The 576,716-nt window shown below is 41.5% G+C and overlaps 2 protein-coding genes, 5 long non-coding RNA genes and 4 pseudogenes across 46 annotated transcripts, besides 16 other annotated features; 5 read left to right on the top strand and 6 right to left on the bottom strand.

The window, feature by feature from the left end:
• Window positions 1-32,397: 32,397 nt before the first annotated feature.
• LOC107987111 (uncharacterized) lies at window positions 32,398-52,140 on the bottom strand. 3 transcript variants are annotated; one of them, XR_001746876.1, is made up of 4 exons: window positions 52,045-52,140; window positions 43,431-43,534; window positions 35,110-35,194; window positions 32,398-32,855 (listed from the first exon to the last, which is right to left on the bottom strand). It is a non-coding gene; the product is annotated as an uncharacterized LOC107987111 (long non-coding RNA). The 3 variants fall into 3 exon arrangements; XR_001746874.1 differs by lacking the exon at window positions 35,110-35,194; XR_001746875.2 differs by lacking the exons at window positions 35,110-35,194; window positions 52,045-52,140 and adding an exon at window positions 46,626-48,312.
• Window positions 52,141-72,629: 20,489 nt separating this feature from the next.
• LOC124902241 (uncharacterized) lies at window positions 72,630-75,648 on the bottom strand. The gene is made up of 2 exons (XR_007061717.1): window positions 74,805-75,648; window positions 72,630-72,972 (listed from the first exon to the last, which is right to left on the bottom strand). It is a non-coding gene; the product is annotated as an uncharacterized LOC124902241 (long non-coding RNA).
• Window positions 74,433-74,727: an enhancer, noted in NCBI's record as "tiled region #15312; HepG2 Activating non-DNase unmatched - State 8:EnhW". NCBI's record gives its function as "activates a minimal TATA promoter and a strong SV40 promoter by Sharpr-MPRA in HepG2 cells {active_cell/tissue: HepG2}" and the evidence as "EXISTENCE:reporter gene assay evidence [ECO:0000049][PMID:27701403]".
• Window positions 75,649-83,660: 8,012 nt separating the features above from the next.
• Window positions 83,661-132,576, bottom strand: RAD23B (RAD23 nucleotide excision repair protein B). Of its 3 annotated transcripts, none has more exons than NM_001244713.1 (10): window positions 130,942-131,086; window positions 115,633-115,714; window positions 113,741-113,820; window positions 109,208-109,476; window positions 104,118-104,173; window positions 96,976-97,103; window positions 93,737-93,872; window positions 91,838-91,965; window positions 90,851-91,021; window positions 83,661-86,312 (listed from the first exon to the last, which is right to left on the bottom strand). In NM_001244713.1, exons 1-10 carry the CDS (start codon window positions 130,942-130,944, stop codon window positions 86,199-86,201), a joined length of 1,167 nt encoding a protein of 388 aa, NP_001231642.1. In that variant the 5' UTR covers window positions 130,945-131,086; the 3' UTR covers window positions 83,661-86,198. The 3 variants fall into 3 exon arrangements, with proteins under 3 accessions (NP_001231642.1, NP_002865.1, NP_001231653.1); NM_002874.5 differs by lacking the exon at window positions 130,942-131,086 and adding an exon at window positions 132,160-132,576 and having other exon boundaries at window positions 83,666-86,312; NM_001244724.2 differs by lacking the exon at window positions 130,942-131,086 and adding an exon at window positions 131,668-131,747 and having other exon boundaries at window positions 83,666-86,312.
• Window positions 132,038-132,597: a silencer, noted in NCBI's record as "silent region_20156". NCBI's record gives its function as "represses an Ori minimal core promoter by ATAC-STARR-seq in GM12878 lymphoblastoid cells {active_cell/tissue: GM12878}" and the evidence as "EXISTENCE:reporter gene assay evidence [ECO:0000049][PMID:35858748]".
• Window positions 133,088-133,247: an enhancer, noted in NCBI's record as "active region_28750". NCBI's record gives its function as "activates an Ori minimal core promoter by ATAC-STARR-seq in GM12878 lymphoblastoid cells {active_cell/tissue: GM12878}" and the evidence as "EXISTENCE:reporter gene assay evidence [ECO:0000049][PMID:35858748]".
• Window positions 156,908-157,447: an enhancer, noted in NCBI's record as "H3K27ac-H3K4me1 hESC enhancer chr9:110020689-110021228 (GRCh37/hg19 assembly coordinates)". NCBI's record gives its function as "activates a minimal SCP1, AML or CMV promoter by ChIP-STARR-seq in naive H9 embryonic stem cells {active_cell/tissue: H9 hESC(naive)}" and the evidence as "EXISTENCE:reporter gene assay evidence [ECO:0000049][PMID:30033119]".
• Window positions 166,089-167,055: an enhancer, noted in NCBI's record as "NANOG-H3K27ac hESC enhancer chr9:110011081-110012047 (GRCh37/hg19 assembly coordinates)". NCBI's record gives its function as "activates a minimal SCP1, AML or CMV promoter by ChIP-STARR-seq in primed H9 embryonic stem cells {active_cell/tissue: H9 hESC(primed)}" and the evidence as "EXISTENCE:reporter gene assay evidence [ECO:0000049][PMID:30033119]".
• Window positions 171,132-172,331: an enhancer, noted in NCBI's record as "P300/CBP strongly-dependent group 1 enhancer chr9:110005805-110007004 (GRCh37/hg19 assembly coordinates)". NCBI's record gives its function as "activates an origin of replication core promoter dependent on BRD2, BRD4, P300/CBP, MED14 and CDK7 cofactors, with strong dependence on P300/CBP, by STARR-seq in HCT116 cells {active_cell/tissue: HCT116}" and the evidence as "EXISTENCE:reporter gene assay evidence [ECO:0000049][PMID:35650434]".
• On the bottom strand, window positions 183,716-193,618 carry LOC107987110 (uncharacterized). The gene is made up of 3 exons (XR_001746873.2): window positions 193,121-193,618; window positions 186,726-186,856; window positions 183,716-184,220 (listed from the first exon to the last, which is right to left on the bottom strand). It is a non-coding gene; the product is annotated as an uncharacterized LOC107987110 (long non-coding RNA).
• Window positions 196,639-196,698: an enhancer, noted in NCBI's record as "active region_28749". NCBI's record gives its function as "activates an Ori minimal core promoter by ATAC-STARR-seq in GM12878 lymphoblastoid cells {active_cell/tissue: GM12878}" and the evidence as "EXISTENCE:reporter gene assay evidence [ECO:0000049][PMID:35858748]".
• On the top strand, window positions 244,713-246,730 carry LOC644661 (importin subunit alpha-1-like; annotated as a pseudogene).
• Window positions 283,845-284,657: an enhancer, noted in NCBI's record as "NANOG-H3K27ac-H3K4me1 hESC enhancer chr9:109893479-109894291 (GRCh37/hg19 assembly coordinates)". NCBI's record gives its function as "activates a minimal SCP1, AML or CMV promoter by ChIP-STARR-seq in naive and primed H9 embryonic stem cells {active_cell/tissue: H9 hESC(naive and primed)}" and the evidence as "EXISTENCE:reporter gene assay evidence [ECO:0000049][PMID:30033119]".
• Window positions 284,658-285,472: an enhancer, noted in NCBI's record as "NANOG-H3K27ac-H3K4me1 hESC enhancer chr9:109892664-109893478 (GRCh37/hg19 assembly coordinates)". NCBI's record gives its function as "activates a minimal SCP1, AML or CMV promoter by ChIP-STARR-seq in naive and primed H9 embryonic stem cells {active_cell/tissue: H9 hESC(naive and primed)}" and the evidence as "EXISTENCE:reporter gene assay evidence [ECO:0000049][PMID:30033119]".
• On the bottom strand, window positions 297,948-299,103 carry ACBD7P1 (APIP pseudogene 1; annotated as a pseudogene).
• Window positions 302,687-302,826: a silencer, noted in NCBI's record as "silent region_20155". NCBI's record gives its function as "represses an Ori minimal core promoter by ATAC-STARR-seq in GM12878 lymphoblastoid cells {active_cell/tissue: GM12878}" and the evidence as "EXISTENCE:reporter gene assay evidence [ECO:0000049][PMID:35858748]".
• LOC340512 (uncharacterized) lies at window positions 312,867-441,022 on the top strand. Its single transcript, NR_126029.1, has 5 exons — window positions 312,867-313,081; window positions 313,407-313,486; window positions 318,596-318,680; window positions 354,631-354,705; window positions 439,201-441,022. It is a non-coding gene; the product is annotated as an uncharacterized LOC340512 (long non-coding RNA).
• Window positions 365,565-366,083: an enhancer, noted in NCBI's record as "OCT4-NANOG hESC enhancer chr9:109812053-109812571 (GRCh37/hg19 assembly coordinates)". NCBI's record gives its function as "activates a minimal SCP1, AML or CMV promoter by ChIP-STARR-seq in naive and primed H9 embryonic stem cells {active_cell/tissue: H9 hESC(naive and primed)}" and the evidence as "EXISTENCE:reporter gene assay evidence [ECO:0000049][PMID:30033119]".
• Window positions 402,221-555,697, bottom strand: ZNF462 (zinc finger protein 462). 36 transcript variants are annotated; one of them, XM_047423664.1, is made up of 14 exons: window positions 551,824-552,230; window positions 549,664-549,873; window positions 492,252-492,501; window positions 486,096-491,722; window positions 485,166-485,330; window positions 483,306-483,592; window positions 480,234-480,352; window positions 476,748-476,939; window positions 443,583-443,850; window positions 441,582-441,718; window positions 431,446-431,669; window positions 412,429-412,561; window positions 406,187-406,310; window positions 402,221-405,032 (listed from the first exon to the last, which is right to left on the bottom strand). In XM_047423664.1, exons 3-14 carry the CDS (start codon window positions 492,469-492,471, stop codon window positions 404,825-404,827), a joined length of 7,704 nt encoding a protein of 2,567 aa, XP_047279620.1. In that variant the 5' UTR covers window positions 492,472-492,501; window positions 549,664-549,873; window positions 551,824-552,230; the 3' UTR covers window positions 402,221-404,824. The 36 variants fall into 36 exon arrangements, with proteins under 36 accessions (XP_047279620.1, XP_047279633.1, XP_016870487.1 ...); XM_047423677.1 differs by having other exon boundaries at window positions 483,306-483,409; XM_017014998.3 differs by having other exon boundaries at window positions 483,306-483,409; window positions 488,691-491,722.
• Window positions 408,024-408,525: an enhancer, noted in NCBI's record as "NANOG hESC enhancer chr9:109769611-109770112 (GRCh37/hg19 assembly coordinates)". NCBI's record gives its function as "activates a minimal SCP1, AML or CMV promoter by ChIP-STARR-seq in primed H9 embryonic stem cells {active_cell/tissue: H9 hESC(primed)}" and the evidence as "EXISTENCE:reporter gene assay evidence [ECO:0000049][PMID:30033119]".
• On the top strand, window positions 436,279-437,130 carry RPL7AP44 (ribosomal protein L7a pseudogene 44; annotated as a pseudogene).
• Window positions 498,545-499,744: an enhancer, noted in NCBI's record as "BRD4-independent group 4 enhancer chr9:109678392-109679591 (GRCh37/hg19 assembly coordinates)". NCBI's record gives its function as "activates an origin of replication core promoter dependent on BRD2, P300/CBP, MED14 and CDK7 cofactors, and independent of BRD4, by STARR-seq in HCT116 cells {active_cell/tissue: HCT116}" and the evidence as "EXISTENCE:reporter gene assay evidence [ECO:0000049][PMID:35650434]".
• Window positions 522,830-523,329: an enhancer, noted in NCBI's record as "NANOG-H3K27ac hESC enhancer chr9:109654807-109655306 (GRCh37/hg19 assembly coordinates)". NCBI's record gives its function as "activates a minimal SCP1, AML or CMV promoter by ChIP-STARR-seq in naive H9 embryonic stem cells {active_cell/tissue: H9 hESC(naive)}" and the evidence as "EXISTENCE:reporter gene assay evidence [ECO:0000049][PMID:30033119]".
• Window positions 536,680-537,427: an enhancer, noted in NCBI's record as "OCT4-NANOG-H3K27ac-H3K4me1 hESC enhancer chr9:109640709-109641456 (GRCh37/hg19 assembly coordinates)". NCBI's record gives its function as "activates a minimal SCP1, AML or CMV promoter by ChIP-STARR-seq in naive H9 embryonic stem cells {active_cell/tissue: H9 hESC(naive)}" and the evidence as "EXISTENCE:reporter gene assay evidence [ECO:0000049][PMID:30033119]".
• Window positions 543,455-544,654: an enhancer, noted in NCBI's record as "BRD4-independent group 4 enhancer chr9:109633482-109634681 (GRCh37/hg19 assembly coordinates)". NCBI's record gives its function as "activates an origin of replication core promoter dependent on BRD2, P300/CBP, MED14 and CDK7 cofactors, and independent of BRD4, by STARR-seq in HCT116 cells {active_cell/tissue: HCT116}" and the evidence as "EXISTENCE:reporter gene assay evidence [ECO:0000049][PMID:35650434]".
• LOC105376204 (uncharacterized) lies at window positions 555,335-562,894 on the top strand. Its single transcript, XR_005646978.2, has one exon. It is a non-coding gene; the product is annotated as an uncharacterized LOC105376204 (long non-coding RNA).
• Window positions 571,989-572,106, top strand: RNA5SP292 (RNA, 5S ribosomal pseudogene 292; annotated as a pseudogene).

The raw sequence follows: 576,716 nt of genomic DNA, 5'->3' as shown, positions 1-576,716 counted from the left end.
AGTCCATTGAAAGAGGTAACAGTAACCATAGCTGGAACAATGTGAGCAACAAAATGCATAGCATTTTATTATAACCCAAAGTGTAAAATAAATGTCTCTGAGTCCATACTGATATAAATAAATTATTGAATAAATAAATGAATGGGGGAGAAGAGATAAATATCCTATGCTAAAGAATTCTGGCCAGGCGTAGTGGCTCATGCCTGTAATCCCAGCACTTTGGGAGGCCAAGGCAGGTGGATCACCTGAGGTCGGGAGTTCGAGACCAGCCTGACCAACATGGAGAAATCCCATCTCTACTAAAAATACAAAATTAGCTGGGCATGGTGACACATAACTGTAATCCCAGCTACTCGGGAGGCTGAGGCAGGAGAATCACTTGAACCCAGGAGGCGGAGGTTGCGGTGAGCCAAGATCACGCCATTGCACACTAGCCTGGCAAAGAACGAGACTCTGTCTCAAAAAAAAAAAAAAAAAAAAAAAAGAGAGAGAGAATTCCAAATAAATTATGCGGATATTCCACCCTAAAAAACAGAGCGCATAATTACCCCACTCCTTAAGCATGGGTTATGCATAGTAACTTCCTTTTAAGGAATACAATACTGAAAGAAAGGAAAATACATGTGTATACACACATTTACAAAACAATTTTAATGTCAGAGCAGGGAATTCAAATTAAATCTTTTTATAGTGCCAAAAATATAGACTTTGGAAGCTAGATAGATCAGGGCTCTAATTTTCACTCTTTGTTAACCAGAATTCTAGGCAGATTATTTAATATCTACATACATCATTTAATGCCCACTGTAAGCTCTCCTGTACTATAAGCTCCTTTTGTGTGTTTGTTTCACTGATGCATCATCAGTACCTAGAACAGTGTCTGAGAGAAAGTGCCTTATGAATATGTGTTAAAAGAACCATTCTCCAAACCTGAGTCTGAGTTTCCTCATCTGTCAAGTGGGTATAAAAATAATACCTTCCTTGCATGGTTGTTAGCAAGACTCAATGAAATCCTATGTGCCAAAGCACCTCCTGAACTCCACAGTTTTATGTATCTTTAAACTTTAAGAGGAGCTGAAGAGGATAAGGATTCAGCTAGGTAGGTGCTTTTTTTTTTTTTTTTTTTTTTGACAGAGTCTCCCTGTTGTCACCCAGGCTGGAGTACAATGGTGCGATCCCGGCTCACTGCAATCTCCACCTCCCAGGTTCCAGCAATTCTCCTGCCTCAGCCTCCTGATTAGCTGGGATTATAGGCGCCCACCACCACGCCCGGCTAATTTTTGTATTTTTAGTAGAGACAGGGTTTCACCATGTTGGCCAGGCTGGTCTCAAACTCCTGACCTCAGGTGATTCACCTGCCTCGGCCTCCCAAAGTGCTGGGATTACAGGCATAAGCCACCGCGCCCGGCCTCTAAGCCTCACTTTCTTACCCAATCTATAGAGATAGTCCATAGTCATGCCTGCCTCCCAGAGTTGGGATAAGAATCTCTTAATGAGAGCTTTTGTAAATATACACCACCCCCCTCCAGTGCTTCAATACTCACACCCTACCCTCTTGGCCATGCAGCAATCTCATGCAGTGATCCACCTGCCTCGACTTCCCAAAGTGTTGGGATTACAGGCGTGAGCCACCATGCCTGGCTGGTAGGTGGATTCTTATACCTTCTGAAGTTACGTTCATTTGGCAACCCCTTAGGATATGGTTTTTCTCTCTAAATATTTTTGGACAGAACCAATTTACTTACCTATTATATTGGTTTTCCATTGCAGCATAACAAATTACCACAAATGAAGCAGCTTAAAACAACGTCCTTACTATTTTCTGCATTGGAAGTCCAAGATCAGGAATCCAGGTGTGATTTAACTGAGTTCCCTTCTCAGGATCCCAGAGGGCTAAAATCAAGGTGCTGTCTGAGTTGCATTATTTTCAGGCTAGACTAGGGGAGGAACTGCTTCTAAATTTCCTCAGGTTTTTGAAAGAATTCACTTCTTTGTAGCTGTAGAATTTATGGCAGCTTGCTTCTTTAAAGTCAGCAGCAGAGGAAAGGGGGTGTGTGGAGAGAGACAGAGAGAGAGAGAGAGAGAGAAAGGACCCTTACTGTCTGCTGCTTGGAATCTCTGACTTTCGGGAATGCCTGAGCCCTTTATAAAGGACTCCTCTGATTGGGTCAGGCCCACCCAGGATAATCTGCCTTTTGATTAATTCAAAGTCAACTGATTAGGGCCTTAATAACATCTGCAAACTCCTGTCGCTTTTGCTATACAATATAATGTAATTACAGTAGTGATATCCCATAACCTCTGCCATATTCTATGTTGGAAGTAGGTCACAGGTCACACCCATACCCAAGGGCATGAAACCAGAGGGAAGAGATCATGGGGGCCATTTTTGAATTGTAGCCACACCTATTGTATCAATAATTATTCTAGCTTCAGTCTGAATTGCTATACTTGCTAATTTACCATGTAATGTGTCAGTGAGAGCCAATAATGTGCTTGAGACCCTCAATTTTTAGATTCCGTAGGACAAGTACTAAATGCCTTGGACCTGGGTACAGGAAATATAGTTCTGGTTCCGGCGGCACTGCTAATTCATTGCAGCAATTTAGATACATTCCTTCTTCTCTCTAAGCCTCACTTTCTTTTTTTTTTTTTTAGATGGGGTCTCACTCTGTTGCCCAGGCTAGAGTGCAGTGGCGTGATCTCGGCTCACTGCAAACTTCGCCTCCTGGGTTCAAGTGATTCTTCTGCCTCAGCCTCCTGAGTCCCTAGTAGCTGGGACTACAGGCACGCACCACCATGCCGGGCTAATTTTTGTAATTTTTTAGTAGAGATGGGGTTTCATCATGGTGACCGGGTTGGTCTTGAACTCCTGACCTCAGGTGATCCACCTGCCTTGGCCTCCCAAAGTGCTGGGATTACAGGCGTGAGCCACCGCTCCCGGTCTCTAAGCCTCACTTTCTTATCCAATCTATAGAGATAGTCCATAGTCATGCCTGCCTCCCGGAGTTGGGATAAGAATCTCTTAATGAGAGCTTTTGTAAACATACACCACACCCCTCCAGTGCTTCAATACTCACACCCTACCCTCTTGGCCATGCAGCAATCTTATCTCACATTCCCCATCTTCCGCAGACATACGACAGGGTTCTACAATAATACCCCGTCCCTCAAAGCCCTCCAGGACCTCAGCTTTCTCATCCTTTCCACCCAACTGGCCTTCCATCCCTGTGCAGTGAGCATGCCAGCCATAGGAAATTCCACCTTTGCATTAACACAGGCACATGGATTTCATATGTGGCTGCCTCCTAAGGAAGGCACACCCATTAGGATGGCTGTTATTAAAAACAACAACAGCACAAAAACAACAAAATAACACAAGTTGGCAAGGATGTGGTGAAATTTGAACTCTAGTGCATTGCTGGTAGAAATGTGAAAGGGTGAGTCTGCTGGGAAAAATAGTCTGGCAGTTCCTTGAAAAATTTTTCCCTCCTAAGGAAGGGAAAAAAGTAAAGAAGAAAAGCATAACCTTCTAAGGGAAGCTGAGCACAACACACACTGTGTGGCGTTGAAGATAAATTTCTACCCTCCTGACGACCACCAAAGCAAGAATAAAGAGCCAAGCTCAACCCATCGGAAGGTGTCATTAGTTTTGACTCCCTCTGGATTACGATGGCCTTTCCTGTGGAATGGCATATAACCAGCTCTAATACCTTATCTAAGGCTTCGTTCCCACAATCCCGTCCATTCACAGTAGGCTGACGCCTGAGCAGCAGCAGAGACCTTTGAGGTGACTCTGGCTTTCTGAGTTTCATCCTTTTATAAAAAACTGTGGTTCCATATAGATAACATCAAATTTACCATTTTAACCATTTTAAGTGTACAATTCAGTGGCATGAAGTACATTCACACTGTTCTGCAACCATCACCATTATCCATTTCCAGAACTTTTCCATCTTCCCCAACTGATACTCTGTACCCATTAAGCAGTAACTCTGAATAATTCCCCACTCCTCCACCTGGCCTGGAGACCCCATTCTAATTGCTGTCTTCCTGAATTTGGCTATTGTTGGTACCTCATGTAAGTGGAATCACACACAGTATTTGCCCTTTTGTGACTGGCTTATTTCACTTAGCAAAATGTCTTCAAGGTTCATTCCTGTCGTAGCATGAATAAAAATTGTCTTCCTCTTAAGGCTGAGTAATATTCTATTATATGTACATACCACATTTTCTTGATCTGTTCACCAGTCGAGGTACATTTGTGTTGCTTCCACCTTTCAGCCCTTGTTTGGAATATTGGTGTACAAATATCTGTTTGAGTCTCTGCTTTCAAATCTTCTGGCCAGGTACAGTGGTTCACACTTGTAAACCCAGCATTTCAGGAGGCTGAGGCAGATGGATCACTTGAGGTCAGTTTGAGACCAGCCTGGCCAACATAGCGAAACTCTGTCTCTACTAAAAATACAAAAATTAGCCAGTTGTGGTGGCATATGCCTGTAATCCCAGCTACTACTCGGGAAGCTGAGGAAGGAGAATTGCTTGAACCCAGGAGACAGAAGCTGCAGTGAGCTCGCACCACTGCACTCCAGCCTAGGCAACAGAGTGAGACTTCGTATCAAAAACAAAACAAAACAAAACAAAACAAAAACAAAATCTTTTGGAGATATACCTGGAAGTAGAATTACTGGATCATAGGGTAATTCTGAAGTTAATTTTTCTTTTTTTTTCTTTTTTTGAGATGGAGTCTGGCTCTGTCGCCCAGGCTGGAGTGCAGTGGCACAATCTCAGCTTATTGCAACCTCCGCCTCCCGGGTTCAAGTGATTCTCCTGCCTCAGCCTCCCGAGTAGCTGGGACTACAGACACGCACCACAATGCCCAGCTAATTTTTGTATTTTTAGTAAAGACGGGGTTTCACCATGTTGGCCAGAATGGTCTCGACCTCTTGACCTCATGATCTGCCAGCCTCGGACTCCCAAAGTGCTGGGATTACAGGCGTGAGCCACCGTGTCCGGCCTGAAGTTAATTTTTCAAGGAACTGCCAGACTATTTTTCCCAGCAGACTCACCCTTTCACATTTCTACCAGTAATGCACTAGAGTTCAAATTTCACCACATCCTTGCCAACATGTGTTATTTTTTGTTTTTGTGCTGTTGTTGTTTTTAATAACAGCCATACTAATGGGTGTGAAGAGGAATCTCACTGTGGTTTTCTTTACATTTGTATCACTCCTCTTGGCCCAATCAAAATTCAGGGCCAGGTACGTGGTTCACACTTGTAACCCCAGCACTTCCGGAGGCCAAGGTGGGATAATCGCTTGAGTCCAGGAATTTGAAACCAGCCTGGGCAACATAGCAAGATCCTATCTCTAAAAAAAAAAAAAGAAGAAGAAGAAGAAAAAAAATGAAATTAAAAAACTTCAGATCCTTCTGCTGTGGCTGAGTTCCTTCTCTGGGGGAAGCTTACCTCCTGGGCTTGTCCGGTCCTGTTAGTACCTTTACACATCAGGTTATGTCTCATCAGAAGGTCTGTGATTTTGTGAGTAGTCCTCTCCTCCTCTGCTCCGAGACCAAATCCCAGTCTTGTCTCAGATGTCTTAGATAGGAGGCTCCTGTGAGACGTGGAAATACCCCAGCCAGCCTCTCCCTGGACTGCCTCACACAGAGCCAGGCGTCTGTCTGGAGGTGAGGGGGTGCTGGTAGACGCCAGTTTCAGCGCTCAGCCTCTGAAGGAATGCGAGGGCCTGCAGGCATCACGACCCCACAGCACAATGCCCTCTGCGTGCTATTTTCAACTGGGCTGTCATTATGTCATTTGGAGCCGAGGTGGAACACTTGGATGAATTTCCCTCATCCTCTGAGCCCACAAGAATTTATATTGGTCAGAAGTGATGCATTATGGAACCCTGTTTGGGGACACAAAGGCTTCCAGGGTATATTTTTGGTAAATTTGATATATCCTTGATACATAGTTGCTTAGAAACAGCAATTTGTATAAGGTATACAGTGACTGTATTTTCCATACCTAAAGTCAGAAGCCTACGTCTGGCAAGAATGAGTGTAGTTATGAGGACACAGAATATTTGAAATTGGAACTATCCCCAAAAAAGCCTGGAGTTACAGACTCTGTAGAAATGCATGACATGTTAACTAAGCTCACAAACAGAATGTGATTCTGGGTGATTTATTTCTTCACATTCCGTCTTGGTGTTAGAAATGAGCTTCTGCGCACAGCAGGAATTGTCTTTTTAATTTGATTTCTACAACCCAAACAAGACATAAATACATTCTCACTAAAAAAATCAAAACAATACTAATACAGCCAAAGTCTTTCTTGACTATTATCCCTAATTCCAGTCCCATTTTATTTTATTTATTTTTCTGAGACAGAGTTTCGCTCTTGTTGCCCATGCTGGAGTGCAATAGCACGATCTCGGCTCACTGCAACCTCTGCCTTCCAGGCTGAAGCGATTCTTGTGCCTCAGCCTCCCAAGTAGCTGGGACTACAGGTGTGTGCCATCACATCGGGCTAAGGTTTTGTATTTTTGGTAGGGACGGGGTTTCACCGTGTTGGCCAGGCTGGTCTTGAACTCCTGACCTCAGGTGATTGCCCACCTCTGCCTCCCAAAGTGCTGGGATTACAGGCATGAGCCACTGCACCCAACCTCCAGTCCCATTTTAAAAGTAACTACTGCTATAAATTTAGTGTGTTGTCTTCTCAGGCTTTTTCTACCTATTTACATACATGTACCTATATGTAAATACGTTATTTGTTTTTTACATATAAATTATATATTTTATATTATATTGCAACTTACTATTTTTACTTAATATAGAGATTTTTTAAAGTCTGAACATATAGCCTATTACTATTATTACTATCTTATTACTATAGTATATTAATTATTAATATACTACTTTAATATACTATATGATTTTATGTCTATATTATTTTATTATTTTATAGTATTCCATGACATGGAGATACTTCAATTGACTTAGTCACTTGCCAGTAGATAGGTATTTAAATTATTCTCAGCTAATCTTTATTATTAGCAATAGTGTGATAAAATATTTACTCATGTTACTTAAGAACACATGGAAGTGTTTCTTTAGGATGAATATTCAAAGGTGGCATCCAAAAAGGATTTTGCAGAAAGTCAAGTTACTTTTGAGGATGTGCATTACGGTGGTCCTGACTAAAAGTGAACTGTTTACCTACAAGGAGGACCCCGTTGAATGGAGTTCAGGTTGCAAACTCTAATGCCTATAGGAAACAAGTATTAAACATAAATGGTGGGCCAGTGGGCATAAGACAGCTAGGTGAATGGCCGACCCCTGTGCCCCTGTGTCTGGAGTAGCTTCTACTCAGCTCCAGCCAAATCCTAGCATATGGGAAAGAAGACTTGGTAATGGTATTGACAAATTTTCTATAATTACCTGGATTTATTTTTATTTTTTTTGAGACAGAGTTTTGCTCTTGTTGCCCAGGCTGGGGTGCAATGGCGCAATCTCAGCTCACTGTAACCTCCGCCTCCAAGCAATTCTCCTGCCTCAGTCTCCCGAGTAGCTGAGATTACAGGCGCCCGCCACCAAGCCCGGCTAATTTTTGTATTTTTAGTAGGGACGGGGTTTCACCATGTTGGTCAGGCTGGTCTCAAATTCCTGACCTCAGGTGATCCACCCACCTCGGCCTCCCAAAGTGCTGGGATGACAGGCGTGGGCCACCACACCCGGCCTACCTGGATTTTTTAAAATGTGAAAGCTTCTGGTTAATTCCATTTTTTAAAAAACACTGTGAGGTCAAAAAACACATCCACAATCCAGATTTGGTCTGTGGCTTGATGGCCAGCATCTGACCTGTAGGGAGTGGGTGCTGTGGGAAATGGCTACTCCACATGTAATTCTGACCAATGCAGACCAACCACCCGGTGCAATGGAAGAGGCAGTAACCTTGGCAGAGAGTGACTGTGTCATCCAGAGAACCAGGGAGGGGCTGCACATGGCTCAAATTCAAGGAGTCAGTGCTCAAGCAGTCAGAAAAGGGCTATAGTCTGGTTCCTGGGAGGAAGACCTGGAAGACAGATTTCAACTCAGTCCAGAAAATAACCTGGTAATAGGCAGAGCTGCCCAGAGCTTGAAGGGGCTGCCTTAAGCCGAGTGAGTATCCTTTCCTGAGAGTGTGCAGAGGCTGGCTTTCCATCTGGAAGAGATATTGAAGCCGAGTTACTGGCCTCAGAAGGGGGCTGGACCAGAGAATAATTAAGTTCTGTTTAGTCTTGAGATCACAGTTTAGATTTAACTTGAACTGTTAGTTAATGAGAACTTACTGGGTGCAAGAGAAAAGGGACAAAGGGCTTACATTTGTAGAGCACATGCTGAGAGTCACACAGGCTGCGGTGGGCACCTTCACCCACATCATCAGATCCAGCCCTCCCTACGATCTCACAAGGCAGGCACATCACACGTTTAGCTGGTGCAGAAAATGAGGCTTAGAGAAGCAAAATGACTGAACTTGCCTGAGGTTTCACAGCCAACAAGTGACGAGTCTTGAACATTGATCCCTCTGGCCCAAAATCCAGTGCTCTTCCCACTATGGTTCTTCATATTTTGGAAGTCTCTATTTTACTTTTACCATGTATAAAAGAGTTTAAAATGAACATAAGCACCCCATCTAGGTGCATGGTGTCCTATTGCTTATTAAGCTCTTCTATGTTCACGTTCTCATTAGTTTCCTGGGAACTCTGTTGGAAGTCTCAGAATCACCTATCGTCCACTCTGTTATCCAGAATAATTTTTTTTTTTTTAGACGGAGTCTTTTTTTTTTTTTTTGAGACGGAGTCTTGCTCTTTCGCCCAGGCTGGAGTGCAGTGGCGTGATCTCAGCTCACTGCAAGCTCCGCTTCCTGGGTTCACGCCATTCTCCTGCCTCAGCCTCCCGAGTAGCTGGGACTACAGGTGCCCGCCACCGCGCCCAGCTAATTTTTTTGTATTTTTAGTAGAGACGGGGTTTCACTGTGTTAGCCAGGATGGTCTCGATCTCCTGACCTCGTGATCCGCCCGCCTCAGCCTCCCAAAGTGCTGGGATTACAGGCGTGAGCCACCACGCCCGGCTTAGACGGACTCTTATTCTGTCACCCAGGCTGGAGTGCGGTGGCACAATTGCAGCTCACTGCAACTTCTGCCTTCCAGATTCAAGCGATTCTCCTGCCTCAGCCTTCCAAGTAGCTGGGATTACAGGTGTGCACCACCACGCCCAGCTAATTTTTGTATTTTTAGTAGAGACGGCATTTCATCGTGTTGGTCAGGCTAGTCTCAAACTCCTGACCTCAAGTGATCTGCCCACCTCAGCCTCCCAAAGTGCTGGGATTACAGGTGTGAGCCAGCACACCCAGCCTATCTGAAAACATTTACTCCTCACTGTCAGTCAGCAAAACCAAGGGAACTTCTATATTGGTGCCATTTCTACATCTGGGCAAGAGCAAAGGTCTTCTCACATCGCCTCTTAGATACCCTGGCCGTATAAGTGTGACTATTACAATGTTAGTTTCTCGTTTTCAGGTAAATCCCTGCAGATGGAGGAATTCAATCTTTTAGAGAGTTATTTGGTTGCAGTTAACAGAAACCCAATCACAAGGGTTTAACAACCAAGAGGTTTCATTTCATTACATGTCAGAAGTCTGGAAGCAGCAACCAGGGATTGGGCAGTGACTCTGTGAAACCAATAAGAACTCAAGCTTAGCCAGGCACAGTGGCTCACGCCTATACTTCCAACATTTTGGGAGGCCAAGGTGGGCAGATTGCTTGAGCCCAGGAGTACAAGACTAGCCTGGGCAATATGGTGAGACCTCATCTCTACAAAAAATAAAAAAATTAGCCAGGCTTGGTGGCATGCGCCTGTGGTCCCAGCCCCTTGGGAGGCTGAGGTGGGAGGACTGCTAGAGCGTGGGAGGCGGAGGTGGCAGTGAGCCGAGATTGTGCCACTGCACTCCAGCCTGGGCGACATAGTGAGACCCTGTCTCAAAACAAAAACAAAAATCCCTCAAGCTTCTGCCATCTTCCTTCTCTGCCATACTTAGCATGTGATCCTCTTTCTCAGGCTCAATGGACAGCTGTGGTGCCTCCAGGCATTCATCCTCATTCCAGGCGTGAAGCCGAGGAAGGACAAAAGGTAAAAATCATAAGCCAGTTGAGCCTGTTACTTTTATCGGAAAAACAAACAATAGATTTCCTGGAAGCCCCACCTACTGTCCTCACAGGCCACCCCTGGCATATGGGTACCTGGGAAACCCACTTTCTTTTAGCTGGGCAAATTGCTGCCCTCAATACTTAGGGTTCTGTTAGTAAGGAAACAAGATTGCAGGCTACATGGATATTGGGCAAGCTCCTAATGTCCGTCGTATTGAACATGTCCTTTTTCTAGATGACAGTTTCTTTTTTAGAAAATACTTTTTGAACTTTAGTAATAGCCCAGGGTCATATCAACTTGAAAACTGAGGCAGGCTGGGTGCAGTGGCTCATGCCTGTAATCCCAGCACTTTAGGAGGCCAAGATGGAACCATTGCTTGAGGCCAGGAGCTCAAGACCAACCTGGGCAACATAATAAGACCCCATCTCTATAAAAGATAGAAAACTAGCCAGGCACGGTGATGCACACCTCTAGTCCTAGCACTTTGGGAGGCTGAGGCAGAAGGATTGCTTCAGGCCAGGCAATGGAGGCTGCAATGAGCCACAGTCGTGCTTTTGCAGTCCAGCCTGGGCAACAGAGCAAGACCTTGTCAAGACCCTGTCTGTAAAAAATGAAAAAAAAGAAAAAAGAAAAGTGAGGCAATCCATGACCTCATCTTGCCAAAACTTCTGACCGTAGAGTCCTTGGAATACGGGTGATTGGAGCTTTCAGAGTTGGCCACACTGGTCCATTGCCACATAAGTAAGGAGCTGAGGCTCCAAGAAGCTGCAGGGCTTTCCAGAGACAGTGACGGTTGGTACTCCAACCCAGGACTCCTCATCAGGTCCAGTGACCTTTCACCCGGAGCCGTTCTCCTCTCTGAAACAAATCACCTCTGTTTTCTTACTTCTTTATTTTCCAAAAATAATCGTTATCGTAAATAAGACACAGATACTGGAAGCCACAGAACTCAAATGGTGGCTTAATGAATTATAATGAGGTGAACTCCACCTAGAGACAAGAAAAGGACTTTGTCAAAATCCCCTTCCACTCCCCATTAAAAAAAATTCCTGAGCATTGTTTATGTCACTTCCACATATTTTTTTGGAGTGTTATCATCCATGTATACATTCCAAGATTTGGTTTAGTCTAGCCCATTTAAAGAAGGTGGTGTGTCTTCTAAATGTTTTTTAATCTATGCAAACCTCCTCCATCTCCTTCATTTTGTGACAGCTCACCAGTTGACGGACCCAGGCTGTTTGACTTGTGGAGGGTCCACAGCCTGGATTTTGCTGATTGTGTACTTTCGGTGTAGTTCTTCATGTTCCTCTGTCCTTTGTATTTCCTGGCAATTGACAGCTGGATCTAGACACAGGCTCAGCTTTAATCCCTCTGGCAGGACTATAGGTGGTATTTGCCAAGACTATAAGAGGCACATCACATCTGGTGTTTCTGTTTTTGTGACCTTAGCAGCCATTGATATCTAAGTTTCCTTATAAGGGGAATGCAGAATCTGTAGAGATTAAAAGTGCTTGCTACTTATGTCTCCTGTCTCTCCTTCCTCAAGGAGTATTGGGCCCCTAACCTTCAAAGTTTGGGGACGTGTCTGTGGAAAAGGGTGGGCAGCTGTTTCTCCCCTGGAGATTTCTGAGGGCCCTGCGCTCATGAAGTGGGCTTAGGAGGGATGCCCATCTCTTGGTCCTACTCACTTCTTAGAGGGGTGAAGGAGGGTTCCGCTGGCTCCAGTCATTACTCAGGCAGGAGCACTGCTTACCTGAGGGTCAGGGGTCATGCAAGCTAGACTATGGGACACACACTAGAAATAGGACAGGCTGTAAACTGTGGGTGGGATCAAAGATAGTTGCAGCTGTTCAGTGGGAGTGCCCTGGTATATGTGAGTCTTCTGACACAAAGCATTGATTGAAAAAAACCATGCCCACTAACTATACCAAAACAATTCCATCAGCAAAGTCCTCTGATAATGGGTTAAATCAGATGAAGACCAAAGGCTTACAGCTCCCCTTGTCCTGACAGCACCCAGTCATGACTGAGCCCTGCAACCTGGGTCAGGATATAATAGTGACAATGGCAATGGGAGCCAGAAAAGAAAGAGAGAGAGAGAGAGAGAGAGAGAAAATACAGCTTCCAGGGCACAGAACCAGATGGGAGAGCAGGGAAATCATTCGGAGAGACAGAACATGCAAAGAGTGAGCCACATTTAAGCTGTGAACGGTGCTTGAGTTGGTGTTCTTGAATTTGATAGTTTTTTTTTATCCACCTTCCCGGCTATGGCAGAGGTAGCAGCTTCCCTGGAAGCCCACTTCTGTGTGTTGTTCTAGGAACCATTTCCGGAGACTCAGCCCAGAGCTGCCTTTCAACCCTAACAATTATTTTTTAAGCATGTAATTCTCCATATCATATTGCCTTTTTACTTAAAATAGCTAGGGTGTTTCTTTCTACAACTGAACTTTATGGATACAACTGCATTAGACAAAAACTGATGGACAGGACTAGTTTATAAACTAGGATGACATACTAAGAGCTTAGAAGGGCCCCTCTTCGCCTCCCCTTCTCTTCCCACAAAGGCTGAGATTAAAACTTCTTTGGAGAGCTCATGGCTGCCACAGGATCATGCAGCCTACTGGTGGCAAATAAACTTGCCACAGGGTTCAGGCCAAAGCTGGTGCAAAGGAATAGGCTTCCAGGTGGCAGAGAAAGGTACCAGAAGGTACAGGCAGGCTGGAGTCAGTTAATAAGAGCAGCCTCTGGGGGAAAGTAAGACTACCTGTAATCTTCCCACTACTTATTAGGAGTGTAAGTTTGTCAAAGAATTTGTAGAAGAATCCAGGCTAGAATGTAGTGGCGTGATCATAGCTCCCTTGAACTCCTGGGCTCAGGTGATCTTCCTGCCTCAGCCTCCCAAGTAGCTGGGACTACAGGTGCATGCCATCACGCCTGGCTAATGTTTTATAGAGATGAGGTCTCACCATGTTGCCTAGGCTGATCTTGAACTCCTGGCCTCAAGTGATCCTCCTGCCTCAGTATCCCAAAGTGCTGTGATTACAAGTGTGAGCCACCATGCCTGGCCCCAACATTCCACTTTGAATTGAGCATATATGCTGAATCGTAATCTGTTCGTCCAAGCACCTGGAACAGAAATGTCAAATCTGTTTTGTGCTTGTTATTATTTCCATCCTGTACTAATGATAAGACATTACTAATTAATCATGCACTCTTTTCCCCTGAGGCTGGATGTGGCTTTATCTATCTCTACACAGCACTTCAAGCAGCCACTTCTAATAGACTACATTGGGAGACAAGGCAGAAACTGCTCAGCCATGTGTGCCTGATATGCATTGGATCTGTGTCCCCGTCAAATTTCATGTCAAATTGTAATCACCAGTGTTAGAGGTGGGGCCTGGTGGGAGGTGATTGGGTCATGGGGGCGGAGTTCTCAGGAATGGGTTAGCACCGTCCCCTGCGTGCTGTTCTCCTGATAGTGAGTGAGTGAGTTATTCTCAGATCTGGTTGGTTGTTTTTTTGTTTTTGTTTTTGTTTTTTGTTTTTTTTTTGAGATGGAATCTCATTCTGGGTAGAGTGTGATGGCGCAATCTTGGCTCACTGCAACCTCCGCCTCCCAGGTTCAAGCAATTCTCCTGCCTCAGCCTCCCAAGTAGCTGTGATTACAGGCACCTGCCATCGTGCCCTGCTAATTTTTGTATTTTTGCAGAGATGGGGTTTCACTATCTTGGCCAGGCTGGTCTCAAACTCCTGACCTCAGGTAATCTGCACACTTCGGCCTCCCAAAGTGCTGGGATTAAGGCGTGAGCCACCTCGCCCAGTCCAGTGTTTGTTTAAAAGTGTGTAGCATCTACCCTTTTCCTCTCTTCCTTCTGCTCCCGCCATGTTAAGATATGCCTGCTCCTGCTTTGCCTTCCACGTGATTGTAAGTTTCCTGAGGCCTCCCAAGAAGCCGAGCAGATGCCAGCATCGTGCTTCCTGTACTGCCTACAGAACTGTGAGCCAATTATCCCTCTTTTCATTATAAATTACCCAGTCTCAGGTATTTCTTTACAGCAGTGCGAGAAAAAACTAATACAGTGCTCTAGAACAAATACGAATTAGAAAGTGTCATAAACTTTTTAAAAGTCTATTTTTTTTCAACTTTTTTTTTAATGGAATGCCTGTTATGTGCAAGTCTGTATGCTATACACTCTAACGGAATACAAAGATTATTTCAGTATGGATTTAGTCTCAGAAATCCTCTAGGGAAGTAGAATCACGTACGTGATTGTATTACAAGATTTGAAGGGATAACACAGAGAGATGCACCTAACATGTCACGAGGGATGAATGTTTCTTGCTGGGAGCTGGTAGGGCAGGGCCTTGCAGAATAGTTGAGCTTTAAACATGTGACAACCTGAGGATGGAGGAGTAGTAGAAGGAATTCTAATGGGGAGGAATGGCCTGAGCAAATGCAGAAGTCAAAACAAAGGTCAGGGTACGCAGAGAGGAGAGAAGGTGGTATACTCTAGCTGGATGGACAAGAGAATGTGATGGGGAGTAGTAGGAGCCGAGGTGTGGAAGGCAAGATGACATTAGACTGTCAAGGTCCCTGAATGCCTGGCTTTGGGGTTAGAGCCTTACTCACTCAGCAGAGAAAAGCCAAGGAGGGGATTTGGAGTGGGAGAATCATAGGTCAGAGGTGCACTCAGGAACATGGATTTTGTTGTTGGGTGAAAGATGCATTATAGGCTGGGTGCGGTGGCTCACGCCTGTAATTCCAGCACTTTGGGAGCTCGAGGTGGGTGGGAGCCTGTGGTCGGGAGTTTTGAGACCAGTCTGACCAACGTGGAGAAACCCTGTCTCTACTAAAAATACAAAATTAGCCAGGCGTGGTGGCACATGCCTGTAATCCCAGCTACTTGGGAGGCTGAGGCAGGAGAATCACTTGAACTGGGAGGTGGAGGTTGTGGTGAGCTGAGATCGCGCCACTGCACTCCAGCCTGGGCAACAAGATCAAAGCTCCATCTCAAAAAAAAAAAAAAAGGAAAGAAAGAAAGATGCATTATAGAGAGAGGCCAGAAGGAGAGGAGGCGAGGCCATTGAGGAGGCTGCTGCAATGGCCTGGTGTGTCAGCCAAGGCCCAGACAGGAGACAGAAAGCATATATGTGATTTGAAATTTTAATTTAAAGATCTTTTTAAAAATTATGATAAATTATACATAACATGAAAACAATGATTTTAACCATTTCTTAAAACTTTTTTTTCTTAATAGACAGGGTCTCATTTTATTGCCAGGCTGGTCTTGAACTCGGGCTTCAAGCAATTCCCTCTCCTAACCCTCCCAAAGATTTGAGATTATACGTATGAGCCATCACACCGGCTCCATCTTAACCATTTTTAAGTGTACAGTTTAGTGGCATTAAGTACATTCACATTCTTATGCAACCATCACCACTATCCAGCTCTAGAACTTTTTTATCTCTAGAACTGAAACTCTGTTCCCGTTAAACACAAAGCTGCCCACTGCCATCCTTTCCCAGATCCTGGTAATCACTATTCTACTTTCTTTCTTTCCTTCTTTCTTTCTTTTTTATTCTTTTTTTGTTAATGTCTCTTTCTGTTTGTTTTATTTAATTATACTTTAAGTTCTGGGATTTTTTTTTTTTTTAAGACAGAGTCTTGCTCCATCACCCAGGCTGTAGTGCAGCGGCACGATCTTGGCTCACTGCAACCTCCACCTCCCAGGCTCAAGCACTCCTCCTGCCTCAGCATGCCAAGTAGCTGAGACTACAGGCATGCAATGCCATGCCTGGCTATTTTTTTTGTATTTTTTGTAGAGATGGGTTTTGCCAGGTTGCCCAGGCTGGTCAAACTCCTGGGCTCAGGTGATGTGCCCGCCTCAGCCTCCCAAAGTGCTGGGATTACAGGTGTAAGCCACCGTGCCTAGCCACTATTCTACTTTCTATCTCTATAAGGTTGATTATTCCAGGCAACTCCTATAATGATAAAGGACTTTTAACTAGTAAAATGTGGTTAATTATTCAAAAGTATAAAAGAGAACTCTAAAGGATATAGAGTAGCAAGTACAGAGAGTAGCAACTCCCTCTAAAGCTGAAAGAGAGTGAACAAGGAAAGAATCAAAAACTTAGAAGGTTCCCTATTCGCCTGCCATCCCTCTCCTTCCAAGGCTGAGATTCAAATCTCTTTAGGCCAGGCACAGTGGCTCGTGCCTGTAATCCTAGCACTTTGGGAGGCTGGGGCAGGCAGATCACTTGAGGTCAGGAGTTTGAGACCAGCCTGGCCAACATGGTGAAACCCCATCTCTAGCAAAAATACAAAAATTAGCTGAGCGTGGTGGCACATGATTGTAATCCCAGCTACTCGGGAGGCTGAGGCAAGAAAATCACTTGAACCCGGGAGGCGGAGGTTGCAGTGAGCTGGGATTGCGAACACTACACTTCAGTCTGGGCAACCGTGCAAGACTCCATCTCAAAAAAAAAAAAATCTCTTTAGAGAGCAACTGGCTGCCACAGCATTATGCAAACTGCAGGTGGCAAAGAAACTTGCCACAGGGTACAGGCCAAAGCTAATGCAGAGGAATAGCCTTCCAAGTGGCAGAAGAAGGCACCAGAAGGTACAGGCCGGCTGGATTCAGTTAATAGGAGCAGCCTCTGGGGAAAGAGAAATTGTTGAAGGTCACATGTTAGAGCCAGCTCAAGAGAGCTGTAGGTGCTATTGGGCTGCATGGTGATGGACTGTATGGCTCCCTTGCCAAAAAGCATCACTCCAGAGGCAGGAAGGGAATTCCTACCCTCTTACTCTGGCCTGGCAGTGTCCCCCCATGCTCTCTATTGACAAAGCCTAATGCCGAACCCATTGGCAAAGGAGAAATACCTATACGGTCTAGTCCTAGTATCAGAAAGGAGGGCAAAGAAGGGTGGATTTGGCACTGAGAGACATACATTGGTAACCGGTACAGTAGGTAACTGGTAACTGGGGCTGAGCTGCATGGGTGACGCTGGAGATATACAGGAAGAACTAATCCCAGAGACATAGGGAGGGGGACTGGACAGCATTTCTGATGCTACCCTGTTTTTGTTCTGTTTGTTTATTCTTTGAGACAGGAGTACAGTGGTGTGATCTTGGCTCACTGCAACCTCCGCCTCCCGGGTTCAAGTGGTTCTCCTGCCTCAGCCTCCCGAGCAGCTGGGACCACAGACACACACCACCATGCCGGGCTAATTTTTTTACATTTTTAATGGAGATGGGGTTTTGCCATGTTGGCCAGGCTGGTCTCGAACTCCTGACCTCAGGTGATCTCCCCACCTCGACCTCCCAAAGTGCTGGGATTACAGGCGTGGGCCACCATGCCCAGCTGCCATCCTGTTTTTGTATAGTCAATATGACACTTTTCCAGCCCCTAAATCATAAATGCTCCATAGAAGCACCCCTCTAGAGGCTCCCTATAAGCAGGTGCCATGGCGATATCTAGGTAAAGGAAATGCCCACACAGAGAGAGCAAAGCAAACAAAGTGCAGAATACCTGCTATGAGCCAAGAAGACCAAACACATTCAGAAACACTCCCACCTCGAATCCAATCAGATCAAGAGGTAGGAGCTATGATGCCCATGTTACAGAAGGAGAAAGTGAGGCTTAATTAGATGAAGCAACTTGCCCAGGAGTCACAGAGTCATATGGCTAGCCAGATAAAGGGCAAAGCAGGGATATAGAGAGGCCAGCCTCTGGCTAACCAGCTAGAGCAGGAGTTGGCAGAGTTTTCTGCAGTGGCGAAACAGTCAATATTTTAGGTTTGGTGATTCATGTGATCTCTTTGTCAACTACTTAACTTTGCCATTGTAGCACAAAAGCGGCCACAAACAACATGTAAATGAATAGGCATGGCTGCGTTCCAGTAAAACTTCATTTATGGATAGCTATATTTAAATTTCATCTAATTTTCATGAGTCACGAAATGTTCTTCTGTTGATTTTTTTTTCCAACCATTTAAAAATGCAGAAATCATTTTTAGCTTCCAGACCACACAAAAACAGGCCGGAATTGGTCCATGGAACTGTGGTTTGCCAACTGCTAATCTACACTCATGCTACTCAGAGTGTGGTCTTTGCACTGAAAGTGCAAGAGTGGTAGCTCTGAGGAAATGCAGAATTTCAGGTCCCGCCTCCAGCATGCTGAGTCTTCATTTTAATAAGATGCACCTTACAGCTTGAGGCACAGGACCTGATCTGTGATTCTTTGTTAAAACACATATTCCTAGCCTATCCATAGAGATCCTAACAAACACCCAGGAGGAGCTGACGCTGCCAGTCTGAGGCCTAGATTTGAGGTAGAAAGGCTCTAAAAAACTGCTCTCAAACTTGGCTGAATACTGGCATCGCCTCATCAGCTCTGATGTACACAAACGCCTGAGTCACACCCACAGATATTCTGATATCATTGGTCTGGGGTAAAGCCTGAGCACTGGCATTTCTAAAACCTCCCCAAGCCCAGGCACAGTGGCTCATGCCTGTATTCTCAACGTTTTGGGAGGCCAAGGTGGGAGGATCGCTTGAGGCCAGGAGTCGAGACCAGCCTGGGCAACATAGTGAGACACTGACTCTATGAAAAATTAAAAAAAAAAAAAATTAGCCAGATGTGGTGGTGTATTCCTGTAGTCCTAGCTACTGAGGACACCAAGTGGGGAGGATTGCTTGAGCCCAGGAGTTCGAGGTTACAGTGAGGTATGATAATGCCACTGCACTCCAGCCTGGGAGATAGAGCTAGACCCTGTGAAAAACAAACAAACGAACAATCTAAGGTAACTAAAACCTCCTCAGGTAGTTCTAATGCACAGATAGGTAGTAGAGAGCAGAAGGTGACCTGAGAGCTTATAGGAAGGTGACCTGAGAGCTGAACACAATCAGCACAGCTATTTAGGTTGGCCCATCAGGTGTTTTAAATGTCTTCAACTGACAACTTTTTTTTTTTTTTTTTGAGATGGAGTCTCGCTCTGTCACCCAGGCTGGAGTGCAGTGGTGCCATCTTGGCTCACTGCAACCTCTGCCTCCCGGGTTCAAGCGATTCTCCTGCCTTAGCCTCCTGAGTAGCTGGGATTACAGGCATGTGCCACCACGGGTGGCTAATTTTTGTATTTTTTTAGTAGAGATGGGGGTTTCACCATGTTGGTCAGGCTGGTCTCGAACTCCTGACCTCAGGTGATCCACCTGCCTCGGCCTCCCAAAGTGCTGGGATTACAGGCATGAGCTGCCACGCCCAGCTGACAACATTTAAAAAATGGAAATTTCAAGCCAGGTGCAGTGGCTCAAGCCTGTAATCCCAGCACTTCGGGAGGCCAAGGCAGGCGGATCACCTGAGGCCAGGAGTTCGAGTCCAGCATGACCAACGTGGTGAAACCCTGTCTCTGCTAAAAATACAAAAATTTGCTGTGTGTGGTGGTGTGTGCCTGTAATGCCAGCTACTCAGGAGGCTTAAGCATGAGAATTGCTTGAACCCGGGAGGCGGAGGTTGCAGTGAGCCAAGATCATGCCATTGCACTCCAGCATGGGTGACAAGAGCAAAACTGTCAAAAAAAAAAAAAAAAGAAAAAGAAATTTCATAGACATGTAAATACAAAATCCTAGATTTCCAGCTTCTCCTGAAAAATCAGAAAATCTGGCACACTCAGCCCTGATTCCTTCATGGCCACAACAGACTGGCGTCCGGTAGCTGCTGCCTTCAGAAGCCCAGCACACCTCACTCCCCACTGGCGTGTCACCTTTACTGTCTCATATCTGTGGACACACAGGCTTGCCAACCTGGATTGGACTCTAGAAGCACCCACTGGATCTTTTCCCTTAGATTTTGTTTTTCTTTTCTTTCTTTCTTTCTTTTTTGAGACAGAGTCTCGCTCTGCTGCCCAGGCTGAAGTGCGGTAGCACGATCTCGGCTCATTGCAACCTCTGCCTCCCAGGTCCAAGTGATTCTCCTGCCTCAGCATCCTGAGTAGCTGGGATTACAGGTGCCTGCCATCATGCCGGGCTAATTTTTGTATTTTTAGTAGAGATGGGGTTTCACCATGTTGGCCAGGCTGGTCTCGAACTCCTGACCTCAGGTGATCTGCCTGCCTCGGCCTCCTAAAGTGCTGGGATTACAGGCGTGAGCCACTGCATCTGGCCGGATTTTGTTTTTCTTTGGCTGTGCTGCTTGGCTGGGAGAGAAAAACATTTCTTTCCAAAATCTGGTTTTACATTTTAAAATTGCAAAACAGACAATATGTTGTAAATCTGGGTATCATGCCTATGCATCTTAGTCTAGTGAAGATTACAGCCTGCACAGTATTGTTTTACAGGGGTTTTTGGATGGCCCAAGACAAATTATGATCCCTTGTTAGCAAACCATATGAACCACTTGATGAGTCCATCGCCTGGTCAGTTTTCACATTTCAAACCAAGGCATCAATCTCACGATTCACTTCCAGGCATCCGTTGTTTGCATTTGCACACAGAATAATAATGCCACATGTATTCAGAGTTCTTCACAGTTTACAAAGCACTTTTGCAGACATTCCTTCATAAGATCTTCACAGTAAACTGAACAAAGGCATATGTATTACCTCTAGTAATTGACAAGAAAAATGAGGCTCAAAGACGGCCAGTGACTTTCTCAAGTTGACCTAGCCTGTTATTCAGAACTCTTTGCAGTTCTACTATTTTCTTTCTTTTTTCTTTCTTTCTTTCTTTTTTTTTTTTTTTTTGAGGCAGAGTTTCACTCTTGTTGCCCAGGATGGAGTGCAATGGCACAACTCGGCTCACTGCAACCTCCGCCTCCTGGGTTCAAGCAATTATCCTGCCTCAGCCTCCCAAGTGGCTGGGATTACAGGTGCCTGCCACCACACCTGGTTAATTTCTTGTATTTTTAGTAGAGACGGGGTTTCACCATATTGGCCAGGCTGGTCTCAAACTCTTGACCACAGGTGATCCACCCACCTCAGCCTCCCAAAGTGCTGGGGTTACAGGCGTAAGCCACCGTGCCTGGCCATTCTACTATTTTCTAACCCTGTGCTTTCTACTCCCCCATCCTGCCTCTAATGAATGCTCCTCGAAGAAAATGCTCCTCTGAGAAATCCCACGAGAACTGTGACCCCTCACAGCACGACGTCAACCTGGAAAACATAAGGCTTTGGAAATGCTCACCCCTGCACATCTGCTTCCTGACCTCATACTCTTCAGATTAGATAGCTCTTGGAAGAGGCTTGATGTATCAGAAAAACAAAAGTTACTAAAGGATGCTTGGTACAGTGGAGAGATCATGGACTGTGGAATCACACAGACCTGGTTTCCAAGAGTCCCCAAACCTCACCCCCACCAGCTCAGCCAAGGGGAAAATCAGATGCACCCAATTGGCTGAGCAGGAATCCCAATTGGCTGAGCATGAATCACAGCCAGGAGGAGGAGCAGAACCCATAGGGTCAGGGGGGCAGAGACATTTAAAAATCAAAAACAAAAACATGAGGATTGTGAGGTAGAAAGAAAAAGGGGCAACCGAAGAGAGGAAGACAATTTCAATGTCTAGCTTAGGTGGGCTCAGAATGAGCAGGGGGCTACTCAATGAAAAGTAAAGAACTGTTTCATACCACCGTTGAGACTTAGTGTAGATGCACAATCGTTTACTAGGGCCTCTGTAGCATCAGGCTGTCCCTTGCCACCCTCCCTTTCACTAGGAGGATAAAGTGTTATACTTGCTTAGGCAAACTCACTCCCTTGCTGGAAGGATGTACAACCAAGTGGAATTGGGAAAAGATACCTTGGAGTCTGCATCCAGGAACATATTTACTAATTATGCATCTGGCCTTGAGGGAGGTCAAAAGGGTAAGCAGAGCTCTCTCTCTCTCTCTCTTTTTTTTTTTTTTTTTTACAAGATTGAGTCTTGCTCTGTCACCCAGGCTGGAGTGCAGTGGCACGATCTCGGCTCACTGCAACCTCCACCTCCTGGGTTCAAGCGATTCTCGTGCCTCAGCCTCCCAAGTAGCTGGGATTACAGGCACCTGCCACCACACCCAGCTAATTTTTGTATTTTTAGCAGAGACGGGTTTTGCCATGTTGGTCAGGCTGGTCTCGAACTCCTGATCTCAAGTGATCCACCCACCTCGGCCTCCCAAAGTGCTGGGAGTATAGGCGTGAGCCACCGTGCCCAGCCAAGCAGAGCTCTCTTTCCCATTGATTCTGTTCTTGTTCTTGACTCTTTACTGCTCACCTGAACCACTGCATTAGCCTCCTAAAGGCCTCCTTGCCTCTAAGTCTCAATCCAACCACTTTCTCCTCCATGCTGTAGTTACGCACAGTGGCCTTGTCTTTGTGTGCACATTGGAATCACCTGGGAAGTTAAATTAATAGATGAGAAAGGCTCTGACCTGGCTGGGAACAGTTTGATAAAGCTGGTTATGAGGTTTAGACCTTATCCTGCAAGTAGTTTTAGAAAGATTATTTTAGCACAGTAGCCCTCAACCTTGACTACGTTCAAATCATCCAAGGAATATTTAATTATCATATGGGGCCACACCCTAGACCAATTATATTAGAATCTCTGGGATAGAACCCAGGCATCCACGGGCTGACACTTTCCAGGTGATTCCAATGTCCAGGATGCAGTCCACTGCTCCTAGCTCCAGCGTGGAGGATAGATTGAAAGGAGAGATTCTAAGGAAGTCTCTTTCAACAAGGTAAGAGGCTCGTGTAGGGTCCAGGTGAGAGATGCTAAGGAAGGAACTGGGGCAAAACTCGTGGAAATAGGAAGAGAGGGAGGGATATGAGCTGGTTAAGGAACGAGAACCTACAGGATTAATTAACTGATGGCTGCGGCAGGTGGGACAAGAGAGGCATCGAGGATGATTTCCAAGGTTTTGCTTATTCAACTAGTTGAGTGGTGGTGTCACTGCCAAGACGGGGAGACAGGGAGAGAATCAATAGCCTTGGGGTGGGTATGGGGAGGGGACGTTGAATGGGACAGGACTGCAAGACACTCAGGAGGAGATGTTGGGAGTATGTCTGAAGCTCAGAGGCAACATCCAAGGGAAAGAATATACGGTTTTGTTCTGGACCAGGAGAATAGGCTTGAGAATGCTCAGCATCAAGGCGGTGGTTGTTGAGATGTGGGTGTTGATGAGATGACCAGGGCAGAAGATGAGGACAAAGTCAAAAACAGCAACTAGAAGACAAAACAGTTAATACTGGAGTAACATTAAACCAAAAAAGGTGACTGAGGCCAAGACCAAGGCCAAGGATTCTTTTCCTTGACTCCTAGAGAACAAGACAGAGATGGGAGGAGTACAGTTCACAGAGATGAGAGGTAAGTGGACTTGTCACTTGGTTCCCAGCTGACACTGCTCTTCTGCTTAACATACTGCTCAAATATTTTAAAGGTCTTGAACACAATCCCTGATCCCACCCTACCATATGCCTCATAGCCTGTGTTAGGGATGACATTTGAAGTAATAAAATAAATCCGAATGCCACATCCTATCCTTGTCCAATGAGCATTGAGAATACCAGCTAATATCATAGACTTGAAACTGGGAAAGAGTTTGGCCTTATTTTACAGATTTGAAAACTGAGGTTCAGAGAATGCAAATGCCTTGTTAAGTTCTCCCAGAAAGTTGGTAGCAGGGTAAAGGAACTCGAATCCTGATTACCCAGGGACCAGTCCACAGCACCCTTCATTGCAGTTTTGGACATTGCTTCTCATTGCGGCAGAGTCCAGCACAGTGCTCAGCAGCTATTCAGGTACTCAGTGCATTCAAAGGCAATTTATAAACGTCGTATTGAAGAGATAAATGTCTCAAAAGCATCTGAGATCTGAGAAAGTGAGGATTATTATTAAAAGCAAGACAAGAGAATGCCAAGGGTCATGAATTGGAAAGTATTTATTTGGGCACAATATTTGCTGAGAGGAGAATGACACCTTCTCTAAAGAGTATTTCCTTGGCTACTTAACCTTGTCCCCACCTGTCCAATCTAGCAACCACCAACAGACTCTGGCTAAGAAATGCCATGCTGCTCTGGGGTCAGGAGACTTTGTCTATAGGAGAAAGAGCAGTGGAAAGGGAGTTGGGAGATCATGCCCAACTCTGTCATTCACCAGTTTCTTGAGCTAATCATATCTCCTTCCTGAGTTGCCAGTAAAATTATGAGGTCAGACTTGATCATCTTTGAGATCCTTCAAAACCAGTGACCTAGCTGGGTCTGGTGGCTCACGCCTGTAATCGCAGCACTTTGGGAGGCGGAGGTGGGCAGATCACTTGAGGCCAGGAGTTCGAGATCAGCCTGGCCAGCATGGTGAAACTCTGTCTCTACTAAGAATACAAAAAATCAGCCGGGCATGATGGTGCATCCCTGTAGTTCCAGCTACAGGAGGTTGAGGCAGAAGAATCGCTTGAACCCGGAAGGTGGATGTTGCAGTGAGCCAAGGTCACACCAGCCTGGGCACTCTAGCCTGGGCCACAGAGCAAAACTCCATCTCAAAAACAACAACTACAATTAAAAAATCCCAGTGACTTGGTTTATGCTTTGCCTTTCCCCAGATCCTCATGAGAGAGCTACCGTAAATTCTTTCCCAAACATGGAATAAGGACTGTTCCTTACCCAATGCCTGGCTCCCTCCTCCAGGTGGAATTAATTAGCTATCAAGGCTGGATGTAGGGAGAAAAGAATTCCATTCTCATGTTATATTTGTTAAAAACACATTTCCGTGTAAGCACATGCATCTGTCTTTGTGCTTGCTCTGAAAGATTCTCCTGCTGACAGGTTTTTGGCGAGTTCCTAGAGCAGGAGGCCTCTTTTTCCAACACTCACCTTGCTCAGCAGTGTGAGCTTTGAGGTCCAATCAGTCCAGTAAACTTCACGGTGTTAGGATGTGTGCTTCCCCCTTTTCAGCTTATAAGGTGCTTTTCCATAAATGATGTCATTGGGTCCTCACTGCAGCCATACGAGGCCGGTAGCATAGGTGTTGTCATTACCACTCTACCGGTGAGGTGTCTGAGGTCAGGAGAGGTTACGTGGCTTGGCCGAGATCACACAGTGGTCACTGGTAGACCTGGGGCACAAATCAAGGTATCTGGATCCAACAGCCAACCCTGTTTCCATTACTCATTCTTTCATTCATCGACTTGACATGCATTTACTAAGCACTTCACACAAGGTCAATCTTGTGACGGGCTCTAAAATACAAAGATGAGCAAGACATGGTTCCTCCCTTGAGTAGCTCACAGACTGATGAGTTGGGAGACGAGTCTGCAAAGCATTAATGGAAACACAAGTGCTGTGCTTTGGGAAGAGAGAGGAGAAAGCAACTAAATCGGCCTGGGAGAGTGCGGGAAATGCTCTTAGAGAAACAGATGTTGGAGTAGGGATTTTCAGAGCAATAGAAAGGGAGAGAAACCTGCCAGGAAAAAGAACAGCATGGAAAAGGCACAGAGTCACGGGCACTGGGAAGTCCAGTGGGATTGGAGACTAGGGTCATGCTGGGGAGTGGAGGGAGATGCAATGAAGGAGTTAGAGGGACGTGGTAAGGAAAGGTACAATTTCTGAGTGGAGTTGGGCTTGACCCAGCAAGTAACAGGCCACTGAGTAGTCAGTGTGTGGATGTTCTAGATTTTCCTGTTTGGTTAATGGTGTATTGGCTGCTGCTTGATACACAGCCACCTACACAGTCCAATTGTCTCCTCCTCCCTGCACAGGCCTGACTTGACCTAGTTATTCCAGAGCATTGCTCAATCACCAAATAGCTTCCATAAGAGGTGAGAGAGAGAGAGAGAGAAGAAGGAGGAGAGGGGGAGGAAGAGGAGGAATGCTTGAGCAATCCAGGAGACCGAGCCAGGATCGGGCCTCTGAGAGGCCCATGTGGGTTTCACATTCTCAGGACAATATTTGCCATCCTCACTGGCAGAGGGAGAGTGGAGACTATGCACCGAGCACAGGTCTAGGCCTGAATGGGAATGAGTCAGTGGCCAAAGGGCAGGGTTGGGAGGGAGTGGGTGGCTGATGGTGGACACAGGTGGAGGAAGAACTGGGAGTGTGCCCCTCTGCTGGGATTTCCCTGCTCCTGAGGCTCCCTTCAGCCATCCAAACTCCTTGGGTTTCCTCTTGTACCCACAATGCAAGGGTTGGAAAAGGGGGCCCAGTTAAGTATTTTGGGTGAGAAGAAAACCATTTTAACTCCTTTCTTTTCCTGACTTAGTTTACAGTTAGCAGCAATAGCTTCCACCCATAAATACAATGTACACTGCTTGGTATTCGCACAGCTCTTTAAAGTTTTTAAGTTTATACTTTATTATCCAAATTAGAGCCAAATTGCTAAACAGGACACTAGGACATCAGATATGCACTGGGACTATTCTGGTCATACCATGATATATGACCACCATAGATACTTAGAAATCCAGGGCTTCATGATACTCTTACAAGATCCTGGGAGTGGACCTCACCATCTCCATTTTACAGTTGAGGAGACACATGTGTTTCCTCTTAGCTGCCAGGGGGATGGAAGAGGAAGGTGGTCCAGCAGAGACTGGGTGAAGTCAGCTGCTCTCTTGCGCAGCTTTTCAGAAACAGCTGGGACTGTGCTGTTAGAGGCAAGGTGCACAGTGGAGCTGGGAAGGGAGCCACCATATGTGAGTGCCGGGGATAAGGCAGGCCTTGCCTTCATAAAATGTTCAGTGCTCGTACATCCATTGCCTCATTTAATTCGTTTTTTGTTTTGTTTTGTTTTTGTTTGTTTGTTTTTTGCCCAGGCTGGAGTGCAGTGCACGATCTTGGCTCACTGCAACCTCTGCCTCCCAGGTTCAAGAGATTCTCCTGTCTCAGCCTCCCTAGTAGCTGTAACTACAGGCATGTGCCACCATGCCTGGCTAGTTTTTGCATCTTTAGTAGAAACGGGGTTTTGCCATGTTGGCCAGGCTGGTCTCAAACTCCTGACCTCAAGTGATCCACCTGCCTTGGCCTTCCAAAGTGCTGGGATGACAGGAATGAGCCACTGTGCCCAACCTAATTCTGACATTTAGCTCTGCAAGGAGATAATATTTTATAGATGAGGAAAACAAAATTCAGAGAAGTTGAGTCACTTTCTTAAGGCCATAGAGGTAATAAGTAAGGAGTTGAGATTTAAATCTGGCACTGTACCTCTTCTATCACACCATCCTGCCACATTGGCACAACCCTGTATGAGGGTCCTCAAGGAGGCCCATGTCTGAGTGGTGGTAGCTCTTCTCCAACCTTCTTCTCTACCCTCTTTAATAACCAACTATAACTCTACTCCTCAGGCACTTATCTAAATATTCTTTAAGTCTAGCCAGAGTTTTACCCAAGATGAAATATGTACATGGAAAGAACCAAGAAACAAACCAATTCTAAACCAATTTCTCCTCTCTGGCAGAGAGGCTGCCCTAACTGATACGCTCTGCAGAAAACTGAGTGAGAAGGAAAATAAGAGCCAGGCATGGTGGCTCATGCCTGTAATCCCAGCACTTTGGGAGGCCGAGGTGGGTGGATCAATTGAGCCCAGGACTTTGAGAACAGCTTGGGCTGGCAAAACCCCAGGGGTTGGAAGTGTGAGGGACTGAGGAAGGAGGATCGCTTGAGCCCCGGAGGTTGAGGCTGCAGTGAGCTGTGATTATCACTGCACTCCAGCCTGGATGACAGAGTGAGACCCTGTCTCAAAAAAATAATAACAGGAAGGAAGGAAGGAAGGAAGGGAGGGAGCAAAGGAGGGAGGAAAGGAGGGAGGGAGGGAACTCAGTTACAGAGGTTGTCTCTAGTTGGTTTACTGTGGCTCCACCAATGTAAAGGGCATAGCCCCCTGGCTACCGTCCTCACCCCTAGGAGACTATGGTTTCCCCCTTATCCTGTCCTGATCCCAGTTAACTCTAAGAAGTCTTCTGCCAGCCCCCGTTCTGCCTCTTCTCCCAGGTGACTAGGCAAGCTGCCCAGCAGCCATCACCCACCCCTGCTCACGAACTGCAACTTGCACATAGGGTGATGGGAGGTCGGAGTGTGTATTCTCCTCAAGCTACTTTCATAACATGGGTCTGCCTGGAGAGTTACCTCATCCCAGATTGCTTGTCCAGGTGGCTGCAGGATCTTGCCAAGTTTTCTCTAGAACACTGTGAGCTCTATTAGGCTCTTATTTGTCTGAAAATTTCCTCTCCTCTCCAGTGAGTCTATTTCCTTGCTGCTCAAAGTGTGGACAACAGTTCAGTTGCATTGGTACCACCTAGGAGCTTGTTAGCAATACACAAACACAGGTCTCACCCCACACCTACTGAATCAGACTCTGCATTTACCCAGATCATATATGCAGAGTGAAGGTTGAAAAGAATTGCTCTAGATGCCCATGAAAGGTGAATTCCAAAACCCAATCATCTCCTAAAATAATATAATGAAGGATCAAAGATGATGGTCAAGTGCTATTTAAAACACCATGGAAGGCCCAGCGCAGTGGCTCACGCCTGTAATCCCAACACTTTGGGAGGCCAAGGTGGGCGGATCATATGAGGCCAGGAGTTTGAGACCAGCCTGGCCCACATGGTGAAACTCCGTCTCTACTAAAAATACAAAAATTAGCCGGGTGTGGTGGCACGTGCTTGTAGTTCCAGCTACTTGGGAGGCTGAGGCACGAGAATCCCTTGAACCCAGGAGGCAGAGGTTGCAGTGAGCTGAGATCGCGCCACTGCACTCCAGCCTGGGTGATAGAGCGAGACTCTGTCTTAGAAAACAAAACAAAACAAAACAAAAACACCATGGGGCATTCCTGTACTCAGGCTATAAAAAGTTAATTCGGTGCCAGTTAGAGAGATAAGTAAAATAGTCCTAAGTCAAGAATATTATACTAAGTCTGTCTTGTAAATCAAGGCCAAATTATTGAAAGTGGCTACATGGAGCTCTATGTTGGGATGTGTTCAGGTTAGAATTAGGGGTAGAGTCAGAGGTTTCAGCAGGAAGAAGTTGTGATAGATTAGCATGTCTCGCCTGGTCCCAAGAGGGTGGGGTGGCTGCCAGTGTGCCCTTATTTGCCCTCCCTGTCCTAGGTGTTCTCTGCTTTCTTGGCACTCAGTTTCATTTCTATCTCTTAGCAGTTTCCCTACTCAGCCCTTGGCATTACCTGTAACTCCTGTGACTAAGAACTGGATGACTGTGGACCTGACCATTTGGGACAAGAACTAAACCCAACACTTGCTCACTGCCCTGTAGATAATGACCCCTTGTTTCTGCCTTCTTCCATTCCATAGTCACAGCAACAAGGAGGAAGACAGCACAAATATGGCCCTGAAATGAGCTCCCCCTGCTGTATTTGATCCACTTTCCCCATGCAAGGGCTGTAGGAACCATGGTTTTCTTAGCACAGGGTCTGGGATGTCTCACAAGTCCTGGAAACTCATCCAAGTCACAGGGGCATTACTGTAAACACAAATTTTCCTCAGAACACAGTGCTCAAGGTTTTAGGCACAGAGGCAGTCACTCTTAGCCTCAATTCATCCTGCTCAGCCCAGAGCTAAACTACAGCGAGCATAGTGATTGACTAGAGGGAAACCTCATGACCTAGGGTTTCATTAGCAAGGATGCTTGAGGTCAGGCCTAAAAGCAAGAAGAGCTCAGTGTGGGACCTAAGCGTAGAAATCTGCCCTCATCTCCTTCTTGGACAGAGTCAGCTGCTCCAGCTCTCAGATCTCTGGGTCAATAACTCTTTGCTTTGCTTTGACAACACACACTACTGCAGCTTCAAAAACAGAATCCAAGCACACAAGGACCTCTTCCCTGGGGCTATCCCAAGGTCCCTGACTTTCCTACGCTGCCTAAAAAATGGAAACCAATGAGTGCCTATTAAGTGCTTGCAATTTCATAAACTTTACCTCCCTCAAACTTTACAATTCAATAATGTAAATGTCATTATCGAAAGCTATAGACAGGTTAAGTAGCACATCTAAGCTCTCACAGCTAGTAAGTGGTAGAACTAAAATTCAAACCCAGTCCCACTGGGCTTCAAATGGCAATGTCTTTAACATTCACACTGTCTGTGATAAAACCCAGTGATCCCTCTGTTGCCAGATCCAATGGCCTTTTCTTAGTTCTTTTTTTTTTTTTTTTTTTTGAGACAGAGTCTCGCTCTGTTTCCTGGGCTGGAGTGCAGTGGTGCGATCTTGGCTCACTGCAACCTCCATCTCCTGGGTTCAAGTGATTCTCCTGTCTCAGCCTCCCGAGTAGCTGGGATTACAGGCGCACGCCACCATGCCCGGCTAATTTTTGTATTTTTAGTAGAGAAGGGGTATCACTATGTTGGCCAGGCTGGTCTCGAACTCTTGACCTCATGATCCATCCACCTCAGCCTCCCAAAGTGCTGGATTACAGGCATGAGCCACCATGCCCGGCTCACCTTTTCTTAGTTCTTATCACACTCGATGTTTTAGTGACATTCCACAAAGCCTACCTGTGTGCCCCTCTTCTCGAAACATTTTCTTCTCCTGGCTTTTATGAAATCTCACTTGTTGATGTTCCTCCTGCTTCACTGGCTGTTCCTTCTCAGTCTCTTTTTTGTTATTCTTTATTTTCTACTTAACCTCTCAACTTTAGAAGACCTAGGATGCAATCCTGAGCTCTTCTCTTCTGCATCTACAATCCACCTGGGTGAGCCCACCAATCTCCTGGTTTGAATACCATCCATGTATGGAGATTTTCAAACTTGCTATTCTTGCTTTGAGCTCTCTCTGCAAATCCGGGCTCATATAATCAACTCTTTGTTTGACATTTTTACTTGTAAAAAAATTAATAAGATTATTAATCCACTCCCCTCCCCCCAAGTTTGCTTCTACTCCAATTTTCTCCACCAAAGTAAACAGCACCTGGTTACCCTCAAGCCAAAAATCTAGAATTATCCTTGATTTCTCTGTTTTACTAGGCACCATGACCAATCCTTCAGCAAGTATTGTAACTTCTGCCTCCAAAAGATATCCCGACACCCACTTATCTACTTCTTCATTGCCAACACTCTAATTGAATCCCTGGTCATCACTGCCTGGATCACTGCAGTGTTCTTATAACTGCTGTTTCTGTTTCCAATATCTCTGCAATCCATTTGCCATATGGCAGCTAGAAGGATCTTTCTAAAAACATGAATCTGATTAAATCACTTTCTTACTTAAAGTCTTCCAATGACTTTCCACTCCACTTTGAATAAAATCCTAAACTTCTTACCCTCTTCCACGAAGCCTCCCATGATCCAACCTCATCTCATTCTGCTCTCACCCTTGGCCACCACCCTCCAGCCACACTTTAGCCTTTCTTCGTGCCTTATCCCTACCAAGTGAGTTTCTGCCTGAGAGTCCTCGAGCGTGCTGTTAATGCTTTAGAATATTCTTCTCCTGGTTTTCCTAGGTCAGTCTTTCTTGTCATCAATTAAGTGCTACCTTCTCAGAGAAGCCTTCCTTGGCCACGAATCTAAAATATCCATACGCCAGCAATTATCATAGCTCATATTTTAATTCTCTGCATAGCTGTTATTACTATCTGATCATTTCTTGTTTACATTTGGGGGAGTTATTGCCTAACTTCTTCATTAGCAATCAGGATTCACTGTCCTGTTTGCCATTGTATAGCTCATGCATAGAATGGTGTCTAGCACATAAGAAGCTCTCCACATACACCTAGTAAACAAATGGATGAATGAATGAAGGAGACAAAGCCACCAGTGTGCCTTTGGAGAGAAGAAAGCATGGCCAGATAGCCCCTTTAAAGGTATGGCACTGGTCTGAAAGTGCTTGTGAACCTCCTTCACACCTTCAAGGGCAAAGTCCACAGAATTTACTTCCTTTTCTTTCTTCTCTCCCTTTCTTGTTCATTATAGAATGATATAAAAGCATTAAAAAGCTACACATGACTGGGCACAATGGCTCACGCCTATAATCCCAGCACTTTGGGAGGCTGAGGCTGGAGGATCGCTTGAGCCCAGGAGTTCAAGACCAGCATGGCAGCATAGGGAGACTCTGTCTCCACAAAAAAATTAAATATTAGCCGGGCATGGTGGCACATGCCTGTAGTCCCAGTTATTCAAGAGGCTGAGGCAGGAGGATCACTTGAGCCCAGGAGTTTCAGGGAGCTGGTGTCACACCACTGTATTGCAGCCTGGGCAACAGAGTGAGACCTGGTCTCAAATAAATAAATAAAGCTACACGTAATCCCATCACTGTAAGAAATTCTTTTCACATAAGCATATTTTCTTCAAATCTTTTTCCATAAGCAGATATAGTTTTTACAAAATTGCAATCATAAAATACACAGTATTTAGTAGACTTCTTTTGAATTTGTTATTGTATCATAAACATTTTCCAAGCTATTCCAGATCTGCATATTTTCTATAACAATAATAGCTGGCGTATGTTGAGTATCTACAATGTGCCAGCTACTACTCAAACATTATTATGGATTGTCTCCTACTATCCCCACAATAACCTTATCAGATAGCTACTATTATTGGTATTTCCATTCTGCAGATGAGGCCACTGAAGCATTAATAATTTTTGTAAGGTAACACAGCCTGGACGTGGCATTCTCATTCCAGATCCCGGACTCTCCCTGCAATGTTTTACTGTGTCAGGTTGAAGTTACTTTATCATTCTCTGGCTTTGGATCTTCAGTTCTTTATCTGTAAAAAGGAGATAATAATAGTATTTACCTCATAAGGTTGTTGTTTTAAGGATGAAGTGAAAAAACATGTAAAGTATATAACAGATAATTCATAGACTGCAAGCAGCCATTAAATGAATTGAAAGACACTCCACTTTACTTGTAATCAGCAAAGTGAATATTGAAACAGCAATGAAAGATCAGTGACAAATGTTGGCAAAGATTTGGAGAAGAAGGCGTATTCACACACTGTTGTTGGGAGAAGAAATTGGTGATTTTTTTTTTTGGAGACGGAATTTCTTTGTAGCTCAGGCTGGAGTGCAGTGGCACGATCTCAGCTTACTGCAGCCTCCGCCTGACAGGTTCAAGTGATTCTCCTGCCTCAGCCTCCCAAGTAGCTGGGATTACTGGCGTGCACCACCATGCCCGGCTAATTTTTGTATTTTTAGTAGAGACAGGGTTTCACCATGTTGGCCAGGCTGGTCTTGAACTCCTGACCTCAGGTGATCCACCAGCCTTGGCCTCCCAAAGTGCTGGGATTACAGATGTGAGCCACCGCGCCCGGCCTGGTGATGATTTTTTGACTTGGAACTTGGCAGTTGCACAAATAAGCATAACCTAGGATCTGGAAATTCTTCTTGACCTCTCTCCTGACAAAACATATGCCCAGGGGCATAATGTGTATTAACAAAGATACTCAGAATAGGACTGTTGCTAATATTTGCTGTACATCATCAAAATATCAATAATGGAATGGTTAAATAAACTCTGATATACCTGCACCATATAACCCTGTACGACTAGTAAAAAAGAATTGTGTAGACCTACATAAGCTATAATGAAAATAGAAGTCATTAAGATAAAGAGTAAGATTTGGAACCTTATGTGCATTGTGATCCCATTACATTTTTTAAGAAGTTATATGTGAGATATAAATGCATACATTTGAATTTAAATGTTAAGGAAGAGGCCTGGGAGAATGCACACAATGGTTGAGGAGAGATGAAAGAATGAAGATGTGATATAAAGGGGCAATTTGTTTTTTCTATTTTATATAATTCTAATTGTTTCATTGAGAATATATTGACATGCCCATAATCCCAATTCGGGAAGTTGAGGTGGGAGGATTGCTTGAGCTCAGGAGTTTGAGACCAGCCTGGGCAATACAGTGAGACCCCATCTTAAAAAAAAAGAAAAATCAAGAGTTGCCAGGTGCAGTGGGTCACGCCTGTAATCCCAGCACTTTGGGAGGCCAAGGCAGGCGGATCACCTGAGGTCAGGAGTTCAAGACCAGCCTGGCCAACATGGTGAAACCTCATCTCTACTAAAAATGCAAAAATTAGCCGGGCATGGTGGTGCACACCTATAATTCCAGCTATTCGGGATGCTGACTCAGGAGAATTGCTTGAACCCATGAGGCGGAGGTTGCAGTGAGCCAGGATCGCACCACTGCACTCCAGCCTGGGCAACAGAGCAAGACTCCATCTCAAAACAACAACAACAGAAAAGAAATTCAAGAGAATGTATTGGAAATGGATACTCATGTGAGGATTCCTCTGTCTTTGACTACATCAAGGGATTAGCTCAACTGCATTATCTTTGTACTTCACTTGGAGAAGATTTTGAATTTGGATTTTTCTTTTTTTCTTTTAGAGACAGGGTCTCCCTCTGTCACCCAGGCTGGAGTGAAGTGGCACAGTCACAGCTCATTGCAGCCTTGAGTTCCTGGGTTCAAGGGATCCTTCTGCCTTGGCCTCTCAAGGAGCTAGGACTACAGGCACACACCACTATGCCCAGGTCATTTTTAATGTTTCTTTTTGTGTGTGTGGAGACAAGGGTTTCGCTGTGTTGCCTAGGCTGGTCTCAAACTCCTGGCCTCGAGTGATCCTCTCACCTCGGCCTCCCAAAGTGCTGGGATTATAGGTATAAGCCATTATGCCTGGCCTGAATTTGAATTTTGAATTGAAAAGTGGGTGGGGGAAATGGAGTATGAAACTCTACAGGGCCCCCTTCCCTCCTGCTTGTTCCAGGTCTTTCTCTGTCCACTCCTTTATTTTGAAGGGTAGCAGGGCATGCTAAGATCTTGCTGGATGGATTAGAGGTGGAACACTCTGGCACCTAGTAACTAACAATAAATGGCTGTTGAGTGAATGACAGAAAGCAGTGAGAGAAATGGGAGGAATTATTTCAAAAGAACCAAGAAGTACACGGATCTCCTCTGGCCATTGCAACCACACAAGGCCATCTCATGGGAATTAACATGAAGGCATTACCTTGGTTACCAGGCTGTAGCTGGGCCATTTCATTCTATGTCATGGTGAGTTGGCCGGTGGGGGAAGAGCATTATCCCCTGTGATCCTGAGGGGAGTATCAGGAAAGTCAGGTGGAGGACCTCTCATCTTTGAAGGGATGTTGGCTGCTTTGTGGGGCTTTCCGCCTGGTGGTGCACCAGTGGGGAGGGGACAGATCATGGGTTGGTCCCCATGGGAAAGCCAAGGGTAACCCCAAGCATGATGAGACTCACAGGCTGCTAAGGGGGCTGTTTCCGACATCAGTTTTACCAATTGGCTCTCTCAATACAATTTGTTTGTTTGTTTGTTTGAGACAGAGTCTCCCTCTGTCACCTAGGCTGGAGTATAGTGGTGTGATCCTGGCTCACTGCAACCTCCACCTTCCAGTTTCAAGCAATTCTCCTTCCTCAGCCTTCTGAGTAGCTGGATTTACAGGTGTGTGCCACCATGCCTGGCTAATTTTTGTACTTTTAGGAGAAACAGGGTTTCATCATGTTGGCCAGGCTGGTCTCGAACTCCTGACCTCGAGTGATCCGCCCACCTCGGCCTCCCAAAGTGCTGGGATTACAGGTGTGAGCCACTGCACCCGGCCTACAGTTTGTTTTGTTACTAACTTTAGTAACAGAACATCAATCCAAAGCAGGAGTGGTGACTTAAGCCAACTCATTTGGATTCTTGAAAGCCTCCCACAGGATCAGCTACATCATTTGCAGGTCTCAGTGCAAAATAGAATGGTGAAGCCCCTTGTTCAAACATAATTATTGGCCAGACACAGTGGCTCACGCCCTGCGGCTCTTCCCACACTTTGGGAGGCTGAGGTGGGAGGATCCCTTGGGCCCAGGATTTGAGACCAGCCTAGGCAACAGAATAAGACCACATCTCTACGAAAAAATTTTAAAAACTTAGCTGGGTGTGGTGGGGTGGGCTTGTAGTCCCAGCTACTCTGGAGGCTAAGGTGGGAGGATTGCTTGAGCCTAGGTGGTCAAGGCTACAGTGAGCAGTGAGTGCGCCACTGCACTCCAGCCTGGTTGATAGAATGAGACCTTGTCTTCAAAAAAAAAAAAAAAAAAAGAATTATTAAACATTTTAAAGACAGCAAATTAGAGGATTAAACCAAGTGTAGGGGACTCCTAAACACAGAAAATCTTTCACTGTGCTTAGAAGGTAATTCCTTCTGAATTACCTAAGGGCAACCCCTGTCAGCACTGCAAACATTAACTTTCTGCCAAAGGTAACAGTCTAGTCTCATAGGTTGACTGCCCAGGTCTCAGGCTTGTGAAGACAGCCCTGCCATACACATTAACACACATCCATTCCCCATCTTTCTCTGACTCTTCAATCTCTCATTGTCTGATTCCTCCCACATCCTCTCTTCAAGTCACCCCTCAATCTGGTGTCCCCACCTCCCCTCTTGGGAAATCCCATGGCCCTCATGTGATGAAAGGGTCCTAACTCTCCATTCTTGCATCTTTCAAACTCTGGTACCTCAAGCTTTACCAGTTGTTAGTGGAAATGCTCTTCTGCCCGTTGTCGGAATCAGTCCTGTGAATTGGTGTGAGGAGGGGTCAGGGAGGCCTGGGGTGCTCCAACTGCAGTTTGATCTCCCCAGCAGAGAAGCTTTCACTGATTCCTTCTGAATTACCTGAGGGCAACCCCCTTCAACTCTGCAAACATGAACTATTTCCAAAGGAAATAGTGTAGTTTCGTAGGTTGGATATATATTTCTTTGATTAAGAAAATATTGGCCGGGCGTGGTGGCTCATGCCTGTAATCCTAGCACTTTGGGAGGCCGAAGCCGGCGGATCATGAAGTCAGAAGATCGAGACCATCTTGGCTAACATGGTGAAACCCTGTCTCTACTAAAATACAAAAAATTAGCTGGGCGTGGTGGCGCACGCCTGTAGTCCCATATACCTGGGAAGTTGAGGCAGGGGAATCACTGAACCTGGGAGGCGAAGGTTGCAGTGAGCTGAGATCACACCACTGCACTCCAGCCTGGTGACAGAGCAAGATTCCATCTGAAAAAAAAAAAAAAAAAGAAAGAAAAAGAAAATATTGACTCTTTTCTTTTTTGAGACAGAGTCTGTCTCTTGTCACCCAGGCTGGAGTGCAGTGGCTCCATCTCGGCTCACTGTAACCTCTACCTCCCGGGCTCAAGCTATTCTCCTGCTCAGCCTCCTGAGTAGCTGGGATTACAGCCGCCTCAGCCTCTCAAGTAGCTGTAATTAAAGGTGCGTGCCACCATGCCCGGCTAATTTTTTGTATTTTTAGTAGAGAAGGGGTTTCGCCATGTTGTCTAGGCTGGTCTCGAAATCCTGACCTCAGGTGATCCACCTGCCTTGGCCTCCCAAAGTGCTGGGACTACAGTCAGTAAGCCACTGTGCCTGGCCAAGAAAATATTGACTCTTTTCCTTGCAATACAATAGCCCTGGCATTACTGTGCTCAAAAACCCTACTTTTTGGCCTACTTATAAAGGGCCACACGTAGCTCAGTTTTTTTTTTTTTTTTTTTTTGACTCAGCCATCTGGAACTATTCTAAACAGTTCCTCTTGGATTGCCTTATTTTTTCTTTGACAGAAGGGGAAATTTGAGTTTCTGTCCCAATACATTTCAACAGGTTGAAGAGCAAAGATAGCGAAACTGCCTCTTAGGGGTTACCTCTGGGTGGTTAGAAATGGATTCATAATCCTTGACAGGTTCTTTATGATTTTTTAAAAAATTTTTATTTTTATTTTGAATTTAATTTCATTTTTATTGATGAATTATTTTTACAGATAAATTACAGAGTATAATTATAAATAATAAATTATAGATTATAGTTTGCTAGAAATATAATTTATAAACGTAAATTATATGTTAAACATAAATTTATAGACAAAATATACATTATATTTATGTGGTACAAAGTGGTGTTATGACTTTGAATATAATGGTTAAATCAAGCTAATTAACATATTTATCACCTCAAATATTTAACATTTTTTGATAAGAACATTTGAAATGTACTCTCTTAGAGAAATTTAAACATAATACACAATTATTAACCATATTCATCATGCTATGTAATTGATCTCAGCAAAAGAATAAAGAAAGAAAAGTTCAGACTTATTCCTCCTCTCTGAGGCTTTATACACTTTGACCATCATCTCCCTATTTTCTTCCCACCCTCCAGCCTCTAGTTACCACCTTTCTACTCTCTGCTTCCTTGAGTTCAATTGTTTGAGATTCCACATATAATTGAGAAGATGTGGTATTTGTCTTTCTGTGTCTGGCTTATTTCACTTAACACAATGTTCTCCAATTCCATCTGTGTTTTCACAAATGACAGAATCTCTTCCTATTTATTTATTTATTTATTTGAGACAGAGTCTTGCTCTGTCACCCAGGCTGGAAGGCAGTGGTGTGATCTCAGCTAACTGCAACCTCCTCCTCCCGGGTTCAAGCGAGTCTCCTGCCTCAGCCTCCTGAGTAGCTGGGATTACAGGTGCCCACCACCATGCCTGGCTAATTTTTGTATTTTTAGTAGAGACGGGCTTTCACTATTTTGGTCAGGCTGGTCTCAAACTCCTGACCTCGTGATCTGCCTGCCTCAGCCTCTCAAAGTGCTGGGATTACAGGCGTGAGCCACTGCACCTGGCCATCCCTTCCTTTTTAAAGGCTGAATAGTATTCCACGGTGTATATATACCACGTTTTCTTTATCCATTCATCCCTTGATGGGCTCTTAGGTTGATTCCATAACTTGGCTACTGTGAATAGTGTTGCAATGAACATGGGAATGCACATATCTCTTTGACATTACTGACTTCAAGTCTTTTGGGTAAATACCCAGAAGAGGGATTGCTGGGTCATATGGTAACTGTATTTTTAGTTTTGAGGAACCTCCGTACTGCTTCCCATAGTGATTATTTATGGTTTGATTAATCCTGATCTGGGGATCCTATGTTACCACGCTTTTCCTTCTGCCACACCCAGTTGCTCCTTTTTCAAGGAGCAGGGAGTAATATTAGCAGGCGCTAAACTCATGTTGAAGAGTCAGTGGCCCCACAATGTTGTTCCACAATCCTCTTATCCAGCTTTAGCATCTTTCCTGCACCAGTTTTTCAAAGATGCCTTGCCTCCTAAAACACCCCAAGCATTTCCCAAAGTCTTTCATCCTATCTCACCTCCTACTGCACCATGCGAATGCCCACCTTCTGTCCACCTCAAAATATCTCTGTATTTTCACTTCTTTTCTCCCTCTCTACTGGTTCTCTGAGTCTCTTCCATCCCCTTTAGAACTCTGCTCCATTGATTTTCCTTTTTCTGTCCTTTACTCCAATCCATCATCCTATTTCTCTCCTCTCTGCAGGTAAGCACTCCAAATGTCTTCCATTTTGAAATAGCTCTCCCTTCTCCATGCCTTGCCCTTAACTTGTCATTGCATCTCTTCCCCACACTTTGCAGCCAAATGAATTGAACAGATATCCCTCACGCTTTGTCTCCACTTCCTCGCCTCCTACACATCCTCAGCCCACAGCAATCTGGCTTCCTCCTGACCTTCCCACTGAAACTGCTTTGACAGAGCCTCCTTTAGCCAAACCCAGTGAGTGCTTTTCAGCCCTTATCTTACTTGACCTCTCTTTGACACCGTCATGTCAATTACCCCATTCTTCATGAAACTCACTTCCCTAGGTTTCCACACGTTTCTCTCAAGGTTCCCCTCCTACATTCTTGGCAACTTACTCTTTATTCCTTTTTCTTTTCTTTTTGGTTCACGTTCTCTCATGAAACTTACGCTTTTTTGTGGTTATACTTAGATATGAACCTTTTCCTACACTTGCATCCTCTATCCTGATGAGCGCACCAACACCAATACTTAGAGGCAGAGCACATGAGACGTGACGTCCCAGTGCGTTTGCTTACTGGAGTTATACAGAATTCCACTGTAATTGATGACCAAGAGCTTGGCAAACCCAGACAGAGGTGTCCAAGAAGCTAAAGACTGTGTGTATGAGTGCCAGGGAAAATTTTGCAGGGTCTCTCTTCAAACTATCTCCCAAAGGACCCAGAATCCATCTTTCTGGAGATGTTAATAAAATAGACACATGGCCCCAACACCAGATGCCATCTGGCTCTATAATATTAAATAAATCAAAACAATTCCAACCTTACAACTCTGAGCACCAGAGATGGGGAATGATTGATTCACGGTCTCTCCCCCCATGCTCTATGTCTCCGCCCCCTTCCCTCCAAGAACGTTGCTCTAGCAGTTCTCTCTCCCACCTACGTGATCGGTTTTTTGCTACTAGATCATTCCAATAAGCAAAGAAATAGGCTGTTATTCTTCCTATCTTTGAAAAAAAGAAAAACCCTCCTATCCCTCTTCCTCCTTGCTCCCTTTTATAGGCAAAGTTCCTTGAAAGACTTATCTATATGTGCCATCTCCAATTTCTCTCTCCACATTTTTTCTTAAACCAACTCTAATGAGACTTTCTCTCCAATTCCCCCACCAAAACCATCTTTATCACTAGCGACCTCCACATTGCAAAACTCAGTGGTCAATTCTCAGTCTTCCTGTTACTTAACTTATCAGCAGCGTCTGACATCATTATTTATTCCCTCCTCTTGATATATTTCTTTACTCGGCTTTCTGGTCATCTTACTTTCTTGTTTTCCACCTTCTCACTGATAGCTCCTTCTTAGTCTCTCTCTCTTTTTTTTCTTTTTTTTTAATTTTGAGACAGGGTCTTGCTCTGTTGCCCAGGCTGGACTGCAGTAGCATGGTCACAGCTCACTGCAGCCTCAACCTCCAAGGCTCAAGTGATCCTCCCACCTCAGCCTCCCAAGTAGCAGTGACTACAGGCATGCCGCCACGCTTGACTAATTTTTTTATTGTTTTGTAGAGATGGGGTTTTGCCATGTTGCCCAGGCTGGTCTAGAACTCCTGGGCTCAAGCCATCTGCCTGCCTCGGTGCTCATCCCAAAGTGCTAGGACTACAGAAGTGAGAAGTGAGCCACTACACCTGGCCACCTACTTAGTCTCTTTTGGCCTCTCTTTCTCTCTGTTGGAATGTTTTTAGAGGCTGGTACTTTTCTTCTCCTTTTCTCTACCTACACTTGTTCCTTGGTGATCTTACTTTCAATATCATCTCTAAGCTGATGATTCTCAGACATTTATCTTAAGCCCAGATACCCCCACCAGCCTTTTGACATCTGCCCTTGGATATTCAATAGACATCTCAAATTCAGCATCTCCAGAATGAACTGCTCTGCTCCCAATCTGCTCTAGCCACAGATTTTCCCTTTTCAGTTGATGGGGATCTTATCCTTCCATTTGCTCAAGCAAAATGCCTTAGATCAACCTTGATGTCTCTCTCCCTTCCTGTCAAACTCCATCTTCAATTCCACAGGAAGTGCTGCTGTCTCCACCTCCAGAATAAATCCAGAATCCAACCACTCCTTCCCTCTACTGCCGTTTCTGTGGTCCAGGCCTCCATCATTGCTCACTTGAATTGTTAAATTGCCTCTTACCCAGTCCCCCTGATTCTACCTTTGCCCTCCCCTGCCCAGGGTATTTTCAAAACAGACTCGGATGAATGCTTTTGAAGCATGTGTCAGAGAAGGTCACTCTTGTCCTTAGAGTGCAGAGATGGCTCCATATTTCACTCAGAGTATGACTGTGGCCTCTGTGATCTGTCCTTATCCAGATCTCCTTATCTCTCTGCCCTCATCTCCTACTGTTGCCCTCTCACTCATTCTTCTCCAGCCGCCTTGGCCTTCTTTCTATTTCTGATTCACCAGACATGCATGTGTCTTAGAGCCTTTGAATCTCACATTTATTTGCAAAGCTGGCCTCCTCACCTCCTGTCACCTTCTTAATGAGTCTCACCCTGTACACCTCATTTAAAATTACAGGCTGCCCCTCATGACTTTCTACCCTTTTGTCATGTTCAAGTTTATTATCTCACTTATTACGTTCTAACATATAATACTACTTGTTTTAAAACTGTATTTATTTATTCTTTATTGTTTATTGATATCATTGGATTTAAATCTACCATCTTGCAATTTATGTCCCATCTGTTTTTTCTTTCCTCTTTTTTTTTTCTGCTTTTCTTTTGATTAACTGTGTGTTTTGTTTTTGTTTTTGTTTTGAGACCAGGTCTCGCTCTGTCGCCCAGGCTGGAGTGCAGTGGCACAATCTCGGCTCACTGCAACCTCCACCTCCCGGGTTCAAGCGATTCTCCTGCCTCAGCCTCCTGAGTAGCTGGGACTAAAGGTGCGCCACCACTCCTGGCTAAATTTTGTTGTTGTTGTTTTGGTAGAGATGGGGTTTCACCATGTGGCCCACGCTGGTCTCGAACTCCTGACCTCAAGTGATCCACCCGCCTTGGCCTTCCAAAGTGCTGGGATTACTGACGTGAGCCACTGCGCCCAGCCAATTGCATATTTTTTTATGATTTCATGTTGTCTCTTTTGTTAGTTAATTAGCTCTTACTCTTTGTTGTCTTACTGTAATGGTTGCTTTAGAGTTTACAGTATGCATCTTTAACACATCACAGTCTACCCTCAGTAATATTATGCTACCTTACAACAGTAAAATAACCTTACACCAACATACATCTGTTTCTTTCCTCCCAGCCTTGTGTAATTGTTGTTATACGTTTTACTTCTACATATGTTATAAAACCTATAATCATTGTTAGTATTTTTGCTTTTAAAAGTCAATTATCTCTTAAAGAGACTTAAGTAATGATTTTTAAAAATCTTTTATATTTGCCCACATATATAACATTTCTAGTGTCAGTTTTTCCTTTGTGTGGATCTAAATTTCCATCTGCTATTATTTTCCTTCTCCCTGTCTAGGGAGTAATCATGGGGCTTGCCTCACTTGTGTCCCACCTTTCAGGTCCTTCATGGCCTGATGTCCAATGTCTTTAAAACAGTTGTTTTATAAAATTTATCCAAATTTTTTCATTGTTTCAAGCAAAAGAGTAAAACCAGTCTCTGTTATTTCATCTTGGTCTGGAGCAGAGGTCTGGCATATTATTGACTGTCTTTTCTCTCCAGAATGTAAGAGAGGGATTTTTGTCTATTTTGTTACCAGATATCTACCAAATGCCTGGCGTATAGTAGGCTCTCAATAAATACTTGTCGCATGTTTAGTGACTATACTAAAGCACTTTGTAAATTAAATGTACCATATGGATTACTATATCTTAGACATATATATCTTAGACATATATCCAGCTAATTAGAACATAGGAGTGTATCTTTGTCAGAGCTTCAGTTCAGGGGCAAACATGAAACACATCGCTTACCATTTCAATCTTGTATGGGGACCCCTTGTAAGGGTACATCTCTGAAAATGCTGTCCTTGTTGGGCATCAAGATTCTCTCTGTGAAGCTGATGCCTGGAGAGCCTCTGTGGGAAAACAAACAAACAAAAACAACAACAACCAGAAAAAAACAAACCTTTTGTTCCAACTCAGAGAACAGCTGCTTTTAATGTCTTTTTCTTTCTTTTTTTTTTTTTTTGAGACAGAGTCTTGCTCTGTCACCCAGATTGGAATGCGGTGGTGCTATCTCTGGTCACTGCAACCTCCATCTCCCGGGTTCAAGAGATTCTCCTGCCTTAGCCTCCCAAGTAGCTAGGATTACAGGCACATGCCAACACACCTGGCTAATGTTTGTATTTTTAGTAGGGATAGGGTTTCACCATGTTGGCCAGACTTGTCTCGAACTCCTGAACTCAGGTGATCCTCCCCGCTCAGCCTCCCAAAATGCTGGGATTACAGGCATGAGCCACCGCACCTGCCTGTCTTATTTGTTTTTAAGCAGTGAAACCCTTTCAATGAACAAAGTCTTACACAGAATCCAGTCTATCTGTAACCCCAATACCATGCGCTTAGTGAAGAGAAAGAGGAGTGGTTCAGTGCATCACCAAACCCTCAATGTTAGAAGCTACAATCACAATGCTGAATCCAGAAGACTGAATCGAACATATTTTTACTTTAGGTATGGATTCATCCTTGGTTCCAAAAGCCTCTTACGTGACCATGGCTCTCACATTTGGAACCCTCTTTTTCTTCTCTTGACATTTTTTTTTTCTTTTTTTTTTTTTGAGATGGAGTCTCGCTCTGTCGCCCAGGCTGGAGTGCAGTGGCGCGATCTCGGCTCACTGCAAGCTCCGCCTCCCGGGTTCACGCCATTCTCCTGCCTCAGCCTCCCGAGTAGCTGGGACTACAGGTGCCCGCCACCATGGCCGCCTAATTTTTGTAGTTTTACTAGAGACGGGGTTTCATTGTGTTGTCCAGGCTGGTCTCGACCTCCTGACCTCGTGATCCACCCACCTCAGTCTCCCAAAGTGCTGGGATTACAGGCGTGAGCCACTGCGCCCGGCTTCTCTTGACATTTTTAAACTTCGTCCACCTCTCTTCTTTGGTCCCACCTTTAGAATGTTCACCATTTTCTTTTCTTTTTGAGACAAAGTCTCACTCTGTCACCCAGGCTGAAGTGCAGTGGCACGATCATAGCTCACTGCAGCCTTGATCTCCTAGGCTTAAGTGACCCTCCTGCCTCAGCCTCCCAAGTAGCTGGGACTACAGCTGTGTGCCACTATGCCAGGCTAATTTTTTATTTTTTGAAGAGATAGGGTCTCACTATATTGCTCAGGCTGGTCTCAAACTCCTGGGCTCAAGCTATCCTCCCACCTTGGCCTCCCAAAGTGTTGGGATTACAGGTGTGAGCCACCATGCCCAGCCTCATCATTTTCATATTCTCTCTAATTATAAACTTGGTGACAGTGTAGGTGTGTTGAGTAGGGACCTGTACAACAATTCAAACCTTCAAATTTTTTAGATCGCTTCCTCTCAGGTGAATTGTTATTACTAAAAATAGATTTCTCCCTTCTTTTCTGATAACCAGTGCCATGTCCTGTAGAGCAGTAATGGGAGAAAAAAAATGTCATTCCGTCTCCTAAAAATTAGATAAAAGCCACAGTTCTCATCATAAGCCTTTATGTGTCTGAATGTATTGATTTTCTTATTATAATAAGAGTATAAACATACAATTGTTTGAACAAATAACAAAAAAATGGAAATTGGGAAGCCTGTGGATGCTTGCTAATGGCCTAAAATCAGTCTCTGCATCACTTTATCCTAAATTTTCATTTTTGTTTGGTTGCACAGTACTGAGGAAATCTACATTTGTTTAAAGAAGTAGTTGTAATGACTGGTTTTTACATGAGCTTGGCTTGCTGAGTTAGACACTTCTCAGTTAAGGGGAGACAACAGGAAAAGCTTTACCTTGGGCTTTCCCTGGCAGCATGAGGCCATGTTCCACTGGTCTGCAATGAGTTAAGATTTGGTAAGGAAAATACAATTTTTTTTGTTTGTTTTATTGAGATGGAGTCTTACTCTGTCACCTAGGATGAAGTGCAGTGGCGCTATCTCGGCTCACTGCAGCCTCCACCTCCTGGGTTCCAGCAATTCTGCCTCAGCCTCCCAAGTAGCTGGGATTACAGGCACGCGCCACCACACCTGGCTAATTTTGTATTTTTAGTAGAGATGGGGTTTCACCATATTGGCTAGGCTAGTCTCAAACTCCTGACCTCAGGTGATTCACCTGCCTTGGTCTCCCAAAGTGCTAGGATTACAGGCATAAGCCGCTGTGCCTGGCCACAGTTTTTTAAAGTGTTAATTTTTTAAAAAAAGCAATATTAAATGTTTAATTTTTAATCATTGAAGTCAATAATATTGAATCACTGAACTCCTTCTAGAAACTTAAGGATAGCTCAGTCCTATGCCTAACTTATCAAAGCCAGAGATGGAAGTCCAAATGAGGGTCTACATACTATATGTGTAGATGTTTTAATTATTATGAATCAAGCTAACAAACTGCTAAATAAAGTATTCCTATTCTCCTACTTTGAAGATTTGATTTTTGACAAAATCAGAAATATGTAAAAGCTATGTTTTTCATGGAAAGTCAGCAAAGTATTAAAGACAACTGCATTTAATTACTCTTACATGTCTGGCTGTTCTGTTGATGAGCCAGCAATATTTACAGGAGTCATAACATAAAAACATATACGACCCCTACATTATTCATTATTTAGTCTATAATTTGAAATCTTTATTTCAGAAAAATAACTCTGAGATATTCTATTCTGCAGGTGCTGCAGTCAAATCCCAGAGACAGTGCAGGATCCAGAAACAAAGTGCCAGAAGCCGGGATGCTGACATAGAGATGGAAGAAGAGGGAACTACTTGGCATGATCCCTGAAAGCAGAGTGGGGCCTTAGACTCATATAATCTGGTGACAGTGAGTATCAGGGGGTTTCCCCGCACCAACCAATTCCCCAACTCTCCAGACACCAACTGGGTGCCTCACAATTCATTTGCGACACTGATCACCTAATGTAAGCACAGACTCCACAGGTTAAGGGCTCAGCCCCACAAGATCACCCACGCTTCAGCCACCAACCACCAAGAGTGGATCTCCAGGTTACTCACAGTTCCATCCAACTTGGCAACAAATCTGGGGTTCTCACAACCCCCTCCTCAGGTTCAACAATATGATAGCTCACAGAACTCAGGGAAAGACTTACTCACATTTACCAGTTTATGACAAAGGACTTGATAGAATAAACACATGAACAGCCAGATGAAGATCTTGCATGTAGGGCAAGCTCCAGAGGGCGTGAGCACGGGAGCTTCTGTCCCCATGGACTTCGGTCGTGCCACCTTTCCAACACATGACACGTTCACTGACCCAGAAGTTCTCCCATTTTGCCTTTTAGGGATTTTTATGGCTGCTTCATCACGTGGGCTTGACGGATTACTAACTCAGTCTCCATCTCCTCTCGTCTCTCTGGAGCATGGGGAGTGGGGCTGAAAGACCTAAGCTTCTAATCATGGTTTGGTCTTCCTGGCAATCAGCCCCCACCCTGACATTGTTCAGGGGCTTACAGAGAGCCACCTCAGATTAGGACAAAAGACGTTCTTATCACCTAGGAAATTCCAAGGGACTTAGGAACTCTGTGTCAGGAACTGGGGTCAAAGACAAAATATTAGAACAAAAAAAATGCTCCTAGCACCGCTATCGCTCAGGAAATGAGAAGAATGTTAGAAGCTCTGTGCCAGAAACCAGGGAAAAATAAATATAAATATATCTATATATTTCTGTTGTCACAGTGGGTCAGCCTACTGTGACCTCATATGCATCCACAGACTTATGATGTCCCACCTGCAAACTTGACTCTCAGAGCATGTCAGCCTCAAGTCAGCTAGCTCAGCCTCCCTCCTCAGCCACTCTGCAGGAGTTCAGGGAGCAGGAACTCTGGTATCAGAGAGACTCAGGCCAAGACTCTGCCACTCACCCAGGCATGTCACCTCTCAGAGACTTCATTTCCTCCCTTCTAATAGGGGAAGAATGGTGCCTACTCATAGGGCTACTGTGAGGATACATCAGGCAGCGTAAGTAAAGTACTCCCTTCTCTACAATGGTAGCACAACCAGCTGACTAAAAATCAGTTCGTTCATTCATTCAACTGGAATGTGAGTAAACAACAAAGACCTTGGGAAATGTCGACTGTCACGGTCCTTGATTTTCCTCACTCTCTATGGTGCTACAGTGGCAAAACAGTGGGTACCCCCACTGCCCATCATCCTGGAGCAGAAATGAGGGGGCCCTTGGAAACGGACCACACAGAGGCTTCCTCTGGGGACCTGGCTGGTGCAGTGTGGCGAGACCAGGAGGTCAGTTCTCATGGTGGAGGTTGTCAAGCACTGATGATGAGTGGTACGGGGGGGTTTTGGCTAATCAATCACATGGTTTTGCTCCCTGAGATCTGAGCCACTTGACAAATAGACACAAGGTCAAAAAACACCAGGTTTTCAAGGTGAGCTGGACTGAAGAATGCAATGTGGACCTGCCTGTTTCCCCCCACCCAACAAAGTACACCCTAACCCTGATCATGACACTAATTGCAACCCTAACCCTAATCCTAGCCCACCCTGGCACCCCATGCAGGGGCTGGCTGGGAGCCCCAAGAAGGAGCACACAGATCCTGATGCAGTCTGGAAGAATAAAGCGAGCCCACCGGAATGAACACCTGCATTCTTGCCTGAGTGACAACCTACCATGAGGACAAGTAAAGAGGAGGAGAGAGAGGCCGGGCACAGTGGCTCACTCCTGCCATCCCAGCACCTTGGGAGGCTGAGGCAGGTGGATCACCTGAGGTCAGGAGTTCAAGACCAGCCTGGCCAACATAGTGAAACCCTGTCTCTACTAAAAATACAAAAAAAAAAAAAATTAGCCAGGTGTGGTGGCATGTGCCAATAATCCCAGCTACTGGGAGGCTGACGCAGGAGAATCACTTGAACCCGGAAGGCAGAGGTTGCAGTGAACTGAGATCATGCCACTGCACTCCAGCCTGGATGACAGAGTGAGACTCCCTCTCAAAAAAAAAAAATTAATTAAAATTTGAAAAAATAGGAGAGAGAAAGGACATTCTTTCCAGGGAGTAGAGTGGAGTCCCCTTCCCTCTGTGTCAGGAGAGAGACCACTGACATTTTCCCTGACAATGCTCCCAACCTCTTCTCCCCACATAACTGTGGCGTTGCCCCATTCAGTGGGATCACCAGCCTCTGAGGGTGTAAGCCTGAGGGTGATTAGAGGTTCGCCATTGAGCAACAAAGAGACCAGGGCTGACACTGGGCACTGAGCCTGGGTGCTCCTTCACCCAGGTGGTAGGAGTGGGCTGGCTCTAGGATCACTGTGCTCTGGACCCCAGTCCTTCTGAGACCATGGGGTTGCCTGGTGGAAAGTAGCTCTGTGTGTGTGTATGCTCGCAAGCCGAAAGAGCCCTGTCCCTAAAGCACTGTACCCTGCTGTAGGGAAACCACTAGCAGCTGGTTTCTGCAGTGGGTCCCCTTTCCCACTCCCCCAGGGTGGCACTGCTGAGAGTAGAGCATCCTGTGCCGAGGAACGACCCGGGGATGAGCATTAGTGGTGGCAATCGGCTATAGCACCGGGCTCGAGTTTTACTGAGAGCTTCAAGTTGGCCCTGGGATTAAGCAAGGGAGAGCGACGGCAGGCAGGCCGGAGATGGTGGTGGCATGGCAGCCACCACTGGCAGCCAGCCTTCCCTGGAGTCAACAACCAGCTGAGGTGGCCAAGGTGGCCCTGCTCCCCAGCAGGTGGCTGCAGAACACCCCAGGGCCACGGCTGAGGTCAAAACTGCACCTCTGGGATTATTGGATTTAGCAGAGTAAGAAGAACCAGGGAGGGGCAAACGATGTCCCCTCTTTGTCAGCAGTCTTAGAAGTATCCCATTCAAATTTTATTTTATTTTTTTTGAGACGGAGTCTTGCTCTGTTGCCCAGGCTGGAAGGAGTGCAATGGTATGATCTCTGCTCACTTCAACCTCTGCCTCTCAGATTCAAGTGATTCTCCTGCCTCAGCCTCTGGAGTAGCTGGGATTACAGGTATCCCACCACACCTGGTTAATTTTTATATTTTTAGTATAGATAGGGTTTCACCATGTTGCCCAGGCTGGTCTCAAACTCCTGACCTCAGGTGATCCACCCGCCTCGGCCTCCCAAAGTGCTAGGATTACAGGTGTGAGCCACTGCGCCCAGCCCCATTTGAATTTTAAAAGACATCCTACCTCATTTGTAACTCCAGCTGATGACTGATAGAGTGACACCTATCAGTCATTTAGTTTGTTTTAATTATCATTCACCTTAGAAGTAGATTTTTCTGATTACATAAATAATACATGTTGACTTCTCATAATCAGAACTATTTATATAAATATCTGGACCAAAAAAAAATAAGTCACCTAGAATCTCACCACCCTGAGAGAACTAACTACTATGAATATTGCCTATCAGATTTCTTTTTCTTTTTCTTTTTTTTTTTTTTTTTTTTTTTTTGACAGAGTCTTGCTCTGTCGCCAGGCTGGAGTGCAGTGGCGTGATCTTGGCTCACCACAACCTCCACCTCCTGGGTTCCAGTGATTCTCCTGCCTCAGCCTCCTGAGTAACTGGGATTACAGGTGTGCACCACCATGCCCAGCTAATTTTTGTACTTTTTTTTTTTTTTTTCTGAGATGGAGTCTTGCTCTGTGGCCCAGGCTGGAGTGCAGTGGCGCCATCTTGGCTCACTGCAAGCTCCACCTGCCGGGTTCATGCCATTCTCCTGCCTCAGCCTCCGGAGTAGCTGGGACTACAGGCACCTGCCACCGCGCCCGGCTAATTTTTTGTATTTTTAGTAGAGATGGGGTTTCACCATGTTAGCCAGGATGGTCTCGAGCTCCTGACCTCGTGATCCACCCGCCTCAGCCTCCCAAAGTGCTGTGATTACAGGCGTGAGCCATCATGCCCGGCCTAATTTTTGTATTTTTAGTAGAGAGGGAGTTGGTCAGGATGGTCTTCTATCAGATTTCTTTGCACCTCTTCATACAGCCACGCACACCCATACATAGCATATGTAAATGATCATAAGTGAGAAGGTGCCCAACTTTTTAAATCATCAACACTATCCACTGCTATCCCCCGACCCCAGCTCCCTATCTCATCTAGACCCCACAGACAATCTTTGTTCACATTCTGAACATTTCCTTCCTTTTCTCCATACACATACGAACACACAGTGTTTGTTTTCTGTAGCTGGATGCTATACTGGTCTTTGTTTTATAAAATGAGATCACCCATTTCCTTGCATCTTGCCTTTTTCCATCAGCAACAACTCCCAGATATTCCTCCGGGTCACCTGGAAGGGCTCCATCTCTTCTTAAATGACTGCTTAATATTCCATGGTAGGTTACGCTAGGTTGAAAGCTCCCCACCCCACTACCTCCAAGGCCTCTGGTCCTTGCAGAAGCGGAAGGCCACTGAATACGCACTGAATATGACAGCATGGTAGGGTGCTAGACCAGGAACTTTGGAGGCAATGACCAATTTCTTACTTACTGACTACTACTTACTTACTTACTGAGAGTAAACTGGTAAGATTATGTGGAAATAACCTTTTAAATAATGGGCCAGGCACAGCAGCTCACCCTGTAATCCCAGCACTTTGGGAGGCCAAGGCAGGCAGATCACCTGAGGTCAGGAGTTCGAGACGAGCCTGGCCAACATGTACTAAAAATACAAAAAGTTACCCTGGCGTGGTGGTGCATGCCTGTAATCCCAGCTACTCGGGAGGTTGAAAGAGGAGAATCACTTGAGCCTGGGAGGCGGAGGTTGCACTAAGCCGAGATCGCACCACTGCACTCCAGCCTGGGCAACAGAGCAAAACTCCGTCTCAAAAAAATAAATAAATAAATAAAATAATGATGACATTGGTGATTTTGACCATGATAATGATGATAATGACGATTGCTTGCATTATTAGTTCTGACCTTATTATTGCCTTTATTGATTTTTTTCTAAGTTTTTTTCAATGAATAGTTTATTCTTGTGGTTCAAAATAGCAAAACATGTAAAAAGATACACACCATAAAGTCTCCCTCCCATTCCTATCTCCCAGCCACCCCGTTCCCCTCCCTATAAAAGAATACTATTACTGGTTTCTTGTGTAGGAACTTTGTGAATTATAGGCAATTTTTGTTTTCTTTATTTCAGTGACTCTTCCTACCACAGTAAAGTAGGTAGAACATATAGCACCCCTGTATTACAAATAAGGAAGCCGAGACTCAGAAAGATGAAGAGATTAGCACAGCCTGGACTGGACCCCGCAGTCTGCCAGATCGCAGGCCTGCTCTGCCGGGCTTTCTGCTCACCGAATGAGCTCGCCGTGTGGCTCAATGAAAGGCAGCCAATCATAAATGCCTCACTAGAGCAAGCGCTCACCTCTCCCACTGATTTATTAGTTCAGCAAGCCTGGATTTTTCTCCCTAGGCTCATTTTATTTTTTAAATCTTACCGTAGAACACACCTGATTCCCTCAGCAGCAGGAAGTGACCAAGCCAAGGGCCATCCCACTTTTCAGTCCCCTCCCTGCCTGCATTCTTGCAGCATCTGGGAGCACTCCTGGAGCCTGTGCAGCTGGGCTTCTTTGTGTGGCTTCCCTCTGTCTGCCCAGTGTCTTGCCCCCAGGGCCTATAAGACAGAGGCCATCTGTTTCTGCATCTCTTTCTTTCTCTCTCTGTATTTTTTTTTTTTTTTTTTTTGAGACACTATCTCACTCTGTCACTCAGGCTGGAGAGCGGTGGTGCAATTATGGCTCACTGCAGACCTACTGGGCTCAAGCAATTCTCCCACCTCAGCCTCTCAAGTAGCTAAGGACAACGGGGGCTGCCTCCATGCCTGGCTATTTTATTTTATTTTTATTTATTTTTTTGAGACAGAGTCTCACTTCGTCACCCAGGCTGGAGTGCAGTGGCATGATCTCAGCTCACTGTAACTTTTGCCTCTTGGGTTCAAGCGATTCTCATGCCTCAGCCTCCTGCGTAGCTGGGATTACAGGCACCCACCACCATGCCTGGCTAATTTTTATATTTGTAGTAGAGACAGGGTTTTAGCATGTTGGCCAGGCTGGTCTCAAACTCCTGACCTCAAGTGATCCGCCTGCCTCAGCCTCCCAAAATGCTGGGATTACAGGTGTGAGCCACTGTGCTCGGCCTATCATTTTTATTTTGTAGAGACGGGGTCTCGCTATGTTAGCCCAGGCTGGTCTCAATCTCCTGGGGTCAAGTGATCCTTCTGCCTTGGCCTCCCAAAGTGTTGGGGTTACAGTCGTGAGCCATTGTGCTCATCCTGGCCTGCATCTCTTTTGCCACCTCTGCCAGGAAGCATTTCCTGATGTCCCTCATTAAGAATCTTCCAGTGCTCAATTGAGAAAGATCACCTGGGCTTTCATGCCTTCATCATCCGATGAAGATTATACAGAGGTTAAAGTCATGGGCTTGAAGATCAGTAGGCTGGCTTCAAGGCCTGGCTTTGGTACTTGCCAGCTTTATAATTTTGGGCATGTTCTGAATCTCTAAAGTATGGCTGGCTACAGAGTGGAGCTGATGATGAGATTTGACTCATAAAGTCCCTGTGAGATCACAACATCCAGTGAGAAAAATGAGACCATGAGCACAGCGCACTCAACAAGGGCTAGGTTGAAAGTGAGCAGTAAAAGCTACCTATTATGAATTTTTAAGGTATTTTACTGTGTACTGGCTGGGCGTGGTGGCTCACGCCTGTAATCCCAGCACTTTGGGAGGCTGAGGTGGGTGGATCATGAGTTCAGGAGTTCGAGACCAGCCTGGACAACACAATGAAACCCTGTCTCTACTAAAAATACAAAAATTAGCTGGGCGTGGTGGCGGACACCTGTATTCCAGTTACTCAGGAGACTGAGGCAGGAGAATCACTTGAACCCGGGAGGCAGAGGTTGCAGTGAGCTCAGATTGTGCCACTGCACTCCAGCCTGGGCCACAGAGCTAGACTACATGTCAAAAAAAAAAAATTATTTTACCGTGTATTTTAAAAACTTATTAGATCCAGTTCTCTTCCCTTGCCTCTGGCAGTAGGAGGCCTACAATTTCAGATCTTTGAGTTTGGGGCACTGCTTTGCACAGAATGGTTGACATATTAGCTGAGCTTGAAGGATGACAAGTGAGACAAATAAGGTGGAGGCAGCCAAGAACAGCAGGAGTAAAGAACTGCAGGTGTGAGAGTACCTGGGGTTTTCCAAAGGATGACTGGTCCCTTGTGGTTAGACCTACCAGGTGGCCTGAGGGGGCGTGGGGAGAGATAAGCCTAGAGAGGTAAAGAGGTAGGACTAGACCCTTACCGAGGGTTAAACTGATAACAAGGTTGGCTTGTGGCTTGGAGCAGGGGATGGGGAGGGAAGGAGAGGGCTCCCTGATGGAGATCAAACTAGGCCGAGGGTATTTTAGGTCGAACAGAAAGAATACAGGATCTCCTCAGTGCCACCAGCTACCTCACAACTGATTAGCAGCAAGAATAGCATTTTCGTTGTTGGATGAACTCATCTGTTTCTCTTCCCAATTGCAAGTTTTTCTTATGGTTAATTCTGGCTCCCCTAGATTGACAGTCTACCCTTCCCACTGCTGGGATAATTTTAGATAAAGATGATCTCGTATGGATTTGAAAGTAGAAATGTGTGGCCAGTCACAGGGGCTCACGCCTGCAGTCTCAGCACTTTGGGAGGCCAAGGCGGGCGGATCACTTGAGGCCAGGTATTTCAGACCAGCCTGGCCAACATGGTGAAACCCCATCTCTACTAAAAATACAAAAATTAGCCAGGCGTGGTAGTGCGTGCCTGTAGTCCCAGCTACTCGGGAGGCTGAGGCATGAGAATCACTTGAACCTGGGAGGTGGAGGTTGCAGTGAACCAAGATCTCACCACTGCACTCCAGCCTGGGTGACGAAGTGAGACTCTATCACAAAAAAAGAATAAAAGAAAGTAGAAATGCTTAGGAAGACTCAATTGTAAAACCAGAAAAGTTTTGATTATTGGGATAAAGATCGGACTAAAATAAGAAAAAAAACAAGAAAACAAACAAAAAGCTTCCTTTTAGCTTGTCTGCAGCATAGCAAAACAAATTCATAAGTTTCTTACGGACACCGTGGGGAAGAAAACATTTCTAAAGTTTACATTGAACAAGACATGGTACATAGAAAATAACATGGTACCCATAATTTCTAATTTTACATATATAACAGTCACCAGCACTTGCTTCGCTCAATATGCCATCTTTATTATCTTATTTTCATGGAAATAAAAATATTTCTAAGCACAACCTAGTTTCTCCAAGCCTTGCCAACCTGTAGTCAGTCTTGGGGTTACATTGAACAGTATTAACTCAATTTCTCAGTCTATGCCTGTGAGAGGCAGAATCATGGCCTCCCAAAGATGTTCATGTCTTAGTACCTGGAACCTGTGAATCTGTTAGAATCCATGGCAATTGGAAATTAAGGTGGCAGATGGAATTAAGGTTGCTAATCAGCGGACCTTAAAATGAGATTGTTCTGGATTATCTAGGTAGGCCCATTGTAATCCATCACAAGGGTCCTTGTAAGAGAGAGACAGGAGTGTCAGAGTTGAAGAAGGAGATGTGATGAAGGAAACAGAGACCTGAGTGCTGCAGCCACAAGCCAAGGAACATGGGTGATCTCTAGAAGCTGGAGAAGGCAAGGAAACAAATTCTCCCCTAATGTCTCCAGAAGGAAACACAGCCCTGCTGGCACCTTGATTTTAGCCCAGGGAGAACCATGTGAGACTTCTGACCTCCGGAACTGTAAGATAACATATTTGCATTGGTTTAGGTCACAGAGCTGGTGGTCATTTATTGCAGCAGAAATGAGAAAGGAATGTAATGCCTTACTTGCTGCCCTGGGAGCTGGGCCTTTTCCACCCACCTCCAAGTCTCACTGTTGATTCTGCACAGACGGCCCCGGGGCTGACTCATGAGGACTCACAGATCCCTCTCCCACGTTCTCCCACCTAAGTTCCTTAGGTGGTGTCTGATGCCCATGTGGCCATTGGCCATGCTTTGCCACTGCTGTCGGTATCCCCTGAGAGCACCCACGTCCAACCCACGGGACCATCTTGCAGGACACACAGAGCATCTGATGCTTGAGTTTCCAAAGCAGCACTCTGTCCCTGCCATCTTCATCTCTTTGAACTCACCATTGTCCATGCAGGGGTAGGGAAGGCTCCCCACTTTGTATCATTCTCAGGCATCTGGGCCTCAAAGGAGTGCTGCTGCTTGTGTTCCTGTACAGCATCTTCAGCTCCTGCCTGCGGGGTGCAGTCCCTAGGGAAGGACTGGGATCTGTGCTGTGGCCTCCACCCAAGCCAACCCTCCCCTTCCCCGCTTCTTCCAGGCTCTACCTGCAACTTGCCCTGCTCCTTCAGCCAAATACCTTGTAAATGAGGTCCACGGACACATCCACTCATTCATCAGATATGCCCAGATACATTTTTTCTCCAAGAAGTCCACAGGGACATTCTTCCATTAGCACAAAAGAGCTTCAGAGTTTTACTTTCCCACACCCTGCCTGCTTCCTAACCTGCTTCTGGAACCTTGAGTTCCCCTGAAGTAGACCCGATCACTGCAGGGGGTTTTAGGGCCTTGACTTGCCCATAGGGAAGAGCCACTAAAATGCTGTTCTCCCAGAGAAAATAAATCATCCCATCATCCCAATGTCTCTGTCCCTGAAGAGTACCAACCCTTCAGCAGCAGCGGCATAGTGATCAGAGAGAAATCATCACCATGGCCAGGTCGGTGACCTCAAAGACTTGTTTGCCAAGGCAGGCCCCTTTGGAGTGAGACGAGGATGTAGCAGGAACTGAATACCACTCCCCAAAGCTGTTCAACCTCTCATCACTGATAGAGATCAGTAGCAGGCAAGGGTGACCCCAGGGCCACCTGTGCCAGCCCTGGGGCTGACCCAGCTTCTCTGGCAGGCCCAGGTGGCTGCCTTAGGCTGACAGAGCAGTCACGGGGAAGGGGAGGGGTCTTCTGCAAGCGGGGCCAGGGCCCACCAATCAGACCGTGTCTCTGCATCTCTGCAGCTGAGTCTCTTGTTTGAGCTCATTTGCATAATTTGGTTCAATATTTACTGAGCCAACCTCATTTTCTGGGCTGTCTCCATGGCCGACAGCTGGGAAGGCTGCAATTACAGCATTATCCATGCAGGGTTGCCACTGGGAGCCCACACCGAGACGCAGCTTCCAAACAAACCCAGCCCTGGGGAGCCCCTTCCTTGGGCCGCTCCAGATCTCTGCAGCTGGAAGTCGGCCTGGGCCACAACTGCAAACCAGGCTATACCCAGACACAGCCACAACAACAACAACGGCAACAGCAGCGATCATGGTTACTTGTCATTAAGTGAATAATAGCCGCCTTTTGTTGGGCACTTGTGCGCAGGCACCGGCTACGTGGAATTTCTCACCTCATCCTCACAGCAGTCCGGGAGGAGGTGAATCAGGTACGATTGTTTAATTTAATTTAACTGTTTTAGACAAAATAGCCCAGGCGGAGCATTACCTTCAGGCACAGCTAGATTCAGGATGTGAATGACACCATTAAAACTCAGTTTTTCTGCAGCTAACTGCTGACTTCCCAAGTTCTGAGCATATACTCAAGACTGCAGCAACTCCAGCCTTATACTCAGGCTGTTCCAGAGGGCAGGAAGTCTGAGACCATTCACCGGTGTCCTGAGATTCACCCAGATTGAATGGGCTTGAGTCACGGAATCATGCCCAGGTCCACAATGGTTGGCTTAGCCGACGGTTATGTGCCTCCCTCCTATTCCTACATTAAACACCAAGAGAAGGGGAAGAGTGAGTGGATCCTCAAATACAAGTCAGGAATTGCCCTTGGATGAAATGGAAGCAAATAAATGTGCCTTACAGGTAGGGACTTTTATTAACTCCATTATTCTGATGAGGAAACAAACCTGGAGCAAGAGGCTCTGAGTTCACCCAGACACAAAGTGCTGGAGCTGATACTCAAACCCAGATCTCTGTGAATACCCATATCTATCGTCTTAGGCTTAACCCCTCCCCACAGAAAACACAGGAAGGAAGGCAATCTTGGTTCCCCCAGTTGGTGGAGCAGGGACAGTTGCACAGGGTCCTGGGCTGGATGGACTCTACTGTCGCTGTCCTGAAATTCATAATTTTGGAACAAATGGCCTTGCACTTTCATTTTGCACTGGGTCTCCCCAACTTTTTTTTTTTTTTTTTGAGACAGAATCTCACTCTGTTGCCAAGGCTGGAGTGCTGTGATGCGATCTCGGCTCACTGCAACCTCCACCTCCCGGGTTCAAGCATTCTCCTGCCTCAGCCTCTCGGGTAGCTGGGACTACAGGCTCCGCCACCACAACCAGCTAATATTTGTGTTTCTGGTAGAGATAGGGTTTCACCATGTTGGCCAGGCTGGTCTCAAACTCCTGACCTCAGGTGATCTTCCCACCTCGGCCTCCCAAAGTGCTGGGATTACAGGTGTGAGCCACTGCACCCAGCCTACTGGGTCCTTTTTAAATGTAATTTATAGCCAGGTGTAGCGGCTAATGCCTATAATCCCAGCACTTTGGGAGGCTGAGGCGAGAGGATCGCTTGAGCTCAGGAGATCAAGACCAGCCTGAACAACATAGCAAGACCTTGTCTCTACAAATTATTTCAAAAATAAATAAATAATGTAATGTATATAACTGCTCCCAATTGGGGGTTTAGACAGAATTCTGCTGCTCCTAAGTAGATCCAGTCCCTGGGGTGCTGGAATTCTAGGATTCCTTGTAGATTCTAGGTCATGGCCTTTCTTCTCCTTTCCCTGCCCTCATGTTGAGCTGGACCCATACCTTGTTTTCTCTGCTGAACTTTTCACCTCCTTAGTAGAGATCCTGGTTCTGAGCCAGGACCTTTTAATAGCCCTCCAAGGTCCAATTGCTGCCCCTTCCTCTGAGGTTGGATTCTCCTTCCAGTGACTTGAGGCTGCTTGGAATGAGCAGACCCAACCCTTAGGGCAATCTCCATCTTCCCCAGATTCCTCCTGGCTAGTGCTGCTGGCCACCATCCTATGCATTCGAAACAATGATGACTCAGAGTTCCACTGGCTACCTCTGTTTGCCATCACCTCCATCCCAAGGATTTCTGGAAGTCTCCAAAGGAGTTCCTCTCACATGCAACATACAGCCTCAGTCACAGTCACTGCGTGACACTCACCGTATACTACCTCTCCCCAGGGGTAGGGAGCCTTCCAAGGGAGCCTTTGCTCTGCTGAGGCCAATGCTCCCCTCCCAAGAATATTGATACCTTGGCCAAGAGCACTGCCTTGCACAGTTTTCCAGATGCCCTTGAGGGGCCAGGCTCTGTCCTGAAACAGAAGTAAGAGCCCCTCTCCAGTGATGGCAGGAGGTCCCCAGGCAGCCGTGCTAGGGCTGAGAATCCCAGAAAATCTTTCCCTAAACACACTTCCTTCCTCTTCCATGCTCTTCCAAGAGAAACTCTTGAACATCCATCGACATCAAGGAACATGCAGAGCACTGCCCAAAGACCTGATTTAGAAATTGATATTCCTTCTGGTTCCATTTCTTATTTATTTAACAAATACATAATGATGGTCTCTCTGTTCCAGGCACGGGCCTAGATACTAATGTGCAAAAGAACCAGTCTCAGAAAAATGTTAATAACTGTCCTAATTACCTCAGGCTGCCGTAACAAAATACCATAGACTGGAATTCTTAAACAACAGACATTTAATTCTCTAAGTTCTTCAGGCCCCAAGTTCAAGATCAAGGTGCTGGCTGATTGGGTTCCTGGTGAGGGCTCTCTCTGGCTTGCAGATGCCTGGTCACCTTCTTTCTGAGTCCTCACATGGGAGAGAGAGAGACAGAGAGAGAGAGAGAGAGAGAGAGAGAGAGAGAGAGAGAAAGCAAGAGTAAGCACTCTTCCTCTTCTTTTTTTTTTTTTTTTTTTTTTGAGATGGAGTTTCACGCTTGTTGCCCAGGCTGGAGTACAATGGCGCAATCTTGGCTCACTGCAATCTCTGCCTCCCAGGCTCAAGGGATTCTCCTGCCTCAGCCCCTTGAGTAGCTGGGATTATAGGCATGTGCCACCATGCCCGGCTAATTTTGTATTTTTAGTAGAGACAGGGTTTCACCATGTTGGTCACGCTAGTCTCGAACTCCTGAGCTCAGGTGATCCACCTGCCTCAGCCTCCAAAAGTGCTGGGATTACAGGCATGAATCACTGCACCTGGCCTCTTCCTTTTCTTACAAAGATACTAATCCCATCATGGAGGCTTCACCCTCATGACTTTATCTAAACCTAATTACCTCCCAAATGCCCACCTCCAAATACCATCACACTGGGGCTTAGGGCTTCAGCATACAAATCTGGGGAGGATGCACACACTCAGTCCATATCAATAACTTGGCCCTTAAGGAAAGATTCTGGAGTCACACCATCTGGATTCAAATGACAGTTTGATGTTCATTAGCTATTATATGAACTTGAACAACTGTGCCTCAGTTTCATCCTATGTAAAATGGAGGTGGAGGCTGGAGACCCAGGGAAGAGTTGCAGTGTGAGTCTGAAAGCTGTCTGCCACAGAATTCCTTCTTGCTCAGGGAAGGTCAATCTTTGTTCTGTTCAGGCCTTCAACTGGTTGGATGAGGCCCACCCATATTATGGACAGTCATGTGCTTTACTCAATATTTTATTTATTTTTCCTTCCTTAATTTTATTTTTTGAGCTAGAGTCTCACTTCGTTGTCTAGGCTGGAGTGCAGTGGCACGAGTACAGCTCACTGTAGTCTTGAAACTCCTGGGCTCAAGTGATCCTCCTGCCTCAGCCTCCCGAGTAGCTGGGACTACAGGCCAGCATCACCATGCCCAGCAAATTTTAAAAAAATTTTGTAGAGTCAAGGACTCACTGTACTGCCCAGGCTGGTCTTGAGGTCCTGGGCTCAAACAATCCTCCCACCTCAGCCTCTCACAAAGTGCTGTGATTGCAGGCATGAGCCACCACACTTGGCCTGCTTTACTCAAAGTACGTCTTTTAAAATGTTATTCTCATCCAAAAAGCACCTTCACAGAAACGTCCAGAATAGTGTTTGACCAAATATCTGGGCACCATGGCTCAGCCAAGTTGACACATAGGATTAACTATCATGATGGTAATGAAAATACACACCTTAAATCCTTCTCCTGGGGGTTAAATGAGTGAATATATTAATAATCCAGATTTTAGAACATTGCCTGGTAGGCTGGGTTACAGGCAGGTTCTCGTGGGCAACAAATTGAGAAGCTACAGGGAGAACGCTTGTTCTCAACAGGAAGCTGGGATAATGTTAGCTGGGGAGTTACCAGTAGCCAGGAGCTTCCTTTGGGGAGAAATCCAGGTTGAGGCATTGGAAACAACAGTGAGAAGAGGAAGGACCTCTGGAGGCACTCAGGTTCCCAGCCTGGCGGTCCTGAGTCTTCCGCTCTCCCCATTGAACACATAAGTCAATAAGCTCCTCTTTTGTCCAAGCAGTCCCCCACTGGGGAGCTTGGGTCTCTACATCCAAAAAGGCAGTCTCATCCAGCCTTTCTTCACCAACTTTGGACTCTCTTTGACTTTGACAAGTGGCTCATTCCATTGGTTTCTCTGGGAAGGAAAAGGAGCTGCTCATTCATTTAACACATTTGTTGGGTGCCTACTCCATGCATGGTTCCACTCTGACCAAAGGATCATTCACTGAATGTACTGACTCCTTGCTTGGTGTCTCAAGGATACAGCAGTCAGGAAAACACATTCCCTTTTCTTGGAGTTTGGGTGAGTTATTCACCAGTCGTGGTAGGCAGCACCTGAGTTTACCTGATACAATTATTTCAACCCAAGGGCGGCACCACTACCAACCCAAGGGTGGCAACCACCAGTGAGGTTGCATTTTCCCAATGCCATCCTAAGAGTGGAAGTCACTCTCCAGTTTGGGACCTCTGTTTCCCATTTCTGAAAGGCAAAGTTGGACTAAATGACATCTAAGGGCCTTGCAGCCCTAAGATTCTGTTTTCCAGCCTTGTTGGTGGCAAACTATCTATCTGCTGACCACAGACAGAAGTTAAGAAAATGCTTTGGAGTAGAGAAAGAAGTCTACCACCTCTCCTGGAAAACTTGGGTGGTGGGACTCCAGCATGAGGCTGAAGAATGCTTAATCTAGGATTCAGACTTGGAGGGAAAGGGAGGTTTCTCTAATTTGACCCTTCTAGGATCTATTTACCAGAGAGACTCAGGAGCTTCCTGGGAAGGTGAAAAATCTCTACAATGAGAATTACAAAATACTGCTCAAAGAAATCAGAGATGACACAAAAAAATGGAAAAACATTCCGTGCTCACAGATAGGAAGAAATCAATATCATTAAAATGGCCTTACTGCCCAAAGCTATTTACAGATTCAATGCTATTCCTGTCAGATTACCAATGATATTCTTCACATATTTTAAAATTTATATGGAACCAAAAAAGAGCCTGAATAGCCAAGGTTATACTAAACAAAAGGAACAAAGCTGGAGGCATCACATTACCTGACTTCAAACTATACTACAGGGCTACAATAACCAAAACAACATGGCACTGGCACAAACCAGACACATATAAAAATGGAACAGAATACAGAACCCAGAAATGAGACTGCACACTTACAACTATATGAACTTTGACAAATCTGAAAAAGACAAACGATGGAGAAAGGATTTCCTATTCAATCAATGGTGGTGGGATAACTGGCTAGCCATATGCAGAAAATTTAAACTGGACCCCTTCCTTACACCATATACAAAAAACAGCTCAAGATGGATGAAAGACTTAAATGCAAAACTGAAAACTGTAAAAACCCTGGAAGACAACCTAGGCAAGACCATCCTGGACATAAAAACAAGCAAAGATTTCGTAATGAAGACACCAAAGGCAATCCCAACAAAAGCAAAAATTGACAAATGGGATCTAATCAAACTTAAGAGCTTCTTCATAGCAAAAGAAACTATTAAGAGTAAACAGACCACCTACAGAATGGGAGAAAATGTTTGCAAACTATGCATCTGACAAAGGTCTAATATCCAGCATCTATAAGGAGCTTAAACAAATTTACAAAACAAACAGCCCCGTTAAAAAGTGGGCAAAGGACATGAACAGACACTTCTCAAGAGAAGACATACATGCAGTAAACAAGCATATGAAAAAAAGCTCACCATCACTGATTATTAGAGAAATGCAAATCAAAACCACAATAAGATACAATATCATACCAGTCAGAATGGCTATTATTAAAAAGTCAAAAAATAACAGATGCTGGCAAGGTTGCGGAGAAAAAGGAACACTTATACACTTTTGGTGAGAGTGTAAATTAGTTCAACCATTGTGGGAAGCAGTGTGGCAATTCCTCAAAGAACTAAAAATAGAACTACCATTTGATCTGATCCAGCAACCCCACTACGGGGCATATACCCAAAGGAATATAAATTGTTCTACCATAGAGACACATGCACATGTATGTTTATTGCAGCACTATTCACAGTAGCAAAGACATGCAATCAACCTAAATGCCCATCAATGATAGACTGGATAAAGAAAATGTGATACACATAGACCATGAAATATTATGCAGCCATAAAAAAGAAAGAGATCACATCTTTTACGGGAACATGGGTGGAGCTGGAGGCCATTATCCTAAGCAAACTAACGCAGGAACAGAAGATCAAATACTGTATGTTCTCGCTTATAAGTAGGTGAGAGCTAAATGATGAAAACTTGTGAACGCAAAGAAGGGAACAACAGACACTGGGGTCTGCTTGAGGGTGGAGGGTGGAAGGAGGGAGAGGAGCAGGAAAAATAACTACCGGGTACGAGGCTTGCTACCCGGGTGATGAAATAATCTGTACAACAAATCCTCGTGACACGATTTTACTTACATAGTAAACCTGCACATGTACCCCTGAATGTAAAACAGAAGTTTAAAAAATGCTCTATTGTTTAAGTCGCCCACTTTGTGGTCCTCTGGGAAACAAATACGTCTAGGTCCTTGGAAGAAGCACATGCAGTGAAAAAGTCCAAAACAGAAGGAGCTACTTTTCTACAACTTCTGCGGGCCCTTGGGAGCTCAAGACATCAGCTGTTCAGATGACGGCTCCAGTTATTTGAGAGTGCCCTCCATATTGATATCCCTGCCTTGACAATGGTAGTCATGTCCTGGGAAGACCCGGATGGGCACCAGCACCTCTAGCCCAGCTGCAGGTGCTCAGCTGATTTTTGTTGTGCTGTCAACAAAAGGAGACAGTATGCTGGAGAGCCAACAGTGGGTGTTTTTCTTCCTGATTAGTGAAGGGAAAAGCTGAGGCACTGTCATCAAAAGAAACTTGCCCAGTAAGTCAGGCCAGTGCTCCTGGCTCCCCTGAATCAGGAAAGACCTGCCTCTGTCCTGCTGACTCACACCTTCCCCTTCAGACAAGCCCATCCTCCCTCTGTGAGCACACATCCCACAGTCTTGCCTCCACTTCTTTGCTAACTGTGGGGCTTCTGTCTTAACTCTCATGTGCACCTATTTCACTCAAACTCTTTTTTAAGGCTTATCAGCATTTCAGGAAGTTTCCTATCTGTTCCTGCTGTGCTGGAGCCCAAGCCTCTCCCCATCACCCCTTGTTAGAAGTAACAGTCCCTCTGGCCGGGCGCGGTGTCTCACGCCTATATTTCCAGCACTTTGGGAGGCCAAGGCAGGTGAATCACTTAAGGTTCAGGAGTTCTAGACCAGCCTGGCCAACATGATAAAATGCTGTCTCTACTAAAAATACAAAAATTAACTGGGCATGGTGGCGCATTCATGCCTGTAATCCCAGCTACTTGGGAGGCTGAGGCAGGAGAATTGCTTGAGCCCAGGAGGTGGAGGTTGCAATGATCTGAGATCGTGCTGCTGCAGTCCATGCTGAGTGACAGAGGGAGACTCCATCTCAAAAAAAGAAGAAGTAGCAGCACCTCCATCTGAACTCTGGCACCTGTTCTTCCTTGGCAGCATTCCCCTGAACCTTCTATGGTGTTAGATACTCCTGCTATAGTATGAAGTCACTCTGGTATTAGAGTTACTTAGGGATAATCTCACCTCCTTTTCATTTCTGCCTCTTGAACACACCAAGTTTATCCCTAGCTCAGTGCCCCTGTGTTCACTGCTCTTCCTATTTCCAACACTCTTTCTACAGATTGTCACAGGGCTGCCACCTTCTCATCCTCCAGATTTTAACTCAAAAGTCACTTTTCAGAGAAGACCCCTCTTTCCTGGTCATCCTAACTAAAGATGCTCCCCACCCACCCCATTTTGTGATCTTCAAAGCACTTGTCATTGTCTGAGATTCTCTTATTCATTTGTGGTCTCATTCTGGGTCTAGCAGGAAAATAAAGCCCACTTCAGGTAATTCAACAGGAAGGACTTAATATAGGCAATTAGTAGCAAGGTGCTAGAAGAGCAAACTGAAAATGTGCACTCCAACTGAAGGAAAGCATCCTACCCTGAGAATTGGAGGAACAAAAGAGGAGGCAAGGAAATGACACTATCCAGGAAAGCTGGAATCACTGGGTCTGATGAAGGAAGCTGGACCATGAGGTGGAGCTGTCCAGCAGAAGCTAGAGCAAGGGAGGAGATGCAGCCCCTGCCTCAGACATCACCTAAAGCAAAGAAAGGTGGTGGGCAGATGGAGGGTGGGAGGAGGGGGGAATACTCTGACTTCTCCCTTCCTTTTACTCTTTCTAGTACATCCATTGGACAAACTTAAAGTCAGTTGGCAAGGGAGCCTAGTGTGCAAGGGAGGCCACCTCTGTGATACCAACCAGAAAAAGGGAAGGCTAGGGAAAGATCTGAGAACAGACGGGCAAATGACTGGCACACTCATTCCCATGTTCAGTGTGTCTCCCACCAGAATGCAGGTTCATTTAGGGCAGAGTCTATTGTGTTTACTCCTCAGCACCTGGAAATGTCTGCACGTGGGAGGCTTTCAAGATACATTGACTGATTGAGGCTGATTCCTGCCTCTTGAGGAATGGAATATATTAGAACCTTAGTTTAGACAGCCATTAAGTGTGGTTAAAAATAGCCACCCCACAGTTTGCTTGTGATTAGTAAATGAGAAAATACGAGTACACATGCCTAAAATGATGGGCAGCACTTAATAAAGGTTCCATAAAGGGTTGTAGACTTTATGAGCTCATCCATTTTTCAGTTGTACTTGGCCATGGTAATGAAACCTACACAGATAATAATTTTCTATGGACTACTTGTGTCTCCTAACACTATAAAGTACAGTCATGTGCCACATAATGATGTTTCGATTAATGACAGACAATGTATACAATGGTCCCATAAGATTATAACGGAGTTGAGAAATTCCTATCACCTAGTGATGTCATAGCTGTCATAATATTGTAGTGCAATGCATGATGTTTTCTTTGTTTAACTATGTTTAGATATACAAATGCCATTGTATTACAGTTACCTATAGTACAATAACATGCTGTACAGGTCTGCAGCCCAGGGACCACAGGCTATACCGTTTAGCATAGGTGTGTAGTAAGCTATACCATCTAGGTTTGTCTAAGTACCTTCTATGGTGTTCAACATTGCCTAATGATGCATTTCACAGAATGTATTCCCATTGTTAAGCCACACATGACTGTGGTTTTAAAAAAGTTTGTGCTAACATTTTTTTAGCAAGGCTTGCCATTTACAATGTACCTTTACGATAATAATCTCATTTGATTCTCTCTAAACATCCATCTGAGCTAGGTAATAATAACTATTAATTACTGAGAGCTTATCCATGCCGCGTATTGTACTGTTCTAAATGTTTTTGCACCTATTCATTACCTTCATCTTCACCAGAACTCTATAAAGTAGATGTTGCAGATGAGGCAACTGAGGCACAGAGAGCCCCAGGGGCTTAGGACCCAGAGCAGACGCAACGGGCATATTTGAGTTCTGCAAGGTAGCTCAGTGATGTGGGGGCGAGAGCAGGGATTCACTTTCTTAATTCCTCTTTGACTCAAGCCAAACCTGCTTGCCAGTGAGCACAGGTGATGGGCAGGTGAGAGAAGCTGCATGCTGGCTAGCAGCTCCTGGAGAGGAGGGTCGACCTGAAGCAGCCATAGGTACTTTCATACAGCACCTGTCTCCATGCACACAGCAGAGGCCCAGGAAATGCCTGCTGGGCCAAGTAAACACCAGCACGTTGCTGAGTTGGGCCTGGTGGGAGTTTTTCCCACATGCCAGCATAAAGGAAACATTCACAGATTAAACAGTGACCTAGTCAGCCAGCAGGGCACATTCTGGGGCTGCCCACGAACACCTGAGGCAGCGAGCAGGCACCTGAATGGTTTATGTGGGAACAGCAGGTGGTAATGAAGACAGGTCAAAAGTTTACACCTGAGAGTCCACGTCTCTGGGATACTAAATAAAAGGTAACATCTTGGGTTTGATTTTAGAACAGTAAAAGGACATGAGTGGAAACCCAAATAAAGTCTGCAGTCTAGCTAACAGTCATGTTCTAGTGTGATGAATGGACCATGGTTGTGTACTGTTAACATGAGGGGAAATTGGGTGAGAGGTACACAGGAACTCTACATTATCTTTGCAACTTTTTCTGAAAATGGAAAATTATTCCAAAAAAGTTTTATTCCAATAATTAAAAAATTCTCTGAAATGGAAATTCATCACACACTCTGTGAGTCATTTACACTCTCTTCGTGTGCATTACTTAGCTTCTTCATCTGGAGCCACAAATATGGCGGTAGTAATGGCCCCTGCCTTGGAGTTTGAACAGCATTTAGCCTTGCCCAGCACAGCAAATGCTCAATAGATGTTCGCCATTGTTACTATTCACACAGTCTTCAAACTGCTGTCAGAGGTGGTGATAGACATGGAGACCACCATTCAGGCCCCTCTTCATGGAAGGACTTGTGGCCCAGTTGCAGACAGAAGTCCTGCCTGAACTCTTGTGCTTCCTGGGGGAGCCATACCTGCTGACTGAGTGGTGGGGGCTGGCGGGTCGAGTATGAAGGCCCAGCCACTTCTGCCAGGTGTAGGACAGCTCTGCCAGGCAGAGCTTGCTCCAGGTCTCCCTATGGCCTGGTGGAGGCTTTGTCAAGTCCTCATGGCAGTTGGCTTCTTCCTCCACCCAATCCCTTCACAGGTGTTGATCCGTAATAAACATCCCATCTGAGTGTTTTCTTTCCAAGAACCTTATCCGCAGCAGTTGTTGCTGGGAATAGTCCAAGAAAGCTGGTGACTAGATGGAGCTTGGGAGCTGGGTTACTCGCCTCTCAGCTGGCAAGGAGGACCCCAGCCTCATGGCAGGTGGAATACAGGAAAGCCTGTGCACACAGTGGCTTCCCACCATGGTGAACTGGCTAGTGTACCTGTGGCTGGAGTGGGCTGGCAGTCAGTGAATGTATCAGGCACTTGAACTTGGGGGTTGGGAGTTGGGATAGTAGCTATGAAGGTAACAGCACCGGATGGCCATTGCTAAACACCACTGATGTCCCTACAGAAAGATAGTGAATAGCAAAAGCTAGTAACAAGTAATGGAAAGGCAGAAATGGAAGCTAGAGGGCTTCTTTAATTGCAGGCGAAGAAACTTTCATCTTCTACAGAAGGAAGTGGGGAAAGAGCCTAACTAGAAGCTCAAGACTTAATACAGTGGTTAACAACAAAGACAGGTGAGCAAGCTTCATATAGAGGCCCCTCTCTGCATGGCAGCCTGTGTTCCCCCAGGGCCCTCCTCCATCTCACCTCCCCACTTTGAGATTTCCTTTAAAAAATTGTTACCTACTCTGAGGTTCAATAATCTTTTTTTTTTTTTTTTTTTTTTTTTTTTTTTTTTTTTGAGACGGAGTCTTGCTCTGTCAGCCCAGGCTGGAGTGCAGTGGCATGATCTTGGCTCACTGCAAGCTCCGCCTCCCAGGTTCATGCCATTCTCCTGCCTCAGCCTCCCGAGTAGCTGGGACTACAGGCGCCCGCCACCACGCCTGGCTAATTTTTTTGTATATTTAGTAGAGACGGAGTTTCACCGTGTTTGCCAGGATGGTCTCGATCTCCTGACCTCGTGATCCGCCTGCCTTGGCCTCCCAAAGGGCTGGAATTACAGGCGTGAGCCACTGTGCCTGGCCAATAATCTTTCTTTCTTTCCTTCCTTTCTTTTCTTTTCTCTTTTCTTTTTCTTTCTCTCTTTTTTTCTTTCTTTCTCCTTCTTCTTTTCTTCTTCCTCTCTATCTCTCACTTTCTTTCCAGAGACAGGGTCTTTTCCTTCCTTCCTTCCTCCTTCCTCCCTTCCCTCCCTCCCTCCCTCCCTCCCTCCCTCCCTTCCTTGCCTGCCTGCCTGCCTGCTTGCTTGCTTGCTTGCTTGCTTGCTTGCTTGCTTGAGACAGGGTCTTATTCTATCACCCAGGCTGGAGTGCAGTAGCACGATCTCGGCTCACTGCAACCCCTCCGCCTCCCAGGTTCAAGAAATTCTCCTGCCTCAGCCTCCCTAGTAGCTGGGATTACAGGCACTCACCACTGCACCTGACTAATTTTTGCATCTTTAGTAGAGATGGGGTTTCACCATGTTGGCCAGGCTGGTCTCGAACTCCTGACCCCAGGTGATCCACTCGCCTCGGCCTCCCAAAGTGCTGGGATTACAGGCTTGAGCCACTGCACCAGCCTATAATTTTCATAGTCTATTTATGAATTTTTATAGGTTTACCTTTTACATTCAGATCTTCAGTCAACCAAAGATAACTAAACACACACATACACACACTCAGACACACAAGATTTTTTTTTCCAGATAGGAGCCAGTTTCCCAACTCCATTTATTAAACATTCCACCCTCTGCCCACTGATTCTTCTTCTTCTTCCTCTTTTTTTTTTTTTTTTTTTTTGTGTGTGTGTGTGTGTGTGTGTGTGTGACGGAGTCTCACTCTCTGGCATAGGCTGCAGTACAGTGACACGATCTTGGCTCACTGCAACCTCCACCTCCTGGGTTCAAGTGATTCTCCTGCCTCAGCCTACTGAGTAGCTGGGATTACAGGCATGTGCCACCATGCCCAGCTAATTTTTGTATTTTCAGTAGAGACGGGGTTTCATCATGTTGGCCAGGCTGGTCTCAAACCCCTGACCTCAAGTGATCCACCCGCCTCGGCCTCCCAAAGTGCTGGGATTACAGGCATGAGCCACCGTGCCCGGCTTGCCCACTGATTCTTGATAGCATGTCTATCACCTATCAAGTTCTAGGATAATCATAGATCTGTTTTAGGATTTTCTATTTTGTGCCATTTGTTTGCTTTGTCATGTGCTGCTTTTTTGGCTCTGGCTTTGTAATATGTTTTAATAACTGGTAAGAAGGTAGGTGTAAGCAATAATTATCATCACAGATGAACATACTGAGGCTGGGAAAACTTGAGGAAGTTGTCTAAGATCACATAGCTAAGTGGGCCAAAGGAGGATTTGAACTCAGATTTGAGTTATTTCAAAGATTGAGAGCTCTTTCCCCACCAAGAGGCTATCTTCAGAGCTGGCTTTCTTTCCCATGAAGGAAAAAAGAATGGGATGGTGTTTTGATTTCCCTGGCTTCATGCTCCCAGCCTCAAAGGAGGTCAAGTTCCTTCCCAGAAGAAACTGATATTTCCTTTTGGAACCCATGACGCCACATTGTTGGCTTCCCTAGGGAGCACCCAGCAGGGTAGAGAGAACCAGTCCTGAGCTCAGGACTCAGAGAAACAGCCCCCGCTTCAGTGAGCTTCCTGCTTCCTGTACTATGGTTGCAGGGGAGGGCTGGGAAGCCTCATAATTATCTTTATCCTTTGAAAATAGATCTAAACACACCTGTCCTCTGCTAAAAACAAACATATAACACTACCCCTCTCCAAGAAAAAACAAAACCTGCAATGGCTCTCCGAGGAAGCAATTGGCTGCAGACTTTTGCTTGTTTTGGTTTCTTTTTAGCTAATACACCTCTTTTTTCTAGAATAGATTCACATGCAGAAGCCCCAAATGTAAAACATTAAAATGTAGCTTTAGAGACAAGTGGCCTGGAACCCCTCGTGTTGAGCCTCCTCCTTGTGCCTGGCATGCACTGGGTGTTATGTGAAATATTTGTTGGCTTAATAAAGAAGGCTTTGGAGCCTGTCTATGGAACCCAGTTGATTATCAACTGACCCTGAGTTCAAGGCTGAGCCTCCAATATGGCATTTAAGCCCCTTGTAAATTTGGCTCTGTCCTAACTTAATCTCCTACCCTCTAGACCAGTGTCTGAGCCACACCAACAATCTCCTCATTCCCCACTTTGCTTGGTTCTTTTTTGCACCTGTGCCTTTGCGAAAGCTGTTTCCTCAGCCTGGGGTACCTTTCCTCTCACTTCTCTTGTTGTGTGAACTCAGAAAACCTTTGCAGCCCAGCTCACATATGCCCTGCTCCATGAAGCTTTCCTTGATTTCTTGTCAATTACCTTGTAGGTCCCATCTTTATGATGATCATGAATCTGCTATAGCACTTCTCATGGCATTGGAAAGCTTTATCTGTCACAGAACTCCTTGGGACAGGGTTTGGAGCTCTTAGTCCATGTTCTCAGTCTAGTACTTGGTCTGGCAGTTAGTGCTCAACGAATATTACATGAATGAATGAATAAGTGAATCAATAGCACAAATTCAACAAATGAATATGGAGACAATAGTCAACCCAATGGAGGTCTGTTATTTGAGTAGTCAGCCCAGGACAGAGCTCCTGGATGAAGCAGCAATGGCAGATACCTGGAAATGTTTGTCATGCCCAAAGAAGGTGGCTGTACCTGCACCAAAATCTGGGGGGCCAGGAATCTATGGGGCTGGGTTTCTACCATCTCCAGCTGGCTGAGAAGTAGCAGCCAAACAGGAGCTAGTTCTTGCAAAAGTGGGGGCTGTCTCAGGACTCCTCTTTTCCAACAATATCCATACCTTCCTCACTCCTCAGTCCCAGACTCAGGCCCTGGAGGTTTTGGAAGAGCCCCTCCCACATTCTAACCTCTGAATTTCCTCGGGAATCTTATAGTTGACTGTTCTGTGGGCCCCCTCCCAGATGGTGATCCTTTTGGAGGACTGGGGTCCTGCCTTATTCATTATTCTCTCTGCTGGCCCAAGGGGGTATCAAGTGTTGGTCTTTGTCTTAAGGGTTCAGTGAATATTAAGTGCTCGGAAAATCTTTGGTAAGGCAGAAAAGTCATTAAATTCCATGAACAAACTATAGCCAAGCCCAGGGTGGGAAAAGAAGCCACGAGGAGCCCCACTATAAGGGAAAACGTGGTAAATGAGCAATGACAACATGGCGGGCTAAATACATGGACATACTTGCATTAAGCAGTGACTAGTGTGCCAGATAACAGTTGCTGTCATACCTGGTAAAGTCTTGCTCATCAGATTATTGAAGGATGATTATAAACATCTCCATTTTCTAGATGAGAAAACTGGGCTTACAGACATACAACAACAATATCAGAGCCATGGCCAGAATCCATATCACTCTGCTGTAGAAATTTTGAAAACATATGACATGAATTTATTGGTTAAGGAAAAAAAAAAGCTGGGCACGGTGGCTCACACCTATAATCCCAGCACTTTGGGAGGCCGAGGTGGGAGGATCACCTGAGGTCGAGAGTTTGAGACCAGCCTGACCAACATGGAGAAACCCCATCTCTACTAAAAATACAAAATTAGCAGGGCGTGGTGGCACATGCCTGTAATCCCAGCTACTCAGGAAGGCAGAGGCAGGAGAATCACTTGAACCTGGGAGGCGGAGGCTGTGGTGAGCTGAGATCACGCCATTGCACTCCAGCCTGGGAAACAAAAGCGAAACACCCTCTCAAAAAAAAAAAAAAAGAAAGAAAGAAAGAAAAAAAGAAAAGAAAAACAAACGTTTTGAAAATAAAAGCCATTCACTTGTAATTTTTTTTTTCATTGTGGTAGGGAAGCACCAGGGAAGGCTTTATGGAGGTGATTATTAATCTGAGGCTTGAAACTCCTTGTCACTGATTCATTTATTCAACCAAAATGTATTGAGCACCTACTAGGTGCCAGGTAGTAAGGACATCCAGAAGAAAAACATACAGGCCTGCCCTCCAGGAGTTCACACTGTCATGATGGAAAAAAAAAAAGAAAAAAATCAGACAGAGGCAATGCTTTGCGTCGAGGGCAAGTATTGACAGCAGAGTCCATGGGAGACTCCTGATCCAGTGGGGGCGTGAGGGATGTCACAGGAGACCCCCGGTCCAGTGTCAGGTGGTGAAGGTGTTCATGAGAGTCCCTTGGTCCAGTGAGAGGGTCATGGGAGGCCCCTGATCCAGTGGCACCCAGTGGCAAAGCCTGGGGAAGAAGGAATATCTGGGATGAGGAATAAGGGCTGAGTCTAGAAGGCTGAATGGGAATAGAAGGGGAAGAAGTATCCAGAGAGACCCTAGAGGGATATATGGAAAGGTCTGGAGGCCAGCCATCTTTCCCTGGGCCCTGAAACAGGCTAATAGCCATTTGTATGTGTGTGAGTTCCAAGCTAACTGAGAAATCTATGAGGCCTAAGCCAGCTTTTCTGGGGTTATTGCAAATCCATCATTGCTCAAAGTTGCATTGTGTAGCTTGAGATTACGAGCTTTGTAAAGTCCCATAGAAAGGGATACAAGAGGCCGAAAGGCATTCCAGGCCACAAGAAAGAATAGCCTTTTGGAAAGATTCTTGGTTCACTTTTTCCCCAGACACCTCCCCTGCCCAGGGGCTGCAGGGACCTCTGGCTTAAGAATGGCCATTGCTCCAGCTGGAAGATAGCACCTGGACTGGCTCAGGGCTAGACAGAGGAGACGGGGAGCTTCAGGTGGTATCACAGGCCAGATAGGGGATCCTGCCATGACCTATGGATGCCTCACAGAGCACTTGTCTTTGTTTGGATGGCTTTTGAAGGTGATTATTATTTTGAAGGATTGATTATTCTAAAGGGACAGACTTCCCTATCCCTACTCCGCTGCATTTACGGCAAAATAAACTTGAAAAAGAAAAAACCCACTCATCTGACTCCAGATCCTATCAGTTTTCCCTGTGCCTCTTCCTCCAGCCATGGCTTAGAAGGGTAAAAGTTCAAGCTATCTCAGATATCTGAAGAAAAGCCCACTGTCCCCCCAACCCTAATATTTGTATAGACAAAAAAAAAAAAATTGGTCTAAATGGGCTCAGAGAAGGCCTGGAGCCAAGTGAGTCCCCAACCTCCCTGGGCTATGTTCTAGTTATGAGAATCTGGGCACATAGCTCACCCTCTCTAAACCTCAGTTTCCTCCTCTGCATGGCATTTGTGTGTGTGTGTGTGTGTGTGTGTGTGTGTGTGTGTGTGTTGCCCAGGCTGGAGTGCAATGGCGTGACCTCGGCTCACCGCAACTTCCGCCTCCAGGGTTCAAGTGATTCTCCTACCTCAGTCTCCCGAGTAGCTGGGATTACAGGCACGAGCCACCATACCCAGCTAATTTTGTATTTTTAGTAGAGACGGGTTTTCTCCATGTTGGTCAGGCTGGTCTCAAACTCCTGACCTCAGGTGATCCGCCCACCTCGGCCTCTCAAAGTGCTGGGATTACAGGCGTGAGCCACCAGGCCCGGGCCTGACACTTCTTAGAATGGCCTGAGTCAATGCAGATAGAGCTCTTGGTACCTGAAGTTATAGGGGTTTAGTTCTCTTCCTCTTTCCCCTGTAGTTTCGGCAATAGAGGCAAGTATGAGCTGGGTCTCTAGACCAGCGTCTTCCCTTCCTCCAGCGACCCGATTTCCCACAGCTTTTCAGCGACCCACGGATGCTGGGTCTTTCCCACTTTGTGCTCCTCCCCTGAAACTACACGGCTCTCCCTCACCACAAGGGGGCGTGCCGGCGCATGGCAGACAGCACTTGCCCTCCAGGTGTTCAGCCTGCTGCATGTCAGGTCCTGGCTTTTTCCATCACTCACTTGGACTTTTTGTTTTACTTCCTCCCTACAATGTGAGACAGACTCTCCCTCCTCTCCCACCCTCTATCCTTCAAAGACTTCAAGCAAACTTCCTTTTAGTTCCCTTGTCAGCTATAGGTGCTGAACTCCCACTACTGCCGACAAGGCCAGTTTTGCTTTTGGTTTTGAGACCAATGTCCATGAAACAAATGTGCAAATCAATAGCTATGGTCAGATACGCACCGTTTGTGTACCACATGTTCAGGGAGTGGAACAAGGGAACAATCCTCTGCTGACTCTGGGGCAGGAAAGCCTTCACAGAGCCTGTAACGTTGTTTGGTTTCAAGCGATTCTCCTGCCTCAGCCTCCCGAGTAGCTGGGACCACAGGCGCTGCCACCATGCCCAGCTAATAGTAGAGACGGGGGTTTCACCATGTTGGCCAGGCTGGTCTCGAACTCCTGACCTCGTGATCTGCCCGTCTCGGCCTCCCAAAGTGCTGGGATTACAGGCGTGAGCCACCGCGCCTGGCCACGTTGAAGTGGGTTTTAAACGTTGGCCTACTGAGGAGAGAGGAATAGGGGAGAGTTTCTAGGCAGAGCACACCAGAGGGCAAATGCATAGAGGGGTGGAAAAAGCCAGGGTAACGAAGCCCTGTTGAATGCGGTGGGGAGGGAGGGAGACCAGACTGAAGGTGTAAATTGGAGCAAGTACGCTGAAAGCCAAGCAGGGAGTTTAGAGTTTGTTTTCCTGAAAGCAGGAATGGAGAGCAGAATGGCGGAGAAGCATCACACAGCACCAGGTATGTAAGCTTCCAACCATGTCTCCAGCAGACAAGAGGGGACACTTCACCAGTGCCCCAGTGGCCTTCCCAGGTACTCTTTTCTGAGTCATCTAACACATCTAACAGAGAACCATCACCTAACACGGCAGTTCTCAAGTTTTTTGGTCTTATGCCCTTTTCCCTCTTAAAAATTGAGAAACCCAGAAGATTTTGTTTTTGTTTTTGTTTTTTTGAGATAGAGTCTCGCTCTGTTGCCCGGGGTGGAGTAGAGTGGCACGATCTCGGTTAACTGCAACCTCTGCCTCCCGGGTTCAAGTGATTCTCCTGCCTCAGCCTCCCGAGTAGCTGGGATTACAGGCCTGTGCCACCATGCCCGGCTAATTTTGTATTTTTAGTAGAGATGGGGTTTCTCCATGTTGGTCAGGCTGGTCTTCAACTCCTGACCTCAGGTGATCCGCCAGCCTCGGCTTCCCAAAGTGCTGGGATTACAGGCGTGAGCCACCGTGCCCGGACTAGTGTTTTTATGAAAATAATTTTGACGCTTATAATCCCAGCAGTTTTGGGAGGCCAAGGCAGGCAGATCACTTGAGGTCAGGAGTTCAAGGCCAGCCTGATCAACATGGTGGAACCCCATCTCTACTAAAAAAAAAAAAAAAAAAAATTAGCCAGATGTGGTGGCAGGCATCTGTAATTGCAGCTACTTGGGCTATTAAGGCAGGAAAATCACTTGAACCCGGGAGGCAGAGGTTGCCATGAGCCAAGATCATGTCACTGCACTCTAGCCTGGGTGACAGAGCAAGACTCTGACTCAAAAAAAAAAAAAAAAAAAAAAAAAAAGTTTTGATTTCATATAACCATCCCCTGAAAATAGTCCTCATACTGCATGTTAAGAACTGCTGGTCTAGCAATAACCAGGCAAATCACCAGAGGAACAAATAACTGTCAAAACAGCAGAGAGAGAAAGAAATCACAGGCGGGATAGAGACTGGCTCAGGGAATGTGAAGGAGCAGGGGCTATAGGGAGGCAGTGTCACTTAGGGTGACTTCGGAATCAATCAACTTAGGTTTGCCACCTGGCTGTCACTTGGTAGCTGTGTAGCTCTACCCTGACTGACCTCAGTTATCCCATTTGTAAAATTGCAAAAGTGCCTCATACGAGCACTTAGCACAGGGTGAGACACTGGACTTGTAAATGATAGCTCAATTTTCTTGGTCCAGAACATAACTTTATGAAAACAGCAGTATTTGTTTAGTAGGCTGTTTCTGCTTCTATAACATGTGTCAGACATGACCCCCAAAGGCACAGACACCTTGAAAAGTCTGGTGTATTATTAGCACAGTCACTTAGTCTAAGGGCACAGTGTGATGTGGCTGCCAAATCAGCAAGACCAAATTTAGGCTGTATTAATAGAGGTATTATGCACAGAACAAGGGAGGTGAGGGCTCCCCTGTAGTGCCTATTGCTCAGCCCCTCCTGAAGTATCGGGTTCATCTGAATGAAGGACTCAATACACTCGCCCCAACTGAGGGACTCTTTTCAGCTGAAGGCTTGGCCAGAGGGTGGGACACGGTCAGAGAAAACGCAACCACTCTTCTCAAAGACCTAAAGGATTGACACAGGAAAGAGGGGTTACATTGGCTCAGGGTGACCCCCAGAAGTGAACTAGAACCTGAGGATAGCCTGGTTAGAGAGGAAGATCAGAGATCCTAACATAGCGACCCTTCAACCACTGGAGTGTCTGAAATCCAAGAGGCCTGAGCTGGAGGGTGTGTGTGCAGTTATTGGAAGTGTGCATGTGGAGGCTGGAAGTCACGCGTGCGGGAGGCACTGCACTTGATCGTGGGGGTCACCTTCAAACCCTTCCCAATTTTGAGTTCCTGTGCCTCTGGAAGAGCAGCAAGACTGTCAGAGGAAATCAAAAGAAAACATTGAGAAGAGACAGTTCCTCGAGATGGGAAGGAGCAGCAGTGGGCATTCTGTTTGACAGGATTGCTTGGTTCTCTGCCAAATTTGACCTGGAGGTTGGATGCAGCTGCCAATCCTGTGGCCTAGAAACAGACAGGAGAAAACAAGGCATTGCTCAGAAACAGCTCATAAAAATAAAAACTTTCTGTTCCCCAAATGCCAAATGCTTGGGCGGTGCTGCCCAGCTGAGTGGGAAGCGCCCTGGCCGCTTGGGAACGCTGAGCCGATCACAGTGAGGCAGGGAAGGCAATGGCACCCTGAGATCAAAGAGGCTCACCCCACGCTCCTGGAAATAACTCAGCAACACGCTCGTCGTGGGAGAAAGGCAAAGAGAACTTCTCTTCCCAGACGGTCTTTGACTTCAGGGTAGGCAGTTGGCACCCACATCCAAAACCAAACCTGGCCTTTGTAAAGATGTTTTCAATCCACTCTCTCACTTGATCTCCACCAGCAACCTGGGGCAGGCATCCGCAGCTCTATTTTGCAGATGAGAAAACAAGAGCAGAGGTAGACTGATTTGGCTGAGGTCACCCAGCTGATGTGGCTGTGAAGATAACAATTGGGGCCCGACGGACTCCAAGTTCAAACCCAGGCCCTCAGACCTGGCCTCAGCACAGGCTTTCTGGGAGTGCAGCTGTCAGTGTGCTCTCCAACTAAGTCTCAGAATGCATGCCCATCTGGAACTGGTCAGTAGAACCCTGCAGTCTCCACCACCAGCCAGCTCACTGCATTATGTGTCAAGTCTTTCAGAACCTGGTGGAAAAGTCTTTGGAGCTGAGGAAGGAAAAACAGAGCTGCCTTTGAGGCACTGTTCATTGACCATCTTAGGCCACTTTCAGAACCGAAGGGTTCCGGAAAAGGTAAAGAGGAGCTTAGGGCCACAAGAAAGATGACAAAAGGCATCCCAACTATTGTTCATTGTCTGTTTATCCATCCAATGATGCCTCAGCATCTCCTTTGGTCTTTGGTCCAGCCCTTCACCAGGTTCTGGGGATACAGAGATGAAAGGCACAGCCCTGAATTTGAGAGAGCTCACCAGTTTTCTCTCGTTCAGTACCTTCAGTGATACACCAAATGCAGATAATCCCAGTTCAGGGTGTTCACTTTTATGGCAGATACTTAGAAGCAGCTGAGGGAACCCAGAGGAGTTCCTGGCCCAAATTAGAGGGGAAAAGGGGGTCACGGGAAGGCTTCCTGGAAGAGGGGCCATATTTTGTATATAAAAAAAATTAGCAACATAAAGGAGGTGGGAAAAATTCCAAACCACATAGCAATTGCTCCTTGTTCACGGGACGCATGAATCAGAACAGCAACATGCACCAGGACAGAGAGGAGGGCACAATGCCAGGGTGCGGGTTGCACTACCAGCCTAGCCTGTGGGGCTGCTTTTTCCCCTAACCACCAACCCTGTCTCTCACCACAAGCAGCACCTGAAACACACTGGTCCTAAACTCCAAGCAGGTGGTAACCTTCCAGTGGAACAGCAACTAGAGCAGAACAAATAAGGCCCTTCCTTTCCCATGTAGCTGAGCTTTCCTAGAAGCTCCATCATAGGAGTGCTACACTAGGAAATCTAAAGACATTTCACTTCCATTTCCAAGTCCACTTCAAATATGAATGCCTCGGCTGTGCAGGAAAGTGGCCAAGCCGAGTGGCAGCTCAGCACAAGAAAGGGAGCAGAGTGCTGCTGGGCGCTGGTTACCTTCAGGGAAGGTGAAATTATACTGAGGATAATGGGAGCCAAGTTTCTCACTGCCCTGGAAGGAGTCTGAAATATGGGAAGGGAGAAGATAGAATGAAGCTTATGGCATTTTTATTTTTTGAAACAGGGTCTCCCCGTCACCCAGGCTGGAGTGCAGTGCCGTGATCTCGGCTCACTGGAGCCTCAACCTCCTGGGCTCAAGCGATCCTCCCACCTCAGCACCCCCAAGTAGTTGGGACCACAGGCATGCACCACCATACCTGGCTAATTTTTGTATTTTTCGTAGAGACAGGGTTTCACCAAGTTGCCCAGGCTGGCCTTGAACTCCTGGACTCCAGCGATCCGCCCACCTTGGCTTCCCAAAGTGCTGGGATTACAGGCTTCAGCCACCGCGCCCAGCCTGAACCTTATGGCATTGGATCAGAATTAATGGTACCAGAGTGAACTCCCTTTTCAGTGTCTATGTATCAAATGTAAATGTAAGGATGTATTTACTGTGTGGACACACTTAGACGGCTTGGGAGCAGTGAGACTCTAATAGCAGTGAGCACGCCTAGAGCAAGGGTTTGCTTTCTAAATACAGTCTACATTAAGGGGAGCTAGAGCTCCTTGATAAATAGCCGATTCCAGGACTAGGGCACAGGAAATGCAAGAGCCTGGAATACATTACTGTGCCAGAAAGTAGGGAAGTACTCAGAGGGTAATGGCATGTCGAAACACAGAAGCCAGCTTTAAGAAAACACACAATCAGCCAGGTGCAGTGGGCTCACGCCTGTAATCCCAGCACTTTGGGAGGCCGAGGCAGGCGGATCATTTGAGCTCAGGAGTTCGGGACCAGCCTGGCCAATATGGTGAAACCCTGTCTCTACTAAAAAAAAGAAAACACACAATCACAGAACTCGGGACAATTCCAACATCAAAGTAATGATGGTAAGGGATTATGTACCATCGAATAAAATAGGAATCAAAGACCATACAGATACGACTAATAAATGGGGGGAAAAAGAGTAAGAATACAGGACAATGTTAACTAATAAAGTAGAAGGAATTTGAAAATCACCACTTGGAAACCATTACAGTAGGCAAGAAACAATAATACTAAAAAGAATGGGCCAAACTTTGATGAGAAATAGGATATTTACGAAGGCTCAAAATATCTCCCTATAAAATATTTATCCAATACAAAGGGACAAAGAGTAACTTTCCAGGGGAGACTGGCTGACACCACCTGCCTCAGGGTCCAAGTGACCACCACCAATGATGGGACAAATTGACACCCTGTGTCACCTTATGGGGTGCAGCTAGAAGGGCACAACAGCACTTCTGTTTCCTCCAAACACGCATACCAAGGGTAGTAATGAGGAAACACCAAACATACATTGAGGGACATTTTATAAGACAACTATCCTACAGTCTTCAAAAAATGTTAAGGTCATAAAGATCAAGGAGGGAGAGGGACTGAGAAAGTGAACTGGAGATTCATTAAACGCAGTTAAACACAGTGTGTTAACCTGGATCAGGCCCTTTTGCTTGGAGGACAATGTTGGTACAAGTGTAAAATTTTATAAGGTTCTCTAAGGTGGTGGTGGGGTATGTGGGAGCTCTGGTGCTGCTCCTGCAACTTTTTCTGCAAGTGTGAAATTGTGTAAGTATGAAGAAACTGCCAGTGCTCTTTGCAAAAATGCAAATATGGTATAAAAATTATAAAACCATCTTGAATTACAACACTTAAAGATATGACTGAAAATATTTTACAATTAAGTAGTAACAAACTGGTTAAAAAGCAGTTTAACTTTGCAAGTTCCTTAGAATCGAAGACAATATAAAAATTATAGTCAAAATGCTGTTAAGCAGAAGCAGACCTAATTGACAGCTCCCTATACAAAAAATAACAACAAAAAAACGCCTACAATGAACTTAAATGTTAAGCTGCAAGAATCACTCCAGGGTCCATAAAATCATTCAATAAACAAAAAACTGAACCCTCAAGCTGTTCTAAGACATAGTCCCACCACCAAATATTCTCAACAAAATTTCAATGAATTTTGAAGCAATATTATTGTGCTCAAATCTGCTATTGTGTGCAAACAAAACCCATATGGCTTGTACAATTGTGCAGCCAAACAAAAGCAGTTTTAAAACAATTTTGGACTTACAGAGGTGGAAGCTGTCAACATCCAAATCCAGTTATCCATATAAAACATCCCAAGAGCCTGAGGTGGCAACCCAATCGGCAGTTGCAGTCCTGGTCAGCACACTGAAGTGTGGAGGGCCATTTACAGCTGAGAAGCCTGTGATGGTTTTGTGTCAACCTGATTGGGTGAAGGGATACCTAGATAGCTGGTAAAATGGTATTTCTGGTGTGTAGGTGAGGGTGTTTCCAGAAGAGTTTAGCATTTCAATCAGTAGACCAGAGTACATCTACTGGATGATGCCCACCCTCACCAATGCAGGTGGGTGTCATCCATTCTGTTGAAGGCCCAAACGAAAAGGCAGAGGAAGAGTCAATTTGCTCTTGAGCTGGAACGTCCACTTTCTCCTTTTCTGGGTACCATGGGCCTTACACCAGTGCAACTGACCCCACCCTTGGCCATCTCAGGCCTCTGATCTTACTGAACTACACCAGTTCCTCTCCTGGTTCTCCAGCTTGCAGACAGCATACTGTAGAACTGCTAGGTCTCCATAATCAGATGAGTCTACTTCCATAATAAATCTCCGTTTGTTTTTTTCTGGAGAACCATGACTTACGCAAAGCTCATCTAGAAAGCTAACAGATATGTAGGAGAGAGCTTCCGGATCTTTTCAACACGATAAACACGGCACTTGTATAACACGCTGGGAAAACAGATGAGGTTGCCTGGGGCTAGAGCCCAGGTTCCCCAGCTGCCTTGAAGACGACCTCATGGGCTGAGGAAAATCACCATCTCTAAACATCTACACCTATCGCAAGCCGAGTTAGGAAGCTCTGGAATAGGAAGATGAGGAGTGCGTTAAGTCAAAGGCAACAAGAATGGAAAATTAAGTATGACTAAGACATGAAGCAGAAGTCTGGGATGACTGTTTTCTAATTTGTGCTCGTGGAAGACAATTAGGTTAGATCTGTAAAGGATCCATTACTATTAAAATGGCCACTGTCACAGTACATCAAGTTCAATGGCAGAGACCATGTTGGTATCCGAAGCACCATACCACACATGAAGCAAACTTGTCGTCCATTTCTTTGGTCCTCCCAGCCTCCTCTCCACAGTGAAAACCCTACATGAGGTACCACTGCTTTCTAAATCTAACTTCATCCCAGTGAAGGCTCTTTACAACCAACTTGTAACTGTTCTTGCAGTTCCCCAAATGTTACTGACAATGCAGTATCTTTTTCCTAGCAAGTCCAAGCCTTCACTCAGACTCATCACTCCCCTTTCCATCCTCCCATCCACAAAGTACACAGTTCTGGAAGCTACCCACCCACCCACCAAAACAGGTCCAATTGCTGCAACTTCTCCCTCTAAGGTTCCACCCACTCTCTTCTTCCAGCTGCAGTTAAGATGCTTCCTCCAGTTGCCCCAACTCCAATCCCAGGGCATAAGAATTTCCAGATGCTTTCATCGGGCTTTTGTTTTCTGGTTGACTTGTCACACTTTGCCAGGTGCTTTTGACAACGTGGTGATGGACTTCATTATCCTAATGTAAGAATAAGAAACAGTGTAGCAACATCCAAGAGTAACTTAGACACCACTAGGCCAGCACACCAGGCTCACAATGTTCCTTTTCTTTGTGAGTGGATAATAGGGGTTATATCACTCCTCTGGAAAGATCTGTGACAGTCACATGGAAGCCAGACTACAGCTAAGACCTGAAGTCAAGAGTCCAAGAATGTCAGGAGAGGAATTAAAAAGCATCATATAACTTAGGGTAGACTAGTCAGTTTTCAACAGGGGTACCAAACCTTTGCTGTAAAGGGCCAGATAGTGATTATTTAGGCTTTGCAGGCCACAGTCTGCTGCAGCTATCCAACAGCAAACTTCTGTAGCACAAAAGTAGCTATAGACAATATGTAAACAAATGAGGATGGCTGTGTTTCAATAACACTTTTAAGGACACTGAAATGTAAGTTGAAACTTTTGAGGTGATAAAAAACATATACAATTGAAACCATTTAAAAATGTAAAGATCACTCTTAGTTCATGGACCACATAACAGGTATATGCCAGATTTGGCTCATGAAGCTGTAGTTTGCCAGCCCTTGGCTTAGGGGGAAAAAATGGGGAAAATGGATGGGGGAGGCCAACTGAACTTCATGGCTGGAGAATCCACCAGAACTGACTGGGTCAGGAACACTCATTCCCTCCAATTGCTTACTTTCGGTAGAACATTTTGCAGCAGGCTTTGGCTGGCTGCTTCAGACAAGTATGGAACAATGGAAATTTTATGCATTCCCTAGAAGACCTCACTAACCTTAACATCCCAGCAAGTATCCCATCTCTGTGTTGAGAAAAGAACCAGGAGACCCAATAAAGTCAATCTAGTGCCTGGGCCTCCTATATGATACACTCACCAATTACTGAAGTAAAAAGAAGTATCAGTGACAGAAGCATTGTCAACTTTCAATTCTGATTCTACGTGACAGAATCATTTAAAAAATGAGAAGTGCAATGTTGGATGTATTGAAAATATTTTATAATCAATTCTCTAGAATCCTAGCCATCCAGTACAGGAAAAAATTATATTGGAACACTTCCGTATTTTTAAACAATGAAAAAAAATTTGACTAGAGGATGGCATAAGAAATTTACAAATACAAACTTAGGCTTCCTCACATTTCCCACAGAGCAACTAAACGAGAAAAAGATTTCAAGAAATGACAGTATACCTCGAATGCAAAATTCCAAAGTCAAATAGCTACTTACATTAAGAGATTTACCAAAACAGTTTGTAAATTAAACATTAACAGCAAAAGGCACAAAAAGCCTATTTCTTTTATGGTGTCTCGGCTGATTCTTTAAGAAGCAGATAAACAAGGTACTGTATGGAACGATCAAAACTTGGCCTGAGCTGTCTTCTGATAATTAATCCTAGTATATCCAGATTTGTTGTCCAAGGACACAAGCTCCATGCCACCTTCTGCTGTCACTTTCCAAGAAGAGGCTGTTTTTTTTTTTTGTTTCCAGTTTTCACTATGATCTGAGTAGACAGAGAATGTCATAAAATAAATGAGAGTATTCCATTATCCGATCAGAAATGCCACCTCTTTTCCCAACTCATTGCTCTGACTTGAAAGATGAACGTATATATGAATTCTCATTTTATTCTCCTGAGAAATTATGCATGATCCATTATAAAACATACAGGTAATACAAAGTCCAAAAGCCTGTCATGTTTATGGCAGTGGTGTGATCTCAGCTCACGGCAACCTTCACTTCCCGGGTTCAAGCAATTCTCATGCCTCAGCCTCCCAAGTAGCTGGGACCACAGGCGTGCGCCACCATGCCTGGCTATTTTTTGTATTTTTAGTATAGACGGGGTTTCGCCATGACGGTCAGGCTGGTCTCAATCTCCTGGCCTCAAGTGATCTGCCCACCTCGGCCTCCCAAAGTGCTGGGATTATAGGCATGAGCCACCATACCCAGCCAGTTTCATTTATTTTCATAATAGGTTATGAGTACGTGATGTAAATGCTTAAAAGTCATCATCACCATACTGTGCTAAAGATATTGAGAAATTATGCAGAGAAATCTGTGCAAATTCATCTTCTTAGTATCAGATGGTTAAAAAAAAGGAAACAAAAAACAAAAGCAATCCAAATTATTTCTTTAAATACTCTTATTTATACTCAGGAAAACAGATTTGAAAAACTGAACAAGTAGACATCTGCCCCGTTTATGATTAAATAACAATGCCAATGAAGGAGATTCCACAGAAAAAACTGAGATGAAAAAATCCAAATAAAAGCCAACACTGCTATTAAGATTTTTCTTTTAATATGCCATGAGATATCTTGATTGTATATTTTCCAAAGTACTTTCCAGCCACATCTCCCAACCCATCCAAAAGACTTTGCCAGTCTTTCCAATGCAATAAAAGATGCTGGATTATAGTTTTGTCTACCATTTCTTTTTGAAAGCAATATTATACTAATGACTTTAATGGTAATACACTCTTATCTAATAAAGAAACACATTTACAAATATCAGAAACCCAGTTTTGAAACATTTGCATTAATTTTGAACTGAATCAGCATTTTGTGGGTTTTTTAAAAGGCAGCAGTTTGACTCACGACTTGCTGATAAACACGTTTCTGCTGAGGGAAGGGGAAAAGACAGGGAGAGTGAATGCTGCATTTCTCCATTGGCCCCAAAAGTGCTAATTTCACAAAGGGATACATCAAAAGCAAACATGCAATGGTTGTTTTAAAACTTTTACTGCAATATAACAATGAAGTAAACAGTAATTAGACACCTACCAATTTTTTCCCCAAAACAAAAAAAAAATGTAAACAGGAAAATAACTCTGCCTATACTTGTACAGCTTCTCAAATCATGTTAGAAGGGTCTCACATTCAATGATCAAGAAATTTTAAAATAGCAGTAATTATTTTCATTTTAAGAAAAGGTTCCCTTTCTCCCCTCCCACCCCAAGTATTTAACATGAAAGAATGGGCTTCCTTACATATTAATTTTATACTTATTTTTGAAGCAGCAACAATTAACCATCAATTTGGCATTTCTGTTTACAGTCGCTACAAAAATTTTTTAAATTTCACAAAGCCATTATCCAGTGTTGCCATGAAACAGAGACTGTAAATTCTAGGTAGCTAAGATTCTTTCTGAAACCAATGTTAAGTCAAAGAAATATAAAGCAGGGCATTACACTAAGTTTCTGGATCTAGTACACTAAAAAGAGTGAAACCTAGGAAAAGTTACCTACTGTTTTACAGAAGAAATAAAGACCTGCAAAAGCTGATTTTTGGTTGTATATATTTTACACACTGTGTGGAGTTGCGGCATCTGCTAATTGAAGCAGACATGCACTGTATTTATCCCTGCCCTGTATCCTAGATCCCTCCCTCCCCACCCCCAACAATCTACTACCTTATACCAAGTATTGTGGATATGAGCCCAAGTCATCCCAGACAATCCAGTGAACAAGTTAGTGTAATGCACTGGTGTGAAGTGTGAGATATAAAAAAGTCCCTTTCAATCTTCATCAAAGTTCTGCTGTAGAAGAAAATTGGCAGCCAAATTCTCATTCTTCTCACAAGCAAAATACGCTTGTATCACAAGTCCTTCAGGAAATCCTAATGCCTTTAACTGGAAGAAAAAGGAAAAAAATATAAATCCAACACACCAATTATGGCACATTTAATTTTATTTACATATTATAGATTCCAGCATAGCACTAAAGATAAATCATTACTCAAAAACATACTGCAACCCAAAAAAGCTCTTGAGAATTTTACATGAATTCATCTCTATCAATATGGATTTACTGCCCAACCCAAGGGATTAGATGGAATCTAGACCCTTTCCTTTACTAATCACCTAAAAAAGTCTTTGTTTCTAGTTAAAGCTTAATAGATACTATGCAAATACTCTTTGGCCTAATTAAAAATTAGCTGCTAACTGCTATGGTTTAAAAATAAATGACTCTACAGAAATATGTAAATCAAATGGCTTTTAGTATATTAAGAGTGAAGATAAGGATGAGAGTACCTGCAGTATAGTTTAACCACCTCACCTATTTCTAAATTAAAAGCAAATTATGTTTTATTTATTAATGTCAACTCATGTCTTTCATTTGGATCAAACATCACTCTCAATCTCCTTGCTTTATTCAACACTCCATACTAGAAAAACAGGTGACCAATTATTAGTAATACATGGTACATTTTGAAGATAATGTTCTATTTTTATCTGCTTAACAGTTACAGCATTTTAAATGGTAATACCAGCTACTTAATTTCATTTTCCTAGTCTATTATATTAAAAATCACTTGTGACAATACTCACTCCTTTTAAAAGCCTTTAAAAACTCAGCCAAATGTCACCCTCCTCAATTGTCTCAATCACCTTGAGTTAGATCACAGGTCCCAAACCCCAAGACCGTGAACTGGCACCAGCCATTGGCCTGTTAGGAACTGGGCTGCCCAGGAGCAGGTGAGCAGTGGGTGAGCAAGGAACTGGGCCGCACGGGAGGAGGTGAGCAGTGGGCGAACAAGTGAAGCTTCATCTGTATTTACAGCCACTCCCCATCACTCGAATTACCACCTGAGCTCCGTCTCCTGTTGTATCAGTGGCGGCATTAGATTCTCATATGAGCATGAACCCTACTGTGAACTGTGCATGAGAGGGATCTAGGGTCTGTGCTCCGTATGATAGCCTAACAAATGCCTGATGATGTGAGATGAAACAGTTTCATCCCAAAACCACCGCCCCACCCCACTTCCTAACCTAACTAACGCCTGATGATCGGAGGTGGAACAGTTTCATCCCAAAATCACTGCGCCCACCCCACCTATGTTGGTAGAAAAAAAGGTCTTCTACGTAACTGGTCCCTGGTGCCAAAAAGGTTAAAGACTGCTGTGTCAGATTATATTTGGAAATAACCCTTAAAATTTGGGCAAAAATCCCAATTCATCACGAATAACTATTCATCTATGAAAGCAGAAGAAACTAAAAAATCAGTTTGTTATCTGGGTTTTATCCAGATTAAAGCTAGGATAGGTGAAGTAAAGGGTACAATCCAACTGCCTGCTTCTACAAAACACACAATTTAGATTCAAAGACACAAGTAGGTTGAAAGTAAAATGATAGAAAAAGGTATATACTATGCAAATGGTAACCAAAAAAGAGCTAGAATGGCTATATCAGAGGAAACAGATTTAAGATAAAAATTGTTACTATAGACAAAAGGCATTTTATGATAAAAAGGGTTCAGGAAGACACAACAATTATATATAACAGAGCCACAAAATACATAAAATAAAAACTGAGAATTAAAGGTAGAAATTGGCAATTAACAATAATAGAGACAACTACAGCTCCACCTTCAATAATAGATAAAACAGCTAAGGAAGAAGACTTGACTACAAACTAGATCTATCAGATATTTATAGACCACTTAATAAGAACTACACTATATTCTTCTTCAGTATACATAGAACATTCTTCAGAAATACCATGTTAGGCCACAAAACGAACCTCAATAAGTTGAAAAGTATTGAAAGTATATTCTCTGATTATAATGGAATGAATTTAGAAATCGAAAGGAGAAAATGTGGGAAATTCATAAACTTGTGGAAATTAACACAATCCTAAATAACGAATGAATTAAATTAGAAACCAAATGGGAAATTAAAAAACATTTTGAGATGAAAGAAAGCAAAAATACAACATACTAAAACTTATGGGATGCTACTATAGCATAAACGCAGAAGGAATATTATAGCTATAAACATCTATGCTAACAAAGATAGATAATAATTTAATCTTAAACTAAAACTAAACAAAGAACTAAACTAAACCTAACCTAAAAAAGGAAGAACAAACTAGAAGCAAGCAAGAGGGAAATAAACATTAGAGAGACTTAAAACAAAACAAAACAAAAGACTAGAAAAACAATAGGGAGAATCAACAAAACCCAAAGTTATTTTTGTCATTAACAACAACCACCACAAAATGAACAAAATTAAAACCTTTAGCTAAACTGAAGGGAAAAAACAAAAATATCTTAGGACTCAAATGACTGAAATCAGGAATAAATGCAGGAACATTATTACTTTATCAAAAGAGGAAATAAAATGATTATAAGGAAATATGTACAATTGCACGCCAACAAATTAGACAGCTTAGATAAAATAGACAAATTCCAAGTCAAAAACCACCAAAACTGACTCTAAAAGAAATAGAAAAGTTGGCCGGGTGCAGTGGCTCACGCCTGTAATCCCAGCACTTTAGGAGGCCGAGGCGGGTGGATCACGAAGTCATGAGATCGAGACCATCCCTGGCTAACATGTTGAAACCCCGTCTCTACTAAAAAAATACAAAACAAAATTAGCCGGGCATGGTGGCGGGTGCCTGTGGTCCCAGCTACTCGGGAGGCTGAGGCAGGAGAATGGTGTGAACCCAGGAGGTGGAGCTTGCAATGAGCGGAGATCACGCCACTGCAATCCAGCCTGGGCAACAGAGCGAGACTCTGTCTCAAAAAAAAAAAAAAAAAAAAAAAAGAAATACAAAAGTTGAATAGACAAGTAACAAGAGACTGAATCAATAATCACAAAACTTCCCCCCAAAAAAAGCCCAGGACCAGACTACTGGTGAATTCTATCAACTATTCAAAAAATTCACACCAATTCTTTTTTTTTTTTTTTTTTGAGACAGAGTCTCGCTCTGTGGCCCAGGCGGGAGTGCAGTGGCGCAATCTCGGCTCACTGCAAGCTCCGCCTCCCGGGTTCACGCCATTCTCCTGCCTCAGTCTCCCGAGTAGCTGGGACTACAGGCGCCCACCATCACGCCTGGCTAATTTTTTTTGTATTTTTAGTAGAGACGGGGTTTCACCGTGTTAGCCCACACCAATTCTTAATAAATACTTCCAGACAACAGGAGAGAATAATTCCCAACTCACCCTAAGAGGCCAGTATTACCCAGACACCAAATTCAGACAAAAACATCACAAAAAAACTACAGACCAATATGACTTATGAACAGATGCAAAAATCCTCAACAAAATACAAGCAGGCTAAATCCAGCAACATATAAAAAAGATCATATGCTGTAACCAGTAAAATTTATCTCAGAAATGCAAGGTTGGTTCAACATACAAAATCAATCAATGTAATAAAGCATACTAAAGGACAAAAATCACATGATCATCTTAATAAAGAAAGAAAAAAAATTTGACAAAATCCAACACCTTTTCGTGATGAACAAACTAGTAACAGAAGAGAATTTCTTCAATCTGATAAAGGGCATCCACAAAAAACCCATAGATAATATCATACTTAGTGATGAAAGACTGAATGCTTTCCCTTAAGATCAAGAACCAGACAAGGATGTTGTTGGTTCTTGCTAGTCTAATAATATACTGGAGGCTCCAGATAGGGCAGTTAAATAAGACAAAGAAATAAAAGGTATCCATATTGGAAAAGAAGTAAAACTGTCTCCATGTGCAGATGACATGACCTTGTATATGGAAAATCCTAATGAACACATGCACAAACTACTTAATGAATAAATAACAGTTCAAGAAGGTTTTATGATAAAAGATCAATATACACAATTAAATTGTATTTTTATATAGTTAGCAATGAACAGTCTGAAAATGAAATTAAGAGAAAAATCCATTTATAACAGCATCAAAAAGAATAAAAATACTTCGAAATAATTTTAACAAAAGTATTACACAACTTCTACACTGAAAACTACAGGACACTATTGAAAGAAATTATAGAAAAACCTTATTATTAATATGTGACTTCTGAGCATTTGAAATGGGGCTAGTGTGACTAAGGAATTTTTTTTTTTTTTTTTTTTTTTTTTTTGAGACAGAGTCTCACTCTGTTGCCCAGGCTGGAGTGCAGTGGCACAATCTCGGCTCACAGCAACCTCCACCTCCCAGGTCCAAGCAATTCTCCTGCCTCAGCCTCCCAAGTAGCTGAGATTACAGGTATGTGCCACCACGCCAGCTAATTTTTGTATTTTTAGTAGAGATGGGGTTTCACCACGTTGGCCAGGCTGGTCTTGAACTCCTGACCTCAGGTGATCCACCTGCCTTGGCCTCCCAAAGTGCTGGAATTACAGGCATGAGCCCAGCCAAGAACTAATTTTTTTAAAGTTTTACTTAAACTCACCCTTTCTATAGCTTCTTTTTCCTGAGGTGTTACTTGAATGTAGTTCATATGACCACTTCCAGCTTCTGCAATTCCTCCACTGCCACCTCCACCTCCTCCTCCTTGACCACCAGCTTCTTGAACTGGTTCATTTAACATCTGAATAAAATGCTCCTGGTGTTGGCTAATTTGCTGTGGTGATATGAAGGACAGAGAAAAATAATACACTGATATTAAGTATCTGCAGGAACAGAGAAATTCTAAATATTACTAAGAGAAAAGGCTACACTTTTGCAAACGTAATTTAGTGATTCTGGATTATTCAGTCTTTGGAAGGATGTGATTTCTTATACAATAGTAAAGAAATTCAGTACTTTTGGGCAAAGTAAACAGTGAAGAAATTCAAATTCTTAAGTGCTCTGAGCCTCCTGTGCTTAAAAAAACAAAACAAACAAAAAACAAACAAAAAAAACTACTGTGGGACTATAAGAATAGAACTTATTCTTAATACTTGCATGTATTTTTTACCTTCCACACTAGTGGGCATTAAAATGCTGTATAAAATTCAAATACTTGGTGATCTGATCACTAAAGAAGCCCCACAGCTATTTTTTCTAAGAGTAAGTTGTTCCTGTTGCTTAAAAGTTCCTAAGAAAAAGGAACTGAGTAATAAGCTTGTGAAAAGTGATTTAAAGTTAGGCAGTTTCTCTGTTAAACAGCTTCCCAAATTCTTTAACATATTAATGTGTAGTGGGAATCTCCAAAAAGGAAATATAAAATGTTTCCCAAACTTACTACTATTTGGTCAACTTAATTTAACCCAACCTCCATATCCCAACTGTTTTTTTAGTACACCTATCTAGATTACAATATCTAAGTGTAGCTTGGAAGAAAACATTCACATTCTCAAATACAGAGTTGTATTTGAGGAGGGGAAGGACCGTTCATGGACTTTTTCAAATTGTGACACACTCTAAATCACTTGTGAAACTGACACTGATTAGTCACCTGAAGTAATTGAGGATTCTCTCGACCTATCTGCTGTAGTAACGCTGGAAGCAAGGAAGGATTCTGCTGAATAATTTGTCTCATCTGTTGAAACTGAGGCTGATTCCGTAAAAATTCAAGGGGATGTCCTAAAATACACATAAACATTTCTAAACAAAAGCAGTAAATACATACACAAACAGTGGTTAAATAATACATTTAGACAGCAAACACTATCAAAGAAAAAATGATTTGAGTTCTCAGATGTAATAAAATGAAGTAAATAATGATGAAATCTTCCAACTGTACCAACTTGCAAGTTTTATACGGCAAAAATTACTCCTATTAGCAAAGGCAGGGAGTGCAGAACGCTGACTGTAATATGAACCAAACTTTCCTATAATTGCCCTTGGCACTCAACGTTATAAAATAATACTAGAAACTTGTCTCCTGTGTGTGTTCTATCAAAATAAAAAGTACTAAAAGTTGTTCCTGTTGCTTAAAAGTTCCTAAGAAAAATATACACCACAACAAAAACAAAAACTCACTTACTTTATAAACAATGAAAACCCCTAAAAGAACACAATCTGAGCTTGAATTCCTAGGAATTCAAGAAACCAAAGAAGAAAAAGATATTTAAAGTCTGAGGTCAGGTTTTGCAAATCAGGAGAAACTTTAATCCAAACTTACATTAAGGAAGACTTCCGGTTATTACCATTAATTTTCAAACATTTGTGAACTACAAAAACTCGGATAAATAAGCTGTATGGCAATCTAGTACTAATATATCTAAACTCTTCAGTCTAAAATCCATTCACAATAATAAATGTTAATAATGCCAAATAAAATATAAAATACAGAACTTCTGGCTTTTTCAGGGTGCTGGTACTTGTCTGGTTATGCTATAGGAAACCAAAAATCGTACATACAGGAATTGTTTTTGAGGTTACTAATGAATAAAAGAGAATTTTTAGATGTATGTTGTAATTTCCTATTCAGGAAGACAATCATTCCAATTGAAATGACCACAGCACATGGGTTTTTTGTTCTTCCATATATAATACCAGCTTTACAGGTGAAGGCAACGAGACTTAGAGACTATGTCACCTAATAAGTGCTGAAAGGAACAGGACCCCAAATCCAAAGCAGAGCTGTGGTCATCTCTTTCCACTCCCATATGCTGAATCACAACAAACAAAGGGCCTGTCCTTGGGAGACTGTACACAAAGCACTGAGTGACCTTTGTCAACCAGAGGTGACTATCATTATCAGAGCTAGGAAATGCATGGAAGAATGGCCTTTTCAAGATCAACAGTTTAAATTACTTTATTAATATACAGAAGAACGAACGAAGGAGAACACTGCGTAATTCCTAAGCTGACCGCAGGTTCCAGGCTTTGCTCTGTAGTCAGACCTATAGCAATGTGTGGGGTATGGTCAGCACCCCAGTAAAGAGACTTCAATTCAAGCTTTGCTTTCTCCTCTAGATACAAGGTTTTAAACCTCTCACGGTTTCATTTCCTTGGCTGTATAATTACTAAAATCCTGCTGGCTTTGAAATTACATACACTTTGTAACATTTATGGAGAGAGTAAGAGACAAAGTGAGCAAACCATTCTGAATGGCATCAGAAAGTAACACTAAATACAAACTGGAAAGCATCTTTTCCTTAAAACAAATAAAACAGAATATGCCCTTCGGCAAAACTGCAACACTGATGTTTAATATCAGCAAGGATACCTTTTACATCCACTTGGGAAAGTTTCTTTTGGGCCTTTCTCAAACATTAGTGAAGAGAGAACTTAACGAATTATTCGACTGCTCTGGGAATGAACGTCATTTCTGAAGTATTTCAGGTTAAATTATTTTACACTAAAAATTCAGGGCCATTCCCTCCCCATCCAGAAGATTCCGCTTTACCTCCAGAACTTGTTGTTGTAGTTGTTGCTGTCGTAGTTGCTGCAGCTGCAGCCACTGCTGAAGACTGAGGAGCCCCAGTACTAGCTGCTTGAGGGGGGTCAACCACAGCCTGACTTTCTCTATCTCCAGGGATTCCCTGTAATAGAATTTCCAAGCTTTAAGATATCCCATCATGCAAAATTAAATATTATACAGAGTAAAAGATTTATAGTCTATTTAACATCTTGTTTGATTTTCAAAAGCATCAAACAGATGTCTGCTTCAATTAAAAGTAAAGGATTATTAAGCTGCATGGATTCAAATTAGATTAGAAATGACCTGGGTGCATTATAGAAAAACCCACATTGCTATAATAATGCAAAGCAGCACTGTCCAACAGAACTTACCATGATGATGGAAATATTCTCTGTGTTGTTCAATAAGACACCTACCAGGCACACGTAATTAGCATCAAATTTGAAAAATATTGATACATGTACCTTCTTAAAACTGAACACAACCAAAGGTTTTTGTGCTACCTATTAGTTCAGTTGACTTTTTAACTTCTTAGAAATCTTTATCAGCTGTTACTCAGTGATAAAAAGGATTGAGTTTGCAACTCTAGCTTAAGATAATCCAAAAAGAGGTTTTGATGCACACTTGACAGTTCTGAAATGACTCCTGGGGGAAAAAATATCTAATGGATACAGACCAGGTACACAGTGGCCAGGCAGGAGGATCTCCCCTACTGATCCATGGTACTGAGAAAGTGTCACTCAGAAAGTATCTCATAAATTTGAGGTACTTTTCAGTGAAGTGTTTCTTAAAGTGTCAAAGTATCTCATAAATGAGATACTTAAAGTATCTCATAAATGAGATACTTAAAGTATCTCAAAAAATGAGATAAAGTATCTCAAAAAATTTAATTTTTCAAAATTCATAAAATCGATATAAAAGAAATTGAAACCATTTAGTTTTTAGGTGATGCCTTTTGTAAGTTTATAGTACTTATCTTTTAAAGTTATTAAGAGCTTAAAACTGCATGCACTAAACTCTTTTGGGACACCTATTTTGATGCACATGATTGATAGACTTGTCATTTAAAATTTTTAAAAAGTCTTTATCAAGTTCTTATAGATTTTGAAGAGAATAAAGAACCAAGTATTACAATTGAATAAGATGATAAATGCTTCCATTCCCTAATAAACCAGAAGCCAAAAGCAACAACATATAAAGGATGAAGAGTAACACAGCAGGAAAATGGCTGCATGGATTAGATGTCACTCCAGGCATTAAAACCAATGTTTTTGAATGAGTTAACCAACGCAAACCCTTAACTCAGATGGGCAGTTATTTAAGTGCTAACAAACTACATACAAATTTAGGATCCAGGGCGTCCATCAAATTCTCTTTTATTAAACTAAAAAGTTCATCTTTATTGCTATAGATCGACCTCTATTCTCACACATTACATAGCCTCTTATATAAATGCTCAACATTTCTTCTTTCCATCCGTTCACCTTAACCTATCTCTTAACTAGTAACAGTTAAAAGCAACTTTTCCCCTTCAGTCTATGAAACAAAGAGCAAATATATAAAAAACATTTTAGTTATAAATTGTTTTTGATGAACTCATGTATCATCTATTTATTTGCATTTGATGCTCTACAGCAGTTTTAGCATTTGGTAACAATGATTCTGTATTTTTATACCTCAAAACTCCACATCTATTAGATCAAAATAACTGATACTGTTGAACTTATACAGAATTCTAAATCAGGTGTAAATGAAAGCCACTCCATAAAAGCTAATACTTTTATACAATCTGTTTAGGGTACACACTCCTCACCAAACAAATTCACAACAATTATTAATTCCACAATTCCAAACAAACTGGATAAACTGCCAGCATTTAAAGACACTACTCAAGAAGATAATGAAAAAGTGAATTTAAAAAGATAAAATAATATGCTAAGAAAAAGGTTTTGTGAACTTCACATGCAAAGGCATAGGCAAATAAATGGTGGAGGCAGAGTACAGTTATGAGGCTTATAACTGACTCTTCTGAAACTAGCTAGCTACCTGAAAGGAGTTTTTAACAGAAGTACAACCTAGACACAAAGGAATGGGTTAAACTGTGGATGTAATTCCCAAAAGGGTTAGAATCAGGCAACTTTAAGATGATATTTAGGGCAATTCAGACTTTGATAATACTCCAAAACACCAGACAATTATAGAAGTCTGAGATTTTAAAAAACTTAATTCAATTACTTTAGCCTGTGTCACATCTGTAAAACTAGCAGACTTTCATCTTAATACCAAGGGTTTCAGTTGATGTCCACAACAACCTATTTCTCAAAAACTCCCATTACCAGTAAAAAAAAGAATACTTTATTCAAAAAGTCCCTCAACTCCTACTGACTATAAAAACAAATTCAAATGCCAACGGAACCAGGTAGTAACATCATTCATTAAATGCATGATGTTACGTTGGTAACAGAGTGAATCAGAGGATAATGAATTAGATTCCACGATCTAAAATATTTTCCTTAATCCCTTGCAAAAATCTGGGATCAAAGTTGTCCAGTTAAACCAGAAATCTGTACTTTTATGTGAAATTTCCCAGTTTTTAAAAAGCTGGCAACTTATTACAGAAATATACACAGTATAAGCAAAAGAATTTGGCCCGGATTCTCAAGCTTGAAATTTTGGCCAGGCACGGTGGCTCACACCTGTAATCCCAGCACTTTGGGAGGCTGAGGCGGGCGGATCACGAGGTCAGGAGATCAAGACCATCCTGGCTAACATGGTGAAATCCCATCTTACTAAAAATACAAAAAAATTAGCCGAGCATGGTGGCAGGCGCCTGTGGTCCCAGCTACTTAGGAGGCTGAGGCAGGAGAAAGGCGTGAACCTGGGAGGTGGAGCTTGTGGTGAGCAGAGATCATGCCACTGCACTCCAGTCTGGGCGACAGAGCGAGACTCCGTCTCAAAAAAAAAAAAAAAAAAAAGAAAAAAGAAATTTTTGTTCTGAATAATTCACGCATAGTGGCACCTAAAAAGCTACTACAATGTTGGACCATTAGATTAAAAAAGGTTACATTTTATTAACACAAAATACAAACATACTAGAAAAAAAAAAGCATTATGTATATCATCTAGCATATATCAGTGACAAGTGAACTGGTCCTTTAAAATCTGTTTCTTTGAGATTTTAATCTTAAACAACAGAATGGAGTAAAGTAAAACATATTTCTCACCATTAAAAGATACTCCACTGCTCTGTCAGGGTTGTTGAAACTGGCTCTCAGGGCTGCAATTACTTGCTCTCGTTCATAGCCCATTGACATGATCTCAGTTACCATATTCTCGTAAGACTGACCCGTCACTAAAAAGGGAGGGTGGAGGGGAAAAAAAGGAACATTTAATAAATAAGCATTCTCTATACATTTATTGATTCATGTATACAACATTTCAGGAACTACTATGCTGGGAATACAAAGATGAGTAACAGTATAAATTACAACATATATGTAGTAGGTAATGGTCCCCCAAAGATGCCCTCTGGTTTGATCCCTGGAACCTATAAATAGGTTACAAGGCAAAGGGAAATTGCGGTTATAGATAAAATTAAGGTTGCTAATCAGCTGACTTTAAGACAGAGACCTCATTCTGGATTATCCAGGTGGGTCCAGTGTAATGACATGAATCCTTAATAGTAGTAGGAGGAGGCAGATGAGAGGGTCAGAGAAACAGGTGTGAGGAGGAGGAGACAAAACCAGGATGAGAGATGTTATGCTGTTGCCTTTGAAGATGCAGAAAGGGGCTACCAGCCAAGGTATGGTAGGACAGGATCAGGAAAAAAATTCTTCCCCGGAGTCTCCAAAAAGGAATGCCGGCTCCCTGATTTTAGTACAGTGAGCCCTGTGTCACACTTCTAACCTACAGTACTAGAAGACAGTTAATCTGTGTTGTTCTACACCAATAAGTTTGTGGTAACTTACTACAGTAGCAACAGGAAACTCATATAATATGTTTCAGAGTACAATAGAAAAATGAGGTATGAAGGTAAGGGAGAATTAGCAGGAGGTCAGGGAAGGCAACTGGTAAGAAGAGACACCAAATTCTGAAAACATGCTGGGGAAGGGATGGTATTTCAAACCATCAACTCCGATGGAACAAGTTCACAGTTTCCCTTTGATACCTTATATAACTGAAACGGGGGAAAGAGAGGTTAGGAGCTAGAAAGTTAAAATCTTGTACACTATACAAAGTTGGTAAAATGCCCAAAGCGCTAATATTCCAAGTCACTTCTTACAGACTCCTATGCTCCCTCCTCTCAATACAGACAACACTCTGAATAAATGAAACCTATTTTCCTCATAAACTTACCTCACTTAAAACTATCCTTTCTTCTGCTTGTGTTCTGGGGACCATTACCTTTATTGTTGCCTCACACTCAAACCAAACTGGATTTGGTTATCCTCCCTCTTCTCCACCAACATCTTTACCCCTCTGTGTAATTATCCTGGGTCAGTAGTTAACTATGTCCTATATTTCACTCTAAAACAAAAACACACCTCCCACCTTTGACTTCATCCTAATTCCTCTTTGAGGAACCATCTGCTGTCTTCTCATCACAGCCATAGCTATTGAACATGTGTCCACTTTCTCACATTCCACTCATTCCTCAACTAATTGCAATTCAGATTTCCCTCTCAAATGTGTCCCACCATTGTCTGTCTGCTCTCTTTAAACAAATGGCACCTCTATTTACCTAAGCACTTGGACAAAAACCCTGGTGATTTCAGTTCCTTTTCCTCTTCCTTCCACACCTCACTTACCAGCATACCTGGTAGGTCCTATCTCTAAATTACACCCCAAACCCATCTCTTCATTCTCTACTGTCATCACTGAAGACAAGCCCACAACAGTCTCTAGATGGGATTACACCCTGTTTCCAACTCTTGTCTCCATATCTATAATCTGTTCTTCAGCCAGTTGCAAAAGTCAAGTAAACACACACACACACACACACACACACGCACGCGTGTGCGCAAAACCCCTCATTTTATTTCTGGCTCCCAGCCCTCAACAATCCTCCACCCACCACACTCATCTTCCCGGTGTTACTTCAGCAGGCCACACCTTTTCCTGCCCCAGGGCCTTTACACAACACCAGCCATCTTAGATGGCCAGTTCCTTCAACATGCTTCAGTTCCATATTTAAAAGGCATTGCCTAGTCATCCTAGGTAGCCTTCTGTTTTTTCTTTAGGGAAGCCCTTTGTGTTAATATCACTTATCTTTTTTTTTTTTTAATGTTTCATTATTTTTTTCTTGCCCCAACTGAATGCAAGTTTGACTGTGCAGGAAACCATGTCATTCTGCATGTTTCCCTGATACACAGCTGAAACCGAGTATCTGTTGAATAATTTTTTTCTGCAGAATTTTCAAAAATAAAGGTGTTTAATAGCTAAAAACCCCCAAATATCACAAACAGATTAAGCATTTGATATCTTGCTTAAAATAATGACTTTCCTTTTCCCATCCCATAAAACAATAAATTTTAATTATTTATTTTCTTATCTACTGATATAATTCGAGCACAAAGCAACTCAAGTAGCAATACATGTTCAGTAACCTAATTCCCAGATACAGAAATCAGTATCAATACAAACGAAATTACGAGCTACAAAAAATCAGAACTGCACTATTTTAACATGGTGTTTCTCATTTAGTTCTCTCTCACTACTTCATAAGAAAGGTTTAATTTCAACTCCTTTAAAAGATGAGGAGGGTACAGCTTGGAGAGATTAATAATTTGGTAAAGACTAGGTATGGTGGCTCACGCCTGTAATCCCAGCACTTGGGAGGCCGAGGCGGGCAGATCACGAGATCAGGAGATCGAGACCATCCTGGCCAACATGGTGAAACCCCGCCTCTACTAAAAATACAAAAAAAATTAGCTGGGCATGGTGGCACGTGCCTGTAGTCCCACCTACTCAGGAGGCTGAGGCAGGAGAATTGCTTGAACCCCGGAGGCGGAGATTGCAGTGAGCCAAGATCACGCCACTGCACTCCAGTCTGGCGACAGAGCAAGACTGTCTCCAAAAAAAAAAAAAATTCGTAAAAGTATTAAGTCATGGTGCAGAGATACAAACACAGGCTGACAGTCAAGAGTCTCCACACCTAATCATTACACTATGACTCCTAAAATCATGTTTCCTAGTTAAATTATACAATCTCAAAAAAATACCCATAAGCAATGTGATACTTTTTAGATCTTAAAAGTCCAAAGGCAAATGACTTGTAAAAAGAACTAGAGAGGCCAGCACAGTGGCTCGCACCTGTAATCCCAGCACTCTGGGAGGCCGAGGCAGGCGGATCACCTAAGATCAGGAGTTCGAGACCAGCCTGGCCAACATGGTGAAACCCCGTATCTACTAAAAATACAAAAATTATCTGGGCATGGTGGCAGGCGCCTGTAATCCCAGCTACTTGGAAGGCTGAGGCAGGAGAATTTCTTGAACCTAAGAGGCGGAGGTTGCAGTGAGCTGAGACTGTGCCACTGCACTCCAGCCTGGGTGACAAAGAGAGAGAGTCTCAAAAACAAAACAAAACAAAACAAAAAAAACAAAAACGAGAGAGACTGGCCAAGAAACAGAGTAATGAGGCAAAAGAGGTGGTGATGAAGAACCTTATATATGTCATTCAGAATAAGCTTTGATCAATATTGCCTGACTTCAAATAATACTACCAGGCTATTGTAACCAAAACAGCATGGTACTGGTATAAAAACAGACACATCAATCAATGGAACAGAATAGAGAACCCAGAAATAAAGCTGCATACCTACAACCAAAATGATCTTCAACAAAGTCAACAAAAACATACACCGGGGAAAGGACACCCTATTCAACAAATGGTGCTGGGAAATTGGATAGCCATATTTAGAAGAACGAAACTAGACCCAGACTTCTCATCAAACACAAAAGTCAACTCAAAACAGATTAAAGCCTAAATATTAAGACCTGAAACTACAAAAAAACCTAGAAGAAAACCTAGAAAAACTCTTCTGGACACTGGCTTAGGCAATCTAACAAAGTGCTATTATCCAGAACTTTAAAACATCAAGAAAAAAACAAATAACCCCATTAAAAAGTGGGCAAAAAACATGACTGGCAAAAAACATTCTTCAAAAGAAGACAGACAAGTGGCCAACAAACATGAAAAAATGCTCAACATCACCAATCATCAGAGAAATGCAAATTAAAACCACAATGAGATGCCCCATCTTATACCAGATGTTGGGCAAGGATGTGGAGAAAATAGAATGCTTATACACTGCTGGCGGAAATGTCCATTAGTACATCCTTTATGGAAAACAGTACGGAAATTTCTGAAAGAACTTAAAAACAGAACTATCATTTAATCCAGAAATCCCACTACTATGTATATATACCCAAAGGGAAATAAATCATTATATCAAAAAGATACCTGCACTTGTATGTTAATCACAACATTATTCACAATAGTAAAGATATGGAATCATCAATGGAGGATGAGATAAAGAAAATGTGGTGTGTGTGTGTAATAATACTCACCCATCAAAAAGAATAAAACCATGTCTTTTTTACAGCAACATGGATAGAACTACAGAGGCCACTATCCTAAATGAAATAACTCAGTAACAGTCAAATACCCCATGTCCTCACAAGTGGGAGCTGAACAATAGGCACACATCATATAGAGTGGAATAACAGACACTGGAAACTACAAAAAAGGTGGGGAGTGGAGTGTGGGTTCAAAAACTTCCTGTTTGGTACAATGTTCATTATTCAGGTGATGGCTACACTAAAAGCCCAAACTTCACCACCACATAATATATGCATGTAAGAAATCTGCACTTGTACTCCCTATATACAAATTTTAAAAATTAAAAAGAATAAGCTTTGGACTTATCTTCCAGGTCATGAGGAACTATTAAAAGAATTAACAAAGACCCCATGAGAGTTGCTTTCCACTCTGGTAAGGAAGAGGCAGACCAGGTGGATAAGGATAATGCAAGAGTACAAGTGAAATAAGGACCTGAACTAAGGCAACTAAATGACAGTGAAAACAAATATTCCAGAGACTTTAAGAAACAGAGTCATTAGTAACTGTGGAATGAGGGGAAGAAAGGGAAGGAGGAAGGAAGGAGAAAGGAAGGAAGGAGGAAGGAAGGAGAAAGGAAAGGAGAAAGGAGAGAGGACAGAGGAGAGAGGAGAAAGGAAAAGAAAAGAAACAGACTTACTGGGCCAAAAGAGGCAGAGGGTGGATGAATGAATGATGGTACAAGTAAGAAGTGAACAAGAAAAGAATCAGACTGGGGAATAAAAAATGAGTCAGTTTGAAACCTGAAGTCATGGAGGTTCTAAAGTTTTCTAGTTGACAATGTGAAGATACGAGTTTGGGAGTTCAGAGGGAGATCTGTACTGCAGCTGTAATTTGGGGAATCTATATAGTATATGGATGGTATTGGTCATTCCCATAATTTAAACTTTGAACTATGACCTAGAATGGAACCATAGAAAACTCATACATTTAATAGTCAGGTAAAATAAAACGAATTAACTGGCCGGGCACTGTGGTTCACGCCTGTAACCCCAGCACTTTGGAGGCCGAGGCGGGCAGATCACAAGGTCAGGAGATTGAGACCATCCTGGCTAGCAGGGTGAAACCCCATCTCTACTAAAAATACACAAAATTAGTCGGGCGTGGTGGCACGTGCCTGTAATCCCAGCTACTCAGGAGGCTGAGGCGGGAGAATCGCTTAAACCTGGGAGGTGGAGGTTGCAGTGAGCTGAGATCATGCCACTGCACTCCAGCCTGGGCGACAGAGTGAGACTACGAAAGGAAAAGGAAAGGAAGAAAGAAAAGAGAAAAGAAAATAAAGGAAAAAAGAAAAGAATTAACTAGAAAGCTTGAGAAGGAAGAGCCTGAGGTATGGATCAGGAAAAGAGTGGTGTCACAGCAGCCAAAGAAGGAAAGTTTAAAGAAGCAAGGTTAATTTGTACAGCAACAAGATAAATCAGAAAAATAAAATAAAATAAAAAAGCAGGGAATCAACATAGAGACTTGGGTAAATTAAAGATGAAAATGTAGAGGGATCCCGAGACCATAAAGCTGAGAATGGGAAGACATCGTCACAGAGGCTTGAGTAGCAGCAGCTACAGCATGGCCTCCCAGGCTCCCGGGAACTCAGGAGCATCAATGCATTCCAGCTGCAGCAGCAGTGACCACAGCCAGAGCCTTCAACACCATCAGGGGCAAGTGCTAGCTGGCTCCAGCTGGAGCCGAGGCCACAGACAGTTTACTGCCTCTCTGGGTAATCCTATTTTCCAGCCCTTCCAATTCCTAACAATTTCCTAAGATTAAGCCTTTCCCTCTTTGAAATAGAGTGGTTTCTGTTTTCCTGGCTAGAGACTAACTCACACTGTATTTGATAGCAGAGTGGTTTTAGGACACTGCTCCTCAAAGATGAAAATCTGGGGTTGTCACACCCAGGCGATCTTAGATAATTTAAACTGCCGTTTTGCCACTAAATGTACATGCCATTTTCCACAGCAACAAGGGCATCACGGAGTTCCAGTCCAACTAGCTCAGAGAACCAACTCAGATGCTAGGAGGTGGTACTGCTGCTGGAACCCTGCTGCTGTAGAAGCTAAGCAGGAATCCAGAAGCCTGTACTGCACCAAAGCTGCTGTTTCTACCTATTCCTCGCTTTCTCCCTCCCTGCCATTTAAAAGTAACAAACTAGGAATGGAGTTGCCAGCCAATAAACCAGTAATTAGCAGGAACTGTATCAGAGATGCTACAATGGGAGAAAAAAAATGCTGCTTCATTTTGACAGATTGGGGTGATGGGAGATGGAAAGGCATTATTCAGTAGGTAAAATTAAAAGTTGGGATAAAAAGGCATTTTTGCTGCAAGCCAATGCAAGCAACAAGATGTAGATGGGAATGTATAGTGCCATCAAGTTGAATTAAGTCTAATGGTGAATACACATGAAGTGTGAGGCAGATCTTAGAAAAATTTCATACCCATTTCAAAGACCCTTTGTAATAAATCCATACACAGATCAACCATGTTAGGATCACATTTAAAATTCACATCCGGAAAATGGAAATTTATTTGCTTTAACCAAGTAGGCTCAACTCAGAGCAAGTTTTAAAGAACTCAATACATAAACATTAAAAGTCTTTAGTAACACTATTAATTGAATAATTACCTAAATCAATCATCTTACAGCTTGATTATAAACAACCATGCAAATTATTAACACTTTTATCATGATCTAGAAAAGTGAAACCTCTTTCCTATCTCTTTATAGGTTATTTATAAGGAAAAGCAGATACTTACCAAGTGCACTCGTTGCATCTTCAAAAAGGTTTGACCGAGAAGAATCACCCGATGTACTACAAAAGGATTTTAGAAAAATCACATTTTAAAAAGTATATAAAATTTAATTTACATTAGTTTAGTAACTATCCAATTGGTAAACAGATTCTTTGATTTTAATTAAATATAAAAGTCTGACTACAGTATTTAAACTGTCTCTTCTAGATTAAATCCAAAAGCTTTATCTACAACATTTGTGGTTTGGGAAAAATTTTCAATCTTGGTACTCCTTCTATTCTGAGACTCCATCACTTTAAATATCAAAATATATAAAATAATATCCTAACAGCTATCTATTGAATACAAAAAAGATAATGCACAATTATTTACCTGAAATAATTTACATGAGAAGTTAAATAATTTATAAATCAAGTCACACCAGAAGAAATATCAAAAGCAGTATACAAAATAGCACATGGAGAAACCAAATTAGGCTATAAAGTCTTTACATAATGAAGTCTTATAGGTAAGTTCTGAATGAGGACACTGAAAGAAGATATTCAAATAAAGAAATATAGCATATGCAAAAAAGGTAGATATGGGTTAAATCCAAGTTTGAATGTAATGAAAATCAGTTTAAAGAGATTAAGTTTCTGTTGGGAAACTACAGAGAAGTCTGCAATAAAAGACAGAAAATTATGAAAGACCAAGAGCAAGCCAAAGAAATATAAACTTAAGTTTACAACAGTGGTAAAGGTAGTAGTTAGAAGTTTAAATTAAAGCAGACACACATACACACTTAGACCTGTATCTCAATTAAAAACAACACACACATTATATTTCAGTTCTGAGAAAGCCCTTGGTAGTACATAATAAGAGCAGAAAACTCAAGTTTGGATGCATAAATTACTTAACCTTTCTAAGCCTGTTTCTTCATCAGTACAATGTCAACGACCGTATCATATACTCCAAAGTGTTGTGGGTAGGGCTACACTAGTACAGTGCTTAGCAAAGTGTCTGGCATCGTAACACCCAATAAGAATACTATGATTAATATAATCCCTTGGTATAATTTAAGTTCTTCATTAAATATACTGTAAAACTAATGCAGAGAAAATAAAATTTCAAAACGCACAATACATAAAAACTAAATTTTTCCTACCCCTAACCCAGAGACAACCACTATGACACCAATTTCTATTTAAAAGAATAACAACTTGTGTCTTGCTTTGGTGTTTTTTTAACTTAACAATCATTCTATGTCGGCACAATCAAATCTACTTCAATTTCTTCCCAAATGTGCACAGTATTCCATTTAAAAGACCAAATCAAGCTCTTATTAAGCAATGTGTAGTTTGGTTTCCTGCATTTAAATTCTTTCTATAGTCAAATTCATCAATCTTTCCTGTTATAATTTTTTTTTTGGTTGTCTTGCTTAAGAATGACTTCTCACAGTGAAGACTATTCTTTTGTTTCCTTGTTCTCCATTAGCTTATGGCTTTGCTTTTACATTAAATCCGTATCCATCTATAATTTATTTTTGCAGGTGTACAGTATGAGGGGTCATTCTTTTTTCATTCTAGATGGTGAGATCTCAATAGCATTTTCCCCACATTGTTCTGAAACTGTACCTTTATATTAAGTTCCTGTATCTATCTGGGTCTATTTCAAAGCTATTGTTGATTTCGCTGACCAATCTTTCTAATATGAGCCATTCCAAACTGTTTTAATCATTACTGTATAATACATTTTAAAATCCGGTAAGACACATCTCCCTTAGAATAATTTACACTATTATCACACATTGGTTTTTTTTTTTTTTTTTTTTGAGATGGAGTCTCACTCTGTCGCCCAGGCTGGAGTGCAGCGGCGCAATCTCGGCTCACTGCAAGCTCCACCTCCCGGGTTCACGCCATTCTCCTGCCTCAGCCTCCTGAGTACCTGGGACTACAGGCGCCCGCCACCACGCCCAGCTAATTTTTTGTATTTTTAGTAGAGACGGGGTTTCACTGTGTTAGCCAGGATGGTCTCAATCTCCTGACCTTGTGATCCGCCTGCCTCTGCCTCCCAAAGTGCTGGGATTACAGGCGTGAGCCACCACGCCCGGCCCACACATTGTTTTTAAAAAGTTCTCTTTAAACACCACAGATAAGACTGGATGTACATAGACTTTAACCATTATTCTTTAATCTTGATTCTGTCTCACTACTTCTCCCCTCTCCAACCACAGAGGAAACCACTCATTAGTTATATGTCAACGCTTGCCTTCTTTTCTTCTACACATTAACATGCATACCCACAGAAAATGAACAATGTTGTTTATGGGTTTTGTCTGGTTTATGGTTATTGCCTATACTCTTCTGCAACCTGCTTTTTTCACTCAATAACAAAGCCTCAAAACCACACTCATTTAACATGCTTATACATTACATACTTTAACTGTCTTGTAGTATCAGCTATCAGGGTTTCTCAAATTTTACAAAGTCCGAGAATCCCAAGTATTCACCAGGAGGGCTTGTTGATTTCTGGGATCCACTCCCAGATAATTCTGATTTACAGGTCCAGGGTGGCCCAAGAATTCATGTCAAACACACTCCCAGTGATGCTGATGCAGCCTATTGACTACCACACTTTGAGTAGTCCTGTTCTCTACTACGAATAAACCACAGGTCAATTTAGGATTCCAATTTGTCCTTTACTACAAACAATACAGTCATGTGCACAAGTGCAGTTTCTCTCAGGTAGATATCAAGTGGAATTTGCACTGTAACAGACAATTTTTAAAAGAACAAAATTGACCTAAAGAAACAAATCCCTAATAACAAAACGTCAGGTCAGTGGTCCTAAACAGACTTCCCACAAAGTCACTCCACAAAGTCTTAACAGCTTATCTCCTGATAATTATTCACTAGGTTTTGTGCTTCACAAGACACTAGATATTTTCCAGCAAAGACAAAGGAACTAAGACACATTTAAGCAGCTTGTTTTCTGAGTTTCCCTCATTCCTCTCTTCCTGTGTTGTATTTCTGAGGTAAAATTTTGAGAAATAAGAGTAAGCAGTTGGTGTACAAAGTCCAACTAAGTAACAAACTCTAGTGTCTGCTTTCCTGGATCACTGACCATCAAGTTACTTATGCAACTTCTGTAGGTCTGAAAAGGTCTGAAAAGATAACCCTGGCTCTTTTTAGAATAGGTAAGTAAAACTGCAACTCCAGGAAGAAAATAAAACTAGAGTTAATGGGCTGGGCATGGTGGCTCATGCCTATAATCCCAGCACTTTGGGAGGCCGAGGTGGGCAGATCACCTGAGGTCAGGAGTTCGAGACCAGCCTGGCTAACATGGTGAAACCCCTTCTCTACTAAAAATACAAAAATAAGCTGGGCATGGTGCCATGCGCCTGTAATCCCAGCTACTCAGGAGGCTGAGACAGGAGAATCGCTTGAACCCGGGAGGTGGAGGTTGTAGTGAGCCGAGGTCACGCCACTGCACTCCTGCCTGGGTGGCAGAGCAAGACTCTGTCTCCAAAAAAAAAAAAAAAAATGGAGTTAATGAAGAAAGAAATTTAAATTGATGGCATTAGCACATTAAAATGTATTGATCAACTCTAAAATTCTCACACTGTAAGCTTTTTTTTTTTAAAAAGGAGCTTAAAGCAATTAAGAGAATAAGATGTATTGTGCTGACTTAAGACATATTAAGTTTGTAATATTTAAGTGCTTTAGTAAACCAATTTTTTAAATGCGTAAGTTCCCTCTCATATACAGACCTGATCAACAGCCCTTTGATGTAACAGCTTAACCTGACTCTAGGTGGTATCCACTAGGATAAGATGGTTGAATGCATTTCTAGTTGTACATGGGAAAGATGGATCAAGTTAGGCAATGGTGTCATAGAATGCTTAAAGCAGTGTTCTAGGCAAGTAACAGGGCAAATATTCTATTGCCTAAACCCATGTTGTCTTCTTAGGGAATCAATTATTTAGAAAGAGACCCCCAAGTAAGCAATGAACCAGGTGGCTCAGACTCCTCCAAACATGGTTGACTAAGTCAGACACAGAAACCACACTCAAAGGCAGAACACTAAAATGAAGGATCACAACTATATCTTTCTGATCATTGTCATATATATCTTAACCCCTTTCCATGTCTGTAAACCCTTCCAGTCACTGCATAGTTTTCCACTGTGTCTGATTCTGACTCCAAAGATCATATAACTACTGCCTCTGAGGTCCTGAGTTGCACTAAGTCACAAAATACAAACAGCTGTAGTGCCAGTGAAGGCTGGTCATAATATAACTCATGCTCTTAGATCAAGGAATTGTGCTGTATGATTTCCAACCAAGAGAACTCTGACTTAAGCATTTGCTTTGGTCATTTTACCTGATCGTCTGGGGAGAAAAACAAAAGTCTTGTCTTAAACTGCTCAATAATCCTAACTGCCTAAGCAGCCACTTAGTTGAGGTGTCTCTGCTGTCAACTTCCCACAAGAAATTATTTCTTGCTCCTCAAATATCTCAACACTCTTTTCCTTTTTTTTCCCCTAAAGATCCACACAGGCAGAAGCCTGAATTTCTCACAAGTTCACAAAGATACAGATACAACAGTGAAAAACTGAAATAGTCCATAGGTTCAGGTTACAAGAGCTAACAAATGTCAGAACCAAACACAATGCTATATAACTACGGGAAAGATTTACTAACATGGAAGGATGCTTATGATATATATGACAATGACCACAAAGAATACAGATCAAGTACAAATGATGATCAGGGTGGCAATGTCATGATGTAATCCTTATTCATTTTGGTTATTTGTATTTCCTAACGTTTCTACTCAAAAAAAAAAAAATGACTTTCACCTGCTTTCTCCTTTCCACTGCCCCCCACCCTGCCCAAATCAACAGAGTACAGAAATCTGATTATGAAAATTTGTACTTATATTCTCCTTAGTAAGCTATCAAAACAGACGCAGCATATGTTTTAGTCAAACATTTAAAAAAAGCTTAACGTAATAGATATAGTCGGTTTGATCAAAACAATAATCAAAATAAATGCATGAAGTTCCTGTTAAACACGGATTTTGAGATAGAATGTCCTAGAATCCAGTTCCTACCTGTCAGTTGCTGTTGGGCTAGTAGCCACTGGTGTCTCTGCTGGCTTTTCTGCAGGCTTCTCTTGTTTAGCTGCACTAGCAGGTGCAGGTTCAGAAGATGCTGTCGCTGATGCTGGAGTGATGGATGCAGGTGTGGAAGTGGGGGCCAAGGCAGGGACAGGGGTTGGAGCCTGAGCCACAGTTGTGGTGGTGGAGGAAGTAACTGCTGTAGTGCTGGCAGGAGCTGACTGCTGAGTTGTAGCTGGTGCTGGTGTGGACACTGCTTTGGGCTAAACACATTAAAAGACAAAATAATTACAATAAAATACTACATACTGCCTGATCTCTAATTAGACTGTACCGTTACAGGATGCCACAAACATAGCACTAATAACAACCTATAACTTGAAAATAATTTTGTAAAATGACACAATAAATGATCAATATTAACAATCTGACTCATGGTTACTCTTTCAAAGCTCATGACAGCGTATGTTAATCTTAACTATCAACCACAATTAATTTTACCCAACAATTTCCATCTTCATATCAAGTTAATATAAAATAAAAAATTTGAAATATATATAGATATATAGATATATATATATATATATATAGATATAAACCGTATCATTTTCCCAAAAAAACTTTATGTACCTAAGTTGTAACTTTAAGGTACCTAATACCACTTAAAAGCATTAATAAAATAATTTTCTTTAATTTTAAAGACAGGGTCTTGCTACCTTGCCCAGGCTGGTCTTGAACTCCGGGCCTGAAGCAATCCTCCCACCACGGGCTCCCAAAGCGCTAGGATTACAGGCATAAACTACTACATCCAGCCCAAAATAATGTTCTTGAAATGGCAGTATAAATGTTTATTTATAAACATGTCAAATATTCTGTTGTACTGTATTTTTAGAAGAGGGAGGAAAATCCCAAAATTGACTACAAATCAACAGATCCAAGTACAAAAAGGTTCACAATACTTTCAGACATATATGTAATTAAGCAGAAAAATAAAGGCCAAATTAAGTTACCTCCACACGCTCAGCACTTTCTGAACTGGAAATAGAGCCATAAAGCTTCCCACAGAGCAAAAAAACAATTAGTTGACCCTTGAACAACAAGGGTTTGAACTGCACTGGGTCCACTTACATGATAATTTTTTTCAATATAAGTTACACTGAGTGTGCCTGCCTCTCCTTCTACCTCCTCCATCTCTGCCACCTTGAGACCGCAATACCAACCCTTTCTCTTTCTCAGCCTATTCAGTGTGAAGACAAGGATGAAGACCTTTATGATGATCCACTTACACTTAATGAACACTAAAAATATTCTCTCTCGTGATTTTCTTTTGTTTCTTTTTGAGAGAGGTTCTCACTCTATCGCCCAGACTGGAGTGCAGTGGTATGATCACAGCTCACTGCAGCCTCAACCTCCCAAGGCTCCTGCCTCAGCCACTGCCCCCGCCCCCAACACCAGGTAGCTGGGACTACGGGCTCACACTACCACTCCCTGCTAAATTTTTGTATTTTTTTTTTTTGTAGAGACAAGGTTTCGCCATGTTACCCAGACAGGTCTCCAACACCTGAGCTCAAGCGATCCGCCCACCTTGGCCTCCCAAGGCGATGGGATTACAGGCATCAGCCACCACACCTGGCCATGATTTTCTTAATAGTTTCTCTAGCTTACTTTAATACAGTATATCATACATGTAACATATAAAACATGTATTAATCCACTGTTTACGTTATCAGTAAGGCTTCTGGTCAAGAGTAGGCTATTAGTAGGTAAGTTTTGGGCAAGTCAAAAGGTATATGCAGATTTCTGACTGTAGGGGAGAGGCCAGCACTCCTAAGCTCAGTGGTGTTCAAGGGTCAACTGTACATGTGTAAAAATCATACATGATTTTTAGTCTTCTCCTAAGGCCTCTCAATGCTCGCTACCTGTTTAGTTCATAACTTTCCCAAGGACAAAAGGTAGCTGTTTTAGTGGAAGACAAGGCTTAAATTCAACATAATTTGCCACAGGCATAAACAAACTCTAAAACCAATGAGCTGCCTTGTCTTTTTGATTTGAACTAATAAAGAAGACACTAGGAAAAAGGTTAGTGAAAGGTGATAGGTTTTTAAAAAATACTAGTAGCATTACTCCCTTCTTTTCCTATTTAGCTTAACTTTCTTAACAGCCAATATAATATTCTGCAGATTATTACTGTTCTAAAACTAAAATGAGCTGAAATCCTGAGATCATTCTGGATCTTCAGTTATTCTGGATAAACTGGAGCTTCACAAAGGTGAAAATTTAGAGTCTTAAGCACCAAAACTTTATAATAACCAATCTAGATAAAAATGTATTTTTAAAAGTGGTATACTCATTTAATATTTTCCTTAATTGTTATCAAAATAATATTGCAATGTAACTTCCCTTCAAGGTTCCTACTGCCAAGAACAGCTACTTATACTTTATTCTAAACAGTACCAAGCCCTTCTCTGCTTTTTAGTTTTTATTCTTGCTTTTGATCTTAATAGCTTTTTCCTTTCCCTTCTTTGTATTAATAAGGTCATTTCTCAGTGCTTCCATAATGCCTTACTGTAGCAGCATTCCCTCCCTTTTCATAGTTGTCCTCTATTAACTTCAAATAAAACAATCATAAATATCATTAGAATCCTATGTAATATTAGGAATAAAAGACTTTAAGGAAAAACAAAAGGACTGTATGCAATATAATGATAGGCTTCAAGTATCTATTCCTCAAACACACGCACCTATTGAGACTTTTTCTGCTTAATTCTTGTGTTCTAAACAGTCAGGATCACTGTAATATTAAAAGAAACTAAGACCAGTAACAAAACATATTTAAATGTGTGGCTATCACATTTCCCATTATGTACTATGTATGCTAAAACTAGATAGGAAAATAGGATAGTATTCAGTCTTAAAAGTTCAGCAAATTCTGGCACAAGCTATAACATAGACAGATGAACCTCAATGACATTATGCTAAGTGAAATAAGCCAGTCACAAAAAGACAAATACCATAGGATTCCACTTATATGATGGTGATAGCTGCAAAACAATGTAACTATAATGTTATTGAACTGTACACTTAAAATGATTAAACTGGAAGTTTGTTATATTTTACCACAGTTGAATAAAAAAACCTAGATGATACAAGGTTTCCTCACGATTCTGCTTGTTTTTAAACTTAACATATAATGACTTAAGTTCTTAAGTATAGCAAAATCAACATGGTTCTTAATGAATTAAAAAATGTTCAACACTTGTAAACTATTTAGCTGCTTGCTCCCAGTACAAAAGCATGTGGTAATTAGAATTTATTTCTTCGACTCTATTTTCTATTACTATTAACTATTTTGTGACTTTGAGAAAAAACCCACATTTAATCCACTTTTGGCCTTTGATGAAGTGGTTTCAATTAGTGATTTAAACTCATTTTCAGTGCTACAAGTAACACTGTTCTTTCTCAGATTATGACAATCCAATCCTAAAAATGAATGTCATGAGTACCACTTCTCCATTTGTCTCTTAATTCTACACTGCATTATATATCTTTAAATAAACAAGTATATAAATAGTCTCTTAAAAAAATCCATGTTCATTCTCTGCTTTAAAAAAAATTTAATTTTATAAATTGTTCCAAATACATTCCAGCCTACTAAATCACAAAAAAGTATCTGTTTAAAACTTCCAGGCTGGGCGCGGTGGCTCACGCCTGTAATCCCAGCACTTTGGGAGGCCGAGGCGGGCGGATCACGAGGTCAGGAAATCGAGACCATCCTGGCTAACACGGTGAAACCCTGTCTCTACTAAAAATACAAAAAAATTAGCCGGGCGTGGTGGCATGCGCCTGTAGTCCCAGCTACTAGGGAGGCTGAGGCAGGAGAATGGCATGAACCCGGGAGACAGAGCTTGTAGTGAGCCAAGACAGCGTCACTGCGCTCCAGCCTGGGCAACAGAGCGAGACTCCGTCTCAAAAAAAAAAAAACAAAACAAAAACAAAAAAAACTTCCTCATAAAAATCATTCCATCATTTCTTTAGTTATCTTTTCCCTTTTTTTAGTTTCTAAAAACATATTCTTTCACTAAGAACTATCACTGTAATAATAAGCTTTCATGCCTTTTCTGTCTTGAGGAATCTGTTAGGACTAGTACGTAATTTAGCAGGTCTATTTAAGGCAAGCTTACAAAAACTACAGAATAAACATTTATTCCACTTATAAAGACATTTTAAAAGAATTATATAATGATTTCACTACTGTAGCAAAAATAATTTTAACATGACATTTTATTTTTCAATTGTTTTAATTTACATAAAATTTTATTAAAACTATATTATAGTTTAATGTGTAATTAATGTAAAACATTAATAACTTTATGTTTCACTTAAGGTAAATTCTTAAAAACCTTTCATAGTAGTTAAGTGTACACCACTATGGATGTGTATAAACTGTGTCCATTGTGTGGACTTGTGATCATCATTTTTAAAAAGACCTACATGCATAAAGATATACAGAATGAGGTTGAAACTTACTTTGGTCACCATAACCACCACAAAGTTTTTCTCATCAATTTTATATTCTTTGAGAGCAGTATCATCATTGAGGATTTTGCCTAATACATTAAGAGAAAAAAAAATCATTTAAGGCATAATCTTTCTCTTACACTTCAGTTAAAACAACTTTCTACTCGAAATATGAATATTTCAGAAATATTAAAATATGAATCACCAACATAAATTCTATCAGTTAATACTTTTCCCAAAGAAAAACCAATCAATCAAGATAAAAATAAAACAACTCCTAAGTGGCAGGGCATGGTGGCTCACACCTGTAATCCCAACACTTTGGTAGGCTGAGGAGGAAATATAGCTTGAGGCCAGGAGTTTGAAACCAGCATGGCCAACATAGCAAGACCCTGTTTATGAAAAAAAAAAATTCAAAATTAGCCAGGCATTGTGGCACATGCCTATGGTCCTAGCTACTTGGGAGGCTGAGGCAGGAGGATCACCTGAGCTCAGGAGTTCAAGGATACAGCGAGTATAATCACACCACTGCACTCCAGCTTGGGTGACAGAGCAAGACCCTCTCTCAAACAAATAAAACTAAAAAGCATAAGCATTTGACTAAAAGATGTCAAACTTATATAGTGTATATAGAATGACAATCAATTTTTACAAATGTATTGATTATATAAAAGACTTACTGGGCAAGGAAATATGAAAGAGGCCCTGAAAAGGAGGAGATCATGAAGATAAAGAAAATTCAATACTCCGATTGCACAGGGGTCCTCTGGAAAATAACCTATATTCTTTTATGATATGAAGAAAGGGAGAGAAACAAATTTCCTGCTCCCCAAAATACTGATATCTGATAAATCAGAAATGTTCTAACACTATCAAAGCAAGATACTAAAAGTACTTCAGAAAACGACATGATACACAAGAAAGGGCAAGATGCTACAGAACTTAGAAATGCACGAAGTACACAAAACTGTGGTCGTGCTGAAGGTCACTATTAGGTAGCTAGGACTCTCTAGTGTTTCTTGCTACATGAATTTAGTTTTCCACCTTTAAAAAGCTATTGAATCAAAAGCTGCTAACATTAAGTCAGAAAGGAATATGGATAGGAATGAGAAAACAGGCCAAAACAAGAAACTGGAAATTTGAATTTTATGTCCGCTTCTTTAGGCTTCTGAATTCTGACCTATAAAAATAATGGGACTGAATCACCAGGTTAGCATTTCCTCCAGGCTGTCTCACTTTAGGAAACACTATTCAGAAAAAGAGAAGAATCCATGGGTGATCAAACACCCACCTTACTAACATCTACAATGAAAGCATTTTCTCTAAAAATTTGGATATCAAATGTATTTTTAATATACATTTTCCTGGTTATTAGTGAGGCTAGTCAAATGTATAATTCCTACTCTTATCCTTTGTTGCTTTATTGGTCATCCTTTCCTTACTGATTTCTAAGAATTCTTTACATAATCTGAATATTAATTTTTTTTCTTCCTGTAGGTGTCTGTGTGATGTGTTTTTTCTGTACTCTTCAGTTAGTTTTGGTTAAAATAATTTTACAGGAATGATTCCAAGCATACTAATAATAACACAATCAGTATAAATGGTTTCAATTCAATTTAAAAAAAAAAGCTCCGTTTGATTAAAAAAACAAAAGCCAGTTACACGATGCTTACAAAAGATAAAACAAAACTAATACCATTTGATGGAAAAATACACAGGGCAAATGTGAATAAAGAGAAGATTGAATATTAATATTAGATTCAAATGACTGCTCTTTCACTGCTTTTATTTGTACAATCATTTTTCTGACAATTTGAATATACTACAATATATAAGATAACATTTCTAAAACTAAAAGAATATCAAGACATGGCATGTTAATTTTAATATTTAATTCATACCTGCATAAATTAATTTTTGACCTGCTACTGGAAAGGCATCTTTCCCCTTTTCAGATTCAATCTTCTCTTTCAGTGCTTTCACCTATAGGAAAAATAAAGATTTGTTTTGGAAAAAGTCTAAATAAAAAATGACAATCCAGAATCTGAATAAATAATGGAAGACAAAAATTATATACATAATTATTAATGTTTCCAAAACCTCAAATATTATGTTTTTCCAATTTATATCAAAAAAGATTCAACATTAACTCATATTACTAGTTATGATAGCCATAAACTTTAACACCATCTGATACACACAGATTTTTAAAAATTTACTAGTTGAACTGATAATTTAAAATAAAGTTTTCAACATCAAAGTTTTGGTTTATATACTGTTCATGGGTTTATTTCCCACGGAGCAAGAAAGTAAAGCTTGATCACCTAAAAAATCTAAGAAATAAAACAGTCTCATCAACAATAAGAATACTTCAATGTTAAAGGTTAAATTGTGAATGTTAAAAGGCAAATGATTCATTTTAAGTGTTATGTTTCATTACAATCACCAGGGGGACTTTACAAACACCAATTAAAACATAATCTCTGAGAGTGGGACCTTGACATCAGTATTTTTAAAAAGTTTTACAGGTGTTTCCAAAGTTCAGCCCAGGCTGAAAACCTCCAGACAACTTCAATGCTCTTAAACAAGCAGCTTAGCTTCTCTCAGCATCAGCTTCATTCATCTGTAAGAGGAGCTGGAATCCATGACCTTTATAGTCTCTTCATTTCCTAAAATTGTGTGACAATTAGGCTCATTATACAGTATTTACAAAAATGAGTCTAATGAACTTCTTAACTTGTTAAGTAGGGAGGTACAGGAGTAAAAAAGGCAGAGATGGCTTTCCCATTTGCCTTTATAGAACTACTTTCATTACTTTAAAGGCACAAAAACCAAGGAGAAAAATTCAATACTTCTTGAAAATTATCTAAGTTGACAGTTCTCTTGAGTTTTAGACAGAAAGGGATACAAATAAAGGTTTCTTTTGTACAATTAAAAAGTGATGGTGTGTACTTCAAAGATAAAAAAAGCTTATTTAGCTTCAGATGTTAACATACAATTTCACACAATCCTCAAAACTCTGGGACAAAAGGAAATGTCACCCACTCAATTTTATAGATGAGGAGACGGAAATAAAGAGGTTACCACCCCTTATGACTCCAAGCAGAGTATTTTGCAAATACCATATAAACCTTCCTTGCTGCACTGATCTTCCTGAAATGGGTCAGTAGCATCACTGCTATTCTGATGTTCCCCAAAGTAGAAATCCATCACAAAAATCTCAATCCACTATTTTCCACTGTTCCCCATTTCAAAGGTAAAACACAAGTAAAATTTTTTTAAAGCCAAACATCAGATTTGCAAAAAAAAAAGTAAAACAGTGTCAGTCTTTTCAGTGCTTTGGTGTTACTGTTGTTTTGGCAGATAGTTATTTTTTGCAAAAAAAGTAAGTATAATATTTATTATAATAAGTTTATATTTATTTTTAAATGAACATTAATAAAGTTTGTTTTAATTTCTAATGTGGTAAACATTAATAAATGTAAGTACATTGGGTCAGGCGCAGTGGCTGATGCCTGTAATCCCAGCACTTTGGGAGGCTGCAGTGGGAGGATCACCTGAGGCCAGGAGTTCGAGGTCAGCCTGGCTAACATGGTAAAACCCTGTCTCTACTAAAAATGCAAAAAAAAAAAAAAAAAAAAAAAAAAAATTAGCCAAGCATGGCGGTAAATGCCTGTAATCCCAGCTACTTGGGAGGACGAGGTACAAGAATCATTTGAAAAGTGGAGGTTGCAGTGGGCCAAGATCATACCACTGCACTCCAGCCTGGGTGACAGAGTGAGAATCTGCCTTAAAAAATAAATAAATAAAATAAAACGTAAGCATATCGACAAAAGTTATTTTGGAGCCCTCAATAACTTATTTAAATGTAAACAAGTCTTGAAACCAAGTCATTTGAAGACTGCTATCCTACATGCTAAGAGACTTGCCAAGTCAACCAACTGATGGCAGAGCATGGGTGGAGCACTCAGTGGTGTATGGTAAATTTCTTCTCAAACTTTGTTTGTAGAGGGACAAAAGGATACAATATTTGCAAGTGTGATTATTTAGGAAAACTACAAATAAATTACAGACCAAGTGTATCTCTATGCATAAACCCAGTTCTCAGAACAATACATAGTGGCTTGGCATGGAGTGGGTGCTCCATTATCCTGTGCTGGATGAATAAATGAACAGAGCATAGACATATGTGAAGAAAAAAAGACACATATGAAGCAACAAATAAAAGAAAATAAACATGCAGGAATATCTCATTCTTGACAGGTTACAATGAAGTATAAGACAGACTTAAATATTTCATATTTCAAAACGCTTAAATAAGTAACGGGACTCTCTAGCTTTATATCAAAAATGAGGGAGGACCAAAGGAAAAAAAAGCCCCATAAATTAAGAAAAGCTGGACCAAAAAAAAAAAAAAGGCCCTTTAGTAATTTACTACTAAATAACTTTTGCTTCAAAGAAATCAAAATTGATTAAAAAATATTAAGGCTGGGCACAGTGGTTCACGCCTGTAATCCCATACTTTGGGAGGCCAAGGCAGACGGATCACCTAAGGTTGGATTCGAGACCAGCCTGGCCAACATGGTGAAACCCCATCTCTACTAAAAATACAAAAATTAGCCGGGCATGGTGGCTGGCACCTGTAATCCCAGCTACTTCGGAGGCTGAGGCAGGAGAACTGCTTGAATCCCAGGAGGCAGAGGTTGCAGTGAGCCAAGATCATACCATTGCACTCCAGCCTGGATGACAAGAGCAAGATTCTGTCTCAAAAACAAAACAAAACAAACACAGAATATTAAGAACATAACAATGGGAGCTCAACACAAGATACCTATATGATTTGGCTAAAGAAGTAATTGTAGACTAAACACTAAAAATGTTTATTCAATAAAGAAGAAAAATTAACAGGCTAAACATGCAACTCAAACAGAAAAAAAGGACAAATAAAAATTAAAAAAAAAAGAAATTAAGAGGCCAGGCGCAGTGGCTCATGCCTGTAATCCCAGCACTTTGGGAGGCCAAGGCGGGCAGATCACAAGGTTAAGAGATCACGATCATCCTGGCCAACATGGTGAAACCCCGTCTCTACTGAAATAAAAAAATTAGCCGGGCATGGTGGTGCACACTTGTAGTCCCAGCTACTCGGGAGGCTGAGGCAGGGGAACCAAATGAACCAGGGAGCTGGAGGTTGCAGTGAGCCGAAATTGTGCCACTGCACTCCAGCCTGGCGACAGAGCAATACTGCATCTCAAAAAAAAAAAAAAAAGCAATTAAAAAAAGAGAAAAGGCAGCTGGGTGCCATGGCTCACGCCTGTAATCCCAACACCCTGGAAGGCCGAAGTGGGCGGATCATTTGAGGCCAGGAGCTCAAGGCCAGCCTGGTCAACATGGCAAAACTCCATCTCTACTAAAAATACAAAAATTAACTGGGCATGGTGGTGCACGCCTGTAATCCCAGCTACTCGGGAGGCTGAGGCTGCAGTGAGTCAAGATCATGCCACTGCACTCTAGCCTGGGTGACAGAATGAGACTGTCTCAAGAAAAAGAAAAAAAAAAAGAGAGAGAGACAAGGCACAAAACTGTTTTTGCACTAATAAAAAAATTGGACAAATGATTGGGCAGGCAATTCACAATTACACAGTCACAGCACAGAAAAGCTCAACCTCATTAGTAACCAAAGACATAAATTTTGATGCCTCATGTTATTAATCCAATAGACTATCACACTGGAAAGATTGTTTTGAATAATTCTTGGCATTGAAAGTGAAGAAATACATTCTCAGAATAAGAATTAAAGTATCAAATGATCAAAATTTTTGAGGGCAACATGCCAAGATGCTTCAACATTTTTAAGGTGGTGGGGGAAGGCACGGGGATTTGACCCAACAGTATCACTTCAAAGAAAATAACTGAACCAGACTTTGGAACCAGGTGCACTGACCTGTCTAAAATTCTGGCATTGTTCCTTACCTTGAACAAAACAGTGATCTTTACTTACAATCCAATCTATACTTACAGAACCCTACAGGCTGAATTTTGTCATCTAAAAACCACTCCATGTTTAAAATTATAAGTGACCAATCTCCTGTTCCTACCAGCTCTTAGTTAACTGTTCACTATACTTGCTCTTGAATCTCCTTAAGACTTGGTCCCTAGAGTCTCTACTTTCATTTCAATCTTCACTATCATTGCTCCTATCACCTTCTTTCTAATATCAAAAACTTCCTTGTCTTTCTGCTGCTCCTAACACACAAAATTCTGTATTTGGACCAACACCATTTATTTGTCAGTACTCAACCTCTAAAATTTACTCCAACCACTCTGTGGTGTCTCATTGTCCTAACCTTGCTTAGCTAACAAATCTCAACTTTTACCTAAGAGACTGCCTATCTACATTTATACCGTTTTCTAAATGCTAGTGGAGAAAAGGATACACTAAATCTTCTGTTCCCCCTAGTTAGCCCTCTTCTCCATCCTCCAAAAGAATATCTCAAATCTGCATTCTACTCTAAATCTGATTCACAGCATCCTCTCGTACTGTCTGCAGGTGACCACTTTCTACCTTATTAAAAACAGAAGACAGAGGAACTTATTTTCATCTTTGTCTAACTTTGTTGCATCCAGACCCACCTACATCTCCTTCTCACCTATTAAATGAAAAAAGTATCCCTTTCTTTCAAACCTAATTATTTCCACCTGTCCTCTGGTTCGCCTCCAAGTATTTTTCAGTATCTTACTAAATTCATTATATTTCCTATCTCCCCCAGCTTTTTCAGCCTCTCTCTCACTCAGTTCACTTTCATTCACACTTAGACCTAATACTTCATCATTTTAAAAACAAACACTTAACAATCACGTCTCCTCCTAGACTCTCTCCCCCCACAATCTAATTCTTCAAAAACTTAAATACACACCACTGTCCTCACTTATTCATAATCCCAAACCAACTACTCAAAAGAGAGCAATACTGTGCTGATAAACAAAAACATGAAATTTATTCTCATTCTGCTGCTTATTTTCTCTGGTAGTCCCCCCCCACCCACCGCTGGCCATTCCATTAACACTGCTCTTTACCAACATCACTGAATTCTGCAACACCATAATGATACCACACTTCTTAATCCTCTCCTATCTTCCTCTTGTCACGTGTGACAGTACTGACCTGTCCCTCCTTTACATACTGCCATCTCTTGGCTTCCAGGATGCCACACTTTTGGTTTTCCTATCTCTCCATTCACTGCTTCACGAAATCCTCCTCCCTGGCCAGCCCTTTAAGTGCTACTTAGACTTCCAGGATAATCCATCGTGTCTACTCCTAGTTTCAATAACCATGCAGATGTCATCTGTATTTCTAGCCCAGCTCTCTCTCCCTGACCTTCATTTATGCACACTTAACTCTCTACTGAACACCTTCACGGGATGTCCTAGAGGTATTTAAACCATAATGTATCTGTAGAAGAACTGTGTCTAAATTACTTTGTTTAAATCATCCCTAATCCAACCTAATTGAGCATACTTCAAAACAGATTAGCAAGAAAGACTGCCTTCTTTCTGGATGCTTCAAAGGAAGAGGTATGAACTCAGCACAAGGTTTCTCTTGGAAAGGATATGGCCCACCAACAGATGCAATTATGACTCCTTTAACTGCGCTGAGCCCCACACCAATGCTCCCATTCCAGTAAGCCATCTCAACAGAGTGAATATAAACCTGAGCACCACAGTCCCAGTACATAACCAAGGCTAGAACTTTCATTGTGCTGCATTTCCCACTACATAAATAATGGTGGTTTATCATCAATTCCACTAGAGACAAAGACATGGTTAACATTCAAGAAATCAAACATTTTTTCTAGCTACTTAATTCTCTCTTAAAAAATCGTGCATTTAAAAATAAAAACGTACTCAACATAATATTAAACATGATGGGCATGGTTTTTCTTTTTTCCTCCAAAGGAAGACAATCATAAAGTGTATTTAAAAGTGCCGCCACAAAGCTAAACTTACCATCTAATTATTCCCTAATGTGAGCACTACCGTGCATCTCTGTGGCACTGGCACTATTCTAGTTCAGGCCAACAACCATTAAAAGTAGTCATTTCCCCTGTTATCCCAATAGTTTGAGGTCAGCCTGGTCAACATAGTGAGCCACCATCTCCAAAAAAATTTTTTTAATTAGACGGGTGCTGTGGTGCCCGCTTGTAGTCCCAGTTACCTCAGGAGGCTGACGTGAAAGGATTGACTGAGCCCAGGAGTTCAAGGTTGGAGTGAGCTATAATCTTGTCAGCGTACTCCAGCCTGAGCAACAGAGCAAGACTCTGTCTCTTTAAAAAAGCAGTCATTTTTCATTCGACAAATTTAGGTCATGCATGAGACATCAAAATAATATCTTGTAAATCATATTCCTATGATAGTATAATGAGCTGCCATGTCAATCTTCTTACACAGCACTTTGCATAAGATTTCTAGGCTACTGCTTGTTAATTAGGTCAGCAATTGCATATTCCATATAACAGCGTGCTCACTGTTACAGTATTATTTTTTCTTCTTACTTTTGTAACTATGTTGTTCCTTATTACTGTTGTAACTATATACAGTATAAATAATTGTGTAAAGTTTTAATGGGTAGCCCTGAAATATAACATCTGAATAAAAGCTAATGCAGGCTATGTACTTGCCATATGCCAGGCAGTGTACTAAGAGCCTCACAATAATTAACTCTTTTAATCTGTACTACATCTCTATGAGGTTGTAGTAGCCAACACCCAAGATGGCCCCCAATGACTCCCATCTCTTGGTATTCAAGCCTTTGGTACATACCCTTCACATACTAAATTATGGCTAGTCCACAAGAACAGTAAGATACTGCTGAAGTAAAAGTGTGACTTCTGAGGCTGGTTTATATATAAAAGCCATCGTTTCTATTTTGCTCTCTTGGATCACTAACACTGGGAGAAGCCAGCCACAATGTCATGAGGACATATGGGGAGGATCTGAGGCCTCCAGTCAATAACCATCACCAAGCTGTTAGCCATGTGAGGAAGTCACTTTCAGTGGGAACCCTCCAGCCAGTCAAGCCTTTAATGCATAGAATGAAGTCCTTAAATCCAACTTCCTGAGACTCTTGAGTAAGAACCACACAGCTAAAATATCCCTGAATTTCTGACTCACAGAAATTATGAAATAGTAAGTGTTTACTGTTCTAATTAAGTTTTGGGGTAATTTGTTATGCAGTAATAGGTTAACTAGTACACAGGTAGATACTATTATCCTCTTTTTCTAATGGGGACACTAAGGCAGATGAAATAAAAAGGTTAAACATACAGGCTCTAGAGGCAGAGTCTCTAAATTTGAATCCTGGCTACTCATATGGGAGATGGTATTTGTAAATAACAAGTATTGTTAATGTGTGTAAGTACTGACCAGGCTTTTTTTTTTTTTTTTTTTTTTGACAGAGTCTCGCTCTGTCACCAGGCTGGAGTGTAGTGGCACGATCTTGGCTCACTGCAACCTCCACCTCACGAGTTCAAGCGATTCTCCTGCCTCAGCCTCCCAAGTAGCTGAGACTACAGGTGCACGCCACCACACCTAGCTAATTTTTTGTATTTTTAGTAGAGACAGGGTTTCATCACATTGGCCAGGAGGGTCTCGAACTCCTGACCTCGTGATCCGCCCACCTCAGCCTCCCAAAGTGCTGGGATTACAGGCATAAGCCACGGCGCTCAGCCTGACCAGGCATTTTTAAAGGCAATCTGCCACACTTTGACCAAATAATTTCGCATCTAGAAATCAATGCTAGAGGTGCTCATGTAACTACTTCAAAGACAAAGGTACAAAGTATGTGCACTACATTGCTTTTTGCAATACTAAAAACTGAAAACCACCCTAAACATCCACAAAGGAGAAATGGTAAAATAAATTAATGTACATAAATTCATTTGAACATTATGCAATATAAATGAATATTTATAACTATGTTTGAGGAAAAAAAGCTAGTTGCTAATTAATTTTTTTAAACAAATAGTGTAGTTGTGTTCATGTATTATGTGTAAATGTATTTTTTGAAAAGACTAGAGGGATATACAGAGTCTACAGTGGTTCCTTAGACCGATGGCAAAAGCCATTCTCATTTTACTATACTTTATTTACTATAATGAGCCTGAATTACTTGAGTAATTTAGGGAAAACTGGACTTTCAAAGAGAAAAAGAGATTTCATTTAAAAGAAAAAGGTCTAAGGCAGTTCTAATACTACACGGCCTAATTAAAAAATAATAGCAGCAATTAAATTTTGGCAATCAACAATTAGCAAAATAAAGGAGATTCCCAAAGCCAAATGTGTACTAAAGGATTTCTTATGTTTACACTACAGGTAATGCTTTTTCTTTTTTGGTTCTTCGGTTCTTCTCCTTCCACTTGAGAAACTGGTACAGGCACCAGAGTATTTCCTGGGGAATTTCTGTCCCAAGGTAGGTTCCTGATATTTCTACAAATACAAATTTGATTTTAAAAATGTCAGCTGACTTCAGTACAAATAGGAAAAATCTCCTCACTGGACCCAAGGAATAAAATAATTTAGTACAGGAGATTTTTACAATTGAAACAATAACTGATAGCATAACATTAATTATGTGAGAAGAGGCAGGCACTATAACAAAGGCAATCCTCAAACTGGGGTTATGATCCAAAAGGCTATTATTTTAAATATATGATTTGAAATCCAAAACCCATTTGTCCCACAGAAATTAAGCCAACCAATTCATGCCAATTTAATCTATTATAAAATATATTCCTAACAGTATGATTTCAACAAGACCAAAAGAAACACAGGAATTTGAAAACTGAGTAAGCAGAATTCCCAAGATACCTGTAAGTTTCTATATAGGCAAAGAATGGATCTCGCCAGTGCACTAGCAAAAACAAGGTGCCTACCTAATTCAACCAGAAGTGTGTGGGGAATAATTGGTGAGAACAACTTTATCTACCTGTTTAAGCCTCCAGAATCTGTTCATGTATTGTCAGTCATTTGTAGCTGGTCTACCTCCTCGAAATAAGTTTATACAATGTTTACAAGTTTTATAAAGCTCATTCAGTTGTAAAATTAGCTTTCGTGACACTATAAAAAACATTTATTTATCTAAACTTACAGGGAACAGATGGTGTAGTGTCCTTCGTACGATTCACTGTGCCACAGTAGGGTTAAATTTAGCAAATTTCTTTCAGAAATTAACTGGAATCCTATACGGCATCTATCGCGGCAGGACCTTGTTCATTGATTTTACACACTGTTCAAAATTGCTGATTATGTCAATCTAAGAAAATGAGAATATCTCATTCATACAAACCTTTTAAAGAAAGAATAGTGAAATGATCGAAATAAAAACTGATGAAAGCAGGATTTGTTTAAAAACTGCAAAATTTATTTCTAATTTCACAATTCACTAAATATTTCCATGCCCATGATCTCACCTGATTTTCACAACTGTTAGGAAAGCAGTTCAATTATTATTACTCTCATTTTAATAAAGAGGAGAAAGACTTTTTTAAAAGTATTGTGCTTAAGGACAAAGCACAAGTACAAAGTTGTGAGGACTCCCTTTTAGGAACAGTATGGTGGATCTGAAAAGAGCAAGATGTGGAAAAAAGTAAACAGAATTAAGAGATACTCCTGAATTTTCTTGAGAAGCAGGGAAATAGGGCAGCAGCTAAAGAGGGATGTGGACACAAGGGAGTGTATCATTAAGATGGGGAAAAATGTTTGTATACCCTAGAAATGGGAAAAATCAGTGATGAAGAGAAAAGATCTGATGGAGTGATGTCCTTCACACATGACAGGGGATGAGGTACAGTGGAAAAGTGGAAGGACCTGCCTTAGATAGCACCGCCCACAATTCAGAACTATCTACAGTAAGAAGAGGCTAGCAGGTAGGTAGCTACGGTAGGACCTTGTAGACATTCTGTCTCGATTATTTCCAAATTCTCAATCAAATAAAGACTAGGGTCATCAAGTGAAAATAAGCAGGCTAGATGATATGAAAGCATCCTGTGGCAGTGGAAGAGTGACTGGACTAGTAAACTGTAAGACTGTCAGGTGCTGCATACTAAGGACCCAATTAAGGTTCCTTAGTGTGCCTTAATGTTCCTTAGTGCTCATGAACTTAAGTTCCTTAATGTTCATAAATTTAAGCAAGACAAGTCAATGTGGCTACAAGGTGCATCTCTGGCCACTCAGGTGCAAGTACAAACACTGAGTTGAATTTAATCACATTTGAGGCTTTCTAAGCAAGAACAATGGAGGGAGAGTGGTACCACATTGCCAAGCACTGTTAATATTATTTCAAAACCCATATACCAATAAGTTAGTACTTTCATACTAGTATTCTCATTTTACAGCAGAGGACCAAAAGGCACATACTGAGTAACTTGCCTGAGGTGACACAGCAAGTGGTACAGCCAACTGTACCTCTCAAAACATATCCTAATTCCATCTACTTCTCTACATCTCCACTCCTACTGCCCTGGTTCAAGCTGCAATTACTTAAAACTACTGCACAAGCCCCCTAACTGATGTCTCTGCTTTTCACTCTTGCCCACCCCACAGCATCAAAGTAACCTTTAAAAATCCTACAAGAAATATTTCTTGGCTAGGTGTGCTGGCTCATGCCTGTCATCCCAGCACTTTAGGAGGCTGAGGCAGGAGGATCACTTGAGGCTAGAAGTTGGAGACCAGCCTGGATAAAACATCAAGACCCCATCCCTACAAAAAAAAACTAAAATTAGCTGGGCGTGGTGGCATGCCCCCGTAGTCCCAGCTACTGGGGAGGCTTAGGGTGGAGGATCACTTGAGCCCAGGAGTTTGGGGCTGCAGTGAGCTATGATCATGCCACTGTACTCTATCCTGGGTGACAGAGCAAGACCTTGTTGAAAAAGGAAGGGAAGGAAGGAAGGGAAAGGAGTGGGGAAGGAAGGGAGGAAAGGAGGGAAGGAGAGGAAAGGAGAGGGAAGGGGGAAGGGAGGGAGGGAGGGAAGAAGGGAGGAAAGGAGGGAGGAAGGGAGGGAGGAAGGGAAGAAGGGAGGGAGGAAGGGAGAGAGGAAGGGAGGGAAAAAGAGAAAAGAGAGACAGAGACAAAGAAACAAAGATTTCTGTCCTGCTTGTAAATGTTTCCAAGTTTACCCTGAAAACCCCTAGCCTAACTCACTTGCCTAACTCACTCTCTTATCTCTTACCCAACTCACCCTTATCTCTTACCCATCACCTTAGCAATGCAGGCTTTTTTTCAGTACCCAAAACACATTCTTAAAGGTCTTTGCTCTAGCAGTTCCCTATAGAAAACATTCTCTTCATTCTCGAGTGCTCATTTTTACTCAGCTCTCAGCTTAAATGTCACCTTATTCAGAAAGGCCTTCAGTGACTAGTAAATTTAAAAGTAGCCACCCAGATCTCCTGAGCTCAGGAGTTCAAGACCACCCAGGGCAACATGATGAAACCCTGTCTCTACTAAAAATACAAAAAAATTAACCAGGTGTGGTGGGGCACACCTCTAGTCCCAGCTACTTGGGAGGCTGAGGCAGGAGAATCGCTTGAGCCCCAGAGGCGAAGGCTGCAGTGAGCCAAGATGGCGCCACTGCACTCCAGCTTGGGCTACAGAGTAAGACTGCATCTCAAAAACAAAACAAAACAACAACAAAAATGTAGCCACCCAGTGAAGTATTATCAAATACTTTATCCTATTTCAACTTTCTGCATAGCACTTACCATTACCTGGTTTTTAAAATGTATTTTTTGACAGTTTTATCCCACTAGAATGCACATACCATCACAGCAGGGCCTGACATCTAGTAAGTACACAGCAAATATTTATTAAATAAATAAATCAACATGCAAACACACTACGTTGGGGGATCACTGCTTTGCCAGTTCACCAAAAGAATATATTCAGTTCATTCAAAGATCTTTACTAAATGCCTACTGTGTGCACGGCATCAAAACAGCAAAAGTCTGGCAAAAATGTACCAGATTTCTCAGTTTCTTCCTGTATCTTGTTCTGCCAATATGCCAAGAACTCTTAATTTCACCTCTGTGATATAGTATTTTTAATACATTTACTACTCATTACCTTAATCTAGGAAGCTTGTATAATATGAAATTGTATCTAGCATGACTATATTGAAAATACAATAAACCACCACAGGAATACTTCACTAATAAATGATGGCTAGTAAATACTGTATAATACAGAGCAAGTACTAAAGCAATATACACACACAGTTTTTTTGTTTTTTTTTTTTTTTTGAGATGGAGTTTCGCTCTTGTTACCCAGGCTGGAGTGCAATGGTGCGATCTCAGCTCACTGCAACCTCCTCCTCCCAGGTTCAAGCGACTCTCCTGCCTCAGCCTCCTAAGTGGCTGGGATTACAGGCATGCACCACCATGCCCAGCTAATTTTCTATTTTTAGTAGAGACCAGGTTTCACCATGTTGGTCAGGCTGGTCTGGAACTCCTGACCTCAGGTGATCCACCCGCCTCGGCTTCCCAAGGTGCTGGGTAAAGCAGTATTTTATAACAATCACATTATAGAGGTAAACCACGAAATTAGGTAATTCTTCACAGCACACTAATATGCTATTTATAGATATTAAAACTGATGTCTTTGCAATTCTCTTAGCAAAAACATCCAATGTATATGTAGAATTTTAATGTCACTTATATACTAATCCAATCACATTTCAGCTTTTGCATTTAAAGTCTCATCTCAAATTTACTGAGTTTTGTTTTTAGTTGTTCAAGGCAAACAGTGTCAAGAGTTAGACTGCAGGATTAATTTGTATATCACATACTTTTTCTTGTCACCATTTCAGTGATGCAATAAAATACTGCACTGTATTTTTTTTATCTCAAAAGGTTTATTCCTAAATCTACCTTTCTTAATGTTTTTAAGCAACAGTAATATAAAACACTAATTGACTATAAAACTGAGCTTAAAAACTGTATTCCATTTCCCTCTAAATGTCCATCACACCATTAAACTTCAGAATTTTTTTTTTTTTTTTTTGAGACGGAGTCTCGCTTTGTCGCCCAGGCTGGAGTGCAATGGAGTGATCTCAGCTCACTGCAACCTCTGCCTCCTGGGTTCAAGCGATTCTCCTGCCTCAGCCTCCCAAGTAGCTGGGACTACAGGTGCATGCCACCACGTCCGTCTAATTTTTTGTATTTTTTTTAGTAGAGACGGGGTTTCACCGTGTTAACCAGGATGGTCTCGATCTCCTGACCTTGTGATCCGCCCACCTCGGCCTCCCAAAGTGCTGGGATTACAGGCATGAGCCACCACACCCAGCCTAAACTTCAGAATTTTTAAGAATTTCAGAGAAGCAGTGCTCTATCACACATCTCAAAATGCTTTAATATGTAGGCTACTTAAAAGTCTCCCACAATTTTTACAGTAAAAAACAAAAAAAGCACATAATGAAGAAAATCTCCTAGCAATGGTCTCCCTACCCCACACATACCACCTTCTCATTTTGTTTCTATATTGTTTGAATATTTTATAAGAAGGCTTGCATTACAATTGTAGAAACAAAAAGATCTTTGCAAAGATTAACACTAAAGGCAGTGGTCATGTAATGTATCACAGTAATAGTCAAGTAAATGGTACAAAATGCCTAATAAGTCTAAGAAAGTTTTGTTAAAACTAGGGCAAATAAAAACACCTTAAAACAAATTATCTTGCTCTTTCCATTTTGTATATCCCCCTACTCTATAGCCAATGAGCTTTGACTAAGTCAATAAGGCTCCCAGAAGCCCCAGACCACGTTCTACAGGTCCCTGTACTCCTCCAGTCCTGCCAGCAAAGCTCACTAAACATTTACTTGTTCAACAAATGAATCATTCCCATGATTCCACTTATCTCACAGTCCTTTCTTCCATTTTTGCTCATGCTCATCTCAAGCTCACAAGAGTTGCTATACTGGCTACGTAAGTTACTTAATTTCCTTGGTTCCTTCTAGGTAAAAATTAAACAAGGACAAATCTGTGACCAGACCAAAAACAGGTCTCAATAAGATCCTATCTTATTTTAGATCTATTTCTAATATCCTTGGTTACCTCGTTCTCACAACAACTTAGAAACAGGACACTTAGCGTTGCCCTAGAAAACATAATTTTCATTGTTTATTTTCTTACTGGAATTCTAAGGTGTCGTATCAAAAACACATACTAATTAAAACCCACTACAAACATAGAATTGAAACAGTTGTCATGAAAAATATTTCCTAAAGTCATTAAAATAAAAACTGACAAGTCATTAAATGCAAACGTTCCATATATCCCAGAGGAAATGCTTTAATTTCTTGCCCCGGACTAACAGTATTAGTTTTTTTATACTAACAGCAACAAAATTATATTTATATAAATAGCAGCGAAAGCTGTAGAAACCGCTCCCTAACAATGGGCTTTTCAAAAATATACTTCCAGACGTATAACATATTACTTTTCCTTGGAAATAAACTGGAAAACAGCAAAAATAGTTAAGAATTCACACAAACACAGGTACAGCATTGACTCTCAGTTAACAGTATGCGTAAAGTGCCTAAAACGCTAAACAAATCTTACAGAACGTAAATACTTCAGTGGAGCTGTTGACAGAGTCACTGCATAACTTCAATACACCCACACATATTTACCAAAAAGCCACAATATTTCTTTAGCTTTCAATAATTCTGAAATTAACTGAGTATTATAAGCCGATTAAGTTACTGGGGCACCAACATTTGTTACCACAAAGAACCAAAGTCAAATAGGCATTTTACGTAGTTTGTCTGAAATCATCAAACAAACTCCATTTTAACTTTCACCCTTCAACTTATTAATGCACATTAAGCAGTAAAGAAATATTCAAGAGAAATTAGATTCTATTAGTACTGTCAGTCCACAGGGTATTGTCAATTACTTCTGAGGACACTGAAAAGTTTCTCATGTATAACTGAGATCTCCTGTACTTTTAAGAAGTTAATCACACAGCATACACCCACATATAAATATTCTGAAATCAAATAATTTTGTACCAAAATCCCAAAAAGGCTGTTTCTTAAAAAATTAAAGATGTACAAAACTTAAGATTAAATGAGATAAGTAAAACGTAACACTGTATCTCCACTCAAAGGAATCCATTGTTTAAATAATCGATTCCATTTACTGACCACCAAGTAAATACATACCATCTAATCTTCACATCTCTGCAAGGCAGGTATTATCCCTATTATACAGAGAATGAAACTAACCGTAATTTGCCCAAGGTCATAGCAAATAAGTTACAAAACCACAAATGGAACTCAGGTCTACTTAACACCAAAGCCCCTGATCTCCACCCAAAATAGAATCAACTACTTTTAAAAATAGAGTTGGGCAGAAAGCTGCTGGTTTAAACTTAGTATTATGACAATCTTGGCGGTGTATTTCCGAACATAAGCAGTAAATTTACACTCACAGCGTTTTTAGATTCTTGGCATAAAGTTGTACTGACCTCAACAGTGTCTCTTTATGCAGTCACAAATACAGAAAAATGTATAATGTGGACTTCTGAAATGTTTAAGGCTTTAACTGCAGAAAGGATTCAAAGTTGTTGTTTTTTGTTTTTTTTTTCTTTTTTCCCCCTTGAACTGCTACTGTTTGGGGCATCGGGGGAGGGTGGCTGCAGCGTTCCAACTCCTACAATTCCAAGATTTCTAACACAGAAAACCCGTTAAATCTGAAGTTTAGTTTGAGCCTGGATGGCTGTGAAGAGCTCTAACAGCTAAAACCATCACCAAAGAGGCCTCAAAGTGCAATCTACGCAAGGGTGTGGGTTTGGTGGCGGGAGGAAGGCAGCAGAACGATTCATTTGCAAATAAAAGGGTAAACAATTCTGAGGGGAAAGGGGCAAATTCATTTTCACCACCACTCACCTCTCGGCGGCAAACGGAACCTGATACTTTTTTTTTTCTTAAGGCTCATCTTCTCGGGTTACCAACTCTGGGAACTAAGCGGCTAACCAGGTCCACACAGGGGTAGTGGCGACGCCTACGTCTCCCTCCCCCACCTGTGCACCCATACCAGAAAGCCAGGCTCTACGGCTGAGACGGCCTGGACCTTCCCATCCCCCTCCGGCCCCGCTAGCACGAGCTCCTAGGCCCAGGCCCGCGGGCGTGCGCTCCACGCCATCTGCCACCAGGCCTTCGGCGTCCGGCCACTGCTTCCCCATTCTCCTGCCACAAAGCCCACGGCCAAGACAGGAGGATCGGCTCCGCTGTACGCCGCCAGGGCCGGCACCAGGACCCAGGGCCCTCATCGCGCCCTCCGGGGCTTCCCCCGCTGGAGCGCGCCGCCCGGCCCCACGAGCTCCTGGCGCTCCCCGCGGCCCGCACGCGGCTGCCCCTGCCCCCGGCCCGCGCGCATACCGTCTCCTCGGGGTCAATGTCTATCTTGAAGGTCTGCTGCTGGAGGGTCTTCAGGGTGACCTGCATGGTGCCGCCGCGCAGCTCGGCTGCCGGGCCTGCGCCGGGTGCTGGCCGCTGGGCGGGGTCTGTGGCCTGGCGGGGCCCCGGGGTCGCCCGCGCTCCTCGCGCTCTGGGGAGGAAGGCGGTGGGGGTGGGGGCTTGTCACATTCGCCCAGCGGAGCGGCCTCTCCCCCAGCCCGTGCCCCGGACCGCGCCGCTGCCTCCGCGACTGCGGCCTTCCCCGCGAACTCGGGCCGCCGTGCTTCCTCACGCGCCGAGCGCCAGCCACGGAGTCTGCAGAAGGCGCGAGGGGGTCGGCGAGACAAGCAGGGAATCCGCTAGCTCACCACAGGATGGTGGCCGCCATCATCGTGACTCGCCGAGACGTGCCCCCTCCCCCACGCGAAAAACCTGGGGGGATGGGGCCGGGCGGGCGAAGCGCGCAGGCGTGGGGTGCGGCGACGCTTTGCGCCGGCGCGGCCGAGGACTCCGCCCCAGAATTGGGGGCGGGGCGGAAGGCGGTCCTGGAATGTCGGCGGCCTGGACCCGGATTACGCAGGCGCGTTCCGTGGGCGGCAAGGGCTCCTGGGGCTTCCTCCTAGCGACTATTGCTGGGGCGTTCTCTCCGGCTGCCGCGGCTCCGCCTCTGTGCAGGCTCCGCCCGGCTGCCGAAGTTACGCAATGTGTAGCCCGGGAAGCGCTTCGTGGAGACCCGGCAGAGTGGATGCGGAGCCCTGGAGCGGGGGAGTAATCGGGGCGGAGTTTAAGTGAAAGGATGGCGGTAACCACAGTCTGGGGGCCAGCACCCGCGGGGCGCTTGCTGCGGGGCTCAGCCCTGGGGGTGTCGACTGATTCTTTAATCCCGACAGCACAGACTCCTGAGCTGGACTGCCCGAGTTCAAATATTGTTTTTTCTCACTAGCCTAAACAGATGGACCGATTTAAAATGAAGGTCAAGTTCTGTCACACCTCGGGGTAGAACTGTCCAGTGTTTCCCCATCTAGCCCCGAGTTAAAGTCAGAGTTATTAGAACGGATGCATTAGCCCCTCGCCTTTCTCCGAGTCGCCTTACTCTCCCCACTGGTGGATTCTAGGTTGCCCCCGGCTCCCTTAACATCCTTGCTCAGATATTGCCTTCTTGGTGAGGTCTGTTCTGGCTGCCTTACTTAAAATCCCAACTTCCTATCTCTGTTATCCTGCTCTGTTTTCTTGTATAGCGGGTATCCCTTTATAATTACCCTGTAATGTACGTATCTCTTGTTTATCATCTTTCTCCTTTTCCTGTGAACCCCAGACTGAAGCTGCACAGAGGCAAAGATTTTGCTGTGTTCACCCATGAACATGCCTGGCACATTGCAGGTGCACGGTAAATATTTGTGGAATGGGTGAATGTGCTTCTGGATCCTCAGCAGTAGAATGAGAATAATAATGTCACTCATTGATTATTGGAGGGGGAAGTTGAATATTGTATGTAAAATCATGATAAACAGTCTGTAAGCAGTTAGCTATTAGTAGAAAGTCCGTTTACAGATAGAAAACTGAAGTACAGAGATGTTGAGTAATGCACCTGGAATAACCCAGCCAGTAGTAAATGGCAAATCCACAATGTGACCTCAGACAGAATGACTCCAGAGTCTGTGTCCCAGGGTGTGCCACTATTCCCCTGTTTTTTGTTTTAAAGATTATTCTTATTTTTTTAAAGCGTCTGACTGTCATCCACGCTGGAGCGCTGTAGCACAAACACGGCTCACTGCAGCGTCAACCTCCTGAGCTCAAGAGATCCTTCCACCTCAGCCTCTTGAGTAGCTGGGACCACAGACACACACCACTGCTTCCCAGCTGATATTTTATTTTTTTGTACAGATATGTTCTCCCTATGTTGCCAGGGCTGGTCTTGAACTCCTGGGCTCAAGTAATCCTCCTGCTTCGGAGTCCCAAAGTGCTGGGATTATATGTGAGCCATCGCTCCCAGCTATTCTCCTCTGTTTTATACTGTGCCTGTGGCACATTTGATTTAGTTCAAGTATAAAACACAGTTCTAGTCAGGCCACTAGCTCTATGACCAATTACAAATTACTTCTCTGGGACAGCATCCTCACTAATACAATGTCACTGCTTGGTTTTCAGTGGCTTCAAGGAGCTTGGGTTTAATGTTTTCAAGAAACTTTCCTTGACCAGCTTCTCCCTCCACTAACCTGATATTTCCCCTTTCACAACACATAACTCCCTTCATAGTAATTAAATATGCAATCTTCTGCCCTCTGTCTTCCTGTATCTACTCGTAGTCACCAGGTGGTTTCATCTTGGCCCTTGTTTTGAAATACCTCCAGCCTGGACCTTTCCCCTTAGCTATAGAGTTAGCCAATTGCCTAAGCAATATCTTCACCTGAATATGTAACAAGCCTCTGAAACTTAATGTGGCCAAAGAGAACAATTGATTTCTCTCTGGACCTCCTTCCCCCCTGCAAACTGCCCCTCTCCCAGTTTTCCCCCATCTTAGTTTATGGCCTCACAGTCTACCCAGGTGCTCAGACCAAAAATCTGGTCTTCATCCCTGATAACTCTCTTCCCTCACTCACCCACTCCCAACCACCACATGCAATTCATTATCAAGCCCTGTCAACCTTATTCTCCAAAGTATATCCCCAAGTCAGCCTTTTTTCACCGTTTCTACTTCTACAGCCCTAAGCTAATCCATCATTATCCTTCACCTGCGTCCCACCTGGTCTCTCCGCTTCCACCCTTTACCCCCAACAGCCTCCCCAGCAGCCAGAGTGGCCTTTTAAACCCATAAATCAGAGCATGTTGTATCTATGCTTAGTATCTCATTACATTTTAGAATAAAAGTCAAACTCTTTACGTGGCCTTGGAGAGCCCACATGATCTGACTCCTGCCAGTTTCTCTGACCTCATCTCTTTCCTTCTCTCACCCACTCATTCACTGTCATCCATTTCCCTTTCAACCCTCAAACAGGTTAAGCTGGTTCTAGCCTCAGGGCCTTTGCACTTGAGGTTCCTTCAGCTTGAAACTCTATCTTCCCAGATCTTTGAACAACTAACTCCTTTTCATCTTCAGGTTCCAATTCCAATTTTACTTTTTTAGAGAGGACTTCTCCAACCAATTTAATAATATATATTAAACATGTGTTAAGCCTTTTTTCTTTTTCTTTTTTTGAGATGGAGTATCGCTCTGCTGTCGCCCAGGCTGGAGTGCAGTGGCGCAATCTCGGCTCACTGCAACCTCTGCCTCCCAGGTTCAAGCGATTCTCCAGCCTCAGCCTCCCGAGTAGCTGGGATTACAGGTGCCCGCCACCATGCCTGGCTAATTTTGTATTTTTAGTAGAGATGGGGTTTCACCATATTGGCCAGGCTGGTCTGGAACTACTGACCTTGTGATCTGCCTGCCTTGGCCTCCCAAAGTGCTGGGATTATAGGCATGAGCGTCCTCGCCTGACCTAAGCCTTTTTTCTAGGCAAGCCACTTACTTTTTAGGGAGAGACACTGACTCTCGTATTCATGACTGTTTTCACCTACAACAGTGCCTAGAACACAGTAGGTGCTCAATAGTGTATGCTGACTGACTCCTAACTCAGTTCTAAACTCCATGAGACAGGGGCTGAGTCAGTCCTGTGCATCTTCTTATCTGAAGGAGCTAGCACAATGTGGATACTCTATACATGTTGTTTGAAAGCATGGTAAGGTCATTTTAGTTATAATTTACAACAGTTGTAAGAAAATGTGAAAATATTTTAAAATATGCTGTACAGTTGTAATATTAAAAGTTTCCTGCTACAACTGTTACTGTCTGCAGAAAAAAAAGGAGAGAGATGCCTTTACATATATTAGTGCATGCAAAAAAAAAAAAGTTTTTTTTTGCTCGTGGCAAAAGGAAAAAAAAAGCCAATGTAGAAAGGGAGGGATTGATTGAAAATAAAAGTCCTCCTCCCACCTCCCTAGAAGTAAGCATTGTTTTGAGTTCTTAGAAACTTTCTAGATATATAAAAGAATATATTTCTCCAGCTGGGTGTGGTGGCTCACACCTGTAATCCCAGCACTTTGGGAGGCCAAGATGGGTGAATCACGAGCTCAGGAGTTCGAGACCAGCCTGGGCAATATGGTGAAACCCCATCGCTACTAAAAATACAAAAGTTAGCTGGGCGTGGTGGCGCGTGCCTGTAGTCCCAGCTACTTGGGAGGCTGAGGCACAAGAATCGCTTGAACCCGGGAGGCAGAGGTTGCAGTGAGCTGAGATAGCGCCACTGCACTGGGCAACAGGGTGAGCCTCTGTCTCAAAAAAAAAAAAAAAAAGAATATGTTTCCACAAATACAGTCATGCGTCACTTAATGAAGAAATTTGTTCTGAGAAGTGTGTCATTAGGCAATTCGGTTGTTGTGCAAACATCGGAGAATGTACATATACAGCCTAGGTGGTATAGCCTACTACACACCTTGGATATATGGTATAATGTATTGCTCCTGGGCTACAAACCTGCACAGCGTGTTACTGTACTGAGTACTGTAGATAATTGTAACACAATGGTAAGTACTTGTGTATCTAAACATAGAAAAGGTATGGTTAAAAAAGTGGTATAAAAAGATTAAAAATGGCACACCTGTGTAGGGCGCTTATCATGAATGGAGATTTCAGGACTGGAAAATGCTCTGGGTGAATCAGTGAGTGACTGGTGTGTGAATGTGAAAGTCTAGAGTGTTACTGTACACTACTATAGACTTTATAAACACTGCACACCTAGGCTACTCTAAAGTGTTTCTTTTTTCAATAATAAATTAGCTTGCTGTAACTTTATGAACTTCTAATTTTTTTTTAACTTTTTGACTGGTAATAACAGCTTATAATACAAACATTGTACAGCTATAAAAAATAAAAAATATTTTCTTTATATCCTTATTCTATAAGCTTTTTTTTTTTTTTTTTTTTTTTGAGACAGGACCTTGCTCTGTCATGTAGGCTGGAGGGCAGTGGCATCATCATAGCTCACTGCAGTCTCGAACTCCTGGCCTCAAGAGATCCTCCCACTTTAGCCTCCCAAAATGCTAGGATTACAAGCACGAGCCATTGCCTCTGGCCATTTTTTTTCTTTTTTTGTTTTTTTACTTTTTAAACTTTTTGTCGTTGTTAAGAACTAAGAAACACACATTAGCCTAAGCCTTTAGGATCATCAATATCACCATCTTGTACCTCCACATCTTGTCAAACTGAAGGGCCTCAAGGGCAGTAACACCCATGGAGCTGTCATGTCCTATGATAACAATGCCTTCTTCTGGAATACCTCCTGAAGGACCTGCCTGAGGCTGTATTATAGTTAACTTTTGTTATATAGGTGGAAGGAGTACACTCTAAAAGAACAATAAAAAATATACTACAAGGCCAGGCGCAGTGGCTCATGCCTGTAATCCCAGCACTTTGGGAGGCCGAGACAGGCAGAATGCATGAGTCCAGGAGCTTGAGACCAGCCTGGGCAACATGGCAAGACCCTTTCTCTACAAAAAATAAAAATTGCCAAGTGTGGTGGCACACACCTGTAGTCTCTGCTACTTGGGAGGCTGAGGTGGGAGGATCACCTGAGGACGGGAAGCGGAGGTTGCAGTGAGCCAAGATTGCACCACTGCATTCCAGCCTAGGCTACGGAGCAAGATCCTGTCTCAAAAAAAAAGTATAGTACAAGCTGGGCACTGTGGCTCACGCCTGTAATTTCAACACTTTGGAAGGCTGAAATGGAAGGATAGCTTGAGCCCAGGAGTTCAAGATCAGCCTGGGCAACATAGGAAGACTTCATCTCTACAAAAAAAATTTTTATTTAATTAGCCAGGCATGGTGGTGCACGCCTGTGGTCCCAGTTACTCTGGAGGCTGAGGTGGGAGGATCCCTAGAGTCCAGGAGGTCGAGGCTTCAGTGAGCCATGATCGTGCCACTGCACTCCAGCCTGGGAGACAGAGTGAGACCTTGTCTCAAAATTTTAAAAGTGTAGTATGTTAGTGCATAAACCAGTAACAATCATTTATCATCAGGTACTACATACAATACATAATTTTATGTGCTAGACTTTTATGTGACTTGCAGTGCAGTAGGTATGTTTACACCAGCATCACCACAAACGTGAGTAATGCATAGCACTTTGACGTTATGACACCCAAGATATCACTAGGTGATAGGAATTTTTTAGCTCCATCAAAATGTCATGCATAAATATGGTTCAGCATGGACTAAAATGTCATGTGGCACATGACTGCAGTTGTGGCAACAGTAGATTTTAGATGTCAATTAATTAAAATGTTTGCACAGTATCATTTTTCTGAAGTACAATGTTAAGATGAAATTTTGTTTTGAATTTCTAGAAAAACTGCACACTAGACGTGCTAGATAATAAGACCTCCACCCCTACTCCAAGACACAAAAACCATCAAGATGAAGCTCTTGTCAGCAAGGCATTGTAGGATAGGCCTGGAGCCTCGCTTCTAGAGCTATTGGGCCAAGATTAAATTCCAAATGCTTCATAACAAGCATTGCTTGCATTTTTGGAAATCCATCAAATGGTTTTAGGGAAGAGGCTGAGCAAGAGAGATACAGCAGCTGCTGACTTAAAAAATCCAGTGTAAAAATGCCAGACTAGACAATTCATTTGTCCAACAAATAATTTTTAAGGATTCAGTAGGAAACAGAACGAAATCCTTGCACCCATGGAGTTTATATTCTAGTATGATAATAAACTGATAATACACTAAAAATAAAAAAATTATACATCAGATGATAAGCACCATTTTAAGAAAATGCATGAAGAGGATGAATAGTGCTCTGGAAAAGGAATATTGCTTTACAGATTGTTCCATTTATGTTTTATTCCCACCCCACCCCCAGTATTATTTTTGTCTCCTTCTTCACCCAGAAATTAGCCCCAAGAAGGCTGATCTGTAGGACTACCGCAATTGGCTTCCTGGGGCATCTCTGCAGGAGATAGGTTTGAGGGAGGAGAGTGAAGTTAGGGAATTTATTCCTCTTTGAGTTTGGCAGTGCACTTGATACAGGGTCATTGCTTCTGAAGGGTGGCTTTTCCCCAGGTGATTCTGGTAACTGCTCCTCACTTTGCCCCCTCAAGCCTAGAGGGACCTTATTTCTCACTCCAGGGAAATGTACTCTCCCTGCAGTTTCCCTGTGCTCTCTCCCACATCATTGCAAAGCGTCTGTTGCGTGAATGTTTTCAGTATATCCATTATTAGTTTCTTAGGGCTGCCATAACAAAGTACCACAGATTGGGTGGCTTAAAATAATCAAAATTTGGCCAGGTGCAGTGGCTCACACCTGTAATCCCAGCACATTGGGAGGCTGAAGCGGGCGGATCACCTGAGGTCGGGAGTTCGAGACCAGCCTGACTAACATGGAAAAACCCCATCTCTACCAAAAATACAAAATTAGCCGGGCGTGGTGGCACATGCCTGTAATCCCAGCTACTCGGGAGGCTGAGGCAGGTAAATCGCTTGAACCCAGGAGGTGGAGGTAGCAGTGAGCCAAGATCACACCATTGAACTCCAGCCTAGGCAACAAGAGTGAAACTTCGTATCAAAAAAAAAAAAAAATATTTTTCACATTTTCACATTTCTGGTGGCTTGAAATTCAAAATCAAGGTGTTGATAGGGCTGTATTCCCTCTGAGATTTGGGAGAATTCTTCCTCATCTCTTTCTAGCTTCTGGTGCTTTTCCAACGATCCTTGGCGTTCTGTGGCTTGCAGCTGCAGCACTTTGGTTTCTGCCTCCATCATAATCTGCCCTTGTGTGTCCACATCCCTATGTCTCTTCTTATGAGGACACCAGTCATATTGGATTAAGGGTCCCTGTCTACTCCTGTATGACTTTGTCTAACTAGTTGTATCTGCAATGACCCCATTTCCAAATAAGGTCACATTCTGAGGTGCTGGGGTTTCAGTTCTCACCATATCTTTGGGAGAATACAATTCACCACCAAAAATAGCAATGTGATGTCTGTTTTTCTGCTGAGGCCCAGATTGATGTACCAGTTAATGAAGAAAAGTCTCCTTAATCAAGTGATATTGGAGTAGTGCGAAGCAAGGAAGCCAGTCATGCCAATGCTAGGGAAAGAGAGAGAACTGAATAAAGGGAACAGCAATAATAGCCGTAAATGTTCATATTTATATAGCACTTATTACGTGCAGATGCCAGGCCATGGTATAGGAGCATCCTTGGTGTATCGGAGGAATAGCAAGGAGGGGAGGTGAAGGAGCCAAGGAAGCAAGGAGGAGAGAGACAAGGGGAGGTGGGACAGTGGGCTGAGAGCCATTGTAAAGGCTTCGGTTTTAGTTCTGAGTAACATAGAAAGTCATTGGAGGGTTTAAGACAGAGAAGTGACATGATCTGACTTATGTTTTGAAAGAATTGCTCTGATTACTGTATGGAGAATTCCCTAGAGGAAGGCAAGGATGGATGGAAAGAAGCCAGTTAGGAGGTTATTGCAATAATTCAGAAGAGAGTGGTGACTCATATCAGGGTGGAAGCTGTACAAGCGGTAAGAAGCGGTTGGGTTCTGGATTTATTGAAACTACAGCTGACAGGCTTTGCTGATGGAATTGATGTGGTATGTGAGAGAAAGAGGCTCATGGAATGCACGTTCATGTTAGGAAACTTCCTAGGCATTTTCTGATCCTCCTCACTCACATCTGTCTACCCTGACTCACAGTGTTCTGCAGACATCAATCTATCCAGCAAATATTCTCTGAGCACCTATTCTGTACCAGGCATTGTGTCAGAAATACGATAATAGGCAAAGTTTGATTCTGGATCCTATTAAGGAAAATAAGTGTTTCACTTAACCGCTTCTTGTAGGCAGAACACACACTGCATAAATTTATTTAATATAGTTGTAGTCTTGGCGTCCATTTTTAGGCTTGACATAAGTTGTTTGAAACCCAGTTGTACCCTATCACCTTGGGCTTAATTAAAACATCCCCCCCGGCCGGGTGCTGTGGCTCATGGCTGTAATCCCAGCACTTTGGGAGGCTGAGGTGGGAGGATTGCTTGAAGCCCCGAGTTTGAGACTATCTTGGACAACAGAGCAAGACGCCATCTCTACAAAAAATTTAAAAATTAGCCAAGTGTGGTGGTGTGTGCCTGTAGTGGCAGCTACTCAGGAGGCTGAGACAGGAGGGTTACTTGAGCCCAGGAGGGCTATGATCATGTCAGTGATCTATGATCATGTCACTGCACTCCAGCATGGGTGACAGAGTGAGATCCTGTCTCTAAAACAAACAAACAAAAACAAAACCTCAAAAATTTCCCCTTGTGGTTGTTTGAGATATAGCCTTTCTGCTCCCCATCTTGCTAACCCCAATCCCAGCAGGTTCCACAGATGCTGACCATGATAAAACCTAATGGTCAACACCACGGGCAAGTAAGTAGTTTCCCCTTTTGCATTTGTTTTCTTTAAACTAGCCAATCCCCAGCCCTCTTCACCAAAGCCTAAGGGATAGTGATCATGGACCTTAATAAAGGCATAGCCTCCCAGGTCCTCTCTCTCCCTCCCTTCTTCTCCCCCTGTCTTCTTTCTCCCACTGCACTCCTTCTCCCTCCTTCTGTCTCCTTCTTTCTCGCTCTCCCATTTTCCCTCTCTGTCTCTTTCTCTCTCCACCCACTGGTTGAGCTCTCTGCCACCTCCAGACTTTCTCAGCACCCCTAATACCTCTGGGATCTATAAGTAATAAATTTATTCTGTTTCGTGCATTTTGGCTTCACTTCCTCGTTGTGTCTCCCCTGACCAACACACCAAAGCTAACTTCGCCCCAGTCAGGGCTCTTCTAGAGAGTGGCTATCTTGGCTTGTGGCCATTGTCAAGAGAGAGAGCTTCAGACCAAATTAGAAAGAAACCGTAACAATAGAAGTCACAGTACCTGCCTAGTCATTGAGCTATTGTTCCTTTTCCCATTGTTAATAAGTAGATTGGTGATTTATGACATACATTTTATGCTCATAGAACCTCTTTCCAAATTCTAGATGCTTGTAGAGTGGTGACATTTTGTAAAGTATAACAACAGTGCCTTATTGTAACAAAAATGTTCATTATTGAAAGCATTTCAGCATCCCACAATTAAACACTTAAAAACAGTTTCAGCCTGCAACAATTAAACTTTAAAAATACCTTTTGTCAGACTGTGCATCATGTCTCACGCCTGTAATCCCAACACTTTGGGAGGCTGAGGTGGGAGGATCACTTGAGTGATCCAGCAGGAGTTTGAGACCAGCATGAGCAACATAGGGAGACTCCGCCTCTACAAAAAAATAAAAAAAAATTAGCTGGGTGTGGTGGCACATGCCTGTGATCCCAGCTACTGAGGAGGCTGAGGTGGAAATATCACTTGAGCCTGGGAGGTTGAGGCTGCAGTGAGCTGTGATCGTGCCATTGCACTCCAGCTTGGGTGACAGCATGAGACCCTGTCTCAAAATAAGAATAATAATAATAATAATAATTTTTTTTTTTTTTTTTTTTTATATTGTTATAATTGTGCTATTTTATTTTATTTTATTTATTTATTTATTTATTTATTTTATTGATCATTCTTGGGTGTTTCTCGCAGAGGGGGATTTGGCAGGGTCACAGGACAATAGTGGAGGGAAGGTCAGCAGATAAACAAGTGAACAAAGGTCTCTGGTTTTCCTAGGTAAAGGACCCTGCGGCCTTCCGCAGTGTTTGTGTCCCTGGGTACTTGAGATTAGGGAGTGGTGATGACTCTTAACGAGCATGCTGCCTTCAAGCATCTGTTTAACAAAGCACATCTTGCACCACCCTTAATCCATTCAACCCTGAGTGGACACAGCACATGTTTCAGAGAGCACAGGGTTGGGGGTAAGGTCACAGATCAACAGGATCCCAAGGCAGAAGAATTTTTCTTAGTACAGAACAAAATGAAAAGTCTCCCATGTCTACCTCTTTCTACACAGACACGGCAACCATCCGATTTCTCAATCTTTTCCCCACCTTTCCCGCCTTTCTATTCCACAAAACCGCCATTGTCATCATGGCCCGTTCTCAATGAGCTGTTGAGTACACCTCCCAGACGGGGTGGTGGCCGGGCAGAGGGGCTCCTCACTTCCCAGTAGGGGCGGCCGGGCAGAGGCACCCCTCACCTCCCGGATGGGGCGGCTGGCCGGGCGGGGGGGCTGACCCCCCCCACCTCCCTCCTGGACGGGGCGGCTGGCCGGGCAGAGGGGCTCCTCACTTCCCAGTAGGGGCGGCCGGGCAGAGGCGCCCCTCACCTCCCGGACGTGGCGGCTGGCTGGGCGGGGGGCTGACCCCCCCACCTCCCTCCCGGACGGGGCGGCTGGCCGGGCAGAGGGGCTCCTCACTTCCCAGTAGGGGCGGCCGGGCAGAGGCGCCCCTCACCTCCCGGACGTGGCGGCTGGCCGGGTGGGGGGCTGACCCCCCCACCTCCCTCCTGGACGGGGTGGCTGGCTGGGCGGGGGGCTGATACCCCCCACCTCCCTCCCGGACGGGGCGGCTGGCCGGGCGGGGGGCTGACCCCCCCACCTCCCTCCCGGACGGGGCGGCTGGCCGGGCAGAGGGGCTCCTCTCTTCCCAGTAGGGGCGGCCGGGCAGAGGCGCCCCTCACCTCCCGGACGGGGCGGCTGGCCGGGCGGGGGGCTGACCCCCCCACCTCCTTCCCGGACAGGGCGGCTGGCCGGGCAGAGGGGCTCCTCACTTCCTAGTAGGGGCGGCCGGGCAGAGGCGCCCCTCACCTCCCGGACGGGGCGGCTGGCCGGGCGGGGGGCTGACCCCCCCACCTCCCTCCCGGACGGGGCGGCTGGCCGGGCGCGGGGCTAACCCCCCCACCTCCCTTCCGGAGGGGGCGGCTGGCCGGGCGGGGGGCTGACCCCCACCTCCCTCCCGGACGGGGTGGCTGCCGGGCGGAGAGGCTCCTCACTTCCCAGACGGGGTGGCTGCTGGGCGGAGGGGCTCCTCACTTCTCAGACGGTGTGGCTGCCGGGCGGAGGGGCTCCTCACTTCTCAAACGGGGCGGTTGCCAGGCAGAGGGTCTCCTCACTTCTCAGACGGGGTGGCCGGGCAGAGACGCTCCTCACATCCCAGACGGGGCGGCAGGGCAGAGGCGCTCCCCACATCTCAGACGATGGGCGGCCGGGCAGAGACGCTCCTCACTTTCCAGACTGGGCAGCCAGACAGAGAGGCTACTCACATCCCAGACGATGGGCGGCCAGGCAGAGACGCTCCTCACTTCCCAGACGGGGTGGCGGCCGGGCAGAGGCTGCAATCTCGGCACTTTCGGGGGCCAAGGCAGGCAGCTGGGAGGTGGAGGTTGTAGCGAGCCGAGATCACGCCACTGCACTCCAGCCTGGGCACCATTGAACACTGAGTGAACGCGACTCCGTCTGCCATCCTGGCACCTCGGGAGGCCGAGGCTGGCGGATCACTCGCGGTTAGGAGCTGGAGACCAGCCCGGCCAACCAATAATAATAATTATTATTATTATTATAATCTTTGTCTTCTTAGACTTCGGGCTTCTTCAACCTCCATCCTGCTGCTTACAGCTCAAGTTTCTCATCCTTGTAAATCTCTTATTTGTTGTTCAGTCACTGTGTAAGTTCAGGTACCTGGGAAGCAGACACCAAAACAGTTAGGAATAGTAGTCTTTTTTTTTTTGATGGTTATCAGTTGTGAAAAATAGAAGGGAGGAAGCAGGATTTGGTAAGGAAAGCCTTTAGACAATGGTGATAATATTTCCTTTGAAAGGAAAGTAGAAAGGAAGCACAATTGGGCAGAGAGAGAGAGTCAGACTGTGATGTAGATCAGACAGTTTCAACCAACCTAATGGGCAGGTCTGGAGTCAACACTGCCCATCCCAGCAGTCAGTGGACAAAACTGCCAGATTCTGGTGTTGTCACCATGCTCAGTAGCTAGGGGCTGCCCTGAAAGAGCTGCCAGTTAATTGTGCTTCTCACAGCTAAGTTTTGCTTTTTTGTTTCTTTGGAAGTGCAGTCTGAGCAGTTCACTTCCCTAGCTGTCATGGGGATGCCACTTGCACCATGCCAACCCCCCCTGCAGTTATCTGCCCTCTCCTTAACTTGTCCTAATCTTTGTTCACATCCCACCTTCTCAATGAACCCTACCCTGAGCCCTTATTTCATACAACAAAATGCCCAACACTTCCCAGTGCAGCTTTCTCCAATGCCCCTTAGCCTGCTTTTCTTTTCCCTCCCTTTAAACTTATCTTCTAACACACTACATCATTTATTTATTATATTTATTGTGTAGTGTCACCTCCCCTGTTAGAAGACAGAGATCTTTGTCACATTCTTTAAGCACCAGGAAGTGTACTTAGTGAAGTACAGAAGTGAAGCAGAGAATGAGCTCAATTAATAATGAAAGGAAAACTTAGCCATCAAAACAAAGCAAACTGAAACACGATGATATTGTTATATAAAAAAATTAAACAATCAAGACTTAATAACCTGCAATAATATCAAAAGTGGATTGAAATGGTGTTTTCATAGTTTTCTGATGAGTTTACACTTGTTACAAGCATTTGGAAAGCCACTTAGCCGTACAGGTGGTTTTTAACTTCCAGAATTTTAATTCTTGTACACACCAAAGTCTTGCCAATTATACATGAATAGCCCTAAAACTAAGCCATTCTCATCTTAGCTACCTAACTATGATTTGGAAAATTGGTTTTATGGTGCAGTCAGCGAGCTACTGGGGCAAAAGTCTGGCATTCACATTTTTTATGTTTAAACAACACCGTTTACGCAACTCAACATTCCTTTTTCTCATTTGAACTGATTTTCTCAGTAGTTTTGCAAGAGAGAGTAGAAAAGTTGTTCACAATAAATTGTGAAATAGATCTTTTGCTAAAGTTCAATATGTTTAAATAGTTTTTTTCTCCCTAACATTCTTTTTCTCATTTTTTTTTAAATTTTCAGCTAAAGCTGATTTTAATACATGATATATTTCAAGTATTCCTGGCATATCTTTGGAGCTAAAAATCATGGCTGGCCTTTTGTTGAAATTGTGTTTATTTGTTAATAAACTTATTATCATTTATTCTCCAATGTTTCTTGGGATGTGGTGACATGTCAGGCCCTATGTTGGGTGAGTCTTTGAATCTCTGACCTGAGGAGCCCTACCAAGAGAGATAAATAAAAACCTGTGTTATGTACCGGGACTAAGGAATGTTCCAGAAAGCTTGTGAGACCTGATAGGCTCTGGGTGGGGTGGGATGTGGACAAGGGACTCATCATCTTTCCAGCTCTCCCTATATCCTACTTTTACAGCTGGTTGTCTAGTAAATGTTTTGGATACGTGCTCTGAAAATTGTATTAGCATTAGAATACTATCTTCTCACAAAATAAATTCTGAGTAAATTAGTACAGTTATGTGGGCTTCTTGTTGGAAGAACTTTATGTAGAGTACTACATTAAAAACAAACAAACAAACAACTTTATGACTGGGAGCGGTGGCTCACGCCTGTAATCCCAGCACTTTGGGAGGCCAAGGCAGGCGGGTTTGTGACCATCTTGGCCAACATGGTGAAACCCTGTCTTTACTAAAAATACAAAAATTAGCTGGGCGTGATGGTGGGCGTCTGTAATCCCAGCTACTTGGGAAGCTGAGGCAGGAGAATTGCTTGAACCCGGGAGGCAGAGTTTGCAGTGAGCCGAGATCCTGCCACTGCACTCCAGTCTGGGTGACAGAGCGAGACTCTCTCAAAAAAACAGACAAAAAAACAAAGAACAAAAAAAAACTTTAAATGTACTTAAAAAAACTTTAAATGGGTTCCTTCTTATGGACCCATGCTTATTATATTTGTAATTTTGCAATACAAGCTTGCCTGTGTTTTGCAGAGCTGTTACACTATGTATTATAAACACAGGGGTTTATAATTAAACCACCTGTGTATTATTAAATAACATGGGTTAAGGTTGCTGACTCCCACACCGTTAAAAATGTGCATATAACTTTTGAATCCCCCAGAACTTAACTACTAACAGCCTACTGTTGATTGGAAGCCTTATGGATAACATAAAAGGTTAACACATATTTAATATGTCAAATGTATTATATACTGTATTCTCACAACAAAGAATAGAGGACAAGAAATGTTAAGTAAATCATAAGGAAGAGAAAATATATTTACTATTCATTAAGTGAAAGTGGATCATTATAAAGGTCTTCATCCTCATCATCTTCATGTTGAGTGGGCTAAGGAGGAGGGGAAAGAGGAGGAGTTGGTATTGCTGTCTCAGGATGGCAGAGGTGGAAGATAATTCATGTATAAGTGGACCCTCACCGTTCAAACCCGTGTTGTTCAAGCGTCAACCATAATTAAGGAGAGCCCCAGGACCTGAAGTGTTTAACGTTTAGATATCAGTTATCCCACAGATACATCTTTTCTTTCTTTCTTTCTTTCTTTTTTTTTCTTTTTTGAGACGGAATTTCACTCTTGTTGCCCAGGCTGGAGTGCAATGGCATGATCTCAGCACACCGCAACTTCTGCCTCCCAGGTTCAAGCAATTCTCCTGCCTCAGCCTCCTGAGTAGCTGGGATTACAGACATGTACCACCACACCCGGCTAATTTTGTATTTTTAGTAGAAACGGGGTTTCTCCATGTTGGTCAGGCTGGTCTTGAACTCCCAGCCTCAGGTGATCCGCCCGCCTTGGCCTCCCAAAGTGCTGGGATTACAGACGTGAGCCACCGCGCCCAGCCTGGATACATCTTTTCTTGCATATATGAATATTGTGTGAAATTGATTTTATAGTTTCTTGTTCCCATTGTATTTCCAGCCGGTCTCATTCTTTCTTTGTTTCCTCACTGAAGTTCCAATGTAGCCCACATGGTAACTTAGTTAAAAATAAAACCAAAAACATAGGGGGTCTGTGAATGGGACATGCTCCTAATCATAGCAAAAATTGTGTCTCTAAATCTTCTACATAACTTTCATGACAAAACCAGTGGCTCTAAGGAAGTCAGAAACAAAGAAGACTGCTGGTCAGAGTACAGATTTTTGGCAGAGGGAAATAATTGAGTTGTGTTGTTGCATCATATGACATTTTTAAATCTTCACATTCAACTACTTGTCAAAATTATTAAAAACCACTTAAAGATATATCTCCCTCTCATAGTGGTACAAGAATGGACAGATAGATCACAAAGTCAAAAACAAAAGCCTGAAAGAGACACTAGTATATATTCATTTAATATGTGATCTAATGGCACAATAAAACATTAGTTAACAATCTTTAATAGGGAAAAGTGTCAGGGCTGGAATAATTTGTTGGGTATTTAAAAGGTGTTGTGGGTTGAATCGTGTCCTCCCAAAAGATGTGCTCAAATTCTAATCCTTGGTACCGGTGAATATGACTTTATTTGGAAATAGAGTCTTAAAGATATTATCAAATTAAGATGCTGTCATACTGGATTAGGGTGGGCCTGAATCCAATAACTTGTATCCTTATAAGGACAGAAATTTGGAAACAGACACAAAGAAGCATGCCATATGATGATGAAGGCAGAGATTGGAGTGATATTGCTACAACCCAAGGGAACATTAAGAATTATTAGCAACTACCAGAAGTCAGAAAGAGGTAAGGAAGAATCGTTCCTCAGAGAGACCAATGGCCTTGCTGGCAATTGAATTCAGACTTCTAATCTCCAGAATTGGAACTCAATAAATTTCTTTTGTTTTAATCCACCCAGTTTGTGGTAATTTGGTGTGACATCCTTAGGAAACTAATAAAAACCTATTGATGTACACTTACATAAATTCCAGATGGATGACCAGCCTGGGCAATATTGTGAAACTCCGTCTCCACAAAAAATAAGCCAGGTGTGGTGGTGTGTGCCTATAGTCCCAGCCACCCGGAAGGCTAAGGTGGGAGGATCACCTGAGCCCAGGAGGTCAAGGCTGCAGTGAGTCAAGATTGTACCACTCCACTTTCTCCTGGGCAACAGAGCGAGACCCTCTATTTAAAAATAAATAAATAAATATTCCAGACGAATTAGTAAATGTAAAAAGTCAGACTATGAAAACAGAAGAAATAAGCAAATATTTGCAAAATTTCTGACTGGCAGCAAATATTCTAGTTTAAAAAATATTCACAATGGAATTGACTTCATAAAAGTTTTAATATCTCATTATGTAATAAAACATAAAGAGGCTGGTCACGGTGGCTTATGCCTGTAATCCCAGCACTTTGGGAGGCTGAGGTGGGTGGATCACGAGATCAGGAGTTCAAGACCAGCCTGGCCAACATGGTGAAACCCTGTATCTACTAAAGATACAAAAAATTAGCCAGGCGTGGTGGCGTATGCCTGTAATCCCAGCTACTTGGGAGGCTGAAGCAGGAGAATCACTTGAACCTGGGAGGCAGAGGTTGCAGTGAGCCAAGATCGCGCCATTGCACTCCAGCCTGGGTAACGAGTGAAACTCAGTCTCAAAAAAAAAAAAAAAAAAACCAAAACAAACCTATAAAATAAAAAAAACATGCAACTGAAAACTATTTTCAACATATGACAAATTTAACATCTTTAATATACAAAACTACAGCTTGAAAATGAAAGCGTTAAGAGCCAACTAAGCAAAGCAGAAAAACTACACAGAAAATTTATTAATAAAGTACAATTAACTAATAAAAATGGGAGCAAATGCTTATATAGTACTTATTATGTGCCAAGGCCTCTTCTAAATGTCTTACAGATTAACTTTTAACCCTCATGTCAATTATGAAATAACCCTTATCAAGTTAGTTATTCTTTTTGTGCCTCAGTTTTCTTCCTCTCTGCATATGTCTAAAAATTTCTCCATGACAGGCACAAAAAATTGAGCTATCTAGGTCATAGAGAATGTATATTTTAAACTTAATATATTCTACTAAAATTTCATCCAAATTGCTGCATTAATGTACACTTCTAGCAACACTATTTGGAAGTAGCAGTTTCCCCTACCCCAGCCAATACTTAATAGGTTCTATAATTTTCTTTTTTGCCTCTCTGATGGGCAGATAACTCTTGCCTCTCAATAATTCAAATTCTATGCATCCTTGAAAGTACTATGTGAAGCATATGACATACATAGTGATCTGAATCAAGCTATCAGTGAATTTCACAGCAGAAATTTTACAGACCAAGAAAGAGTAGGATGTTATATTCAAAGTGCTGAGAGAAAATGCTGCCAACCGAGAATGCTTTATTCTAAGAAACTTTCTTTCAAAAATGAGAGTGAACTACTTTCCAAGACAAACAAGCTGAAGAATTTATCACCGCTAGATCTGAAACATTAAAGAGTTCTTCAAGCTGAAATGAAAGAACTCTAATTAGTAACATAAAATCATATGAAAATGTAAAATTCACTGGTAAAGGCAAATAATAGTCAAATTCAAAATACTCAACTATTGTAATGATGGTATGTAAATCACTTTCAACTCTAGGATAAAGGTTGAAACACAAAAGTATTAAAAATGACTATAACTCCACCAACTTGTTAACAGATACACAATATAAACAGACATTAAGTGAAATATCAAAATATAAAATGGGAGGATAAGTACAGAACTTTTGTTCGTGATCAAAGTTAAGTTGTTATCATCCTAAAATAGACTAGTATAACTATACAATGTTATACTAGCTTCATGGTAACTACAAACCAAAAACCTATGGTAGATATACGCAAAAGATAAAGAGAAAGGAATCAAAGCATACCATTATTTTAAAAATTATTAAATTATTTTTATTTGAGACAAAGTCTCACCCTGTAGCCCAGGCTGGAGTGCAGTGGCGCGATCTCAGCTCACTTCAACCTCTGCCTCCCGGGCTCAAGCAATTCTCCTGCCTCAGGCTCCCAAATAGCTGGGACTACAGGCATGTGCCACCATGCTCGGCTAATTTTTTTGTATTTTTATTAGAAATGGGGTTTCACCATGTTAGCTAGGAGGGTCTCGATCTCCTGACCTCGTGATCCACCACCCTCAGCCTCCCAAAGTGCTGGGATTACAGGTGTGAGCCACCATGCCTGCCAAAAAGTTATTAAATTATTTTTAAAAAGCCAGCAAGAGAGGAAGAAAGGGGCAATGATTCTGCCGAACAACTAGAACACAATGAACAAAATGGCAATGCTAAATCTACATTGTCATTAAAGATTTCCTTCAATTGCTCAGGAAGTCATTTTTCCTTCCTCTCATTTCCTTTGGCATTTTATCCACTCAATCAAAAATATTTATTGAGCATTTACCATGTGTTCTATTCACTTAAGGCAATTAACAAACTAGGCAAAAGTTTCTACCTTTTTGGAGCTTACATTCTAAGGAGGAAAGCAAACACTAAAAATAAAGTTACATTTATAGAATATTAGATAGTAATAAACCATAAGGAAAAAATAAAGCTGACATAGAAGATAAGAAGTATCAGGGTGGGAATAGAATTGAAATTTTAGACAGGCTGTCTGAAGAAAACTCTGGAAAAGATTATTTGTCCTCATTTTATAGTATTTATCACTATTTTCTGTGTTCATTAAAAATTATTTTTTATCGTAGTAAAATATAAATTACATTAAATTTACCATTTCAATCAATTAAAAATGTACAGTTCAGTGGACTTAAGTACATTGACTCTTATGTGTGAATACATACACTTATGTATTTTTATTGTAGCAAAATATAAATTACATTAAATTTACCATTTCAATCATTAAAAAATGTGCAGTTCAGTGGAATTAAGTACATTCCCACTTACATGCAACCAACACCCATATGAATCTCCAGAATTTTTTCTGAAGAAGGAACAAACTTTTTCGGAAGGAAAAGTTCTGGAGATTCACATGGCGTTGGTTGCACGTAAGTGTGAATGTACTTACCCAGTAAATGATAGCTCCCCATTTCTCCCTCTCCCCAGCCCTGGTAAACACTGTACTACTTTCTTTGAATTTGACTACTTTAGGTACCTCATAGAAATGGAGTCATATAATATTTGTCTTTTTGTGTCTGGCTTATTTCATTTAGCATGTCTTCAAGTTTCATCCATGTTGTAGCATGTATCAGAATTTCATTCCTTTTAAGATTGAGTAATATTCCACTGTGAGAATATGCCAGATTTTATTTATCTATTTATCTGTTCATGAACATTTGAGTTATTTCCACCTTTTGGCTGTGAGTAATGCTGTTGTGGCCAGGAGCAGTGAGGGCATGCCTGTAGTCCTAGCTACCTGTGTGGCTGAGGCAGGAAGATTGCTCGAGCCTGGGAGTTTGAATCCAGCCTGGGCAACATAGTGAGACCCTGTATTTAGAAGAAAAAAACAAAAAACAAACAAAAAACCCCCGAAATCACCAGATTCTTTAGTCTCATAAGTAGCAATGATGATGATAATGATGATGATTATAACAATGCTGTAAACATGGATCTACAAATATCTATTGAAATCTTTACTTTTAATCTTTTTGTGTATATACCCAGAAGTAGAATTGCTAGATCAAATAATAATTCTATGTTTAATTTTTTGAGCAACTGCCATACTGTTTTCCATAGTGGCTATACCATTTTACATTCTCACCGTCAACGCATAAAGGTCCTGATTTCTCCACATTCTCACTAACACTTGTTTTCTATTTTATCCCAGCACTTTGGGAGGCCAAGGTGGCGGATCACCTGATGTCAGGAGTTCAAGACCAGCTTGGCCAGCATGGTGAAACTCCGTCTCTACTAAAAATACAAAAATTAGTTGGGCGTGGTGGCAGGCACCTGTAATCCCAGCTACTTGGGAAGCTGATGTAGGAGAATCGCTTGAATCTGGGAGGCGGAGGTTGCAGTGAGCTGAGATTGCGCCATTGCACTCCAGCTTGGGCAACAGAGGGAGACTTTGTCTCAAAATAATAATAATAATAATAGTCATCCTGATGGTGTAAGGTGGTATCTTATTGTAGCTTTGGGTTGCATTTTCCCAATGATGAGTGATGTTGAGCATCTTTTCATGTGCTTATTGGTTATTTGTACATTTTCTTTGGAGAAATATCTATTCAAGTCCTTAGCTCATTTTTAAATTGTTTATTTTTTTGTTGTTGAGTTTTACAACTTCCTATATTTTGAATATTACTCCCTTATCAGATATGTGATTTTTCAAATACTTTAGTCCATTCTTTGAGTTGCTTTTTTACTCTGGTGACAGTGTCCTTTGATGTCCAAATTTCAAAAATTTTGAAGTCCAATTTATTTTTTTTCTTTGTTGTCTGTGGTTTTTGTTCATATCTGAGAAATCATTGTCAAAGCCAATGTCATGAATCTTTATGCTATGTTTTTGTCTAAAAGTTTTTTAGTTTTAGATCTTTAGGTCTTTGATCCATATTGAATTAATTTTTGTATGTGGTGTTAGATAAGGGCCCAAGAATGTCTTTTGTGTGTGCACAACATGTTCATTTTTATTACATTTAATAACTATTCCTATTTTAAGGCTCCCTGAGGACAACACTGCCTTAAAATCCTTTATACCCCTATAGTTCCATAAATTTAATAAGAGCTTAATGTACTTTTAAAAAAAAGAATGCTTTATGATTACTGATCATTGAATCAAATTGAAAATATTAGTCACTCTGTACCTTGATTATAGGACCCAGCATATAAGGGATTTTTTTAAATGTTTATTGAATTAAAGAATTGAATATATTCTTATTCTGAGAGATTTTATTTTCAAAGAAAACCATATTTTTTCAATTAAGTGATGTTGACAGGATTAGAAAATGAGATTATTGTATATGTTGTATTACACAATGCACATAGTAAAAAGAGAATAACACAAATACCAAAAAATAATTTCTACAGCCATTTTCAAAACAAATACTGGATTCCCACTTTAAGATGGTGAATTAAAACTGAGTTCATTTTTTTCTCCTCTAAATCTTTTTGAAGTAATTTCAAAAAACGTCCCAAAACACAACAGCTTTGGAAACCAAAACAAAGTGATGTGATAGTTATACAAAAATGATCCCAGTGAACCACGCTTGTTGGTACTTATTCCTCTGTGTAGTCTCCTCCCATATTGCAGGTGGACTTTAATCAATAAAATGCAGTGACAGTGATGCTGTAGCATTTTGGATTTAAGCCTTTAAAAGTCCTGGCACCTTCCTTTTTTGCACTCATGAAAGCGGACCATAATGTATGCATCCAGCTACCACGCTGTAGAAAGTGGTCATGTGTAGAAACCCTGGAGGATGAGATACCCCTAAGGATGAGGAGACAGGCCATGTGGAGAAGCATCAAGTTGCTAGACATGTGAGAGAAGTCATCTTGGATGTCTCCATGCAGCACAGCCTCCAGAGGACTGCCGTCCTAGCTGCTATCTATGACTGCATGAGAGACCAGAAGTGAGACCAGAAGAACAGCTCAGCTAAACTCAGTCAACACAGAGGCTCATAAGATAATAATAAATTGTTGTTTTAAACCACTACGTTTTTGGTAGATTGTACTCAGCTATAGTTCTGAAAGCTATAAAGCATCTGGAAATAGATTGACAGAAAAAAAAGAAAACACGTAAATTTTTCTGTATGAGTTCAAAGAAGAAAATTCCAAGCTCAGAGCCCAGGCACAGCTGTTAGGAGCCAGCCCTGAGGCAATTCACAGAACTAGGGGCTGGGAAGTGAACTGAAGGACTTCAGAAATTGCTAGCCTTCACTGTGCTAGATGTACTTGCTAACTGAAATTTGCCACAGTCAGTTCCTAAGCTGGGAGCTAAGGAGTTCAGTGGGATCAGTGCCCCTTCAGGTTACCATTATACATTGAATGTGTCACCTCCGCAGTTAAATCCCACAGCATCTCTTAGGATCCCAAAGTCAGAGGCTGGAATATTTGACAGTGTCAGGAGTGTGGGTGTGGGCAGAAACATCAAAACAAAGAATTAGGAGAGCTTCATTTATTCTGCTCGAGGGAGTTTCTAAACTGCCTCTAGGGAGGTGAGTAACTGAACCGATTCAAAGAGCAAAGGTTGAGCCTTACTGAGCTTGTTGTTCTCACCAAATAAAGGGGGAAGTGGAAACAAACAAAACCACAAAGGGAGAGATCTTTTAGCCAGTGCAATAATAAGAGCTATCACTTATATGCCATTTACCATGTGTTAAAGGCCACTGTTCCAGTTCACTCACAACCTTATAGAAAACCGTGGTAAAGAGGTTTGTGGTGTATGAATGGCAGCAGCCTGATCTTAGAGTTATAAACACAAGGCGATAAAAGTGACATTTCAAATCAGTGGGAAAAGAATGGATGCTCCAATAATAGCAAGTTCCTAATGCAGAAATTCGGCCAGTTATAGGTGGGTCAAATATTCCAGCTATGAAAAATTAAAATAAAGACAAAGATAAACCATGTGCTATGTTCAATTAATAGAGTGTGATTACAAATCAGTAAAAAAAATTGAGTGCCCTAAACTTGCCAAATTATATGGACAGACAACAAACAAATGAAAAATACAAGTGGTCAATAAATACACATTTGGAAATGCACTCCGTCTGGGTACGGTGGCTCACGCCTATAATCCCAGCACTTTGGGAGGCTGAGGCGGGTGGATCAATTGAGGTCAGGAGTTCAAGACCAGGCTGGCCAACATGGTGAAACCCTATCTCTACTAAAAACACAAAAATTAGTCAGGAGTGGTGGCACACACGTGTAGTCCCACCTACTCAGGAGGCTGAGGCAGGAGAATCGCTTGAATCCAGGAGGTGGAGGTTGCAGTGAGCCAAGATCGTGCCAATGCACTGCAGCCTGGGCAACAGAGTGAGATTCCGCTTCAAAAAAAAAAGAAAAGAAAAGAAAAGAAAAAGCACTCCAAGGCTGAGACTGGAAGATCGCTTAAGTCGGTGAGGTCGAGGCTGCAGTGAGCTATGATCGTCCGATTTCACTCCAGCCTAGGTGACAGAGCGAGATCCTATCTCAAATAGATAAATAGACAAAAAATAAAAAATAAAAAAGCATTCCACTTCACCAGTATTCAAACTCAACAGGAGTGATAACAACATATTAGTTATCACATATGGAACTTACAAGGAAATAATTTGAGGCAATATGCCTTATTAAATATTTAACCTTCATATGAAGTTGGAAAATGCCAAACAAGGTGATGCTGGGACAAAATGGAACAAATTGAATATTGAAAAAGATTATGTGATGAAAGTGACAATCAAATAAAGAAAAGGAAGATTACTTGGTTACATTATATTGGGACCATTAATTAAATGAAAAAAAAATCAGTTGGATTTATATCCTATACCATAGACTAAAATCATTCCAAACAGATGAGGGACTTACGTGTGAAAAATGAAACCTTTAAACAACTAGCAAGAAGTAGAGGTGAGTATTTACCTTATCTCAAGATAGGCAATGGCTTTCTGAGCACAAAATAAGGAATAAATTATAAAGTTAAAAGACTTAAGCTGGGTGCAGTGGCTCACACCTATAATCTCAGCACTTTGGGAGGCCAGGAAGGAGGATCACCTGAGGTCAGGAGTTCCAGACCAGCCTGGCCAACATGGTGATGAAACCCTGTCTCTACTAAAATATAAAAAATTAGCCAGTGAATCGCTTGAACTCGGGAGGCGGAGGTTGCAGTGAGCTGAGATTGAGCCATTGCACTCCAGCCTGGGAGACAAGAGGGAGACTCTGTCTCAAAAAAAAAAAAAAAAAGGCTTAATAACATCAATATCTATAATATATCTATTAAAAAACAAAGCAAAAACTACTTTAATTGCAATAATCTTTCATATGTAACATAGTAAGATAATACTCTTTATTGTTATCTTGCTAATCAGTTCAAATATCAAAGGGATACAGTTTTTGACTTATTTAATTGGCCAGGATTTGTATTAATGTGGCAATACTCAATGTAAGTAAAGATACAAAGAGATGGAGATTTTCTTGTGCTGCTTATAGACATATAAATAGGCAGTATTCCTGGAAAGTTATTTGGCAATATGTGTAAAAGGTCTTTAGAACTGTCATCGTTTTTGACATAATAAATCTACTTCTAGGAATTAATCCTAAGGAGATATTCAGAAATATGAACTCTTTTTATAAATAAGATTTATCCCTCTCCCTCTCCCTCTCCCTCTCCCTCTCCCTCTCCGTCTCCCTCTCACTCTCCGTCTCCCTCTCGCTCTCCCTCTCCCCACGGTCTCCCTCTCATGCGGAGCCGAAGCTGGACTGTACTGCTGCCATCTCGGCTCACTGCATCCTCCCTGCCTGATTCTCCTGCCTCAGTCTGCCGAGTGCCTGCGATTGCAGGCACGCGCCGCCACGCCTGACTGGTTTTGGTGGAGACAGGGTTTCGCTGTGTTGGCCGGGCCGGTCTCCAGCCCCTAACCGCGAGTGATCCGCCAACCTCGGCCTCCCGAGGTGCCGGGATTGCAGACGGAGTCTCGTTCACTCAGTGCTCAATGGTGCCCAGGCTGGAGTGCAGTGGCGTGATCTCGGCTCACTACAACCTACACCTCCCAGCTGCCTGCCTTGGCCTCCCAAAGTGCCGAGATTGCAGCCTCTGCCCGGCCGCCACCCCGTCTGGGAAGTGAGGAGTGTCTCTGCCTGGCCGCCCATCGTCTGGGATGTGAGGAGCCCCTCTGCCTGGCTGCCCAGTCTGGAAAGTGAGGAGCGTCTCCGCCCGGCCGCCATCCCATCTAGGAAGTGAGGAGCACCTCTTCCCAGCCGCCATCACATCTAGGAAGTGAGGAGCGTCTCTGCCCGGCCGCCCATCGTCTGAGATGTGGGGAGCGCCTCTGCCCCGCCGCCCCATCTGGGATGTGAGGAGCGCCTCTGCCCGGCCGAGACCCCGTCTGGGAGGTGAGGAGCGTCTCTGCCCGGCCGCCCCGTCTGAGAAGTGAGGAGACCCTCTGCCTGGCAACCACCCCGTCTGAGAAGTGAGGAGCCCCTCCGCCCGGCAGCTGCCCCGTCTGAGAAGTGAGGAGCCTCTCCGCCCGGCAGCCACCCCATCTGGGAAGTGAGGAGCATCTCCGCCCAGCAGCCACCCCATCCGGGAGGGAGGTGGGGGGGGGTCAGCCCCCCACCCGGCCAGCCGCCCCATCCGGGAGGGAGGTGGGGGGTCAGCCCCCCCGCCCGGCCAGCCGTGCCATCCGGGAGGGAGGTGGGGGGGTCAGCCCCCCGCCCGGCCAGCCGCCCCGTCCGGGAGGTGAGGGGCGCCTCTGCCCGGCCACCCCTACTGGGAAGTGAGGAGCCCCTCAGCCCGGCCAGCCACCCCGTCCGGGAGGGAGATGGGGGGGTCAGCCCCCCCACCCGGCCAGCCGCCCCGTCCGGGAGGGAGGTGGGGGGGTCAGCCCCCCGCCTGGCCAGCCGCCCCGTCCGGGAGGGAGGTGGGGGGGTCAGCCCCCCGCCCGGCCAGCCGCCCCGTCTGGGAGGTGAGGGGCGCCTCTGCCCGGCCGCCCCTACCGGGAAGTGAGGAGCCCCTCTGCCCGGCCAGCCGCCCCGTCCGGGAGGGAGGTGGGGGGGTCGGCCCCCCGCCCGACCAGCCGCCCCATCCGGGAGGGAGGTGGGGGGGTCAGCCCCCCGCCCGGCCAGCCGCCCTGTCCGGGAGGGAGGTGGGGGTGTCAGCCCCACGCCCGGCCAGCCGCCTCGTCCGGGAGGGAGGTGGGGGGGTCAGCCCCCCGCCCGGCCAGCCGCCCCGTCCGGGAGGGAGGTGGGGGGGGTCAGCCCCCCTGCCCGGCCAGTGGCCCCGTCCGGGAGGTGAGGGGCGCCTCTGCCCGGCCGCCCCTACTGGGAAGTGAGGAGCCCCTCTGCCCGGCCAGCCGCCCCGTCCGGGAGGGAGGTGGGGGGGGTCAGCCCCCCTGCCCGGCCAGCCGCCCCGTCCGGGAGGTGAGGGGCGCCTCTGCCCGGCCGCCCCTACTGGGAAGTGAGGAGCCCCTCTGCCCGGCCAGCCGCCCCGTCCGGGAGGGAGGTGGGGGTGTCAGCCCCCCGCCCGGCCAGCCGCCCCGTCCAGGAGGGAGGTGGGGGGGGTCAGCCCCCCCCGCCCGGCCAGCCGCCCCGTCCGGGAGGTGAGGGGCGCCTCTGCCCAGCCACCACCCCGTCTGGGAGGTGTGCCCAACAGCTCATTGAGAACGGGCCAGGATGACAATGGCGGCCTTGTGGAATAGAAAGGCGGGAAAGGCGGGGAAAAGATTGAGAAATCGGATGGTTGCCGTGTCTGTGTAGAAAGAAGTAGACATGGGAGACTTTTCATTTTGTTCTGCACTAAGAAAAATTCCTCTGTCTTGGGATCCTGTTGATCTGTGACCTTACCCCCAACCCTGTGCTCTCTGAAACATGTGCTGTGTCCACTCAGGGTTAAATGGATTAAGGGCGGTGCAAGATGTGCTTTGTTAAACAGATGCTTGAAGGCAGCATGCTCGTTAAGAGTCATCACCAATCCCTAATCTCAAGTAATCAGGGACACAAACACTGCGGAAGGCCGCAGGGTCCTCTGCCTAGGAAAACCAGAGACCTTTGTTCACTTGTTTATCTGCTGACCTTCCCTCCACTATTGTCCCATGACCCTGCCAAATCCCCCTCTGTGAGAAACACCCAAGAATTATCAATAAAAAAAAAATTAAAAATAAATAAAAAAAAAAAAAAAAAAAAAAAAGCTAAAAAAAAAAAAAAAAAAAAAGATTTATATATCATCCTCAAACATAATAGTAAAAATTAAAATATGGAAATAGTCCAACTGTTCAATACTAGAACACAGCAAATTATGTGCTCACAGCAAATTACGTTATATTTATTTGATAGAGTTGCTTACTCATCATACATCATGATTTTGAAGCATATTTACTGACACATAAAATGCCATTCATTCATTTGTTCATTTAGCAAACCTGTTTTGGTGACTAACGTATGCTAGACACTGTGGAAGGTGCTGGTTTTGTGTGGTGTTTTTGTTTGTTTGTTTGTTTGTTTTTGAGATGGAGTCTTGCTCTGTTGCCCAGGCTGGAGTGCAATGGTGTGATCTCGTCTCACTGCAACCTCCGCCTCCCTGGTTCAAGCTATTCTCATGTCTCAGCCTCCCGAGTACCTGGGATTATAGGCGCCCGCCACCATGCCGGGCTAATTTTTGTATTTTTAGTAGACCATGTTGGTCAGGTTGGTCTTGAACTCCTGACCTCAGGTGATCCACCCACCTCGGCCTCCCAATATGCTGGGATTATAGGCGCAAGCCACTGCGCCTGGCCTTGAAGGTGCTGGTTTTCACAGTGAAAGGCATGTTCTCTGGATCACACCTGCAGGAAAGGACAAAAAATAAATAAGCAAACAAATATATCACTTTTGTGATAAGTGCCCTAAGAAGAAAAATAAAATTAGATCAGAGGAGAGCAAATCATGTTAAGATGTGATACAATTATATCATGTTAGGAAATTATACTTATTAAGCATAATCCCAGGTTTGTAAAGTAATAAACCACCGCTGCCACCACCACTATAATAAATACATGTACATAAAGACATAGAAAAATGACTTGAAGGAAAAAAAGTTAAAATGTTAACCATGGTTAGCTCAGGGTAGTAGAACAGGTGATTTTTAAAAAATACATTTCCATTTTCCCCAAATTTCAATAATAAACATTTATTTTGAATCATAAAAATGAACCACAATATACATTATTAAAAGATTCATTTGATTTCTTTAAAATGAAAACAGATTTATATATACATGTTTATTGTTAAGTCAAACATTATATTTATATATACATGTTTATTGTTAAGTCAAATGTTATATTTATATATACCTGTTTATTGTTAAGTCCAATTACTTTAAAAAGAATATAATAGTCATTATGATGTTAGGCACAGAGTTTTTAAAAAGAGATCCTATTTTGGAAATATTCTTTATCTCTGTAAATTTAGCACAAATCATATTTTTGTCTCTTGCAAGCCCAGAGGCATGATTTTTCAGTATCACATAGTAAGCACATCCGTCTATCGGGGCAAACCAATATTTAGCAAGCTCCTCAGACTGGGATACAAAGCCAATGCCTATTTATTATTTAGAATGAGAAAGAATGCTAGCACATGGGCTGGAATACAGGGTGATATAAGCAACATATTTTCTCCATGAAGCCATGGAAAAAGGCTTTATTATCAGAAGGTTGTCTGGAGAGCCTAAAATTAGAGCAAGTAGGTGGTAGTTTTATGATTTGATTGTCTAATGAAATGCTTCTCCAAGTGTAGGTCCATGGACCACCTACATCAGTCTCATCAAGGATGATCATTAAAATGCAAATCCTCGACACTCAGCCAAAGCTACTGTATAGGAATCTCCAGATATGGGCCCAGAGTCTGCATTTTTAACAAGTATCCAAGGCGATATTTATGTGCATGGAAGTTTGGAAATCACTGGTACCTAGTGCCAGTGGAACCAGGATAGAAAGTAGCAATGCACCACTTTCTCCATACGGAAGACCTTGCCAATAGAAAATTAACAACTTGAGGGTGTTGGTAAGACTTACACTTTCCCAAATCTACTTAGGGAACACTGCTGATTTCAAACTCGGAGATTCTGCTTTTTATCTGATTCCTTAACTGTTTATGTTAACTTCATTTATTTACTGTCAAGTCACAGGAGAAAAGTTATTCTTTTTCTTTTCATATAACTGCCCAGATTTATATACTTGTATGTATTTTTACAGAGGTGTAATGACATACAGTGACAGTTTAACATACAATAATGAGATTTGACCAATGCATATACCCATATAACCCATACCCCAATAGAAAAATAGAGTGTGCCATTATCCTAGGAAGTTCACTAGTGTTCCTTTTCATTCTATCACTCCCTCCCAACTATCCTGGCAATCACTATTATGGTTTCTATCCTCACAGATTAGTTTTGCCTGTTCTTGAACTTTATGAAATGGTGTACTAATTAGAGGAAAATTCCATAACCATTATAAAAGCACTTTTAGTAGTTCTTTAATGAAGAGCCACTCTAAAAGTTCTTAAGAAACTCCAACACATTGCAATTTGCTTTCTTAAAGATAGAATACCTTAATTAAGTAACATTTCTTTACCTAGAGATACACACAGCATCCTGCTGAGGACCTTGGAAACTGTCCTTCTGCAGCTAGTTAGCTAGTTTTAAGCTTTCAGCTGGACATATCCAGTTGAAAAATTCTGATAATAAAAGAGAATATGCAGATGATCGAAAAATGGAATCAGTTCTTCTCACCCAAATGAATTACACTCCCAAGCTCACTCCCAAGCTTCTGCAAGATGAATTTGAAGATCAACTTGCTGAAATGCGATTCATAATACTTAGGAATAAGAACGTTTGAAAATCAGCAAATGTATACTCTTTGATTCCCAGACTGTGGACCAGAAACTTTGATCCTAGATTAGATTTCAAAAAGGATCAGTAACATTTCCCCAAACTTGAATTTCAACATACACGTATTCACTTTTGTACAACCTTTTCAGTCCTACAATCACGGTCCTCGACAGGGCCTAAAAGAATGTGACATCATTTGAGAAATAGTGCATACTTTCTACCATCCATTATTGTAATCCCATTGGCCCCATAACACTCTCTCTGGTCCTTCCCATTTTTGCATGCTTTGATCCTTCCAGGATATTAACATCCCTGCTACTATTTCTGTTGTTCTTTGCCACTCTCATGCAGTGATCACCTACCTCCATCTTTTTGAACATCCATTCTACGTCCTTGCTTAAAGGGCTCTGCCATCACTAGTTTCTTTGAGAGTCTCCCCTTCTCTCTTGTCTTCTCATTGGAATTATCCAAAGCCATGCTTTTGAGTGCTTGTTGATACTGTTTCCTTTTCTAGAAACTTGTGGAATTATGCCATATTTTCTTTTTCTTTTTCTTTTTTTTAGTAGAGACAGGGTTTCACCAGGTTAGTCAGGATGGTCTCGATCTCCTGACTTTGTGATCCGCCCGCCTCAGCCTCCCAAAGTACTAGGATTACAGGCGTGAGCCACCACGCCTGGCCGCCATATTTTCTTAAAATATTTTGGAGTCTAACTTCCTGAAGTCCTGTATCCACCTTTGTTCTAGCTCCATCAGGCTCTCCCCTGAAGATGACAGGCACATTCTCTAGTTCTCATCCTTTCCACTTTGCCAGGTGGCTTCTTCCTAAGGATTGGAATCAGTCAGAGCACAGTTGTTTTTATTCCTTCCTCTACCTTCTAGGACATAAAATTGTTAGAGAGGCAAGTGAAAACCTCTGCTTTTATCTGAATGAAGTATCCTGAATCTTATCCTCATTAATTGTGGGTACTGTGCCAATTTTGTGGCTTTCCTCCATGTGGCTCAGCTGTGCTTCCACAAAAACGTCACTTGTGTTCCTCTGTCCTTTCATCTTCATCCAAGTGTTCAGAGATTCCTCTCAATCTATTGTTATCACAGCCTACAGTGCAGCTTCTCCTCCTCTCAACAGGTCTTTTGTACACAGCACACCCTTCTATCACTATGTTCCCATGGATCTGTTCCAGCCCGCCAACTCTCAGTGGTATCTGTGAGGTCTTGTTTGTCACCCTGTGCTGTAATCTCAAGGTTACCACGTTGCTCATGTTCTGTGCATGATATCTGGACATCTGCTGCCTATGTTTTGTTTCTGATGTCCTTCCCAGCTGTTTTCTCATTGAACTATGCGGCACCTCCCTCACTGTTGAAATTCTTCCCAGGCCCTCCTTAATATCATCCATGGAAACCCGTTTCAGTTTTATCTAGGTGTTTTTTTCTCCTTTCCCATCTGTTTTCCATTTACAGCCCTTCTGGCCAGATGAGTTAGTCTCTGACTAAACACATTCTTTTCAGTCTTTGAAAAATTCTCTCCACTCTTAGCCAAATAGCCATCATTCCTACATTTGAAGCTATGGCCTTAAAATAAACTCCAGCACCAACTGTGTACCTAGTCATTGATTTTTCATATTATATTTTTATTCTCAATGTGCTCCTAAGTCTTTTATGTCCTGAGCTTCACAGCACCTTGTGATGCTTCCATATTCTATTTTAATGGGTTTTCATTTCCCTATAACTTGGCAGTAGATGACTTTGACCAGCCTCAGTAGGTTCTGCCATATGCTAGATTCATACTCCATGAACATAATACCCACTTCTTACATGGTTTGGTTATGTCCACTTACAGGCACTATCGTATCCCTTACCAGGGAGTCCCCAAGTCCCAATATGTGGCTTTTGCTCCATAGCTTTAGCATTTCCTATGTCCTCCTCCTCTGTGGGAAAGGGATTTTAAAGAGGTGGTGGAGTACGGTAGAAATAAAGCTTGCTCTGATACTTACTACTGGGTAGCTAAAAAGAACAAATAACTGAGAGGACTCTGAGCCTCTGCTTCCTCATCCTTCAGGTAGGGATCTAATACTGAATTTGCAGGGTTATTATGATGATTTCATAAGATATTATATGGGAAACCACTTTTTAAAAAATATTTTAACTTTTATTTTAGGTTTAGGGGTACATGTGCAGGTTTGTTATATAGGTAAACTCCTGAGTTGGGGGTTTGGTGTACAGATTACTTTGTCAATCAGGTACTAAGCCCAGTACCCAACATTTTTTTTTTCCCTGAACCTCTCCCTTCTCCCCTCCTCTACCCTCAAGTAAACCCCAGTACTTGCTGTTCCCCTCTACATGTCCATGTGTTCCTATTGTTTAGCTCCCACTCATAAGTGAGAACATGTGGTGTTTGGTTTTCTGTTCCTTCATTATTTTGCTAAGGCTAGTGGCCTCCAGTTTCATCTATGTTCCTGCAAAGAACATGATCTCGTTCTTTTTTATGGCTGCATAGCATTCCATGGTGTGTATACACCACATTTTCTTTATCCAGAGTACTGCTGATGGGCATTTAGGTTGATTCTTTGCTCTTGTGAATAGTGCTGCAATGAACATACACATGCATGTGTCTTTATGGTAAAACGATTTACAGTCCTTTGGGTATATACCCAGGAGTGGGATTGCTGGGTCGAATGGTAGTTCTGTTTTTAGTTCTTTGAGGAATCACTACACTGCTTTCCACAATTGTTGATAATTTACATTTTAAAATTTATTTAATTACACTTAATTAATTTACACTTAAATAAGTGTACATTTGTACACTGAGAGTCATACAAACATAGGTTTTAAGAATAATCATTGGGGGCCAGGCACGGTGGCTCACGCCTGTAATCCCAGCACTTTGGGAGGCCAAGGCGGGCGGATCATGAGGTCAGGAGATGGAGACCATCCTTGCCAACATGCTGAAACCCCATCTCTACTAAAATACTAAAAATTAGCCAGACGTGGTGGTGGGCGCCTGTAGTCCCAGCTACTCGGGAGGCTGAGGCAGGAAAATCGCTTGAACCCGGCAAGGGGAGGTTGTAGTGAGCCAAGATTGTGCCACTGCACTCCAGCCTGGTGACAGAGCAAGACTCTGCCTAAAAAAAAAAAAAAAAAAACCAAAAACAAAAACAATATTCATTAGATATTTAGGTTTTTACAAACCTGCAGAGCACATGCAGCATGTATGAGAAGTTGCCCAGCATTTTCCCCAACCCTACATTCATGCCTTAATCATGTCCTTTCCCCAGAGGATGATAGCAGGCATTGTGAAAGTCTGAACACAGCCTAAACATTCATGCCATGCCCCACTTTTTAAATTTTATTTTAACACTGTGTACACAAATGTTTCTGCTCATCCCAGCAGTGTGCAAGAATCTTTCTGTTTTCTAGAACCCTGGGCAGTTCTGACCTCTAGCTCAGGCAAAATCCGCCAAAAGCTAGCTTCATCTGTGAACTTGGCACAGCACAACCTTCTCTGCCCTAACTATGATGGGTCTGGATGATTTCTCTAATGAGTTTGTAGAACAATCATAATAACGACTAATGACTATAATAGCAACTACATTTCTCATGTATTGAATACCTACTATGTGTCACATGCTATGTTAAGTTCTTTATATTCATCTATGTTTTTCAACCATTAAAAAAATCATTGCTCTCCTAAGGAGCCGGTTAAGACATGTTTTTCTTAATCAACCCCTCTATGAAATTTTAATATCATAGATATACTGTGTATTTTTTTGAGTTCTCAAGAACCAATTTTCACCCCATTGGGGGCAATACTACCTGATTGAGAATGCATGATATGTACATATTTTCTTCTTCTCTCAGTCATTCCCCAAGTAATTGCTAAACTGTTTGCTCAGTCCCTGAGCTATTTACACAACTATTGACCCCAGGGAAAGAAACCTTGATTCAGAGGTGACGGGCACACATTCCATCTGAGGAAAGGCTGCATTTTTCACACAGGGCCCAGCTCCCAGGTCATGCCTGGGCAGACCCCAGCTTGATGAAGTCCTGTGGCCTCTCTCTCTGTATGTACTGGTTTCTTTGTGACCTTCTCCCCCAGGACCTCGAATGGGATGCTGGACATTCCTCCTGAGAAACCTGAGGAGGATATTAAAAACACAGCCACAGTTTTCCTACTGCTTGCTGCCAGGCTTCTTAGGGGCCCAGCTGCTGGGGTAAGATTTTGTAGATATTTTTAAATATACTGAAATATCTGAGGTTTCAAATGCTTCTTCAATTTTCTGACATGTTAAAGGGCTAGAAAATGTGGCAATGAGGAATGGTAGTCATACAGGGCTCGGCAGAAGAGAGGGCAAGAGAGAGAAGAGAAAGGAAGATTGGAAGAATGGGGGTGGAGGAAAGATAAAGGGAAGGGAGGGAAATTGTAATGGAAAGAGCAAGGGCCTTGGCATCCGACAACTGGCTCAGTCACTTTGTGACCCCGAGCAAGTTACTTAAACACGTTAGGACATAATTTCCTCATCTGTAAAGTGATAATAACACTTGTTTTCCAAGGTCTATTTGCTATTTGTATGTACAATATCTAACATATAAAAGGGGCTCAATTGTGTAAACGTTATGATTATTACATGTACATATTGAGAATAAAGGGATTAGAATAAAATAAATTTGCCAGTCGGTTTTTCTTCTTTTAAAAAGGGCTAATGGCTGAGCATGGTGGCTCATGCATGTAATCCCAGCACTTTGGGAGGCTGAGGTGGACGGATCACAAGTCAAGAGATCGAGACCATCCTGGCCAACATGGTGAAACCCCGTCTCTACTAAAAATACCAAAATTAGCTGGGTGTGGTGGCACGTGCCTGTAGTCCCAGCTACTTGGGAGGCTGAGGCAGGTGAACCGCTTGAGCCCGGGAGGCGGAGGTTGCAGTGAGCTGAGATTGTGCCACTGCACTCCAGCCTGGTGACAGTGAGACTCTGTCTCAAGAAAAAAAAGAAAGACAGAAAGAGCTTATGTGTGCCAAGAAATATGGGCACGGCCACAAGGCATTCTGGGACCTCAGGAACAAAGGCTGATGGGAGAGGACCACTGTGGAGTTTCTAAGGGGGCCAATAAAGAGCACTCCTTTTCTCCATTCAATTTTTGAGCCAATTGAGAAATAAAGCCAAGCAGTCAGCAGATGGAGGCCAACATACCTGCTACCTGCAGGTAGCTCCTTATTGATCAATGCTACTTGGGAAAGCATAGCTTCTATCTTCAAGCAAGTGCAGTTCTTATCAACTAAACTTTGGGATTTGACCAACTTGCCCATCAGCCTCAGGCAACACCAGAACAAGGCAGGCTTTGCCTCTGGAGAAAGATGCCCCTCCTGCGGGTAGCTCCTAAGAAAAGGAAAAAAGCTAAGCTATATATGACACAGTTTTTCTTCCAAATTCACCAACCGGGTAAGTCAGTTTGCCTAGAGGAGTGTGGCGGGGAGCCGAAGCCAGGTGTGTTATGCTAATGGATGTCCTGCCACATGGATGAGATAAATTAAGAGTGGGTTGGGTATGAGCCTCCTGTTCTCCAACAGTCTCAAAGTCAGTGCAGGAGGTGAGCAGAACCGAAGTTGTGGATGAGACCATAGAACTGGGCTCACAGTCCGGTAGATGGGATACAGTGGTGTGCTGGGAAATGCTTAACAATAGGCTCTTTGGAAAATAAAATACATCAACTTATAAATTTTATTGATACAAAAAAGGATGAGTAGCATGCCATTTATAAATAATAATAAAATATGCAATACCCTTATTTTAAGTCCCATATGGCCAATTGACTCTCACAGAATGCTTTCATTGATTTTTACTGAACTCTTGTCTCCATAGCCAACCGATGGTTGCAATTCAACCATGATTTGATAAGTGGAGTAATTTCCACCATACAAATAACACTACAGTCATACAAATAACACTACAGTCAATGTAAATAACTCAGAGCATAGACAGTAGTAAAATGTAGTAAGATAAGAAGTGATGAGTTTTGAGTATGACCTTTATTTTTAGTATAGATTAATTAAAAGTTTATATGACTCAAATTTTAATACTGGGGGTGTTTAACAGTCCAACTTGCAAAAATCCTGAAAATTTATCAGTCGGCTCCTGCTTCTGTATTACCACTGAGGCATACCCTACGGTCCTAATTATGTTTTACAGGTATAGCAAATTAGAGTTCAATCCCATCCCAAGAAAATTTTTGGGTGTCTCATGTGGAGGGGGGCGGCCAGTTGCTTGCATGGATGTCATAGCAAGAGGAATGGCATCCAGGAGGGGGCAGTGTAGTTTCAGGTGGTCCCTTATGAAGGGAATCAGACCTCAGCCTGTGGTTACTACAGGATGAAAAGGGGCCACTTCTAGGGGGCTGAGACTGTGGGCTTCCCCCTGGGTATGGGCCAGGGGAACATTCAGAAAACCAAAACAGAAGTCCCGAGGTGCTATTGTGAATGACAAGGGGTCAGGGGAGAAGCCTCCAGACCTAGCACCCATCTGGCTACAGGGCAGGGTAGCAAGGCCCACTCCACCCTACTCTGGTGTGGCAAAGACTCACTCTGGACAGATGATGAACTTGGACTCAGAAGTTGAGTGGGGCAGAACTTAGTTACCTGAGATAGGGCTCAGGGCCTGCAGTTGAGAGACCTAGCAAGCGGAGACCAACACCAGAAGCAAAGCAGAATTTTCTAGTCAAACAGTTTGGAGCCTTGGAGGGCATGAGCAGAATCACAGTCCTGCAATTTCCAAACTGCTGTCTTTCCTGCACACAGGATGTGTGGTTGGGTCTTTAAGCAAGAGCAAGTACATAGCACAGCCCACCCATCAACAGAGGCTGATGTGAGAAGTTCATTACATTTAATTTATTCCAATTCCATTGTATATGCACACAGTCACTTTCACTTTCACTTTCAGGAAGGCCCACTCAAAACTTGGCTGGGTGTGGTGGCTCAGGCCTGTAATCCAGCCCTTTGGGAGGCTGAGGCAGGAGGATCACTTGCATCTAGGAGTTTGAGACCAACCTGGGCAACACAGTGGGACCCCATCTCTACAAAAAATAAAAAAAATAGCTAGATGTGGTGTTGCGTGCCTGCAGTCCTAGCTAGTTGGGAGGCTGAGTTGGGAGGATCATTTGAGCCCAGGAGTTAGAGGCTGCAGTGAGCCACGATCATGCCACTACACTCAATTTGAGTGAAACAGAGACCTTGTCTCAAAAATAAATAAATAAATAAATAAATAAATAAAATTTAAAGCTTATTTTAGGAGTGTGAAAATGTTACGGTGGGATGATTTGTTTTTTTTTCTGAGAGCTGAGGTAAACCCGGCCATCTTAAAAGAGCAAAATTGGTACCTGGAGCAATCACATTTTCTTATTAATTTAGGCAAAATGGCCCTTAAAATTTTTCTAAATTACTCAAATCATTTATATAAAAAAGACGTTTGTTTGTTTGTTTGTTTTTTCCCCTAAATTCGCCTGTTAAGATGCTCAGTTTCTTTCCTTGTTTTGTTTATGAAAGTCCAGCTTTGTATGAAAACTGGAAAGTCCGGGGTTTCGCGTGAGTTGTCCTGATCTCCTTGCTTGCCCCAGGCATGAATTATCAGGCTCCCTGGCCACAGGATAAAAGTCACCTCACAACTGATGGATGGGCCTTATGATAATAGAAGATCTTAATTTGAGACAACATGTGAGTCCATCTCACGCTGTCATTTTTAATAGTTTATGAACTGTAAACTCAGTAGTATATTAGATATAATGGGAAAACAGCAAATTTTGAGAGATTAATGGCTAGAGTAAATCAGTTCAAGTTGTCAAATTACTTATTTATTATAAAAAGTATGTTTGGGCCAGGTGTGGTGGCTCACGTCTGTAATCCCAGAACTTTGGGAGGCCGAAGCGGGCGGATCACTTGAGGTCAGGAGTTCAAGACCAGTCTGGGCAACATGGTGAAACTCTGTCTCTACTAAAAATACAAAAATTAGCCAGGCATGGTGGCTCATGCCTGTAATCCCAGTTACTCAGGGGCTGAGGCAGAAGAATCGCTTGAACCTGGGAGGCAGAAGCTGCAGTGAGCCAAGATCATGCCACTGCATTCAGGCCTGGGTGACAGAGTGAGACCCTATCTCAAAAAATAAATACATGAATAAGTAAAAAGTATTTTTACCTCAAAATATTGTCATGTCTTTTATAGAAGAATAAGAAAAAAGATATTAAAATAATTAACAAATAGGGTCACAGTATACACACTGTTTTATAACTTAAAAAAACCTTTTAACAAATGGATCATTTTCAACATGTACATAAGTAGAGAGAAGTGTATAGTAAACTTTCAAACTTCCTCAATCTTGTTTCATCTATATCTTTACATTCTCCAATCAGCATAGTATTTTTTCTCTAAAATATAGAACTAAAAAAAAAACCATTATCACACTTAAAAATAATTATAAAAATTCCATAGTATAATTCAATAATTGGTCAGTGTTTACATTTCCTTAATATTCTGTATGTGTGCATGCTTAGACTTATGAGGGCAATGCAGTACATTGCAACTGGTTAATATGTTTCCTGGCTGGACATGGTAGTGTGCACCTATAGTCCCAGCTGCTTGGGAGGCTGAGGCAGGAGGATCACTTGAGATCAGGAAGTTGAGGCTGCAGTAAGCCATGATCACACTATGCACTCCAGCCTGGGCAACAGAGTGAGAACTTGTCTCCCCCATTAAAAAAAAAGTTTCATAAGTCTCTTTTAATCTGTAGGTTTTTCTGATATCTTCCTCTTTTCACTATTTATTGAAGATACAACTTTTAAAACAATATATCACAATTTCCTATCATTCTTCAAGACTTCATAATATTTCATTGTATGAATATTCCATAATTAAGTTTCATAGCCTTAGATTTTTGGATAATTTTCAATATTTTCGTAATATTCAATCTACTGCAATAAACACCCAGTACATACATCTTTCAAGACTTGCTTATTTCAAGAAAAACTAATAGACACAGAATTGCTGATTGAAAGAGAATCTCTCTCTTTCTCTATCTCAATCTCTCTCCCCCAGTGCTTTTTCCAATGATTTGCTTTACTTCTAAAGTAAGATATGAATTTGCCTCTGAATTTGATTTAAATTTAAATTCTCCAAATAGAAGATTTCTGCAATAAACACTGAAATCATTTCTTACTATACAGGTAGGATTCAGGATTTGGTAGCAGTTTCTCTTGTCACAGAAAGGTCAGGGAGAGATTTATGGCAAGATGACTGTTACAGGTGTTCATAGTCGCACAGCAGGTTAAACTGGAAAGCGTCATATGTCTTCCATGACTCACCCCTCTGGCTTGATGAGTCACTTTGACCTGAAAATGTAACTCTCTTTTACATGATTGATGAAAAACCCTGAGTATGTAAATAGAGTGCCTCAGGAAACGTGTTCATTCCTCCTTTGATGGCTGTGATCAATCTGTAAGGCCACAAGAAAGTCTACATCTCCGGGAGTGAATGTGAATGGTTGTTATTGCCACAGAAGATTCCACGACTTCCTTTGAAAGCCTCTCTGGAATCTAAAACATGATTGAGTGAATGGAAAGGTGGTGAGATCATGAAAAGTCATGAATTGATAATTATCAAAGCTGAGTGTTGGGTACATGTTGGTTCATTGTGCTATTCTCTCTAATTTGGGGTATGTTTGAAAATTCATGTCCATAATAAAAATTTAGAAAGTCTCTTGGAGCAATATGGCCAACCTATGGCCATGTGCCCCTGGATGGCTCTCCAGGTTCTAATTACAGCCCTTGAAGCAAGCACGAGTGAATAAGGTGTAACAATAAATTACTGTAATGGGGTGTTTTTAAAGTAATAAGAAGCCCTTGGAGAGATTTCAAATGATATTCCATGTGAGCATGTGCCACCATTCACTTTTATTTAGTGCAATAAACGAATCATGTAGGAATATTTTAGAAGAGAAATTATTGTGGCCCATTGTCAATGACGCTGGGAGATTCTGCCTAAGAATCTCCTTTGTCAAAGGGACCACTCTTGCATTGCAGTCTTAAAAAAAAAATTGTAATTGGAAAATTCTACTTTCTGTATAACCTGAAGCATAAAAGCTATTGAAAACAGCTATGGTGTACCAAACTGGGATTAGTGAGATAGCATCAGCCCTGATTATTATTATGTTTTTCTTTTCAACTTCTTTAGAAAGCCAGGGATGCCTGAGGACCTCAGACAATTGCATACAGTAAGCCAGTACCTAGAGAGGCTCTAGAAAATCAGGTACTTAAAATTTTAATGGTAGAATTAATCTTAGGTCCTGGAGGAAAAAAAATTTGGATATAAAAAATGCTTACAGTAGTTATACAGATATTTGACTTATTAGATGACTCCTCACAGTAGGCTCAAGACTAGGTGTTAAAAAGGCAAAGTCAAATCACTTAACTAGTCTCAGTGATGATTATGTAAAGAGAAGAGGGAAAATGCCATTTTACGAGTCAGCAACCACTAGCAAGCAGATGGCAGATGTTTTGTGTCCCCACGCCCTGACAATGAAACTAGAAAGCTATAACCGTTAATGAACATAATTTAAATCTTGATCATAAAAGACCTCATTTCATTTCATAAAATAATGAAGGTTTTATCCCTGCAAGGGATTCCTCATTCTACGCATAAGGAAGCAAAGAATGAATGAGATTTATAAACTCAAGGTTAGATTGAAATCATAGTTTTCTTCTGATTTATTACATGTTTCCCCCCTATTTTGGAGAGTTAGTTTGCCATTGTGACACTGGTTATAGAACAGATCCTTAATACTCAAGGTTTAACATTTGTAGTTCCACTCTATTTTCTTTCTTTCCTTCTCTCTCTCTGTCCCTTTCTCCCTTCTTTCTCCCTCTCTTTCTCTGTCTTTTCCCTTCCTTCCTTCCTCCCTCCCTCCCTCCCTTCCTCCCTCCCTTTTCTTTTTTCTTTTCTTTTTCTCTTTCTTTCTTTCTTTCTTTCTTCCTTCCTTCCTTCCTTTCTTTCTTTCTCTTTCTCTTCCTTCCTTCCTTCCTTCCTTCCTTCCTTCCTTCCTTTTCTTTCTTTCTCTTTCTTTCCTTCTTTCTTTTTCTTTCTTTCCTTTCTTTCTTTTCTTTTCTTTTCTTTCTTTCCCTTCCTTCCTTCCCTCCCTCCCTCTCTCCCTCCTTCTCTCCCTCCCTCTCTCTCTCTTTCTCTCTCTCTCTCTTCCTTCCTTTCTTTCTCTTTCTTTTCTTTTCTTTTCCTTTCTTTTCTTTCCCCACCTCCTGGTTCAAGTGATTCTCCTGGCTCAATCTCCTGAGTAGCTGGGATTACAAGTGTGTATCACCATGCCCAGCTAATTTTTTAATATTTTTAGCAGAGACGGGGTTTCACCGTGTTGGCCAGGCTAGTCTCAAACTCCTGACCTCAAATGATACCCCTGTCTCAGCCTCCCAAAGTGCAGGATTACAGGTGTGAGCCACTGTGCCTGGCCTCACCTGGCCTTTTGATAGTTCTTTTTGTGCCCTAACCCACGTGTCCTAGTAAACACCTATGTAGCCTTTGGCTCATAGCTGAATTTCCACTTCTTCTGAGAAGCATTCCTTGACTTGGAGTCCTAGTCAGGTACCAGAGTTAGAAGCTTTCATAGCACTCCAGCCCTTAGCTTTGTAAAACTGATCGCAGTTTGTAACTATGTGCCTATCTATGATTATTTGATTATGGGCTACTTCCTTCCTTCAGGGGGCAGTGACTCCTGTGGGAGCTGGGGCTGTATCTGCTTGTGCTCCCTGTGTTTTTGTCGTTTTTATTTTTTTGTAGTAAATAGTAGGCCTTGGGCCTTTAAAAAATATGTAGTTATAAAACATTTCAAAGATTTAGAAAAATATCCAGAAGAGTATAATAAATGCCTGTGTACTTACCAGTCAGTTTTAACAAATACCAACATTTTGCTAGAATTGCTTCAAAAATTTTTTTAAGAACAAAAACATTGGTTTTTAATTAAAAGCATTGTAAATTCCTCTCAATCCCACAGCGCTCCTTTCCTCTCTGCAGAAAAACACTTCTCATGAAGGTGTTGTGTATCACTCTTCTACACAAACAAGCCATAAGTTACATGCCACGGTCCATCTACATACATAGCCAGGAAAGATAATACTCAGCTTTGCCAGCATACATGGGTAGCTAAAACTCATCTATGAGTTGCTAAAACAGAAAACTTTAAAAAATGGAGTTGCTGGAAGTGAGCAAAGTACCCTTATTCATGAGAATCTATGAATGGCATGCTCCTTAGAAAGAGAGCTGATGCTCTGTTTGGTTCAGACTTTTCCAATATCTGATGTAAGCCAGTCATTTTCTACTGTCTCTTTAAAATCTTTTATGGTTTACTTAAAGTTGTCTATGTTCTGACATTAGCTTGAATGTTAGACATTTCAAGCTCCATTAATATAACCTGACAAAGAGAGAGTGTTGAATACTCGTGCAGAGTATGAAGAGCTGGGGTGAAATCTTTCTTTTTCTTTTTTTTTTTTTTTGAGAGGGAGTTTCTCTCTTGTTGCCCAGGCTGGAGTGCAGTGGTGCAATCTCTTCTCACTGCAACCTCTGCCTCCAGGGTTCAAGCGATTCTCGTGCCTCAGCCTCCCAAGTATCTAGGATTACAGGCACCTACAAACATGCCTGGCTAATTTTTGTATTTTTAGTACAGATGGGGTTTCACCATGTTGACTAGGCTGGTCTCAAACTCCTGACATCAGGTGATCCACCCACCTCCCCCTCACAAAGTGCTGGGATTACAGGCATGAGCCACCGTGCCCAGCCAGGGGTGAAATCTTTATTAACTCAATGATCTAGAGCAGTGAGCTCCTCTGGGCAGCATCATGGGCATCACTGGGGAACTTGTTAGAAATGCAAATCCCCAAGGCCTGCTGGAGACCTACTGCATGAGAATCTCGGGGTGGGGCCCAGCAATCTGTGTTTTCACAAACCCTCCAGATGATATTTGGGGCACATTAAAGATTGAGAACAACTGATCTAGGGCAAGGACCTTAAGCTCTTTAAGCCTCAGTTTACTTATCTGTAAAATAGGAATGATAGCAATATTTTTTATGACACAGCGTCTTTGCGAGGATTAAATATTAATTAACATTTATTGAATACTTAGTGCTAGACACTGTTCTTAGCATTTCCCATCTCTTAGCTCACTTGAGCCTTAACTCCTTAAATTAACTCATCACAAATAAAAGGAGATTAGAAAAGTACCTGGCATATAGCAAGCACTCTAACTTTTAGTATTATGTTATTATTGTTACCTTTTTGAGCTGAAAAGATTAAATGAGAGGATGTACTTAGCAAGGCATCTAATACATAGCATGTACTTAACAAGTATTAACTATTTGCGTGTAAAAGTATTTGTCTAATGAGTACAAAATATTCACGTGGGTCCTTATGGGAAGTATGGCCTAGTCCAAAAACAACAACAACAAAAACTGATAGAGAAACTCCCAATGGGACAAAAAGCCACCATAGAAAAAAGTTTTATAGATCACATTTCAATATTTCTTTTTCTGATTTGTCATAAGCTAGGAAGCCAAAGAGACCTCTTTGAACTAAGTGGGAGGGCCGAGAAGGTAATTACACTCCAATTAAGCTGGTAATAGCTGCCCTCTATTGGAGAGATCAAAAGCCAGAGAATCACTGCTTATGAGGAATTTTGAAGACAGGCTGCTCTTTGTGATGAGCAACTGGAAGTTTTGACCCTACAAAGTAGCTCAGAGAGAGGGAATTAGCTGCCTGCTGGTGTCCAAGAGAAAGACAAGAAAGGTGCAGGCGGAGGCAGAACAGTTAAAAGTTTGTCAGAGAAGTGCTAATGTGCATTTGGGCATTTGTATTTGTTTTAAAATTTTGCTCTGAATTGTGCCTTCTAAAATAAAAAGTCTCTAGTAATTACTCTGCAGTTTTATATAAAGAATTTCTATCTCTTGGGAAAGGATTTTTTGCATAGAAAATCAGGCTCTACCTTGTCTGCTATGAATGGGAAACCAAGCAGTTGAAGTCTTTCCTATTTTCACTCTCTTCCCCAGCTAAACTGACCACTCCCTCTTGTGACCCCAAAACACTGCTGGCTTCTCCTGTTATGGCACCTAGTACACTCTGAAGTGATTATTGTTTTTCTTGACATAGACCAGCACTGTCCAATAGAAACATAATGCGAGCCACTTATGTGATTGGAAGTTCCCTGGTAGACACTTTACAAAAGTAAACAGAACAGATGAAATTCATTTTAATAATATATTTTATTTAAATCGACATCTCCTAAATGTTATCACTTTAATATGTAGTCATTACACAAATATTAATGAGATATTTTACAGTCTGTTTTGCTACTAATTCTTTGAAATCCTCTGTGCATTTGACATTTACAGCACAGCACAATTTAGATCAATCACATTTCAAATGCTCAGTAGCCACATGTGGTTAATGGCTTCTGTATTTGATAGTGCTGGACTACAGCATGAACATCTCAAAGGCAACTGTAATGTATCTTTGTCCCTACAGTGCTTTGTGCAATGCCTAGGGCATAAACGCTGTTCCATAAGTAAATGTGGTAGACAGAATTCTAAGATGGCCTCCAACCACCCTTGCCCTTGTGTAATCTCCTCCTCTTTGAGTGTAGGTGGAAGATAGGAATCTGATGAGGTATCAGTCTCTTAATTGTGATGTTTATGGCAATTGGGAGGTTGTCTTGGGTGGCCTGCACCAATCAGGTGAGTCCTTTAAGAGCAGAGCATTTTCTCTGACTGGTAGCAGAGGAAGAAATCAGAGAGAAATGTAATTGCTGGCCTGGAAGAAAGCATACAGCTATGTAGCGAATTGCTGATGGAGAGGAGCAGCCTCTAGGAACTGAGAGAGATCCCCAGCCAACAGCTCTTAAGAAAACAGAACCTTAGTCCTACAACCACGCAGAACTGAATTCTAGCAACTATGAGCTTGTAGGAGGGTCTTGCATCCCAGGGGAACCACAGCACAACTTACACTTTGATTTCAGCCATGTGGTGCCCAGATTTCAGACCTACAGAACTGTGAGCTAATACATGGGGTGTTGTTTAAAGGCATTAAATTTGTTACACAGCAATAGAAAACTAATATAGCAAATAAATGTTTCAATTGAGCAACGATCATCTAGATGACGACGATTTCTCTAAACCTTAAGCACAGTCCCTGAGAGGAAACAGTAACCACTGAACATGAGACTTCAGAGTCAAACCAGTATCCTGATGGCGACATAATTATCTTAACCATGCCAGGGTAACAGCAATCTGTGATGTTTGAGTCATTCTCTCTTTCCCCGTGCCATTTGAATCAGACAGAAAGGCTAAGTGAGGAGTGAAAAAAATGACAAAGTATTTGGAAGTAAGTTTGGGATACTCATCTTGTAAAGGAATGATTATTGATTAAACAGAGGCAAATGTGACGAATAATAATAATGACAATGATAAGGGTAGCTCACATTGGTTGGGTTTGTACTCTGTGCCAGGCATATCACCCCTTGCCTCACTATATCCTCATCACAGCCATGGAAGGTAGATAGTAATATTGTATTCATTTTATGGATGTGGAACCTGAGGCTTAAGAGGTAGAAGGTTTACTTGCATAACCAGACAATAAAGATGATTGGGAAAAAAAGAGGAGATATTTTTGGATGAAGCACTATTCAGAGCAGATTACCTTGACTCAGATGCAGCTCTTTGTCTTGAATGACAGAGAACTCCATTTCTTCTGTGTTAACAGGTTCTCATTATACCCTTTCCTTTAACAAAATGGTCCTCAACCCCTGCATTTCAGTCTTCACATTTTCTCCTTTGGAGGTATCACTGAATCCTGACCCCCAATAATGTTTCTGGTCTTCACTCTGAAAGGCATATCTTGAATCCTGTGTTTCTTCTGAACTCCAGCCCTCTATGCCACTTAGATGTCTCATTATCCTCTCCTGTTCAGTTTATTCAAAATGAAGTTTATCATTATGCCCTGAAAACCAGTTCTCTTCCCCAGTACTCTAATCCTGTGAATGATTCCATAATCTGTCTCATCCATAAGGCTCCAAATCCCAAAGACCATTCCACTGTATCTCGTTTCCCTTTCCTTTAGCCAATCAGCTGTTAAAGTATCTTTCCAGAATGTTTACTCAACTATTTCTACATTCTCCAACTTCCTGAGCCCTTTAGGCCACTAATCTTCTTCCTTTCTTCCTTCTCCAGTTTGATTCTATGATGCATCAATTCAGTCACTCTTGCCAGAGCCCAAAGCCCCTTGCTACTCTATTTTTTATCATTTCTATTTGATACAACTTAGACCCAACCATCTTTCTCTTCTACTAGGAGGCTGAACAGTACCGGAGAAATTGCACAGAAGGAAGATAGAGTTAAAATAGAACTCTTCGTTCTAGTTTTCACTGGGCCCCAAAACCAAAGATGCCAAATACTGTCAAATTCCAAGGCAAAGTATTAGCCCATCTATCAAAGACTTCTAAAGAACGTGCATGAAAATAGGTTTTGTGATCTGTACTTTACCTTTAGCTGTGAATTCTTCCTATTTGACACTCCTTACCACCCCATCCCCAGACCCTCCATCATGTGAGAACTTCAAAGAGATCTTGTTAGGTATCTTTTGAAACTTGGAGACACGGGCAGGAATTGACTTATGCCAAAAGAGAAAGCCTTTGAGTGAGAGGCTGGCTGAAGTGAACAGTATCAGCACAGCAGAGGGCTGCACTTAGGAAGTAAGCACTTTTTGGCTTATGCCAGGCCAAAGTTGTATTTTTCTGGGGACCAAATAAAATCCACAGTAGGAATGTGAGTCTGAGTTGTTTTATAAGGAATTCTAACCCAGAGGGCTTCCTGGAATGGATGAGGTGTCCTTGACAAAAAGAGGTTGAAGGTTTCACTGGATGGAGAAGTAGAGGGAGATTGTAAACAGCTGCTTAAAGGGGAGGCACTACCTGAGTGAAGGAATTCCAGTTGGACAGGTCCAGAAGGTGAGTGTCTGAGGAGGCTACAGATACTGAGATGAGAGCATAAAAGTCAGCTTGAAACATCAGCCAGAGCCAGAGGGCAGCTACACCAGCTTATACCTATGTAGGTCAAATAAGACCTTTCTTCCTCTTCCCTTCCTGCTGTCTCTGCTTCCCATCCTGGAAGACCCATTGGTAGCTAAGTGCTGGGGAAACAAAGTCAGGGTCATGGAGAAGTAGCATTAAAGGGAACACAGAGATGGGTATCTCATTCCCCACTATAGGCCCCTTAGTCTAAAGCATTGCCAAGCCTACGATGAAGTTGGGAGTTTCTGGGCAGATTAATTTATAAACCGAGGTTGTGGTTTGGAACTGAAGTGACCAGAGGGCATTTTATTATCTGAGATGATCAGAGAGTCCAAAGACCTTTCTATTATTTCATTTGAAGTTGGGGAGGGGAAAAGAACTGGCCTAAAAGAAGATTCAAATGGGCAGTTGAAGGTGAAGAATAAAGCTATTTTCTTTTTGCATCCTAGGAATCCAGCTTGCTCACGGGTATCATTCTATTAGTATCATTAAATACATGAATCATCTCAATCATCCACAGCTGGGTTTCAAACTTCAAGCCATGGCAATTCTATAACATCTGTCTGGTGGACATGCGCTCCTATTCTCTGCAAAGCTACCTTAAGCATCTCTACCTTCCTTAATTTCCGAACTTATACTGCCTCCTTACACTCAGATGATCTTGCTTCAGTCTTCACAGAGAAAGTCATATCCATCAGATGTGAGCAAACCCTCCATTTATTTTATATTGCCAAATGGAGCTTGGAACTAAGAGTATTAATTGTTAATCAACACATATGTTACAAATATGTAATGGATGGCTCCACTATTTGAAAATGGTATAGGCCCAGTGTGGTGGCTCAAGCCTGTAATCCCAGCACTTCAGGAGGCCAAGGTGGGAAGATCACATGAGTCCCGGAGTTTGAGACCTGCCTGGGCAGCATAGTGAAACACCATCCCTAAAAAATAAAAAATAAAAAAAAATTAGCCAGGCGTGGTGGCATGTGCCTACAGTCCCAGATACTTGGAGGCTGAGGTAGGAGGATCACTTGAGCTCTGGAGATTGAGGCTGCAGTGAGCTGTGATTGTGTCACTGCACTCCAGCCTGGGTGTCAGAGTGAGACTCTGTCTTGAAAAAAGAAAAGAAAATATATTCTCCTTGGCAGGTGCACTGTTGCCTCTATAATCTTATTTTCATTATTGGTTTGCTTATTTGTATTAAAACCTACGAGCGGATCTAAAGTCAAGTTTTAATTTATATGTGTGGTATTTTGTAAAATACATCCCAAAGATTGCCATTCATACAGTATTTCACAATATTTGAAATAGGGTATTTTACGCCTTTGCTATTACCTTCAGAGAGCTTTTGTAGTCTCAATTCTCTTATTCCATCTAATTACAACTTCATTTTAAAAGCAGCTGGGAGTATATATACCCTCAGCATTTAAGAATGTTACATTTAATGTATTGAATGAGTTTTTAATTCCAGTATAACTAACAAAAATAATTTAAAAACAGAATTGCTAATGGAAGCATGCTTCTCTATATAATTTACATTATCATAAAAGAACTCTAAGTTCATTATAGAAAATTTGAATATCACAGGGAAGTATAAAGAATAAAATAAAAATCAGTCATAATCACACTGTCACTTCCATACTCATTCTTAAGATTTCCCAGTCTTTTCTACTTTTCAAAGCTGATAAAATAGTGCACATACTCTGAAAAAATCCTGCTGTTTTACTCCCTGAAGATTATATAGCAGCCATCTTTTTTTCCTGTGTCGTGTAATACTCACTAACAATCTAGTTTTGATGACTGAAGTGTATTGTATCAGTTTATAATGAGTTATAATTTATTATATTATAATGCCTATTATTGTATACAGTATTGTAGTATATAATCTTACCCTAATATAATTTATGTAGCAATTCATAGCATGCTTATTTTTAGAAATAGAAAAATCTGATACACATTTGTCTTCTGGCATGTAATCAGGTTTGGTATTTTCATCCCACCATCAATAACCTTAAATTTTTTGCCAAATTATACTCACTTTGTAATCTGTAAACAATTACAGTCCCATTTTATTTTACTTAATTAATTAATTTATTTTTTGAGATGGAGTCTCGCTCTGTTGCCCAGGCTGGAGTGCAGTGGTGCGACCTTGGCTCACTGCAACCTCTGCCTCCCAGGTTCAAGTGATTCTCCTGCCTCAGCCTCCCAAGTAACTGGGATTACAGGCATCGGCCACAATGCCCAGCTAATTTTTGTATTTTTAGTAGAGACAGGGTTTCACTATGTTGGCCAGGCTGGTTTCGAACCTCTGACCGCAAGTGATCTGCCTTCCTTGGCCTCCCAAAGTGTTGGGATTACAGGGGTGAGCAACCGCACTGGACCTGCAGTCCCATTTTAAATTCAGCAAAAACAAAAAGGCCACCAAGCTCTTTAAATGTCTGAAATTGCAGTCTCCACTCATGGTCTCTGTTTTCCCTATTTCATTTATTGCTTAATTCCTTGTTATCCAGCTCTCCCCCTTCTTGAATTCTCCTTTTTATTCTCCCCTCTGTCTCTCTTCAATAGGAAATTTGCCTTTATTGGCTTTTTCTTTACTGCTAAATGCTCATAGAAAAATCAGATATTACACATAAAGCTCATGGGCCTTATATTTGCCTGCATATCAGGGGTGGAACCATTTGGCGGGAGACTCATATATACCAAGTTCATCACACTGAAGTATCAGAATACTGGGTTTTAAACTTACCCAATTAATAGTGGAGTTGTCATGTGGTCTGAAATGCTCTAAGTCTGTATGACTAACATTTTCTCTTACCGAAGATAGATATTCAAGGGAAGCCAAACCATAAACAGTAGTTTGCTTAATAAGAATGACACCAGAGCAAGAGAGTTTGGATTAGACATTTAGAATGTTCAGTGGCAACAGGCAACCCCACGTGTGCATCATAATAACTAAGGTTAGATGTGGTGTTAGGGTTGGGCTGAGGCAAGGAAACTGCGATCCTGAGAAATCCATCAAGGAGATGAGTGCCATTTTGAAGCTCCCCTTGTGAGACAGCTGGTTGGCCTTCTTAAATCTGTCTGTCTTAACTGTGCATGGTGCACCTTCCTATCAGAAACTACTGCATTGATCACTTGCATCTTTCTTCACTGTCTCTTCTTCCTCCTGGTCATCCATGACTCTTGCTTTTTTGGTCCTCCTCCTATGTCTGATGGTTCTTTCATTAACTTCTTTCTATGCTAACTCTTAGTTCTTACATCTCTGAAGCAGCATGTTTATACGAATTCTGCCCTGGGCCTTAAAGTAGTTATTAACATGGCTCACTGATGGCAGCACGCCTTTTTCCAGACTCATGGTTGGATGATATTTCCTGCCTCCTTGGTGGTTGAGTGGGGCTATGTGATGACTCCTGGCCTTTGATATATGAGCAAGATAATGTCTGTCATATCTGGGCTAGAATATCTAATTGCCAGCGTGAGATCCTCCTTTTTTTCTGCTGTAGAAACTAGCAATGTTCCAGGTGGGTGGTTTGCTCATCAGCTCAAATCCCAGGGCGAGATGATGCTGAGCAGAACTCATAGTCAGCTCTTGACATAAAGAATGGATGAGAAATAAAACTGTCATGTATTAAGTCACTGAGATTTTGGGGTTGTTTGTTACTGTAGCATAATCTAGCTGTGGCCTGACTGAAACAGCCTTTTTTTTTTTTTTTTTTAGAAAAAACTCTTTACCTTATCCCTTGATGGTTTTATAAAAGATTAAGACTTTAATTTTATCCTCTAATCAAATCTACCAGACTAAACTTGATTGATGCCCTAGCTCAGATCCCAGTTTTCTTTTCCTTTATTTTATTTTATTTTATTTTATTTTATTTTATTTTATTTTATTTTATTTTATTTTTTGAGGCAGACTCTTACTCTGTTGCCCAGGCTGGAGAGCAGTGGTGCAATCTTGGCTCACTGCAACCTTTGCCTCCCAGGTTCAAATGATTATCATGCCTCAGCCTCCCAAGTAGCTGGGATTACAGGCACCTGCCACCACACCAGGCTAATTTTTTGCATTTTTAGTAGAGACAAGGTTTTGCCATGTTGGCCAGGCTGGTCTTGAACTTCTGGCCTCAAGTGATCTTCCCGCCTCGACCTCCCAATGTGTTGGGATTACAGGTGTGAACCACCGCACCTGGCAGATCTGTTTTCTGGTTAACACGTGACAACTTCAGGGGTCATAAGAACCTTGATCTGAATGTTCTGCAAGATATCTCAAATTCACCATGCCCCAAAACAACTTATCATCTCCTTTCCCTCAATTGCTGCTGCTTCTCTATTGCCATTCAGTTAATAACACCACTTTCTCTAATTAACTCAGCATTTTAACCTTGAAAATGTGCTCCTCATGGGTGAGGTGGGGCCAGTCTTACCAGTGACAAAATTGAAAAAGCAGAAAGACCAAGCCAAAACACGAAGTCCAGGAACCAGAGCTGTATCCACTGGAGTCCTTAGGAATTGTATTTCTTAAATTCTGCCTTGTATAGAAAAATTAGCTTCTCATTTTCCTTTTCAGATCATGCAAATGGACTTCCATTGGTTTGCTGAAAGCAAATGTATTCATCTTCTCCATCTTCTCACCTAAAAAGATGAGATCATTCTTTTTAAAATGTGATCTCCTCCTCTTCGTCCTCCTCCTCCACTATAAAAAGAATACTTGCAACAACAGGATGACAGTGTGTGTCAAGCACACTGGCTTCTGCAGGCTCCATAAACTGTGGTGGACTTTCTTTGTACCACCTTCTTGTCTCCATTACATAGTTGTGGAGGAGCGGGCATCTAGCCTCTAAATGCAGCCAAGAAAGGGAAATCAAGACTGATGTTCTAATGGTGAGGTAATATCCAATCTATGGTCTCTGAACCCAGCAACTCCACCCCAGGTTCGTTATCTGTGTCTGCAGTTTTGTGGTGATTGCAGATCTGGAAAGCTGACACTCCAAATGTCACCAAGCCATTTATTTAATCATCAAACCAAGCTCATGAACCAATTGCTCCTTCCATCACCAGCAAAAAGTAAAAAAAGGAGAATGTGATGAAATCCGCCTTTGGCTACATTGCAGAAATCAAGAACATATCTGAGATTGGCTGCTACAGTTGCCAATTAGGTTATAATCAAAAGAGGAGAACAGGGAATTAAGGGTAAAGTACTATCCAAAGAATAGAAGGTCTAGGGGCACAATCCATGCTGGTCTTTTCCTTTGTTAAGGCTGCTTCTTAATATCTCTTTAGGATGAGAGCCAAGACCATTTCTTTGGTCACAGGGGCTGGATGGATATGCTATGCTTTAAGAGGCAAGCACTAGTATTTTATAGGAGTCTATGCATGAAGTCAAAGCCACAGAACCAAGTATTTTGAGGTGTGTGAGGGTGGGATTGAATCAGAGTAAATTGAGATCAAGCTGCCGTTGTTGCTATTGAGAAGATGATGCTATTCTTATTTCTAGTTATTTATGACTAGTTTTCTCTCTCCTGTCTACAGTTCTAAGCTTTAATGACAATGCAGTATTTCTGAGAATTGACATAAAGAAGGGCGTGGAGTTGGGTCAGATTTTTTGTTTATAATGTGATTTTTTGCTTAGTTTCTCCATTTAATTGTGGTACCTCAGCTGTGTCTGGTGTTCCCAAGTCTGGAATACCTATTCATCCACATCTCCAGGGAGGACATCTTTGGTGCTCTGCTGGAGTAGGGAGAGTTGGCTACCTGGCCACAAAGGGTTGATTAGGAGACCTCAGAATTTGCCTACTCCTTACAAAGATTTTTAATTGATTGTCTTGTTTTCAATTTGCCTTCAGAGGCAGCTGGCATCCTCAATTCCTGACACTTTCTGGGGATTCTGAGCTATAAATTGGTTTGCTTCTTCTGGTTGACTCCTCCTCCTGTAGCCTCATCCCTCTCTCCTCTTGGGTTGCCATGTCCAAAATTTTGTGGCTGTCTATCATCTGTGGTCATTTCCCTTTCTGTTTCCTTTGTTTTGGGGGATCCATGTTTTATTTTTATTTTTCCTGTCATTTTAGAGGGGCTTGGAAAAGGGAAAACAAACTTCTGTATTCAATCTTTCATATTTTCTGAAAGTCTATTCAGTCACTTTTTTCTGTCAATTTCTATTATGTTTTTCAGAACACTCCTGAATGTGTCTTGAACCTAGTAGGTAACACGATACAAATCAAAGCAATTATAATATCATACAGTGGCTTCCCTGACCCAAGGGAAAATGGCAGACATTAAAATTACCCTGCATAAATATTTCTGAAAACAGTAGACAATGCAGTATTTTTCCAAATTTCTTGTCCTTCATTCATGCAATATCTACCGAGCACCATGCTCAGATGTAGACACTGGGATGTGGATAAAATGATCAGCAATCTTAGAGCCTCTCCTGTGAATTTCTTTTGTGGTTTTTCATATGATACATGGTTGTTCAATCAGTAATGTAAGTAGACCTTTTGCTATAGACTGTAGTGATAGAGAGAAGTGACTGCCTTTTTATAGTGAGAAAACAGCTGGGCCATCATTGCATTGCCAGGAGAGAGAGGAAAAATTGTCGGGGGTTCCTGTTTGTCATTGGCAGGAACAGTGAGATGCTGGGGAGACGCAAATTATGCCAGAGGTGCAGGCCTCTTCTGTCACTTTCCGAGAATTGGCTGAGTTTCATCCACAAAGACTCTGATGGAGGGTCTGAAATCCCACTTTTGATCAGTCAAAGCATGGCCTTTTACACAGAACATTTCATGATGCCAACAGATAGTTTCCAGAGAGGAACTGGGAATTAAGTTGAGCTCTGGTTGCAGATGATTCTTTTTCATGCCTAGCTACCCAAACAAAGAGAGCAAGCCAGAAGCCAAATCTGCAAGTGAACATACACAATGGAATTGGTGCATGGGAATGTACAGGGCTCTGGCTGATTAAACTGCTGCCAGAGCGCCAAGGGGCAATTTCTCTAAGCCTCCCTGTCTTGTATTTTGGCAGCTCTCTCTTCCCTGCCCCCTCCGTATCCCCTTCCCCACATCCTCAAATCCATTTGCACTGTTGTTTGGAAGAATCCCAATTCACACAGATTGGCAACACTGTAATTGGTGTTTTACTTACCTCTGCCTCTTTTCTCTCTGTGTTTGATCATTCCGATAATGACAGCTTATTTTCTCTCCCGTTACCATTGGAAAACAAAAAGAAACTCTTGAAAAAGTTGTGGAGTTATATTTGAGTTTTCTGATATACTGCTATGGAAAATAAAATTCATATTTTAAAATGTTTTTCCACTTTTGTTTCCCTCTTCCTCCCCCATCCCCCGAGGAGTCAACACTCATGGGAAACATTAACGTTGAGAATTGATTTTCCCTCAGAAGGTGTTGTGACTACAGTGGCAACATCCTTGGGAGCTGACATGTCAAAATGTTTATGTTCTCATTTAAGACCTTCGTCATTGTCATCATAATTGGTGCCTCCATTTGCTAGACTCTGTTTATGCATGCGCATTTCATTTCAAGTGATATTTCTCAGGATAATATTCACAAGGGCTTGGGGCTCCTGGAGTGATAAGTGTTATGTAAACTGAAATGATTACCCCCCGGCAAAAGGTGATCTCCATTGCACACACCACCTGGCTTAACAGCTCACGTTTGCACAGTGCTTTGCAGTTAAGAAACAGTTTTTTGTGTATGTTATTTCCTGTAATCCCCCTGATAACACTGCAAGGAACACATCAGGGATGATCTGGCTCCAGGAATCACCCCATCTTGCCCTGCCACCAGGTGTGTGTGCTTCTGTACCTGGTGCACTGCTAACTATTTGCAGGTGTCACTGTGCAACTCTAAAGAAGCTGTGTCCCAGGTGGTTTCATCTCTGAGAAGAGTCAAATTTACAGAGGCACAAACAAGCAGAAAATAATTGGAGGAATTCTATTCTTTTCTCATGTCTCCTAAGAAGAAAAACCGGGCAGGTAATTACAGGATCTCTCTGGCAGTCTTGGGAAGAGGAGAAACCTGTGAATGCTGTAAAATTAATAAAATTGATTCCATCACAACTATGTAAACATTTCAGTTAAGGAGACATATAATCAGGGCAATGTCTATAATATGAATTGACTGTGTCATGTGACTCATAAATTAGCATACCATGACTTGTTATGAGCAGCTATAATGCAGTGTTAAGCTAGTGGCGAAGAATAAAAAAGCCATTTGTTTCCTGGGAGATACACAACCTTTGAACTGAGATTTTATAACAGCATTTCAAGTCAGTAAACAGTTCCTCTAGAAGAACACCCTTCTGGAAGAGAAGACCAAGAAATACTGTAGTAACTGTGGATGCAATCTGATTCCTTCAGAGGTCTTGGCTAGAAATCTAGTTCCGGAAGGAATGCCTTAAGTCAAAACTTAATAAACTCAGCTGTAGATGGCCACATAACGCTGTGAGAAAAACATGGAGTTTAGGGAAGAGACCCAAAGCACAGACCTTGGACAAGCTAGAACTGAACATGACGCCTAGATCCTTCATGTACCAGTTATGTAACTCTGGACAAACCTTGATTTCTGTGAGCCTCAGTTTCCCCATGTGAATACTCATGGGTTAACTATGCCTCCTTTACAAAATCGTTGTGAGGATTAAATGGGATAAAACGTGCAGTGTACCTAGCCTGTAGAAGCAGCTCCACAAATGGTGGCCATTCTTATCATAGTCTGACGTTATTCTCCTTCTCCATAGAATCTAAACACCTTCGGGTTAGAGCTCAGTTCAGCTCCTTCTGTTCCCTTCAAACCCCAAGTTACAAAGGCTCTCAGAAAGGCTTTAATTTGGCTATGGTTCTAACCATCATAGCCTGGCTTCCAACTCACATCCTGATGGATAAATTGGCTTGACTAGCTGAGTTTTAGAAAGGACTGTTTAAGAAGTACTCTTTTGGCTAATCACACAGCAGTTGACACTTGGTCCAGAATCTGGTTTGTGTGAATAATTGTAAATAGGAATCAACTTTTCTTTTCTTTTTTTTCTCAAAGGAAAAAAAGATTATAGCTTTATTCATTATGTATTGTAAATCACTTAAATATGTCTCACCTATGAGTTCTGAAATCGTATTTAAAGAATGTGGGGTCAATGAATGAGTTTCTGGGAATTTGAAGTGAGAATCACACCAGCCCTGCATTCTCTTTTATTTCCATTACATCCACCATCAGACAGATCCCTGATGAGATGCAACCAACCTCTAGAGGTGTCATTTGACCATCCTCCTTCTGCACATAAGTTCTCTCATATTAATAGCCTCAGAAGAAGGAGCAACAACAGACTTGTGAGTGACCCACAATATTGCTTAAAAACATTTTGTTGGAGAACAGAAAACTGAACAAAGCAACCCTGGCAAAATAAGAAATTTGTTGACCACACGAATTGGAAATTCAGGGCTACAGCTGGCTTCATGAAGATGACAGGCTATCAACCCCAATGGAAAAGAGATATTCTCTTCTAATTACTCTGGCAGAAAAGTCCTAAGGAGGATTCTAATGGGCTCCACTTATGTCACATGCCCATCTTAGAACCATTCACTATGACCAGAGGGATGGGGCATATTGATTGGTTGGCCTGGGTCACATGATGGCTCTCGAGTTGAGGATGATGAGGCAATCTTTCACAATTCCATCAGGACCATGTGAACCGGAGGAGGGTGCAGGGCAGACAAGCAACACAGACCTACTACACCCAGCCCTGTGTGGGACCTTTTCTGTTGAGAAACAGAATTTTTGTGACTAAACTGATTCCTTCTGGCTCTAATTTGATTCCTTTCCTCTGCCTGCTACTCAATATCTTTCCATGATTCTTCCTCAACAAAAGGCAACAATTAAACCCTTAATTGTTCTTGAGAAGATACATTATTTTATAGGCTGTAAAAATTTAGCATATCACTAAGTTTTCCCAGGCAGAATTTCTAAATCTTTTGTAATCTTCATAGAACTGCTAGACAGTATTTTATTTCTTTCATGGCTTTCTATAGTTCAGGATTTCAAATGGAGCTGATGTGAAGGATATAATACAGGGTATAGGTAAAAGAATTTCTGAGTCATTTGATTTGTATTCAAATCTCACTTCGACTAACTTTGCTTAGAAAAATGCTAGTAAAATGCCATATTTTTCATATATTGGGAAAAATTTAAAATAGTGGTGTCACATGTGCACATATATATTTATATATTTATATATTTTATATTATATATATTTTTATATATTTATATATTTCTTTTTCCTTGTCCTGCATTAATTCTTCTGTTCCATGGATTGATTCACATATATTGTGAACCAAGCCCTATCTGAATACACATCTACTCTTGGACTGTTCAGTTATATGAGCCAAATAACCTCCCTTTTAAATTTAAGCCCCTTTGGGTTAGTTACCTATTACTTGAAACTGAATTACAATTCATATAGTTGATACTTTCCTTTCCTTGTGAAAGTATGGGGAAAATAGGCATTCCTATATACCATTGCTGATAGAAGTATGCATTGTTACAGTATTTTTGGATTGTAATCTGTCAGACTCAAATACAGTAAAAATACAGCAAACCCTCTTTTGGAAATTTTTGTCACAGAAATAAAACTATACATGAGGTATGTCTGATAGGATGTGTTCTTTGCTATAACAAACAGAAAAACTAAATTGGCTTAAATAGTAAGAAATGTATCTCTCACCTGAAAGGAAGCCCAGAAAACAGAGTAGACGCTAAGGTTGGTTAATTCAGTGTGCCAAAATGTCATTGAGTATCCCGGCTCTTTCTCTTTTCTTTACCCTCCTTGTCATTTTTATCTTTGAGTTGGAACATGGTGTTTGAAGCAGGTGTTTTTTTTTGTTTTGTTTTGTTTTGAGACAGAGTCTTGCTCTGTTGCCCAGGTTGGAGTGGAGTGCAGTGGCGCGATCTTGGTTCACTGCAACCTCTGCCTCCAGGTTCAAGCTATTCTCCTGCCTCAGCCTCCCAAGTAGCTGAGATTACAGGCATGGGCCATCACACCCAGCTAATTTTTTGTAATTTTAGTAGAGACTGGCTTCACCGTGTTAGCCAGGATGTTCTTGATCTCCTGACCTCGTGATCTGCCCACCTTGGCCTCCCAAAGCGCTGAGATTACAGGCGTGAGCCACCGCGCCCGGCCTTGAAGCAGTTTTATGAATCATATCTCACAACTTCCATGATCAACTTCCCCTCACATTCACTGTCCAGAACTGGGTCCATTTATCATGGACATTTGTCCATTTATCACCAATCGTTAACAAAGGGATAGAATTATCCTTGGCTTTGACTGTTTATCTGGGAGTGGATGTTGAAGAGTCAGCTACAGAGGCTATCCACAAAAATATACCATGTATGTGTGTGCACACATGAATGTTTATTGTAGTTTCGTTTATAGGGGTTAAAAAAAAACAGACAAAATTTAAATGTGAATGTCCATCAGTAGCGAGATCATTGAATAAATTATGCTCTTCCCATACTGAGAAATATTTTGCAGCTATTAAAAATAGTGAGTTAGATATTCATGTATTAATTTGAAGAGATACTTGTGATGTACTCACAGGTGAATAAGCAAGTTTCAGACACCTGTCTATAGGATAATCTCATTTTCCTTGGAAGAAAGGATATAAATTTTAACCTATTTATGTACATGTGAGATGTGTATGTGTGTGTGTGTGTAAGTGTGTGTAATAGCACAGAGAAAAGTACAAATGTAAATACAACAAATTACTTACTGGCTCTCTTAGTGTTTATATACCAAACTATTAACAGTGGTTACCAGGTAATTTGAGAATTAAAACAAATATTATGACTCACACGTCATAATAATTTTTATATAAATATTGTTACTAAAAGAACTGTACTAAGGAAATGTGAAAATATCATCCCTTTAAAAGTGCAGTCTGTGAATCCTTGGCTCCTAGAACACTAGCGAATCTAATTAAGCAAAAGCATTTCCAAAATGATAAAATCTCCCAAGCATTACCAGAAACACAACATTTTACAGGATACTAGACTGAAAATTAAGCATTTGCAACATTTCTATATTCCCCAAATCTATTACAGCTCCTCAAACATAGAAGATATTTAATACATTTATTTTTTCATGAAAGCTTTCAGGTCCTGGAAAACGCTAGGATGGATATCTATTAAAAAATAAATTGCAGGCTGGGTGTGGTGGCTCATGCTGGTAATCCCAGCACTTTGGGAGGCCGAGGCAGGTGAATCACAAGGTCAGGAGATCGAGACCATTCTGTCTCTACTAAAAATACAAAACATTAGCCGGACGTGGCAGCATGTACCTGTAATCCCAGCTACGTGGGAGGCTGAGGCAGGAGAATCACTTGAACCCGGGAGGTGGAGGTTGCAGTGAGCCGAGATCATGCCACTGTACTCCAGCCTGGGCGACACAGTGAGACTCCGTCTCTAAATAAATAAATAAATTGCAAAGTCATAGACAGAACCCATCTACCTGAAAGTTTAGAGAATATTTTAGGGAATTTTTTTTTCCATATTTTTTTGAGAACCAAAAATATTTCAGTTGAAAAAGTTTAGATGATGTATTTTTTGAATGATAGATTAAATAAATATGCTAATTCATAAGCTATTACTTTTCCATTTCTGTTACACCAAAAATGGTAAAAATGATGCAATAGATTATTTTACCTGCACCATGTATGCAGTTGGATATTTACGATTCTTGTGTATGGGGAAGCTTATCAGTTCTTAAATGTTTGCTATTTAAGAATATAGTTCATCTTAGAGACACACTAGTCAACACGAGGTAGCAGAAAAAACATTCCTGTTCCTTGTTAGTTTTTAAAAACACATTTTCTTTCTTTCTTTCTCTCTCTCTCTCTCTCTCTTTCTTTCTTTCTTTCTTTTTTAGGCAGAATCTCACTCTGTTGCCCAGGCTGGAGCACAGTGGCGCAATCTCGGCTCACGGCAACCTCCGCCTCCTGGGTTCAAGTGATTCTCCTGCCTCAAACTCTTGAGTAGCTGGAATTACAGGCATGTGCCACCATACCCAGCTAATTTTTGTATTTTTAGCAGAGATGAGATTTCACCATGTTGGCCAGGCTGGTCTTGAACTCCTGACCTCAGGTGATCCACCCGCCTCAGCCTTCCAAAGTGCTGGGATTACAGGCGTGAGCCATTTTGCCCAGCAAAAACACATAATAAAAGCACCTTTTTCATCTCATGCAATCCCTGCTTTAGCCAGTAGTATGGAACAACAAAAATGACCATGCAAGCTAAAACTCTGCAGTGATTTTCATGATCAATGGGAAAAACTATGATTGTCCTGTAGCCTTTAACAAATTTTGTCATAACATTAAATCTTCTCTTACTTTCCATTCTAAATATGTAGAGTAATGAAAAAATAGTAAAGCTCACATTTATTTAGTACTCTGTAATTTAGAATGTTGGAAGTACTGAGAATTAAAGGTTTTTTGTCTGTGTAAAAAACTTATCAAAAATAGTTTGAATGGTGCTTACCTTCTTCTCATTCTATAACTTATGATAGAGCAAGCATCTTTTTCTATGCCTTGGTGAGCTGTCATATCATTTCTAAGTTTCGATTAGTTGCCAATATTGTATCCTTTGTGCCTTCTGTGTCATGAAATATCTCCGAGAGTTCCTTCAGTGAGAGGTTTGTTTTTTTTTTCCTATTGCTGGTGTCACTTCCTCTGGAGCATCTTCATCGTTTCATCACAGTCACTTTCTAACTGGTGTCAGTAAGTTCACCTTCTTTAAGCTTCCCAGGCTGCAGATACAGAGAGTGTCCACATTCCACAGTCAGCTATTTCTACGATCACTCCATTTACGCTTGGTTCAAATTTCACTCCCAGTGTTACCACTTCTCATTCTTTTGCTGTGTTTCATCTGGGCCATTTGCTTCTTATGATTACCTGTTTTTGTAAACTGTCATGTGGGTTTATCCCTGGGAGACAAGGAGACAGCACAACCCCTTGGTTTGCTGTCTGTGAGTGAACTGAATAACAGATGTGCAGTGACCGAGCCTGGACGAACTGAAAGGAGGGACGTGGTTGGCTAATGATGATGATGTACATCCATTATTTATGTAGTGATTTGTGTACTCAAGACTAAGCAGGGAAGTTTCACAGTTAATATACCGTGGAAACTGGAATTTGAACCGTGTTGCTGGGGGACTGGTGTTATTTAAACCATGGTAACTGAAATTTGTGCACACAGGAATTTGTGCAAAGCAAGGACTGCCTGAACATGTTCATTATAGAAAATTTAGAAAAGATAGATAAGCAAAAAAGGGACAACATATCAACTTTTGATCCAGGGGTTGAAAGCTTTACACCTGAGTAGGAAGAGAATCCTTACAGCAGCAGTGAACATTTGTTCTGGACAAATTTAGAAACACAATGTTAATTTTCTGCTCTTCAAGGGTTCAGGGCCAAAAAAGGAAAATCAAATTTAAAGGTTTAGACATCAGAAGGGGATCAGAAGGAGAGGCTACAGGGTACGCCCCCTGCTCCCTTGTAGTTAAGATCAAACCAAAAGAAGAAAACCTTGAGGCAAAAGTTTCATGAACTGTATATCCCTCTGAATATAAGGATTATCGTTTGTACCTAACTGAGGCTCTTCCTGTGGATTTTTAAACTTCCTCTTCTCTGTGTTGTTCAGGGAACCGGCACTGCAGCCCTGCTGAGCCTCAATCCAGGGACAATTCCTAAGCTTCCTTTTCAGGGTCTGGCACTACTCCTTCCCCAGTCTTTGTCTTGGGAATCAAGAAGCTGCTGTCATAGGCTTCATTGCTCACTTAATTGCCTATCCTAGGGCCTCAACTCACTTGACAGGGTATTTCTTCCAAGTAGTTAGGGAAGGAAAGGGACTTCTCATCAAGTGGGCCATATACTCCCTTTTAGCTTATGAAAAACTAGGCTTTTACTTTTTAAATTTTATAATTGAATGTAGAGGCTAGCTTCTTCACGACATCTTTCAGGACCCTGCCTCATCTAACACTTCTCAGGGGGGCCTATGGCATTCTATGCTTTCTGTGGGTCACATGAAATTGACTAGGATTCTTTTTTGATTTGATAAACCCAGTTAGAATGAATATACCTATTCCAGGAATTCTAATCCTCCACCAGAGAAGTTTCAATCACTTTCTTTTTCTTTTGAGACAGAGTCTCATTCTGTAGCCCAGGCTGGAGTGCGGTGGTGCGATCTCCGCTCACTGCAACCTCTGCCTCCTGCGTTCAAGCAATTCTCCTGCCTCAGCCTCCCTAGTAGGTGGGATTACAGGTGTGTGCCACCAGGCCCAGCTAATTTTTATATTTTTTAGTAGAAATAGGGTTTCACCCTGTTGGCCAGGCAGGTCTTGAACTCCTGACCTCAAGTGATCCTCCCGCCTCGACCTTCCAAAGTGCTGGGATTACAGGCATGAGCCACTATGCCCATCCCACTTTCTTTTTCATTTGGGAGGTATGTGAAAAGTCTAAGGACCAAGACAATTTGTGGAAGGCCTAGTCTTTTACTTAATGGCATCATGAAGTTAGGAGTTGGGCAAGCCAACGTTGTGCTATTCTAGAGGTAGCAATTAATTAGTAATGAATTAGATGGGGATGTGGGAGGTCATAACTAATTAGTAAGCAGTAAAGATTGGTAGTGCACCACCATATAGGATAACTTGTGTACACCACCTCACATTTTCTTGGCCACCATTTGCTTTAATTACAGATGTGACAACTAGCTTTGTGCAGGTGTATTTTGATAGTACCTCCATTCAGCTGCATCTGTTCTTATGCCCTGGAACATCACTGATATGGTGGCTACTTAGCTCTCATGCATGCAAAATCTGGAAGGGTTGAGGGATTGAAGATCAGGGGCAATCCTGACTAATAGGGAGATAAAAGCCAGTGGACAAGGGCTACCTCCATCCATTCCTTGGGCAGAAAACACTATGGCATATTCTGTGTTGTGCCATCAGGGAAGAAAGGACTAAGTGGAAGGCCCTGAAGCTGTGGGAACCCCCTCATTTGTCTTTTTGTGACTGAGATAGTAACTCAGAATCAATACCATACCCTGGGAGGAATTGCAGAGGCTAATGTCATCATTAAAGATTTAAAGGCTGTAGGGATGGTGGTCCTTATCATATTCCTATTTGATTATCTGTATGACTTTTATAAAAGCCATAGGGTTATGGCAGATGATGGCCCCAATTACAGACGCTGTGGAGAAATGTGGAGTTTTTCCCTGGGTAGATCAGCACAGCTTTCATTATTCTGGTATAATGTATGTGGTAATTAATCTGGCAAATGCATTCTCTTTAATACCCATGACTCAGGAGGCTCAAAAGTAAGTTCACATGTGGGAGGGATGCAAGTATACATTCACTACCTCGACACAGAGATGTTATCTTACTTTTTGCTGCCATAATATAGTCTACGAGAACATTGATCATTATGGCATTTCACAGAATGTCATGAGGATCCTCTACATTAGTGACATCATGCTAATTGGACCTGGTGAGTAGGAAGTGACAAGTAGTCTGGATGTTCTAATAGGACAAATGCATGCCAGAGGGCAGGAGACAACCCCATAAAGATTAAGGGGCTTTCCAAGTCAATGAATATTTTAGAAGTTCAATGGTCTGGGACTTACCAGGACATGCTTTTTGAGATAAGTGACAAGTAGTTGCACTTCGCATCCTCCTACCACTGAGAAAGAGTCATGGTGCTTGGTAAGCTGCTTAGAATTTGGAGGGAAGCCCTTGGGAGTACTGCCAGAGCAAGAGAGAGCTTTGCAGCAGGTCCAGGCTGGATATAAGCCAACGAGGTTAATGGTGCTAAAGGAGTCTGTTGTGGATAAACAAGGTGTGTGGATATTCTTGCAAACTCCAATAAGAGCATCATAATATACATCAGTAGGGTTCTGGGGCAAAGGACATGCCTTCTGCAGCAGAGAAATAGTCTCCATTTGAAGAGCACCTCCTGGCATGTTCTGGCTTCTAATAGAGAATGAGTACCTGGCTATAGGACATCAAATAATTATGAATAGATGCTACCCATCATGATCTGGGCATGATTCTGCCCTCAGAATCATAAGATCGGGGGATATAGCACCCAGGCATGGCCTTGAAGGGTGTTCCCCTAAAAGAAAGTGGTAAAGGGGAAGTGAGTAAAGCTGAGAACAGTGCAGTGGCAGTTACTTTTTATGGTGGGCGAAATGCCCTGAAGTGGCAATGTACGTAGAGTCTTGGGCAGTGGCAAATGGTTTGGGTCGTTAATCAAGGCCCTAAAAAAGGCAAGCTTGGACGATCAAAGACAAGAAGTGTAAGTAAGAGGCATGTCCATGGACCCATGAAAGTAAGCATAAAGCATTGGCTTTCTGTGTCTCATGGTAATGCCCAGTGAAGAACAGTCATCTGGAGGAGGCCGTCATCAATTGAGTTGACAGATCACTTGTCCTGCAGATTTCAGCCACCCTCTGTCTCAGCCACTCCAGCTCTGTGCAATGGGCTTATGGTGGAGTGGTTATATGGTACAAGGATGGAAGTTATACATGACTGCAATGGCGTTGGATTCCATCTCATTAAAGCTGAGGGCCCAACCTGGCAACAACAGAGACTGATATTAATGCTCTAAATGGCCCCATCACTTGAAGAGACCAAACAGGCACCTAGTAACAGTTTGATTGCATCAAACCCCTTCCACCAGTTGCAGCAATAGGGACTATAGCTTTATTCAGGAAGCTTTCCATATTAAAACCTTTGTAGAGACTGTGGTTGGCCACCACCTTGAGCTCTCTGGTGAACAGGATTTAATAATGTAGGGCATGAGTGGAGCTGAGCAGTGCAGGAGATGTACTCTGTCAGACATCTTGTGTGTACCACTTCACATCTTCACAGCTTCTCAGTGTATATTTTACTCCAGTCATTGCTGCAGCAACTAGTTTTGCACAAATATATTCTGACAGTGCCTCACTTCATCTGCATCACATTTTTCTGCCCTGGGACTTCTCAAATGCTGTGCTGTGAGATGGCTGTGGAAACCCACTCAGGCATGTGTACCTTGAAAGGGCAGGGGAGTTAAAGCCCAACAGGGCATCCCTTTTCTAATGGGGGATGAGAGCTGATAGATAAATGACGGATAAATGAGGCATATTCTACATGGCTCCTCAGAAGGTCTTAGTGGGGTCAAGCCCTAGTCACAAAGCGGTGACCAACTTGATAATGTCCTCTCACAGTGCTGTTCCCTCCTATCCTCTCTTTCCTGGATCATTTCCCAGATAAACTACTGGCACAAACGCTTGTCTTGGGCTCTACTTTTGTGGAAAAATCCAAAATCATCATAATTCCAATAAGATTCTCCAATATAATTCAAATTTCCTCAAGTCTTACCTGTATATTTAGGTACAACGGAGGCACACTGAGGGTAAAGATGAAAATTTCTTGGCTCTTGCTCCGAACTGCATGACCCTAATCTTAAGTTCTTCCTCTCTGGCTTACACGGTCAATGTCCACTGAACGCCCCTCGGCAGTTGTGCCTCAGTACTGTCACTGATGTCTTGGGTGACAATGCTGATGCCTGTGCTGAGTCTGCACTCTCCAGGTGATACCCAGGATGTAGACCCTGACTCTCTAGCTCCTACATGGCTCTGCAATCTCTTGGATTTTCTCTGTGTTGGATCCATACAGCAATAAAAGAAAATTTCCTCTCCCCTTTGGTGTTATACTTAGTTTCTGAGGCCCAATGCACGGTGTGCAACATCCTAGTGTCTCCTTTTGATTTTGCCTATGGCCCAGACAGATCAGACCTAGTTCATGGAGCTGGGCCAGGGAGCGATAGGCAACACAGATCTCAAGCTCTTCCTCCCATCTTCATCTCTCCCAGACACTTCTCAAGCCTTCTCTACTAGCTTCCTTCCAAATAGTCCCAAAATGCAGATAGCCCCTTCCTCAATGGTTATTCCATTAGGGCTTTTCCCTTTGTTTGACTTGTCAGAAAGGCCTGGGACACAGCAGTGGGTGCATCTCAGGAACACATGGAGTCTCTCCACATTTTCCTCTACAATATTACCCTGAGAAAGTCTACTTCATAACTTAAATGTTAATGTTTATATGGAGTGGAATGCCAACAAAAGCCTTCTTGTTGTAGACTGTGATTTCAAATATGACCTGTGGATTTCCAGTCCTCACCAGCCTTTGACTACCAAATAAGGTCATATTTCCTTTTACAATCTAGAGTAATATGGCCCTGAGCCCCCATCCTTTGAACACCCTTCCTCTGTTGAGTTTTCCTCCACAATTGAATTCTGGGAATCCAGGGATCGTTCCCATGCCCCACACACCTGTGCTGTTGGGCATGTTTATCAACCATTCATTCCCCAAGTTATCTGCTTCTCCAGCATCCTTCACTCTCCACACATATCTGCGAGTGAGGAAGGGGCCTATGAACTGAATATAATCAATTTGATAATCACAGCTCTTAGGTTTTATTATTTTTTTTTAAGATAACACAAACCACCCAAAGTTTGAGGGGGGGGGTAACAGTTTGCCATTCCCACACAACCTCACTACTGGGTTACAATGAAAGCAATTCTCAGACCAAATTCTGCTACACAAGCAGGCATTTGCTAAACACACATTCACTAGAAAGTGAGCACAAAATGGCTCATATGACCTATTCTGGAGGCTTGATGAAGTCATAGCCCCTGTCTGGCCTTTTACATGCTCTGATGAACACCTCGCGTGAACTTCTGTTCACTGGAGACAAAAGCCAATACTTCAGAGGCAGGATTCTGTTACCCTTATAGTCAACATCAGATAGCAAGGATATTCCACATCGATGGCTACACACCGATGGCTGCACATAGAGCCTTTTAGCAATCAAGTCTCCCAGAGTAGTAGGCTACCAGATTCCCTGGATTCTAATACTCTGATTAGATGGGGGTAGAGATATTTTAGCCAGTCCACACATTAAGAATTCTTCTAATGTTACCAACAAAAGATCATTTCTGAAATTGGTTAAGTGAATCAATAGAACACGATGTTGCATAACCCCCTTCCTTTTTTTTTTTTTTTTGAGACAGAGTCTCGCTCTGTCACCAGGCTGGAGTGCAATAGCGTGATCTCGGCTCACTGCAACCTCCACCTCCTGGGTTCAAATGATTCTACTGCCTCAGCCTCCTGAGTAGCTGGGACTACAGGTGCGTGCCACCACGCCCAGCTAATTTTTGTATTTTTAGTAGAGACGGGGTTTCACCGTGTTGGCCGGGGTGGTGTCGATCTCTTGACCTCATGATCTGCCCACCTTGGCCTCCCAAAGTGCTGGGATTACAGGTGTGAGCCACCACACCCGGCCAATAAAAACCCATTTTTGATATTCAGTGTGTAAGTTATTCAATGGTGAAGCTTTGACTATTGATTGAGATGCAGACAACAGAAGCACTGGTGGGCGGACTCAAGGTGAAAGTGCCAGCTGACCACCCCTGGCCGCTCCTAATTAAAGCTGCAACTAACTGGCACATATGTAGTATCTCACTGTCTATGTTGAAGTATTTTATAGTACCTTGCTGTCATCACTACAGGTCCTCAAACCTTAAAGTCTAAGGCCCCAAACCTCCTGGACTCCACAGACTGGAGAAGGTGCTCCTCTGCTCAGTGGAAGGCTTACTCATTTCTTAACCACTCCCCTTCACAGAATGTGGTTGACCACTGGATCCAGATAAAGCAATCACAATAGTTCAGTGTTTTACAAACTACAAATTACGAACCATTAACAGGTTGTAGTATCAATTAAATGGGACATGACCAACATTAAAAACAATGAAATAGGAATATATAGACATAGCAGAAAGCATTACATATAATAAAGATAAGTATTGCTTAATGAAATTTTGTTACTGTTAAGATATTTGTTGCGTGTGTTTACTGGAATACAATGTAAAATGTAAAATATCTTTTAAAAAGTCTTTAAAAACTGTGCTTCAAAAAAAGTTGAAAGTACCCAAATTGTTGAAAGTACATTCCACAAGGTTGTTATCATTTACTCTTCAAATACCACTTAAATACCAATGCCCTAGATTCACATTTGGGCAAAACATTTCTCCCCCTCTTCAAGGGCATGGTCCTGGCTAAAGATACGTACTTACATCACTGGCCAAAAGAGTTGGCATCTTAATCTGCACCATCAGCATTCAGATTTATGGTGACTTCACTGCTGTCGCCAAGGACAAGAAATGGGTACTTGCTTTATACTTATGTAACTATGTGATCAATCTTGGTAATTTTCCAAAAATAAGTTCATTCCAAAGAGCCTGAGAGCCTCTCAGCCTCCCCACACTAAAAAACTCTGAGCAACATCCCAATGGCCATTTCAGTAAAAAACAAACAAACAAAAAAGAAAGAAATCCTGTCTTTACCAGGTACCAGCATCATGCCTCACAAATAGTCTGTATTCTGAATACATATCCTAAACCAGATTTTTTTTATATCAAATAAATTGGAGAGAATGGTTGACACTTTTCTGACAATTGCACTGACTCCTTCTTTGCTTAAAAATGGTGGCTTGTGTAGAGAGAAAAATCTGTAATGCATAACCAAGTTCCCTAGTTTGGTCAAGTGTTTTTAAGAACTCTTATTGAAAGGGAGCACTAGCCCAGAAGTAGTTCTTAACTTCCGACAGCATTTTTATTAGCCAAGTCATCAATGCTACAAAGTCCTACATAAGAATTGACAATGGAATTTGCTGGGATGAATATATCTACACGATATTTTAAACTTAAATCTAGTTTTCTTAAATCTAGTTTTTGCTTAGTAATATGAATAAAAATTTGTGGTATTGACTGCTAACACACAAACACGCATTTTAATTTTATTTATTTATTTATTTTTGAGACAGAGTCTCACTGTGTTGCCCAGGCTGGAGTGCAATGGCGTGATCTCGGCTCACTGCGACCTCTGCCTCCCAGGTTCAAATGATTCTTCTACCTCAGCCTCCTGAGTGGCTGGGACTACAGGCACCCACCATCACGCCTGGCTAATTTTTTCATTTTTAGTAGAGACAGGGTTTTGCCATGTTGGACAGGCTGGTCTCGAACTCCTGACCTCAGGTGATCTGCCCACCTCGGCCTCCCAAAGTGCTGGGATTACAGGCATGAGCCACCGCACCCGGCCACACATGCATTTTAAAAAACAATTTAAGAACATCATGTGTTGAGAGTGATGAATGAAAAGCCAGTTTGTTCTACTAGTGGGACATTTCAATGGAAGGATACACAGTTGGTTTAGCTGAGGGGAGAAAGTGCTTAACCACGAGTGGAAACTATTGAAAGGAGCTCACTAAAGATGGTGCATAGTAAGATCATTCTCAGAAACCAGAGGGAAAGGAATTTGTGATGCCTGGGGCAGAAATCTAGGAGAAAAGTGATTTGGAGGGGCCTGGATTGGGTGTATGCAACGGCACTTGTTGAAGAGAAGCAGAAATAACACAACTTGTGATGTGGAAGCCTGTGAACCAGGGTTACAGGAAATGACTCAGAGGGTAATGGTGTTGACTCATGTAAAGTACCAGAACCAAGGAAAGGGCTTGAACACACTAATGAACCACATCGTTCTTGGGGCAGCCACTAGAAGGTGAGAGCCCTCGCTTAACGCATCCATGCAGCGTGAGAAATAACCTATTGAAAAAGCCCTGTCTCCTATTCTAGCAAACAAAATAGCCCAATTCTTCCAAAAGACCTCATAGCTAGCATTTCTTTTTCTTTTTTTGTTAAGAATTACGAAACCGTAAGAAATATTTGCCTTTCATAGTTTGCATTTTTGATGTACACTCATAAAAAAAGGGGTGTTCCCAAATGAAGCACATTTTAGTTTAACATACAGTATGTAGCATATCATGCAATGTATAGTGAGCCTGCTAAGTTTATCTTTGGACACATGTGATCCACCCGCATTGTGTTGGATGCTGAGTGAAGGTGAGTAGGGCAGAGGGCACAGGAAGGAACTTCAGAGAACTAGGGCTGTGTAAGAGATACTCTAATGCAGAGGCGGAGGGCAGCCCACAGCTTCACATTCCAGCTCTACACTTTCCACCTGGGCCGTAGCTTCATTTGCTGGAGATCTAGGGCAGGGATACCCGGAGTTTGATTATTTAAATTGGTTGGATGGTGCTGGCCCCAAATCCCTATTTGATTTCTCAGATCTCTGCTAGTTCTACATAGGATGCGTGGAGATTGAAATGTTAGGTTCCAGACCTGGGATCAAATCCTGACTCTGCCACTTACAACCCAAGACTTTGGGGGCAGTTCAGCAACCTTTCTGTGCCTCAGTTTCCTCAATTGTGAAATGGGGATAAAGACCTATCTCATTAGGCTTTGTTTGTTTGTTTTTTTGAGACAAGATCTTACGCTGTTGCCCAATCTAGAGTGCAGTGGTGAAATCACGGCTCACTGCCGCCTCTATGTCCCAGGCTCAAGCAATCCTCCTGCCTCAGGCTCCCAAGTAACTGGACTACAGACCCATGTCACCATGCCTGGTTAATGTTTTTTTTTTTTGGTAGAGACATAGTCTCACTATATTGCCCAGGCTGGTCTCGAACTGCTAGGCTCAAGCGATCCTCCTGCTTTGGCCTCCCAAAGTGTTGGGATTACAGGTGTGAACCACCATGCCTAGCCCTCATTAGGTTTTTTGTGAGTTTGTGAGTATAAAATTATTCATGAGGATTTACTCATGAATACTCACCAGCTATTATTATTATAATACTGAAGGGAGGCGGTATAGCATAGTAGTTCAAGCGAGGACTCAGAGCCAGACTGTTTGGACCTGAATCCTGGCTGTGTGACCTTAGGCAAGTTCCTTAAATTCCCTTTGCTTCAGTTTTCTTATTTGTAAAATAGGGATAATAGGAGTACTTTCTTCAAAGGAAATAAGCAAAAATAAAAGGAGTGGATATATTTAAAGCACTTAGAACAGTGCCTGGCTTACAATACATGACTGTTTGCTGTTATTACGTTTGTGCTTATTTTGATTGTTTTCTATTTGTGTTTTAAACCTAGCATTGGGCCTGGCCCGTGCTAGGTGCTTATTCAGAGGCTGTTGAATACATGAATGAATGAATAAACGTAGTCCAATTCAGTGAACTGCAGTATACATATTGGCTGTTCATAACATTCCACATTTGCCAAATACACTTGGATTTGTCTGCATCACACACGGCTTTGGACGAAGCACAGACATTTTTAGATACTGACCCCAGCTCCGTCTCCTGTTCTGCCTCATGGTGCTCAGTGGTAAACGGGGAGCTATAGGATATGGGATCATTACAGCCTCGGGAAGCAACGCTAAAGAGTCATCATAAATTTTGAAAGCTTGGGAACCCAAGAAGGAAATACAAATTATAGACGTAATTCCAATTGCCCTCCATCCCTTTCTATGTAAACACTTCTGGAGGAGAGAAACGCCACTGTCATTTGAATGCCTGGGCAGTGCTGCTGGGGAACTGAGTAGGACCCAAGAGCAGAAAAGCTCCCCCATTAACCCAGAGATGGATCTATCTGCCGCCTGGGTGGCAGCAGCAGTTCCGCCCCTTCATAAACATCAAGACACAAAATAATGGAATGTTTAGTCTGAGTAATACATTAAGGAAATCAATTAGGCCCACAGGCAACTTTCTAAGATTTTAATTACAGTACTTAGGGTACCACACTAGAGCAGTTTGTCAGGAACATAATTTGTTAATGAATAACAACTGACACAGTGAATTAGTTGGGATTGTAATTAGCTCTTGCTAGCCATCCATTGGAACCCTGATCAAAGCCAGTCAGCGAAAGGAGAAATCTGCTGTAAATGATAACCTCGACAGCTCTATCTGGGCTGCCTCCTTGATGCCGGTGTACCCAGAGAGGCCTGGTGAAGACCACGTGCATATTTCAGCTCCAGTGTGGTCTTCAGGGGAGCAGCCTCAGCCTCACCTAGGAGCTTATTCGAAATGCAGAATCTCTGGCTCCACCTCAGACCTGCTAAATTGGAATCAGCAGTTTAAGATGCCCAGGTGATTCATAAGCACATTAAAGTTTGAGAAGCACTGAAGGAGCAGAAAGAGCACAGGTTCAAAATCAAACAGATTTTGTAACTCCTGACGCACTCACCTTCTCACTAAAGATGTGTCTGCTGCCCTTGGGTGATTGCTAAGTGATCGCTTTGAGCCTCAGTGTCCTTTTCTGTAAATTGGACCTACTAATACCTAGGCCGCTGAGTCATTGTGATGACTAGCAAAAGCCTGTGCACGTGCCTCCAGGTAGTAGGTGAACAACGGATGATGACATAGGAGAAATTCAGCAAGGCTTCCTGAGGAGTGGACCTGGCTGAATAGCCTTTTTCTCTGACCTGGCTCCCTTTTATGATGTCTTTTCTGAAAAGTCTCTGAGGAGGTGGGTGGATCATGAGGTCAAGAAATCGAGACCATCCTGGCCAACATAGTGAAATCCCGTCTCTAGTAAAAACACAAAATTAGCTGGGTGTGATGGTGCGCACCTGTAGTCCCAGTTACTCGGGAGGCTGAGGCAGGAGAATCTCTTGAACAGGGGAGATGGAGGTTGCAGTGAGCTGAGATCACACCACTGCACTCCAGCCTGACGACAGAGCAAGACTCCGCCTCAAAAAAAAAAAAAAAGTCCCTGAGGACCTTCACCTCTCCAATCTTCCCATTCTACAATGGTGTAGGACCAGGAGAAAAAAGATAAAATATTACAAATAAGTTAGAAGTGTAGAGAAAATATTTTTAAAGATAAAATAATGAAAATAGTAAAATTAGCCGAAGCATATGCTAAAAGTAGACTGAATTGTCTTTAAAATTTTTTGTTTCCATTAGTTATTGGGGAACAGGTGGTGTTTGGTTACTTCAGTTCTTTAGTGGTGATTTGTGAGATTTTGGTGCACCCATCACCTGAGCAGTACACTCTGCACCCAATTTGTAGTCTTTATCCTTCATCCCCCATCCCACCCTTTTCCCGTGAGTCTCCAAAGTCCATTGTATCATTCATATGCCTTTGCATCCTCATAGCTTAGTTCCCACTTATGAGTGAGAACATACGATGTTTGCTTTTCCATTCCTGAGTTACTTCACTTAGAATAATAGCCTCCAATCCCATCCAGGTTGCCGCAAATGCCATTAATTCATTCCTTTTTATGGCTCAGTAGTATTCCATCATATATATATTCCACAGTTTCTTTATCCACTCATTGATTGTTGGGCATTTGGATTGGTTCCACATTTTTGCAATTGCAAATTGTGCTTCTATAAACGTGTGTGCAAATACCTTTTTTGTATAATGATTTCTTTTCCTCTGGGTAGATACCCAGCAGTGGGATTGCTGGATCAAATGGTAGTTCTATTTTTAGTTCTTTAAGAAATCTCCACCATGTGTCTTTAAAAATTGTTTTTAAATATTTCTTTAAAAAGGTGATCACATAAGAAAACACGACTTAATAAGATAAAACACCTGGGAAAACACAGGACCCAGGTTGTTCTATTTCCTCCCATGGGAAGGAGGGTCCCAAGAACGAGGTAGTTGTGAACCCTCCTCTTAAAAGGAGAGGAGGTTCATGCTAGAATCTTGAAGACTGAGAGCCATAGTTGAGGATCAAATTTTTTATGGAACAGTCCTTGGATGCTATACACAAGGAATATATTCTTTATAAAACATCAAAACTTTAAAATATGTATGTCGAAGCCAATTTCTTATAAGAAAAAATTGAGAAAGATATTAGATGTGTTTGCATAGAACATCTAAATAGGGTATTGTCAGTTTTAAAAATGAGAGTTTACTTTTAGAAACACAACTTTTTAATATCAAGTTTGATGCTTGAAATGGCTACACTCAATTCCTGATCAAAAGTTTTTTAACAATGATCTCTTCAAATTTTGGATATTCACCATCAGTGAGAGAATTTGCATGAAGATGTCATAAAATAGTATTTAGATTATTGTTTTACAACAATTCCAAAACTCATAATAGTTGAAATTATAGTTAGGACTATAATAGACCATCCTTTCATTGACAAATTTACTATTGAAATGTCTTGTGATAATGCAAATGCTTTTCAAATGTAATTAACTTTGTCATATCTGGTACTTCAGAATAATAATGTGACTCTCATTTACAGAACTCTCACATATCATTAGAGCAGTTGCCATGCAGATGGCTTGAATGCCATTAAAGTGCACATCAATAACAAATGACCAGAAATTCCAGATATGTTGGCAGGCCACCTCAGGAGCTTGAGGTCCCTGTCTTTCAATGCAGACAGGTGGCACCTTAGTCTGTGTACTATAGACCTTGGACATCAGGAACACAAACTTCTCTATAAGCCCCATGGGCCACTTGTCCATGATGAGCTGTTCGCTCATCCATTAGATCCAGCATTTGATCCAGCAATCCCACACCATTTTAGCTGCTGGTGTGGCTGTCTGGATGGAAGGGCTTCTCCTTGGCTCTGCTCAGTATGTTGAAGCTGAGCCATTATTTCACAGTGGTGCTTATTACACTCCTGCCTACAGTGACTGTGGGGTATACAGACTGATCCCACTAATCTTGAGCCACCCTCTGAAGAGCCCCAAATAAGGCTGCTCATGGTCAGAGGTGACCCATCCAGGGTCTCTGGCAGCCCCAAAGGTTTATGGATTGAAGGTCTTGCGGCACAACTGTAGCCTATTCATGATACATAACTTGGCCAGTTAGAAGGCTTTGTATTACTCAGTGGCAGAAACCAAGCCAATCTCTTTCTCTGTCACTTCTTCAGTTTTTACAAGGTGGGCTCTCCTGCCCCTTCTTCTTTTACTTCCTGCTCTAAGAACTGGTTAAAGGTCTTGGGTCCTTTACTGTGGTGGAAGACACTTACTCATCTCTAATCAGCGTTCTTTTCTCCCAGATGACAACTTGACCCTGTTCATTGTTCTCACTCTGCGCCAAGATGCCTGGATTACTCAGCACTTGATTTGGGGTCAGATGTACTTTTTTTAGTGATTTGACATGCTCCACTTCCTCTAGTAGTCATGGGGTGCTACTTCACATCGGTCTTTCCTTGCAATGCAGTGATAGCCTCCCACCCTGGTGTTTGGGGAATGGAAGAGGGAGAGAGTTAATGACTGGGAAGCAAGAGGCTTTGGCCTCATCTGTATTCTTTATTCCTTACAAGGGCTTTGCGTAGGAGCATCAAGCACTTACTGCTATTAATAAATTCTGTAATTTATTTTCAACTTTGTCTCTGAAAATTAAACAGGATATTATATTGAAGGTTTCAGTTTATGCAACACCATACATTCTATAGTAGATTTTAGGTCATATGCAGAAATTCTAGAGAAGATAAATTGAAAACCGTAGCTTGCCTAACCCCCACCATACCCAGGATATAATAGGGTTGAGAGAGTGCAGATTTAGGAAAAATTTATGGGGATTTCTTTGGAAAGAGTTGTGGCTATGTTGTGAGTCCTCCACAAGAGTTGTGAGTTCTCCATCCAAGGAGGAGGGTTGAAAGGGGAGCTTTCCCCTTCACCTTGTCAAGGAAGAGGAGTTCAAAGGCACCATGCAGTGAGCAGTTAGGGGAACACACGGGCCTGTTGCCTGACCCCCATTCCCCCACCCCACCCAGGATATCAGAGGATGAGAATTGTTCCTTCTGGGGGTTAGTCTTCACTCTCAGATTTTTTCTGGACAAAGACAGAACAATTTATCTGACAACCCTGGGTGGGATCATCTTATCATCTTATCCAATAGGGTTATCAAGTGGGGAGAAATGGCCTCAACCGAGGGTAAGTTGCACTTCTGGATTCCTAGGAGCAGAGGAGAGAGTGAGTAATGCTGGATCAGTGGGCTTTTACTTCGATCAAGGGCATGGCCTGTGGAAGCTTATCAGTGAGCTCCCTAGAAAGCAGCTTTAACATTTCCCATCCCCACTGCCCAAACTGCTTACAATACACCCAGTCAGGGAAGATGTTACCTGTTACCCTTACCTTTTTTTCCTACCACTGACACCTATCCAACCATGCCCTAACCCAGTCTTGAGGGGATCAGGAACTGCCATTGATCAGCTGGGGGAGGGGAACATTGTTAGGTGGAGAAAATGACCGCATTTCCCCCTTTCTCCATTCTCTGCCCCCTCCTCCTAGGAAGGAGAAGAGAGTCATAATTTCAAATGATTTGGCAGCTTTGAGTACTATTACACAAGATTCGACTTTTCAATCACTGAACGTATACTATGTTTGCAGGTATAGATGTCCATCAGACTTGATCAGAAAGTGATCCATAAATCCGAAGATCGCCAGAGTTTTCATCCCATTGAATACCTCTGGAAATTTCCCTTCCAAACTAGTTGTTCAAGTAATTTTTCTATCTGTTTGTGAGTGCACTGAGGGTAGGGATTGTCTTGTTTGTTGTTAAATTCACAACATCAAGCTGAGTATTGAGGACTAACAGGTGCCAGTAAATTAGTTCCTTCCCCATCACTGCATAATCCTTAGCCTTCACTGTTCAGTCTTATCAGGAGAACTTTTGAACAGATCGATTACCTTTTTTTTTTTTTTTTTTTTTTTTTTTGCTGCAAGCTTCATTCCTAGGTTTGTCTCTCCAATTCTAAGAACACTTCAATTTTTAAAACTGTACTGAAAAGAGAAAGAAAATGACTTTTCAAGGTCAGCTGGTTGGGCTGTTGGGTCAACTGGGAAAGAAATAGATGACTTCTGACACAGTGCATGAAACTTTGTCCATAAAAAACAAACCATCCTGTTCCACCTTTTTCAATGACATTGTTTTCCTTGGAAGAGCAGAACATCTATTATTCAAACTCTGGGTAGAAGAGTGAAATGGCCTAGGTCTAGAGATAAGGAACAATTTACTACTGGCCAGCTGCCGCCCTTGCCATCTAACAAATATAGGTTTAAAAGAAAATATCCTTGGCCCGTTGCTCCCTCTTTTCCAAAAGAGAACCAGTTATTTTAAGCTGTTTTTTTTCCTATCTTTAATATGTTTTTTGAAAAATGATGTCAATTTTTATCTCACTGTGTGATTCCCCCCTCCCTCCGAGCCTGTCCCCTTTCTCAGAAGAGTCTTACAACCACTCCTTAGATTATTTCCAAAGCCTACCACCTCGCTCCCTTGACCCTAGTTTCTCCCTTCATTCTTCCCGTTCATCCTCCACGACACACTTTTCCTCAAGTTCAGCCCTGGCCTCCTTGTCAAGAGCTCCCATGGTTCACTGAACAAGGCCCACATATTTGAACATGGCCTTCAGGGCTCTCTACCTTTTTTCTTTCCTATTGTGCTTTTACTGCTCCAGCCAATTTCACCAACAGCTGCTTTGTAAAAATGTTTTTTCTTTTTCTAGAACTTTTCTGTTTCCTCCCTTGGAATGTGCCTTTTTTCCAATTCTGTATGCTCTACCTTCCTCACCCTTCAAAGCCCAAAATTAGAATTGCCTTTTCCTTGATGACTTCCCCAGTCTCTCCAGCTGAAAGTGGGATGTCACTCATCATAGGGCTGTGGAAAGAATTGAACAAGATGATGCATAGGAGCAGACAGTAGAATGGTGGTTACCAGGAGCGGGGAAGAGGGGGAAATGGGGAGTTGCTGTTCAACAGGTATAAAGTTTCAGTGATGAAACATGAATAAGTTCCAGAGACCTGCTGTACAACATTGTGCCTGTAGTCAACAATACTGTATTGTCCAGTTGAAAACTTATGAAGAGGGTAGAGCCCATATTACGTGTTCTTACTTCCATAAAGAAAGATTATGCATGTGGATATGCAAGGTGAAATGCCTAGCACATACCAGACACAAAATAGTTCTTTCTTTCCTATATTTAAAAATTCTTTGAACTCTAAAAGGATTTACCTATTCTCTTCTAGAGTAGCAAAGTTGTTCCCATTTACCTTGTATCATAGTTATTTGTGTGCATATCTTGTTACAGCACAGTGAGAAAAAAGAGTAACTGCATGGTCCTGAGTAAGCTGCTCAATTTTTCTTCTTTTTCTTTTTAAAAAAGTCCTCATTCTTATAGAGCCGTTTCAGGGTCACAGAAAAATGGAAGATAAACAGACTTTCCTTATACCTCCTACTACCACACAGGCATAGCCTCTCCCATTATAACATCCCCCACCAGAGTGGTCCATTTGTTGCAATTGATGAACCTACATTGACTCATCATTATTACCCAAGGTTCATAATTTACATCAGGTTTACTCTTGGGCTTGTATATTCTATGGGTTTAGACAAATGTATAATAATCTGTATCCACCATTATGATATTGTACAGGATATTTTGTCTACCCTAAAAATAGTCTGTGCTCTATTCATCTCTCCTCATACTCAATTTCTTTTAAGACTCAGTTTTTCATCATCTGTTAGGGAAAAAGAGAATAATAACAATCATCTCTCTGGTTCTGTGGGTGGATTAAATGTGACAATACATGTGAAAATTTCCAGAATAGAGCCAGATACCAGGTACGGGCTCGGAGCCCTACTGTGGTTTCCTTCCTCCTTTGGGGTTGGTGACTATCATATCTACACGTTTCTAGCTCTATGGTCCAGAGCAGGTAGCTTTGTGCACAGTCATGCCTCAGCAAATGTTTGCTGAATGAGTGAATGAATAATTGGGTGAAAGGAAAGAAGTAAAAAAGGAAGGAAAGGATGGAAGGAGGGAAGGAGGGAAAAGACGTTAAATGAAAGAGTTGTCCCATTTATGTCTTCTTTGGAATACAAAAGTTATGAGGAGTTTCAACTTAAAGACCAAGTATATCCAAATAGAACTGGGATAGTTCCTTTTCTTGCTCACCTATGAGATTTTCAGCAGCACCAAACATCTCATCTAGAAAGGAAAGCCATTTGAAGTTTCCAATGTCTGAAAGTCAATAGCTGATAAGCTAGCAATGCTTTCTCTATTAAAGAATGAGTTATCCTGACACTTGTTAAAATAGTGAGAAAACTTTATTTAAGACAATCACAATAGGGGCTAACTTTATTCCAATGGAAAACAGAGATCAAGCTCATCTCCAAATACAAGGACAAGTGGATATTTATTGCCAAGGAGAAGGGTAAAGGGGTCAGTGAATGAAAAATTTCTAAGAGGGGGTAGGGGAATTTTTTCTTGCTGAAGGCAGGTTATGGACATATACATCAAAGGTAGGGGGTGAGAAACTTGGTTATATACTAAGGGTGATTAGATATTAAGGATGAGAGATTCTCTCTCAATTGACAGCAGGATTCTTTCTAAAAGTGGGCTAGACAGGTGGAAGGTAGGACAGGGGCCAAGGTTGAGGCCTAGTTGAAAGGAGGGCTCAGAGGAGCCTGACTAAAATTTGGTCAGGGAAAGTCTTTGTCCCCTCTCTCTTATCTCACAGGAAATAAAGGCTTTAAAGGAGGTCTAGGGAAAGTCATCTAGCCTCATCTAGCTGGGGGGAATAGGAGTAGTGTGAGTTTATAACACAATGTCATAAGCATCCCTATCTCTGGGTTTTCATTTATTTATTTATTTATTGAGGTGGAGTCTCACTCTGTCACCCAGGCTGGGGTGCAGTGGCACATCTCCACTCACTGCAAGCTCTGTCCCCTGGGTTCACGCCACTCTCCTGCCTCAGCCTTCTGAGTAGCTGGGACTACAGGCACCCGCCACCACGCCCGGCTAATTTTTTATATATTTTTTTAGTAGAGACAGGGCTTCACCATATTAGCCAGGATGGTCTCGATCTCCTGACCTCGTGATCCACCCGTCTCGGCCTCCCAAAGTGCTGGGATTACCCGGTGTGAGCCACGGTGCCCAGCCGCTGGGTTTTCATTTATAAGAGGTATACAACACTGCCTTTCTTCTTGATTACTTTGGTGGGTGTATTTGTTTCCTGTGGCTGCTGTAATAAATAACCACAAGTGTGGCAGCTTAAAACAAAAGAAATGTATTATCCCACAGTTCTCTAGGCCAGGAGCCTGAAATCTGTTATCACTGAGCTGAAATCAAAGTGTCAGTTGTGCTGCCTGCTTTCTGGAGGCTCTAGGGGAGAATTTGTTTGTTGCCTCTTCCAGCTTCTGGTGGCTGCCAGCATTCCTTGGCTTGTGGCCACATCACTTCAATCTCTGCCTCTGTCTTCACATGGTCTTCTCCTTTTCTGTCTGCTCTAATCTCCCTCTGCCTCCCTAAGAATGCATGTGATTGCATTTAGGGTTCACCTGGATAATTCGGGGCAATCGACCCATCTCAAGATTCTTAATCTAATCCCGTCTACAGAGACCGTTTTTCCAAATAAGGACATGTTTATAGGTACCAGAATTAGGACTTCATATCTTTGAGTGGCCATTATTCAGCCTACTACAGCTATCCAAATGGATTGTTAGAACCTGGATTTATAAAGGGCTTGGAGGTACTTCGTGGTTTTAATAGAATCCAGAGAATTACAGATTTATTTGTAGTAAATTCTAAATTTACTTGCAGTAAAATGATTCTTAAGGTCATTTGAAAGTTTTATTGTTTTAGAGTTTTGTTGCATTGAGGTTTGCTGGTGTGGGTAGTGACTGGAAACCTTCACTTGGCCTATGAAGTCTTTCTATTCTTTTCCATTAGGATGTGTAATAAGTACCAAATTTAACAGAATTATTATTTTCCCCCTACCAAACTTGTTCCTCTCCAATTCCTCCACATGTCAGTAAATAGCAACGCCATGCATCCAACAGCTCAAGCCAAAAGCCTAGGTGTTCCCCATTCCTCCTGTTTCTTTTCCTCTAAAGCCAGTTGTGATCTTTAGCTAATGGTACAGAATGGGACTCATCAATCAGAACAGAGTCAGGGAATAGAGCTGTCTAGAGAGGTCTCTACCATGCCAGGCATTAATATTTTTGTTTTTGCTTATAGGGAAGTCCAGGAGTATTGGGGTGTTGCAACTGAGGCCCCACTTGGGGGCCCTTGGCTGTGACTGTTTTCCAAAAGGTATAAAAATATTTCAATACTTTGATAACTGGGGAGCTCTCTAGGGACTCACCAGCTAAATAATAGCCCTGTTCATATCTAACTTACCAAGTCTGGCTGCCTTTACCTCTAAAAGATATCTCAAGTCCAGCTAGTTCTGTCCATTTCACTTGCTACTGCTCTAGAACCAGCCATCAATACCTCTTGCCTAGACTTCTGCCATAGTATCCTAGGGTTTCCCTGCTCCCAAGCACGCACCTCTGAAATGAATCCTCCAAACAATACCCAGGGTAATCTTTTCAGAATATAAAATATATCATGTAATTCTTCTGCTGAAAATGAATCCTTTGTATATAATACACTTACCAAACTTCTTTATTTTTTATTTTTATTTTTGGATCTCTAAACTTCTTATCCTGACCTACATTATTTAGCCTCTACCTCTCTTCTCTGATCTCAGCTTCTCCACTCTCTTTTACTATCCCCAGGTGCCTGATTTCTGTATCATTTTTCCTCCCCTCATGTCTTGGCACTTGCAGTTCTCCCTTGACTGCTATTCCTGCCTAGATATTGCATGTCTGTCTCCTCATTCAGGGCCCAAGTCAAAAGTCAAGTCATCCTCCTCCATTCATCATAATGAGATTTAATTTGTAGAAACCTTTTTCTTTGTTCACTCAAACTTTTATCGATTTTATTACCGTAAACTTGGCACTCTGCTAGGTACTAAGGGCACACAAATGAATAAGACTAAGTTGCTCTCTTTAAGGGCCTCAGTTGAGTAAAACAGGCAGAAAAATAAATTTAAAGACCTCAAGATATTTATGGTACTATGCAAAAATGAGCTGTAATATGTCTTGTGGGAGCAGAGAGGAGGACATAACACTATTAATAACCGTGCCTGGGGAAATTAAGGAAGGTTTTAGAGAGTAGCTGACTTTACCTGGATAATTATGATGGAGAATCCCTATTTTAGAATGAATAAACTGACATGGATTATACTGTTCTATATAAGATCTAAGATTTATCCATGTTTGGTAAATATTTAACCACGAGGTACTCCTGATTTTCGTATACAATTTTAATGGGCATTAAGTATATCCAAAGTAGATTTCTTTTTTTTTTTTTTTGAGACAGAGTCTTGCTGTTTCACCCAGGCCTAACTACAGTGGTGCTATCTCGGCTCACTGCAAGCTGCGCCTCCTGGGTTCATGCCATTCTCCTACCTCAGCCTCCCGAGTAGCTGGGACAACAGGCGCCCGCCACTGTGCCTGGCTAATTTTTTGTATTTTTAGTAGAGATGGGGTTTCACCATGTTAGCCAGGATGGTCTCGATCTCCTGACCTCGTGGTCTGCCTGCCTCGGCCTTCCAAAATGCTGGGATTACAGGTGTGAGCCACCATGCCCGGCCAAAGTAGATTACTTTTTTATTCAGAGTGGGAAAAAGTACTTCTCCCATTCAAGTACTAACCAGGCCTGGCCCTGCTTAGCTTCTGAGATCATACGTGTTCTGGGTGGTATGGCCATAGATAGAAAAAATACTTCTCCTTTAGCTGACTTTGTAACAAAGATTGATACAGAGAGTAATATCAGGAGGTAGAGATCTTTGTGTGGTAGGACTTGTTCCATTTACATTGAAGTGAGTGGTAGGTTATGATCACCAGTTGTATTAGTCCATTTTCACACTGCTATAAATACCTGAGATTAGGTAATTTATAAAGGAAAGAGGTTTAGTTGACCCACAGTTCCACATAGTGGTGGAGGTCTCAGGAAACTTAAAATCATGGTGGAAGGTGAAGAAGAAGTGCCTTATTCACAAGGTGGTAGGAAAGAGCATGTGAAGGAGAAACTGTCAAACACTTATAAAACCATCAGATCTCATGAGAACTCACTCAATATCATAAGAACAGCATGGGGAAAACTGCCCCTATAATCTAATCACCTCCCACTGGGTCCCTCCCTGGACCTGTGGGAATAATGGGAATTACAATTCAAGATGAGATTTGGGTGGGAACACAGGCAAACCATATTACCAGCTGACCTGTTTTTTAATCCCGGAAAGGGATGAGTGGATTCCTTATCCCTTGGCACATTCCTACTTGCCCTCCTCATTTTCTGGGAGGCTAGATGTCTTCCTAATCAATATTTGTAGAAACAGGAAAAAAGAGAAAATGTTCAAACTCACGATTTTCACCCCATAGTTAAAATAACCATGATAACCATAGGGTTTTTTCTTTCTCTTACACTTTTCCTTCCAACTAGTCATCGGAGTTTGTAATTATGTATTCATTTTTGAATTATTTGTTGAATGCCTGTGTTCCTGCTATATTGAAAGTTCCATGAAGTTCCATGAAGCAAATTTTTATGATCCACTGCTGTGTCTCCATAGTGAGCACTTGGCACATAGTTGGTGCTCAAATATATTTATTCAGTGAATGAATGAATGAATGATCCTGATAATTTGAGTAAAAGCCTGAAAGAAGAAATCAGAGGATTCACATAAATTAAAGGATAATTGGGGTTGTAAGGACACCTCCTCAGGGGGCAAATCAACCTGTTGTGGTTCATAGAGACATTTCCATTGGGTGTGAATTCCAGGTTCCCTACCATTCTGATATTTTCTTTCAAAAGGATAATTTAAATTAGACTCCTGGGACAGAAAGTGCTCATAATCATAGGTAATAGAAATACCATTATTTTCTCACTTAGCAAGGGTTCTTTGCTTCTAATAGAAGGGGAGAAGTGCTACACATTATTCCTACCTTTAGGAGAATATCCTGAAATTTATTTAATATTTCAAGAATATTTTTAAGATAAATTTCAGTAAATGATTAAAGTTAAACTTTGGGAATGGATCATTAATAGGTAGTCCAAATTTGGATAATTGGTTATTGAGCAAATAGTTTACATTAGGCAACTAGCTTCTTTTTAGTCCTCTGTGTATCAAGCTCCACCTGCCTGTTAGTGAAAGAGGCTTCTGAATGCCTTTGCTATTGAAAAGGGGGAATGATCACCCAGATGGTTTGACTGGGACTCAGTCAAGTGTTCAGACAAGTCTGCGCCCAGTGGTTTCCCATCCTGATGTTATGAACTGACTTGTTGTAGTCTGATCATGCACAAGTCTTTGGTTCCTTTTAATAGAAAATAATAGTTGGAAAGTGTTGGTGTCTTTTAGCCAAAGACCATGAAGAACATAGTTGAACAAATATAGGTTTCTTGTTGTGGTAGGCAGATAGCCCTGAAGATACCTGCTCCCTGGTGAACATGCTTTGTATAATTTTCTCACCTTGAGTCTAAATTGAATCTGAGTGGGACCTGTGAATACATTGGAATATCATTCCCATGATTACGTTACTACAATCAAAAGTAGATTAAATAGAGTGGGCCTGACCTAATCAGGTGAGCTCTTAAAAGAAGATGAAATCTCACAGAGATCATCTTGGCAGCTTGGAAGAAAGCAAACAGCAAGTTGTTAATTGCCTATGGAGGGGGCTTATGGGGCTAAGACGTGAGGGTGGCCTTTAGGAGCAGAAAGCAACCTCTGGCCAACAGCCAGTAAGAAGATAGGACCTCGGTCTTTGCATTAGTCCATTTGCATGCTGCTAATAAAGACATACCTGAGACTGGGTAATTTACAAAGGAAAGAGGCTTAATTGACTCATAGTTCAGCATGGCTGGGGAGGCCTCAGGAAACTTACAATCATGGTGGAAGGGGAAGCAAACACATCCTTCTTCACAGGGAGGCAGCAAGGAGAAGAATGAGAACCGAGTGAAAGGGGAAGCCCCTTATAAAACCATCACTCCCATGATTCAGTTACCTCCCACCAGGTCCCTCCCACAACATGTGGGGATTATGGGAACTACAATTCAAGATGAGATTTGGGTGGGGACACAGCCAAACCTTATCAGTCCTATACCCACAAGGAACTGAATTCTGCCAACAACCTGAATTAGCTTGGAAGAGAACCCCAAGCTGCAGATGAGAACGTAGCCCTAGCTGACGTTTTGATTTTAGCCTTGTAAGAGTCTAGGGAGAGGATCCAGCTACCCAAGCCCAGCCTTTTGCCCCATGGAAAATTTGAAATAATAAATTTGTATTGTTTTTAAGCATCTAAATTTCGAATAATTTGTTATGTACTAACATATAATAGAACACTAATATGAATAGGTAATTGTAACAAGAGAGACAAAACAAAATGGAGAACCTTGGTCTATCTCAGTAAGGGAGTTATGGAAGGGGCTTTTTATAGAATTTAGGCTTGTGTTAGGGGAGAGTTCAAGGGAATATGATTTTGCTCTGGATTGGGTGCTGTCAGAAGCAAGGCTATTCTGTGATTGCATAGTTCCTAGATAATTATTTAGGAGGTGGGAGGAACAGAGTAGAGCCAAATCTAGAAGAGGTAAAGAAGCACCAGCCACTCTAGTAGTTGGTAGAAGGTGTTTGACCATATTCATGGTTTGGCTGGTGGTTTTATCCTTCTGCTGGGACATGATTCCAGAGTGGTCGTGTTTTACGTCTTGTTCTGTAACAATGAGAGAGGCTTTGCATATGTTCTAGAAGAGAACACCATGAGTTTGCTATTAGAGCCAGGCCAGCTGTATGCTGACAGCCATCAGGGGCTGCTCTAGTGTGGGGTGGGTGAGAGTCACATGCTTTTACATCCTTACTAACACATTTTAATTAAACCAAGTCTCAGGTACAGTTCTGCTAGGTGTACAAACATTTACTAACTAAATGCTTGTTAGCAAGTCATCACGAAAGGATTCTCATGACCTGTTCTATACCTGAGGAAGTTTGCTCCCAGGTGCTCAACTTAGCACTTTGCATCAAAGGTTCATTTGTGGTTAATATGGTTTGGATTTGTGTCCCTGCCCAAACTGCATGTCGAATTGTAATCCCCACTGCTGGAGGTGGGACCTGGTGGGAGGTGACTGGATCATGGGAACATCTTCTCATGAATGGTTTATCACCAGCCCCCTTGGTACTGTCTTTGTGACAGTGAGTGAGTTCTCATGAGATCTGGTCATTTAAACCTATATAGCACCTCCCCCCTCTCTCTCTTGCTGTTGTTCCTGCCATGTAAGATGTGCCTGCTCCCACTTCACCTTCCGCCATGATTGTGTTTCCTGAGGCTTCCCCAGCAGCCAAGTAGATGCCAGCATCATGCTTCCTGTACAGCCTGCAGAACAGTGAGCCAATTAAAACTTTTCTTTCCAAATTGCCCAGTCTCAGGTATGTATGTATGTATATACATATGTATTTATTTTATTTAGAGACAGAGTCTCTCTCTGTCACCCAGGCTAGAGCACAGTGGTGTGATCTCAGCTCACTGCAACCTCTGCCTCCCGGGTTTAAGCAATCCTCATGCCTCAGTATCCTGAGTAGCTGGGACTATAGGCATGTGCCACCATGCCCAGCTAATTTTTGGTCTTTTTAGTAGAGACAGGGTTTCACTATGTTGGCCAGGCTGGTCTTGAACACCTGGCCTCAAGTGATCCACCCACCTTGGCCTCCCAAAGTGTTGGGATTACAGGCATGAGCCACTGTGCTCAGCAAGGTATTTCCTTATAGCAATGTGAAAATGGACTAATACAGTGGTGAAGGCCAAAGTTCCTGTCACCCCGAGAGATGGCATTAGGCAACCAACACCTTTGAGAATTCACAGCTGAACATGGAACCACTTAGAGATTTCACTTAGGGCAATATATCTCCAATATAGTTTCAGTGTAATATTTCTAAAATAATATCCCTAATATTAAAGGATACGGGCCTCACTGAATTTCCATACCCTATTTATGCAAAGGTAGAAAGTGTCTCTAAAATATTGTTAGCCAATACATATATATCATCTAACTGCGATTTCACCAGTGGACAGCCTGCTCATCATATTCATCATGCAATTTAATAAAAACCCATGTTTAATGTCCAGTATGCTAATTTGCAAAGCATTTGTTTTTTGACTGAGATAGGATAGTAGAAGAATGTATAGATTTCTCTTGAAGAATGAGTGTCTAGATTAGAATTCACCTGACCACCCCCAAACTTTGCACACTTAAATATACTATGGTTTCTGAGCTAGAACTTGATCCAGTGGGCCTCATTCTTGATCTCTATTGGAGTCACTAGAAGAACTTTTAAAACAATCGATGCACCTGCAAACCAAGTACACTGAAATCTCTGACGGTGGAACCCAGGCATTGGTATTTTTTTTAAGCTCCCTAGGTGACTTCAGCATACAGCCCAGGTCAAGAACCACCAGCTTAATCCTATAACATAGTAACACCATATAGTCTGTGCTGAGGTGGTCTAAAGAAAATTATGGTTATCTTAGCACATGGCAGTCCATTAGAATTACCAGGGGAACATTAAAAAAAGATGCTTAGACCAATCCCAGACGAATTAAATCAGAATCTATGCCTGAGTACTTGTATCTTAAACATTTCCAAGTGATTCTGATATGCAACTGATGAAGGACCATTGTGATAGGCGATGCATTGACGGTTGCAGGCAACTGGGATGTAAGAGCATAGGAAGGAGAAGCTCCTGTGGCCCTTCCACCTTTGTGGCATGAGGTGCTCCTTCCCCCCCCACCCCCGAGGGTTGGCAGGGGCTGGTTCAGCTCCCTGGAGATTCTCAGTCCCCGGCCACCAGGGGTACCTGGCAATCTCCTAATGCTGACTCCCTTTCTTTCCCTGAACCTCCCAATCCCAGTTTACATCCCCTCATCTCAGACCTCCTTTAAAGCCATGAACCCAAGTCTGCTCCTTTCACCCCCATCTCAGCCTGCAGAAGTCCTCAGTGGGTCTCCTTGTGGGATGATGTGATGCTTAATTTCATGTGTCAACTTGACTGGGCTAAGGGATGGCCAGATAGCTGGGAAAAGGTTATTTTTGAGTGTGTCTATGAGGGTGTTTCCAGAAGAGATTAGCATTTGAATACATAGACAGAAGAAAGAAGATCGTCTTAATTAATGTGGGTGGGAATCATCTAGTTCCTTGAGGGCACAAATATAACAAAAAAGCAGAGGAAGGGCAATTTCTCCTTCTCTCTTCTTAAGCTAGGACGTCTGTCTTCTCCTGCCCTCGACATTGGAGTGCCTGGTTCTCAGACCTTTGAACTCCTAGCCACATGTAACAACAAAAATAATAAATAAACAAAAGTCCCCAATACAGTAAAACAACAAAAACACAAAAAGACCAGTTGCTTTCTCTTCTAAAACCACTTAAGTGTGGAACCTCTGTTCTTGGGGTTCTCCAACCTGGAAGGATAATTTTGAGGCAAAAATGCCACAAGATTCTGAACATTAGCTGGAAACTCTTCCAGTGTCCATGGCATTTTGGGTGGTCTGGGCATGGGCATTGTAGAACATTTTGCCTCCACCCAGGCACTGAATTCTGCTATCCATCCTCCTCCCACTCCTCTAGTCATCGTGGTAACCCCCAAATTATAACTCCCCCAATTCCAAACCTTTTTAATCCTCTGATAAATGTAGGGGTGATGGGATCAAACAAAGTTCCACAACTGAAGTGTTACTCCAAAAGTGTTTGGCTGCTGGTTTTTGATACCAGATTTTTCAAAATCTTCTGTTGATGCAAGGCAGAATGTTTTTCTGAATAGCTCATATTTCACCAATGAAACATTATTTCTAATATCCCTTATGCTAATTAACAAGCTCAATATGCAGCTTCACATAATGGCATTTAAAGCAAGCACTTGTCTGAGTGCCTGTGGCAGGCGCTGGAGTTGGAGTAGGGGCTCCTGATTAGGGTCTTTCAAATGCTAACCAGCCACCTCTAGAATGTGGATTCCTGATTAGGGTACTTCACATATTAATTAGATCTTTCTAGGGTATAGATTACTTTTAATTTACACCTCCTATATCTCACTATCTATGCTAAAGTATGTTCATGTAAATTACAGATAAGGTACTATACCTCTGAAGAGAAACCTCTTACATGGTGGGTATGGAAATTAGCACCCATTTTGAGAGTGATCCAGCAGTATGTGTAACAAAGCCCTAGAAAGTGCATTGTCTTTGACCTAGAAATCCAGTGGCTAGCTGTCCTGGTTTGCCAAAACTGGGGGAGTTTTCCAAGGCATGGGACTTTCAGTGCAAAAACCAGGATAGTTCATGCAAACTGAGACAATCGGTCACTCTACCAGTGACTCTGTCTCTAAAAATCTATCCTAAGTTAGGGCTGGGAAAGTTTACTTATAGGTGTTACTTCTGAAAGTACAAATTTGAATGCAATTTATAGAATTAGCAATGAGGATATTCCCACACTGCTATAAAGTAATACCTGAGACTGGGCAATTTATAAAGAAAAGAGGTTTAATTGGCTCACAGTTCTGTAGGCTGTATGGGAAGCATGATGCTGGCATCTACTTGGCATCTAGGGAGGCCTTAGGAAGCTTACAATCACGGCAGAAGACGAAGAAGGAGCCAGCACTTCACATGGCTGGAACAGGAGGAAAAGAAAGCAGAGCGAAGTGCTACATACTTTTAAACAACCAGATCTCACGAGAGCTCATTATCATGAGAACAGCGCCAAGGGGATAGTGCTAAACAATTAATGAGAAACCACCCCCATGGTCCAATTACCTTCCACCAGGCCTCACCTCCAACATTGGGGATTACAATTCAATACGAGGTTTGGGTAGGGACACAGATGCAAGCCCTATCAAGGGAATTTGTTGAATAAATTTTGGCGTATCCATCCAATGGAGTATTATAGTCCTGAAAAACTATTAGTCTGCTTAGGCTTACATAATAAAGTACCACAGACTGGGTGGCTTAAACAACAGAGATTTATCTTCTCTTAGTTCTGGAGGCTGGAAGTCCCAGATCAATGCATGGCAACGTTGACATCTAGTGAGAGCTCTCTTCCTGGGTGGCAGATGGCCATCTCCTTGCTATACCCTCACATGGCAGAAAAAGTGAGTGAGCTGTCTGGTGTCTCTTCTTATAAAGACATGAATTCTTTGGAATCAGAGCCCCTCCTGTATGAACTCATTTAACCTTAATTACTTCCTTTCTCCAAATACAGTCACATCGTGGGTTAGAGATTCAACATATGAAATTTGTGGGGGATGCAATTCAGTTCATAGCATCAATTTTGACAATTTATAAAAAGGAAAGATGTTCAGAGCATATTGTTAATGGAAGCCACAAAACAGTATGTATAGTATGATTCATATTTTGTCTAAAAAAGCAAATAATATGCGTTCATAGGAAGACTGAAAAGCTATACAGAACGTTAACAAAGGAAATTAAGGTAATTTTAAGTTTCTGTATACTTTCTGTAGTTTTCTGTATTCTTTTTTGTATTCCAAAATTTAGAAAACTTTAACATATAATAATTTTTAAACAGGAAAATTGTATTTTAAAAAGATAGTGTCTGGTTAGATCACTGCCCTACGAGGGTATGATACCTATAAGGAGAAAAATGGGTTCTAGATTTTTGGTAAATGAGAAAGAACAAATGAAGAGAGAGTCTATAGAATTTGTGTAAACCTGAGTTGAATATTCGCTTTATAATTTGGCAAATTGAGCCTTACTCTTTATGAGGTTAGTGGTTAAACATGTAGTATCTAGAAATGACAGTCATGGTTTGAATCTCAACCTGGCTGCTTGCTGGCTGGCTGTCCTCGGGCAAGTTTCTCTGGCTCAGTTGGTCTGCAAGATAGGAAGAACAGGAATGCCTATTCCACCGGCTTGTTGTAAGGTTAGGGTGAATTATTACATAAAAGACCTTAGAACAGTGCCTAGCACATAAAAGGGTACTCAATAAATTAGCAGTTGTTGTTATTGTTATTATTATCTTTCTTCTAAGACTGCTTGGCTTTTTGCATTATGGCTTTGAACAACATGCCCCCTGATCTCTGGGAGCAGCTTCTTAATTGTTTTTAGGGTTGCTAAATTTAGGAAATGAAAATACAAGACACTCAAGTAAATCAGTATGTCCCAAATGCTGCTGAAGGCGTACTTATACTAACAGATTATTCATTATTTATCTGAAATTCAAATTTAATTGGGTGTCCTGTATTTTATCTGGCAATCTCTATTATTATAGATATGACGACATTGAAAAGGAACCCAGCAATGAAGCTTTCTTAATCAGATCCATCTAAGCCAAGCCTGATCCTGCTGTACTTCTGGTGCTGGTGTTACCTTTATAGTAAGAAATATGTGAAATAAATTCTAGGTAGATCCTAGCTTGGCACCTGGCATGTGATGTTTGTACGAAAATCAGGCAAGAGAGCCTGTCCTTTACTAGCCATGTGACTTTGGGAAAAATTGCATGATCTCTTTAAGCTTCAATGTCCTCGTTTGCAAAATGGGGCTAATAATAAGACCTGCTTTGTTGTGAGAATTGAATAAAATGAGCTAATACATTTAGTAGGGCATAATGTAAAATGTTTGGCATATGGATTAGGTATTCAGCTAGTAATGGCTATCATCACTACTCATTCAAAAACAAACAATACGTGAATAAAATAGATGTTAGAGTCTTTAACCTTTTTGTCTTTTTCAGGGTTTGTAAGGCACAAAATGAGGAGGCCACTATGCCTTCCCTCAAGAGGTTCACATTGGCAAGTACCAGAGAGCAAAAGACAATGTTCTATTAGATTCTTTCTACTGATGCCGGAGAATCCAATCTGCAAGACAGAAGACCTTAGAAATGTCCAGCAAAGCATATGGAGAATCCTTGAGCCAAAGTCACCCATCCAAGGAGCTCATGTCTCTCTGCCATGCATAGTCACTGGCTGGAATCAGTCTGTGAGAAGCATGGCTGTGGTGCAGTAAATGTGAGCATGGATTTCAGACTGCAGTAGCAAGACTGTTGTCAACCCCAGTCCTTGCAGTGCAGAAGTGAGAGGTGCATTGTCATGGCTGCCACAGCCCTATATCCTCATGACTTTTCTTACCTGGAGAAATGGTAAAAAACAGGGAAATGGTCTCCACTTCCCACATTCAGATCTGGCATGAGTGCATTTAATTTGCATGGCAAACTCTAGCCACAAGTAAGCCAAGAAATTGTAATTCCCCTTTCCAGCTCCCACTAACACCCGCCCTCTGCCCCCTGCCCCGCCCCCCAACACACACACGATGGGAAGGCACACGAGAAGCGGAAATGAATACTAGGTGAGTTGGGTGCTGCTTGATCTCAAAGTATCATGAAGGTGAAAGTGTTGTAGCTGTCTGATGAGCTGGGGCCAATAATTGATTTCTGAGAGAACCAACATCACTCCCAGGATCAAAAGTGAGTTATCTAACCCCTGTTCTCTGGGACTCAGCCTTATCCTTCTTGCCTCTAGGCTTTGTGTTTGAGACCCAGCCTTGATTCTTCTCTTTCTCTGGCTTTCACCTTCTTTCTCCCTAGGGGCCAGTCTCCTTCCTGACCTCATTCTAGGGTTCATGACTTGGCTATTGGTTGTCAGACTTCTCAGGGCTGCCAGCCTGAGTTACTAAGCATTGCTTCTCCCTGATCCGTGTCTTTGTGCCCTACTGGCAAACAATTTTCCTCTGCTCTTTGAAGTCTGCCGTTTCCCTATCAGACTGCACTTTTGCTTATCACCTGGAGCTTATCTGCTCTGGCCTCCCCTGACATCCCTTGTGAGCCTGATTCAATTTGTCACCCCCACAGTTTTCCCAATCTTGCTATGGTTAAGAGCTGCAAAAGGGGTGGGGGAGGGGGAGAGTCTTTATAGACCAAACCCAGGCTGTGGGAATTTCAAGCCATGAAGCATGAGCCCAGCTGTAGCCAGAGTACTCCTGGGTACTGGGAGCAATAGTAGCATCTCAGCTCCAGGTTCACACTGTCACCCAATCACTTTGCATATTAAACTGCTACTGAACTCTTAAGGACCAGCAGACACACCATTTGTTAAAATCACAATGCATCCCTTCTGCTGCCAAAGATGGAACTGTAATTTTCCCCTGCTCTCAAAATAAATACTTTGATGGTTCTGAAAAATTTTAGCAATTAGCTTGTACCATCACCTCTAATTAGCCACTGGCAAACACAATTGAGATAATAAAGCTTACCGAGGGAAAAGCATGAATAAGCACCAGATTCTAAATCTACTGGGGAAGTGACCCTGGTGAATCATTTAGTAGTCACTGTAATGTAATTTTGCAGGTTTGTTGTACACACACCACAGAGAACATATTAAGTGGGTCTGAGCCATAAGAGAGTCTTAATGATTAATTTGCCATATGCTCCTGAAAATCTCATTTTTTTTGAGAAACAATACACATCTACTCTTTTTCTTATTAATAAAACTACCAAGAAAATAAAACAACTTTTCTTTCCATCCTACTAATGACTCCCTCTAACTTGCATAGATATCCAGGGATTGGTCTTTTTAAAAAAATTATATCTAAATTCCCGCAGAAGCTAGTAGAACACAGCAATTTACTCTCCTATTATGTGTTTGACTTCAATTGTTGGCAACTGCTTTTTAATAATTTTTATTGACTGTTCCACAGTGACATCATGGGGAAGATAATTATTATTCTTTTTTATTTACAGAAAAAACACCACTTTGGGGTAAAGTGGCACGCCTGAGATTCCAGCACGAGGAAGTCTAGATGACAACCCAGCCTTCAGATTCCCAGTATGTCTCACATGGAAAAAGCAAAACTAAAATCCACCACTTTGAATGGCAAAAAGCGACCATGAGTAGAGAGTCCCGTATCACAGCAAGACCTTCACCTCTGTGAAACTCAGTTTCTAGGTTTGTAAAATGGGCTTGTCATGGGATATTGTTGTAAGAATTCAACAAAATTGTGGATATAGAAGGGCTTTTGGGGTTGTACATACCTAAGGGATTTCAGTGTCAGTGGAGGGCATGGCTAGCTTTTTCTCATCCTCTTCTTCTACAAGATGGATGTCTGGCCTGTCTCTGGCAGGTCGTCTTGGGGGATTGGGTCTTCCTCCAGGTGGGTCATTACCTGTGGGTGTCTGTTGCTGGAGACATAGCTGGTTCCAGTGAGGATCCAGCTGCCCTTCTCCATGTGGCTGAGATACCACAGTACAGCAAAGGCATATTAGATCCCACTGAAAATTCAAGCAGGTCTTTACTATGGGGGCTCTGATAGTTCCTTCAATGTCTTACAGAGCAGGGGGCAGAGCTAGGTGGGTTTGGGGAACAGGTCTCAGCCTAGGTTATATTGCTCCTTCCTATCACAAAAGGGACAAGTCCTTGCTGCTTGTGGTGGGGTTGGTGAGCATGGGGGTGTGCTCACATAAGGCTGTCCAAGTCTGGTGGACTTCTACATCCACTCCGTCCCTCCCTCTGCTTCTAGAAACTCCCTTTAACTCACTACCTGCTGTTCCCCTTGTTTCCTTCCTTGTGTCACCGCTGCTTTTTATCAGTCCCTTCTCCATCTCTTTTAGTATCTGGCAAATTTTGCATGGTCCTAACAACTTTAGCAGGTACTTTATACCATCACCTCTAATTGGGCACCGGCAAACACAGTTGAGGTCATGAATGTCGATGGTGAGAGTCTCTCCTAGCCTATACATTGTCTTTATGCAAATCAGAAAAAGGAACCCCCTTTGAGTGGGCACACTGCATGGGAAGTGAGCAGCATCTTTGTGGGAAGAAAAAAATTGCTTATTTTTTTCCAGTGTATGCAGTGCTGACCAGACATATGGTTTGACCTGCTGAGAGAAAGCTGGATTTAAGTATCCCTTCCTAATTACCCCTTAGCCAAGGGATTAAGCAGTACAGACAACCATATGTGGAGAAAAGCTATCAATGGCTTTTCTGCTCATGTACAGCTGGGACGAAGGGAAGGTGGGCTCTATGTCAGGGTAGGGGTTTCTCTTTGCTCCTTGCAACACAGAAGAAAAGAAAATTGACTCAGATTATTTTAATGGATGTGTAGTGAATTAAATTGTAGCTTCCAAAAGATATGCCTAAGTTCTAACCCTCAGAACCTGTGAACATGGCCTTATTTGGAAAAAGGGCCTTTGTAGATGTGATTAACTAAAGGATCTTGAGATGAGATCATCTTGGATGACCTCAGTGGGTCCTAAATCCAGTGATAAATATTTATTTTTAATTGTCAGCCAATAATTATATATATTTATGGGGTATGTATATATTATGGGGTACAGAGTGATTTATTGATATACATATATAATGTATAATTATCAAATTATGAAAATTAGCATATTCTTCACCTGAAACATTTATTATTTCTGTGTGTTGGGAACATTCAAAATCCTCTTCTCTATTTGAAAGTATACATTATAAACTGTAGTCACCCTACAGTGCTATAGAACACTAGAACTTATTCCTCCTATCTAGCTATAATATTGTATCCATTAACCAACCTCTCACTAGACCCCCTCCCAATTTTCTCTCCCCACTACCCTTCCCAGCCTCTAATAACTATGATCTACTCTCTACTTCTATGAGCTCAACCCTTCTTAGCTCCCACATATAAGTGAGATCATGCTATAATTGTCTTTCTATGCCTGGCTTACTTAACACAATAACCTCTGGTTCCATCCAGGTTGCTGCAAATGACATGAACTCATTCTTTTTAATGGCCAAATAATATTCCGTTGTGTATATATATATATCACATTTTCTTTCTCCATTCATTTGTCGATAGTCACTTAGATCGATTCCATATTGTGGCCATTGTGAATAGTACTGCAATAAACATGGGAGTGCAGGTTTCTTTTCCTTTAGATAAATATCCAACAGTGGGGTTGCTGGATCATTTGAAAGTTCTTAGTTTTTTGAGGAACCACCATACTGTTTTCCATAATGGCTGTTCTAATTTACATTCCAATCAACAGTGTATAAGAATTCCCTTTTCTCTATATCCTCAGCAGCATTGGTTATTTTTTTTATCTCTTTTTTTGAGATGGGGTCTCACTATGTTGCCCAGGCTGGTCTCGAATTCCTGGACTCATGTAATTCTCCTGCCTCAGCCTCCCAAGTGTCTGAGACTCCAGGCATAAGCCACCACACTCATCTTATTTTTAATCTTTTTGATAATAACAATTCTAACCAGGGTGAGATGATATCTCATTTTAGTTTTGATTTGCATTTCCCTGATGATTACTGATGCTGAATGTTTTTTCATATACTTGGCCATTTTTATGTCTTCTTTTGAGAAATGTCTATTCAGACCATTTCCTCATTTTAAAATTGTATTATTTGTTTTGTTGTCATTGAGATGTTTAAGTTCCTTGTATATTCTTGGATACTAATCTCTTGTTGGATAGATATTGCAAATATTATCTCCCATTCTACAGCTTGTCTCCTCACTGTTGTTTCCTTTGCTATGCAAAAGCTTTTTAGTTTGGTATAATCACATTGGTCTATTTTTGCTTTCATTTCTTGTGCTTTTGGAATCTTACTCATAAAATCTTTGCCCAGAACAATGTACTAAAGCATATCCTTTGTTTTCTTTCAGTAGTTTTATAGTTTTGGGTCTTACATTTCTGGCTTTAACCCATTTTGAGTTAATTTTTATATATGATAAGAGAGAGCAGTCTAATTTCATTCTTTTGCATATGGATAATTTTCCTAGCACCATTTATTAAAGAAGCTGTCCTTTCCCCAATGTATGTTCTCAGCACCTTGGTTGAAAATCAGTTGGTTATAAATACATGGGTTCACTTCTGGGGTCTCTATTTTGTTCCATTGGTCTATGTGTCTGTTTTTATGCCAGGTGCATGTTGTTTTTGTAGTATAGCTTTGTAGTATATATTGAAGTCATATGGTATGATGCCTCCAGCTTTGCTCTCTTTGCATAGGATTGCTTTGGCTATTTGGACTCTTTTGTGGTTCCATATGAATTTTAGGATCATTGTTTCAATTACTGTGAAGAATACTGTGGTATTTTAATGGGGATTGCATAAAACCTATAGATATCTTTGTATAGTATGGTTATTGTAATAATATTAATTCTTGCAATTCATGAACATGAGATTTTTTTTTCACTTTTTTTGTATCCTCCTCAATCTCCTTCATCAGTGTTTGTAGTTTTCATTGTTGAGAACTTTCACTTTCTTGCTTAATTTCTAGATATTATTTTTTGGTAGCTACTAAAAATGAAATTACTTTTTGATTTTTTTAAGATAGTTTGTTATTGGTATATAGAAATGCTACTAATTTTTGCATTAATTTTGTATCCTGGGCTGGGCGTGGTGGCTCATGCCTGTAATCCCAACACTTTGGGAGGCCAAGGTGGGCAGATCACGAGGTCAGGAGTTCGAGACCATCCTGGCTAACATGGCGAAACCCTGTCTCTACTAAAAATACAAAAAATTAGCCAGGCTTGGTGGCAGGCACCTGTAGTCCCAGCTACTCAGGAGGCTGAGGCAGGAGAATGGTGTGAACCCGAGAGGCAGAGCTTGCAGTGAGCTGAGATTGAGCCACTGCACTCCAGCCTGGGCTACAAAGCGAGATTCCGTCTCAAAAAAAAAAAAAAAAAAATTGTATCCTGCAACTTTATGGAATTGGTAAGTTCTAAGAGATTTTTGGTGGAGTCTTTAGGTTTTTCTGCCTATGAAGTCACATAATCTGCAAACAGGGACAATGTGACCTCCTCTTTTCCAATTTGAATGTGCTTTATTTCTTTCACTTGGCTGACTCTGGCTAGGACTTCGAGTACTATGTTGAATAAGAGTAGTGAAAGTGGGCTTGTTTTTTTTAACTGTTCTATTTCTTAAAAGAGAAAAACTTTCAACTTTCTCCCATTCAGAATGATGTTTGATGTGGGTTTGTCATATATAGCCTTTATTATGTTGAGGTATGTTTCTTCTATGTCTAATTTGTTGGCTCTTTTTATTATGAAGGGATGTGGGATTTTATCAGGTGAATTTTCTGCATTTATTGAGATGATCATATGGTTTTTGTCTTTCATTCTATAGATGCAATGTATCACATTTATTGATTTGTGTATGTTGAAACATCCTTGTATCCCTGATTTGAATCTCACTGGATTCAATTTAAGTGTTTGTTCTTCATAGTCTTTAATGATTCTTTGTATTTCTGTAGTATCAATTGTAAAGTCTCCTTTATTTTTTTAAATTTTATTTATCTGGAACATCTCTTTTTCCTAGGCCATCTAGCTAATGGTTTGTTGATTTTGTTTATCTTTTCAAAAAACCAACTTTTCACTTGTTTACCTTTTGTATTTTTTGTCTCTGTTTTGTTTAGTTCTGCATTAGGTTATTTATTTGAAATCTTTCTACTTTTCTGCTGCAGGCATTTATTGCTATAAACCTAGTGCTGCTTTTACTGTATCTTATTGGTTTTGATATGTTGTGTTCCTATTTTTATTTGTTTCAAACATTTGTTGGATTCCTTCTTAATTTTTTCATTGACCCATTGGTTGTTCAGGAGCATGTTGTTTAATTTCCATGTATTTATACAGTTTTCAAAGTTCCTCTGGTTATTGATTTCTATTTATTCCATCGTGATCTGAAAAAATATTTGATGGGATTTCAGTTTTTAAAAATGTGTCGAGATTTGTTTTGTAGTTCAACATATGGTCTATCCTAAAGAATGTTTCATATGCTGATGAGAAAAATGTGTATTCTGCAACTATTGGATAAAATGTCCTGTAAATGTTTGTTAGGTCCAGTTGGTCTACAGCGCAGTTTAAGTTCAATGTTCCTTTGATGATATTCTGCACAGATGGTCTGTCCAATGCTGACAGGGTGCATTGAAGTTTCCAATTCTTGTTGTATAGTGGTTTATCTCTCCCTTTAGCTCTAATAATACTTGCTTTATATATCTAGGTGCCCTAGTATTGGGTACGTATATATTTAGAGTTGTCACATTCTCTTGCTGAATTGATCTCTTTATCATTATATAATGACCTTCTTTGTTTCCTTATGTGTTTTTTCAGGCTTAAAGTCTATTTTAACTAATGTAAATATAGCCTCTTTTGCTCACTTTTCATTTATGTTGCTTGGAATATCTTTTTCCATCCCTTCACCTTCAGCCCATGATTGTCTTTACAGCTGAAGTGAGTTTCTTGTAGGCAGCACATAGTTCGGTCTTGTTTTTTTTGTTTGTTTCTTTCTTTTTTAAAAAAAAATTTATTCAGCCAATGTACAAATGTATAAATACATATCTTTTTTTTCTTGACCATAAGGGTGGGCTTGAATATATCTTTTAATTGAGGAATTTAAACCATTGACATTCAAAGTTATTATTTATAGGTGAGGACTTATTCTTGTCCTTTTGTTGTTTTCTGGTTGTTTTGTATACTCTTTGTTCTTTTTTTCTAATTTTATTGTTTATTTCTGCCATGTTTTAGTGTCATTTCTGCCATGCCAGGTTTTCTGTAGCAGTATCATTTGATTTCATTCTCTTTATCATTTGTTTATCTGTTCCACCAGTGGATTTTATAGTTTTTTGTGTTTTCATTTTTATCCCAACCTCTTGACCACCTGGGAGTCATATGTTTTCATGATTGTAGCTATTGCTCTTTCACTTCCAGATGCACGACTCTCTTACACATGTTTTTTCCTTCAGACATGGTCTCACTCTGTTACCCAGTCTGGAGTGCAGAGGCATGATCATGGCTCACTGCAGCCTTAACCGCCTGGGCTCAAATGATCCTCCCACTTCAGTCTCATGAGTAGCTGGGACCACAGGTACACACCATCATGGCTAACTAATTTTTTTTTTTAAGAGATGGGGATCTCATTTTGTTGCCCAAACTGGCCTCAAACCCCTGGGCTCAGGCAATACTGTTGCTTTGGACTCCCAAAGTGCTAAGATTACAGGCATGATTCACCATGCCTAGCTTTTACACATTTCTTGCATGACAAGACTAATGGTGATCAATTCCCTCAGTTTTGCTTGTTTTTCTGAAAGACTTTATTTCTCCTTTATTTATGAAGTATACTTTTGCTGCATATAGTATTCTGGGCTGATAGGATTTTTTTTTTCTTTTTTTTAATCTACCACTTTGAACACATCATCTCATTCTTTTTTGACCTGTAAGGTTTCTGCTGAGAAACTTACTGTTAGTCTGATGGGGGCTGCCCTATATGTGACTTGATACTTTTCTATTGCTGTTTTTAGCATTCTCTCTGTTTTTAACTTTTGACAGTTTGGCTGTGATGTGCCTTGAGGGGATCTTTTTGGGTTGAATCTATTTAGGAACCTTTTGAGCTCACTGTATCTGCATCTCCTGATATTTCCCAAGACTTGGGAAGTTTTCAGGTATTATTTTATTAAATAGGTTTTCTCTGTGTTTTCTTGTGTCTTCTTGAAATCTCATAATTTGTTTTTTCTGTGTTTTTCTTTTTCTTTTCTTTTCTTTTTTTTTTTTTTTTTTGCTTAATATGATACTATATGTCCTATAGACTTTCTTCATTCTTTTTATTCTTTATTTTTTTTCTGGTCATGTTATTTCAAAAGAACTGTTTTCAAGTTCAGAAATTTTAACAACTTTTGCTTGATCCAGTCTATTGTTAAAGCTGACAGTTATATTTTTAATTTTATTCATTAAGTTCTTCAGTTCCAAGCTTTTGTTTGGCTCATTTTTAAATGATATTTATCTCTATTGGATTTAAAATTTAGATCATGAGTTGTTCTTCTGATTTTGTTGAATTGTCTATCTGTGTTCTCTTATATCTCACTGAGTTTCCTTAAGGTCATTATTTTGAATTCCTTTCTAGGCATTCATTGGTTTCCTTTTCTTTGTGGTCTGTTACTAGAGAATTATTGTGTTTCTTTAGAGATGTCATGTTTCCTTGGTTTTTCATGTTTTCTGTTTTCTGTTAATATCTGACATTTGGTGGAACATTTGGTTCTTCCAGTATTATGGAGTAGCTTTTGCAGGGTAAGACCTTTTTCTGTAGATGTGTCCTATAGTATTGATTGTGTAGGGTGCTTTGACTTTGATTCTGGATGGGTGTAGTAGTATAGTCTCTGTATAATTTCTTTGGCTATAATCAATGTCAGCAGTGTCTGCAAGTGCCTCAGCAGCCTAGGCTGTGGTTGTTTGTGGAAGCTTTGTTATGGCTTTGGTGGGTTTGGGAACACCAGGGAGGCCAGTCCTTGAGCCCTTGGGGGCATGCACATGCACATGGTGGTTTCCCTGTTAAAGAGGGCATGGTTACCAGTAGCAGCAGGCCCTGGGCAGGCCAGTTCTTGGGCTCCTGGGGGTTATACATGGGTGCTTGGCAGCTTTGATGCTGGAGAGAGCAGGGTTGGTGGCAATGGGCCTTGGGTAAATGGCTCTCAGGCTCTGGAGAGTGCATACATCAGCTCCCTCTCTCCTGAGGGCAGCCTCCTTAACTGTGCTGGACTGCCTGTTCCCCAAGAGGTAGGGTACTGTGTGGGATCTGGTGCCAGGAATATGGCTGTACTGATCATTTCAGCTGGTCTTTTGACTCTGCAGCCCTCTGGGTAAATGTGGTGGGATATCAGTGGAGCTCCAGGGATGGAGAAATGCAGAGACTATTGATCCTCAGGGCAGGATGCACTGTGGTGATGGCTCTGCTCTCAAAATTACGTTGTGCTGCAGCAGCCTGGGTTCTGGGGAGTCGGGGGTGATTCTGTGTGAATTTGGTCTCTGGAATAATGCAGTCTTGTGGATTCCAGGCCTCTCCTTACACTGGGCTTAAGGCCTGTGAAGGTCGGGGAGCGGGGGCTCTCGTGTAACTAAGATAGCAGACATGTGAAGTGAGAATGTGGACTGCTGGAGATTTCCTGCTTACCTTTCCCCCACACTGGGGAGTCCCTTTTGGCTCTGAGCTGATCTTGGATGGGTGCTGTACTTCCCTCTTCATGTTGCTGTCCTGAGTTTCTATCTCAAAAGGTATTTGTCACTTCCTTGCTGAATTCTGGTGTTCTTCTTTAGACATTTTATTTGACATGTGGTTATCTATTTGTATTTTCATCCTTCCTTGTGGAGGAAGTGAGTGCAGAGCACCTCAAGTAAGCAATCTTGATGACATCTCTCTGTATTTGATTTTTCAACTTTAAGTGTGAAAGTGATATGCATTCAGTATGCTCCTCAACTTACAATGAGTTTATGACAGATGCCTTTATAAGAGTCAGGCAGAGGGAGATTAGACAAACTGAAGAGGACACATAAGGAAACATGGGGAAGAAGGTTGTGCAAAGATGGGGGCAGAAATTGAAGCTGATGCAGCTACAAGTCAAGGAATGCCAAGTGATGTCAGTAGCCACCAGAAGCTGGAAAGGCAAGGAACAGAATCTCCCTGGAGCCTCCAGAGGGAGTAAAGTTCTGCGGACACCTTGATTTTAGACTTCTGCCCTCCAGAACTGTGAGAGAATAAATTTCTGTTATTTTAAGCCACGTTGATTGTGGTAATTTATTACAGCAGCCCTAGGAAAATTATCTACACATGGGGACCAAAGAGAGACTCAACAGGGTTTTTTTCTTTTTGAGCTGTAACTAGTTCTTTCCTGCAGCATATAAAATCAAGCACATTTTATCCTGTGTAGATATCTTCCCTTCCTTCTGGCCCCAAACTGTACTTAACTTTACAAGAGAAATTTTTTATCCTTTTAACAAAACTATCTTGAAAACTCACATTTCTTTTATTATAGAAAAAAAAAAACAGAATAAGCATAACTTCTGCCCTTCTCAATTTGATACAAGAAATTAATATTTCTCCTATTAACATACACTTATGAACATGCACCACAGCCTTATTTTGCTAAGAGAGCATTTTTTCATACCTGGCCTAAGTTATATTCAAACCATTTTCCTTTAACTTGCCCTTGGCAGTGAAGGAGAGGAATCTCAACCTACTCTTCTATAGGTTTTAGGAGCTTATAAACCATTATTTCTCTCCACCAGGCTGTGGGCTGCACAAGAGCCTGCTCTGTGCACTGTTAATCTTGATATCATCCAATATAGCACGTGGCATGTAGCAGATGCTCAGGAAGTGTTTCCTAATCAGGGTGACCAAATGTCCTGGTTTTCCCAGGACAGAAAGGTTTCTCAGGATGTTAGGCTCTCAGGGTTCAACTGGAACAGACTTGGGCAAACCTGACAGTTGGTAACCCCTGTTAAATGAACTGGACCCCACTGCTCTTGGTGACATCCAGGCTTAATACCAAGTTGGGAAAGTTGCCTAATATAAAGTTATGTGGTCTTTGTCCCTACTCTGCCTTCTTTCTGGGTCTCTGAGCTTCCCAGAGTTCTTCCTTCCCTGGGACTCACCTCGTTGGGCTAACATTGTTACTTGGGTGCTAATTCCGCCTAGGTCCCAGTGGCTCTCTGCTTAATGCTCCCCATGTATAATTCCATTTCTCCTGTCACTTGACTATTTTTTTCTCTGAATTATTTACTAGCTGGTTTTTCTCCTCCTGCTTCAGAAATGTTGAAGTTCTCCAGCATTCTGTCCTGATCACTTCCAAATAGCTCAGGGATGACCTCAGGACCTGAGCTTAAAAAAACCTACAGCAAAGCACCTTGGATGTTATTACTGACTCCTTTTCCATGCCCACCATTTGATTTATCCACTGATTCCCTCGTATTGAATAAATATTAAATCAATTCCCTTCTCCCCATCCTCATGGTTGTGGCCATACGCCAGGACCTTATTATTTATTGCCTTTTACTGAGATTTCCCATTTACATTCTTAACCTTTCCAATTTACCCTTTTCATTGCTTCAGAGTGATTATTCTAACATGCAAATATGACTACAATATTCCCTTGCTTAAACTATGCCAATGGCTCCCTGTGGTCCACAGAAAAAATTCTTAGACAGGCACATGAGATGCTTCCTGACCTGCCCTTGCCTAACAGTTTGGCTTCACACATCACCACTTGTCCATCTCAGACCCCACATTCTTGCCTCAATGCACTCATCCTGCTCCCTCTACAACCAGACCCTTGGACCTACATGTCCCTCCCTCTGTCTCTGTTGCCTTTCTGACCTCCTTGCCTTGGCTACCTCCTGCCAGGCCTTCAGAATTCAGCTCAGTGGTTGCTTCCATGACCCTGTTAATTTGGGGTGAGATGCTTCATCTGCTCTGTACCAGCAACGTGTGTTTACTGCTCTCAGAATAGGCACCAACCTGCTTGTCTCCCTCTCTGGGGGCTGAGCAACCTAAGTGCAGAAAAATGCTTATTCACCTTTACCTTCTTTCTTCACAGCACTTGGCGTAATGTAGGTGCCCGTACTGGGTTGAATAATGTCGCCCCAAACTTATGTCTATGCATAACCTCAGAATGTGACCTTATTTGAAAATAGGGTTTCGAAGATATAATTAGTTAAGATCATATTGAATTAGAACAGGCCCTAAATCCAATATGACTGATGTCCTTATTAGAAGACGAAAGGATGCAGAGGTGCAGACATACACAGGGAGAAAGCCATGTGATGTGATGGCAGAGAGGGAGATTAATGAGTCAAGGAACACGAAGGATTGCTGCACCCACCAGAAACCAGGAAGCCAGGAGAGAGGCAAGAAAGGATCCTTCCCTAGAGGTGTCAGAGGGAGCATGGCCCTTCTGACATCTTAATTTCAGACTTCTAGCCTCCAGAATAAGAAAATAAATTTCTGTTGTAAGCCACCGATTTTGTGGTACTTCATTTTGGTACTTTGTTATAGGAAACTAGTACAGTGCTCAACATATTTGGTTGACTCAGTGAATGATCCTACCCCTTTCCTACCTCTCCATAGCCATTGGGAAAGGCCTTTGTCAACTCTGGGCTAGAATGTTCTGGTAGCCTTCTGACTTGTCTCCCTGTGTTTATTAAATGGAACAGTGCCATAAGTTTATGACTCCAATGGATTCTGTGTTTGTTAGACTGATTATCAGCTAATTTTTTTCTCATGACTCAATGACAAGGTTAGCTGAATCGTGGTGCTGAAAAATGTCACCTCTGCCCTGAGTGAAGCTTTCATGCGAGGATCTACTGGGGCACCTAAAAGGACAATGATTCAGGATGTCATTGAGCTCACAGAGCAAGCCACATGCCTGTTTTTGCACCTGCTTTGCTAATAAATGAAAGTCTGTATCGCAGAATTCTATCTGACACCTGCTTTCATTACAACATGCAGAGACCTACGGCCCCAAGACCTCTTACATCTACATAGTGAATGACAAAATTGACTCAGGTCAGTTCTAACCAAGGAGGTCATGGAAAGAACTCCGGTTTCGGAACAAGACAAATTTGGGCTAAAATCCCAGCTCCACCACTGACTGCCTGAGTCACCTATGATGTTGCTTCACAGGGTGGTAACAATGATCTCTGCCCGCCTCCCCAGGTTATTGCTATAATTAAGTGAGATCAAGCATGTGAAAGGCTTCAGGTGCTGTAAATGCTTGCTGTTATTCAGTCAGTTGAACACAGTCACACAGCTAAGAGGGAAGGTGCTGTCCAGGGTCTCACCCTGGGGACGAGACTCCCCTGAAACAGAGGCAATGGCCTCTAATGAGGGAACTGAACATTAATTAGGAATCCAGGATATACGACTTTATGCATTTTCACATACATTTTTTTTTCCTTTTATTCCCATGAAAGCCTTTTACTTTAAAAAATTTTTATTCTCATTAAAAAATATAGGAAATGAGGCTCAAAGGCAGGGCACGGCTCCCTACAGCACTTGTGAGCAGTGATTCTCAACCTGGGCTGTGCATGAGGATCCCCTGGAGCTTTGAAAAATCCCCACACCCTGCCGCCTCTCTGACCAATGAAACCAGAACGTCTGATGCTGGGGCCCCGGCTTCAGAACTTCAAAAACCTCTTCAGGTGACTCCCAAATGCAGCCAAGTTTGAATATCTGTGCTCCAGAGTTCACAAATCACTTTCCCCCAGAGGAAGTGGTCTGACCGACCTTTACACCTCTATGAGGACAGCAGAGTAGATTTCATTGACCCCACTCTGATGATGGGAAAACCAAGCTCAGAGAAAATTCCAGAAAGGACTTGAACTAGAACCAGATTCCTTGATTCTTCTCCACTGCTCTATCCCTGTCCTGGGGGGAGGAGCTATGCCACATCACTGACCTCTATTTCCCTTTCAGTATCTGCACCGGAGCGAAGGCTGCCTTGGGTGTTTGGAACAGTTTACCTCTATCTAGCCATCATGGGGTTCTGATGACCCCATCCCCAGCCCCCATCACCTGGTCTCCCCCTGCCCTCCCCTGTAGTTCATGGGTTCTCCACAGCCCGGAGTAGAGGCCAGGGGGTTTTCCACACAGGCTTTTCAGATCCATTTCATTCCCGCCTGTTTTTCCATCTGCCTTGTCATAGGGTGTGTGGTGCAGGCTTGTCTCTGCCAAATGCTTTAGTGGCTCTGGAATGGAGAAAGCAGCAGAAGCCCAGAGTGTTTATGCCATGGGAAAAGCTGGGCTTTTCCACAGATCATCCTTCTCCCCCGCCCCCAGGTTCTCATGCCCTACATGATTCCCAGGGGGCCACCCAGCAATTAAGATACAGTTCTGGAGAGCAGAAGGCTCTGACAGCCCCACAAATCAGCCTCCATATCCCCACCCCCAACACACGCACATCCCAGTCCCTCCCAGAACAATGCTATCGAGTCATCTTGAGCAATGGCACCAGAAAATCCCAGTGTAATGAAAGAAAACAGAGGCCTGTCTTTCTGGCTGCTGGTGCGATTTCAATAGAAAGCCCTTCTTAAGCAGGAAGAAGCAATTCTTCTGCTATGTCCCTAACAAAAGCTGACCTCTTCCTTGGCGGCATTGGGTAGGCCCAGAATCAAGCTGGGGTTATTTCCCCACCATCGCCATAGTCATAGCAACAGCTTTGATTAATGCGGTGTCCCATTAGAGGGATAATGTCAGCCCTAATCAGAAACGCCTCAAGTATCTCTCTTTGCATTTTGGTAAATGGCGTAATCACATTACGGCTGGATGTGTCTGGGAGCTGATTGCTGTCGCACAAGTCTGCCTGATTTTCCAGGTTAAGGGGTGTCAGGGGGCCCGAGATGCAGCTAATTACTGTGCATTGTTAGGAGAGAGGACCAAGGCCACGGAGGCCGCCAGGAATGTTCCTGCCCTATCCTTCCTTCTAAGTCCATAGGAGCGCCCTGGGCTGATGGTCTGTTTGCAAGGATGCCTGCCTGAAGGAGATGGCTGAGAGTCAGAGAGGGGTGCTATATGCTGCTGTTAAGCATAAGGGAAGCAGAGGCATGGTTGAAAAGAACAGGCAGGTAGCTGAGCTGGGCTTGGCTGTTCCTGTCCCTTGTCCATCAAGCTCATGATGGACAGTCAGCCTCCGGTCATGCCACTGGGCTGGAAAACTGGCAGAAGGGGCCCCACTTGGGCCTGGAGATAGGAAACGGCAGGGGTGACATGCACTGCAAAGGCATGTAATGAGTGTGGACTTGACTTGTCATAATAGCATTTGGCTGTTGGCAGGTTCTGCTTTGTCTGTTGAAGCTTCCTACTTGAGGGTAGATTCTTACTGCACCCTGGGGAGACAGACTTCTCCTTCTCTCCCCTTTTACTAGCAGGGAAACCAAGGAAAGGAGAGGTGACATGTCTCATCCCTGTATTGATGCTAGGTTCCACTTCCCAAGAGACCCTTCCCACACGAAAAGCTTCCTCTCTTTGCCTTCCAGCCTAGCTGCTTTTGTTTCTGTAAATCCATAGGTGACAGTAACAATAAATCGTCACCACCTATACTGAAAGATTAAGAGGAGGACCTGAGGAAATATGCATTGAGCCCCCAGAGGCTATTTTTAGATGCTTCTGGGAGGTTTTAAAAAAGGACTCACACAGTTAACTATTTATGACTTTTTGAATGCAGGACAGAAATAGAAGGACAGCACTTAGCTTCTTCTCCAAAGCTGGGGAGTAAATTCCTCTCAGAGACCTGAAACCACTTTGGGGCCCTTAAATTTACTGTCTCTTGGATGGCATTTAATATCTAGCATAACTAATATCTAGTTTTTATTTCTGGCTACAGCAATAGTTGTTCTTTTCGGTGTTGAAAATTATCTCAAGAGTAGCTGAGGAAATTGAGTCACAGAGTGAGAATTATCTCAGAGTCACACGGCTGGTCTGTGGCCAAGCCCTGGTGGAAGCAAATCTCTTGCTATTTGGGCCAAAGTTCACTGCAGAGGGTTGAACTGAATGTCCCAGGGCAGGTTTGGGTGTGGAAAGTTCTTCAGGGGATACTCAATCCAACAAACGGACAAGACGCTATGGTATCATGAATCAACCAAGCTCCATCTGCCACCTTTCCTAGGAGGCTCCAGGCCAGCTTTCCACTTGGAAGAGTCAATATTCTCCCCAAGAAGATGTTGCATTAGACATGTGAGAGGACACAGGCTCACTGCCTACCCTGAAACCTCACACGCTTGTGTTGTATTATGAGCAGGACAGAATGCATTTCCAGGCCGGGTTGTACCTCAGGTCGGGGGGAAATTAGTAGGGTTTCCTCAACTGCTCTCCGAAGCTTTATGTCCTTCCCAGTAGCCAACAACTTGATCATCCCTTCCTTTAAACTTGGCCAATCAGGGACTTGGAAATCAAGGATGTAGAGCCTTAGCCCCAACAGCCAATAGCTTTAAGCTAAACAAACCCACAAGAGACTGGTATTTGCCTGAACAGAAAACCACAGAGGAATGAATTAACACCACGGTCAGAGTTTCCATCTGGGCCCTGCTGGTGCCCTCACCACAGAGGCTGCCTGTGCCGGCAGCCCCACTCCCTGCTGGCTCAGCCTAGCGCAAGTCCCTGGGCCAATCCCGACAGAAGCAGGGTGTACATGAACACTGTCTTCCTCAGCCAGGCTGTGGGGCTTCCCAAGCAGGGACTCAGCGGTCCAGCCTCTGCTACTGCCTCCTTCTGCCCCTCTGTCTATTTCTGGTGACTACCACACCCAGCACGTGGCATGCCAGGGGCCAGCCCCCCATAGCCAAGCAGCCTAATGGGCTGTATGGGTCTTCTTGATGCCAACTCCCACTGGACTCTCCAGTCTGGCAGTGCAGCCATTGTATACTTGGCTGGTCTGCACCAGCACCTTACACAGCAGCTAGCAAAACATAGCAATATTTAGTCCATATTGGGCCCATGAAAATGAAAAGGTGATATCCTATTCCTGTAGAGAGGAGTGATCACTTCCTTGATTTTGCTGATGCACATCCATCTCTGTTTCAAATTGAAAGTGCAAGTTCATTGCAAACCATCTCTGGCAGAATTGTCACTTCTGAACAATCAACCACATTTGGAATTTGGCTCCATCAGACACTGCTCCCTGTCTAGTACCAGGGACTATGGTTGATTCTGTTTCTGTTGACAGCTGTCTTCTCCAGTCCTAGCTCAACTCTTATCCCTAGTCCCACATACAGTGTTTTCATTACCACCTTGCACAGCACAGTCATGCATAGTTTTACCACAGGGACACGTTCTGAGAAATGTGTCATTATGTGATTTCATTGTTGTGCAAACTTCCTAGAGTGTACTTACACAAACCTAGACGATACAGCCTACTATACACCTAGGCTACATGGTTTAGCCTAGTGCTCCTAGGCTGCAAACCTGTATAGCATGTTACTGTACTGAACACTGTAGGTAACTGTAACACAATGGTAAGTATGTATGCATCTAACTTATCTAAGCATAGAAAAGGTATAGTAAAAATGTGGTATAAAAAATAAAAAATGGTATAGCTGTATAGGGAACTTACCACAAATAAAGTTTGCAGGACTGGAAGTTGCAACTCTGGGTGAGTCAGTGGTGAGTGAGTGTGAAAGCCTAGGATATTACCATACTTTTGTTGTTGTTGTTATTGAGACAGAGTCTCACTCTGTTGCCCAGGCTGCGGTGCAGTGGCACAATCTCGGCTCACTGCAATTTTTGCCCCCTCGGGTTCAAGCGATTCTTGTGCCTCAGCCTCCTGAGTAGCCGGGACTACAGGTGTACACCACCACTCCTGGAAAATTTTTGTATTTTTAGTAGAGATGGGGTTTCACCATGTTGGCCAGGCTGGTCTCGAACTTCTGGCCTCAAGGGATCCACCCACCTTGGCCTCCCAATGTGCTGGGATTATAGGCGTGAGCCAGGGCGCCCGGCTACTGTACATTTTTATATGACTGGCAGCACGGTAGATTTGTTTACAGCAACATCACCACAAACGTTTGTGTAATGACATTACAACAGCTATGCCATCACTAGATAGGATTTTTTCAGCTCCATTATCATCTTATGGGACCATTGTTGTATACGTAGTCCCTCACTGACTCAAATGTCCTTATGTGATGCATAACTGTAGTTGCATTTTAACTCATCTGTCTTCCCTATCAGACTGTGAGCTCCATGAAAGCAAAAACCTCTTCTGGTTTTCTCCTCATTGTATTCCCAGCACTTAGCACAGCGGCTAGCAAAACATAGCAACATTTAGTCCATATTTGATCCATGAAAATGAAAAGGTGATATCCTATTCCTATAGAGAGGAGTGATCACTTACTTGGTTTTGCTGATGCACGTCTATCTCTGTTCAAACTGAAAGAGCAAGTTCATTGCAAACCATCTCTGGCAGAACTGTCACTTCTGAGCAAGTGTATGTACAAAGACCTTTGCTCATTACAAAACAGGAGTCGTAATAGAAATTAGTCCCTTTGGTTTATTTTACAATTGTATTTAATTGCTCACCATTCTGCCAATTAATCAAGCCTTCAGTTGCCCTAAGTATGGAAATTTTTTAAAGAGGTGGATTAAAGGAGAAATTGCACTTGATGGGAGAAGATGAGGCCATGGCTCTGAAATATCTTTAAGTGAGTCACAAAGTATTTTTAAACCTTAGTTTCCTCATCTGGAAACTGAGATAGTTGAACTCAGTAATCACTACTTTTCTTTCCAGGTTTATGGTCCTATTAACTTATAATTTTGTTGCACTAATGCAAGTCTCCAAGCATGCTCTTTCTGTCTTGTGTTTTGGCCAAATCAGAACCTCAGGGTTAAGCCTTTGCATGACTTTTCATATGTTGCCACCAGGTGGCAGGAGTGTGCCACAGTCCTTTGGTCTCATGCATAAAGAGCATGAGCATCAGAGGTGGACTTAGGATGGTAGCTTTCTGAGCTAGAAGGGCAGAGTCTTTGAGTTTTTGAAATAGCAAACCCTCTTGTTTATGAAAACACATTCGCTTTTATGCAAAACAACAATTTGAGGGTTAGCAATGACCATATCTAGAAATGACCAGGGACCAAGAGTTTCATGGTCCAGAATTTTAAGGACATGGTCCCCAGCCCCTGGTGATCTTCTCACTCCCACTTTATACCTGAGTAGGTCATGGCAGCCCATCACCCCAGCAGCCACTGTGGAATTCAGTGTCCCATGAGGAACACCACGGGCTGAACCAGGGTTGATAGATTTACACTGTTTCTTTGCTCCTTCCTGTCTCTTTCAGGGAAAGAGATCAGGGCTAAGCCCACCCAAATTTAGGGTCCCTAAGTCCTTTGAAAAAAAAACTTTAAACTATTTGCCTAATTATAGTAAAGTTTTACCTAAACACAAACTCAGCAAGAAAAATTGTCACCCCCTGTGATGGTCAGTTTTGTGTCAACTTGTCTGGGCCGTGGTGTGCCCAGATATTTGGTCAAACATTATTCAGGGTGCTTTTGTCAAGCATTATTCAGAGTGTGTTTTTGGATGAGATTAGCATTTAAATCTGTAGACTCAGTCAAGCAGATGTGGCCCTCCCTAATGTGGATGGACCTCATCCAATCAGTTGAAGGCCTGAATAGAACAAAAGGCTCTCCTTCCTCCAAGTAAAAGAGACTTCTTCCTACCTAAGTACTTTCTTCAAACTGCACAATGGCTCTGTCTGGGTCCCAAGCCTGTCAGTCTTCCCCCTAGAAGCTCACCATCAGCTCTCTCGCATTGCTAGTTTGGTAACTCACCCCGCAGATCTGGAGGTTTCTCGGCCTCTACAATCACATGGCCAATTCCTTAAAATAAATCCCTTTGTGTGTGTGTGTGTGTGTAATATATATAAATATGTATAGTATATATAAAATACGTATATTATGTGCATATATGTATATGTAAAATATCCCATTTCTTCTGTTTCTCTGGAGAACTCTCACTAACATACTCCCTGGCTTGCCATTCATCCTTTGGCTATGCTTTCATTTCACACATGTATACTGAGAACCTATCTAGTACTAGGCCCTGTACTAGGCATCTGAAATAGAAAGGTGAAGCCAGCTGCCCGACTTAACAGATTCAAGAACAAGGGAAAAGACAGTACAGAAATGAGGTGTCACAGAATAGAAGTCAATGTGGAGCTGGGGAAAGCTAAGAATGACCAGATGCTGAAGAGGAGAAATGTAAGCTCATTTCCTGATGATGCTACTTGTCCGCTGCAGAAAAACCACAACAATCAGGGCACTGTAAATTAGTGTGTTGATGACATTGTCAAAGGCATAAATAGCAACAATGTGGAAAGTTAGCTCCAAGCTACTCAAGCTGCCAGGAAACTACTTTCTAGAGGAAAACAGCCCCGCCCCCGCCCCCCACCACCCCCCGCCCCACAAAGACAACTTAATCTGGGCTGGTTTGATTCCAAAATTTGTGTCTTTCTTAGGCAGAACTGATTGTAGTCCCATTCAGTTTGAATCTGCCTGGATGCTCACTAACATTGCTTCTGGGAATCAGAACAAGCCAAGGTTGTGGTAGATGGAGGTGCCATCCTAGCATTCATTTCTCTGTTGGCATCTCCCCATGCTCACATCAGTGAACAAGTTGTATCGGCTCCAGGAAACATTGCAGGTGATATAGCTCAGTTTTCCGAGACTTGATTACTAAGTACAGTGCCGTTGACCCACTGTTGGCTCTTCTTGCAGTTCCTGATATGTCATCTTTAGCATGTGGTTACTTATGTAATCTTACCTGGACACTTTCAAATCTTTGCTGCAACAAGAATCCTGCACCCCGGTTAGATGCTGTTGAGGAAATTCTTCCTATCTGAGTTCGGCTCCTGCATCATGATGATCCAGAACTATTAGCAGATGCCTGCTGGGCTATTTCCTACCTGACTGATGGTCCAAATGAATGAATTGACATTGTCATGGAAACAGGAGTTGTGCCCCAACTTGTGAAGCTTCTAGGAGCTTCTGAATTGCCAATTGTGACTCCTGCACTAAGAGCCATAGGGAATATTGTCACTGGTACAGGTGAACAGACTCAGGTTGTGATCGATGCAGAGGCACTTGCTGTCTTTCCCAGCCTGCTCACCGACCCCAAAACTAACACTTGGAAGGAAGCTATGTGGACAATGTCAAACATCACAGCTGGCCGTCAGGACCAGATACAGCAAGTTGTGAATCATGGATTAGTCCTATTCCTTGCCAATGTTCTAAGTCAGATCTTAAGACACAAAAGGAAGCTGTATGGGCCGTGACCAACTATACCAGTGGCGAAACAGTTGAACAGATTGTGTAGCTCATTCATTGTGGCATAATAGAACCATTGATGAACTTCTTAACTGTAAAGATACCAAGGTTATTCTGGTTATCCTGGATGCCATTTCAAGTATCTTTCAGGCTGCTGAGAAACTAGGTGAAACTGAGAAACTTAGTATAATGATTGAAGAATGTGGAGGCTTAGACAAAATTGAAGCTCTCCAAAATCATGAAAATGAGTGTGTATAAGGCTTTGTTAAGCTTAATTAAGTATTTCTCTGTAGAGGAAGAGGAAGATGAAAACATGGTGCCAGAAACTACCTCTGAAGGCTATACCTTCCAAGTTCAGGATGGGACTCCTGGGAACTTTTAACTTGTAGATCACATAGCTGAGGCATAAATTTGTTGTGTACTATGTTTGGTATAAGTTTGTTTCTCTACTATGTTTGTATAAGTACTGTTTCTCTACAAAGAACTCTTTTTAAATATGGTTTGGTATTGTAGCACTTTTTACACTGAAACTATACTTGAACAGTTCCAACCTGTAAATACCGTATAAAGCTTGTCCTCTGAATGGGTTTCTTATTTCTTTGTGGAATTTTATATCTCGCAGTGTCCTGTAAATAAAGACTAAAGTCCACCCCCCGGAAAAAAAGAAAAAAACAAAAAACAAAATAGAGAGGTGAACAAGTTAGCATGTTTCCTGCCCACAGAAAACTTCCAATCTACTGAGGGGGATAAACGATCAAATGCTCACACAAGTGTAAAAATGTAGCTATAGCAAGTGCTGCGGAGAGACAGGAGTGGCCTCTGGGAGTAGTAGAAAGGAGAGGCTTGAGCTGCACTGTAGCCACTAGCCACAAGTGCTCATTTAAATTCAAATTACAAGGCCAAGCGTGGTGGCTCACGCCTGTAATCCCAGCACTTTGGGAGGCTGAGGCGGGCAGATCACCTGAGGTCAGGAGTTTGAGACCAGCCTGGCCAACATGATGAAACCTCGTCTCTACTAAAAATACAAAACTTAGCCAGGCATGGTGGCAGGTGCCTGTAATCCCAGCTACTCAGGAGGCTGAGGTAGGAGAATTGCTTGAACCCAGGAGGTGGAGGTTGTAGTGAGCCGAGATCAAGCCACTGCACTTCAGCCTGGGTGACAGAGCGAGACCTTGTTTCAGAAAAAAAAAAAAAAAATTCAAATGACAGTCAGACTCCACATAATGATGTTTTCGTCAGTTAAGGACCACATATATGATAGTGGTTCCATAAGATGATGATACTGTATTTTTACTGTACCTTTCTAGGTTGAGATATGTTCAGATGCACAAATGCTTACCATTGTGTTACAGTTGCTCACAGTGTTCAGTACAGTAATATGCTGCTCAGATTTGTATCCTGGTAGCGATAGGCTACACTGCATAGTCTAAGTGTGTAGTAGGCTATACTATCAAGGTTTAAGTACAGTCTAGGATGGTCTCACAATGACAAAAATCACCTAATGATGCATTTCTCATAATGTGTTGTCATTGTTAAGTGACACATGACTGTAGTTAAACTTAAATACAAATAAAAAAAATTAAAGCACTCTGGGAGGCTGAGGCAGGAGGATTATTTGAGCCCAGAAGTTTGAGACGAGCCTGGGCTACACAGGGAGACCCCATCTCTACAAAAAATAAAAATAAAATACGTCAAGCATGGTGGCACGTGCCTGTAGTCCCAGCTACTTGGGAGGCTGAGTTGGGAGGATCGCTTGAGCCTGGGAGGTCGAGGCTGCAGTGGGGCTGGGATCGTACCCCTGCACTCCAAGCCTGGGCAACAGAGTGAGACCCTGTCTCAAAAAAAGAAAAAGCTCCTCATCTGCACTTGTGAAGTGCATGGTAGCTGCAGGCAGTCAGCAGCTACTGTATTGGACAGCACACATAACAGAACATTTCTATCGTCACCAAAAGTAATAGTGCTGACCTAGAGCAAGGTTTCTCAAACTCAGCACTATTAACATGTTTGGCTAGGTAATTCTTTGCTGTTGAGGGCTGTCCTGTGTCCTGTTAGATGGTTATCAGCACTAACTCCCCTCACCCAGTTATGACAAGCAAAATGCCTCCAGACATTGTGAAGTAGCCCTTGAGGGGGCAAACTTGCCCCCAGTTCAGAACCACTGGGCTAGAGGACATTCAGACAGAAATAATTTTAGTAATCAGAACGCAGAGTGGTAAGGGCTTTGAGGTGGTAAACCAAGGTGTTGTCAGAACATGGGAAGAAAGTTCTCATGTCAGACTGGAGGACGCAAGGGAAGGCTTCCCCAGAGAGCTGACTCCCAAGCTACATCTTGAAAAGCAAGACAATGGCAGCAACGAGGCTTGATACCATCTAGTATGACACTAGTTCCACCATCAACCTCTTCCTGCCTTCATCATCTATTCCGGTCCCTGGATGGTTCCATGCTAAACTCAGAGGGTGCTGTATGAACTCTACTTCCCTTCATTCTCCTTTATTTTTTTTAGATTACTAGTCTTGTAATGTTTAAAAATCTCAGCTGGGTGTGGTGGCTCACACCTGTAATCCCAGCACTTTGGGAAACTGAGAGGGGAGGTTTGCTTGAGGCCAGAAGTTTGAGACCAGCCTGGGCAACATAGCAAGACCACTTTTCTACAAAATGTTTAAAAATTAGCTGAGTGTGGTGGCGTGTGCCTGTAGTCCTAGCTACTTGAGAGGCTGAGGTGGGAGGGCCACTTGAGCCCAGGAATTCAAGGGTGCAGTGTGCCATGATTATACCACTGAACTCCAGCCTGGGTGACAGAGTGAGACCCTGCCCCCAAAAAAGAAAAGATCTCTTGTTCTTTCCTGAGTTGGTTAGGGCTCTTAATGTGGCAATAAGAGCTAGTTCAACAAAAGGGGTACCAACTGTGAAGACAGGCCACATGAGACTCAAGACAGGAACCCAAGTTCATTCGGGCCCCATGCATATGTGAATGGGAATATCATTGCACAAAAAGGCTGCTCTATCTCTTGAGGGCTTCATGACCTCACTTAAGACATCTCTGATGCTCTCTGCACATGACCTCTAGTCTCAACTGTCCGCTGATCTGTTTTCTCCTCCTTCAGTTGCAGATAGTTCACAATGGCCACCCAGTTCCCTCTACAGATGGGTAATGCTTCGTAGTCGGTTTGACTTCATTGTCAGCTGGAACTGGCCTATGTGAATTTTAGCTCAACATCCTACGTAGGAATATAATAGGCCTAACTCATCATTTTTCGATAAAGGCCACACAAGTCAAGGGCTCCTAGTCTAAAAGACAGTTCCCACCTGGGGCTGCTGTCTACCCCTATTCTGTGCCACTTGGTACAGAGTCTGTGTCTACCCAGCGGGGACCTGCAGTGGGAGATAAGGGAAGGCTAGTTGCCCTGTACACAGTTGGCTCAAGAAATGAGGGTTAGTTCCTCATTTCTTTTTTCCATTCTTGTCATCAGTTGCTCTGGAATTGTCCCAGATTCCTCCATTTTCTTATCTGTAATCAACTCCTTACTTTCTCTCATCACCTAGTACAGTACCTAGCACATAGTAGATGCTCAATAAATATTTGATGTATTGAAGCCTACTAGTCAAAGACTGCGAGGAACACACCTATAGTCAAACACGTGTAGGTTTATTGATCTTGCTGCAGTAAGGAAGAGCACGTGGTTTCTCAACAAGAGGGCATTGGAGGGGCTTATTGAAGGATTTGGGTTTAGGCTAGGTGACTGTAAGGGAAAAACTAGAGAAACAAGAGCCAGTTTTGTATTAGATGTTATTAGAATGTGAGGACAATTCAGCAACTTGGTATCTGAGAAATTCTTGTTGAGGAAGCAGGAAGAACAAAATGGGACTGGGATGTCGTTGGTAAAAAAAGTAATAATAGTAATCTCCCAGAGGTAACTTTTTATCTCTAATGTGGCTTTGACTCTGTTTGCGTAGAAACATTATTTATTACAGTCTGATTGACAACAGGGTTGATTTTTTTTTTTTTACATTTTCAGTTAAATTAAAAAAAAAATAACTGAATGACTATTTACCCAAAGGAAGAAGCAATTGCAATGAGTTACAGGCAAGAGCAAGGTGCTAAGTTTAAGCCAGCCAAAGTGACTCTTCATATTATCTGTCTTTCAAATGATTGCTTTTTACTGATGTTGAAGAAAATTGGCCTTTAGTATAATGATGTAACACAGATTCATCTGAGGCTTCCTCTACAATTTTGAAATAAATGGTGCTGTATGTGTTCCATTGTTGATATTTTCACCCTTCTTTATTTTGATTGCTCATTCAAGGTTATCTTGCAATTGGCCAACGTTCCTCTTCAAATGTGGTCCCATACATTCCAGATATTGTCTGCTTGGAGCTGAACACAATAGGTCAATTACTTCCTGAGTTTGCAACACCATGCTCATGAGACACACTTTTTTTTCAGTAGTCATATTACACTATAGGTTCACATAAGGCCAGAAGTTTAAGACCAGCTTGGGCAACATAGCAAGACCCCTTCTCTACAAAAGGTTTTTTAAAATTAGCTGGGTGTGGTGGCATGTGCCTGTATTCCTAGTTACTGGCTTGACTTGGTTAGAGCTCTTAATGTTTTTAAGCATGAGCACCCTGGTCTAGTATTTGATTTTTGGAATATGAATAAAAAGTGAATTTGTCATTACTCACAACATTTTATCCATTCTTACTCAACATTCTGGAAGGTTGGAAAAACACCTGTTGTATTTGCTTTTCCTCTGACTTTTTGTTGTATGCAATTTGGTTTACATCACTTCTCTGTAACTCATGCACAACGTTGGCCAAATGTTGAACTGGATACCTGGAAAAAGAGAATCTCTCCAGCTTCAGGAAGTCATCAAGCAACACTCTTTTGTCATGATTGTTGGACTGCTTTCAATTTATTAGCCCATTTTATTAGTCAGGGTTCTCTAGAGGGACAGAACTAATAGGATAGATGTATATATAAAGGGGAGTTTGTTAGGGAGTATTGACTCACATGATCACAAGGTGAAGTCCCACAATAGGCTGTCTACGAGCTAAGGAGCAAGGAAGCCAGTCTGAGTCCCAAAACCTCAAAAGTAGGGAACCTGACAGTGCAGCCATCAGTCTGTGGTTGAAGGTCCCAGAGTCCAAAAGCTGAAGAAGTTGGAGTCCAATGTTCAAGGGCAGGAAGCATACAGTATTGGAGAAAGATGTAGGCTGGAAGACTCAGCCAGTCTAGTCTTTCCATATTCTTCTGCCTGCTTTTATTCTGGCTGTGCTAGCAGCTGATTAGATTGTGCCCACCCAGGTTGAGGTGGGTCTGCCTTTCCCAGTCCACTGACACAAATATTAACCTCCTTGAACAACACCCTCACTGACACACCCAGAAATAATACTTTGCATCCTTCAGTCCAATCAAGTTGACACTCAATTATTTCCCATCACACCCCTGCACATTTCACTCCTGTGTGAGTAGACAGGGAGCTTCTGGCCATGGTGCAGCTTGAAGAACCAGGAGGAACGGAGAGGATTGGGCGAAGTGGGAGCAGGATGACCAGTGAAGATTTCAAGGAATAATACAAGACTGAGTCCATTTGTTCTCAAAGTAGGACAGGTGGCATTGGAAATGGACAGGAAGATGTTACTAGAAATATGAAAGAAAAATTCAACAAGTCTCCATGAACAACAAATGAATATAGGCAGAAATGGGGAAAAGACAGGTTTAGAGTGTGAATAATTTGGATGGTGTTGGTGAAAATAAAGAGGTCTTGGAGAGAAGCTGTTTGAGCATAGTTGGATGGTGATGGGGAATTCTTGCTGAAATGTGTGAGTCAAAAGTACTAGCAAGATTTGAATTTTTTTTTTTTTGGTCTAAATTCTGGGCAATTTTTTGTTTGTTTTTGTTTGTTTGCATTGTTCATTTTGTTTTTACAAGAGCCATTTGAGGAGGGTAGGACTAATTTATTTTTGCAAAAGTGAATTTGCAGCTCAGAGGAGCTAACATTTTTGTCCAAGAGTATACCTTGTAGGAAGAGTGCCACCCTGGGGATATAGAAGTAACTAGACATGTGCCCATCCTCTCTTGCAGAACAGTAAAGGTAATTGCTAACCCACTTAAGTTTGGAGAAGACAAAAGACTGCATTTAATTCAGTCTGGTGGGAGTGAGGAAAAGAATAGGAAGGCTTCTAAGAGGATACAGTATATCAGAAAGGAAGGTCAAGTCAGAGAAAGGATATTAGAGGCAGAGAGAACAATGTGCAACTATAGAATGCTTAGGAAACAGCAAAGAAATTTATTTCTGCTAGAGAAAAGATGATGTGAGGATCAGCTGGAGAGGTGGCAGGAGGGGTAGTCAGAGCCCAGCTGAGGGAAGTCCTTTTATGCCAGGCTGGAGTTTGGACTTGACATTGTTTGCAATAGAAAGCCAGTAAAGATTTTAAACTGTAGGATTAATCCAACAGGATTGAATTGGCATGGTAGAAAGATAATTCTGGCAGAAAGATGAAGCCTTGATTAGAAGGGGAGAAGTAGGAGGCCCTTCAGAAATCCAAGGATGATAGTAGTCTGGCAGGCATGTAGTACTCTTGCGAGGCAGAAGCAAGAGTAATGGGACAGAGAAGACTGACTCAAGACATGGGAGGAAGAATGCAGAAGACTTAGAGACTGCTTCAATGTAGAGATTTGGGAGATGGGACAGTGAGGAGGACTCTGGGGTGGTGGCTGAAGTCACTGGTTAGATAGGTCATTAGCAGAGACAAGGAAACTAGGAAGGTGACTAGGTTAGTTGGGGAAAGAATGGGATGAAGATGCAAGTCTAGCTTTCCATGTGCTAATTGTAGTGTTTTGTGACAATTGAGGAGAATTGTTCAGTAGGCAACTGAATATTTGGGTTTACAAAAGATGAGAAGTTTGGGCAGAAGATAAAATGCCCTTAGGGACATTGTGGTTTGGATTGTATAGTTGGTTCTCTTTATTCATGGTAGTTATGTTCTACAAAGTCACCAAAAACACTGAATTAGTGAACATTGAGCCATTGCTCCTAGGGGAAATATAGGGTTAGGTTCCTGTGAGCCTTTGGTCATAATATTTTTATCAACTAATCAGTGCATAACCTTGTTTTAAGTGTGTTTCCATTTAAAGATGCCTTATTTAATATATACTGTTGATTCACTAACATTAAACTCATGGGCAACAACACTATAACTTATGCCTAACTGAAGCTTTTCTAATACATATGTTTTCTCTGTAAGGACATCATAATCATCTTGCACTTAGAAACACTAGCCAACATTTCAACACTGTGCTTGAGGGCCATCTTGAACAGTGAAATCACCAACAAAATGCACACAAATGCAAAAAAAAAAAAAAAAAAAAAAGGAGGGGGGGGGTCCTAAATAGATTATGAAAGGATAGCTGTTTGCAGTATAAAAGCTAAAATAGGAGTGCTGCCTTGTCCAGCGTTAGCTGCTCTGTTCATGTTCATGAATGACCATGACACTGCCCAGAGTATTGATTTGTGGTTACAAATAAATTTTAGTGAGTAGGGAAATTCTTGAATAATGAGGATGCAGTGTATTTAAAACCATGACTGTTTGGTTGGTGTCACTTTCAGAAGGATTAGAATGAGAGTGAGAGAGGCTAAAATATGCCTTGGGTACACTGACATTTGATAAGTGGGCAGCAGAAAAGATACATGGAAGGAAGACTTAGGAAGAGGAGCAAGACAGTGAGGTTTAATACCCATAGAATATGAAGTTTCAAGAGCAGAAGTACTCAAGAGTATCCATCATAATTAAGAGTTAATTAAGTTAAGGAGTGTGCACTAGATTTTACAAACAAGAGGAGACCTTGAGGAAAATAGTGTCCATGAGTTTGTAGGGGTTGAAGCCACATAGCTGAAGGTTGAAGAATAGCAAAGAGTAGAAAAGTGGTAATTCAAGTGTATATTACTCTTTTGATATGCTCCAATGTAAAGAGAAGAAAAAAGATGGTACAATGGCCAGAGAGAACCATAAAGGGTTCCAGTTTTGTTGGCTGAAGGGTAGATTAATTTAACTATGGCTGAAAGGAGACCAGTAGAGAGGGAGAGGTAAGAAATACAGAAAAGATAGGATGTGGCAGATGGAGTAAAGTCCATGAGTGGGCAGACATGGATTAGGCTTTGGCTGCACAGGAAGGAGGCAGGAAGGGAGGGCTACGAATGACAGCAAATATTAGTTCTTTGAATATGTCAAATTCACCCCCCTAAGGGCCTTTGCAATTGTTGTTCCCTCTGTCCAGAATGCTCTTCCCCTGCCACGTTCTCATGGCTTTATCTGTGGATCCTCATATGACTGGCTCCTTGTTATTCAGATCTCAGCTCAAATGTCACCTTATCACAGAGGCCATCCCTGGCCATCCAGCTAAAAGTAGTCCTTTTGCACTGTCACCTGAAATTATCTTATTTGTTCATCTGTTTACTTGCTTCCTTCCCATCTGCTCACTCAACTGTGAGCTCTGTGACAGCTGGGACCTTTGTCTGTCTTGATCACGGATATACTCCCAGTGCCTGGCATGTGTTTGTTGAACAAATGAATAGCATGCAGAAAACATGGAGGAAGTTTACTTGAGGGGAGGGAGGGGTTTTGTCTTATTCCTCTCTGTACTCTGATGCCTCGCAGAGAGTAGGCGTTCAGTATTGAATTCAAAAATGAATAGAATAATCATTCCACTTCCAGGTATGTATACTGAAGAACTGAAAAGAGATGTTCAAACAAAGAATTGTACAAAAATGTTCATAGCAACATTATTCTTAATACACAAGATGTGGGAACAGCTCAAATGTCCATCAACTGATGAGTGGATAAACAAACCGAAATAATGGGATATAGCCATGTGATAAAGTATTATTCAGCCATAAAGAGGAATGAAGTTCTGATAAGTCCCATAATATGGCTGAACCTTGAAGAGTTTATGCTACGTGAAAGAAGCCAAATACAAAAAGCCACATGTTGTATGATGTTATTTATATGGAATGTCCAGAAAAGACAAATTCAGAGAGACAGAAAGTAGACTAGTGGTTTCCAGGGGCTGGGGGAAAGGGGAGTGGGGAGTGATTGTTTAATAAGTAGTACAGGTTTCTTTTTGGGATGATGAAAATAGAATTGGATAGCGGAATTAGATAGTGGTGATGGTTGTGTAACATCATTAATGTACTAAAAGCCACCGAATTGTACAGTTTAAAATGGTTAATTTTATGTTTTCTTTTCTTTTTTTTTTTTTTAAGACAGGGCCTTGCTCTGTCACCCAGGCTGGAGTGCAGATCACAACTCACTGCAGCCTCAACTTACTTGGGCTCAGGTGATCCTCCAACCTCAGCCTACTGAGTAGCTGGGACTACAGGCAAATGCCACCACACTCGGCGAATTTTTGGTATTTTTTCATAGAGATGGGATTTTGCCATGATGCCCAGGCTCGTCTCAAACTGCTGGGCATCAGCTATCTACCCACCTCGGTCTCCCAAAATGCTGGGGTTACAGGCATGTATTAGTCTGTTTTCATGCTGCTGATAAAGACATACCTGAGACTGGGAAGAAAAAGAGTTTTAGTTGGACTCACAGTTTCACATGGCTGGGGAGGTCTCAGAATCATGGCAGGAGGTGAAAGGCACTTCTTACATGGCAGTGACAAGAGAAAAATGAGGAAGAAGCAAAAGTGGAAACCTCTGATAAACCTATCCAATCTCATGAGACTTATTTACTATCACAAGAATAGCATGGGGAAGACTGGCCCCTGTGATTCAGCTACCTCCCCCTGGGTCCCTCCCACAACATGGAGGAATTCTGGAAAATACAATTCAAGTTGAGATTTGGGTGGGGACACAGCCAAACCATATCATTCTGCCCCTGGCCCCCACAAATCTCATGTCTTCACATTTCAAAACCAATCGTGTCTTCCCAACAGTCCCCCAACATCTTAACTCATTTCAGTATTAACCTAAAATTCCACAGTCCAAAATCTCATCTGAGATAAGCCAAGTCCCTTTTGCCTCTGAGCCTGTAAAATCTAAAGCAAGCTAGTTACTTCCTGGATACAATGAGGGTACAGGCATTGGGCAAATACAGCCATTCCAAATAGGAGAAATTGACCAAAACAAAGGGGTTACAGGGTCCGTGCAAGTCTGAAATCCAGTGGGGCAATCAAATTTTAAAGTTCCAAATGGTCTCCTTTGATTCCAGGTCTCACATCCAGGTCACACTGATGCAAGAGGTGGGTTCCCATGGTCTTAGGCAGCTCCACCCCTGTGGCTTTGCAGGGTACAACCTCCCTCCCAGCTGCTTTCATGGGCTGGTGTTGAGTGTCTGTGGCTTTTCCAGGCACATGGTGCAAGCTGTCAGTGGATCTACTATTCTGGGTTCTGGAGGACGGTGGCCCTCTTCTCACAGTTCCACTAGGTGATGCCCCACTAGGGACTTTGTATGGGGCCTCCGACCCCACATTTCCCTTCCACATTGCCCTAGCAGAGGTTCTCCATGAGGCCCCCACCCCTGCAGCAAACTTTTGCCTGCACATCCAGGCGTTTCCACATACCTTCTGAAATCTAGTCAGGAGAAAAATGAGGAAGAAGCAAAAGCAGAAACCCCTGATAAACCCATCAGATCTCGTGAGACTTACTCACTATCACAAGAATAGCACAGGGAAGACTGGCCCCCATGATTAATTACACCCCCCTGTCCTTCCCACAACACAGGGGAATTCTGGGAGATACAATTCAAGTTGAGATTTGGGTGGGGACACAGCCATACAACGTCAAGGCATGAGCCACTGCACCCAGCCAAATTTTATGTTAAATAGATTTTACCTCAGTAAAAAATACCTAATGGATGTGCACATAATGCATAACCAAACTCTACAGCACACAGGATTGATACTTCAAACTCATCTACAGACAAGTCTTAGAGCCACTTAAAGCAACCCCGAGGCATGAATCTACCAAATAGATATATTATTCAGAGTTATCAAGTCACTACTCACAGGATTCTTGAAGTATTTCTTCAGATTGTGAGTTCTCAACTCTTTTGCATGAAAACAACTTGATTTTTAGATAGGCCTTTAGGGAAACATTTATTGCATGAAAGAAGACCTGCTTTGGGTAATTGCAAATGCTACCACTAAATGTAGAAATGTTTATTTAGTGACCAGGAACCATTTCCTCAGCTCTTTCCTTCAAGCCATGGCTCAGGACAGTCAGTACTTCTAAGGGGTTTTCTGTCCTTCCATGATGTTTGGGGGAGGAGACCCAACATGGGGTTTCTGATGGGTAAAAAAAAGACCACAGCAGAGGCACTGGCAGGTGTGATGTGAGCTCAGTGTGCTCTGGGGGCAGACTCTGGGGCAGGAGGCTCTCTCCAGAAGCGCTGAAAAGGCTACAGGAGTGATGCCTCTTCTTATTTCTAGCTGTGAACAGACCTCTAGTGGCAGCTGCTGAAATTAACCTGCTCTCTCCAGAGCCCCCTCTGTGAATGGATGTGATTCTTTTCTCTCAAAGCATTATTGGCTGCAGCCATTCCAAGAGAACAGGACATTTCCAGCAACATTAAACTTCCTGCAGGTCTGGTTTGGCCAAATGTGCTCTTTAAAATTTCGGAGCAAATTTTCTTTATTGCCCCTTTTCTATGTGGGCTGAACCATGGACACTAAAGTTGCCTTGTACTGACAGCCACAAGCCTCCATTTCTACTGGGCACTGGGAAGAAGACCCAAAGGCAGGATCTCTTATGTGAAAGGAGTTTAGAAGTCAGGCACACCTGGTCCCCTTACCAAAGAAAAGAATGCCTATGAATGGTGATATTTGAGCTGGAATCAAGTACAAGCTTCAATGGGCATAATTTCTACTTTGTTATTGGACAGTGGTTCTCAAACTTATGCCAACCAACTCAATGTCAGATCCCTTTCTCCCAGGAGGCTGCCCTTATGACCTTCTCTACAGTCAGATAATCATGCTGTGTTCTGTGTTCATCTTCTATTTTGGCACTTCTTGTATTGGGGTCATTTATTCATTCATTTCATTCATTCATTCAACAAGTATTTATTGACCAACTTTGAGTCAGACACTGTTCTAGGTGCTAGGGACAAAGCAGTGAATATAAAAAGGCAAAGTGTTCAAAGCATTAGCATCTATGGGGAGTCAATATTATATACATACATATATATATAAAATCAGACAATTTGTGGAACACCATAAAATATTGATATATGGAATTTAATATATGTCTGTGAAGAAAAATAAAGTTGGGTAAGTACAAAGGAGTGCAGTGGGTCAATAGGGATTAGTAATTTTTAATAAGGTGATCAGAGAAGGGCTCTCTGGTAAGATGTCATTTGAACAGAGGGCTTGATGGAGTAAAGCATGCAGAAGATATTGGACAAAGGAGGGATATGATGTGAGCCCCTTTTCACAGGATCACTCTGGGTGTTGTGGGGAGAAAAGAGTGAAAGGAGCATGGAGACAGCAGAGGGTTCAGTCAGGAGCCCATTGCTGGAATCCAGGTGGAAACCGTTGTGGCTTCAACCAGGGTAGACACAGCGGATGTGGTAAAAGGTGGATGCATTTTTAAGATGGAGCTTGCAGGATTTGCTGATGGACTGGATGTGAGGGAAAGAAGAGCCAAGGGTAATTCCGAGTTTGGACGCCTGGAAGAATGGAGCTGCCAGTTCCAAAATGAGCAAAAGTTTGGAAGGGAAATTTAAAATGGGAAAAACAAGAGTTTGGTTTGAACTTGTTAGGTCTAAGATGTCATTTAGCCATCCAAGAGGAGACGTCAATGAGACAGTTGTAGATAAAAGCCTGGATTTCCGGGAGAGATCCAGGTTGGATATGTATATTTTGGAGTTGTCAGAGTACAGAAGGCATTTAAAGTGTATTTTAAAATCATCATCATTCTCCAGGAAATAAAAATAGATACGGAGTAACAAAAAAGAGAAGCAGCCCAAGAATCAAGCTCTGGGGCACAAGGGGCAGCGAGGGAAGGACACTGAGAATGAGGTGAGGTGAGGTGAGGTGAGGCAGGAAGAAAGCCACAAGAGTCATGTCTTGGGAACCAAGTGAAGAAAGTGGTCCAAGAAGGAGTAAAATGAGCTGGGAATTTGAGAAAGCAGAGAATTGAGAATTGACTACTGGATTTTGCACCATGGAGGTCATGGTGACCTTGCAAGAGCTCTTCCAGCAGAATGGCAGGACCAAAAACCTGATTACAGTGACTTCAGGAGAGAAAAGGAGTAGACAAAGTGCTAATAGTGAGCTTCAGCACTTGATCTACTTGAGAATTTTTCTATAAAGAGGACCTGAAAAATGAAATGTTAGATCAACAGGAGTGAACTCCGAGTAGGTGAGAATGGATGAGATCCATTTTACAAATTGAGGAGTTGGGCTTAGAAAGAAATGTTGATATGGCCATTTTTTCTTTTTTCCCCTTTTAAAAAGAAAATCTGTGAGTCAATGCCTTTGTTTCACAGCTACTATGTATCTCAAGCTGTGAGCAGGCCGAGATGGGCAGGGGAGCTGACACGATCTATGTCTTGAATTGCACTATTTGTGGAAAACCATAAAATATTGATATATGAAATTTGAAATAGCTAAGTATATATGACATAATTCAATACCAGATTCTAGCATGGACAAGCACTAACTGGTGACATAGGTATAAGAAAAAATTTGAAGTTGAAAAATGTCCAGCAATTGGCTTAATGTATTTCCATAAATTGGGAAGTGATCGCTGTGCTGTTATTTTTGCAGCTGACACCTGGTCCAGTCTGCAGAACACCATGGTTCCATAGGTTAAGAGACTGCCCTCACTGCCCAGAGAATTTCATATTTGGAAGGAACATTTTAAATGCAGACGTGGTCACTCCACTATGTTCTGAGATGCTTCAAATCACAGGTGAGAAGAGAAGAGATTCTCGAATTTTGGCCACTGGAAGCTGGTATTTCCCAGCATTGAGATTGCCCAGCATTACCTTGGCAAGATTGGACTGACTTGCTACAGGTTGCCCAGGAAGGTGCTCTGACATGAGTAAGAGACACACCATAGGAGCATCCCACAAGGGCTTTGAAAGTCTTTTTAGGAGGCATCTCCAAGAGGATGAGGTGCAACATCACAAAAGGTGATGTGCTGGATTTCTTGGTAAACAAGGACAGAGTATATGTCACACCAGGCTCAAGTTTGAAACTCCTTGAATCAGTTCTGAAGGGACCACTCTATCCCTGGCCACAATTCTTAACCAGTCAAACATATTAGTTTATTAAATCCTGATAAAAACCATAAGCCTCAGAGAGGTTAGGTGACTCTGAGGTTACACAGCCAGTAGGTGGCAGATCTGGGGTTGAAACACAAGGCTCCTGATACCAAATTTTGTGCCTGTTCCATGAAAAGAAACTGTTAAAAGGCAAGCCAAGGCTTAAAACCCGGTCTGTCCCTAAGGATACACCTTCCCTACTCATGGGAGGCCTGGTTGGATAGGGTCCTATTTGGGCGGGGTCAGGTTTTGGGTAATGGTTGGATGGAGTGGTTCCCGCCCCTTGTTTTTGCTTGTGAACTGTGTGTCCTCCCTGTTGTCCCTGGGTCTGGATGGGACCTGATAGCAAGTTGACCACATTTAACTGGAGTGATGTCATAGACATCCAAAGGTAAACAATAAAGGAAAAAAAGCCATAACTTGTTTAAGATTCTTAGAGTTTTCTGTTACTGTCATATACATTCCTCCCTTTGATTGTCATTGCAACCTGTGATGTGGGAATTAATTTGGGGCCCACCTGATGAATGAGGTAGCTGGGCCCAGAGAAGGAAAGTTGTATACATTACATTCCTGCTCTGGAATCTTCCATAGGGAAATTTTAGGATTTTGAGGCATTTCTGTCTCTAGTGCTATGTCTTGGTTTCTCAAAACTCGAGGAGGCAGGAATGAGGATGGGGAAATTGTTCTCTCTGCTAGGCATTTTATTTATTTATTTATTTATTTATTTATTTATTTATCATTCATTCATTCATTCTGCTCTGTACTTTACATGTATTTTCTCATTTAATCATCTCAACAACCCTAAGATTATTGAGCGGGAGTGGAGGCTCAGAAAGGTTGAGAGATTTGCTCAAGGCTACGTAGACAGCAAGTAGCCAAAGAGGTCTTAGAATGGGAACCCACAACTTTCCACTGCCTGTTCCTGCCCCTTTGTGAGGATTTCAGTTTGCTGGTTTTGGGTGTGGGATCTGGGTTTTAAACCCTGCATGCCTAGATCTCTTCAGTGGGCATCTAAGGGGGTGTGTGGAGGAAACGGGAGGTTAGGTCTCACAGCGAAATTTCTAATTTGAATTCTAATTCACTACTGACCTGTGTGACTTCCCACAAGGGCATCACCTCCCTGAGCCTCCCTTCCTTGTCTGTAAACATGGTGACTGCAATTCCTACCTAACGGGTTCTTGTGAGCAGCTGATGAGAAAACAGACCACAGGGCTCAGTACCAAGTAGGATCTTAACAAACAGAAATCCACCCTACTTTGCGGCAGCCCAGGATTGTTTTTTTTTGTTTGTTTGTTTGCACTGGGAGCTGGGTAGGGAGCTGGGCAGAGAAGGGAGTGGGTTGTTCCAATTGCTGTCTCTCCTCCTTCCTCTGCCTGGGCTCCTGATTTCAGAGACAAACAACCCTCTTATGATTATGGTTTAAGCATGAGTAGACCCACTCTGCAGCTCCTTGTGCTATTTAAATCGGAAGCAACAATAGCAGGAATGTGACAGGCTTGGGAAAGTGCTCTGGTTTGCTCATGGTCACAGTAACCCTAATTAAATGCATTACATTCATTTCCCTTGAAAATTTAACTCCCTGAGTTTTACCAAGACACAAATTATTCCATTCTCTGTGGTTCTCTTGAAGTGGCAAAGGTACAAGTGTGCAGGATGAACGAGATCTCTTTCTGTAGGTCACCAAATTCATTCCCCAGGACCAGGTTCAGTATGGCAAAAGTTGAAAATGCTTTCTTTTTCTCTTGTGCTGATGTGCTCAATGCCAGCTCTGTGCTTACCTGGAGCAAGAAGTCATCACAGATGTGTGGCTACTCTTTCATGGCCACTGAGTGAGATCAGGTATTAGCTCTGTGCTCAAGAAGAGCAGGGAGTGGCCACGGGAAGGTGAGGAGGCCATAGTGGTACAAATGCCTGGTTCACAGACTCCTCCTCAGAGGGAAGAACGAGATATATTGGCTATGTATTGCTGTGTAACAAATTACTCCAAACCTTAGCAACTTAAAACATTTATTGCCTTATATGGTTTCTGAAGGTCAGAAATGTGGGAGCAGCTGAAATGTGTGGTTCTGGCTCAGGGTCTTTTAGGATTTGCAGTTAAGTTCAAGTTGTCAGCTGTGGCTGTAGTCATCCGAAAGGCTGACTAGGGTTGCAAGATGTCCAGGATGACTCACTCAGATGGCTCTCGGCAAGAGACCTTAGATTCTTGCAGTGTGGTCCTCATGACCTCGCAACTGGCCCCTCCTTGAGTGAGTGACTTAAAAGAGAGACAAACAGAAGTCAACAGGTCTTTTATGATTTACAGTCTCTATAGTCAAAAGTGATCAATTCCACTTTATTCTGTTGGTCCTGTAGACCAACTCTGATACAATGGCCAGGAAAAGGACTTTGATGTGGTTTTGTTGTGTCCCCCTGCCCCCAATCTCATCTTGAGTTATAGTTCCCATAATTCCCACATGTCATGGTAGGGACCAGGTAGAGATAATTGAATCGTGGGGGTGGTGTTCCCCATACTGTTCTTGTGATAGTGAGAGTTCTCACAAGATGTGATGATTTTATAAGGGTCTTCCCCCTATGCTAGGTTCTCATTCTCTCTCCTGCTGCCCTGTGAAGAGGTGTCTTCTGCCATGATTGTAAGTTTCCTGAGGTTTCCCCAGCCATGCAGAACTGTGAGTCAATTAAATCTCTTTCCTTTATAAATAACCCTCTCTTGGGTATTTCTTCATAGCAGCATAAGGATGGACTAATACAGACTTCATAAAGGTTCATTCCAGGAGGTGGGATCTTGTGGAGCCATCTTGGAGGCTGGCTACCTTGAAAGGCATGGTTATCAAAGAGACCTGGGCTCAGACTTCACTTCTGCAACTCCAACTGTATAGGATCCTGGGAATTCATTTTTCTGACCTTCAATTTCTTCACCAATGAAATGAAGATAAATATAATAACATCTGCTTCAAATGTTTATCATGAGGTTTCAATTAGATAACACATGCAAAATGCTTGGCACATTAAAAAATAGCTCAATAAATATTAACTCTCTTTTTTTCTCTTTCCTGCCACTACATTTCTAGTATTAGAAAGAAAGGGAATTATATTGGTACGGGAGGTTGCAAATCAGAGAAACAAAGTTTCTCCAGAATGGGGGCCGTATTTGACTTAGAGCTAAAATTTCAGATGGACTCAATGTGATTCAGTCAGATTTCCTGAGTCTGGAAGTGCTTTGGTTTCATCCTCTGCAAAGTAGAGGTAATAATACCTACTTCTCCAGGTGTCTGTCAGAACTAAATGTGTTCATACACAGAAAGTACTTAGAATAGCATCTGTCAGGAATAAACACGCAATCACTCTCTGCTGTTTAGGGAAGCACAGGCAGGGTCCCCTCTTAGATGCAGGGGACTCAGATGTGATTGAGGTGTGGACCTTGCCTATCGGGAACTTACAAATGGAGGAGGATGAGACAGATAAATCACCAGTTACACTGGGAAAATTGAGAAACCCCAAAGTCACCTGGGGGCCTCACAGGCATTTATATCTTTGCATGCTACTCTTGGGTTGCCTTTCTCTCTCCTTTCTCTCTCCTTACCTCCTGTCTCCTAGATTTCTCCCAGGCTCCAAATTCCCTTCCCTCTGGTATTTATTGTGTTTCCTCTATACCCTAAGTGGCAGCCAATGCTGGGATTTCTGGAGTTGTCTGCTCCAGGTGGGTTAATCAGGGCATTTTCCAACAGAGATGCTAATAAATAAATAAATAAGCTTTTGGAACATGACTCATTCTTAGGTTGGGGATTGCTGGTATACTTTCACAGGCCTCCATACTTAGCTTAGTGAAACCTTTCATACCTTCACCAATCAGAGGCATAATAACATTAAGAATAAATGCATAGCATCTTTCACATTCCTCCAAGATAGGCCTTATCATTCTATATTAACTTTAAAATTAAATTTTATATCAAAGGATAATACATATGCATAGATAAAAATTACATTATTTGAAAAGATTTATTACCAAAAACCCAAACTTGGTCTTACCATCTATCCTCCAGAGGCAGCCAATGCAGTTCTTCCAGTTATGTCTTCTGGAATTTGCCTCTGTATTTCTAAATAATGTGCTTATACAGCTATGCTGCAATTTCTTAGAATCATCTATTCTTTTATAGTAGATGACTATTCCATTTTCTTATAAAAAGTCCACCCCACTTCTCATTTCCTGCATAGTCCCAAAATATATATATAACAATTTTTTGGTTATACTGATATTTGTTCTGATTACATATCTGTCATTGCTGAGTCAAATAGTGTACTATAATTATGCTACCTTTCTTATACAGCTATTTATTTTTAATCTAGAAATAATTCTTTCCTTCATTTCCCCATTTGGCTTTGTTTGTTTATATGACTCCCTTCTCCTTCAGGCTGTGAGAACCTACAGCAGGGACTATGTTGTACACATTTATATTTGTATACCTAGACTAATAAAGTAGTTGGCAATAAAGGTTCTGAGCATAAGCATGGATGATTGGCTAAGTTATCAGTCGACTTGTGTTCCTCAAAGGAGACACTGCTGGCATTTTAGACAAGACACATCTTTGTTGAGAGGGACTATACTATATGCTACAGGAGATTAAGGTTCTTTGGCCCCCGCCCATTAAAGGCCAGCAGCTAACCCTAGTCACTGGGACAATTCACAGCTACTCCTATACATTTCCATACCCCCCTTGTGGTGATGGTACCACTCATGGTTGAGACCAACTGTATCTAGTGCAGTAGGTGTCAGTCTCTAGATATGAGTGTATGTTGGGCTTATGCTGGAAGCAGCTGAAATCCAGCAGTAAGAACAGAATGAGAACTGCTAACTGCTGCACAGATGGGATCCCCTTCCACCTTTGGAAGAGAGGTTCGGGTCTAGAATGTACAAAGGTTTGTTCTGGGCTCCGATCTAGGAAAACAAAACAGCGCCAAGCAAGAAATAGTCACCTTAGCAAGGATATCATGCTATGCGAATTAGAATGTCTTGAGATATCTCCCTTTCCTACATTCTACCTCAGAAAATCCCATTCACTGCCCTTGTGGGGAGCATCTCTATGAACCATATGATGGCCTCTTGAGCTACGTCTGATTGGACCAAAGATACGTACCTAAAATACAAGACGATTCATTGGCCAGCTTGAACCAGCAGGCTAAAGACTGTAGTAAATCAGTGGTGGATCAGAGCTGAAATGTCATAGAGACTTGAGGGGAAGTTTGAACGTGACAAAGGGAAAGCCATAGCACATGTACTTCAAAGTTTTTGGAGAACAGAGAAACCATGATCCAGGAGTGAAAGCCAGCTGTTAAACAAAGGAGCATAACTCAGCTCTGCAGAAAGAAAAAAGGATTCAAGAGCATGTGGCCTCAGAGGGGCAGGGGACAGAGACAGAGACAATAACAATAACAATAGTTGCCTGCCTATTACCCTGGGGTCTATGAGACTCTCTGTTGAATTTCATTTACTCCTCTTCTTTTTTTTTTTTTCTTTTCAGTTTGAGGGTTTCTGACTCATGCAACCAATGGTACACATTGATTATAATTCCATGGTTGGAGCTGCTATCAGAGTCTGGCCTGATGTCAGTTGTTAAAGCCAAGAGTCAAGAACTCAAGAGAGAGAGGAGAAGGAGGTCAGTCGGTCATGGTAAACTTGCTTTGACAATGCCAGAGCAGATCCAGCCCCTTCTTGAAGCTGGGGAGCTCCTATGATGAAAAGAGACAGCTGGGGGATGTGGCCTCTCCCTGTGAGGAATGATGTGGGGGCAGTAACTGCTGGGAGCTTCATTCAGCCTCACACAGGGCATCTGATCCATTTTGTCTTGCTCGACTTGGCTGATAATTTCATCTTTCAGCCAGGAGCAGAAGAGACTTGGGGAACTTCTGTTCTGGACCTAATTCTGATCAACTAGGAAAAATTGCTTGGCAAAATGGATGTGACAGGAACCTCAAGAGAGAAGAACAACATCATTCTGGGGTTTGTGAAAGCTGAAAGGATGGGAGGCTGGGCAGTTAGAATTCTAAGGCAGTGATGTTTATACACTTATTCAGCAAGTTCTTATTCAGCACAGGCTCTGGGCCAGGCAGCGTCCTTAATGCTGGTACTACGACATGAATAAAGCAAAATCCCTACCCTCAGGAGGCTTCTATTTGATGGTAAGCAAACAAAGAACAAAACCATTTCAGATAGTTTTTAAATTCTATGCAAACAATGAAGCAGGGTAATGGGACAGTGAATGGGAATTGGTTGAGTCTAGATCAGGTGGTTTGGAAGTCCTCCCTGGTGTGGGATATTTAGGCTGAAACCCAGGTGACGAGAAAGAACCAGTTATACAAACAGTAAGTTATGGAAGAATCAGCAAATGCAAAAATCAGCTGGGGAGATCTGTCATGGTGTGATCAAAGATCGAAAGCAGCAGAAGCTTTTCCTAAGAGTGATGGTGGCTCTGAGAGATTTGCAGAGGAGTGTTTCCATTACAATACTATTGCATTTGAACTTGGACCATCAACTTGGTGATCTTGGGGAATATTCCAGTATAGAGGATGAAACAGATTGTTCATATGCACTTAGACCAAAATTGATGGTCATTAGCGTCCAGCTTATCACCACAAACAGAATTAGACCCTCTCCACATTTTTTAGAGGGTCAGGTTTAATAGACTAATAGAGCAGCGGGAGGCAGACACAGTGTACTGTGATTTCAGCAGACCATTCGATGAGGTACCTCATGTTTTTATGGACAAATTAGAAAAATAATGGTGGCATTCTGGTTTAGCCAGCTAAATGGTTCCAAAGGAAAAACAAAACAAAACAAAACAAAAAACAGGGTCTTGGAGAAGAGGGTCTAAACTTGATATGTGTTTCTAGAAGATAAAACCAGGACCAAAGGCTGGAAATTATGGGAAAGCAGATTTTAACTCAGTATAAGGCTGACCTTTCTAAGAATAAGAGATGTCCTGAAGCTGCTTTGGAATTAGGACGAAGATGAGTAAAATTGATGCAGCAGATGGTGAATGTTTGGGGGACTGGTCTCATCCACCATGATAATCTAGGATTATAGATTTAGGAGAAATAACTGAACAATTGTTTACGTGCCATTTTCTCTCTGTAGTTTAATAATGATTTCTCTCTATAATAAAGGCTGTGCCAATCACCCAGGTGAGAAACCTCAGCCTCTTCACTTACTCCTCCCTCTCCTCTGGCCCTGACATTCCATCCCTTTGGACTCCTTCTCCTCATTCCCACAACCTTTGCCCTGGTGCAGACTCCCACAGTCTCTGAACTATTGGGGTGGCCTCCCGATTGCCCTCCAGCTTCTGCTCTTTTTTCTCACTGCTTGTGTGTGGCCTGAATAGCACTTTAAAAAACTGATATCACATCAAACCCCTCTAGTAAAACCTCTACTAGTTCTTCTTTTCCCCCAAAAAGTACTACACAATCTTTGGAATGTTTCCAAGGCTCTGACCTCGTTTAATGCACATCTGCCCTGCTCCACCCATGCTGTGAAAGTCCAGCCTCTCAGGCTCTCTCCAATATCACCTCCTCTAAGAAACCTCCTGTTTCCCTAATCAAGGGTAATTCCACTTTCACACTTATTCCCACACAATATTCACCTTAATTAAACAATTCATTCACTCTTTATTTTATTCATATATTGTTTATTCTTTTAAATATCCACTAGTGGTACCAACTATGGGTGATCTCTATGATCGGTGCTGGGGAAAAGTGAGCTAAGGTGAACACTGTTTATGTGGCAGGTATTACAATATATGTTTCATATTCATTATCTCAACCTTCATCCATCTCTTTGAGATAGTTACTATTATTATCCTTATGTTAAAGATAAGGAAACAGAGGTTTATAGAAGTTAACCATCTCACCCAACTAAGTTCATACAATAGGCAAGGGTTTGGGCTTGGATTCATACCCAGGCAGTCTGACGCCAGAGTTCAGATTTCCAATCAGTGCAGCAGCTGTCTCTCACTCCAGATGAAGGGGCATAGACAAAACCTTGCCCTGAAAGAGTTCAGAGATTTTGGTGCTTCTTGCTGCTGAAGGTGTAATTAGTATTCACTTATTTGTGCTTCAGACTATACTTAGCCATTTCCTTATCCATCTTATCCACTGGATTATAAGCTCTTTGAGGACCAAGATGGCAGCATACCATCTCATCCATCCCCACTTCCCAGGCACAGTTATTTTCATTACATTTGCATATTGAGTTAATAAATCATTAAATGTGTCAGACCAACTATGCTGCAAGTTTTCCTTGGTAATAGGATTTAATTATATCCCGCTCTGGGCCCTGCACAATGGGGACATTGACAAGCTGGTGCACATTCACCAAGAAAGTGGAGGGGGCTGTTTTGAATGCTATTTATAAACACTGCCTTCCTTGGCATTTATTTGGAATGTATTAAAATAACCTGTGAATGTGTTAGAAGATCTTTCTGTTCCCTACTTTATAAATGATTGTTTCAGTCTGAACAAAGCAGTTCTTTTTCCTTCGTATGTAGCATAGTGTTTACATCCTGATAATCATATCCTACTAATAATAAGGAAGCACATTACAGCTGTTAAAAATGGCATGAAGAAATAAGTTTGCAAAGTCAAGAGGACAGTAGGCACAGTGGAGTGAAGACACACGCCACTGTGCCCAGTAATTGCTTGTGTTGAGCATTTATTGGGAGCTCGCTATGTGCCTGGCATAGTGTTAAGAGCTTTCCATGTATAAACTCATATCATTACCTATTTTATAGTTATGGGATGCAGAGGCACAGAGTGGCTTAACTACAGGTCTTCACAGGTATTTACCACATTCTATCATTAGTATGCTTGACTTTCCATTGACAGGTTCTTTGGCGGCAAAGATGTTTGGTGCACCTGTATACCTTGGAGCCTGGCAGAGCAGAGAAGAATCTCACTGCACAGGCAGCAGGGCCCCTCTCTTCCTGCTCCCCTGAGAAAAGCTCAGTGAACACAGTGGCCTTGTTCTGCAAGGAAGACCAACACAATATTCGGAGGCTGACCCAGGGGAAGTTCTAAATTAAGCAGAGTATTTCCCCCATAGAATAAAACAAGGTGACGTTGTTGAGTGCAGAACCAAGATGTGGAGTTAGATGGTTGGAATAGTTAATGGCCTCATCCTAAGTGGCCACAATAGGTATGATCTTGCCCATGGGACCAGAATCCTCTAGGCATGTGGTAAGACTTGTTTGAATTTATTGGAAGAGCCACTGCCTCTGGTCCACCTTTTTATCATGCTCCTATTTCCCAAAAAGTCCCCTTTGGTTGCACCATCTCCTTCTTCGGATCTGTTTAGTACTTTTCTCTTTTCCTTTTTGTTTTGATCCCAGACTGGAGTACAGTGACATGATCATGGCTCACTGCAGCCTCGACCTCCCAGGCTAAGTGATCCCCTTGCCTCAGCCACCTGAGTAGCTGGGACCACAGGTGTGTGCCACCACACCTGGCTAATTTTTAACTTTTTTGTGGAGACAGGGTCTCACTATGTTGCCCAGGCTTGTCTCAAATTCCCAGGCTCAAGAGCTCCTCCTGCCTCAGCTTCCCAAAGTGCTGGAATTATAGCCAGGAGCCACCGTACCTAGCCTTTTTAAAACTTTTAATCAAACTCTTGCTCAGCCTGGGCACTTTTCTGTCTCTTTCATGTGAGTTTGCCTATCTCTGCTTTGATCTGTAACATGTTGATTTCACAGTTTTAATCTGCAGAGGGTTACCTCAGTCTCCTTATTTTAAATTGTCTTTTTCCCCCTTCCCTCACCCCTAAGGGTGAACTATATTATTATCCCCATTTTACAGGTGGGAAGGAACAGAGCCAGGTCTTCTGACTTCAAGCCTAGCTTCTCCCCCTGCCTCCAGTATCAGCACCACTTCAACAGTTCAAAGTACTTCCACTGGGGCCATTTCATTGTGCACATATAAATATCTTCAGGCGATGGCATGGCTACCGCTACAGCCTTTATGCAGGGCTGTGAACTGCTAGGTACCCAACCCAGGACTGCTAGGTCCTTCCTACCTCCTGGCTGCTTTGGTTCTTTCCTGCATGTTGAAGCTGAGCAGCCTCTAAGCCAGCCCCTTTCTTTCCTATGCAATGCGCTGATGGGTTTCAACTAGATGCTGGCCCTTCATCATGCAATCTTCCTCTGCTTGGCTCTGAGATTCTCCTCGTTTGGCCACATTTTTTCTCTTGTATACACAGAAGCCTTCTTGTACACCACCCCCAACAGTACTTATAATCACCTCTCCCGAGACCACATCCACACTGTAGTTTCATCTCTAATTCATTGTCTTCCTTTCCATCCCTCTGCCTCCTTCACTTTGCTCCTGCCCTGAGCATGTCTTCCCCTCTCAATGCACACCATTTCTCCACGTATTCCAGGTTGGCTGGAATCCTCTTCCTGCCTAAACAGTATGAACCTTCCTTTTCTCTGCCTGTTATTTACCTCTTGATCTGGGAGCACATCCCATTTATTATTAAATTTCATTTACACAGACCTCAGGCTCCTGTGTGTGATTTCCCGGCTTTCAGCTGATTGGATACCTTTTTTTCTGTCCCCAATTGCAAGCAGACGTTAGTAATCAACACAGAGGTTTTCTGGTAATCAAATTAGACAAGTGGGACTCTGCCTTTATTTTCTTCTTAATCACTGGGCGTGATAGTAATAATGTCAGCTCGAATAATCTGGCAGTGTGAAAATCTCTCCATGTTATTATTATTTTTTTTCCCCAAATCTATCTTAGTATCACCCTGTAGCCAGAGAATGCAAACCATGTTCTCATCCAGACTGGGCTTAGAATCTTTGTTGTGGACAGTGTCAACTGCTTCAAGCCTGGGTGAAGCTCATAATTGGATGGTAGTATATCACACAGGGATTTTTTTTTTTAATCCTTAACCATAGCTGGTAATGAGTTTATGCCCTGCAGCTACAGTCTTGATAGCCCTTGACATTTTCTCTTCCTTCAGGAGAGAGGCTACAGCTGCTGCTTAGCCCTTTGCTGGTGAGTGGACCAGCCTTGGCTGGAGCAGAAGAGCCGACTGCCACTCCTCCAATTCCTTAGGAGACCTGGGCCAAGTCACTTTTCTCAGTTGTAAAATAAGGGCTCTCATCTCTCAACTTACTGTTAAAGGCCAGAATAAGAACTGGCCTTTATGAACAAGGTCTTTGCCCTTTTAACAAAATTGCCATTGAAAGTTTATTCAAATGTTGCTTGGCATGACTGACACTCAAACCAGTGATTCCTTTTTACTAAAAAAAGAGGTCTATGTGACTTACTGTGTTTGTCTCTTGCCCTTGTTGTCTGGAACCTCTGAAATAAGTGTGTGCTCACTTCCAGGGCCCTCACTCAAGAGTATTTCTGACATAATGACCACATTCGACCCCCCACCCTCCGTCTTTATTACCCACCACTTATCTCTTTACCTAAGTCTCAAAAGTTTTATTTTTTGATATGTACCTCCTCAAGTTTTAAATGTAAGGAGATCATCAATAATAAAAGCAAATTTTAATGCCTTTCCCCCCCCCCAAAAAAATAAGGGCTCTCTCTGATCTCTGACTCTCTCCACTGGGTTGCTGAGAGACAATGAGCTCGTGTTTCTGGAGCCTGTAAAGCCACTTACATAAAGATGCCATCTAGACGGTGAAGTGTGTATAGAAATACAGTGATTAGTAGATGGTGAAAATAACAAACGTGAAAGCTTGAAGATGAGGCGAAACTCCTTGGGTCTTTCTGCAGCAGGCACAGAGCTCTGGCTTTCTGATATAACTAAGTTGTCCAGGGGGTAGCTGCAGGCCCTGAAAGGTCACATGTCCACTAAAGTGCCTGGAAAAGGAGAACCAGAAACCAACACAGAATCTGTGCGTACTTAGAACAGCGCTGCGTTGAATTCATGCTGCTGTGGTGGAGTGGAGACTGCACTAGATTTATAAACAAACAAAAAATCAGATATTTCTCACTTGCTGTTGATGTTGGGCAAGTCATTTAATTTAACCCTCATTTTTTTTTTTTCTGTAAAGTGGGTATAATACTACCTCAGAGGTTGTTTCCAGGGTATAAGGAAGAGGAAGGAAAATAATAATAATAATAGTAATAATAATGATAATGATAATAGTGGTTTTTAAACTAGATTTCCAGAAAAAAGGAAAAGCCCTGATGTATTGCATTTGCTGATTTCTATGGTATAAGGACTCACACCATGGCTGATTTCAGGCTACTAATGGTTTAACCACCGACTGGCAAGATTCCTGAATATTTCACAATTGGCTTTTGTGAGCCAGCTCACATAGATACCATGTAGCAAGTGCTTTGTATATTCCGGGCTTCTCATATATTATTTCATTTCAACTTCACTGCTACCCCACCAGGTAGTTTTAATTAACCCCTATTTACAGATGAAGAAATTGAAGTCTGAGATATGAGAAGCAGTTTATATAGGATTTTGCAAACGGTGGAGGTAAATTTGATCTAATTTTAGAATTCATGCTCCTTCCTCCATGCCAAACTAAGTAAGTGTGGAAATACATGACACTAACTCAAAGGATTGTTTCCAGGCAATAAGGAAGAAGAAGTGCAGCATATTCCAAACAGAAGGTAATTACTCTCCTGTCTGAGATGTGGGCAGGCTAGGTTCTCACTCCCAAGTCTCCGGGAGTTTGCCCTGGGCTTTTATAATGGCTTTTCAGAACCATGAAGAATATGAACCAGCCCAGCTTTTTTCTCCTGGTCAACAAACCCTCACGTGGAAGGAGGGTTCCACTTCTGCTTCCACTTCTTTATTGGGAACTCTCACACAGTTTTGTCAGAGAGGTATCGGGCAAAAATATTCCTAGGAGGCCATTAATTAGTCCTGGGAAGTAAGACAAAGCCAGGATTTGGCCAAATTCCAGCAGACTGTGCTGTCCTCCAAAATGGGAAAAAGAACATTCCTTCTGAGATAGTGCTTATTTTTGAACACTGGGGCCTGGCCCAAGTGACTTGCAGAGCAGAACTCCATGGAGAACTCTGTGTCCACTCTCCCTGGTGGCTCTCCCCTTTGCTAGCCCTGCCTTTGGATCCAGCCAGCCACTGACATGTTCCCTCCTATGGAGTCATGATCCCCAACCTCCAATGGGCTTTTAGGACTTCCTAGGAAGCTGTCCATGTGGCCTAGGTTTCCACGAAGCCTCTCCCATTCCCCATAGGGGCTGTCCCCAAATTCTCCCACTCTTCCTGAGACCTTGCTTTCTGCTTTTCCAGGAAAATAGAAGAAGAAACACCCCCAACAACTTCCTTCCATCCTCAATTCTGACTTCATCAGAGTTCTCAGCCTTTCTGCCTAGTTTCCCTCCCAATTCAGGGAAAGAAGTTTCTTTCATCGCGTGTGTATTAGTCTGTTCTCATACTGCTATAGAGAACTGCCAGAGACTGGGTAATTAGTCAAGGAAAGAGCTTTAATTGACCTGCAGTTCCTCAGGAAACTTACAATTGTGGTGGAAGGTGAAGAAGCAGCGAGTGCCTTCTTCACAAGGTGGCAGTAAAGAGAGCTTGAGAAGGAGAAACTGTCAAATACTTATAAAACCATCAGATCTCATAAGAACTCACTCACTATCACAATAACAGCATGGGGAATACCGCCCCCATGATTCAATCACCTCCCTCAACACATGGAGATTACAGGTCCCTCCGTCAACACATCAGGATTACAATTCAAGATGAGATTTGGGTGGGGACACAGTCAAACCATATCATTATGGAAGACCATTTCCTCTACCAGTCCCCACTTGCTGACCCTTCTTCCAGGACCAGCAAGAATCTCACCTTATTTTCTCCTAAATTTCAACTTCTCTCTACCAACTTTTCCTCCTCAACACAGAAGTTTATTCAGGTGTTTTCTCATTAAAAAATCCTTGTTCAAGCTGATATTTCATTCTAGAAACACCCATTTCTATTTTTCCTTCATGGCCAGACTTTGGGCAAGGGTTATCCAGTGTCTCAGGGTTTCAACTCACTGCAGTTGCCTGCAAAGGAATTCATCTGAAATATTCCATTTGAATATTGGCCATTTCCAGACCTGGTGAGCCCTCCCTAAACTCTAGCTGACTTGGCTTATCTGTAGCGATGGACAGTGTTGACTACTCACTCCTTCAAAGTGTCTCCTCAATTGGCCTCAGTGATACTCCTGTGTCCTGATTATCCACTTTTTTCTTGTTTCAGTTTTTCCAAGGGACTGTGAACTCCCCGCTCCCCAGGATTTGAATGTTGATTTCTTTAGAATTGGGTCTCCGGCTTTCTCCTTACTTTCAATCTGCTTTCCTTAGGGATCTCATTCACTCCAATCTATGTGCTGGTAACTCCCAAAATCTCATCTTCAGGCTTGACCATTTCTTCGTGATCCACATGCATATATTTATTTCCTTATGGGACATTTCCATGAACTCTCCAATTTCAACATATCCAAAATGGAACTTCTATTTCTTCCTCCATTGGCTTCTACTCCTGGGCTTCTCATTTTATGGAATGGCTCCACCATCCACTTAGTATCCTGAGTAAGTAACCTGGGTGTTATCCTCAACTCCTACCTTGTCCTTACACCTCACTTTCTGTGATTCTTCAGCTTTGCCACTGAAAAGCTAACCATTGCCCCGCTTTCCACACTGTACATTTTGGAAGGAAGTCTCCATGCCATACGTGTACTTAAGGAGTGAAGAGTTATGCTCCCCATTTTCCTGACTTTTTGTTTTTCTTGAGATAGGTTCTCACTCTGTCACCCAGGCTAGAGCACAGTGGTATAATTCTAGCTCACTGCAGCCTTGACCTCCTGGGCTCAAGCGATCTTCTGCCCCGGTCTCCCCAGTAGCTGCAACTACAGGTGTGCACAAAATGCCTGGCTAATTTTTAAATTTTGTGTAGAGAGTGGGTCTTGCTATGTTGCCAAGGCTGGTCTCACACTCCTGGCTTCAGGTGATCCTCCCACCTTGGCCTCCCAAAGTACTGGAATTACAGACGTGAGCCGCTGCACCTGGCCCTAACTTTTTCAAGTGATGCAAAGAAGTAGGGAACAGGTGGTGGCAATGGTGCCCATGACAGCATCTGGCGTGCAGTGCTGGTGCACAGCACCCCATACCTGGTGTTGGCAGCAGTGCGTTTCATTTCAGGCAGCTCCTATTCCTGAATATCTTGTCTGCTTAGCCGTCCTTGGCTCTTGCCAATTTTCAGAACCAATTCTCTAGCCTTCCCAGTGATTTGTAAACATCCAATGTTTCTTTCTTTAAATACCTTTTCTGCTTAAGTCTGAGTCCATTTCTCTTGCTTGCAGTTGAGAATCCAGACTGAAAAATCTTGTAGATTCAACTTTTAACATATCTCTTGACTCTGACATCTTTTCTCTATTTCTGTGGTGAAGAGACTGCCAACTCCACCCCCAGAATCTATTCCCCTCATATACCTTTGGATAATAGAACCCCCTGAGTTTTAGCTGGGCACGTGGCCACCCTGCCATGGACTACATTTCCTAGACTTTCTTTGAGCTAAGCATGACAGCAGTGATAAGTACAACCACATCTCCTTAAAGCCAAAGCTGCTTGCTGCCCTGGACTTTCTTTCCCCTTTGTTGCCGGCTGGGAAATGGCAACAACTGAAGCAGCAGCCTTGGATCCAGCAATGGCAGCCACATGTTGGGTTTGGCAGAGCAGGCCAGCCAGCTGGATTTCTGGATGATTTTGCAAAGCAGAGATATCTGCCCACCGTCAGCCACCCACCTAGCTTTGGCCAGAATTGTGGGAAAGAAATACACTTATATCTCATTTAAGCCACTGTATTTGGACCTCTTTCTTATAATAGCTTAGCCTGTATCCCAACCAATACCCGATGCTACCTCATTTGTCACACAATTTTATGGAGACTTTGCATCCCTTACTAGAACTACTCAACAGCTTCCTTGATGATCTCGTTAACTCCAGTGTTCCTCCCAACACTAGTCTATCCTCCATGTTGGTGGTCTCCAACATTTTTGGCACCAGGGACCAGTTTTGTGGAAGACAATTTTTCCATGGATAGGGGAGTAGGGAATGGTTTCATCAGGCATTAGATAGATTCTTATATGGAGCAGATAACCCTTGCATGCGCAGTTCATAGTAAGGTTTACACTCCTATGAGAATCTAATGCCACTGTTGATCTGACAGGAGCTGGAGCTTAGGTGGTAATACTCACTCACCTACAGCTCACCTCCTGCTGTGCAGCCCGGTTCCTAACAGACTGTGCACGGGTACTGGTCCATGGCCCCTGGGTTGGGGGCCCCTGCTGTACGTTTCCTGCTGAAGGGATATATCTAAAATTCAAATCCACTTGGAGAAACTTCCCATCATCCTTTAAGACCCAAATTTATTAGAATAAGACATGGGATCTGTATGATCTGCCAATCCTCTGTCTCTACTCCCCCTAGGCACCTATCGTTCAAATCATGCACAGATCACCTTGAGGTTCCCTGGTCATGGACCGCGATGTTCTGACTCCCGTTTCTTTGCTTGAGTGCTCCTTCTGCCCCAAACACTTTTCCCTTTCAACTGCCTCACTAACTCTTGCTTTTCTCCCAGCTCTCAGCTCCAGCTGAGAGTTCTTCTCAAGACATCTTCTCTGGCCCCTCCTCACCCCAGGCTGTGTTTTAGTTCCCTTGTGTGTACTTTCACAGCTCCTTGGGAGTCCCTAATAGCACTCACTAACTTGGTTACAATTTATCAGCCTGCTAGCCTGAGCTGCTCTCAGAGCTTCAGAAAACCAACTGTAGTCACTGTTGGACCATGTTTCTCCCAGCCAGAGGCCATCCTCCAACACAGGAGCAATGCTTCTCCACAAGGACTTTGCCCACAACAAGGGCAGCAGCTCATGCTGACTGCCAAGATCAATCTTACTGTCTGCCCTAGTGACATCCAGATCCCAGTTTTCCCTTTTCTTCTTTCAGAGAGCCCATTCTTCTCAGCTTGCACAACTGATCAGAGGTGGGGTGACTCGCTAAGTTACCAACTCCCAGCCTGAGATTCTACTTGCATCGTGCTCAGCAGTTGCCAGTAGCAGTCTCCAATGTGTAGATGGCAACCAGCATAGATCCTGGGCAGTGATGATGTGCGGTCACCAGCCAGAGAGGCAGGTGCTGGGAGCAAAGGGGAAATAGAGCAGAGCGGGGTGGATGTCCAGCTTAGTCTCTGCAGCTCACAGTGCTAGCCTGTGATTTCACAGTTGGCTCTACAAAACAGGCAGTGGGCCAAATTTGGCCCACGGAATGTAGTTTGTTGGCCCCTGCCCTAGATAATCAACAGAACAATAAATCAAGCCCTGGTTTGTAGTGTTTGCCAATTTCTGTGGTACAAATACTCCCACCATGGCCAATTTCAAGTTGCCAACATGACCCCACTGAATATTGGGCTGGGAAGACACGCAGTAGCACACGATTATGTAATATTTCCACCTTAAAGATACAATACGCGTGACCTCAACATCAGAGCTGACAGTAAAACACAGTGAAATAATAATGATTTTTGAGTATTTATTACTCTTGTTTATAATGATTTACTTACTTGTAAATTTCTATGATTTAGTATTTAATAATAGCTGAAAATTTAACAGTCCTTGGTCCGTAGCACACCACTGCGCTGGGTCTCTCACTACTCCAGCCATATGGGAGGGAATCGAGAAAAGACACCCAAAAGAGAGATCTGACACAGATCTCTTGACATGGAAGCTTTGACATAGAAGGTTTAAACTCTTCTATTCCTTCCACTGAAGACTTTATCTCCTAGGCAATGTCCAATTGGGATCTTAGTCTCACAAAGATGAGATATTTTTCCTTCGGGACAGAGTGAAAGGGGTTTTTGAGCACCCCCTAGTGGTTACAGTGTGTCACCAATATGAACTCCACATATTCTGTGTTCTTTTGCGTTCTACTCCCATTAGGTGCTGTTGGCCGTGTACCTACTGTGTGCCAGGTACTTTTTTGGAAACATTCTATACGTTTTATTGCCTAATATTTACAGCAAACTTGCAAGTCAACATTCTTGTGTAAATTTTACAGATAAAGAAACTAAGGCTCAGAGAGGTTAAGCAACTAGCCCAAAGGCCACACAGCTAGGTCACATCAGACATAGCATTCAAATCCTAGAAGTGGCTGCCTCCCAAGCTTTGTACTGTCTTTTGCTCCTCTTTGACATCTTTTTTTTTTAACTTTTATTTTAGGTTCAGGGGTACATGTACAAGTTTGTCATGTCATGTGGGTTTGTTGTACAGATTATGTCATCACCAGGTATTAAGCCTAGTAACCATTAGCTATTTTTCCTGATCTTCTCCCTTCTCTTACCCTTTGCCCTCTGACAGGTCCCAATGTGTGTTGTTCCCCTTGATGTGTCCATGTGTTTTCATCATTTAGCTCCTACTTATAAGTGAGAACATGTGGTTTTCGGTTTTCTGTTCCTCTGTTAGTTTGCTAAGGATAATGGCCTCTAGCTCCATCCATGGCCCTGAAAAGGACATGATCTCGTTCTTTTCATGGCTGCATAGTATTCCATGGTATATATGGACCACATTTTCTTTATCCAGTCTATCATTGGTGGGCACTGGAAGACAACCTAGGCAATACCATTCACGACATAGGCACGGGCAAACACTTCATGATGAAGATGCCGAAAGCAATTGCAACAAAAGCAAAAATGTGACAAATGGGATCTAATTAAACTAAAGAGCTTCCGCACAGCAAAAGAAACTATTAACAGGGTAAACACACAACCTACAGAGTGAGAGAAACTATGGATCCTTTGACACCTTTAATTCCAGTACACAGCCACCTCAGAAACAGAGGGGAGACTGATGTGGCAGGCACACTGGATGTCACGGCCTTTGCTTCCCTTCTCTGTTTCTCAGTTAAGTGGACAGTGGTTCTGGAGAACTCAGGCATGGGAAATACATGTTACAGAAGGTCATTTACAGAAACAAATGAAACCCTCACATTTCAAAGGTTCAGGAGTAAACTGGACAAGCAGACAAATCCAGTATGGCAGAGACAGGCCTTGCAGCCTCTAGGAGCTGTGTGTTGATCACCGTGCTATAATGCACATCTCTTGTCTCATAGTTGCCCAGTTGAGGTGGACTTTGACTTATGACATGGTTCTGCCACCCCATCCCACTTCATGGGCAAGTTAGGGAATATCCCTGATACCTTAGCCTCGTCAGATAGGAAAGCTTTCCAGAATAGACTAAAGGTGGAGGGGGTAGTGTATCAGTTCCTTATTGCTGCTGTACCAAATTACCATAAGCTTTGTGGCTTAAAACAGCACAGATTTATTATCTTATAGTTCTATAGGTCAGAAGTCCAACCCAGGTCTCACTGGGCTCAAAGTAGGGTGTCAGTAGGGCTGTACTTCTTGGTGGAGGCTTTAGAGGAACATCCGTCTCCCCGCCTTTTCCAGCTTCCAGAGACCACCCGTATTCTTCAACTCGTGTGCCGCTTTTTCCACCTTCATAGAAACATTGCCTCTCTCTGACTCTGCCTCCATAGTGGCAGCTCGCTCTCTGACTCAGCTGGGAAATGTTCTCCACTTTTAAGGACTCCATGTGATCAGATTGGGCACGCCCAGATAATCCAGTATAATCTCCCAATTTCAAGGTTTGTACCCTTAATCACATCTGCAAAGTCTCTTTTGCCCTGTAAGGATTTGGGGATTAGGGCATGGACATCTCTGGGGGTCCAATTTGCTCCATACCATAGAGGTTAAAGCAAACAACAGAACAACAGCTAGAGAGCACTGGATGTTCAAACCAGGGAAGCTAACATTCACCCTCAAGGGACTAGAAGTGGGAGACAGACTTAAGAAATGTGTACATTGGGAAGACAAAGGAGTAGACCAAAGAGCAAGGACAGAGCCAAGACCAGACAGAGAGGGTCTGCAATAGTTGGAGGACAAGCAGGGAATGGTGGAGTCTAACTTGTATGTTTACTGAGTACTGACTGGGCCAGCCTTGACTCCGTGGGTAATGGGAGATAATATCTTACCATTTTTTTTAACCTAACAGTTTTAAATAGGGGTAAGACCTGATCAAATCTGTATTGCAGAAAGAAAAGTCTGATGGCAAGACTAGGGGGTAGATTGGAGGTGCCAACCCTGAAAGCAGAGAGACCAGTTACAAGAAAAGAGGTGATGAGAGATTTACCCAGGACTGTGGCAAGAGAATGAAGACACGAGACACTTCCTGGGAAGTCAGGTGATGGTGCAGAGGATGCAAAGCAGTCGGTCAAACTGGGGGCCCATTGCTCCTGAGTCCTTCCTCCCTTTCCCTCTTGTCATCCCTTGTCGCTTGATCATATTTTTTATAGACTCCTTTTATTTTGACTCCACCCTCAAAGAGATGGGCACACTCAGGATTAGATGTTCATTCCATATACATTCACCCTCACCAGTATCTACCTCAAACACTTGACTCCAGCCTCTGCTGACCCAGCTCCATCCAGCTGGTATCTCCTTGTACTTCCAGACACTAGATGGGGAGGGAGGTAGGTTGAATCTTCAGTGAGGCTTCGCTGCACTCTCTGATCCTGGGTCTAGTGACTGGGACCTCCCTGCTGGGGCCCTTGAATGCTTCTCAATGATCTTTTGCTGTTCATAGGGGATGCCCTTGGAGCACCTTCCCAGGCACACATAATCTGTCTTTTCCCAACCATAGGACTGGCCTTCTGTCTTGGGTCCCACTTTCTGTGCGTTTCCTGCCTTCAGAGGGTTGGGGTGCAGCTTCCCACACCTGGATTTCCCAATAGTCATCAAGTGTTCCTCACTCCAGGGCAGTAGTTCTTGAAGGGTTGTCTGTGCACCTCTGCAGGGTCACTGAGATCTTTTCAGGGAACCCTCAGAGTCAAAACTATTTTCACAATAGTACTTAGATATCATTTGCCTTTTTCCGTTCTCATTCTCTCATATAGTAAAGTTTTCCAGAGGGTATTAAAATAAAATGTGTCAACACCTGGAGGATCTCTGTAAATCCTGGAGTCGGGACTTTCCAAATGACCAATGCGTGATATTACAAAACACGCATGTGCAAGGCCAGGTGCGGCGGCTCACGCCTGTAATCCCAGCATTTTCAGAGGCCAAGGCGGGCAGATAGCTTGACTCCAGGAGTTCAGCACCAGCCTGGGCAACATGGCCAAAAACCTGTCTCTACAAAAAATACAAAAATTAGCCAGGCATGGTTGCACACGCCTGTAGTCCCAGCTACTAGGGAGGCTGAGGCAGGAGGATCACCTGAGCTCGGGAGGCAGAGGTTGCAGTGAGCTGAGATGGCACCACTGCACTCCAGCCTGAGTGACACAGTAAGGCCCTGTCTCAAACAAAAACAAAAACAAAAACCAACCAGTCAAACAAACCCAAAACATGCATGTGTAAAAGAACCATTCAAAACACAAGATAGACCAACAAATTTTAATGTTACTGAGTATGAAAAGTTTGTTGATAGGTATTCAGATGTCACATTGCAACTAATTTCTTTTTTTTTTTTTTTTTGAGACGGAGTTTCGCTCTGTCGCCCAGGCTGGAGTGCAGTGGCATGATCTCAGCTCACTGCAAGCTCCACCTCCCAGGTTCACGCCATTCTCCTGCCTCAGCCTCCCGAGTGGCTGGGACTACAAGCGCCCGCCACCACGCCTGGCTAATTTTTTTGTATTTTTAGTAGAGACGGGGTTTCACAGTGGTCTGCATCTCCTGACCTCGTGATCCACCCACCTCAGCCTCCCAAAGTGCTGGGATTACAGGCGTGAGCCACCCCGCCCCGCCACATTGCAACAAATTTTTAGGAAGCTACCACACGCTGAGTTTTGGTATGAAGAACAACCACAATTATCTGCAAAAAGCAGATAACTACCTATCTGTGTGAAGTTGGATTTTCTTTACATACTTCAAATGAAACAATGTATTGCAACAGATTGACAGAAGAAACAGATGAGGAAATCCAGCTCTTGATGTGCACAAAGGTAAAACAACGCCATTCTTCTAATTTTTTTTTGTTTCAGAAAACATAGTTTGTTAAAATAAAAGTATGTTATTTGTGTTAACGGATATTATTTTAAAATACATTAACAAATATTTAAAACATTTTCAGTTTTAATTCCCTATGCAGTATTGATAGGGCAGTTGGGGTTCAGCTGCCCACAGCTGGTCATTCACATACACAAAACTCTTTGAGGGTGTCAATAATTTGTATTAGTTGTTAAAAGGGTCCTGAGACCAAAAAATTTGAGAACCACAATTCCAGAGTCTCAGCTGGTGACTGGATTCCCTGCTGTGGAGCTTGGCCGAACAGATGAGATTCTTCCATTCTGGGATTATAACTGGGTCATCTTGTCTTCTGAGATACTGACAATCCCTAGTCCTATTGTCTTTCAAAGCTGTCCTGGCTGCACACACCTGACTGATTCCTAGCTCAAGGTGACTTTGGGCAAATGAACCTCAGTTTCTCTGAGCCTCAGTTTCCCTGTTTAGAAAATGTGGGTTTAATACTTAGGAAGCTGTTCTCCTGCCGCAGTTAGGAGGGGTAACTCTGGCTCCATTTTCTAATCAGTAAGCTCATTCTGTCCAAGAAACCCATTATGTCTTACAATCAGTTGCTGTCTTGCAATCACGGAAATGACATATTTGATGCCCTACAGCAGTGGTCTCCAACATTTTTGGCACCAGGGACCAGTTTCACGGAAGACAATTTTTCAGTGGGGTTTGGGGGATGATCTTGGGATGAAACCTTTCCACCTCACACCATCGGGCATTAATAAGATTCTCATAATGAGCAGGCAACGTAGATCCCTCGCATGTGCAGTTCGCACTCCTATGAGAATGTACTGCTGCTGCCCATCTGACAGGAGGTGGAGCTCAGGCGGTAATGCTTGCTTGCTTGCCACTCACCTCCTGCTGTACAGCCCAGTTCCTAACAGGCTGTGGACTGGTACCGGTCCGTGGCCTGGGGGTCAGGGACCCCCGCCCTACAGAGCATCCAGAGTAATTTTCTATCCTTGTGGAAACTGAGAGCAAGAAAGAAGGAAGTCCAGCACTTTTATTGTTTGCTGCTGTGTTGGCGACTGGCACAGAGACACTGAGCACGTAGATGTCGGGTAGATGTCACATGAGTCTTGGTGCCCTTTAAACTATGGTTAGAGCCCTCTGGCACTTTATATGAGGGCAGTTCTGCGGGAGAAAGCCTGGGATCCAGGCAGTTGATGAGGGCCACTGAAATACACAGGAAGGCGGCCCTAGAATGTCAACCTCTGAGGACAGGGACCTGCTGTTCTGGTTCACCTTTGAATCCCCAGTATCCAGAATGGTGCTTGGTACACAACAGGCACTCAAGAAATGCATATTGAATGAATACGTGTAAAATGTAAGTGCCTAGAGAAAAAGCCAGGAGGTGAATATAACACACATGTTTTGGCAATGGGGCCTTGATTTTCTTTTTTTCTCTGTCTTTGGATTTTCTCAGTTTCTATAATAAGCAGGTATTATAGTCACAATGCAGACAAGTGAAATACGCTTCTAAAAAAGCTGCAGTTCAAATGTGACCTGGCCACTTGCTGGCTGTGTGACCTTGGGTAAGTCACTTCTGTCTGCATCTGTTTCCCTGTCTGTAATAATACCTACCTGATTTGGTTGTTGCGAGGATTAAATCACACCAGTGCTAGGGACATAAAAAGGACTCAATGTCGACTATTCTTTTGTTGTTTGCATACTAATCATGTTTTGATATTTTAGTGGATACCTCAAGACTCGACCTGAAGGCTTCAAGGAAAGTGACAGTTATGGGATGGAAAAAAATCGGGGTTGGAACTGGTTGACCTGCCACTTACGGGCCAAGTGACCTCATGCAGGGTCACAGTCTTCTCTGTGCCACTGTCCTTTTTGCCCCACAGAGACTTTTCTGTGAATCTAAATGAGGTGATGATGTAAGGTGCCCTCCAGGTGTGAGTCATTATTTTTATTACCTAGAAGGTTAAAAAAAAAGAATAGGACTCTCCAGGCCTTTCTCCTGTCCCTAATGGGGTTACTGCCCTCCTTTGGTTTGAACAGAGAGTTCCTTGTCCCTGAAAGTCCCCAGGGCCTGGTCACGGGGCAGTGCCCACAGCCAAGGGTGGCTTTTCTGCCAGGGCTTGCGAGGCTCCTGCCTCCAGATAACTCTGGGTCTCCCCGTCTCCTGCCCCAGTGCTTCCCACACAGCTGCGGCCTCATTATCCAGGGTGACAGTGAGCAGCTGAAAGGAGCTTAGCCAGGGGTAAGCTTTCAAGTGTTCATAATAAAGCTTCAAAGTTCACACCTTCATTAAGATGTGAAGAGGCAGGTCCTCCCCCACTTCTCCTGGGGCTATTGTTGCTTCCCCATCTGGCTGCAGATTCAAAAGACAAGTGGGATTGGTTTTCTTTGTCCAGACAGCTCTCCTAACCAGAAAGGCTAGACCTGTTTGTTAAGAAAGCTTCTATCCTGCAGCTCCTTCAGACCTGCTGTGAAGGTGTCACAGACGCTGGGGAATTGGGGCATTTCTCAGGGTTGGAAGGGCTGTCTCTGAGAGGCAAGACTGGGCTTGTTCAGTGGGGTCTCAAGGGAGTAGACCTGGGGCTAAGGAGGTGGAAGGAAAGGCAGGTCAGTTTTAGACTACCAGAAGGAAGAGCTCCCGAACAGGCGGGGATGTGCAAAGGCAGACCTTGGTGCTTGGGGCCGTCATGTGCTCCCTGTCAGTGAGGCCTGTGTGCTGCAGAAGACACCCGAGCTGTGGACGTGATGTTGGACAGGCAGATATTTCAGGCCCCTTCCAGCCCTGTCACGCTGGGTTCTCTTAAATCCATGACCCATGCTTCTGCGTAATCATCTACAATTTAGTTTTTTTTCCTTTGAATTGCTTTTGTCCCCCAGACAGTCTTCATGGGTGAACGTTTGGCCCCCCCCCTTGCCTTTTCTGTTTTTTTTTTTTTTTTTTGAGACAAAGTGCAGCGGTGCCATCTCGGCTCACTGCAACTTCCACCTCTTGATGAGGCTCAAGTGATTCTCCCGGCCTCATCCTTCCCAGTAGCTGGGACTACAGGCTTGTGCCACCACGCCTGGCTAATTTTTGTATTTTTAGTAGAGATGGGGTGTCGCCATGTTGTCCAGCCAGTCTCGACTCTTGGCCTCAAACAATCCGTCTGCCTATGCCTCCCAAAGTTCTGGGATTACAGGTGTGAGCCACTAAGCCCAGCCACCTTTTCTGTTTTCTTTTATTCATTTGAGAGTAAAGCTATCCAGACATCTTGGAGCATCCTTTGATACTGAGAAATTGTTTGCTTGCACTGGCTAAACGTGCAGGTTCTAAGGGACCCCTTTCCTCTACACTCCCTGCTCCAGGACAGGGCAGAACTCTCAGAAGTCCCAGTCACCAGCTGAAGCTGAGACAGTACGAATGTGTTCTCATAGGTAGGAGACAGCCTCAAAAAGAGGCCTCTCTTCTGTCTCCTAAGAAAGGATACAGAGGGAATTTTCTGTGAGGGTGCACACCCTTCCGATGGTCCTCTTGTTTTAATGATGAGCCGTGAAGCAGGAGGGTAGTTTTTAGGTGAGACAACAGGTGAATTGGAATGAGTGATTGCAGATGAGCAAGTTTCATGGCACATTTTTTTTTTTCTATTGAACAGAAAGAGGAGGCTGAAAAGGAAAACCCGTGGTGTACTGCAAAAATAGTGGGCTTTGCAAACAGGCCTGGGTTTGGGTCACGGCTCTGCCACTTAATAGTTGGGGGCTTTGGGTGTGGCACCTCCATGCTCTGAGCCTCAGTTTCTTCCAGTTTCACAGGGCAAACAATACCCACTCTGCTGGGTGCTTGTAAGGTTGGATGTGAAATACCCATGGAAAACTTTGGAGGCCCTTATTAAGTGTAAATTCCCTCTCCCCTATCATTATATTCAATAGTCGCTCTTTGGAAAATTGAGTTATTGATTGGTCTCTTGATAAAAGATTATTCTATAGTATAATTATTTCTATTTTTAACTGTTCATGAATATGATTGAGACTGTTTCTTTGTCTTTTAGGTATCTTTCCTGCAGACATATTGATGTGTACTGCATTGTGTGAACAAGGAAGTTGGTTGTAGCAGTGTTTGTAGTAGCCAAAAATAAGAGCTGGCCTATCTATTCCTTCCACACTGCATTAAAGAAAGTTCGATTGCATCTGTACCAAGAAGTACCAGGCAGCCACTAAAAAGAACATAGTTCTAGGTGAACTGAGAAGCAAAGATCCATAAAGTGTATTGCTAAGAGTAAGTTGCAGCACAAGACATAGTGTGACACCATTCTTTCAAAGGGAATTTGTATGTATCTCTCTACAAAGTACGTATCAGTGCAAAGAAAGGGTCTTCAAGGAAACATTAGATAGTAGTGTCTGGTGGGGATGTGGAGTGGCGTTGGCATGTGTGAAAAGGGGAAGGAATTTTGTTACTCTGTATACAACTGGGTTGGAATATTTTACAATGAGAATGTATTCACATCTTACTAGAGTCATATTTTAAAAGATAAATAAAGATTGTACCTTTTGCTGCCACTCAAAAGGTTCCACCCATACTAGTGAAAAGCAGTTCTTTCGATCAAATTAAGCAAACAGCTCTTTTCCTTCCCTTTCAAGGAGTCAAGATTGCCAGGATGAGGGGCTCAGAGGGAAGCCATCTACTGGTATAGGGAGCTGGGCTGTGTGGAGTGAGATGGACAGAATTTAGGACACTGCCACGCTAGACAAATGTGGGAAGAACACTTCTTCATTCATTCTTTCATGCAATAGATACTTATTCAGGGCCTGCGACCTATTAGGCACTGTTCTAGGTGCTGAGGATAACAGGACAGAAGCAAGTCCTTGTCCTAACAAAAGTTGCATTTCATTGGGGGAGTTAGATATGAAACTAACACATGCAAACATGACGTCAATGTTCTGCAAAGACAAATAAAATAGGATAATGGGATGAAGAGGGAAGGAGTTGAGGTGCGGATGGGGCTGGCATGCTGGGAAGCAGGGCTTTGAAATAACATAGTTGGGGAGACCTTTCTGAAGAGGCTGAGTGAAGACCTGCATGATATAAAATAAGGGAGTGGCTCCCACATCAAAGCAGAAGCCTTGGAGTGGGACAAGCATGGTGTGGTCATGAAACTGCAAGAAGCTTCTGAACAGCGGAAGGCAGGTCACCGGGCAGGGGCCTTTTAGGGCATAGCAGGGACTTGAGATTATTTTGCACACACAGTGAGAAGCCATTGGAGGGTTTTGAGGGAAGGATGCTGTGATGGCTACATTTTGGAAAAGGCCATTCTGACTGCTTTGAGGGAAAAGAGGCTGTGGGAATGCGGCATCGTAAGTCCCCAAACTAGCTGCATAGCTATTGCAATTTTCCAAGAGAGCCATGATGATGGCTTGGGCTGCAGTGATCGTGGGGGAGGTGGAGAGAAATGGTTGGAAGCATGGTGTATGTAGAAGGTAGAGCTAACAGGATTTTTTCTGCAGGTTATGGGAGAAAGAGAGGAGTTGAGGATGACATGTCTGGGAAACTCCAGGCAAATGTGCACTTTCATGATCAGAAGAACATTGTTAATAACAAGCCCTCCAGGGAAGCTTTACAATTTTCTGTGAGGTTTAACATCCATTTTCTGACTTTATCTTCTAAGGTTAAACAAAAAACCTGTTGTTCCTATTTGACAGAGGAAGACATTGAGGCTTCAACAGGAGATGTGACTTGTCGAAGGTCCAGACCTGCAGCCTAGAGGAACCATGTTTTGATCCTCTGAAGTCCTGTGCTCAGGATGAGTTCTGTCCATGGTCTTCACCAGGGATGGCTTCTACGTTAGCAAGTTGTGTGAAGTGGCCTCCAGGAGGCTCTCTATGGAAGATATCTGTGAGCCACGTGAGTGAAGGAGGAGGTGGCGGTGAAGGAGGAAGGCGCTTTGCAGCACATGAGATTTCAGCACCCATTGTTAGGTTCCTTTCAAATGATGGTGAAAAACAGCTCATGCTACAGCAGCCTGGCTGGGCCATCAGAAACAGGTAGTGGCTGCTGAAATCTCCACAGGATAAGGCAGACAGTGACTCCCTGCAACCCCCAGCACCACAGTGCCAGCCACAGTGGGTTGCTTTTTAGAGAGCTGACCCAAGTAACCTTAAGCCAGTCTTCCTGAAAGGTCAGCTCCTTCCATTGCCTCCTTTTCCTTATCTCCTCTTCATTCCTGAACCCACTGCCTCCTGGCTCCTGCCTCAGTTATTCCAACAAAAAAATTCTGACTCTCTCCTAGCCCAAACCAGTGAGACTTCTTCTCTCTCCTTACCTGCCTACCTCCCTGCAGTATTTGATGCTAGTCATCCTCCCTCCTTCTTGTCACTGTCTCCTTCCTTGGGCTCTGTGCTGCTTCCTGCTTCTATTTCTCCTCCCACACCAATGTCTTTGTGTTCTTCCTCTGCCTTGGAGCCTCCTTCTTCCACTCACAGTGCCTCCTCATACACCAGTCTACCCGAGATTTCCCTCCCTCCCCCTTCCCTGACTTCCTCGAGGCTCCTCTTCCCTTCTCTTCCCCACCTGTACTGCCCACTGAGCTCACCAGCTCTATGCTTTCAGCTCTTCCTTTTATAGAGATATTCCCAATCTATGTCTCCAGCTCTGAGTTTGTGAGCTTCCTTATCTCCATTTGCTGCCTGGACCTCCGAACTCCCAGGCAGAGATAAAAGTCTCGAAAGCAGCTGGGGTACCCAGGAAATGAGTGGAGAAGAGGTCTGTTTGACCTGGACTGGGGGTAAATAAGACTAGAAAGGGTAGGTTGAGACCAGATTGTTAGGGGTCCTGAAAGCTATGGTAAAAGAATTCCATGCATCTTGAATGCAGGATAACAAACAGAAGTTTCTAGGCCCAGAGAAATGGAATGATTGTGTTTTGGAAGGATTGCTCAGCAGCCTTGTGGCAGGTGGACTAGACTGGATTTTACTGGTTCAAGAGAGAAGGGGAGGAAGCCTGAGGAGTGACTAGTTTAGGAAGACATAAACAAACAAAGAAGCCAACTTCTGAGTATAGAGGGTAGGATTTGAGTGAGAATGGAAGAAAATGGTGAGAAGGGAGGAAGGTTTCAAGCTTGTCTTATAGCAGACTCGGTCACAGCTGTGCTGTCTCTCTCCCCAAGGTAGGATGTATTATATATCTTGCTTAGGTTTTTCTTCCTAAAGCCTAGCCTGGTGCTAATTTTTATGGTTCTATGAACGAGACAAAATATTTTTCTGTGTGAGACCAAATAGACTCATTAATGCTTTGCTCTGACCAACTGGGCAAATCCGCATGCTTTTCATTGCTTCTGACAGCGTCAGGTTATTGGTTTGTTTACAGGCCAGCCCAGGGCTTTATATAGTCTACATCACACTCAAACTCACATAATTGTATTTGATTCTTACAGTCAAGCAGTCAAGCAGATATTGCAGTTGCCATTTTGCAGATGAGGAAAATGAAGGTCAGAGAGAAGTGACATGCCTGGGGTCACACAGTCATCAGTAGCAGAGTCTTTTGAACCCTATCTTTTGACTCTTTGACCAGTGCTTCCATCAAGCCATGGTAACTGACTGATTAAACCCATCAGGGTGTCTGAAATCTTCAGCACTAAAGGCATAGAAGCTTTGTAGTAGACATGAGCTGTTTTGCCTGTTCAGTTTACAAATGTCTTTTTTTTTTTAATTTGTTCCTTATTAGTGAAGATAATGTTAGCTGCTATAACAAATTCGCAAAATGTATAATGTTTTCAACATGATAGAATATTCACAATGGATGTTTGGTGGGCAGTTTTCCTCCATGTGGTAAAGATTTAGGGACCTAGACTTCTTTTCGATTTTGTGTTTCTGCTATCTTTCATTCACAGCTTGCAAAGTTTGATGGGCCTAGAGGCAATACATATTACTTTTCCTCACTTTCCACTCATTGGACCCCAGTTACATGGTCACACGTGTCAAGAGGCTAGGAACTATCATTAGAATGTGTAATTAGGGAGAAGAGAAACAGACTTGGGAAAGAGTGAGCCATTCATCACCATAGGTGAGCTGCTACTCTCTGTAGCTCAGCCCACCAGCCCAGTTGGAGTTGCCTGACTCCTACCCTCCACCCCTCATCTAAGATGTGGGATGACACAGCCCTGGCCCATCAGCTTATTTCATGCCCTGCATGTGGTGATTGGTTCAGGTTCTGACACATGACCTAGGCTGGTTCAATGAGACTCAATCCGAGGACTTCATTGAAACTTTTGGCAAAGAGAAGCTCTCTTTCCACCAAGCTTGCTGAGCTGTAGAGTTATGAACCAGTGAGCCGCCATTTTGTCAGCATGATAGGAGAAGTGGCTTGAGAATGAAGGTGACAAGTAAGAAAGCAGAGCTGAGAGATACAGATACATTGCAACGATATCCTTTGAGTATCTATATTCACGCATGTCTGATCAGTCCTACCTCAGAATTTTTCAGCTAAGATAACGAGTGGATCATTTAAAAAGGATTCTTTTTCTTGAGCCTAGTTTAAATTGAGATTCTGTTACTTATAAAGCAAGAAGCCTAATAGAGGCTCATAGAGGCCCATTTGTAAAACTCTTGGACAACCTTCCATCTCTTCCCTCTAACCTCAAACCCAAGGGCTCTCTCCTCACCCTGCTCTCCTCTGTTAGAACACTCTGTCTGCTGCTGAGTGAATGGGCCCTCTGAGATGGGCCTGCCTTTGAGTTATCCCATCTCCATATGGCTGGACTACTCATTTTCTTACTTGTCTTTAAACAACCATGGGAAATGCTTTGAATCAAATACACCATTTGTTGTCTTCCTAAAGAGGTCAGAATTATTTAGAATCACATTTTTTTAATACCCTACTGAAATTATAGCAGAAAAACACTTATAAAAGGATGCAAACTCAGTAGAGGGTGTTGGTTTTACATTGGTTTCCCATATGAATGTACCAGTTTTGAATCCTGTAAGGAAAAACTCATCTAAAAATCAATTACACAAGAGTGTTTTAAAGGTCAGAGCATGGCGTCCATTCACAAAGTTTTCACTAGTACAAAAACATGGCAAAAATCTGGTAGAGTTTAGTGGACATGTAGCATCACATTCATGAAAACACACACTTTAAGATATTGAGAGAGACAGTAACATTACTATTAAGGAAGTTCAAAGAAAATGTATTGAAGTCCTAGGGCCATTGGAAGTTCTGTTGAAGAGGTGGCAGGAGCTAGGAGACTGCTCAGTTTTGGTTTTCACTGCTGGGGAGGACTGTAGGAACCCAGAGAGACTTTAGAAACCAATGCTTCACCCTCTTTCACAGTAAGCTCCAGCCACACTGCAGGTGGAACAGATCCTCACACATCTCACACTCTCAAGCTTCCTGAACCCTGCACATGTAAGGTACTTCTCACACTTCTTCACTTAGAAAATGTTATTTGAGTTGTCTCAAACATGACCACTTCAGTGATACTTTCTAGAGAAGAGTTAATCACCCTCTTTTCTGTGTTCCATAGTGCTTGCACACACTTCCATGTCGGAATTGATAACATTGTCTATTTTTGTTAATGGCTTCCTCATTTGTCTCCCTGGCTTAACTGTGAGTTTTTTTGAAAGCAGAGACTATGGCTCACCCATCTTTGTAGTTCCAGTAAATTTAGGCTAGAGCTTGGCATATACTCAATGTGTAAAAATGTAAAATAAATAGAAAAAAGCCACAAATCTTATAAAATTACACATGAAGATTTATGGGAGAGAGAAAGAAGTTTGCTTAGCTCCTAGAAGAACACTAATAACAGAATGGTCATTCAAAGAGATGGTGCTAAATGTTGTTCTGGACAGGTCAAATAAACTTTGTGCATACTGCAGTCTGTGTCTGACTTAATTGTTTTTTTCTCAGTCACATGGGAATAACTGCAACAGCTCTAATGAGTACTTTGAAATGAAGTGACCTGATTTCCCCACTTGCTTTATATAGACTGGTCCTTACTTGGTTAATACTAGGGTGGCCACTCTGCCTGGAAGAGGTCAAGTTCACACCTGTTGTTCCTGGTAACTATTTACAGTGCCCCAGTTACATCTCAAAAGTGTCTCAATGTGGATGTAAATTCTTTGGCCATTCTATTAGTGGAGAACTCTGTTGGTCTGAGATATCAAAGATAGAATTGGACTAAGAGACAGCTGCTTCTTAGTTGGAGACCTTGACTCTAGCCATTCTCCATGTCTTAACCATCAAGGAGGAAAATGTCACTCCTGGTGCCCTTCTGTGGCTTTCTGCATGGAAAAAATGGGAGTTTACTTTCTTTCTCTGTTAATGTATGGTAAAAATGTAGTTGATGTTCTTTATTATTATTTTAATCTTTAGAACCACCCTGCATAGATATTAGTTAAGTATTTTATAAAGAAGCTGGGGCCCAGAGAACTTCAGTAAATTGCTCAAGAGCACACGGCAAATAAGGATTAGGGTCAAACAATCTCATTTGTCTGACTCCAAGCTCATACTCCTTCTGCTTTGCAGCATTGCTAATAATTTAGCAAACTGCTTTTATACCCAAATTCCCTTATTTTGGAGCTAATTTTCTCCTGTCTAAATTATTAAGTAATGATGTAATTCTCTCCATACCAAAGAAGATCCTGCTTGGCATCTGTTTGTTGTAAAAGATCAGTCTGGTCTGTGAAGTTCAGTCTGTAGATTCATGCGTAGTTTCTGATAGGAAATGAGGATTAGGTTTGTGCGAACAAGTGTCTCTGTTGTAATTAATCCCAGCAATGATCTTTTGACTTAGGAACCATTAATAAATAATTAGAAAGGTATGACTGGAAAACATTTTAATTATTTATACTAGGGACAAACAGGAGAGTTAGAAGTGGGGAAAGGAATTAGATAGCAGAGCTAATAAAACTTTGCCTTGTGATTATTTCAGCATTGAAGATCACAGTATTGATTGCAATAGCAAAAATTTGGAAACCACCTACAATCTGGGCTATGTCCACACAATGAAATACTATGCAGCTGTGTAATAAGCGATTATAGGTACTTATCTATATGGAATGACACATCTAAAACATCAAGTATCTCTGCTGTCAAAATTATGAGGTTTCTTCCCCCCGCTTACGATTTATATGTATTTTCCAAGTTTTTTTATCACTAACATAAATTACGTGTATAATTTTTAAGCTAAACATGAAGGATTTAAGAGAATAGAAAACGCAAATTTCTCTCTGATCACTATCAAAAGGCTGTATGTTATTCAGTATCAACAAAGAAGGAAATCCTGCCACATGCTACAACATGGCTCAATCTTGAGGACATTATGCTAAGTGAAATGGGCCGTCACAGAAGGACAAATACTGTCTAATTGCACTTATATGAGGGATCAAAAATAGTTAAACACATAGAAACAGAGTCAAGTGGTGGTTGCCAAAGACTGGGGCAGGGGAAGATGAGTTTTTGTTTAATGGGTATAAAATTTCAGTTATGCAAGATGATTAAGTTCTAGAGATCTGCAGTATAGCATTGCACCTATAGTTAACGTTGCTGTATTTAAAATTTGTTAAGAGGGTAGATCTGAAGTTAAGTGTTCTTATTACATACAAAGAAAACTTTAAAGGCTGTATGTGTCCTGCAAGGCAATTTCCTGGTGCTGAGTCCTTCACCATTATCTGTAGGGAGTTTCCCTTCTGAGGACGTGGCAATATACGGTTCAGGTACTGAATGCCTTTTGTGTGCTGGAAACTGTGCTACAGGTTTTCCCCTGGGAGACCTTTTTAACTCCTCCTATCAACCCTGTAAAATAGACATTATTATTCCCATTTTGCAGATGAGAAACTGATTTTGAGGGTCCTGAAATTTGTGATGGGGAACCTGGAACGCGTGGCCTCCGAGTCACCACGGTAGGAAAGAGAAAACTGAGGAAGGCACCACAGCCCCAAGCTGCCTCAGCTCAGACTGGGACATGTCACTTCTGTTCACAGTCCATTGGCCAGAACTAAATGCACTTGTCCAAGCAGTCACAAAAAAGGCTGAGAGACCAAGGGGAGCCCACGGACAATCAGTGCCAAGGCGTGTTCCATGGGTGAGTGTTTCCTTCTGTCCTACTTCTGAAGGTATTTTTTGGGAACTAAATTCATGCTCTTTGGTTCTAGGCAAGTAGAATCAGTCCTTCACAGCTTTTATTTTACCCTGCATATGAGGAGAAAATATAAGTGACTTATTCTGATCATTTTACACACTTACATTGCCAGTGGAAAAACTTCAGAATTAAATCAATACCAGTATCACATTTTGGGAAACTAATTAAGTGGATTGAATGTCTCTTGAAAAAAAGAAGTATCCTAATCTGATATGTGTACATATATTTCATGTTTGTATCATATCATAGATAATTAGAACTGAAATTACCCTAGCATTTGTTTGCTTTTGGATTCTCATCTCAGCTTCTTCCACAAGGATTTCAAGCACACCTTAGAAAAAATTACAGAATACTGCAACAATCAGTTCTTCCTGCTTCCTGTCTCCCACCTGCCAATCCATTCTCTACCCTGACACCGAAGAGATCTTTTAAATGCAAATCTGATCAAGCCCCTCGTACTTAAAAATAAAACAGAAACTTTCTAAGACTTTAGTCTGTCCCCTCAAAATCCCTGTTTTGGCCGCACAGCCTAACCTACCGTTCCAGCCTGTGATAGCTGTGTTTTGTGTCAACTCAGCTAAGCTGGACGTGGGCTTTTCAGACTTTCCTTCCCTGTACAATTCTGGGTCAAGGTTGACTGCAGCAGATAAATTTGCTGCAAGGGAGACTAAGGTGGGACTCATAATATTAAAAGATTTCTAATGAAAAGCTATAGGATGAGAGAACATGAGCATGTCAGACGTCCACTATTAGCATGAACAGAGTATGAGCGATGTGCCAGGTGCCAGACCAAAAACCCTTACACGTATTGCAGTGAGCCACTGAGTGAAGCCTTATTGTTATTCCCATTTTACAGATGTGGAAACTGAGATTTTCTCCGTTATCTGAAATCACCCACTATATGAGAGAGTCAGCATTTGAACCTAGACTGTGGGACTCCACAGCCATGCTTTTTGTCTTAATTATGATTGTATGCTACAGAAGATCCAACAGTTTCTGTGAAATTTTAATTCTCTCTGAAAGAGACACAGAAAGAGCCATCTCTTTTTATATGAATATGATAACTGGAATTTCCAGTCGTCTCTTTACTAGCCTGGGATAAAGACAAACCCCAAAGAGGACAGAGATGATAGAAACTCAAACAAATGAATTATAGTCTGACTGTGCTTGCACATGTGGGTGACCAACATTTCTGTGGCACTCTCCAGTTAGCAAGAGCTGTCCTTGAGGTCAAAGGATCCCATTAGCTGTGCCACCATACAGTCAGGATGGGAGAGGTTTTACTGTGGGAACAATGACCCCCTAACTCTTAAAACAAAAGAAGTTCGTTCCTTGCTCATCTGATAGGCCTCTTGTAAGCTGGCTGTGGCTCTGCTGCAAACTGTCTCTACTCCAAGATGATCTGGAGCTTTGCTAGTCCCTGCAGCAGAAGTAATGAGCAAGGCGGAATGTGCTCTGGCTCCTGAAGATCCCGCCTGGCAGTGACATGTCACTTCTGCTTGCATCTCATTGGCCAAAGCAAGACGCATGGCTACATATGAGTCCACGGCATGAGGAAGTATAATTGTCTCTCTGGAAGGGCCACTACTGTGGGTGTGTAGTCAACCAGTTTACCATGGAGATATTGATTCTTTAGCCACGGGGTCGATGAACAGAGGCTGGGTCGTCAGAACTCTCTAGAGGTCATTTTTTGGTCACAAATAATCTTTTATATTTACTCCCAATATTGTCTTTTTCTGCACCATGAAAGAAAATCAACTGGGAATTGTGACTCTGATTGCCTCACCTGCTTCTCATAAGAATTAGAGAACCATGATACCATTGGTTTGAGGCCAAATCTAGTCAGAAATACAAAGACAGAAGCAGAATTTGGGATTTTAGTCCTCATACCCAAGGTTCTGTGGCTTTAATAAGAGATATATGGAGTAGTTGGTGGAATCTGTGGCCTAGACAGCTGGAGCTCCTGGCCCTTTAGTTCACCCATGGCCCCACGCCTCTTCTTCTGGCTCAGGAAGAGCTAACTAGCTGTTGACAGCTTAGTAGTGGCCACAGAGGCTCAGTGATAACCAGGGAGAGTGTTGAGCACATATACACTCCAGACTGTATTTTTTCTTCTTATTAAGGCTCTGAAGACAAGAACATGACAACATTTTGGCAGCTGGGACTGTAGCCATGTGTGAGGAGAAAGTGATTTGCATGAGCAATGCAAAACCACCTGGTTTATTGCAACTGATTCTGAACAAGTTAAATGAATCAAATTCCCAGTTGGATACTGAAGGAGCTAACTTACATACACACACAGCCCCTGCAAAAAGAAAAAAGAAAAAAAAAACCTAAGAAACAGCACTCCAATGTTACACAAACGCACTACTAAGGAACCTTTGCCCTGTTGCTCTTACCACCCCACATCCCATCCCCACCCACCTCCACCCACGCTCCCCTTGTCTCTTTCCTAGCGAGCCTGTGTGAATCCTCTTACCTTGACAGGTTTATGGTTGGGATTTGTCTCTCCAACTCCACCCCTCCACAGATACCCTCCAGAAGCGTGACCCCAGTGGTACAAAAGAGCTGGAGGAGTGGGATTGTTTGTTCACCCACCAGCAATCAGAACTCCCCACAAACCTGCCTAACTGAAGATTCTTGGGTTCTAACCTGGACGCATTACCAAACTCCCTGCTGAGTCTCCCGCATGCTGGTTTCAAAACCGCTGCCTTAGACTCTCAAATGCTGCTTATGGCATCTGTCAGGCCCTCACATCCCCTCCCAGGGCCCTGCTTTCTCCTCCAGGTACTAAAGCAAAGACATATTTCAGTAATGCATGATTCTTTTTTTTTTTTTGCCAGATGAGCCATTATCAGGTTGTGTACAGGCTGGTACAGGCTGGGAAAGATAAGGCGGTGTGTCCGAGTATTGGAAAAGGGGGCACATGGTAGGAGAAGTCATAAAGAAGACAGTGTGGTATAGGGAGAGAGCACTAAGAGACTGAAAACCTGATTTCAAGGCTGACTCCAGCTACTAATCTTGATAATATCGAGTTGACTTGAGCTGTCCCCCTTCACTCATTCATCGAGCCAACATATATTAAGTGCCTACCATTTGCCAGCATGACACTGGCTGCTAAGGGAAAGAGTAGTTGTGGTAGCCAGCTTTCCAGATGGCCCACAGTGATCCCTGTTTCCTGACATTCACATCCATGTGTGATCCCCTCCCACAATGAATGGGGCTGACCTATGTAACCAATAGGATAGTGCAGAAATCATAGTGTGCGACTTCCGTGACTGGGTCATAAATGACACTGTGGTTTCTGCCTTGCTTTCTCTTGCAGTGCTTACTCCAGGAGAAGCCAGCTTCCATGTTGTGCAGATGCTCAAGCAGTGCTTGGAGAGGCTCCTTGTGGAAAGGAGCCGAGGCCTCTGCTGACAACCAGCACCAGGTGAGTGAGCCTTTTTGGATCCTTCCACCCCAGCTGTGCCTTTGGATAACTGCGTCCCAGCTGACATCTTCCTTGATGTTAAGAGACTCCAATCCAAAGCCATCCAGAAAAGCTGCTTCTAAATTCCTGACTCACAGAAACTGTGAGATAATAAATGTTTATTATCATTATTATTATTTTTTGAAATTTTCCAATGAATTTTATTATCACCAGCATCTTTAAAAATTAAGAGGAATTCTCTGAGAGTATATATAAAAAAGAAATTAAAGGCAAATATTTTGCTGTTAAGGATTTAAAAATAAACAGAAACATAGAGTATAAAATTTTCATTTCACTGTCCCCTCATTTAAAATTATAAGAATATAAGCAAATAACATCCAATGTCAGAAGAGATTCAGGGTGACCATTTGCAGTATTTAATGGCAAATTAGTAGCGTCATGAAAAATTTCAATTCATTTAAAAAAATAGCTTTCATTTAAATAATAATTATGTTTAACTTTATCTCTGTATATAATTAGACTTTCTTTTGGCTTAGACAATTCCATTTTCTCCAACTGGGAGCTGTGAAGGATCAAGTCCTACTTTCTTCATTGATACGGCAATATCAAATAAATAGTCATAACACTCACACATGGTTTTGGCCTTCTCTCATGTTTCCCCCCACACATATACTCCATGACGTCTGACCAGTACTGCACAGGAGTCTGGGTATTCATTCATTGCATGAGCCATTCTATCTTTGAAGTCTTTCTCCTCAGGTGTATTCTCAATAATGGGTGCCACTAACATATCATCATATCTATAATACCCTCCAGAAGTACATTTCTTTATTCCTTTGATCATCTCTTGATGGGTAATTTTAAACTCCCATCCTCGAAAGAGAAGGGTGGCCATCACAGCAGCTTTAGAGTGGGTATGAATCACCGCACCTGCTCCTCTCATTGTGTAAGCATTCATGAGAAGAGGAGTACACTGGCTTTATTTTAGCTTCTTAGATGGCGAAGGTCCACTTATGTCCTTTTCATTTATATCACAAACAAACATGTCTTCAGGCTGAATTCGTTCCTTTTGCACTCCTGAAGGAGCAATGTAGATTTCACCGCCATGCCTCAAGCCAATTCCTCCTCCAGTCCCAGTGACCCAGCGCAAATGGTAAAACTGTTTGCAAAGTTCTGGGATCAGGTATCTTGGATGCTCCTTGTCCTGCGCTCCGCATCTCGGGGAACAACAGTCTCCCTCCCGGGCGTCACAGCCAGACATGGCCCAGACCAGGGACCCACACGGCCTCCAATCTCTGCACGGCTTTGCGCGCGGTGCTCAGCCTGGGATGAGGCAGCCAAATGTTTATTATTTTGAGCTATTCTGTATTGGGGTAATTTGTTAAGCAGTAGCAGATAACTAATACAGTAATGAATGAGGCATATAAGATTCCTACTCTACCCTTATGGAGACTATCAGTCTAGCAGTGTAGGAAGGGGAGGAAGGATAGATAAAAATAATTAAATCTAATAAATAAATAAACAAGTATAAATTGTGGTAAGTGCTGTGAAAGAAACAAGCAGGATGCTGAGCTAAGACAAAATATATGCTGGGTAAGCTCATTTAGATAGGGTGGGCAACGGATGCCCCAAGGAACCCCTTAAGCAGACTCTGAAAAGTGAAAGAGCTTGGAGGAGCCACCTGCACCCAGATACAGAAGCTCCCTTCTAAGGATGACAGAGACTGCCTGCCTTCCCTTCACCACTCATCTGTGACTAATTTTCATTATTCACACTATTTTATTTACAATAAAATTTAACAGACCAGAAGGGGTGGCTCACTCCTGTAATTCCAGCACTTTGGGAGGCCAAGATGGGGGGATCACTTGAGGTGGGGAGTTCAAGACCAGCCTGGGCAACATGGTGAGACACCCCACCCCCCTCACCGTCTCCACAAAAAATTAAAAAATTGGCCGGGTCTCATGTCATGCACCTGTTGTCCTAGCTATTCAGGAGGCTGAAGTGGGAGGATCTCTTGAGCCCAGGAGTCCAAGGTTATAGTGAGCTATGTACGGGGAAAAAAAGTCTTTATGGACTGAAATGTAGCAGATATCACCTGTGCATTCTGCTTCATTCCTTTAAGATGTGCTTCATCGTCACTGGAGCTACATACCATCTTCCAGTTTCTAATCCAGTCTCTTCTTGTTACTCTTCATCATGTATGTGAAGTAGGCCAGGGTCTCCTTTTCATTCCCTGGTATGTTCCTGAAGTGTCAGCTGACAGTGTCTGTTAACTGCACCTTATTGAGGCCTGGCCTGGTCTGCAAATTGTGGTGCCATGTATAACAAGGTAGAGAAATAAACTTCTACCTGATATTTGGGAGTCTCTTGATTGTATAGCTTAACTGATTCTCTACCCAACACAGAGGGACCAGTGCCTCCATGTGGGGTCTTGGAGGCCATGGCTTGGGGCTGGCTCTTTATTCTAACATCAGTGGGGAAATCATTGGATGGTTTTAGGCAGCAAAGCAAAGTGATCTCATTTATTCTTTAAAATGTTCACTCTGGTTATTCCCTGGGTTTGTGCTAAGTCTCAGGTTTCTAATTTATAAAACAGGAGTCTGAGACAGAATTTTCCACCCTGCTTATCCCCACAAAAGTCTCTCCTTTCCAGGCTAAACATTCCAGTTCTTTTAACCAACCTTTATGCAGTTTGGCCTCTTCATGATCTTTGTTATTCTCTGCAAAATTGACATGTGGTCATGTCCTCTGGATTTGGGGTACTTCAAACTCCAGCCCAATGCTCTATCCATGGTATGTCCAACATTGGGCAGAGCAAGGCTGCCAGCCCTCTTGTGAGATCATTTTTGACATGTGTTAACATTTCCGATTTCATTGCAAAATCTCTTTGCTGCTAACCCTGAAGGTGAATTGTATGAAATCATTCTTTGCTACTGTGGAACTGTTTCCCTCTATCAGGCATTCTGTCTACAGTTGGCAACATTAGGACAGAAACACCAGGGGTCCATGCATGACATTGCTTCTGAGATGAGCTTGGGCAGGAGATGGCCTAATTGAGATTTAGGTATCACCCTTGTGAGAGTGTCAAGTTCTTTTGAAAAGTGGCTACACTGACAATCTTTACATTTAGAAACACTGAAGACTTAAATCTTAGTTCCAAAGTAAGTCATCTGAGAATGATGCTGCAGATGGGTCTGAAACCTGATGGGTAGTTCTCATACAAAGGATCAGCTCTGCCTGGAGTTCAGATAAAAGATCACACTAGCTAATTTAGATACAAATGATAACTTTCCAACTGGGGTAACAGATAAGTGCTTCCAGAAACAGCTTCTTTAGGCAACGAAGCCACAAATGGCTGCCTTCAGAGAGAAGGGAGAAATGGTAGAAGACAGAGAAGAATTTAGGTCAGCCAGAATGGGGGCCCAAAAAAGTCAAGTTCAGAAATAATTTAGCAGATAGGGATCCAAAGAATATGTGGTTTGCCTGACAAATGACATTCACTTTGAAAGTGAAAATGAAATTGGAGAAAGCAAAATTGCTGCATAATAGGTCCCGGAGATTGAAAAGATTCTAGAGGAGAAAGGAGCTGTAAAGCCTTCCTAGTTAAGCACAGAATTGGAATGTATGAATTTTGGTCCATCAAGAGTCAGGTGAAGATCACACAGATAATGGCTTAATCCCAACCAGCTCCAAAATGACATTCATTAACAGAGCATCTCAAGCTCTTGACAAGCGTGCCTGACCAGGCTCACGCTGCCTTCTCTCAGCATCGCTCATCCTGGGTAGAACTCTCTAACACAATAAGACCACATAATTTTACAGTTAAGCCTAGGAAAGACGGAAAAAGACTTTTACCCTGACTGTCAAGGGGCCCAGAAAGAGCTAAGGAGGTGTAGGATGGGGGAAAGATGGTGTGCGTCGAAACTGAAGAAGCACTCTGGGGCTGGCAGAGTCTCACCCGTGCAAAATAATGATCCTTGGCCACCTCGCAAAAGGCACATGGACTTCTGCCTAGGGACATCTGGGCTTCATTCCTGCTCTAATGAACGACTCTCTGTGAGATTGTTAGACTACTCACTTCATCTCTGTGAGACTCATTTTATTCACTCCCAGGAGAAGTATAATCATATCTATTGACTTCTTTCTACCTCAGAGAGAAAAAGTTTACACAGTGCTTTCATCAGCATTAGCTTCTCATTTAACCCTCACAATAATTCTGTAATGTGGCATGATTGGCTCCATTTGATGGATGAGGAAACTGAGGCTCAGAGGTGTTAAAGGACGTGCCCAAGGTACAGACCCAAGTGGAAGAACCAAGACTGGAACACAAATAACCTGATTTCAAATATAGGTCTCTTTCTTGGACCCCGTGACCATTTATTGAAGGAGAAAGAAAATGAGTGCTTCTTCTGGGATAGAGAATAGTGTGGTAAACAGCATTGGTTTTGGAATAAGCCAACTTGGGTTCAAATCCCAGCTTTGTCATTTTCTAGTGGCATCACTTGGTCACACAAACCTTAGTGTCCTTGTTTGTAAAATGGGGATCAAAATGGTCTGGTCCTTCAGTCATGAGGTTATTGTGGATTGAATGTCTACAGCATGTTTGGTGAATCACAGAGCAAGTGCTCAATGAATGGAAACTTAGTCTCCTAGCCAGCCGGCCATAGGAATGTGCTGCTTGATGGGAGAGTGATTAGGAGGGATGGCTCTGAAGTCAGATAACATGGGTTTGAATTCTAGTTCTGCCATTTATTAAATGAGTGACATTAAGAAAAGTATTTGACTTCTCTAAGCCTCCATTTTTTCATCTGTAAAATCAGATAAATAACAGTCTATGTCTCATCTTATTGTTGTGAGAATTGAATGAGGTACTTGGAAGAATGCCTGGCACATGGTGGGTACACCAGAATTATTACCTATTATAGTGCTGTTGTCCTGTAACTGTTTATTAATGAACAGGAGGAAGGGCTAGGGCTTTATGAAAGTGAGCTCCAGAAACCAGTATACCACTTCCCCATAAAGTAAGTCCAGAGTGAAACATGGGGCTAGTGGGACATAAAGAGTGTTTTTCAGTTCCCTAGACCTGCAGCCATATTTGCATTTTGGAATCATCTTAATCTCAGTGTTTCTTCTCTCCAGCATGCTTTGCAGTGAATCCTATCTCATCACTCTGTATAATGGCTGCTTGGCATTCTTGCCATCCTCTATGGGTTTTCACTTTCATTTCATTAGTTCATTCACTCATTTATTCCCTTTTTCATACGTACATTCATTTACTCATCTATCTGTTCATTCTTCCATTCCATGGACAGTTCTTATGTATCTCCTAGGTATCAGACCATGTTTCTTGGGAGTGTAGCAATAAATCAGACATGGTCATGCCACCTCAGAGCCTCTAGAGTACTGGGGGACATGAGACATGTGTATAAATCCCAAAGTATGAGGGAGGCGAGGTAAGGGTCACTAGAGAGGGATGGTTAATTTGGAGAAGGACAGGGAGACATAGTTCACAGTCCTCTGGATGGTGAGTCATGAGGGAGGCAGCTTGAGCTGGATTTGGGTGGGAAAAGGAGGCTCCATGTAAAATAGCAGCACAGCCAAAGACTCATGGGCTGAGGAGAGAGGTGAAAGGATGCCCGCCTGGCTGCCTGAGCTCTGAGCCTTGCGGTGGACAGCTCTGTTGTGTGTGTGGGGAGACGGAAGGGAGCCAGTGTGCCAGTGTGCTGTCCGAGTTGCAAGGAGCACAGAGACCAGGAGCCGGATAGACACAGGTTCACATCCCAGCCCCACCTCACACTAGCTAGATGGCTTCGCTTCTTAAGAGTCTTGGTCTTGGCTGATATGGGGATCATACAGCCTTTCTCATGAGAGGGTTAAAGGAACTCAGATTAAATAATATATGTGGAAAAGTACTCCTATAAGACACAGATCTTGCATTGGAATAGAAGGCAGGATCTACTTTTGTTGCCAAATGACAGTTTCATCAGGAATAGTGGTAACAGCAGGCTGTGACACCATCTGAGAGCTGTCTCCCAAACAATCTCATCTTACTTTTCCTGTAGGTAACCGATCTGTCACTCACTCAAGTGCACACCCATGGAAACTCTAAATGGCAGAGTAAGTTCTGGAGATACAAACTGATAGTTTTCCTCTGTGTCCTCTTCTTTCCCATCACCATTTAGGCAGGGAGGAGGCTCTGTGCCTTCTTACCTCAAGGGAAGTTCTTGATAGAATAAAAAGCAGGAGTTGCTTGCAAAATACTTCCCTTTCTGCCTTTTGCTTCCCAAAATCTAAGCTCACTGAGGAGAGGAAGCCTAGTGACCTCAAGGGAGACTGCTACCAAGGGAAACCCTAAAAGAGAGACTAAAGAAAGGATCGATAGAAATCAAGTAGGGGCTGAAAGGTCAGCAGCAGGACCCTAATCCTGGTAGGCATCAGAGGAGAAGGGCTGCCTGGGTTCCAGGCTTGGTAAATAGCACTTTGCCCCAGAAGCAGCCAGAAGCAATGAACCCCAAAGGACCATATGCAGTTGGGCTGTCTTAGGCTGATCTGTATAAACAAATGAATTTGCCCTACTCTGGGAGAAACCCCCAAGAAGACTGAGGCTAAATTCTCTACAGCTTGCAGGAGGGGTGGCTTTAAAATGTGATATTGCTTCCACCTTTGCACATATGAAATGGCATTCATACCGCCTCAGCTATAATATACAGGTTCACACATTTTCAGTCCATTTTACTTGGAGATGTGTTTGGGGATACATTATTTGCATAATCTGTTGAACTACATATTTAATCAAGAGCAAAGTGCTTCGTTCCATATACAATTTTCTTGCCATGACATCACAGCAGGAATAGTCACTGCAATGCACACTTTTGTAAATGTCATCACTGCCTAAAATTTGGATCAATCAGATCATGAAGCAATTCCACCAATCAGACCTCAGCTGGGCTGGCCAGCCACACGCAGAGGCTGCTTTCAGAGTACTCAGACTGGCCTGCCTTGAGGGGTGCTGTGGTACCTCGTCTGCAACTTCAGCCACTTGACTTACCTGTGGCTAGTATGGGGTACCAAAATAATAGCTATCGTCATTATAGAAATGTCTACAATAGGACAAAGGCAGAACATTTAAATCACGATATTCAAAAAGACAGAAGTAGAGACCAAAATGTTGATCTTGCTAGTCTATGACTTTTCTGTAGGTCTGCTTGGCTTTAGCTACTTTTGATCTCTATTTACAAACATAAAGTTCTCTTTGCTTTTCACAAGTCACATCTGGTAGGTGATAAGGATTGAGGTGGTGGTGGTAGTGGTAGTGGTGGAAAACTTGACCGTAATCTGTTCTTTCTTTACCCCATCCCAGAGTTCAATATACAGGTACTCAAACTATATTTTCCAAACTGTATAGAACTTAAAAGAGTGAGTTTCACTGGTGTAATTTAATGACATAGGCCTCCTGCTGCTAAATGCCAGAGATCGCTTCCCAATTTCTATCTCTTTCTCTTTGCAAGACCCTAGAGAACCCTACCTCCCAGTCAATTTCATAATAACAACATAACTTCTATCCTAGCTGGAAATACCTCCTTTTCAGGTTAAAGTTCCTTTACTCTTTATGGTCATTTACTTTACAGCTAACTATTGCAGTCGATCCCACAGCAAACCCAGCCCTTGCTCAGCCCATCTCAGTGACAGAAGGAAAAACACTATGTATGTCAGATCATGGTCTATTGCCTCACATGCCTGAGTCTCAGCTAGATGGATTGTGGGGCCACAAGTGAGTTGCATAATTCAGGTGCCAAGTGGATGTGCTGGGGAAGAGACTGCACAGGGTCTGGAGCAGGTCGAGGCCCTCCATCAAGGTGGAGGTTTCCATGTGTAGTTGGATATATGGGTTTGAAGCTCAAGGGAGAGGACAAGGGAGATATTGATGGGGGAGTGATGATATGGACACAGATACAGTAGAAGCCATGTGAGTAGGTACTGTGACCCAAGAAGTGGGCAAAGAGCAAGAAAAAAAAGGGAATTCAGGATGAATTCCCCAAGAACGCCTGTATTTAAAGAATGAACAGGCCGGGTGTGGTGGCTCACGCCTGTAATCCCAGCACTTTGGGAGGCTGAGGTGGGTGGATCACGAGGTCAGGAGTTTGAGACCAGCTTGACCAACATGGTGAAACCCCGTCTCTACTAAAAATACAAAAATTAGCTGGGCCTGGTGGTGCGTGCCTGTAATCCCAGCTACTCAGGAGGCTGAGGCAGGAGAATCGCTTGAACCCGGGAGGTGGAGGTTGCAGTGAGCCGAAATCAAGCCACTGCACTGCAGCCTGGGCAACAGAGCAAGACTCTGTCTCAAAAAAGAAAAAGAAAAAAGAATGAAAAAGGTGAAAGATCCAGGGAAAACTTCCTGCAAGGGTGAATGTAGAGGGAAGAGTAAAATTCAAGGTGGGTGCAGTTTAGATGACAGAGAAGAGGGTTCTAAGTGAAAAGATATGGCCAAACTTGTGAAACGCTTTAGATATATCAACACAAAGTTGAGTAACTACAAGTTCACTGGGTTTGGCAAATACAAGGTAACTTTAGAGGTGGAGTGATAGAAGAAAGAGGTTGCTGAAATACGTACTATTTCAAGCAGATGATCACAGGTTTCAAGAGTGGAAGGATCAGCTTTGAAAAGAAGCTTTTCTTCCTAAGGGACCACAAGAGAAGAAATAATAATAGATGGAAATATAGTTAACTGTGGAAGTGAATGGCCAGGTCAGAAGCTGGAGGGAATCTGAGAATAATTTATATGTGGTAACATTTACTATGTGAGGTGAGACCGGTGGCATAGCGACAGAACAGATGTGGAACAGGACTTGAGAAAAGTGGTGGTGGTTTGGATCAGTCCTGTGGGGAGTGGGAGAGGAGACAGAATACGAGGTTGTGGTCAGATGGACAATGTTTTGAAGTCAAGGTTTCAGAGGTAAATGTTGGCAGGGGCAAACTGTGGCCATAAATGTGAGTTCCTGGAATGGAAGAGAAGGCTATGAAAACAGGTAAAGTGAGATTCTGGAAGAAGAGATGCTGGAAGGATCTCTTAACAGATCTCAAGGGCATCTGAGATGGCAGCAGGGGTTGGGGATGGAGAGGAAGACTGTGAACTGATGCCAACATTGAGCAAATGTTGAATGAATATCTACTTTATGCCAAGCACTAGATGCCATGGTCTCCAGTAAACACAGAGGATGAATTTAAATATAGTTCAAGTGTAAGTAGAGGGCTGGTGGTAGGAGACGATGATACAGCCTAGTATCGTGAGTCATGGAGTCAGAGGGTCTTGGAATCCCAGGGGAATGGACATTCCTGCTAATCACCATGGGACCCAGGAGAATGCAAACCCCCTGGGTTGTAGGCTGTGTGTTTTAACAACGTGGTAGTGAGGATTGTGGGCAGAAGAGCAGCCTCCCCTGGAGAAGGCTGCAGAGAAGCAAAATCATTAGGAACACACCACGTGCCTAGCCATGTGTTAACCACTTGAATAACGACAGCGTTTGGCCCTGCTCTGAGGGTCCCTGGAACCTTTTTGGGCACCCATCTGTGCTGCCAGACCTTGAAGGGTTTACTGTTTCTCTCTGCTCTGTTGGCTAAGCTCTGCTCACACAGGGATAATGAAGGTCTCATTTGCCTCCGACAATATGGTGCCTTTCTGCATAATTTACATGTTTTCTTCAAGGCTCAGACACTAAGTAATGAGGTAACAAATTCTGGTGCAGGGTCTTGCAACTGAGACATGGAAACCCAGACTCCACGCCTTTATTCTTCTGTGATCTCTTCCAGGGCAAGTTTGGAGCTGGGAAAAGTGTCTCCCTGTCTTGGTCTTGGCAGGCACCTGTTAAAGAGAGGACTTGGACATCTCAGGGTGACCGGAGGCATCTAAGTGCTAGCTCTATGTCACTGTCACCTTCTGAAATTCAGCTGCAGTCAGTAGATTTATAAATACCTCTCAAAGATTGAATTTTGTTTCCAATTTGTAAGAACATTAACCACCACTTATTGAGTACTATAAGTGTCAGCTGTTCTGCTAAGGATTTACATTAACTATTTTTTTAAACCTGCACATCAATGAAGTAGATTTTTTCTTTCTTTCCTTCCTTCCTTCCTGCCTCCCTCCCTCTCCCTTTCTTCCTCCCTTCCTTCCTCCATTCCTCCCTCCCTCCATTCTTCCCTTCTTCCCTCCCTGCCTTCCTCCCTCCTTTGCTTTTGAAGGAGGTAATTGAAGCTTAGGGAAAATCTGATGTGGAAGACAGAGGTCCTGATGAAGATTCACACCAAGGCAGTTTGACTCCAGAGCCTGCCCACTTAGACACTACCAGATCACTTCCTTAGGTCTTCTATCTCAGTCATAATTTGGACTCATTCTATCAGTGTAGTATCAGTGTTTCCGGACTGACACATCAATTCATTCATCAACCTTTTACTGAATATCAACTCTGCTGGACCCCATGGGAGAGGGCCTTAAGGAGTTTAACATTGGTGGAGTGTAAGGCAAAGCCTGAAGGTCTCTAAGGCTAGACTGGATACAGGAGCCAGCTCAGCTCACAGAGTGTGGTGTTGGCCCCATTCAGTCTTCTGCAGGTGATGTGGAGACAGAGGATTTCAAGTAGTGGAGAGAATAGCATGCAAACCAATATTCACCACCCATCTGCTGCGTGTCAGATACTCAAGAGGGTGATGAGGCGGGAAACAGTTAGGCAAGCCAGGGCTCTGGCACACAGCATTTTAGGACTCTCAGAGTGAGAGCTTTCTGAAATTTTGTGCCCTAAGCACCTGGCTTGCCTGACCCTCATCCAGGCCCTCCGAGGATGTTATTTGTGAGTAACGGATGAATACTACTCAGATCTCCACCCTTAAAACATGATGGACTTTGGGGAGAGGAGGAGAGGAGTGGATAGAGTTACATTTAACCACTTTCACAAGGAGTGACTTTAGGAGTATTAGATATTATTGATGTTCCTATTAAAGATGAAAACCTAACTATATCCATAACCTTCCACCATCCTTTCCACTGAGCCCAGTAGAAAATATTTTTAAGAGCATTGTGTAAGTCTTCTCAAGTGGGTAATGGGATTTTACTAATTTCGTTTGCTTTCTGCTGTTGACTATATACCAGCCTCTGGTACACCAGGCCCAGAAGCTGGTTCTGTGATCTCCTACAATAAAGGTTCATCTCTGGTCACCAAGACCCACTAGGATTCAAAGTCAAGCTAGATAAGAGCTCAACTGCTTGGGATGAAAGTAGGATGACAGAGCAGCCTCTGTATTTTTCTAAGTTCTAGGATCCAAGATCGGGGAGCCTTCAGATCTTCCCAATCTTTTGACTCTTACTCTGTTAGTCCAAAAACGAGTTCATTGCTCTTTATGAATTATGATCACCTTTGCCCTAAATAGAGAGCAGCTGTCATTCCAGGCCACTTCTGCCTGCACCTTTTCAACCTCAATAATTCCTAATGGTTTAGACTTGTGTTATTAATATGTAGCCAGGATTAAGTGGCTAAAGAGCAAAACTGCAATGAGGTTTCACATTGCTAGAGGCGAGGGAACACTGCTGGCACAACACAGAAGGTAACTGTGGAGTCAAATGTGAAACACAGCCATGCAGACCCTACCCTGTAAAGGGCCAGGCAGACACAAAAAATGCTCAGTTCTGAGAAGAGTCAATGGCAAATTCAGTATGGATTCTGGGAGAATGCCTGCCCATCCTGGACATCAACTGCAGTGGGCTTGAGATTGTCTTAGGAAGAGAGAAAACACATCTGCTTTCAGTTCTTATTGTCAACTAGATGATGAAAAGCAGCTCAATTCAGTAGAAAGGGCATTAGCCTGGGAGATGAGACACTTGGTTCAAGGCCAGCCCTGCTACTGTCCCAGGACAATTAACTTGGCTTCTCTGGCCCCTGATTTTTCTTCACCTCCAAATGACTAGATGATCACTCAGGTTGCTTCCTGCTCACGGATTTCCCATTCTCTGAATGCCCAGGAAAAAAGAACACATCACCCCATCTGGCTCCTACCATATATGCGATGAACTGTGGAGCTGTAGTTCTTTGGAGACAGATGGTAGGCAGGTATCTGTTTCCATATTTGGTATGAAGTACGAGGAGGAGGGAAAGAAAATACTGATGCCTGAGCCAACTTACACAGGCAGACTGGCTCCCCAGCCAGGCTCCTTCATGCTCTGCTCAAGGTGTGTGACTTGTCACAGGACCCACAAGAGACACCAGAGGTCCCTGCCCCAAACTCTTCAATCCAGGGGGATGTTTTCAGGATTCTGCCCCAGGGAAACCTTTTAGCCTACCTGTTTGGGGATTCTCTGTTTTTGATGCTGCTTTCAACTCAGCCCTAGAGGTCTTCATGGAAGCCAACCAAGCACGTAACACTTCAAAAAAAAGTTGCCACATGTAAGACATTCAGCACCAAAACGCTTCTCTCTGGGCACAGCTTCTGTCTTTCCACTTTTCTCCCAGAACCTGCAGCGTAGAGTAATAAATACAGCAGAGGCTTTGCAGCATGGCAGAGATGTGGGACCCTAGGCAGGGGCCCGTTGCCTGAGCCTCTATGTTCTTATTTGCAAAGAGAGAGTAATAGCATGTGCCTGCAGAGTGGATGGAAGAATTTAAAGAGGGGAGCATGAAAAACACCCAAGGGCTTAGAAAGAACACCTGGGCTCCCTCCTTTTCTCCTTGCAGGGGCCATTCAGCTGAGTCCCCAGCATCTATTCTACTCCAGATGATACGCCAATCATGGGAACCCCTTCCTTCTGCTGTGCTTGGTATAGACATGGACGAATGAGCTATTTCAGGCTAATGAAACATGAGAGGGAGTCTGCTGGGGGGCTTTTGGAAATTGTTTCCTTCTTCCTAATAAAAGGCACAAGAAGGATACAGTCCCAGGTTCCCCCTGGTTAATGTGCTCTCTGAGGTGACCTCTGTAATTCTTGCAGCTGTTTTGCTACTGACCTGAGGATGAAGCCAATACACAGAGAAGGGCACAGAACCTGTAGGTTATAAGAGAAGCAGAGCCCTCACAGTCCTTGCCTAGTAGTGCCTTACTTATGGACTTCTTGTTGTATGTGTTAACACATTGATTTCCTTATAATTTAAACTCATTTGATTCAGAGTTTTCTGTTCCTTGCAGCAGAAGGAATTCAAATTGTTAAATCCCTTATTACAGGCTCCTATTCTTCATCATCCATCCTTCAGGTTCTCATGTCCCATCTCAACTTCCTTCTGCAATTCTCCTTGATTTATAGCTCAGCTGAAGCTCCAAAGCCAGCCATGCCCACAGTAGGACACTTCCTGCCAACCCTTACATCATTGACATTTGGCCTTTTCTGCCTAAACAAGTTGTGGTATTATGGCCACAATTTCGAGGGCTGCAGAGTATTGACGGAGAAAAGTAAAATTATGTCCAGTGGCCATATTATACGGCCATGCTTCCTTCTCCTGCCAGGGCCTTAGCTGCTGCTACAGTCAATCTGGATTACTTGGTGTTTCCTCCTTTATGGGATTATTGGTAGAGGAGTCCCTGCCAGTGGGTAAGCCCTCTCATTCTTTCTCCCCTAGAGCAATCTTCCAGGCCAATCCCAAATGCCACTTCCTGTGAACTCCCATAACATCATTTCTCTTTTCAAATCCAGTTCAACCTCCTAATATAGATATTTGTCCATTTCTTTTATACTCCCTAGTAGACCCTGATTTACTTAGACACACTCTGTTAACTATGAAGAGCCACACAAACATTCATTAAGAAGGAAGCCATGGATAAAGACATTCATTAATTCAGCCAGAATTCAGTCTGAAGATGGGCCGTGCCACTGAATAGCTAAGGGAAGTAGGGAAAATGATTAAACCCTGTGCTACAATGTTTATCTGAAGGTAGAACTAAAATACCTACCTAAGGTAGTTGAGAAGATTATAGGAGATAATTGTATAAAAATATACGGAACTGTCAGGCACATAGTTGGCCCTCAATATTATTTTCTTTTTTTCCTTTTCACCATAAGTCTGAGAGAGCACGTCCTTTCTTTATGCTGGCCAAATGTGTATGTATGTATACATAAAACCTTTCTCCATGGATATCAAGTAATCTGTAATATTATAAAACTAAATTCATTTTGGCAACATTCAAGTAAAAATCAAATGCTTCTCCCTGCTTTGCCCATCAGATGGAGGTTGACATGTAGACATAAACTCAACATTCAGTGCACACCATCTGCCGGCCAGCCCTGTGCTACATGAAATGATATACAGATGAACTGAATATGGAACTTGTCTTTTGCCCTAAGATTTCTCATTACAATTTCTTGAACACGTGGGCCTTTCACAGATAGCAAATGCTTCTGTATGGTGGATTGCCTCACTCAGATGTTTACACACTCCTCTCCATGGATAAAAGCAGAGGGAGGACTATGCAATTTTAAGAGTCTTTCTGTTACTTTCTTGGAGTGCTTCTCAACTTTTCATCAGCACAATAATGAGTTGGGGGTTTCCTACACAGGCAGATTCCTAGCCTTACCCTTAGAGATTCGGCTTGGGTAGAATCATATCATTTTCCTTACTTCCTTTAGCTATTCAGTGGTATGAGTACAGCCCAGGACTCTGCATCTTTAACAAGCATCCAGCGTGATCCTGTTTTAGATGAGAAACAATGGGTGCTGGGTTGTGGATGGTAGCAAGGAAGTTGGTTCTTGCAGAAGTGAGTACATTGTGACTTTTTTTTTTTTTTTTTTTTGAAACGGAGTCTCGCTCTGTCGCCCAGGCTGGAGTGCAATGACACGATCTCGGCTCACTGCAACCTCTGCCTCCCGGGTTCACGCCGTTCTCCTGCCTCAGCCTCCCAAGTAGCTGGGACTACAGGCGCCCGCCAGCACGCCTGGCTAATTTTTTTGTATTTTTAGTACAGACTAGGTTTCACCATGTTAGCCAGGATGGTCTCGATCTCCTGACCTTGTGATCCACCCGCCTCGGCCTCCCAAAGTGCTGGGATTACAGGCTTGAGCCACCGCGCGGGGCACATTGTGACATTTCAAGCAGGCATGGCTAATAACCAAGGTCATTCATTGGATCTCAACAGATGGACCTCACAGTCTCGCAACTAACATGGGAACCAGTAATCTCATGCCAGAGGAAGCACTCCTGAGGCAGAGGAGATTTCAGGAGAGAACAGGTTGAACATTAATAAGGAGGAGCTTTGGCACTGGTCCAAGAAACAGGATAAGCTAAATCTCTGCATCTATTCTGGACACCAGAATGGCGCGGGGACCATTTAGAGGTGAGATGGGCAGGTAAGTTGATGAAGAAGAACCACCAAGGTATGAAACCATCAGGAACTTGGACTATGGATGAGATAAAATTTTCTCAGCCAAATAAAATATTTATTCATTTATTTCCTCTTGGCCTCCCTTATTAATTTATTTAGTTTCTGTGGAAAATATGAACCCAGTTTGAAGGAACAGCTCTGGGTGAAGTCAGCTACTGGAAGGGTGGGAATTAAATAATAATCATCACTCATTTTATGGAATGCTTTTCTAGGCCAGGCACTTTACATACATTATGTTTAATTTTCACAAGCACACAATAAGGTAGGTGTTAATTGTCTATGTTTTTCAGATGAGGAGCTGAAGTTTCAGAGAGGTTAAGCAATTTGCCTAGGTTCACACAGCAAAGATGATGAAACTTACAACCACAAGGTGAGCCCTTCTTACTAGAAGTTCTCTTCGTGTCTCCTGGTGTTCACATATTGGAAGACTTAATCCTTCAGTGACCGGGAAAAGACCTCCTAGGACCTACCAATCCAGCCTTATCAGACACCTGGCAGAGAAAGTGATTTCTGAAGCAGGAGAAAACCCAGGAAGATTGCTCAGTTCCTGTGCAAGCTGCTTCCCAGCTGGAGATGACAGTTAATCTTGAAAATCAATTCAGTGCCTGCTCTCACTGCAGACACTCCTCAGGGCAGGCCACGGCTCCTCTCACCACCGTTAAACAGAATAAAAAGTGGGGAATTGAGCAGCATAAGACATGCAGTGGCTGCCAGTGGGAAGCGGTCAGGAGCAACTGTGTGCTGGGCCCGGGGTCGCCCTAGAACACTGCTATTGGGCTCACAGGTGGCACCTTCAGCCTCAGGCACAGACAAGGTATGGGCGGACAAGAAGTGGTACTGGCCGATTTTGCCTGAGAATGGGCAGAATCAGCTCATGTGGGCAACCTCAGTCTTTCTCTGACAGCCTGGGCATGGGCTGCTTTGGCTTTGTGGCAAGCCTGTTCTTTTCTGGATACTTTCTGGACTGTGACCCTGTGTCTTCTGAGATTGTCCAAGAGTGGACGAGGCTTACCCATGGGTGATGACTCAGCAGGGAGCCCAGGGCCCTCTGTGTGTGGCTGCAAGGCTTCAGATATCTCACATGTCTTCTCAAGGTTGCAATTATGTCACATGGCTCTAAGACTAGTAGACTAGGCCAGATTATTCTAGAATCTTCTCTCAGATTCTGGAAGGTAGGCAGAAAACACCACTTTCAGAGAGGATTAATTCTGCTTCAGAAAAAAAGTGAGATGAGAAAGCAATGGTATCCTTCGGTGGGACATGTGACAGTATCACCTCACAGCACTGTGGTGTTTATCTTAATGTCTTTCACTTACAAGATCAAGGCTCTGGGAGGTAGGTAGGCAGGGCAGAAACTATTGTCCCCATTTTAAAGAGGAGGAAACTGATGTTCAGAGACTTTAACAAGGATTGGAATGGTAGAAAGCAAACTCAAAGACGGACCTTACTATAAATATCTGAGGTTTTTTTTTTTTTTCTAACAATTAACCCTCGCTACATGACTCTGTATATCTGAGACCGAGTATCTTCTTTCCTGAGGATATTGTATGCTTGAGGTGAGGGTAATTATGATAATAGCAACGTGTATATAGGAGGGCTGTGAGGAGTCCCGGAGAAAATAGATGTGAAAGTACATTGTAAAGCAATAGTGCCATGCAAGGGAATGTAATATTAATATTATTCAAACTCCTGCCACCTCATGTTCTCTTCAAATGTCTCTTCAGCAATGACTTGCCTTTCTGTCCTTTGCCTACCCAGCTTCATCATCTGAGTATAATGAGAACAAACATATGGGGGCTCTGCACTGGTGCTTACTATCACTATTTTACAGATGAGTAAGCTGAGGCTCCGGGAAATGACTTTCCTCAGCTAATAAACCCAGTGTATGGCAGGATGGCGATGCTCCGCCCCTCCTGCTGCAGCTCACCTCCCAGGTGTGTTCCCGCTCACACTCTGTGTTGCCTCTCTGTATGGTGACCTCGAGGCTCTCAGACCCTGCATGCTGTAGAGAGAGCCTGTGCACTCCTTAAAGTACGGTCACGTCTCATTTATGCACATCACCCTGTCCCCAGTGGCTCTTAGGCAGGAGGAAATCTTCATTCCATCTGAGGCCCAGGAACAGGGTTGTGTGAGGGCTGCTCCCCATAATGTCACAGTGGGGGCTGCCAAAATGTCTTCACATACAGGATGAGCCACAGGAGCAGCCAGTGGAAGGAACCCTGGTACTCTGCCTTCTACAGTCTGTGGGGAGGAGGACACTTTCTTAAACCCAGTTTGTCTGAGGATCTCAGCCGTCAGGGAGGAAAAAGCCACCCAGTCCTCAGTCCTCCCCTTCTAGGAATCAGGAATGTTGGAGAGAACTGGGCACTGGGCTCAAAGACAGGGAATCTGGAATTTTAGGAATGAGTGAAGTTTCCAGAGAAAGGCTGCATGTGGTCAAATTCCAGTTCTGCCATTTCTTAAGTATGTGATCATGGACAACTCACTTGATTCCTCTGAGCCTCAGTTATCTCATCTGAAAAATGGGTGTTTATTTGTTAATTAAAAACATTTATAATGAAGGAGCAAGTGATGCTGTAGGTATGAAGGATACAATGAGGCAGATGAGGTCTTGGGGGCTGAAAATAACTCAAGGAGTCAATCGCTAGTGAAGGAAGTAGAGCAGCTAATAAATGCACAAGAAAAATTTACATAGTGTGAGTACTATAAAAGAAAAGCAGCATAAGTTGATGACTAAGGGGGCTCTTTTGGATTGAGGTGGGTTAGGGACGATGTTTCTGAAGAAGTGACATTTGAATGAGATAAGAGTGACAAGAATGAGCCAGCTATGCCAAGACCCGAAGTTGGACAGTGAGGAAGTAGAAAGAGGGTTTCAGGTAGATGGGGCAGCCTGGGCACAGGCCCCGAAGGAGGAGCAAGTGTGATGAGCTCAGAGTGCTGCAGAGTTGAAAGGCAGCCAGTGTGGCTGCAGAGAAGCAAGAGGTGGGGCAAGTGGTGGAGGAGGTCAGAGAATGAGGCCAGGCTGATCCTGCTGGCCTCAAGGCATGGTCAGAAGTATGCAAGTCACTGCAGTGTGGTAGAAAGCCATTGGAGGTTTTTAAGCAGAAGAGCAACATGACCTGATTCGTATTTGTAAAATATCTGTCAGGCTGCTAGTAGGGAAAATAACTGGGGCGGGGGGTAAGAGTAGAAGCAGGGAGATCATCTGTGGCATTGCAGTAGTCAAGGAAAACAATGGCAGTGGCTTAGACTATAGTGGAGCGAAAGAGGTCAGATATGGGATGTATTCTGTGGGAAAAGCTGGCAGAACATGATGGGGGATTAGATGAGGGGATGTGGGAGAGAATTCAAGATGGTACCTGGCTTTAGGAATGACTCAATAGTCATCTGGTAACAACTCACCTAGATAATGGATGAGTAGTATGCAGCAAAGTGCCAGAAACTTACTAAAGGATCAGTACATTTTTATCACATTCATTATTCCTGTAGGCCAGTTCTGCAACTGACATTCAGTTGAACTTTCGGTGATTGCCTCTCTGATCCTCAGTTTCCTCATGTATACAATATGGCAGGCCATATATTTTTACATTCATTTGACAAATATGTATTAGACATTTATCATACACCAGGCTCTATGCTGAGTACCAGAGATACAAGGTAAAGAAGACCAAATAGTATCGGCCCTTATGGGAGAGTGGAGAAGACACTATTGAACAGGAAGTTACTAGTCCTAGGGAGGGTCAAGAAGGAGGTGCTGGGAGAAAGACCTTGTTCAAGTGTGTGTCCTTGGGGAGGCTTCCTGCATGGGATGACATTTAAGTGGGGTCACAGGATAAGTAGGGGTTAGCAAGGTGAGGGATGAGGATGGGTGGGCTGGGGTGAGCAGGGAAAGAGGGTATCAGACAGGGGTAGTAGCATAAGTTAACTACTTGAGGCATAAAAGAACATGGCCTTTCCAAAGCCAAAATGTCCAAGTGTTGAACTGCCCAAACACCCCATCTCCTGCTTGAGAGACCATGGAAAGAAAGGGTGGCAAGACTCATCAAATGCAGGCAAGTCCATTTTCAAATTATCTGGATAAGCCATAGATTTGTTCAAATTTTTTAAAAGGTTAGCAAACCACATTAAATGCTTGTGATCTTTTGGAAGGATCTGGTCTCTAGTTGTGTGTTGCTCAACTCCTTTGCTAAGATAATTTATCAGCTGTTCTTAAATAAGGATGTGCATCAGCCTCTCTAGGGGGAACAGAGAAAGTGGCCTCACTCCCAAAATTCTGATTCACAGGTCTCTCTATAGGTATTCCTGACATGCAATCAGGATTAGACACTGCTTAATTATGGGAATACGCTTCACTGATTCTGCAACATGTTCTGAGTTCTGTCCTTGAGTGCAGCTGGATCACTAAAAAGCTACTGGACTTTATTATACTATGTTCCTAATGGACAAAAGTCTTGGAATTATGCACAGATGTGGAAAAAATTCATCTTAAACATTTCTGCATTCCCTGTAGAACTATTTTTGAAGGTATTACAATGTTCATTATAATCTATTTGCTTTAGAATTTATTTCAGTTAAAGAATTGGCATGCTTTCTTTTTACAGATGGTGAGCATTAAATAATCCAATATAACTACCTTTTTGCCTTGGCTGCTAGGAAGCTCAGAGTCAAAACTGAATCCCACCTACAGTAACTATTCTCAACTGCACAAGCAGCATATTGGCATACCACTTTTCTCGTGGTTTTAATTTCAAATTTTTAGTTTAATACTATGCCAAGTATATATGAAGAACCCACTGTTTCTACATCTGAATGAAGGTTCTTCACCAGCACCAACATGCACCATTGCTGGAGTCCATGGAAGAATGACAAAGACTATAGACATCACTACTATGTGGGTGGCAGACACTGTGAAACCAAACCACTAGGCACTTGGAAATAGAAGCATTTGTTGAAATCACATGCAATTAGATCAAAGACAAAAGTATTCTTTCTCACAATTCCATCCAGAAAGAACACTGAGGGTCAGGCCTGGTGGCTCACGCCTGTAATCCCAGCCCTTTGGGAGGCTAAAGTAGGTGGATCACTTGAGGTCAGGAGTTTGAGACTAGACTGGCCAACATGGTGAAACCCCATCTCTACTAAAAATACAAAAATTAGCTGGGCATGGTGGCACACGCCTGTAAGCCCAGCTACTTGGGAGACTAAAGTAAGAGAATCACTTGAGCCTGGGAGGTGGAGGTTGCAGTGAGCAGAGATCACACCTCTGCACTCCAGCCTGGGTGACAGAGTGAGGCTCTGTCTCAAAAATAAATAAATAAATAAATAAATAAATAAATAAATTAATTAATTAATAATAATAAAAAGAAGACTGGGTATTCCTGATGTGAGTCAGTTTGTCTTATGAGTGTTTCCTCAAAAAAATAGCAAGAAGCAGGTTACACTATGTGCAATCCATTTCCCTCTCCTTTGATTATCACAGCAATCCCCAGAAGCAGCCCTTTCACAGAGAGGAAGCTGAGGCTTAGAGGGTGTCAATGGATGATCCAGTGCTGCAGAGCCAGAAGGTAGCAGATCCAGGATGTCTGTCTTTTGTGACAAGTCCCACCTTCCTTCTGGATGTATCTTTCTATCCCCTGTAAATGAGTCCGACTGCAGGTACCAGCCTTATAAATGTGATTTTCTCCATCTGCTTGGGTATTCCACCAGGCCCCCCACTGTTGGCACTCTGCTTCTTCTCAGCCAACAAGGCCTTTTGATGATGTGCTGTGTTTCCCTGTCTCTGATAACCCAGTTTAGGTCTTGTTATTCCAATTTTGACCTTTATCTCCAACATTACAGAGGAATCTCCGTATTCTTCTCAGTGCATTTCTGTCTCCTATCTCCCCACCTTCCTGTCACACCTCAACCCCATTCTAAGCTTCATGTCCAATATCTGTAGAGTACAGGTGCTCACTCCCAGAAACTGTGGGATCCATCCTTAGTGGGGGAAGCTGCATGAGCTGCTTTGCTGCTGCTCTTGGATGGATCCTGGGATGATTGTTGGAAGCCCTAATCCACTGGGCCCTCAACTTCTAGAAGGAATTTTCTTTTTCTTTCCCTATTTATTATTATTTTGTAGTCTTTCATGTTCCACAATAATTTAAGGAGGTTCAAATTTAGAAACATTTCCTACTGAAGCAAAAGCTGATATTTTGCCCCAGGACAAAATATTTTTGCATTGATCCAGGGGGAACTGAGACCCAGCGCAATGGGAAAGACTCAGGCCCAGAGGGCCCGTTCTGCCAGTATGCACCATCCCCTCTGTTCCAATTATGCTGTCAGCAAATGTATCCATTTTTGAAATTACACCACTATTATGGGTTATTTATATAGGGTAGACTGAAGTGTCCATAATGCTTATCCATAAGGTGAGCACTTTCTTATTTCTGACTGCTCTCTACTCCACCTGTTTCCTGGATTTGAGCCAATTTGCCACCCATTTTTAATAGATGGTCCTACTTCTGTGCTTTTAGACTATTATCCACTTTCTTGAGTGCCACTAGTCTGTATTAGTTTACTGAGTTTAGAAGGGTCACAGTCTCTATCTACCAGGTTACCAAGACAGGTGAGTCTGTTCTGTTTTACACACACACACACACACACACACACACACACACACACACGCATGCACACATAGAGTTCTCCCAAACTTTGTAGTCCCTGAATTGGGTGGTTTCCCATGAGCTCTTATTGCCTAAGTGAATAAAGAAGTTGAGACGTTTTCCTTGCTCTGGAAACATTAGTGTCTGTCTAAGTCATTTGTGGTTTCCTTGGTCTAGTCTACTAGAAGTTCTTTCTTGCATGAAAAAAACTGAAATGGAACTTGAATGATCCTCCTCCCACTATTTAAGTACTGCTTTCTGAAACTTTCAGCTATATAGCAATTGCCTCCAAAGAGTTCCTGTTATTTTCCTCTATTTTTTTCCTTTGTATTTGGATTTACCTCTTTAGAACCATGCTTCTTCTCATCCATCTTCTGTCCCGAGCACCTTATTACTCTGTTCATTAGAGTCTTTTTCAGAACATACTTCATAGTCCCTCAGGATTCTGTTTAACCATCCTTTTCTTTGGAAGCCTAAGTGCAAGGGAAAGCCATTGTGAAGATACAGTGACAGGCACTTAGTGGGTTCAGGTCGTTTCATTCCAGCAATTGGCTGACCAAGCCAAAGCACTAGAAAGAGTTGACCACTTCTGCATAAAACTTGGTCAGTGGGTGGCCGAAGAACTGATTTCAGTCCTGACCCCTTCAGAGCCTTGGTTTCTTCAACTGTGAAATTATTGAGTTGGGTTGGAGGAATTCTTCAGCTTCATTTCTAAAATTAAACTTTTGATTTTGATAAAATTGGGGCCATCTGCAATTGCAAGAAATAGTGCAGAAAGATTCCATGTACCTTTTATTTCATTTCCTCCAATGGCAACTTCTTGCAAAACTCTAGTACAGTATCACAACCAGGATATTGACATTGACACATTTAAGATACAGAACATTTCCACCACCACAAAGACCCCTCATATTGCCCCTTTGTAGACACACACCTTCCTCCCTTGTCCCTGACTCTTAGCAACCACTAATCTATTCTCCATTTCTATAATTTTGTCATTTCAAGAATGTTCATACCAATGAGAACACATGGACACAGGAAGGGGAACATCACACACCAGGGCCTGTTGTGGGGTCGGGGGAGGGGGGAGGGATAGCATTAGGAGATATACCTAATGTTAAATGATGAGTTAATGGGTGCAGCACACCAACATGGCACATGTATGCATATGTAACAAACCTGCACGTTGTGCACATGTACCCTAAACCTTAAAGTATATATAAAAAAAGAATGTTCATACAGCATGTAACTTTTCAAGTTGACTTTTTTCACTCAGTGTAATTCTCTGGATATTCATCCAGGTTGTAGCATGTATCAGTAGTTCATTCCTTTAATTTCTGAGTAGTTTTCCATGATATGAATATACCACAGATTATTTAACCATTTACCCATTGAAGGACAGGAGGGTTATTTCTAGTTTTGGGTTATTATGAATATAAAGCTGCTATAAACATTCATGGACAGATTTTTGTGTCAACATAAGTCTTCATTTCTCTGGGAGAAATGCCAAGGAGTACAATTGCTGGGTCATATGGTAGTTATAGGTTTCATTTTTAAAGAAACTGCCAACGTTGTCCAGAAAGGCTGTGTCATTTTACATTTCCACCAGAAATATGTATTTTTCTACATCCTTGCTAGCATTTGGTGTTGACGCCATTTTTTATTTTAGCCATTCCGATAGGTGTATAGTGGTATCTCAATGTGGTTTTAATTTGTATTTCCCTAATGACTAATCATGTTGAACACCTTTTCATGTGCTTATTTTCCATCTGTACATCTTCTTCAGTGAAATGTCTTTTCATCTATCTTGCCAATTTTCTAATTAAATTTTTTTCTTTACTGTCAAGTTTTGAATATTTTAGATACTAGTCCTTTGTCAGATTTCATGCAAACATTTTCTCCCACTTCATAGCTTGTCTGTTCATCATCTTAGGATCTTTCATAGAACAGAAGTTTTTAATTTTAATAAAGCTCAGCTTATCAATTTCATCTTTTATGGATTATGCGTTTGGTGTCATATTTAAATACTTTTTGCCTAGTCCTAGACCCTGAAGATTCTCCTGTTTTTCTAAAAGTTTTGTAGTTTTATGCTTTACATTTAAATCTGTGACTCATTCTTAAGTTAATTGTTGTATAATATATGAGACTCAAGATTAATATTTTGTTTGCATGTCTTTGTGTCCAATTGCTCCAGTACCATTTATTGAAAAGGACCTTTCCTCCATAGGCAGGCACACCTCATTTTATTGTGCTTTGCAGATACTGAGTTTTTTTTTTTTTTTTTTTAACAAGTTGAAAGTTTGTGGCAACTCTACATTGAGCAAGTATTGGTACCATTTTTCCAAACGCGTGTGCTCAGTTAGTGTTTCTGTGTCACATTTTGGTAATTCTTGCAATATTGGAAAGTTTCTCATTATTATATGTGGCATAGTGATCTGTGATTAGTGATCTTCCAGGTTACAACTGTAATTGTTTTGGGGCACCATAAACCACACCCATGTAAGACATTAAACTTAGTCGATAAATGTTGTGTATGTTCTGACTGCTTCACTGACTGGTCATTTCCCCATCTCCTGCTCCTTAGGCATCCCTATTCCTTTAGAGACAACAATATTGAAATTAGGTCAAAATTCAATAGCCCCACAATGGCCTCTAAGTGTTCAAGGGAAAAGAAGAGTTGCACATCTCTTACTCTAAATCAAAAGCTACAAATGATTAAGCTCAGTCAAGTTGTAAATTCAAAGGAAAAGCTCTTTAAGGAAATTAAAGTGCTACTCCAGTGAAAATATGAATGATAAAAAAGGGAAACATGTTGGGTGAGGTGGCTTATGCCTGTAATCCCAGCACATTCTGGAATTGATTTTTCTATGTGTATTTTACATCCTGTGACTTTATTAACTCATTTGTTAGTTCTAGAAAGATTTTGAGGGGATAGAGATTCCTTGTAACTTCCTACACAATCATGTCATCTGAAAATATAGATGGTTTTATTTTTTCCTTTCACTCTATGTAACTTTTATTTCCTTTTCTTGCCATATCGTACTGGCGAGAGCTTCTAGCACTATGTTGAGTAAGAGTGGTGAGAGTGAATATCCTTGGCTTGTTCCTGAGTTTTAGAATAAAATGTCAGTCTTTTGACATTAAACATAATGTTAATTTTAAGTTTTTGTAGATGCTCTTTTTCAATTCAAGAACGTTCCCCTTTATTGCTAGTTTGCTGAAGGTTTTTTTTTTTTAATCATGAATAAGTGTGGAATTTTGTCAAATTCTTATCTGATTTGATTGATGCGATTATGGTTGTTGTTGTTTTTTTTTTTTTTAGCCTGTTAATACAGTGGATTACACTGACTAGTTTTTGAGTACTGAGACAGCCTTACACTCTCTGGAATAATTTCAGCTGCTCATAGTGTGTTTATAAATAAATGATACACACACACACATATATTTGCATCTATACTTATTAGGAATATTAGCCTATTTTTTTGGTACTATGTTTGTCTGGTTTTGGTATTGGGACACTACTAGTTTTATAAAATGAATGGGGATATATTCCCCTTTCTATTTTCTAAAAGAGATTGCATAAAATTAGTATTAATACTTCTTTAAATATTAGAATTCTCCAGTGAAATCAGCTGGGCCTGGAGATTTCTTTTTTGGTAGTTTTTTTTTCTTTCTTTCTTTTTTTTTGAGATGGAGTCTCACTCTGTCTCCAGGCTGGAGTGCAGTGGCACGATCTCAGCTCACTGCAACCTCCGACTCCCTGGTTCAAGTGATTCTCCTGCCTCAGCCTCTCGAGTAGCTGACATTACAGGCACGTGCCACCACAGCCAGCTAATTTTTGTATTTTTAGGAGAGATGGGGTTTCATCATGTTGGCCAGAATGGTCTCAATCTCTCGACTTTGTGATCCACCCTCCTCGACCTCCCAAAGTACTAGGATTACAGGCGTGAGCCACCGTGCCCGGTCTGGTAGTTTTTAAAATTATAAATTCAATTTTCCTTAATAATTATAAGATTATCTAAATTATTTCATATTAGGTGAGTTATGGTAGTTTGTGTTTTTCACAAAAGTAGATCCATTTATCTAAGTTGTCAAATTTATGAGCGTACAGCTATTTCTAGCATTCTCTTGTTATTACTTTGACGCCTTCAGGCCTGTAATGACTTCTGATATTGGTAATTTGTCTTTTTTTTTCCACTGTTAATCTTGTGAAAGGTTTATTAATTTTATTGCTCTTTTCAAAGCACCAGCTCTTTGTTTCACTGTCTCTATTGTTTTTCTGTTTTGAATCTCATAATTTCTGTTTTGACTTTTAATATTTCCTTCTTTCTGCTTGCTTTGGGTTTATTTTGCTCTTTTTTCCACCTTATGTTCTTGAGATGGGAGCTTTGACCACTGATTTGAGTCTTCCTTTTTGCAAATGGAAGCTTGTTCAGTGATAAAAATTTCATTTTCAGCACTGCTTTAGATGTGTCCCACAGATTTTGACATGTTGCTTTCTTATTTGCATTCAGTAAAACGTATTTTTAAATTTCTCTTGAGACTTCTTACTGGTCCATTTCTTATTTAGAATTATATTGTTTAGTTCCAAGTATTAATAATCAAAGATCATCTTATTATCTTTCTGTTATTAATTTCTAGTTTGGTTCCATTATGGTCAGAGAACACAATCTGATTTCAATAATTTTAAATTTGTTGAGGTTTATTTTATGGCCCAGGATGTGGCCTATTTTAGGATATGTGCCATAGGCACTTGACAATCGTGTATATTTTCTTGTTTGAAGGTGATAGGTTCTATAAATGTCAATTAGATACTGTTGGTTGATGATGTTATTGAATTATTTGTTAGCCTTGCTGATTTTCTGTCTAGTTGTTACTATCAATTGTTAAGAGAGAGGTTTTGAAATTTTCAACTATAATTGCCCATGTACTTCTCTTTTTGTTTCTATCAGTGTTTGCTTAACATATTTTGAGGCTATCTTTTTCTGGTGTATTTAGTAGTGCTATGTCTTCTTGGTGGACTGACCTTTTTATCGTAAGTAATGTCTGTGTCTCATAATTTTCTTTGTTCTGAAGTTACTTTATATGATAATATGGCAACTCTTGTTTTCTTTTTATTGATGTTTGCATCCTTTTACCTTCAACTTGCCTACATTATACTAGTTAAGTTTTTATAGGCAGCATATAATCGGGTCTTGCTATTCAACCAAGTTGGCCAATCTCTGTCCTTTAATAGGTGTATTTAGTCCATTTACATTCAATGTGATTATTAATATGTTTGGGATATGTATGCCATTTTATTTTTTGCTCTTTTCTTTGTTTCCTTTTTCCTGCCTTTCAGTGGGTTTCTTGAACATTAAAAAATTATTTTATTTATAATACCTTTTTGGCTATTATTATTTTAAATTGACACATAATTATATATCTTTAAGGGGTATGGTGCGATATTTTGATACATGTGTGCAATGTGCAATGATGAAATCAGGGTCATTAGCATATCCATCACCTCAAACACTTATTTCTTTGTGTTGGGAACATTCAAAATCTGCTCTTTCTATAATGTTTTTGAGTATACCTCTTTATATAGCATTTTTAGTGGTTATCTAGGTATTATATTGTATGTACACAACTTATCACCATCCACTGGTGGTATCATTTTACCAGTTCAAGTGAAGTGCCAGAAACCTTACCTCCTTTTATATCCCATTATGCTCCTCTGTTTACAATATAATTGCCTTAAATATTTCCTCTCCATATGTTTGGAACCACATCAGAGAGTGTTATAATTTTTGTTTCAGCCGTCAAACATAATTTAGAAAATTCAAGTGCAAAAGGAAAGTCTATTATATATACTCATATTTTTGTTTACCATGTCTTTTATTCCTTCCCAAAGTTCAGAAATTCTTTTATTATTTCCTTTCTGTTCAGAAAACTTTTGTTTGTCATTCTTTGAGGGTAAGTCTGCAGATGACGAGTACTTTCAGTTTTTCTTAACCAGAGAATGTCCTATTTTTCCTCAATTTTTGAAGGATAATTTGCTGGATGTAGGATTCTGGGTTGACAAAATTCTATATTTATTTTTTAGCACTGGAAAATGTTGTGCCTCTGTCTTCTGACCTACATAGTTCCTGATGAGAAATCCACTGTAATTTGAATTGTTTTCCCCTGTAAGCAAGGAATTTTACTGTGGCTGCTTTCAAGAATTTTTTTCCTTGTCTTTAGTTTTCAGAGATTTGACTCTGATATGTCTTAGTGTGGATTACTTTGGGTTTATCCTGTCTGAAGCTTGCTCACCATTTTGAATCCGTAGATTTTATGTCTTTTGCCAAATTTGGGAAGTTTTCAATTATTTTGTTAAGTGCTTTTTCAGCCTCACCCTCTCTCTCTTCTCCTTTCATGACCCTGATGACATTAATGTTAAATATTTTCTTATAGTCCTACAAGTCGGTGGGTTTTTTAAAAAATATTCTCTGTCGTCTCTGTGATTTCTACTATCCAGTCTTTCAAGTCACTGATTTTTTTCCCCTCTATTTTCTTAATTCTGCTGTTAAGCATAACCATTTTTTTTAACATTTCAGTTCTATTTTTAGTTCCAAAATTTTTCATTTGGCTTTTTGTATCTTCTGTTTTTTTTGCTGAGACTTTCCCATTTTTGATTTATTTGTCTGAAGTATGTTTGTATTGCTCATTAAAACATTTTTATGACTGCTTTAAAATCTTTGACAGATAATTCTATTATCTCTATCATCTTAGTGATGAAATCTATGATCTTTTCATTTGAGTTGAAATTTTATTCAGTTCTTCCTGATTCTTGACGTGTTGAGTAATTCTGTATTGAAATCTGGGCATTTCTGCTACTGTATTATGAGACTATGGGTCTCGTTTAAGCTGTCCATTTTAGCTGGCTTCCTCTGACACTACTTCAACAAAGGAAGGAGAAGCTGTGTTGTTTTGTTACTGGCAGGTAGGGGTAGAACTCTGGTTTCCCCACTAAATCTCTGTTAACACATGAGATGGGGGCTCGTCATTACTGCTTGGGGATGGTGGGAGTCGTGGTTCTCTCTAGGCCTCTACTAATAACTCCCTGACTAAGAGGGGTAGGAATGCCTGTTTCTCGTTTCATATGTGGACTCTCTGACACCACAGAGGTGGAAGGGTGGCCTTATTATTGCTGGGCAGAGGTGAAGGTCCTGACTCTCCACTAGGCTCCACTGATGCCCAGTGGGGAGGGAGGGGGGGCACCTCGTTACTAACAGGTGGGAGGTGGAAACTCAGGCTCACCAGCCTGACATTATGAGGAAGGATATGAGCTCATTACCACCCAGTGAGGATGGACATCCCAGCTACCTTCTTGGCCTTCCTGGACACCAACCCAGCAGGAGAGGAGGTATGGTGGGGCACTTCATTACAGCCTGGAGAGAGTGGAAGTCTAAGCTTCACACTCTATGCCTTTGTGTGTGTGGTGGGGTGGGTGAGGCTAGCTTTCATCTGTGTTGTTTGGCTAGAAGACAGTGGTTAGTGTCTAAAAGTTTCTATCTTGCTAGGCTGCCCCTTTCCTGGTCCTTTGGCAGGATAGAACCAGCTTCTGTTGTTTGTGCTTATTGACATTTCTGGGTTGCCAGCTTCTTCAGTCCCAAGTCTAGGATACATGAGGTGAAATGAAAACCCAGGGAACTCACCATGTCCAGAAGTTCCTAGCTGGTCTGTCCTCTTATCTTTATCTTTCAGAGTATTCTTGTGTTTGTTTTATATATAATGTCCAGGGTTTTTAGTGGTAGTTAAGAGACAGAATAGGGAACAACCCATCTACCCCACCTTTCTGGAAGCAGAAAGGAGAAGTCCCCACTTGAACATTTTTGTTTTGTTTTGTTTTTTAAAAACAATGGAAATATTTGATGGATATCCTACATCAAAGTCCAGGACATAAAAGATGGATGCAGAGCTTTCCCTCTAGTGGAATCTAGGAAAAATTAACCTGCAGTCCCATTTTCTTGTATACCCCTTAATTACTGTGGCCCCTAAAAGGCTTTCAAAGCACTGCCAGCCTCCTCAGTACACAGTTTGCATTAGGACCTCTCTAAACACTTTCAGTGTGACAGAGGCAGGCAGGAGAGAAAAGCATTGTTATTGATGTGGATTCCCCTCTCTCTATTAGATCATACGTTTCTTAAGGACAAGGGTTTAATCGTCTCTGAATCCACAGTGCTCAATCCTATGCCCAACATGAAAGGAATCATTATGTGTGTTGAGTGGATATACAAACTTGAAGGTGCTCCCAGGCTGTAAGAGTTCCCGTCTATGTCTAAAATAAATTTATGTATGTCATCTTTACAAATGTTAATAAAATCTGTATAGTTGACCATTCTGCTTCATAGACAAATGTTTGAACTATTTCATCCAAAAGGGTTTGGTTTCTAGTTCTGTGTCTACCTAGGAAGTCTTCGAACAATTCTACAGGGTTTGGGTTTGAGATAGATCCTTTCCAACATTTTATCTGTGCCCTGGATGAAGATATAGAAAGCATTCTTCTCATCTGCAAGGTTCTCAAATCTAGAAGTAAGTTTTAAACTATGTACTAAGTAGTCCTGGACAATTAGCCACCCCTGCTGGAGACTCTGAGAGGATCATGTGAAGTAGCCAGTGGTTTATGAAGCTGTTCTTAGAGTTCTCTGGTGACAAACTTTTGCTTTCCAGAGTTCCGTCATCTGTCATACAGCTGGTTCACCTCTTGTTTCACATATTTCTGGCGGAGACAGTTGGGAATGGATGAGAGTGGAAAACCTTGCAGCAGTTATTTGCTAGCCTTTAATAAGAAAAGGAGCACAACCAGGGAAATGAAACAATGTCCTGTTGCAAAGGACGCCAACCCCCTGAGGACAACTGTTGCTGACAGAGGTTTATCCTTATTTTGAGATTGATGTTTTACTAAAATGGTGTTAGCTCTGCCTTTCTGTCATCCTGGGAAGTGCCAACAAGGGCCCCAGTGTTGAAATGCAAACTGTGGAAGAGGCTTTAGTACAGGAATTATTGATAAGGAAGTTGTTGATATTGCAGCTGCGTTCTTCTAGCAAATCTGTTTTCTTCTTGGTAACTGCTCTGTGGATGGGATGGAGTCTGAACTCCCTAGCCTGGTCAGTAAGGCTCCTGATGATCTTGTTGCAGAACTGCAGATGGCTTATAATAGAAGATTCATAGCTAACACACAGGCTTTTTAGGTCACCTGATGCCCTAGGGTTCTAGTATCACAGCATTTAGCTAGAAAAAAATTCACATCTCCAGAAAGGCCAATGTGAGGAACTGAAGATAACTGAAGACCCATTCCTTAGTCTTTCAGACAGCTAGTCAACTAGCAGTTTTTGATGTCGTCTTTGTTACTTTGACTCCTGGGGTTGCCAAGTACTGCAGCTCACTTATGCTCCATCCAGAAATGTAAACTCAGCAAAAAGATACATAGGACAAGACTCGAAACTCATGGAAAACCAAGAACCATCTCCACTGTGAAAACTATCTGAAAGTTCATGGAGAATCCAGGTTGCAAGAACCATTGCAAGAATTCTCCACCTGGCCCAGGTACTCTTAGGGTAACTATTTCTACCTATCAATTTTGTCACATACCCCCTCCAATCTGCTCTGCATGTCTCCTTCTATCATACTTATTTTTCTATTAGGTTGGTGCAAAAGTAATTGCAGTTTTTGCCATTACTTTTAATGAGAAAAACTGCAATAAAGTTTTCACCAACCTAGTATCCTACCTCTTTAGTTCACTCATGGCACCTAGTACTTATCTTCTTTGGAACTTGTGAGCTGTGGTTACTGCTGCCAATTTGGTGAATCTGTCTGCATTTTATGGTCTGCATTTTTGAGACCCTGATCAGCTAATTTTTTCCCTATTTTGGTGGTGTTTTGACAAGTACCTGAACTCATAACTTGCTGGCATGCACTGGCTGCTCTTAGGTCAGGTGCTAAGAGGGCACCACACCATAATGCATGATTGCCTAAGGCTGAGCCCTCAGCAGGGGCTCGGGAAGGGGCAGGCACCATTGGAGGGGCTCAAGGATGCGACCTTTACCATAATTTACTTGTCTGGTTTTCTTGCCTCATGATAAACTCTGTGGATAGAGGTAATTAAGACAGCCCTTGATGGTGGGAAACACAGAGTCTAGTGGATATGGGACACTAGATCAGGATTAAGGTAAGATCTTCTGTGTGACTATTGCAAATCAGCTGTTTTTAAACAAAGTATAACATAAAAGGGCTTAGCAAAGAATTGTGAAAGGTAATTAGAAGTAAGCTGTTTATGACCGGGCACAGTGGCTCTTGCCTGTAATCCTAGTACTTTGTGAGGCCGAGGTGGGAGGGTCATCTAAGGTCAGGAGTTGGAGACCAGCCTGGCCAACATGGTGAAACCCTATCTCTACTAAAAATACAAAAATTAGCCAGGCATGGTGGCATACACCTATAATGCCAGCTACCCAGGAGGCTGAGGCAGACAGTCACTAGAACCCAGGAGGTGGAGTCTGCAGTGAGCCGAGATCTTGCCACTGCACTCCAGCCTGGGTGACAGAGTGAGACTCCATATCAAAAAAAAAAAAAAAAAAAAAAAAAAGTGGAGACAATTTGAAGGAATTGGGAGAAGTATGCATTCCAATGAAAGAGCGTAATGAAAACGCACAGCAGTGTAGTATCAAGAAAAAGGACTTTAGAGTCACAAATTTAGGTTCTAGTTCTGGTGTATCTCAAGCTAAATGAATCACTTTAAACAAGTTATGTAGGTTTCTGGAGTTTGGTTTCTTTATCTGAAAGTGAACTAATAATATTTACCTTGGAGTTTTTATAAGGATTAAATGCAGTAATGCATATAACATAGAGCCTAGAACATAGATGTTCAATAAATGTTAGTTGTTAAGTTGGTGCAAAAGTAATTGCAATTTTTGCCATTAAAAGTGGCAAAATTACTTTTTGCCAGTGCAGTAATTACTTTTAATGGCAAAAATCACTATTACTTTTGTACCAACCCAGTAATTAACAGTGATAAAGATGTGTTCATGGTATCAAAAAGGTTCTTGGTTTACAGTGCCTGGGAAGTCAACAAAAGATCAGCCTTGTGGCTAGGAGAGGAGGTCAACCTGAGCTGGTGTACACTGAGGGGGCCTCTTTGGGTGCAGGGAGTTGGACGATTAGCCAAAGAAGTTTCAGAAACTTTAGGCTTTGAAGTCCATCAGAATTTTTCCCCAGACACAGGACACTCAAAGCCACAGATGTGCACATCAACAGGAGTTCAATTAATGATTATTGAATTAGAAAGTCAAAGAGATCTGAAAGTTACATGAGAAAGGGGAGTGCTATAGTTCCTCCTTGGACCTTGGTTACTCTAGCTGTCAAATGAGGTGATTCCTTTGAGTTATGACATCTTAGGATTGTGTTTTCATTTAGTACTCTTAAATTGACAGTAAAAATGGCCTGTATTTACGATGTACATTGTTATATTTTGAAATATGTATACACTGTGGAACCACTAAATCAAGTGAATTAACATGTACATTACCTCACATGCTTATTTTTTGTGGAACACTTAAAATACACTCTCTTAGCAATTTTCAAGTATACAATATTATGAACTATAGTCACCATGATGTACAATAGATCTGTCGAACTTATTCCTGTGTCTAACTGAAATTTTGTATCCTTCAGCCATGATCTCCCCACCTACCCTAGTACCCCCAGCCACTGGTAACCACCATTCTACTCTCTACTTCTATGGATTCATCTTTTTTAGAGTCACATATGAGTGAGGTCATGTGATATTTGTCTTTCTGTGCCTGGCTTATTTCACTAACATGATGTCTTTCAGGTTCATCCATGTTGTCACAAATAACAGGATTTCCCTCTTTTTAAAGGTTGAACAGTATTCCATTATGTATATATACTATGTTTTTCAGGAAAGACTCTTCTAGTAGATCAGAGTGGGTGAAGAGTAAAGAAAGGAGATGGCACCAGCATACGATACAGCTTTTTCCTCTAAAGTCTCTTATAGAAAAAGTTACTGAATTTGGAATCTCCTAAAATTACTGTTGATTTAATTTTGGAGAAGTCATTTGCCTGCATTTATTTCTGGAGACCCTTCTGTATTTTTTTGTTGTTGCTGGTCTTTTTTCCATAGACTCTAACATTTCCTTTTTTTTTTTTTTTTTTTCTTTTTTTGAAGCAGAGTCTCACTCTGTCACCCAGGCTGGAGTGCAGTGGTGCAATCTCAGCTCACTGCAATCTCTGCCTTCCAGTTTCAAGTGATTCTCCCACCTCAACCTCCCAAGTAGATGGGATTACAGGTGCCGACCACCACACCCAGCTAATTTTTGTAGTTTTAGTAGAGACGGGGTTTCACCGCATTGGCCAGGCTGGTCTCAAACTCCTGACCTCAGGTGATCCATCTACCTCAGCCTCTCAAAATGCTGGAATTACAGGCATGAGCCACCGTGCCTGGCCACATTTCCTTTCCTGTCAGAAGTAATTTATGTTTCAGTGAAAACCACAGAATGATGTCCCATTTCATAGACATTATCAGTAAATTCCAGAGCTAGCATGGGGACTGGCAGGTAGTGGGCACTAAGAAAGTGTTTGTCATATGGATAAATAAATGGAGCGTCTTAGAAATCTAGTGCAATCTGCCTATTTTACAGATTGGGAAACTGCAGCCTGAAGAGGAAAAATGAGTTACACAAAGTCATCAGTGACAGGGCAGGTACACAAACCCAAGATTCTCCCAAGCTTAAACATTATTATAAAGCTCCAGGTTTGTAATGACTAGGTAGATATAATTGAGAACAAAAGAGATTCAGTTTTAACTATAAAATAGTCTCTGGCAGGCATTGGCAAAATTTTTATATAAAAAAGCCAGACAGTAAATATTTCAGGCGCTACAGGCCACAGAGTATTTGTCACATCTACTCAGCTCTATTATTGGAGCACCAAAATAGCCACAGATAATATGTAAATGACTGAACACAGTTGTGTTCCAATAAAACCTTATTATTCATGGACACTAAAATCTGAATTTTATACAATTTACATGTGTCATAAAATATTATTATTCTGTTTTATTTTTCAACCATTTAAACATGTAAAAAAAACATTCTTAGCTCTCAGGTTGTACAAAACTAGAGTGGGCTGGACTTGGCCAAACTTTGGTCTGTGACATTAAAAAAGAGAAAAAGTCTAATCATCAAAATTAGTTTTTTTTCAAAATTTTTGGCAGCTGCAGAAATTCCCTTAGCCCTTCTCTCATTTACACTACAATTGAGAAGCGTGCCATAAGCTTAGAAGAATGGAATTTCAAAACTTATTTTAATTGTAACCTGTTTCTGTCCACATTTTTTCAAAGACTGTCTGTTCAGGATAAGGCTAATTTCTTTCAGAATAGTTCTGTGGGTTTGTTCAGTACTGAAAAAACTAAAATGATCTATAATGAGGGTTGGTTAAATATTTGTACACCCACATGGCATATAATAAGCAGCCAAAACATTTATAAGATCTATTGATATGGAAAAATTGTTTATAATTAAGTGTGGAAAGGCAAGTTATTAAACATTATGTTTAGTTCAATCTCATTGAAGTAAATTTAGTGCTATGTAAATCCACAGGAAAATTATAAGTAAATATAACACGTTAAAGATAACATGTTTTGTTTAGTTTTCTTATAATTTTTCTATAATTCATAATGAACTGTGTAATAATTTTTAAATTACATGGAACAGAACCTTTAAAAGGACAAAGACTTCTGATTCTTTTTTTGAAATTAGGAATTTATTATTCAGTTTTAAGAGTTTCTTTCTTTATATAATCTGAATATAAGTCCTTTATGAAATATGTGATTTGCAAATATTTTCTCCTAGTCTATGGGTTTTCTTTTCATTCGTTTAAGTATGTCTTCAATAAAGCAAGTTTTTAATAATAGAGTTTCTAACTGGTGATCTTGAAGCAAACTGTAGCAAAGACCAGATTCTACCCAAATAACGGCATCGCCTTAGATCATTCCTGCTCTGCGTATTTTTCCACACATCAGTCCTGTTCAAAGGGCACAGATGCAGCCATGCATGACCATTTCTCCACTTGTTTTCTTTATTTTTTGTTTTAAGCTACAAATCTTTCCATTTTACAGATATGCCTCTTGGATGGAGGAAGTACTGATAAATTTGTTAATAGATAAATCAATTTCAGCATCCAAGAAAAGAACATTGTTTGTCAGTAGAGCAAACTTCCAGCCTTATTTGGGGGAATTTCTGTAACCTTTTATCTCATGCAAATCTAATCCAAATGTTAGATATAATTAATGACTCAAAAATATTTCAAAGGCATTATCTCTTTTGCTTTTGTATAAATTCTTAAACTAGATGTGGAGGAAAGAAGGAAAGCAGAAGTAAATATTTGTGGACTGACTACTGAGTGCTGGGCATTGCACCTGTCTTTCTTTACTTCTCATACAACTGTGTAAAGAAGTTAATAGTCCCTCTTTATAAGTGAGGGCTGCAAAGCTCAGAGAGATGAAGTAATTTGGTCAATGTTACACAGCTAGTATGGAGAGGAGCAGTATTAAGAGTACAACTCCACCTGGCTTCAAAGACCATGTGCCTTTCATTATGTCAAGGTTATTAATTCAGTTTTACCCATGTAAATGGGGCTCACTCATTTTGCTTTTAGGAAAAATTTAAGAAACAAAAATTTAGTCAATGGCCTTAAGTCTCAAAAGAAAACAATACTGACTAAATATTTAATAAGCATATCTAAAATACACACATTTACATAAAATTAGAGCACACATCTCAGGAACTGTAATGAAGCAATCGGAAAACTGTTCTAGAATCCAAGATTTTTAGAGACATGAGAGAAAGAGACCTTGGTGATTCTGTAGTCCAACCAGCTCATTTTACAGGTGAGAAGACTGAGGGTCTAAGAAATGAAATGGTTTGTTGGAATTCCTAGCAATCAGTGAGACAGCTGAGGCTAGACTCAGTCTTTCATCTCCTCTTTCCTTCTGCTTAATCAGAGGGTTTTATGATTTTCTGTCCAGCAAATTAGACTATGTGTGAAATGTTTGAGAGGTTTTGAGAGCTCAAACTGAGGAAGGAAACAAAGATGAGTAAGAAAAATGCCCTGCCCTCAAAGAGCCTACAGTCTATTGCAGGAACATCCCTGGGAAATGAATTCAGTATGTTCAGTGTTAGAATAGAAGGGGACATACGTTGATAGTGCACACAGCTGCAGGAGGTAAATTGATTTTATTTTTTCCTGTGTGTGTGCATGTCTGTCTTTTCCATAGATGATCTCTTAAATTCTCAATTAAATTCTGTTTTGAATCACAAAAAACAAATTTTAAGGGTGTCCCTAAATTTTACTTCTTGAGATCTAAGAGTTGGATTTATAACTGGTCAGTTGCTTACCCTCTCAAGAAGTAAAATTTAGGGATACCCTTAAAATCTGTTTTTTGTAATTCCAAACAGAATTTAATTGAGAATTTAAGAGGTCACCTATGGAAAAGACACACTTCTTGAGATATAAAAGTTGGATTTATAACCGGTCAGTTCCTTAGCCTTTTGTTCAGGTCCATGTGGCTTGAAGAAACAACTCTAGTTCAGAGGGAAAAAATGCTGACAGTTCACAGCAGAGCATTCCCCAAGCAAAATAAATGTATTGAAAATCTTTTCGGGTAGCCAAACTCTTGGCAAACAAGGAGTTTGTCAACCTGCTTGGGTCCTTGCCAGAAGGCTTTGTTGCACAGCCACACAGCTCCTAATAAACTCTTTTGAGGCACAAACTTGTTGTATGCCTCTTGGTGCTTCTCTTTTGACAGCATGTAAAGGTCTTTATGAAGAAAAATAGCCTTTAACCAAGGAACCGGCCTGTGCTTCAGACTTGTTGTAAAATCTTGATCCAGTTTTTTTCTCTCTGGACTTCAGGTTCTCTCTCTGTAAAAGGAAAATGTAGGACTATCTCCAGGGCAGCAAATGCATGCCATTTATACCAGTGGTGTGCTAGAATTTCCTTGTACTAGCTCATGAGAACTAATTGTTAAATTTTTAGAAATTTTGTGAGCTAGTTCACAACTTAGTGCTTGCTTGAAATCAGCCATGTGAGAATGTTTACACCACATAAATTGATAAATGCTACAAATCAGGATGTCACCTCCCCACTGCCATCAACCCTCAGAACTAGTTACTAGTACTAGTTAAACATTTGCCAGTATACTACCGTCCTTATCCCACATCTGTCCTGTTCTACACTCATGGCAGATAATGCTAACCAGTCACAGAATTCTCACCTAGTCCAGCCTGCATATGACTTAGCAATCTTCCCTCTCTCCCTTCCTCTCTCCCCTCTATTCCCTCTCTCCCTTCCTCTACCCTCCCCTTTCCTTTCCTTCCCTTCCCCTCCCCTCCCTTCCTTCCCCTCCCCTTCCTTCCCCTCCCCTTCCTTCCCCTTCCCTTCCCCCTCCCCTTCCCTCTCCCTTTTCCCTCCCCTTCCCTCCCCTTCCCCTCCCCTCTCTTTCCTTCCCTGCCTTCCTTCCTTTCCCTTTTCATTCTTTCAAGCAAAATTATCTTTAAATGACTTCATGTGCCAGGCAGTGGGGATGGAGTAATAAACAAAATCTGTAAGATTCTTCTCATAAAATTTATTTTTTAGTGGCAAGAAACAGACATTAAACCAGTAAAAATGAAAAGAAAATATAACTTCATATAGTATAAGTGCTGTAAAGGAAACAGACTCAGGTGGTATGATAGTGCCTAAGGAGATACAGTCATCAGGGAAGATGTCCCTGAGGAAGTGGCTTTGAACTGAGACTTGCATAAGAAAATAATCACCTTGCACACCGAAGGAAAGGGCATTCAGGGGAGAGGAACAGCAAGTGCTAAGGCCCTGGAGTGAGAACAAACTTGTTGTGTTGAAGAAAGCAAAAGCTGCATGCCCAGCATGCAGGGTAATAAGAGAGGTGAGAGAAGTAGGCAGGTTCAGATTTGTAGAGTCTTATAATACATACTAATGAGTGTGGAATTAATTGCAAAAGAAATAGGAAGTTGATGGGGCAGTGGGAAGGGTTCAGCTACTATTCAGCTACTATTAACTGATGAGATTTCTAAAAATTAATGGAGGTGAAATTCATATAACATAAAATTAACCATCTGAAAGTGAGCAATTCGGTGGCATTTAGTACACTCACAATGTTGTGCAGCCAGCACCTCTATCTAGTTCTAAAGTATTTTTATCATTCCAAAAGAAAACTCCAGACCCATTAAACTCAACTGACAAGATTTGAAGTGCCAGATTGAGCTTTCGTGGTAGTGGGTCATCTCTCACTTTTGCTCTACTTTGTATGAATCTATGATTTCATGAGCCTTCATTACATATAACAGAGCTTTTTGGGATACTGAGGCCCCAGCTTTTCGGGTGGAGAGGAAAATGTCTCCGATTAAACCAAATGTCTTAGAACCTGGCCTGATTACCAGTGGGGTTACCTCTTTTATAATGTAAAACATTGTGCTAAAATTTTGAGAATTGAATTCTTAGAGCAAACTTACTTACTTTCACAGTTGTTGCAGGTAGTACTTCTTGTAGTATGTAATACTAGTTACTAAAATACTCAACATGGTTTTTCATTACCTAGCACCAGTTTACTGTGTTTGTGAACCAAAATCTCAATGCCTTTAGTAAGGACTCTAGAGGTCTTCATTTTCCTCTTTGATCAACTTCTTTAGCTCAGTGTGGCCCATCCTGCCTCTCTGCACTAGCCTTTTTGCCACCTGAGATAGTGCTCATGTGCCTAGCACTGTATAGTAGACTGATAACATGGGTGTGACTTCTGGAGTTGTCCCAAATCATCAGAAACGGCTCCTTCATGACCAGGTCTTATCACACAACATAAAGGTCACAGGAATTGAAGATTATGCTGTTAATATATATATATATATTTTTTTCCTTTGGAGACTCATTCTGTTGCCCAGGCTGGAATGCAGTGGTGCCATCATGGCTCATTGCAGCCTCAAACTCATGGGCTCAAGTGATCGTCCCACCTCAGCCTCCTGAGTAGATGGGACTACAGGTGTGAGCCACTGCACCCAGTCTTATGCTATTAATCTTTAATATGTTCTTATATATCCTAAAATTTCAGACAATGCAATTCCAAAAGCATTACGAATCTCACAGCTTGATTAATGTTGCACCCTCTGCTATGCCTCACTCATGGAGAGAGGAAAAAACGGGTGGATGTTAGTGCAATTCAACTCTCTCTCTCTCTTTCACACACACACACACACACACGAGAGAGAGAGAGGGAGAGAGAGAGGGAGAAAGAGAGGGAGAGAGAGAGGGAGAGAGAGGGAGAGGAGAGGCAGGGAGAAAGTGGGAGAGGGGGACTGGGGGAGAGAGAGAGAGAGAATGAATGAACATGAGATAAAATTTGGAAGTGGGATATAGGTAATTTTTGGACATGTTTGAGAAATATACCACTACAACATCTAAGTGAAAATGTGGCAATTGTGTATGTGATTCTAAGGCTGAGGAATGAAGTCTGTGTTGGGAGTTAAAAACTTTAGTCATCAGATTGTATGTGGCAGTTGAAGCCATGTGATTCCATGAGATGGTCCAGGAAGACAATATAAAGTGACCATAAAAGAAGACCCAGGGCAGAATACAGTACCAACATTTAAAAATAGACGGAGAAAGAGAAGAGTCAGGATGCCTAAGAGCTTTCTAGAAAAGCATGTACTACAGTCTTCTGGGCAATATACTTTCATGAAGGGGCACAATTACTTCTCCTGGCCAGGAAAAGCTTCGAGGTGGTGCAGAAGTACCAGATGTGATACTCTTGAGGAACAGTATTTACCAGATGTCCTCTGGCCACTTCTACTTTCCAACACAGAACCCTCCTGAACTTTAGACCTATATTTTCTAGTATTTCCTCAATGCCCACCAGCATCTCATCCTTCTTCGCAAAGCCAATCCCCATTGAAAAGTGTTTAGAAGGTGGAATATCAGGGATCAGAGACTAACAGCAGGAGTGAAGACAAGGAAGGTATTGACCAATTGAAGGCTGTACCGTCCTTTAAAAAAAAAAAGGCATGTAAGGCGAGAAAAGCTGTAGTTTTTAAAGTAAAGATGTGCTTTCAGAAATATTTCCTCTATTAAATTTCTACGTCTACTGTAGACTTGAACTCTTAAGAGCTAATGCTGTAGTATTTATTTCTGTGTCCGAGTACTTACAGCAGTGTCTGGCACAGGTAAGGGCTATGAACAAATGTTTATATCATTGATTTGAATGCACTTTCAAATGGGGCCAGCAACACCTTCCCACAAGGATTTATCACAAACATTCCCTAGTCACTTTTGCTTAGGCAATAATTTCATCAGTTAAATAAGGGAATTGGGTCACATTCTGGGACAAGCAGCATAAAACTTTCCTCAATTGCACCAGACTAGCTTATTACACCTATCTACAATGGATACTTTTTCACTAATACCATTGTTTTCACTGCTAACACATATATATATAAATTGAGTGAGAGAGCAAGAGAGAGCTCCATTATATATATACACACACAACCATTATATATATAAAACCATTACAGATACATATATACGTATGCATACACATTATTGTATATTATGTGTACACATACATTACATATGTATAGACATTATATATACATTACATACATATGTATATTACATGTGTATAGACATTATATATACATTACATACATATGTATATTACATGTGTACCTCATGTGAAAGTATATTTTGTATATACATAAATAGTTCTTATATATGTATATGTAATGGTTATAAATATCATGGTTATATATTATATACAATGAAATTAAAACCTTGGTTTAGAGCAACTGAATCATTAATTATCCACGATAAATTCTATACTTAGAAGAACCATCAAGGGAGTGAAGAATCGGTGTTATTGTTTATGGGGACAGAGTTTCAGTTTTATGTGATGGTGGTGATTGAACAACAATGTGGATGTACTTAATGTCATTGAACTGTACCTTTAAAAATGGTTAAAGTGGGGTATTTTATGTTATATATATATTGGCACCTGTATTAGGAACCACAATTACAAATAATAATTAGGCCAGGTACACTCACGTCTGTAATCCCAGCACTTTGGGAGGCTGAGGAGGGTGGATCACCTGAGATCAGGAGTTCGCGACCAGCCTGCCCAACATGGTGAAACACTATCTCTACTAAAAATACAAAAATTAGCTGGGTGTCATGGGGGGCACCTGTAATCCCAGCTACTTGGGAGGTTAAGGCAGGAGAATCACTTGAACTTGGGAGGCGGAGGTTGCAGTGAGCCAAGATTGCACCATTGCACTCCAGCCTGGGCGATAGAGTGAGACTGCGTCTCAAAAAGTAATAATAATAATAATAATGATAATAATAATAATAAGTTGTAGCTCAATTTGAAAAAAGGAACTGTAATTTTTTTTTTTTTTTTTTGAGACAGAGTCTTGCTCTGTCACCCAGTCTGGAGTACAATGGTACAGTCTTGGCTCACTGCAACCTCTGCCTCCCAGGCTCAAGCAATTCTCATGCCTCAGCCTCCCAAGTAGCTAGGATTACAGTCACGTGCCACCATGCCCAGCTAATTTTTGTATTTTTAGTAGAGACAGGGTTTTACCATGTTGGCCAGGCTGGTCTCAAACGCCTGACCTCAAGTGATCTGCCTGCCTTGGCCTCCCAAAGTGGTGAGATTACAGGCCTGGGTCATTGCCCCTGGCCACTATCATTTCTTTTATAAGAGTTTTGGGGTTATTGTTGTCTCTGAGTGGGAAAGTGGAGAGGAGGTGTAAGCTGGGGTACTCATCTGCAGTGCATGAAGGGTGGCGTTATGTGACTCTGTGAGTAAGCTGTACCGGGAGAGTTGTGGGTTGAATTGTGCCCTACCGCAAAAGATGTTTAAGTCCCAACTCCCAGTACCTGTGTATCTGACCTTTTTTGGAACAGGGTCTTTGCAGATGTAATCAAGTTAAAATGAGGTCATACTGGGTTAGGGTGGATCTTAATCCAACATGCCTGGTGTCCTTATAGAAGAAAAGGGACATGGGGGAAAGGAGACACTCAGAGAGCTCACCATGTGAAGAGGGAGGATTGGAGTGAGGCACCTACAGCCAGGGAACACTGGGGGTTGCCCACAGTCACCAGAAGCAAGGAAGAGGCAAAGAAGGGCTCTGCTGCAGCCTTCAGAGACAGGACATGCCAACACTCTGATTTCAGTCTTCTGGGCTCCTGAAATGTGAGAGAATAAATTTCTGCTGTTTTAAGTCACTCCATTTGTAGTAATTTGTTACAGCAGCCTCAATAAACTAATACAAGTGCCAAGGAGAAGGGGATCCCCACTAACCGTTTCTGGGTTGCAAATACATTTGATTGGCTAAGAGGGATTGGCTGATATCAATCATCTTTACAGAGCATTCTGACTGTACACCAACCTCATTAAGGGGTATGTGTGTGTGCATGTGTGTGCGCATGCCTGTGTGTGTGTGTGTGTGTGTGTGTGTGTGTGTGTGTGTGTAGGAGGGAGTCTTGCCATTACAGGCAAGGACTCATAAAAGAATGACTGACAGTCTTTCTTTAATGGGTGACAGGAGGCAGAATTTAAAGGCTACCTATGTGTGAAGAAGCTATGACAAAACCAATGAAATGTTTCCATTTCAAGGAGACATACTACCAATATAGCTAGTTTAGCCACTTCTCTAAAGGAAAGATGCAGTTTGGAGTATTGGAAAGAATGTGAGTTTAGCATGAGATGAATGAGAATGAGTTACATGTTTTAGGAAGCTTATAGTCTTGAAAGGGTAATAAGATGCAAATAATTAAATCTATTAAAAGGAAGAACGATTCAACTTCATCTATGAGATACAAAATACGCCAAGAGTACCTATGATTCTAACTCTCCAGAAAAATGTCCAGAAAAGAAGGGTACCTCAATGGACTTCTGGGAACATGGGGGCACAGAGGGCTGGTCATCTAGTTAGGAGGAAGAGATTGAATAAAATGCAGAGAAGGGGGCAATCAAGGCCTAGGGAAGTTTAATGAGAGCCTTCATTCTATAATGGCAGGTGGCATCAAAGGTCAGGCTAAAAATTACAGGTTTGCTTTTCCAAATGCTGAGGAGACTCTGAAGGTTTCTGAGCAGGAGTGCAATGTGAGCAGAGCTGGGCTTTGAGTAGAGTATTATGGTGGCTGGGTTTAATATGAATTAGAGGCACAAAAATACAGAAGCAGGGAAAACAATTGGAAATTTATTGTTAAACCAGTTGTATTTTCTTGGGTGGCAACTTGCTTCTTGATTTTCTATTCTTTAGAGATTTAATTACAAATGAGGCTTGGAATCCAAAAGGAAAGTTCACAGAACAAGAGAGTCTTCAACAGTAAAAGTAGAACAAAGGAGCAAGTCAGCAGCCCCAATTTCCCCTCTTCCTGTCACCCTAAATAATAATAAATATCAGGGAAGCAACTGATTCATTTGTTTTTATCATTTCTTTACAGTTAACAGAATTTAAAAAGAACAATTTTTCCAAGCAATTTAGTTGTGAGCCTCTGATTTCTAGTTATAATACAGAATTACTTACTGTAGGCCAATTGAGATTTACTAGTCACCTACAAAGTCCACTCTGAGGAGCCTTAACTGTTATTTCCAAAAGAGTTAGAAATATTCTACCCAGTGACAGCAAAGTTTTTCTTTTGCACTATCTCTCCCCTCAAAAAAGTATATATGACCCATTTTCTATCAGACAAAATGAAAAAAAATAGCTTTATTGATTCCTGTGGAAAAATGCATACTCTAATAATTTGATACCTGTTATATTTTAGCTTAGAAAACCACGTAGAAAAATGTGGCACTGCCTTTTAGTCATTGAAGTGTTAATTTCTGGGAATACTCTGGAAATTGCAATAAAGAAGCCACTTTCAACAAGGCGCGGTGGCTCACGCCTGTAATCCCAGCACTTTGGGAGGCCAAGGCGGGCGGATCATGAGGTCAGGAGATCGAGACCATCCTGGCTAACATGGTGAAATCCTGTCTCCACTAAAAATACAAAAACTTAGCCGGGTGTGGTGGCGGGCGCCTGTAGTCCCAGCTACTTGGGAGGCTGAGGCAGGAGAATGGCATGAACCCAGGAGGCAGAGCTTGCAGTGAGCTGGGATCTTGCCACTGCACTCCAGTCTGGGCAACAGAGCAAGACTCTGTCTCAAAAAATAAAAAATAATAATAAAAAAAAGAAGCAACTTTCTAATTTCTAACTTCATGCTTAAATTATATCAAAGATAATATTTGCTGTCATAAATTCACACACAAATTAGATTATATGTGTAACTAGGTGGGCCAATGCATTCTTCAGGCCAAGAGTTTGTTCATTGCTGATTTAGGCAAAGCTTTTTATTGCACACCTGGGAAAATGAATTCCAAAGATGTAAAGTGATTTGCTTGTGGTCACATTTCTAGTAAATTATTTAATTCTAACATAGGTCATTCATTTCGGAGCCTGCATATTTAGTGTCTTCTTATTATTTTCCTACTATTTACACTCTCAAGTAGATCCTTCTCTTAGGTTACACAGAAAGCAATCTGGGTCAATACTCTGTCACTCACTTCTAAAAGCAAAACACCATTCGCAACTTTTCAACTCATTTTCAGAACTGTAGATTTTTGGGGTTCTTACCACTACTTATATTGGTTCCATGAGAATGTAACCAGGACATCAGTTCTTTCCTGTTCTCTTCTCTGAACTATCCTATAGAATTAAATTGTACAACAGCATTTATGAACAATATGGATTTCACTGGAGACTGTATAAGGAACGTGGAGAAGGTTTGCACCATCCATTGAACAGCATTCAGCTTGGAATCCCAAGTTCAGACATCTTTCTTTATCTCACTCCTTTTTCTATTGCCCAATCACAAGGGGTCCTTCTTTTCTATCCTTTGCACCAATGACAAGGTGACCATTTTCCTTTCCCACAGGTCAGCTCCACCCCAGTTGCTACCTCCAAAATACCCCCAGGGTCTCAGTGAAAGGAAAGGTTGGCCAGTTCATAGACCCACCATTGTAGCAAGCAAGGGAGGAGTCCCCTTCTGCACTTGATCATGACTTTTGAACTCTTGCTCTTACATACATAGCTTTCACAGCATTTTCCTACAAATTATAGAAATGCTTTACGGAGGAGGAATTCTATTTTCAACTCATTATTGGGGCGATATATGAGCAAAGCAGATGATGTTCCTCAGATGTTGTAGATGAAAACTTAATGTGCCCAAGGAGGGAGAAGAATCTTTAAAGTCACTGATTGAGATTTTGTGTACTCTTCTGCGCTCAAGGTTGGTTGTTTAATTAATACCATCTGGCTCATTCACCACTTGCTAACACAAGGAAATACTGAGAGGACTGGCTTTCTGATATTAAATATTACTTTTGAAATCCAAATAGTTCTTCTTATTAAGCTGAGATCAAAGTTGAATTTAATTAGCTTTAAGAATAGAACTGTAAATAGAAAAGGCATTCATCAACAAGCATATTATCCTTCCTTGCAGATCAGCCTACACATCATGTATCTCTTCATGATGATGAAAATAATATGTTTTGGGAAAAGTATTAGCATAATACTATCAAAGGAATTTGCCTGATATAAATGTAATATACATATATATATACATTTTTATATAAAAAGACATACTTATCACAGTAGCATCATATTTCTCCATGGCTTCAATAATTTTTTCTAAGATTTTCCTCACCATCAGACATTCAGAAACATTTCCTGAAGGATCCTTTAGTAAATTAATACTGCTATATTAAGATTCTTAAATCCTTTAATAATTCTTTGGATAATTCCTAAATTACTCTAAGAACTGTATCCTTGGAAATAAATCCTAAGAACAAAACGAACATGGTTTTGTTGGAAGGACCAGCTAGAGAAAATAGCCATCTTAAAATGCAGTCGAAAAGTGGCAAAAGCTTTTAGACAACCATTAGCTATCCTCATGGAGGAACAGATTAAAATGTCTAAAAGAAATAGAAATGTTAAATGTTCCAATTTTGCATCAAGTATGTAATTTCTTTTTTGTTTTGTTTCATATCCAACCAGTTGGAACCTACAAAATAATACAGCACAGATTTCTTTTTGTTGGTCCTGTAATACTTCCCCTGGAACAATTATGCATGTGATTGGGGGACTGTCACAGCCAAACTGATGTCCTCCCTTGGGACCATGAGGAACAATTGCCCTTCCCCATGGGGTGGCTCTAAAAGCTGAGTCTAAAAGCTGAGCCCGTTTGATGAATGGCAGCAGCCCTCTGGACTGTGCCACCCTTTGTGGATGGGACAGAGAGACTACACAATTGGGCCAAAATACTTTCTCCCAAATGGTCAATTGCAAATTGTGTGTGACTGCAGGAGAGCTCTACAATAACCAAGGAAGAGAAACCATGACAATTTTAAAAAGTACTGAAAAACATGTTTGTTTGTTTTTCTAAATCCCTAAGGGTCTTTTTGTTTGTTTATTTTTTTACTGGTCCCAGTTTGTTTCCATCCTTTTCTAGGCTTTCATGTCATTAAATGAACAAGGCATGGACATTTTATTTGCAAACCAAGTAACACGTAATATATTTCTGTGTTCCAAACCCCACATGATGTAACTTCAAATCGACAATGTGAGAAAAATACATATTAATTTAATTACTCTCCAAATATCTATTTTTTAATCCTCTCTGAATGGCTCTCCCACCTCATAGGCTTTAAAACTTCTGGAAAATGCAATGATGAGTTCTAATAGACCCTGCTTTTGCCTCTGGATAGTGGAACTCTATCATTTATCTCAGGCTAATTTGCTAAAGCTGTGCACACATTAATAAAATATATTATTTTAGGGGAGACGGAGGTGTCGAATTATTGCTTATGTCATTTCTTAAGAAGTCGTGCTCTTAATGCTTAAAAGAAGGCTAGCATTGTTTGCACCAAAAAGTTGGTGATTCCCTCCCCGAAATAGTAATGAAATTACTTCTGTTGAATAAACTTTTAAAGTCATTTTAAAAGCTGACCAAAAAAAAAAAAAAAAGCTTCTGGAAAACAAACCTACAGAGTGTCATATATGGGGTCAAAATGTGGGCCTTGGAGGCAGGGACTGAAATCCCTGTTTGGCTAACACTGTGATTTTTGGAAAAATGTTTTAGCCTCTCTGAAACTCAATTTCTTGTCCATAAAATGGGCTAGTAAAGCTTTCAGGGTACCTGGAAGGATTAAATTATAGAATGTGAAATACAGTCCTAGGAGGGGAATAAAGGTTAGACTCGGGTTCAGGAGCCAGCAGCCTGGGTTTGATTCCCCATTCAGCCACTTAATATGTGCATCAAACCCCTTCACTTCTCTGTGCTTCATTTTTCTCATACATAGAATGAAAACAGACCCAGCATGACAGCTCGTGCCTGTAATCTCAGCACTTTGGGAGGCCAAGGCAAGTGGATCACTTGAGGTCAGGAGTTCAAGACCAGCCTGGCCAACATGGTGAAACTCATCTCTACTATTAATAAATATACAAGGGTGGGTGCAGTGGCTCATGCCTGTAATCCCAGCACTTTGGGAGGCCGAGGTGGGTGGATCGTGAGGTCAGGAGATCGAGACCATCCTGTCCGATATGATGAAACCCCATGTCTACTAAAAATACAAAAAGTAGCTGGGTGTGGTGGTGTGTGCCTGTAATCCTAGCTACTTGGGAGGCTAAGGCAGAGAGAATTGCTTGAACCAGGGAGGTAGAGGTTGCAGTGAGCAGAGATCACACCACTGCGCTCCAGCCTGGAGACAGAGGGAGACTCCCTCTCAAAATAAAATAAAATAAAATAAATATACCAAAATTAGCTGGGTGTGGTAGCACGCGCCTGTAGTCCCAGCTACTTGGGAGGCTGAGGCAGGAGAATCACTTGAACCTGGAAAACGAAGGTTGCAGTAAGCCGAGATCACACCACTGCAATCCAGCCTGGGTGACAGAGTGAGATTCCATCTCAAAACAAAGGAAAAAAAAAGAAAGGAACGAAAACATTATGTACCTTGGCTGATTATCAGAAGGCTTAAATGATTTCATACATGCAAAGTACTTAAACAATGCCTGCACCATAGTAAACACGTGATGAATGCTTGCCACTATTGTTGAACAGCATAACTCCCCTGCTCTGAATCTACTTTCTCATGTTAATGGGGTGTCAGAGGCATGTCTCCTCTCTCCACCCCAAGCTCAAGGATATTTGAGTGAGCCTGACCAGGTCCAAAGTTCAGCTTCTTTCCCATACAGAGAGATAACACAGTGTCCCTTTATGAGTTTATGAGTGTGTGGTGGTTTAGCTGGGAGGTGCCCACAGGCAATGGCTAGATTTCTGTCTTGTAAGGTCTAGAACTGCAGGTAGGGTGTTGATGGCATTCATTCCAGGGAAGAAAATGTTGCAAAGCTAAGTGATGACCCCGCTCACCAAATGGTCCCATCTGCCCTGGCCAGTCTGTGGGGTTGGGGTTAGTGCCTTAGTCTAACAAGGGCTCTTGGTTATGATCCTCGTTCAGGTTACACCTGAGACACCTGAAGAAGACCTAGTGCTTCTGCAGAGCTTCAGATTACACAATAGGCACCAAAGAGCTGACCCCCAAGAAGTACTCACCTAGTCATACCAGGCAGAGTTGGACCCTTGCTTGTGTACAAGGTGCAGGGAATGATTGGCCCCAGGGAAGTCATAGTGATCCAGTGAAATAATTGATTGTCAGAGATCTGGTCATGAGAACTGCCTCAGGAGAATAGCCCAACAAAGTTGAGTCAGCCCAGCAGAAGCCCGGACCTACTCTGCAAGAGGAACTTAAGACATTTGATACCTGCCTCAGTCAGGGAGACCAAAGGATCCAGGCACAAGCTTCGCAAGTGGAGTTTTATTAGACTTGCACACTTCCATTAGACTGGGGCCTTCTCACAGTAAATTGCTATTAAATTAAGTTTGGCCTAAAGCTGCATCCATACATATTTTAATATTGGCTTAAAGGTTTCTTCATACATATTAAACTGTAACCTGACTTGCTGTGTACACAGAGTGTAACGTACTCTCATAACAGGTAGCGAGTCTCAGCCAATCACTGCAGCCGAGTTTCAGTCCATTACAGGCAGCCAAATGTTTAAACAGTGTTCAGATAAGGCAAACGCCAACCTGTACCTAACCCTGCTGTTTCTGTACCTTGCTTCTGTGTTCTGTATGTCACTTTCCTTTTTTGGTCTGTAAATGTTACCCAACCAAGCAGCATCCCTGGAGTTGCTCTGAACCTATTCTGGCCCTTAAGACTGCCCAGTTGGTGAGCTGATCTTCATTCAATTAAACTCTGTTACATCGGATTATTCTAAAGTTTTTCTTTTAATACTATTTTCAGAATTTTCACATCATCTGGGTGAATTCTGAAAGGACACCTACATAGTAAAAACACCCTCTCTCCTATAATCTGGGTGACTTTGGATAGTGGAATAAGCCTGCTATAGTGGATGAAGCAATTAGTCCCCACCTGTGTATTTCCTGGGTGCGGGCTCCTTGCTCCTCCAGGCAGTGGATGTGTAAGCAGGTGGTTTTCCCACTTTGAGATGGCACACCCAGTGACCCTCTACACATATACCCCAACCTTGCAAATGATTGCTTAAGGCCAGCGGTTCTGATTTGTGAGTTGGGCGCCTGGTTTGTCATATATACAAGCCTTTGGTAGTGAGATTTGTAGGGTCCCTTTCCTCTTCATTTTTGCCCTAATATAATTTAATCCCAGGCCCTCAAAGCTGACTTTTTGCATAAGATAAGGACTTAATGGAATCTTGTGAAGGCAGAACTCTAAATACTTGGTCACAGCCTTCCTTTACCAATTCTCCAAAGGTGAAAGGCAGTGGTGGTGGGGATGTTGGGGTTATTACTACTCCTGGAGCTTCCTCTTCCTCTTAAATAGTACCCCAGTCTTAACTGGATAACCTCAAAATAGGTCACTAAGTAGTTTAGCAATCCAGAAATAATCCTTCACAAATATCCTATAATACCTCTACCTGCCCCAAAGCTATCCTATTCTGAGAAGCACCAAATGAACCCTGTCAGCCAAGGTCTTCTTTTTAAAGATGGTCAGGCAGATTCTTGCTACAGCAGAAAATAAATGTGTTCTCTGCAGGCCATCAAAATACCCAGGTGTTTGGTGGGATAATTTGCTATATTCACAGTTTTCTTTTTAATAAACATGAGGTCTGGACTATAAGATCCTTAGGAACCCAGCAACTTGTTGGGATATTTTATCTGAAATATTTGGCCATCAGAATATTGGAAAGATTATTCTGGGACAACTGTAGGCACTTTTCATGATGACTTTCCTAAGATAATTTAAAAATTTTGAAAGCCTGCCAACTTCAAGTTATCTGATCCATTTGAACCATGTTTCTAAAGCTCAATCCTAAATAGAACTCATGAAACCAAAAGCTTTGTCCCTCCTTGGTGACATTATCCCAAGAAGATTATTATAGAATGCTGAGGATGTCACTTTACCTGAATAAAGGATAGTGGCATGGGAGAGGTGGTGCTGATGCATTGAAGACTTAGTATTTGAGTGACTAATTTGACCTTCTTCTAGCCTGGAGCTAACAGAGTAGATCTCACACCAGCACTACAGCATGAAGGTAGACACAGCATGATAATAGCAAAGTAGAATTACCACAACCTCAGCAAGTCAGTACAGTCAGAATCAAGGTTGTTTGCTTGGAGGGAAGGGTATAGAGGAGAGTTAATATTGGCAGTAAAGTGGGTATGGCCTCCCCAGAGGCCAGTATTAAGCTGACATTCTTAAGGTGGTCTCACTGGCATCCAAAAGCAGATACTCATTTAACTCATGCACAAATTTGTAATATCCAGCAATTGTCATCATCTGATTTAGCTACCAAGGCCTCCCCTGGAAAGACTTCTGACTCCCTTGCCTGTTTTATGCACAGACATTTCCATCTTAATTTGGGACAATCCCTGAAGAAGATGCCAACATCTTGCTTTGATTTTTTTGCAGGTGATTTCTTCGGACTTTACCCTGTCTTTGTTTTGATGTCTGCAGAGAGTGCTGAAACACTGGCCTGGCCATGGTTACTTCCTTTTTCAGCCTGGCTTGGCTCCTGAGTGATTTAAGACCTGTTTTGGAACTAAGTGTGGGAGTTGGAATGATGTGGAAGAGAAGGTCAGATAAATAACAATTGTCATCAGGAGACCCAGGCAGAAATGGGTCTGCAGAGGCACAGAGAATGTTCTTCATGGGCCCTGTTCCATTGGTTACAAATGGCCCTTTTATTTTCATTGGAAGGGATAAGGAAAGTTGTCCCCTAGGAACGTTCTCACAAATCCAAGGCCTCTTGCTCTTGCAGAAAGATATAAGAGCTTATAGTCCTGAGGGTTACCTCTTTCCAAGAATTCCTCATTTGGAAAAAGAGATGGTGTTGGAATCCACCTGAGACGCTCACATGTTGGGATCAGAAGATAGTGACTGGATGGATAGAGTTTTTATAGTTCAGATGAATAAAGACTTCCTTTGCTACTGCACTAGCTGAACCTTTATAAAACACAAATCAGATCATGTCCCTTCCCTGCTTAAAGCTCTTTGATAGTTCACCATTGATTCCACAGTCAAGTCCTAGATTTTCTGACTGCCATTTTAGCCCTCCATGATCAGCCACGGCTTATCTCCCTGGCCTTTCCCCTCAGTGTGGACCCTCTCTACTCATCCTTTATGGCAAGGGGTTAGCATACTGCAACTCATAGGCCAAATTTGGCTCTCAAGGACTAAACTACACTACAAGCTAAGAATGGTTTTTACATCTTTGAACAGCTACACATTAAATGATTTTGCAAGGAGTTTGCAAGGCAAAAGGGATTCAGTTAAGGGTTTTCCAGGCAGATAAACAGCATGTGAAGCCATACAAGTGTCAAGACATCATATCAAGAGAAAGTTGTTGTGGGGTCATAGAAGGATTTTTAACAGAAAATGGCAAAGTCATATATATGTATGGTAGGAACAGAAAGGAGAGGGCAGGGCAAAACTGGGGGCAGGGAGACCAGACAGGAGGTGATTTTACTTGTTCAGTTAAGCAGTCATGATATATAAACTCAGACAAATGTGAGGGTGAGGGGAAGAAGATGAGCACTCAGATCTGAGAGGGCTTAATGAATTATCTGTTACAGATGGGCTGTCGTTGGTGGGTGGGGGAAAGCTTGGCTCTGGTTTCCTCTCACAGGTGACTGGTTCTGTTGGCTCTGGTTTCCTCTTATAGGTGGCTGGTTCTGGTCCCTGAGAGGATAATGGAGAGACACCTGAGCTAGAGAATGCCTTAGAAGTCAAGGTGCTGGCGTGCAGGGAGGATGAGGCATTGTTCAATGTGAATGAATCATGGTTAAAATGTAAATGAATACCTTCAGCCATCACCTCTTCTAGGAAGCCTTCAGGCTGAGTTATGGTCCTCCTCTGTTGGAGCATTGGTTAGTCATTCAGAACCTTTACCAAGTAGCTCTTAACTGGTTTGTACTTTTATTTTTTACCCCACTTAGATGGGATGAACTCATTGAAAGTTGATGTAATGATTAATCTTTATTTTGTCGGGGCCTACAGTGTCCAGTTGCTCAATAAATGATCATTGAGCTTCACTGAATAGAGGTGGGGCCTCTTGGGGAAGGTCCCCCTGGGTGATGTGGTGGGCAGAGCAACAGCTTTGTCCTCTAACAGACCTGTAGAATCTTTCCACTTTCTACCTTTGTGAGTGTTGACAAAAAGAGTGAAACTCTATAAAATATTTGAAGAGATTTATTCTGAGCCAAATATGAGTGACCATGGCCTGTGACCCAGCCCTCAGGAGATCCTAAGAACATGTGCCCAAGGTGGTCAGGGTGCATTGGTTTTATACATTTTAGGGATACATGAGACTTTAATCAAATACGTTTAAGAAATACATTGGTTCAGTCCAGAAAGGTGGGACAACTCAAAGTGGGGGTGGAGGGGTGGTGGGGGTAGGGCTTCCAGGCTAGGTTATAGGTAGATTTCAAGTGTTTCTAATTGGTAATTAGTTGAAAGAGTTATCAATAGAAAGGAAGGTCTGGGTTGAGATAAGATGTTGTGGAGACTGAAGTTTTATCAAATAGGTAAATCCTCCAGGTAGCAGGCTTCAGAGAGAATAAATTTTAAATGGTTCTTATCAGACTTAAGGTCATGTTGACGTTAATACTGGAGAGGCATAATGGGGTATGTCCTATCCCCACTTCCCTTCGTGGCCTGAATCAGTCTTTCAGGTTAAATTTTAAAGTGCCCTGGCCTAGGAGGAAGTCCGTTCAGATAGTTGGGGGGTCTTAGAATTTCATTTTTGGTTTACGTGAGCTTTGCCAGATCACTTCATTTTTATATAAATATTGGCATACCTCATTTTATTGTGCTTTGTTTCATCATGCTTTCAGATTTGGAGTTTTTGACAAGTTGAAGGTTTGTGGCAACCTTGGGTTGAGCAAGTCTATTGGTGACTTTTTTCCTACAGTGTGTGTTCACTTTGGGTCTCTGTGTCACATTTTAGTAATTCTTACAATATTTCAAACTTTCACATTATTATTATTACATTATTATGCTATTACATTAGACTACTACATTATTATTATTGTATCTGTTATGGTGATCTGGGATCAGTGACCCTTGATATTGTAATTGGTTTGAGGCACCACAAGTTGTGCCCATGTAAGAGGGCAAACTTAACCAATAAATGTTGTGTGTGTTCTGACTGTTCTACCACTGGCTATTTTTCCATCTCTCTCTCTCTCTCCCCGCTCCTGCCTCCCTATTCCCTTAGACACAACAATATTGAAATTAGGCCAATTAATACTCCTACAATGGCATCTAAGTGTTCAAGTGAAAGGAAAAGTTGCACATCCTTCACTTTAAATCAAAAGCTAGGAATCAATTATGCTTAGTGAGGAAGGCACATTGAAAGCTGAGATAGATTGAAAGCCAGGCCTTTTGTGACAAAAAGTTAGCCAAGTTGTGAATGCAATGAAAAAGTTATCGAAGGAAATTAAAAGTGCTACACTAGTTACCACACAAATAAGAAAGCAAAACAGCCTTATTGCTGATACTGAGAAAGCATTAATGGTTGGGATATAAAATCAAACCAGCTACAACATTCCCTTAAGCCAAAGCCTAATTCAGAGCAAGGGCCAAACTCTCTTCAATTCTATGAAAGCTGAGAAAGGTGAGGAGCTGCAGAAGAAAAGTATGAAACTAGCAGAGTTTGACTCAAGAGGTTAAAGAAAAGACACTGTCTTCGTAACATAAAAGGTGAAGCAGCAAGTGCTGATGTAGAAGCTGCAGCAAGTTACCCAGAAGATCCAGCTAAGACAAACTGATGAAGGTGGCTCCATTAAACAACATATTTTCAATGTAGACAAAACAGCCTTCTATTGGAGGGTGCCATCTAGGACATCTATATAGAAGGTGCCATCTAGGACTTTCAATAGCTAGAAAGAAGAAGTCAATGCCTGGCTTCAAAACTTCAAAGGACAGGCTGACTCTCTTGTTAGGGACTAATGCAGCTGGGGACTTTAAGTTGAAGCCAATGCTCATTTCCCATCCTGAAAAGCCAAGGACCCTTAACAATTATGCTAAATCTACTCTGCTTGTGCTGTATAAATGGAATGACAAAGCCTGGATGATAGCATTCTATTTATAGCATGGCTTATTGAATATTTGAAGCCCACTGTTAAGACCTACTGCTCAGAAAAAGATTCCTTTCAAAATATTACAGCTCAGTAAGAATGCACCTGGTCAACCAAGAGCTCTGATGGAGATGTACAGGAGATCAATATTTGTTTTCATGCCTGTTACCACAATATCCATTCTTTAGCCCATGGATCAAGGAGTAATTTTGATTTTTTAGTCTTATTGTTTAATAAATATATCATAATGTTATAGCTGCCATAGATGGTGATTTGTCTGACGGAAAAGTTAATCCCAATCTTCCTGAATCACTTTGAGGGGTTCAAGATTTTATTGGAGGAAGTAACTGCAGATGTGGTGAAAATAGCAAGAGAACTACAATTTGAAGTGCAGCCTGAAGATGTGACTGAATCTCATGATAAAATTTCATTATAAAACTTGAACAGATGAGGAGTTGCTTTTTATGGAGGTGTGAAGAAAGCAGTTTCTTGAGATGGAATCTACTCCTGGTGAAGATGCTATGAATATTGTTGAAATGCCAACAAAATATTTAGAATATTAAATAAACTTAGTTGATAAAACAGTGGCAGGGGTTGAGAGAATTGACTGCAATTTTGAAGGAAGTTAGGAAGTCCTACTGTGGGTAAAACGCTGTCAAATGGCATTGCATGCTGCAGGGAACTCTTTCCTGAAAGGAAGAGTCAAATGATGCAACAAACTTCATTGTTGTCTTATTTGAATAAATTGCCATAGTCACCCCAATTTCCATCAACCAGCACCCTAATCAGTCAGCAACCGTTCATACTGAGGCAAGATACTCCACCAGCAAAATGATTATGACTCCATGAAGGCTCAGATGATATTATAGTTGGCATTTTTTTAGCAATGAAGTATTTTTTAAATTAAGGCATGTACTTTTTTTTAGACATAATGCTATTGCAGATTTAAGAGACAAACAGTATAGTATAAACATAACTTTTACATGCTTTGGGAAACTAAAAAAATTATATAATTCATTTTATTGTGATATTTGCTTTATTTCAATTATCTGGAATCAAACCCACAATATCTCCCAGGTATAAAGAAAATATACTTTTCCTTCGTATTTTTCAGGGCCACCATAACAATGAAATGGAGGCAGCATACATTGGTAATGGAAAGAGCATGGGAGTTTGGAAGTCAAAAGAGGTGATTCCAATCCTGAGTCTGACACCAAAAGTAACTTATTCCTGCTCTCATAGCCTCAGTTTCTCCATTTGTAACATGAGGGTGTTGGATTAGATCATGTTACCTTCCCATCTAGAATTCTATTAGGATTTATGAAACCAGATGACAGATGTAGAATTGTCATGCAAGTGTAAATCCAGAAGCAAATTGTGATGGTTTGAATGCATCCTCCCAAAAGCATGTGTTGGGAACTTAATCCCCAATGAAACAGTGTTGAAGAGTGGAGCCTAATGGGAGGTGTTTAGGTCATGAGGCCTCCATCCTCATGAATAGATTAATGTCAATTATTAAAGGACTTTATGCTAGGAGTTCAATCTCTGGCTTTCCTGCCCTCTCTTCCACCTTCTACCGTGGATGCTGTTAACAAGAAGGCCTGCACCAGATGCTGGCACCTTGATCTTGGACTTCTCAGCCTTCAGCACTGTGAGAATTTCTTTTCTTTATAAATTACCCAATCCGTGGTATTGTTACAGCAACACAAAACAGACTGAGACATAAGTGACAGAGAAGAGTCACATTTTAGAGTCCAAAAAAGGCTTCAGCAGTAAATTGTATACATGTATAAAGAGTGGCCCCATAATGAGTGTGTGATGTACCACTCACATTCCCCCCATCAGAGCTGAGGCATTCACTTCCCAGCTGCTGGGAGCATTGCCTGCTGACTATCTACAGAAATCGTCCTTAGCTGAAGGGAGCTGCCTTTCCCAAGGTAGCCCCTCCGTGGGGGACAGCCTCTATTCAACCACTAGTTATTGTGGGGATACAAAGTCCCAGCCCTCTCATCTCAATTTTGGAGATCTCTGAGAGTCATTTCAGCCTCAGAGCTCTCCTGGGATCTGTTGGAACTGCATCTCAGTTCAACTTCCCCTTCAACTCCACCCAGTTCTGCTTTCTTCACTTCCTCACTGGTATTCCTTAAGGCATTCTCAAGAAAACATCTGCACACAAATTCAGGCATTTCCCCTTAGACTTCATCTCTGATTTCTCCCCTGGCTTCTAGACCTCTATGGACTTGGCTCAGGCTCCCCATCAAAAAGCCAAGGTGGAAGGCCAGCGAAACCTGGGCTCCTTTACACTTCTTACTCAACAGTTACAGAAATGCAAGTTGGGACCTTTTACTTTACATTTTCTGTGTATCCCACTGTACTTTAAAATAGCAAAGAAGATTTCTTCTCCCAGGAAAACTATTCTAATGTCTAAAGTCAGAGAAAGCAGAAAGTCAGAAGGACTGGCCAGTAAAGCCCCCTCCAAATGGTGCCATGGCAAAAATAAAAACAAAAGACTCTAGGAAAATATACTTAAAGAAGCTTAACTCTATAAATCAACACCTGGAAGCTGGTAGCATAAGCTTTGTTTTCCACAGGGCTTGCACCAATTGTCTGGGCCTCACAGTTTGGTCAAATCTCAGCCACAAGTTTTCTTCTGATATCGTAAGGCTTGGAATGAAGAAGCTAGAACTTCATTCTGTTCCCCCAAATTCAGTGTACTACAAAGAGGCAAAGAAATACATTTAAAGAAAAGGAAAAAGAGATCAACAATTGGTTATAATTCTTTGAATAGCTAGATAAATATTGACTAAGAGGGCCTATGAGAAAGAAGCATTCAGATCTGCCTGGAAAAATTAGCTTCCCTTCCTCGCTTCCTCCCCTACTGTTCAGCATCTCTGCTGCAAGATTCTGGCTCCGTTATTTCTCTCAGTGGGAGCTGCCATTTTAATGCCTCAGCACAGCACTTTTTCAGCAGGAGATCCTGCCTCAGGTGGCAGATCAGGCCTGGGAGAATTGAGGTCTCATTTAAACTAAGTCAGAAATTTCCCAACTTGTTTTAAAGTGAAATAGATTTGTAAAAATAACAATAATAATTATTTGACAGTGCTGTTATAGCTCCCAGATCAAAATTTAATCTTTAAAGTGGAATCCATTCTTTTTCCTTCTGAAGGAAACTAACTTTCTACTTCTCTGTCAGGCATTACCAACCTGAATTGAAACATTCACCAGCTCAGAGAAACTTCATGTGCTTGAGGAAGACAGCAGCAGAATAATTCTTTTCTTTGTTTGAGGTCTTTCTTAAATATTCATTATTGTTCACCTATTAGCCATTATATTTAGATTTTAAAAAGTTATTTGGTCTTCTTCATACTTTAAACCTCTTAAAAATGTGTATAAAACCCAAACTTCTTCATTTGGGGGAAACGGTTGATATATTTCTATGTAATTTACATCATTTTTTAAAAAGTTGCCCTCATGAGTTTTATTTCATTTTTTTTAAACTGGGGTATAATTCACATACAGTGAAATGCAGTAGTCATAATGGGGCTTGTTGTCTTCCTCAGTCCGAGGTCCATCTGGTCAGCTCTTCTCTCCCGTTTTCTCAAAGTCCCACCTAGGTCAGCCCTGGCCCATTCCCAAGCCATTCTCCTCTTGGGATCTCCTCTGCATTGAGCCTCTATAAGATGCCTGCCTACCCTCAAAGGCCTCCTGGTATGCCCTCTGCACTGCTTCATCTGGACTGAGACCTGGCTGTATCTGAGCCCACTGTATCTTTTACGGCTGCAATGGACTGAATGTTTGTGTCCCTCACATTCATACGTTGAAACCCTAAATTCCAATGTGATGGTATTTGCAGGTGGGTCCTTTGGGAAGTGATTAGGTCATGATGGTGGCACTCTCATTAATAGGATTGGTGTCCTTTTAAGAAGAGTCCCGAGAGTTAGTTAGCTGTCTTTCCTCCATGTGAGGATACAACAGGAAGTTGACATTCTGCAACCCAGAAGAGGGCTCTCAGAAGAACGTGACCATACTGGTACCCTGATGATATACTTCCCAGACTCCAGAACTGTGGAGAAGTCAATTTCTGTTGTTTATAAACCAGTCTATGGTGCTGTGTCCTGGCAGCCAGAGCCAACTAAGCCCTCTCAAGCAAAGGCTGCTCCTGCTCTCATACCTTCCACCTCGAGACCACACCATGGAGCTGGGAATCCTCCTACCTTTCTGCTCCCCTGTCCAGAATACTGTATGACTCTTTCCTTATGCATCTCCTTTAAGGCAGTCCCATTGCTCTTTTCCTAACTCCAGTGATATTATTTATCAACCTCTGTGCCACTTTCAGTCATGAAGGATTTTTGTAACCTATTCACAGACTTCTCCTCCTTCCACATGCCTGTCATCTTTCTTAAAGACTTAAAATCTGCAAAGATGAGGTTTTCAACCAACCGCTTTATATATCCCTAAGCTTGTCCCACTGTCTAGTCTTTTTGATGGCCACTTCTACCCAGAACTATCAACATGTGGTATCTCCCTATTGCCCTGGGCCTCTGAGGCCCCAGCCCTCTGCCCAATTCATGATGCTCCTGCAAGCAGCATTTCTCAAACTGAAGCAAATATCTAATCTTCCCCACCATGTCTTCAATGGCTTTCCATTGATTTGACTGGGATCTGCAAGTGCTGCCATACTCTTTTCAACACCCTGATCCTATATCCTTAAAGCCAAATTCTCACGTAATATTTTACAATTTGGACCTTGCAGATCCATATCATGGCAAGCTAGCCAGCTGTTAATCAAATCCTCCATTCACTCCTGCTCTGATCATGCAGTAAGACTACATTTCCTGCCTTCCTCGCTGTTAAGTGGGATCATATTATGGCAATCTAGCTGATGGATTATGAGTGGTGGTGAGGTGTGTCCCTCTGAGGCCTGGCCCACCAATATCTCCCACATCTAATCCTTCATGCTCTTCTTCTTTTGCAAATTGGATGCTAACACCAGGGTGATCCTGAAAGCCACTTGATGCAGATGGAAAACTCTGTCACCTTGAATCCCTAAATGGAACATAAGCCTGTCTCTCCCTGCCCCTGTGGACTGGCTCCCCTAGACTGAAGAAAAACATACACATTGACCACAAATAAAAAGCAAGCTTTTAACAGAGTTAAGCCACTGAAATTTTAGGATTTGTTACAGCAGTTAGTTTCATCTAACAAATACGATGTGTAAGGAGAAGGAATTCTAAAATGGATCATATTCAAATAGAGTCATCAGGGACCAAGAACTGGGCCACAGTGAAGGCAGCAAGCTTTGGGTGAGGCAACAAAGAGATCTGAAGTTCTCTCTTCTTTATGGATTTTTTAAAAAATGTTTTATTCTTTCAAGAATGGTCCATTCATGGAACTGGGGCTATCACTGTCTCTATGTGTAATGCCAGGTAAGAATAAGAGAATGATCCAGAGAAAAGGAGGGACTCAGCGGGGTGAGAGGAGCTAATAATGACCTCCCCTCCCACAATCTAGCCGTCCCCCATCCTAGCGGTCGACAAAGTGTTTATGTTCTTTTTGTACTATGCACTCATGAGGGACCTGTGACATCAGTAAGCAGCTAGTCAGGAATTTGGAATCCTGGATCCTAGCTGTCTTTTTTTCTGCCATAACTGACCACCAGAATTAGAATGAGAAGTGGAATACAAGATAGGTAAGAGAGAAAGGTTCAGGACCAAGGCTGTGAGCAAGGCTCCAGAGCCCCTGGTAGTCTGTTTAATGTGTGAGTGGCGTGTGGCCCAGGGTAGAAACTAGTGGGTGTTTCTCCAGTGAAGGATGCCACATGGGCCTGAGCATCTGGACCCAAGCCTCCTAACTGGCATTTCTCTGTGCTTGCTGTAATGGATTGTTCTAGCTGTGATGCTGATGAGAGAAATTACTTAAGGACCAAGTCTTCCCCCTCCACCCCCCTCTGTTCTGTCTAGCATTCCTGCAGTCTGGCATCTTCACTTAGAAACATTATCTCCCCAGATCTTGCAGGGTCCCTAAGTGGTAGCTGTAGCATATCGCCTTGGGGAGTTCAAGGCACCTTATGAATATTATCTCATTAAATCCCCCAGCCTTTTCCCCAGGAGTAAAGCCACACCCCTCCCCCACCCCAACTCACAATCCCTGCTTCATTCAAAGCAGACTCTGAATAATAAATATTGTGATTTATTGCAAGTCATTTAGAAGGAACTATAAATGGACCCTCAACTTCTCCATCTATTTGAAAGGTACCATCTTAATGTGTGTATAGAAGAAATAATGGCTGTTCTGACACCAACTTACCTGGAACACCAATGATTTATGGTTTTGGGGCAGAGATTGCCAGGTGCCCTTTACTCCCACTGGACAAAGAAATCCCAGAATCCTTATTCCTTCCCTGAATACTGGCATTTCACACCTTCCACTCCCCTCACTATCCCAGTAATACACCAGGCGTCTGGAAGTATTTGCTGCTCTCTAAATGTACCAATTTTCTTCAGGTTTTCAAAGCTTTGAATAAACTATTTCCTCTGTCAGAATGCTCCTCTCCACCCCAATCATCCTCTACTTTGTGATCTCCTGTTCATCCTTAAGAACTAGCTCAAATCTCATGTCTTTCATCAAATTTTCTTTGACTTCTACAGGGTGAGTTAGTTGATTTTTCCTCTAATCTTCCACAGCTTCAAATAGAAGAGCTACCACTTCTATCAGGCTCTAGTTACATGCTGTACATATATATTATCATTTAATTCACATGATACCCCTCTGAAGTTGGTGATACAATTATAACTAATTTTGCTGATAAGAAAAAAGAGGCTTGAAGAGGTTAATTACTCCCAATGTTTCATTGATAATTAGAAGGTAAAGCCAAATTTCAAACTAAGGTCAAACAGCAAAGCCCAAATCTTTTTTTTTTTTGAGAGAGTCTTGCTCTGTCGCACAAGTTGGAGTGCAGTGGTGTTATCTTGGCTCACTGCAACCTTCGCCTCCCAGGTTCAAGCGATTCCCCTGCCTCAGCCTCCTGAGAAGCTGAGATTACAGGCATGAGCCACCACATCTGACTAACTTTTGTATTTTTTGTAGAAACAGGGTTTCACCATGTTGGCCAGGCTGGTCTCGAACTCCCGACCTTAGGTGATCCACCCTCCTCGGCCTCCCAAAGTGCTGGGATTACAGGTGTAAGCCACTGCACCTGGCCAGCAAAGCCCATAATCTTTTACTTCATAAGCTTCCTCCATTTTGTTTTGTTTTTTTTGTGTGTGGGGTTTTGTTTTGTTTTTTTTAAATCACTTGTTGGCCTATTAGGCTTGAGCTTCTTAAGGTAAGGGATTATGACCTTCATGCTCATATGTTTGTACCTAGCACAATGCTTAGTATAAAATAAGTGCTCAGTAAATGTTGGTGGAATGAATGAATGAAAGAAAGAATGAATATACAATTTTGTTGCTTCAGATAAATTTGTTGTATTTTTAAATTTCAGGGAGCATGTAAGTTGCCAGATTTCCCTTCTGATGAAGTGTTGGGAAGAGGGGTCCCTATGGAGAGAGGAGGATTATTTCACCAATGAGGCAAATCCAGGAGTCATTAAAATTGGGCTATCCACTTGAACTCATGGACGATCCTAAAGAGCTCAACCTCCACTAGGCTTCCCCATAGAGTAATTGGAATATAAACAATCTCTGAACTCATTCATCCATTCAACAAGTATTAAGAGTTCTCTCTATGTGACGAGCATTGGGCTGGGCTTGGGGAAACAAGAGTCAGCACAAATAGTCATGGTCCTTAAAGTGGACTCCTGTTGTTTGCCTGTCCAGCATCTCTTCTGCTAACAGAACCACTCTTTTCTCTTGAGAAAATATTCTTCCTATTTTCAGACTGTGTGTTTTAGCTTGGGCTAGTTTCCAATTCTTGGCTTTGAGTTTGGGCACTTGGCCAGGCACGACCAATCATTGTGTTGTGTCCTCTCTATCCACAGTGATTGGTTTAGGAATGGTCATGTGGCTCCAGTTGGGTAAATGATTATCAGCAATGAGTTTTTGACTGGAATTAGAGTCATACATCACTTCTCAATGGGGCTCATTGAGAATACACTCTGAGAAATGTGTCCTTAGGAGATTTCATCATTGTGTGAACGTCATACAGTGTACTCACACAAACCTAGATGGGATAGCCTACTACACACCTAGGCTGTATAGTATAGCCTGTTTATTCTAGGCTACAAATATGTACAGCATGTCACTGTACAAAACACTGTAGGCAATTGTAACACAATGGTAAGTATTTGTGTATCTAAACATAGAAAAAGTACAGTAAAAATATAGTATAATCTTATAGGACCACCACCATATATGTGGTCCATTGTTGTTTGCAATATTCTTATGTAATACGTAACTGTATTCAAAAAGTGATGCTTTATTTCTTCTGGTTAAATATAAACCTGGAACTACTGACAGAGAATAAAATCAATACAAAGGAAATCAGAGCTGAGATTTTGAGGGAGCAAGAGTAGACTGATGGCATAATTTCAGGCTTTAGAAATGGCCACATCTAAAGCCAGCAGAAGCCCTGGATTTCCCATTCACATGAGCCAATACATTCCCTTTTCTTCTTAAGCCATTTTAAGATGGATTTCTTTCACTTACAATGAAATGAGACCTAAATAACAATAACATTGGCTCTTGGAAGTGAGGTTTTGTAAGTGACATCCTAAAATGTAGAACTGGCTGAGTCACAGTAGGTTGCAGAGCACCAAGAATTTCTCTGTTCTTGGCTGGGAAGTCGGCTGGATTGAACTGTTTTATGTAATATTATTAAGGCTCAAACCATGTTCTAGAGATAGAAAATATAATTATATTGGAGAGAATTGTCTATTCCTTATGGCCTTCAGTAATGCCCTGTAAGGAAGAAGGAAGCAATGGGAAGAAGAGAGAACTTCTCTCAGAGAAGCCCACCCTGTATCAGTCAGCAGTCCAGAATGGCTGAGAGGAGCCCTGTGAGTTGGAAAAGCTAAATTCTCTATCCCAGGATAAATTTAACATAAATGAAATGAAGGGAGGCTAAATACAAAGAGAAGAGACTGGAACCTTGAGGTAGCATGATATCCAACCCCTCCGAACATCATCTTTCTTCCGTAGCATAAAAAGCCCTTCTCTGGGATGCAACGAGAAGCAAAAGAAATTTCAGTCTTGCCTCCCTGCCTTAGTGCATCATTAGTACGGTGGACACAACAGGAAGGCCTGCTGCCAAGGAACAGAAACTTCCAGATGGTGGTTGAGATTCAAGGACCCATCTTTCTGACTGGATTTGACTGAATGCAAATCAATCAAGTGTTTATTAAGATTTAAGAAGGTTGTAATGCCTGAAAAACAAAACCTGACAAATGATAATCTGCAACAAACTGGTCAACAACTGGGGCAGTCCCAGGCTCATGAACTCACTGAGAGAAAGCAAGTAGCCATGGGAAGGGAAACGTCTTATTGTCACGCTTAGTTATGGCCACAGGATGAATAGACAAAGGATTTCCTGCCAGAGCAGAATGAGGGGAAGCCAGACAGGTTGACCAAGGAATACCTTTCATCACAGGGCAGAGATGCCCTGGTTGTTCCTACCTACCATCCACTTATCCTCATGGTAGATGCTATACAGTTGATGATTACAATATATTGTTTCTCTTCTCTTTGTCCAAGAAAGTTTTTAATGGTAGTTATCTTTTTCTTTCTCATCGTGTATCATATATTTTGGGGAGGAGTGAGTGAATATGTCATTTACCATGATTTTCTAGACACACGAAACTTCACCCACACCAGAATAGAATTTTCATTGCAGAAATCCTGTCTTAGAAGAGAGAGGCAGTCAACTAGTTAAGTTTGTGTAGAAATTATGAGCACTGGCTCTGGAATAAGATTGCTTATGTTGGTATCCCAAGTCTACTACTTACTTGCATAACTTTTGGCAACTAATAACACTCCATTGTGCCTCTGTTTCTTCATATGTAAACCTGGGATAAAACAGTAATATCTTTTTTTTTAATAATTTTGTGAGACTTAAATAAGTCAATACGTGTAAAGAAATTGTAGTGACTGGCATAAATTAAGAGCTTAATAAATGCTAGTTATTTTTATTACTTATCTAGACTTCCCTTTAGAATATGTATGAGTGTGTTTTCAGTTTTAAATGGAATATTTGTACCATGTTAGGTGGGGGCATTTTGGAAATTGTATGTACATACGTTGGGCAATGGAGTTGAATGAATGTGTATTGTATTTTTCTTCTGGTAACAGAATACTTCTTTTCCTTAGAGAATCGTTTTTGTGGTACATGTGGGTTAGATAAGCATTATCACCTTGGCTTCTCTAATATGGGGCTAATAGTACATACCACACAGAGTTGGTAGTATTAAATGTAACAATCTAAGGCACTAGAACAATGCTGAACACATAATAGTGAGTCCAAAGTCTCAGGACTCTTCACTGATGCTGCTTCTACTATTGGACCCTGGAACTCAACAATGGCAAAAGAAATAATTCAGAGACCCCTCTCCCCAACACACATACCTGCTGCTTGGCCCCTGATCTTTTACTTCCTGAAACAGGCTGTTCTGATAAATGTCTATTAATTTGGTGCAGGGAAGGTGTAAGGGGAAAGAGTTAAGTGGGTCACTTTGAAGCTAATATAGTCTAATTACCCACATTCTGGTCATTCCATTGTGGCTAGAAGGCTCTCAGTCTCCCCTCTGGGCCTCTGTCCCTCTGCCAACAATGTCCTCTCTCCTTTCCTTCCTCTACTCAGAGCTTAAGTCACTTTTTAACCCCAAACCCAACTCATTTCTTGCCTCCTCTCCAGCCACCTGAACCTCACTTTTGTCTTGGCCAATGCAATACGTTTTGCTTTTTCAAGTCTCTAGAAGCAGACTCAGCAAACTATGACCCATGAGCAAAATCCTGTCTTTCCCACCTGTTGTTGTAAATAAAGTTTTGAAATGCCCATTCATTTATGAATGAAAATGCCCATTCACTTTTGTATTGTTTGTGGTTGCTTTCAGGTTATAATGCAGAGTTGAGTAATTGCTACAGAGACTCTATGGCCAATAAAACTGACAATATTTAGTATCTTACCCTTTACAGAAAAAGTTTGCCAGTTCCTGCTCTGGAATGTAGGCATTGCTTAAGAGCTTGTTACAAGTGCAGAATCTCAGACCTACTTTATTAGGTTCAGTAATTTAACAGATTCCAGGTGATTTTTATGCACATTGAAATTTGGGAAGCTGCTTTGAAGCCTTTTTAGGGCAAGCAGGGAACCCTGACTCAAATTCACAGCACTTAGACCACTTCAGGATATGCAAGAGCGTCTCAGCTGGTTCAAGCTGATTGAAATGGATAAGTAGGGAAGTCCTGGGCCTAGATAGTGGTTCTCAAAGTGTGGTCCTCAGATCCCCCCATCATCCACATCACCTCGGAACTTGTTAGAAATGGAAATTCTAGGGCCCACTTCAGACCAACTGAATTAGAAACTCTGGGGGTGGAGGTCAGCCATTTGTGTTTAATGAGCCCTCTAAGGTGATTCAAATGCAAGTTACATAGCGATCCAGAGACTCTAATTAATTTAGTTTAGGGTAGGAACCTGTTATTGAGATGTGTTAGACATAATCTCCCAGGTAAATCTAATTTTGAGCCAGGATTAAGGACCTCAGGTTTAGATCCTCTCATCCAAAAAGGATTTATTGTGCATATACAATGTGCCTGGCACTGAGCTAGGTCCAGGCTGTGGACATATGTCTGTATCTATACCTATAATATCTATCTCTATATGAATAAACAAAGTCCCTGCTTCCGAAACCATCATCACCTAATAGAGGCATCATGTAAATCAATAAATTTCATTCAGGGTAATGTCTGCTATAGTAGAAGTAGCCTGGCATCCAAAGGAGGGGGGTAATAAACTCACTTAAAAGGTCACATAGGCTTCCAGAAGGAGGAAATATTTGAGCTGAGTCTTAAAGAAATGAACAGGACTTCCCAGGGGAATTTCAGACAAAGGGAACAGCATGTGCAAAGGCACCAGGGCACAGGACAGGAATTCATGAAATTGCACAATCAGAAAGTTGCAAGGAGCTTGGTGTAGCAGTGCCAAATCTGAAAATGGAAAGGTAGACGAAGAAGTTCCCAACCTATGGGGAAAAGTCTAATGAGGTGGACCTAAATAATCTTTAGTCCACTGAGACTTTGTGCCAAAGTTGGTTAGAATCTATCTGCATCTCAATGCCTGGTGGAGAGTGGCCACATGTGGAGAAAATCAGGTGCAAACAGAATGCTCTGGAGGAAGAACAACAGCCAGTGGCTGAAGTTCCCAGGCATGCCACTTAAGCATTCAGGTCCCCATTGTCTTTGAAGGTAAAGCAGATTTCAATAAGTGGGAACTGCAGCAACTCTACATCCAGGTATACACACCCACAGGCACACCTGGGCCGAGAGGAGCTGGCTCGACTTTCCCTAGGAATAAACACCCACTATCTGCCCCCACTTAAGCTAAGAGGCGCCCTCCTCAGCCTGTGGATCCAACAGAAAGATGTAGCTGGCAGGGCCGCCCTAGTCGTGCAGCCGGGGAGCGGACGTGGCAGTACACAGCTGCTGACTTTCTCCCCCCTCACGTTAAGCTGGAACATTTTGCACTTTTCTTCTTCAACTCTTTCAAAGCAAGTCATTTTCCTCCTCTGGAAGGACGCCCATTGTTCCTTTGACATTAAAGATAGGTCTTCACTGTTTTCTCTTAAGGCAGCAATTGGTGAAGTTAAGATGTATTATGGGGACTTGTCAGAAGGATACAACATTATACAAAGGAATGATGTGAAACAAAAATTGCTCTCTTCAACCTTCCCAACCTCTCCCGCATACAGATTTCAAGCCATTTTTCTGCCCTCATGTGTTCCCGGAGCAGCTGGGAATTGGGGGTAATTGAAGAGATGGAGTTTGTGGTTCTCTGCAGATGGCCCCTCTGGCTGCCGGGGAAGCAAGGTGGAACTGGGACTTATTCAGTGGACAGTGCAGGAGGAGGGAGAGGGAGGAGTCAGGGGAAGGGAGACTCAGGAGGAAAACCTCGCACATGTTTTTCTTAGGAATGTCTTAGGAATGCTTACTTCAGGTTCTCAGGGTTGCAGGATGGCTGGTTAGTTTTAAAAAGCTAAAGGTCTTCTCTTTCCCACAGTGAATTCGGAGTTGATTTCCCAGTGACTTTTACTCAGGATGACACGATTAAATATTACTACTGACATGTGGTCCTATCTCAATTTTGAGCGCAGGGTCAAGCCAGAGTCACAATTTCCTCCTTTATTCATTAATTTGACGGGGCTTTGGTTCCCACTCCATCACTTACTAAATGTGTCACCTTGGGTAAATTAACTAACATCCCCCACCTCAGTTTCCTCATCTATAAAATGGGAATGAGAATTAGAGTTTCCTTATAGGGTTGTTGTATGGGTTAAGTGATACAATGTCCATAATTAATATGGTGCCTGGTAGTCTTAAGTCCTCAGTAAGTGTTTGGCACATGTTATTATTTTCATCATTATTAGGCCACAGACATTTATTAAGTGCCACTTGTACTGACCTGTGCTCTGGACAGAGAGAGATGAACAAAATGGGAAGTTGCTGGTGTTCCACTGGGAGGGAGAGTGATGGTTCATGGTTGGTGGTAAACTCTGGGAAAGAGGGGTCACAGGCTGCTGTGGCAGGCAAGGGAGGGGTACCTGCCCAAACCCAGCAGTCAGGGAGGGCTTCTAGAGGTGGTGGCTCCTGAGGGAGACTTGAAGGATGAACAGTGGAGAAGGAGATAGTGTTAAGTGCAGAAGTCAGCAAAGTCTCTTCCTGCCAGAGAGAACAGCATGTGCAAAGATATCAAAAGACCCTGAAGCTTTCCCAGAACTGTGTGCAGGTCTAAGTGCCTGGAGCACAGATAGAACTGTTTGATGGGGAGTTGCAGGGGATGTGGCTGGAAAGGAAAGTCTGGCCCCCTCAGGAAGTGCTTTGGGCAGGAGATAAAAGACTGGGATTTTACCCTGAAGCAATAGGGAAATACTTCATGGTTTTCAGTAGGCATGTGGCCTGGCTACTGGGAGGAGAGTGCATTGGGTGGATAAGAACCTGGTCAGAAAGACACTAAAGGGATCCATCAGGGCCCTGAAGAGAAAGAACTGGGACAGAGGCCATGTAGATGGGGACCTGGGGGTGCTCCTTGGGAAGTTAGGAGCTAGAATATCTGGCATTTGGTAATAACCTGATGCAGGAGGGGTTGGGGAAACACCCCCCAACATAAACCACCAGGTCTCTGCCTTCAGTGACCCATGAGTGATCCTTCACAGAGATGAGACAGCAGTAGTAGCCAGAGAAGACTCTGTCATCCGTTACAGACATGCTGCATTTGAGGTGCCTTGTGAGATAGCCGGGTGGACACTATCAAGAGGCTTGGGGATTTCAGGGAGCTCTGGGTAGGTGATGTGCATTATCCACACAGAGGGAGCAATTGAAGCCATGGCGTGGATGAGGTCACCCAGGGCAAGGAAAATGGCAAAAGAATGTGGCTGAACACAAAGTCCTGGGGAGAGACAGAATGAGGCCGGAAGTCAGTTAGGAGACTTAATTAAAAGAAGAGGCCAGAGTAGTATGGGAGGAAAACCAGGAGAAAAGGAATGTTATGGAGAATCAGGAATGAGGAGTGGTCACAGGCGTTGGTGGCCACTGAGAAGCCAACTGAGGTAAGCATCTGAAAGCGGCCTCTGGACTTACAGCGAAGGCAGGTTGTCAGTGATGGAGGCAAGGACAGAGCCAGTTGTGGTGACGCTGTAAGTTAAGGATGGAAGATGGAAACCTACGAGGCAGGATTTGCCATTAGAAACCTTGGCAGTTAGGGAAGCTGTAATAGAACCTCGTGCTTTTCAAGCACTGCAAGTACCTGTGGCATGTGTTATAAACACAGCCACATAGGCCCTTACCAGATCTGCTGAAACAGGTCTTCAGAGGCAGAATCTCAGAACCTACGCTTGGAAAAGGCTACCTTGGTGATTCTGTGGTGATTCTGCAGCAAGAATTCCAAATGACCGGGACTGGGGCATGAACACTGGGGTTAGCATCAGAAATGTTGGGTCTAAATCCAGCACCAGCCCATGTGGGTTGGAAACCACATAAGTGGGGCATGGATTTGACTACAGATCAATGGTAATTTGCTATCTATGTGAGTGGGCAAGTCATTAGCTTCTTCCATACCCAGCCTTCTCATCTACAAGACAGGGAGCGTTCTAACCCTCTCCAGGTTATTGTAGGGGTTGTTGAGAAAATCCACAATTGAAAGCACTCATTACTGCTTTATCAATGTTGTTGTTAGCTGCATGACCTTGGGCAAATTTTACAACCTTTCTGGACTCTCATTTCCTCATTTGTGTAATAGAAACAATTGTTTCTTACTTAGCAGGCATTAGAAGACCAAGTCAATAGTGCTTGGGGAAGTCCCTGACATATAGCAGGTGCTCAGTGAATAGTAATGTTGTGCATTAGTTAGTGCAGGAGGTTACACTCAGAGATGGTCACCAGTTAGGCTATCTGCAGTGGCAGCTCAAGTCTGTCCTCTGCCTCCCTAGGTACTAGCAGGGTTTGTGACTGTGTAGGGTCCTGCAGGTGAGCTGCAGAAATCTGGGCTGCTGGTTCTGGTCATAGGCTTTGCAGAAGCAGTGATCAAAGGCCAGGGCCAGCTGCCAACTACTAGCCATCCCAGTCTGTGGTCCTAAAAATTTGCTGTCACCCCTTCCAGACTGCAGGGTAGGCTCTGGTTCCATGGGAGATGGGTAGAACCCAAGGACAGGGTCCTCCCAAGGACAGGGTCCTCTACATACCCAAAGGCCTTGGGAAACAAGGCAAAGGCTGAGAATTGAGATGTTCACACCAGCAGGAAAGAACTAGTCAAATGCCCTGGATTTTCCTCATGGCTATTGCATAGCCAGGGACTCAGAGCTACTGTGCAATACGGAAAGATTTGCAGCTCACTCTTCTCAGGCCCTGTGGGAGAGGAAGTGGACAGAGGGAAGGATGGACAGTGGGGTGGTGCTGAGGCCTGCTTCCTGCCTTCTAGGTGCTCTGGGGACACTGTTCTGCTGTTCTGTTTAGGGCTCCTGTTGGAAAGTTGGGCTCCTTTGGGATCTCAGCTACAGATGGCAATATGACCATGAGCGGTATTCATTCAGTGCCTTGCAACTTACAAAGCACTTTCTCCCAACCTGGATCATTTGATCTTTTTAACCACACAATACAGGAGGCCCAGCAGGAAATGACTGTCTCCATTTTACAGATGAGGAAACAGTAACTTTGAGAGACTTACTTAGGCCTCAGAATTGGTGTGTGCCAGGGCCTGGATTCAAATTCAAAATCATCTGGCTCCAAAACTAGTACTCTTTGTACTAGCCAGGAGTTGCATTAAAAATGGTAGCCCTGGGCCGGGTGCAGTGGCTCACACCTGTAATCCCAGCACTTTGGGAGGCTGAGGGGGGCAGATCACAAGGTCAGGAGATCAACACCATCCTGGCTAACACGGTGAAACCCCGTCTCTACTAAAAATACAAAAAAATTAGCCGGGTGTGGTGGCGGGCGCCTGTAGTCCCAGCTACTTGGGAGGCTGAGGCAGGAGAATGCCGTGAACCTGGGAGGCGGAGCTTGCAGTGAGCCAAGATCTTGCCACTGCACTCCAGCCTGGGTGACAGAGCAAGATTCCATCTCAAAAAATAAATAAATAAAAATAAATAAATAAATAAATAAATAAATAAATAAATGGTAGCCCTGGAATGAGAGACAGGAGAACTAGTTTCTTTTCAAGACTTGTCCCCAGCCTTGCTCTATGTCCTGTGACAAGTCACTTAACTGTTCTGGGGCTTGAGTTAGCAATGTTAACAACACAGATCTTGGAACAGAAAATCGGAAAGATTCCTTCCAACTGGACTATCTCGCTGTATTAATGCTGGCGGTGCTCCTAGCCACCAGTTGTTCCAGAAATCAACCTCTGAAGTGCTAACTTCTGAAGGGATGCTCTAGACTCCACCCAGCTCCCCAGGGAAATATCCCTTGCCAGAGAGTTCTTTATTCCTACCTGAAAGCCACAATGATGTATCTGAGAAGAACAGAGCTTGATTTAGAGAGGAGGAAATCCACAGACATCAAAAATCACCAATAGGGCGGCGCCATCCTCCTTGCCAGTTCCTGGCCTCTGTGCCCAGCTGCTCCCCGAGGCATGACCCCAAGCCTGGCTCTCTCTGCCCCTCTAGGGCCCTTCTGTAGCATCTGCAGAAGGTTTTAGGCTGAATAGGTCTCCCTTACTTTTCTGATTGGCTTGTGTGTCCCCAGGGTCTGTACAAAAGCAGCAGCTCAGCAGGACCTCAGCACCGTTTGTGAAATGAATTGGTAACACAATTATCCATCACTCTGTGGCTTTATGTCCACTTAGGCTCTGCTGAGTGGTGTCTTCACTTCCCAGAAGGACCTGCTGTTTTCTTCCTGAGCATCAATTTTTCCTTGGGAGCCAAACCTTGGTTCCTGTAGTTCACAATCACAGAAAATGCAAAAGAAAAATTTAAAAATTAATGAAGCCCTTCTCTCCTAGAGCTCACCTTGTCAGGCTCCTGGCTGGGTGGAAGGATGGAAGTTAACTTTCTTTGCACTCGGGGAGAGCACGTCTGGGGCCTGGTGGTCTGCCCAGTTCTGCCAAGCAGAAGGAAGGCTGGACTTCCCCGGGGTCCATACCTTGGCCTAAAGGCCACTTCCTTTATTTCGCTTTGGTTTCTTTGACCTTTTGGCTCAATACACAGATTAAGGAGAGGGGCCTAAGGAACAAATCCTCTCCAGTGCCACATGGATTATTCTGGAATTAGGCCGCTGCTGTCAATTTTATTTGGTGATCCCAGTTGGATCTCCAAATTATACCTGTAATTTGGTGCACTCTGTGTATTGCAGTCTGTCAGAGAAATCCTATAATTATTTTTTAAGTGACAAAGTTTTAAGGAACAGCTAAATAAATGTAGCTAAATTTAGTGCACTGTCTGTACAATGAAATGTGGCAGGAGGCAGAGATATGATCAGTGGCTGGTGGAAAGAGAATTTTGCTACTATCCAAAAGGTGGCAGCAGAAATTACCTCAATTAACTTAACAAGAAGCCTGTTCTACTCTGCCAGCCCGCCCGGGAACCCTGGCATGCACCTTTTCTCTTTCCTGCCAGGATTCCAGGCCTTCCTTACCAAGCTGTCCCCGGCTCCATCTGCTGCTCCCGTCTGAGGCTGATCCCCTTGCCCTAGTCACGTCCTGCCTCCTCCCTGAGATACTCCAGCCCAGCATTCCAGAAGGAACAGGGTCAGGAGTTCACACCTCCAAGAAACCTCAGTGCAGATCAGCATCTAACAGGGAGATCAGATAGACAAAGCAAGGGCCCGTTTCTGCCCTCTACATACTCCATAGAAAACGAGAGATTTTCTACAAACCCAAAAGCATAAGATCTTGGGAGGAAACATGATCCATACCTCATCTAGCTGTTCATTTAATTGTTTTTGTTTTTTGAGATGGAGTCTTGCTCTGTCGCCCAGGCTGGAGTGCAAAGGCGTGATCTCTGCTCACTGCAACCTCCGCCTCCTGGGTTCAAGTGATTCTCCTACCTCAGCCTCCTGAGTAGCTGGGATTACATGTGCCTGCCACCACACCTGGCTAAGTTTTGTATCTTTAGTAGAGATGGGGTTTCACCATGTTGGCCAGGCTGGTCTGGATCTCCTGACCTCAAGTGATCTGCCCACTTCGTCCTCTCAAAATGCTGGGTTTACTGGCATTAAGCCATTGTGCCCAGCCTAAGCTTTTAATTTTGAGAATCTACTCTGTGCTGGATTTTTAAAATGACTTAGATAAGTGAATGATTCCTTAAGAAAATATTTATTTTGCTCTTACTATGCGCTACATACCCTTCTAGGTTCTGGGTTTACAGCAGTGTACAAAAGGGAAGTGCTTGCCTGCAAGTAACTAACATTCTACTGGGGACACTAAACAAGATAAATAACAAGATAAATGGAAAGACTACATGCTTGGTTATAAAATTACGTGCTTGAGAAGTACAAAGGAGAAAGATAAAACAGGATAAAGGGCATGAATTGTAGAGGAGGCTGCTACACTTTTAGATGTGTGGCCAGGGCCAACCTCGCTGAGAAGGACAAGGACATGAAGGTGGTAAGGAAGCAGCCCTATACTGTATGAAAAGACACTGAAGAGGAAAATGTTAAGTGGGCTGTTGGAGAAACAGAATGAGTACTGCAGGCTCCTGCTTGAGAAGGTCAGGGGGAATTGGAGAAGAGAGATATGTTTAAAAACTAATTACTATTCTAAGTTCAATGTAGTGGTTTAGGCCAGGGATCAGCATACTATGTGTTTTTGTACAGCCTGTGAGCTAAGATTGGTTTTACATTTTTAAATGGTTGGGAAAAAAATCAAAAGAAGACTATTTTGTGACACATGAAAACTATATGAAATTCAAATTTCAGAGTCCATAAATAAAGTTTTATTGGAACAAGGCCATGCTCATTCATTTATATATTTTCTATGGCTGCTTTTGTGCTATAATGGCAGAGTTGAGTAGTTATGATAGAGAACATATGCCCTGCAAAGCCTAAAATATTTACTATTTGGCCCTTTACAGAAAACATTCACCAACTCCTGCTCTAGGCAATACAAGAGAGTGGTTAGTCTTTGGTTTTGGGGTCAGGAGCCCCTGATTCCAGGCTTGGGTAGGGCCACCCCTTGGTGGTTGTAAGACTTTGGGCAAATGGTCTATCTACTCTGTGACTTTTTCCTCATTTCTGAGATAGGGACAAAAGTGCTGTATTATTAGTCCATTTAACGTTGCTATAAAGGAATACCCAAGGCTGGACCATTTATAAAGAGGTTTATTTGGCTCATGGCTCTGCAGGCTGTACAAGAAATATAGTGCCAGTATCTGCTTCTGGTGAGGGCCTCAGGAAGCTTTAAATCGTAGCAGAAGGTGAAGGGGGAGAGGGCCTGTCATGTGGCAAGAGAAGGAGCAAGAGAGAGGGGAGGATGTGCCAGCCTCTTTTTAACAATCAGATTTTGCATAAACTAATAGAGCAAGAACTCACTCATTACCATGTTACCACCAGGAGGGCACCAGGCCATTCATGCATGAGTGATCTGCCCTGGGGACCCAAACACCTCCCACTCAGTCCCACCTCCAACACTGAGGATCACATTTTAACTTGAGATTTGGAGGGAACAAATATTCAAGCCATATCAATTACCTACCCTCTTAGGATAAGAATGAGAATTGAATGAAATAAAAAAAATATGAAACACATAGTAAGTGCTTGATATTTGTAGTCATTATAATGATTACACATAGTAAAGTAGGAAGGTAGGATAAAGAGATTTACGGAGTGAGGAATGTTTGTATCCCCCTGAAAATTCATATATTGAAGCCCTAACCCCAATATGATGTTATTTGCAGGTGAGGCCTTTGAAGGTTAATCAGATTCAAATGAGGTCATGAGGGTAGAGTCCTCATAGATGAGCGCCCTTAAAAGAAGAGACCAGAGAGCTTTCTCTCTCTCTCCCACCACCATGTGAGGACACAGAGAGAAGGTAGCCACCTGCAACCCAGGAAGAGAGCCCTCACCAGAACCTGACCATGCTGGCACCCTGATCTTGGACTTCAGCCTCCAGAAGTGTGAGAAATGAGTGTCTGTTCTTTAAGCCACCCAGTCTATGGTGTTTTGTTTATGGCAGCCTGAACTGACTAACCCAAGGTAGGAGCAACTATCTTTACCTGGGGTAGTCAAAGAAGTGGCCACTGAGGATGAGCAGAATTTCCCTGGGTGGAGAAGGAAGGAAGGAAAAGGCAGAGGAACACATGTGCAAAAGCAATGGTGATATGAATGAGCATGTGAATGGGCCTGGGGTGTTTGCAGACAGGAGAGGACAGTTCTGGCCACTTGGAGCACAGACAGCAGTAATGGAGGTGAGAGGAAAGGATGGGATTTGGTAGAGCTAAGGCTGGAGAGGCACATTTGTGAAAGGCTTGCATCTCATACTCCGGGTAGACTTATTTGTTACGTTCTGCCCATTTGATATTTGAAGAGCTCCATTCTCCGTCCCCGAAGACATTTTAGACTATAGGGAGAAATGTCAGCTAACAAGATGACCTCCTATTTTGTTCTTTCATGGCTGTGGATGGTTCCTGAGCTCCTTCTCTGTGGCTAACAGCTGCTAATCATGGGGATATACTGTGGTGAATAAGAAAGACACGACCCTTGATGTCAGGGAAAAAGAGTGTTATGAGAAATAAGGATTATTTTTTAAAAAGAAAGGGGATGGGCACAGTGGCTCATGCCTGTAATCCCAGCATTTTGAGAAGCCGGGGCAAGGGGATTACTTGAGCCCAGGAGTTTGAGACCTGCCTGGGCAATGTGGTGAGAGCCCTAATTCTACCAAAACTAAAAAAATGTGCTGGGTGTGGTGGGATGCACTTGTGGCCCCAGCTATTCCGGAGGCTGAGGTGGAAGGATCACTTAAGCTTGGAGGTTGAGGCTGCAGTGAGCTGTGACTGTGCCACTGCACACCAGCACAGAGAGAGGTCCTCTCTGGAAAAAAAAAAAAAAAAGAAAGTAAAAAAGGAATACAAGATGCTAAGGAAAAAAGTATACTGCAGCATAAAGTTTTTAAAGAGTTTTAAATATGCAAGTGATGTTATCAGTTTGAGGGTTTTTTGTTGTTTTTAGAGATGGGGTCTTTCTATATTGCCCAGGCTGGCCTCGAGCTCCTGGGCTCAAGTGATCCTTCTGCCTCAGCTTCCTGAGTATCTGGGATTACAGATATGAACCACCATGCCCAGCACTGGCCATCTTTTTGAGCTTGGAGGGAGCACAAATGAAAGAGGCTGTTGCTGTAGCCCATGGAATAAATAGTGGTAGCTTAAGCAATGGAAGTGACTGTGGGAATGAGGGAATGGACCTGAAGAAAAAGGCGTGGAAGAAAGAATTCACAGGGCTTGCTGACTGGGTGTAGAGTGTGAGGGAGAACAGACAATGGGCAGAAATCTGCCTGTGCAACTGCTGGATGGTGATGCCATTTGCTGAGATGGGGAATGAGAGAGATCACTGGTTTTAGCGGAGTGAGGTGCAGTGGGGATCATCAGCTCAAGATTAGGGATGTTGAGTTGGAGATGCTTGTGGGATCATACCTTGAAGCATTTTGCTATCTCATTCTGAAGATCAGGGAAGAGATCTTGGGCTGGAGCTAGAAATTGAAGAGCTGTTAATAAACAGATGGTAACTGATGCCCTGGGGTGGCTGAGGTCACTCAGATGCTGCCCCTCAGCCATGGAATAAACCCTGCATAATAGTCTGCCTTTTGAAAACAGACAGACAGACAGACACACACACACACACACACACATGCACACACACACACGCAAATATTCAATCCCTGGTGACTCAGTGGCATGTATCTGGCCCTGATTGTGCAGACAGTTTTACAGGAAGTTGCCAACACAATGAACCATCTGAAGCTTCTAATGAAGCAATTATAGTATGTGGAAGGAACAATCAATCAACTGTAAACTCAGTGGTGAGAATTTTACCGAGACAGAGGGTCGATGACAGGCTTGCTGCGGTTAAGTCAAAGAGAGTAACTTGATCCCTTATTGGAGATGAAGTACACATAATATGGGAAATTCCCAACCCCTCCACCAACAGTCACAAAGAAAAAAATTTCTGTAACAAGACTGCTGCCTCCCACCAATCAGTGCTGCTCTCAAAACTTGTCATGAAATCCTCCCCCCCAAAAAAATTGCCCACATTTTAGGATATTATGCTTCATAAAGACCTTTTTACCCCAGTGAGATCTCTACAGGTCATACCAGTCAGTGCTCTACCCTTCTCATTTGATTCTTGAATCTCAAAGAGCTGTGCTAAGGGAGATGTCCCATCTAAGGCAATGATTATGATATTCTTATTTCCACTGCTCTATAGCAGTCCTCTGCATGTATTACTTCTAATTTTCATAATGAGCCTGCAGAATAGGTATTATCTGGCTCAATTTATGAGGAAAGAGAGACTCAGTGTTTAAATAACCTGTCCTATGTCACGGAGCTCAGATGTGGCAGAACTAGATCAACCCAGGTCTTTCTGACTCCAGAGTGCATCTCCTTCCCCATGGCCTGACGCCTTCCAGTCTGTCTGAACACCTTGCATGACCTGCCCTCTGTTAAGTCCATTCTCTTGACTGCTGGGATATTAGAAGATTCTTACTGAAATCCCCACCCATTGCACTGGGCTTACCTTCTAGAGACACTCATATAAAAGATTTAGGATGCTTGAAGACAGCAATCATACCCTTTCATTATTCTCCTCTGCAGTAAACACTTCCAGTTTCTTCAGCCCTGTCCCATGTGCTATGGGGAGGCAGCCACTGCTGGCTGCCTTCCTAACAGCGACTCTCTCTTCCCCCGCAATTTCCTTGCCAGAAGCTCACCTCCTACTGTAGAAGCTGAAAGGGCCAGAAACTCACTCCTAAGAAGTGAATACTGAGAAGTTGATTTTGGAGCTAGGGAATGAGGACATTGAAGAGGCAGAGAGATGAATGTGGCATAAAAGAAGCATCTAGATCCTGATCCTGACCCCCACCAGCTGTGGGCAACTTGTTTAAACTCTCTGGGGCCTCAGTCTATTTGCCTCTAAAATGGGGATGACTGTACTCACTCACTGCAGGGTTGTGCTGAGGACAGAACGGCATTAAGCATATTAAGCACCCAGCATAGTGCTGGGCACAGGGGAATTACATAGTAGATGGATGCGGTTATTTTTATAACCATTACTGAAGATGGGAGCTGCAATTCTTCATGGACTTTTGTTTACTTAATGCAACGTATGGCATGAGATTCACACATAGATTAGGCAAAGGGACATTCATATCCTAATGTTTATTCATGTATATAATGTTTCCCCTCCCTGCAAAATATAACAAGCAGTAATATTTGTGCATGTGGATTCATTATTTATTGATTCTTGGTCTTGCTGGGTAAAATGTTATCCCAACCACAGGTGCCAATATTTGTCTCAGGAAAGGAATTCTCATATTTTAGGAAACATAGATACATTGTTTAGCCTTTCTTTCAAGAAGCTTACAGTCACTGAAAGCCAAAGATATAGGTGTAAATTATAATTACTTACAGAATTCAGTAGAGTAACAGGCTGTACAGAATTGCTGCCTAAAAATAGGCTATATGCCATACAGGCTAGGTGTGTAGTAGGCTATACCATCTAGGTTTGTGTGAGTACACTCTGATGTTTGTATGATGACAAAAATCACCTGATGACACATTTCTCAGAACATATTTCCATTGCTAAATGATGCATGACTATGTATACACACATTAATGTAAAAATACATATATATCTATATGCTTATATACATTTATACATACACACATGCATTCCTTTGTTCTCCAAATATCTGATTACTCTCCCTTCTGGGAACATAGGAGACTTAATGTCTCCCAATCCCCTTATGATGGGCTGGGGTCCTATGACTAGTTCTGGCCAATGAGTTGTAAGCAGAAGTGACATGTGACTTCTGACATGTGTCACTTCTGGATTAGAACATTTAATTGGCAGGACACACCCCTTCAATCTTTTTTACCTCTGCCATAGTGACTAGCAACATTTAGATCAGTGGTTGCTTGATCAGCTTTGGTCCCAAGTAAGGGAATTTAGAACAGAGCTCTCAGCTGCCCCTCAGTGTACTGATAGTGTGAACAAGGCAGAAACCTTTGTCACCAGCAACTGAGACTTACAGATTGTTACCACAACATAGCATAGCCAGTCCCAAGACTGAGGGCCTCCAGCAGCCCAGTGTTTACAGGTGTAGCTCATGGCTTCAGCAGAGGAAAAATCTCTCCCTTTTCAGCACCTTAATGGGCTGTTTCATGGAGAGACCCTCTTTGCTTTTCTTTTGTTGTGTCCTATCTTTGTATGCATCACCGAGGACAGGAAGATGTTGTAACAGAGTTGGCCAGGTCTGGACCATGTGGCTTTCATCTAGACAATGGAGAAGCACTACGATAGGTGGTCCTCCTGGAAGCATTTCTCAAACAGAATGAGGGAGACAGCACAGAAAATACAACAGGGACTGTGACCCATGGGCATAGCTAAGCGTCTTTTCTTTCCCTTTTTCTTTCTTAGCTTTGTTTCTTCCTTCCCTCTATAGGTCTTACTTCCTCCCCTACTTCTTATCCATGACAGTACTTTTTCATATTTCAGAAACAATGTTATAGCTTCCTTGGTGTCCCCAGTACTCAACATAGGGACTCAGTAATTGTGGAGGGAATAAGCAAATGAAAGAGGTTGTGTAAGATAAGACAGAGCCAGAATGAAGAAGCACATTTTGTTTTTTTCTGTGACTGGGAGATCAAACATCAAACAATGGATTATGTTGACAGAAAACCTTCCAGGATAGGCCAAAAAATGTTTAATTCTCACTCTCTCTAGAATTCCCTTTAACAAACGCAACCAAACACCTGGGAATGAGAGACCTGCCACTGTATTATCCATTTGATTTCAAACTGGAAACCCTAGACAGATTCCCTTGCCTGCAATTAGCCAGGTGGAGCACAGACAAGTTAATATCAACAGCTCATCTTAATGCCTACGCTGTCTCCAGAATCCAGGGAAAGGTGTTCTTCCCTTTAATCCTCTGTGGCAGGACAGATGGCACTTACAACCCAACCCAGCACTGGGGAAGTGTTTTTTATGCCACCAATTAAAATGCATTTCCTCCACTGCGTCCATCACTTGCACCTGCAGGACAACCAGTAGCCTCACCATGAGCCTATTCCATCTGATCGCTCCCTTGTCCATTGGGGCATGTTGCTACAAATCCAAAAAGTGTTGCCAAGGAAGAAAGTGAGAGTTGCATCTGTACTGGAAACTTTCTAGTATGCTCCTAGAGTGTTCGGCAAATTCTTTTATGTTCTCATCCAATTGACAATTACCGTGAACCTGCTATGTGCCAATTGATACTAGAGGGAAAGGAAAAGGTAAACAAGACTGCCCTTGAACTCAGTCTTGTAGAAGAGACAGATTATTAAGTAACTAAAATTCATTGTGAAAATACTCTAAGTAGAGACAATTTCAGGTACTGATGAGCACAGAAAAGGGAAGGCTTACTAATTTGGGGGAAGGGCCCAAATCAAGCCTCAGTTATAGAGAGGCCATGTAAGTCTATATTTGTATTAAAATAGTAACCCATGTTTTTATAGTGCAATATGGTTTTAAAATCATTTCCACATATTTGTCTCATTATTTCCAACAACCTTTGTGTAGAAATTACTCTTCTTCTCTATTTACAATTTAAGGAGTTAGGGCTGAGATAGGCTAAGAGATTTGCACAAAATTACAAACAAAAATGGAAAAGCAGGACTCATAACTAGGTTTTCTGATTTTGGAGTTTGTTTTAAACTTATTTTGAATTGATCAGGGTTCTCAGCTGCAAGCAACAGTTAACAACAAAATTAAAACACACAAACAAACTAAAAACCTCTCTGGCACTAAGCTTGGAGTCTCTGTAGCCAAAACCCAACCAGGATCGAGAACTGACAACTGAGCTGGTGAAGTCACCAGTGTAACCTCCCCTGAGCATTAGATACCATAGCATGCATACCTGAAACCACCAACATGCCTTGTGCTGCCCCTTGAACTTCTGCTTCAGGTGCTTCTAAAAACTCAGTAGAGTTGCCCCACTCCTTGAGAGGTGGATTCTCAGTAATCCCTGCTTCTTGGGTTTGTTAACTTCAGGTAGAATCTGGAGTTACTGCACTGAGGGGCAGAGTCTCCATCAGGTCCCCTAAATGCAGGGAAGATAAGTGCCTGGTATTTGCAGTTTCTTTTATGGGCACTGGACTCAACTTCACACATTTGGTAATTCCCAGGCATAAGAAGGAGGCTTAGAAGGCAGGTGGCAACATTTTATATTCCCTTCAGCATTACCTCTCAGTAGCGCTTATTTCCCTGCTTAAAAATTATATTTACTCTATTTGGCTGTTTCTCACTCCCTGAAGTCCTTTTTAACCCAGTATGAACGAGGAAGACTGCTCCTAATCGCCTCCTGCATCGTGCAGCATGACCATGCCTTCATCATCACAATCATGCCAGAAACAGCTCACTTCATTATCAATCAAACCCATTCATTTAGGTGTGTGGTTACAGCCTCTTCCCTCAATGACTGGCCAACCAAGCTTCAGAGTTTAATCATGAAAAGTCAGTGACTTTCACTTCAGAGCACTGATTGGGAGAGAAGGAACAAGAGTCCCCACTCATCTGTGAAACGAAAAATGTCTTCCTCTATTGACAGGGAATAGTGCTGGTGGCTCTGCTTTGAAAAGGGGTCACATGGGGAATGACTCGCTGTCTCAGATCTGTAAGTCTTTTAGACTCATTGATTCCTTTTTTTTAAAGGGGTGCAAGTGAACTTAAATTTACAAACCAAACCAAACAACCCCATACAAAAGTAGGCAAAAGATATGAACAGATACTTCTCAAAAGGAGGCATACATGTGGCCAAAAAGCATATGAAAAAAAGCTCATCGTCACTAACCATTACAGAAATACAAATCAAAACCACAATGAGATACCATCTTACACCAGTCAGAGTGGCTATTAAAAAGTCAAAAAATAACAGACGGTGGCTAGGTTGTGGAGCAAAAAGAACACTTATACACTGTTCGTGGGAGTGTAGATTAGTTCAAACACTGTGGAAGACAATGTGGCGATTCCTCAAAGACCTAAAGACAGAAATACCATTTGACCCAGCAATCCCATTGCTGGGTATATACCCAAAGGAATATAAATCATCCTATTATAAATAAAGACACATGCCTGCATATGTTTGTTGCAGCACTATTCACGATAGCAAAGACCTGTGATTCTTCAAGTGTGGTCTCCTGGATGGCAGCAGCAGCAACTAGGAACATTTTAGAAGTGAAAATTCTTGGGCCCCATCCCGGACCTACTGAATCAAAAATTCTGGTGGTGGAACGCCACCACCTGTGTGTTAACAAAACCTTCTGTGTGATTCTGGGGCATGCTGAAACTTGAGAATCACTACTTTAGACCAAGAAACTTCTTCTGATGTGGGCACCAAGCTTAAGATCTTTCATGTACTCAAGTATCTTTCAGTTTCCCTTAGTGAATCTGGATGGGAACTGAAGAAACTTTAATGCAGTAAATGTATCCCAGATCATCCTTTTAGGTAAGTCAGCCTCAAAGAAACCTACTACAGTGGGCACTCCAACAAAATAAGGACTAACCCTTGCATTATTTTATATCCATTTTCTCATTCTGCCCACATTACCGCCCCAGAAGAGAAGTCATTTTCAAGATGAAGAAACAGACTAAGGAAGGTTCATTTACTTGCCCAAGGTTACATATCAAGGAGTGGTGGAGCTCATGGAGTCTATACTGTGCTAGGTCTATGGGCATGATGGGGGACCATGGGGGGGAGTTCTCTCACCACCCATCTGTAATTATATCACAAACACCTCAACTAATCATCTATTTCTGCTAAAGAAGTGTGTCTCTTTGATCTGGTGAAATTCTCAATATTTTTTCTTTCTTGAGGAGCCCCTTTTTATAAAAGCAATTTTATTCAAATCTCCCATTAACTCTATGGCTTTGTAACAAAAATGATTCAACAGATGAGTGTAAACCAGGCAGTCCATCCTAGGAGAAAAAAGCGGAGGGTTTGAAATGGGGATCAAGTAGCCACCAAACCCAACTTGTCAGGTTTAGACACAAATGGTCTCTTCCTGAGTGCTTGTGAAATGAGATATATTTTTAAAGATGCTCCTAAGCCCTCTCTTTACTTTTATTGCAATATTTCTAATCACATAAATATCTGCCTGCATTAAATCCTATCTGTATTCGTCTGTTCTCATGTTGCTAATAAGGACATACCCGAGACTGGGTAATTTATAAAGGAAAGAGATTTAATTGACTCACAATTCAGCACACCTGGGGAGGCCTCAGGAAACTCACAATCATGGCGGAAGGAGAAACAAACACATCCTTCTTCACATGGCATCAGCAAGGAGAATTGCAGAGCTAAAGTGGGGATAGCCCCTTATAAGACCATCAGATCTCATGAGAACTCACTATCACAAGAACATCATGGCGGTCAAAGCCCAATGATTCAATTACATCCTAGTGTCTCTCCTATGACTCGTGGGGATTGTGGGAACCAACATTCAAGATGAGATTTGGGTGGGGACACAGCCAATCATATCGCCATCCCATTTTGCTTCCTTCCTAACCTACCCTGAATTCCATGGACAGTTATTTCAACTACATTCAACTTTCTCAATTCCCCACCTCGTCCCCGCAAACACACACTCCCCTCCTGCCCTGAATAAATTCACTGTTCTCTTTGCTCCAGTTCCTAAACTATCGTCCACTCCCAAATTAAAGTGCACAGTCATGTTTTGGATCAGGTTTCCTTAAAATCTATACCTTCCTGGGCAAGGACTTCATGACTAAAACACCAAATGCAATTGCAACAAAAGCCAAAATTGACAAAAGGGATCCAGTCAAACTAAAGAGCTCCTGCTCAGCAAAAGAAACTATCATCAGAGTGAACAGGTAACCAACAGAATGGGAGAAAAGTTTTGCAAGAAGTATTAAGGAGTATTGACTCACGTAATCACGACGTGAAGTCTCACAATAGGCTGTCTGCAAGCTGAGGAGCAAGGAAGCCAGTCTGAATCCCATAACCTCAAAAGTACAGAAGCCGACAGTGCAGCCTTCAGTCTGTGGCCAAAGGCCCAAGAGCCCCTGGCAAGCCACTGGTGTCGATCCAAAAGTCCAAAACCTAAAGAACTTGGAGTCCGATGTTTGATGGCAGTAAGCATCTAGCACGGGAGAAAGATGAAGGCCGGAAGACTCAGCAAGTCTCTTTGCATAGCAAGAGTGACCTTTACTCTTGTTCCCAACAAATTCCTCATCTCCATCTGAGACCACCTCAGCCTGTACTTTATTGTCCGTGTCACTCTCAGGATTTTGGTCAAAGCCATTCAACGAGCCTCTAGGAAGTTCCAAACTTTCCCACATCTTCCTGTCTTCTGAGCCCTCCAAGTCTCTAGGAAGTTCCAAACTTCCCCACATTTTCCTGTCTTCTGAGTCCTCCAAACTGTTCTGACCTCTGCCTGTTACCCAGTTCCAAAATCACTTCCACATTTTTGGGCATCTTTACAGCAGTGCCCCGCTACCTGGTACCAATTTACTGTATTAGTCTGTTCTTATGCTGCTATAAGGACATACCCAAGACTGGGTAATTTATAAAGGAAAGAGGTTTAATGGGCTCACAGTTCAGCATGACTGGGGAGGCCTCAGGAAACTTACAATCATGGTGGAAGGTGAAGCAAACACATCCCTTTTCACATGGCAGCAGGAAGGAGAAGAACGAGTGCCCAGTGAAGTGGGAAGTTCCTTATAAAACCATCAGATCTCATGAGAACTGACTCACTATCATGAGAACAGGATGGGGGAAACCTCCCCCATGATTTAATTGTCTCCACCTGGTTCCTCCCACAACATGGGGGCATTATAGGAACTACAATTCAAGATGAGATTCAGGTGGGGACACAGCCAAACCATATCAGCAATTAAGAGGAATGCCTACAAATTCACACAGCAATGGAAATAAAATTCACAGACATATAAGTAAAAGAAGCCAGACACAAAAGAGCATCCACTGTATAATTCCATTTATATGATGTTTAAGAATGGTCAAAACTAATCCATGCAAAATGTAACCCTAGCAGTGGTTGCTTGGGAGGTGGTAAGATTGGTAGGAAAGGAACACAAGAGAACTTTCTGGGGTTACAAAAGTAGTTTATATTTTTATCAGGAGTGTGGGTTACAAGGCTGTATGTATTTTGTCAAAATTCATAGAACTGTAAGATCTGCGTATTTTGCTGTATGTAAGTGATATCTCAATTTCTAAATTCCTAAAAGAAAAATTTATTGAAGTCTTTTACTAGTGCCTTCTCCCTCTTAAGTCAGAACTGCTTGGCAGAGCAGGAGGTGCAGGACTGGGGAAGGGTTAAAAGATTGTTGTGTGAGCCTGGAATTAGCACAGAGGAAGTAAGGTGAATTGAATGTTTAATAGCATTACACTAAGATGCCTGATGAATTTATCTCATAATGAGAGGGCCTGCCCTGAAGACTTGAAGTCTATAAGCTACAATCTCCTTTGGGTCATCTAAAGCTGGAAAAAAAAAAAACATCACAAAATTCAGTGGTTTAAATAGAAAAATATTGTATTGTTGCTCGCAATTCTGTAAAATGAGCCTGGTTTAGCTGGGCAGTAATTTACTGGTCTTACTGAAGTTTACTGGCTGTTTTTAGTTGGCTGGTCAGTGGTTCTGCGCTCAGTCAGAATCCTGGGTTGCCTGGGTCACCTCTCTTTCCGTATAGTCTCAGGACTGCTTTCCCCACATGGATTTCTATAAGGTCTCTTCAACAGACCTACCCTGTTTCTAATATGGAGGCTCGGGGTTCCTAACAGCAGGAAAGAAGAAGCTGCTAGGTCCTGAGGTTTACGCCTATGACTGGCACAGCATCACTTCCTCTGCAGTCTACTAGTTAAAGCATGTCACAGGACAAGTCCACATTCAAGGGAAGGGACTAAACAAAGTGTGGTTCATTGAGGGCCATCACTGTAACAAAATCTTATCAATATCTTGCATATATTGATTTATAACCATAGGAAAGAACTTTCCAATAGGACTGCCCACATCTGTTTCTGAAACTCTTGATGTTGCCCAGTATTTCTAACTCCATCTTCTGAATAATATATCTGCTAAGATATAATAGGGCCCAGTTTTTTTGGGTACCACTGTCTTGCTCAGGTGACTTTGCATAAAGGAGAAAATTTACTTCCAAGTTCTTGGCAGAATATCTTTTAGCTTTCAGGTACTGACAATTACGATTTTAGGGAGCTTTTGCCCTTGCTATGCCTTGTCTCTGCCTTCCATGTCTGGGTTTCAGAACCAGCACAAATTTGAGCTCTGCCTATTTTCAATGGTGTTTACAAGGCTGCAGGTATTTGGCAAATAAGCTAGGATAAGATTTTTGAGTTAACCTGAGAATTTTCCATGCTTCACGTACACATACCTCCACATTTCTTATGTATCATGGGAACCTTCTACTTATTTCAAGGCAGCAACTAGGGCAATTGGAGCTCACTGCCTCAAAGAAGGGAGGCCACAGCCAAACAAAAGACAACAAAGGCATCAATTCTCAATCTTGAGTTTCAAAAGAGCCTTTTCAAAGTCCTGGCAAAGAAAATAGGTTGATAGAAAAAGTTGTTGAGTTTCAAAAGCTTGGCTTTTTTTGTGCCAAAAGCCACATGCTATGAGAATTGGGGCTATTGAGTGATAACATATAAAAGCTAATGGTCTACTTCTGTAGAGTCTGTAAAACTTCCAAGGGCTAAACTGAAGGAGGGAGCTCTCAGGGGGAGCAAGAAACTTGCAGAGTATTCATGAGAAGGGATCATGAACATGATTCAGCTTACCAAAAACAGAAGGGTGGGTTCTCTCAAGTAGACTCTGAGATGAGGTTTGGGGTGCAAAATACTGATTTGCAATTAATGATTAGGAAAGGAAAAAGAAGAAAGCAGAATTGGGTTGAGGGAAAAGTTGAGCTGCAAGGCAACCTTGACCAAGCCTTAAGCAGCAGGCACTCTGGAGCAAATAGTACTCCCAAAGTAATTCTGTGTTGGGCAGAATGGCTGGACCTTTATACCCCCACCTTACTTAGTCACCAGATACAAGCTGCTCTGGGAAGGGCATGACCTTCGGCAAGGTTCTGCATCTGCATCTGGGAGAAGCTGACAGCTGGAGACCATCTGCTGACTGTCCTCACTCCCTGCACCTGAGTAACAACATCTAGCATAAAGAGGGATCTGGGCAGTCGTTTATCTCTGTGTCTGCCACATTAATTATCTCCTCCCTGAGCTTAATCTCAGGCCAGGAGATAATGGAACACTTGAGTAGGTTTGAAAAGCCTAAAGAAAGAACCTGTGTAGAACTTCGCAAGTGTAGCCCAAAAGCAGTATAGTGAACTGGAAGCAGAGAGGAAATGGGAATAAGATACATAGAGGCTCCAAAATAGCTCTTTCAGTCTTGTGTGGTTCCAGACTGCCATGGGAGAGTGTCCAAAAGTTTCCAAAGTTGCCTGTGACCACAAGAGGGTCTGGCAATGACTGATAAAGAGTCAACCATGGACTGCTTGGACCAATTAACACCTGGAGTTGATGGTGGAGCCCAGGATATGTCGACTTATTAAAGTGAGATTAACCAAAGACCACATAGGACAAAGTTCTTAGTAGATTCCAAGCAATGACAGATGCCAGCCATAAACCAATTCTCTCTCTCCTTTTTTCTGACAGAGGCTAGGATTCTACAAGACCCCTCTGAGCCCTACGATTTCCATCAATCTGGATACATCTCAGGTCTTAAGCAGAAAAAAAAGGGGTGGGGAAAACCCAAATTGACTGAGTTTAAACTTGAAGTGACAGAGAAAATCCTAAGTGACTGAGTTCCTTAAATAGATTGAGTTTTCTGCCATTAGACAACATGGGGGCTTTAGGTAGCTACTAAGTTCAATTATAACAAAAAGTATTTAAAAGTTACATTTTAATTCACATGCATCATGGATTGAAAATTCATGCTGCTATATAAATATGAAATGATCAAAGAAATAATTATTGCATTAACCAGTAGGAGAGACAGAAATGTAAACCAACAGAAACATTCAAGCTTACTCTTGGCCAAGTGCATCGCACAAGTGAGGATGCTATCTTAAAATCCAGACACTGCTGGTGCAATTGACATTGGTAGATAACTTCTGTAAATCAACTCGGAAATATATATATATACACACACATATATGATATATATGTGTGTATGATATAATGTATATACACATACATATCATATATGTGTATGATATGATGTATACACACATACATATCATATATGTGTATGATATGATGTATACACACATACATATCATATGTGTATGATATGATGTATACACACATATATATGTGTAGGATATGATGTATACACACATACATATCATATATGTGTAGGATATGATGTATACACACATACATATCATATGTGTAGGATATGATGTATACACACATACATATCATATACGTGTAGGATATGATGTATACACACATACATATCATATACGTGTAGGATATGATGTATACACACATACATATCATATACGTGTAGGATATGATGTATACACACATACATATCATATACGTGTAGGATATGATGTATACACACATACATATCATATACGTGTAGGATATGATGTATACACACATACATATCATATACGTGTAGGATATGATGTATACACACATACATATCATATACGTGTAGGATATGATGTATACACACATACATATCATATACGTGTAGGATATGATGTATACACACATACATATCATATACGTGTAGGATATGATGTATACACACATACATATCATATACGTGTAGGATATGATGTATACACACATACATATCATATACGTGTAGGATATGATGTATACACACATACATATCATATACGTGTAGGATATGATGTATACACACATACATATCATATACGTGTAGGATATGATGTATACACACATACATATCATATACGTGTAGGATATGATGTATACACACATACATATCATATACGTGTAGGATATGATGTATACACACATACATATCATATACGTGTAGGATATGATGTATACACACATACATATCATATACGTGTAGGATATGATGTATACACACATACATATCATATATGTGTAGTATATGATGTATACACACACATATCATATATGTGTAGGATATGATGTATACACACATACATATCATATATGTGTAGGATATGATGTATACACACACATATCATATATGTGTAGGATATGATATATACACACATATCATGTGTGTGTAGGATATGATATATACACACATATCATGTGTGTAGGATATGATATATACACACATATATGTGTGTAGGATATGATATATACACACATATCATATGTGTGTAGGATATGATATATACACACATACATATCATATATGTGTAGGATATGATGTATACACACATATCATATATGTGTAGGATATGATATATACACACACATATATATGTGTAGGATATGATATATACACACACATCATATATGTGTAGGATATGATATATACACACACATATCATATATGTGTAGGATATGATATATACACACATATATATGTGTAGGATATGATATATACACACATATATATGTGTAGGCTATGATATATACACATATCATATATGTGTAGGATATGATATATACACACACATCATATATGTGTAGGATATATATATACACACACATCATATATGTGTACGATATATATATACACACACATATCATATATGTGTAGGATATATATACACACATATCATATATGTGTAGGATATATATACACACACATATCATATATGTGTAGGATATATATACACACACATATCATATATGTGTAGGATATATACACACACACATATCATATATGTGTAGGATATATATACACACACATATATATGTGTAGGATATATATACACACACACATATATATGTGTAGGATATATACACACATATCATATATGTGTATGATATGATATATATACACGTATATCATATATGTGTATGATATGATATATATACACGTATATCATATATGTGTATGATATGATATATATACACGTATATCATATGTATGTATATGTATATATATATCATATATATGTGTGTATATATACATATATGTATATACATGTATACACACATATATAATCAAGAACCTTAAGTTATTTATTTTTGCGATTTCACTTTTAAGTAGGAGGCTTAAGAAAATAACCAGATAGCATTCTGAATGCCATACAAAGAATAGAGAAAGCAAGGAAATGGGTTAGGAGACTGATCTTACAAGATTCTGGGCAACATACATCAGCATTTTGCACTTGGGTGATGGCAGTAGAGATGGAAGACGTAGGAAATTGGATTTTTTTTGGAGGTAGAGGTAAGACTGATGGACTAAATGTTTGTGACGGTTAAAGGTATGACTTTTAGTTTTTGGCTTAAGCAGTTGGGTGTATAATGGTGGCATTTACAAATATTGGGAAGATTGGAGGAGGGAACATTTTTGCAGAGAGAGGGTAGAAAGCAAGAGATTTATTATGGCCATATTGAGTTTTTGATGCTATTAAATAGCTGTAAGGCTCTGTCTCTTTGACATCTAGTCTGGAGCTTGGTGGAGAGGACAGAGCTGGAGAGATTAATTTGAGACTCATGCACATAAAGACAGCATTTAAAGCCATGAGACTGGATGAGATCATTTACTGAGTGAGTTACTGAATGTAGATATAAAAGGAATCAAGCGGATGATAGGATCAAGTGGATGAGATTATTACAGATTTTTATTTGCTTCTTTATTGTTTTCTATATTTTCCAAGTTTTCATAATGAAAATACGTTAGTTCTATAATCAGAAAACAAGTAAAATTATAATAGATCTGCAGCTGCCACTCAGAAACACATCTATACAACTCCCTGCTCTTTTTTCTCCAGAAAAAGCATTTCGCTTAGTTGGGCCTTAAAAATCTAAATGCGCCTATTTAGTTGGGAATCTCTGAGACAGTGCTTGCATGAAAATCAACATCTCACCTCTTCTGCAGTGCAAATGAGCCACTCATCCTCTCACACACTCCCCTAACCTGCATCTTGCTGCTGATTGAACCTGTGCCTAATTATGTGTTGCTGCTTGAGTTCTGAAGTACGTAATAGCAATGTTTATTTGCCAAGATTGACAGTGATGACTAAGTAATTTTCCTCTTCATGGTTTTCTTTTTCTTTTTTTAAGTGAAATAGAGGGTAGCTCTGCCTGTCATGCTACTACCCCAGAGAGTTGGCGGGGTTGTCCCTGGCTGGTGTGAATTGAGGCAAAAACCCAGATATCTCAGGAGCAGTTTGTCAGAAGCCCCAGTGAGAGCGATTTTCCATAATTCATTTGGCATGACTTTCAGGCAATGGTAAAAGGGCTTCTTGGCCTGAACATTTATTCATTCAACTGAAATTCACTATGTCCCTTTGTTGTTCCTGGCCCTACCTGCTGAGCTGAGACACAAATATAAATAAGACCTTGTATATGATCTCAAGGAATGCAAATTCTAGTGATTCAATCTGAATTCAGTTTATTAAGGGTAATGATGAGGGAAGTGTGGGATAACACAGGAGTGCATAACCAGAGAGAGGGATATGGTTCAGGGTCAAGTCTACTTGGAAAGGATGAAATAGCTAACATCTATTGAACTGCCAGGCACAGTTCTTCATGCTTTAAGTGGATTAACCCATTCATGCCTTCCAACAACCTGCGAGGTAGGTACTCACAGAATAATAATAATAATAATAATAAAACTCACAGGCATTTATTCTCATTGTATGGGAGAAAACAATTGAGCCACAAAGTGGTTAAATTTTATAAAAGTATTGAAAGTCAAAGAGAAATTACTTAGGCTGGGTGTGGAGGGAAGTGTTCCCAGAAATTGGAGCAGCATGTGGAAAGGCATGAGAATGAAGTCACTGAGGGATTGCAGGTATTCATTAAACTGGCATTTATGTCAGGAGGAAGTTCAGGGGAGGCGGCCAGAGAAAAAGATCAGAAACCAAACCCTTGATGACATCATTGAGCTGGTGATCCTACTGCATGGTGTATCTGACTTCTGATTTATTTGGGGAGAGATGGAACTGGAGGGTTTTGAGATGTTTTCTGAAAGGAAGTGACAGAGTCTGATGTGCCTTCATTCAGGCTGCTTTATGTGGTCTGGATGCACTGGAGGAAACCAGACAGGAAGTGGTTACAGTGGTCTTGATAAACAACGAAAAGTAACCTACAGCCACCTGGAGTGAGTGTGGACAGAGGCTAATGGATTCAAGGAGTCTCATGCAGTAAATGATTGGACCTGGGGACTTATAGGAGGTGAGGGTCTAATATGAGGAGTCCAGGCCCATGTCCAGGTTCTTCCTTGGGTAACTGGGTAAATGGTGGTGTTTCCCTGAGACCAGGAGACCCAGGGAAGGAGCAGGTCTTGTGTAGACAGATGGTCCATGGGGTTTGTTCATTAAGGTGCCTTGAACGTGGGTCTCTGGCGAATAGGAGAAAACAATGCCCAGGTGAACTGGCAGAAATACATGAATGTGTAGATGGAAACCCAAATGCAGGAACAAACCAACCAACCAACAAACACCTCTCAACCTGCCTCTTATCTGCAACCTGAAATTTCAGCATTTTCCTGAAAACTTAAGGGGAGGAAGATCTTAAAGATGTTCTTACAAGCAAGGGGTGGTAAATAGAAATTAATTGGATAGCACTTGTTATTAGTGTTTTAATACGTGTTAAATGTCACTGACATTTTGTGCCTTTTTAAAAACTCTATTTTAGGAAAAATATGAAACTTATATTCATGAGACCTTTCCTAGGTTTATTGTTGATGTTTCCTCCTCTTCCTCCCACCGTCTGTTCTCTATAAGGTCTTAATTTCTCTAAACCCAAATTCTCCTACTCTGACAGTTCAGAAGCCCATTCTTTCTGGTAGGGAAGGCAGGTCTTTATTTATGAGTGTCCTATTTCACAGATAAGGAAAAGAAGAGTCACAGAGAGTAAGTGATTTTCTCATGGTCTCATTCTGAGTCAACAGTGGAGCTGGTATTTCAGGACAGACCCTTCGGGTCCCAAAGGCCCATGTTTCCATCCACCCTCACCAGCTCCCTGAGAGGTAGGTTGGGCAGATATAGGACACAGGCTTGGAAGAGGGGCTGCACTCCCTTCATTGTTCCCAAGCAGAGTTTTCTGGTTCTTTAAAAATAATGAGCACTGAACAGTTTGGGTTGTAAGTAAGATAAGAGCTGCAGGTCTGCTAAGCTCCTTTTTAGAGTCAGGGAAACAGTCTGAAATAAAGCGATGTGGTGTTGCTTGCAAAACTCTAGAAATGCTTTCACTTGGCTAGAGAAGTTTACCACTATCCTCTCTGAGCAAGAGGATGGTTGAGAGAGAAGCATCAGATTGAACATGGTTCTATTGTGTCTAGATCAGTTAAAGGTTCCTTAGGTGGAGGACATTTCAATGCCAGGAGAGGTGCCATGAGAGCCTCAGCCCCTCCCACTTTGTTGATGGACTTCCCCATTGGAGTAGTTTCTAGGAGCACCAAGACACACTTATTCATTCACCAAATAGTTATTCAGCACCTATGTAAAGTGTACTCCCGGTCGCTTAGCCTACATCTGTCTCTACTTTCCTCCTCTCTAATTAAACCTAGATTTTTTTTTTATATCTCATTCCTATTCTAGATAGAAATCATAATTTGTCTGGGACAATCAGATGATGGTGATTACCTGCCAAGGACTGTATGGGTGGACTAACATAAATTGACCCAATCAGATTACAAGGAAGGTTTTATAGACTGCACTTGGGAAAGAGGTTGCCCTCTTTTCTCTTCTAGATGTGAATCATATGGTGTTGAGGGTCATGCTGTGACCACAAAGGCAACTAGCTTTAGGGTGGAACTGAATTGATGATGGCCAGAAAAAAAGATCAGAACCCGAACCCTTGATGAGATCATTGAGCTGCTGATCCTACTGCATGGTGTATCTGACTTCTGATTTTTTGAAGTTATACATTTCCTCATTGTTTAAGCCAGTTTGAGTTTGAGCTGGGATCTGCTATTACTTGCAGCACAAAGCATCCTAACTATATCAATGACTTCTTTGTTCTAGGCACAGTGCCAGGCCCTGGAAACCTAGTCAATAAGACACAGTCTTTGCTCATTGTGGAGTGAGAGAGGTACAGAAGTGAGCAGAACACTTCAATTCTGACTTATCAGTTCAGTGCAATGATCTCAGTAAGCCCTAAAGGCTACAGGAGCACCTGGGAGGGAAGCCTCATTCAATCCTGGGGGCAAGGGAACCCTTCCTAGAGGAGGTGGCATGTAAGCTGAGACCTGAAGGATGAGTGAAGATTCACTGAAGAGATGTGCTTTAAGTCTGAGAGAGACAGGCTCAGATTTAAATTCAGAAGAATCCCTCTAGCAGGCCATGGAGTAGAGTGTTTTACCCTCAAATGCTCATGCATATTGGCTCCCAGTGCTCCCTGAACACTTAGGGTCAGGCAGCTGAGTGTGTACTTCATCAGTAAATCTTGGGGAGAGGGAAGCCCCTTTTCTAACCCTCATATACATGTTATGAGGATTAAATAAAGTAATACATGTAAAGAATTTAGCTCCATGCCTCTTTCATAGTCTGTGTGCAATTGATGGTAACCACCACCATCATCATCATCGTTGTTGTAGTTTTTAATTCTTTAGTAACGTAGGAACTTTGTTTCCAAGAACTCTCAAAGTGTGATTTGGAGGTCAGTTAGGATCTTCTAGTATCTTCACAAGGTTCATAAGCAAGAATCCTGCAGTGTTTACATTTAAACCAGGACAGTGACTATATTTCTAAATCTAACCATAATCAATAACCAATTTAGGATAATTAATAGAAGCAAGACATCTTCTCATGGCTGCTTAGTCAAAGCATGACCATCTATCACTTGGGAAGCCTCTTCACAGGTAGTGTCGGGCGTGGGGTGGTGGGATGCATGGTGACTGACTGGAACTTTTTAAGTATGAGAACCCTCTGCAGTGGCAGAAAAGTATTTGCAGAGCAATACTTCTGTTTCTGGAAGACTCAAACAGAGCTGCAGTACAGAAAAAAAGACTAATAAGTGAGGGTGGCACTTGCTCAACCAATTATACAGAGTGAAATTATGAGGCCCTCTTGGACCACACCTCATTTCAAAGATCAGCACTGAGCTTCTGCCTCACTTCTACATTAGTCAGGCTGCAAATACTTATGGAGCAGCCCTACAACAAGCCAGGTGTGCTCATAGTTGTGGGGATATAACAGGAAGCCTGAGAGAGCCCCTGCCCTCAAGGAGCATGCATTTCACACTCTGCAGTCCTCCTCTGGCCCCGATACTGCTTTATCACATGGCATTTTCACAGTGGATACTTTTATTCCCCTTTCTACGGATTAAAAAAACTAAGGCATAAAAGAGGCTAAATAGCACCCCAGGTTTCAAAGCTCATAAGAGAACTCAAACCTGGCTCTATCTGACCCCAGAGCCTGTGGTGTGAGCTCTACCCATCTTCCATCTTCATACTTAACGACTGAAGAAATCAAGCCATTTACATTTCTGCAAGGCCAGCAAGAGAAAAATCAGTGGATGTAGTAGAGATGTAGTAAAATCAATGGCCACATATCAAGTGTCTACCACATACCAAGCACATCCTAGTCTCTTTAATCTGTTTTTATTTTAAGCCACCTTAAGGAAGGTGATGTTATTGTCCTTTCTTTGCAGATGGGGAAACAAAGGTTCCAAGTCACTAAAGAATTAAGCACAATAACAATGAGAATGATGATGATCAATTATACCAAGTGAGCACAAACTATGGGAAAGGCCTTACTTATTGTATTTAATCCCTATAACATGTATGTGACTAGGTACTTTTATGTCAATAACTTTAATGCCAAAAATAGATGGAGAAGCTGAAGTGTGTGAAGGTTAAGTGCCCAAGGCCACACTATAAATGGAGCAGTCAAGACTTGAACTAAGGCAACTTGGCTTCAGAGACTGCACTCTTAACCAGGCTGATGCCCCGTCAGGGACAGGACACAGAGGCAGGGCTTCCCTGCTTGACAGGCTACCAGAAGCCAGAGTCTTGGGGAGATGTAGATGGGCCCAGGCCTGCATCTGCAGTCTTCCAAACAGCCCCCTGGAGGAGGTTCTTCCAGCTCTAGGGAAAGGTCAGAATTTCAGTCTCATGTTTTCACACATCTTAAATGGATTTCAGAAGCACTGGGGCTGCCCCAGCTCCTCTCTTTAAACAATGTGGTTAAGCTGTTGTAGCGTTGCTAGAGACTGCATTCCTCCTGCATTGTGATGTGGTTTTTGGCAGTCATGCATGCAGTTAGCTAAACCAAACTAAGCTGTTTCATTAATGGGAATTTCAAGAGAGAAATTGTGAGTAGAAACAAGGCAAGTTTGCTATCCAGCCCTAATTCAAAAAGCCACATAATTAGGTAGGTGGGGAAAGGTAGTGTCCCCTCAGATTCCTAGAGTGACTCTCTCTCGTTTTTCTTTATTAGGTGGTGGTGGTGTGTGCATGCTTATGTGCATTTGTATGTGTGTGGAGGGATGTTGGGAAGGAAGTCCCAGCAAAAGATCTATTACCCTGGACCCTCTGGGTAAGCTTTCTCTGTCGTATGAAGAGCATAATACTGACTAATCGGTTTCAGCTCTGTTCAGCTTCCTTTTACTTCCACCAGTTCTCTTCTACACAGCCCTCAGCAGCAGCTCCAACCCTTCACCTCTCTGCCTACTCATCCCTCTCCTCTGACTTCGGATCCCACCTCAGCATGAACCCCGTCACTCCCTGAATCTTTCACCTTCATGGAGAGGAGAGCACATTCCCTTTGCACTTCCTTCCCTCTTCATCTCTAAAGCCAATTGTTCTCCTGTGCCCTGTATCCCAGTAAGAGTTTGCTTGTCAGTGCCCCTACAACTGCCATGGCTCCTTCTTTCCAGTGTGATAAACATGTCCAAGTCATGTGTATTCTAAAAAACAGTCTTCCCTCAACCCTCTCTCTCTCAAGCCACCGTCCCACTCTTACTCACTTGGCTTCACCACTAAACATCTTGACACAGTCTGCCCTGTTAGTCACAGCCAAGGATCTCCACTCCCATCACAGCCAATTCCGGCTTTTCTCCCCTCCTCTACTAGCAGTCACTGCTGCCGTCTATTATAATTTTCAGACCCAGGGGACCTCTTCTTCCATTTCCTAGCCACCTCTAAGCAAGGAAGGAGGAGGAGGCTCAAGGTGACCTCTGAAGGGGGAGTGTTGGTATTGAGTTCTCTGGCGTTTTCTCAGGGAGAGCCTGGAGTTGCAGACAAAGACATTTTTCATCTACCAAGCTGCATATTTTTACTTAGATATTTTAAAAAGCAATATCGAGCTCTGAAAGAAAATGTAACATTGATGCCAAATCAGATGAGAACTAACACTTGGTATCAACAGGAATATATTTGAATTTAAAAAGGCTAGCTGCATCTGACAGCAATGTGTCTCAGCTACTTAGAGGCTGAGTGGGGTGGGGGTGGGGGAGAGAAGAACATTTCATCATCCATCCATCCATCCATCCATCCATCCATCCATCCATCCATCCATTTCTTCCACAGACATTTATTGAGTCCTGATTCAGGGCCAGGTTCTGTGCATGGCACTAGGGAGGCAACAATGAATAAGACAAAGAGAAGGGTGTAGAGCAGTGGTTAAGGGAATGCACGTTGGCTGCTTGAAGTGCTCCACCCCTCCTGAGCTGTGAATCTTGGGCAATTATTTAGCCTTTCACTAAGGGTTCTGATTTATAAAATGGGGCTAATAATAGTAGTCACTTCATATGTGTTTTAGGAGGACTGTAGCGGGTTGAATGGAACTCCCCCCACCCCCAAAGATATGTCTAATTAGAATCTGTGACTTTGACCTTATTTGGAAAAAGAATCTTTGCAGATGTTATTAAGGATCTTGAGAGGAAATCATTCTGGATTAGGGTGTGTGCTAAGTCCAATAACAGATATCCTTTTAGGGGAAAGGGAAAAGACACAGAAGAAAAGGTGATGTGAGGGGAGATGGCAGAGATTGGAGTAACGCGTCTGTAAGCCAAGGAACACCAAGGCTTGCCCACAGCCTCCAGAAACTAGGAAAGAGGCATGAATCAGGTTCTCTCACAGAGCCTCCAGGAGGAACCAACCCTAATGACACCTTAATTTTCCACTTCCGGCTTCCAGAACTGTAAGAGGATACATTTCTGTTGTTTTAAGCCACCAAGTTTGTAGTCATTTGTTACAGCAGTCTTAGGAAAACCAACACAAGGATTAAATGAGATGATGTGTATAAAGTATTTAGAACCATTCCTGGGACATAATGAGCCTTCCATAAATGTTTATTAAGATGGGGGGTAGGTGACAGCTAGGGTGATAGTCTATATCTTGTGACTCATAGGGAGGCAGGGAAGGCTTCACATCAGAAGTGACATTTAGGCTGAGTCTTCAATGGGAGGTAATTCCAGAAGAGAAAAAAAGCTTAGCACTCAAGATACGTGCGGTGTGAGTTGTTTAGAAAGGAACTGACATTTTCAGGAAATGATGAGCATGATATTTCAAGACACTTTATAATTTCTATGATAGAATGCTATTGCCTATCAACTCCCAGGCCTTGCCAGAGAAGCTTACTGGAAGCATTTTATCAACACTTCCTTTCCTATTTCCTTTCTGTTCCCTACCTGAGGCTAATAGAGAAGACAGTGAGATGGGAGAGGCTGATGTGATTCCTCATATTTCCCACCTACAATTCGGCCTTAAATAGCCCCCTCATAGCTCTGTGACATAATGTGACTGCTGGAGTCAAATTTTCCCTTCCGAAGGGCTACAAGAAATCACCAGCCGAAGCTCAGTCAATATAGAACATGGAGGCTTCTATCTTACCATTGCTTTTGGAATTTTTTCACTCAGGAAGTTCAGTTTAAGAATGCAATTGCAGTGAACTTGTCTTGACTTCAACTGGCTATCACTTTACAGCAGTAGAAACTGCTTCCAGTTATAAATAACAAAAAGCCTAAATAACAGTGGTTTAAACAAATGTCTTTCCCCCTCCCTACTCCATCTCACAAGAAATTCAGGATGAGTCCATTTAGGCTTCTACAGCATAATCACAATGCATTTAGGAACCCAGCCTCCTTCAACTTTCTGGGGCACCAGTAGGTCATACTTTAGAAAGCATCACACTTTCACACTCCTGTGGTCTCATGGTTGTAACTTGGCTGCTCCATATTCCAGAAAGAAGAAAAAGGATGAGGGGATGTAAAAGGGGATGTAGAAGGGGAAAAGAATGCAGTGTGGAGAAAGAGGTGATATCTATAATTGGAAAACAAAAGTTTCCCAGAAAGTTTCAGCTTACATTTCATTGGCCAGAAATGTGACATATGGTGTTCCTAGCTGCAAGGGAAGCTGAGAAATATATTTTTTAAAGCTGGGTACATTACCATTCCAATTAAAATTAGGCTTCAACTAAGTAAGAAAAATGGGAGTGATAGCTATTGGGCAGGCAACTAACCAACCACCATTGCCTTTGTTAGTTGAACATAGTCTTTGTTAAACTTAAATCTGATTGTGTCAATCCCTTGCTTAAAAATCTTTATCGAGCTCACAATTCTTACAGGCATCTCCACTTCTTTATGTTGAAACTCTTTGGCATGGTATTGAACGCCGTCATGAATTCTCTGATCAACCTTTCTAGCTTTCTCCTCTCTTGGCATTCCTCACCAGGGCATCCAGTACCACCTGCCATCCCCAGAACACCAGGCTCAGCACTTTTCACCTCTATGATTGCATAAATGCCTCCTTTTGCACCTGGAATGTCCTCTCTCCATCACGTTTTCTTCCTGGCATACATCCCAGACTAGTCACTTAAGACTCTGTTCAATGGTCTAGCCTTTCCAGTGTCAACCACTCCCCATCCCTCAGGCAGCCAGTTCCTCCCTCCTCCTTGTTTCTAAATGACCTTTATCATACTGTTTTGTGAATTGTCCCTGTAAGCCCCAAATGAAGGAAACATAAACAATATCATTGGTGCCTGCCATCAGCGTTGGCATCATAGTTTTCAGTGGGTCTTGGGCCATACAAAACTGAATAAGAATTCTTCTCTTTCTAATTAAGTCTTAACATTATTTTACAGATAACCCAAATCTGAAAGTCTAGCCTCTCAACTGTGAATATCTTGGCTATGCTAAAATATCTAGAAATTTTTAAATTGCAATAAAAGCATGCAAGATGCATGGTTGAATATTGTTATCTTCATTTTACAAATAAGGAAACTAAGACATAACGTGGTTTAAGTAGCTTGCCTGAAATCACACAATTAAGTGGGTCAGCTGGGATTTGAATCCAGGTGGGCTGACTTTAGAACCTACATTCATGATCATGGTATCTCCCTCTCTTTTGTATATCCAAGGGCATGATTAAGTTATTACTTCCATTCATGGCTGGTGTTGGTGCAAATTAATAATACCCTTTTGAATGCTAATTGTACCTTTGAAAATTTATTTTAATGGAATTATCCAAAAGTGTGGCTGGGGATGCCATGGGCAAGATATCAACTACATCATTATTTATAATATTGCAAAATCTAAAAATCTAAATGTTCAATAACTCATGAGTTACACAGTTATGTGTTTCCATTCAATATGTTATGTCGTTCTGAACATTTTTAGTTGTGAAGACTCTACAGCAACATGGAAAATATACTATTAAGTGGAAAAAAGCATGTTTTAAAATTGATTAGAGACATGTAAAAAGTGCTCAGGAATGAAACTGGTAGAAAGCATTCCTGGATATGGATGTGGGAGGCAGGAAAGTGACTTTATTTTGATGTCTCCTCTAATATCATCACATTAATAATTGTAAACATAAATTTTTAAATTCTGAAGGTAAAGACTTCTCCAATCCTTAAAGCTCCACCTGTTGGCACGAGTGGAGTGTATACACAAGTGTACAAGTGAAAGGAAGTGAGAGATAGTTTTGTTTTGCTAAACTTATTCCTCTGAGAGCTATGCCATAATGGTGGCAAATAGTGAATCAATAAGGATAGTTGCAAGGAAAAAACATATAGTAATTTTTGTTAAACTTAGGACTAAAAGACTCAACGAATGTATGTGAGTAACCAATTTCTTTTATGCCTCTCTAAGTCAAATATGTTCTTTTGGATGGACAGAAAAAACACATTTACTATCAAGACCATGTTTCCCAAGGGTTGCCACTATCAATGCAGAGGTACAGTCAAAGCCTCACACCAGGAAGCTAATGGGTCCAGCAAGCCCCAAGCATCTCCAGTGGAAGGCACGTCTCCAAATGTTGCATATCTATGCTCACCATTCATGAGCTGTCAGAAGACACATCTCACGTCTGTCCTGTTTCTTGCTATAGCTAGCACCAAATATTTGCTCAGAAATCTTGGTTAAGTGCATGAGCAATGCGGTGGGATCAGCATCCTTTACCTTCTAAAGAACAGAGTTTCTTTCTCTACCAGTTCCTGACTATGGTGGAGGCTGCTTGGTCACGTGCTCTTCCTAAGCACACTGGAAGCTCACACACTTCCCAGTCCCTTTGTGGACAGGTGGAACAATGTGACCAGATCCAGCCCATAAAAAGAGGCTGAAAGTGATGTGTGCTACTTCCTGGATCAGGCATTTGAGTGGGTGAAACACTTCCAAGCTCTCAGCGTTGACCTTGAGATTCATGTGTTGAGATGACAGCATCACCAGATGGAGCAACCCAGACTCCCGAGTCAACAGGTCTAGGACACCTCACAGACATTCACAGGGAATGTGTGTAAGAATCAAATCTCTATGGTGTTAAGCCAGAGATTTCAGGATTTGCCTTGTTGCACCCCCTACCATGACTTATATAGCAATAAATTCCATTTCTTTTACATAAACAAAGTGAGAATATGGATTAGACATGAACTCAGTAAAAGCACTGTTCATAAAATATTTCATGGAGACCATGAGAGAACAGCTGTATCGCAGTGAAGTCCATTAAGTCACTTTCTCTCCTTTCTGAAAACATACAGGATAAACTTCTCAACCTGCAGTCCTTAGAAAAGGTTGAGTATCTCTTGAGTATTCGAATATAAAATGTACTCAGAATGCGATCTTATTGATTGATAGGGATGGGGAGGAGGAAGGGTTAGAACCAAGTTTTTAGAATGAACACTGAACAAATGATTCAGGAACCATACTTCTAACACTGGTAGAGGCAGATAGTGTAACTCAGCTTTGAGTTAATAATTAATGCTGTTGGTTTTAATTTACTTTTCTTCTAGGTTTCAGGACTATTAATTTTTCCATTGATTTATAACAGGGTAGCTCAAAGAATAAGTTAATGGTGATAATTATGGCTGCAGGATGTTCAGTAAGATAGTTTGTGGCGCAGGCTTTCATAAGCAAGGACGGCAACATTGAAATAGATCCTGTGCAGTGGGTGTGACTTGGCAGTTAGCTTAAAATGACTGTGCTTGTGGATTCAGGGTCCCAGATGATGTTTAATCACGGGTGCTTCCTCCTTCTGAAGTTCACACATCACTTTGATTCACATTTTTGATGGAAAATATTCCTTCCCTAAAACTCCCTCAGTTGGTGATGAATACCTGATGCAGAAATATTAACATTTGAAAATCCCAGCTCAACCTCAACCTCACCTCAGCTTTACCTTTGCTTTCCATACCTGTGTAGATTCAATGACTTAAAATATCTCGTGTACAAGCATTGAAAGGTAGTGCTATAATATTTCTAGATTTCATATCTGTAGTCATATCTGTAAATGATTTACAACAGATGCACATAGACACATGTGAAAAAAATTCTTTATTAATTTCTCACATTTCATTACAAAATGTATGTTGCAAACAACTTGAATAACCTACTTGTGGTTTTTTTTGTTTTTGTTTTGTTTTTAAACCCTTGGCTTCAAGGACTCAGGGTCTCCCTATCTCTTATGAAGTATTGGGAAACACTGATTACTGGAGTCAATAGGTTATCATTTTGCTATTTATTTTCTTCTCTCAAGCTCTGAAAAAAATGTCCTCTGTATAAATTAAACAACAACAAAAAATGTTGTAAATTCTATGTCATTACAGTCAACAGAATTATAATAATGCATCCAAAATGTGCGGCCACAAAATATCAGGTATATGTTTGAAAAAGAAAAAAATGACATTCTAGCCTTGTTAAAAGGATAATGGTCCCATATTTTTATTAACAGGTTAGCAAAACAAAATCCAATGGATTACAATATTTACATGTTATTTGAAAAATAAAGTAGTGATAAAAGCATGTCACAATTATTTTCTTTTTTTTTTTCCTTTTTCTTTCTTTTTTTGTTTGTTTTTTGGTAACCATTACAAACACCCAATCCAGGTATGGAACTGTTTAATACATTTGAAATGAGGCCAATTAAAAACAAATATAGACACAAAATGAATCTTTGTCTGGATAGTTCACACTTTCCCCATTTTCTGGTTTCCACATGATGGCCCCCATCCCTTAAAAAAATTAAATTAAAACAAACATCCTACAAATAAAAATTCTTAACAGTAAGAAAATAAAAGAAGAACATGCTTTTCAAGTAAGCACTTATTCCACAAATGCAACATCTTTCCATGGATTTTATTTGAAGCTGTGTGGGACACTGTCATCTCAGCAATTCCCCTTCCCTTTCTTCCCTCCCACCCTCCCACAACCCTTCCAAGTAAAAAAAAAAAAAAAAAAACATGAAAACCAAAGGATTCACACGTGCACACATGCACACACACACTCATACACGCACACACACATCCAAGCACACACACACACGGGCTTCTAAAACCTAGGCTTCAAGAAAAGTTCTTTTCTATTTTTTGGAACGAAACCCTTTGTTCACAATCAGAACATATTATAAATGTAGGCTTAGATTTAGTCTAAGCTGCTCCCTCCTGAAAAAGCTGATATGGGGGACAGAGCAGCTGGCAGCTAGATTTAAAAAAAAAAAAAAAAAAAAAAAAAGAAAGAAAGAAAGTAGTTCTCCAGGCTCCTTGTAGGATATGTTATTTCTTGTCCACTCTCACGAAAGGGATGGGATTCTAGTACATCCCCTCGTCCCCTAAATAAATGAAAACCCCCAACAAAACACAATGCCAGCAGAAACAAAACACAGATTTTAAAATCACACACAAAAGCCAGCCAATCCTAACAGAAATTATTTATGAGACGGATAATGCGTGAATTTGACAGGCAACAAAAGGGTGAGGAGGACCTCCTCGTCTGGCCCACAAGCTGCATAGCTGTGCCGAAAGTTTGGTTCTTTAGTTAAATTAAAAAAAAAAAAAAAAAAAAAAAAGAAAGTTAACTTCTTTGTTATTTCCATGTTTAAAATAAAAACATTCCTATTCACAAAAAACTAAATCTCCCTTGCCCCGAAATTAAAACAACAATAACAACACACACACGAAAAACAATTCATATGAAAAACTGAATTGTGCTGTGTTTGTAACACTCAAATTGATAGAAAATAAACATGTGGCAAACAAAACTCCACAATCACCTTAAAATTAGCTCACATGAATCTACCAAATTCTAAATTATAGTTGAACACTAATAAACAGCTTACCTGGAATAAAGGATGACAATTCACAAACAGTTATCTAATAATTAAAGTCTGTTTCTTTTTTTTGTTTTGTTTTTTACTAAAATAATTAAAAAAATCACAGTATTTTAAGAAATAAAACCCACATGGGGATTTTAAGCACAATTTGTGTTCCTTTCTTTAAAACTCTTTTTTTTTCTCCATTCACCATCTTGCCCAGCAGTTCTCTCTACATTTAACCACAACGACGACAGGTAGTACTGACAAATGCAGAGAGTTCCCTTGGTTAAGTTTGAGGTACTAGGAAACAGGTGACTGTTTTATGCAAAGCAGTTTTTTTTTTTTTGTTTTCTGTTTTTTGTTTTTTGTTTTTTTTTCCCAAAGCGGCTGCAGTTAGGTCTTGAAAAAGCTTAAGGTATTAAAACTAGAAAAACGCACCAAAAGTTGTGCGTCAAAAAGTTGCTCCCCAATGAGAAGTCTTCTACCGTCATGGAGCTTCTGTTTCCACATACTGTCCAAGACCACCACAGGGTGCACCGTACCATTGGGAGGTGCTTCCATATTCCGCAACAAATGAAACTTCCATGATGAAGATCCGGAAGAAAAGATGTAGTGATGGAAAAGGAGCCACATATTCCAACCATTTAAATAACTTTAATTTACATACTCACTCACACAGGTACCAGTGCTTTGAAAATAGATTGTTCAGTCCTAAAAAGCAGCTTTGTTCTGTCTTCTCTTTTCTGTCCCTCCCTTCTCAGCCCAAGCCAGCCCTCCCACTTTTTCATCACTGTTCAAGTAAGGTTTGATTAAGAATTTCACCAAACGCTCATTCTTTTTTGGCCTCTGCATTCTCCAGGAGAGATTTGTCGGCAGTTACTACACAGATGGCTACTGTTTCATTCTTTAGGGAAAAGTCTATCCCAATGGCCTCGTCATCTTCCTTTTCCTCTATGGAGGGCATTTTAACACTGTTCTCCATGATCTCTTTTGGGTGGATTTCTTCTCTGCTCACCTGCTTGGTGTCATTCAATGCCCTGGAAAAACATTTATCGAAGAGACAGATGAGTATAGTATATATATTTCTCTTTTTAAACAAAAAAATAATAAAAACCCTCGAGTGTCTTTATTTTCCTGATCCTCAAAAAGCCTTGGGGTTTCCTTTGAACAAATGCCATGGGTGTATGACAAAATACCAAGTGATGCATCCCTGCTATGTTTTGCTTAAGTCATATATTTCTGTATCTTAAAGATTTGAACTTACAGAAGTATCCATTATTATACTATATATTGATTATCCCATGTTTTCTTTCTAGATAAGCATAATCATTTTATGTCACTTTCTCTACTGGGTCATAAGTGGTAACAGCAAGAATTGTCTTATGCTCAGAGTCATCGGCTGAACCCAGAAGCTTGGAGATTGGTTATATTTATGAAGTCTAAAAGAGTAACTCAGGTACTAAAGATTTATTTGTCAGGTCCCGAAACAAATCACGAAAACAAACTAAAAACAAAAACCTGAAGATGGAACCCATGTCTCGGGAAGCTTGGTTATATTCTCTGAGGTCTAGACCCTTGAGGCTTCAGGGACCAAGCTTCAGGCTTCCTATCACCACACAAGCCATGTTTCCTCCTGAAAAGACCACATCCTAGGTTCTCTCTGCATCTGGTGGACTAACGTGCCTTGTTGAGGGGCTGATTTTATGTTCAGGGATCTCATAAGTATTTTACAAGTATGCTCTCACCTACCTGGGAGGCAGGCAGAAGCTGGCTCTGTCCCCGAGGCAGTACATGGGAATGTTCAGGGCCACTCAGGGAATGATCAGTCAGAGAGGCAGGAACAGAAGCCAGATCTTTTGACCTCGATTCACGTTCTATTATAGAATGTCACGCTAATGAAGACTAAAGGGATATTGGCTGGAGAAAACACTATACTTCTGCACACAGGCTTGAGCAGGACTGATCATTCATAAAGACGATTTTTTTCCCTATTTGACTTGCGGCTGGGTGACCATTTTAAAAAACAACAGAAAAGGAGAAACTTGGTTCCTCACCATTGCCTCTCCTCCCACGGCCCAGAAATGTGACACAGAGGGGTGTACATACTGTCAGGGGAACCAAAACAAGAGCCCCTCCCTCCCTCCCTACCTCTTGCTTTGGACAAAGGCATCCTTGAAGTGGCCCAACTTACATGCCGTGTCTCAGCACATGTCTTTCCCACTCAGAGCCCTGTGAAAACGCCCGTCCACAAAATTCACATGGAAAACGCTTCTCAGTGTTAAGAGCAGCCCCGTGGTCAGAAAATCTCATCAGCTCTGCAAAGAGAAAGCAGAAGTGTTACCTGTGTGCTGTGGGAATCAGCAGAATAGGTAAGTCAGCATTCATTAGGATACCCTCTCTCCTACCTTCACTGATAAAGCCATGTGGTGAAAGCAATTTCCAGATTCCTCACTTTTTCTTAGGTTTCCCCCTTAGGGCATTCCTTGAATAGCATTCGAGAACTGTTTCTGGTTCTTGGGCCCCAAGACCTCATTTCGCCTCACCTCCCCAATGCTTCTATCACAAAATCTGGGTCTTTCTTGACTGAAGAGCCGCTTGCCCGAGATTCCAAAGGAATCTGAGCATTATTTTTTCCGATTTATTCTCTCCCTTGTGTGATGATTTATATCAGTGCCTCACAGGCTAGCATCTATTCATTTCCTTTTTGACACAGGTTTATCTTTGTTCACTGAAAAGAACATAGGCTACCGAAAGCCCTGGACCAGGTTATGTGTTGTGGACCTCAGGGTTTCTACTTGTTCCAAGTAAGGCTGAAGGCTCATGACTTGTGGTCATCCATCATAGACATTATAATCAATACCTTACAGGGCGGTTATGTGCACTGAATGAGATCTGCAAGCGAAGAATCTACCATGAACATTTATCTGGATGAGTGGGAACCAGTATGTGAACACATGTCCCCTGCTATTGAGAGATCCTGGCCAGCTGCCTGGCACCTACCCCTCAATTGGTGGTATTCATGAATACGGGGATATGCAGACATTTCTGGACGGTCTGTTGTAAACATCAAATATTGACTTAGTTGTTTTGTTTCCTCCATGGTACTAGGCACATGGTAGAAGTCTGATAAATGTGGATTGGCTGTTTAACTGTTTTCAGGCCACGTCTCCTGGCAAACTCAAAGATAAGAGATTATATGGCCATTGTGTTAGCCCGAGTTCCTAGCCCATATGTGTTTCATTATACCACAGAGGGCCAAGTCTTCATGTAGGTAATAAACAGCAGGACCTTGCCAGTTCTGCAGCCGTGTTGCAAAGTGAGGGCATCGCACAGGGAAGTGTTGATCATCTTTACACTCTGATCACTCTGGTCCACACATACAAGACATTACAGGAAGATGCCTCCTGGTTGAAATGCCCCATCTAATAAGATTCTCAGGACGATGTTAACAGGATGGGGGGCTCTGTGATGCCTTAATCTTCAGCACAAACAGCTATGTGACTGGGGCCAGATTTAACAAAAGATGAAACATTTTCTCACAAATTAAGAAGATCACCACACAAGCCATTAAAAATAATTGCACAGACTATCTTCCTTGATTCTTTTCATTGGAAATGAGACAGCACCATCTGCTCTGCGCATTAATTCCTTAGCAGGGATTATCTTGGGCAAGAAATCAACAGAATGCCTTCCTGACTCCTCCCCAACTGCATAATGAGAGGGGGGTGGGGAGGATTCTGCTTGGGTTAATTTTGATTTCTTCATGCCTGGATTCTTCTCTTTCAAATCTTCCCTGAGCTTCCTAGGCAGGACCTGCAGCGTGTCCATATTCAGTCCGGCACTTGCATTTAGAAAGGAGGTAGGGAGTGGGGTGGCTGCGAGGCTGTGAACCCCCTAAACTGAGGGTGTCTGATAAAAGTCTAAATTGCCAACAAGAGGAATAATGTTCCTGGTACACTTGTTTCTTTACCCTTAATCTGTAAATAGGAAACCAGTCATCTGTCCTTTCCAATGGCACATACTAAGTTCCATCCTCAAAGGAGGAGGCCACTGGGCACTGGCCACACTTCCAAGAGCTCTCCACCAGCCTGAGAGCTGCACGCAAGCCACCTCCTGCCCTCTGCTCCTAGAAGCTGGGATGTCTAGCAGAAACACCCGAGGCTATTGTGTGTATTTCTTTTTCCTGCCAAGAATACACCTAGATGGTGGAAAGTTGATTCTTGGTCTATTCAAAGGAGAGATGGGACAAAGGAGGCTGCTCTTTCAAGGATCGGCGAGGGGGAAGGGAAGGTTTAGGCTTGTAATTCCCATTAATGTGACTGGAAGTTACTCATGTAAATCCCCCACCCTCTGAGAGGAATACGTGCTTCTCCACCCTGAGGGCTTTTTGTTCCCCCATGTGGTAAAGCTCACGAATGTGGACACTATACTTTTTCCAGTGAGAAGAGGAGACCCTGAAGTTCTTTCCAGCCAAACCACTCCAGTGTAATGCCACAGTGCCAAGTAAAAGGGGGCTGCCAAGTAGGGTAAAATAAGGAGGTCTGCCTGGTATACCACACACATCTCAACCACCATGTTTTAAATTCGAGTTTTCTTTCTTTCCTTTTCTTTTTTATAAGGAGTCATAGGGGAGCAGAAGCCTAGAAGGGTATTTTGCCTTTATAATGCTTATAACCTTTGAAATCACACATGCTCAGCTTTAGAGATTAAAAAGCCATAATAATATCCAATGAGAAACAGTTTATTTCCAGAGGAGAAAAGGCAAGGCCACAGAGCGTCATGAAGAAAAAGGAGTCTTTCTGTCAAAAGTATCCTCTCCCAGAAAACTCCGGTAACAGTGCAGAGATGTTAAGAAATCATTGTAAAGAACATACTCATGAAATGGTTTGAAAAAGAAAAAAGAAAGAAGCCATGCTTCTCCGATCACAACCGTTTTCCTTGTAAGAAATGGATTAATACAGCCTCTACTAATAAAAATAATAACTTTATAAGAACAATCAACCTATATGGTAAGGATGTTTTATTTGTCCATGTATTTTTCAGGTTAATACAGGCACAGGGTTTTTGAAAGGGTAGTGTACCTTGGCTGTCATTTCCTGCTGACTGTCTTGGTCAGGGGTTCAAGAGCCAAACTGGGGCCCCCTTCGCAAACCCATAGTCTTTAGCCCTGGCATCATGGTAGGAGGGTGAGTGCAAGTCAGGAAAAGGAACAGGGAACACCTTGGAGGGAAGTAGCCCACCAATAGGCTTCCTTAATGTTTGCAGACAGAACAAGCAGAAAACACAAAGAAATTCTGCAAAACTGCTCCTTACAGCAAGGTCCCAAGGGCCACTGAATCCACAGATTTCAGGGTCAGGTCCCCTTCAGTGAAGATTACACTACTCGAAGCACTGGGAAAGTGGTGTGCAGGGTAAGAAGAGGGCTTGCCTTTGGAGCCAGAAGATGTAAATTTGAATTGAATTTGGTCTCCAGGGTTTATATTTTTTGTTGTTGTTTGTTTGTTTGTTTTGTTTTTTACTTTGAACATGCTCTTAAATTTCCTGGGTCCTTATTTTCCCATTTGTGAAATCACAAAAATAACACCTACATTGCAGGCTTATCATTTATTAGGTGATTGTTATATTCTAGGAACTGGGTGAAGGTCTTCTGTGTTATCTCATTTAATCTTTACAACAACCCATGGAACCACACCCTGGATAGCCAAAGAAATCTTAAACAAACAGAACGAAGTTGGAGGCACCACCCTACCCGACTTCAAAGTTGACTACAAAACTATAGTAATCAAAACAGCATGGTACTGGCATAAAAAACAGATACACAGACCAACAGAACAGAATAGAGAGCCCAGAAATAAATCCACACATTCACAGTCCATCGGTTTTCAACAAAGGTGCCAAGAACACATAATGGGGAAAGGGCAGTCTCTTCAATAAATGGTATTGGAACAGGTGGATATCCACATGCAGAAGAATGAAATTAGATCCTTATCTCACACCAGATACAAAAATCGTCTCAAAATGAATTAAAAACTTGAATATAAGACCTGAAACTATAAAACTACTAGACAAAAACAAAGGGGAAAAGCTCCATGACATTGGTCTGGGCAATGATTTTTTGGATATGACCTCAAAAGCATGGGCAACAAAAGCAAAAACAGATAAACAGAATTACATCAAACTAAACAGCTTCTGCACAGCCAAGGAAACAATCAACACAGTAATAGACAACCTATGGAATGAGTGAAAATATTTGCAAACCATACATCTGATAAGGAATTAATACCCATGCTGTATTAGAAAATCAAGCAACTCAACAGAAAATCATCTATCTGAGTAGACATTTCTCAAAAGAAGACATACAAATGGCCAGCAGGCATATGAAAAAATGTTCAACATCACTAATCATCAGGGAAATGCAAATTAAACCACAATGAGCTATCACTTCACACCTGTTACGAGGCTATTATCAAAAAGAGTGAAGATAACATGCTAGAGAGAATGTGGAGATAAGCGAACTCCTGTTGCATTGTTGGTGGGACTGCAAATTAGTACACCCGTTATGGAAACAGCATGGAGGTTCCTCAATCAGTTAAAAGTAGAACTACCACATTGATCTAGCAATCCCACTCCTAGGTATATCCAAAGGAAATGAAAGCAGGATATTGAAGAAATATCTGCACTCTCACGTTCACTGCAGGGTTATTCATAATAACCAAGATAAGTAATCAAGCTAGGTGTCCATCAATAAATGAATGGATAAAGAAAATGTGGTATATACACACATGAAATACTATTCACCATTAAAAAATATGAAATCCTGTCATTTGTGACAACATAGATAAACTTGTAGAACATTACATTAAGTGAAATGAGACAGGCACACAGAGGCAGGCACAAATACTGCATGATCTCACTTATGTGGGGAAACTAGAAAAGTCAAAGTCATACAAGCAGATAGTAGAATGGTGGTTACCAGGGGCTCGGGGTTTGGGGAGATATTGTTCAAAGGATACAAAATTTCAGTCAGATAGGAAAAATAAGCTCAAGAGATCTATTGTACAACACAGTGGCTACAGTTAATAACAACATATTGTATACCTGACAATTGCTAAGAGAGTAGATTTTAAGTGTTCTCACCATAAAAAATGACAAGTATGTGAGGTAATGCATATGTTAATTAGCTTGATTTAATTTTCCACAATGTATATGTATTTTGAAACATGTTGTACATCATAAATATATACAATTTTTATTAAAATAATTTAAAAAAGTAAATTTAAAAAGTCCAAAATCTGAAGTTTTAAAGTTAAAAAAAATCTTTACAACAATCTTAGGAGGGAGGTGATATTATTCTCATTATTACGATTGTGATTATTTCACAGATGATGAATGTACAAGGAAATACAATAATTTACCCCAAGCCATCTAGACAGTAAGTAGCAGAACTGGAAACCAAATTCAAGCAGGCTAAATGTACAGTCCTCTCTAGTCATGAGATTAAAGAAAAATGTTATATAAAAACGACCAGCACTGAGGCTAGCACATAATGATGCTCAGTAATGGCAACTAGTACTATTCTCATCTCTGGGTCAATATCTGCAATGTTGATTTCTGATGTTTATGTTATCCACGTGCTTCTGATAAATCTGCAATAACTAAAGTAACATATCTCAACCTATATTCTTGTATGTATAGTCTGGGGTTTTTCACAATATTCTACGTTGAACAATATAGAAAACCAACTCTGAATCACATAAATGTATATCCACAACTAAATATACTTTTGAAAACTTTTTCATTTTGAAATAATTATAGACTCACAGGAAGTTAGAAAAATAGTACCAAAGTCCCACAAAACCTTCCCCAGTGTATTCTGTAAATACATAGTTGAATGAAAGAGGTGGTCTCTCTTTCTCTCTCCTTACAAAGCAAGTCAGAGCACAAAGGGGGTTAAGAAAAGGGCCACGCAGAGGGACATCAGGGGGTAGGGGCTCAAGTTCTTTGCACCACCGTCCCCTACAGTTCCAGCAGTGTGTGCCCCAGCAGCAATTTTAAATATGCATTCAACTGGAAGTTCATTCTCATTCCTCTAGAGCTCTACAGTGTCATCCATCTTGCTGTCTGCTTGTCCTTATTCTGAAGATTCCCTAGATACCAGTTTTCCTTATTAAAAACAAATCACTGCCATCTATTTTTCAACAAACATATATCTATAATTAGGGAGAAAATGTCTGTTTTCCTTGGCGTTTCTATAGCTGGTAATAGTTTACAAAGACACAGCTCTTGATGTGTTTTCTAAGTCAGTCTGTTCTGCTACTTAACTAAGAAGGATCATTCCTTCTGTTACTCCTACAACAACCTCCTGCCTCCCTTCTGTCTCACTACGGACATGCCAGATGCCATCTGGGATTGGGAGGGCAGGATGAGACTAACCTCTGTCTTCAGCCTTGCTGTTCATTTCTTCTTCCTTGTCCTCATCATCGCTGCTGGAGCTCTCCATTTTCTCCTTCATCTGTTCCAGCTGATCCAAGTTAACCCGTCCAACCAGCTCAAAGTTACGGCTTACCTGAAAAAGGCCCAAACAAATGATGGAATAATAAACCGCAGACCAAATGGGGTTCTCCCTGATGGAGAGATCTTTCTAACATCATTTTCCTGTGACTGTGGTTTTGCAACCAGGACCAAACAACTCCGGGGCCTAAGAGGTCTTTTTCTTCGTTTTGACTCTTTTGGAGATGGAGCAGCCCTTTGCTCCCACATTCCATCATTTTCACCGGAACTTTTGTACACCGGACCTTCATTACCAAACTTGTGAAGAAACATGAGCTATAGTACGCAGGAGACCAAAAGTAAAATGAAGGCTAGAGTATAGAGTAAATATCCAAAACACATTTTTTTTGTAGTTGAATTCAAAGGTGTAACTCTTATAACAACCCAAGTTTCAAATACTTCTGCAGGTGAAGAAGTTCTGCAAGCATGCCGACCACTAGCAGTGAGACACAATACAACCTTCTTTGCCACGATCCCATCAACCAGGGTGTTGCAGGCTGTCCCGGCTTAGGCCAGATGACAGCCATCTGATCCTTAACTCTAGTTTAAATGGAAGATAATATTATTACTGTTAGTGTTACTACTGTTTTTGAAGCTGACCACAGCCTATGTATCAAGGCTGGGATTATCTGAGAAAAACCTAGATGACTAACCCCTAAAAGCTCTTTAAAAGTGTTAACTATGGCTGGTTTTTATTCATGTAAAATGTGGTCAGAATAATGTGGGAATCCAAGCTTTCTTCAAAGTATCATTGGAGGGGAACAAAAATCTACACTAAGAAAAGTCTTTAATGATTTTTCCATTTTGGGTTCTCAGATCAATGGCAGCACAAAATTTACCTTCATCATGAATCGATTTTCAGAACCTCTCCAGTTGCATGCATAGAATGTTCAGGCATGACAAGCTGGTGCAGGGCTAAAGTCAAAAAATTGCCATGGGCTACGCCTTCTATGTAAGGTGTTATGCTCCCCTTGTTGGAGGCCTGGGGAGGGGACATACAAGATGAATGAGACCTGGTTCTGGCCTCCAGAGGCTCACAGTTGAGTTGAAGAGGGAAGACAGACATCATTAATTAGATTCCGAGGCCGACTTCCCTAGCTGCCACAGTAGGGCACAGCTAGATGATGAGGACACAGCTAGATGATGAGGACACAGGAGAGGAAAGAGATAATTTACAAGACAATTCCAAAATAGTCTTTGGGACCAGACTGGAACAAAGATTTGCTGAATGCCACCAATTCCATGTGCCTGGCAGATGGGAACATCATTATCGACTGTGACAAATGTAAAGAGCCTCAGCGTACCAGGCCTTAGACACTGAGACTGAATAATGTCCCAACAACATCCTGTAAGAGATAGGTAGCATTCAGGAGGAGAAGAACTCAGGGAAAAACCTCTTTTAAAACAGGAGAAACAATACACTGATCTATCTATAACAATGAAATCCATGAAATTAGTTAACTTTGAAAACAACTCAACATGGGGGTGGACAAGACGCAGACAACAATGCCAACGCTTAACAAGCAGGGAAGGCAACTTCTTGTTTTTCTCAATTAAAAAAGCTATAAAAATTAAGGGACTAAGGCAAGAGGAGAAAGAGGTCAATTATGAATCCTGATTTCTCTTTCTTCCCCTCTAAGTCCACAGTAACGGTTTCCAAAGGACTTTTGCTTGTAGCACCTTACTAACTAGGGCTTTTACATTTTCATTGATTTCCTTTTATGACATAAGAGCAAAAAGGGATAGCATAAGAAAATGCTCTTTGAAGTCAGACAGACCCGAGTTCAAGTTTAGGATTTGCCATTAACCACTAGATTCTGGATAAATCACTCAGTATATGTCCTTGATATCTTCATTTGTAAAAGGAGGTCAGCATAGTGCTTGAGACACAACAGTCCCCCAAAATGTAATTTCCTTCCCCTTTCTGGGAATGTGAGCCTTTTCTAGTTTTGGCTCTTGGGAATGCTTACAACAAGCATTGTAAATGCATATTTACGAAGTTATGTTTAGCCACAAAGTCTACATTTTAGCCAAATAGCATTCATGATAAATATTTGAATAAAAAGTTTTCTGGCTTGCTAGTTTTTCAGGAAAAGTGGGCAAGGTTCCAATTTGCCTAATTTTTAAACATATTTGAAGAGAAGTATTTTTAAGTGACTAGCACATAAAAGGCAGCCTTTCCTGGGCCACTTTCTCCTGCACTTCTCACCATTAGGAATCAGGGAAACTATAAATACGTGTAAAGGACATGAGGGGTGGGCTGTCACCAGGAAACAAAAACAATGAAACCAAGGAGACCAAAGAAGAATCCTCAAACATCTGCTTTAATCCAGTTGTTTTAATTCATTCATTCATTCATTCATCAAGGATTCCTGGAGGGCTGGCTTGCTGTGTGCCAGCCTCTGGGGTCCACACTGGAACCCCTGCTTCTTTTGGAGCTCTTGGTGACAGAAGGAGATCTGTCACCAAACCAAATGTTATTTTTTTCCCCCTCATTCTGGGTTTTTTTGAAGACTGTATTTGTCCATTTTCCCAGCACCATCATCCCTTCACTGGAAAACTGTTAACATTTTAAATTCTGCATGATTTTAAAATAGTACATGACATTTTCACAGTATGATGTTCATCCCAGGCTAACCCAGGATTTATTTGGTCCTGAAGATTTCTAAAATCTTTGCTAGGCAATTAAAAGATTTAAAAATGAGAACTAAAATTTTTGCTATGTAATTAGAAGATTTTAAAATAAAAACTCTTTATTGTTTTGGGTTATGACGGTATTTGAAATCCCCAAGCCATCTATCCAAATATTAATCCTAACACAAAAGGAAGACTCTTTTCCACATTCCTGAGCCCATTATCATCTTTTACCTGGATTACTGCCAGCCCCTTCCCCTCCCATGTTGGTCTCCTAGCACCTACTCTTGTCCCTTCTTGTACCTGATTCTTTAGTGTGGTCAAAGCAATCTTTAACAAAATGTAAGTCTCTTCATGTCAGTCTCTGCTTGCCCTGAGGATGAAATACAAATTTCTTAACTGTCGTTTACATGGCGGGCTCTCATGTTATTCTGGCCCATCTTCTCTAGGCTCCCCCTTGCTCCCACCACCCTGAACTTACTGAGGTCCTGGAATATGTCAGGCCCTCGAGGAGTCTATGCCTCCACCATCTCACCTGTCTGACACTCTCTCATGCCTGCCGGCTTCATGTGTTGAGTCCTTAATCTCCTAGCCCTGCTTCTGTCACTTCTTCTGGGAGACCTTCCCTAAACTCCTCCTGTGTTCGATATCCTTGTTCCATGTGTTCACAGCATTCTGCACCCCGCCTTCAAGAGCTCACCCCATTCAGTAATGAATTGTTTATGGCCTGCCCCTCCCCAGTCCAACTACAAACTATGAGGACAGACTTGCTGTGAGTCTTACTTACAGCTGAACCCCCACTGGCCAGCACAGTGTCTAGATTAAGAGAGGGTGTTATTCTCGCCTCCTGGCTACTGGATATCTTCATTTTCATTTAAAATAGTTTCTTTTATATAAACATTCACAAAAAATTTATGAAAATAAGAAAAACTCATTTAAAGTCCAACTACCTATACATAATAACTGTTAATGAATTAATGTATTTCTGTATTCCTGTTCTCTATCTGTAGATTATTTACATTGCTGTTATCATTTTAAAACAAACAAGTGTATATCCAACTTCTTCATGCCTGGCATAGTGTACACATCATTCTCTGAATAAACATAATTTTTAATCACTACATAGCATTTCATCAAGTAGGCATATGATAGTTTACTTGACTATTCATTCCCGTATGAATTTACGGTAGATGATTTCTGGCTTTCCACTATTAAACATGTTTGTCACAAAAAGTAATAAACCTTATTGTATTTAAGCCTTTCTTTCATGCTTAGTTTTAATTTTATAGGCTAAATTTCCAGATGTGAAATTACAGGGTCAAAGTCAAAGGGTATAGACTTTATAAAAGTTCCCATATATTTTGAACTGATTACACTACTTTTTGGGCCCGGAGATTGGTGGGTATTTGAATAACTCCTTGATGATGCAGATGACATATTGAGAGAAACACACTTGTTTCCTCTAAAGATGAGAAGCAGTTTATTATCATTTCCCCAAAGGCCCACAACAAAGGGAGAAGGAGCAAGCTTAAGAGTTTGAGATTTAGAACCCAGCTCCTTCCAGGCTCTTTCTGCAGGCAAAAGAAGCCGTATATGTTCTTGAAGGGTGGATTGTTCAGATACATAATAATTCAGACTAGAAACCTATATGCAGATCTTTATTCCTGTGAAAGCTATCTGTGAATGCCCATTCACTCAAGGTCCCCTGTGAAGGCCACTAACCCAGAGTTTGGTGAAGTCATCTGTCTAATGAGAATGTGAGATGAGGGCTGGGTGCGGTGACTCACGCCTGTAATCCCAGCACTTTGGGAGGCTGAGATGAGTCGATCACTTGAGGTCAGGAGTTTGAGACCAGCCTGGCCAACATGGTGAAACCCCGTCTCTACTAAAAATACAAAAATTAGCCAGGTGTGGTGGGCGGGTACCTGTAATCCCAGCTACTTGGGAGGCTGAGGCAGGAGAATTGCTTAAACCTGGGAAGTGGAGGTTGCAGTGAGCCAAGATCATGCCACTGCACTCCAGCCTGGGTGACAGAGCAAGACTCCATCTCAAAAAATAAATAAATAAATAAAAATAAAAGTGAGATGAGGTGTCAAATGTTTTATCCTTTAACAATGAAGTGAGGACACTGCAAAACCACTTCCACACTTGTCTATTTGTTGGCTTTTAACTATTCAGCAAAATGGTTTAGATCTGGTCTTAGCATGTATTTCCATACTTCTGGCATATTCTAAGGTGATAATAATTATATGTGATTTACAAATATTATCAAGTTGAATATGCATTTTCATATTGTACTAGGATAGCAAACCCAGTCTGATAGAAGACTGATATGAATGTGCTTGCTAATGATAGAATGGAACTGGAACCCTTGTCTTCAGATTACATTGCAGGCATCAAATAGGACAGACTGAGATTGAGAAAGTCCACTTAATGTTTCCAGAATTTTTAACTCTAAGGTTGCCCCTCTTACTTAACATTTGTAGCTTCAAAAAGAGGCACCCAACCAGGATGCTCATATTACCTAATACTGCATGTTGATGTTAAAAAGAATGTGCAGCGCTGTGAAGATTTTGAATGACTTATAACACAGGCTGGTAAACTTTTTGTGTAAAGGGCCAGATAAGTAAATATTTTTAGGCTTTCTGGACTCTATAGTCTTTGTTACAACTATTCAACTGCTGTTGTAGCTCAGAAGCAACCCATAAACAATAAGTCAATGGATGACCATGGCTGTATTCCAATAAAGCTTTATTTAGGGAAAGTGAAATCTGAATTTCATATTTCACATTACAATTTTTTTGATACTTTTTCAATCACTAAAACATGTCAAGACCATCCTTAGAGAGTGGACCATATAAAAAAGGAGGTGGACTAGATTTGGTCCATGCATCATAGTTTGCCAACCCCTAACGTACCAAGTGGTCTACTCAACAGACAGATCTTCTTTGCCTGTCCTTAAAAATCAGAATGGGAATGAGGGAAAGAAAACAGTGGGACAAAGATTCAGCAAAGTATTGTCTCTACGATTTCTTACAGCAAGATGGTCAAAAGTGCAGGTAAAAAAATCTTGAATTCTCAGATAAGAGCACCTCAATTAGAGTTCTTGTAAAAGCTTCAAGGAAGGATATTCAAAGTTTGTCCATACAGTCCCAAATGGTAGAATGTCTGTTTTCCATGGCTGAATAATATTCCATTGTGTGTTTATGTACCACTTTTTAAAAAATTCATCCATCAATGGATAGTTAGGCTGCTTCCATGTCTTGGCTATTCTATTGTGAATACTGTTGCAGGGAACATGGGAGTGCAGTAGCTCTTTGAGACACTGATTTTGTTTCCTTTAGTTAAATATCCAGAAGTGGGATTGCTGTATCATATGGTAGTTCTATCTTTAATTTTCTGAGGAGCTTTCGTGCTGTTTTCTCTAATGGCTCTCCCAATTTACATTCCTATCAACAGTGCACAAGGGTTCCCCTTTTCTTCACATATATCAAACCATCACATTGTACACCTTACATATGTACAATTTCATTTATCAATTATACCTCAATAAAGCTGGGGGGGGAAAGAAAGAAAAGATATTCAGCCAAACAAACCAGTTAGGCAGTATTGAAGTTCTATGGAACCTGAGCCATGAAACTATATTTGTTGTGCACTGTGCTCCTCTCCAATTTTAAAACTACCTCTTATCAAGCAAGTAACATGCTGAATTGTGCTTCTTTGTTTAAACTTGTCTCACCTAGTTGCTTATAAACTCTTCCAGGGTAGCAACCATTTCTTACTTAGCTTTATAGGCTCAGTGCAGAGTCATACACTTGACACACAATAAATGCTATTTGAATTTACCAGTAACATGAAAACCCATGAGAGATCATAAGGTATAAAGACTTCATAATATTGCCATAAGATCAACCTATAGAACAGGAGAAAATTTTTACAATCTACCCATCTGACAAAGGGTTAATATCCAGAATCTACAAAGAACTTAAACAAATTTACAAGAAAAAAATCAAACAACCCCATCAAAAAGTGGGCAAAGGATATGAACAGACACTTCTCAAAAGAAGACATTTATGCAGCCAACAGACACATGAAAAAATGCTCATCATCACTGGCCATCAGAGAAATGCAAATCAAAACCACAATGAGATACCATCTCACACCAGTTAGAATGGCGATCATTAAAAAGTCAGGAAACAACAGGTGCTGGAGAGGTTGTGGAGAAATAGGAACACTTTTACACTGTTGGTGGGACTGTAAACTACTTCAACCATTGTGGAAGACTGTGGTGATTCCTCAAGGATCTAGAACTAGAAGTACCATTTGACCCACCCATCCCATTACTGGGTATATACCCAAAGGATTACAAATCATGCTGCTATAAAGACACATGCACACGTATGTTTATTGTGGCACTATTCACAACAGCAAAGACTTGGAACCAACCCAAATGTCCATCAATAATAGACTGGATTAAGAAAATGTGGCACATATACACCATGGAATACTATGCAGCCATAAAAAAGGATGAGTTCATGTCCTTTGTAGGGACATGGATGAAGCTGGAAACCATCATTCTGAGCAAACTATCACAAGGACAGAAAACCAAACACTGCATGTTCTCACTCATAGGTGGGAATTGAACAATGAGACCACTTGGACACAGGGTGGGGAACATCACACACTGGGGCCTGTCATGGGGTGGGGGTAGAGGGAAGGGATAGCATTAGGAGATATACCTAATGTAAATGACGAGTTAATGGGTGCAGCACACCAACATGGCACATGCATACCTATGTGACAAACCTGCACGTTGTGCACATGTACCCTAGAACTTAAAGTATAATAATAATAAAAAAATTGCCATAAGATTTGCATCCCATGAAATAAAGTTGCTTGTTAATGAGAGAATAAAAGTAGGCACTTTCTAAATGATTTTGTTTCAATACTTACCAAGTAACTATTAAGTGCTAAAAATGCCCCCAGTAGTTTTTACATGTATCACTTATCCCTTACGACCATTGTGCAGTAAATGTGTTGCCTTCTATATTTGTAGATGAAGATCACAAAACAGGTAGGTGATGAAGCCAGGATTAGTTAGGACTCAGATCTCCACATGACACAGCTCAAGCTTTTCCCATTATAATGCAAATCATCTGCAGAAATGCAAAATTACTCACAAAATATGTCAAAACTACCATGGCTATACTGGCTGAACACAGGAATGAGAAAGAAAAAGTATTAACAATAACGTTATGTTGCAAAATGTGATGGGATAGAACAGTAGCATCCTTTCCGAATTTTTTTCAAAATAAAAGCCTAAGAATATTAAAAACAAAGAATCATAGAGTACCCAGAAGGATATAGAGCACAGAAGTCAAGGAAGGTATCTACTTTCTTTTGCAATCACTGTGTCACAATCAGAAAACATATTTCCATCATACCTAACTTAGCAAAAGTCCAGACAAAATCACTTATTTGGAGACACTCAGCATAACTTCAGACACAAGTACTCAAGGAAGCTAGGTGAAAGACATAATTAAGAAAGGCTCAGAGCTTTGTGGCTGGCCAGTTAAGCAGCTGTCAATCTCCTGGACCCAAAATACAGAGGGAAAAGATGCTAATGGATGCTACCACATTTTGCTTATTTGAACAGGATACTTAAAATTTCATATTTGAAAAGTTGATTTCATTTATTGATTTATTTAACAAACAATTCCTGAGGCTTTACTGTATGCTGGGCACTAGGTTAGATTTTGAAAGAAAGGTGAGATAAATAAATCTGCCTTAAGAAAGGAAAGAGAAAAGTTCTATGGAAGCTTTGAATCTGGGACAAAGAATTTTGACTGGGGAGTTTAGTGGATGGTTTCGAAGGCACAGGTAAAGAACATCTTCAAATGTCTATTTGAGAAATACTGTTTAAGGTTTTGCCAGACACACCCCTCTGAAAAACGGTCACACCTCTTGCTCATCTAATTCTGGTTTCTCTGTCTTCTACAACACACGGAAGAGACAGAGCTATAGTTAACAAACCAAGAAGCAGAACTGCATGAGGGAAAGCAGAAACGAAATGGCATAGTCTTCTAGAGAAGCCTTCAGCTTGCAGAAATCATTGCTGTTGATAAAGCTAAAGCTGCTAGCATTTAGTTCAGAAATAAAAAGCAATCCAAAAAAAAATGTGGCCAAAGGTGTGTTTTATGATTTGGGAAAAATTCTTCTTATGATTTATTTGGGAAGAATCTTTGGAGAAAGATTCTTCGTTTATTTCTCATTTCCTTTTCTGGAAACAAATGTCCTAAGTGACTTTTTTGGCCACTGTGGATTTCACTAGTCCAAAAAACTCAGCAATTTTATTAGAATAACTAAAAAGTTGATGATTCCTTCTGAGCTTAATGTTTTGCTGTTTTCCCCAAACTGGCAAAAAGTAAGATATGAGTTTCTTAAGAGTTCAACTGCTTAAGGCTCCATTTATATAAAAAATTAAAAACATTTCAAAGTAAATTCAATTAGTGAATGTGTATTGCCTGAATAGACTATCCTTCTAAATTTAATATACTGAACATGACAATTTTACGAGCGGACCAAGTTAGAGATAATATATTTTTATGTTCCTTAAACTAGCAAAGAGAGTTCAGAACCATAAAGAACACTAACAAGGTATTGCATATAAACTTTCTTTTAAAAACAGTGTGTGTATTTTTTAAATGTGAGAAGTGCAAGGTTTGTTTTTCTTCATGACTTTAAGGTTCCTAAAGATGTTGTCTTAGGCTGGGCACAGTGGCTCACACCTGCAATTCCTGTACTTTGGGAAGCCAAGGTGGGAGGATTGCTTGAGCCTAGGAGTTTGAAGATGCAGTGAGCTATGATTGCGCCATTGCACCTCAGCCTGGGCAACAGAGCAAGACCCTGACTCAAAAAAGAAAAAATGTTGTCTTCATCTTTCAACAGTATTGCTAATAAAGGGCATTACTGATAAATAATTCACTATGTGTGTTGGGGGGTAGAATGTTGGGGGACAGAGAATGCAGGGAGTGAAGGAAGGGAGAGGGAAGTAAAGGGGAGGGGGAGAGGAGGGAGAGACTACACTAGTCAACCTTCTAGAGGACCCACTGAGATTAAAAACAGACAGGGAGTCACAGGATAAAAAAATAAAATTTCAAATAACCTGCACTGTTTCCTTTAGATCCTAAGAGATTACAAGTGATGCCTCGCTCACTAGTAACAAAGATAAAGATCTAGGAGGAAAGATTGTGTTTATCACCTATAAAATGAGGGTTCTGATGGTTATCCCTTTTGCACTCTGGCTTCTGAGGATAAACATGCAGCCTAAATCGACTGCACTGGAGATTTTGGTTCTTAAAAGGAATGGTATATTTGACTTTAAGGACCTTTCTTGCTGGTACCAGGATTCTGTCCAGTCCGTGGATGATATAGTCTGACATCTTTACAGATGTTCCTGAGGTTTATAACCTTTGCAGGCAGAATTCAGAAGTCCAGTTTTGAATGTTCAGTTCTTTTTAATGAAATCCTTTAACTGAAAATACATTCTACGTGTCTTATAGTTTATTCTGTAGATTCTCCCCACCACACAAATCACCTAATGCTATTTGTAGAAGAATATAATGAGCAATGCACTGTTTTACTGGGAAAAAAAGTGAATCCCTGTTTGGAACCAATTGCTAAGTCTATTCCACATTAATCCGGATCTTGAGTATCTTGTTGATATAACTGTTCTCAGGATGAACGTCATAAAAAGACTACAGGAAATTAACATTTATTGAAGACCTACTGTGTGTTGGGTTATGGGAAACTTGCATCTGTTTTAGGTATTGAGGTATAATTTACCTACCATAAAATTTATCTATTATAAGTAAACAACTCAATGATGTTTAAGAACACTCTCATCACTCTGAGAAGCTCCTTCATATCCTTTGTAATCAATCCCTGCTCCCATCTTCCAGGCCCAAGTAACCTCTTAGCTGCTTCCTGTCTCTATCATGTTGCCTTTTCTAGAAATTTCATATAAACAGAATCATAAAATACGTAGTCTCTTGTGTCTAGCTTCTGTCCACGTAACATTTTTTGGATTCCTCAATGCTGTTAAATGTATCAATAGCTCATTCTTTTTCATCGCTGAATAGTACTCCATTGCATGGATACGCCGTATTTTATTTATCCATCCATTTTATGTGAAGGTAGGATAGGTCAGATGGCAAGTGTACGTTTAACTTATAAACAAATGCCAAACTGCTCCGAAGTGGCTATGGTATTTTACATTCCAATCAGCAATGTATGAGATTCCAGTTTGTCTACATACTTGCCAACACTTTGATACTATCAGCCTTCTTAATTTTAGCCATGCTAGCTAGTGGTTGGGGAGTAAAATCTTATTATTGTCTTAATTTATATTTCCCAAGTGGTGAATCAAGCTGAACATTTTTTCATGTGCTTATTTGCCATTTGTATATCTTCTTTGGTAAGGTGTCTATTCAAATCTTGTGCTCATTTTTAACTGAATTGCTTATCTTCTTATTGTTGAGTTGTAAGATTTCTTTAAATATTTTGGTTAAAGCCCTTTGTTAGATAATTACTTTGCAAATATTTGCTTCTAGTCTGTTGCTTGCCTTTTCATTTTCTTAATGGTGTCTTCTTTTTTCTTTTAGTTGTCCATAACTTTTGCATCATATATAAAAATTTTTTTCCCTAACCCAAGATGATATAATCTTCTATTATTCTTCTGAAAGTTTTATAGTTTTAGCTCACACATTTAAGCTTACGGTCCATTTTGATTGTTGTGTGTGTGTGTGTGTGTGTGTGTGTGTGTGTGTGTGTGTGTAGAGAGTGCTGTAAAGGTCAAGGGTCATAATCTGCATACACAAATCTAATTGTTTCAGCACCATTTAAAAAAAAAATCATCCTTTCCCTATTACCTTAACACCTTTTATGAAAATCAACTGACCACATATATGAGGGTTTATTTCTTGACTTTTGCTTCTGCACTACTGATCTATGCATCTATCTTACGTCAATTTACAGTGAGTTTTGAAATCAAGATGGGTGAATCCTCTGATTTTGTTGTTTCTCCACACTAGGATATTCTATAGGTCATTTGCATTTCCATATAAATTTTAGGGCCAGTTTGTCACTTTCTACCCCCAAAAAGCCTACTGGGATTTTGATAGAGATTATGTTGAATCTGTACATGATTATGAAAAGAATTACCAATATTGGGTCTCCTAATTAATAAACATGGTATATATTGCATTAATTTAGTTTTATAAATTTCTCTCAGCAACACTGTAGTTTTCAGTGTATAGTTCTCATGTTAAATGTATTCTTAAGACTTTTATTCTTTTTGATGTTATTGTACATGAAACTGATCTTCTTAAAATTTCATTTTCCAGTTGTCCATTACTAGTATACAGAAACATAACTGATTTTTGTATATTGATTTTATATCTTGCAATCTTGCTAAGCTCATTCATGTTCTAGTAGCTTTTTTTTGTAGATTCTGCGGATTTTCTCCCTATAAAAATCAAATTGTCTATAAATAAAAAGTTGTGTTTCTTCCTTTCCAATTCTCATGCCTTTAATTTCTTGTTTTAGCATTATGGTCCTTGACTTTTATATTTGAATTTTCAGCATAATTCTGTTCAGTACATTGTACACTGATACCCCTATTCCTCTCTCATGAACCCTGAAATCAGGTGTTTGTATATCTTTCCCCCTAACAAATGACCATTTTTAGCCAGCACATAATTCCACTGGCTGTCAGCCAAAAATTCAGTTTCAATAGCACTGCCATCTTTACTTACAAAAGTCTTTGGAGAATTATTTCAAAAATTCAAATTGCATTTTGTACTCATCATGTAGGGAAAAAAGATTAGAAAATGAGAAAAAAAGTACTGCTATCTCAGTAATAAGCATGAGTCTCATAAACCTAACAATTGAGACAAACATGAGAATCATTAGGCATGCAGGAAGTCGCAATTCTTTAGCTTCAATTAGGTGCTCACTGGACTTAATAAGCTGGTCAACCATGAGGAAGAGAAAAAAATTAAAGAACATAATATGGCATAGTGAAAATATTACGTTAAAGACTGTGTCTAAACTAAGAAATGAGACAGACAGCAATACAATAATAGTGGGGGACTTCAATACTCCACTAACAGCACTAGACAGGTCATCAAGACAGAAAGTCAACAAAAGAACAATGGATTTAAACTATACCTTGGAAAAAATGGGCTTAACAGATACATACAGAACATTCCATCCAACAACCACAGAATACACATTCTATTCAACAGTGCAGGGAACTTTCTCCAAGGTAGACTATGACGAGCCATAGAATGAGCCTCAATAAATTAAGAAAATTGAAATTGTATCAAGCAGTCTCTCAGACCAGAGTGGAATAAAACCGGAAATCAACTCTAAAAAGGAATCTTCAAAACTATGCAAATACATGGAAATTAAATAACTGGCTCCTGAATGAGCATTGGGTCAAAAATGATATCAAGATGAAAATTTAAAAATTCTTTGAACCAAACGACAATAATGACATCACCTATCAAAACCTCTGGGATACAGCAAAGGCAGTGTTAAGGGAAATCACCAAGATCAGAGCAGAACTAAATGAAATTGAAACAAACAAACAAAAAACAATACAAAAGATAAATAAAACAAGAGTGGTTCTTTGAAAAGATAAATAAAATTGATAGACCATTAGCAAGATTAACCAAGAAAAGAAGAGAGAAAATCCAAATAACCTCATTAAGAAATGAAATGGCAGATATTACAACTGACACCACAGAAATACAAAAGATCATTCAAGGCTACTATGAACACCTTTACGCACATAAACTAGAAAACCTGGCAGAGATGGATAAATTCCTGGAAAAATACAACCCTCGTAGCCTAAATCAGGAAGAATTAGATACCCTGAACAGACCAATGACAAGTAGCGAGATTGAAATGGTAATTTAAAAATTACCAACAAAAAAAGTCCAGGACCAGATGTATTCACAGCAGAATTCTACCAGAATTGGTACTCAAAGGATTGGTAGCATTACTTTTGACACTATCCCACAAGATAGAGAAAGAGGGAACCCTCCCTAATTCATTCTGGGAAGCCAGCATCACCCTAATACCAAAACCAGCAAAGGACATAACCAAAAAAGAAAACTACAGACTGATACCCCTCATGAACACAGACACTAAAATCCTTAACAAAATACTAGCTAACCAAACTCAACAACATATCAAAAAGATAATCCACCATGATCAAGTGGGTTTCATACCAGGGATGCAGGGATAGTTTAACGTACACGAGTCAATAAATGTGATACACCACATAAACAGAATTTGAAACAGAAATCGCATGCTCATCTCAATAGATGCAGAAAAAGCATTGGACAATATCCAGGATTGCTTTAAGATTAAAACTCCCAGCAAAATTGGCATACAAAGGACATACCTTAATGTAATAAAAGCCACCTATGACAAACCCACAGCCAACGTAATACTGAATGGGGAAAAGTTGAAAGCTGTCCCTCTGAGAACTGGAACAAGACAAGGATGCCCACTCTCACCACTCCTCTTCAACATAGTACTGGAAGTCCTTGCCAAAACAATCAGAGAAGAGAAAGAAATAAAGGTTATCCAAAACTGGCAAAGAGGGAGTCAAACCATCATTGTTTGCTGATGATATGATCATTTACTTCAAAAACCCTAAGGACTCCTCCAGAAATCTCCTAGAACCGATAAAGGAATTCAGCAAAGTTTCCAGATACAAGATTAATGTACACAGATCAGTAGCTCTTCCATACATCAACAGCGACCAGTGGAGAATCAAATCAAGAACCCAACCCCTTTTAAAATAGCCGCAAAAAAATAAAGTACTTAGGAATATACCTAACAAAGGAGGCAAAAGACCTCTACAAGGAAAACTACAAAACACTGCTGAAAGAAATCGTAGACGACACAAACAAATGGAAACACATCCCATGCTCATGGATGGGAAGAATCAACATTGTGAAAATGACCATACTGCCAAAAGCAATCTACAAATTTAATGCAATCTGCATCAAAATACCACCATCATGCTTCACAGAATTAGAAAGAACAATTCTAAAGTTCAAATGGAACCAAAAAAGAGCCCAGATAGCTAAAGCAAGACTAAGCAAAAATAATAACTCTGAGGACATCACTGATATGGTTCAGCTCTGTGTCCCCACCCAAATCTCATCTTGAATTGTACTCCCATAATTCCCATGTACTGTGGGAGGGGTCTGGTGGGAGATAATTGAATCACGTGGGCAGTTTCCCCCATACTGTTCTTGTGGTAGTGAATGTCTCATGAGATCTAATGGTTTACCAGGGGTTTCCGCTTTTGTGTCTTCCTCCTTCTCTTTTTGCCTGTTGCCATCCATGTAAAACAGGACTTTCTCCTCCTTGCCTTCTGCCATGATTGTGAGGCTTCCCCAGCCACCTGGAACTATAAGTCCAATTAAACCTCTTGCTTTTGTAAATTGCCCAGTCTCAGGTACGTCTTTATCAGTAGTGTGAAAACAGACTACTACAATCACACTATCTGATTTCAAACTGTACTATGCTGTTCCTCACCAAAACAGCATAGTACTGGTATAAAAATAGGCATATATACCAATGGAACAGAATAGAGAACCCAGAAATATACCCAAATACTTATAGCCAATTGATCTTTGGCAAAGCAAACAAAACATGAAGTGGGGAAAGGACACCCTTTTCAACAAATGGTGCTGGGATAATTGGCTAGCCACATGTAGGAGAATGAAACTGGATCCTCATCTCTCACTTTATACAAAAATCAACTCAAGATGGATTAAGGACTTAAATCTAAGAGGAGAAACTATAAAAATTCTAGAAGATAACATTGGAAAAACCCTTCTAGACACTGGCTTAGGCAAGGACTTCATGACCAAGAACCCAAAACCAAATGCAATAAATACAAAGATAAATAGTTGGGACTTACTTAAACTAAAGAGCTTTTGCATGGCAGAAAGAATAGTTAGCAGAGTAAACAGACAACCCACAGAGTGGGAGAAAATCTTCACAATCTATACAACTGACAAAGGACTAATATCAGAATCTACAATGAAATCAAACAAATCAGTAAGAAAAAAACAATCTCATGAAAAAGTGGGCTAAGGACATGAATAGACAGTTCTCAAAAGAAGAGATACAGATGGCCAACAGACATATGGAAAAATGCTCAGCATCACTAATGATCAGGGAAATGCAAATCGAAACCACAATGCAATACCACCTTACTTCTGCAAAAATGGACATAATAAAAAAAATTTAAAAAATCCAGTAGATACTGGCATGGATGCAACGAAGAGCGAACACTTCTACACTGCTGGTGGGATATAAACTAGTACAGCCACTATGGAAAACAGTGTGGTGATTCCTTAAAGAACTAAAAGTAGAACTGCCATTTGATCCACCAATTCCACTACTGGGTATCTACCCAGAGGAAAAGTCACTATTCGAAAAAGATACTTGCATATGCATGTTTATAGCAGCACAATTCACAATTGCAAAATCATGGAACCAACCCAAATGCCCATCAGTCAACAAGTGGATAAAGAAACTGTGATATCTATCTATCTATCTATCTATCTATCTATCTATCTATCTATCTATCTATCTATCTATCTATGATGGAATACTACTCAGCCATAAAAAGGAATGTATTAATGGCATGTGCAGCGACCTGGATGAAACTGGAGACTAGTATTCTAAGTGAAGTAACTCAGGGATGGAAAACCAAACATGGTATGTTCTCACTGATATGTGGGAGCTAAGCTATCAGGAAAAAAAGCCTAAGAATAATACAATGGACTTTGGGGACTTGGGAGGAAGGGTGGAGGGGGGCAAGGGATAAAAGACTACAAATAGGGTGCAGTGTATACTGCTGGGGTGATGGGTGCACCAAAATCTCACAAATCACCACTAAAGAAATTACTCATGTAACCAAATGCCACTTGTATCGCAATACTCAATGGAAAAATAATTTTTAAAAAAGACCGTGTCTAAGATGCAAAGTATAATTAGTGGTTTTGTAATATGTTTTAGGTCTTTGGGAACACAGCTGCCATTATGATAGGTACATCTATTATTATATTTGAACACAATTCAATTAACAAATACTCTAAGGAATGTATTGGGTCTCAAAGTGGAGGAGATACAGGACTTCATTTAATCTTACAAAACTTCTGAGAAAGGTATAACAATTCCCATTTACGAACTGGAAAACAGACCCAGAAATTTAAGTAATTTGTTGAAATATGCACAGTAAATGGTGGAGACAAGATTAAAACCCAGATCTTTTTGGTTCAAAAGCTCTTAATTGGGCCCTATGTTCCTGAGCAACTCATTTCCATGATCCATACCTCAAAGCCTCAGCCTTCCGCCCACTGCTGAGGAACCCTCTGGTTCTATGGTTTCTAACATTTTCTGGATTTCCTCAGTGATTTGCAAGCTACCGTGCAACAACTAGAGAAGAATCTTCTTTCTGATTTGTTCTGTCTGAAAATATCAGCCCGGAGGCTTAAACACTGTAATAAAAAGGTCTGAGGTAGTTACGTAAATAAGATACATGTGAATAATTATAGAAAGCTTTGTTTGAAAAAGATGAGTAATTTACCCTTAAGTTTGGGGAAGAAATGCCCAGGAAGTTTGAAAAAGAAAGGATATGAAAAATTTTAAGTGAGGTAATTCAGGCTTTTCCTCTTTGCTTCATTTTCTCGGGCAGACACATTGGAAAATAAGTGCATTCCAAAGCAGAGAAGTTACCATTAAACTGGTCCATTGTGGACAGGTGACAAAGCTCAGCCTTCTCTCTCAACACCCCACAGAACAATTCTAACCCATGGGTGCAGATGATTCAGACTAAATTCTTTATAATGTGGGTTTGTAAGGCCAGAAAAGAAGGACTATATTTCCACTCATGAGGATACAGAGCAAGGAAAAAGCAAACAATATCAAAAGTGCTTCTCCTTGTGCCTTCAGTAAATACTCAATAGATATTTTGGACTTGTTGGCTAATTAAAAAGCATTTTGATAGGCTCTTGTCATTAAACAAATACTAATTATAGCTCCTTCTGTACTCTGGGCAATACCAGAAATGATCATCTCAGTTCATGAGATGCCAGATGAGCCCTGTGCAGAGTGAGGAAGTTGTCCTGTGTGATTTCTACCCTCTGATCGGCAAACCTCTGGAAGAGAATTTTTTTTCACAAATCCTCTATTTTATGTCCTGTACTAATGTATTCATTCTCGAGTCTCCTTCCTCCCAAAACATATATTTTACAATCCTTATAATGTTCAGACATACTGGGTAATGCCTTGACAAATCTTTGTAGTTAGCAAAATATTGGAAACCACCTACACGATTGAGGAACACAGAGGTAATTCTATCAGAACAGGGGTTGGCAACTGTGGGCCCACAGCCTGTTGCCTGTCTTTGTAAATAAACTTTTACTGGAACATAGTCATGTTGGCTCATTTATGTATTGTCTATGGCTGCTTTCTTTCTTTTTTTGTCGCCCACGCTCCAGTGCAGTGGTGCTATCTCACTTCACTGCAACCTCCACCTCCCAGGCTCAAGTGATCCTCCCTCCTCAGCCTCCCAAGTAGTTGGGACCACAGGTGCACACCACCATGCCTGGCTAATCTTTTGTATTTTTTGTAGAGATGGGGTTTCGCCATGTTGCCCAGGCTGGTCTTGAACTCCAGCATGGCTGCTTTCTTAATTGCCACAAAGACTACATTTTAGGCCTGCAAAGGCTAAAATATTTGCTCTCCGGTCCTTTATAGAAACTGCCAAACCCTGTCATTTAAAATGTATTAACATTTCAAATAACATAGCAAAATACTTCTTTTAGAATAAGCTTTAAAAAATGTAAGGTATCATGTTTTATGTATAGTATAATCACAATTACGTAAAACAAATGAAAGTGGGTCTAGAGAACAGACCAGAAATGTTCAGCATTTGGACTAGTGTGGTAGAATTATGGGTGATTTCCCTTCCACCCAACCTGTGTTTCGCAATTTTTAAAAATGACCTTACGTTTCTAATAGAAGAAACTAGACCTCACTTTAAAAGCTCTTTGAGTCCACATCTCCATCTGGTACACAGTGGTCGTGACTAAATGCAGTGGTGTCTCCCCCTTGGCCCCTCCCCACAAGTGTGCTGAGGCGGGAGCAGGAAGTCCTGGTAAGTACCTTATGCTCATCCCGAAGGTGGCTGTCCAGTTCCTCCGTGTGCTTGGTCTCATAGTAGCAGAGCTGGCATTTGTAAGGTTTCAGTTCATTGTGCTTTTCTATATGTTGCTGGAGGCTCTCATCACTGGAGCAGGTGAAGGTACACTTATCACAGCGGAAAACTACTCCCTGCAAGTATTTGGACAGTTTGGACCGGCAAACTTCAATGGGGACAACACGCTCTTCTGTGGAAACAAATTGAATGGAAAGATGGGAATTTTTACTGATGGCAAAACAGAAGTTCTTTCTTTGGAATACAAGAAGAAACTCACCCAATCTTGCTGCTCCTCGTGGATCTGGTTCCTTGAACTGACACACATGCACCCTGCCCCTCCCCTAACCCCCAAACAACATATTCCTCAGGAATGAGTGGGTGTTTTTAAGACCAAAAGCTCTTTGTGTACTTAATACCCAGAATGACCTATAAATAGAGGTGGGGTGGGCTAGTAGGTGCTTGCTAATTCCTGAATGGAGGTGATTAAGGCAAGGGGGAGGAATAGAAGTAGCTGCAATTTTTACCAACATTAATGATTACTGACAACAACCATTAGCATGCCTTCCTTCCTCAGCAAGTGCAACTGAGGCTGGACTTACAGATGTCTTTAATGGGGAAAGAAACTGACATTCACCAGGCACCTATGTTCTGGTACCTTTCTATCAGCAACTTTATGAGGCTGGAGTTACTCTCATTTTTACAAATAAGTACAAATGGGCAACAGAGTCTTTAAGTAACTCTCCAAAGGTCATAGACATTGCAGTTGGCAAAGCAGAGATGTGAAACCAGGTCTGCTTAACTGTAAATCTATTATTTCTCACTATTTCCAATTCCATTCTCATTTCCCCTTCTAAGGTATTCTCAAAGAGACTCTTCCCTCCTTTTGAAACTAAGGGGATTTCTCATCTAATATCAAGTCTGAAAGCAAACCTGTACACTTTCATTCACTAAAACTCCAACTATGAAGAGCTCACAAATGAAATGACTGCAGGCAACAATCGGGGGAGGTGGGGTTGCGCAGGAGACAGGGAGGATTTGTGTCTTTTTAGACAGTCTGTAATCTGATTGTCAGAGGGAAAAAATAAAAGAGAGAGAGGATTTGGGTGCTTTTCCCGTTAACATACCAAATGCTGTAGGGCTGGAAATGCGTGTGCTTGTTTATTTTGCACTCTCTCACCCTTGTGTTTAACTGCTCAAATTAAATTTCACACCAGTCTGCCCAGAGTATCAGCGCACACGCCAGATATCCATAACTGGGATAAAATTAAAATCTGTGCTATTTATGCAAGAATCAAATATAGCATGTGTTTTCATGCTGTGTCTGGATTTCAGAAGACTCAGAAAGTTTACAAATGGACGCACACAACATATACTTATATTATTTAGAAACAGCAATGTATTATTAAGTCAAGAAAGCATGATTTATTCCCAGAGTCACTGAATAGCAATGTTTCCAGGGCATCGGTACGTTGTACACCGATGCGACTCACTCTTTAGAGTCCTCCCTTTGTTGCTGGCCAGTGTGCAGGCTCTAGGGAATTTTCCCCACCCAATGTCATGCCTTAGTCTCAACCACAACACTCTGATTGTAGGGCAGTCACTGCCTTGGGAGTCCTTGAAGGCAGCGATTAATCGGCCCGCAAAATGCTGGGCAGAGGAAGCGTGGAAGGTGGTATCTGCAACATACCCCCTGGAGCTCTAATGCATGTTATTTTCCCTATACAAAGAATCAGTTGCTTATTTAGAAATATAAATATTTTTAAACCCAAGTATAGCAGACAGCTAAGAAACACATGATTATAATGTAATCCACACATTTTTTTAGAATAGCAACTGTTTAAGTCCTCTAACCATTCAGTTGTATGGTTTGGTGTAAACGGAGAAAAAAAAATGCTTTGGCATAAACTAGTAAATCTTAAGGAGCTCATGCTAGGATATTCTATTCTTGTAACTCAAGGTTTCTAAAAAGTAGCATTATTGAAATTTTGGGACAGGATAATTCCTTGTTGTGGGGGGCCAGCCTGTGCATTGCAGGATGTTTAGCAATAACTGTGGCCTCTACCCACTAGGTGTCAAAAGCACCCCCTTCTCTCCAGCTGTGACAACCAAAAATGCCTGCAGACTAACACACTCTGGGGAGGCAAATTGACCTCAGCTGAGAATCACTGCTCTAAGCAAAGTGCCAGGCATTAACTGCAACTACGCTGGGTAAGGCACTCATGGACAGAACCCATGAACAAGCTAGTGTCAACAGCAAGAGATGGGGCATGCAGGCTGAACCACGGGGAACTGCCCCCATGCTGGGGATATGCCTTTAGACCTTAGGAGTTCATGGGAAGTGTTGACATGAACTTTACTGGCATCTTCCTTGGGACTGCATCCCCCTTGCTCTCTCTACATTTTAGTTCCTCATTTATATGTTATCATCTCTACTGTTTCTACTTTCATTCTTTGGCTTTGCCCTGTCCTGCCTGCCTTGGTTCCGTTGACCTCTACGGTGAAGAAGAACAGCCCGGTATCATTTTTCATATAATGATGTCCCACACGCCTCAAAGATAGTCATTCAGTGACTCTCCAGTCTTCACTTCTCCACAATTAATAATCAGTTCTTTCAAACTTTTTTATGAGCCTCCTTTTCAATTCCTCTACCACTTAGGTTGGTTTTCTTTGCAGTTTCCAATTTCACTATGTGTGTCTAAGTGAATTTTACACAAAGTCATGAATAGTCAGAATAACACCCTGAAGTTCAAGTAATTATTCATGTGAACACCACTGCAGACTATTAAGTGCTCGCTACGGTTCAAGCACCGTTAGGTGTTCTACCCTTGACATAACTTTTTGTTCTCATAACACCCTGCAAAGTCAGTTCTATTTTCTTCAGTTTGTTGATGTGGAAACCGAGAACTGATCAATTAAGCTACTTCCTCAAAGTCACACCTCTGGTTCAGCACAAAGCTGTGACCTGGGAACACAGGTCTTCTGATCTCTGCCAGGGCCCTCCTCTTGGACCCCTGATAAGAACTCTCCAGTCTGTATGTGTGTGCTTATAAGCCTTTCATTCATAATATTTAAAAAATGCAAAAGCTACAGATTTCTAAGGTAACCCTTTATATCTGAATGTCTTTCAAGCACCTTCTACATTTGAGGAAAGGGTCAAATCCCTGCTGAACTTAAATCTGAAATCTAGAACTTCCCATTTCCAAACTAAGACAATGCCAGTCTACCAAATCTCTTAATTATGTGAGTTTTTACTGAGATATTAATTTTAGAAAAAAAGTTAGCTTTTTCCCCTTTCTAAAAACATGGTTAACATGACCAAGATAAAAATAAAAAAAGACAGACTTTAAAAGGTGGGCAAATGACTGACAGTGTTTTCTGAATGAGGTCATTCATTCTTGAGGCAAATGAAAGACATAAAAGTTAAAAACTGGAATGGTTCCAGGTATAGACTGGGCTCTGCCTTGGTTACAGAAGCTCAGTGCTCAGGGCTTTTTCTATGGGGGCAGTGACAACTGTGGGTCTTTTTGACTTCACACCTCTCAAAATTACCTTGGGTGAAAACTCAAGGCCTGAATCACACTCATTGTGACTCAGCTTCTAGCACTGGCTGCAAAAATATTATGACTTCACCAGTTCAACTACAAGATGGATTGTGTCTCTCATCTCCTCCTACTCAAAAGATGCTTGGTGCTGCAGCAGGACATAAAACCGAAGAGGTTGGGCCCGAGAGTAATGTCACATTGAAGCACATGTGTACTAAGGTGCAACAAGAGCTGAGAATAGCATGCTTTCAAGCCTCCATGGAGGTCAGTGGAAAATTCTGCACAGCTGCAATACAGAGGGTTCACTTCTGCTCAAATTGGCGAGAAACCACACCACTGCAGAGCCCAGATTCAACTAGCAAAAATCCTTCCTGAAAGGCACACCACAACATAGGTGGGTTTCCTTCCCAGAACATGCCAAGTCTACATGAAGCAATGAGATTGGAAGTTCTTCACTCCACCAAAACTTTGCGTGCAAATTGCCACTCTAGAGGACTGAGTCCCTCTTTGCACCAAAGCAAAGAAGTGACAAAGTCTGAGTATTAGAGAAAGCTATGAAGAAAATAACATTATTTTTATATAAATCATCCCAAAACATAGCCATAAATAGACAAACATAAACACAAGCAAAACAGTTCCTGGTAGGAAGTATGAGGTTTTGATGTTAGCCAGGCTGCCATCCTCAAGCTAGAAGGAACTGGAAATGGCACCTCTAATTCTATCAGGCAAAGGTATTTGGAGAAGTTGAAAGGAAACATGTAATTTCACTGAATAAAATTAAAGATTGGCAATCTCACTGTAGACTTTATTCTCAAGAAAAATGACACTGATCAGATAAATTAGGGGAGATTATTTCCGTTCCCAAGGCTCCCACTTGCAAGGTTCAGTTAAATGCGGCATTTGTCTATGTATTGGGAAACAGAAACTTTAAGTTAATATGCCAATTAAAGACCCATAGCAGTGATTACATGGTTCCAAAATTACAATGTAAATATGTGGCAAAACTGTGTTTCATCCCTAAAATCTGTGGCCAGTTTTTAAGGCTCACTATGGATGTGCAAGATACATATACATGGGCAAAGCTAAGCATGAAACATTGTGCTTCCAATGGTGATCAACTCAATAGGAATACCCTCATAAAACTATTATTCACCTGTTTTTTAGTCTCTCTTCTCGTTCAAGTTCAAATTCCTTCAGTGCAGAAACCTTGCCTGACTCTTCATGGCTGTATCCCTACAGCTTAAAACAATGCTAGAGCTTTCTCCTCCAGCTGCCCAAGATGTCAAAAGAAAAAAAGGCCAAGGGGAAGAAGACGGCCTTGGCTCCTGCTGTCATTAAAAAGTAGGAGGCCAAGAGGGTGGTGAATCCCCTGTTCGAGAAAAGGCTTAAGAATGTTGGCATAAGACAGGACCTCCAGCCCCAAAGGGACCTTAGTCCTTTTGTCAAATATTCCCACTACTTCTGGCTATAGTAGTAAAGGGCTACCCTATAAGCAGCTCAGAATGACTCCTGTGATTAACCAATTCACCCATGACTTGGACCCCTAACAGCTACTCAACTGCTTAAACTGGCTAGAGACAAAGCAAGAGAAGAAGATTGTTGGCCTGCATTGAGAAGAAAGCTGCCAGCAAAGGGAATGTCCCCACGAAGAGGCCACCTGTCCTTCCAGCAGGAGTTAATACTCTTACCACCTCAGTAGAGAACAAGAAAGCTCAGCCGATGGTGACTGCACATGATGTGGATCCCATGGAGCTGGCTGTCTTCCCGCTTGCCCTGAGTCCTAAGAAGGGAGTCCCCTATTGTATTATCAAGGAGATGGCCAAATTGGGGTGTCTAGTCCACAGGGAGATCTGCACTACTGTTGCCTTCACACACATTAACTTGGAAGACAAAGGCGCTTTGGCTAAGCTGGTAGAAGCCATCAGGACCAATTATAATGACAGATATGATGAGATCCCACATCACTGAGGAGGCAAGGTCCTTGGTCCAAAATCTGTGGCTTGTGTTGCCAAGCTGTAAGAGGCAGAAGCTAAAAGACTTGCCACTAAACTGGGTTAAATGTACACTGTTCAGTTTTCTGTATATAAAAATAATAAAAAGTCTCCTTCAAAAAGCCAAAAACAAAATAAGGCTGGCATATAGTGGGTGTTCAATAAATATTTGTTGCATGAATGAAAACCTACCAAAAGTCCTACCACTGACTTCATCCTTGAAAGAGAAGTTCAGGGCTTAATTTTTCCCTAGTTAAACTCATCAAATCATGGTCAATCTCACCAAACGTTGATCTGACCTAAGTTCACAGTTCCTGAATGAGATGGGTCTACCAATCCTTTGCTTCAACCTTTGCTAAATTAGTATTCAATAAGTGTCTCATCAGTAACCTGATCAGAATTTGTCCTGGCTTCCCATCTGTCTACTGACTAAAGTTCCAACTTCTATATTAGTATCCAGGCGCTTCATACTTTGGCCAGAACATACTTCTCTGGTATGCTTCCTATTCTCTTCAGGACCCCGGAAATGTCTAATAACATTCTGCAAACATGTCTTGCTTCCACCGACCTCAGTGGTTTATTAAATTGTCTCTTCCCTCGTGTAGTGGGTTGAAGAGTGTCCCCCATAAACTTAAGTCTACCTGGAACCCCAGACTTTATTGGGACATAGGTTCTTTGCAGATGGCAATCAGTTAAGGCCAGACTAGATTAGGGTGTGCCCTAAACCCAATGACTAGTGTTCTTATAAGAAGAAAAGAGGGCACAAAGAGATACACATAGAGAAAAAGCCCATATGAAGATGGAGACAAACATGAGAGTGATGCAGCTATAAGCCAAGTAGCGTCAAGGAACGCTGGGAGCTGTCAGAAGCTAGGAAGAGGCAAATAAGGATCCTTCTCTTGTGCCTTCAGAGGAAACACAGCTCTGTCAACACCTTGATTTCAGAGTTCTAGCTTCCAGAACTGTGAGAGAATACATTTCTATTGTTTTAATCTACACATTTGGTGGTCACTTGTTACAATAGTCCTTGCAAACTAATATGCCCTGCCTTAAGTCTTCTCTGCCTGTTGAAATGTTATCATGGCTCAGTTTGAAAGCCACCCCTCTCTACTACAAACAGAAATATACCTAGATACCCATCACTCACTGTCTTGTCTATACTACGCACATGCTCATCTCTGAGGAGAGTGGGTGCTGGGTCTTATGTTCCCCATTTTGCCCAAAGAACCAAGCATAGCGTGGCACGTAACAAGCAAATAATGAATGTTTGCTGAACACATGAGTAAACATCATACTCTCTTTTGCTGTGGCCAACATAAATCCCTGATTAGTTCATATTCAGATTTCCCATGAGCGAAGTAGATTCTCTCTCTACTTAAATATATCAATTTATACAGACAAAAAGCAATGGAAACTCTATTTCTGCCAGCAGTAGTTCTGTCTCTGGGCCAGTTCAGAAGTTGGTTTTCTTGCTTTTCATCCCACATACTTTAATTAACTAAGACCTCAGAAAGATCTTGTACTGTGGACCTGAGAGACCAAGGATGTCATGGATAGAGCAGGAAGAGGACAGGTGCAGAAGGAGCCATGTCTTGTTACTTTGAGATCAGCCCCAACTCAAAATTGCAAGGCAGACATGCAGCTCTGTCTCTCGACTTGTCAAGGTCAGCTTCCTACTGAGCTGCCATTTTGAGTAGAGATGGACACCAAAGCCAGGCCGGGACACAGATGGTATACATGGCTGTCCTGAGGCACTCTGCTGCCTGTGGATCCGTGGACTTCCCCTCTGACCTCCTCTGATAATTCTGTCTTTGAACTCAGCCGCCACAGCTACTAGAACACTCAACAGGGTGATACTACCTCTCTCAGGGTGAGAGAGTGACGCCTGGTGGGTAAAGGCAAGAGCTGTGGGTCAGACAAGCCTGGGTTTAAATCCCAGCTGGATTACTTACTAGACATTTCATGTTCGTCAAGTTGTTAGCCTTTCTGAATCCATTTATTTCCTCATCATGGGGGATAACAGTCATCCACCACATAGGATTTTGTGAGAATTCTATAAAATGACATACTGTAAAGCACTTAGCACAGTACCTGCTAGGCAAGCAACCGGCAACAGTAACCATTGTTGTTATTATTGTTAATGTTGTTATTATTACTATTAATCCTCAAATGCTCATGTTCATTTCAGATGGATGTTTTCTGACCTTGATAAGGACTCTGAAAATGATCCTTACAAGTAAACAGAAGAGACCACAAATAACCAGTGACAGGTAATGTGATGAGACATGGGATCAAAGGACTGCGATTGACTGCTTACCAGTTGGGTGACTTTGAGTGAGTGATTCCAGCTCTCATGTGCCCTGCAAAACTTACTATTGTATTTATGATGGGCACAATATGCACTACGTCACACACTGTGCCCTTCAGGAAAACCTGCTAGACAAATTCCTCTAGGTTTCAGTGTCTAGGATTCCTGAAAATTTCCTGAATGACAGTTCAAAAAAGTCTAACAAGCAGTTGAAATCTGGTTGCTTCTGTGGGTTTCTTTTCTACCATGGTAGGCAAGGAATCTCAGGGCGAAATCTGCAGCCCACTGTGAACAAGGGCATGGCACCTCATGGTATCCACTGGGTATCCAAACTCTCAGCTAGCTTTTTCATACTTAGAGGTGAACTTTCCACTAGTTTCTTCTTATTTTGCATTTACCCCAATTTCCTTATTTGTTTTTAAACCTATAGTTCGGCACACACGTCTTTAAGATATCTTAAAACCTTTGTGAAATGAAGTAGATGGCAAATAAGTACATTAAATTATTTTAAAAATAGTTTGTCTCACTCTCAAGTTTCACAGGCATACAACGGGAATAGAGTAATAGTATCCTTCACAATGTTGCTGGAAGATGAAGTGACTGTGCGTGTAAGCGGCACTTTGTTGAGGGTAGAATGCTATGGGAGTATTTGTGGTCGTAGTGTTTAATCTCTCTTTGCTTCCCCCTTTCTTGTGTTCTCAGCTCAGGGAGGGAAAGTCATTGAGCTTGTTAGGCATCAAAGCTCTGTTCCTGCCAGGCAGCAATATGGGAAAAGAAGGGAACCAACCACAGAAAGTGAAGACTCGCCATGTCTGCTCGGCAGCAGCCCTGCTGATGGCCCCTTACCAAGCTGTGATAGGGCACAGAGCCACCGCAACACATGGGCTGGGGGACCGGAAGCCAGGTGACTGAGGCGGAACACCAGGCGGGACCACTCGGGCCAAGAATTCCTGCCTAAATGTTCCTATGATACTTCTCCCAGCTTGCAGGTGGACATCCTAGCCAGCAACGATCTCATGTCTCATTAGAGTGCAAGGGGGAGGAGGGAAATCTGTGCATGTTAAATGTCCAGCCTTCCATTGAGTTTGCATGAACATGGGTGAGTATGTCACAAATGTATTGGCCAAAGGCAATGGCTCAGGGGCAATGTGAGGTGTGTTGCCAATGGCCCCCAAATACTCAGCATTTCAGAGTGAGTGACATCCCAGCAAGACAACAGATGACACTCATTGCTTTTGAGGCATATGTGACAAATATTGGAAGGCTTTCTAAGGTCAGAGGCGAAGGAATGAAGATAGGAGGGAAGAGGATGAAAAGAAGGGATGGAGAGAAAGAATGAAGTAGATGGAAAGATCAGTAGAAACACCAATCAAGACTGGCAATGAGTACTCCAGTAATCTTTTTCTATCCACCTGTAGCTTGAATCTTTTCAGGACGAAACAGATTCTACATATTTTTCCTTCCAATGCAGAGGAAGGCTGTTGTTTAACAGTGTTTTAATTGGCCAAGGGTAAATGCAACTCAAAGAAAGACCGAAGTGGACTTAAAAGAAGTATCACTGTTTATCAGCAGGAACCAACATTTATTGAGCAGTCATTATGCATCCATTATGAAAAACCACTGGACACTTTACCCATTATCTCATAGGTACAATCATCTCTTTTAATGGATGGAGAGGTTAAACACAGTGGGCTCTAAAACCAGAATTTAAATCCAAAGCCCATGGATTTTCTAATTATTATTAGAATATATAATAGAGACTATTATTAGAATGTATAATATACATTATTTTAAAGAATTCTCTCTCCCTTCAACCATTTCAAGGGAAGTTCCATGTTCTGCTTTGGAAATCATTTTGGTCTTCTTGAAAGAATCTCTCACAGCCATAGAGCTCTCCACATTTCACATTTGCTTTCACCCACCCATTTTGTTTCTTGTTCATTCCTTCTATGCAGTCTACGCAAGGCTGTGGGTGGCAGAATTGTCAGAATGTACAAATCCCCCATGCTGGGAAGCCCTACGGAAATGTTCACTGCAGAATCCATCACCTTTGCCTCCCTCCAGGTGGAGGAAATACTCCCAGCAGGAAGGTGTTTTTGCCCTTTTGGCTGTCACTGTGGTTATCACTGTGGTTTCTTGCCTGAAGATAAGGTGAGGAACAAGGCACAGGTGCTACTGCCACTCTGAGAGAGCATCCCTAGAAGGCCATCTCTGCTGCCTGCCCCCCGCTGCATCCAAGAAAACCAAGTTAGAAAGGTTACCTCGGTGCAGCACGATGTGGTCAATCATGTTGCGCTTGTATTTGGTGTGATAGAGGCAGAGAGGACAGCGAAGATCTTTGGGGCCCTCCTCGGGAACTGCTGAGTGCCCAGCTTCCACGTGCATAGTAAAAGCAGATCTAGGAGAGAGTTTGGGAGGAGAGGTGATGCGTGTAACCAGGGATCATTGCATTTTCACATTTCCTGCTGGCAAACCCGTTATATATGTCCAAGTGCGGCTCTCCTGCTTGTGGGGCTAAAAAAAAATCTGTTCATCATGTTTGTTGACCACCCAGAAACTTGGTCACTCAACCGAATCTGAACACTGTCAAATGGTAGTAACTTCTTTCTGGAAACTGTGCCCTGGGCTGGGTTCAGAGCTTAGTTTGAAAAGAAACAAATTCCCCAAACACCTTATTCTTAAAAATTGTCTGTTAAGAGTATCAAAACAAAATCCCAAAAAAGGAACTATTTTTCATCATGCTTGGGAGGAGAGAGACTATTTTAAAGCTAGGTTGACTTAGAAACTGCCTGTATAATTCTTCACAGGTAAGGGGGGGAGGACAAGTTGTCCAGGAAGTCAATCATCATGATTGATGATTAGGTAAACTAAGTGGTGTTGTACCAGCTTAAAGGTGGAATGGTACTGCTGCCTCTTCCTCCATCCTTTTCAAATCTTCAAAATTTGCAAAGCCTTAAATGTCTCATTAAAATCGATAAAGCCAAGACTTTAATGGGCAGGGACCCTTTCTTGTGAACCCGAGTGTTGCTCTCTGGAGAAAGTGTCTGCCTGTCTGTCGGCCCTTGCCCTCTGGGGTCCTCTAGCCTTCTCTCAGCACCAAATCACAAATGTATTTATCTGAAAAGTAACTGGAGCAAATTAATAGAGATAGAACACACGTTCCATCAAATCCCAGCTACTACGATGCTGGTGGGAAAGAGACTTCTTCTTCCAATTCTTCTTTTTCTTTGGACATGAAGCCTAATTTCCACAGCCTCTCGGTGTGAAGCATGTATTGAAGTAGTCTAAGGCTCAGATCCTGATTACAATAGGAACAGAAAATAATAGCTTTTTATCTATGATATCTAATGTCATATTATTATAATAGCTTTCTATCTATGATATTATTACACTTATTAGTGTTTGCTTTGTGCCAGGCACTATTCTAAGTACTTCAAGATACACTGGTTCATTTATTGCTCACAAGAGCCCTATGATGTAGGTACTATTATTATCTTTATTTTATAGGTTAACAAAATAGGGACACAGATAGTGTCTTAGTGACTTGTCCAGAATCACCCAGGTAGTCAGGCTCCACACTCTACACTTGTAACCACTAACCTAAACGCTATCTCACAGGATGAGATTCAAATGCAGAAGCTTAGATTACATCATAGGAAGCATTCCATTCTTAATAATTGAGTCCATCAATTCTGTCATCCACAGGGGCAAGGGTGACTATGGATTCTCTTTTTCTAGACTGGAGCAATCTCCCTATGATTGCTCAAGTGTAGTGTTGGAAGTGCCAGGGTCTTGATTCTCTATGTGTCTTTCAATACTACGATCTTAAGAATTAAAGAATTTTCTATCAGGGGAGCAGGGAAGACACTACTGCCGGATGTTTTCTCTTGACTTTGACTTTGCTTCCAAGAACATACTTTTTTTTCCAAAGCTAAAAAAAGGAGAGGAGACAGTTCTCTGAAGGGAAACACCACTCCACGCATGGGAGGAAATCATTTGCTTCAATCTTACACTACTTGAGAGCCCATTTGCTCCAATTTTAAAACTCATTTGTTCTGATATAGCTCTTCATCCCTTCCCAAATCCCAAAGCAGTCTTCTGAAACTACCCTCCTTCCATGAAGCCTGGACCCAACCCCTACATCATCACATGGGCAGGGCCTCCCATAAGCTCCAAGTAGGAAAGTGTAAGGGAAGCCTGCAGTGAGGGGTGGAGCAGGGGCGGCCGCCTTGTTTTCCATAGCTGTTCATTACGTCACTTACTTAAAGCCTGTGTAAAAGGAGCAGTCTTTGCACTTGAAAAGCTTCTTCCCACCATGCTTGTCCCGGTAATGACGCCTGATGCTCTGGATGTAGCCGGAGGAGAATTCACAGAATTCGCAGTGAAGCACGGCTTCAGTTTTCTGCTCAGTGCCAGCAGCAGCCCCAGAAAGAGGCACAGGGCTAACACGGCTGTTGTTCCTTGCCAGGGCAGCTGACTGATAGTGGTTCAACTGCTGCTGAACATCTGGGGGCTCTGAATATGATGAGTCTGTGAAGAGACGGGAAAAATGACACGGGGCACAGAGAACACAGTAGGTGATCGATGCTTGAAAACCCCTGACATCAGGTTTCTTTTTACCCTCCAGCTTTACTAAGGTATAATTGACAAACGGAAATTGTTTATACTTAAGGTGTACAAGATGATGATTTGATATATGTATCTGTTGTGAAATGATGACCACAATCAATTTAATGAACGTATCCATCACCTCACAGTTACCATTTGTAATGTGCAGGGAACACACCTAAGACCTACTCCCCCAGCAAATTTCAAGTACACCACACAAATTTCAAGTATTATAAATTATAGTCACTATGCTGCACATTGGATCCCTAGAACTTACTAATTTTATAACGGAATGTTTGCATCTTTTGACCAATGTTAGTTTTGAGAGTTCTTTTTTTTTTTTTTTTAAGAGGGATGATTATGATTCCATCTTTTATCTTCATTTACATTCTACAACACAGATTTGGGGAATGCATGCCGGGAGGAACTATCACCTCTTTTAATCTGACTTTGAGGGCTCATGGTATTTAAAAATAAAATTTTGAGGTTAAAGGTTTCAAAGTGTAGGAAGAAAGTAAACCGTTTTTTTGTTTTATTTTGTTGTTGTTGTTTTTTTTTTTAAAGGAAATCGCAGCATGGCAACAGGTTGCCACAGAATACCCTTCCCTGTAGGTGAGAAAATAAACCTGCATAATGTACACAGGCGTCTACACGAGAAAGGAAAGGACATGATGCAACATCTCCTCCTTTGCAGCCCAGATTTATTCAAGCAACCAAATTTAAAAAAAAAATCAGTCTTTAACAGAAATGCTCAAGCACAAGGCACTCACACAAATATAAAAATGTTTTATGCCTTCACACTCAAGTGATTTAAATTTTAAAATATAAAAATCCAATAGCGTTCTCCTGGAATGGATGTTTAAAGCTTAGTCAGCATTAAGATGGAGATTTATTCATAAATCCCATTAAAATGAAATTCCAAACAAGTTTCCCTGAAAGGTATTTTAAAGTTTGCGATTCTGAGGAAAATGTCGGAAATGACAGGCACAAATCTTAACCCCGAGAAGCTTCAATGGCATGCGGTGGAGAAATCTGATCTAGGAGGGAGGAGGGGAAATCTCAGCGTTTCTTCTTTGAATTAAAAAAAAAGAAGAGAAAAAAAAGTAAAAATAAATAAATAAAGGGGTTGGGGGAGAGGAAAAGTAAAAGGTCTTGAACCTTTTCCCAACATGCTGCTTGCAATGTGGAGGTTAGAAATTCAAAAACATTGTCCTATATAACCTACAGCTGCCTATGAATGACACAAATGAAGTCCATGAATACCACACAGATGAATTTCAGTGTAACTTTCCTTGAAAAGAAAACAAAGGGCTCTTTTCTTAAGCCTTTCAAAAAGCAGGGGGGAAAGGGGATAGAAACTGTACAAGCCTCCTCCTGATTTGATGGACACTTAATTTTCCAAAGCATAATTCCCTAAGGCAGGACATGGAGGAATTCTCTAAAACCCATATTTGATGAAACCAGCACCATCCATCCCGTCAGCCTCTTCGAACAGGAAAACAAAAGCAGAGCAGCCTCCCTGATTGCTGGGCCACCGCCTGTCTGCAAAACACTCAAATATCTTCCCCTTCTTGTTCTCCTCCCCGCCTCCTCAATTCATATTCCTCAAGATTGAGAAAAACCCCTTTGGAAATTGTAAACAAACCTGCCACACACACAAAAATAAAACAAAAGGAAACCTGAACAATGTCTCCAAGCCTCCATAGGTTCATTACCAGGTGTAAATGGAAGACAAAGGAAGAAAGGAATGACAACTGAATTCATTTTACCCAGTTCTTTTATCTCCTTTTTCTTTATTCCTCTACCCTAGCTGATGAACCCACTCTGGATCACAATAATGCAATTGTCAACTTTTCATTCTTCTCATTCAATAGCAGGTTTGTTTACCATTTCATGGATTGTTTGAGATGTTTTCTATTTAAGCCCTCAAGTCTAGTTTCTGCTTGAAACACATGCACAATGAAGCACAAAACACACTCCACCTCTCCTGTTATCACAGGCTTGAGCTGTAAGTTGAGCACTGCCAGCCAGGATCCCCAGATAGCTTCTGTCCTCTTGGTAATGTTGGTCCTAGTTTGCACTCTTAGCTCTGCAGAATAGAAATTCTATAACCAGCAAGGCCAAAGCCAGGTCCTGCTGGCCTGTGATCTGTCTACCATCCACAATCCACCCAGAGACCAAAACAAATCTCCCAAGTGATGGTCTAGGTCTTAAAGGAGTCACAGTCCCCTCCATAACAAGGCACATCCCTGGATCTCCCAGATTAGTATGAATGCTGGTAGTCATCTCAGATACCAGGTACCTGACATCTCCAGTCCCTTTCTAGCAAAACTATAAAGAAATGAACGGCTCCTAGCCAGATGATAAGCCAGATGAATGCACTCCCAGACCTCCCATCCACCCCCAACTCAACACATGCACTGATCTGTCAGGCAGACCCCCTCCAAGGACCCCAATCTCTTTTAGTTAACACATTTTTATCTTGTCTCTAGGGCCTATTGCATATTATTTCATCCATCTCAAAAAACAAATTCTATATTTTAACTCTGGTATTTATACAGTATGGAAAACCTGAAGAAATAAAAATGCAAGAAGTCACGGGAAAAGCATTCCAAGAAACAGAGGCTCATTGCCCTTCTCAAATGGCAGTGCAAAAGGAACAGCTAATGCGTCCATGTCATAAAATTTTTTTTTTCCTCCTGGTTAAAATCAGATGGACAGGTTTATTGACAAAAACAAGCAAATCCCATCATTTAGGACACATTTGTAATAATGCCCAGGTTACAACTTTTTGGATTTTCTTAGGGCTTTACTTTCCTTTCTGCTGCCAACATTCTCAATTTCGCTCTCGCTCACGTGGAATTTGTGAATAATGTAGGATTTTAGCACTTTGGGCACTAAAGTGATAAAGACATGAGTGTGTATCATTCCACCGATCTTTAAAAAGCCCACTTGCTAAGCTACATAAAATTCCTGTTTGTTCATGAAGCATGGCCTGAAGAGCAGGAAGGAGGTCGTTCTGTGCCCAGGTTAGAAAGGCAAACAGATTGTTAGCTGCGAAGGGCATGTCACATAAGTTAAAAATCATCATTAAGACTATTTTCTTTCATTTTGAGCTTAAGGAAAGAAAGGTTAAAAATATCCTTGTGTTGGGAGAGTCAGACTTCTGGTCATGGGGAAATACAGCAGCTGAATCACATGGATGTGAATTCAGTGGGAAGTTCTGCACCCAACTGCGGCTCACACAAGTTAGATCTTTAACACCTGTATGGCCAGTGGTATCTACAATGGAACCAACAGCAAAGACTAAGGTGGTCCACCTTTAAAAGCAGGTCATGGCTTAGCATCACCATACATTCCCAACCAACCAACCAACCAACCAACCAACCCTGACACATACAGTCTGAGAAAAGAGTTTTATTCTCTGACTTGTGACTTTAATTATATGTGAAGTTTTAGAAATGAAATTATAATGTATAATTGTAGTTATAAAATAAATTTAATTAAGTTATATGGAGTTCTCCAGTTTGTAAGCTATCATAAGAAATGAATTAAAATCAGGATCAAATTAGAATTTTAGCAATGATGGTCACAGTGCCTATAGGATTTAGAATTTATTCAGAAGCCAGCAATTAATTCTCACAACTATGGTGTGCGGTCTAATTGGGTTTACATCTCAATTTTACCAGTGAGGTAGCTGAAGCTGAGGATGACGGGTCACATAGACACGAAGAAGCAGAGGTAGGATTTGAACAAAGACCTGTCTGATTATAAAGTCTGAGTCTTGTGTCTTAGGCATCTGTTCTCAATGGTGACCTCTAGGGTTCTGTGATACAAATCAGAGGAGCCAAAAAGAACATGAACGTTGCTTCAGCAATAAACACATAGTAGAGAGGAAAGAGAGAAAGTGATAGAAAGGTTGAAATAGTTAAGAAAATAACATTAGAACAGATGCAAATGATAATAGAATAGACAGAAAATAACACTAAAATGAATAGGGAAGAAAACACTAACATTTTGAAGCATTATGAAAAAAAATAAAGCAAGACTCAAAAAGAGAAAGAATATCTGAAATTTCAAAATGCTTATATAAACAAAATAAGGGACCACACAGGAGACATTTCTAGAAGCATGTTGTGAAGATAAGCCCTGCAAATACCCAGAACTGGAAACCTATCTGTCTAAATGTCATGCTTTAGTTAGATGCTTGATAAATTGTCCTCAAATAATAACACTCTAACATTCCTCAAGTGGGGTTTGGCTGGGAAAAGAAAGATACACAAATGCAAATGAGAGATGGGTGCTTTTTCGTGGCTCTTGAACAGCTCAGGATTTCAAACCAGGTAAGGGCTGAATTCTAAATGGGATGTCCTAACCCTCTCATTTTTCATGTTCCTGGAGAAATTGGACTTTTTTTTTTGCTAATTCCAGCTCTCTAGAATAACAGTTTGAGTTGTTTTGATTTTTTTCCTTTTTTTCTCCAAAACTTAGAGAAAAAAATGAAACAATCACAAGAAATTTGACTTTATAAAGGCAAACGACAAATAAATGGACCATAAGCCTGAGAGAATGAGACTTTCTTGAGTATTCACAGTTCCAATTCCACAACATTTAGTTAACATTGTGCTAGTGCCAGGTCACGTGCTGGCTCTGGGGATCCAAAGTCAAAGAAGACATGAGAGATGCCTTCTAGAAACTCATATTTATTAGGGGAGACAGTTGAGCAGTTGACTTATGAAAATACAGGCCTCTCCATGTCTAGTAAACTTACTCCACTGATTGAAGGAATAAAAGAGGCAAAGAGAACAAATGAACAGTAACAGGAGAGTTCAGCTATTGTAAGTTTAAGGAAGACACAAGGAAGAATAAGAGTCAATTGGGCAGCAAATTGTAGGAGCCGCAGAGGACAGCCCCCTTGCATGCTCTAAGTGATACAAAGAGGAAGCTATACCAGAGGATCAATTCTCAATTTTCTGCAGCCCTGCATAGAGAATATGAGTGAAGGTGAAAGGGAACAGAAGTACCTTGGTGCCAGCGAGTACATTTAATTATATTTGAGCTAGATTTTTGTGCAGACTTGGAAGACAGGCTTGTTGGTCAGTGTGAATCAAGTACCAAGAAAAAATAAAAGACAAGGAATTTTAGGCAAGCAAATTTTAGAGGTGGCCAAGGGGCAAATGATTCAATTACACCCATTCATTCAGCAAATATTTACTGAGCATTTAAGTAAATAGGAGACCCTGTTCTGGGACAGTAAGACTTGAGCCTTGACCTCAAGCAACTCACTTTCTCAGACAAAGATGTAAATAATTGATCGTGATACAATGCAAACAAAATGTTTTAATAGAGGTATTTATAAACAGGCAGGGGAAGGAAGGAAAAATCAGCAGCACTTTGTGCCTCACAGAATGTGGGAGTGAGAGAGATGGAGAGGGGATGTCAAGAGAACTATGAGTGTCCATTAATAAATATAACTAGTATTAATTAGTGTGCTAATTAATGAAATCAACACTAGACACGCAGCTACCTAAACGTTCAACTCACTACACCTCCACCTTAAGTCGTACATTTTGGAGAAACTAAACAGAAATTCAACAACTACATTATTATCACAATGAAAAAAAATGACTTAATTTCCCTAGGGTAAAGAAATGATGAGTCTGAACAGAAAAACATGTACATCAGAGGGTGGGGTAGGTTGTGTAAGGGACAATTTAAAATCGCCAAGTTCTAAAATAGCATAGGAAGTTCAAAATAATACATGGATTGTAATTTTCTTCTGAAAAGCAGACTATTTAGCAACTAATGGTTGGTAGCATGGGCCATTAGAAACAGAATATTATCTGTGGATAACTTAAGATATTGTAAATGCCCAAAGTGAGGAGGTTGAGGGAGAACCCAAATAAGCTAGACGTATAGACCATTATTTCTAGTGAAGAAAATTTGAGAAAGGTACACAAACAAAGGTAAGAGGGCAGCTAAAAATGTACTTTATTTAATAGCCAGGAAACTTTTGGGATGCCATGCAACTTCTATTATACAACTGCTAATAAACTTAGGCAAAGGACAAAAATAGTTTCAGTATTTTCATGTATGCGACAGTGATCCAGGAATCTGTAGTGACCAGAAACAGAATTCTGCAATGGGAAACCTAATGAGCTTTGTGATCATCTGAGTCTTCATCTAAAGCTGAAAGACTATTCAAGCTTTGTGTCTGATGGACTCCTGAAACTCACCACATTGAGAACTGACACCATCTTTCCCTAAACATCTCCTTCTGCGTTCTGAATGTTGGTAAATGGCCCACCACTTTGTTTGAGCTCAAATTGTGAGATTCTTCCTTCAAAGGTTCAGATTTCTCCCTTCCCTGTGGCAGCACATTTAAACAGGTATAACGCATCAGAGACATGCCTCATGACCTGCCTCCATTCATTTTCCTCCTCAGTCCTGCCTTCCCTACCCCTTGTTCATTGAGGTCCTCCTATTACATATGGGCAACTCTTGAAGTCTCCTACCTGGTGTTTCTTCTTCTAAGATCAATTCCAGTTCAGCCAGCATACATATCATTACTCATATATGATTATGATATGAGTGTGCCCTATTGCTCAAGAGTAAAGCTCTTCAGTCTCGTCTCAGCCCATGTCTCCAGCCTCACTTCCAGCTAGCTTCCAATTTCTTGCAAATTCTACGTATTGCATCCTTGGGGATCCTTAATCAACGCCACCAGTGTGCTTTCTCTTCTTTTTCCCTGGCAAATTCTTACCCATCCTTCAAAACTCAGCTGAAATGTCACACCCTCTGTGAAGATTTTTCCCAGCAATCCGAACAGAACTCTTTGCTTTCCTCTATGCTTTGCCAATACATACACATTGTGATTCTTGCCCTGATCTCATTATACCTCATATTACATTTACAAGTCCTCCTTAAGCAAACTTGGCTAGATCAATGTCTCTGACCTTAAAACATTCTAACCAAAGAAGAACCATGGCAACAGTGGTATCTAGGCTGATGCTGTACACCATCCTTTAGCAGGTCCATCCATTTCTGCTTCTAGCACTGGACCTAATGCTAACAAGAATCATCAGTTTCATTTGCTCCTAAAACTTTTTTGTACCAGTTATATTTGCTACTGAGCTCATTCAATTTAATTAATATTCTATAAGATAAAATATAGGTATAAAAGTGTTATTTCTATGAAAGCTATGTTGAATGCTTTGAAAAGACTTGATAAAGTCAAGTTGCTAAAAAAAAATTACTGTTAAGTTACATTTTGGCAAGACCAACTATAAAAGATTGAGAACATAAAAATCTAGAAGGACTCTGCTCTAAGACTGTTTCACAAATGTCTAAGTTCTCATTCCACTTCAAAGAAATGGAAACTGGAAGTAACACACAACGCAGTGTAGGTGAGTGTGGTTTACACAAGGGAGAAAACAGGGAACTTCAATCAAAGGAACGAGATTCAAATACATAGGCTTTACCCTGTATCACAATACTGGTGAATACATGTATTTACATTTTAAATGAAATTAAAATGCTTAAGGCATTTTGAAAAGGATTCCCTAGTTAGGATGGTGATTATCAAAAAAAGAAAGTAAGTGCTGGCAAGGCTGTGGAGAAACTGGAACCCTTGTGTGCTGCTGTTTGGAATGCAAAATGGTACAGTCTCACGGAAAATAGCATAGAATTTCCTCAAAAAATTAAAAACAGAACTATCGTATGATCAAGCAATCCCACTACTGGATATTTATCCAAAAGAACTGAAATTAAGATCTTGAAGAGATATGTACTCCCATGTTCACTACAGCATTAGTTACAATAGCCAGGAGGTAGAAGCAACCTAAGTGTTCATCAACATGTGAATGAGAGAAAATGTGGTGTATAACACACACACACACACACACACACACACACACACGAATATTATTTAGCCTTAAAAAAGAAGGAAATCTTGTTATATGCTAAAGCCAGTCACAGAGGGACAAATACTGCACGATGCCACTTCCATGAGGCACCTAGAGCAGTCAAACCCATACAGACAGACAGTAGAATGGTGGTTGCCAGGGGCTGTGGGTAGAAGGAAGTGGAGAGTTGTTGTTCTATGGATATAGAGTTTCAGTCGTGTAAGATGAAAGAGTTCTAGAGATCTGCTGTATAACAATGTGTATACAGTTAACAATACTATCCTATATACTTAGAAATTTGTTAAGAGGGTAAATTCCCATGTTATATGGTTTTTACTGCAGTAATTTTTTTAGGTGCCTTTAGACAAGATCATCTGTTAGGTTCCTTACAAACTTCATAAACTTTAATTATCACCATAAATACTTAATGATGGTACTTAAGAAAATATCCATTAGATTGAATTTGTGGACAGCCGTGCTATACAGGCACACAAGGCATTGTTCCTGTCAATCTGAAATGACAACCAAGCAGGTAATGTCAGCTCCACAGGAGCAAGGGTTCATGCTGTCTTTTTCGCTGATGTATCTCAATTGCTTAGAAGTGCCTGGAAAGGTACTTAAGAAAATGTTTCCTGGATTAAACTTGTGGACAACTTTGTTAAGTCCAGATACATATATATTGTTTTAAGTTATTAAAACAGTGTGTAACACAGAGCTATCAAGATGATTCTCAGACTCAAGAAGTCTGCTGATTTAAAAAATTGTTCTCGGTTCTATCCGAATTCCTTTGTACCTTGATTTAATTCCCATTCTCAAAATACCTGTTTCTCAAGTGCTGTTAACACTGAGCAGAATTTGGTATCCAGAGAAACAATAAAAACCACAAATCACCAATGCAACTTTCCAAGTATTTCCTCTGAAGAGCCTCAAAAATGTTCTTTATCTATGGGCTATTCCAAAAGAAAATTATATTCGAAACTAAGCTTTAGAATACAAACCATTTCCATTCCATAGTGTCTAAGGGGGAACATACGCCTCTAAAGGCAGTCACATTATTTTATTTCCTTCTTTTGATTATGCCTTGAAAATCTCCAGGCCAAGGACTCTGGCACCTCCTTGTCTACTGTCATCAGTGGAGCTCTCTGGCCTGGACGCACAAGATTATGATACAATGGCCAGGGGGACAATGGATGCTGGATGACTATATATAGGAATTCTGGACTCCGTTGTCATGGAGGCAAACGGAAAAACAAACGCCTAATCCTGAAAATAAGGTTGAGGCCAAACTTGAAGGAAACACACACTGAAAACTTCCTGTCATTCTGATGAGTAAAAACAAAACCTTGAAATATGATCAGGGAATAGATTGAGAAAACAAAACAAAACAAAATATTAGCCTGCAAAATGATACAAACATGGCAAAAAATGGGCAAGCTTTCTCTTTTTTGAGATCTAGTTTCCCATCATACTTACATTCACTGAAAAGGTTTCTCAAAGACCTTATTTTGTGTGAAGCCTCATGTTTTTTCTTTATATTTTTGAGGAATCCAGGCAGGTCTGACCTGAGGCCAAGGAGGATTCCTGGACTTTTCAATTCACTAGATCGTATACTTGGGAACATATTCATTTGTCTTTCTATATTTTTTGTCAATGACATCACCATTCATTCACCCAGTCAATGAAATCAGAATAAATCCTTGATTCATTTCTCTCTTTCATTCCACACATTCAATGAGTCAAAAGCTCTGTTGGTTCAGCCTCCTGAGAAACTCTATCTCTGTGATCCACTCACTAGCCCACTGCCATGGCTTTTGTTCAGGCCCTCGTGGTTGCTGTGTGAACTTCTACTGCAACATGTTCCTAACTGGCATTCCATTTTCCAGTTTCTTCTCCCCCTATGATTCCTTTCTTTTCTAAAATGCAAATGTGATCATGACACTCACTTTCTTACAGAAAAAAGCCCAAACTCTGAACCATGGGGCTCACACTCTCCTTCATCTTTCCAGGCCGATCCTCACTCCCTTGCCCACACTGTTTCCATGCTGTGCTTAATGCCAGTCACATACAAGGCTTCTAATATTCACTTTTTATGCCTTTTCCCCCTGCATTGTTGTATATTCTTGCAATATCCTTCTTATACTTTTCAGTCTGACAAACTCTTACTCATCTTTCAAAACTGAACTCAGTCCAAATCTGCCATCACCACGAAGATTTTCCTTGACCCTTCTAGATACACATATTAAATTCCCCCCTTAGACTCCCCTACTACTACATATCATGCTGTATTAAGGTTAATTTATTTTACCCCTACCAGACTATGATCTCTTTGAAATTAGGCCATCCATCCATCTATCCATTCATGTATCCATGTGTGCATCCATCCATCTATCTATAATTGTTTTAAGTCGATGTACCCCAGAACTTAGTCCAGTGGCTGGCCTAAAGCAAGTGCTCAACAAACATGCTACAAACATCCAAAAAAAAAAAGAGTACAAACTGAAAATACTGTTCTGGAAAACCCAGATTTAAAAAGAAAATGCAACTGACCAAATGCTACTCTCTCTTTGGATACTGAGGTTTAAGAGTCTTCCCACTGAAACACTGAACCATGTTTGCTGAAATAAGCCTGGGTCTTTTTTAATTACACGGACAATGGCTTCTGAACATTTAAGAACTTGAATGCAATGTAATTCAGAATCCATGGCTGTCTCAAGAAACCAAAGGCATTAATTTCTAGTCTTGCCCCTAAATCAGCTATAAGCCAAAACTCAAAACACATGCTATCAGCACATCTGGAAGCCACTTGAGATTATTCAGTATGCAGCTCTCTATCCCTCATTTTTTTCACCCATCAGTAGGCATCGATGTTTGTGAGATGCTCAGGTGTAATGGGTACCATGTATTTAAATACATCATAGCTTTTTGATAAACAATCAACACCTGAGACCATACAAATAGAGCCCTTTGCAATCTGTGAGAAGGTATTCATGGATTACCTTCAGGTGTTTAGAACTATATTTTCACTGTATACACTGTTTTACCTATTTTCCTCCATTAGAAATGCACTCATCCCAGATATGTAGCATACAGACTATCCATTTTGCCTAAAGACTTGTAGTGGCTCAGAAAAGCAGATATGGGTTTATGTTGCCCAGGTAACCAATGAAGAAACAGAAGCATAACTTGGGGATCCTGAATGCCCAGTCCCAAAAATGTGTGTGTTTGTTTTTTCTGCCACTGTAGCTATTCCTTCTTCATTAAATGATATTTGTAATTCAAAGTGTGTGTTCTTAAAAACCCTCCTTGAAACAGGCAGGAAACTTGTAGGGAAATGAATGTGTGGTGAAGGATCCTTTTTCTAATGTTTTTTGGAGGAAACTCTGGGTGGCATCTGCCATTGTTAATTGAGAAGCTCTCACAATACCGAATGCATAATTCACCTGTGACTCTTTTGAATTGTGTGATGAGGAAGTAAGGTTTCCTGCTGTTCGTTTAGATCATATAGATGTCTTTACCACACTGAAAAAATCCAACAAAAAGTGTTGAGCACAAAAGCCTCTTTATATAAATGACTTGGCCTCAACCGTAGAGAGCTTGTGAGCAACCTCAGATGGTATTTAGAGCTCACAGGCCGTGGGCAAGGCCACAGTGCTTCCTCCTCAAGACCTGACTGGAGGGAAGATGCCTACTGACTTCAAGGAGTTGGTCACAATTGATGGCTTGCTATGAACAGTGCTGTGAGAGCCCGGAGGGAACAACTGTGGAGATTTCTTAAAAGATTCGATAATCAAGAGGAAAGAGCACATCTGGGTATAAGCATATATATATTTAGATACACGTAGAGCTCTAAGTGATGCTACACGGAAATCAGGTGAGAAAGGCTATGGTTGATCAAGAACAAGAATGAGCAGCCACATTTCAAAGCACAGAGCTCTTCTAAAATTGTCCCCGAGCGGGAGTCTCTGAGCCAACAAACCCAGTGGGTTTCTTAACCCTTTTTTTCTTTTATTTTCACCTATTTCCATGCAGTGTAAGAAAATCCTCGCTCTAGGTTAAGCTATATTTTTAATCACCGTTAAAGCAGTAGGTTGTTCCCTTAGGATAGCTCCTCCACCCACTCCAAACTCACCCCACAGAAATGCTGCCCAGTGATGCTGGATTCAGGTGTAGGGTATTAAATTTCCAAGAAGCTGGAGGGATCAGGTAGTGAGATCCAGGTTCACCTTTCACTGTCTTAGCCAGCTCTGTCTAGCATCTGTGTCAGATGTTTTTTGTAAAGTCTCTTGTTGCCCTTCACCATGACCTTATGAGAATTATTACTTCCCATTATATAGATGGCAAAACCCAGCAACAACTGGAAAACAGACAACTTTTCAGCTCCCAGAGTATGTTGAGGAGCCTCCTTCTAGGTCTGCAGCAACTTTTAACCCAACACACCTCTGTGTCCTCATTTGTCAAGTGGAGAAGATAACATTGGCAACTTCATAGGGTGCTCTGGAGATTATATAAGACCAATGTGTGAAGTCCAGTGACTGGCACATAGTGAGTGCTTCCAAGGGCCTCAGTTCCACAGCAATGAAGTCTGCATTATATCAATTCTGCACCAAGTAAGTGTTTATGGAGTGTGTTCTATGGATGGAAGCATTTGGACTCCTTTACTGGACTGCAGAATCAAGTGGAACAGGGATCTCTGACACAGCTGTAAAATATGTAGTATTCATCCCAGCTCTAGGCACATAGTAGCTGCTTGGAGGCTACTTTTTGACTGACCAGTTCTGGCACAGCCAAATGCACTGCTACTTATGGCAGCAACTTGTCCAGTGATTTTGTAGGGGGAGATGGCTGAGTGGGGAGGGGATTGATTGTGGGACTTGGATTCAGCTCAAAGGCAGGGCTCAACCTGAGTAATACCACAGACAGAATGATTCACTCCTATTTTGTTAGTTAACAATGCACATGGAATGGTCACAAATCAACTTGCTTCAAAAAGTCATCTCAGGGCAAATTCAATTCCCAAACTGGACAGGCTTTCCTGGCAATGATTCTGGGGTCTATTTCCTTTTCAATATTCTTCAAGATTACCTGCAGCTTTGAGCAAGGTTCTTGGCATCCAATTGATAGGCTTGGCCTCAATCATTCCTGTCATCAATGATGCCCTCCCCAACCACCTTACCTGACACTCCAACTCCCATCCTTTCTACCCTTCACCATGGCTTTCTTTCTCTTGATAGCACTTCTTGCCACGTCATCTACAGTGGATGTATTGGTTGACTGTCTGGTTCTCCCTGCTACCCACGAGGAATGTTATCGCGAATTTCTTAGTGTGCATGGATGTTTGGATTTTATTTCATGATTGATAAGGGCATCTCAGCTTCCTTAGGAACTTCTGGCACAGCTAAGTATGGGTTACTCTTTAGGGGTGTTTGCTTACTACTCATTTTGAGAAATCTTAGGCTCTGTGCTGAGAGGTGCTTTCTTCCCACTATAGATCTACAAAATAATTTGAAGAGAAAATAAGTGGAGAAAGGGATTCCAGGAAGAAGGAATAGCAAGGGCTAAAGTGTGAGATAGTAGGACCCTTTTAAAGACAGGGTATTCAGTGTAGCTACAGTGCAAGGGAAGAAGTGGTGAGGAATGATCCCAGTGAGAAATGCAGGGCCCAATGAACAGCTTTCCATGCTAAGCTCAGAATTTATTCTGAAGGCAACGTAGACAGCCACGGAAGGGCTTTAAGCAGGGAGCAGGTGAGATAGTGGCCTCCCAGTTTTACCTTTACTGTGTCTGTAAATTGTACCCACAGTCCTGACCTCTCAGATGGGAAAGGAGGCTTGGTAGAAATGCATTCCCACTGTGAGAAAAACCAACTGGCAGCACATTCCCTAGTGATGATGGAATATCATCAGCACCCCACGATTCCACATTTTGTTTTGTTAAGTAGAAAACACCATCTTTTCTTCTCGGGATTTTACTAGCAGGTTAGAATTGTTCATCTGAACTGTTCATCTAACTGTTTCTATTGAACTCAGTACATTCACATCTCAAATGGACTATGGCTCTACCTATGGGAAGGAAAGAAAGGAACTTAGTAGGCTACCTTCTCTGCTCCCTACCAACCCTTCATGTGCAAAAATTAATAATAATGTAGAACAGGTGACCAAGTGCTTTATCCATGTGCTGCAAACCACAGTGTGTAATCATCAGCCACCCTTTGCTCTATTTCCTGAATACACACTCTCAGCAACATCCAAAATATTTCTAGATCTGCATTTTACTCTTAGTTTTAACATCCATTTGTCAACTCAGACGCTTAATACATATTTCTTAGATTCATTTAGACAACACTGTGATCAAAATATTATTTTGCAAAGTGATGCAATATTCTTCTGGATGTCTTAGCTTTTTATAAATGGTTGGATTACTCATGATATATATTATATGTACTATACAGGCATATGCTTTATTGCACTACAAAATATTACATTTTTTCCAAGTTGAAGGTTTAACTTGAATAAGTCTATTGACACCATTTTTCCAGCAACAGGTACTCATTTCCTGTGTCCGTGTCATGCAATATTCTGTAATATTTCAAATGTTATTATAATTTCTGTTACGGTGATGTGTGATCTTTGATGTTAATATTTTAACTGTTTTGTGGTGTCATGAACCATGCCTATGTAAGATGCAAACTTAATCAATAAATGTGTGTGTTCTGACTGCTCTACCGACCAGCCATTTCCCCCATCTGCTTCCCTCTCCTTGGACCTCCCTATTCCCTGAGCCACGACAATATTGAAATTAGGCCAATGACTAACCCTAGTAGAATGGCCTCTAAGTGTTCAAGTGAAAGAAAAAGTCACACGTCTCTCGCCTTAAATCAAAAGCTAGGAATGATTAAGCTTAGTGAGGAAGGCATGCTGAAAGCTGAGACACGATGAAAACCAGGCCTCTTGTGCCAAACAGTTAGTCAAGTTGTGAATGCAAAGGAAAAGTTCTTGAGGAAAATTAAAAGTGCTACTCCAGTGAACACATGAATAATAAGAAAACAAAACATCCTTATTGCTGATTATGGAGAAAGTTGTAGTAGCCTGGATAGAAGATCAAATCAGCCACGACATTCTCTTAAGCCAAAGCCTAATCCAAAGCAAGGCCCTCATTATCTTCAATTCTATGAAGGCTAAGAGAGGTGACAGAGCTGGAGAAGAAATGTCTGAAGCTAGCAGAGGTTGGTTTATAAGGTTTCAGAAAAGAAGCTGTCTTCAAAGCAGAAAAGTGCAAGGTGAAGCAGCAAGTGCTGACGTAGAAGCTGCAGCAGATTATCCAGAAGATATAGCTAAGAGAAGGGATGAAGCTGGCTCCACTAAGCAACAGATTTTCAATGTAGGCCCCACAGACTTTTATTGGAAGAAGATTCCATCTAGGACTTTCACAGCTAAGGGGAAGTTAATAACTGGCTTCAAAGCTCCGAAGGACAGGCTGACACTCTTGGTACAGACTAATGCAGCTGGTGACTTTATGTTGACAGCAGTGCTTTTCCCATTCAAAAAATCCTTTAAAATTATGCTAATTGTACTCTGTGCTCTATAAATGGAACAACAAAGCCTGGATGATAGCACATCTGTTTACAGCATGGTTTACTAAATATTTGAAGCTCACTGTTGGGACTTACAACTCAGATAAAAAAGATTCCTTTCAAAATGTTACTACTCATTGGCAATGAACTTCATCACCCTAGAGCTCTGATGAAGATATACAAGGAGATTAATGTTGTTTTCATGCCTGCTAACACAATATCCACTCTGTAGCCCATGGATCAAGGAGTAATTTCCATTTCAAGAGTTACTATTTAAGAAATACAGGTAATAAGGATTCAGTTGCCATAGATAGTGATTCTTCCGATGAATTCTTCTGACTTAGGCAAAGTAAAATAAAACACTTTTCGAAAGGAATCACCATTCTAGATGACATTAAGAACATCTGTGATTCATGGGAGGACGTCAAAATATCAACATTAGCAGGAGTGTCGAAGAAGTTGATTCCAACTCTCATGGATGACTTTGAGGGGTTTAAGACTGTGGTGAAGGAAGTAACTGCAGGTGTGGTACAAACACCAAGAGAACCAGAATTAGAAGTAGAGCCTGGAGAGGTGACTGATTCTCATGATAAAATCTCATGATAAAACTTGCAAAGATAAGGAGTTGCTTTTTATAGAGGAACAAAGAAAGTGGTTTCTTGAGGTGAAGACTACTTTTGATGAAGATGTTGCGAACACTGTTGAAATGACAACAAAGGATTTAGCATATTTCATAAACTTAGCTGATAAAGTAGTGGCAGGGTTTGAGAATATTGACTCTAATTTTGAAGGAAGTTCTACTGTGGGTAAAATGCTATCAAATAGCACTGCAACAGCACTGCATGCTGCAGATAAAACTTTTGTGAAAGGAAGAGTCAATCAATGTGGCAAACTTCATTGTTGTTTTACTTTAAGAAACTGACACAGCTACTCCCAATCCTCAGCAACCACCACCCTGATCAGTCAGCAGCCACCAACATCAAGGCAAACATCCTTCATTAGCAAAGAGATTATGAGTCACTGAAAGCTCAGATAATCATTAGCATTTTTTAGCAATAAATCATTTTTTAATTAAGATATGTACATTTTTTAGACATAATGCTATTGTATACTTAGTAAACTACAGTATAGTGTAAACATGACTTTTATGTGTACTGGGAAACCAAAAGATTTGTATGACTTTTATATTGCAATATTTGCTTTACTGAGGTGGTCTGGAACCAAACCCGCAACATCTCCAAGGTATTCCTGTATGTTAGATACCTGATAGATACAAAGATAATCAGATCTCATATTTCAAGAGCTCTCAGGTTGTTAGGGGAGATTACAGCAACACACACTAAGATGAGTGAGTGCTCAAACAATCAAACAAATGCCCATGAGTCCATTATCTGTTGTTAGTAGCGTGGCCAGAAGACAGTGGGGCTCTGGAGTCAGAAAAGCATTCAAATCTTGATTTACTACTTTACTACCATGACTATTTACAGGACACAACAAATTTTCATTTTACATTTACAGGACATCTACTCTAGGAAGGAAGCAGCCTTATATTCATTGTTCAGAATAAAAAAATAACAAAAACCCTGCTCCTAAAGAGCTCCCTCCTGGTAATATTATGGAGTCAGTAGACTGAACTACATGTTCTTAAGAGAGGTAGGGCACAGCATTGAGGGATTTCAGAGGAAGAGTTGACTCACATCTCGGGAGATCACTGTTGCATCACAGAAATGAAGGAATTTGCAAGTGGCTTTGAAAGACAGGTAGTACCTGGGCATGTGGAGATGAAGGAAAGGGGACATAACATGAACAAAGGCAAAAGGATGAGGAGAGAGATGCTCATTCCAGTTAGGCTAGAATATAGGGAGAATGAGGCAGCTGATGGAAAGAGAAAAGGCTGGGTATAAACATGGAGAATATTGACTGAGTTTTTTTTTTTTTTCCTCTTTTAAACAGGCTGATATGGTTTGGTTCTGTGTCCCCACCCAAATCTCATCTCTAATTGTAATCCCCACGTGTCAAGGAAGGGACCTTGTGGGAGGTGACTGGATCATGGGGACAGTTTCCTCCATGCTATTCTTGTGACAGTAAGTGAGTTATCACAAGATCTGATGGTTTAGAAGTATGGCACATCCCCCCCTCACTCTCTTTCTCTCTCCTGCCACCATATAAGATGTGCCTTGCTCCCCCTTTGCCTTCCACCTTGATTATAAGTTTCCTGAGGCCTCCCTAGCCATGTAGAACCGTGAGTCAATTAAACCTCTTTTCTTTATAAATTACGCAGTCTCAGGTAGTTCTTTATAGCAATGTGAAAACGGACTAATACACAGGCCATGCAGAGCTGTTAAAGACTTCTGAATAGGAGGATGATTTGAACTCTTAACCTTGCTTAGAATAGAATGAATGGAGGACTTTGCAGGTGGGATAAACATGGTAATTAATGGCTTAGGTAAGAGATGAGGATGGGAAGGAGGGAGATGGATGTGAGAAGAATTAAGGCAATATAAACATCAGGACTAAGCAGACAACAAATGACTGGTTGATGGAACGTGGGTCCAACAAGACCTGGAGTGGCAGAGGATATTAGCTAGGTCCCAAGGGCTCTGGCAAAGGGACAAGTTTAGTAGGAAATTAATGAGTTCCATTTTAGAACCTTTGAAATGAAGGTTGAATGAGACCCGCAGGTGGAGAAGGTAGGGAGCAGTTAGAACAGAGGGTCTCAGACTTAACATGAGAGGTTAGCACTGGAAGTATTGGTGGCATCAGAAGAGGGCAAGTTGACTTCATATATCTGTAAAGAGAGAGAGAGAGTGCAAAGAGAACTGAGGACGAGAACCAAGTACATGTAAGGGGAGCAGGAGAAACATGGCAAAAACAAGGTAAAGGGAAGGCATGATCAGAGAGGCTGGAGGAGAGCCTGAAACACATAGCAAGACCAAAACCAAGGGAAGAGAATTTCCCCAGGAGGAAGGTCAGCAGTTTTAAATGCCACAGACAAAAAAAGAAGGATGAGGCAAGAGCAGAGGCCGTGACCTTGTTTGTCTGAAGTCACTGATGATCCTTGTGAAAGCTATTTCATTATAGTCATAGGGATCAAGGTCATGCTGCAAGGAATTCCAGAGAGAGGGAGGGGGAGCCAAGGAGGCAGCAGGTGTAAACAGCAAGAAGGAATGACTCCTTCCCAGAGAAAATGCCACTGCAGTTAGCCCGTATTAGATCACTTCATGAAAGTGGTTTCAATAAAATGCTGAAGGCAGAACACTGAGTCTAGCAGTTTACGAAAAGCAAAGAGTGAGTGGTGAGAAAGTAGAAGTTGGGATTATTGGTTTTTTCCTTCCAAGAGATTTGGAAGATAAGATCGCAGAAGGTCACATCCAAGAATGGTTTTAATATTTCAAACACAGAGCACTTTCCTGGGGTTCATGTATAACCTTTTTAAGATTTGCCTGGGGAAAAACAGTACATCTAAGAACTGAGGCTTAGGGAAGCAGTGGCACAGTAAACAGACTTTGGAGTCAGGCTGATGTGCCCCCTAACCTCAACTCTGCTGGATTTAACTATGACCCAGGGCACACCACTTAACTTGCTTAAGCCTATTTTCCTCCTTCCTAAACAGCAAGGAGCTAGTCATGGAGGTTCCTGTCTCATGGGATTGTTGTATGGCTTAAATAAAATGAAACAATGTTTACAAAGTACTCAATCAGTAGATATGCAATAAGTGATAGTTATCATTAATTAAAAATGATCATCGATTAATGTCAGTAATAATTATAGTAATGATGTCTAACACTGGGACTCATCAATGCATTCCACTAGCCCATTAGAGTATCAAGTGCTAAGGAGTTTCTTATTTGGGTGGTTCCAACCAAGCCCTGAAGTTCAGATAAATTTATATCAACAAGGCTCCAGATTAAGCACCACCTTCCAAACACTGAACTGTCTTAGGCTTCCAAGAAAGCTCATGATGTAAGGAAACTTCATTCAGCTTGAGGCTAGATGTGAAATTTTTTCCTTTTTTACTTAAACCCATTCTATGGTTGATTAAAAAGGATCATAAATTGAAAACAAATTTGCTTCTACTATAGTATTTTAATAATAGCTACTATTTCTACAGTAATTTAGAATATGAAAGTACTTCCATTGTGTTATCTCATTTGATCCTTGAAATAACCCCATAAAGTCGGCATCATTATTTTGCATATTAGAAACTCCAAGGCTCAGAGAGGGTAAATGCTTTAACTAAGGACATGCATGTGTGATAGGGAGCTAGACAGGACCTCTACCTAAGGCTGTACATTTCATTAACAACAATGTGAATGGTACTTCCTGGACTTGAGCCTGCAGCAGCTTTCAAGCCAAATCTCAAACTCATGGTTCCAGCATCTCCCGTGTGATCTGTACACCATTAAGTAAAGATGATCTATACGGAGAAGTGGGTTCAAAAAGATCATTTGCCCCTAATGTTCACTAGCTCCAGTTGGGTGAAAACAATCCCTCCTGGTATGTGCTCAATCAAAATGAGCCCAGCAATACACCGAAAGAGTCACACTTGATGCCGCTACAGCACCGCGACTCCAAAATTCCACTGGAAAAAAAAAAAAAAACACAACACTGTTATGACTTGGAGAAGAGGTTCCATGGAACATCTGGATGCTTCCCCAGGGTGAGAGTGCCGGATTGGGGCTGAGGCAAGCAAGAAGGCCTGGGGTGGAACTTGGACAGGCTTATGGTACCCTCAAATGTTGCAGATCCGTTGCTGTCAACAACCCTCCTTCCCCTTTTGGATACAGGAAGCCCAGGAGCACAGTGAAAGCTGCTCTGCCTGGGCTAGTGCTGTGCGGCTGGGCTGCTCTCAGTACTTTATTAACAGTGGCTTTATATGGCCAGTCCCAGTAGAGTCACCTCTGTTCATTGGGATTATGATAATTAATATAAAAACAACCACCAACGTGTGCAGCACAGTATAGTTTTGAAAGCTTCTTTCTTACCCTTGTTTTTTGCTTTCTCTCAATTTGGAAAAAGATAATAAATAAATAAATAAATCTTAAACCTACACTTGCACAGAATTACTTCTCCGACCTCAAGTTCTCCAACTCTTATTCTGCTCTTGGCAACACATAGTGGATGATATCTATTTACTCAACGTTCTCTCCTAGGCATGCCGTGATTTAGAAAATACCCCAAAAAATCAGAAGAGAAAGAAGTACAGTGAAAAGTACTATGTACCTTTTTGTTAAGTTATAGGGGTAGAGGCACATAATAATGAAGCTATTCAAAAAGTAACTAAAAAGCTTTCATTTTAAAACAGAAAAAGCAAATCTTATCAATATTTTACTTAAACCTTGAACTTAAATTTTTTTTTTTTTGAGATGGAGTTTCACTCTGTTGCCCAGGCTGGAGTGCAGTGGTGTGATCTCGGCTCACTGCAACCTCTGTCTCCTGGGTTCAAGCAATTCTCCCACCTCAGCCTCCGGAGTGGCTGGAATTACAGGCGCTCGCCACCAAGCCTGGCTAATTTTTGTATTTTTAGTAGAGATGGGGTTTCACTATGTTGGCCAGGCTGGTCTTGAACTCCTGACTTCAGGCAATCCGCCTGCCTTGGCCTCCCAAAGTGCTGAGATTACAGGTGCGAGCCACCACGCCTGGCCTGAACTTAATTTTTTAAAGAGTTATTGTTTTCCAGACTTCCGTTATGGAGATAACATAGCTAAGATGCAACAGTATACTGTAACCATATTAGCAAAAATGATCTTATTTTATTGTCCACAGAACAACACACAGAACTGATCAATTTTAATGTGCTAATAGGGAACTGCACTTACACTTCACTGTCTGCCTGTGGTTTAGTTATGACAATTATTATGTTTCTTCTAATAGACATATTGATGGCATTACTCTTGCTTACATGCAAGGTAGATGTGAATTTCCTCATCTTTCCTTCTCTGTATCCCTAATTAAAAACTTACCCATGGGCAAAATTTTAAAATACTATAAAATCAGAGTAACAATAAAATCACAACTCACAAGGACAATAATTTGTGATTGCCACAGCTACTAACCACACAGCTGCTCACTCCATTTAGTTTGGGACAAGTAAGATAGACTGCAGCTATTTGCAACTTCTAGCACATTGGTTGTGGCTCTATTCCTGTCTCTTTCACTTAAGAAAATACCTTGAAATACTTAGGTGTAAACTGACATTACATAGGGATAAGTCTGACTCAGCTCAAATTTATTTTGAAAAGTAAATTTGATTTGTGATTAACAAAGATATCCTGGAAAACAGATTGGAAAAGATGGAGGTTAGAATCAGAAAGACTGGCTAACATCAGAGGAAGGGCAGGAGTGAAGGTTATTCAGGGTTGGAGTCTGGTAAGTTGGAAACCAGAGGACGAGGGGACGAGAGAAACCAGGATGCTGGAGAAAGCCCCTTTGAAACGGCTAACCCTCTGGTCAGGTCTAGGTTGGATGGGGAAGGAGATCCACCCACAGTGGTCAGAGTAAAGGCAAATTTGAGGTGCTGGAGACGGAGCTGTTATGGTGAATTTGGCCACAGGTGGGCAGCTGGAGGACAGTCAGGAAGGAGACAAATTTCCCTAGCTTAGGCGACTGAAGTGTCTGTTGAGTTATTACCATTGAGTCTAGTCTATTGTAATTCCAGAGCATGAAGATTACATTTGGATTGGAAAGCAAGGCTGTGAGCCAGTCACTGAGTTCATAGAGGAAGACAAAAGAATACTCCAAAAGAGAGGAAGAAAATAAGCAGGAAGCAGGCATTTGAAAAAGGATCATTAAACAAAGGAAGTAGAAGTACTCTGAAGAGGTGGCAGAAAGTAAGGAAGGTACCCACTTGTCTCCGTGGCTGCTTGGAAAAAAAGGAATTAGTTGCTTCATTTGCAGAAAGTTGAAAGGGCTATGGTGTTGCCACTGGGGTGGGAGGAAGGGAGAAGTTAGTTAACTCAAGGACAAGGGAATGATGCATGAAAAGTGCAGTAACATGGGATGGCACATCTTGCTATACACACAGCCAGATTCCATTGGCTTTTTCCAGATTCCCAGGCTTGTTCACACATAAATTGTTCTCTTGGCTTTCCTTGTGTGCGGTTGCTTTTGCTGTCCTAATTCAAAACAATTTAAGAAATATCTATTGAATGGCCTACCCAGTGCTAGGGCTCTAGAAATGAATAGGAAATGGTCCCTGACCTCGGAGAGCACACAGTTTAGCTGGAGACACAGGTAAGGTAGCTAATAATTATAAGAATATTTGGCAAGTCCAGGAATGGAAATAAATGCCAAGGGTCATCAGCTACCCAACTTATTTTGTATTTATCCTTTCACAAAGTCTTATTTCTAGCCCATTACTCTGAACAGTCTAGGCAGTCTGTAATCTTGATTTTTGTCTTTTAAGAACTGTTCACCAATACTGTAAATGTATTAAGTCTCAAGTAAGTAGTGGGGAAACAGACTCTACTTGAGTAATTTTTGAGGAGGTGAGTGAGCCTTAAGATAAAATTAATGAATTTTTGATTGGCAAAATCTCAAAGGCCTTCTATAACTCTGAGAATCCCACCTTAAATATAATATACATATAATTTATTATACATAAAAATATATTTGAAACCTTTAAGTACTCAATATTTATTATTTGAAAAGGAATTATTTTTGCGATATGAATCCTTATATTTCAAAGCTATAGTAAGTCATGTGGTGATGGAACCTATATAGTGAGAGCAAAAACACATGAAAGAAAAATAGTTTGTGTAGTACGGTTCAGTTTTGAAGAAAAAAAAAAAACTAAACTAAATGACAACCTATGTTTGTATACTCATAGAACAAATATCTAGATGACTTCAACAAACTGTGAATAGAGATTATTCTGGGTAGGGAGAGGCTGGCATGATGGGTGACCCTTACATTTTATTATGTATTGCCATAAAGCTGTTCGTTAGTCACGAGTTGGTATTACTTTTGTCATCAGAAGGTAAAAATTCTATGCAGCCATCTCAAAAGAAGGTGACTACTACCCATGACTGATTTCATTGCACATTCCTTGTTGAAGACCTATTGATGCTAGCTGAATGCACTTATAGCTCAAATGTACCCTGGCACTTCCAGAGAGGAAGGAATCTTGCTGCTAGTCTTCCCCATTGAGTCTGTTTCTTAATAAATCCAAAGTCCTCTTCCCAGTGTTAAGTACTCCTGTCGTCTGGCTCTACCTCTCCTTCCTTCACTAATTACCCTTCCACTAACCTCACCACACATCCTTTGCTCCAGCCACACTGGATTTTTGCAGTCCCAGGATCCTTTCTCCTGTATCTCTGCTCATGTCTGATACTCCTTCCATCCACCTGCATACATCCACTCACCCTTCAAGTCCAGCTTGAGTACTGCCTCTTCCATGAAGCCCTACATGACTCAATTCCTTCTCCTATCCAAAGTTATAGCCATTCAAATGCAGATATACAATTTCTCACTTTATTCTATTCTGGTCTTTTAACTTAATATTATCTGTACATCTGTTAACTTAAGCTCCAAATATCAATAAGTAATAAACACTTGTCTTTCATTTCCTGTAGAAGATTCCAGAGCCCACAGACATATAAGCAGCCAAGGCTTCACCACTCTGGATCATTTCTTGGGTATGTGTTTTTGCTACTAGACCCCACTGAGGCACAAAGTTCAAGGGCACAGGCTCTGGAATTGGACAAACCTGTGAATGAAACAGCTCTACCACGTACATGCTTTGTGATGTCTGACTCACCATTTCACTCCTCGTGCCCTTCTCTTTCAAATGAGATTAATCATTTATACCTCCAATGCATTAGACATATTAAAGCAGATGACATATTTAAGGCAATTGGTAGAATTTTAAAAAATAAGAATTATTTTTCATCACTTGGGAATTGAACAAAGAGACATGCAGAACCGTTATGTAAACCAGAATGGATGACTTTCAAACTGGCCAAAGGGGAAAAAAATAACTAGCAGTGCTAAAAATCAACACATAGGTTAAGAGTTTAGAAGGTCCTGCATCTCTTCGATGTGGCTATCATAGCAGCTCTGGTGGAGGACTCACAGTGCATCAAAATAAAAGATGACATAAGAGAGTGAGTGACCTGTGCGAGTCATCTAAGAATGTTTTGTGTCCCCATGGAAGCTGAAGAACCTAGCCTTGGAATGACTTCTCCACAAGCAGTGTGCTGGGAAATGAAACTTTAGCTGGGCCCTAAATTCTCAGCCAAACACTTCCTTTGGGTTGAACTTGACGACTCGGAAACTGTTTGCAAAGTGGAAGAGCCCCAATGGCAGGAACATATCATTTCCTGAGCCTAAACAGAAACGGACTGAATCCAGCAGAGAGCAAGCAGATTCTCCCAGCTGTATACTTGCCCCTCATGTCACTTTTGGCCATTTGCTATTTCACCATTTTTGTTTAATCACCACCACTGGGATTTTTCTGTTGGTTGTTATTTACGGTTAACAAAACATGTTAACAAAAATATGTGTACAACATTTGGACATGCTTTCCTGGGACATACAATCAGAATGTATGTAATTTATTTTTTCAAAAAAATAATTGTAGCTAAAAAGTTATTTCTGGCATCTTATTCTCACCTCCCACTTTTATTTTATTTTATTTTTATATTTTTGTAGAGATGGGATCTTGCTATGTTGCCCACGCTGGTCTTGAACTCCTGGCCTCAAGAGATCCTCTTGCCTCAGCCTCCCAAAGTGTTGGGATTACAGGCACGAGCCACAACACCGGGGCTCTTCACACTTTTAAAAAAATTATTTTTTTACATACCCATCTTTCCGAGGACATACCCTCGACTCTAGCAAGGCTGTTGCAGGATTTCTACCTCTAAATCATGGCTCACTCTTGTGACTTCTCCCAACTCAAATACCCTTCCTTCTGCCTATGTAAAATCCTCTCACACAGAACAGAAAGACTGGAGAGACCTATGAGTCATAAGAAGTCTCAAGACAGTTTGAGGGATTTTTATCTCAAGTAAAATTGGGCTAAAATACTAGCTTCAGCTCCAGGGACAGAAAATTTGAAGTGGGCAATGAGAAGACAAGGAAAAATTCTTTCTTTTAAAAAATAACTGAGATTAATTGCTTTAGATGATTCAGCTAATGACTGACATATTTTTCTGCTAAAGAATAAAGTAGATTTCTTCTCTTTTAGATACTTTCCACAAATGAGGTCTGGAAGACTTGAAGTAATCTCCAAGCAGTTCACCCAGAGATTTGAAAGTCAGATGTGGAATTATGAAGCAAACTCCAGTGTTGCTGGGAACTAGTTCTGAATAAGTTTAGTAGTATATGGTTACATTTCTGATGAACAATGTTTTTGTTGGCATGGGAACAGGGAGATGAATTAGTTGACTAAGTTCCCAGGACATGGAAAGCCTATACTTGAAATGTTTTCATCTCTGGCACAAAGGATGATAGCAGCCACAAAACTATGGCTAATTCAAAGTCACAGAAATCCCAGGCAGGTTGGTATCTTGGGAAGCGTGTATCACGTGACCTTTGAGTTCAGAGTGGTGATAATATTGGAGGGTTGCTCTTTGCCACTGAGGCAGAGTCTTAACATTTAATCCCTGTAGATTTCCAGGTAATAACAGAAGATTCGGGGTCTTCAATGCCACTTTGCTCCACTGAAGTTGCAGACCTCTTAAGTCTTTACAGTAGAAATATAGAAACATAGTAAGTGTTAAAATGAACTTTAGGCCACATTTTGATGGAGAAATTCTGATGTCAAAAAGAGAAGGTTAGTTAGTATCTGGTCAGATAATTTTGAGACCAGCAGAACCTATTAAAAATTATAGTCAAGCCATTAAAATTATGTCTTACATCGCATGTGCTATAAACGATGTAAATTTTTGTATTTTACAATTAATTATTCACTTGGGAGTCTCCATTTCATGATTGTCGTTTTTAAAGAAACCACCTCATTTTTTCTTTTAATCTGATTGCAATTGGAACCTGTGTGGAAGGGCTGATGCCCTAGCAACTAACTGGATCCTCTTAAAGGCTGAATTTTATGTCTGACCTATTTAGATATCTGAAAAGCTTCTCTTCAAAAATAAAGCATCCCAGATCTTAATTTTTTAGTTGTCAAGCATTGCTGCAGCCAAGGTTAAATGAGTTGATAGACTCAACATAATTCTTAGAGAAGGGTTTCCTTTTAAGCTTAAATGTAATTCATGCACAAATATTTTTAAAACTTCATCTGATACCTTACATTTCATATATGAATCTAATAATATATTTAGGTCAAGTTACATTTTTAAGTGACATCTAGGAGTATTCCATATGTTAAATATAAAGGCTCAGAATGACATTTATTAAAGACTGGATTAATCTCATGGGTATTGCTGTAATTATTCCCCCCAATCATCTCATCTATGGCATGGGTTAGTGAAGTATCATTCATGGGCCTTTCCTTTGTTTTTGTACATAAAGTTTTATTGGAACACAGCCATGTCGTTTGTTTACATATTGTCTATGGCTACTTTCACGTTACAATGGCAGAATTAAGTAGTTGTGACAGAGACTGCATAACCTACAGTGCTGAAAATATTTTCTGTCTGGCCCTTTTTATAGAAAAAAATTGCCAATAAGCCGGCACAGAAAGACAAATACTGTACATTCTTATGTCCTATGTAGAAGCTAGAAAAGTTGATCTCATAGAAGTAGCAAGTAGAATAGTGATTACTAGAGACTGGGAAGGGCATTAGGGTGGTAAATAGATACACAATTATAGCTGGATAGGAGAAACAAGTTCTAGAATTTTACAGCATCTTAAGATAACTAGAATAAACAACAACTGATTGTATATTTACTAACAGTTTAAAGAGCAGACTTTGAATGTTTCCAACACAAAGAAATGATAAATGTTTGAGGTGATGGAAATGCTAGTGACCCTAATTTAATCATTACACATCATATGCATGTATCAAATTATCACACTGTATGCTACAAATGTGTAATTATTATGTGTCAATTTAAATTTTTTTAAAGGAAAAAGTTTGCCAATCTCTAATGTTTAGAAAAACTGAGTCTCACCAAATGAGTCTCTTCTTCTAACCAATATATTGTTTTAAAAGTCTGATGGGAAAAGTTTTCAGGTAGAATAGAAAGCTCTACTCATTGACAAGTTTTGTTGGTCAGTTTATCGCTATATCATCTTTGAATCTGAATTTAACTGCAACCAAACACTGTATATTGACAGAGACACAGAGAACAAATTAGCCCACTCTAAGATCAATAATTGTGCGCACTTGCTCCAAGAAGCAACTCTGCTAACAGCTGACCATACTAGAAATGTTCATTTCTCCAGCTCCATCATACTTTCTATATCATTCTGAGGGACAGAAGGGTTTATACCCTGTCTCAACCTTCAGCTTCCCACCTATACAGGAGGTCTCATCATGCAGGGAACAATGACAATATTTAAAACGCTCTTTGTCAAGGAAGATTTTTTTATCTTGGCAGAGTAATTGTGTCAGAGAATTAATGTTAGAGCATTCCCTAAGGTTTCATCTTCAGATTGTCTTTTGATCTGCCTCTTAAATGGAAATGAAATAAACTCAGCCTGTGTAATTTGGTTAGTGGAGTTAAAATGTATTTGAGGACCCAGTACAATTAACAGAACTGAAAACTGATGCCTCCAAGATACCACTGGTCCATGAAAAGAATAAGTATTTAATAAGTACTTACCTAACTGTCCATATTGGAAAATTAGGGGACAGAAAAAAATAGCATATCTGCAAGTACTAATACAGCACCAGGAAGAGTAATAAGAGTAGTTTGGGGCCAGTGAAAATCAATCCTTAAAGGAAGTGAAAGTCATGGACTAGTAGAGAGAAGCAGACAGGAAAGAAATCCACCTAACCTCCCAGCAGAGCTTACTGAAAGTGAGTAGAAGTACAAAGGAAGACATTAAATGCTTAGGGTAGTAAGTAGAGAGATGGTAGGAATGTCAGTATTTGCTAGTGAAGCCACTGTGCAATGGAGAAAGCATGACTAAATGGTGAACTTTGGATGCAATGCTGAAGACTTTGATATGACAGACAATAAGTACATGTGGTTCCTTGATGAGAAATGTCTTGATAAAAATAGTGTTTGTCAAATATTATTCTAGAGTTTAGAGCAGAAAAACCAATTGAAATTTATTTAAAAATCGGTACAAAAGGAAATTGCCAAGCTCCTTGCAACATTTTTCTATTAATTCACAATATCACAGACTTCTCTTTTGGGAGGACTATATCAAGTTCTATATTATAAATGGAGGGGTATCACAACCAAGTGTTCTTTCTGTTTTCTCTGGGTTGCTAACTAAGGCACCAGCAAACACACACACACACACACACACACACACACACACGCGCGCGCAAAACAAAACTATGTTACCATCATTCACCTTATTCATTTTGCACCTGGTCTGATTTTTGTTTTTGTCCTAAATGCATCATAGTAACTATTTTCTAAAGCAGGCAATTCCATAGCATAACTGCATAGATAGATGAAACAAAATAACTTATTAGTCCCCGGGAGAAACTAGAGGGAGGAAAAAGATGGAATGTCACCACTGGCTTGACTTCTTATAAAACACATAGTTGAATTTTAAGTTACGTATCCATTGCCCATGTCCTGTGTAGCTTCTCAGACCTAAAACAAATCTCATAGCTAAACTACGCTGTCCTAGTTTCTTTGTTATTTTACAGCTGTGCCTATATGTGTATTTTTCTGTACTGAAAGCAGAGACTTGGAAATAGCCGGATAAAAGCTAGTCCTGTGTTGTATATGGCAGGAGAAGGAACACAGTAAACACAAACACAGCAGAGCATTTCCCTTTGTTGACAACCTTATTGTTTCCTCTTAATGCATTGTTTAGAATAGCAATTACATGTCATTGCCCATTATCTTATACACAAAACCAATACCATAGAGCCGTTGCTTTTCTTTCCAACAACTGATCATCATGAATATATAGAGGATTCGTGTGCTGGTGAAACATGTCAACACTGACAGCTCAGAGCCCAAGAGCAGGGCTGAAGCACAGAACAGGTGTGTGGCCAGGCAGCTGGAGTGAAATCTCCCCTCTACCTTCTCATTTTTGCTTTCTCCACTTTCCTCCCTCCTCTGGGTTGGGAGGGAGAGCAGCTTAGAAAGAACCTCCCTTTTCAGGCTGTTTCCCTCTGCCAGAGAAGACTGGCTCACTCTCAAGACGGCAAGCATTTGACCACTGCAAATAACAGGAGCATGTCAACTTGTTTTATTCACATCCCTCACTACGGAATCAGAAAGCCAAAGACACACTGGTGATTTCCCTGGTTTTATGGATCTTGACTCCCCCCAGGCCTGCAACACATTTTTGGTTGGTGTGTTCACATTGTCCTGGCATCTGCAGTGTGGGAAACCTTAACTGTGAGCCAATAGCCCCACAGCTTCTCTCTATTAAAATGTGCAATTGGATTTCACATGAGTGTTTCAAACACCATTCAAGGCCTAATTTACAGGCTACTATCTAGCCCCACAGCTGTTTTTCCATCCTGTAGACTTAGCTGTTTCTAGGAATCCACCATCCGGCTCCTTAGCAAAGTCTTCCCACTTTGGGCCTGCCCAGCCACTCTTGGCCATGCAAAACTATACAAAATCTATAGTAAGGATTCAAGAAAATACTTACTGAATGAACAATTATTAACTACTCTTTCCACAGAATTATTCATTCATGTGAATAGCCTTCTTTTTGTTTACCTCATCTAATCAGCTTTTATGTCATCAAATTAATCACTGCTGATCCATTGATATAGGTCATTTATATACATTAAAAACAGTACAGGCCCAATGACTTTTGTGTACGGATCACTAAATAGTTACCACACAGAGCTTTCAGTTACTGTGTTCTTTCATAAGGATAAAAGTAAGAATCCCTTTTATATATTGCAAATTATTTCCCTGTGGCTAAACAAAAACAGAATATCTATGTTATAGAGAGAGCTACTCAACGTCACTTTGTCATATTTCTGTGACACCCACTCCTCCCCACAGTCCATCCTCCAAGAATCTGAAATCACTCCACAAATAGATTAGGCCTGAGGCTTAGGGTTATGGTTAGCTCAAATGTAAGCGCTAATAGTATCATCTAAACAGTTGATTTTAAGTTGTCGGAGGGCCAGAAAAATACTATACTCATTTCTGATTCTTCCGTGCATAGTACAGCCCTCAGAAGAGAGTACAGGCTCAAGAGTATAACTGAACTCAACTCTTCTCAGTCTATGCAGAGGATGATGATACATGCAGTGGGTGGGTTTAAAGGATTCCCTTGACCTCTGACTGAGACCCACCTTTCAAGGAAGACAGACAAAGGAAAAAGAAGGTATGACATTGAGAAAAATGTCCCAGCAAAAGCCTTTGCTAGCAATGGCACTGAGATGAATCTGTTTCATCCAAACAGCTCCACAAATGTAGCTTCCATGTCAGATGAAAACAATTAATTAAAAATCACATTAATACAGATCCTACAATTTGAGTCAAGTTAGATTTTGCCCTTCTGGTTGCAATATACCAACCTTTCCTGGTGAATAGAAGATTTCAGGTGAAAAGGGGACATTTTCTTTACCCTTCCACAGGTACTCTCACCCAGCCCTAGATGTGTGACTCTGAATTTTCCCAGAAGAGAAAAAAAAAACACTACAGGCTTCCTTCCCCATTTTAAACTACTACACAGTAGCTAAGGAGATTGTGTGGTCACTTCATTACAAGTCGTAGCCATCATAACAAGCCTTCTTTGTTAAACAGAAGTCCTTTAAGGCCGGGACACCAGTAAGGAGCTATAGTGTTGAACACTATAAATGATTTGCAAAGGAAAGACCACCAAGCTTCAAAAATTTTTTAAAAAGCAGCTTTTCATCTTAGGACTTACCATTTCATTTCCTCCTACAGGTGTCTGCTCACAGACCTCATGAATAAAGATTACTCATTTACTCTTTTGGTAATCTGAGAATTAGACCATGTTGACAAGTTGGGCTGTCAGATCATCAGGTTATCTGAAGAGTCTCTTGTTTTAAACACACACATTAAAAATAACCAAAATTCGTACTTGTTATAAATGGTCCCAAAGGCCAGAATTGCAACCAAAGGATGAAAAGTACAGAAATAAAACGGCCTTTTATTAAATTCCTACTATGTGTCAGAGGCTGTATTAGGTATTTTACAGGTGCGTATCTTTTCTCATTAATCTCTGAAGATAATCAGTTGAGGCAGATATCACTATACAATTTTACATACGGCTACAAGAAGCTAAGATTGCCCAGGGAAACGTGACCATCATCGAGAGAAGTGAGATTCAAACCCAAGCTTTTGTTCTGCTTTCTTTCCAGTCCACTAAGCTCCTCCCAAGAATGTAACAGTAGATCTTGGGAGACAGTCATTCCTTGACCTGGGAAGTACTCAAGCTGATGGTAGCTAACTGGCTCCCGCAGAAGGGATTCAAGAATTAGAAGGGGTTGGAAGAGAGCAGGTCTACCTCGAAGAATCTGCAGACTTCCTCTCCTTCTCTTCTAAGCAGCTGATTCTGCAATCATTTGAGGTGAGATGAGAAATCAAGCAGGTCTGCTTCCTGGTCTTATAAAAACAATAAACTATCCCTTTGCTTACTATGCCATATCTGCAGGCCCTAAGGTCTGGACTCTTTCTCTCCCCTACAGCTTTGGTCACATTGCTAGCGAGGAGACCCTCTCCCTGGCTTCCTGTATTTCTTCTGAAACTCCAAAACTAAACAGTAAAACTCTCCTCCCAACTCATGCCTCCTTAGCATCCTTTAGCTGTAAGAAATCCCTATGTCACCCCTAAGGTATCACGTGGCTCAGTCAGACACACTTCCCCACTCATTCACCCTTTGCACTCCTACTCTGAATTTTGTGTCATTAATGTACATACCTGTCTCCCCAAACATTTCGCAGCACATATTTTTAGAACAAGACAGGATATAAATAAAAACAAACAAATTGGCCTGGTACTGTATTCGCTTTCTTGCTTGAAACCACAGTGGAACGATCCAAAACTAATCCATCCCACTTGACAGGCTCTTTCCACTAGCAACACTCCCATGAGCACTGAATTCCATTTTCATCATGGCGTCACACAGATGCTCAACAAGTTCATTTCCCCTTCCCACTCCAACTTCCACACCATTTCAACTTTTTCATATTTCTTCCTTCACTTGAACCATCATGTTTTCACATAAGATTTTCCTCTAAAAAAAATGATTGGCAATGAATCCCAGCCCACCTCAACCCTGAGTGGTTAATTCCAGCTTGGAAGCCCATTTTTACCATTGGAGTCTTCCACTTCTTCAGCCGGGGTAGCTTTTTGGGAGGAGTGGTGGGAGTGTGAGGAGAGGAGACTGACGATCCGTGGCCTGGGGAGGGTCAGGGCTTTTCCGTGGACCTTGAGGGAGTGTTCCTTCAGCTGGCTGATTGTCATGGTGGAGAATGAGCACCAAGAACACTTGTAGGCATGCTCACCTGGAAGAGGATGGTGACAAGAAATAGAACAGGAAAAAGAGGGGAGAAGGGTATAAGGCCAGGGTGGAAACAAGATAACTCAGTTAACTCATGCTAGAGAAGCGCATCTCAAGCTTCATGTTCTATGAACGAACCTCACAGACCAACAACCTGCCACAACCACAGTACTCCTTTGGAGTTGAAACTCTTCCATGAGCTCCAGAATCTAGTGAACTGGTCCTTTTTCATTTTGGGCTCTGCTTACAGGAGTGAAGCTATGAATTAATTCCCCAATAGGAAGTCAAACCCAACTGCCCATGATACCTCCTTTAGAAAAATTTCCAATCCCTTTCCCTCCCTCTCTACACTAGAAATGACCATGTCAGGTTTCATTCAAGGTGGCCTTTTTGTCAGTCCCAGAAAATAACATGCTTAATTATTATTCCAAAGATCTATTAGTGGCTTTTTAATCACAAAGTCATTCAGTGCAAGCTCTGTTGTGCTATTCTATTCTGTACTTCCTTGCTAACTATACACATTCTCATCCCACATATATATATTTTTGGACCAGTTCATAAACCTCAGCATAGAACTCCATTTCCTTATCTAGTCAATAGCACAGAAATGGGTAAAAATAAGTCATTTCTCTAAGGAAGAGAGCTGTATATGTAAACATGGGGGTTTAGGGGGTACAGTGTGTGTGTTTATCTCCAATATTCTTCAATAAAGACTGCCTCTCAGTAAAAATAAGCACTACTTTTAAAATTAATTTTATGCCACTGAAATACAACACAGATCACCATGACCAAATTAAGTTAAAGTGTGATTTACCTTCGCCATATATTACCTGTTAAATTAATTACATTTTAAGAACTAAGAGTGTGAAGTGGGCAGGCTTAAATTGTTGGACATATATACACTGGTAAGATCAATTCAGAAAGCCATTTTGCTTTTAAGAACAATAGACTTAGAAATGCTCATGTTTCCAACCCAGTAACTCCATTTCAAAGAGTAATAAGAAGATATCCTTTAATAAATATAAAGTTTTACTTAGAAATATACATCATTTATGCTTGAAAAAGGTATGAAATAACCTAAATTTACAACCATAAGGAAAAGATTAAGTAAATCTGGGCATATCCTATTGATGATTTATTTTATTCAATTAAAATAAATTCTTGGAGTTTATAATAACATAAAAATAAAAGTAAATACAAAGGCTAAATATATATATTCAATTGCATTAGAATTACAACTATTAAAAATAATTACAGAGAAAATGACTGAAAGGAAATATATGAAATGTTAACAACAGTGGCGTTTAGATAACAAGATTATGAATGACTGTATTTCTTCTTTCATTTCCAAACTTTCTCTAATGAACATGTATTTTTAAAATTAATTTTTAAGGTGACATTTAAAACTCAGAGAAGAAAAAAGAGAAAACAGAATCATAAAGTTTTGTGGACCAGTGAAAATGAACAGAGGTGTGGTCTAAGGATTAAAAGTAAGAAAAACAGGTATTGGAAGATCATTCTTTGTCCCTACATTTCCGAGATTATTATTTTCCTGCCACCATGAAAATTACTAAATGGGTTCACATGTGAAGTGAGTATAGCATCCAAGTTCTGTAATTAAGCCTTCCTCTCACCACGGATGAATATATATATGACAATATATAGAATACTACTGCCCTCTTTATTCTATTTTTTCATTTTTTTCTTTTAATGCAAGCTTGGTTGTGTGAATATTGCTGGTGGCTGTGAGTTGCACGACCTGAGAGAGAATTCAAATCCAGATGTTTGGGTTAGCACACATTACCTTTTCTTCTTTAAAATAAAATAAAATAATCTATCTAGAAAAGACAAGATGAGTCAAGAGTCTTTCAGAAAAGGTACTGGCTTTTTCCAAGCCAAGCCCCACTCAGTCACTCAAAGCAATGTCATGGAGGCCAAGGTTCCAAGGTATGTCAAGAACTGAATTACACTGCTCCCAATCTCTCTTACTGGATGCTCTCTTCCTGCCAGCCAGTGAGTACAGGGAGGCCAGTTTTTTGGGTCAGTTCCAAGAGCAGACACTTCAGCTTAATACGCTGGCATCAGTGTGCAGGCTCTGATGCTCTCTTCAAGTCTTTCCCACAGGCCGAATCATCTCTTCCCAGCTCTCGCTGGTAAAAGTGCTTTTGACAAGGCTAAGGCCTATGGGCAAAACTCACCAGGATAGTGTCCCAGCTGGATAATTTACAATATACACAAGTTAGAAAACAGTGATTTGAACCCTGAAGCCACTCACTTCAAGGACTTTAGTAGAAATTTCCCAGAGACAGAAAAATACAAAAAGATAGAGAAAAGCCCCTATAGCTAACTTCCCTGTCCCATTCCTTACTCCTAGTGGAGTTTGAGGCAACTGGGAGACCTGGGTAATCTTACTGCATTAAGTCAGTTCAACAAAATCCAACACTCAGAAGACAATGAAGAGACATGGTCCTGTTTACACAGAGCATGAGGAGCTGGCGAAAGTGAAGGACCCAGGTTCTGAGCAGTTCTTACAACACTGTTCAAACTGTGACCAAGGGTTATACAAGGCACAAGGAATGTGACACAATGCCTCCCCTTTAGGACGATTATAGGACTAAAGAAGATGATGCATATAACACGCCTAGTGCACAGCCTGGTGGGTAAGGGTCATGACACATCAGACGTCAACAACAGTGGTCTTCAGATAAGATTATAGATGACTGACTGTATTTCTTCTTTCATTTCCAATTTTTTCTAATGAGTAATGAGATGGAACAACAATATGATAGAGACCAGCACAGCTGCTGGACACTCACAACCCAAAGTCATTTCTGTCTTATGTACGGAAACATATCTAAGGGTATCTCTTGAAAAATCTCACACATCTTGAGTTCCCTTTGCCCTTTCTAACTTCCTTAAGTTGGTAACTTTATTTTAGCTGGAAAGTCTTTTTAATAGATATAACAATTCTTGGCAATTGAATTAGAAAGTATAGGCAGTTTAGAAATTTCTGTAAAAATCACCAACAGTCTAATTCTAACTTGTCAGTAGGACGAACGAACTAACCATAACATGGGTGACATAGGCTTTGTATTATTTTGGATTTAGGTGATTTTGTTTAACTTTTACTTTTTTCTTTATTTTTTCTTTACTAGGTAAAAATAAAACTGAATATACATCCATCCCAAGAATAACATTCTCAAGTGTAAGGCAGGACAGTATTTCACTCAATAAAGATCATCAGGTTTCAAACTCAGAGAGTGCTAAAGAACTTGTGCATCATCAATGCACAACTCACCAGCATGAGCTTTGAGTATATGTGTTTTCAGCCGGCTGTTATAGGAGGACTTGAAGGAGCAGAGTTTGCATCGGAATGGTTTATGGTGTCCGTGGTGGGTTTGCATATGGCGATCCAAACTTGATGTAGAAGGAAAACAAAAAGAAAAATGACAAAATTAAAAATTGCATAGAGGATTTGCTCATTGCTTTTTTTCCAGGAATCCTACTTCTAGGTCGTTCAAAGTCCTTTTGTTTACTTTCCAATAATGGCATTTATCAATTTAATTAATTAATTTTCAAGAGTTGTACCTACTCTAAGAGGACAGGAAGCTAAAGGAAGAGATCAAGAGTTTTTTTTGGATTTAGAGATATGGCAGTGGTAACAGGTCATGGTAAGAATCTTTATTGTCCCTTCTTAGAGCTCTGATCATTGGAAGAGTGTATCTAAAGAGAAGGTACAATATGGGTGAATTCAAGCTTCCTGCCAAGCCAGTGAGAGTGCCTATCAATTAGTCCTCTAACTTATTCAAATAACAGAATGGGAATTAGAGAAATTTAGCATTTGAAAAGAGCTGACTTTCTTTTTGAATTCTAATTCTACTTTCATTGTGAACACTAGAGTGAGGAAGGGAGGTTTCGAAGTGGCTGACCTTCTTGCAATGGGCTGTCTTGTTGCCAGGGTCTATATTAATATGGAGGCACAGTGCATGCATGTTTAAAGGAGCCACGTGGTCAAAAGGCCGCACATCCCTTCTGATACACACAACCATGTTTGCTGTAAGTCTTCCAGAAGCAATTTACAAGGGAGTTATTTAATTACAACGAACCCCTAGTACTTCATAATAATTATTAGCCTAAAAAAATAATAAATCTACCAAACAAGGTGTGGGAAGTTCTAATTTGTATCAGCACTCCAGAGAACTAAATTCCCTTCTAAATGCCTCATGTGGGAACGGTACTGCTTACCATTTCAACATATAATGCTGTCCTGAGCTCCAAAGCAACATTTTCAATTGCCCCTGGACAGCTCCCTCTGGGTGTCCTTTAGTTCTCTTTAACTCAACCTGTTCTAAACAAACCCATCAGAGAGTTTTCTACAAAACAAATTCTCTTCTTCATTTCCTTGTTTCTATAAATGGCACTAACCTTTCTTCCAGATGAGTAAACTGAAAACCTAGTTGCCATTTGTATTTTACTTTGTCCCTCATCCCACGCATGAAGTCAATTTTTCCAAGTCAGGCAAATCCATTCCTTCAATCATTCCCTAACTTCTTGAACTAGCTACTATTATTGCTTCTTAATTCCTTGTCCCCCAGCCCCCATGGATTTTTTTTTTTTTTTTTTCATCTCAAGAGCACACGCTATGGAGTCAGACTACCTGGGATAAAATCTCAGCCATTACATATAGGCTGTGTGTCCTTGGGCAAATTACTTAATTTTTCTAGGCTTTACTCTTCTTATTCATAAGATGATAATAATGGGGCCATACCTTATAGGAGAGTTTTGAGAATGAAATTAAGTAATATTTAAAGGCCCTTAGTACAGTGCCTGGTATATAGTGAGATGCAATAAATGTTAGCAATTATAATTATTTTGCTAATTTGACTCTTCCTTTTACCAGCAATTTAAATTATGAAATACTATTTCCTGGCATTTAAAACTCCAAATATGGTCTCCTTTAAAGTATTTAGACCTTATCTTTCACTATTCCTTTACATGTAACTTAAGGATTAGTCAAACTGAACCCCCAGCTAGGGCCCCAGTCAGCTTCATGGTCTCCTCCCTCAGCTTTTCCTCTACATCATATGTCCTTTCCAAACTATTCAAGTCCTATTTTCCTACTTTAAGACTTCACCCAAATGCTCCTTATGCCATAAAACCTTCCTGACTCTTCCAAAGCTGATGTAACATTTCTCTTCTTTGACACATCATAGTATTTTACTGATATTTTCAAAGACGTGCTTTATTTTGATGAGTCAGTGGGTTTTGTTTTGTTTTTTTTTAATTTCATAAACCAACCCTTGACCCTAAATTCCCCTGGCCACAGACCATGGCCTGTGTCTTTATATTTCCCAAAAGTACAGTACCTAGGACAGGATATATTCATTTATTCACAATTATTTAAAGTTCCACTGTGCGTCAGACAATGTGATAGATGCTGTTCAATAAATACTTCTTGAATTGAAGTATTTCAAGTTTTATGCCAATGTATGGATCTGATGACAAAGATTAGATATTAGGCTCTGTATAATAATAAAGTGTTTACAACCCATCCTAACCTCTGTGAAAACACCACCTCCTTCTTCTGTTCAACAACCACTAACTGGCCCTTTATCTTTTGTAAGAAGCAAATAGTCCATCATTTATTTCATTAAAAAAATTGTTTTAAAAAGCATGTCAGTCTTAGTCACCTTTATCCAAGACTGTCCAAACGCATTATTGAATATTTATCTCTCTTTTACACGGCTGAAAGAGAAAGGCAACAAAAAGTTGTTCTTAAAACCACCCCTCTTTCCATGGCCCCAAAAAGCCTTACACACCTATTCCATATTTACACTTTCAAAGCTGTGATGAGTAATGGGAAGCTCCCTCTCCTCAATCTCCCTGTATGTCAAGCAACTCTTTGGCATCCATGAACTTCTTTACCTTTCAAGATCTTTTGAAAAATTGCAAGCAATGTTTCTTTGGTCACATGGGTTAATAGTCCTAATTTTACCTCTTTAGCAACTCAGTTTTCTAAATGGACTTTACTTCCTCAAACAATGACTAGATTTTGGCTGAATGTTTGAACGATGAATCAGGAGACTCATCTACTCTCCACAGATGCCATTTTACCTTTGGGTAAATCATAGCAATTCCTCCAATTCTCATTTTTAAAATGCCTGCATTTGCCAAATCTAACGCCATCCGATCAATCTCCTGTTCTCAGCCCCATTTTACAGAAAAGGTGACTGAGGCTCCAGGTAACATAGCAGCAGGTGTGAACCATGAGTGGGGCCTTCTTACTCATCCAAGCTTCTGCTTTAGCTTAGTGCCTTCCACTATGACATCATCTCCCAGTAACCACTAGTGACCCCCCAATAGCACTTACTTGTGCCTGAAAGCAGAAACAAACGAGCAATACTGGCAGCTGTACTTGTCCTCGCGGGTAAACATGGCCAGGGCCAGGTGGCTCCTCTCATGAGAACGCAGCCCCTGCATGGACATCAGGACTCTGTCACATTGACTGCAATGGTATCCCCCCGGCCGGGTTTCATCCTCCAACATTCCATCAAGCAAGCAGTGTTCACCATCCACCCGGCCCACCAGGGCGCCACTGGCGTCTTTGGCTGCTTCCAATCCATCCAGGAACAAGTGGGCAGGGTCATCCGCCTCCTGCTAAGAGAACCACACACACACACATGCCCCACCAACAAAATAAATATCCATCATCATTGCCTCCAGCTTTCTTTTTCTCCCTACATTCTCCCAAACTCAACAGCACTTCTTGTCAAAGCTTCCTCCCCTGCCTCTCCAGCTACCCCTAGAGGGAGAGCAAGCCCAACTGCCATTCTTCATGCAGTGGAGGTGATTTTAGGACAACATACCCGGACACAGGTTGCTACTGTTTGCGAAATGTGAACAAGGGCTTCTCCCACTCTGAAGACACTTCACTCACTTCTTCCCCATCTTAAAAGAAAATTCAAACTGCAACCCCATCTAAGTTGACATAAAGTTGGGCTAGGGTTGTGGCTCACAGAAAGGAGAGGAAGAAAGGAAGAGAAAGAAAAGCAAAGTAGTATGGTCATTGAGGAGCCTTGGGCCATTATCTGGAAAGGAAGCAAAGCAAAAGATCCCGCTGTCTGCCCCCTACCCTGTAGATGGTGACTTCACTCTATGACTGGAGACTGCTGCATAATCAATTCAAAAAATTAAGGAGCAGCCTAGTTTTAAGTCACCTGTTTTTCGAGATAGCTCCTTGGGTTACTGATTACACAGGAAAAGCCCTTCTGTCTCTCTCACATGATCCCAGGAAACGAGCCTGGGACACACCGCAGTGGTGTCTGAAAGAAAGTGACTGCTGATATCCCTGGGTTGCCACTGTTCTGCCAAAAGACAGAAAGCTTCAGTCTTCAGTGAAGAAAAGTAGAGACTTTATCTTCATGTTAAATTGGCAAAATAGGATGTAAGCTCAAGAAGGGCAGATGACAAAAATATGTTCGCGTGTACCCTTAGAGAAAGGGCAGAACCCCAAAATGACTTCTGTTTTAATAAATAATAGGGCTTAGCAATATCCTGGAAGACGGGGATGGTGGCTTGGTTACTGACATGGTGGCTGCTATTAGGATTATGATGTTCAAAACAGGTGGCCTAATAAAAGTCAGAGGGAAAAGGGAAGACACTTGTCAGCATCATATGGGAGAGGGGATGGAGGAGACAAACCAAGGCTTTCAGGGTCAATTGCGACTTGAACGCTTTTAGTTTTAATGTCTCTTGCAGTCCCCAGAGGACCCAGGATAAGAAGACAAAGAGATTCTCCTAGGCTCTCTGCATCCTCAGCCAGATGAGAACAGTAAGAAGTCAGGAAGAAAGAGGAGCAGAAGATGATGGGAACAGAACCCACTTGATTCCTCTCAAGAGCTCGGGCAACTTGGAAGAACGAAGAGCTAATGGCACTAAACGCAGAATAGAAGGACGACCCGAAGCCTCCTAGACCGAGAATCCTGGACCTTCTGCTGCCACCAAACTATCCGCGTGGAAGGAAACCAGATCGAAACTCGACCTTTCCCTGAACAGAAAGATGAGGAAGGTCCAACCTGCAAAGAAATCAAAACAAGCCAAACCAATCCAAGCATAATTCAGGAATGCCCGCATTCTGAGATGCTCTTTCCTGAGCTGCTTTAGGCAATGGGGTTAATAAGTAACTCGAATCGCTCACACACAATGCTCATCCAGACCTTCCAGTTCTCACCTTCACAGCAGCTGACACAGCTGGGACATTGCCATACTGGACGTGCTTTCGGAGGTGATTGCAGATGGCTCGGAGCGTTGGGTGCACTTCCACACAGAATTTACATTTGTAGCCCACCACTTTCCTCTCCTTGATCTTTGGCACCTCTTCTAAGTGACCAAAAGGCTGGTAAAATACAGTGGTAGCCATCAGTACTCCGAGCCCTCCCTCAATTGTCAGAATTTATTCTTGCAGTTTACTAACATACTTTATTTTAAAGCCGATTAGCAGGTTAAAAACCAAGGGAGATATAGGCGAGTATTTTTATATAACAAATTTGTCAGCATCATGGCACGCTGCCTACTATGCAAAGTCTTTGAAACCCAAATACATTACGGCTTGTGAGTAGAGAAGATTTCTGTGCAGAAGCTCATCGTCACTGCCACTAAGTCATCTGGTTTTCAAACCAGTTTCAACTAGGCAGGTGAAACGTTGCATAGTTGCGCCATTAATGAACTTCTTGATAAAATAAAATCTACTCCTGGAGACGTTAGGTTCATGTAGCAAACACTGAAGACCAAGACATGGCTGAGAAGTGCTAATGGTACCAAGAGACAGCCCACACTGCCTTAGGAAAGAGCGAGCGTTGTTGTAAAACTAGGCTTCAGATAAAGCTACTTGGCAGAAAGACATACATAGAAACCACCCCAAACCTCCCCTGGGGAGCCATGGGAGGAGTCAAAGGGAAGGAGGGAGGAGAAGGGACCAAGGAGAGGGGTGAGCACAGAATGGGAGATAATCAAGCTCGAAATGTTTAATTGACTTATTGAGCTCTCTGGCAAGCTAAGTCACTAGGAAGCCTGCAGCAGTTTGGCTGGCAACGAAGAAGTGCATGTGGGCACCAGTGATGAGAGGCCTCCTGGGGGAAGGGAAATCAAAACATATCCTTACCCTCTCTTGTTTGAAATCTGCAAAAGCACCATCTGCATATTTCTGCTTGCTCAAAAGCTGTTTCCTCCTCTCCTGACGTTTGGCACGCTTCTGGAATTCCTCATTGTGAATGTTCAAGTGTGAGGTCAGCTCGGCTGTGCTTTGCAGTTTGCTATCACAGTGCTTACACTGGTAGGTGGAGTTCTGCAAGCGGGGGCCGTTGCCCAGAATGATGAAGTCCCTCTTTAGGTCCCGACTGTGGTGGTCAGTGTAATGCATGCACAGCAGCTCTGCAGTGCTAAAGGACAGCTTGAAGCATTTGATGCAGCGGAATGGGAGCCACTCGATTTCCTGAGCTTCACCCTCCACCTCGGCTTTCTCAAAGTTGCCTCTCTCCTCTTCTTCCATCAGTGTGGGCTTCTCATGCTCATCTGCATAGACGGCCGTGAAGTAGCCCCCCAACTTGCTGGCGTGCTGCTTCTTTGGGAACACCCCTGGGTGGCGTTTCATGTAATGGGACACGATGCCCTTCTTGCTGAACGACTGGAAAGAGCACAAGGAGCACTTTTTCTTCTCCACTGCCCGCCGGAGTTCCTCGCTCAGCTGAGGGGAGTCGTCCTTGGGCGGGGATGGGATGATCACTTTGTTGGGCTTGTCGCTGATGGTCCTGGAGGCTGCCAAGCAGTGAGTGTAATACGCATCAATGTCGTGGCGCTTCTGGTAGTGGGCTGCCAGACCTTTGCGGATGGGGTTGGTGTAGGCACACAGGGCACACTTGAAGAGGTTGTTCTTGCCTTCTGGCTGGGCTCGGACATTATTGTGCTTGATGCGGTAGTGCCTGGCGATCCCCTTCCTCGTGGAGCAGAAGTACTTGCAGAGCTGGCACCGGAACACAGTGTGGGAGACCAGGTGGGAGGTAGAGAAGTGAGAAGTGGACACGGGCTCCTCTCCCACCTCCTCCTCAGTGATGGAGACTTGGGAAGGGCTCACTTCAGTGGTCATCTCGGGCTCGAGGGGGACTGGCAGCTTCGGGGGCGACTGGGAAAAGACATCAAATTCAGGCTGATTGTGATACTTCTCGTAGTGGATTTTTAGTTTCTCCAAAGTGCCGTGTGTGTACGGACACAGTTTGCACCGGTAGGCGCCATACCCTTGCTTGAAGATCCTGCTCGTCTCCTCCACGTCATTCTGGGATATGTCAGCAGACTGCTCTACGTCGTGCACAAAGTCCTCAGCGGTCACCTTGATGGACGGGTGTCGCTTCTGGTAGTGGGTCAGTACGCCGTGGATGCGGGTGTTGATGTATGGGCAATGCCTGCATTTGTAGACGGCACCTGGGTTGATGTCAATGTCCTGGGCAAAGTCAGCAGCCTTCACTTTCATGCCAGGGTGCTTCTTCCCATAATGAGTGAGAAGGCCGTGCAAGTTGTTATACTCAGATTGGCATACCGTGCACTGGTATGGGGTGGAGGATATGGCGGGGTTGGCTGAAGCTAGCTGCAGGCTTTTCTCAGGGGACAGTCTTGCATCCTCTGGACATTCAGCTTCCTGCTCCGGGAAAGGGGTGGGTATACTGTTTTCACAATTCACAGGGCCTGCCAACTCTTCGGATGAAAGAATGGGCTTCTCCACAGCATCTTTCTCCTTGATGATGTCCAGTAGCACTGACTCATCACCATTCATGGCCCAGGGGTGGAATGCTTGGTAGTGATTAGTGATGTCCCAGATGGAAACAGCTTCGAAAACACAGTCCCTGCATCTGTAGGTTTTGGCTTCGGCTGGCATTGTGAGAGAGGGAGGGGATGGGTCTGGCCCAGCCCACAGTTTAGTAGCCATGTAGGTGTAATCAACATAGTGTTCTGGATGCCTCCGTTGGTAATGCAGGAGCAAACCGTTGGGCTCCGTATGGGAGTAGATGCACCACTCGCAGTGGTAGCCAGCTTCTATCAAGCCATCTAGAAATGCCCATCGCATGATGGACGTGACTGTGGCTTTCAGGGCGGGGTGGTCTTTCTTGATATGCTTCCTCAGTGCATAGAAGTAGGGGGAGGTATATGAGCACTGCCTACATTTGAGTGCTCGGAGTTTCGTTTTGTCCCGCTCCAGATTAGAGGGGGAGACAAGCACGCAGCTGGCAGGCTTCTTCTGATTTCGGTCGCAGAGGCTTCGAATGGTGGCCGTATGCTGCCGGATCACATCTGCATTGGCCTTGAAGTCTCGGTGCTTCTTCTGATAATGAATGAGTACCCCTTTGACCGTCCGGTTCCCATAATCACAGTGCTGGCAAAAGAACATCTCATTCTCCACAGGAGGGCCATCTCTCTCAGAGCTGCTTCGGTTCAGCTGTTGTATGGGGGCGGGTGGCCGGGGGGAGCCTTGGGGCCCTTCGACCCCTCTCATCATTGCAGCTGTGGGAGGAGCCTGTCTGATATATTTGGCAGTAACCTTTATTTCTGGGTGTCTTTTCTGGTAGTGGACAAGCACTCCCACAACTGACCGATTGCTGTAGGAACAGTGTTTGCAGTAGTAAAGCTCAGTACTGAGGTCTGGTGGCGGGGGTTGTGGGGGGGGTGGGGAACCCATGTTGGACATTTTGGGAGACATTGGAGCACCCACCTCAAATGATAATTGAGAAAGGGCAGAGCCCCTGTCCACAGACACCATTCGCATAGTTTTCTGGATCCTAAAGTAGGAAGCCTTTTCTTCGGGGTGTTTCTTCTGATAATGAACCAAGACAGAATGCATGTTGGGGCTTGCAAACGAACAAACATCACAATCATAAACAACAACAGTGTTGACCAAAGGGTCCTTCTGATTTTCACATTCAGGAGTAAAGGTCTTAGGAGTGTTTTTGTTGAACGTAGCTGGCAAACCACCACCACGAGCCACAGGTGTGGAAGTCGCCATGTTCTTGGGAGCCGAATTCAGAATCTCCCTCAGGGTCTGGGATTCTGTATTCAGCCCTTCCTGCTGCTCCACGACATAGCTTGAAAATATCATCGCGTTGTTGATCTTCACCGTGGGATGCATTCTTTGGTAATGTGGCATCAGGCTTCTAACATTCGGGCTCGTGTATGAACAAAACCGACACCGGTAGATCAGGTCCGAGTGATCAAAGTTGAGTACATTCATGGCTTCTGGGTGGTGCTCGCCATAATGCTGCTGGAGATCTTCGAAGTTGGTGTAATCGATGTAGCATTCCAGGCACCTGTACACTGCACTGTGATCATTGGGGTCCAAGATGTACCTAAAGCTGAATTTAATGTATGGGTGCATTCGTTGGTAGTGGGTGCTAACACTCCGGGCAGATTTGTTGTTAAAGTCACAGTGTTTACAATAGTAAAGCCTTCCAGAGTCACCAAAGTCTGTGTTTTCACTATTGTGCTCAGTCCCATAGATGGGAGTTTGGGTATTCAGCAGAGCAGTATTGGAAACTTGGTGATCTTTCAAGTTTGTTGAGGAGCCATAATAATCCTCTTCATCTTCAGAAAGGGTGAGCTCAATCTCAGCCCCATTGGTGGCATTGTAATCGTGGGTGATGTTTCTGAAGTTGGGCTCTTTCTGGGGCTCACTGGTATCTCTTACCCATATCTGTTGGGCAGAAAAGGAAGTGGGAACCTCTATGATGGGTTCTGTCGGTTCTTCCTCCCTGTCCAACTCAACCTCTATCTCGACTTCGTTGTCTTCCTCTTCCTCTTCATCATCCTCAACATTGATCACTGCATCTTCCTGCTGTTTGGTTTGGTTAATTTTGCTCTGAAGGTTGCTTGCTATCTCGTCAATCCTGGTTCTCTTCTTCACGGGTGACAAATCTAGAGGAAAGTCATTGGCGAGCTTCCTAGAGGCTTTAGCTACAAAATTGTTCTTGGAGGACAACCCAAGAATTGAGGTCTGACTTTTCTTCACAGTGTTGCTGGAAGAGGGGTGGCTGTCTGTCTCATTTTCCAATGGTAGGCTTGAGGGCTGCCCCTCGAATTTTGGCAAGTTGTCACAGAATGAATGTTTATGCTGCTGATGGACTCTTAGCCCTTTCAGAGTTGTGGTGGAGTAATTACACATGGTGCATTTGTATGGGTGCAGAGGTGCGGCTTGTGTGGGTGGCTGTGGCTGCTGCGTTGGTGGTGGCTGTGTTTGTGGCTGGGGTGGCACCTGATGTGGTGGCTGCAGCTGTGGTGGCTGTGGCTGCTGCAGTGGCTGTGGCTGTGATGGTGGTGGTGGCGGCGGCGGTGGTGGTGGCTGCGGTGGCTGTTGCTGCTGCAAGGGATCCAACATGACTCCTGACTTTCTACCATTGATGCTTGAGCTCTCATAAGACACCACACCTTCATTCAGTGAGGAAGAAATGCTTTCACTCTGGGAATTCACAGCATCCCAATCTGACGTTGTACCCGTGTGACACTGTTTGTGAGCCCCAAGTTTCAACGAGCTCTTGCAAGTAAACGGACATTCGTCACATTTGTAGACAGCTGTCTTTCCAGATAAGTGGATGTTTTCTATGTGACGAGAGATGCTACGTCGATGCATGGTGAGGAAAGGACAAAAGGGGCACTGGAACCTATTCATGAATCTTCTAAATGGAATCCCCTTGGTCTCCAATAATTTGTTGCCATCTGAGCCCATCAGCTGCTCTGCAGACAGGCCTGATGTCTGGTGATCCATAGCACTTAAACCATTCTCACTGTCTATTTCATTTAACTCTTCATCAGAACTAGAGTCATTTAGCATGCTGTTAGTTTCCAGGTCAGCAGAAGAATTGGTCATGTCAGTCATTCCATAACGGGATCTCTCTGTCAAGTTAACTAGACCAGAATTGTGAGGTGACTTCGGCTTCATCTGAGGGTAAGACATGGGCGAAAACTTGGAAGCTGAAGAATTGGGTCTCATGATGGAGTTGCCCATGGAGCCCCTGAAGTTGGAGACGGTAGTATTGGGTATCTCCCGGCTTGCAGCATTCATGGTCAGATAGGTGGAGTTGGAAGTGGGGCTGGGGGCACTCTTGTTCGGCACATCAGGTAGATTAGTTCCTTCTTGTTGCTGTCTGAGACTGGAAAGGATCTTGACCATACTGCGGTGTTTCTTCATCATGTGGTCACACCAGCGTTCTCGGCGGGGGGTCTGGTAGCTGCACCACTCACAACAAAAGTTGCCTCGAGATTTGGTCAAAGGCTTGACCATAGACTCTAAGATGCTGCGCTCCACAACCTCTGCTGGCAGTTCCTTGCAGGGGTCCTGCAGTGATACGGGCGGAACCACAGGGTCTGGCATTGGAGCAGGAGCAGGTGGGGGAGCAGTGGTCTCCTTCAAATTGTTTTTGTGATACATCTTCTGATGCTTAATTATTCTTGCCCTTCTTGGTGACTTGTATGTGCAAAACTGGCAAGAGAAGACCTTTCCAAATCCCTCGTGCATCATGATATTATAATTTAAGGATCCCGGGACAGGGGGTCCTGATGAACTCCCTTCAGCTTGAGCTCCATGGACCTTTCTAGTGTGTTCTATGAGGAGGTTTTTTGACCTGAAGTAGCGTACACAGAACTTGCATTGAAAAAACTTGTTTGTTGGTTTGGGATTAGCGGCAATATGCTGACCATAATATCCTGGACTGTGGCCATAGTAACCTCCGGTCCCCAATGAAGTTGCATTTTGACCTAAAGAAAAAGCATAAGGAAAGTGACAAAGCAAAAGATAATTAAAATATCCAATCATGCAAATCAGTACCATTCCAATTATTCTTCATTACTAAACATCACATGCAAAAGGCCTGAAGTCTCAAGATGAGGCCTTGAAGAGTATTCACAAAGCATCAATGAAGATATACGTACTGCACCTTCTCATGGATAAAGATGCAGTGTATAGCTTTAGGTATTCTCCTCATCTCCATAAATGAGCCACACAGCTATAAAAATACAAGTTGCATAAATTGTACTACTTTTTCTAGAACTTTCCAAGCAACTATCTTGTTCTCCAAATTGAAAGGTAGGATATATGAGGAAGCTTTCGAAAGGATAAAACCTAAGGTACTCAAGGAGAGATACATGATGCCCAAACCACAAAAATGGCTAGCAAAGCACAAGAAACTCTGCAAAAGCCACGTATATTAAGAACCATGGCTACAGGCTAAAAGGAAACAAGAGCAATTAAAATACATCGGCCGTGCCAAGTTTAGTATAGATTTACCTGATAAATCTTCTGCAATGGCAAATTCATCCTTTATAGAAGAAAACTCCACCTCTGTCTGATTACTGGCATTCACGGACCCACATCGTAGCTCATTCACATTGTCCTCAGCAACATCAGTTGGCTGCAGAAATGCCGTGTGGACATCCTGAATGTGTGCCTTGAGATCTTCATAAGACGGGGCTCGGAAATCACAGCCATCACACTGAAGCACCTCCATGATCTGGGTCTAGCCTCTCACATTAGGAACCTGTGGCAGAAGTCAGAACAAAACATCTTAAGGAATGCACTAATCACATACCTCGAGCTGATGGGGCTATATATCCATTAATGGGAAAAAATTCCAGTATCAGTAGATTTCTCTTATTGGACTTTGCCAGTTGGAACATTGGCTAAAGAGAGGCAATCAGACATAATGGAGATGATGTCCTTGACCTCATAACTTCAAAGAAGGAAAAATACCAGATAAACATTTTCTAGCATGATATGTCTTCCAATGCCATTTGTCAAGGAAACGCTTAATACTTCAAAAGTTTTAGAAGTTTCTGAGCTTCTCCACTGAATCCAAATTTCTTGGTAACTTAATGTTGGCTTTGGTTCTGCCTTGGACTCATTTTCTTTTTAAATTGGAACCATCTCAAAAGTAAAGAGGATGTCCACACAGAAGAAAGGGAAAATTTCAACCTTCATTAGCTGTTTATTTAGTATTATGACCTTGGTGTTTTATCACCAATTAGTGAAATAGTATTTAAATCTTGGGGGTGGAGGTAGAGCATTTTTATTGTAGCTTTTCTTACTTTAATAACTTTGCTGATATTGGGGTGCACCTCTCTTTCCTCCCTTCTCCAAATAGTTTAGTTGTGGGTTTTTTTTTCCATGAGCTAAATGACTATTTGCTGTTTTACTACCTACCAATTATAACCTAACAGCTTCTTCAATCTAATTAGGTCATAAAATATTCCTCATGAGATTTTCAAACAACCAACTTTGGATGACAATCCAGTTTCTGTTTAAAGTTGCACCTTGGCACCTCAATTTGCATGAAGACAACAGAAACTTGCATTTTTGAAGAAGGGCTTCTAAGTCATGACTTTACCTTTTTCCACTTCTTTCCTTTACAAACATGAAGCACATACCTGGATGCAAAAAGCTGTGAACCTACCGTGGAATAAATCAAAACTTGCCCAGCTACCTTCATTCTGCTATTTACTTTGTGACTGAAATATACAGAAAGCTACACACTAACTCAAAGGAGAGTCCCACCATCAAGAAGTCAAAAATGTATTAGAAAGGTGGAGTCCTTCCTATCTTAATGTATATCCTAAGTTGAGATACCCTGTTATTATCTAATGAGTAAGTTACTTCAGTAAGATCATCACAAACTCTACTGAGTCACTGTAATCTAGAACCAGATGTCCAAGAACTAACACCGTAGCCAATGTATTTTATGATGTAATACTCTATACTTTTACTGTAAAAGATAAATTATTTCTGCAGGAACAAAAAAGTCCAGTAATAATACATCAATGTAGTGAAAGGAGCCATCACACAAGGATTTTCTATCAAAGAATGCTCCTCCTGATCGCCTGCTAAAATAACTTCTGGCAAGTCCAGTTCTGGACAGACTGAGCTTGCAGAGTGAGCCGCAGATATTTACCTCCTCTTCTTTCACCCAGCAATTTATCCTTTTTCAATAAACATTGAACTGTGCACCAGACTCTTTTCAGCTAAGTCTCAATATTCCAGATACACAAGCTTTTATGTCTAAGCACCAACCCAAATTGTGTGGAAGAGGTTGCTATCAGCTCTGGATCAAATTACAGCAGTCACTGAGGCCCCACCCCACTTCTCCTTTCGCACAGTCCATTAGACCTGAAAACAAATTTTTCCATGGTGCAGACAACTCCTGCATTTAGAACACTTCACAGAAAAAAGCAGATCATCCAGTGTGCACTCCCCATCCCCCAAGCTTAGTCCTTTCATCTCAGCCAAACAAGCCACAGCTCTGCTGAATGTGTTTATCACACTTTCAAGAGATATGAGCTCCTGCGTCACTGAAGCTCTAAGACTCACTAAGCTGCCCTAGTCCTCTGAGCTTTAGGGGCAGCCATTTTAGCTCAGAGCTTCTCCTCCGTGCACAACATGGCTTCTCCTGGAGTCTGCTAGGCTAACAATCAGAAATGAATGCTAGAAGAGCAGGCTGGGCTCCTCCTATGCTCTTCTCTTCCCAACAAAGAATTAACTGTTTTCATTTCTCTCTGAAAAGCAGCACCTTTCTCCTCCTCAAATGTCATTCACCAAGATCTCCAAAGGTTCTTTTATTCCATGATTGATATGCTGGTTTGTTAGTCCCAGCAGAGCCCTGGTCAGAGCAGGATGACCCTGGGCCAGATCCTGTTCTACATCAGGATTTAGGGGTGCAGTGGGGGGACCTCCAGAATGCCTTGGCTTCTTGGAAGTCGTCCTTCCACACACAGAAGACATACCATCCGACTCTGCTTGCCAGATTCCAAAGTCTAATGACCTTTGTTAATCACCAGCCAGTCTGTCTGCATCAGCAGACCCTGCCAACAGACACACCCTTCAACACAAAGGCTGTAGCTATTCCTTTTAAAGGAGGTTCTCTGAAAGCTCCATTGTGTAGCAGAGAGGAAAACAAAATCTCTTCCCTTCAAAACTTCAAGCCTTTAGAAATAATGCAACAAAAGGCTTTCTGCTGTGTGTCTTTTGGAAAGTTTGAGCCTGATTTGCACAACATCAACAGAAGTTACGGTTCTGCAGAAGGAAAGCAGGGCACCTTCGGCATTAAGTCATCCACCTAGAAATGAAATTCATCTCTCTATGTAGTTCTCTAATATCTTGGTGTCTTCTGAAGCTATTATCAAGGATGCTAACTTCACTGGACACAAACATAAACTAACAATCTCCTTGTTCTGCTACAAAGGAGATTAAAGGGTTATGAGATCAGAAAAAGAGTCACTGATTTGGAAAAAGAAGAGATGATGAAAGTGATTTCCTAATGGGTTCTAGCTTTAATGTTGTTGCAGCCTCTGCCTCAAAAATAGCTCAGAGCCTTAGAAGAGGTTAATCTCCAGGCCGCTGAGAGAACCAGCATCAGGTAGAGCTGAATGGCCTTCAATTTCATGTCTGCACCAAGTACTGAAAGGAGGATGTAGCCTACTTTGAAAGCCATCTTGCTTTTGTGTACACATTTCTCCTGAAGACGCTGACAGAAGAAGAAAATAGAAGTTGCTGGCATGGCCCAATCAAAGAGAGAGAAACTTGATATGTTTATGAGATGGTACATGGGCACATGTGCAAAAAGTGACAGCAAGTGGAGGGGAAGGGAGTAGAGAAGGACAGAGACAAAAACACACTGGACATGACGATGACCCATTCATATGTTTTTGCAGCAGATGGTAATCCTCTAAGAAACCAAAACCGAGGAAAAAAAAAAAAGGTGAGAAATAAGCTCTGCATATCTTCTTCATCAATCCCGAAGAGCAGCAACCCTAAGAGGCTAACCTAGTCACTGATCTGCTATAAAATTATGATTTTAAGTTAAAAGCTTTGATCTCATATCTATTGACTTCATTTAATAATACTATGATTATGAAATTAGCAATATTTTTTCTCACCAAAATCAGCAAAATCAAAAGTAAAAGAGGAAGTTTCTGAACTAACTAAAAAGAGTCTATTTCAAAAGGTCATGAGATGAATCTACATATCAAACAAGCATCCCTGTCTTCTACCCCAGATATATGTCTAGGCCCTTCAAGGTCAAATAGACCTCAGATGCCTAGACTTTAAACACCACCCATCATGATCCCTGCAAGGTGAACACAGATTCATTCTAAAATAACTGGCACCTAATGTGACTGGTCCTCCTAACATGAAACCCCTAAACCATCCTAATTAGTCACTGCCTTTAGTACTACTTATTCGTTGCTGGTTTGTTCAGTTTGCATTTACAGTTTGAAGGATTTCAAAATGTGGGGTTTTGATGGGCAAACCCACAATCCAATTGTTTATGTTTGACAAACTCTTTAAGATATAAAGAACATCCAGAGATGATGTCAAAGATTTGAAACATATATACAGAAATGGGGAAAAGTAAATTATGGACAAAGCCTGCTCATTTTCAATCTTAAGAACACCAATTTTAATTTATACCACCTGCCCACCTACTTTCTGTGCTCAGAATTCCAGAGATCCATTTGCCTCAGTTTTCCCTCCTGTGAAGGAGGAAGGAGACAAACCACAGCTTCATCGTCCATCCTTCCAACTCACTGCTCAGACGTAACCGGAGCGGGGAGGTGTTGACATTGTACAGCATTCTTACAGGCCCGCCACCATCACTTGGTCCAGGTCAGCTTGGCAAACACTGCTCTTTAGTTTGAGGGCCCAGGAGCATAAATGTGGTCCTCAAGTCAAAATCCCAGCTCTCTTCAGGAAGTGATCAAATTAAAAGGCATAGGCCTTGCCTGGATCTAACCTGTTCTCTGACTGAAGGACTGCAGCCCAGAAATAAAGCTGTGAAGCACCACAGCCATGTGATTCAGTAGCAACTAATTATAACCTTCAAAGCCTTTGAGAAATAGAACCAGAAACACCATAAGGTGCTTTTCCTCTGTCCACTCCAGAAACCTAGTTTCATTTATAAGACACTAAACTTCCCAGTTCTCCTCAATCATAATTCTAATAAAAGGCTCTCATTAGCACCTGTTGTTTGAACTTTTCTTAGTTTTCTTTCTTATGAATGGAAAAACCAATTATCCAAGGACAGGTAATAGAATACATAAATTCTGGAATAGTTCAGCTAGAAAAACAGAAAAATCAAGAGACTAAAGATCATTCTAAAAAATGTATTTGCAGATCAGAAATTGTTGATATGCTGAGGTCAAAGATTTGTGATGTGTATTGGGAGATTAATATTTTCAGTTGCAAGCCCCAGGACCTTAAGATGAAAAATGATTTTTTTTAAAAAGGCACTAGTAAACTTATAAATGTTGGGTTGCTATTCTTAGCAACAAGGGAAGTTCTCTATCACTACTAATCATTTACACTTGTTATGGCTGAAGTGGAAGTTCTAATAATTTAATAATCATTTAAAGCATCTTTCCAAAGAGTAATGACCTGAAAAGTTGAGGTGAAATCTCTTTCAGGAACAGCAGTTATGGAATCAAATCTACAAATGCAAATATAGAATGTCTAAATATATATATCTATACACAAACACACATAATTATAGATATAATTAATGACATACAGATATATGTAATTAATTTTCTTGATTTAATTTTAACTCATATATGGGCATATGCCCTCCAAATTTAACAAGAGCTGGGGGCAGAATCAGTTCTTTTCTGAATAAATACAAATGACATCGGTACTATCTCCATGTTATAGTGTAAAACAATAAACCAGCAGGCAGGGCGTGGTGGCTCACGCCTGTAATTCCAGCACTTTGGGAGGCCGAGGTGGATGAATCAGGAGGTCAGGAGTTCGAGACCAGTCTGGTCAACATGGTGAAACCCTGTTTCTACTAAAAATAAAAAAAATTAGCCGGGTGTGGTGGTGGGCACCTGTAATCCCAGCTACTCAGGAGGCTGAGGCAGAGAATTGCTTGAACCCGGGAGAAGAAGGTTGCAGTGAGCCGAGATCGCGCCACTGCACTCCAGCCTGGGTGGCAGAGTGAGACTCTGTCACAAAATAAATAAATAAATAAATAAATAAATAAATAAATAAATAAATATAAAAAAATAATAAACCAGCAAAATAAACCAACAAGCAACTTCCAACAACAAGCTACCTCCAACAATCCCATAGCATTTGGTACTACTACAGATTCTGGCTCACCATGTAGTCTTCAAATGACCTATCAAATGTTTATACTTTTTGCTACATGATCTAAGCAGTTCTGTGTACTCTTGGCAATTCACCACACTAATGAAAGGTTTAACATATCAGGGAGGATAAATAATTAAGGAATTCAGAAGGGAGACACAGCTGTTCTTCAAAACCAAATTTTCAGAAGAGAAAGGATTAATTTGCAATCACATATGTAACCCCCAATATGAGACTGAAGTTAAATAGTAGCAGGGAAATACCATGAGATGAAGTCCTGCCAATGCATGTGGCCTCTGTTGTATACAGTTGGCCTGGTCCATCTGTGGGACCTTGTATATAAGCACAAAGTCTGAAGCAGGCAATTTGCAGATTAATAACCCAATCACCTACTGGCCAAGGATGCTAGCCTTCAGGTTACTTTTTATTTTAGGATCGCTCTCCTGCATAAAGTTTTCAAGTACTACAGAGTATGCTGGAGTACTATTTCTTAATAGATACCTTTGGAATCATCATTAAAATGAAATGAGCATCTAGGGATGTAATCCAAGTGGCTAAAAATGTTGGATATGTAAATAAGAAGTCATTCCGGCTGAGTGACCTGTTATGAAAGCAGGTAGTAAGTGTCTCATACAGAAAGAGATACTACATACCTTCTGGAGAATTCATGCATTCCTTTGCAATGATATAAGGCTAATTGAGGCCAACAGGCCAATAGGCAGTCTGCCAGCTCTCCTGTCCGTAGAAAAGGAAGCGTGTGATTTGAATAAGGAGATAAAAGAAGAGAAGGGACAAGAAAAGAAAGGGAGGAAGCAGGCTGATATCTCAGTAGCTTTAGACTTCATTGTCTGTAAAGGGGAACTTGCAGTTCACTGGATAATTCTAATTCTGAGAAGCGTCTTGACAATTTTCTTGAGATGTGGTTTAGAAACAAAACAAAACAAAATGAAGACGACTCCCCCTCAATGAAATTCTCAAAATGCAACCATGATAAATGAGATTCCAGCTCATCATGTCCTTTCAAATGATGGGAACCCATTCTTGGTGTCCTAAGAATGAGTAAGTGAGAAATAATAAGTATTGAGGAATTCTCTGAAATGTCATGGGTTCACCAGGAAGTTCCTTGGAAACTGCAGCTCTTCTTGCCCTTGTACTTAGAACAACAGATAACTGATTTCTCCCCCCCCAGAGCTAAACCTCGCCCAAACAGCAGAGACAGAAAATCACGGTGTTGCTTTATCGACTCTTCAGAATGCTGGCTGGGTTTCTACAGACACTTTTCACACAAGAACTCTCATTACAAAAATTGTAAAATTAAAGGGAAGTTGCAGATATGCTGCTGGGTCTTCATTACAGAACTGATTAAGACGCAGAGTAAGCAGAAGCTGCAGTACAAGTCATCTTCCACATCATGAAAGACCAAGACATGAATTGAGAACTTTCCCTGGGGGCTGGTCAGCCTGACTGACCTTGGGCCTTGGGTGCGTCTTCATGGCCCAAAGTGTTCGTGCCTCACAAGATTCAGCCAAACATACCAAGTCTCAATTTTACAGATTCAGTGAATGAATCCAGAAACCATTTTTAACAACTTACCTTGTTTTCTATTACTATGCAAAGAAAAAAAAAATGATGTATGGCCAGTGGCTTGCGGAGTGTGTGAGGAAGTTTTGCTGAAATAACTTCTTTTATCTGGGGGAAAATCTCAATCTAATCTCCCTGAGACTTGCTCACTTTTGTATGCTCATCATTTGCTCAAAAAATTCAGACAATTCACTTGCTTTAGACGAGAATGATTCTGAGCCTGCCTCCATCAGTGGCAGCCCCTGATGTAATAACCCTTCCAGTCTATTTTCTTATAGCAGACAAAACTGATTACCTAAGCCTGGCACCTGGATCTGCCTGTCTGTGTGTCTTTCTCCAAACCATGGTTTCTAATATAACTACCCTGTGAGGATAAAGTCCTAAACCCCTGCTTTCTGAAAAGGCAAACAGTGCCTGAGCCTATATAGACCGTAAATGCTTTCAAGTCCTCCTACTCAAGGGGACTGTGATTTTTTGTTTTCCTCTTCTTGACTTCTGCCTGTAGCAGAAGCCAACAGAAGGCTGTCCTTCTCTCTTATCAAACTAACCAACTGGCCCATTCAGATACATTAGTTTCCCCACCCTTGCTTCAACAAATTAATGCAACCTTATAGCAGGAGAAACATCCATATGTGTTTCTATATGGGACTGGAATATACTCCAAAATTAGAAATGTTCTAAAAATGAAAGCTAAGAAATTTCTTTTCTCTTGCAATCCCCAATCTACTTTTAGCAAGTAAGTTTATTCCTAAAACTTCTTACATCCCAAGAACTGAGCAGAAAGCTTAGACATTTGTCCACCAACACAACAGTAGACTTTATTACCAGGTGAAAACACTACAGTGCTCAGTTAAGGAGCCAAGCCTCGAATTCCATATATCCTTAATGATAAATCCCACTTTTGCCCAACAAAGTTAGGTTTTTCAGCATATCCACTGTTGAGCTGTTTTAAAAAAAAAAAGAAAAAAAAAAAACATACAGAAATGCCTATCCAGCCATTAAGGAATTTGTTCTCAGATCACTAAAACCAAAAAGCGACAGTAGGTATGATGTCTCTGCCTGCCATCTTCACCTTGAGAGCAAGTCTTTTGAGGCCCTTACTTTGATCATTTTGTTAAATGAAGAGATTAGATCATGACGTTCAACCTTTTTGTACAAAGGACCTGTTTTACAAGATTTTCTTCTCATATTTTCTAAGATTTTTTTTCCTGATTAAATTCATTCCCTTACATTTTATTATTCAGAGGCATATAAATGCCAATCTTCATGTGACTGCCTTCTTATAAATTAAATCCAGGGGCTTTCCTTGACAACTCTATCTTAGCCACCACTCCCAACCCTTACAAAATCTACAAAATTGAAACCCCTACTCACACCACCAACCCACACACAGTTTCTCTCTACCACAATCCACTACTTTATTTCCTTCACTATTGGCATGACCCTTGTTTGTTTGTGGTCTTTTCTTCCCACCAGAACACAAGTACCCTTAGAAGGAGTCTAGGTCTGTCTGGCTCTTCAGCCTTGGGAACACTCAGTGTACTCAACAGGTACTCAGAAATATACGCTGAATGAAGGAAGGAACAAATGAATGAACTAGAGCTTCTGAATGATAGGATTCCAACCAACCAACAGAGATTGGTCATGAGTGTTAGATGACTCTACTAACCCTGTGTTGTCATAAAGCAGTAGTCCCAACGAGCGGTAATTTTATTCCCCGCTTGCCCCAACTTGGGGCTGTTTGGCAGTATCTGCAGGCAGTTTTAGTTATCATACCCAGCATCTGTGGGTAAAGGCTATGGATACTGCTAAGCATTCTACAACGCACAGGACAGTCCCCACGACAAAGAATTATCTAGCTCCAAATGTCAATAGTGCTGAGACTGAAAACTTAATGATCTCCAGGTATTTTCGTTCTCTGCATATAACCCACCTGTCTTCAGAGGCCCTTTATGGGGTCCTGGCTGGGGAGTCTCTGGATCCTTAGAGGGTCAACAACCTGGGAGAGCCCAGGTCCAAGATTTTAGAATTGTGTGGTTCTAAATGATCTTAGCAGCCCTCATGCTATATGATATCATGATGAGTTTTCAGTTTTATTTTTCTAATTTGGGTATGTTACCAAAAATCTCTTCAGAAAAAAAAAAAAATCCTAGGCGAAGGCATGTGACTGGTCTGTCTTTCCTAGTGATACGGCCTTTGTATCCACCTTTGCACAGTTGATAATCCTGTGAGTTTTGTGAGTAAGGGGCAAATGTCATTAAAAATGGTCAAGTCAGCTGGGCACAGTGTCTCATGCCTGTAATCCTAGCACTTTGGGAGGCTGAGGCGGGCAGATCACTTGAGGTAAGGAGTTCGAGACCAGCCTAGCCAACATGGTAAAACCTCTTCTCTATTAAAAACACACACAAAAATTAGCCGGGCTTGGTGGCAGGTGCCTGTAATCCCAGCTACTCGGGAGGCTGAGGCAGGAAAACTGTTTGAGCCTGGGAGACAGAGGTTGCAGTGAGTCGAGATCATGCCACTGCACTCCAGCCTGGGTCACAGAATGAGATTGTCTCAAAAAAAAAAAAGTTAAGTCTTTAGCATGTGACCTCTGACTAAAATTTCTGTGAAAAACAATGCATATGTTCTCCTCTCCAATGTGTAAAATCATCTTCTTTCAAAGTGACAGGGCCCCAGGCTACTATAAGTCACTCTTCAGAGGACAAGTAATACGTTCTTTTTTATTCTTATATCCCCAGGGCCCGGCATAAGTCTGGCTCTGATGAGATTTGTGCTATGAGTACTAACTGTATGCAGGCCTGCTTTCCAGGAGAAAATTAACCAGTGGTACAAAATCGAACTAAACGTTCAAGAACCTAAGGAATTCCAGAGAGCATCCATGAACAGAAAAACAAAGCAAAACCTAGTGCTTATGAAGCTAATGAAGCCACATCACAGTGGTTAGCTGACTACTGAGACACTAGTAATTCTAAGTCTCCACTGGCAATTCTAAGTTTCCACTTGTCCATGAGTTTTAAGTAAATGACCATCCTCCTTTTCCTCATCATCCATGGAGAAGCTGCCTCTGGCTGCATTGTTCCACCTATGTGTTTATAACACCGCTAAGCTACCCTGAACTGATGTGACACCTGGAGTCATCACCTGACTACACTTGAGACCATTTGGTTGCCTTCCCTCCACAAAGCCTTTTTTATTCTTGTTTGCAAAGTATCCTGGAAAGCCAGAGGAACAATTCTGTCCTATAGCTCAAAACTGTATAAACATTTTCAGTGGAGGGAGTGTAACAAAATCAGGTAGAAACAGAATTTTTTCTTCTTAGCCTCCCTGAAAAATATTGAAATATTATTTGTGCCTTCCTTAAGTCAAAGAGAAGACTCTACTCTAAAAGTTAACCATCAATAGGTTCATCATGTCCAATGGAGAGGAGATCTTAAAGACCATATAGTCCAACCTGGTCCAACATCTTCATTTTCCAGAGAGTGAAACTGAAGTCTCAAGAAAAATAACCTGCCCAAGCCTTCTGGCACATGCATTTTCTGAAGCCAGAAAAAAAATCTTTTGAATTTCATAATTTGAGACAGGAACTCACAAGTAAAGACATTCCATACGTGTCAGTTGTTCAACAGTATTCACACTTAAGGTCCATGCCCCGTATATTCTCAGTAATGAGTCTTCATCAGGAAGGCAGATTTCAGAATAACCACAAGTGTCTCCTCTACTCTGAATCCACACCCAGGAGAGTAACTGAAAAGGTACAAAATCCATTTTTTTGCAGATTGACTATTCAAAGAACTTCTTAGGCATGCAAGCAGTGTGTTTATACTTTGGAAACATGTTTGGAAGACTGAAAGTTGCTGACAAAGGTATACACAGAAGAACAAGAGCTATAACACTGAATTATCTTTAGAATCCAACCTCATGGAGTCGGAACAATGTTATGTAGTAGCTTTATGCCTGCCAAATCTACCCCACGAGAAACATCATCTTGTTTCTTATGGAAAATGTGCACTGCCAACAAAGTCACTGAAGAGGCTAGCTGAACGAGCCTTAGGAGGATCTGGACATAGCAGGGTCGGTTCATGTAAAATGGAAAGGAAAGGAGTAGTCAGCCTTACGAATGTCTGTCAAAAAAGCCAGCCTCTTTGTGGAACATCTAGTGAATGACTCAGACTAATGATACCAGAATATTGTTCATACTGGATTTCGCTTCAAATTATATACTGCATTCTGAAACCAACTTGGAATATTTTTCTCTCTTTACTAATATATTAATTTATCTTTATCCATTCTTTATTTATCTAACTTTATTCCTAGAGGGTATCTATATCCATTTGTTGGATATAAAAAAATCTAAATGTATCAGAAAGTCTGGGAATCATCTTTAACTTTTAAACTATCTTCCCTAAGGGTCTCTTAGAAAAGCCTGTTATCATTCTGAAGAGAATAGCTTAGAAAATCAGGAAGATGTTGAGATCTCTATGTTTGTTCACGGTTTTCCTCCATGTAGAACACTTTTACCTGCTTTTGGAAGGTCTAAGTAATTCCCATCCTTTACGACAGTGGTTCTCAAAGTCTAATCCCTGGACCAGCAGCATCAGCATCACCAAAGAACTTGTTAGAAATGCAAATTATTGAGTTCCACCCAAGACTTGAATCAGAAACTCTGGTGTTGAGGTCCAGTAATTTTTTTTTACATATTCTCAGGGTGATTCTGAGGCCCAAGCAAGTTTTAAGACCAAGCTCAAGTTTTCCTTCCTGTATGAAACAGTCCCTGAGACCACCAGCTAGAACAGTGAGCATTCCTTGCTCCACTGCATTGGAGCCCTATTTTAAAATGCTGCCGACTGGATGAATGCAATAATAGCTACACAGTCCTTGAAGAGCACAGGAGACAACTACTGTTTGCAAATATTTAACTTCTTATATAGCAATTAATGAGAAAATACTAAGTTGCAGAACCAGCATCAGAAACTAACATGAGTACACTCATAAAAGACAATTACTGGTCTTGAAAGAATGAAGACTGTGGCTACTTCAAGTGCTGATACTGATACCTACCTCCCTTAAAAACTTCAGAAGGGTTCATGACACAGTGTCCTTGATATTTCTAAAGCAGGACATGGATCCACAAAGGAAAGAATCAGAGTATTTTACCTAGAAAATACTAAGAGTTGGGTAAATCCTCAGGATCCCAGACTCTTCCATGACATGACGCTTTCGTGATAAATAAAATCTTATTAGAAAATACCTCCAAGCTTAGAGTGGTCATTTGATTGTTGCCCTAAAGCTATATTGCAGGGCTAAACTCTCAGTTAAGAACCAACATCTGAAGACAAAGATGTGTCTGGAAATCTCTCAAAAGAAGGATATATGCTTTAGGCTAACCAAAGAAACTTCCAGAAAAAAATGGTGGCTAATTGTCTCACACTGCTAACAAAGGCTTGGCTGGGGAAAAAGAAAGACAAAACATAGACAAAGAAAAAAAGAGTTTGGCCACACCAAACCCATAAACTGACAGGACCCTTGAATCAAAAGCAAGACTTAAAACTTAGAATCATGAAGTTCAGAGAGAAAAATTCAACTGTGTCCTGCCCAGGAACCTAGCCAGAACCCTTTTAAACTGCTGAAGGACTACTGAAGCAAGTCAAGCCATCAAGACACAAACTCAGGTTCTAAAAGCAGAATTAAGCAAGGCTTGAGGAGGGGATTTAAAGAGATGTTTCTCTCATTTTTTGAGGGCCAAGAAAAAGTTCTGCTAGTTATGCCTCGAAGACAAATGAGTTATTAAAAAAAAAAAAAAAAAAAAAAAACTAAAACAAGGGGTGGAGGACGACAGAAAAATGTAGCATGGAAACGACCCATGAAAAAATCTATTTTGGAGGAACAGGACACAGAAGAAAATTATATACAACAATTAACAGAGATTCTATGAAAGAAGAGATCAAAGACAAGATGACAAGACATCAGCACAAGATGAAAGAGAGGCTGGCAGTTGAAGAAAGAAAATGATGACAAAAATAATATCATTGCAGAAGTAATAAATATATTAAAGTTATAAGAGGCAAAATCCACAAATCAAAAACAATGTTGATGATGTGGAAAACAGTCTTCAAAAAACTGCACAAAATGCAGAGGAAAAGGACAAGTAGATGAAAGCAAGTGGAGAAGATGACAGATAAGAAGGTTTGAAAACAGATCGAACATACAGATAAAAGGTTTCGTAGAAGTAGACAGCAAAACAAAACAAAGCAAAACAAAATATGCTTAAATCTGTGGTAGAAAATACTTAGTTGAAATAAAAGAGTATCTGTTATTCCAAGAAAAAGTAAGACTGAATCAGTAAAATGGAAACATCTTGGTGAGGTTACAGAATTTCAAGGCTAAACATTGAATCCTATATACATCAAGACCTTTAACAATTAGTCAATTATAACAGAAAAAGTCAGGTGTCCTCTGACTTTTTCACAGTAACATTTGATGACAGAAAAAAAGTGAAGCTGTGTCTGTAGAGGCTCAAGAAAGAGAGAACAATACCGAAGTATTCAATTCCCAACTAAGTTCACAACCAGTTTTTTAAATATATAAAAGTAATAAAAAATGATTTTCTAATCAGCATAGTCAGAGAATGCAGCATGTAAGTAACTTTTCTTCAAAATACAACCAACGGAAGGTTCAAAATCAAGATCTCAAGAATAGGTAATTTAGAGGTAAGCAGAAGCTGTGAGCATTGAATCCACTTACATTTAGAACTAAAATTGAATAATTGATAATACTTACAAAATAAAATTATAATTCCTTAAATGTAGTGGTTATAACAATAAATAATTCCGTAACAATAACTATAAAAGTATGTAGAATTGGAAAAAAAACTTAACCATAATAAAATACACAGATGGAAGTGAAAAAGCTTTAGAGGATAAATATTAACGGGCCTGTAATCCCAGCACTCTGGGATGCAGAAGCAAGTGGATCATTTGAGGTCAGGAGTTCAAGACCAGTCTGGCCAACATGGTGAAACCCATCTCTACTAAAAATACAAAAATTAGCCAGGTGGTAGTGGCATGTGCCTATAATCCCAGCTGCTCGGGAGGCTGAGACAGGAGAATTGCTTGAGCCTGGGAGGCAGAGGTTGCAGTGAGCCGAGATCATGTCACTGCACTCTTGTCTGGGTGATAGAGTGAGACCCAGTCTCAAAAAAAAAAAAAAAAAAAAAAAAAAAAAAAAAAAAAAATATATATATATATATATATATATATATATATGTATATATGGGCAAATATTCTCAACTTTCACAGCAGGACAGAAATACTCATACTATTTCATTTCTGAAGTTAACAAATTTCCAAATAAAGGTGTAAGAACATTAATTTAATCAGTAATAAAAATAAAAACAGACTATAGCTTTGAATTACTAGAGGAAAGAACTCAAAGAAAATGCAGATTATATAATAAAATGAAGAGGACAAAGGAAATTGCACAGAAATATAAAAGAGAATGCATAAAATTAATTAGAATTAGGTATATGTGATATATCAATAAATGTGAATTGGATAATTCTTCCTCTGGAAAATATCCCCAGAGTAAATTGAAAAACAATCTCTAACTGGATTCTGTCTGTAAGAGACACATATATAGTAAAATGATACAAAAAGTTTGAAAATCTAATATCATTAAACATATACCAAGCAAAAGAAGGAAGAAATCATGATTAATGTTATTCATGGTTAAATTCAAGATACAAAAGCTTTTAACATGATAGAGATGAACACTTAATAATGTAAAAGTACAATCCACAATGGAGATTTATTATGAATATTTCTGCTCTCTAGCAGCACCAAATAAATAAAGAAATAAAGATGGCAACAGATACAAGAAATAGGCATAAGCACTTAACAGATTAATTGGAGAAAGACCACCAAGGATAAAATTCATGTAATTCATAGAACTGAGTTAAGAGGTACATTTCATATTCTATATCTGGAAATAGAAAACATATTTTCATTTCAAGTATCTGTGAGACATCTACAAAAGTTTTCAAGTGCCCGTGGAGGTTTATAGAAGTCTTTAATGCCACAATTAAGAGATAATACATTACAAATTTAAAAAATAGTACACAATTTCTACTTACAGTGAAATAAAGGTATGTTAAAAAAAAGAAAAAAAGAAAAATCCCAAACATTTGAGAAAATTTTTTAACATTCTCCTAAGTAATTTCTGGGGTAACCAGAAATAAAAACTCACCAGTAGAGTATGACTTTTAAAATGCTATGTATTTAAATATGGAATCTGGTAAAAGCAATACTTAGAGGAAATTTCACAGATCTATGAAAATTATAAAGCAAGAAATAATAATACTAAATGAATCAAACATCTAACTCAAGTACAGGGGGAAATGGAAAGACAGAAGAAGAAAAGTCGAAGAAAAGATTTGACTACATTAAAAACAAACTCAGGAATCAATATATTACATCATAAGGTAATTTCCTCAGTAACTTTTATTTTTTAAAAATATGCTATATAAAATTAATTTAAAACAATTAGCTAGCCTAATTAACAACAAAAAGGGAGTAGGGCAAAACATAAATATAGAAAATAAGTATAAGAAGTAGACACTATCCAAAAATGTAAAGGAAAATGTATTATAATTTTAAAATTACCATGTAAAACTCATGGCAATATATGTAAAACTAATGTAATGTGTCTAGAAACACATATATTACCAAAATTAATCCAAGAAGAAACAATATCAATGAAAGACTAGCAAACAGTCAAATAGCCAACCTAATCACCAAAACATCTTAAGTGACATTAAGGAATCAGTAAATCAGATGCTTTTTAAACTGGTCTAAAGTCTCAAGCACAAGATTGTTACCAATGTATTTCCAAATCCAGTGTGACACAGATTACAGAGCTTAGTCCACAATAAATACTAGTAAAAAGCAGAAAAATGTCACTTAGAAATATTGAGGCAGAAATTCAAAATAAAATCCAGGAGCTCATTAAACAAATATCCCTCCAAGATCAAGTAGGGTTGACTGAGAAAAGTCAATTTCAATACAGGAAAATCTATCAACACTCCACTATATTAAAATGTCAAAAAAGAAAATAATAATTTTATCAGTACCAAAGAGGCTGAAGAGCACTTGATGCAATTCAAGATAAACTCAGTGTTATACTTAATGATGAAACATTAGAAAAATTAAAGTAAAAAACCAGACAAGGATTATCACTGGTAGTTAGCATTGTTGTGGAAATGCTAGCCAATGCATTTGTACAAGAAAACAAAGTAAGAGAAACAACTACTAGAAAAGAGGAGATAAAGTTTTCAAAATTTACAAATAAGGTAAATTATCTAGGCGTGGGCCCAAGTGAATAACACTTTCATTTTCTACTTAATGATGTGAAAAATTTTCAACAAATTTCAACACGTTAAACATTTAAAAATAATCATCAAATGTAAAACAACTGGGGTGACTGATAAAGTACTAGTTATCAATAAACTCAACTTTCTTATTTCAGATTACTAAGAATGTTGACTCTTCTGCTGACAATGACATTCTTTTTTTCCACCCTGTCTGGGATTCTTGAATGACTACTTCTAAATCAATAACCTCAGACAATCCATATTCAGTGATTTTAGAAACTCCAGCCTTAAGGTTATGAAGATAATTTTTGGTGATTATATCTTTATATCATCAATTCTCAATCAACACATTGCTCTACCCATACCTTTAAAGGAAAAGCAGGGATCTCTGTTATCACGGCAGAAGGGAGGCAGGAATAGATTGTAGCTCCAGGCAGAGCAGCATGCGGAGGCTTGCATTGTGAATTTTAGCTCCAGATTGACTGCAAGAACAAACCAGCAATCCCAAGAGGACCCCACAGGCCCTCTGAAAAGAGCAGACTGCTCCTGCAGGACCCAGGAGACACTGCAAATACTGTGAGTGCCCCAGCTGCAGAAATGGGAAAGGGAGACCCTCCTCTCCCAAACACACACCCCCCACTGGAGAAGCTGAAGGTCTGTTTGCAGAAGTTTCCGACTTTACCTGGAGCTGAGTCAAGTTAGAGAGCCAAGTGAAATACAGGGGTAGAGGAAGCAGCAGGAAGGCCCTGGGATCTCACTGGGTCCCCAAGCGGCCCATTCCTGCCTGGCATCACAGGGATCCATTGGGAGGGTGGCCAGAGGAGCAGGGGGTAAAACTCCACAGGGAGAAGGAACTCTGTAGCTGAACTTTGTAACAATTTAAACGTGGTGAGAAGCCTCCTGGCCAGAACTCCGGGGAGGGCATAAATCCGGCGTGCAGACTACACAGGTGTGGAAGAACTAAAACTCTTTTTTCTCGCAGCTGGGAGGTGCGTAGCCTCAGAGAAATTTTCAAGCCCATCTCGCCCTCCACCTGGAAACAGACTCGGGGCTGTTGCGGGGGTCACGGTGAGAGTGAGACCAGCCCTTCATGACTGCTGGCTTTCCCCCACTTCCCTGACAACCTGTACGACTCAGCAGAGGCAGCCATAATCCTCCTAGGTACACAACTCCAGTGACCTGGGAATCTCACCCTCATCTCCCACAGCAGCCGCAGCAAGACCTGCCCAAGGAGAGTCTAAGCTCAGACACATCTCTCCCCACCCTACCTGATGGTCCTTCCCTACCCACCCTAGTAGTGGAAGACAAAGGGCATATAATCTTGGGGATTCTAGGGCCCCGCCCACCTCTGGTCTCTCTCCACACTACTATAGCTGACAGTTTTTAGAAAGTGCCACCTCCTGGCAGGAGGCCAATGAGCACAAAAATAGACCATTAAATCACCAAAGCTAAGGACCCTCAGAGAGTCCATTGCACACTCTGCCACCTCCACCAGAACAGGTGCTGGTATCCATGGCTGAGAGACCCCTTAGACAATTCACATCACAGGACTCTGTGCAGAAACCCCCAACCAGCCTGTTGCTGGGTGGACTCGCTGGGTAGCTAGACCCAGAAGAGAGATAACAATCACTGAAGTTTGGCTCATAGGAAGCCACATCCATAGGAAAAGGGGGAGAGTACTACACATCAAGGGAACACCCCTTGGGACAAAAGAATCTGAACAACAGTCTTCAGCCATAGACCTTCCCTCTGACAGAGCCTACCCAAATGAGAAGAAACCAGAAAACCAACCCTGGTAATATGACAAAACAAGGCTCTTCAACACCCCCCCACAAAAAAATCACACTAGTTCACCAGCAATGGATCCAAACCAAGAAGAAATCCCTGATTTATCTGAAAAAGAATTCAGGAGGTTAGTTATTAAGCTAATCAGGGCGAGACCAGAGAAAGGTAAAGCCCAATGCAAGGAAGTCCAAAAAATGATACAAGAAGAGAAGGGAGAGATATTCATGGAAACAGATAGCTTAAAGAAAAAAAACAATCAAAAATTCAGAAAACTTTGGACACACTTTTAGAAATGCAAAATGCTCTGTAAAGTCTCAGCAGAAGAAAGAAATTCAGAGCTTGAAGATAAGGTCTTCAAATTAACCCAATCCAACAAAGACAAAGAAAAAGAATAAGAAAATATGAACAAAACATCCAAGAAGTCTGGGGTTATGCTAAATGACCAAACCTAAGAATAATCAGTGTACCTGAGGAAGAAGAGAATTCTGAAAGCCTAGAAAACATATCGGGGGGAATAATTGAGGAAAACTTCCCCAGCCTTGTGAGAGACCTAGACAGCCAAATATAGGAAGCACAAAGAACACCTGGGAAATTCATTGCAAAAAGATCTTCACCTAGGCACACTGTCATCAAGTTATCCAAAGTTAAGACAAAGGAAAGAATCTTAAGAGCTGTGAGACAGAAGCACCAGGTAACCTATAAAGGAAAACCTATCAGATTAACAGAAGATTTCTCAGCAGAAACCCTACAAGCTAGAAGGGATTGGGGACCTATCTTCACTCTCCTCAAACAAAACAATTATCAGCAAAGAATTTTGTATCCCCCAAAACTAAGCATAATATATGAAGGAAAGATACACTTGTTTTCAGACAAACAAATGCTGGGAGAATTCGCCATTACCAAACCACCACTACGAGAACTGCTAAAAGGAACTCTAAATCTTAAACCCTGGAAACACATCAAAACAGAATCTCTTTAAAACATAAATCACACAGGACCTATAAAACAAAAATACAAGTTAAAAAACAAAAACAAAAAACCAAAGTACACAGGCAACAATGAGCATGATGAAAGCAATGGTACCTCACATTTCAATACTGATATTGAATGTAAATGGCCTAAATGCTCCACTTAAAAGATACAGAACCACAGAATATATAAGAAGTCACCAACCAACTATCTGCTGCCTTCAGGAGACTCAACTAACACATAAGGACTTACATAAATTTAAAGGGGTGGAAAAAGGCATTTCATGCAAATGGACACCAAAAGTGAGCAGGGGTAACTATTCTTATATCAGACAAAACAAACTTTAAAGCAACAGTGGTTAAAGGAGACAAAGAGGGACAGTATACAATGGTAAAAGGCCTTGTCTAACAGGAAAATATCACAATTGTGAACATATATGCACCTAACACTGCAGCTCCCAAATTTATAAAATAATTACTAATAGACCTAAGAAATGAGATAACAACACAATAATAGTGGGGGCTTCAATATTACACTGACAGTACTAGACAGGTCATCAAGATAGGAAGTCAACAAAGAAACAGTGGATTTAAACTATACCTTGGAACAAATGGACTTAACAGATATATACAAAACACTTCATCCAACAACTGCAGAATACACATTCCATTCACCAGCACATGGAATGTTCTCCAAGATAGACCATATGATAGGCCACAAAATGAGCCTCAATAAATTTCAGAAAATTAAAATTATTTTAAGCACTCTCTCAGACCACAGTGGAATAAAACTGGAAAGCAATTCCAAAAGGAACCTTCCAAACCATGAAAATACATGGAAATTAAATAATCTGGTCCTGAATGAACATTGGGTCAAAAATGACATCAAGATGGAAATTTAAAAATTCTTCGAACTTAATGACACAACCTATCAAAACCTCTGGGACAAAGCAAAGGTGGTGCTAAGAGGAAAATTCATAGCTCTAAATGCCTACATCTACATCAAAAAGTCTGAAAGGGCACAAACAGACAATCTAAGGTCACACCTCAAGGAAACAGATAAATAAGAATAAACCAAACCCAAACCCAGCAGAAGGGAGGAAATAACCAAGATCAGGGCAAAACTAAATGAAATTCAAACAAACAAACAAAAAAAACACAAAAGATAAATGAAACAAAAGCTGGTTCTTTGAGAAGATAAATAAAATTGATAGACCATTAGCAAAATTAACCAAGAAAAGAAGAGAGAAAATCCAAATAACCTCACTAAGAAACAAAACAGGTGATATTACATCTGATACCACAGAAATACAAAAAGATCATTCAAGGTTACTATGAACATCTTTATGCACATAAACTAGAAAACCTAGGAGAGATGGATAAATTCCTGGAAAAATACAACCCTCCCAGCTTAAATCAGGAAGAATTAGGTACCCTGAACAGACCAATAACAAGCAGTGAGATTGAAATGATAAATTAAAAAATTACCAACAAAAAAAGTCCAGGACCAGATGGATTCACAGCAGAATTCTACGAGACATTCAAAAAAGAATTTGTACCAGTCCTTTTGACACTATTCCACAAGACAGAGAGAGAGAGAGAACCCTCCCTAATTCATTCTATGAATCCAGCAGCACTCTAATACCAAAACCAGGAAACGACATAACCACAGAAGAAAACTACAGACCAATATCCTTGATGAATATAGATGCTAAAATCCTTAACAAAATACTAGCTAACCAAATTCAACAACATATCAAAAAGATAATCCACCATGATCAAGTGGGTTTCATACCAGGGATGCAGGGATGGTTTAACATACATGAGTCAATAAATGTGATACACCACATAAACAGAATTAAAAATAAAAAATCACATGATCATCTCAATAGAGGCAGAAAAAGCATTCGACAAAATCCAGCATCCCTTTATGATTAAAACGCTTGGCAAAATCAGCATACGAGAGACATACCTTAATGTAATAAAAGCCATCTATGACAAACCCACAGCCAGCATAATACTGAATGGGGAAAGTTGAAAGCTCTCCCTCTGAGAACTGGAACAAGACAAGGATGTCCACTCTCACCACTCCACTTCAACACAGTGTTGAAAGTTCTAGCGAGAGCAATCAGACAATAGAAAGAAATAAAAGGCATCCAAATCGGTAAAGAGGAAGCCAAACTGTCACTGTTTGTTTGCTGACAATAGGATTGTTTACCTTGAAAACCCTAAGAACTCCTCCAGAAATCTCCTAGAACTGATAAAAGAATTCAGCAAAGTTTCTAGATACAGCATTAATGTACACAAATTAGCTCTTCTGGACACCAACAGCAGCCAAGCAGAGAATCAAATCAAGAACTCAACCCCTTTTACAATAGCTGCAAAAAATAAAATAAGTACTTAGGAATATACCTAACCAAGGAGGCAAAACACCCCTACAAGGAAAACTAGAAAACATTGCTGAAAGAAATTATAGATGACACAAACAAAAGGAAACACATCCCATGCTCATGGATGGGTAGAATCAATATTGTGAAAATGACCATACTGCCAAAAGCAATGTACAAATTCAATGCAATCTCCGTCAGAATACCACCATCATTCTTCACAGAATTAGAAAAAACAATTCTAAAATTCATATGGAACCAAAAAATAGCCCACATAGCCAAAGGAAGACTAAGCAAAAGAACAAATCTAGAGGCATCACACTACCTGATTTCAAACTATACTGTAAGGGCATAGTCACCAAAACAGCATGGTACTGGTATAAAAATAGGCACGTATACCAGTGGAAGAGAATAGAGAACCCAGAAATAATCCCAAATACTTACAGCCAACTGATCTTCAACAAAGCAAACAAAAACATAAAGTGGGGAAAGAACATCCTTTTCAACAAATGGTTGAAATTTGTTGAAATTATCCAATTAGCCAATTACTGGGATAACTGGTTAGCCACTTGTAGGAGAATGAAACTGGATCATCTCTTACTTTATACAAAAATCAACTCAAGATGGATTAAAGACTTAAATCTAAGACCTGAAACTATAAAAATTTTAGAAGATAACATTGGAAAAATCCTTCTAGACATTGGCTTATGCAAAGATTTCATGACCAAGAAGCCAAAAGGAAGTGCAATACAAACAAAGATAAATCGCTGGGACCTAATTAAAGTAAAGAGCTTTTGCACAGCAAAAGGAAGAGTCAGCAAAGTAAACAGACAACCCACAGAGTAGGAGAAAAATCATCCACAATCTATACATCTGGCAAAAGACTAATATCCAGAAACTACAACAAATTCAAACAAATCAGTAAGAAAACAACAATCCCATCAAAAAGTAGGTGAAGGACATGAATAGCCAATTCTCAAAAGAAGAGATACAAATGGCCAACAAACATGAAAAAATGCTCAACATCACTAATGATCAGGGAAATGCAAATTAAAACCACAATGCAATGCCATCTTACTCCTGCAAGAATGGCCATAATCAAAAAATCAAAAAACAGTAGATGTTGGCATGGATGCGGTGAACAGAGAACACTTCTACACTGCTGGTGGGAACTAAACTAGTACAACCACTGTGGAAAACAGTGTAACAGTGTGGAGATCCTTAAAGAGCTAAAAGTAGAACTACCATTTGATCCAGCAATCCCACTACTGGGTATCTACCCAGAGGAAATGAAGTCATTATTCGAAAAAGATACTTGCACACCCATGTTTATAGCAGCACAATTCACAATTGCAAAATCTTGGAACCAACCCAGATGCCCATCAATCAACGAGTGGATTAAAAAACTGTGAGATACACACACACACACACACACACACACACACACACACACACACACACACACGATGGAATACTATGCAGCCATAAAAAGGAATGAATTAACAGCATTTGCAGTGACCTGGATAAGACTGGAGACTATTATTCTAAGTGATTAACTCAGGAATGGAAAACCAAACATCGTATGTTCTCACTGATATTTGGGAGCTAAGCTATGAAGACACAAAGGCATAAAAACAATACAATGGACTTTGGGGACTTGGGGGGAAGAGTGGGAGGGGGGCAAGAGATAAAAGACTACAAATATGGTGCAGTGTATATGTGGGTGATGGGTGCACCAAAATGTCACACGTCACCACTAAAGAACTTACTCATGTAACCAAATGCCACCTGTACCCCAATAACTTATGGAAAAGTAAAACAATTAAATAAAATTAAAATTAAAAAAAAAGAAAAGCCACACTATCTCCTCCTAAAGGAATTTAAGCAGGTGGAGGGAAACCTGAGAATGAGCTGTTGTTATGCAACCCAGTCCTTTGCCTTTCCCACATAACCATCTGAAAAAAATGTCAACTCTGGAACAATCTTAAATGAGTGTTTTCTCCCAAATTCTTTTTGCATATCCTCAGATTGGTGTCCCTGCAAATTCATGGTCTCAACTCCACCCAGTAATCTGATGTTCACATAGTTAAGTCTGTCTCCCATTGCTCACTGTGTCTAACTGAGAAGAGGAGGAGGATTCCATTTTCTCTCAGGGTTTCCCTTCCTCATCTGCACAGACACCTATCTTTTCTCTCTTATCCTCGTGCCACAATGGAAGTGGCGCTCCCATGTCCCATCATCTAAGGCTGATTCCTTAACTTGAGCTCTTGAGTCAGTCCTCACTGCCTCATCTGCGAGATGGTCTGATAGTTATCCTTTCTGCATTTTCAATTTATCTTTGACTACTAGCTAAGTCATCCCCACCTTAAACTCTCACCCATCTAGGGGAGAAAACACACATGCATGCATGCACACACCCCCCCCCCCCCACACACACACACATACACACACATTCTCTCTCTCTCTCTCTCTCTCCATGTCCCTCTGGCCTAACTTCTTCTCTAGGGAAATTATAGGTAAGAGTCAAAGAGGCCTGAGGTTGAATCCCGACTCTATGATTTATTAGCTACATGAATCCTTGACAAACTATTTAAATTCTCCAAACCTCTGTTTCCTCATCCATACCAAGTAATCCATATATCACAGGGTTGTGTAGAATAATCTGGATAAGGAACATAAAGCATTTGGCATAGTTTCTGGCATATACAAAAACTTAACTACAATTGCCATTGTTATCATTAATTCCTCCTTTTCACAAACTGCTTTCATGTTCCTTACTTCTCCTTCAGTCTTCTACATCTGGCTTTTGTAACTCTGATTCTGCTAAACCAAATTCATCATGGTCAGCAACAACCTTCTTAGGAGCAATAATAGGATACTTTTGCTTCTAAACCATACAAAACCATTGTTTCTGTACCATTCTCCATCATGGCAAACTCTTCCTCCAAATAACTCCCTTTCCTGGACACCTATGACTCTCTCCACCCTGACCTCCTCCCCCAGCACCACCAATTTGTATTCATCCCTCAATCTCAACTTACAGGAGGGTTTCTCAAACTCGGGGTGCTATTCCCATTTGAAGCCTGATAATTATTGTGAGAGGCTGTCCTGGGCATTGTAGGATATTTAGCAGTATCCCTGACATCCCCACTAGATGCTGGTAGCATCTTCCCTCATCCCCAGTAGTGACAACCAACAGTGCTTCAACTGTCTCTCTGGAGACACTACCAAATGACCCCCCCTCCACCTCCAGAAGGGTTAGCACAAAATCATACCCAATTGAGTACCACTTTCTCTAGAAGGCCTTTCCTGGCACCTCAAGGCTGGGGTAGACCCTTCCTAGGGACCCCTGAATCTCCCAAACATTTTCACACAGCACCATCCACTTAGTTGTCTCTTTCCCCACAGCGCATTGTGAGTTTCTTGAAAGCAGGGACTGTGTTCTGTTCTGTTCAAACCCATCTCCAGGCAGAGTCCAGAACCCATACATTGTTCTTCCTCTATTTGGAGTTCTTCCTCCAAATGTTATTATAAGACTTAGTTTAATAACAAAGTTTCAAGAGAGGACTCCATGCACATTAAATATAAACTGATGATAACATGCATCCCTTTTGAGAAATGTATAAATGTGGGGAAAAGTGCAACTTAGCACTGACGAAATAAGGAATTACACATTTGCTAATGCTGAGGAACTGCAAGGCTGTATGTTTGTAGGGGGAGGGAGAGGGCTGGTGGAGAAGCTGAGGATCAGAATTAGAGCACGGCTTTAGCCTCAGTCCCATATGGCCATGAGCTAGGGACTGGCTTGTGGCTGGAGGCGAATCCATGGATCAGCAGGGCCCTGCTGCTGGCCTCTTTCCCTCTCTATTCTCCTTCCCTAATCTCAATGCCATCCTTGTCTTAAGACTGTCTAGCAGATCTGGCATTTTCAAACTTAAGGATACTTCTACCTTTGTCTTCCTTTTCTCATATCCTTGTGCATATTATATTACTGTGCTCCTTATTCTGTCCCTGCCTCTGGCAATGAACTTCAGACAAAGAGGAGTGCCCTTACAAAACATAATTTTTACTCATAAAACATTACTACATTCCAGAAGACTGGTGTATTTAGGGGATGAGAAGCATCACAACTGAAAAGAACTGGTCTCCAAATAGTTTATTTCCATGGAATTACTAAAAAAAAAAAGTAAGTCTTCAAAGATCGACATATTAAAGTAGAATGAGGTCACTGATGGCAAAAGTTCAACAGTGTAGACAAAGTTATCTTGTCACCAAAGCTAAGAACCCCAGGCATCTAGTTCTTTTTCCTGCATACCAAAACCTGTACTAAGGGAATTCTTAGGGGAAGTGTTCTTTCATGTTTATAGTTAAGTGAAAAAATAAGTTGCAAAACATAATACATAATCTGTTTCTACTCAAATACTGATAATAATAATATGATGCAAATATATAAATATAGAAAAATGACCAGAAGCCATATACCCTAAACTTTTACTGGTGAAGTTTTCTCTGAAAGGGAGGTTGAAAAGAAGTTTTACTTTTTCTGAATTCCAACTTCTATAATGTTTGTGTGATTTTTATTAGTATGTGGGTTTCACAAGTTGGAATTTTTGTCTGTTTGTTTAAATGTTTTCAGAGAAATCAGAAAACAAATTAAATAGTTTCTCTCAAAAAATCCCCAGGTTCATGAATGGTTGGCCAACAAGTCAGCCCACATTTTAGGGAATGTGTGGGTGTGTGATCACTTTGGTGTTTAAATACTTAATATGAATCCACAAAATAATGTTGGCACGTGAAGAAAAGAGGCACAGCCAAGACTGACCACAGAACATTAACTGCCTATTAGCAAGTGGACCAAATGTCAATGCCTTGTGATCTGTCTTCATAAACTTCAGACAGGAGCAGGTGTATCCTATACAAGAGACAGCAAGGTTTAGCAGAAACACATATTTGAACAAAATATTTCATCAATCAGTCGACCTCACTGATCTAATGTTCAATTTCGTTCTAGGAGGCCCTAAGGAGGACACAGGTTCTGTCCTCAGGGGATTATATACTTTACCTTCTATCCCCCAAACACAAATAAACATCTTAAATGTCACTCCAGGAAATATTAGAAGCAATATAACCCATTACCTTCTGGAGCTATATGGACTACTAGCCATGACCACCTCATCCTGCAACCGAGATTAGGTGGGAAATCTGAGACGCCATGAGGTTGAGTCTGGCTTAGAAGTGTCCTGTCATTGCTAAGGTCCACTCTACCTCACATCTAGACTGGTGAAGAGGGAATCATTGATCTGAAGCTCTCTGCCCTCATTTTTTAAAAAAATCATTTTCGATTGAGCCAAAAACAAATATTTATTGACCAGCTGCCACATGCCAGCACCATCCACTAACTAAACATTTGAGTGCCTACTACGTAGCTAGTATGGTTCTAGACGTGAGAGAAAAACAAAAACAATGAGGGGGACAGAAGGCTGGTATAAGGCATGTTCTTTCTCATGGAAGTTAAAAATATAGTTGGGATGAGACTAACATTAAAAAAATCAGACAATGAAGAATTCCAAACACTCTATAATAAGGCATAGATTGTTATGGTACAGTTTCCAAGTAAAGAGATGGAGAGGGCAGTTATGATTAGACCATTGGGAAAGAAAAGGACATGATTTAAGGCTAGAAAGGGCGGGTTAGATAATGAATGTTCTTGTTTTTTTTGCATTGCATTTCTTCTCATAAGTAAATAAAACCAGGATGTAGAGGGGAGGTGAACATCATAACCAGACTGAATGGTTTGTCTATGAATAATTCCATGAACATATGTAAGAAAGAAGAACCCAATACATATTCCCACCCCCAAAAAGATGGCATTACAGGAGTTCCAAGTTTTTGTTTCCATGAATGTTCTTGAAAGCTAGCAATCAGCACAGGTCACTAGAACTAACATAGGTTTTAGCAAAGAAAGACAACAGGACCTCCAACTTCCTGACCTGTATAATGGGACTAAAAAATATCCATTTCATAGGGATTAAATAACGTAAGATCTATCCAGTTTCAAATGTCAGAGCCTTCCCTCCCTCCCTTCATTCGGACAGAAACAGGGATCTCTTATCATCCTTAATCAGGGCAATGTGATATAACGAAAGCTGTGCCCTATCAAGATTATTTTGCTAGCATCATGAGGGACTCCTAGAGGTGAAGAGGATGGTGGGAAACAGGCTGCTAAGCAGCTGCTGAGATGGTCCAGGGAAGAGATAAAGGAAGCCTGGGCCAGACGACGCACTGGGGATGAAGAGGAGGGGTCAAGCCTACATGATATTTAGAAGGGAGCACGGGCAGAAGCTAATGCTTGGTGCACTCTGTCTAATAACCAGGTCACCACTTTCTGACCCATCCAGAGTTAACTAATGAGCTGTGGTCTAAGCTCAATTTTTTCTAACATATGTCAAGAACAGTCTACTCTTTGGTAATAAATGGAAAATGATACTTTTAACTGAATTTTAAAAGAACAGTGCCAATAAAGGTATGGAATATTATCCAAGAAGCAACAGACCTTAGGTTGGAATAGTTTAAACAAAGGGTACTCAGAAGCAGTGCATCAACCTATGCTAATGGTATTCCCATAAATTTCCTATTTAACTAGAGAGCAAGGAAATTACCTAGACCAGCAGCGTCAGATTAAAAAATCATGCCAGCCATGTATGTAATTTTAAATTTTCTAGCAGCTAGAAACAAGTGTAGTTAACTTCAATAACACAGTCCACATAGCCTAATATATCCAAAAATATTATCTTAATATTTTTATATTTATCAATAGAAAACTTACAATATTTATCAATATAAAACTTACTAATGAGATATTTCATCCTTTTTTTCTAATAAGCTTCAAAATTCAGTTTATTTTAGACTTACAGCACCATATCCATTTGGATCAGGCACTGTTTCAAGGGCTGTTTCACTGTTTCAAGTGCTCAACAGCCACCTGTGGCTCAGGGCTACCACACTGGACAGCACAGACCTAGAAAACCTTGAAGGATTCCTTTGAACAAAGTACTTATTTAAGAGTTTTCATTGGTACTCACCTTGAGGTAGTTACCTAATGCAGCTGAACATCTGGAGTGAGAGATTTAAAAAGCTAATCTAATCACATCTGTTGTCATGCTTACAACCCTGTAATACCTTTACATTTTCCTTAAGATAAAGACTAAAGAGTTAGAGATCCCTCCCGCATAAAAATGAAAAGTCTGTTATATCGTGTTATGGAAGACTGAACTAATATCTTTATATCTTCTCTCTGTAATAGAGATACAAAGTTCTTTCTTAAAGCAGCATGTCTCTACTACCTACACTGTCAAACTGATCATTTACAGAATGCACCAACCCCAGAGCTGAGCCAGCTCAAAAAAACCTTCAGCCAACAAGGGTTGTTTTGAACCTCGGCCTAGCAGCACCCAGTATGGCAGTGAGGAGCATGGGCTTGCAGCCCACCTACCGGTTTAAATCCAGTCTTTATCAATTAACAATGGTCAGATCTTGCTTGGCAAGTTGTATAACCTCTCTCTGCTTCCATTTCCTCACTGTAGAAAGTGTAAAGATGGTACTATTTCATAGGATTATAACAAGGATTAAATGAGGAAATACTAAAAGTCAGTTTGCACATAGTCTGTTGCCAGTAATTCCTAGCCATATATTTTCATGGACTTCTCTAGTCCTCCAGAAATGTCAGGATCACATTTCTCAATAATCTCAAAGAGGTTTGTAGGCAGCACTTCACAATGCATAGAGCGCAACTGACCTGCGTTCACATCCCAGTTTTTTGACACCTACCACGTAGTACAAGTGTGCAAGTTACTTAACCTGTCTAAAGCCTCTGTTTTCTCATATGCTAAATAGAAATAACAATAAAATTACATCCACTGCACAACAATATAGTGAGGATTAAATGAGACAACAGAAATAGCAGGGAATCTGACTCTTAGAAAATATAGTTCCTGCCGTCTCCTGAGTACTGTTAGCATTACCCCTTTCCCTCTCCATCAGAGCCTGTTGCTTTCGACATATTAGTTTGGGGATGAGTTAGGAGATATCGCTTCGAGTGCGGTTAAGACAAATGGAAACAATTATGATAGTACTGTTTACAAGTTCCATGGGCATTTGTTATATTACCAAATATTTACCATGTCCTTTATCATCACTAAAATCCATCCTGCAAAAGCCATAGCAAGCCATCTCAGCAACTGACTCCAAGGACTACTCTATGAAAAGGATGGTGATTTCCTTCCATGATGATACATTCTCACAAGGTTAGAGGATGTCCCCTGAATATCCCCAACTTCCTTTAAAAGACTACAAAGCATTTGTCATTTGTGGGTGAGTCATCCATGGTGTACTGGAAAGGGCTGGTCAGAAGACAAGGTTTGGGTCTCTGTCCTGGCAATCAACCAGCTATGATTTTGGGGAAGTTGCTTGACCTCTGTGGGTCTCAGAGAGCACATCTGCTTCTTGGCATCGTGTTGTGAAGAACACATTTATATAATGTATACTGAAAGCCATGGTCTGATTTCTAAAGAGCTCTGCAAATCAATGTAAGGCAAGGATTTGTCTAAAGTTGACGTCCACACTTTTATGTTTTGGTAGTATATTTCAGGAATTTGCTCTGAGATATAGAAGGGGGCTCTTGTTTTATGTCACCTGTGTCATCTTCCCCCTAGTTCCAAAGTCAGTAACTGGAGATCCAGACCTCTGACTGTGAGAGCAGGAATGGGATGAGGCAAAGGCGAGAAGCCTGGGGCCAGGGTGACTCACAGCTGTGGAATCCATTAAGGGTGAAAGGCTCTCTGCATTCCTCCTCCATGTCAAGTCTCTGGGTTAGCAAGGTACAGATGACGGAGGAAACAGGCCTATTTCTTTGCAGACTAAATATTATTCATCTATGCATAACATGTGTGTGTGTGTGTGTGTGTGCGTGTGTGTGTGCATGTGTGTGTGTGTGAGTATATGCCTCCAAATATGAAGGCGAAGATCTAAGCAAATTATTCTTCTGTTAAACTATATAAAACCAGAAACTGACTTGATGCAGTTGTCTTCTTTTCCACTGCCTTGGAGTTTGGCAAATTGAACCCCACAAATCCTTAGATACGGTAAAAATTTTCAATAAAAAATGTTAAGTGAGAAGAACTCTTAGATGAGCCATGGAAATTCTCCAACACTGTGAGACCCTGAGATTGTGGTGTTATTGAGTGGGGCATGGGGATGTGCAGGTTGTGTGACAAGTTTGATGATGCCTAAAAATATTTTTAATGGTAAAAACCTAAAGCAAATAAAGCCTGCATGATATGCTTACGTATATAGCTACCTAATCTTCTGAGTTGCACTTTCGTTAAATGGATGCCAGGATTATTATAGAACAAAAGGAAAGGACCTCAGAGGGAACATTCCAAATACCTTGTACTTGGATTTTCTCACAGCTGTAGTTATTAAAACTCTATTAAACCAGCTGCTAATAATTTTCAAATGGTCCATTAGTTCTACCAATGACCTTGGGCCACCACCAATTTTAGACCTAGTCTTCATGTCTTAATCAACAGCCTCAAATGGAATCCCCTGCTCTTTCAATAGAGAAATACATTTAAAAGAAAGATTGTTGATTGCATAGGTTATTTGTCATTAGGGAATTTGTATAATATGGAATTTAACCTAAGAACCCCAATCCTCCTGAAAGGAAAATGGTTCTTCTGAGATTTCTCTCTCTAAAGCAAGGTGAAAGCTAAACATTATTATTATTATTTTCCTTGTTTAACAGAATAGAATGCATGGATGGGTCTCTCAGGACTCTTGGGAAAAAACTCTCTTGAATATGCTTGATCAACAATGGGAACCCATCCAGAGGGGGGAACAAAAAGCCAGGAAAACATACTCTAAGCTACTTCAGATAAATATCAAGAAACGTCACCTTTTCTATAATCAAGGGTGTGGAGAGGGGAAGAACTTGCAAAAGTGATTTCACGTTCAGATGTGATTTATTAATGGTACTAATGATAATTCAAAGAGAAATCAACACCATGAAAACAAGAATGCCAAGACTAAAAGGAATGTCCTTTTCTTAGGCTTGGAACCAAAAATATTTTTCTCTCTCGTGACCATCTTAACTTCAAAAGCAGAAGCAAGGAATGTCAATCCGTATGGAGCTCCTCTGGCCACTTACTATGTTTCCATTCTTTCCACAGAGAAGGGGAGAGGCAGCCTATTGTATGTCTCCGCCAACAAGATGAGAAAAAAAAATCACTTGTTTTTAAACTTTCAGAGGACACAGATAACTCAGGGGGAAAACAAAGAAAACGCAGACATGAATAAAAATTATTTTGGAATTAAATATTAGATTTTAAAAATCAAGAAAGTCTAAGAATTCAAGACATGTTCAGAATTCCTAATGGCAAAAAGCATGAGCTTCAAGGTTTGTGTACCAGGGAAATGCATTTTTCTTTTTTGTCTCTTGTTGTTATTTATTCAGTACTTTTGTTCCAGGAAGAACTCTTCTTCATTACTGTAAATATACCAAACAATCTCCCATTTCCTAGAAATCAATCATCTCCTTTTTCAGCCGGTGTATTTTCTGTTCCACCTCTGACTTTTTTACTAAATTAGCTAAAAATCTCCTTGATTTCCTGTACTAGCCATACGATTTTTCCAAAAAAGAAAAAGACTATCTTATTCTTTACTCAACCAGAAAGGTACAAAGAAAACCATCAGATTTTAAGGATGCCATTTAGTCTTCAAGAATAAAAGTGAGAAAGTTGCTTGGGTCATCTCTTTGTTCACTATTGCTGGCAAGATTCCAGGCAAGAGTATGTGGTAATCTCATGATAATTGAACAACATAGTCTACTATGCACTCCCTACGATGCAATATTGTTTCATGTCACAGCATGATGCGAGTGACATGAGCCTTAGAGCAGAGGACAAAGGCAGGGAATGACCTCCAAAATTCCATATCAGAGCATATGCCCTCTGACCCTAGGTACATTTGGCTAACCTGAGACATTTACCCATATTACGAAGGTAAGCCTAAGTGCATCATCATTGTTGAGTGGGGACAAGCTTCAAATGTTTCTCACTACAAATGGAGTTGAGCCTAACTACATCATCCAAGTGTAAAACCATGTTTGTGGACACAGAGAAAGAACTGCAGGTGTGTGGATATGATATTTGATTAAGTGGCTTCAAGTGCTAGATTTTTGTATGCCCAAAAAGGACTCCAGAAGGAAATGAAGGAATTCTCCCGACAATGTTTAATTAACTCCAAACCAAGAGACCAGAAGATCACCAGTGTTCCCGGAAGGGGCACTGCATGTGTTGCCGGGTTGACTGAAATTCTTGAGGTCCACACACACAAATGATTGTGGAACATAGGCTGACAACAGAATTGAAGAGTGAGGCCATACACAGCTCAGTCAAGGCCACGAAATTCTCACATATAGTTTTTATTGCCAAAAGAGCTAAATGCCACCACTAGATTTTACAAACTTTTAGGCAGAATATATACAATGATGTATGCCTAGTCTAAGAATCCTGTGGGTATGTTAACTGGATGGCAGCCGGAAAGTAAGGTGGAGTCAAGCTCTACACTAGAGCATAAAACAAAGAAATGGTCACACCTATTAGTTGGCCTGGATATGTGTAAGTATCAATGCCACTGTAGCTTCTTAAGGCAGTTACCCTGCACTCTAATCACCTGGGTAAGCCAATATGTCTGAAAGAATGGATAACAAGAAAGATATCCAAATAGCTTTATTTGGGGGAGTTGATCGTCAGCAAATAAAGATAGTACATAAGCCAAATAAAATGCATTAAAACGCACCACTTCTAGTGGTGGTGGTAATGTGTTAGACCTGTTGACAACTGGAGATGTAAATACTAGATTATGAGCCTCTGAAAGGCAGGGTCTAGGTCTTTCATTTCTGTAGAGCCAACATTTAGCACAAAGCCTGGGAAGCAGTCAAATGCTCAGTAAGTATTTAAATGAATGAACAAATGAATGAAAAAGAGTAAAAAACAAGTAAGCCCACGGTCCAGCATTCAGTAACAGGAAAACAGGCTGTTTCTTTTCAACTAACCAAGGAAAGTGTGAGCGGGGAAAGGCTGTGTAAACACCAATGGCAGCCACAAATCAAAGAGCAGAGCAGGGGGAATCACAGTCTGACAAAGAGAGTTCTCCAGCCCTGTTCCCTTTTAACCAGACTCCCCCGTACCTATACCACATCCCATCACGGCATTACTTTCAAATCCACAAGACAGCAGCAGTGACAGTAACACCCTGAGCTCGTTAACGATCACAACCCTCTGAGCTACCCGAGCACAGCGAAGGAGAGACAGGAAAGTTTTACAAGATAAATGGGGAGGTAGCATTTCTGAGGCCTCCCTTTTAAAAGGGGTGGGGAGGAAGGGTGTGTACATAGGGAGTGGACATACTTACTGACTTCCACCTAGGTGCCCCATTAGGCCAATATTTTGCAAAACCAGGTGTGTGCAATTTGCTTATTAAAGTTCTCACCCTGGGGCAACTGACAAGACTCATCAGTCCTGGGAGATGTGTGCTATGACCCCAAGGCAAGTTAAAGCATATCCAGAATATTTTAAGCTAGAAAGAGAATCTTTCTGTTAAAGTGAAAGGGGATCATTCTGCTGAAACAACTAAGAGGAAAAGGAATTAAAAGTAGTTTGTTCCCAGTTTTGTGTAGAAATTGTACCATTATCTTCCAAAAACAAAGGCTCAAGGTTAGATTGAGGTTCCAGAAGGAACATGGGAAAGGTTTGTAATTGATGATTCTATAAATGGTGGCACTTCAAAAGGAAATATTCCAGCAGAGGATAAAAGCTCCAAGGTGGCCCACCTTGCCTACTTCCTCAAGAGGTCCAAGAGTCAACACTTTTGAACACCAGGATCTTAGAAATCTAGGTTAACTCTCTCTCATTATTAGCTAATACGGTGGGAAGAGTGACAGATGTGGAGTAGCCAATGGCAACAGACCACAGTGGCACTGCATATACGGAGCTATCTGATACTGAAGACGCCAAAAAAGAGCCCCAGTTATGTTTTCCAAACTGGCCAAGATGGGCAAATGGATGCAACTGAATTGGAAATGACAGTAGCTTTTTCTATGCTGTTATCAATAGCATTCATCTCAAATTAGACGTTAACAGACTGCTCTACCAGTGAAACATAGCTTCCTCCCTGCCAAACACTAACCCTATTCAGGGCAAAGTATTGTCAGTTCGTACATAAAAAGATAACCATGACAGAGCTCTGGTGGTAGATCTAAATCCACATTTGGCCGGGCGCGGTGGCTCACGCCTGTAATCCCAGCACTTTGGGAGGCCGAGGTGGGCGGATCACGAGGTCAGGAGATCGAGACCATCCTGGCTAACACGGTGAAACCCTGTCTCTACTAAAAATACAAAAAATTAGCCGGGCGCGGTGGCGGGCGCCTGTAGTCCCAGCTACTGGGGAGGCTGAGGCGGGAGAACGGCGTGAACCCGGGAGGCGGAGCTTGCAGTGAGCCGAGATCGCGCCACTGCACTCCAGCCTGAGCGACAGAGGGAGACTCCGTCTCAAAAAAAAAAAAAAAAAATCCACATTTACAGAACAGCTATCATGTACCTAGCACTGGGCTAGACAACCACGAATTCATGGCATGCTTTAGACTGCCAGGCACATTTATCTCCCACATTCATCTTCACAACAGCTTGTCTTTGGAAGTAGAAAGGGTTCCAAAATTACACTTGTGAGGGTCGTGTTACGAGAAAATTTATTATCAGTCTTTCTTTCTAAATGTACTACATAAACTATGTAACGATAACCCAAAAAGTCCTTTTTAATCACAGTTTCATCATTCTATTTGAAATCTAGAGATTCTAGTATGTTGCAACGCAATCATGACCCCTGTGAATTCAACAATAAACAGTTCATTTGTCTCATTAAAGTAAAGGAGAGAAAGGAAAGAAATAGATGTATATACAATGTGGGTTTAGCTTTCAAGATCCAGAGGGTGTTTGTGCTACTAAACAACTTCGTTACCTTGAGCAAGTCCCTTAAATATTCTTGGATTCGACTTCTCTGGCTATAAGATAACATTAAAAAAATAACCTCAAAGGTTCCTTCTAGTTTTATTGTAATAAGTAGGAAACCTGTCAGGAAGTATCTTGGAATACTGATGGTCAGGGAACCAAGGTTCCAGTTGGGCTCTGTATTATCCTGGGCAAATTATGACCTTTGTGAAACTGTTTTTATACTTCCATTTACGGAGGGAGAGGATTTAGTAGATGGCCTAGGAGGATGTAGGCAAGGAAAAGCCAGCTGTGGATAACATGTAAGAACAACATGTTAGAAGGTGGTGGTGAAACAGATGAATGACTCCTCAGCCTTATCAGGGTTAGACAATACCAACAATGCAGAAAGACAGCTCTTCATGATAGGTTATAAAACTTATGGTGAAAACCTTATCATTCGTTCAAACTGCTACTCAACAACTTAGTTACCCTGGATAAATCACCTGGACAAGCTATTCTGAATGAGATTCTCTGCCCTTGACTAAATATTCTCTTTTTTGTTTGAAAACATTTGGAAATAGGATGTCTTCATGAACACCAAGGGAGAAAGTGTTTTGGTAAAGAGTAAGGCTGTAATTTTAAGTCACATAATTGTAAGGGACAGCAAGTATAGGGAAGTGCCACCGCCTGTCATTTACCCTCTCCCGCCTATTGCAGACTTCTCTGCTTGATCTCCACACTCTTTTCCAACAAGCCTAGACAAGGCACAGAATCCTCAAAGTGAAGCTCCAGGCATTCTCCACCAATCAATCAAAATTGGCACGAGAAATAGAAGCTATCTGCCAACACTGTTGTAGTGGAATAAGCATGGATCACCAGGGCAGAAAACTGATATTCCATTTCAGGCTTCCTTAACTAACTTCCTACATTGTGGACTTTGGACACATCATTTCAGCCTTTCCAGAGCTGTAAAATGAAGGGGTTAAGTGGGATGATTTCCTAGGTCCATATAACCAGTTTCTTCACATTGACTGCGGATGACAGGAGCTCCTTCCTTTTCAGACCCTATCTCTTCTATTTTTTTTGTAGCTGACATTGTTGTATATTTGAGGATGTGGATTTCAAATGTGCTCACAGCCTATGTCTGGATCCTCAGGGTGGCATCCTGGCATTTTATTTTTAAAACCAGGATCTACTACATTGCCAACATGCAGTGGCTTGAATCCTGAGAGTTGGATACCCTTGAGTCATTATCAACTTTCGAAATAGGCAGCACATTCACACAGCTAACAGAAAGACACTTCAAACTTTAAAATAATTTTGGATCTACATAAACATACCCAAGTCATGAAAAGACAGAGAAAGTTTAAAGAGCGGTCCAGTGAGGTAACAATCCCAGCCACCTTCTTAACCACCCCACCCCTACTTTTCTTTTTTACTAAGTCAGTAGTGCTCAATGAGTCATTATGTGGCTACCACCTATCAGGCTAAGGCCAACAAACCCACTTCTTGGGTATGAGTTACCTCTTGATTATTATTTAATAAAATACAAACTGTTCTAGTTTGTTATTTTATTTAAAATAGGCATCACACATTTTTTTAAGGCTACCTTGAGCATACGTTACCTTTTCCTGGGGAAAACAAAAAGTCCCGTCTATCTAGATGAGGAAATATCCAAAGAGCAAATAATTATCAGAACATGACTCTCTCTGGCATCCTCCCCTTCTCTCCAAGTGGTTTATGTGATGACAGGGAATAGGGATAGAGGAACTGGAAACTCTTAAGAATCAGGTGGGCTCCAAAACATCAAGCAGTCCTCAACATCAGTCCCATGTGCAAGATAGCCACTTCAAGTTGTCCTTGTTCTAAAGTCTTGATGGTAGCATGAGCTCTGCACCATACGCCTAAAGGGTGACCTAATGCTGAGTTCTGCTGGGGCAGCTGGAACTGGACAGGATTGTTTGCCACGGTGATCTGAGTCACTTTTCAGCAACATCTCAGGGTTAACAAGATCACATGTTCAGCTGCTACTTAAAGTCTTGGAGGCACTTCAACCTCTTAACTTGGGTAAGCATTAGGAACCTAGTAGGTAGTGTCCAACTCCTCAAAATAACTTTAAAGAGACTATACTCCCTTTCTTGAACCTTCTAAGCATGGCAAGGACACAACCAAGAACCACAGGTTCTTGGGCCATGACTGCTGCTTTCTGTTACTAAAAAATTACTGTCAACCAGACAAGTTTTCTCAAATTATTTTCTTTTTCTACTCAATTGTTTCTTCTCTTCTACTTCTAAAACAACATTCTTTTCATTCCCATGAGGCTCTTAAAGTTAGAAGGAAAGTGAAGATTAAATTCTCTTAACAACATTTATTCTAGAGGCACTTCCTTTAATGTATATGGAGAGTTTAATGGTAGTAGTGATAGTTGTTTTAGGAGTAGACAACATGTAAAGAAAATAAATAAATTCCTTGCATTTTCTTGGGAAGCTGAAGTGTCTGACCTGCCAAATTTTGCAACAGGGCCATTTTCCTTTTTATTGAGATTAAAGCAGAAATCTCTCTAGAAAGGTTATGTTGAACACATACATTGCTTTGAAGCAGAATCTTAACCTCTCCAAGTTACTTCTTATCTTTTGAAGAAACATCTACTGAGCTGGCTCAGTCATTCACTAATAAGCATTGATGATCAACTACACATCAGGCATACTATTAGACCCTAGACCGTGTTGATCCTCTAGCCAACGTTACTCTAATTTACAACTAGGTCAGTTAGCAGTGGCCCAATATCAGAAGCAACAGCTTCAAACCAGGCCAGGCAGGAAGCCATATGGAACAAGTCCTCGGTCAACAAGTGCATCTCTTATTGTCAATAGAAAAAACAAACAAACAAACAAAAAAACCAAAAATGTACTTGGGTGAATTCACAGCAATTTCTTTGTATACAGAAATCAACATAATGTGTTTCCTTTGTTTCTGCCAAATATATTAATATGAAAAAATTGCATCCAATTTAACTGATGAATGACAGATATTCTGTTTCCACTGCCTCCATGGTGGGAGGAAGGGGACAGGGCAGAGGTGGATGGTGGTGGTTGCAGTATGTAGCCTGTCACCGAGATGACATTTCCCAAACCTAAATCACTCAGTATCCAGTAACCACAGTAGTGAGTAAATCACTCAGTATACAGTACCCTTAAGGTGCTCTGAAGGTACTAAATTCCTAGAGAAGAAAAGACGAAAGCCTATTCCATAGCTCAAATTATTAGCAGCCACAAATATCAAGTTCTGACAGCAACTCTTTTCCTTTTCCTACTTCCTGCATGTCAACTCTTCAAGCACAGTGGCTGCTTCTTCCTCCCTTCCTTAATGATACCAAGACCAGTGGCTCCCAAACCTGGCTTCTAAGAATAAACATTCTAGGCTCCTACCCTAGACCTAATGAATTCCTCTCCTGTGGTAGAACCTGAAAGTCTATTTTTAATAAATCCCTTTTTGTTTCTAAGTTCTCAGAATAATTCTGAAGATCAGCCTGGTTTAGGAATCACTGCTGCATACCACAAGTTTATGGTGATTTAGAAAGAAAACTTTTTAAAAGGGAGCTGTCCACCCTTCCCCCACCATATATACACACTTGTGGTTGCTTAAACATTTTTTTATGAGCAATGAAGACAGCATAACAGCTTCCTCTATTGCCACCCAAATATCCAGCAATTAGCAGACTAGACCTACAGATTCTTCACATTCTGAAGCTGTTAAAACAAACACTTGTGTGCCTGGTGTAGAGTTTGCTCACCAGCCCCCATGACTTGCGTAGGCTCCCCTGTCCATCTAAATGAACAAGCCAGGGCTGCTGATTCCAGGTAGAAGGATAAATAAGCCAAAGGAGCCTCAATCTTAGCTTTGAACCGCATCCAAACTTCAGAGGAAAAGATTTACTAATCCCCTGTTTACAATACAAAAATAATAACACAAAAACAAAATCACCTGCCATTAGCCAACTCTAATCTAATCTTTCCTTGCAGTAATAATTTTACTTAGGGTACTTCAACACTAACCTTGGCCTAGCATTCACTGAAAAATGAACTAATGACGCAGGCCTTATGTATACGGTATTCTGGGGAAAATGCAACTCCTTAGAATGAACTGGGATAAAATGTGAGGATTAAAATCAGAATTACCAAACAGGATCATGAGGAGAAAAGTCTTTTCATTTTCCATCCGCACACTATTCTGCCTTCACTGGGCCAGCATTAATATGGTCTCTGCTTTAGAAAGGCTTTGACTTTCCCGCTATTATCCTAGTCTTGCTTTAACACATACTTTATATTAGAATGCGTTCCAGGAAGCATATGGCATTAGAACTAGGTCAACCATTAACCAAATAACAGGAAACTGCTCTGCAGCGCACACCCTTCAAAAGCTTGCTTAATGAGCTGGCTCTTCAGAATATGTCCTTCAGTGAGGTTGGGACTAACAGGACCCATGGGTTTCTTTAATACTGCAAGGTCACCTAATACCTAGAAGGCTTCTGCACATAGTAGACTTTCAATGATCTAAATCATTCCATTGAAATGTTCAAGAACTAAAGTCAAAGGTGAAGAAGGATGTTTTCTGAATCTGCTTGACCATCTTCAAAGAACATGACTATCATCCTGGTTCCGTTGCTTCATCCTTCCAATTTTGTTAAATTGATAGGAAACACTACATACTCATCATTTTTTTCCATAACGTTTTTCCCTATATTCCTTGAGGCTTCCATACCACCAATTTACCCTACAAAATACATGCCACCATCCATTTAGACTTAATAGGTCAAAGAAAGTCTTGGAAAAAGACCTGTCTTCCTCTTTCACATAAAACCGCAAATGAGTTTCCTCCAGAACCAATGGCCTTGAATCACTGAATATTCGAGTTTGAATTTTTCTTATCCAATGTTTCAGACTCAATTCTATGAAATTTAACTCTATAATGCACTGAAGATCATTCAGGATCATACTAGTCAAATGTCATCCTCACATTAGTATCTTTCAAAAGCTACCGACAAACAAATTTTCCTTGGCTTCTTTAACCTAGACTGTTAGACATTCTTACTTCAAAATGTACATAATATGGATTGTAGAGATGGGTAGTTTTCTTTGATTGAGAACTTACATTAACTTTCATTTTTTAATTGAATGCTATAAATCTAGCGATGTTTCAGGCAGAAATGACTGCTCAGAAGCAACTAAGAGACTATTCTGTTTCAGATATGTAGGCACTTTTAAGGAACAGATATTTAGGAGCAATATGACATTTTTAAAAATGCTAGGTTTGGTTTACAGACTCCATACATTTTGACTGTGTACATCTGTTTTAGGCATTGCTCAAGGCACTAGTGAGCAAGGGAGACTCAGCCTGCCTTTCTGTAGCTTCTAGTCTAGTCCTGTTCAGGAACTCATTATGAAACAAATCAGTGGTTGGCCTTCAAAGTTGATCAGCTAAATTTTAACTGAATAAGATCTTTTTCCCTGAAACCAGTCAATAAGGCTGCCTGCACACCAACATGAAGAGTTGCACACTGGACTAGAGGTGATAGAAAAAAGGCTTGTAAGACATTAAAACTGTTAAGACATTTGGATTCTAGATAATCAAATAGCTTACATCTGTGCTATTCCTGGAAAATTTCAGGTTTACTATAGAGGAGTTAGTCGTGTAGCAATAGTCAAAACAAAAAACCAGAACTTCATCTAAGGAATTTAATATATAATCTATTATAGAATGTTCAAGATAGCACAAACAGAGGGTAAGGTACTTTGCTTCCCTTTTACCAGATTTTGGAGTCATGTTTCATAGGGGAGCACACTGGCTTTGAAAAGCCACCATATAATAAAAAATATTGCTCAGCCTCTTTAGCCAAGAAGGTATATGTTTGTCAATTTTACCAGTACAAGCTTCAAGGAGCCCTCAATTGGGATTTCATGTAAAACTCAGGTATATTCTGACTTCTAATCAGATAGTCACTGTTTAACAGTGCTCTACCTATAGAAAGTGTTTAATACAAACTCAAAGATGGGAGGAAAGAAAATTAGGATTTTTTGTGTGTCTACTATATGTCAAGCTCTGCACCAGAGATTTCTTTTCATGATTTCCTTTATTCCTCAAAAGAACTTTACAAAGTGGATTTTTTTTCCAGATAGGGAAATTGGGGACCAAAGATTAAATCATTCCCTCAAGGTCACCCAGTTACTCACTGACTCTGAGGTCTACGATCTTTCCACTATACACCATGGCCCTCACCACCAAGGTCCTCACAGGCCTACCAATACTGACAGAAAAGGGTCCCCCTTCGATGTGTCCTCTGCGCTAGAATCAAGTGCTCCTCCCTCATATGAGGGCACGCTGCTGCTCCCAACATAATAATCTCCAAGCCTAGTGTTTGAAAAGATGGTCTAGAGTTTCTCAGAGGGCCCAAACACTGATGATGGAGCAGGGTCAAGCCAGTTCCTAAGATACGAAGCAAGATGAACTCAGCAGGTCCTCCTGCCAACTGTCCTCGTCCTTACTCATCTGGCGAAGCATGCCAAGGCCTGCCTGGAATGACGCAGGAAAGGGTCACCATGGGTGATCCTATACCCCTCCAAATTGTTACAAAATAAAAGCTCAGTGCTGAGACAGGCTGGCTCCTTGAAAACCTGCCAATATTGTTTTGTAGGAATCAGAATTCTTAAAGAAACTATTTGTATCTATCAACCTCAGAGTTAAACCCACGAGGTACAGAGTAACGTACAGGTATAAAGGTCAAAGGTCTAGGAATGTGTGGACCCAATCCATCTTGGGAGTCCAGGTCCCCACACTGCCTACTAGACATTCCTTTTTAATTCACAAAGGAACCAAAATGTTTTACTTTTCCCTTATACTGAAGTTCTGACTACAAACACATTTAAATAGAGAAATATAGGTGAGTATCAGTTATAAAAGGCCCAACTTAAACCATTAATAAAAATATATCCCAACAACCACTCTTTCTATTCTAGCAGCTCCACAAAACTGACACCAGAAAGGCAGGATCACTGAAATTTAGAGCTACTTAACATAAACAAACACAAAGTCCACACTTGGGTTAGGAGATGTGGCTAATTTTAGATGAGTGTTTTACACGGGATGAAATGGAGCCTTGGACTTCTCACTGGTTTAATGCAGCCCTCGTACCTACATTTAGCCAACACCACTTCAAAGTTTTCTCAACTATGGAAAACAAGTGGTAAGGTAGCTGAAAGAAGGAATTCATTTCTGCACTGTTAAGTTCTCACAGGCAAACTGTTCAGTCTGTCCCAGCTCCTGGACTGCACAGGCCCAGACAGAATCATGAGCTGATGCAGAGAAGATTTCAGCATTCGGGAATATCTGAAGAGTCAGGCTTTGCAGTGCTTCCACTGATCAGCATCTGAGGCAAGTATTCATTCAAGAGAGGCTGTGAAAATCCTCCTGAGCGGGCGGCAGAAATTGAGAGGGCTCTTGGTGGTTACGAGCAACTCTGTTTGTCCCATTCCTAGGAAAGCTCTGGAATACTCCATGCCTTGAATGCATATAGAACACAGTCTCAGATATTAGAAACAATTCAACTATCATGTTCAACTGCTACAAGGATCCACGATTCCAAGAGTCAGTGAGTTGCTCTCTCTCCCTTTAACACAGCTGTGAAGTCCACTGAATATCCAGCCAAGTGTACTTGTGAATTTCTTCCCCTCTCATGCCAGTGAGAGGACCTGGTTTCAGCCTAGTGGTATGATGTACTTGCTCATCAGCTTTCAGGTTTAACAAGGGAAAACAATCTACCCCTCAAATTGTAGAAGCTTTCTTTCCAGGGGAACTAGACAATCCTGATGGCTCTCTCCAGTTACATAGCAATTATATAATTGCTAAGCTTCTGCAGAATCACTGGAACCATTCTGCAGGCTTCTACCAACTACAGCTGCAGCACAATGTTCCGAGATGATTGCAGGCTTTGAATGGATGGCCGGTCTCAAATCTGAGCACAAAGGGACATACAATGGGATTCCATCTCAAGCACAAAGATGCTCCTGCCTAATGAAGCCCTTTCTCCTCCTCCCAGTCTGTGCAGTAAACTCTTTCCTTTGCCCGCCCTACATGTGTGTGGAATGTGGTTTACTCTGTTTATGCTGACAGGTTCCAAAAGAGGCAGAAAAATCAGCTGAAGTTTTGCCATGGACCATGCACAAGGTAATCATTTAACACATAATGTGAAAGCTCCAGAAGAGGACAAGAGACAAGGTGGGGGGTGGGGGGGGGGGTGGAAAGCATCTCTCTAGGCTTCCTGCACTGGCATGAAATGACTGCTTCCCTTCCTTCTGCCAGCTCCAATCCTTCATGTTGACATTACACATCCTGTACTGTAGATCCACCCCCATGCTGCTGCTTGCCCAGCTGAATTATCTCCTGCGTCACAGCGGTGGTAACAGAACTGCTGGCTCGGCAGACCTGAAAGCACCATTTCAATGCTTAATGCATTCAGCAACTGGACACATTACCAGTGCGTCAGGGCTGGTTTGTGGCCCTCTCAGCAGCCATGCAATACTTGACCTAACCTTCTGCTAACCAGATGGTCTGTTTGCCTCTTGGGACCAAACCATTAAACTTTACTTTATTAAATTCTATCCAAATGTGGGGACAGTTTACAGCAGCATGTCTGGTTCATCTCCAACAGGGTTGCTAAGATGAAAATGACCTAAAAATAACTGGAAACTCTACTTCACACCAACAGAGAACAAGATATTTTGGAGTAAATATTTAAATCATCTGCCAGATTACGAACCACAGCAGCACTGACTATATGGTTAGCAGATTATATTGTAAATATATACACACAAAGACGTAGAAATGAATGCATCTAAACAGGAATCCACTACCCACAGCCTAAGCCACTCTTCACCATCCCCTGGCTCCAGGCTATTTGAATGTGGCTGAGGACACCTATCTCCATCATAATCACTCAATTACCAAAACAAAGAGCCTAACACAACTGTGATAGAGAGATCTCATATCCCCTGGGTTTGACCACCTAGGCATACTGTAGCCGTGCTTAGTACTCACTCAAAAGGAGGAGCTCAGTAAGTGTTCAATGAATGAATAGACGTATGGGCACATATTCCTTAAATAAACAGCTTCTATAAAACACATGAAGACACTAAATTATTTCCAACTCTATCATCCCACAACTGCTAACTAAGCATGCAAAACCAGGCATTGGATGAATGGCAAGAGCATGCCATCTGTACCAGAGGCATTGGGTGGCCCCTAATTGATCATTGCAAATGAACGGTAGAGATGGCCATTTATTGGGCCCCTGGCAGGGTGCTGAATGCTTTACATACATTATGCCTCTCAGGCTTCACCAGAAAGAGAATTCCACTTTAAAGATAAGAAACTGGAGCAGAGGAGCATTATGAGCTTGACCCAGGTTCACAAAGCTAGGAAGTGGCAGGCAGGGGAGTGAATTCAGGTCATACCCCACAGCCAATCACTTTCCCACTACTCTGTAGTCACAAATAAGCAAGGATCCTACATGTCACGAACTGAACACATGTGACAGTAGCATTCCCAAATACATCTCTTAAGGAAGTAAACAACTGGACAACCTTCCCACTCCCAGTCTTTTAGGGGTCCTAGGGAGTCTGGGGTTCAGCTCCTACTCTTTCATCCCATATTTCTTACTGTATTGAGGGCATTCTGTACTAATAACCACTGCCACAGCCACAGCTACATCTCTACTCCTTTAGTTTTGAGTTCTACCCTTTGAAGACCAAAAATCTCTCATTTAGGAGAATCCTAGAGATTTGAACACCAGTAAATAAACACAAGGTTTTTCTTTCCTCCTCAAATAGCTCTGGACAAAGTTAGAGTGGCAACTCTAAAGTTTATTTATAATTAAAAAATAGTAACATTCTGGCTGGACGCAGTGGCTTACACCTGCAAGCCCAACACTTTGGGAGGCCGAGGTGGGCAGATCACTTGAACTCCTGTTCAAGACCAGCGTGGCCAACATGCTGAAACCCCATCTCTACTAAAAATTAGCCAGGCATGGTGGTGCATGCCTGTAGTCCCAGCTACTCGGGAGGCTGAGGTGGAGGAATCACTTGAACCCAGGAGGCCGGGCTTACAGTGTGCTTGAGATCATGCCACTGCACTCCAGCCTGGGCAACAGCGCAAGATCTTATCTCAAAAATAGTAATAATAATGATAATAATAATAATAACAACAACATTCCAATGACATATTTATTTCTCTGGAAATTTCCCAAATGTAAAAAAAAAAAAAAAAAAAAAAAAAATCATGAGTAGTTTGCTTGTACAGGTGAAAAATCACTATATGGTTTTACCAAAGAACCACTTACATGTTCTTCATCTTTCCCACTAACATTCACACCACCACCACCACACCACCACCACCACCAATAAAGCTACCAATGAATGTCCTTTTGGCCAGACCCAATAAGGTAAGTCTGGTTAGGCCCTACCAACACCATTCCACGTTTTCTACATTTTAAAATATCATCTACCCTTAAAACACTCTAAAATTAGTCTCCTTACCCGTGAGGTCTCAAAGCATCTGATATTATAGTACATTAGTAAGACCAAGTAGATGTGGACTATTGAAATAAACATTTGCACAGAGAAAACCAAAGCATTTCTAAGCCAGGCTATGGGGCAGTCCTCAAACTGGCTAAGAGATATGTATGTGAGTAGAGCAACAGTGAGGCAGACAACATTTATATAAACAGCACAGCCAATATTTTCTCTGCAATAAGGACAATTTTCTTCGACATATCATTTTTGCCAGAATGATGCCAAACAATAGGAACAGTAATAACATCTTTCTTCTGAAAAGCTCAGAAAACTTCATGTTTATTAAAAATTGTTCCCCTACAACACTCCAGGGAATAGCTCTGCAAGGTCAGGTTGAAGGCGTTGTTACCATATAAATGTACTTTTTCCAAGAGGAAATGGCATCATTCTCGGGTAGTTTACAAGCTCCTACTGAATGCACACACAGCAATACAGAGTGCTGCTTCATCCACAGAACATCAGTTGAAGATGTAATAAAGTCTAGCTGGGAATGGACAACTGCAGCAAAGACTACTCATCAGTAAAGGGACACACAGCACAAAATTAAACAAGCAGGATTCCAAAAGCTGACTTTAAGACCAAGAACAAAATACCTAATATACTGACCATAGATAAATGGGGCAAAGCCCTGGAGAAGATCTCTGCCTCAGTTTCTCTATCAGTGAGGAAGGAAGAAACTATCACTTTCTTCCTTCCTGGCCATTATGAGCCAGGACTCTTAGACACATATTATTTTTTAATCCTTATGTTAGTTCTACAGATTCAAATTATAATAATTTCTATTTTACTGGGTAGGAAATCATGGGGACAGAAAGGATAAATGACTTACTCAAGGTCCCACAGCTAGTAATGGACAGAGACAAATTTCAGCCTCAGCTTGTGTGGCCCCAAAGAGTATATTCCACCTACTACACATCACTTTCTTAACAGAGACCCCTGCACAGAGAACTGCATTTTCACCCCAGAAATTCTAAGAGATGACTATTTGCACTCTTGATGTTTTAGAGAAAAATAAGTGCCTAGAGAGTATCTATCTATCTATCTTTCTCTATGTATAGAGATACATGTGTGTACATATACATACATATACATATATACACATATAAAGCAATATATACAGTAGCTGAGTTCCTAGTTGTTCTTAGTTGCTCTGAAGTTCAGCCATGGTGTGCAAGTTTCAAGTGCATTATTTTCCCATATAACTGCATGTCAGAAAGGGAAGCCTGCCAAATGACAATCTGGCCCAGTGATTCACAGTGTCACACTGACATACCCACACTGTATCACTTCTGATACAGGTTGTTGTTAGTATTTCCTGGAAATCATTGACTTCATTTGGGAGATAAACAGTAAACAACGTCCCTAGTAATGACACGTTCTTTTTTATACTAGAATACACTGGCAGCAAATTTCATAATTTGGAGGAAAGGAAGGGGTGATATAAAGTTAAAAGTTCTCGATTAACAGTTCCCTCAAATCTTAGTGATCATGTTGCTAAGGCATTATCTTAAACACAGATGACTCTCTTTTTCGTTTTAAGATTATGCCTTATAAAGTAAAAGATCTATTCAAATGAATCATATTCAATCGACTTAACAGGTTTCATGTGCTGAGGTAAATAACAATCCAGCCAATTTGGGATTTTTATCCTTCAAGATTCCTATTGCTGATTTATGAAAGCTTTGCAGTTATACTTGACCCCTAAAAACTTAAGAATTTCTTTTTCTGTAGACACCAACACAAGCTATACAATATGTGCATGGTCACAGACAAAATAATATTGCCACGACCTTTCTACTAAGATGGGGGAAAGATCATGGAAAGGGGGCAAGAGGGGAAGAAAGAACAGGCAGAAGCACATTGGAAACATCAGATATTTACCGTTGAGAAGCTGCTTCAAATAAGATTCCTAACACTTACCTATGCTGGGGTCAATTTTGATAATTGTAGTTGATGTCTAGAAATGGGGTTATGAATATAATTATCATGAAGCAGCAATTGGGCAATCACCACCTAATTAAGCCCACTGACTAGATTATCTTGTTTTCCCCTAATAATCACCTAACATTTAACACTTGTTAATTTCAGGACCTATGGGTGATGTTCATTCATTATTAACAAGCTACAGCCACTGGTCAGAAAAGAATGGGTGAGGTATTCTGAAACACTGAGTCAACCATGGGGCAGGGATGAATTTCACAAACAGCTGACATCTGTTCTTCAACACCACTTCAGTTCTCAGGCCTGCAAAATTGCTAATTGGAGGCAAAGCCACGGGAGAAGATGGAATGAATGACAAAAACTTCCACACAAGTGGAAGGATACAATTCCACCTCCTTAAATACGTGCTATTTTATGTGATCTATACAGTGTACTTTTTAAATTATCATAGAATCTGTCTTTGAAAATGTGGTTTTCTTTTCAAGAGAATGAATGATTCCTTTGCCAGGCCTGCATACATAAACTTTCTACGTTTACCTCCTTAGAACATATCCCAAGCTTCCTCTCCTATGGAGCCCCTCAAATTGAATGTGTTCGCAAATTCCCAGTTCTCACTGTATCCACAAAGATATGTTGACCCAGTTCACCTTGTTTCCTGCAAAGCAGTTCCTGAGGGTAGCCTGGGTAGGTTTCCTCAAAGAATTAAAAGGAAAACTGAAGAAACCCATTGAGAACTGGTCTTTGAGACAGGCTGCTCTCTGAGGGATTATCCTAGAATGCTAGGCCCTACTGCCTAGGGTCACAGTTTACGCTGTCCAAGGCTGAATGGAGTCCCTATTCCTCTAAATTAGAAATTCTGCCCAGAGAACAACACGCTTCAGTTCCATTTTACTCTCTTTAACTACACAGTTCAATTGTTCACTTTATATATTTTTTCTAAGCCTTTTTTCTATTTTAGTCCTTTATCTAAGAAAATAACGGTTTTTATAAATTTGGTAGATAATGATATGGATGAGAAGTAAAAATGGATGACTCTGTGGCCTTCTCTAGTACACTTTATAAACAGGACATGTGTTTATCCTTCTACGAAGGTTTTGATTATGGGTCTGTCTGGAGACCAGAGATCAACTGGATAGATCCATAGCAATGTTAGGATTTTATAAAACCACCACTAGTTTCTTGGGGGCTGAAGAGTCTATTCAGCAACTAATGTCCAACCACCATTTGCAGAAAAGCTACTCTCTCGGATACCGTAGGGATATCTGGATCTGCTCCATCTCCCTTAGCACAGTGTGTCACTCTATTAGGGACATTTGTGCTCATCCATGAACTTCCTTACTATCTTGTGATGTTTCAGAGACAGGCAAATAAAACCAAAGCACTCATCACATCTCCATGATCTAAATAGAGCACATGGTGATCACAAAAAGGGGTGGAGGGGGTATCGGCACCCACACTTTTAAGAGAATCTGCACCATGTTCCAAAAATGACCATTAAAGAATAGAACTAATTTTCAAACATCTGCGTAGCTTTTGAGAACATTTCTCAGGCTGATAGTAACCAGAGCCAATACAGGGCACTGAGGCTTCAAAAGGGGCCCTATGAAGAAAAAAAGTACAACACCTTTTCTACAAAAAAAAAAAGTCACCAGCATATCTTCCTGCCATAACAGGTAGGTGGCTCCTTTTTTTCTGAGTTTGATATAATTTTAAAATGTTTATTTCCTAAAGTGTCCCCTACATGGTGTCTTGCTTTTTTTCCCTATCATCTCCTCTACAATTCAGAAAAGGGCGCTCTTAAGTTAAACACACTTCCTCAAGCTATTGCAATAAGTTATATCTCTCATATCAAATAATATATTACAATTAATTTTCCATTATTCTCAGATTTCCTTCTAGAACTCCAAGGATATACTCCTGGCATAAGCAACTGGAAGAGATAAACCATCAAGAACATAAGCTATTAGCAGACTAAGTAATAACCAAGGCCGGGTCCCATCAGCTGAGAGCCAGGCCTCTGGAGGCAGTCCCCACTCCATGTGAATCCTGGCTCCCCCACTTTGCAGCCTCATGACTTTGGCTAAATTACTTTACCTCCCTAAACCTCAGTTTCCTCTACCGTATGAACAGTCCCTGGTTCATATTAAATGTTAAAAAAAAATAAAAACCGTTGTCCAGTATTAACTATGAGTCAGTCCACGAGGGAAGACAGCATTTTTTAAGGTCCTATGTGGTATTCCCACTCTATAGAGTTGGCAGATTTTTTTGATGAAGCAATCATATTTATTTTCTATTGTTCTTACCCAGTATTAGAACAGACAATATTCAATTGACAGCAGAAAGGGGGGAAGTTCTTGCAACTGAACTCCGATATTTAAATTAAAATGGTCTTTTCTGAGGCCGGGCATGGTGGCTCATGCCTGTAGTCGTAGCACTTTGGAAGGCCGAGGCAGGCAGATTGCCTGAGCTCAGGAGTTCGAGACCAGCCTGGACAACACAGTGAAACCCCGTCTCTACTAAAATACAAGAAATTAGCTGGGCATGGTGGCTTGTGCCTGTAGTCCCAGCTACTTGGGAGGCTGAGTCAGGAGAATTGCTTGAACCTGGGAGGCAGCAGTTGCTTAAGTGGAGATCGTGCCACTGCACTCCAGCCTGGGAGACAGAGCAAAACTGTCTCCAAAAAGAAAAGAAAAAAGAAAATGGTCTCTTCTACAAAGACTCCCTTCTCACTTATTGTTATCAAATACTAATTAGTCTTCAGAGAAGACTATTTAAGATAGAAACCACTGAAGAGAAAAGATTCTGGGTGATAAGTACTTGTAGCTGGTATCTATCTTTGGTCATCTTCAGCTATAACCCAGCATTCAAATTGTACCCCAAACGAAGGACCCTCCATCAGGCCCATGGCAATCTGGGTTGAATGATTGGTGCTCAATTGCTGACTAATTAGTCATAACACAGAGGGATGATGTAATTAGGGATTAGAATGGCTAAACATTCTGGACCACAGTGGCCTTATTTTGGATTTTAAAATGCTGGGACTGGAAGGACAGACCAGCCTGTGACGCTTGGCTCAAGTCAATGGCTGAAACCCAAACTGACGCCAGGTAGTAGTCATAGTCCATTCCTTTCCCCTCTGAAAAGGCATGTCTTTGTTCTTCATTTCTTCTAACACCCAGGGTGTAGGTAGAGAAGCTCTATGGATCACTTCAGAGAGGACTATCACATTTTCTGTCCATTAATAATGCAGCTGTTTTCTGCTGTGCTCTATTCTCTACTTCGTTCGTTTTCCAGGAAAATCTCCACCTAGGCCTACTTAACCAGTTCCCTTGAGTTTCCATCTGTCCTTTATCAGAAAGGCTGTAATTGTAACCCCAAAGTCACATAAATTGTCCTCCAAACCCAATTCTATTTTTTACAATAGGAACTGGCCAAAGAATGTGTACCTGAGCACTGGTCTTCATATTTCACATGTGTTAGGTACCAAATTACAAGGTCTTTTTCTACTTGCTATAATCGCTTTCTTAAAAGCAATGCCTTACTTCTTCCTGTAGGATCTTCCCCAGTGGACAGACTTCTTCAATTTGGCTAGTCAATTATTTTCCTGCTTCTCTTCTTTTCCTTCTCCCATCCAACCAGTCACTCCTTCCCAGCAAATTTCCACTATAAAATTACAGCAATGCTTTAGCCTACTTTCCTGTTAGCTTTAACAACCTTGTCTATTTTCTACTTGTGCTGATGCTACTGTTTGCTTTTCTGACAGGCTAATCCACGTATCCTTTCAAGGCCTAACTTCCCTACCATGATAGCAGCTGGAGCTCTAATTCACAGGTGCCTTCCAAAGCTTTTCATTAGCAATAGAAATGAGATGGTTTAGAAACTCATTTCTTAATCTGCAGGTAAGTATTGGAACCTTTGTGCAGCAAACATCTTTCAAGTATCCCACATTGTGCCACTGAACAATTATTTTTGGAGGAATAAGTACAATGTTAAGGCACATTTGCAGTGTTAACGGGGAGAATTTTCCCTTAGAGGACATCGGCTCCCACCCCCCAGCCTCTGGCATTTCCCAGTTCAAAAGAGAAACACTCAGCTGACATGAGCAAAACTGAAGAATAATGGCATTACCTTCTTAAATCTGAACAGGAAAAAGAAGAATTCCAAAATTTGGAGGCCTTAGCGTGTGTTCTGGTTCAACTGCTCAGACGAGAACTTAAGAGTGAGTTTGGCCTTCCCCAGCTGGGCTCTGTGGCGGCTAAGCTCTCTCCACAAATCCTGGGCTTTATTACTTCTGACACAGTTGTCTCACCTGGGCCTACAGCTCCTTTTGTGCTCCAACCAAGCTGAACCCAAAGGTAAGACTTCGCTTCCTCATCTTGGGCAAATGCTTAATTTCCTACTAAGTGATCCTAAAACATTCTAATCAGGATCTATTGGTTCCTAGTAGAATTTTCTCCATTTTTCCTGGTGTGGTCTTTGTTAAAATTTGTCTATGTGAAGGTCTAGCAAATAACTTCCTGAATTACACAGTTCTCATCTTCAAGTATTTATTTTTTGAACAAATAAGTACCTGTCAAACTTCCTTTCACCCTAAAGAACAGGGTCTACTCTTTGAATAAGGTTGGGGGTAAGATGTGGACAGGCGCAGCACAAGTATTTTATTAATATCCAGAAGCAACATGCAGTGAACTGAACAAGCAAACACATGAAAGCAAGGAAATCAATACCAAAATACCCATGACCTGGCACACAAAAAAAACCTTCCCTCCAAGAATAACTCAAGAAAAAATGTCTCCAGCTAGGAATTAGGCAAGAATGCTTTGAAGACACCAAGTAATGTGCTCACCAGAAGTAAAAGGCAATGCATTTGTAGGTGACAATACTAGCACCTCCTCACACCACACCACTCTATCCTTTGTCCTTCTAAGCCGTGAAAATAATTAACTTTGTGTTGGAATCACACATCCAAACACTTTAAAAATCCTGTACGTGCTTCAGCTGATGAGAATAGGAGGACTTAGAAAAAAGATAAATTTTATGATAGCATTTCCAAGCACAAAATGTAAATCCAAATTGCTTCCAATGGATTTCCCTTTTATCAGTGTGTGCAGTTCTCCAAATGCAAAGTTCAAGGGGAAAAAAAAAATCCAAAAGAGCTTCCTAGCATACTGCAAATACAATCTAAATTCATAAAAACCCATTTTCCCACATTTGGAAACTTCTCCTGGGTCTTATAAATCCAAGAGACAGTTCAACTTACAATTATCTTCTCTCCAATGCCCTCCCAACCCAAACTTTTTTTTCTTCCTTTAGTACTGGCATGCAAACCATGCTGTTTTAACTTCTTTCCTGTTCTCCCAGTTCTTCTGGAACATTTTATTTTCGACAGTCAACTCATTTGGAGGAGTGCCACACTGAGGTTCAACTGTTTACAGCGTTAACTGTGTTTCTGCCAGAAGTCCACATCCAGCACTACCTTCTCCAGACTGCCTCCTGGATTAAAAATTGATGCATTCGTTTGGAAGGAGCTTAGAAAATGTGGAAACTTCCAAACATCACTCTTCTTCTTTACAAAATCACTTTTGCTCATCCAAGAAGAGACAGAAGTGGAAACCCATTGCACCCTTCCTTACAGGACTGTCCCATTGCTCATGGTTAAATGTCTGTGTTGTTAAAAGTCATCTTAAGGATGATTTCATGTATACTGGGAAAATGGGAAAAGGTTAGCCATTAGTCTGCAAGAGAGTTGGGCTCCAAGAAGATACACGGAGGGCACATTTTGAATGAGTAAGAACATTGGAAAACCACCAGTAATTGTTTCAGACTGGATTTCACCCTCTCAGCCATTCATCAGTATTACAAAATGGCATCTCTGAAAGGAGCCAATTTAAATCTGCACCACGTTGCAAAATAGATCCTCAGAGTCCAATTGTGGGCACTATTGTAAGTTGCAATAGACTCACACAAACTTCCAAAGAAGGGCATTTGAGAAGGGCTCCCAAGCCCTTGGATGATGGAATGAGAGATGAGAGCAGGAAAGATGAAAAGAAAAGTACAGCTACAAACCCGGGAGCTAACACTTTACTGAATGTCACATGAACAAAATTGGGCTCTGGATCTATGAATGAAACCACGCTCAACCCTGGGCTCCCCAACGTGTTAAATCCAACTAAGAAAAATCCATACTCCTGCCCACTAGTGTATGAGTACAGAGTTTCTCAGAAAGCTGTGGGCCCTGGAGAAGAGAGCAGCTATTTCACAACCCTCAACAATCAAATGCAATGGGGTAGTGGAAAGGGCACTAGGCTGGAGTCGGCCGACCTGAGTTCTAGGCCTGGCTCGGTTACAACTGAACTTTCTGACCTTGTGCAAGTCACTTCATGTCTTTGTGCCAGTTTCCTCTTCAGTATAATGCAAGTGGAAGGAGGAGACTTCATCTAAATGATCTAGGGCCTAAAACAACTAGCTTCTAAGTTGGAAGTTCTGCCTGGTGAATATTAAATAACTAATAGTCCTTACTTACAGTGTACATATTTGTCACTTTTAAAATAATTTTGGTAATTTCTGCATGAGAAATAATATTTTTGCTCCTCACCCCGAAACTTCAGTTTTCACTCCCTACTCCCTAGAGTTCTTCCACATAACACTAAGTGCCTCTTTTCCTTTCTTTCTTATTTTTGTAAGCAACCTTCCCCAAACTAAGACTTGTGCTATTAAAAGAGCTTAGAACTTCCCATTTCCTTGCAAGGGCTAAAATTAAACTGTCCATTCCTTAGGGCCCAACATAACATCTGCCAGATGTCTTGGCATATCACACAAGGAGAGGAATTTTCTTCTAGCATTATCTACTCTCCTCTCTGTTTTCTCATAATCAATTAATAGGTCACCAACACCTAGCTAATGTTTCTCTCAAAGCCATCATACTCCATAAGTATGTGAAACTCACAAGATACTTGCTTTTACACACACTGATTTTTTTTTTTTTTCAGTTCACTGGATTTTAGCTTTCAGTCATGGAAATAGTCTCCCTCCACTTCTGCTGAATATACCAATCATCCCAGTCATACATTCATGTTAGATCCTTAGCAGTAAGAGTCCATTATGTATCTCCTATTTGTGACTGCGGCATTATGAAACAGCATCTCTGTTCTCCAATTATCAATTTAGAATATCTGATACAGTTTTGTCAATTTCATGATGCAGTGAAGTGTAAGTCTGAAAAAGGCACATACCATAAAGAAGATAAGTAAGGTTACCTTAACCAAGTAATTGCAACATCAAGGAATAATTTAAGACAGACTAGACCCTATTAAACTCCATCACACAGAAAAAAGGACTCTTTCCCATTGCAACTTTACCATTCCTTTCTTTCAGGAAAACCGACCACAAGTACTCTAAAGTCCATTAGTAGAGTTGGATTTTTTTTCTTCTGCTGTCTTCCGGAAGATTCATTAGGAAGAGCAGATAAGTTTGTTTTTTTTTTTTTCTCTAAAAGTTGTCTCCAACTCCAAAGAGTAAGGGGGAAAAAACAATTCCTCGGGGAATATGGTCAATGAATTAGACTGACATAAATCCAATATGAGAAATATTATGCAATGTGAGGATCCAACAAGAATTTTTTTATGGCAGGATGCATCATAGCTCGCAAATATTTCTCCATGATTTCTCCCTGTGATATATTAGAGCCATGGCAAAAAATTTGCATAATAAGCCACATGAACTTGTCTCATAAACAAAAATGATCTTTGAGCTTTGACATTAAATGAAAATGTCTGATTTAATACTTTTTATTTCTCTCATGGTGGTTTATTCAAAATACTTGTCTTAATTCAAATGGGTATGTCTAGAAAAATTCAAAAAACCATGTCCTTAAATATTATGGTGTTTGCCATGCTGGTGAAGGGCATCAGAGATGGATGTGTCTTAGATAACCAGTTAGAATGCATTTCCAAATTCCAAGATGCCTCTTAAATACCTATTTTTTCCCTTCCAGAAAAGTTCAACTCTAAGACGCCAACACATTTGGTTGCAAAGTAAAAAATGTGGAGAGTCAAACAGCTGGACTGACAACCAGATTGTCAGATGTTTCCCCCCTGCTGAAATGAGCAAATGAACCAATTGTCCTGCTATCAATAACAATAAAAAAAGATATCATGAAAGTTTGTTTCAAGATCAATATATAATGTACTTATGTTTACATAAACATACATGGTTAATTAGATGTAAAATTATCTGGTAATTACTTTTCCAAATAACTCTTTATCCATTGCAACTGAACTTCCCAGTTTGGACACCCAGTTTGGTGCATCCATTTATGCATTAGCAAATTTAAATATAATATTGGCGAAATTTCACTTAAGAGCAAAAGTAATGGTATCAAAAGATAATGTTCAAAAATGAATAATAAAAGTTATGATTCCAAGTAGGATTTTTTTTAAGTGCTCTTGGAGAGGCCTAGGTTTTTCATAAAGGAGCAGAGATCTAACAGAAGTATTTTTAAATAAGCATACACGTCAACTGAAACCATACATTTTTGTCTGCACAAACATGGTTTTACTTCATTGACCATGGACAATTATCAGCTAAAGAACCATGTATTTCCCCTCTCCTTTCACACCCCTCAGAAGAACAATAACCCTCAATTAATGACACAACAGTTTGGTTTGAAAAATGTGATGTTGTCATATACAGCACTGTGCATTTACTGAGTGACAGTGCTACCAGCTACTCAACAGAATATAATTACATCTGGAATCTAAAACCACTTCAATATGTACAAAAATATTTTAGACATAAGGAACTTTACACAAAAAAATCTGACACATAATGAGAAAGCAAAGCAAGAAAAATGCTGTTGTAAGTTGCTCACCAATGTGTTCCTTATTTCTGTTGAAGCTGGTACCTTTCTATATTTCTTCTTAGTTGAAAGCAAGGTCCAATTAGCCTCCTTAGAATATATTAACTGGTTCTGAATCTCCTCCAAGTTTTCATTCCACCGTGGAGCCCTCCTCACCTATCTTCAACAGTTCATCTAAAATTCTTCCAACATCTTCCCTCATCCTCAAGATGGCTACCTCACCTAATGGAAAAGCAACATCTTCATGGTTGGCTTTTAAAAATTCCTGAAGCATTTCGGGATTTAGTTCTTTGCTTGGGTCAATTATGTACATTCTCTAAAACTAATATGTGAAGAGCTCCCATCAATGTGTGTGGACTAGGGTAGCACTGGGTCCTTTTTTCAAATTATCCTCACAAAATGTCTTCCTACATGATTAATAAATTCCTCCCAATTAAAAAGGTGAAGATACCTGGACATAAGGTTTTCTCAACTGACATCATGTTTTTAAAATTTGTTTCCATAGCGACATTGTTAAGAAGACATACTGATATTTCTGAAGACTTAAGAGTACTTCAGAACACAGAAAAAATTAGCCGACGGAAAGGGAAAGGGGAAACAAAGAAACTGAAAGAAGGCCTAACATACAAATGGAACGACCTGAAGAGAAATGGAGAACCTGGAGAAACTGGTGTTAGCCAGTCTTAGAGTTCCTCTGAGATCTTGCAGGATTATTCTTATTATTTTTTATATTTGCAGAAATCAACTCAAATCAGACAATAAAGTCTTGCAATGCATCAAAACATGATGATAACCAAACCCTAGAACTCAAAAAAATCTCAGCTTAGGGCCATCACCATCTTCACAAGGAGGAAATCACATTTCCTGGTGACTTTCAGGAGACCTGGAGCAGCTTAAAGTTGTGTGAAGACCTCAGTGGAACTGTTTTAAGGTTTTTGCCTTGCCTTTCCTGAAGGAGGTCAAAACCCTTCAGGTCCACTCAAAAGGAGAAAAAAAATTCCAAAAGTTTACTTTAAAATGGAAACAAACGCCTCAATAACTTGTGAAAGCACTCTTTGGTGGAGAAAAATCTGAGGAACCCTTAAAAGCCCTCATTTCCTTGCATAATGAATAGACAGTGAGGAACCACCACAAGGTTTCCCTCTGGAAAGAGAGAAGGAGTAGGCAAGCAAGCCTCCTCCTCCTCCAGCCATCACCAACAGAGCTTCAAAATGGAGACATCCATAATTTTATAAACACTTCTCATCTCAGCTTTGTCTCCTGGAAACCCGCTCTCCTCCATTTTCTGGTGGAGTTACAACATGACACGGCTTACCTGACTCAGTTCCCAGCTCTTAACCAAACTAGTCACTTCCTCCAAAAACCTGCAAGCAACCTCCAGAAACAAAACCAAAGCAAACCAAACAGCCAACACAGACACTCAGACACAGCCCCCGGGAGCCCTGGGAGAAAGCCCCAACTGGTTGGTCTTTCCCCATCCCAGACGCGTGCTTAAAAATGAAACTTTTTTTTTTCTTGGTTGGGGAGGAATATAAAAGGAACTCCAGGCAGCCTCCCTCCCTCCCTCTCTGTAGGTTAGAAGCCACAATGAAAAGAAAACGAGGGTTCCTTCAGGAATGGTGAACAGCCTGGAGAATGAACGTGAGAAGGAGCTTTGTGTTTTGGAGTCTGGACTGGAACCAAAGCAGACAGCTTGCAAATGGAGGACAGGGAGATAAAGAAAGGGAAAGAGGGGCTGCTCCAATGGGGGGCGGCTGCGGCTTCCCCTCGTGCCTGGAAGGAGGGCAGACCCCTGGGAACTGCACCAGGAGTGAGACGCCCCCCCAGGCCCCTGCCTTCCTTTCTCCCTTCCTCAGAGGAGAGCCAAGCGTGTGTAATGGCTTCTCCTCTCCAGAAACCGTTGTCCTCCTCCACCAGACGCTTCTGAACCTCCAGCCTGGAGACAGCTCCTCAGCCGCTCCTGAACCTGCGCCCCCCACCCGGCCGGTGCCCCCCGCTCCTCGCCTCTCTGTTCACCAGCAGCACCGGCACCAGCAGCTGCAGCAGCCACCCCCCGACACATCCCGACCCCGCATCCCAACTTCGGGGAGAGGGAGAGAGAGAGAGAGAGAGAGAGAGAGAGAGAGAGAGAGAGAGAGAGAGAGAGAGAGAGAGAGAGAGAGAGCCAAATACCTGAGGAAGAGGGGGGCTGCCAATCCGCACGGCTTTGCCATCGGGCGGGGGACAGGCAGACAGAAGGGGGAAAGGAAGGAGAGGGACAGAGAAAGAAAGAGGTCAACCCGCTCAGGTCGGGGCCGCTCGCACGGAGCTCTCCCTCCTCTGACCCTCGCTCGCTCCCTCTGGCTCTCGGCTCAGGTCTCCGGCCTCCCGCCCTCCGCCCCCCTCTGTCCCTACTCCTGTCCCCACACTCGGAGCATCCGTCCTAAGCCTCCAGCTCTCTTCTCACTCATCTTTCATTTTCTCTTCTCTTCATAGAACTACACGAAATTAATTAAGCCACCGCGCTCACTCCCCCCAGCAGGAGCAGCAGCCAGCAGGAAAAGCACAGCCACCTCCACTGCCACCACTACCACCTTCTCCTCCTCTTCCTCCTCCTCCTCTTCCTCCCTCGCTTCTCCTCCTCCTCTTCCTCCTCCCCCTCCTGCTCTCCCTCCTCCCCCTCCTCCTCTTCTCTCTCGCTTCTTCTCCTCTTCCAACAGCCAGTCCATGCAGGGGACTTCCTCTCCTCCCCGCTCCTCCAACCCTCCTTGGCCGAATGAATGAGCGCGTTTGTGCCTCCACCACCCCGCGCTCTCTTCCCCGGAGCACTCGGACCACCCCGAGGTGGTTGTTAATTGCAGTAACTTACAGAAGAAGCGTCCCGGCGCCGGGAGGTGCTTCGGGTTCTCCAGCCCCACCGCCTCCTTATCCTCTTTCTCTTTCTCCTCTTCCTGCTCGGGTTATTGTTGTGGAAGTTGTTTGGGAGTCTCATGTGCTTCTGCCGGGTCTCAGCAATGGAGGATCGCCATCTTCCCTGCCTTCCTCGGCTCCTCAGACTCGCTGCAGCTGCAGATGACCTGAGATATCCGTCTCTCTCCCTCTCTCTCTCTCTCCCTCCCTCCCTCTCCCTCTCACTCTCTCTCTCCCCTCTCTCTCCTCTTCTCTCTCCTCTCCTCCCTCTCCCTCGCGCGCTCTCTCTCTCTCCCTCCCTCTGTGTCTCTCTCTGAATAATGAGCAACCAGGGGGAGAGAGAAAGCAAGACAGAAAGAGAGAAGGAAGACAATCTTCTCCTGCCACACAAAACGCCGGAGCACCAGGGGGTGCGCGAAGCCTTTCTAATAACAACAACAACGTGCAGCAGAGAGGAAGGAAAAAAAGAAAGAAAGAAAGAAATGAGGAAAAAGGCTAGGGGAAAAAAGAGGAAGAATTATCCAAGAGCTCGAGAAGAGCAGAAGGAGAAGCTGGAGGAGATGCTGAGGCTGCTGCTGCTGTTCCCCCTCCCCCCTGCTGAACCCCAGAAGGAGGCAAGGTGGTTGCAAAGTTAAGGCTGGGACATTGTCTTTGTCACTCAGAGCCAGGCCAGTGAGATGCAAGAGGAGGAGGTGGCGGCGGCAGAGGAGGAGGAGGTGGTGGTGGAGGAGGGGGAGGAAGAGGAGGAGAAGGAGGCAAAGGAGAAGGAGGCAAAGGAGAAGGAGAAGGGGAAGAGGGAGATGAGATGATGAATAAAGACCTGCGGAGAAGGCGGTGCGAGGAGCGCGGCCGCCGGGCCGAGGCGTGCGCGCTCGCGTCCCGGTGGCGCCCGGCAGCCCTGGCCCGCAGAGGAAGCCCCCGGTGAGGACCCTGCCCGGCAGCTCATAGCGCTCCCAACGTCAGCCCTGCCCGAGGCGCCGAGCCCGAGCCCCAGAGGGTCCCTTACTTGCATCCATCTAGAGGCCAACCTTTGCAAAGAACATACGTGGGGAACTGGAGGTTGCAAGTATAAACCCAGATCAACCACGTGGGGCTTTTTAATCCCTTTCCAGCTTGCGGTGTGAGTATTTCCAGTGAAAAGCTCAAATTGTCCATTACTGGCACGTATTTTGAAGTCTTCTCTCCTGAAATAAAGGCTCATTGTGCGTTTTATTTCTTTCCTGATATGGAAGGTGGGGGGGTGGAGGAGGAAAAGAGCCCATCATTCCGAGCTTCGGAACCACCACTTTCTTTTCCTAACTTGTGAAATGTTTTGACTGCGCACCAAAAGAAAAAAAGAACGCCTGCTTAAATAACTTTACACCCTCCAGCCCCGCGTTGTTTGCACTTTCTGGCTGATCATCTAAAGGCTCGGAAAGTAACAATCAGCGCTCTTAATGATAAGGTGTCATGGTGTTGAAGACACGCGAGCCAAGATGAAGCTTTCACACCTTGAATTTTTATTTAGTGTAATCTCTCCCGTATCATTCTGAACTATCTCTTTTGCAAAGGAGTGGTTCCCCCCCTCCACCACCAGGTCGAAAGTCTCCTACGGTTTTAATTGGACTGGGAGCGGTGGGGGTTGGGGATGGGGGTTCTACAGTATCAAAAAAATCAATGCAGCAAGTCAGGAGCAATTGAAGTTCAAGGGCATGGGCTGATTGTACCATTTCTATTTCTTGGATCTTGGAGTTGGACATCAACAGCCTCAGGAGAGAGAAACGCGCAGCGCGCGGGGCAGAAAGAGACCTTAATTAAAGTTTCTTTTGTCCGCGTCTGAATTGGGGATGTTGCTGGATTCCTTTGCATTGAGGAGCGCGCATCCGGTGAAGGCGCGGTGTTAAGGATCCTGGGCAAGTCTGTCCTCTTTAAATACTCGCCCTTTCTCCTCCCTCCCCCCAAGCAACAGTCCGAGAAGATATATACCTATAAATCCATACAATAAAGGAAGAGGAGGAGACGCGCGCGGAGTTGGTTCCCATCCGATAGCGGGGCTTCATAAACAGATCTAAATCCTCATTTTCCAAGATTTTCCCGACCCTATATTCCTGAGCAGAATCTCTCACCCCGAGGCACGATTTCACCCACTTCCAGTCAACACTTCCTGCCCTTTTCTCCTCCCACTCACATTGAAAAGCTCGGGATCCCTAAAAGGGTGTTGATGGCGGGGGTGATAAATAAATAAATAAATGACACTCTACGCGTGCGGTGGAGAAGAAAGGAGGGGGAGGGAGAGGAAAGGCGAGGAGAGGGAAGAGAAGTAAGGAGACGAGAACAAGGCGCAGAAAGGACAGAGGCGAAAGGGGAACGGGAGTCACCGAGAAGAGAAAGAAGAAAGGAGAGAGGAGGAGGACGCTGAGGCTGTTCCGGATTGAAATGATCCCGGCTTTGTGCGGCTTTGGGAGGACTCCCCCTTCCGAGTGCCCGGAGGGACCTAGGGAAGTCCTCCTGCCCCGAGCTCCTCCCCACCGGGACCCGGGGGGTGTCTGAGCGCTGGCCGCCGCCACCCCATAAATTCCTCGTGGCAACCGGAGGAAGCGCGCCAGGTCTCCGCCGTCCCTCCACTGTCCCGGCTGATAATTTACCTCTTTGTCTTTAATAAAAAGCTGACTTTTTCTGTCAAGCTCTGCACCGGGAAAATAACAATCGTATTTCAGGTTGAAAGCTCCTATTACTGCTGGGTTTTGGAGGCTGCGATAAAATCTTCATCGACGTGAAGGTACCTTCTGGGTTGGCTTGGGTCGTAAGTCCTAAGATGGGGGCCGTCCTTCCCTGGGGGCAGGGACGTAGGGAACCAGGCGGTGGGGAGGGAGAAAGGAGCGACGAGGTCAGAGGAAACCTTGGGTTTCCAAGGCTCCTGGGGCACCAAAGGGCTTCCCGCAGTCGGGGAATTGAGCCCTGGGGAGGAGCCTTTTGCGAGAACGTGAGCGCGCCCCAACACGCCTCAGACCTCGTAAACCCACTTGGCAAAGACCGGGGAAGCGGCTGGCGGACCGACTGCGGTGAACTCAAGAAATTAACCTGCGCTGCAATTAAACGGGCTGCCGCCCTTTCACACTCACCTCGAGCGACCGAGATAGAGAAAGCTCCCGAACCGGCCGCGGGGGGACTTGGCTCCACCCTCCCGTCCCGGGAGAAGAGGACAAAAAGGGGAGATGGACTTGGAATGGCCCCGCCCTTCACAGCGCTCCAATCCTTGGAAACCAAACCTCCTCTCCAAGCCTCCACGTCTAGAAGGGACAAAGGCAGCGAGGAGATCCAGAGACCGACGGGGAGATGGTGGCTTTCAGGCTTCTGGTGTGGGTGCATGGGGGAAAGGTACAATGGTTAACTTTCCATCAAAAATACGGCACCACACGATGGTCTTGAGAAGACACACTCGGTCTTCTGGTTTAGAAGCAAATTGACTTCCTGAAGCTGTGAAGCGAACTATCGCAAAACTCTCTTGCTTCTTGAATGTGGGGGCGATACAAATTCAATTAATGATGCCATACACGTAATCTTTTCGACTTTTTAGAAGTCACAAACGCTTTAACTCTCCAGTGAAAATAATTGAAAGAGGTTAAACATAAGGGGAATGGGCTTTTTTTTTTTCTTGTTTTTATTTGGGACAATTTTTCAAATGATAAAACTGTATAAATACAAGCTGGGTCAGTCAAGGAAAGCGCTGTGGCTGAAGATTTTCGTAAAAACCTTAGTAAACGTGGCATTTAAGTAACTAATTATGCTTTGCCATTAGCAGACCATTAAGATAAACAGGAGAAAGTTCACACTCCTGCTATTTCGTTCCCTAAGAATAGTCACAAAGATAATACCAGGCTAGTTGGTGGGTTATCTTCTCCATTAGGAGGGTTAATGTTTAAATTTGTTAATTAAAATACAAAAAATTTGGTTTCCTACACAGCCAACGTTGTGAGGGAAGTCTCACGGGGACATCCTGACTCCTTGAAATTTACCTTTTGTTACTTTATCCTGTGGCATTATCCCCTGGAGTCATATAGGGTTTCAAGACTGTTAATGTTGCAGGGAATGTGAGTGAATATGTTAGAAGTCTGGACTTTCTTCTCCCTTATCATAGGTGACTGGCATACACACTCCTCATAAAGAGAAGTTATGGCTCATCAAAAGAGTGACTTTATGAGCATTAATAGAATAATAAATCTTGCACTTTTAGTTCAAGAAACAGTGAAGTCCTATAATCAGAGTGACCCACGCAAATATGATCCATTCACTTGCCCAACTCTAACAGGATACGGATAGTCTATAAATCATTTTAGTTTTTAAAACCTTAAAAAAGGAAGGCACCCAAATCTCCCAAAGGAAGGTGTTTATGGGGGGAAAGGGACTTCTAGCAAACCTGCAGGAAGAGATCATGGAAAAACGAACAGTCGGTCCAGAAGCTGAATTAGATAGACTTTCCACCGAAACAAGAATGGATAGATGTTCCAATGTCATTGTTTCAGTATTTATGTTCTATCATTTAAAAAGAGAAAAGTCTTCCTGCTTCCTGAAAGCTATACAAAAAAAAAAAAAAATCCAGTTGATAGCCCCGTTTTCTAAATTCCAGCTGGAAAACTATTCAAGTTGATGATTTTAGCAAAAGAAAGAGTAGGTGAATACAATATGGCTTTTTAACCACATTTTACACATCTCTTTGTGGTATTTCCCTGCCTATGTGAAACTTCCTTTCTATGCAATGCAATGTAGTCTTTTTACTAGTTGAGTTTGCTTGTGATTTTTCAATGAGTTATCTATTTTGAATTCTTGTGATCTTTACTCGTTGGAAATTACTCAGTCTTCAAAAAGTTTTTCTTAAAACTTCAAATTGGATAATTATGGACCCTCCAAATATCAAAAAAGTGAAGTCACTAGCACACCTTCTTTCTAATTTCTTACAGAAAAATCAATATATTGTCATAAACCCATATTTAAACATATATAACTAGGTAACTAGTGTCCATGCCTAGGGAAAAGTGACTAACAGAAGACAAAGGTGGATGATTCATGATTCTGAACAGCTTTCAAAGGAAGAGACATTGCAATAACTTATATTAAACTTACTCCATATGAATCTTTGTATATATGCCTTTGGATACCAAAGATGTTTCGATAGTGATATTCTAAAATTCAAAAGAAAGTCTTTCTTCCATAGGTAGTAGTTAAATTTACAGTTCTATCAAACTAGTTATTGTAATATGTAATGTGTAATTTCATTCAATCATTGAGTATTTGTTTAGCATCTGTATTACGCCATTCTCAGAACTGAGTACTAGGGATACGAAGATGAATAACTGAAATGAGTCAAATTTTTGATGCATGATCAACCACTAGCTTCAATATAACATTACTTGGATATAAAACTTCAGATTTTTTACTCAAAAGCAATACCAGGATTTGGCCTATGATGAAACTATAATTAATTTGAATATTTCTGTTCTCACAATGAAGCTATTAAGGAGTAATATTTTGTCAAAATAAAATTTTTGGAGTTCGTTGTAAAGCCAATGTGTTGGCTTAACTCATAATTTAACATGAAATTCTCCCTCAAAGAGATATTTAATTTTATTTTATTTTAGATGGAGTCTTGCTCTGTCGCCCCAGCTGGAGTGCAGTGGTGCTATCTTGGCTGACTGTAACCTCTACCTCCCGGGTTCAAGGATTCTCCTGCCTCAGCCTCCCAAGTAGCTGGGACTACAGACATGCACCACCACACCCAGCTAATTTTTGTATTTTTAGTAGAGACAGGGTTTCACTATGTTGGCCAGGCTAGTCCCAAACTCCCAACCTCAAGTGATCCGCCCACGTCAGCCTCCCAAAGTGCTAGGATTACAGGCCTGAGGCACCTCGCCTAGCCAATCTTTTTAAAAGTGCAAAATAACAACCTTAGATCAACTAGGGTTAGATTAACCAAATTCTGAAGACAAGACTCAAGTCAAAGATTGCCCATTTGTTGAAGCATCACTTCCAGCAGAAAGACCAGCATTTCCAGGTTCTTACTATTTGTTCTCTATCTGAAGCTTAGGGAAAGGAAGTGATTTATTCAGGAACACAGAGCTGGTAAGGAGCAGTCAGCCCTAGAGTCTACACTTCAATGGTAGTTTCTCCAAAGTTATCATTCTCATATCATATTCAAGATTTCTTCTTATTCTTTTTCTTTTTTTGGGGGGGATATATTTTCATGTAACTTGGTCCTGTTATTTAATTAATATACATTTTTAAAGTCAACTTTAAAAAATTTTTAACTTCATCATAAGCAATAATATTCACAAATCACAGGTCTGATGGGCTATTTATACATTTTCAATGCATATCAAAATACATATACTGTTATCAAAATTGAAAGAAAGATTTTTGGAGTAAAAAATGTCTGATAGTATACTTGCTAAACTGTGTAAGGAGTGAGAAAGATGGGGAGGAAAGTGTTGTTACAATTTGTGTTTGTGTGTGTGTGTACAAACATGAATCACTTTTATAATTTAAAAAATTTTACAGAAAAAATTATGTGGCATAGTAGTGGTTAGTATATCTCCAAATTAAGTCATTTCTTTGTATATTCTTAATAGGAAATAAAAATTAGCATGAATCTTTTTTAGAGCAATTTAACAATATACATTTAAAGTCTTTAAATGTTCACACTTTAGTGCCCTTAATTCCTATGCTTAGAATCTACCTTAACAGAAATGAAAAAAAATATATATATATATATAAGAAATGATAAAGTAAGTAATCAAAAATAAGTGATTAAGATAAGAGGACTAGTTAGGTAGATAATAATCTATTCCCATTATGACACATTAAGTAGCTTTAATTGTTTGAGAATTTGCAATTAAATAGAAAAATGGTCCAATATTAGGTAAAAGACCTGGATACAAAATTATGATCATGAATTACTTTTTTCAAATTGTATACCCCCAAAATCACCTTGAATGAAAATATACCAGCATGTCAACAGCAAGTTGACTTCTGATTAGAAAAAATTTGGAAAATTTAGAAGGTATAGATAAGCTATGTAAGTTATATAGCTATATAATGATGTTTATATATATATATATGCTATGGAGTCAACTGCTTTGTTTGGACTGAATTATCAATTATCTTTTTAAGTATTTAAAAACATTTTAAAGTTAAATGATAGAACCTACTTTTTATAAGACTGGTAATTGTAAATGTGTCTCAAGGAACATGTTAATACTGCTAATGAAATAGTGGTACAGTAACCTTTTCACACAGATATTTTTCCCTTCACAGATAATACAGGAAGAAGGTTTGAGTGGGCATTTTAAATATATTTTATATAGAAAAGAAAATTTAGGACCAAAGAGATTGAATGATTTAACCTAAGGTCTTCCAATGCTAATGGTATAAAGACTAAAATCCAGGTCTCTTAATTCTTACTGTTACATTTTGAAATCTGTCATTCCACTACAGTTGAAAAATATTACCAAATATTAGCAAAAGAAAATTACTAATGGCCAATATGAAAAAAGTTCAACATAGCATTTACATTGTATTAACTATTATAAGTAATCTAGAGATGATTTAAAGTATATCAGAAAAGGTATGTAGATTATATGCAAATATTATGCCATATTGTATAAGAGACTTGAGCATCCATGGGGGTCCTGGAACTGATATCCTTTGGATACCAAGGGATGACCACATACTGAATGTTTGTGAGTGTGTGTGATTTCCCAGTTGTTAAGAGCATATATAATTCCCAGTTGTTGAGAATATGAAAAAATAGACCCTATAATTCTCTACTGGTGAGACTGGAACTATGAAAAGTTTTATTCTTTCCAGATATATTAAAAGTCTTTTACCCAGGAATTTAATTTTTGGAAATTGATTTAAAGAAATATTCATGACTGTCATCAAAATTTTATGTATAAGGAGACTCATTGTAGCATTGATATCTAACAGCAAGTGATCAAAGAAGTTATATTCATTTATGTGATAGAAAGTTGTATGCCTATCAAATTCTGTAGGAAATGTCAAATGACACTGAAATATTTAAATGATTTTTTGATAACCAAAAAAACAGATTTCAAAACAATGTATATAGTATTATCCCATATTTGTATGTGTGTGTGTGTGTGTGTGTGTGTGTGTGTGTGTGTGTGTATGTGTGTGTGTGTGGCTAGGCACTGAAAAATAATCAGACAAGTATAATCAAAGTGTTAATAGTAATTTTTTCCAGGTAATGTCATTTTTTCTAGCAAAGTAATTATGTATACATTATACATTTTTTTCACTCTGGCTTTTCAGATTTTTAAGCTTTTCTACAATGAATATATCACTTTTGCAATTAGGAAAAGTTCAGAGCTTGCAAATAAATTTTGCCAGCATAAAATTTCTTCCATATCATAAGACTGACCAAATCAAATGCTTTTCTAACTTATAATGTTAATTGTGAGGTTTTGTTAATCATTATTTAAACACACACACACACACACACACACACCTTGAAATTCTTGGTGATATATCCATTTGATTTCCCAAACAGCCTTCACTCAGAATTCAGGGTATCCAGTATGCAGTATGCTAGCACAAAGTTGACTTTGCATCTGCAGACTACCAGCCCATGACTGATCCCTTGTAGATTTCATGTTATTTGCCCTTTCACCATTACATGAAATCTACACATACTCTCCTGTCCACTAGGTTGTGGTTTGATTTCTCAGCGCATTACTAATAACAGTGTTTCAAAAAAGTTACTCATTGGTTGTTTTTTTAAGTATCTAGAAGGCAGAACAGGTTTATTTTTAGTATCTTTCTGATGTTTATGTTGAAAATTTGTTCATTCCAAACAACAGGTTTTATGTGAACTTTTATTGACTTAATGTTTAGAACAAAGATGAAACCAAATCTAGCACTGGACACCTACTCACTGGTTTCCACCTCCTGCTTTTGCTAATGATGACCTTGGACAAGTGTCTTAATGACTCCATGCATCAGTTTCCACATCTGTAAAAGAGGAATAAATTAAATACTGATAGGATTGCTATGAGGATTGAATAACATGTATATAAAGTATATGGGAGTCTGTATCTGTAAGCTGATATGCTCTAAATCCTTAAACCTTTACTGTGAGGCAGGATAGGTGAAGCAAGAGCTCTAATTTTGGAATCAAGAGAGGTATCTAGTCTAGAAAATCAAAACCATATTATGTAGCCATGATTTTAGAAAAACAAGCCATTACTATTTAAATAAACAAGACAACAACAATAATTTAAAAATTTTAAAACCTAAACATAATGAATGGTATCTAAATTCTTCTATTGCTGTTGATTTGCTACTTACTAATTCATTTTGTCTTTTGCAAGAACTAATCTACCAGTTATGTGAGAGTAGGGCAAAAGCTATTATTTTTAACTGTAAGAAAAAAAACTAAAATCAAGGAAGCTTTGTTTGTTGATATCTCAAATACAAGAAACAGTTCGGTATGCTTAGAAAAATCAATATTTCGTAGGAATTGTTATAATAAATATAAATAAAAAAACTACAGCAAATAGGAAACATTTTATTTCACTTCCTTTTTTCTGTTAATTGCACAGACCACCACTATTCCTTGGTCTAGCTTCTAGTCAGCAGTGTTCTGCTGGAGCACAATTGGAAAACCACTGATCTATTCCAGATGAGAAAATCGTCTCAAGGAAAAGTGATTTGCCCAGGGTTACATACCAAGTTACTGAAGAAGCTAAGATCCAGACCTACTCAATCCCTCTTCATGGCTATTTCCACTACATCGAGTTTGCCTATCCTAGCAAAAGAGATTTCCTTGAGCTGGTATTGAACCAAAAGCTCAGTTATCTTCTTTCCTCCCTTTCTCACTCCTTCTTTAACTTTCTCCCTCTGTCCCTCTCTGGCGTTTTCCTCCCTCCATTCTTAGCTTCCTTCCTTCCTAAGGTTTCTCAGGAATGAAATCCTGTACTTTATGTGACCAATAATAATTAACTGCTTAGTCAATCAGTACATAATTTTTATGTTTTCTCTAAATTATTTTGATAACTTTCAGTTCATTTCATTTTCTTTTCTAACCTCAGAAGATTAGTGGAATAGCTAATTGTGTTCTCTGTATATCAATATCTTCTGTTCTTTGGGAGTATTTGGAGTTATCCTCCACCTTTTTTTTCATTTTTAATCTAAAATGATTTTTATAGGCTTAGGATCAGGAAATAAAAAAGACAAAAGAAATGTATGATTTTTCAGCTGGAAAAATATAATTCTTTTATTTCACGTATAAATATAAATGGAAAATATAGCACTATTCTGCATTATCAGGGATCATATGAAATAAAAATTGATTCTTCTGGTCCTTTTGCATTTATTTTCTAACATGGAACACTCACAAAGGGATTATTTCTATTATTCAAAAAGAAGGACGGTCAATGTTCTCATTTGCCGTATGATGGAACACAGAATTTGAAAGTAGTTGGGACTTTCTGAATGTTATAGACAACAGATTACAGGATCATTTGGTAATCACATTAACTTTGCAAATATTAGAATTGAGTGTCAAAGCAATTCACATGGAGAAAGAACAGCAATAGTGATCTTTATTACAGTTTCCCTTGACTATAGCCTGTAGCTAGCGTCTGTCCCATTCACTTAGGAGATGGCAAAATGCAAGACAGCCCCAGCTGTCACCTGGACATCTCAGGAACATAACCCCTTATCAGGCAGAGGGATGTAGTGTTTGTAAGAGACGGTGCACAGAGGCTGTGTTTGTGTTTGGAGGCTGGGAAAAGCCCCAACGTACTGCATCAGTAACAGGAATCTCAAACATCTGTAAATGATGCTCACAAAGCATTTCCACATACATTTCGAAAACTATTCTCACAACTGTGACATGAAGATTATTTCCTCTGTTTTATATTTGGAGAAACCAAGGCTCAAAGTGGTTCAGTGACTTTCCCCAGATCATTCAACTAGCACTGGGATTTGAACTCAGAACTGATTCCAGATAGCACCCACCAGCTTTCCTCATTGTCAAGTATTAAACTCCTGATATAGCATGGTAATATGTCTTTTGCATTTATGCGTGTGTATGTATATATGTATATATACATGTTTTTTGATTATGTAAGTAATATATATTATAGAAAATTTAGCAAACACAGAAAAGTCTGAAAAAAAGAGAAATATTTAACCTTCAAACACAGAACTGTTACTCTTTCCTCTGTATTTCTCCCTTTGTGATTTGACCGTTTGTGTCCTTTGCTTGTTTTCTTGTTTGTTTTTGTTTTGTTTTGTTTTTGTTGTTGAGACAGAATTTCACTCTTGTTGCCCATGCTTGAGTACAATGGCGCGATCTTGGCTCACTGCAACCTCTGCCTCCCAGATTCAAGCGATTCTCCTGGCTCAGCTTCCTGAGTAGCTGGGGTTACAGGCGCCTGCAACCAGGCCAGACTAATTTTATTTTGTAATTTTAGTAGAGACAGGGTTTCACCACATTGGCCAGGCTGGTCTTGAACTCCTGACCTCAGGTGATCCGCACTCCTTGGCCTCCCAAAGTGCAAGTGCTGGGATTACAGGCATGAGCCACCGCGCCCGGCCCCCTTTGCTTATTTTTTATTGGTATGATGTGTGAGTGTCACACTGATTTATGATGTTAATTTATAGATTAAGAATTTTAGCCCTTTATAATATGTAATAAAATAGTTTTCTTAGTTTTAAATTTTGCTTTTTTGTTTGTTTGTTTGTTTGTTTTGAGACAGAGTCTCACTCTGTCGCCAGGCTGGAGTGCAGGGGCGCCATCTCGGCTCACTGCAACCTCCACCTCCCAGGTTCAAGCAATTCTCCTGCCTCAGCCTCCCGAGTAGCTGGGACTACAGGCAAGCGCCACCACGCACAGCTAATTTTTGTACTTTTAGTAGAGACGGGGTTTCACCATGTTGGCCAGAATGGTCTCGATCTCTTGACCTCGTGATCCGCCCGCCTCGGCCTCTCAAAGTGCTGGGATTACAGGCATGAGCCACCGCTCCCGGCCTTAAATTTTGCTTTTAACTTAATAATAATGTTTTTTGATATATGGAAGTTAAATTTTTGATAATATGGAAGTTAAAGTTAAGTTTAAGCTTACCAATCATTTTCCTTACACTTTCTACCATGAGTATAATATTAGGAAAGCCTTCAGAAATCCTAATAAAATAACTACTCATTAACTTGATTTTTAATCAATTTCAGGAATTTTATCTTCATATTTAACTTTACAATCTGTGTAGAATTTATTTCAACATATGATATGAGGTAGAGATCAAACATAGTTGCTTTCCAAATTATTAACTGTCACAGCATCATTTAAAAAAAAACCTTTTACACTCTTAGTTGAAATGTCATTTTATTGCACACTAAAATTTTATATATCGTAAGATATGTTTCTAGACTATCCATTTGTTTCCATTTATCTGTCCACATTAGCAAATATGTGTCAGTTTTATTTTTATTTACTTTAAACTGAAAAAGATCACAATATTAAATATTGCTTAGACTTTATTAAATATTTGAGCAAAACTTCCATATACATACATATGTATGTATGTATATATATAAATTAACTTCCCAGACTGAATTCTGTCCGCATGTACACAAGTTTAGCTCATGACCCAAAACAGTGGTTTTTACAAAATCGCAGATACATTAGTGGGTTACAAATCCATTTAAAGCTTTACATGAGCTTTTTTCTTAACATACAGTTGGCCCTTGAAAAACTCAGGGGTTAGGAGCACCAAACCCCCACCACCCTGTCCCCCGCCACAGTCAAAGATTGGTAGATAACTTTTGACTCCCCGGAAGCTTAAGTACTAATAGCCTACCATTGACTGGAAATCTTAACAATAACAAACAGTTAACACATATTTTGTATGTTATATGTATAATATACTGTATTTTTACAATAAAGTAAGCTAAAGAAAACAAAATGTTATTAAGAAACCATAAGGAAGAGAGACTATATTTACGATTTATTAAGTGGAAGTGAATCATCGTAAAGCTCTGCATCCTCATGTCTTCACGTTCAGTAGGCTAAGGAGGAGGGGGAAGAGGAGAAGTTGGTCTTGTTATCTCAGAGATGACATAGGTAGACCAAAAACTGTGTATGAGTAGACCTGTGCAAACTCATGTTGTTCAAGGGTCAACTGCACTTAGATTCAGGATTCTGAGTTTAATAACTTAGGCTACTGATCACTGTTAGATATTGTTTCATCCCACTGAGAAAGCAGTAAAGATAATAGAGCAGTGGCTTTAAAACTCATGAAAGAGAAGAGGAACAAGAAAATTCAAGTAACATAGTAAAAGAAAAGAAAAAAATAAACAAGATTATATAATAGAAAACATGAACACAATGCCAGAAATAAGAATAAGATGTCAGAAATAAAACTGTTTGGTTAATATGTTTATGTCAATTTTCAGAATAAATGTTAATAGATAAAATTTTCTTATCACGATATAGAAACTCATACTGTTACGCCCAATAGATAACTACAAACTTTAATCAAGTTTATTAAATGGGTTGTTCAATTCTATATATTTTTTTTCCTTTTTTTGTCTGAGAGTCACAGAATCTGTCAGTTTCTGAAGGAGATATGTGAAATAAGATAGTCTGAGAAATGGAAAATGCAAACAGCTCTTTAAATATATCATAAATAAAACTAAATGATCAAAAATGTTTAAAATAAAATAGACTAACCAGAAATCAGGCAAATACTATACAAAAGAAAGCAGAAAATATGGTAATATCAGACAAAATAAAATCCAAAGTGAAAAACACAAATGAAAAAGAGAAGTAAGTTTTAATTGATAGGAGGAATAATTCACCATTTCTATGTACAATATGGCTTCTTAGTATGTGAAGTATAATGTGTTATATATACAAGGAAGAATTGACAAAACTACAATGATAATTGTAGATTTTTGATATGCCTCATCAAAAAATGACAAATTAAATGATCCTCAAATACAAAGTTATAGAGGAGTTGAATGATACATTCATTAAACTTGATTAAATGGAGGTATGTATAGAACTATGTGTCTGATATTCTTTTCTAGTACCCTTGGAACATTTTTTTAAATGGCTGGTTATTTAGTCACACATAAAAATCTCTACAAGTTCAATAAACATCCAAAGTAGATAACAAACATAATGCAATAAAACTATAAACTTAAAGGACAAACACACAAACCCAAAATACACAAAATACTAAAAAGTTTAAAAAACCTCTTAAAAAGAATACCAAGCCAAAATTGCAGCCTTTTTAAGTAAAAACAACATTGAGAATACTACATATCAAAACCTATGTGATGTGACCCAGTTGTAGTCACGTAAAAATTAATATCCTTAAATTTATTATTTAGAAAATAGAAAATATTAAAAATACACAACCACTTTCAATTAAAGGAGCTAAAATTAGACAAAAATTTTAAGTAGAAAGTATTGAGTTTTAGAAACAAAATTCTATGAAAATGAACAAGTAAACTCTATCAATTAAACTATCAACTGAAAATCAGGTAAGTCTGATGACAAAAGAAGAAAACACAAATATATAACATTAAACCAAGAATAGAGACATAACTCCACAGAGGAGATTAAAAAGTTATGAGACTATTGTATCAATGAATTTAGAAATATTAGATGAAAATAATAATTTTTTAAAAGTCTACATAATGATGAAAATTGTCTTAAGAGGAAGAAGAAAAAATCAGTTTTTATAGAAAAAAGAAAACATCCCCTAACCCTCACACCAGAAGTGCTAGGTAGATTCTAGTACACCTTACAGAAACCAATAATTCCTGTGTGTATGTATATATATTAAGCCTCTTACAATAACCCTTAGGTAAAAAGAATACCAAGCCAAAATTAGTCTTTTAAAGTAAAAATAACAGTGAGAATACTACATATCAAAACTTATGTGATGTCACACAATTGTAGTCATGTAAAAATTAATATCTTTAAATTTATATATATATATATACTCAGATATATGTATTCACTCTTTATTATAAAAGTAATGAATGCTTATTGGAAAATCTAAGGGTACAGAAAGTCTAGACATTAAAGTAAAAGTCCTATACTATTTAAAGATTTTGTGCTCATTCTCTGCATCTAGTATTATTTTGTCATCTCACCATCCAACAAAGCAAATCAAATGCATAAACAACTTTATAGCAATATTACTTGTAAATATGGACTTGAAACTCCTGTATAAAATAGTTTATATAAAAAATCTCATGTTGTATGAAAGAAATGATTCTTCATGAATAAATAAGGTTATCCCAGAAAACCAAGGATGCTCAAAACCAGAAAATCTATTGATGTTCCTTATTACATTAATTGAATGCAGTAGACCTACCATGTGATCATCTTGATATATGCCAAATAAGTAGTTGATATAATACTTATTTCTGACTTAAGAAAAAACAACAAAGCAAAAGTAAATTTTTAGTAATCCAGGACTAGAAGAACGCTTTTTTTATTGTCAGAGTATCAACCAGAAATTTATAGCACAAAACTTACTACTGAAATATTACAGGCATTCCTATTAAGGTCAGGAATTAAAAAGAGGAATACCTGCTATTTACTGATACAATTCAACACTTCACTGAGGTCCCAGCCTTTTAGATAATGCAAGAAATAGTAAGAAGTATTAGAAAGATCAAAACCAAAATTCATTATCTGCAAATGCAAATTCGAAACTCTAAAACAAACCTCTAAAAAATTAGAGTTCAGCAAGGGAACTGAATACAAGGAATATATACAAAAATCAACAATTTTTCCATATGTCAGTAATATCTAAATAGGTTTGGATGCATTTAGCTGTAGTTAGAGAAACTGAATTAACCAAAATTTAAACCTTGTTTCCTTAAAAGGAAATCTGGAAAAAGGCAGTTTATCTATATGTTCAGTGGCTCTGTAGTATCTTCAAAGACTTCAGCAGTTTCCATATTTCTACCCCATCATTGCAACTCATTGCCTTTTTGTCTTCATATTTGTAGCCTCATGGCTACGTTATGGCTATTCCAACCAGATATAATGCCAGCTCATCAGCATTGAAAGTAGGAAGAAAGAATGGAGATAGGCACAAAGGGGCTTTCCTTGTACCAAGCAGTAAAATTTATCAGAATTTCCCTTATTACATATTTTGTAAAGGTAGGTGGCAAGTGTAGTAGGGAAAGTGAACATGAAGGAAATTACACAATCATTTGGATTGCTATATGACTGGCTTATACCAATCATGATTCATCCTCTGGGAATGGGCACATTGCTACTTCCAAATAAAATCAGAATTCTGTTAGCAAGAGAAGTGGTCAGAGGGCTTCTTGGTAGATGACTCTCAGTATATGCCACTATACGAATTATGACGCAGGTATAAGATATATACCAAAAAATCAATAGAGATAAAATCTCATTTACTCAACTGACAATTTTTTAAAACCCATAAAATATCTAGAATAAACAATAAAGTATGCAAGACCTATATAATTATATATTTTAAATTTACTAAAAGACTATAAAACATGAAAAATATAGAGACACGTCATGTTCCCATATGAAAAGCCTCAATATGGTAAAGTGTTGATTCTCCATATAATTATCTACAAATCCATAGCAGTCCTAATCAAAGTGACATCTTTTTATTACCTTGATAATTGATCCCAAAATTTATCTGTAGAAGGAAATGAACATTTAGAAAAGTAACACTACTATGTAGACTAACTCCTCATCAGATGTTATAAACATATAGTGATAAAAACAATGTGGTATTGGCACAAGAACAGAATACAATAGCAGAACAGAGAATGCGGCACAATACAGAGTATAAAGTCCAAAGGCAGACTATGTACATATAAGGATTAGTGTGCAGTAAGTATGGTATTTCAAATCAGTCAGAAATAATTGATTATTTTCCATTGAATTTTGAAGAATTATCTCTACTTGGGAAGAAATGGTTATATTTCTTTTTCACACTGTATACATAAACAAATTGCATACAGACTAATATAAACATAGAAAAACAAAATTATGCTAGAAGTCATGGGACAATATTTTTATAGTCTTGGGTGTGAAAGGGCTTTCCTAAGATGACATAAAATCCAGATGATTGACCAGTTAATCTACAAAATAAACCCTATAGGTGAAGAAAGTTAAAGACAAATGACTGGCCCAGTGCGGTGGCTCACGCCTGTAATCCCAGCACTTTGGGGGGCCGAGGCAGGTGGATCATGAGGTCAGGAGTTCAAGACCAGCCTGGCCAAGATGGTGAAACCGCATCTCTACTAAAAAAATACAAAAAATTAGCCGGGTGTGGTGGCACACGCCTGTAATCCTAGCTACTCCAGAGGCTGAGGCAGAGAATTGCTTAAACCTGGAGGGATGGAGGTTGCAGTGAGCCGAGATCGTGCCACTGCACTCCAGCCTGGGCAACACAGCGAGACTCCGTTTCAAAAAGAAAAAAAAAAAAGACAAATGACTGACCTGAAGAAAATGTTTACAATATATATAAGAAAGGATAAATGTTATTTGCAAAGTGTTCCAGTAATTTGTTTAGAAAAATTAAATCTACATTTTAAAAAACAGGCATAGGGCATCATCAAGCAGTTGATCTAGGGCATCATCAAGCAGTTGATCGAGGGCATACAAAATGAGCAAAACATTAAAGAGACACTATTGGCCAGGCGCGGTTGCTCATACCTGTAATGCCAGCACTTTGGGAGGCCGAGGCGGGCAGATTGCTTGAGCTCAGGATTTAAGACCGGCCTAGGCAACATAGTGAAATCCCGTCTCTACTAAAAACACAAAAATTTGCAGGCGTAGTGGCACGCTCCCGTGGTCCCAGCTACTCTGGAAGCTGAGGTGGGAGGATAACCTGAGTCCAGGAGGTCAAGGCTGCAATGAGCTGTGATGGCACCACTGCACTCCAGCCTAGGCAACAGAGTGAGAGCCTGTCTCAAAAAGAAAAAAAAAAAAAAGGCACTGTATCTTTAAATACTACATCTTTCTATCATTATTATTGCATTTATATTTTGTTATGTTTATATATGTTATCATATAAGTGTGTAAATGCATAGAAGAGTGTCTAACAGGATGTTTTTACAGATCATTTTTTATAGGTTGGAGGATGGAAGGGGGTTGAAGGGGGTGAAGAAACAATAACTATAAAAAGAAGTTTTAATATTTTGGTCTATATATTTCTAACTGCTCAAAACTTTCAAAATAAGCATATATCATGTTGCTTTTGCAATTAAAAATATTTGTAAAGGAATCGTTTAGCATTTGGATTAGTCAGACTAAGGTTCAAATCCTATATATTACCACCCAATGGCAGTGTGACTTGAATATTTTTAAGTTCTCAGACACTACGTTTCTTGGTCAACAAGCAGGGTGAAACATTACTTCCTTCATAGATGTGTGAACAGACCAAATAGAATTATTATTAATATTATTATTATTATTTTGATACGGAGTCTCGCTCTGTCGCTCAGGCTGGAGTGCAGTGGCGTGATCTCGGCTCACTGCAAGCTCCGCCTCCCGGGTTCACGCCATTCTCCTGCCTCAGCCTCCCGAGTAGCTGGGACTACAGGCGCCAGCCACCACGCCCGGCTAATTTTTATTTTTATTTTTATTTTATTTTTTTTATTTTTAGTAGAGACGGTGTTTCACCGTGTTAGCCAGGATGGTGTCGATCTCCTGACCTCGTGATCCGCCCGCCTCGGCCTCCCAAAGTGCTGGGATTACAGGCATGAGCCATCGCGCCCGGCCCCAAACAGAATTATTATGAAAAACACCTGGCCCGTAGTAGGTGCTAAAGAATGTTGATTTCTTAAATAGCTATTTAGAGACAAATAAATTATAATCTTTATCATTTGCTTTGTTTATTTGGGCTTAAAGGAAGCATGGTTTGATTAAGCCGATTTGAGCAAGCATTTGTACTTGAAATTTTCATTGAAAGATGGCAGACATGGTCTATGTTTTCAGATGAATTAAATATTTAGTTATTTGATCATTCATTCGTTTATACAGTGATATAGTATTATTTACTAGATGTCAATCAGTGTCCTAAACACTTGGAGGTGTGAAGTTAAACAAGAGATACTCTTTTTTTCTGGAGGAGCCTGATAATTGCTTTAACTTTATGCTTTTAACTTAGTGAGATAAATGCAATTCTAGAACCATTCATAAAATGCTAAAGATATAGAAAAGAATCATGTTGAGAAAACACAGAATTAGAGAAGCTTTGAATTGAGCGGGACCAAGTGATCATTTTTTCAACTTCCCATTCCATGCAAAAATCCCTTCTGTAACATTCTTAGAAGACTGTCAAATACTGTCTGCTAGAATAATTATTACAGTTTATTGAATATTTACTGTTGTTTCAGGCACTGTACTAACTCCTCATAGAAACTATTTCAATTCTGTCTGTGGCTACACTACCCTTAACGTACTCGATCTTAACTGATCTTGAAAGCCAAGCAGGGTCAGGTCTGGTTAGTACTTGGATGGGAGAAATTATCTGAGTTCAAACATCACAAAAAATCTGAAAGCCAGCTACCATTATACACAATTTACAGACAGAAAGTAATATCCAGAGAGGTTAAGTAACTTGTCTGAGTTCCTACAGCTAATTAACAGGGCTAAAATTTGAATCTAGGTCAGCCTCATCTCAGAACTCAAGTTCTTAATCTGAACTAATACACTATTGTCCTCACAGCTGGAACACTTCCAATGGTAAGAAACTCAATATATCAAAAGGCAGCTGTTTTGCTTCTTACAAAGTTCTTCCCTATAGAGTGCTTGAATCTGTCTTGTAACATCGTTCCACACCCCAACAAGCATCAAATGACACCTCTGTTTAATTGGACCTACTAAGAGTACAAAGATGCTTAAGACATGGTTTCTACCCTCAAACAGTTTATAATCCTGATTTTTCTCTTTGGAGGAGCATGGAACACCTGCCCCTTCTACAGGAGAGCCCTCCAAAGATTTACAAACAGCCTACCCCCACCCTCTTCCAAATAAAAAACACTTTACCTCCAACTGAATTTCTGATATTGTGCATCAAATAGCCTCAGTTCCTTCAATTGTTGCTAAATTTCCAGAGGTTTTGCCACCTCAATTTTCTTTCTTCAGATGTGTATTTGATACTGTCCTTAAAAGACAGGGTTTTCAAACAAAACAATACAATGTCATGGTAGTACAGAGGAACTTTAGCAGATTTTCATTTGAATATTGACTTCAATTAATATTTGCAGTGATAATTCTAGCTTTTTCTAACAGTGTTATTTATTTACTTCCATTAAATGAACTTAACGTGACTCTACCACTCTGTCGACCCCAACCTCTGTGGGTTTGTTTTTTTGTTGTTGTTGTTTTTTGTTTTTGTTTGTTTGTTTTTACAAATACTCGTCTATCCAGATCTTGGTTTTTCTCCTTCACTTTGAACTTATAAAATCAATTTTTTTTCCCTAGGCTTAGCTCAGCTGAAGAGTGAAATCAAATATTAAATTCTTAAATCAAGACTTTATTACTATCCTTGTTAAACACAATCTTTTAAGAAATGTTTGGTCTATCATTTCAGACTGCCAAACTTTTTTAGTCTTGATATTGTTTTCCATTTTATTATATATCTCCCAGTTGTATGAAATCCTAAATCCTCAGAACCCAGTGTTTTTGTGATCTCTTTGAAGGATCAGGGCAAAGGAGGGAGTTTTGAACTGTGTTACTAATGACCTCTTTCCAAGATGGCATAGGTTCATTATTCAATCATTTTTTGTTATCATTGTTCAATTAGGGACGAATTCACCTAGCTAAGTTAGCATCTGATCTACTCTAAGAAACAAAAACATGCTCTTGTAATTAGAATACTTTTTTTTTCTGCATTTGTCAATTTGACCTGGTTTATTCTTAATGAACCCATGCTAGATCCAACAACCACTGCAATTTTTCCCTAAATGCTCACAAATTATTTCATTTATCTACCTACCATCTTCCTTTTTATTTCTTTTTTGGTTCTACAAAGGATTCAAGTCAAATTATACAAATAAATTTAACACAAAATATAAAAAGTAGTTAAAGAAGTCTGAGCAAAGGGAAAAATGAGTAGAAAAATAACAGTAGCAGATGTAATATGGGCACACAGAAGTGTGTGGCACAGAGTCCTACAGTTGCCTTCAGAGTCAGCCAGAACAGGTAGGACATATTACTAGTGACATGGCATGGTGTTCAGAAGATAAAAGCAAAACTAACTTTTGTTTGTTTGTTTTGTTTTTTAAAACAAGAAGCAGAGCTTTTTTCCTGTGGCAGATAAGTAAGAGGGCCATTATTTCTGTGGATTCATCCTGTGAATCCACAGGTCCTCAAAAGACTGATTGGGATAACACAAAATTTTGATTGAGAATAGTTCTAGAAGAGTCAAAGCAATGAGTCTACATGGGTGTGTTTATGACCTGACCTTATCCAGGATGACCCAGAGGATCTAGAGGAAAGAATATACTGCCATGTGTCAGGCAATCCTCTATTAATCCTGTTTTTTAAAAAAATTAATTTGGAATAGCTAGATACCCAGTGAGAACATAAAGTTCAGACAAGCTGTGTTGCCAATTAAAGGCATATCTATGTGGATAAGTTCCCTAGAGAAAGTTATGAAACTTTACTAAGACAAATATCTATCATCTATTTAATAAAGACCCATTGCTTATCAGGCAGAGAAATACAGTTTCTTGAGACAATGGCAGTAGTTCATGGCATGAACTAATAAATAATTTCCTTTTAATGAACTATTCATATAGACATATCCACTATTAAAACACATTAAAAATTATCATTTATTTTAGCCAGATGAAATCCTCTTTGGTACTAGGTGGATCTAAATAATACATTTTAAAAATAAAAACAAGGAAATAATACCACTTATAATATTTATATTTCAATAATTTTCTTTCTGTTTTCTCTACACAGCAGAAACTAGAAGATTTTCCAGAAATTTATAGATATAAAAAAATGCAAGCAGAATGTTATATCTTCTAATATTTGTCAGATTGTATTACTCTTAGGACATGATAAATACTGTTTAAAAGCTCTCACACATATATATTTTCCTCAATCTAGCATGTGCTCAAAAGAATGCTACCTGATCATTTAGCTAAATATCTTAGTTCATAGTCTAAAAATAAAGTTCCGACAGTCTGCTCTCAGGTGATGGTGAACAAATTCTGCCACAATCAGATTTGCATTGTCCTCAACAGCAGATGCTCATACCAATTCAGTCCACCTCTGGATTCATCTGCAGTTGTGATGAGCATGCTTCTCAGTTTCTCTGCCTGGGAACTTTTGCTACCACCACAGGACATGCACAGGGCAATGTGGAAATGCTAAGTATTTAAAGCCCCAGGTAGGCAACTCACAGCCAATGAGTCTATAAACAACTCCTCCTGACAATGCTGAAGCATATTCTACATGTTTCCTCAGAGGATTCCCATTAAACTGAGGCAGTTGCCCAGAGAAGTAGCATGCTCATTAGTACATCTTTGGCCTCTGTCAAATCCTTTTTTCCAGGTTTGCTTTTGGAAAAACACAAGCCAAGTCATTCTCCTTCACCATTTCTGTTGACATTTCAGTGAACTTCAATATGAATGAGCAGCTCCCAAGAAGTCCTGTCTATAGCTCAGGCAAGGATGGTGTTATGGAAAAAGCATGGAAATGAGAAAAAAAAAATCTAATCTATGACCTGTGGTCAAATCTATTGAGACTCAATCTTTGTCTCACTCAACTGCTTCCTCTGTGAACATGTTCTTCATTTGGCCTCCAAGACTGAGCTCTTGGTTCTCCTCCAATCTCACAAGCCATACTCTCTCAGTGTCCTTTGCTGGAACCTCCTCATTTTTCTAGCTCTATTTGTAGGAGAAAATCTAAGCTCAGTCCCCAGACTCCTTCTCTTGGCTATCTAAACTCTCTTCCGATGTAATTTCACCCAGTCATGTATTTTAAGTTCCATAAATATAAAATGACCCCCAAATTTACACCTCCAGCCTGAACGTCTCTCCTAAATTCCAGAACCCTTATAAGCGCTATGCAACATATCTGCTTGAATGTCTAATAGGCATCAACTGAACATATCCAGAACGGAATCCTTGATTTTCACTTCCCCAGTTTTCTCTAACAGCAAATGGCAGTTCTATTTTTTTAAAACCTCAGAGTCACATCTCACGTACGCCCAAAATAGATACACCTACTATATACTCACAAACATTTTTTTAAAAATTAAAAAAATCTCAGAATCATTCCTAATTTCTTACTGTATCATGCTCAATATTCAATTAATAATCAAATCATATCCCTTTACTTCAAAATACATTCTCAGTCTAGCTACCCTTTACTTCCTCTATTACTGATCTGAGTGAGCCAAGACACCCTTATGTCTTGACTGGTGATTTCAATAACCTTCCGATTGACTTCTCTGCTTCTACCCTTGACTACTTAAATTTAATTCTGAGTGGCCTTTTTAAGACATTAAGTCAGAGCAAGTAACTGATATGGTATGGCATCATAACTTGTACAGTATAACATCCAGTATATATTGGATTATCTTGGACTGTAGGGCCTGATATGACCTTGTCTTCACTACTCCTTAGACTGTTGCTCCTGCTATTCCCCTTCTTGCTCAGACTGCTTCAGCCTTAGTGGCCTCCTTTTTTTACTTCATTGTTTGCACCTGCTGTTCCCTTCTTTGGCATTCTCTGCAATCATCTACCTTCAGGGGCATTCTCTCTTCAACTAGGTCTCTACTCAAATATCAACTTATTGAGATGCTTTCTCTCACTACTTTATCACACTCACCTCACATGTCAATACACACACACCTGAGTGCACACATACACACACTGTACAGCTTTGTTAGCATTATCAAACATATTACAGATTTCTTTATTTGGATATTGCCTTTCTCCCTCAATAAGAATATGGGTTCTTTGAGATCAGAGACTCTGATTTATTTCCTGTTGTATGCCCAACACCCACCATAGTTTCTGGTTCAAATCAGAAACCCAACACATATATTGTGAGTGATATAATAAACCAGCCACAGGTCAGGAGATGTTAACCTACAAGATCTTTAATCTCTCTTTCATTCGAGTACAACATGATCTTA

This window comes from Homo sapiens, chromosome 9 (genome assembly GCF_000001405.40).
Source record: "Homo sapiens chromosome 9, GRCh38.p14 Primary Assembly".
Taxonomy (NCBI): domain Eukaryota; kingdom Metazoa; phylum Chordata; class Mammalia; order Primates; family Hominidae; genus Homo; species Homo sapiens.
This window is presented reverse-complemented; position numbering and strand designations above follow the sequence as displayed.

Excerpts from the sequence above, each read along its gene's own strand:
- ZNF462 (XM_047423662.1), bottom strand. The coding sequence starts at position 492,471 with ATGGAGGTGCTTCAGTGTGATGGCTGTGATTTCCGAGCCCCGTCTTAT. Across the intron at positions 485,331-486,095 it reads CAGATTTCAAACAAGAGAGG|CCTTTTGGTCACTTAGAAGA; the intron begins GTAAGGATATGT and ends GTATTTTACCAG. Across the intron at positions 443,851-476,747 it reads AGAAGTGGAAGACTCCAATG|ACTCATCATATTCAGAGCCC; the intron begins GTAAAAATGGGC and ends GTCTCTTCACAG.
- RAD23B (NM_002874.5), bottom strand. The coding sequence starts at position 132,225 with ATGCAGGTCACCCTGAAGACCCTCCAGCAGCAGACCTTCAAGATAGAC. Across the intron at positions 91,022-91,837 it reads AGAATCCTCAATTACTTCAG|CAAATTAGCCAACACCAGGA; the intron begins GTGACTAATCAG and ends ATATCACCACAG. Across the intron at positions 86,313-90,850 it reads AAAAAGAAGCTATAGAAAGG|TTAAAGGCATTAGGATTTCC; the intron begins GTGAGTTTAAGT and ends TTTTTCTTCCAG.